The sequence below is a fragment of the Hylobates moloch genome, unplaced genomic scaffold, assembly GCF_009828535.3.
Source record: "Hylobates moloch isolate HMO894 unplaced genomic scaffold, HMol_V3 SCAFFOLD_5, whole genome shotgun sequence".
NCBI lineage: Eukaryota > Metazoa > Chordata > Mammalia > Primates > Hylobatidae > Hylobates > Hylobates moloch.
Window position 1 is genome coordinate 15,144,836 of NW_026652280.1, and position 449,002 is coordinate 15,593,837.

At 37.9% G+C, this 449,002-nt stretch overlaps 1 long non-coding RNA gene across 1 annotated transcript; it reads right to left on the reverse strand.

Annotated features, from left to right (window-relative positions):
• Nucleotides 1-129,139: 129,139 nt before the first annotated feature.
• On the reverse strand, nt 129,140-444,605 carry LOC116468055 (uncharacterized). The gene is made up of 10 exons (XR_004247976.2): nt 444,461-444,605; nt 421,290-421,344; nt 298,891-298,984; nt 263,198-263,295; nt 256,720-256,907; nt 144,989-145,126; nt 139,941-140,019; nt 136,219-136,394; nt 129,939-130,013; nt 129,140-129,816 (listed from the first exon to the last, which is right to left on the reverse strand). It is a non-coding gene; the product is annotated as an uncharacterized LOC116468055 (long non-coding RNA).
• Nucleotides 444,606-449,002: the final 4,397 nt, after the last annotated feature.

Below are 449,002 nucleotides of genomic sequence, written 5' to 3' on the forward strand. Positions count from 1 at the left end.
ATATATGTGATTCAGCAATTTTGCTGCCATATATATATATATGATATATATCATATATATGGCAGTGAAATTGCTGAATATATATATGGATATATATATGATATATATATGGATATATATGATATATACAGATATATATGATATATATGATATATATGGATATATATCATATATGGATATATATGATATATAGATATATATGATATATATGGATATATATGATATATAGATATATATGATATATATGGATATATATGATATATATATGGATATACATATGATATATATATGGATATATATATGATATATATGGATATGTATATGATATATATATGGATATATATATTCTGTCAAGCATAAGATATATATATATATGGCAGCAAAATTGCTGAATCATATATACAGGATATATATATGGATATATATATATATATCCAAAAGAAAGGAAATCAGTATATTGCAGAGATATCTGTATTTCTATGTTTATTGCAGCTATATTCACAATAGCCAAGACATAGTATCTACCTAAGTATCCATCAATGGGTGAACAGATAAAGCAAATGTGGTAGATATCCAGAGCCATTAAAAAAATGAAATCCTGCCATATGCAGCAATATGGATGGGATAGGAAGATGTTATGTTAAGTGAAATAAGCCAGGCACAGGAAGAATAATACCACATGTTCTCAATCATAAGTGAGCGCTAAAAAGTTGGATCCCATGGAGTATTTCCAGAGGCTGGGAAGGGTAATGGCCAGGGATAGAAGAAAGGCTAGTTAGTGCACGCAAAAATACAGCTAGATGGAAGAAATAAAGCCTAAGGTTTGATAGTACAGTAGGGCAACTTTAATTAACAATAATTCGTTGTGTAGTGCAAAATTTCTGGAAGAGAGGAATTGGAATGTTCCCTACACATAAAATGCGAATCTCCCAATTGCCTGGTTTAATCATTATATTATACGCATGTATCAATATCACATGTACCCCCAAAATATGTAAAACTATTTAAAAAATCCACAATGAGATTATCTTATACCTGTTAAAGTAGCTTTTATCAAAAAAGACAAAAGATAAATGGTGGCAAGCATGGAGATAAAAGTGAACCCTTACACAGTTGTTGTTAATGTAAATTAGCACAGCCGTTATGGAAGTAGTATGGAGAGTCCATCAAAAATTAAACAATTAAAAATTAAAATTAAACTACCATATGATCTAGCAATCCCACTATAGGGTATATATCTAAAGGAAATGAAATCAATATCTTAAAGAGATATCTGCACATTCATGTTTATTGCAGTATTATTCACAATAACCAATATATGAAAGCAATCTAAATGTCCACTGAGGGATAAAGAAAACAGGACAGATCATATAATAAAATGTTATGTAATCATAAAAAGGAAATCTTTCTATTTGTTACAACATGAAGAAACCTGGAAGACATGTTAAGTAGATAAGCCAGCTACAGAAGGACAAAGTTGAAAGGTAGTTCCAGAAGATATGCTTTCAAAATTAAAAAAAAAAATGTGAAAAGTCAAAATTGGAGGTCACAGAAATTAAGTGTGTGTGGGTAATTGTATTAAGACTAAATATGACTTAATTTTCCAAATTTCCACAGATACACTCACATTTCCTTTTAGGAACTTTGAAAAGTAACAAAATAAATGGAAGCAAAAAATATTGAGAACTTAAAGACAATACTCAAAGGAAAAAAATGTCATTTATTAACAGTACTGCACAATTATTTTAAATTTTTTAATAAAGAGAAAGCATATGTTGGCCGGGCACGGTGGCTCACGCCTGTAATCCCAGCACTTTGGGAGGCTGAGATGGGCGGATCACGAGGTCAGGAGATCGAGACCATCCTGGCTAACACAGTGAAACCCCGTCTCTACTAAAAATACAAAAAAAATTAGTCAGGCCTGGTGGTGGGCGCCTGTAGTCCTAGCTACTCAGGAGGCTGAGGCAGGAGAATGACGTGTGAACCCGGGAGGCGGAGCTTGCAGTGAGCCCAGATCGCGCCACTGTGCTCCAGCCTGGGCGACAAAGCAAGACTCCATCTCAAAACAAAAAAAAAAAAAAAAGAAAAAGAAAAAGCGTATGTTATAAGATTTATAAAATATGATATATAGGCCGGGCGCGGTGGCTCAAGCCTGTAATCCCAGTACTTTGGGAGGCCGAGGCGGGCGGATCACGAGGTCAGGAGATCGAGACCATCCTGGGTAACACGGTGAAACCCCGTCTCTACTAAAAATACAAAAAATTAGCCGGGCGTGTTGGCGGGCGCCTGTAGTCCCAGCTACTCGGGAGACTGAAGCAGGAGAATGGCGTGAACCCAGGAGGCAGAGCTTGCAGTGAGCTGAGATCGCGCCACTGCACTCCAGCCTGGGGGACAAAGACTCCGTCTCAAAAAAAAAAAATGATATATAAAGGCTATGTACTATTCAGGAATATAGGCAAGAAGAGAAATAGAAAAGATGTCACTGATTTAGTAGGTATAAATAAAATATAACAATGTTGTTAATAATAGAAAGGTAAAATGTCTGAATGTTATCTTTATAGAGCTATAAGATTTAATTCCTCTCTTTATATCTGTATATAATAAGAAATGCTTAATCGTATGTTTTTTTTTTTTTTCCACAGAAAGTTAAGAGACATGCAACTCATACATTGGAGAATTCAGACATTTCTACAAATCTATCCATGGAATTTTCTGTAATTAGTGTTTTATTTAATCTATAGTCATTCCTTAAAAAAAAATTCCCAAGTACATGAAAAGCAAAATATATTTGTAACGATAATATTAAAATACATAGAATGAATGTTGTATAAGATTCCACTTAAAATAAATATTTTAAATAAAAATTTTAATGAATAAATATAAAAAATCAACTTTTGTCTGTCCTGAAACTTGGCAAATGGAGTTGATTTCTGGAGCATGTTTTCTGCAGCACCCAAGTACATTATTAGCAACAGCTACTATATTTGTTCTACCAGCAAGATAATAATCAAAGTTCTTAAACTATGTTTCCTACAGCTGCAGATTCTTCTCAGTTTTTCCAATTTCTTCTATGTCACAGCAGCTCACTAATATTTCTAAAAAAAAAAAAAAGAAAAGAGTTTCCAATTGCTGAACAATATGGGGAAAAATTGTATGAAAGATGTTTGTAATTATCACCCATCATCACCTCAAAAAACGTAATTTATAAAATGCTCACTTCAAAAGCACGCACAACATGCTTTTGTCTTTTTATTTTACTTTCCAGCAGTTTAACTTATTATATAAGATACACGAACAAACAAGAGTCAGTTAAAAATGGAAAACAGAATCCAAGATAGGAAATTTCAGTAAGGAACACTGGCGAAGAGCAACACAGAGACATAGTCATAACACCACTGAGTAGAGCTTTTAAATGTTGAAAGAGAAGAAAAGAGGGCAGAGAAAATACAAGCCTGGTAACAAACAAGGAGGAACATAAAAATCAGTGAGCCATTGATAATGGGTTAGATACAGCTCTCATTTTTTAAAGAGCAAAATGAAGAAAGGAAATTTGGGAAATTGAGCAATGATGACAGCCTAGTTAAAGTAGCTATTGACGAAGCGTAGGTGAGAGAAGGGCGGTCACAGGGACTGGATAAATAGCTCACTCTACAGTTGGGGAGGAGTGTCTAATGAGGTGCTCTTAGGATGGATCATCCTATTCCCATTTAACATCATCCTTAATGACATGAAAGGAGTGAATAAATGCATGATTGAAGACTGGAGAGGCATTGAGCTCACAGTTGCTGTGAGAGATATTATAAATAGAAAACAACAATAAAGCAAATGGATTTCATACAAACGAGATAAATATAAATTAAGATAAAATTATATTTGCAAAACTAATAAGGCATTCAAGACTACTAATGGAAGAAGAAGAAAAAGAACTAATCCTAAGTTGTTATTGGCATATGATTTGTTAACTAGCTATATACACATTTCTTACCTTCAGAATCTTACATAAAGTAGGTCCCTTACAAACACTACACACAGATCAACTGGCATCAGAATAACGACACGTCTGCAGGCTGGCTATCTAGACCAGAGAAACGCAAGTCCAGTCATCAGTTCTATAGAACAGGAATCTTATACTTAGCTATTATTAAATAATGTAATGTATTAATCAAAGAGAACCATAGAGCTATATGTTCTCTATCATTGTTTACATAGGGTGAGGAGAAAGAGAAATTACCTAAGGAAGATTTTAACATGTGCATCCAGAAATGGAGAAAATTAGGAGAAAGTGATAGCAAAAAGTGAATGAACGGCTGGGTTTCAGGAAGGAAGTGGTAACCTGTGCCAAACAATATAGATGGGTCAAATAAGATAATTGAGAAAAGCTGCTATTGAATTTGGCAATTAGGATGTCACCTCTGAAGATTGACAAATAGTGTTCGTGTAGTGGCTGGAGCAGAATCTGGATAGCTATGATTGATGAGTGTCTAGTTGTTTTTTTTTTTTTTTTTTTTTTTTTTTTGAGACGGAGTCTCGCTCTGTCACCCAGGCTGGAGTGCTGTGCCGCGATCTCGGCTCACTGCAAGCTCCGCCTCCTGGGTTCACACCATTCTCCTGCCTCAGCCTCTCCGAGTAGCTGGGACTACAGGTGCCCGCCACCACGCCCGGCTAATTTTTTGTATTTTTAGTAGAGACGGGTTTTCACCGTGGTCTCGATCTCCTGACCTCGTGATCCGCCCGCCTCGGCCTCCCAAAGGGCTGGGATTACAAGCGTGAGCCACCGCGCCCGGCCCTAGTTTTTAAGAAAATAGAGAAAATCTAAAAGACTTTTCCAAGAAGGTGAGCCCTGATGAGAAAAAGTGAAATAGGGTGGTAACAGGAGAAAAACATAAAGGAGAATAAATGATGTTGTAACATTGGAGACATTTGTTGAAAGTAAAGAGTTAGTAGACAGGTGAAAGGACTTCACTATTGTACTCCTGTTAATTTTTCATGACTTAGATCAGAAGCTACCTCCTTTGCACAGTTTTCTGGCTGCTCTCGACTCCATTGCTAGATAAATTTAGTTTTTCCCTTTGTACTGTGCTTTCTCTGCATTCTCAAGACACCCCACACTTCAATCATATCACTTCCCCTACTGTATTCTCATGTTTTTTCTACTCTATTGAGTTTCTTTATAGCAAGCATTGTGACTGTACCTTTAGTTTCTACCACAGTAGTTATCACGTCATGTTCAATTAATGAAGTTGTCATAATAAATGAATGAACTAATGCAGAGATAATAGAGTTTTCTTGATCACACCAAACTCAGCTAAAACTTTATCTCAAAACAAAGATATGGAGTCTGGCAAAACCAATAACAAGAATCAAGTTAGCAAAGCAATAGACATAAGGTCAGAAAAAAGAAAACAGACAATAAGAATCTGAGACTATGAAGGGGCCACAGTGATCAGTAAAGCAAACAGCCAAAAAAGTTAGTCTATAAAACAGCAGCAATCAAGGATATGGATGATAGAATCTAGCTCACAAGAGAAACTTGAAATTTTGAGTTTTCATACCCTTCTTACATCAAGACTCCCTAAATAATAATGTATTGCTTCATAGGTCAGTAACTAATATATTAAAATTATCAGTCTAAAGAGCTAAAAAGAAATTTGCTTCTTTAAATATTGGTATAAGTTGAAAAAGAAGTGTGAATTCATTGAGAACTTTTTTCCAGGGGTTTAAAAGAAGAGAGTTAGAAGAGAAGTCATAGAGAGAACATAAATGGGAGAAGTTTTTATTTGAAAAGACAAAGCTGGTGACTCTAGGAAGAAAAAAAAATCTCTAAAGTGGTGATCAGGATGTCTTAATAATGAACTTAAAGTTAGAGCCTGTGATCCTTTTTATTCTATCTCATGTTAAATCATCAGCCATAAGAATATTAAGATCTTCGCTAGCATCAGGATGCTTGGCAGATTGTATAGCCATTAACATGGCATGCTGATAGCTCTAAAGGCATGTGCAGTATGGCTCCGAATTTTTTAGGCTTTTATCATCCTTATGGTGCAGTACACATAATTTGAAAATAGTGCCAAAATGCATATCAGCCATACCACCAAATGAGTGAAGGATCAAAATTACCCACAGTGAAGCACAAAGTGCATGCAATCCACTTAAAAAAGAGTTACTCAAACATATTACTTGAACTATAACAACATCAACAACAACAAAATGAGGTCATAGTGTCAAAGGCATTCAAACCAGAGTGATTCCATCTTGAATAGGGGTTAGGTAAAAAGAGGCTGAGGCTGTATTCCCAGGAGGTTAGGCACTCTTAGTCACAGGATGAGACTGGAGATCAACACAAAATACAGGACTCATAAAGAAGCCAGCCAAAGGCCACCAAAACCGAGAAGGTGATGAAAGTGACTCCTGGTCATCCTCACTGTTCATCGTATGCTAATTATAATACATTAGCATGGTAAAAGACACTCTCACCAGGCCAAGGACAGTTTACAAATGCCATGGCAACATCAGGAAGTTACCCTACACATTTTAAAAAGAGGAAGAACCCTCAGTTGGGGAAAATCCCTGCCCCTTTCCTGGAAAACTCATGAATAATCTACCCTTTGTTTAGCATAGATTCAAGAGACAACTGTAAGTATACTCAGACAAGCAGCCCATACTGCTGCTCTGTCTATGTAGTAGCCATTCTTTTATTACTTTACTTTTCGAAAAAACTTGCTTTCACTTTACTTTGTGGACTCAATTTTTTCTTGTGTGAGATCAAAGAACCCATTCTTGGGGTCTGAATCAGGACTCATTTATGGTAACAATAGTGTTTGTTGTTATACAAAGAAGTTGAGGTTATAAATCATTGATATTGATAACTGTGAATAACATTACAATAATCTAACAAAACATTGGAAATACGTAGTTGACTATGAACAAAAACCTTGAAATTTTGACTTTTAACTCCATTCAGTTAGTATTTGCTGCAAGTTAGTTATCCTCTACATTAAGGGAAACTCAAAAATCTATTCAGCTAGTTCAGAAATAAAGAATTCAGAAAAAATATTTTATTAAAATTATTACATCTATGCAGTTCTACCAATGAATAAAATCCTTTTCCTTTCCCTGTAATGTAACAATAATAAAATTAATTCTTGCATTTTCATTAGCAATTAACTTTTAACCATAGCATGCTATTTGTTATATTTGCCCGAATTTCAGAATATCGTCCTGAAATTATTGCAACTTGTATGATGAAACAATGTGATGGGGTTCTAGGTACCATGGAATGTTTTAGAATGTGTTGGGATTCTACACATGCCTTACTTCTAGCAGAATACTTTTTCATTGAGTTCACACACCATAGCACTTGAACGGGGTGGTACTTCATAAACCACCCAAAGGGAGGAGACTAGACCACAAGACCCCTTAAAGAACTTTCCAATTATGAGTTTTGTTTTTATGATTTAAAAATGTGGAAATTTCCAGGTAACTGAAAAACAATGGAGAAAAATAAAGAAAAAAATTCACGCAAATGCAAGGCCCTCAATATGACTTAAGACAGCGAATATCCAGAGTTTAAATAACAGTAAGTAAAAAGGAAAAATCACTTAATCCCAGCTCTTGTCTCTGCTGCCACACCCCAGTCCCACCTTGCTGCCTGGCAATGTCCTGAACAAAGGCCAACAAAAGAGAGAAGAGGAAAGGCAATGCAGGCCCAGCGGCAGGTCTAAAAACACTGCCAGAATGGGATACTAAATCCACCCCTAGTTTGCAAATACAAAATCAAAACCAAATGTCCAGGTGAGACGAGAAGAGGCATTTAAAAGTTTGCATGATTTGAAGGGGCAATCTTCAAAATACTTGGTTCTTGTGGAAGCACAAAGCAGGCAAGAAGGAAGAAGAATTGAGTTTAAAGCAAATGAGTGCAACCCTGCAGCCTCCCTCACCATTGGCTCTCTGTCCATCTGACAGTTGTTTGTGTCAGGCCTTTGAGCCCAAGCTAAGCCATCATACCCCTGTGACCTGCACGTACACATCCAGATGGCCTGCTCCTGCCTTAACTGATGACATTGTCTTGTGAAATTCCTTCTCCTGGCTCATCCTGGCTCAAAAGCTCCCCCACTGAGTACCTTGTGAACCCCATTCCTGCCCGCCAGAGAACAACCCCCTTTGACTGTAATTTTCCTTTACCTACCCAAATCCTGTAAAATGGCCCCACCACTATCTCCCTTCACTGACTCTTTTCAGACTCAGCCCACTTGCACCCAGGTGAAATAAACAGCCATGTTGCTCACACAAAGCCTGTTTTGTGGTCTCTTCACACGGACGTGAATGAAATTTGGTGCCATGACTCGGATCGGGGGATCTCCCTTGGGAGATCAATCCCCTGTCCTCCTGTTCTTTGCTCCATGAGAAAGATCCACCTACGACCTCAGGTCCTCAGACCAACCAGCCCAAGAAACATCTCACCAATTTCAAATCCGGTAAGCAGCCTCTTTTCACTCTCTTCTCCAACGTCCCTCACTATCCCTCAATCTCTTTCTCCTTTCAATCTTGGTGCCACACTTCAATCTCTCCCTTCTCTTAATTTCAATTCCTTTCCTTTTCGGTAGAGACAAAGGAGACACGTTTTATAGGTGGACCCAAAACTCTGGCGCCAGTCACGGACTGTGAAGGCAGCCTTCCCTTGGCGTTTAATCATTGCAGGGACACCTCTCTGATTACTCACCCACGTTTCAGAGGTGTCAGACCACCTAGGGACGCCTGCCTTGGTCCTTCACCCTTAGCGGCAAGTCCCGCTTTTCTGGGGGAGGGGCAAGTACCCCAACCCCTTCTCTCCATGTCTCTACCCCTTCTCTGCTTTTCTGGGGCAGGAGCAAGAACCCCTCAACCCCTTCTCCTTCACCCTTAGCATCAAGTCCCGCTTTTCTAGGGGGCAAGAACGCCCAATCACTTATTTCCACACCCTGACCTCTTATCTCTGCACCCTGATCCCTTATTTCCACACCCCAATCTCTTATATCTCTGTGCCCCAATCCCTTAATTCCATGCCCCAACCCCTTCTCTGCTTTTCTGGAGGGCAAGAACCCCCCACCCCTTCTCCTTGTCTCTACTCTTTTCTCTGGGCTTGCCTCCTTCACTATGGGCAAGCTTCCACCTTCTATTCCTCCTCCTTCTCCCTTAGCCTGTGTCCTTAAGAACTTAAAACCTCTTCAACTCTCACCTGACCTAAAATCTAAGCATCTTATTTTCTTCTGCAATGCCGCTTGACCCAATACAAACTCAACAGTAGTTCCAAATAGCAGTAAATGGCACTTTCAATTTTTCTATCCTACAAGATCTAAATAATTCTTGTCGTAAAATGGGCAAATGATCTGAGGTGCCTGACATCCAGGCATTCCTTTACACATCAGTCCCTTCCTAGTCTCTGTGCCCAATGCAACTCATCCCAAATCTTCCTTCTTTCCCTCCCGCCTGTCCCCTCAATCCCAACCACAAGCGTCGCTGAGTCTTTCTAATCTTCCTTTTCTACAGACCCATCTGACTTCTCCCCTCCTTGCCAGGCCGAGCTAGGTCCCAATTCTTCCTCAGCTTCCACCCCTCCACCCTATAATCCTTTTATCACCTCCCCTCCTCACACCTGGTCCAGCTTACAGTTTCATTCCATGGCTAGCCCTCCCCCACCTGCTCAGCAATTTATTCTTAAAAAGGTGGCTGGAGCTAAAGGCATAGTCAAGGTTAATGCTCCTTTTTCTTTATCACAAATCAGATAGCGTTTAGGCTCTGTTTCATCAAATATAAAAATCCAGCCCTGTTCATGGCTCATTTGGCAGCAACCCTGAGATGCTTTACAGCCCTAGAACCTAAAAGGTCAAAAGGCTGTCTTAGTCTCAATATACATTTTATTACCCAATCTGCTCCCGACATTAAATAAAACTCCAAAAATTAAATTCCAGCCCTCAAACCCCACAACAAGATTTAATTAACCTCGCCCTCAAGGTGTACAATAATAGAAAAAAGTTGCAATTCCTGCCTCCACTGTGAGACAAACCCTAGCCACATCTCCAGCACACGAGAACTTCCAAACGCCTGAACCACAGTGGCCAGGCATTCCTCCAGAACCTCCTACCCCAGGAGCTTGCTACAAGTGCCAGAAATCTGACCACCAGGCCAAGAAATGCCCACAGCCCAGATTCCTCCTAAGCCGTGACCCATCTGTGCAGGACCCCACTGGAAATCGGACTGTTCAACTCACCTGGCAGCCACTCCCAGAGCCCCTGGAACTCTGGCCCAAGGCTCTCTGACTCCTTCCCAGATCTTCTTGGCTTAGCGGCTGAAGACTAATGCTGCCTGATCGCCTCGGAAGCCCCGTAGACCATCACAGACACGGAGCTTTAGGTAACTCTCACAGTGGAGGGTAAGTCCATCCTCTTCTTAATCAATACGGAGGCTACCCACACCACATTACCTTCTTTTCAAGAGCCTGTTTCCCTTGCCTCCATAACTGTTCTGGGTATTGACAGCCAGGCTTCTAAACCTCTTAAAACTCCCCAACTCTGGTGCTAACTTAGACAATACTCTTTTAAGCACTCCTTTTTAGTTATCTCCACCTGCCTAGTTCCCTTATTAGGCCGAGACACTTTAACTAAATTATCTGCTTCCTTGACTATTCCTGGGCTACAGCCACATCTCATTGCCCCTTTCCCCCCAGTTCAAAGCCTCCTTCACATCCTCCCCTTGTATCTCCCCACTTTAACCCACAAGTATAAGACACCTCTACTCCCTCCTTATTGACTGATCATGCACCCCTTACCACCCCATTAAAACCTAATCACTCTTACCCCGCTCAATGCCAATATCCCATCCCACAGCATGCCTTGAAAGGATTAAAGCCTGTTATCACTTGCCTGTTACAGCATGGCCTTTAAAAGTGTATAAACTCTTCTTACCATTCCCCCATTTTACCTGTCCTAAAACCAGACAAGGCTCACAGGTTAGTTCAGAATCTGCGCCTTATCAACCAAATTGTTTTGCCTATCCACCCTGTGGTGCCAAACCCATATACTCTCCTATCCTCAATACCTCCTTCTACAACCCGTTATGCTATTCTGGATCTCAAACATGCTTTCTTTACTATTCCTTTGCACCTTTCCTCCCAGCCTCTCTTTGCTTTCACTTAGACTGACCCTGACACCCATTAGGCTCAGCAAATTACCTGGGCTGTACTGCCACAAGGCTTCACAGACAGCCCCCATTACTTCAGTCAAGCCCAAATTTCATCCTCATCTGTTACCGATCTCAGCATAATTCTCATAAAAACACACGTGTTCTCCCTGCTGATCATGTCCGATTAATCTCCCAACTCTCAATCCCTTACAAAACAACAACTCCTTTCCTTCCTAGGCATGGTTAGTGCGGTCAAAATTCTTACACGAGAGCCAGGACCACACCCTATAGCCTTTCTGTCCAAACAATTTGACCTTACTGTTTTAGCCTAGCCCTCATGTCTCCGTGCAGTGGCTGCTGCAGCCCTAGCACTTTTAGAGGCCCTAAAAATCACAAACTATGCTCAAATCACTCTCTATATTTCTCATAACTTCCAAAATCTATTTTATTCCTCATACCTGATGCATATACTTTCTGCTCCCCAGCTCCTTCAGCTGTACTCACTCTTTGTTAAGTCCCACAATTACCATTGTTCCTGGCCCGGACTTCAATCCAGCCTCCCACATTATTCCTGATACCACATCTGACCTCCATGACTGTATCTCTCTGATCCACCTGACATTCACCTCATTTCCCCATATTTCCTTCTTTCCTGTTCCTCACCCTGATCACACTTGATTTATTGATGGTGGTTCCACCAGGCCTAATCGCCACACACCAGCAAAGGTAGGCTATGCTATAGTACAAGCCACTAGCCCGCCTCTTAGAACCTCTCATTTCCTTTCCATAGTGCAAATCTATCCTCAAGGAAATAACTTCTCAGTGTTCCATCTGCTATTCTACCACTCCTCAGGGATTATTCAGGCCCCCTCCCTTCCCTACACATCAAGCTGGAGGATTTGCCCCCACCCAGGACTGGCAAATTAGCTTTACTCAACATGCCCCGAGTCAGATAACTAAAATACCTCTTAGTCTAGGTAGACACTTTCACTGGATAGTAGAGGCCTTTCCTACAGGGTCTGAGAAGGCCACCACAGTCATTTCTTCCCTTCTGTCAGACATAATTCCTCAGTTTAGCCTTCCCACCTCTATACAGTCTGATAACAGACCAGACTTTATTAGTCAAATCAGCCAAGCAGTTTTTCAGGCTCTTAGTATTCAGTGAAACCTTTATATCCCTTACGGTCCTCCATCTTCAGGAAAAGTAGAACGGACTAAAGGTCTTTTAAAAACACACCTCACCAAGCTCAGCCACCAACTTAAAAAGGACTGGACAATACTTTTACCACTTTCCCTTCTCAGAAATCAGACCTGTCCTCAGAATGCTACAAGGTACAGCCCATTTAAGCTCCTGTATGGATGCTCCTTTTTATTAGGCCCCAGTCTCATTCCAGACACCAGACCAACTTAGACTGTGTCCCCCAAAAAACTTGTCATCTCTACTATCTTCTGTCTAGTCATACTCCTATTCACCGTTCTCAACTACTCATACATGCCCTGCTCTTGTTTACACTGCCAGTTTACACTGTTTCTCCAAGCCATCACAACTGATATCTCCTCGTGCTATCCCCAAACCGCCACTCTTAACTCTTGAAGTAAATAAATAATCTTTGCTGGCAGGACTATGCTGAATCTCCTTAGGCACTCTCTAATCAGATGTCCTGGGTCCTCTCAATTCTTAGACCTTTTATACCTGTTTTTCTCCTTCTCTTATTCCATTTATTTTTTCAATTCATACAAAACCGTATCCAGGCCATCACCAATAATTCTAAATGACAAATGTTTCTTCTATCAACCCCACAATATCACCCCTTACCACAAAATCTTCCTTCAGCTTAATCTCTCCCACTCTAAGTTCCCACGCCACCCCTAATCCTGCTCGAAGCAGCCCTGAGAAACATCACCCATTATCTCTCCCTACCGTCCCCAAAAATTTTCACCGTCCCAACACTTTACCACTATTTCATTTTATTTTTCTTATTAATATAAGAAGACAGGAATATCAGGACTCTGAGCCCAAGCTAAGCCATCATATCCCGTGTGACCTGCACGTACACATCCAGATGGCCGGTTCCTGCCTTAACTGATGACATTCCACCACAAAAGAAGTGAAAATGGCCTGCTCCTGCCTTAACTGATGGCATTGTCTTGTGAAATTCCTTCTCCTGGCTCATCCTGGCTCAAAAGCTCCCCCACTGAGTACCCTGTGACCCTCACTGCTGCCCGCCAGAGAACAACCCCCTTTGACTGTAATTTTCCTTTACCTACCCAAATCCTATAAAATGGCCCCACCCCTATCTCCCTTCGCTGACTCTCTTTTCGGACTCAGCCCGCCTGCACCCAGGTGAAATAAACAGCCATGTTGCTCACACAAAGCCTGTTTGGTAGTCTCTTCACACGGACGCACATGAAAGTTTATAAACTCCAGAAGGGAGAAAGAGAGCATTATGAACCTAGCTTGCCCTGTAAGACATGAATTTCCATCCTGAAATAAATAAGAAACCATGGGAACAGTGGCAATGGAGTCTGCTGAATTCTTAGCTTGATGTGTGTACACAGAAGCCTTGACCATGCACTTTGTCCCCAAGGCTAGCATCGGTGTGTTAAAAGATGTGAATTTGTTTATTCTCCCTTGATCTACTTTTTGTATAAATTCTTCACAGGGGGTTACTATGAAAAACTGTGATGGAGGAAGTTGTTATCGCTAATGGCTCTGAAGGTTGTTAACGTTAATGGATTAGAACGGGAGGCGTGTTAAACTCAGTGCTTTCAGGTAGCAGGGGAATTAAATAAAAGATTTTCTAGGCTCTGGCTGGAATTTCAGAGTTCAAATCACATTAATACCATTTGATCAAATCTACTGAAAGAACAATCCAAGCACAAATCCTGTCATTGCCCTCGGCCCCCAGGATTCACTGGCAGGTTGACTCATCTTATCTGTGTTTAAATAGGTTTAGATTTGGGTAACGCTGATTAAAATTCAGATTGATGTTTTCAAATATCTTGAATACCGTATATTTTATTATACTTTCTTTGAAAAAGCTAATGTAATTGTCAATTACAGGTCATTGCTTTATGACTTAAGTATCTTCCCAGAACATGAAGATACTTATTAGGAAATAAATTACTGACTTAATCAAAAACTACAAAATTACAATATTCTTCTTTGGAAAATAAATGTTAAAATCACATAATTATACATAATCTATAGTCAAATATTCAGGTCAAAAATCACACTAATCAGTTTTAAAGTTAAAACGTTAAAAATATTAAATAAAATAATTAAAAGCCTCTTCTTTAACCTTTGCCATTATCAGCATTATCAACATTATCACCATATTAATCACTATCACCATCATCTTCAGAGGGGGAAGGAGAGGAGAAAATGATTTATATCAGCAATATTAGAAGTGCTGTAGAAGAGAAAAGTGACACCAAGTGTTGTGGAAACAAAAGTAGCAACTGCAGTAAAAATAAATATGCTGTTAGAAAAGAACATGAGATAAAACAGCAATATAACCCAGTAGTCATTTTAATTATTACTCAATGCAATGACCTTCAAAAAAACAGTGTGTGCATTTCATATAAGCAGTGTGCATATATAGAAAACTAATTTATTCAGATAAGTGTACATGAACTGGCTCTCCTGTTGACAGAGAATCAGGTGAACTGGGGACTTTGGAGTTCTCAGATTCATCTATTTCCAAAGGAAAATGAAATCATTCTACCAAAAAGATGCATGCACCGTATGTTCACCACAAAACTATTCACAATAGAAAAGACATGGAATCAACCCAGGTGCCCATCAACATTGGATTGGATAAAGAAAACGTAGTACACATACATAGTGGAATATTATGTAGGCATAAAAAGAAGGAAGTCATGTTTTCTCTTTTTAATGCATTTAACTTTACAAAGTAATGTCTTCTCACACTTTTAGTATACTATGACTCTAACGGAGTTTATTAAGGAGTATACTCCTTAATAAACTATCCTATTAGTTCTGTCCCTCTAGAGAACACTGACTAAAACAGATTTTGGTACCAGAAGTGCTTTGAGAGGAACAGAATTTTAAGGATGGATTTCTTTAGTTGCTTTGGGGGTTTCAGGAATTGACTGCTTAATATTATTAGGCCCCAAAATGATAAGGACTCTACTTTCTCATAGTATGGAGAACATTGATAGCCCTTTGCATGAATTGTTGAGAGTTATGCAAAATAAATACATTTGAGACTCCTGATTCACAGCTCATGAGAGGCAAGGAGTTAAGTGACTGTATACATGGTATCTTTAACCATATGTGGAAAACCATGGAACATAATGAAGTTGGTTTGTTGCTTCTATGTTTGTTGGACAAAGTGATGAAAGAAAATGATGTGCTCGGGGATTCTAATTCCCAGCTCCAGAGCACATACTGAGCCTCAAACCTTCTAAAAGATTCCCCTGGGTGAGAATCTTATCTCCTGTAGACAAAGGGCTGAAGTTGTGGAAAATCAGACACAAGCTCTTATCATGCTAGTGCCTGACCTGCAACAAAAGGTATGCACTCAGCCTCACCAGGTGTCTACTGTTAAAGTGAGGGCATTAATTGGAAAAAATATGGCACCCTGCAACTTGGAATGCGGGATGTGTGGGAGGACCCTGATGAGGCTGAGGGCACTGAGTGCCAGAATACATAATTGGCATAGACATACATAGCAGCAGGCAGATTCCCCACATTGGCTCCCTGATTGGTAAGGTGAGGGCTATTATGGTGGAAAAGGCCAAATGGAAGCCATTAGAGCTGCCTTTACCTAGAAAAATAGTAAATCAAGAACAATATTGCATTCCCAGAGAGACTGTAGAGATTAGTGCCACCATCAAGGACCTGAAAGATGCAGGGGTGGTGATTCCCAACACAACCCTGTTCAACTTTCCTATTTGGCCTGTGCAGAAGAAAGATGGATCTTTAATAATGACAGTGGATTATGGTAAGCTTAACCAAGTAGTTACTCCAATTGCAGTTGCTGTACTAGATGTGGTTTTATTGCTTAAACAAACTAACACATCTCCTGGTACCTGGTATGCAGCCACTGATTTGTCAGATTCTGTTTTCTCCATTCGTTTTTCTCTATTCCATAAGGCCCACCAAAAGCAATTTGCCTTCATCTGGCAAGGCTAGCAATGTACCTTGACTGCCCTACCTTAAGGGGAAAACAACTCTTCAGCTTTGTGTCATAATCCTGTTCACAGAGATCTTGATCTCTTTTCCCTTCCACAAAATATTACATTGGTCCACTACATTGGCAATATTATGATGATTGGATCTGTGAGAAGGAAGCAGCAAACACACTGGACTTATTGGTGAGACATTTGTGTGCCAGGTGGTGGGAAATAAATTTAACTAAAATTCAGGGACCTTCTATGTCAGTAAAATTTCTAGGGGTCCAGTGGCAAGGGGCCTGCTAAGATAATCCTTTTAAGGTGAAGGATAAGTTGCAGCATTGGGCCCCTCTTAAAATCAAGAAAGAAACACAACTCCTACTGGGCCTATTTGGACTCTGGAGGCAACATATTCCTCATTTGGGTGTGTTACTCCAGCCCATTTAATAACTGACCCAAAAGGCTACCAGTTTTGAGGTGGGTCCAGAACAGGAGAAGGCTCTGCAACAGGTTCAGGCTGCTGTGCAAGCTGTTCTGCCACTTGGGCCATATGATCCAGAAGATCCAATGGTGCTTGCAGTGTCAGAGGCAGGTATGGATAATGTTTGGAGCCTTTGGCAGGCCCCCATAGGTGAATCACAGCAGAGGCCTCTAGGATTTTGGAGCAAGGCCCTGCCATCTTCCACAGAGAGATACTCTCCTTTTGAGAGACAGCTCTTGCCCTGTTACTGGGTTCACAGTTCCACATGGCTAAGGAGGCCTCAAAGTCATGGCAGAAGGCAAAGGAAGAGCAAATGTACATCTTACATGGCAGCAGGCAAGAAAGCATGTGCAGGGGAACTGCCCTTTATAGAACTATCAGATCTCTTGAGACTTATTCTCCATCATAAGAACAGCATGCAAAAAAACCTTCCCCCATGAGACAATTACCTCCCACCAGGTCCTTCCCACAACACATGGGGATTATGGGAGCTACAATTCAAGGTGAGATTTGGGTGGGGACACAGAGCCAAACCATATCATTCTGCCCCTGACCTCTCCCAAATTTCACGTCCACATATTTCAAAACCAATCATGCCTTTCCAACAGTTCCCCAAATTCTTAACTCATTGCATTATTAACTCAAAAGTCCAAGTCCAAAGTCTCATCTGAGACAAGGAAAGTCCCTTCTGCCTGTGAGTCTGTAATATCAAAAGTAAGTTAGTTACTTCCTAGATACAATGTGGGTACAGATATTGGGTAAATACACGCATTCCCAATGGGAAAAATTGGCCAAAACAAAGGGAATACAGGCCCCATTTAGTTCAAAATCTAGTTGGGCAGTCAAATCTTAAAGCTCCAAAATAATTTCCATTGACTCCAGGTCACATTGATACAAGAAGTTAGTTCCCAAGGTCATGGGCAGCTCTGCTCCTGTGGCTTTTCAGGGCACAGCCCCCCTCCTGGATGCTTTCATGGATTGGCATTAAATGTCCATGGCTTTTCCAGGTGCATGGTACAAGCTGTCAGTGGATCTACAATTCTGGGGTCTGGAGGACACTGGCCCTCTTCTCACAGCTCCACAAGGCAGTGCCCTCGTGGGGACCCTGTGTGGAGGCTCCAGCCCCAAATTTCCCTTCCACACTGCCCTAGGAGAGGTTATCCAGGAGGACTCCATCCCTGCAGCACACCTCTGCCTGGACATCCAGACATTTCCACACATTTTTCTGAAATCTAGGTGGTGGTTCCCAAACCTGAATTCTTGACTTCTGTATACCTGCAGGCCCAATACCAAGTGTAAGTCACCAAGGCATTGGGTTTACACTCTCTGAAGCTATGGCCTGAGCTGTACATTGGCCCCTTTTAGCCATGGCTGGGATTCAGGGCACCAGGACCTAAAACTGCACAATGCAGCAAGGCCCTGGGCCCGGACCATGAAACCAGTTTTCCCTTCTAGTCCTCCTGGCTTGTGATGGGATAGGCTGCTGTGAAGACCTCTGACATGCTCTGGAGTCATTTCCCCCATTGTCTTGGTGATTAACGTTTGGTTCCTCATTATATATGCAATTTTTTTTAGCCAGCTTGAATTATTCTTCAGAAAATGGGTTTTACTTTTCTAGCACATCATCAGGCTGCACATTTTCTGAAATTTTATGCTCTGCTTCCCTTTCAAACCTAAGCCATTCCAAATTGTATCCTTGTGAATGAATACAACTGAATGCTTTTAAGAGCACTCAAGTCCCATCTTGAATATTTTGCTACTTAGAAATTTCTTTCACCAGATGCCCTAAATCATCTCTCCCAAGTTCAAAGTTCCACAGATCTCTAGGGCAGGGGCAAAATGCCACCAGTCTTTTTGCTAAAGCATAGCAAGAATCACCTTTGCTCCAGTTCCCAATAAGTTTCTCATCTCCATCTGAGACCACCTCAGCCTGGACTTTTTGGTCAAAACTGTTTAACAATTCTCAAGGAATTTCCAAACTTCCCACATCTTCTTGTCTACTCCTAAGCCCTCCAAACTGTTCTAACCTCTACTTGTTACCCAGTTCCAAAATTGCTTCCACATTTTTGGGTATCTTAATAGCAGTACCCCACTCTACTAGTACCAATTTAGTGTATTAGTTCATTTTCACACTGCTATAAGAAATACCAAAGACTAGGTAATTTATAAAGAAAAAGAGGTTTAATGAACTCACAGTTCCACATGGCCAAGGCCTTCAAAATCATGGTGGAAGGCAAAGGAGTAACAAAGGCACATCTTACGTAGTGGCAGGCAAGAGAGCATGTGCAGGGAAACTGCCCTTTATAAAACCATTAGATCTCATGAGACTTATTCACTATCACAGGAACAGCATGGGAAAAACCCATGCCCATGATTCAATTACCTCCCACTGGGTCCCTCCCATGGCACATAGGGATTATGGGAGCTATAATTCAAGATGAGATTTCAGTGGGGACACAGCCAAACCATGTCACTGAGCTTTGGTAGAAACTGAATGTTTAACTGTGGATCATCAAGTCACCATGCAACCTGAACTGCCTATCATGAACTGGGTGCTTTCTGACTCATCTAGCCATTAAGTTGAGCATGCACAACAGGATTCCATCATCAAATGGAAATTGTATATACGTGCTCCAGAAGGCACAAGTAAGTTATATGAGAAAGTGGCTCAAATGCCCATGACTTCCACTCCTGCTATCCTGCCTTCCCTCCCACAGCCTGCACAAATGACCTCATGGGGAGTTCTCCATAATTGACACAGGAAGAGAAGACTAGGGCCTGGTTTACTGATGGTTCTGCGCAATACCAGAACCTGGTTTACAGGTATTTATGCATGATACCAGATATGATGGCACCACCTAAAAGTGGACAGCTGCAGCACCACAGCCCCTTTCTAGGACATCTCTGAAGGACAGTAGCAAAGGTAAATCTTCCCAGTGGGCAGAACTTTGAGCAGTGCACCAGGTTATGCACTTTCCTTGGAAGGAGAAATGGCCAGATGTGCGATTATATACTGATTCATGGGCTGTAGCCAATGGTTTGGCTGGATGGTCAGGGACATGGAAAAAGCATGATTTGAAAATTGGTGGCAGAGAAATTTGGGGAAGAGGTACGTGGATAGTCCTCTCTGAGTGGTCAAAATCTGTGAATATATTTGTATCCCATGTGAGTGCTCACCAAAGTGTGACCTCGTCAGAGGAGGATTTTAATAATAAAGTGGATAGGATGACTCCTTCTGTGGACACCACTAACCCTTTTTCCTCAGCCACTCCTATCATTGCCCAATGGGCCCACGAACAAAGTGGTCATGGTGGCAAGAATGGAAGTTATGCATGGGCTCACCAACATGAACTCATCAAGGCTAACTCCACTCATCAAGGCTAACTCCACTCATCAAGGCTAACTTGGCTACAGCCACTGCTGAGTGACAAATTTGCCAGCAGTAGAGACTAACACTGAGCCTTTGATATGGGACCATACCTCAGGGTGATCAGCCAACTAATTGGTGGCAGGTTAATTATATTGGACCTCTTCCATCATGGAAAGAGCAGCAGTTTGTCTTCACTGGAATGGACACTTACTCTGGATATGGGTTTGCCTATTCTGTATGCAATACCTCTGCCAAGACTACCACCCATGAACTCACAGAATGGTTTATCTGTCATGGTACTCCACACAGCATTTCCTCTGACCAAGGCACTTACTTCACAGCTAAAGAAGTGTGGCAGTGGGTTCATGCTCATGGAATTCACTGGTCTTACCATGTTTCCCACCATCATGAAGCAGCTGGATTGATAGAACTGTGGAATGGCCTTTTGAAGTCACAATTCTAAAGCTAACTAGGTGACAATACTTTGCAGAGCTGGGGCAAAGTTCTCCAGAAATCTTTGTTTGCTCTGAATCAGCATCCAAAATATGGTACTCTTTCTCCCATAACCAGGATTCACAGGTCCAGGGATCAAGCGATGGAAGTGGAAGTAGCACCATTCATCATCACCCCTAGTGACGCACTAGCAAAATTCTTGTTTCATGTTCCCATGACATTACGTTCTGCTGGCTTAGAGGTCTTAGTTCCAGAGACAGGAATGCTGCCACCAGGAGATGCAACAATGATTCCATTAAACTGGAAGTTAAGGTTGCCATCTGGCCACTTTTGGCTTCTCCTACCTCTAAGTCAACAGGTTAGAAGAGAGTTACAGTATTTACTGGGGTGATTTACCCAGACTACCAAGATGAAATCTGTGTACTACTCCATAATGGAGGTAAAGAAGAGTACGCATGGAATACAAGACATCCATTAGTGTGTCTGTTAGTATTACCATGCTCTGTGATTATGATCAATGGGAAACTACAACAACCCAATCCAGAAAGGACTACAAATGGACGAGACCCTTCAGGAATGAAGGTTTGGGTCACTCCACCAGGTAAAAAACTACAACCTGCTGAGGTGCTTGCTGAAGGCAAAGGAAACACAGAATGTACGTCTACAGAAAGTAGAAGAAGGTAGTCATCAATACCAGCTACAACCATATGACCAGTTGCAGAAACGAGGACTAATTGTCATGAGTATTTCCTCCTTATTTTGTTAAGAACATGTTCGTGAATGTATACACTTGTACTAATAAAATATCTTCATTTTATTTCCTTTTTCCTTTATCATGTGACATAAGAGTTATTGACTTCATGTCAGCATGTAAGTGTTGTTAACTTCATGAAGTAGTATTTAAGTTAAGGATTAGTATACTTCTGGTTGTGTGAAGGATAGTTGTATTATGTTAGGCATAATTATGACCTTATTATTGTCTTTATTTGAATATTATATATGATTCCAGGAGATGTGTATGGGTTCAAGTTCACAAGGGGTGGACTTGTCATGGTTAATATTGAGTGTCAACCAGATTAGATTGAAGGATGCAAAGTATTGATCCTGGGTGTGTCTGTGAGGGTGTCGCCAAAAGAGATTAACATTTGAATCAGTGGGCTGGGAAAGGCAGACCCACCCTCAATCTGGGTGGGCACAATCTAATCAACTGCCATTGCGGGTAGAATAAAGCAGGCAGAAGAATGTGGAAAGACTAAACTTGCTGAGTCTTCTGGCCTTCATCTTTCTCCCGTGCTGGGTACTTCCTGCTCTCAAATATTTGACTTCAAGTTCTTCATCTTTTGGACTCTTGGACTTACGCCAATGGTTTGCCAGGGGCTCTTGGGTCCTTTAGCAATAGATTGAATGCTGCACTATTGGCTTCCGTACTTTTGAGGTTTTGGGACTCAGACTTGCTTCCTTGCTCCTCAGCTTGCAGAGAGTCTATTATGGAAGTTCACCTGCTGATTGTGTGAATGAATACTCCTTAATAAACTCCTCTTCATATATACATCTATCCTATTAGTTCTGGCCCTTTAGAGAACCCTGACTAATACACCATAATAAACTAGTCATCAAAAAATAAATAGCTGATGTTTTATTATAAATGAGCACTTGAATCAAGTTTCTGTCACTGACATAAGCCCACCCTAACTTTAAGCAAGAATTTTATTTAACATAGACTTTAAGTTATGGAAATAACAAACAAGTGTCAGTTTTCAATGTTAGGGTCCTGGAATCTAACTGCAAGCTACCTAACCAGGGGCTCAATTCAGAACTGTCTTCCAGGTTTTCTGCCAACAGAAAAGCAGAGGCCTGGTTGGCACTTTATATAGAATTGTCATATTCCCGGAAAGCATCCTCAAATCATGGCCCCACATTTTCTCTGCTTCGTGTTGGAAGTTGGACCTATAGTAAATGACATTTGTTAAGGAATTGTGTTCCTCCAAAATTCCTATATTGAGGCCCTAACCTTCAGTACCTCATAATGTGGCTGTATTTGGAAACAGGATCTCAAAGGGGTAATTAAGGTAACATGAGGTCATGTGTGTGGGTCCTAATACAATATGACTGATGTCCTTATAAGAAAAGGTGATGAGAGGCCGGGCACGGTGGCTCACACTTGTAATCCCAGCACTTTGGGAGGCCGAGGCGGGCGGATCACGAGGTCAGGAGATCGAGACCACGGTGAAACCCTGTCTCTACTAAAAATACAAAAAATTAGCCGGGCGTGGTGGCGGGCGCCTGTAGTCCCAGCTACTCGGAGAGGCTGAGGCAGGAGAATGGCGTGAACCCGGGAGGCAGAGCTTGCAGTGAGCCGAGATCGCGCCACTGCACTCCAGCCTGGGTGACAGAGCGAGACTCCGTCTCAAAAATAAAAAAATAAAAAAAAAAGAAAAGGTGATGAGGACACAGGGAGATACTGAAGGAAGGCTGTGTGGAGACAAAGAGAAGATGACACTCTATGAGCCAAGCTTCAGAAGAAACCCTGCTGACACCTTGATCTTAAGCTTAGCCTCCAGAGCTGTGAGGAAATAGATTTTGTCTGCCTGAGCCACCCAGTTTATGATACTTAGCTATGGCAGCCCTTACAAACTAACACAACAGCCTTCAATATAATAATACATTCTAGCAATGTGAAAATTAAAGTACTTTACACAAGTCCATATCTCCTAATCTGTTCCACAAGCAGGAGAGTTGAATTGATTCCTTCTTTTATTGCTCCAAGTGTTCTAAGAAGTCTCCTGGGGAGGAAAAGGTTGAAGAGCACATCCCAAGCAGCTATGCAGCTGACTCTCAGGGACTGCTCCACCCCAGCACTGCCAGCACAAACGGCTTTCCTTCCTGGAGGGATCTGAGAGAGTGCAAAGTTCCATCCAAGGCCACATGACCTCTCAGAAGCTCCTCCTGAGATTTCTGTTGCTTTCCTTTTCTAAATTGTTGCCTTGAGAATCGAGTGAGCATTTGCTTTGAAATTTTACTTTATATTTACTGCTTTTAAAAAGCTATTTGGCAGATTAGAAAAGTTGTCAAAAAAAATGTCATTTTCAGCCTAGTCGATATCAAGAAATGACTGATGTGTCATAAAATCACAGTTTGTACAATTTTTTTTATAAAGCTTCTTGGCAACTTTGTGATACAGCAATAAGTAAAAATGTAATCACTAGTCAAGAAATATGAAGATTAAGTCATATTAGCTCACTTCATTGTTAAGGCCATAATGTAAATGTGCTTATAATGGAAAGAGCACTGGATGGTGAGATAGGAAACCAAGGCTGTCTTCTCAATTCTGCTGCAATTTACTATGAAACTTTGGCAAATAACTCAACCTTACTTATTTTTAAGAGACTCCTGTATAAAGGATGAAGTGTAAGTAATCTTGAGGTTTTCTTACTGCTTTAAAAAGTGTGTATTGCAATGTTGATACTTGTAATTAGTATCGTTATTGACTATTAGATACATTATTCATCAAAGGACTCTCTGTTCCTCCTCTTTATCACATAGAGAGGGCAGGATTTACTTTGGCAAGTCATTTCCTTATACTAACATACCCCTGATCAGAAAGGCAGCTGCATAGTGGGACAAACGATATGAAACTAAGGAGTGGCCTCTCTTTTGAGTGTAATTCCCTGGACAGTGGCAATCAGTACATGATTCCACAAGTCTTAGCAATTCATTCACTGATTTCTTCATGTACTTCACTCATTCATTCATTCACTCCAAAGACATTTATTGAACACTTAATGTCCACCCACTCCAATAATCAGTGCCTTGGGTAGAGATTGAAGGACTTAGACCATAAAAACTGACAGAACAGTCAATCATGAGATAATAGAGGAATGATCAACTAGGTAACCACGTAGAGTAACTGGTAAGAAGGTTCATGGTGTTTTAGTAGAAAATAGAATATATCAGTGGCTAGTATAAATGGGTTTGATCTTTAAATCGATTATGCCTAAAGACTGCTTTGTTCAGAACTAGTCCTGAGCACTGGGATTAGACTGTAATTCTGGTGGAGGTGAACCATCCTGCCTATGAGAGGAAGAGGGTTGCAGAGGTCAGAACCAAACAAGGAAGATGAAGTTGGAGAAGTAACAGTAGCCAAGGCCTAGCTTTCTTTCCAATAACAGCATCTTGTAGAAAGGTTTGGGAGGTTTATATATAACTTAAGAAAGAAACAATCCTTGTATTCAAATAAAGGTTTAACCACATCTGTGGGAGCAAAAGTGGAGGCCAATTTTCCCTGGTTAATTAGAGCTTCATGTGAAGAGTAGCATTTTTCCAGAGATGAACTTGAGCAGGTTCTGACAAGTGGAAATAAAAGGAAGGGGATGTCTTTATGAAGAAAAGTGTGTTGGGAGTGGGGCAGGGATAGTCAGAGAAACTCAGAGTGAGCTTACAGAAGCAGTTAATAGACTTATTTACTGAATATAATTCAAGAAAGGGCGGGAGTAATATTAGGTTGGGCTAGAAAAAAAGGCTTGAGGAAGGCTTTCAAGACATAACTAGACTATATTTTTATCAGCAAATGAAAGTTACAATGGCAATAATACTTAATACTAGAAAATACTAAAAAGTAACCAATAGGTGAAGAACTGAGAAGAGGCCACACAATTTTATGTACTATGTCTCTTAAAATATATGTGTATGTATTTTATTTTTTGGAAAATGGAAATGATTTAACCAGATTATGTGAAGTAATACAATTGGCCCTTCTTATGCATGGGTTCTTCATCCATGGATTCAACCAATTGCGGATCAAAAATCTGTTTTTAAAAATTGCATCTATACTAAACATGTATAGATTTTCTTCTTGTTTCTATGTTCTAAACAATACACTATAACAATTATTTGCATGGTATTTATATTATATCATGTGTTATAAGTAATCTAGAAATACTTGAAAGTGCTTGGGAGAATGTGCAAATATTATGCCATTTTATATCAGTAGCTTGAGCATCTGATAGATGCTAGAACCAATCCCCCAGCAATACTGAAGGATGACTGTATTTTCATTGCAATTCCTATAATATTTGAAAAACTGTTATGATGAATTACAATATTTACTTTAGCTTTTGTGCATAATGATATTTGCATCTTCTATCCTCCTTGACTGATTTCTGTTGTGACTTTACCTAATCAGTATTGCTTCAGGATCTAGTTTCTGCCTACTTCTCCAGCTTAATGTAGCATTGCCTCTATCTCTACTTCTACAATTTATGTTCCAATAATTCAAAATTAGTTGTTTTTTTCCCTTTCTTTTTTACTCCTCCATACTTCCTCCACCTAGAACAAACTTTCCAAATTCTTAGTCTCATGTCAAGCGGAGTTCTCAACGACCTTGTATACTTTCATAAGTGCATATGCCTTTGCCTTAAATAGCTAACAAATGAATATAGTACTTAAAAAGTGTTAATGTAAATCATTACAAGTATTTCTGTGACTTAGGGTTATTTTGTATTGTATGCTTTTATTGTTTGTTTCTTGAGATGCAGTCTTGCTCTGTCGCTGTTGCCCAGGCTAGAGTGCAACGGTGCGATCTCGGCTCACTGCAACATCCACCTCCTGGGTTCAAGCGATTCTCCTGCCTCAGCCTCCTGAGTGGCTGGGATTACAGGCACACACCACCACTCACAGCTAATTGTTGTGTTCTTAGTAGAAACGGGGTTTCACCATGTTGTGCAGGCTGGTTCCAAACTCCTGACCTAGTGATCCACCCACCTTGGCCTCCCGAAGTGCTGGGATTACAGGCATGAGCCACCATGCCCGGCCTTCTATTGTGTTTTCTATATGTAATAGGTATCTAATAATAGGATTAGAGCTTAACTGAATCATTCAAAATGTCTTATTGACTCAGTAAATTTCATCACACTATTTTTACGGTTTCTATGAAAAGAGTGCCTCTCTACCTAAAAAAAAAAAAAAAGGAAAGATGTGCTGAACTCAATTCATGTGACAATTGAGTTCATAGAATTATTCACAGTCATTTGACATGTGCCCAAGAATTACCTTATTTGGGAGGTGAGGATGCAATTTTCTTTATCATTTGAAATCTAACTAGAAACCATGATAAGAGTCAGCCCAGTGGGTTGCGGCACCTGTTCTACCTTCACCACAGACACCGGCCCCTGTTGTCAAAGTGTTAATAATACATGCAAATGTGTGCACAGCATCACTTAACACTGCCTCTAAAGTAGATGTTTCTTTTTACAAGAGACAATAATCAGCACATCAGCATGCAAACTCTGGACTTCTAGAATAACTTTGATTCAACATAGGAGACTTAGCAAAAATATTTGCATCAACACTAGAAAAATAATACAATTCAATATGCAAATGTAAAGATCATTTTTATAATATATTTATTAGATATCTTTCTTGACTAGTATGTGAAAATAATAAAAGACAATAATAAATTCCATCCAAATGTTAACCTGCCTTCTACCACCCCTCCTCTATAAGGTGTATATGCAAACACTGAGAGAGGGAGAGCTCATTTTATTAATGACAGATATACTTTCATGAGCAAAAGATATGCAACATTTTATTTTTTACCATTGCTTATCATTTGTTCTGAGACATATTGTTGACAAAAGTTTCACTGCTACCTTAAGCAATTGATTCCTCATTTTCAGGGACAAAAAGAAGATATTAATACACTCTCCAATATTAGGTAACAGAGGTAATAATAAAAAAAATCTAATCTATTTGTCAAAAGAATCTTAATTCTGTTCCTAATTCCACCACAAATACTTGTAATTCCGCCACAAAGTAGCTGTGGGACCACAGACAAGTTATTTCTCTGACAGATTACTTATTTTAAAACTAAACAAGGATATTTTCCTTTGGTTCCAAAATCTTGTCTAGTCTCAAATTCTTGAACATCATTAACGATCACAATATTTACCCCTTTCCATATCAAATAAATTTTTGAGAGTGAAATCATCTGAAACAAATATGTTTGAGAAATTCTACTTCAATAATCTTCTCTCTGATATTATATTCCCATCCCTCCAGCTTTCCTATAATGTAACTCACATCATTTCTACTCTTTGATTTAAAGAAATGCAAAGATTCTTGACTTTTTTATCTTCTTCTGATTCATCAACTCCTGCTGGCCTCTCTTCCTTCTCAGTCCCACATAGACCACATGACTCACTGCATTAGTCCATTCACACTGCTATAAAGATATACCTGAAACTGAGTAATTTATAAAGAAAAGAGGTTTAATTGGCTCATGATTCTGTAAACTGTACAGGAAGAATGGCGGAGGAAGTCTCAGGAAACTTACAATCATGGCAGGTGAAGGGGAAACAGGCACATCTTCACATGGACAGAGAAGAAGAGAGTGAAGGGGAAGGTGCTACACACCTTTAATCAACCAGATCTCGTGAGAACTCACTCACCATCACGAGAACAGCAAAAGGGAAATTCACCCCCATGATGCAATCAAATCCCACCACGGTCCTGCCTTCAACATTGGGGTTTACAATTAGACATGAAATTTGGGCAGGGACACAAACCCAAACCATATCACTGATCATCTACTTCTTCCCCCTCAGGTATCTCAGCTACCTTGTAATTTTTATTTTACTGCACTTTTCTAGCCAAACTGCAACTCAGAATTAAAGCCCACCTTACCATTTACACATGGGGATGGCTGGTGATTATCATAGAATATTATACCACTGTAAAGCTTGGTGCCCCAAGAAATCTGTGGCTTGATTCTGATTATTTGCTCTAGTACATCCTTTTCTTTCATCCTCCTTTATGAGTATTCCAATAATACACAGATATCTTATGCTTAGTATTCAAAACCCCTGCCTGCAATGATCAGCAGCAAAGCTTACCTCCTTTAGTTTTTAAGAAATGGCCAGGGGCAGTGGTGTAATCCCAGCACTTTGGGAAGGCGAGGTGGGCAGATCACCTGAGGTCAGGAGTTTGAGACCAGCCTGGCCAAGATGGCAAAACCCCATCTCTACTAAAAATAGAAAAAAACAGCTGGGTGTGGTGGTGCCCACCTGTAATCCTAGCTACTTAGGAGGCTGAGGCAGGAGAATCACTTGAACCCAGGAGGTGGAGGTTGCAGTGAGACAATATCGCGCCACTGCACTCCAGCCTGGAAAACAAAATGAGACTGTTCATTTACATAAACTATCCAGAACCTTTCCTACAAACTAATCTACATCCACATCTACCCTCACAACTGTCCTGTCTTCCTGTCTTCTCTCTTACACCTTTTAATTCAGCTCTGTATCCCACTCCTCACTATTGCTTCCAGAACATTGCACCATCTGTTAATTACTCTTTCTACTGCACTTTCAGCATCCCCCTTTCTACTTCCTTTTATTTGCCTCTAAATGAACTCAAACGTCTCCTACCTACCTAACACCCATCCAACTACTACCCCATTTCCCGCTCCCACTTTCATGTGGAATCAACGTGTTATTGTCATGTCTTTAATAGCTTTACCTCACATTCAATGTGCAGTGCCCTGCATTCTGCTTCTCTCTGTGCTCCTGAAACTCTGTGATAGCCATTGGTGGTCTCCTAATAATAATCCAATAGTAATTCTCTTTTTAAATTGTCTTCTTCTTTATTGACCTTTGATTAACATACAGAAAACTGTATATGTTTATTTTATGCAACTCGATGTCATTTTTGGTAAATACATACTCGTGAAATCATCACAATGCCATACACTTATCTCTCACCTCAAAAAATTTACTCCTGCTCCACTTGGGTTATTTTTGTTTCCCTGTTTTTGTTTTGTTTATTTTTTTCCTTTTGTAGTAAAAGCACTTAATATAAGATCTACCCTCCTAGCCAAAAACAACAACAAAAAAAACCAGAAAACAACAACACAGCTTTGTTAACCATACACCTTGTGTTATACAGTAATCTCTGAAACTTATCTATTTTGCATGACTAAAGCTTTGTATCCTTTGATCAACACTTCCTGTTTTCCTCTCCCCAGACCCTGGGGGCCACCTTCTGTTTCCTACTTCTATGGGGTTGACTCCTAAAAACTCTACATAGAAATGTGATCCTGTAGTCTTTGTCTTTCTGTTTCCAACTGAATTCACTTAGTGTAATCTCATCAAGGTGCATCCATGATGTTGCAAATGATAGGATTTCCTTTTTTAAGGGTAAATAATATTTCTTTCCATGTTTATACTAAATTTTCATTATTTTTCTATCTTGGATGTTGTGAATAATTCCTCAGTGAACATGGGAGTATAGATATGTTTTGAGATACTGATTTCATTTTTGGTGATACATGTATGTATCAAGATGTGGGATTTCTGGATCATATGGTAATTCTATGTTTTGTTTTTTAAGAAACTCCACACTATTTTTCGTAACGGTTGTACCAATTAACATAACCACCAACAGTGTACAAAGGTTCCCTGCCTCACAACACTTGCGTGTATATATATATATATATATATATATACACACACACACACACACACATATATACACATATATACATATATATACACACACATATATATACACATATATACATATATATACACACATATATATATACACATATATATATGTAAAGACATCCATCCTGACATCTCTGTATATATAACATTCATCCTAACAGCTGTGAGGTGATAACTCACTGTGGTTGTGATTTGCATTTTCCTGATGACTAGTGATGTTGAGCACCTCTTCTTATATCTGTTGGTCATTTGTGTTTCTTCTTTGGAGAAATGTTTATAAAGCTCCTTTGCCCGTTTGTAAATCAGCATTTTTGTTTTTCATTTGCTTTTGTTTTACTATTCAGTTGGAGTTTCTTATGTATTTTGGATTTCATTTATTATTCTACCGAGCTTCTCTAGTGCTTTTGGGAATTTTGCTTCCTTTTTCATTCTTGACACTATCTAATCTCACACTTTACTTCTAATATGTACCACACTATGCATTACGCTGTTAAATTCTTCCTCCTTCACCTCCCCCATCTCCTCCTGTTCTTCTTCCTTGCTTCCAACATTTTATTCTCTCTCTTAAATGAGTATCCTTTCAGTAAATGTGCTAAGTTCTTATTCTTAGGGTGTTTTTCTTTGTTTCATTATTGTTCTGTCTTTATATGTTATCCTCGGCCATCTCATTTACTCCTGTGCATATTGAAAACTCTCAGATTAATTTCTCTATCCTAGACCTCTATATCAAGCTTTATATTCAGACCAGTATTTCTAGAGATATTTTTCTAGGTGTCTTCTTGGTGTCATATCAAAATTAAATCAATAAAATGTTAATTTTTTTATTTTCCCCTTGCAACTGACTGCTCTAGTATCTTATTATACTTTCCTATTTTTTAAAGATAGAGGAAATAAAGTTAAAAATCATTTTTTCCTAATTTTACCAGTGAAATAGGTTGTATTTGTCTGTTCCTCTCCATCACTACTAATCAATTCAGTATAAGGTACCATCACCTCTCATCTTCATGACTGAGCACATTCCTAATTGCTTTACCTGTCTCTGATTTTGTTCCTCTCAAAACTATCTTCCACGTAGTTGCTAGAGAAAACTGAAATCTATGCATAAATAATCTTTACCTCTATAATTATTACTGTCTGTATACATTTGTGTTTGTATAGCTAGAAAGGGAATGTTCAAGCTATAAAATTTTGTTTTATTCATGTGAGTGTTATAAGCAGAGAACCATGCACATAACTGAAGAAACTGATAAAAATATGTTGAATGAAACAGAAAGCAATGTTATGTACCCATTCTTTTTCTCTGATTTGAGAGGAAGATTATAGTTGCAATAAATTCAGCTTATTGCATTCATTCAGTAAATATTTATTAAATATTTTCTTAGCTTGTTCATGCTGCTAAAGCAAAATACCTTAGGCTGGGTCATTTATAAACAACAGAAATATATTGCTCACAGTTCTAGGGGCTGAAAAGTCCAAGATCAAGCCACCAGCAGCTTCAGTGTCTAATGAGGGCTTGCTCTATGCTTCAAATATAGTGCCTTATTGCTGTATCCTCACATGATGGAAGAGGCAATATAGCTCCATTCAACCTCTCTTATAAGAGCATTAATTTCATTCCTGAGAGCTTCTGCCAATGACCTACTCACTACCCAAAGGTCCCACCTCTTAATACTGTCACATTGGGTATTATGTTCCAATATATGACTTGGGAAAGGTCACCAACATCCAGACTATAGCGAGTACCTAGTTTACAGCAGACCCTGGTTATACAACAGTGAAGAACGTGATCCATATATCTGAAGCTTAAATTCTTGATAGAAGATGCAGATGAAAACTATTGCCATTAGGAAAAAATGAGAAACCTGGAGTAGAATACAGTAAAGAGTGATGACAATTTTATATATTGTAGATAGGGTAGCTTTCTTTGAAATTTGATTTAAAAATTAAGTCGATAGAGCAGGTCAAGCTAGGCAAATGTTTGAAAGCATGTTATCCAGGGAGAGAATAGAAAGTCCTAAGGCCCTGAGAATTGTGTGTTCTGGTGAGTTTGAAGAAATTTGATGAGACCATTGGGGTTGGAGAAAATTCATTGAGTGATCGATGTGTGGACAAACTGGTAATGACATTTTAATCAATGTTACAGACACTTAAGACCATGGAGAGATTACAGAATGAAATTGGCAGTGAGAAACAAAGAGGACACTTATGAAAAGGTGGGCCCAGTGTAAAACAAAACAGCTTCCAACTAAGTGCCTTCAGAGGCAGTAGCATCATTAAGTGAGATTTAAGTTTCATTTAGAGTGAGTTGAAGGTAATTTTTAGAGAAGAGAGCATGAAGGTTTTATTTATGATGGACCATAAATTCCAGAGGGCTCACTAGAGAGGTTTTAGGAATTAAAGAGAATGGAAGAAAAGGACATAATAAAGGATATGCAATAATGTAGAGTGATTAACATGTGTGCAGTGAGGGGAAGCCTCGAATCCTGGGACTCCTTGTGGTGATTGACATAAACAGATAATGAGCTTAATGAGATTAGTTCTGGCTGGTCTCAAAGTTGACAGTGGAAGCTAGGCTGTGATTGTTTGAGAGTAGGTCCCATTTTGCCCTTGCTGAAATAGTTATGGAGACATCAAATAGAGGGTCTATCCTTCCTCAGTGTGTTGGTCTTATCCCTTTGGACTCTTGATGATGATCTGTTTTTGTTTGATGATGACTTTCATACAGAAAATTATATTTATTCTAAGTATAAAGAGAGATAAAATATTCTTGTGTTCAGAATAAATTTTTTGAACAGAAAATTTTATATTTTAAAATGTGTAATTTTTTTCAGAAATATGAAATACTCTTTTTAAATTTGTTATTCTTGTATTAAGTTTTGCATTATTTCAATGGTATTTAGCCTTTCTAAAATATATATTCTCAATTAGCTAGAATTTCCACCTTTGGTTTTTTGTTTTTTTTTTTTTTAGTTTAAGTTATAGTCGCTAAAGAGAGAAGACCTCCATCATTTACACATGTGCAAGCAATATGACCAGGCCTCTCCAAGAAGAAGATGTCAAAATGATTAGATGTGCAGCATATTTTTGGGAGAAATGCCTGCAAAGGTAAATGAGGGAGCCAGAGAAGAATGGGAAGCTATCAGCCTAATGTGTATATCTAACCCCTGTGAAGGAGAAGGAAAGGAAGGAAGGTCTTACACTGCAGTGTGATTCTAAGAGTTTGACAAGACTAATGGGGGGTCCCCACGCCAAAGTCTCCACCAGAGGAATCCTATTTCCTATAGGAAAGAGCCTCCCTTAGTCCCTGTGCTGCACTCAGTCACTGGCTGGAAGCACTTAAGAGAATTTTCACTGTGGTGCAGATGCAGTGAACAGTTTAGAGCACTGTGGCTGAAGCTGTTGGTCACTCATGCTCCCTGAAATAGGAAATCTCAGAGCCGTATTATCTCATCTGCCATAGTAAATTACTATGCTTTTTCACATAAGATCAGTTAAGTCTTAAGTAATATGGCCAAGGCCATGAGATAATACTGCAAAGAAAAGTGTTGAGATAGAAGAGGGTGGTAATCTGTGGGAATCTGGAAAGCAGCAAGAAGCCTTTAGGCAAAGATGGCAGTTATGTACGAAACTGTGTAACCCAAAATACAGATGTTGAAGTTTCAGAATGTGACTGCATTTGGAGATAGGTTTATGAACCCTTTTCCCATTTTCCCTGAGAATACTCACCAGTGATGCTTCAGCAGCAATGTTTACCTCAAGATAACTTTGCCATGAAATATCTTGATGTTATTATTTTCACATCACTCTAGTATATCGACTTTGGAAACAGAAAACATTATTCTGTTTATAGCATTCTGTTTTTAGTAGTGGTATTCCCATTTACAAAATATAGTAATTCTTGATCACTGAAAATGTCAAATCCTAGAAAACATGGCATTCCTACGCGTAATATTAACATCATTCTAGAATAGTTGTTGGCCGAAGATTCATTTGATGAATCTGACTTTTCTGAAATAGATGATTTTGATGATTTAGACAATTCTGATGTTAGTTCTGTTTAGAAACAACTCAGTTAACAGTTTTTATATTGTATTTTCACGTTGAAAATCAGTCAGATGTGCTTCAGCCTCAAAGAGAGTGTTTGTAAAATTAATAAGCGCTGGCAGTGAGCTGTACTTTCTTTCTTTTTTTTTTTTTTTCTAAATGGGAAAGGGTTGAAGAGGTAATTAGGCTAAAATAAATCCCTCAGGGTGGGCCCTAAACCAATATGACATCCTCATAAGAAGAGGGGATTGGGTGGCCAGGCATGGTGGCTCATGCCTGTAATTCCATCACTTTGGGAGGCAGAGGCGGGCGGATCATGAGGCCAAGAGATCGAGACCATCCTGGCCAACATGGTGAAACCCTGTCTCTACTAAAATACAAACAATAGCTGGGTGTGGTGGTGTGTGTCTGTAGTCCCAGCTACTTGGGAGGCTGAGGCAGGAGAACCTCTTGAACCCAGGAGGCAGAGGTTGCAGTGAGTTGATATCGTGCCATTGCACTCTGGCCTGGTGACAGAGCAAGATTCTGTCTTAAAAAGAAGAAGAAGGAGGAGGAGGAGGAGAAGGAGAAGGAGAAAGAGAAGAAGGAGAAGGAGAAAGAGAAGAGAGTTTGGGACACACAGAGTGACATCAGGATGGGCACACATACAGGAAAGACCTGTGAGAAAGCAGTGAGAAGGTGTCCATCTGCAAGCCAAGGAGAGAGGTCTTGGGAGAAACCAAAGCTGCTGACACCCTGATATAGAACTTCCAGCTTCCAAAACTATGAGAAAGTAAATTTTACTTTTTTTCAGCTTCATAGTCTGTAACATATTTTTATGGCAATGCTAGCAAACATACAAATGGTCTTCCCTATAGTGGGTGTTTCAACAATTACAGCTGCCCAACAGTGAGATGACGAACCCACAGGATAACATGCCATTGTCACTAGAGCTGCTTGAATTTTCTTTTACTCATTCACTTATTAGGGAATTTCTCTGAGAAAATGATATTTGAGTGAAGACCTAAAGACTGATAAGACTCTACCCATACAAAGATCTAAGGTCATGATTGTTCTAAGAAAAGGGAAACAAGAAGAGAAGCTCTGGGTGGCCAAAAAAGGCTGAACGAGCACCTGTCAGGGAGGTTGCAGGTGGAATTCCTATAGTACACAAGGTATTCACAAGACCTCTTAGTTCACAACCACAGGAGACACCATGAACGGCGTGATATTTGTGCCCCAGGAAACACAATTTGCTTAGACGCTTCCACAATGGGTGCACCCTGGAGATGTAAAACATGGCTGTTCATTATATGTGACTAGATGATCATCAGAGACCTTTCCTGATTGTATTTTGTAGAGTTCAGTTAAAATGCAATGTAGCAGGATTACAATGGATTTTCAATTTAGATCACCCTCTTATTTAAAAACAAAGATGTGAAAGAATGTAATTTGTGACATACCTGGAAGCTATGGGATGTACTATAACATGTTCTGGAAAAGAATCTGATTCTTTCTAAATTTGCTTAAGAAGTAATGTCATGAATCTTCTAAATTTATTAAAGCTGGTATACAAGATAATATACTTAAAAGGGTTTTTACACTTAATTTAATAAAAGCAAAAGATTTATTTTTTCTTTTTATAATATAAGCTCTGTATGAGTCTAATTAAGGACAAAGTTTTTTTTTCATATAACAAGCTGAGAATTATCAAAATTAACATGGGTTTTGTTAAGTACAAAAGGTCAGAATAGCCAAAATAATAACTACAAATTTAGAAGTTAATTAATTGAGTATATTTATGTAAAATGAGTTGTGTAATTTCATATTATATAGACCCTGAGAATAACCTCAATCTTATGTATGACTTAATGTATAATAGCCATTCAGTCTAGATATGTATAACAGAAAACAGACACACTTGTTCATCAGTGTCAGTCTATCACTTACACTGGTCAATTCTATTTTAAAGCCAAAACTATATGGCAGTATAACTGATTTACTATCATGCACAGATTATATCTCAATGAGTAACTGACTAATCACATGAGTTATCATGCAGTTTTAACTTGAGAAAAAAGCATATAGTCTTACTGCAAATTGGAAATTAAAGACATTTGGAAGTCAGTGATTCTGAAGATAGAGCAAAATAAACTGCTTAAAATGTTTAAAAGCACTATACTAAGATGTTCACACTTTTAAATTCTACTTTGATAATCCGCTTCTTATCATGTTGGCATCAACACAATTTAAGAAAAAAATGTTCTTTAGAAACATTAAAAAATATATCTTTGCGTAGCTTAGCTACACTTTTAGATTGTTTACACTTACTTCCCTTGAGCTACTTACAGCAGATTTAGCTAAGCACACTTCCTTGCTCAGGTATCTATGCAGCTTCCCTGAAGGTAGCATAATGCAATGGTGATATATCCTCAAGCTATGGGATGCCCTGTAAAATATTCTTGATCTAAGATGAAGTCTCTTGCTTAACTACCTGAGCTTCAGTCTCAACTCTATCTTTATTATCTGTGTGACTGCGGACCACTTAACTATTCTATGTTTTGTTTATCACATCTGCAAATGTTGAGTAGTAGTAGAACTTTCTTTAATGGGCTGTTATGAGGAATAAAGGAGTTGATGCATAGAAAGCATTTACAGCAGGGCTTGACTCTAATAAGGATTCGATACCTATTACCTATTCTTATTGCCTGAGCTACAGAAGACATCCCCAACAGAATTCAATGACAGGTGTGCTTGGAGGTTTGCAGTATACTATAGCCCGGTCCAGGGAACCAGTCTCTGGTATCTGAAGCTAGCTCAGAGGATAATTTAGACCTAAGAATACCACAAATCTTGCAGAGACTCAGAGCTTCATTAGGAGTTTGGCCTCTTGGGGGTTGCAGGCAGATCGACAGGTGAGCTCTGTTGAGCCTTTTGAATCTCTTTACATCACCTTCAAACACCTGACACCTGGAGAACCCTGACTGATCCATTATCTTGCTACAATATTTTTTCATAAAATAACCCACACTTTTATGATTATATTTTGCCAAAAACCTTTGAAGCTTGCAGTTAACCTTATAACAGAAAAAAAATAATTCTTTTATGGTTGTTGTTATTCCTGAAGAAAAATACGTGTGAGAAATTTGGAAACATGAGTAGGCATTTAACAGCTGAAAATGAAGTGGAAGGGAACCTAAACAAATCAAATCCAGTTAACAATATGGCTGGGTGATTTATTCCAATGGTTTCAGACTATGTTGGAAGATCCCTGGGGTTTTCATGCAGCCTTCCTTGGGTCATTGAGGAGGAATGGGCAAAAGCAACGCAAGGTCAGATCTTCCCCCTATTCCCAACTTTATGTTCAACCCACCAGCTGACTTTCCACTTGCATTACGTATCAGATCTCTATACACAATTTCATTTAAACATAGGCTCCCACTGCTAAAGTTAGAAAAACATTGCTTTGCCAAATAAGTTGCAGTCAGCTTAGGTAGAAGACATATGGATAATAGGCGAGAGGAAATGGGTATTATATAAACACCTTTTCCTCTTTTAGAAGAAAATATCACAGGATTGGTAAAGCTGAATATTTCTGGAAAAAAAAAACCTCTATTTTAAATGAAAAAGTTTTGCGAAGTCAGAATATTTCTTTAAAGTTGTTTTGTAATATAAAGTATCTCAAGGAGAATTATCAAAATTAATTTTATAAAAAGAAAATATTATCCTTTTAGTAAGAAATCAACATGAATGAACATAAAATTATCCTTATTTTTTTCTTCTCTTTGTTGTACTAATTACTTAAGAACTATATAGACCTGGTATTCATCACAGCCTTTGCAGCATTTGGCCTTTGTAGTTAAGATTCTGTAAGGTTTTTCACTATAATAAAATCTCTGCTTGCAGATTTATAATTTCATTTCAAGTCTTCCCTACAGAATGACTGTTAGTAGACAAACTTTGCCTGAGAAATAGTTTCTTCATTCTAAATTCAAAGGAACGTGGCAAGTTGACTTTTCACCAATGCATGTATAGTTCCTCTCCTCATTTAATAGAATATTATGTTTAGTTTTCATAATTCTTCACCTGATTTCATATTAAGGACTCTTTAGAGAATTTTAACTCAGTAACGTAGCAAATCTAATTTGAAGTAATACTCCACCATCATCAAAACAATGCAGAAAAGCTGAGTTTTTTGATACACTCAAGCCTTAAGTTTCTAAGTAATTTACTGTAACCTTACATTCTTAGGGAATGAAGAAATTTCCTGAGACTAAGCCAGTTAAAGTTGCTTGGCATTTGTGCTATTTTTGGAGGTAATAAGGTATTCCCTACTTGTTCAGTGTCACAGACCCCATGTTTACACTGTATTATCAAACCTGATGACAGACAGCATAGCACCAGCTAGCAATGTGACCTGTCTTTCCTTTAGTGATTCCATATAAAGCAGGCATTTTTTTTTCACTCCATATTCCTGCACGTTCCTTTCTTTTAGTCCTGGTCTTTGCTCTTGCACAGTTAGTGAATTAAATGAGCTTTTACAGATGAGAGACTGTGAAGAGCAAATGAAAGGTATTTATATTGCTAGATGTCTGCCTAAATAATTGCATTCCTCTCCTGATGCCTGAATTTTATTTATTTAGTTTAACAGCAGCAAAGTATAGTGAGAAGAATATAGGCTACTACAATAGGCATACTGGGATTCGAATTTGTGCCAAAACACTATCAGTAATGATTTGACCTCTGAGCTTCAGTTCTCTCATCTGTAAAACTGGGGATTATAAAACTCACTTCTGATTGTATTTTTGTGAATTTATAAAGTGTTTGGTGCCCAATAGGCACTCAATGAATTGTAGTAGTAGCAATAATTATAAGGTTTAATTTTTAAGAAAAATAAAATTGGTGAAGGCTAATATTTTTAGCAACTCTATTGACACTTGATGAAGATTTTAATTTTGATAACTGCAATACTTGCTAAGAAAGTTAATGGTCTAAACTGCATCATTAAACATATGCCACTGCTGTGGGATGGAGAGTAAGCAGTAACCAGAGATACTTGGAATACGGCCAAATGAAACCTCTGGAGAGTTCACTCACTGGCAGGTACTCAGGGCTTTCTGTCACCTATACACTTTTCTGTCTCTTTATGGATATTAATGCTGATTCCTACATTCACCAGATTCTAGTCAGAGGCAGAAAAAAATAAAATATGTTTTTTAGCAATTCCAGGTTTAAAAAAATCTAATAAAAATGAAAATTTCTGGAAGAAAAAAAGCCGTTTATATTTATAAAGTTTCTAGTTTCTCTATTATAGTATCAAGCAGTAGAAGGATCCTATTTAGCATCAAAGATGCCTAAATTTAAATTTCAGCTCTGCAATTCTTCCTTTCCTTCCTTTATTTGCCCAATTACGTTGCAAGGAACTAACCTGACAAATATAAAAGGTGCCATGGTTTGTGAAGATAATTGACAACAGGATAATATTTCCTCAAATGTTGAATCTTAAAATCTAAACCTAGTTGTATATACTTCTCGGATAAAGTATCTTCATATTTTACAACGTCACTGTAGACATTACTTTTACCCACAGTGCCAATGCTCAGCAACACTTGTGGAAGAGCAGGGCGAGCTATTTCGGGACAGGCTTAGAGTCCATTACAAACAATCTTAGCTGGAAAAAAAAATTGAAATAAAACTTTAAATGTTGATTGATTCTTTCCCATAGCTTATAAACTTCAGAGTAATGTAGCACAAATGTCTGTCTGCATCCTGCTTTTAAAACCCTTAGTGCCCAGCGGCTTGTCTGCTCTCTCACCTGCCTAGACTAAGGTAAGTAGGTATCATCCTAACAGACAATAAGCCACCTTAGCTCTACATCTCAGAATGAATCAATGTAGGGGCAGAAATCTTCTCAGGATATTTTGTTCTCTGACACAAATACACCAGTCATTCAAAAAATTGTGTTTATCATATACCAAACATTTTCAAGTTACTAAAAGATGGTGAACTGAACAGTAATTAATATTACATCCATAAATATTTTGGCCTAAAATATTTCTCTATTTTTTATTAGCTATTTGCATTAACGGCACCAGAAACTTATAGAAAACCAAAAAGATAAGCCAAAAGGTGATTAAAAATAGTTTATTGCCCCTAGAATACATCAGTTTTTAGCAAAATGAAGAGAAATAAGTCAATAATTATAAATTGAGTTTTTTAAATAGAAAGCATTATTCTATGTATGATTTTTTAAAAAGACATTATACTCTCTTAAGTCTTAACCAGCAAAAGATTTACAATCTAGCAATTACTTTTTAATTTGAAATGCCATTTTTAAAACTATTCCTTTATCTGGAATGAATGTAAACCATAATCTTAAAAGTGACACTAGTCACATTCCACACTGTTAAAATTATGTAAGGACAACTTCATTATATGCTTGAAGAAACCATTTTTTCTTCCCATTAAGTCTTCCAAATGATAATTTATTAGAAATATTTAAAATATAAAAAAATTCAAAACATGGAATAACATAAAGAGTAACTTTTAAACCCAAACACCTAGAGATTTCATTATGTACTTTGTTCATATGCCCAACTTCATAAATTCTTCATACAGAAAAGTTTATTAAGGCAAAAAAAGCCTATTTCGTTAGCCAGTCACAATCATTCAGCATCTTTAGGAAATATCCAGAGACTGCATTGTTTTCTCCTATGCTGCACCAGAAAGGGTTCTGTGGGTTATCAAACATAACTCCATGCTCTTAAACCAATCACTCCTTCATTCATATTTAACATCAGCGTCAACTGCAGTGTTGTTTCTGAGTAGTAAACCGTTCTACCGTGACTAGTATGGAATTGTGGGAACCAGAAATTGCTGATAATGGAAGTGCAGTTAGCTTTGTTTCCATTTGGTAGCAGTGATTGCTGTATATTTGTGAAAAGGAGGCAAGGGGAGAGAAATAAAGTAGTTGCTCTATTTGTAAATTGAAAAGTCAAAGCACAGTAATACCCCTGATCAGAGTTGATGATTTAAAAAAACAAGAGGAAAGCAAAGAAAAAAATTGTTAGGATGTTAGGAGAGGCTAAATAACTACTCTTGATTTTTAAAATACTATAAAGCTAAATGTATAGGAATAATTTTAACATGATGAAGAAAACTTATTTTAAAGTAACAGTTACTGTTAAACTCCCTGTAAAACATAAAGCAAGCTCATTAAAAAAAAAAGAACAATTAAAGGGATGCCTTATTCTATTACTTAACAATATTATGTAAATATAGTTTAATGCAATAAGATAAAGATACAGAAATCAAAGTTGCATGCTAGAAATGAGTAGATAAAATTATTTGCATATTCTATGAGTATACATGAAATATCCCACAGACTCAAGTAACACTATTCAGGTTCATTGAAAGTTACAGGAAATGAAAATTAAGATGAGTAAATGGACATAAAGAAATCCTAAACAGAGCAAAGAGGGTTACTGGTTACTCATACCAGGTACTAGTTCTAGAGAAGGCACAGTATGTCAGTAATATATTTTTGTGTAATATCCAATATAATATCAACGTATATATGTCTGAATTATTAGAAAAATGAAAAGAGACTGATGAATCTTAATCATAATGGGAAATTTAAATACCTATTCATTTCTGGATTTGGCTGCTTAAACAGATATCATAATTTAACATACGGGAAAATGTTTTTAACAGTGGCCAATGGACATAGGAATAAAGGAATTCATCATTTTCTTTCAGAGGGACTTTCAGGGGAACTCCTTGAATTTATATGCAATATTTTGTGTGAATATTTTATATTCTTCTACAGAAGATAGTTTACCACCTAATGTAGTATGCGATTCAAAAAGTGTGAATGGCATAAAACACCTAAATATTGTAATTAAAGTATTTAAGATACACACACATACTATATATATATATATATATATATATATATATACCTATACACACTTGTATATACACACATATGTATGTATGTTTGTGTATTTTATATATATATATATACATATATACAAAACCTCTTTGACATGAAGAGGTGAGGATGTGAAATGCTGTGTGTTATGTATAAAAATTAATGATATTTTGCCATACACATACAAACATACATATTGAACTCGACCAAAATTGATTTTTAACATGAAAATTTTTAAGGCCAAACTCTCTGACCACAAGTCAACAATAGTAAAAATTACAAACAAAAGCATGACTTCTAAATCTAAACACATGAGAAATTTAGTATTTTCTTTTGAAAATTCCACTGTCAAAAATAAACCACAGACTAAGAAATTATGAAAGGAAGGTTAATAAAATATATCTCAAAACTTACGCTACTGTCCTCAACTTAAAATTTAAGTATTTAAAGGCTTCTGTTGCTGAAGATAAATGAAAATAATGCATTTAAATCAAGAATTAAGAAATTAAAAAAATAAAAGATGTGGATAATGATAAGCTGAGACTACAAAACAAAGAAATTATATTGATAAAACAAAGGAATAACTGTTGCTCAAATTGTTATTAACATAGTCAAAGCCCTAAAAATGTCTAAAAATGGACATATACAAGAGAGATTACTAACTATAACAAAGTCAAGAAATGCAATATATTCAAGGATTTGGAGGAAACTTTTTAAAAAATAAAGGGAACCCTGTTGTAAAACATTATACTAGTAAATATCCACATGCTAAAAAACTTTTTAAAATATATGAAAATATAAATTACCATTATTTTCAAAGAAAGTAAGTAAACAAAAAGAGCGATAACTGATCAATTATCAAACAACTGCTTTCAAAGAACTCTAACCAAGAATTTTACTTGATGAAAGTCCTGCGCTAAGGAAAAGTGATTCTGGTGCTGTTTATATTGTTACAGAACAAAGAAAAATATTGCCATAGATGCAATATTTTTATATTAAATAAAATACTAGCATATGCAATCCATATGACTAACACAGCATGGCACCAAAGAGTTTATTAAAATTGCAGATTGCTTGAAATCAGCAAACTATTATCATCATTATGTTTTAAGATAACAAAGTTAAAGGTAGATGATTTATTTCAATAGATGCTAAAAAGTAACAATAAAATTAATCATCCTTTAATAAGATATATTAATATACTAGGAAAATATACCTCTTTTCTTAACATGACAAAGAGCATTTCTATAAAACAGAAAGAAAACATGCCTTCTTAAGAAAAGAATAAGACAAGGCTATCTGCAGTCACAGCAGTTAGTCAACATTCTTCTCTAAGCCTAACTGGTGCATTGAATAAGTAAATATTAGAGAGTAAAAATGATGATTATTTGCCAATGATATTTAATAAGGCAGTAGGTTATACACCAAAAATAAAATTAAAAATAAAAAGAAAGCCTTTTTCAGATGAAAGTGGTTACCATTTAAAAACACAATGAAAAGTAAAATATACACTTGTAAATGCATGTACGTATGCTACTTTAAGAAAATGTAAAGGAAAATATGAAAAATAGATGACTAGAGAGTACAACATCTCCCTGTAGAACATAAAAGACTATAGTTAACAATAACATATAGTTTCACATAGCTAGAACCAGAAAGAAATGATGTTTGTGAGGATGAATTTGCCAATTACTCTGATCTGAATACTATACATTTTATGTATCACAACATCACTATGTACTACAAAAATACTCACTATAATTATATGTTAATTTTAAAACTTTTAAAAACAAAAGAAGTTTCAGTAAGTAAAGACATATATCATGATTCTGGGAAGAAAGATTCAGTTTACCCCAAATTATAAAAATCAATGAAATCTTCTTTCAACATAGTGGGTTTTTAAAAATCAAAATAATAAAGCAACGTTTTAAAAATCAAAATAATAAAACAAAGTAATAATTCCTAAGATAATCAAGAAGAGGGCCAGTCTCTCTTACGGTGGCTCCCACTTGTTATCTCAGAACTTTGGGAGGACGAGGCAAGTGGATCACTTGAGGTCAGGAGTTTGAGACCAGCCTGGCCAACATGGCGAAACCCAGTCTCTACTAAAAATACAAAAATTTCCCGGGCATGGTGGCATGCACCTGTAGTTCCAGCTACTCGGGAGGCTGAGGCACAAGACTTGCTTGAATGTGGGAGGCCTCCAGAGGTTGCAGTGAATCAAGATGGTGCCACTGTACTCCAGCCTGGGCGAAAAAGTGAGACTCCATCTCGAAAAAAATAAAAAGGAAGAAGAAGAAGAGAAAAGCAGTGGAGCCCGTGCTTGCCCCACATATTAGGATATACAGCCAGAACAAAAATGGCAAATGTGTCTAAAGTAGCTTCAATCAGATATGTAAAGTATTTCTAATTGTTCTACAGCAATTTAGCAACAATTTATTTGGTAACAACATCGAATTACATGAACTATCCTCACAAATAATCTGATGGTCTAATTAGGACCATTATGACCAAAGTAATACTCACACTACCAGTTGGCTGCTCCAGTCATTAACACGTGGTCCCAGTGGTAAAATGGTTAAAACAAATTAAAATTGAAAAAGGAAAAGATGATGGTGAGGTTGTGGAGAAAAGGGAACCATTACACACTCTTGGTGGGATTATAAATAGGTTCAGCCATTATAAAAATAGCTTGGAGCTTTGAAAAACTGAAAATAGAACAATCATAGCTTTCAGGAATTCTACTTCCTGATATATGTCCAAAAGAAAGAAAATCAGGATCTTGAAAAAATATCTGCACTCTCACATTTATTGCAACACTATTCAAATAGCCAAGACATGGAAGCAACATAAATGTGTGCCAAAGGATGAATGATTTTTAATATGTGGTACATACATATGACAGAATATTACTCAGCCTTAAAAAGTAGGGACTCCTGCCATTTGAAACAATATGAGTGTACCTGGAGCACATTTTGCCAAGTGAAATAAACCAGACACAGAAGGACAAATCCTACATAATACCAATTATATGGTAATTATAGTCAAACTCATAAAATTATGGAGGTGATGGATAGGCTTACGGCATAAATTGAAGTAAGGATTTCACAGGTATATTTTTCTCCATACTTACCAAATTTTATATATATATATATAACATATACAAGTTTTTGTATCTCAAAAAATTTCATAAAAATGTTAAATTTGATAAATTATTTTAAGATTAGTAGAAGTATCTGTCAAAAAGATTATGTATTAATATCTTCATGGTCATCATTTTGCAGTTGTACAATTTTGAGTGATTTTTGTCTGCAATGCTCTGCTTCTGAATTATAAAGACATCTATTTATTACAATTATATGAAGATTTAAAACAATTCCTTTTGTAAAAATTTTTTAAATGCATAGTTAAATTATACTGAAACAAATGTATTAGAAGTAATAAAAATGGAAAAATTTATAGACTTGAATTTGCACAAAATAGAAAATGATAAGGCAAATATAAAAATGGAAAAAATTGTAAGTACACTGAAAATAGTTAATGTCTTTAAAATACAGAAATGCAGAAACACAATATACATATGAAAAATTCTCCATTGCCACTAAAATGAAAGAAATGCAATTCAGACCATGTCATTTCTCTCCTTGAAACCTCCTGTGTCATTCTATTTTTTCAATAAAAATTGAAGTCCTTATGTATTAGTCCATTCTTGCACTGCTATGAAGAAATGCCTGAGACTGAGTACTTTCCAAAGAAAAGAGGTGTAGTTGGCTCATGGTTCCACAAACTGTACAGAAAGCATAGCTGGGAGGCCTCAAGAGACTTACAATCATGGTGGAAGGCAAAGGGGAGGCAGGCACATCTTGCAGGGCTGGAGCAGGGGTGGGGGGCAGGGAGTGCCACACACTTTTAAATACCCAGATCTCATGAGAACTCTATCATGGAAACAACACTTGAGGCTGGTGCTAAACCATTAGAAAATGCCCCTATGATCCAATTACCTCCCATCAGACCCCACTTCCAACTTTGGGGATTACAATTCAACATGAGTTATGGGTGGAAACACAGATACACAGATCCTGTGAGCCTGTAAAATCAAAAACAAGTTAGTGACTTTCAAAATATGATGGAGGTATAGGCATTGAGTAAATACTCCTGTTCTAAAAGGGAGCAATTGGCCAAAAGAAAGGGACTACAGGCCCCATGCAAGTTCAAAACATAGTAGGGCAGTGGTTAAATCTTAAAGCTCCAAAATAATCTCCTTTGACTTCATGTCTCACATCCAGGGCACACTGATGCAAGGGATGAGCTCCCAAAGCCTTGGGAAGCTCTGCCCTGTGGCTTTGCAGCGGTCAGCCCCCATAGCTGCTCTCATGCACTGGCACAGAGTGCCTATGGCTCTTCCAGATGCAATGTCTAGGTTGCTGGTGGATCTACCCTTCTGGAAATTGTAGCACAGTGGCCCTCTTCTCACAGCAACACTAGCAAGTGCCCCAGTGGGGACTCTGTGTGAGGACTCCAACCTCACATTTCCCCCCTGCACTGCCCTAGTACAGGTTCTCCTTAAGGGCTCCTGCCCTGCAGCAGGCTTCTGCCTGGATATCCAGGCTTTCCCATAAATCCTCTAAAATCTAGGCAGAGGCTCCAAAGCCTCAACTCCTACACTCTGTACACATACAGGCTTAAAAGCATGTCGAAAGCACCAAGGTTTATGGCTTTCACCCTCTGAAGTGCGACCTGAGCTATACCTGGGGCTCTTTTAGCCATGAGGGGAAGCTGGAATGGCTGGAACATGTAAAGCAGTGACCTGAGGCTGCACAAGGCAGCAAGGCCCTGGTCCTTGCCCACAAAACCATTCTTCCATATTAAGCCTCTGGGCCTGTGATGGGAGGGTCTGCCATAGAGATCTCTGAAATGCCTTTGAGGCCTCCCCATTGTCTTGGTTATCAGCATTTGTCTTCCTTTTAGTTATGCTAATTCCTGCAGCCTTCTTTAATTTTTCCCCTGAAAATGCACTTTTTTTGTTCCTATCACATGGCCAGCCTGCAAATTTTTCAAACTTTTACACTCTGCTTCCCTTTTAAAGATAAGTTCCAATGTCAGGTAATTCTTTGCTCATGCATATGAGAATAGCATTTTAGAAGCAGCCAGCCTACTTCTTTAACATTTTGCTGCTTAGACATTTTTTCTACCAGATACCCTAAAACATCATTCTCAAGTTAAAATTTCCATGGATCCCTAAAGCAGTGGCACAATGCAGCCTACCACTTTGATAATGCATAACAAAAATGACCTTTGCTACAGTTCCCAAAAAGTTTCTCATTTCCATCTAAGACCTCTTCAGCCTAGATTTCACTGTCCATGTAACTGTCAGCATTTTGTTCATAACCATTCAACAAGGCTCTAGGAAGTTCCAAATTTTCCCTCATTTTCCTGTATGCTTCTGAGTCCTCCACATTCTTCCAACTTCTGCCCATTACCCAGTTCCAAAGGCACTTTCACATTTTCAGGTATGTTTGTAGCAATGTCCCACTTCTCAATACCAATTTTCTGTATTAGTCTATTCTTGCACTCATATAAAGAAAAGAGGTATAGTTGGCTCATGGTTCTGCAAGCTATACAGGCTTCTGCTTCTGGGGACATCTAAGAAAACTTACAATTACAGTAGAAAGAGAAGAAAAGCAGACAGGTCTTACATGACCAGAGCAGGAGGAAGAGAGAAAGTGGGGAGGTGCCACACCCTTTTAAACCACCAGATGTCCTGAGAACTATATCGCAAGAACAACTGTACAGAGATGGTGCTAAACAATCATAAACCACCCTCATGATCCAATCACGTCCCATCAGGCCCAAACTCCAACACTGAGGATTACAATTTAACATGAGATATGTGTGGGGACACAGATCCAAACCTTATCACCTTGTCAGAGCATATAGATCCTTAAGTAATTTTCAGGAGCTCCCATCCAACCACACCACCTCCCTTGCCCAATGTGATGCCATCCCCTTACTAACACTGCTGTAATTGCAAATGCCTTCTCTTCCACTCAATTTTCAAGCATTTCACGTCTCTGACTATTTGCACTTGCTGTTTATTCTGCCTGGAGAGATCAAACCCCAAATACCTGCATTCATACCTTCTTTACCTCATTCTCATTTTGGTCATTTTTCATGTTTACCTTATCAAAGAGTCTTTCTCTGATCAATCTATACAAAATAGCATGCCCCTTCTTCACTTTTCTCTTAACTTGGTGGATTGTATGATATCCTTAACCCATTGATTACATGTACTGTATTATTATACATATGTGTGTATATGTATGTATGTATACATATACTATATATATAGCTATATAGATAGCTACATTTAGTATTTTTGTTTCATTTGTCATCCCAACTAAACTGTGAGCTCATTAAAGCAAACAACATTTATTTCTATATCTTCAGTGACTAAAAGAGCATCTGGCAATTAGTAAACCTCAGTAAACATGAGTTGAATGAGATTAAATTAATGAGTCAACATTTTCTACCAACCAAATCTGCAAAGATATTTAACCTCTTATTATTAACCTTGACAAGATTGTACTAAATAGGTATTCTCACATAGTGCTGAATAGCCATTCTGGAAGACTATTTATATTATTTAATCCAGATTCCTTAATATCACATAAATTTGACCCAGAAATTACATATCTAGAAATTCAAGGAAAGTGCAAGGGTGCTTCTGAAAATTTTCATCATGAGTTGTTTAAAATAGAAACAGTTGACAGCAAATTATATGTCCAATAATATTACAGGATCTAAATATATTCTGTGATACCCATATCATAAAATTTGATTAAAATCACATTTCCATTTGCATTTAATGACATGGGCAATTAAAACCCATAAATTGTTAAATAAAAAAATGGATATAAATTTTTTGTTTATAATGTGTGATCTTAATTTTAACCATACATATATGTAAGAAATGTATGTAGATATATATAAAGGAGAAAAGAAGTTGGAAGGATTGCACCAAATCATATCATTAGAGATATTTACCAAATATTTCTGATTTTTTTAACAGCTTATGGACTTGCACATCCTTATTCCATTGAAATTAGGTATCCCACATGACTCAGTTTAGCAAATCAAAGGCAAGCAGCCAACCTTCAAAGACATTCAACCTGATGGGTAATAAACCTCATTGTATTAAGTTGATATTTGGGGATTGATTTATAAAGCATTCCAGCCTATTTTGACAAAGATAGCCTAATTGCATTGCTTTCTACTCATTAAGAAATATGCTTGAAGCCTTCTTAAGGCTTAAAAGAGTAAAAGAAAAGATGGCAACCTTACGCTAAGAAATTACTATGTTTGTGAAACCCCTCTTGAAGACAGTATTTTCAGCTCCCCATCCATTGTGGTTGGTTTTGTTGTTGTTGTTTACCTTGAGTTGGTAACTCATTTATTTTGAACACAACTTTGTGTTTTCATCAATAATATTTTCAGTAATTCCCCTGATCAACAAAAAGAAGTATCAGTGTTTGACAGTTATTGAGAACGTACTGCATATGAGGTGCTTTTTATCTATTATAAAATTTAATACTCCCAAAGAAGTATGAGTTAGGTACTGTGATTATGCACACTTTACTGATATGTAAACATAGCTGCAGGTAAGACAAGATGACTTGTCAAAATAGAGGTACAATGAGGAAAATTTGGAATACCTACTACATGGGACAAGTTAGAGGGGTCTTATTCCTGCTTAGTGTTGTCCTTTTGTCCTATTTGATATGAGAATCAGCTATCTGTCTATTGATATGTATATTATAAGAGACAAAATGTAAGGAACCAATAAGTGTGCCATAGATCTGGAAAGGCTTGATTTCCCAGGGGTATGAAATTATGTAAAATATGCAATCAAGGATCAGGCCACTATTAATTATTTCCTTATTACTTATAAAATCCAGCTGATAGGAGTCAGATTCCTTCTCATCTTTTCATACGCCCATTAAAATAAAACTGTGACTTTAGAAAAGACTTATTAAAGGAATTGACAGTAAATGTTTTAAAAAAAAGTAATATGATCTTAATTAATGTGATTGTTTCCATTTTGCTACTGTGTAAGGAATTTTTGAGAGATCAAGTTCCAAGACCCAGCTGGGGTTCAATAGAAATCTGGGAATCTCATTTCAATGGCTTAAAGAATAGTTATAAAATCATTGGTTTTCTTTTTTAAAAAATAATATTAATTTTTAATAATCTCTACTAATACATTATTTAAGGGCACTATTTAAGCAAATAGTTAGAGCCAGAAATGACATGGATAATTGCATTCTCATACATAATATATACTCTTTCTAGATAATTATGTTTTCTTAAATAAACTTTTTTAGTTACAGTATTCACACACATTAATTTTTGAAGGTACAGCCTCTACTAAAATACAATTTTCCTTAAGTGTTTTGTAAATAATGCTAACAAATAATTTTAGAATTGCTTTAGATTTAGAGAAAATTGTAAAAATTAGACTTCCTTATACTCCATGCTCTGTTTTCCCTATTACCAATAGCTTATATTAAAACAGCACATTTGCCACAATTAATGAACCAGCATTGATACCTTATTATCAACTAAAGTTCATACTTTATTTTGACCTTAGTTTTCTCCAGGGCTTATCTAAGATAGCACATTACATTTAGTGATGATGTCTCAGGCTCCTCTTCTGGTGTTATAGTTTCTCAGAAATTTCTTCCTTTTGATAAACTTGACAATTTTAAGGTATACTATAGAATCTCTTTCTCAGTTAGGGGCAGATGGTGTTTTTCTTATGATCAACTTGGGGTCGTGGGTTTTTAGGAGGAAACCACAGTTATGTCATTTTCATTGTATCATATCAAAGGAACATAATATCAACATATCACTGTTACTAATACTCTTGATCTGAGATAGAATTTGTCCAATTTCTTCACTTTAAAGCTACGCTTTTTATTCACCTTTTTGTATCATACTATTTGGAAGAAATTATTTCTTCCTCAATACGTTTCAGAAGTGAAACTACCTGAGATTGATGTTTTCTTTGAAGTTTATGATATAGTTTTAATTTCTTTAAGAGACATAAGACTCTACAGATGATCTCTTTCTCTTTATGTGAGATATGGTACTGTGTGTTTTTCAGAACTGATTCAGCTCACCTGTTATCAAATTTGTGGGCATAATGTATGTGGGATTAGTGGAAATGACCCTTCCTATTCTGTATTTTTAAATTATTATTAATCTCATTTTTTTCTGTGTTATTCAGACTATAGATTCACTAATTTAGTTGATTTTTCTCCAAGAAACAGCTCTTGCTTGCTTACGTGGTCTACTGTTTTCCTGATTTCAGTTTTACTGATTTCTTTACTCTCTTTGTATGGCTTATTTTCTTCTACTTGATTTATGCTTAAATTGTTCTTCCTTCTCTAGTTCCTGAAGATTGTTGCTTGCTTAGTTACTAATTTTATTATTTAATTTACTTTTCTAATATATACATTTAAGGCTATAGATTTTCCTCTAGACACTGCTTTCACTGCATTCCTCAAGTTTTTATTTTTCACTTTTACTTAGCTCAAAATATTTTTCATTTGATACTTCCTCATTTGGTCATTTGCCACTTAAAAGTGGATGGCTTCATTTCCCAATATCTGAAGACTTCCCAGCCATCTTTCTGTTATTAATTTTTTGGTATAGTTTCATTGTGCTTTCAGAACAATCATGATATAACTTTGACTCTTTTAAATTTATTAAGGTGTGTTTGATGGTTGAAAATTTGGTCTGTCTTGGCGAATGTTCCATGTAAGCTTCAAAAAAATGTGTATTTTATTTTTGTAGGATGAAAATGTTTTAAATATCAATTAAATCAATTGGATTCATAGTTCTATTCACATGATTTATACCTTACTGATTTTCTGCCCTCGTTCTTTATATATTCCTAAGAAAGATGTGCTGAATTTCAACTATAACAGTGTTTTTTCTATTTCTCCTTTCAGTTCTGAGTTTTACCTCATATTTTATTTATTTATTTATTTATTTTCATTTTTGAGATGGAGTTTCGCTCAGTTGCCCAGGCTGAAGTGCAATGGCACAATCTTGGCTCACTTCAACTCCTGCCTGCCAGGTTCAGGTTATTCTCCCGTCTCAGCCTCCTGAGTAGCTGGGATTACAGGCACCCACCATCATACCCTGATAATTTTTGTATTTTTTGTAGAGATGGGGTTTCACCATGTTGGCCAGGCTGGTCTTGAACTCCTGACTCAGGTGATCCACCCACTTCAGCCTCCCAAAGTGTTGGGATTACAGGCGTGAGCCACTGCGCCCAGCCTACTTCATATTTTAACATTCTCTTGTTAGGTACATAGATGTTTAAGAATGTTACGACTTCTTTGAGAATTGATTCCTGTATCATCATGCAATGACACTTTTATCTTTAATGATTTCCTTGCTCTGAAGTCTTCATTGTCTAAAATAATATAGCAACTCCAGATTTCTTTTGGTTACTGTGAGCATGATATAATTTTCTCTATTCCTGTATTTGTAACCTCTCTAATTCTCGATATTTAAAATAGGTTCTTATATACAACATATAGTTGGATCTTGTCTTTTTTATCTACTCTTACAATCTCGCCTTTTTATTGGTGCATTCTTAAATTCATAAATTTAGCATTAGTAAAGTCAGATTAATAATTGCCATATTTATAACCTTTTCCAGTCATTGCCTTTGTATTTTGCTTCTCCACTTCACCCCACACTTTTTCTTCATTCTCTGGTTTTAATTGAGCATTTTATTTATATCCATTTCATTGCCTATTAACATATCAATTATACTTCTTTTTTTAAAAATGGTAGTTTCTCTAGAGTTAAAATACTCAATTTTAACTAATCTAATTCCACTTTAAGATTACTATACCAGTTCACATGTAACCCACAAATCTTACAATAGAGAATTCCAGTTGCTCCCTGTAATTTTCTCATGACATTGCTGACATTTATTTTACTTGTCTGCATACTGTAATTGCCCAATACATTATTATTATTACTTTAACAGCCACATTTCAGATCAATTTAGAATAAGAAAAACAGAATATTTTTGTTTTCTTTATTTCTTCTCTGAAGCTCATCTTTTCTTTATGTAGATTAGAGATTCTGACCTATATCATCTTCCTGATGAACTTATTTTATCATGTCTTGCAGGGCAGGTCTGCTGGTGTTGAATTCCGTCAGTTTTTGCTTGCCCAAGAAAGTATGATTGACCCTTGAACAATGTGAGGGTTAGAGATGCCCGCCCCTGCACCGTGGAAAATCTACATACAAACTTTGAGTCCCCGAAAACGTAACTATCATTAGCTTACTGTTGACTGGAAGTGTTACTAATAATATAAACTGTCAATTAACATATATGTTATATGTATATATACTGTATTCTTATGATAAAGTAAGTTAGAAAAAATACTATTAAGAAAATTATAAAAAGGAGAAAATATATTTACAATTCACTAAGTGGAAGTAGATCGTCTTGAAGGTCTTTAACTTTGTCATCTTCACATTGAGTAGTCTGAGGAGGAAGAGAAAACGGAGGGGCTAGTCTTGCTGTCTCAGAACTGGCAGAGGTGGAAGAAAATCCACGTATAAGTGGATCCATAGTTCAAACCTATGTTAAGAGTCAACTCTATGCCTCCTTCTCTTTGAAGGAGAATTTCTCTGGCTATAGAATTCTAGGTTGGCAGTATTTTTTCTTTGAACCCCTTAATATTTCATGCCACTCTGTTCTTACTTGTATGGCTTCTAATGAGATGTCTGCTACAGTTTTGATGTATGTTTTGCTCTCAGTAATCTATACTTCTACTCAACCTCAGAGACAGTGGTAGAAAGTTAGAGAATAAAGAATCTCCTTATTTTATAAAACACCAACAGAACTACCCTATTTAATTAATCCTTCAACAGATATGTATTGAGTGCCTGCTCTCTACCTGTCTTTTTTGTTATAAAGGGATGAATAATAAAAAGCAAATTTTTTATTGAAATTATTTCTGCTATCTCCAATTTAGTGCCTTGAAATCCAGACATTTTCTAGTCCAGTGTTTGTTGTTAGCATGCTACTTTAATGACTCTATCCTAAATAAGATAAAGTCTTATAATTTGTAGCAATCAAATAATGTTTTATTGAAAGACATCTAAATGTTTAAGAGCACAGAGCCAAACAACCAGGGATGAAACATTCCTTGACCACTTACCCAGTGGCCCTGGGAAAATTACTAACTCTCTGTGACTCTATTTTCTCATCTACAAGTGGGGACAATATAGGTTCTGCCTCATAGGGTAATTATAAAGATTAGAAGAATTGACAAGGTAATAAACACCAGAACAGCGTTGGGTTACAGTAAGAACTATATAAGTAAGAGTTAATATTACTTAAAACTGATTGTAATTTATTATCCCAAGATCAATTTCTTTCATCTTTCTCATCTTATTTGTAAGGGTTTAATTGGGGGAATGAAAGGTTTACAGTGAATGAAGAACAATATAGCCTTCAATATTTTTATTACACTTTGCATAAAAAATCAGAGAATCCAAATGAGATTTTTAAAATAAAATATATAGTCTCATTATTTCTACCACCAAAAGTCCTCTTTTTGTGAATTTAAACTCCTTAACGATAATGTGTTTAAGTAAAACAATAAATGTATTCCCAAAATATCACATAGAGGTACAAATTATGGTATCTTTTCTGTTCTTTTGCTCTATTTAAGAGATTCAAACACACTCTGCAAGTTCTTATGTTCACATATATTGAAGGTGGCCCAGAGGAAGCAAGAAAAACAAGGTGTGAATATAAAAGGCCCATCGTATAGACTATAAATACTCCTTTAGCTTTTGAAGGCTCTTTTTGGGGTTTAGTCTCTTTTTGGTTTCACATGATTGCTTCCGTACCATTAGCAGTGAGTCTATTCGAATAAAAATAAAAAGTAGCACTTAAAAATGCTGTTTGGCACTTCAAAAGGCCATATATTAGAGAGCTAATTGGTATAGCTTTTACAACTTTCACATTGATTTTTTCTATTGATTTTTTTCCCCTCCTTTGAGCTGTCTTTTTCATCCTGCTACTACTATGAATTCCGCTTCTCAGTTCTTGGGGAGTAGATTACATGAAAGTGAAGAGGGTCAGTGAAAGTGACAAGCATCCCAAAAACTTTTGTTTTCCTGTTCTGCCATATTTTAATTGCAGACAAGTAGAACTAGTGGACGGTATACTGATACTAGACATTTTGAGTATGTCAGAAATCTCTTTTTCCCTTGTAGACTTGGATATCTCCGTGAAAATAAGACATTCTCACAATTCAGCCTGGGAGCACTAATTTCTGTATCACAAAAACGGTCTCCTACTTTTAAAAAAAAATTGTTTGAGGAATGACATTTCCTTTTGAAAGTGAATTTTCATCTACATATAGAGTTGTGAGCTAAATGAGAAATATATTTTAATATTCAGAATTTGTTATATATTCTATTACCATTATAATCGGCAGAAAACCAAACAAATTGGATGTCTAATTATATGACTCGTCTTATTGCAGTTACTTCCAGGAAGTTAGAAACAATTTTAATAACATTGAATATTGCTTTGAGGACACACATTGAAGAAGGTACTGCAAACAACTTGAAGAATATTTGTAAGAATCTGTAAAAATCTGAAACACATAAAAACTTCAGACTTAATATGAAATTCGGTGTATTATCCTCAGTGGTGATTTCTTTCTTTCTTTTCTTTTTTTTTTTTTTTTTTTTTCTGGAGACCAGAGTCTTGCTCTGTCACCCAGGCTGGAGTGCAGCGGCATGATCTCGGCTCTCTGCAACCTCCGCCTCCCGGGTTCCAGCAATTCTCCTGCCTCAGCCTCCTGAGTAGCTGGGACTACTGGTGCACGCTGCCACACCTGCCTAATTCTTAAACATTTTTAGTAGAGACCGGGTTTCACTGTGTTGCCCAGACTGGTTTTGAACTCCTGAGCTCAAGCAATCCGCCCAATTCAGCCTCCCAAGGTGCTAGGATTACAGGCTTGAGCCAATGCGCCAGGCCTCAATGGTGATTTCAAGGCCTACCCACTTTCCTTTAACTCCCAAATCACCTTCCTGCTCCACTGTTCTTATTCTAGTCAGTTTTGATTTCAAGTAAAACACTTAGCTTTCGTATTTATCTACACTTGAAATAAGGCAAGGCAAGTAGATATAGGGAAAATATATCTATTTTTGGTATCTATCTGATATGATTTGTCTGTGTCCCCACCCAAATCTCATCTTGAATTGTAGCTGACATAATTCCCATGTGTTGTGGGAGGGAGCCAGCAGGGGATAATTGAATCATGGGGATGGTTTCCACCATACTGTTCTTGGGTAGTGAGTAAGGCCCACAAGATCTGATGGTTTTATAAGGGGTTTCTGCTTTCACTTCTCTCTCATTCTCTCTTGCCACCACCATGTAAGAGGTACTTTTCACCTTTCACCATAATTGTGAGGCCTCCCCTGCCACGTGGAACTGTGAGTCTATTAAACCTCTTTTTCTTTATAAATTACCCAGTCTTGGGTATGTCTTTATCAGCAGCATGAAATAGACTAATACATCCACTGAAGAGATATTTCAAATGGAAAATCAACACTGACAGATTCATTACAGAAAGAAAGGAAAATTATTTCTCAAAGAAAATTCCCACTTTTTTGCTCGAAGTACAATGTGGTACAGGCGGCATTCACTAAACTGAAACTTCTGAAGAAAACTTGGTGGTGGGGTAAATGGCATGAGTTCAGTTTTGGACATGACAATGGTGAGGTACCTTAGATACATTCACATAAAGATGTCAAAGAAACAGTTGCATACATAGGTGCTGAACCTAGAAGAGAGGTCTGAACTGGAGATATCACTGGTCAGTTCACAGCATAGCTATTCCTTAATGTTCTAAGTGTCAATGTAGTCAGTTCAAAAAAGGGCTTGGAATGAAAAGAGAAAAGTTTTTAGGACCCAGCAGTCTTATTAGTGTGTATCTACCCCCAAAAATAAATTGTTCTACTAAAAAGACACCTTCACTTGCATGATATGTTTATCACAGCACTGTTCACAATGGCCAAAACATGAAACCAACTTTTGTGCCCATCAGTAGTGGCTTAAAGAAAATGTGGTACATATACACCATAGAATATTATACAGCCATTAAAAAATGAAATCAAGTCCTTTGAAGCAACATGGATGCAGCTGGGGGTCATTATCCTAAGCAAATTAATGCAGAAACAGAAAAACAAATATGTAGGAACTAAATATTGCATATGGACAGACATAAAGATGGGAACAATAGAAACTAAGGACTTCCAAAGGGGGAAGGGAATTGGGGGATAAAGGGCTGAAAAACTTTTTCTTGGGAACTGTGTTCACTATCTGGGTGAGAGGATTAACAGAAGCTCAAATCTCCGCATCATGTAATACACCTTTGTAACAAACTTGCCCATGAATCCCCTGAATGTAAAATTGTTTAAAAAATAAAAATTTTAAAGTAAAAAAAGCATTTAGTACTAAAATGTGAGAGACTTTAGTATTAAAGTTTAGATGGAGAATAGAATAAAGAGCTGGAAAAGCACTTGAGAAAAGTGATACCATGAGAATGACATATCGTAGAAGTCAAAGCAATGAGTGCTTCCATAATAAAAGACTATAGAAGCTAAAATATAAATTGTGTACGGTCACTAACTTTTTTCAATGCTTTCAATAAATGCCTCTTCTGCTACTACAAGGGTTTCCAGATACTAAGCACCTTCTGTTTAGCTTTTTTTTTAGTGTATGTCCTGCAATTCTTGAATCATGTAATTTATACTGAAAACATACATACATACATAAAAATAAAATTTGCTTACTTTATTGAAAGTTAATTTTTGTTAGCTCTGGAGGTATATATTTTTAAAGCACCAAATGTATCATATAAAAAATAGTAGTTTTCTTTTCCATCCTCCTTAATCCCCAAGTCTGATACCCAGAGGCAGCAGCAAATTCCTTTGTTTTTTTTTTTTTCTAAAAAATATGCATATGCTGACATTTCTTTGTTTATGAAACTCAGATAGTATCTCCTAAGTTTCTTGTAGTTGAGAATTTATCTGTGTTAAATATAACCCCATACACTTCCTTGATTCCTTTTTTCTAATATTTTTATATCATAAATCTTTACTAAACCAAGTTTGTTTTTATAATTTATGACTATGCAAATGGTGCCCCATGCTGAATGAAGTTATTTATTTATTCATTATTGTCTTAAGAGAAAGGGTCTCACTCTGTCACTCAGGCTGGAGTGCAGTCGTGTAATCTGATTATAGCTCACTGCAGCTTTAAACTGGGCTTAAGGGATCCTCCTACCTGAGCCTCCTGATTAGCTGGGACTTCAGGCCTGCATCACTGTACCAGGCTAGTTTTTAGTGTTCGCTTGTTTTTTTGTAGAGACAGGTTCTCATTCTGTTACCCAAGCTGGTCTCAAACTCCTGGCCTCAAGCAATTCTCACCTGGGTGCTAGGAATACAGGCATGAGCCACTGTGCCCAGTCAAAATGAATTAATTTTCCATGATCATATTCTTGCTATCCATATACAACTTCTGTTATTTTACCTGTAGTTAATAATAATTTTATCTGCTTTGCTTACTATCTATTCCTCTTCCAAAAAGTCCCACCCCTCTTTCAGAAAACAAACTAAAATATTTTTTCATGTTCCTTCTCTAACTTTTTGTTTTTCAAGAAGTTCATACCTATTATTTCATTATATTTTGTTATATTTAAATTGGCAGATAAAAATGTATGCATTTATTATGTACAACATGATGTTTTGAAATATATATACGTGAACACACACACATTGTGTAATGGCTAAATCTAGCTAAGTTATGCATTCTCTCACAAGGTTATCATTTGGTGGTGCGAACACTTAAAATCTACTCTTATACCAATTATTTTTATGTTGTTTGTGTAGGTTGTTTCTTTTTTCTTAAAAGCACCAACGGATGTGTCAATCTTCAACAATGTTTTTTTTCTGAAGATTGTTATTCATAAAATACCCCATCTTCCTCTCTCACAGGAGACCACCCTGAGCTCCCTCCCTCAGCTCTCCGTCCACCTGGTTCCAACTAGCCTGTTTTCTATAAAAGCCTGTGGACAGCTTTCACTATGGGAATTTCTGCTCCCTCTCTTCCTTATTGAACTCTGTTTTTGCATCCTCTATTTTTCCCCCCAACAGTAACACTCAATAATAGAAGACTGTGGGAACAAGCATTTAAAATTCTGAGGGAAATTATCTATGACCTAGACATCTAAACCTAAAATTTCATCAATCAACTGTGAATATAGAAGAAAGACACTTTTTAACAAAAACAAGGACTTAACAATTACCATTTATGTACCATTGAAGGATATGGTTTGCAGAAGATGGGATTAAACCAAGGCAAAACTTGTTTGTGGTTTTTTTATTTATAATTCTTTCCCTTCTGCTTCTGCTGTATCAGTTTTTTCTAATTCTCATTAAGTAAACCGTAGATTTAGAAGACTTAAAGATTAAATAAGCCTTATATTTTTCATGCCTTCCCTCTGCTATTTTTCTTTTTTAAAAACATTATTTCTTTGTTTTAAAATATTGACTTCATTTTGTTTGTTAAACCTCTTGAGTCCTTGTCATTTAACATTTCTGATTTTTCCCATCTTGTTCTTTAACTGCTCTTTTTAATCTTTATTTTCAGGATATAATATCTTTGCCTATCTGAAGTTACCAATTATATTTTTAAATGTTCTTTCATCTGCTCCCTGAAATAACTTTTTCTCATCACAAATCTTGTTTCTGTTTGTGTGTTTGTACTTTGCTATTCTCTACCATTATAGAAGTTTTTTCCAAAAGTCTGATGATAGTCTTGCTGTTTATACATATATAAGAACAAGACCCCTAAAAACATGATTAGAAATTCTGTAGAGGGACCCGCCGTGCAGACTTGTCCTTCTCACCTTAAAGAAGTCTTTATATCAGAGACTCAAAGAATAATATTTTAATCTCTGTGGAGGACTTGGCTAGCTGGAAGTATCAGAATTCAGTGTATGAAGTTTCTCTTAATCTTCCTATTTTCATTCTTGGAGTTCAGCCCTGTCTTCAACTGTGCCTGGAGTCCTCAACATGAAACTTTGCTGATTCTCACTAATGTGCCCCTCTGCAGTGCTGTCTTCTGTTCCGCAGTTAATTCTCCTCTGACTCCTATCTGTCAAACATGTTCAGATGTTCTATCCACTATTGCCTTCAACCCCATTTTCTTTGTCCATTGCATTGATGTTCTGGTAGACAGAAGAGATAAATGCACATAGTCGATGCACTTTGCATGTTCCTCTCCATTTGATAGTGAACTAACTCATGCCTTCCAAGCCAACATATTGTGTGGTTTATAAAAGTCAACCAATAAGCATAACTTGAAATGAACAGAACTCATGGTGGTTTTGATAAGATAGGATCATTTTCTCTGGCAAGAAAATATTATTCCCCATTGGAATGTATATTATAATTATGTCATCTTCCTATTTTAATTGTTCATGAATTTCCTGGGCTTTGAAATTATGGCACAAAGGAATACTTTTTCATTAAGCAATATGACAACACATCAATCTTGTAGAAAAGATGTTGGCTCACTACAAGGTCTTTCCCAAACCCACATAGCACTAAGTGAGAAATAGTTTTATCCTGTGATAGTAAATTGAACTGAAGATCAATTTTGCCTCATGCTACATGTTACAATGAATCTTTAAGGAAAGACAATCTAAAATGTAGTCAGCATACAATTTTCAACATAGGGCAAATTTACTCCTGAGTTACATGTAGGAAAACAAAAGACAACGATTATTTTATGCAATTATATCATTAGAAATAAAAAATAGTTCTTCTAACCACTATTTCATAGGCAAGAAAAAATCAGTTCCAAAGACAGCATTGCAGATATATATCATTAATCCATCTCCCAATTTCTGGTCCAGCATTTTTTTCCACAATATTATATCTAAAATTCACCTGAAGCTCTTTTAGATTTTATCCTACACTTTTGCACAACTGTTTTCTCCACAACTCTGCCCTTCTCTCATCATTTTGATGAATAAATCTGACTCTGTGTAAAATTTTCCTTCTTATCACAACTTCACATGATCCAGAATCAAAATAGTGTTCTGGAAAAAATTCAAATTTCAGTTACATATTTTTCTTCACTTGACATTATTAGAATTACTTGAAATATTTATTGTCCCACCTTTCTTTTTAATCTCATTTAATTCCTTTGAGATAAGAATCTATCCTCTCAATCCTCAATGTTTCTTTTATCTTAAGCGAGGAGATTTGCTACTGGCTAGTAGCCACTGCAAACATAATTTTCTATTTTCATTTATGCATGTTTCAAATATATATTTAAGAAATTATTGGAAAAGTATAACATTTCATAATTCAAATAAGCAAATTTTCTAGCCAACCCAAAGTCAAAAAAATCTCCTAACAATTATATTTTTATGCCTAGTCTAGTATCATATTCTCAGAAAAGACTTGCAAAGATAATAAAGATATGCTCCTTAAATCTTTAAAAAAGATTTCATCAAGCTTTCTGACAGAAGCTATTATGTTGATATTGTAGTTTCACTAATCAGCTTAAAACATCTCCCAAAGGGAAGAAAAACAAGATATCCTTGTAAGCTAAACTCACCATCTAATCGTAGGAAGAAATCAATTAATCTCTGTCCTTCCATTTGGACTGCTTGATAAAAAGGTGAGCAGCATGGCTTACTTCAAAGAGTTTTCAAAGGTTATATTTATATTTCTCAAAACATTTGGAGACTTATATCTAATATTAGATAATGCAATTATGTTACCTAATATTAACTGGAAACTTTTAAATTCAAAAGCAAAGCAGTAATATTGCAACTTTATTTGAAGATTGATTAATAGAAACATGATCATTTGGATGAGAATTACAATATATAAAAACTAAGTTTCTTCTATACTTGATAAAATTATACCAGTAAAATATATTATATTTGTGGCTGGGTGCGGTGGCTCACGCCTCTAATCCCAGCACTTTGGGTGGCTGAGGCAGGCATATCATGAGGTCAGGAGTTTGAGACCAGCCTCACCAACATGGTGAAACCCCATCTCTACTAAAAATACAAAAATTACCTGGGCGTGGTGGCGCGTGCCTGTAATCCCAGCTACTCAGGAGGCTGAGACAGGAGAATCGCTTGAACCTGGGAGGTGGAGGTTGCAGTGAGCCAAGATCACACCACTGCACTCCGGCCTGGGCGACAGAGTGAGACTCCATCTCAAAAAAAAAAAAAAATACACCCACATATAATTTTATAATATATAGTGTATATATTATATACACATATATTACATTTGTAAGTAATATTTCAATCTGTACTTCACCTGCACTAGATTATTTTAAGGCATTCTTTTTTATGATTACAGTAGTAGTAGTAGCTACCAATCGTATGGGGTTTATATACTACAAAAAAGCATGAAAACAAAATAGAAAGTACATGTAATCCCACCATGTCACAATAGGAACTTTTAAGTTTGCTGTATTTTAAGTTGTCCCCCTTTATAAGTCTCTCTATATTCCTAATGACAGAAATAATTATATAAATATGTGTACTGATGTTACATATTTAAGGCTCTATTTTATACATTAACTTGTACTCTCCTTCAATTAAGGGTATAAATCTTTTCCCAAGATATTAAATAGTCTTTTACAACATTATTTTTTAGTATTTCGTTGCTTAAATATTCCACAATTTAATTTGCCAATATTTGGGGATACTTTAAAAGCTTTGTTTTACTTTCAGGCAAACTACATGTTTATTACAAATAATTTTAATCTATTCAAAAATTGTTCCCTAAAGGATCTCAAGATAGGACATTGTTTTAGTGTCATTTTTATATTTGAAGATTATTCAGATAGTAGTAAATAATTAAAATGAATCAAGCTGTTTTATTTTAATATTTGCTTGAATTCAAGGCTAAGTCAACTTGGACATGGCTTTTTCTAAATTATTGATGTTTTATTGCTTTTACTGTAGAAAATACCTTGAGTGAAAATTTGATTTTATGAAAATTACATCAAGGAGCAAATCTGGAAACTCACATTTTTTTATCCTAATGCCTGTGATCTTACATCCTCATCTGAATGTAGGGAAAGTAATTAGTCTTTTATTTCCATCAGAAAACAAATGGAGGAAAAGAGGCAATGGTTTTCTTGGATGTAAAGATAATGCTGTACCCATATCTCCGTTTTATATATATTTAATAGAAGATTTTGGAGTCTTCACCAAGCACAAATGATTTATTTCTTCAAAAAGAAATTTTACTTCAAATCACAGAAAGCCTGAAGGAAATCAGATCCTCTTTAGTCGAAAACAGTACACGGGAGATATTCGGAAGGGCAGGGAGTCTTTGGTTATGCTCTATGGAGTAGAAATTGCTTTTCCTTTAAAAAATAGATCTTTTTCAGGAAGCTCTGTTTTTCTGCTAAATAAAACAGCTTGAATTTCTGATGAGCATCCTTTAGAGTACATTTCTCTTCTGTTGACACTGAGATTCATGGGAATGCTTGCCATTAACACAAATGGGAGCTAAACACATCAATCGCTTCATGTGAAGATTAAAATGCTCCTCTTCATTTGAACCCAATACATTATTGGTAATTACATTATGTGTCAATAATAATTACTCTTATTCTGTTTAACACTGCTGCTTAGAAACAGGCATCTTATTTCACCACAAGGGTCATAAAAAACAGCATGAAAAACATGGAGATATTTCCTTTCAGAGCTTAGTACAGCTTAACCTAATGACAAAGTTTTATTAACGTCTTCCTTTGTTAATATTACTTGTATCTATTGCCAACAGATATGAAACAGATTAAAATATTTAGTGCATCTTTATAAAATGACATATTTACAAGTTTTATATTTTTCTGCAGATATAAATTTCTCCTAATATGCACCAAAATGATTTAAAGAAGATAAAAGGATATTTTAAAGTAGAGTATATTCAAATGCTGACTTTTGAAATAGACCATTGAAATGTTTTTCTCTTGTTCTTATCTTTTCAATGAGTCATAAAATATACTTAATAATAAATGATGACTATAATTTTTCTAAAAATTATCATTATTTACACATGTATATATGTATATTTATATAAATATTTTATAATATCCCTCATTTTATCAATATCTCCTCTTTATATTGCATTTTAGGGATGTGTGTTTTTTTATGCCATACTTCACTGAAGCCACAAATGCATCAGTTTTAAGATACATCACTGTATTTTGTACCATTAAGAAAACATCACTACCTGTTAAACTGTTACAAAATGCTTTCATCACTTATTTTAATGAAACATAATTTTAGATTTATTTAAACATTTTATTATGTAACATACCAGAATTTATGTAATATAAAAATGTATGTAAATAAATTTATCGAAGGTTTTCTAAAATACTTTTCATTCTAAAAAAATGTATTCAGAATCTGTTTTTGACACAGTCATGAAAGTTTGTTTTTGACCTTAAGAACATTGGTGATGTAGCATTTCTTAAAAGAATGTTCCACTGTTATCTCTGATATTTTCTTCCAAGCCACTGACACACGTTCTGAAGATTCTGATGCTTGCACTTTCTTGCTTTTATATGAAGATCAATGGGAAGGGTGCAAAACAACTTCTAGAATACATATTACTTCCTCACTTGCTCTAAGGTAATTTGTTATTTAAAATATCAAGTGGTTGCAATTATCTATAGACACCACCAAGAACAAATCTCTAGTTTCACCCATTTTAGACAATGTAAATTATGCCACTGAAAAAACACCGATTTTACGATGCCACTTATTTTAAATCTCATTTTAATTGAGAAATCATAAAATATGAACAAGCATGATTTTAGAATCAATTGTATATGGTATCATAATCAATGACTTGAGATTTTAGTACTTCTTTCTTCCTATTTGTTTTGAAAGCATTAACTTTTAGATCAACAATGAATGTTCTCTGATGTTTCAAATTAGGTGATATTGGTAATATAGCATATCATCTAATATTTTTCTTCCTGGCTAAAAGTTGAATTATAAGCATTAAAATCATGTCCTCAAATATAAAAAGAAATGATAACTGAGTCAGCTATTTATTCTGGGTCATTTTTTTCAATTTCTAAAATTGTGGTAAAATACATGTATTATAAAACTTACCATCTTAACCATTTTTAAGTGCATCATCCAGTGATACTACATATACTCATATTGTTGTACAACCATCACCACCCTCTGTCTCCAGATGTCTGTTCATCCCACAAAACCATTATTTCTTCAAATCATCTCTAAATTGAAATTGACTTATGCTACAATTTATTAGCCAAGCCATCCCAGGGGATTTGCAAGCTTTCAATGAACTCCAGAATTCCAAAATAGTTACATGGGAGAGAGTCTGTCAGTGAAATTGTTGTTTGGGTGAGGAGACTGATTTCCAGTGCTTCCCACTCTGCCATGTACCCAGAATCACCTGCCGAAAAGTCTGTGGAGTATTTTCCCCCTTATCTTACCAGAGAAGACAAAAAGCTGAAAGTTCCATCTAAAATGTCCACATTAATAGATACACTATACAGTGACCGTGTTTTCATGGTGTCTTTTTGAGTCTCTAACACCTCACACCACTTCTGATAAGTGGTGCACACTCAGAAAATGTAAATAAAAGATTTCAGTTTTTATTTAAGAATGCTTGTTTTTTTTTTTTTTAAGTACTTATGAGAGGTGACAGCGTGCTGGCAGTCCTCACAGCCCTCGCTCGCTCTCGGAGTCTCCTCTGCCTGGGATCCCACTTTGGCAGCACTTGAGGAGCCCTTCAGCCCACTGCTTCACTGTGGGAGCCCCTTTCTGGGATGGGCAAGACCAGAGCCGGCTCCCTCAGCTTGCAGGGAGGTGTGGAGGAAGAGGAGCGAGTGGGAAATGGGGCTGCGCATGGCGCTTGCCGGCCAGCTGGAGTTCCGGGTGGGCGTGGGCTTGGCGGGCCCCGCACTCGGAGCAGCTGGCCTGCCCTGCTGGCCCCGGGCAATGAGGGGCTTAGCACCTAGGCCAGCGGCTGCAGAGGGTGTACTGGGTCCCCCAGCAGTGCCAGCCCACCGGCGCTGCACTCGATTTCTCACCAGGCCTTAGCTGCCTTCCCGCGGGGCAGGGCTCAGGACCTGCAGCCCACCATGCCTGAGCCTCCCACCCCCTCCGTGGGTGCCTGTGCGGCCCCAGCCTCCCCAATGAGCCCCGCCCCCTGCTCCACAGCCCTGTCCCATCGACTACCCAAGGGCTGAGGAGTGCGGGCGCACAGCACCGGGACTGGCAGGCAGCTCCACCTGCAGCCCCTGTGTGGGACCCACTGGGTGAAGCCAGCTGGGCTCCTGAGTCTGGTGGGGACGTGGAGAACCTTTATGTCTAGCTCAGGGATTATAAATACACCAATTGGCACCCTGTATCTAGCTCAAGGTTTGTAAACACACCAATCAGCACCCTGTGTCTAGCTCAGGGTTTGTGAATGCACCAATGGACACTCTGTATCTAGCTACTCTGGTGGGGCCTTGGAGAACCTTTATGTCTAGCTCAGGGATTGTAAATACACCAATCGGCACTCTGTATCTAGCTCAAGGTTTGTAAACACACCAATTAGCACCCTGTGTCTAGCTCGGGTTTGTGAATGTACCAATCAACACTCTGTATCTAGCTACTCAGGTGGGGCCTTGGAGAACCTTTGTGTCCACATTCTGTATCCAGCTAATCTGGTGGGGAGGTGGAGAACCTTTGTGCCTAGCTCAGGGATTGTAAACACACCAATCAGCACCCTGTCAAAACAGACCACTGGGCTCTACCAATCAGCAGGATGTGGGTGGGGCCAGATAAGAGAATAAAAGCAGGCTGCCCAAGCCAGCAGCGGAGCCCGCTTGGGTCCCCTTCCACAAGGTGGAAGCTTTGTTCTTTCGCTCTTTGCAATAAATCTTACTACTGCTCACTCTGGGTCCACACTGCCTTTATGAGCTGTAACACTTACCAACAAGGTCTGCAGCTTCACTCCTGAAGCCAGCGAGACCACGAGTCCACCAGGAAGAACGAACAACTCCAGACGCGCCAGCTTAAGAGCTGTAACACTCACTGCGAAGGTCTGCAGCTTCACTCCTGAGCCAGCGAGACCACGAACCCACCAGAAGGAAGAAACTCCAAACACATCTGAACATCGGAAGGAACAAATTCCAGACATGCCGCCTTTAAAAACTGTAACACTCACTGCAAGGGTCCACGGCTTCATTCTTGAAGTCAGTGAGACCAAGAACCCACCAATTCCGGACACACTTAGATTTAATTACAAGTGAATTATAAATTATAGTTCATATTCAATATTGATTTATTCTCCTTATTTCAGAATAATAGTAAAGGCAGCATTTTCAATTCATAATCATGCAATTTCATTAGGTGCTTCATTCACGTAAGAGTCTGTGATAGTATGTATCATCTCACAGGATAGTAGCTCACCTTCCCTAGGCTCCCATTTTGCACAAATGGCCCTAAGCACATTGTTAGATGTAAATATAGTGATAAAAATAGAACATTTTAAAGTACTGATGTTTAACACAAAATTACATACAATTTCAAAACTAAAGAGTCATTACAGACCTCAGTTATTATAAAAATCAGAGGACATTATTAACTGCTTATAAATTTGAATTGTAAATGAAATAAGCTAATTCCTATAAAAATATATATTTAAAAATACTTGAAAAAGAAAAAAATGTTAAACCCAAGATCTATTAAAAACATTTAATCTGTAATAAAATATTTCCCATGGAGAAATTATTAGCTCTGTATTGCTTCACTAGTAAATCCTTTTAAGTATTTAAAAAGGAATAATAATAATCTTACATAAATTCTTTCAGAAAAGAAACAAAAACAATCTTCTTCTGTTACGAGTTAAGCACAAACTTGGAAGCAAAACTGACATGATATTACAAGAAAGATAAATTATAGGACAATCTGTCTCATGAGTACTTGCAAACTAAATGAAATATTTGGAAATAAAAAAATTGATATAGAAAAATATACATTACTATAAATTTGGACTTATATGAGGAATGCAAAGATGGCTTTATATTTCAATATTCTTAACTATAATTCACCACATTGTCAAAAGTAGAAAGGAAAATCATATCATGAATTCTATAATGAAGAAAAGGCATTAAAAAAATTCAGCATAAGTAAATGATGAGAACTCCTATCAAACCAGAAATGGAAGAAACTGTCATTTATTGAAAAGCATCTATAAAACAATTATATAAAACAAACTAATGATAAAATACTTAAATAATTTGTCTCTATGAGCAGTAAAAACCTTTTTGTCACTTTTATTCAGCATTATTTTGGACATCTTAGTCGGTAAAATAAGGTAAAAACAAAAATAGAATTTATAAGGATAGTGAAGCAAATAAAGACTCCTTATCTGCAGATTACATGTTTGTGTACCAAAAAATCCAAGACAACTTACTGATATATTATCTAACAAGTGAATTTAGCAAGGTGGTTAAATATAGGACAATATTTACAATCAAACGTTTTCCTAATAAAATTAAAACAATCATATCAAAAGTAAAATTAAACATGGAATTATCATTTGCATTGCAGCAATAACCATGAAATCTTTAGGAGTAAGTCTAGCAAGCGATCTGTAAGAAATCCATAATGAAACAAAGTTTTAAAATACTAAGAGAAATTAAAGAAGATATAAATCAAAGAAAAGACACTTTATGTGTATGAACATGATGACTCAAAATTTTGAAGATGTCAATTCTCCCCAATTGATATGCAGATTCAATTCAGTGACACTGAAAATTGTACCAGTTTTTTTTTCTTATTGTAAATGTTGACAATTTAAATTGTAATGAAAGTTCTAAAGAATAAGATTAGAAAAGCCAAACAGGAATAAAAAGAGGAGAACATACAATACCGCATGTCCAAAATTATAATAAAACCACTGTAATTAAGACCATGTGATATTATTGAAAGTGTTGAAAAATCGAATAATGGAAAAGAGTAGACAGTTAGGAAAAGAAAAACCTACATATATCTGAATAGTTTTTCAATGACAAAGGTGACCTTTTCACGTGGCTAGGAAAGGATGGTCTTTTTAATAATTGGTGCTAGGGCAACTGAATATCATATTGCTACCTACCTCACACTAAACCGAAGATCAGTGGAATTTTAAAAATATGAAAATGAAAAAGTAGAAAGATATTAGAAAAGAGTATTAAAAAGTGCCTGTGCTTAGAGAATGATTTATTAAACTAGATACAAAAAGCACTAATCATTAATTTAAAGAGATATAAGGTATAATGTATTAATACTAACAGACTCTCTCCATCAAAGACACCACTAAAAGAATTTTATAAGCAAGCCCCAAGGAGGAATAAGAGATTTACTGTAATTACAGACAACAAAGAATGTATATTCAGTATATATTAAAAACTCCAAATCAAAACAAAAAAATCAGACAACACAATTAATAGATTTCACTTCACAGAAACAGATATCCAAATGGTCAATAAATACATGAAAATGTGCTCAATTTCATTAGTAACCAGAAAAGTACAAATTAAAATCAAGTTAATTGCTACTGTGTTCCCACCAGAATAACTTACATGAAAAACACAACCAATAGTAAATTTTGGCAAGAAAGTGGAATTAGAACTATTATACGCTATTACACTATGGGGATATGGAAATTGGTCAATGATTTTGGACCAGACTTTGGTATTCACTACTCAAGCTGAACCTACCTAATATACCTGATAACACAGATTTTACTTCTGCACACATTTCCACATGCATTGTGTACATCTATTAGCCATAAGATATAAAGAAGAATGTTTATAGATGTACTAATATAATATTGTGGTACATTTATACAAGGGTCAATTGATGAAGATGAATGTATAAAATAACCTGGTTCCATAAACATTGTTTTTTCATAAATATAAATATGGTCTCACAAACACATTGTTGAGTGAAATAAAGCAGACAAGCATGAATATATATATAGCCTGTGATTCTATTTCAGTAAGGTTCAAACACAGGAAAAACTATTTTATGATGTTACAAGTCAATGAAACTTTTTGCTTTAGGGAGGATGTAACAACTGGGAGAGAGCAGGTAGGAGCCCCTGTTTCTTGGTACAGCTGTTGGTTACAAGGACATGTTTGGTTTTGAAAAATCATTGATCTATACAATGATCATTTGTGTACATTTCTATTAGTATATCACACTAATTGAATTTCTATTTATATATCCACACTATTTAATTTTTAAAATGTAAAATACGCTTACCCTTTTTTTTCTATTGTACCCTCTTGTTCCAACACACATTAGTGATTATGACAAGAAAACAGACAATACGTGTTCAATGGACTACAGAAAGTTGCTGTGTAAGTCTAAGTCAAAAGCAAAGTCTAAATATGAAGGGTTTTTGTTTATTATTGTTATTATTGTTATTATGATTTTGCTTCTCAGCAAATTACATTCAATCAACAGTAGAATTTGGAAGAAGGTTGTTTTACAAACCCACCTATAACAGCCAGGAAGGGAGCAATGGGGAGGCCAACTGGTAAGGTACTAGAAAACGACTGATTCAGTGTTGTTATGTCAAAATGGGTCTTGCTTTATCATTGCCGGTAAGGATTCTCTAATGATCTGAAGATAACTTCTGTACTAATCAGATCTCTTAAATTTTTGAAGTTGAAAGAAGTAAAACATACTCATAATAACTGAGCCAAATAGACTTTCAATAAAATGAGAGAGAGAACCCAGTATTTGACACATTTAAATAATAGCTAACTCTTCTCTAGTGAACAAAAAAATCACATGTAACAAATTAAAGGAGAAGTTATTGCAATTAGCTATTATGCATATATAAGTACAATTTGTATCTTGGCCCTCTATTTATACTGAATCTTCTCTTCTAGGGCAGTCTTTTTTAACATTTTACTTCATTTTAAAATGACAAGTAAAATTGCATATATTTATAATTTACAATGTAATGTTTTGAGATATATAATGTTATTAAATGATTAAATTGAGCTAATTAACATATGAGTCACCAAGTACATATCATTTTTCTGGTGAGAACACCTAAAATCTACTCTTATAGTATTTTTCAAAAGTAGAATATATTGTTATTAAAACAAGGATGCCTACTTCCACCATTTCTATTCAACATAGTACAGAAAGTCCTAGCCAGAACAATCAGGCAAGAGAAAGAAGAAAGGGCATCCAAATTGGAAAATAGCAAGTCAACTGTCTCCACCAATGATATTATCTTATACTAGAGAAAGCTCTAAAGACTCTTCCAAAAATGAATTCAGTAAAGTCTCAGATTACAAACTCAATGTACACAATTTAGTAGCACTGCTATACAACAACAACAAACAAGTTGAGAATCAAATTAAGAACTAAGTCCTTTTTATTATAAGAGCTACAAAAAAAAATCAAATACCTAGGAATCTACTTAACCAAGGAGGTGAAAGGTCTATAAAGAACTTCAAAACACTGCTGAAAGAAATCGCAGATGACACAAACAAATCGAAATACATCGCATGCTCATGGATTGGAAGAATCAATATCAGGAAAATGATCATACTGCCCAAAGCAATCTACAGATTCAACGAAATTCCTATCAACATCCCATAATTTTTATAGAATTAGCAAAAGCAAATCTAAAATCCATATAGAACCAAAAAAGAGCCTGAATGCCCAACGCAATCCTAAGCAAAAGGAACAAATCCAGAGACATCACATTACCTGATTTCAAATTGTGCTGCAAGGCTATAGTAACCAAACTATCACGGTACTGATATAAAAATAGACACATAGGCCGATATTACAGAATAGAGAACCCAGATATAAAGACAAATACTTATAACCAACTGATCTTCAACAAAGCATGCCAAAACCTAAACTGAGGAAAGGGCACCCTACTCAATAAATAGTGCTGGCAAAGCTGGATAACCACATATACTAGAAGGAAACTTGATCTCTCTCACCATAGACAGAAATTAACTCAAGATGAGTTAAATACTTAAGTCCAAGACCTGAAACCATAAAAATTCTAGAAGGAAACCTAGGAAAACCTCTTCTGGCCATTTGCCTAGACAATGAATTTATTAATAAGACCCCAAGAGCAACTGCAACAAAAACAAAATGAAATAAATGGGACCTAATTAAACTAAAAGCTTGTGCACAACAAAATAAGTAATTATCACAGTAAACAGATAACCTACAGAATGGGTGACAATATTTGCAAGCTATGCATCTGACAAAGGACTATTATCCAGAATTTAAAAGGAACTCAAATTAGCAAGGAAAAACAAACAAATAATCCCCTTAAAGAGTCGGCAAATGACATAAATAGACATTTCTCAAAAGAAGATATACAAATGGCCACCAAACATGAAAAAATGCTCAACATCACAGAATGCAAATTAAAACCATAATGAGATGCTATCTTACCCCAGCCAAAATGGCCATTTTTTTAAAGTCGAAAAACAATACATGTTGGCATGGACGTGGTGAACAGGGAACACTTATACACTACTAATGGGAATGTAAGTTAGTACAACCTCTATGAAAAACTGTGCAGCGATTTCTGAAAGAAGTAAAATAGATCAACTTTTTGATCCAGCAACCTCACTACTGGTTATCCACCCAAAGGAAAAAAATCATTATATCAAAAAGACACCTGCACCCATATGTTTATCACAGGACAATTCACAGTTGCAAAGATATGGAGTCAACTTAAGTGCCCACCAACCAATAACTGATGAATGGATAAAGAAAACACAACATATACATACACACACACACACACACACACACACACATCATAGAATACTACTCAGCCATAGAAAAGAATGAAATAATGTCTTTTGCAGCAACTTGGATGCAACTGAAGGCCAATTATTCTAAATGAAGTAACTCAGGGATCAACAACCACACACTGCATGGTCTCACTTCTAAGTGAGAGCTAAGCTATGGGTATGCAAAGGCATACAGAGTAGTGTATGGACATTGGAGACTCAGAAATGGGGACAGTGGAAGGGAATGAAGGATGAAAAAAAACTACCAATTTGGCACAATGTACACTGCTCGGGTGACAGGTGCACTGAAATCCCTGACTTTACTACTATACAATTCATCTATATAACCAAAAACCACTTGTACCACCACTAAAGCTATTGAAAAATAAAATAAAATAAAATAAAATAAAATAAAATAAAGTATCTGTTACATATATCAAAGGATTTAAAGTTTTAGGGACAGAAGTAATAATTAGCTGGGAGGAAGATGTTTTAGTGAGAGTAGCTGTCATGAATAATAATATAGAGCAGAGACAAGTGATCTGAAAAATAAAGCCAGAGAAAAAAAAGAAAGAGGGGATGTCCTTGAACACTTAGATTCCAGAAGGAGGGGAAGAGGTGAGATGCTTTAAAGGAGAAAGAAGAGAACAATGACATATTTTAAAAATGAATAAGGACTCTTATTGACTGCACAATTCTTCCCAGGATTATCTCTAATTGACCAGCAAAAGTACCAAATAAAAAATAAAACCCAATGACATCTAATTCCCTATTCGACTAAGTTTTCCCACCTTGGACTACTTTTCTGATGGAACTGACAAGTCGTCCCGGTGTTAAAATGTGTCACGCCCTTTTCTGTAGGCTGACACCATTGCAGGGAGATCCCTGTACTGCTCACATACTATTGTATAATAGTGGGAATGTTTTGGCCATTTTGTTTTTATTCAAGTAACACATACACATATTTTGATACTACTAAATTAAACACAGTACAGAAGAATTCCAAATGGAAAGTGTCGGCTTCTGCTCTAACCTTCCTCACTCACCGTCCCACTGCCTGGAGTCTTCCGTATGTAACTAGCTGCTCCTCTGGTTCCTGCTTGGGTCTCTCCATGTCAGGTCATCAATTGGAAATGACTCCATCACAGAAGATAATTAGGTGTACTTCTTCTATCCCCTTCTTTCCATTTTTTGTTATGTTTAATGTAGTAAACCTGACAGCGTCTGGTACTTTCAGACAATTAAAGAAACTACCTATGCCTGTGATATTTTTCCCTTCTTGTTTTTAAATTGAAGTAATTTCAAACTTACGGAAGTGTTGCAAGAATAGCAAAAAATATCTCCAGGTTATCCTTCAATCCAATTCACCAATTAATAACATTTTTACACATTTGCTTTCTCACTCTTACACACTACTATATAAGTATATGTGTATATATGTATATATGCATATATGTCTGTATACATGAAGGACATTTTTTTTTTTTGAGACAGAGTCTCACTCTGTCGCCCAGGCTGCAGTGCAGTGGCCCAATCTTGGCTCACTGCAACCTCTGCCTCTCGGGTTCACGCTATTCTCCTGCCTCAGCCTCCCGAGTAGCTGGGACTACAGGGGCCCACCACCACACCTGGCTCAAGTTTTTGTGTTTTTAGTAGAGACGGGGTTTCACCGTGTTAGCCAGGATGGTCTCGATCTCCTGACCTTGTGATCCACCCGTTTCGGCCTCCCAAAGTGCTGGGATTACAGGTGTTAGCCACTGCACCAGGCCAGTTGTTTCTTCTTTAAAGGTTCAATAGAATGCAGTGGTAAAGCCATCTGGTACTGGATGTTTTTGGGGGAAGACTGAGTCAATCTTATTACTTGTTATGGCTCTGTTTAGGCTTTCTATTTCTTCTTGGTTCAATCTTAATACGGTGTATGTGTCTAGGAATTTATCAATTTCCTGTAGGCTTTTTATTTTATTGGCATATAAATTGTTTATAGTAATCTCTAATTACACTTTTATTTTCTGTGGTACTCATTGTGATAACCCTTTTCTCATTTGTGATTTTGTTTTTGGGAAATTTTAAACAAGTGGGATCAAGATCCTCAAGAATTTCTTTGAAGAATTGTAACAGGAGATGGAACATGGTTTTACCAATATAATCCTGAAGACAGCACAGTCAATCCAATAGCTACCAAGAGGGGGAAGTGGCCCAGTCAAAGCAAAATGGACCATCAAGAGCAAAGGTCATGGCAACACTTTCTTGAGGGTCAAAGAAAAATGACATTTGCTTATTATGAAAGAGTCTTGAGAAAGTCTGCTGAAGCTTTAGCAGAAAAACACCCAGGAAAATTTCATCAGAGAGTTCAGCTCCTCCTGTTTATTCTGAGTCATTGCCTGTACCCCTTTTATGTTTTTACAGGTATCCATCCACTTTCTGTGTTCTAGGTACCTGTTGAAATCTTCTGCGAGCTGGTATCGTTTACACCACAGCCCCATTATTTTTGTTCTTATGAAGGCTTAGGAAAGAATGAAGAAAATTTCACAAATTCACACTATTTTAAATTAGAAATTCAAAAAGCTTTGGAAGATTGTATCTCTTATCAATATATACATACATATATACACATAGAACATAAAGAGTGATTCAATAAAATGTTGCCCTTAGAAATGATAGATTTTGATAAATTGTAAAGATATAAATTGTTTTTAAGCAGATTAGTATTCTGTATTTTTCATTACTGTAAATTTGAGATCATGACATGTTCAAACGGTTCACAGTAGCATAATAAAGCTAAGTTTGGGATCTATAGTTGCAATGTAGAAATTAAAGCTGATATTATAAAAATGGAATCTGATTCTTTGATTCCAAAGTAGATAACGAACAGATAGAAGAAAATGTGAATCAAAGGAGCCACATATTGACATTGATTGTCTTATTGAAAATTAATGAATAAAAGTGAGCTAATTTTACATGAAACTACCATTTTGTAAGATGAAAATTCATTATGTAAAAATATTACATAATGACGACATTTATATTTGCCAGTGAGTTGATTCATTTATACATTTTTCCAAAACACTGATTGTACATCTTTTTATTTTAGCTTAATTTTGCAACTCAGTTCATCTGTTATGTAAAGTAAATCGTATCTTTGGATCTAGATTAATATAGAATTGAGTTTGTCAGAGAAAATCAGAGACAATATGACCATTCCTAATTACCATTGTATTAAGATAAAGACTTTGTCTAATTACAGAAAATACTGAGATTTCTGGAATATTAAGATTCAATCTCCCAAATGAAATTACTGTTATTTTAAATCTATAGTAGTTACGTTAGCAAAATTTCTACTTCAGTGATGTAGTTTAAAGAGCAAAATCAGAAGGGAAAGATGTAATATTTGTATGCAGGAGATGTAGCAATTATTATATAAATATAGCTTAGAATAACATAATTGATTATTTCCAGTCTGACTATCTGACACAATACTGCTAAAGAAAATTACTGGAGGTTTCTTCTAGTCTGCAATTAGATACAATCATGTTTATTAGTGTTTGAAAATGAAAACTGTAATTTACCAGAAGCGCTTCTGAGAATTCCTTTGTACAAAAGGGTTTTTAACAGGCCCCTATGTATGAACCTTGTCGTGTTATACTGGGGGAAATAGAGTTGCATCGTTTTTCCTTCTCCCTTATAAAAACTTCCCAGTTCTGCAAAGTCTGCAACCTTTGTGATGTACCACTGAAAAATAAGGGCTGGCCGGGCGTGGTGGCTCACGCCTGTAATCCCAGCACTTTGGGAGGTGGAGGCAGGTGGAGGTCAGGAGTTTGAGACCAGCCTGGCCAACATAGTGAAACACTGTCTCTGCTAAGAATACAAGAAATTAGCTGAGCGTGGTGGTAGGCGCCTGTAATCCCAGCTACTCAGGAGGCTGAGCCAGGAGAATCACTTGAACCAGGGAGGCAAAGGTTGCAGTGAGCCGAGATCGTGGCATTGCACTCCAGCCTGGGCAATAATGTGAGACTCCATCTCAAATAAATACATAAATAAGTAAATAAATAAAAGGGCTTAATCTTTTGCACAAGGCATGAAAGTAACAGGAATTTTTGCTGTTTTTCTACCTTTGTCTTTTCCCTATAGCACCCAGGACCCACCAATTACTCTGTTAATCTAGTCAAGAATTAATCCCAACTCAATGGTCCTGCCATCTACTAGCAATATCCTATACACGGATATCTGGTGCTTTTTACAGTCTTCACTTTTGTTTTATTCAGCAAGCTCACGAAAAGTATTTATTTTCTAAAAAGGAATTTAATGAATAAAGAAAAAAATAATTGTGTTGAATACCTGCTTTATGGCAACATTTCTGCCTGCAGCAAACAATCCTGTAGAGAATTAGCTTGGTAATAAGAAATGGCTTCAGAGCCAATTGCCTGGGTTTGAATCTACTTCCACTACTGATGAGCTGGGTATACAGTGATATTATTTGAACTTTGGGTTATTCATTTGTAAATTGGGCATAATAGTCTAACACCTAACAGAATTGTTGTGAGGATTTAATCAGTTAATATTCATAAAGTCCTTGGAACAATACCTGGTACATAATACAACAAATGCTAAAAATTGTGCTACCTCAATATAGAAAACAGTGGTTAAAAACATGGGCTCTGGAGCCTGGCTGTCTGAAATCAAATCCCCATCCATGAGTTTCCAACTGTGCCTTTGTGTCCTAATTTATACAGTGGAAATGCAGCTGTGCTTACCTAATAAGCTGGCACAGCCACACTACTTCCTGATGAAATGAGACAGGGACGGCTTTCTTGACATGGGACCCGAGCAGTTGCTCAGGGCCCCATTCTCGAAGAACTGCAAATATGGTTCAATACTTCTCTCTTGCGGTATTAAAATTCTTATAAATTTTACTTTTGAACTTGCTTTGTAAGCCAAGTGCAATGGGGTGATGATGGATACATGTGAGCAGAGGGACATACACATAACATGCATGGAGACTGTTCTGTGACACCTCATTCTCATATAGCATTTGCAATGCCCCCTGAGCACACACTTCTGGTGGACCTATGGTGCATGGGAGGCCAGGAAGACTCAAGGTGAGTACAGAGTAAGCATGTTACATCCATGACTAGGTGGGGAAAATGACAATCCAAAAAGCCACACCTTTCATTAGAAACAGAACTTATTTAAAACACAGAAAGAAGTCAATGTGTTCCAAAAAGCCCCAATTGACCAAGGAACCTTATTATATGTCTCTGACTGGTGTTACTTAGGCTGAAAAAGAGAACATAAGGGGGAAGGGAAGAGCTGCACACAGTTCTTATTACTTTCAGTACTTACTCACCAGTAACCAAAGACAGAGTATTGGCAGACTGTGCACCTACTTTACCAAGGAGATGAAATAGAACAGGTGAGTTAGTTTTGTGTAGCATTTCTACTGTTACAATAAGAACAAAGGGTATATGCGTGCAGAAGCTAAAAAAAAGTACATGTTGTATAATTGAAGTAATTTTATAGATGAGTTAAGTGGACCTCACACAGTATGAATATGAAAAGCAAAATTCACTAATAATTTGAAAGCTTAGTTTTCCTTTAGCTTACAATGACATTAAACAGCAAATTTTTGAAAACTTCACGAAAAATCTAGACAGAGACTCTAGAAGTTAGGAAAACCTTTTTATTTTAGTATCTTTAATAGTGATCTTTCACTATTTTTTGACAAAGCGCTCCTCATTTTTATTTTGCATGGGGTCCCACAAATTATGCAGCTAGCTCTGAAATGAGATAATAGATCTGTTAAATTTAGTAGAGTAACTAAGGAGTATGCTCAAAATGATAAGCTATTGCAATTTTGATTTTCTATTGCAAATTTTACATTAATTTTGCAATTGAAGAAGATGCTATTCTCCTGCTAAACAGCCTTGAAACAGAGAACACACATACACACACACACACACAAATTTATCTTTCTTTTAAACCTGTGTGTATCCATCTTTACTGGTGTTCAACATGAAGGGCCTTAAACCCAGCACTATTTTTGTATTTGCTACCCATCTGAACACATTCAATCACATTATCTATAACTCTCAGAAATGTTGGAGCTGTTTTACTACCTAATTTTTTTTTCTTGATCTCTATTCTAATTCCTTCTTCTTAAGGCCAGCTACAACGTCCTGTCTCAGAAATGTATCTTGCATAACTTCCCCATTCAAAGCAACTGGTAGGTAGGTTTATATCCTGAAATCTTGAGCAAAGAAGCTGAAAATAGAAAATAAGATTCTCTTCTTCAACAGAGAATTCAAGATTCTCAGAGGAACCAGAACTCTGTGAGTAACAATACATACTACTAGGATTTTATACATACATTTTTCCATCTTATGTTCATGGATAGCCTGCGATTTATTTGTTATGATTGGTGTTTCACAGATAAGAAAATCAAGACTCAAAAAGGGTGGTTAATTTTCTCTGGCTAAAGTACTAGAATCAGAGTTTGATTGCTAATTAACTCAACAACTGTCTAATAAACCATGGTGCCTCACACTCCATTAGGTGTTAATGATTGCTGATGGGTTGTACTCCTTCTACCTCAATAATATGTCTCCTTGGTACATATGCATATCAGTTGAGGTTTCTGGAGGAAAAGAATACTAATCTAAAAGAATAAAGCCTCATAATTAGTTTTTAATTGATTTTTCAATAAATTACTGTATTCAGTACTTCAGTTTTTCAAGGTGAAAAGACATTATCCCTGCATTCAAGTTTTTTACAATTTAGTGGAAAGACAGACACAGAAATTTGAAATTGCAATACACAAAAGTAGTATTTTTTTTCAGATTACATTTTGCATCAGAATTACCACAGGGTTTGTAAAAATATAGATTGCTGGACCCAAGCCCCAGTGTCTGATTTAGCAGGCCTAGGAAGCAGCCCAATAATTCACGTCAAACCATTTCCTACAAGATGCTGATGCTGCTGGTCTAAGGACTGCTCTCTGAAAACCACTGCCCTAAAGTAATTGTTATAATGGACATTTGCACATTGAAGTAGATAGAAAACAAGAGCTACCAAGTCTTTAGGATGCAATCAGGAAAAGATTCACTGAGCAGGGAATATTTGTATACAAATTAAAGGGTCTGGAGAAGTTGACCAAGTGAAGAAACAGGAGAAGTCTGTGAGCTGAGATGAGGAAGTCATTCCAAGTAAAAGTTCCTTAAGAAGAGGAACGAGGTTTATTGCATTTTTGTGCCCCCAAACCTCCAATGTATGGCTCACAGAACACATTAGCAAATGTATTATTTATTGAATAATTGAATAAAGGAATGAGTGAATGAGCTAATCTAAAATGAAGAATCAACAACTTATAAAACTTACCTGAGGATGAGATGAACTATGAACCTTTCCCTGTGGGCACAGGAATTCTTGAGAGAAGATTCTCTTTTCTCTATCCTTAATAATTGTTAAGAAATAATGAAGATATAAATCAATTTAATAATTCAAAATGTACTTTGGCACTCTAACAGCCTCTCCACTGTTAATGCAATTTAAGATATGAAAATATTGGGTGGAATTAGTAAAAAGGAATACAAACAGCTTGAGACTGAATTCAAGACAGCATGCTGGGTAATTACCAATCTACATCAAAAATGATAGCCTTGATGGAAGCGCCCTCAGAGTCAGACTGTTGCAATCTGTCTGCAGCAAACACAGCCACGTGCTTTAGAGTACACACATGGCCCCACGGTCTGCATGGCATGAAAACACTCATAGGCTTCTTCGAGTGCTTGAATTTTTTTTTTAAGAACAATCTCGACTTTGGAATATTCAGATAGATTGATTCACAACTGCATTGATGGTAGAGAGGATAATCTACTCAATAACGATTCTAGAAATATATAACAATATTATTTTAGGACGTGTGTTTTTTTTGCTTTGAAGCAATATTCCTGTTTCTTACATAAAATTTTGTGTCTTGCAGTGAGAATGAATAGAGGATTTTAAAATAACTTTAACTTGTCAAAATGAGGAAATGAGGTGTTATGTATTGTTATTTGTTTCTTTCTTTTTTTATTTTAAGTGTTTTCTACTTTCAAGATCAGAGCTCTGCTTTCAATTTAGAGGAAAAGCCAGGCTTTTCTCAGATAGTCAGCAGATAGCAGAGAGTAAGCAGAAAGTGTCGGTAACTCAGAGCAAAATAGAGTGAAGGCAGATTGCCAAGAGCCTCCTCTTAAAAGATCAGTAGCTTCGTTTTCCAGACAAGTATCTCCCAGCCTGTGTAATTCATAAAATAAGCCATTCTTGCAAATGTAGCCATTTTAATCCCTGTAATCTCAATATCTGTGCTTTAAAAGTTAGAAAACCTTGAAATATGTTCTCTTTCATTCTTACCCCATTGGTTGAAAATGATGAGACTATGCCTGGATGATGAATCAAGACTGAAGAAGGAACGAGTATTAGGAAAGGAGCTAACAATTTGCTATCTATCTCTTCCACCAGACAGGTCGTATTACAGAAATGTATGTTACTATTCTAACTGTCCCCCTTAGATATTGGATATTTTGTCTTCCACCCTCCTCAGGACATAGCACCATTTCACTAAAAATTATAGTATCCACTCTAGCTGTTATTGAGTTAAATTAGGATTCCATGGCTCAAGTTGATGCAGCAAAGTCCATTTCCTGGAGAGCTTGCTAGTATAAATAAGCAGAAATGACTCAAAATAGAACACTTCTAAGATCATCAAAAAGAAAAAGAAAAAAATAAACAAATATAAAGCCCCAATCAATTCTCATGGGAGGAATATTAACCTAATAAATAATAATAATGCTAGCATTGCATTTTGGTTAACATCCAAGCACTCTGCTAATCACTAAACATGCTTTAATTAGTTTAATACTTATACAAATATCCTAAAGTAGGTACTCATACAGTCATTTAACAACTTTTAATAACTGAGGCTTGGAGTTTTAAACTTCAGTTAAAAACCTATTACAAGGCTAGTGAATACTTCATTCTCTATCCCTTATTTGTCTGACCCTTACTTACATGCAGATAACCGTAATTTTATGCATGTTTTTAAACATGTAGATAATATCAATATCAAAAAAGTAAGCACCATGGACTAAAACATCATAGTGATTTCAGGTGTCTGCTTTGGTCTGAAACTGAATATTAGAATTCTTAGGTGTCCTGCTATTAAGAACAAAAAAAAAAAAAACTGACTGGGCACAATGGCTCATGCCTATAATCCCAGGAATTTGGGAGGCTGAGGGAAGTTAATCATTTGAGGTCAGGAATCAGAGACCAGCCTGGCCATCATGATAAAATCCCATCTCTACTAAAAATATCAAAATTAGCCAAACATAGTGGCACATGCCTGTAGTCCTAGCTGCTCGGGAGGCTGAGGCAGGAGAATCACTTGAATCTGGGAGAAGGAGCTTGCGACGAACCAAGATCACAAGATCACACCACCACACTCCAGCCTGGGCAACAGAGTAAGCCTCCATCTCAGAACAAAAACAAATAACAACAACAACACACAAAAAAAAAACCCAAAACCTCTTTTCTAATTCTATGAGACTTGAAGAGAGCATTACTTTTTTATTCACATTAGAAAAAGAATTCCTCAGTCCACTGTTCACATATTTTCAACACAAACAACGGTGGTAAAATTAAAACAACTTGAAGGGATTTGGGGGAGGGAGTTTCCACTGCGGGTGAAGAACAAAGGTTCAGAGCAAGAAGGCCTGAGTTCAACCTCCAGTTCTGCTTATTCTTCTTTAAACTTGAATAATGTACCTGAAGTTTCCCTCTCTGTGTTTCCTTAACGACGAAGTAAGGTTCACCACTGGGCCTGTCTCGTGACTGTGTTTGAAGGATTTCATGAGTTAATACACACAAAGCACATGAAGCCGTGCTGGGTACACAGCAAGTACTCAATATCAATTAGAACACTTTGTAGTGCTCTTTGTTCCTTGTTACCGTTTAATACCAAATGTAGTAAATGAAATCCATTGATTCAGAACAAAATATGAATTCTTACGTTCAGTCAAGAAAAATGACAGCAGCCTAGTTGCTATTAGGCCTCTCAGGTCATTGTCAATTGGCTAAGGGTTAAGTATTGAATCTGATGTTTTGTCCTTAAGGATATATTCTTACAGAGGCTATATTCGGTTTTTCTAACTGAGCAAGAGGGGAGCATCTCACACCTAAAGTGACTCCAGGTCATAGTTTTTTGTTGGTTTTTTTTTGGTTTTTTTTTGGTTTTTTAAAAGCCTATAATGCTGTGATGATGGAATCCCTGTCCAAGTGGTTGGGTCCTGTGGGGTGTTTTCTATGGGAGCTACGCTGTTTATGTTTCAGTAAAATTCATGATTTGTGGACAATGTTTATAATATTATTTACAGAACAGCAATATTACCTTCTCAATGAGCTATTTTTCTCATAAATGATTACGGCTCAAATCCCTGAAAACCAAGCCAAAACAAAAATTTAAAAAATCACTAGTGATGGGAGATTACTCTCAGAAAGCTCTTTTTTAATGAAAAAATGAATTTTTCTCTTGGACTTATGTATAAATAATACATTCTACGCAACTAAGCAAGAACTGGAAAGTTACTGGGTTAAGATGGAGAGAATAAAAGGAAACCAAAGCAGAAAACCAAAGCCAAGTGACAGGTCAACCATCTGAGTGAAAGCAACGTGGATAGGAAGCAGTTGATGAAGTGGGATGGAGAATCATTGCCTAAATTCAGAGCTCGTCATCTGGAAAATGTGTGGCGATGTCTAGGACTGCCAGGCACCTCAAATCTACCATGAATTTAAATGTTGCAAGTGTTGGAATAAAGGATGCTTTAGAAGTAGAATTCACTGAGGTGGAGGAGAGTGTTGGATACATGAAAAGGTGATTGCTAGGAAGTACTTGGTGGGCACTACAGATGCTTCCTGGTTTACAATGGTTTAAATTACAAATTTTTGATGTTAGGATGGTGCAAAAATAATATGCATTTATTAGAAACTTTACTTGGATTTTTGAATTTTGAACTTTGGTCTTTTCCTAGGCCTGTGATGCTGGGCAGAGGCAGTGAGCTGCAGCTTCCAGTCAGCTGCATGATCATGAGGGTAAACATGCATGAGACATTCAAATTAAAATAGGTTGGTGTCGGATGGTTTTGCCCAAGTGTAGGCTAATGTAAGTGTTCCAAGCACATTTAAGGTAGGCTAGGCTAAGCTATGATGTTTGCTACACTGGATACATTAAATGCATTTTTGATTTCCCATATTTTCAACTTCAGTGGGTTTACTGGAATATAATCCAATCATAAATTGAAGAGCATCTATACTTTTGTTGTGACTTTTCCTGTCTAACCAGTTTTAGGAGTTTTTTGTTTGTTTGTTTTCTTTAATGCCTAAATACCTATTCTCCTTCAAATTTCCCAAAAGGCAGAATATCATTCTAATATTCTAATGTGGTGTGAATATGTATATTCTTTCAAAATGTGCATTGTCTTTTGGTGGGCATATGCCTTTAATCATCACTAATATATTATCCTAAATATCTCATTTTCCTTACTTTTTCCAATAAACACTGTTTTTAAGGTCTATGCATGTTATTTTGTGTTTAGCCAATCCTCTGCCTCTTTGAATTTTTGCATACGGCTCCATGGTATACATGCAACATATTTTTCCTTTTTCTTATCTTAACAAGGGTGCAATCCCAATTGCTCCTAACTCCTGGCCACCAAAAGTGATACTGCAATGACATCTTTGCACATGCAAAGATTCTAAGTTTTGCCCACAAACTTGGCATCTGATATTTTGCATCTGAAATGAGGATGCTGGTAAGCACACCTCTCTTAGTCTCAAATCTATTCACAATTATAATGAGGCAAGTGCATACTGGTCGAAGCCAAGGTGAATCTACTGAGTTCAACATGTATTCTGACCTGCTCACATTCACAAATGCTCTGTCTTCTCTCGTGGATCAGAAGCAATTGCTTCTCTGAGTTGTGTAACATTTTTCTTGACTGCTGGCGCCTTGACACAATGAGTGTAAAGTGTCTTGTTGGCAACCATAACTTGATGTTCAATAAGACTTTTGATGTACCCTTTCTGAGTGGGGCTGCTTCTGTTTACATCTCTTGGTCCCTGGACCCTATTGAGAACATCATACTATATGGAAATCTTGGATTTAATATATATATTGCTTCCTAAAAAAAAATGAAACCTATTCTTTTCGAGTGCTGCCTCTGAGTGGTGTTTCAGCTGAGTTGTTAGAAGATCATTTCAGAATTCTATGAGGCTGGATACATCCAGATGGCATAATATGTGAAATGACCAGTATATCCTGTGACCACTGGCCATGGTGCAGTGTTCCATACCTACTATGAGCCTACTCACACACTTATTAGTCTGTGAAGTGGATCCCCTTGTCAGATGCTATGCTATGTGGGATTTCATAACTGTGTATAAACTATTCTGAAAATTTCTGGACAGTGTGCTTCCTGAGGCTCATTGGGCAGGAAAGGCAAACCTCTACATGGAATAGTATCTATCTTGTAAGGACTAATGACTCTTTTTTTCTGAGATGAAAAATACTCTGTATAGGGACCTAAATAGCCATTGTTTTCTCTTTAGGGAGTCTTGCCCTGTTAGAGGATTAGTGTTGGTATGCACTGTGGAAAAATTGGAGTTGGGCCCATACATAGCCTCTGTCTCTGCCAACATGATAACTTCACTTGTGTGTTCATCACACCAATTCTGTAGGGGCCAGTGACAAAAGCCAGCTAATGATGACTGGGTCACTTTTGTCTGTTTAGTTTTTCAGGGCCTTTTCTGTGGTAGGTGTTTTCTGCTGGATGTTATTGTGTAATATAAAAGGTTTCACACACTTCATATCATTCCCAAACACCTGTCCATGTGTCTCTATACCAGACATTCTTTCTCTGCTCTTTTACTCATTTTTATTCTCCTGAACCCTTGAACAGACACAATGTCTAGGGATCTGTATATATCCTCACCTCAGTTCTCTTCTCTTTCCACACACACAGGGATGACCAGGTGCACTGCTCATAGCTCTACCTATTAAGGACATTTTTTTTTTCTCTCCAGTGTCTTTTTAGGGTCACCCCTGAGTGGTTGTAACTCAGACACTATTTGTTTTTGGTTCACACTCATGCACCAAGCTGACCCACTCACAATCAAAACTCGGATTTTTCCCTTCTTTTTCAGCTGGTTGTACAGGGCCCTCCTGCCATGGATGTGAGCCAGGGAAGGGGCACGAGGGCAGCTATTAGGGTGATACTGAGCCTCTGGTCTACCCGCTCCAGCAGTTTGCTCTAACTCTCTGACATGCCCATGCTCAATCCCAGATCTAACATTTCAACTTATAATGAACTTCTACTAGTCCAGTCCAACTCTATGTGTTTCAGGCCTAATAGAACTCAGATCCTAAGAGGTAGTTCTGAATAACACTTCCTGTCCCAAGGAAAATAATACTTGCTGCCCATCTCCACCTGGGCCCAGTAACATTCCAAAATGCATTTCCCGAGGATATATAATCTCTGTTATGAAAGTCATGGTCTTGCTCTAGAATGTGAAGCAGCTGTGTTGTGACTCTCTCACTGGTGCTTGACATAAACTTCACATGGCACGTTTTCACACCGATGACATCTTCAACAATATAGGGTCAGCTTGATTATACTGTCTATTTCAGGCCTGATGTCACCATGACTATCTTAGTCTATTTAGGTTGCTATAACATATTACCATAACCTGGGTGGTTTATAAAGGACACAGATTTATTTCTTACAGTTCTAGAGACCAGGAAGTCCAAAATGAAATCACCAGTAGATCTGGTATCTGGTGAGGACCTGCTTTCTCATAGATGGCAACTTCTTCCTTCATCCTCACAAGATGAAAGGGTCAAAGAACCTCCCTCAGGCTTCTTTTATAAGGGCATTAATTCCACTCATGAGGTCTCCAGCCTGAAGGACCAAAACGCCTTCCAAAGACTTCACCTCCTAATATCACCACACTGGGGATTAGGTTGCAACATTCGACAGTTGGGGGCACAACATTCGGATCATAGCCATGACCTACAAACACCTGATACAGAGTCTACTTCTGCTGGGTATCTTACAGAGTTGGTAGCCTTCCATATCACTGGGAAGATGGGATGGAGTAGTGTATGGAATATGCTGTCTTAAGAGCCCAAGATGCGGCATGCTTCTCATCTTCCCTCTTTGTGGTGAGGAAGGAATCTGCAGCGTTTTTTTTTATTTGGATAGTATTTTTGGCATGGTCCTAATGACTGAATATCTTAACACTTCACTGTGCTTGTTCCTGAAACTTCATTTATCTTGCACCCTCTGTAGAGCAACTGTCTTAGCAATGCCTCCAGCATGCTTATCACCTCTTGCTTACCCTGTACAATCAGCATGATATTGTCAATGTAATGAAACTGTGTGATGTCCTGTGGGATGTACAAGTGCTACAGAGCTCTTTGGAAGGGGTGGGAAGTTAATATAGCCCTGAGACAAAACTTTAAGTGAATATAGTTGGATGTCCCATTTAAATGCAAACTGTTTCTGATATTCTTTTTTGAAATCGGAATGCAAAAGAACATGTTCACCAAATGAGTGGCCACGAACTGTGTACCTGAGGCCTTATTAATCTCCCCTGGCAATGATACTACATCTGGTAAAGCAGCTGTGATCAGGGCTTCTCCTTGGTTAAGTCTGTCGTAGTCTACAATTAAATGGAGATACGACAGGAACTAACACTGCTGCGCCATTTATGTTTTTAATGGATACAGTGTTGATTTTTACTGTCTTGGCTTGGTGGAGGATGGGAGGTGAAGGGAATTAGGCAGTTTTAGAAATTTACACTTGATCTTTCAACTCCAATAACTTATCTGTCAGGTTAGGGAACCAATATGATGGGTACATCAAATGCCACGTATATCACCTCCAGGGACTGGGGAGATGACCTCTAGGTGGGTTTGCAGATGTACTGGACCCACTGTCAGTGGACTTTAACCCACAGGCCTCCAATCTAACAGAAAGAGGTTCATGATGATGCCATGGAACTCCAGGTCCACACCCTTCTAAGGAAGTTTTATAATCAATAATCAATTTGTTAATGCCAAATGCTCCAAATGTCTGGTTAATCCTTTTTCTCTAGGATATAATTGCCAACATAAAAGTCTTAGGGCCTTTGGGGGAGAACTGAGGAAAAAACTGAGAGGAAAAGGTTTTTCCTCCTAGATCTGAAAATTGATTCTGGTCTGAGGATAAAGAAGGAGTCGTAAATTTTTAATTTTTTTCATTGGGATGATGAAGCTCAGCCTCCTGCTACTCTACTCTTGCTCTTCTTGAAACATTAAATATTAAGCAGTACCCTTGATGATTTTCTACTTATTTTATACCCAAGAACATCACAATCTATTAACCATCCCACAACACCATGCAGGTCTAATTCCCTGGCTACCCCTCTTAGTATTCCAGGTAACTAAGGCCTCTTGAATTCTGGTGGTTAAGAGCTTCCATCTTGTTTCAGTCACTTTGTGGGGGAGGGCATCAAGCCCAGCTCTATGATTGCCTCTTCAACTGCTGGCCCTGGCCTGCCGAAGGAAGCCACCACTGAACTTACAGAGGCTGCAATCCTCTGTGAACTATGCTCCCTGAAATAAAAAATCCAAACGGCTCATTCTTAGGGCCACCACACTCCACAACTCTGAGCAGTAAGGACAGGATGAATCCTTCTCTCCTTATGTTCTTGGAATTAATAACTCCATATGCAGATGAAACATAAATGTGAAATCAATAATGCATGTATTAAGGGAGAAGAGAAGGTTGACAAATGTATAGGTATTCTATCCATCTTCATCTTATATTATTTGTAAGATAACATCAGTAGTTTCTAAAAATTGAGGAATTTGATGAATTAAACTGGATAAAACTACATATTTGGAAGACTAAACATTTGAGGAACAAAAAGGAACTTATAAAAATTACTGGAAATGTAGACATGTATATTTAAGGGAGTGAGAAACAAACAGAAAAGATAAATGGAAAGCAGAATAAATGGGAATAGAGTGAAAGAAAAATGGGTAGACAGACGACAGAGGCCTCCAAAGGTTATTAATAGTTTTTAAAAGGCAGTTAGAACGTGCAGTAGAATTTGAAGGGTAAGGTCAAAGTAATATAAAACTGAAGTCTATGCTGATGAAAGGGTAATGTTATGTTAATTATGCCAGCTTGAGTTGGAAAGTAAAGATTCCAAAACCAAAATTTTAAACTAAAATGAATTCATACATATTTCACACATGCGACATGTTCTAAAATCAAATTGATTAAAGTCGCCAGTGGCTCAAAGCAGTGAGGCTTATCCAGTGCCTTAATAAATGCATGGTTTTTAGCCAGAGATTTTGGAGAACACTCATTAGTAAATTATTTTTCATAAAATGCCTTTCAAACTTCAAATCAAGCCCTTTTAATTTAAAAGAGTCATGCGTATTCAACCCGTAATGAGTTATTCAACCCTGTTCTCCTATTAGTAATTTTCATTAATTTATATAACCAATTTGTTTAAAGCTCACCATGTTTTGGGCACTATCCTAAGGCTTGGGACTGCGCTGAACACAGCAGACATATTTCCAGTCCTCACGGAGTTAAACAACAACATGTTAGGACCTGTGATCTTCCATGTATTGATCACTGCTGTGTTGGAGATGAAATGTTCAGACTGACTGACATGTATAAAGATGTCTGTATATTCAAGCATCTGTCAATGCATATGTAAAATCCTTGAGTCATCCTTACTCTTTTTTTCCACATTCCACATCAGATCCATTAGCTAAGCACTGTCACCTCTACATTCCGAGTAAATCCTGACATAACCACTTTCTATTTTCTACAACACTAATATTGTAATCCAATTAGCCCTTATCTTTCTCTTCCAATTTTCAGTAACTTTCAAATGAATTTTCCTCCTTCCAATCTTGCTAGTTTCCCTGCCACAGTCTGCTCTCCACACAACAGCCAGGGTAGTGAATCAGATCATGTCACTTAGCTGATCACATTCCCTGTGGTTTCCTATCTCAATAAGAATAAACTCAAAATATCTATGATGAGGTTTATCAATTGTAACAAATATACCACTCTGGTAGATGATGCTGATAATAGGAGAAGCTATGCATGTGTGGAGGCAGGGAGTATATAGGAAATCTCTGTAGCTTCAGCTCAATTTTGCTGTGAACCTAAAACTGCTGTAAAAATAAAGCCTATTTTTTAAAAAGCCCTACTATGATTTTGAAGATGCATATATGTGATCGTGTTCCTGGGAATTTCTTCTATTTCACTTTGTACAAGTCTGCCCTCCCTCACTCCACTCCAGCCTTGCTGATCTTCTCGCTCTTCCCAAGACACAACGAGCTTGCCCTTACAAAGTGCCTTTGTACTTTTACCGGCTACCTGAAATATTCCTTCCTAGGTGTGGCTACTCCCCTTCCCTTCCCAAAACACCTTTCTGACAGTACTATTTTAAAAAGTGTCTTCGTCTGCACCATTATTTTGTGACTTCATCATCCTGCTTATTTTTTAAAGCACTATTTGATTATATACTTATACATGTTACTGTCTCTTCTCCTGGTTAAATGTAAGCTCTGCATAAGCTTTATCCACTTAGTCTGCAGTTCTATCTCCAGAGCTTAGAACATGACCTAATACTTGGTAGATGCTTAATCAATAACTGAAGGAATGAAATAGATGCTTTTGTTAGACATTCAGGCCTAATTTAATTTTCTCAATAACTACATTTCAAGAAAGCAGTTCTACACTTAGTTCACTCTTACTCCTTTATCCAAACAATGAAGAACAAAGAGGAGCATAAAGCTTAGCAATTTGGAGAAAGAAAATTTAGTGCTATATCATGTCTCATCCAATCCAGGTTATTGTCACCTTCTTAATTCTTTATCATCTCAGGTTTATTGTGATTTTTTAGCTTTACTGTGCCTGTTTATGTCTTATTACAACACTCCTACTAAAGTTGTTTTTCACATGATTATACTAAAAAGATCAAAACTATATCAATTAAAACAATGGTAAAAAAAATCATAAAGAATGCCTACTATTTTGTTGGAATGCTACACCACTAGTATCTATACAACTTCCAATATGTGTAATATATAAGGCAAGGAGTATTAACCCATTTAACAGATGGGGTTAATAACATAATATATAACTATATGTGGCTAGTAAGTAAAAAATATTGGCTTCTAGAGAGATGAAAAGGCTGTCAGCCTACAAAGCCCAACACTTCAAACTCTTTATCTTTTTGTTGGGGAAATGGTTGCTTGGTGAAAATTAATTTCAAAACTCACTATGCAATACCATAATATCTGACACCTCTTTATTTGTTCTTAAATATTGACAATTAGTCAATTAGTGTATTAACTGGATACCATGAATAACAGCCAGTGAGCTTCATTCATGATGTTTATACACGTTTCATTCTACCCATTTTGATCTAGATCCAGTATTTTTGAGAATGGCTAAACTTTTAGAGGTCTCCAATATTTTAGCACTGTTTTAATGCATGTTAATTGAGAAAATATGCAATGATTGAGAGACCTAGTGTATATGCAGTGGCATTTATAAATGAGTTAATTAAATTAATTCATTCAATTTACTTCAGCCACTTTTACACGTGGAAATAAATACACAGTTCTGTGAAGTATTTTGTGGAGTCTACACAATGCTCATTCATGGCCTGCATAAAGATTTTAGGAGCCTCATTTCCCCAGGGTCTGTGATAACAGATAAAAGACTACTGTCTCAACCCTGGAAAAGAGGACTCAGTCTTCCACTTCCCTGACTCAGTCTCAGGGACCCCCAGCTCTTCATACCCAGTGTACAGGCCTCCCTAGGACTTATTGACTCACTCCGTTCACACCTCCAGCACAGCCACCATGGATGAAATTTACAGGTGAACTGAGATATACACTAGTAGGTTTCTGCAGTCAGACAGAGGAACTCAGTCATTCCACGTTAGACTGGCAGGCTCACTCTTCCTGTGCACCGTCACCCCTCCTGAGGTCATGCCCTATTCCAACTCCTCAAGCTTAATGGTGGAATCTGACTTAAATGGAATGGTGTCCTGGTTTTGGCTCTTAAATCACAAAATCTAACCAGCAGTCAGCATTTAACCAAGTATATCTGAAGATCCAGTTATGCAGGCATTAACAAAAATGAACAATTAAAGCTGGAAATGCTGAGTAAAATTGAGTGTCACTGATCTCTTTATGTGGGACTTCTTGGGGGCCTTTTATGCTAACAAATGCTGTGAATCTTCAAAAGGAAGATTCAAAATACAGAAGAAGGCAACTCCTCCTTAGCAAAACATGGAACTAGAGTGCTGCCGAACCCATCAGGACATGCAGCTCATCTCGTCTACAATCTCTCCTGTTTTCCAGTGTCCTGTTTAAAGTGTTTAGGCTGTTAATGTTTTTAGTTTCTTTTAACAAACTTTTATTTCAGAATAGTTTTAGACAGACAAAATATTATGAAGATAATACAGTTCCCATATACTCCATACCTAGTTTCTTATATAAATAAATAACTTACATTAACATGGTAAATTTGCCACAATTAATGGACCAATATCAACACATTACTGTCAAATAACATTCATATTTGATTTCAATTTCCATTCTTTTAATGTACTTTTTTCTGTTCCAGAGTCCTATCCAGAATACAACATTACATTTCGTTGTTAAAAATTCTCACAGACTGCTCTTGGTTTTGACAGTGTCTAAGACCTTCACTGCCTTGGTGACTATGCTAGTTTTTAGTAACACTATTCAAACATTTTGTAGAATGTCCCTCAGTTGGGTTTATCTAATGTTTAGCACATAATTACATTGCATTTGTGGGTTTGGAGGAGTATAATAATTCCTAGGACTGCTATAACAAAGTGCCACAAACTAGATGGCTTAAAACAACAGAAATGTATTGACATGCAATTCTAGAGTCTAGCAGTCCAAAATCAAGGTATCAGTGGGGCCATACTCCCTCTGAAACCAGTAGGAGAACCCTTCTTTGACTCTTCTAAGCTCTGATGGTTTGTTAGTAAGCTCTAGTAATCTTTGACTTATAAACGTGTTCTTACAATCCTCATCTCCACATGGCATTGCCTCTGCATCTATCTTTACAGGGCCATCTTCTTAGAAGGATACCAATTATACTGGATTACACACCTACTTCAGCATGATGGCACATTTGCTAATTGCACCTGCAATTATCCGAATAATATCCCTTTCTGCATTAGTGGGGTTAGGACTTCAACATTTCTTTTTGGGGAGGAAATAATTCAATCTTTCACCCCACCTCCTTCAGTGAAGTCGTTTTAAATGTTTCTTATACAAATTAGATTGTTTCATTTTATCACACTCTGCATTTCATCCTGTGATCTTATTGTTTTTTAATTTTGCATACATTAAGGTGCACTCCTTACGCTGTAAAATTCTGTAGCTACTGAGAAATGTATAGTATCACACAACAACATAACAGTATCATACTGAATAGGTACATCACCTTCAAAAATTCCCTGAGCTATATATATATATATAGTATTCTCCCCACCCCCACACTACTTGAAGCCTTGTCAACCTCTAATTCTTTAATCATTTTTATAGTGTTACTGTTTCCGGAATGTATGATCATTGAAATCATAGGGTATGTGGCTTTCTTAGGCACCTCCTTGAACTGACAAGCCAGTTTCTTTATCCATTCATCTGTTGATGGATACCTTGGTTACAGCTAGTTTGGAGCAACTATGAATAAAGCTGCTATAACAATCCTGTGTAGTTTTTTGTGCGAACATAAGTTTTTAAGTCAGTTGGGAAAATACCTAGGAGAGTGATTGCTGGATTATTTAGTAAGATAAGCCTAGGTTTGTTTTTCGTAAGATACTGTTGAACTGTCCTCCCAGTGGCTATACCACTTTGCATTCCCACCAGCAATAAAGGAGAGCTCCTTTATTCCACATCCTTGCCGGCAACTGCCATTGTCAGTTATCGAATTTTTACCATTCTAATAAATGTGTATTTTGTTGCTGCTTTCGTTTGCAATTATCTCATGATGCATGCTCATAAGCATATTTTTATGTGTTTATTGCCTTCTATATATCTTCTGTGATAAGGTGTCTGTTCAGATCTTAGGCTCATTTTGTAACTGGGTTTTTGTTTATAATATTGAGTTTAAAGTGGTCTTTGTACATTTTGGATAAAAGTTCTTTATCAGATATGTGTTTTGCAAACATTTTCTCCCAGTGTGTCCCTTCTCTTTTCGTTCTCTTTCAGTGTATTTTTCAGACCAAAAAATTTTAATTTTAATAAAGTTCAACTTATACATATATTAAAATTAACTATATATATATATTTTAATTGTATGGATTTTGGTTGTTATATATGAAAATATATCACCAAACTCAAGGTCACATATTTTCCTGTGTTTTATTCTAGAAATTCATAATTTCTTTGTTTTAATTGAAGGCTATGATCAATTTTGAGAAGTATATAAGGTCTATGTTATTGATTCAATTCATTCAATAATTATTGACCTATTTAGATAATCAATTTCTCCTTGTATGAGTTTCATGCTTTCCAGAGAATCTGTCCATTTCATCTGTTATCAAATTTGTGAACCTAGAGCTGTTAGTAATATGCTTTTGTTATCTTTTAATGTTCATCAAATCAATAGCTATTACTCTGTTTTCATTTCTGTTATTAGTAATTGGTATCTTATCTCTTTATTTCATTAACCTGACTAGAGATTTAGAGTTATTATTTATCTGTTCAAACAAGCAACTTGATTTTGTTGATTTTCTCTGTTTTCCTGTTTTCAATTTCACTAATTTTTGCTCTAAATGGTATTTGTTCTCTTCTGCTTATTTTATACTTAAATGTCTCTTCTTTCTCTAGTTTCCCAAGGTAGAGGCTTAGGTTATTATTTGGATCTTTATGCTTTTCCAATACATTCATATAATGCTATACATCTCTCTAAAACCTCCACTTTAACATCTCAAAAATTAAAAGTTGTATATTAATTTTTATTTAGTTTAAATTATTATTTTTAACTTGCATTTTAGATTCTAGGGGTACATGTGCAGGTCTGTTACAATGGTATATTGCATAATGCTGGTGTTTGGAGTGCAATTAAATATATCACCAAGGAAGTGAGCATAGTATCCAATAGTTTTTCAACACTTGCCCCACTCTGTACCTTCCCACTCTTGTATTCCTCAGTGTCACTTATTCCCATCCTAATGTCCATGTGTGTCCAAGGTTTAGCTCCTACTGATAAGTGAAAACATGAAATATTTGGTTGTTTCTGTGTTAGTTCACTTAGGATAATGGCCTCCAGTTGCACCTATGTTGTAGCAAAGAACATGATTTCATTCTTTTTTATGGCTGTGTAGTAGCTCATGGCGTACATGTACCACATTTTCTTTACCCAATACGCCATTGATGGGTACCTAAGTTGGTTCAATGTCTTTGCTATTGTGAACAATGCTGCATTGCACAGACAGGTGTACATGTCTTTCGGGTAGAATGATTTGTTTTCCTTTGGGTATATACCCAGTAACAGGATTGCTGGGTCAAATGGTAGTTCAACTGTTCTTTGAGAAATCTCCAAACTTATCTCCACTATTGAAACTTCCCTTTTAATCTATGTGTTAGAAATTAAAAATGCATTGTATAATTTTCTGATATTTGGGGATTTTCTAATTAACTTTCTATTATTGATTTCTAGTTTAGTTACATTGTGGTTTGAGGACATAATTTTTATTCATAAATTTGCTATAATGTGTTTTTATGGCTGAGAATGAAGCCTATCTTGAATGTTTTGAGAAGAATGTATATTCTTCTACACATTAGTATTTTAAAAATTGTAATTCGATCAAAATGATTTTTAGTGCTGTTCAAATCAACTATTTTCTGCCTGCTTAATCTGTTCATTACTGAGAGAGGTAAGTTTCCAACTATAAGGGTGGATTTCTATATTCCTCCTTTCAGTTGTACTATTTTTTCATGTATTTTGACACTGTTACTAGTTGCACACACATTTAGTCAATTGTCTGCTCATAAAATTGACCCTTTATCATTATATAATGTGATAGTTTATCCTTTATAATTTTTCTTGTTCTGAAGTCTACTTTGTCTTAAATTAATATAGCTACTCTGTCTTTCTTTTGATTTGTGTAAGCCCATTGTATATCTCTCTCCATATATTTACTTGCACCTATTTGAGCTTATATTTAAAGTGGGTTTGTGCAGACAACAAATTATCTACAACATATACTTGGGTCCTGTTTTTTATTTATTTAATACATTCTGATAATCTCTCATCTTTAAACTGGAGAATTTATTCCTTTCAAATTTAAAGTGATTATGGATGTAGTTGGATTAACATCAACTATATTCATAGCAGGTTTCTATTTGTGGCATTTGTTCTTTCTTTCCTCTTTTTCTGCTTACTCTGGTTTTAACTGAGCACTTTGTATGACTCCACTTTATCTCCTCTTTTGTCACACCATTTACACTTTTAAAAATATTTTAAGTGGTCACCATAGAGTTCTCAACATACATTTTTTTTTTTTTTTTGCCTTAACAAATAAATGTGGGATACATGTTCTGGGATACATGTGCAGAACGTGCAGGTTTGTTACATAGGTATACATGTGCCATGGTGGTTTGCTGCACCTATCAACCCATTATCTAGGTTTTAAGCCCTGCAGGCATTAGGTATTTGTCCTAATACTCTCCCTACCCTTTCCCCTCACCCCCTGACAGGCCGAGGTGTGTGATGTTCCCCTCCCTGTGTCCAGGTGTTCTCATTGCTCAACTCCTACTTATGAGTGAGAATATGCAGTATTTGGTTTTCTGTTCCTGTGATAGTTTGTTGAGAATGATGGCATCCAGCTTTATCCATGTCCCTGCAAAGGACATGAACTCATTCTTTTTTATGGCTGCATAGTATGCCATGGTGTATATGTACCACATTTTCTTTATCCAATCTATCATTGACAGGCATTTGGGTTGGTTCCAAGTCTTTGCTATTGTAAATAGTGCTGTAATAAATGTACATGTTCATTAGCCTTTTTTTTTTCTTTTCTTCTAAGTTCTGGGATACACGTGCAGAACACGTAGGTTTGTTATATAGTTATACATGTGCCATGGTGGTTTGCTGCAACCAACGAACACATCATTTAGGTTTTAGGCCCCACGTACATTAGGTATTTGTCCTAATGCTCTCCCTTCCCTTTCCCCCCACCCTCAACAGGCCGCTATGTGTGATGTTCCCATCTGTGTCCATGTGTTCTTATTGTTCAAGTGCACCTATCAACCTGTCATCTAGGTTTTAGGCCCCTCACACACTAGATATTTGTCCTAATACTCTCCCTCCCCTTTCCCCACACCCCCTGACAGGTCCCAGTGTGTGATGTTCCTCTCCCTGTGTCCATGTGTTCTCATTATTCAACTCCCACTTATGAGTGAGAACATGTGGTGTTTGGTTTTCTGTTCTTGTATTAGTTTGCTGAGGATGATGGTTTCCAGCTTCATCCATGTCCCTGAAAAGGACATGAACTCATTGTTTATGACTGTGTAGTATTCCATGGTGTATATGTGCCACAATTTCTTTATCCAGTCTATCATTGGTGGTAATTTGGGTTGGTTCCAAGTCTTTGCTATTGTAAATAGTGCTGCAGTAAGCATACATGTGCATGTGTCTTTATAATAGAATGGTTTATAATCCTTTGGGTATATACCAAGTAATGGGATTGCTGGGTCAAATCATATTTCTGGTTTTTTTTGTTTGTTTTTTGAGATGGAGTCTCACTCTTGTCACCCAGGCTGGAGTGCAGTGGCGCGATCTTGGCTCACTGCAACCTCCGCCTCCTGGGTTCAAGCTATTCTCCTGCCTCAGCCTCCTGAGTAGCTGGAATTACAGGTGCCTGCCACAGGCCCAACTAATTTTTCTACTTTTAGTAGAGACGGAGTTTAATGTTGGCCAGGCTGGTCTGGAACTCCTGACCTCAGGTGATCCTCCCACCTCAGCCTGCCAAAGTGCTGGGATTACAGGTGTGAGCCACTGCACCTACTGGTATTTCTGGTTCTAGATCCTTAAGGAATCGCCACACTGTCTTCCACAATGGTTGAACTAATTTATACCCCCACCAACAGTGTAAAAGTGTTCCTATTTCTCCACATCCTCACCAGCATCTGTTGTTTCCAGACTTTTTAATGATCGCCATTCTAACTGGCATGAGTTGGTATCTCATTGTGGTTTTGATTTGCATTTCTCTAATGACCAGTGATAATGAGCTTTCTTTTCATATGTTTGTTGGCCACATAAATGTCTTCTTTTGAGAAGTGTTTGTTCATATCCTTTGCCCACTTTTTGATGGGTTTTTTTTTTCTTGTAAATTTCTTTAAGTTCCTTGTAGATTCTGGATATTAGCCCTTGTCAGATGGATAGATTTCAAAAATTTTCTCCCATTCTCTAGGTTGCCTGTTCACTCTGATGATATTTTCTTTTGCTGTGCAGAAGCTCTTTAATTTCATTATATATCATTTAACAATTTTGGCTTTTGTTGAAATTCCTTATGGTGTTTTAGTCATGAAGTCTTTGCCCATGCCTATGGCCTGAATGGTATTGCCTAGGTTTTCTTCTAGGGTTTTTGTAGCTTTATGTTTTACATTTAAGTTTTTAATCCATCTTGAGTTAATTTTTGTATAAGGTGTAAGGAAGTGGTCCAGGTTCGATTTTCTGCATATGACTAGTCAGTTTTCCCAGCACCATTTATTAAATAGGAAATCCTTTCCCCATTGTTATTTCTATCAGGTTTGTCAAAGATCGGATGGTTGTAGATGTGTGGTGTTATTTCTGAGATCACGGTTCTATTCCATTGGTCTATATATCTGTTTTGGAACAAGTACCATGCTGTTTTGGTTACTGTAGCCTTGTAGTATAGTTTGAAGTTAGGTAGCACGATACCTCCCGCTTTGTTCTTTTTGCTTAGGATTGTCTTGGCTTTACAGGCTTTTTTGGTTCCATATGAAATTTAAAGTAAATTTTTCTAGTTCTGTGAAGAAAGTCAATGGTAGCTTGATGGGAATAGCATTGATTCTGTAAATTACTTTGGGCAGTATGACCATTTTTACGATATTGATTCTTCCTATCAATGAGCATCCATGGGATGCAAGGCTGGTTCAACATACACAAATCAATAAACGTAATCCATCACATAAACAGAACCAAAGACAAAAACCACATGATTATCTCAATAGATCCAGAAAAGGCCTTCAACAAAATTCAACAGCCCTTCATGCTAAAAACTCTCAATAAACTGGTTGTTGACAGAATATATCTCAAAATAATAAGAGCTATTTATGACAAACCAACAGCCAATATCATACTGAATGGGCAAAAGCTGGAAGCATTCCCTCTGAAAACCAGCACAAGACAAGGATGCCCTCTCTCATCACTCCTATTCAACATAATATTGGAACTTCTGGCCAGGGAAATCAGGCAAGAGAAAAAAATAAAGCATATTCAAATAGGAAGAGAGGAATTCAAATTGTCTCTGCTTGCAGATGACGTGATTGTATATTTAGAAAACCCCATCGTCTCAGCCCAAAAACTCCTTTAGCTGACAAACAACTTCAGCAAAATCTCAGAATACAAAATCAATGTGCAAAAATCACAAGCATTTCTATACACCAATAATAGACAGAGAGCCAAATCATGAGTGAACTCCCATTCACAATTGCTACAAAGAGAATAAAGTACCTAGGAATACAACTCATAAGGGATGTGAAGGACCTCTTCAAGGAGAACTGAAAACCACTGCTGAAGGAAGTAAGAGAGGATACAAACAAATGGAAAAATATTGCATGTGTCTTTGTAGTAGAATGATTTATAATTTTTGGTATTTCTGGTTCTAGATCCTTAAGGAATCACCACACTGTCATCTGGTTTCTGAATATGGCTAGCTAGTTTTCACAGCACCATTTATTGAATAGGAGATCCTTTCCCCATTGCTTGTTTTTGTCAGGTTTGTCGAAGATTAGATGGTTGCAGAAGTGTGGTGGTATTTCAGAGGTCTCTGTTCTGCTCCATTGATCTACATATCTGTTTGGTTACCAGTACCATGCTGTTTTGGTTACTGTAGCCTTGTAGTATAATTTGAAGTCAGGTAGCATGAGGCCTCTAGCTTTGTTTGTTTTCCTTAAGATCATCTTGGCTATATGGTCTCTTTTTTGGTTCCATATGAAACTTAAAGTAGATTTTTCTAATTCTGCAAGGAAAGTCAATGGCAGCTTGATGGGAATAGCATTGAATCTATACATTACTTTTGGTAGTATGGCCATTTTCACGATATTGATACCTCCTATCCATGAGCATGGAATTTTTTTTCCATTTGTTTATGTCCTCTCTGATTTCCTTGAACAGTGGTTTGTAGTTCTTCTTGAAGAGGTTTTTCATATCCCTTGTAAGTTGTATTGCTTCAACATAAATTTTTAACAAATCTATCTCTACTTTCAAATCATAGTATACTGATTCAAGAGTAGTATGGGAACCCCAAAGTAGAGTATTCCTGATTTTTCCTTCCTATTCCTTGTGACATTGCTCTCATTCATTTCACTTATCCACATGGTTTCATTGTCCAATATATTGTTACTATTCTTATTGCAAACAATTATTCTTTACATCAATTAAAAATACAAAATGAAATATTTTATTTTATTTATGCCTCATTTCTCTCTTGTATGACACTTCATTTTATTGATCTGATTTTCTGTCCTATATGTTTCCTTCTCTGAAATTTTTCTTTTAACATTTCTTACAAGGCAGACCTGCTAGTGATGAATTTTCTCAGATTTTGTTTTTCTGAGAGAGTATTTCTCAACTTTTGACAGATAATCTTGCTGTATATATAATTCTAGGTTGCTGTTTACTTTTTTTTGCTTTATATCTTTTAAATATTTCACTCAACTGTCTTTGCTTGCGTGATGGTGCCATGGTCTGAAAGTTGTTTTCCCCCAGCATTCTCATGTTAATACCCAATGTTGTGGTTTAAGAGGCGGGGCCTTTGGGAAGTGTCTAGATATTAGGAAAAAGCCCTCATGAATAGGATTACTTCCCTTATAAAGAAGGCCCAAGGGAGCTTATTTGTCCTTTTCCACCCTGTGAGGACACAATGAGAAGCCAAAATCTATGAGGAACAGGTCTCACTAGACATCAGATTTGTCTGCATCTTGATCTTGCACTTTCCAGACTCTAGAACTATGAGAAATAAGTAGTTGTTGCTTATAAGCCACTCTGTTTATAATATTTGCGTTACAGCAGTGTGAACAGACACACACACATGGTTTTTGATGAGAAGTCCCCTGTAATTCTCATAATTGTTTCTCTACAATTTTATTCTAATGTTAACCAATTATCAAGAGGGAAAGATGATATTTTCATTGCATTTTTAAGTATTTGAACCAATTTTGATTAAAATCTATAATTTGGGGGGAATGGTATGATCTGTCCAATTTGTTTACAATCTGTTAAGCAGATTGCATATGACTTTGATTTATCAAAGCTTAAGGCAGTCACGTTTAATGAAATATTAAATATGATTTATCATTATAGGAAATAGTGTTTAAGGTGTCAAAACAGATAAATTCAAATAATATGGCTCATAAAAAATCTTTTGAAATATTATATGGTAAATTTTGATCTATGGGCATTAATTTTTCTATTAGAGGGGTATATAAATATAAATATATATTTTCTATTAGAGGGATATATTTATATATTTATATACCCCTCTGATAGAAAACTTAATGCGTGTAGATAAAAATTTACCATATAATATTTTAATATGTAATACCTTCCCATGCATACGCCAGCTTCTTTCAAAATTTTCTCTTTTTGATTTTCTGTAGTTTGAGTATGACATGCCTACATGTAGTGTGTGGTATTTAGCCTTCTTGATGTTTTTTGAGCTTCCTGGATCTGTTATTCAGTTTCATCCTTAATTTTAGAGTGTTCTCAGCTATTATTAAATAACTTTTATTCTGTCTTCTATTTTTCCTTTCCTTCTATAATTCCAATTAAACATATTTACAAATTTTGAAATTGTCACAATGTTTTTGAATATTTGATTCTTTTTTCCTTTTATTAATCTCTTATTTCTTTTTGTATTTCAATTGGGGAGTTTCTATTTCCGTATCTGTAATCTCTCCTTGGTCATGTTGTGTCTGACAGTGTACACATTGAAGGCATTCTTCATTTCGATTGCAGTATATTTTAATTCTAGAATTTTCCTTTGCTTATATTACACACGTATTCATGTTGTATACTTTTTCCAGTACAGCCCTTAACATATTACTTAGTTATTTTAATATCTCAACCTAATACTTCCAAAATGTATGTTATAGCTGAGTCTGTTTCTGATGCTTGTTTTATCTTTGCAGACTAATTTTTTTCTTGTCTGTTGACATCCTTTCTAAATTTCTTGTAGAAATCTGGTCATTTTATTGAGTGTCGAGAACTGAAGTAAATAGGCCTTGAGTGTGAGGATTTATACCAACCTGACTAGGAGTTGGGCTGTCTTTAATGTTTGATATAGCTGTGTCAGCAATTTCAACTTTCTGTATTATAAATTTTTTGGTTTTTGTTTTACCTCTTGACTTTAGTCTTCCTTCATTACTTCTCCTCAAAGAGAGTCTGTGTCTTTCTTTAATCCACACTTACCATATTGAACCCCGTTTGGTGATACTGTGTGAGAGAGGGGAACCTTTCTGTAACCTTCTAATTAAATTTCACTTTTTAGTGAGCCTGTGTCTCAGACCTGTGACTTTCACAATTGTTTGTCCAATGGTGTAGTTTGTTCTCTCTTTGGTGGGCAGGAAAGCTGGTGGGGTCTAGAATGAGTATGATACTCATTCCAAGTGGGGATGAGGCTTTAGAAAAGTGTTTCTCCCCTGCACATAGGCTTTGTTACAGAGAACACTTTGGGAATATTTTTCAATGATTTCTATTCTATGTCTCCCACAAGGTCCATGAGAGAATATTACCGATATCTTTACCACTAGACCCTGGTGGTGTTCATATAAAAAGTCATAAAAGTCTGCGGTTTCCCTAAAACTTCAGCTCCCCAGGGTTTCTTATCCTCAAGCTTGTCCATATATAGCTACTAGTACTTTGTACAAATTATCATTTCAGTTTTCCTAAAGCTGTGCAGTTCCAGCAGAATCTGCTTCAGGAAAGAAGATCTTGGCTTTAAATTTCTGAATTCACCTGTTTCTTCAGATTTGGGGGCAGTGTCTTGTCTTAAAATCTCAGTTTTCTGATGGAATATAAAAGTCACCGATTTTTCGGTTTATTTAGCTTTTACTTGTTTTAAACATAGGAGTAGTTACTGTTAAGGTTTTTACATGTCAAAACTAAAGTTGGAGATCTGCAAGATTTTTGTATGTATTATTTCATTTTCCCTGTCAAACTTCCTGTGAATTATTGGGCAATTTACTTCACCTCAGAGGAAGGGCACTCTTTCTTGCAGATGTTAATCATTTAATTTCAAAGAACTTTGTGGCATATGATAACTTTATGACAAAGAAAATACCAGAATATTGTTTCCCATATTCCATCAGTGATAAATTTTTATTACCTTCTTCTCTTTAGAGATAAAAGTAAATAGGTTTCTGCAGCTTAATTGCAAGAAATTATTTATTCATTTATGTATAAGTATTTATGAAGGATCTAATTTGGGCTGGACATTGTGTAAGATTCTGCAAATACCATAATGAATAAGACACGATTGGTGTCCTGAAAGACCCCAGATTTGAGTGGGAGCAGCAGGAACTTACATGAATAATTTAACTACTTTGAGATAAGTGGTAAAAGAGAGGTTTGTACAGGTTGCAAATACAGTTTAAAGAGGGAAGAGGAAGTTTGGAGAAATTAAAGTTGCTTTCGCAGAAGAACTAATGTTTGTTTCTCCATCCTCCAAACACTGCCTTAGATTGTGTTCTTGGTATTTTCCTGTTTAGTAAACATTTTGTCTGGCCCTGAAAACTCAAAAATAAAATTTTACATCATGTGGTGTTAGTGGAAGTTCCATTTTCACTGGAAATTTGTAGCCTAAACAATAACAATTTTACTTCCTCAAACTCTAAGACCTATCTCATTTTAAAAACAGATTATTGTGTTATAAAGGGATTTTGGGAGGTGTAGGTGCGCTGACACTGATATTTTTAACAACTCTGCCAAAACATACATGCTCAAGTGACTTTTGCCTCTTTAGCACAAAGGTCACCTTCAGAAGCTATTTTGTCATTTTAGTAATGTCATCATTGACCAAAAAGTTACTGGGCTGCATCTCCTGGAATTGCTTTCAGACTCTGTAGCATATTATCTTGAGAATGTACTTCTACCTAAATGGTAGAAAATCTTCTTCTTCTGAGATTGAATACAATTTATGAACATAACCAAAAGTCAAATTTAAGCTAGGGAATAGTTAGAGAATATAAATAAATAAAGTAAAATTTAGGTCAAACACAGTTTCACTTAAAAATTATGATAAATTTAGGCCAGGTGCAGTGGCTCATGCCTGTAATCCCAGCACTTTGGGAGGCCGAGGTGGGTGGATCACGAGGTTAGGAGATCGAGACCATGCTGGCTAACACAGTGAAGCCCCATGTCTACTAAAAAATACAGAAAATTAGCCTCTACTAAAAATACAAAAAATTAGCAGAGTGTAGTGGCAGGCGCCTGCAGTCCCAGCTACTCAGGAGGCTGAGGCAAGAGAACAGCATGAACCCGGGAGGCGGAGCTTGCAGTGAGCCGAGATCGCGCCACTGCACTCCGGCCTGGGCAAGAGAGAGAGACTCTGTCTCAAAAAAAAAAAAAAAAAAAAAAAAAAAAAAAGTAAATTTAACGTGGCTATAATAATACTAAAAATGCCCCCGTAATACAAAACTTAATGCCCATAGATCACAATTTACCATAGAATATTTCAAAAGATGTTTTATAGGCCATATTGTTTGAATAAACACTATTTCCTATAATCAAATTTAGTATTGCATTAAATACGACTGCCTTAAGCTTTGATAAATCAAAGTCATATGCAACCTGTTTAACAGACTGTAAACAAATTGGACAAATCATACCATTCTCCCCAAATTATAGATTTTAATCAAAATTCGTTCAAATACTTTAAACGCAATGAAAATATCACCTTTCCCTCTTAATAAATGGTTAACACCAGAATAAAAAATCCTTCCTTTTTCTTCAAATACTTACCACACTGCTTAAGAATCTTGTCAGTGTTTACTGTGTTGGCAAAGCCACTTAAAGAGAAAATAGAGAAGCAAAACATACGTTCACATATTAGCAGATAAAAACTATGTAACAGCCAAGGCAAGCGTGAAAATGAAGGTGAGAAGGATTAAAATATGTCCTGGTTCTCACAGCCATTTCTTTCCCCATGGAAAAAAAATGCACTATGAAATACCTGACATCGTGCACATTGCTTTGAAATTGTATCTTGTGGGTGTCTCCACAGTCAAGGTAATAAAATGTGATGGATTTCTAGTCTCTATTGCTCCAGGTAAGATAAATTTAGGAAGCAATCATCATGTAATTGAGATCAATACGAGGTGCTGAAAAACTTTATGGTGGTTCTCACTGACAGATGGGCAATAAGGACAAGCCCACAAGTAACCTGCTTCTTTCTACGCCAAAACTTATCTGTTTTTTTTTTCCTTTCTTTCTTTCTTTTCTCACCTCTTCGTATTAGAAGGAACAGTGAAGGGAGGAACTGGTTTTCTCTTAGTTAACAAGAGTCATTGTGGTGTGTCAAGCAAACCTTGGTAACCAGGATGTCTATTAGATATAAAGCACTATTCGTATGTAATTTGGTGTGGAATTATAGTTGAAATTGTGTGTTCGGCTGAGTGTCTTTGGGTGACGAAGTAAGTGTTGAACAGCCTTGTGAGCACACTACTGAAACATGAAAGTCAATCAAAAAGAAAATCACCTTCCTATAGAGTATAATGAATAATAACATCTAACATTTATTGAAAATTTGCAAGAAGGCAGACACTTATACCATTTAGTCTTCACAGCAACCTTTCAAAATCAGCCCTAATTCTACTTACTTTATTTTATTAACCATTGTTTTTGAAGTAAGTCAGCACAGAGAAGTTAAAGAATTTCCCAGGCCGGGTGCAGTGGCTCATGCCTGTAATCCCAGCACTTTGGGAGGCCGAGGCGGGAGGATCACTTGAGGTCAGGAGTTCCAGACCAGCCTGGTTAACATGGTGAAACCCTGTATCTACTAAAAATACAAAAATTAGCCAGGCGTGGTGGCGGGCACCTGTAATCTCAGCCACTCAGGAAGCTGAGGTAGGAGAATCACTTGAATCCGGCAGGTGGAGGTTGCAATGAGCCGAGATCGTGCCACTGCACTCCAGCCTGGGCGACAGAGCAAGACTCTGTCTCCAAAAAACAAAAGAATTTCCCTGAATTTTCACAGCCAGTATAGAGATATTAGAAGCGAGACACAGGCAAGCAGACTGCAGGGTTGAGTGTTTAATGATAATACTATGCCATTAAGATAGTGTAAAGGCTAGAAGAACTCCTAGATGCTCCTCCAAAAGCTATCATTTTGACTCCATGAACACCAGAAAGTGTTTTAAGGGTGATTCAATGTATTTGCAAGTATAAACATACGTGTCTGTATTAATCACGTTAAGAAATGTAGCCCGCCTTCTTGTTCGTAAGGTTGGTACATATTGCTCAAGCTATCTGGTTATTAGCTTCACAAATGCACGGAATTCAGTTCGTCCTCATGAAATAATCTGCTGAGTTCAAAGATCAGAAATGTAATGGCAGTGCCTTCAAAGAACATAGTGCCGTATATTCTGTTCTATCCTCTACTTCCCCTCCTTTCCCAAGTTTCTCTTTGATCAAGCTAAACATCAGAATCCGGCTTTTAAAAAGACTCGAAGTGCCTTTCATTTTCTCTCAGTAGCCTGAGGAGTAACAACTTCTGCATCTTACATGAAAAAAATTATTTCTCCCTAAAAGTAACTTCAGCTTCAGATGCCCCCTGCAAAGAGGTTCAAATAATTTATCTTGAACTCAGGGAAGACAAAAGAAGGTAATTGCATGGGTGAGCCATTACCTGCAGCAGGGGAGGCAGACACAGGAGTCATTATAGATCTCGGGAAAGCAGCACAGAACATTTCCTGCTTATGGCTTTGTGGGGGAAGAGGTCAGGGCGCAGGCAGTCTCCTTTGGGCCATTCACATCCTTGTTTGGATTATGAACACTCACCACATCAACTGTATGCCTGGATGTGCTCTAGTGGTTTCGTTTTCCTGTGGTTCTCTCCTTCCTCCCATTAATGCTGTAAGTGTTAAGTGTAGCAAGAGCCTAAACAATTAATTGCTGTGTTCCTTAGCTAAAGATAAACTTGTTCAAGTGAAAATGAGTATGAAATTATAAATAATGACTTAAATTAATAGAGCAAGACCTAAAAACTTAAAAATCAAGAAAAATTGAGTCTATGGTATAATCTACAACTCTAGGAGATTAGAATATGCCATCCTAAAATATGTCTCTTTCAAGACACAGACAAAGAAAAAGCTCTGAAAAGAAAAAGTCAAACTTTTACAAGGGAAATTTACATCTATTAAAAAATATCTATTCATGAGAGTATCTACATTCCTTTACCAGAAAGAGAAGGATGACTCCCATTCACTAAACCTCAATCAAGAGAGAATAGGTGCTGTCTTAAATCTACATGACAAACTTGACCCTTGTTTGCCTTTCCTGGTCACTTCCCCTTTTCCAGCCCCACATCCTTCTTTCCTATTTCAACAAATATATCAAAGAATCATATTTAAGCCTGAGTTCAAAGCCACCTCTTTGAGATGTACTCATTTCTCCAGGTATCTCTCATATATAATGACATACACATGCTACTAACATTCTTTGTTTTTCTCTCATTAATCTTTGGTCTCATATTTTGCAACAAGAGGTCCCAGCTAAGACTCACTAAGCAAAAGTAGAGAGAAAAACATTTTTCCTTCCTACACATCCACATGCATTAGTACCTTATATATGGTAAAGCACTCACTATAAATCAAATTGTAAAATGAGTCAGTAAATTAATTTGGACTAATATTTTTTTTGCTCCAAAAAGCCTAGAATGTTCACAGGAATTTCATTTCTTTAAAAAAAATGTATGTTATATAGTTATCTATTTTTCTCCCAAGAACAATGTCAAGTTCAGGCCATTTTTTTTTTTTAATTCATGTATTCAGTAATTGGAAAAAAAAAAAAAACAGTGTGCTTCACACCAGCTTTAGTATATAAGTTACTCTTGGTAATCATACATTTCCTTTCTCTGTCCAGGGGAGGCCCTCCTGAAGAATGAATCACATTCCTGAACTTCCCTGTTTATTTTCTATATACCACTACTCTATTCTTGCCTCATCTCCTCGGTTCTTATTTCATTCCTTTGGATGAGGTTGTAGTGGGTTTTTGTACTTACCATACACTTTCCTGCAAAAGCAATGATATAAACAGCAGTGGTATTCTCAAGCAAGCCCACAAAAACCTATAATAAACCTGAAATACTACATATTTGCAATAGCAATTCTTCTTGCTATTGCTCATTGCAAGTCATTTAAGCAAGTCATTTAACCTCTGTGGGCCTCAATTTCCTCTTGTATAAAATTAGGGGGCTGAACTACATGATATCCATGGCCCTTTCAGCCCTAACCATCTGTGATGACATTTCAACTGTATTATAATTTAGATGGTGGAATAAACTGAGAGCCCAAGCATCATCTCTAACATTATTTCAAGTTTCATTATTTGAAACTGTGATTCGCTTCATTTTGATAACTGAGGCATAAGCCAGCTTAAAAATTTGGCACCTAACAGTCTGTTTTGTTTGTTTGTTTGTTTTTAGTTGCCTCTGTCTATATAAAGCTCAAGTGAGTGAAATATAGGTAGATCAAAAGGCTACTAATACTAAGTACCTTGGGCATATTCAAATTTAAGTCCATACTACGAAAAGCACAATGCTCATGGAAGCACAGACTTTGAGGCAAACCTGAGATCAAGGTTCTGTGCCACCACTTATAAGCTCTGTGACCTTGGGCAAGTTTTTAATCTCATGCCTTGTCTATGAGAGAAGGATAATGACAGCACTTACTGAAGAGGGTTTTTATTAAACAGGGAAGTAAATTTAAAGTAACTGATGAGCACTCAGTAAACTATAGCTATCATTATTATGAAAGATAATACTTAAGAATTTACCTTCTGGTTAAGTTAAAAAAAAAAAAAAAAGAAACACATACACACACACACACACAGAGTAAGTCCACCATATTTTAACCTATTGACTTTTCCTTCAAACTTATGCACTACAACATGTTTAATACAAATGACTTATTTTGACATTTGTCTTAGACTCAAATTTTCTTAATAAGAGTGTTGCAGGTAGGTAGACAGGCACGAGCGCACAGGAGAGAGCTCTCCTTGCACCCACTAGGAGTGTCAGGTGATAGTTCGGCAATTAGAGTTGCCACTCTAAAAATAATAATTGGGCAGCCAGGGAGAGACAAATCTCCTGATGGTCCACACCTGTTAACATTCGTGTTAATTCAATGCAGACCCCAGGGAGAAGCAGCTTTGTGGGCATGCACGTTAAGAGGCAAAATGGGGAAGTACGAGGTTCTGGGGGCACACACCACCGGAAAAAGGAAAAAAGCCTCAGATGGGCAGGCATGTAATACTCCCTGAACACACTGCGCTGCTCATTTCCAAAGGGTAAGGAAAGCACTGCGCAGCAGAAAGCACATCCTAGGGGAAGAATCATGGGAAAGAGGCGAGCCTATGAAGTCCCAGGATCAAGACTGAATAAAGGGGCTTTTGGCCGTCTTCCCTTTTTCTCCCTTTGACCTTCAGGCACCCACTTGGATCTCTTCCAAGCAAATTTTCCTTTCTTTCCTATTCTAAAACCTTCTAAAATAAACCTCCTTTCCTGCTTTGGAACTCGCCTGGGTCTCGTTTCCTGCTTTATGCCCCTCCATCGAATTCTTTCTTTTGGGGAGGCAAGGGCTGAAGTTGCTGTGGACTCGTGTGGATATGCTGCCGATAACTTGGGGTAACTGAAATATCTTCCACCGCTAACAAGAGTAAAAGAATAAACAAAAATTACTTATCACTATTAGATTGCATGTGCATTTACTTTCATTTAGTACACTTGATGCGTACAAACCTATTTTTCTGTTTGAATTTAGGGTTGAAATAAATATTTCAGTGAAATAAATAGGTATCTTGCCAAAAAAATAATTAAGGAATAAAATCTCTTTTTTTTTTTTTTTTGGAGATGGAGTCTCACTCCGTTGCCCTGGCTGGAGTGCAGTGGCATGATCTCGGCTCACTGCAACCTCTGCCTCCTGGGTCCAAGTGATTCTCCTGCCTCAGCCTCCCAAGTAACTGGGGCTTCAGGCGTGCACCACCATGCCTGGCTAATTTTTGTATTTTTAGTAGAGATGGGTTTTCACCATGTTGGCCAGGCTGGCCTTGAACTCCTGACCTCAGGTGATCCACCCACCTCAGTCTCCCAAAGTGCTGCAATTACAGGCATAAGCCACTGCGCCTGGCCCAGGAGTAAAATCTCAACTGTTTTCAATACGTTTTCTAAAAATAAAAATAAAAAAATAAGTGCCCAAAGCATGTTGCTAACAGGTTAATATTTTAAAATAAAAGTAATTTTCCTTAGTCTATTGCCTCCTTCTCTTTCTTTCAAACCGAGTTCCAGGCCAGGAGTATAAACTCTGAGGTTAGGGTAGTGTATGTGCTGGAGAGAGAACAAAGACACTGCCTCAGGTACTCGAATTGCTTCTGATCTGCCCAGGGAAAGTCAGCACATGACGTCATCTTCCAGGAGTGCCAATCGATCTTGAAAATGTTATTGATTTCTGGTGTATATGGAGTGCTAGTAAAATTGCTACAAAAATTTTAGAGTAATTCATGGAATATGCCTTTTATGGGACTAGAATCAAATTTTAAGTGATCAAATATGAAGCATTGGAAAATAAAGACAGAAAATCTGAATTTCTGACTGAGAGAATAGTAGGGAAACTTCAAGAGGGAGAATCATAGAATAGTGATGTGGAATTGGACTTTGAATGAATGAGTCAGTGAAAGAAGAAAGAAGATCAGAAAGCATCACATATCAGTCAGGCTCTGTAAAACAGGTCACTTATGCCATCACATTTAATTCTCAGCGCAACCAGATTTCCAGATATCAAGTGAAGAAATCATCCCTCGAAGATGTCAAATAATGAAGGTAGAATTAAAATATACTTAAGCTCCATGTGGTGGCATGCACCTGTAGTCTCACTTACTCAGGAGGCTGAGCCAGGAGGATCAATTGAGTTTAGGAGTTGAGCCCAGTCTAGAAAACATAGTGAGATCCCAGCTCTTAAAATAATAATAATAAAGCCTATAATATCTTCCATTTGTGCTTCAAAGTGAGAAGCTAGGAAATGCAAAAAGTACTTATCACTATAAAAATGCTTTTATAGTTTAAAAAAATGTAAAAGATGACTGATTCCCAGGGTCTGGACTTCTAGATAAGTTACTGGTAAATACTGAGTATCAAGTATGTAATTTGACTCACGCTTATGTTCTTGGGAAACAAAATAAAAAAATTTTCATTCTTTTTAGACTTTGTAGAGCTTTAATTCTAAATTTGGTAATAAAACGACAACAAAACATTGCTATAACTATGAAGAGTCTATGTGCAAATTTCTACAGAATCATGGTGGAGAGAAATTTGAATTCTACCTGGCAGATCAGGAAATGATTTAGTAAGGAGGTGATATTTGACATAAATTGGAGAATGACTGACAATTTCAACAAATGTAGAAAGAAGATGAACATAACAACAGAAAAGAAAAATATGAGGCAAGTTATGCTTCATGGAAGGGCAAGATATTTTCTGGGAAAAGGTAAAGTTTAGTGTAGAAAGAGTAAGGTAGATGGGGAATCCAGAGAAGGTCAAGAGAGAAAATGAGATCAAGAAGTTAGAGCTAGAGGTAAGCAGCAGAATGAGATCACATTTGTGAAATGTAGAAAATGGGCCAGAGGAATGAGTTTGGAGGTTGCTAAAATGATTTTCTAAATTATAATAAAATCCTTAGTTAATTAAATTATCGCCTGAGTGAGGTGGCTCACACCTGTAGGCCCAGCACTTTGGGAGGCCAGGGCAGATGGATCGCTTGAGCCTGGGAGTTCAAGACCAGCCTGGGCAATATGGCAAAACCCCATCTTTACTAAAAATACAAAAATTAGCCAGGCATGGTGGTGCATGCCTGTGGTCCCAGCGACTCAGGAGGCTGAGATGGAAGGAAGGCTTGAGCCTCGGAGGCAGAGTTTGCAGTGAGCCAAGGTCATGCTACTGCACTTCAGTCTGGGAGACAGAGCCAGACCTTGCCTCAAAACAGAAAATAATCATGGAAAGTGAGAGACAAAGAGACATTTCAGAATTAAAATTATTTGGTGGAAAATAAAATAGTGTTATCTACGAAGAAAAAAAGAACAAGGTGATTCAAAGGTTTCTGATCACTGGGAAAAGTGATTTTAGCCATTTTAGGCCATAGGAGAAAAAATAAGCATGAACTGAATTTAAGACACTTAGCTGGAGATGATTGTAGAAAGTCTGAAATGAGGTGTGGATCAAATAAGGTGAGGATTTTCAATCTGTAAAATTCAGTAGAGATTTGAATTTTTCAAACTATAAAATTCAATACAATTGAATTTTAAGAGAGTAATCAAACCAAGGTTATAATTGAGGACAGCACTCAAGTGTTGTCTTTCACATCCTCTTACTCAGCATGGAAGAATTAGATATGTCCGTTGTTAACATGACGGAAATGTACATTTATGTAGGAAACTAGAATGGCTTTTATTCTTAGAAAATAAGGTCCAAAAGCTGGCAAGGTGGCATAGGCAAAAGCAGAAGCAGAAGACTTAGTATGAGAAATGATGGGTATTCATTTTTGTAAGACAACATAAAGAAATTATAGACAGATGGTAGATTAGATAAGTAGGTAGATACATACATACATATGTACATACATAGAGGAAAGGAAAAAAGATTACAACTTATTCTTCTGAATTTCAAGATAAAGTGAAGTTTAAGTCAATCGCCAAGTGTGTGATTAGGAATGCAACTGAGGTTATAAAATTAAAGACATAAAAACGTACAAAAGTATTAAATAACCTAAAATAAATGTGTGGCATAGCAGAGTGGAAAAAAATAAACTTTGAAATTCAAACTTCTTGTGCTATAAATCTCAACTTTGCCTTTTAAGTAGCCATATGACTTTGGGAATGTGATTTAACCTTTCTGAATTGAATTTCAACATCTGTAAGATGGACATAATAGTATAATAATATCCATCTTACAAGGAGTAATTATGAGAATGAACTAGACAATATGCATAATGTATCTCAAAATGCCTGGGAAATATTAATAATTAATAGACATTATTATCACCATTATTGCAATGCCCTCACTATACAACATTCATATGGTCCAGATTAGTACTCTTGCAATACCTGACTCCATGGCCTAGTGCCTTCCTAGACTCTGAAGGACAAGAACTCGTGGAGAAGAAATCCTTTCTGCCATTTTGCTGTTATTACAGTTGCTGAGATGCAATGAAACTCAACTTAACTTAGAAAGTGTGACAATCACTCTAGAAATTTATTCTAGCCTCGGAAGAGGAGCACAGAAAGCAAAGTTCTGTAATACAGCACTGGGGCTGCAGACTCTGTGAAGTGCATAAGGTGAAGCTGGAAGGAGGATCAGGATGTTACAAAATAACCACAGAAATGGCTTAATCCATGCTTTTTTACTTTAACCAAGGGATCGCATTGGCAAAACAAGAGAGGAAACCATTGTGCAGCCTGGGGCTCCCTAATGAAGCTTAGGCTTTGTTTTAAACACACGATGACCAAATCTAATATGTTATGAATGTCTGATGATCTAAATTAAATTGAACACTTTCAATGTGCTCAGCATTGTCCTAGGTACCAGATAAAATACAAAATAGATGGTCTCTGCCTTAAAGTAGCCTGAAATGAAATGTAGCTCATTCTAAATAAAGAGAAAAAGGTTTCAAGTCAAAGCATAAAATATTAACACAGAATATACTAGTAGTAATAGTAACAATGATAACAATGAGTGATATTTGTTAGCAACTTCTGTGTTCAAGCACTGTTAGACACTTTATATATGTGAAAATACTTAATGTTCACAACTACAAACAAGTTAGAAATCATCTTCTTGATTTTAATGGTGAATAATATGTATTAAAAACAGTATGCTTGGATCTTAGCTACACAGTATTCTTATCAAAACAACTGGCCATGAAAGAGTTTATAATCAAATCCAATGAAAAAAACAGAAATATTACTCTGAATAAACACATACAATTGTTTTCCAATGCAGTTCAAAACTATATAAGGATAGAGTAATACTAGTTTTCATAAAGCCTGGTACAAGGAATTTGCTTTTTTATGTGCCCATAAAAATGTGTTTATACTACCAGTAATTTAAAATAACTATGCTACATGCAACAGCTATTATAGTGATACATAATATCAGTCTACCAATAATTAAATAACACTTCAGTTATTTTAGCACTTCTGTCATGTATTTCTAAAATGAATTGCCTTATATCATAAAAGCCTCAATTTTCTTCATTATTTGAAACATTTTCGGAGATGAGGATTTTCAACAAGCATGTTATAGTCAAAGTGCGGTGTATATTTCTCTAATTCTCTTTTTTATGTCCTGGGTATTAGGCAAACAATGGTAATATATAAAAGCAAGACTGTCTTCCCACAGCACAATCAATTCAAGATCATGTTCCAGCATGATTAGGAAAGGCCTTTGTTCATCATGCTCAGTTGAAGAGGGAGTGAGTATGGGTAATGTTTTTTACAGGGATCAAGTCTGTATATGGAAATGAATACAGTGTCAAGTCTGCCCATAGCATTATCATTCAAATTAAAGTTAATGCTTTAATGATCACCTTATAAATATTAATATATTCATTAGTTCACTTTGGCAATAGTTACTTTTCATACCTGTGTCATATCTTACCCCAATAAAAAAAAAAAAGTGCCAGTAGAGGAGTCTATGTTTGACAGTCTACTGCCCACTGAGAGGTCTTTCTTATTTTCCCTAAGTTTAAAGAATTTTTTTGGAAGAAATAAATATAAAGGAAGCTGTTCAGCTACTAAATACAGGCTTCTCAAACCAATACAGCAGAGTGTGGTCATTTGGTCTTTTTTTTTTTTGAGACAGTGTCTTGCTCTGTCACCCAGGCTGGAGTGCAGTGGCGCGATCCCGGCTCACTGCTAGCTCTGCCTCCCGGGTTCACCCCATTCTTCTGCCTCGGCCTCCAGAGGCTGGGACTACAGGCGGCCGCCACCATGCCCAGCTACTTTTTTGTATTTTTGGTAGAGATGGGGTTTCACCATGTTGGCCAGGATGGTCTCGATCTCTTGACTTCGTGATCCACCCACCTTGGCCTCCCAAAGTGCTGGGATTATAGGCGCGAGCCACCGTGCCCAGCCTCCTTTGGTCTTTTGAATGTAGGACCTGAACAATTGGAAAAATGTAAAATTGTGTGATTTAGGTAATTTCTGTTGTTATAAAAGTTCAAGTAATATACTAAAAGATGACCTACAGGCAGAGTAAATGAAAAGTAAATAGAGGTAATAGGAAGGTAGGAGAGTGGAATGAAGGGAAAATTGAACAAGGAAATAGAATGAAGGAGTCAACAGAGACAAGATAGGCAACTAATTTCCTCAATTGTGTTCTGTGAGTAAATGGTGAAACTGTGCTCCCATATCCTATCTGGTGTTACCTCCCTTAGATTAGGCCTCTAATGTTTTTCTTTGTAGATCCCAAGATAAGTGATCTCAATACAGAAGTCTGTATTTCTTCCTGCTTTTTCCTCCTGGCCCACAGTATGAGTGCTGCAACAGGAGGCACCTTTGGTCAAGATAGGAACAGTCATAGGTTCTGGAGTATGTTTTTTGAATAAAACACAGTATCAGCTGAGGATTGAATGTAGGGTGTGAGAAAAAGGCAGGAATGAAGGATTGATTTTATTTTTGAGAAACTAAGTGAATTGAATGGGAAAGTAAATGTTGGGAAATAAGAGAAATCATGATGTCTGTTTTGGAGACGTCAAGCTGACAGACCTGGCAGTACAAGATCGGTGATGTATCTACATACAGATTTAAAAAAAAAAAAAAAAACAGATACACAAAATCCATTACAAATATTCCAGATACTGCGTAAAAACTAATATAGATTACTAAAATATAAATAATCCTTCAATCAAGAGCAAGAAATATTTAACTAAGGTGAATATGGTACTAATAACATAAACCATTTGTTATTTGTAACTATTAAGTACTTTACATTTATTATTGTATCTTTGAATTATCACTAGAAACGCATGAGATAAGTAATATTATTGCCATTTTATAAATGAAGAATTTAAGGCTAATTGAGATGAACTTTTTTCATCTTCAAAATTTATAACAGGTGTCAGAGCCAGAACTTAAAAGTCTTTCAGATTTCTAAGTTCGATTCTTAAGTATTATAATATTGCTATACTAAAGGTTCTGGATGAGTAATTATATTCCTATAAAAATAAATCCATGCTTATGGAAAAAGAAAAACAGATGTAAAATAATTATGTAGTACAGAAAGGAAATGTGCAAAAAGTATGACTTTTTAAATAATGGTTCTCATTAGATTTTCTATATAATATTGAGGAAATTGAGGTTTAGTTTTCTTTAATGAAATAACCAAAGTAATCTTCAAACCTTTTTTCTTCCTATATGTAAGAAAAATTTTATCTAATGTTTGAAAAAATTAAAGAAGGAGGTAAGACTTTATCTGGATACCCAAAAATGGATAAAATTTACATAGAGAGGAACATTTTTTACAATAAAGTTAATGTACATACTGATAAAGAAGGACTTACTTGTTTCTGCCATTATGTTGTTTTCTGTATGTCTTAGATCTTTGTTCCTCATTTCCTGGCTTCTTTTGTATTATGTAAATATTTTCTACATAATACGTGCATGTACTAGTTGTATTCACTTCTCATATATTAATTAATTATTTCCTTAGTGGCTACCCTGGGGATTATAATCAATCACATACATTTGTAAAAACTGAATTTGAATTGAAACTAATTTAGCTTCAATAACATAAGAAAAACTCTGTCCTTATGCAGCTACACTTTCACATTTTATGTTGCTGTTATTGTCACAAATTGCATCTTTAAAGATTGCAAGTTCATTTACATAAATTTACAATTATTGTTTTATGCATTTTTCTTTTATATCATATTATAAACACAAAGAAGAGTTAAAAGTCAAAAATTTAGTAATGCTGGCTTTTTTACCGGCCTATGTTTTTCTTTTTTTTTTTTTTTGAGACGGAGTCTCGCTCTGTCGCCCAGGCTGGAGTGCAGTGGCGCAATCTCGGCTCACTGCAAGCTCCGCCTCCCGGGTTCACGCCATTCTCCTGCCTCAGCCTCTCGGAGTAGCTGGCACTACAGGCGCCCGCCACCACGCCCGGCTAATTTTTTTGTATTTTTGGTAGAGACGGGGTTTCACCGTGGTCTCGATCTCCTGACCTCGTGATCCACCCGCCTCGGCCTCCCAAAGTGCTGGGATTACAAGGGTGAGCCACCGCGCCCGGCCCGGCCTATGTTTTTCTTTGTAGAGCTTTGATTTACTGCCTTGTAGTTTGAGAACTACAAGCTTGAAGAACTTCTTTGGACATTTCTGATAAGACAAGTCTTCTTATAACAAACCCCTTCAAATTTGTTTATCTAGGAATGTCTTAATTTCTCCTTCAGTTTTTAAGTATGATTTTTCCTGATACAGGCCTTAGCAGTGTTATTCTTTCAGCCCTTTAAATATGACACCCACCCCCCCACAATGTACCATCTTCTGGCCACCATATTTCCTGTTACAAAATTAGCTGTTAGTCTTATGAAGGATCCATTGTATATGATGAGTCCGTTCTTTCTTGTTGCTTTTCAGATTCTCTCCTTTTCTTTTTCTTTTGAAAGTTTGAGTATAATGAGTACTGGTTTGGATCTCTTTGGGCTTATCCTACAAGCATTTGGTGAACTTCTTAGATGTGTAGACACGTCTTTCTTCAAATTAGGGAAGTTTGGGGACATTCTTCCTTCAAGTCTTCCTGATCTTTTCTCTCTCTTCTCCTTATGGGACTCTGTTAGTGTGTATGTTGGTATACCTGTTGGTATCCTCGGGTCCCTTAAGCTCTTTTCATTATTTGCATTAATTTTTAATTTTGGCTCAACTGACTGGATTGTCCCTTCTTTGAGTCTCTTCTTTCTTTTGCCTGCTCTGCACCATTGCTGAAGCCTTCTATTGTATTTGTTTTCTTTTTAGGTACTGCACTTTTTAGCTCCAGAATTTCTATTTGGTTCCTTTATACAACTTTACCTGTGTATTGATAGTCCCTATTTGTTTGTATACCAATCTTCTTATTTCCTTTAGTTTGTTGTCCATGGTTCTCATCATTCTTTGAGCATTTTAAGATAATGGATTTAGTCTTTGTGTAGTCAGTCCAATGTCTGGGCTTCTTCAGAGACAACTTCTGTCATTTTATTTCCTGTTAACAGGCCATATTTTCCTGTTTCTTTGAATATCTTATGTTTTTATTGAAGACTGGTCATTTTTAATATATCTGGAAAGCAGATCCTTCTTCCTCCCCATGGTTTGCTGCTGCTGTTTGTTGAGAGCTGCACTGGCACTTCATAAAGTGACTTTTCCAAATTATTTTTGCAAATTCTGTATTTCTTATCATGTGTGGTCACTAAAATCTGTCTTCTGTCATATCAGTAGCCAGCCTGTGACTTGACAGAGACTTTCTTAAATATCTGGTGCCAAAAATAAAAGGAACAGTGAACTACCCTATTCTCTGAAAGTTGCCATTGAACTGGGACATGCCTTCAGTACTTACCTAGGTTGCCTGAAAGCTCCCATAGCCTTCATCTGCTTGTGTGTGGTCCAAAGAGTAGCTAAATATGTTAGTCTAAGGCTTCTCAGGTCCTTTCTGTGCATGCATTAGACCTTAGGCATATACATTGCACTTGGTAGCCCTTCAAAGCTATTACTGCCCCAAGAATACTCCTCAGCAGCCTTTCTTTTTTTCCCTTTTCCTGTTGTTCTGCAATTCCTTGCCTACAGAGATTTTGTTTTTAACTGCTGCTGACATATGCCCCCTAGAAAGCTACTCAGGCTTGTAGGAGTGAAGGTTGGGCTGAAGGAAAGGGAAGCCTCTGGGCTGGCCCCTCAGGGAAGCAAGAAACAGATCAAAATTCACATCTTTTTTTTTTTTTTACAAAAAGGTTTGTATTGCATTACCCTGGCACCAGCAAGCTGCATCACAAATATGGACTGATAATCCTGTAGTCAATGACAAACTGGAGGAAAATGGGCAATGGTAGGCAGGTGAGTGACACTGCCACAACATTCCTTTATTATAGTTTTTGTTTTTGGGGGATGGAGTCTTGCTCTGTCACCCAGGCTGGAGTGCAATGGTGAGATCTTGGCTCACTGCAGCTTCTGCCTTCCATGTTCAAGCTATTTTTCTGCCTCAGCCTCCTGAGTAGCTGGGACTACAGGCACCCACCACCACGCCTGACTAATTTTTGTATTTTTAGTAGAGATGGCATTTTGCCATGTTGACCAGGCTGGTCTTGAACTCCTGACTTCAAGTGATCTGCCTGCCTTGGCCTCCCAAAGTGCCAGGATTACAGGCATGAGCCACCATGCCTGGCCTATTATAGTTCTGCAGCCTCTTTATTAAGTGCTTTCCTGGTTACTATAAGTATTTGATTAGAATACAGAGGTAAAAAAAAACTCGATTCTGTCATTTATGCTACCTTATTGATTGCTTCAGTGGAAGGGCCAATTCTTACAGTGGAAGGGCCAATTCTTAGAGTATTGCATGTCACCATTTTCCATGAAATCCCAAAATCATTGACTTTAGTGAGAGACTTTAAAGCAGTATTTAAAGAAATCATTTCATAAGTCAACCAGTACTCTTTCAATACAAATTGTTTAACACAAACATATGTGACAAACCCTCAAAGTTTTCCCAAATTGCAGCATCAAAGCATATTAGGTTGAATAGAATAAGGAAGAAGGGAGTGTATATAAAATGAGATATGATATATTGAATCTCATGTTTCTAAATGTTCTTCCTAAACTAAAACAGAATAACTAGATGCAGGAGTAATCAAAGCCATAACTGGAAACCACCTGAATTTAAAAATGGACTAATTCAGCAAAAGATAAAATTGTATTTGAGACAAAATTAGTAAAACGAAATCCCTCTCATGACTTGGTCTTGACAACTTTTTAAATTAAAAGCATAACAACAAAACCCTACAAGCATTAAGTATAAAAATGAAACAAAAAGCAAGCTTGTTTTGGAGAACATAGATCTAACTGGTCTCATATTTGATGCCTCTTCAACAACAAATAAATTTCAGAAATATTAAATAAACTTTACAAAATCTTAAGGAAATTAAAAAACATACAATCAGATACATTAGATTTTACACATTATATGTTTTATTTACTTATTTAGTCAATAAATTTTACTGTAGCTTCTTTGATCCTGTTATCAGAAGTAGTCACAGAGATACAGTCTTAAATGGCAATTATAGCTAAGAGGGAAAGAGAAAAATCAAGTTAAAAAATAAAATAAATGCAAAATAATGTAACCACTGTGGAAGACAATATGGTGAAACACAATTTGTACGTCAATGTTCAAAGAAGCACTATTCGTAATAAGCAAAGGTAGAAATAGCCCAGATGTCCACTGATGGATGAATGAATAAACAAAATGTGGCCTATATATACACAACGGAATATTACTCAGCCTTAAAAAGAAAAGAAATTTTGGCACATGCTACACTATGGGTGAAACTTGAAGACATTACATAAAGTGAAATAAGCCAGTCACAAAAGAACAAATACTGTATGGTCCAACTTCTAGCAGGTGGCTAGTATAATCAAACTCATAAAATCAGAAAGTAGAATGGTGGTTGCCAGGGAGAAGAAATGGTGAGTTGTTGAATGGATTTAGAGTTTCGGTTTGAGAAGATGAGAACATTCTGGGGATGAATGACAATGATGGTTGGACAACAATGTGAATCTACTTAATGCCACTGTACTGTACAGTAATAAGAATATTGACATGAGACGTTTCTGCAAAAAATCTCAATGCCCAACCCCCTATTGGAATGGGAAAAGCAGAAGCTCTGAAATAAAACTTTAAATGGAGAGCAAAAATTAAATGTAGCAAAATTTATAGAAATGCTGAAAACATAATAAAAAATCTAGTAGTAATACATTTGGTTAATAAGGTAAAAAACAATATTTTACTTTAATGGAACCATGTGAGCTTGTGAACTGTTTTTGTAACCAAAGTACAGATGATTTCCTACTCTAGGGTGGCTCATTTAAAATTATATGTAATAAAAATTCTCAAGCGTTTTGATGGCTTTCAGCAGTACTATTCATTTATTATCTGCTTGTTGAACACCAACTATGGGACTAGCATAAGTAAGAGAGATTTTACCATCATGTGATGGAGCATATGTTGGAGAGCAGTGATTTTCCCAGTGTAGTCTCTGAACAGCAGCATCAGCATCACTAGTGTATTAGTCCATTCTTGCACTGCTAATAAAGACATACCTGGGACTCGGTAATTTATAAACGAAAGAGCTTTAAATGACTCACAGTTTAGCTTGGCTGGGGAGGCCTCAGGAAACTCATAATCATGGCAAAAGGGGAAGCAAACAAGTCCTTCTTCATATGGTGTCAGGAAGGAGAAGAATGAGAGCCAGAGAAGGGAGAAGCCACTTATTTAACCATCAGATCTTGTGAGAACTTACTATCATGAGAACAGCATGGGGAAATCTGCCCCCATGATTCAATTACCTTCCACCAGGTCCCTCCCATGACACATTAGGATTATAGGAACTATAATTTAAGATGAGACTTGGGTGGGGACATAGCCAAACCATATCAATCAATAACCTCATTAAACTTGAAATTCTCTTTTTTCTTTTTTTTTAAATTATACTTTAAGTTCTAGGGTACATGTGCAAAATGTGCAGGGTTGTTACATATGTATACATGTGTCATGTTGGTGTGCTGCACCCATTAACTCATCATTTACATTAGGTATATCTCCTAATGCTATCCCTCCCCCCACCCCACAACAGGCCCTGGTGTGTGGTGTACCTCACTCTCTGTCCAAGTGTTCTCATTGTTCAATTCCCACCTATGAGTGAGAACATGCAGTGTTTGGTTTTCTGTCCTTGCGACAGTTTGCTCAGAATGATGGTTTCCAGCTTCATCCATGTCCCTACAAAGGACATGAACTCATCCTTTTTTGTCGCTGCATAGTATTCCATGGTGCCACATTTTCTTAATCCAGTCTATCATTCATGGATATTTGGGTTAGTTCCAAGTCTTTCTATTGTGAATAGTGCCTCAATAAACATACATGTGCATGTGTCTTTATAGCAGCATGATTTATAATTCTTTGGGTATACACCCAGTAATGGGATGGCTGGGTCAAATGGTATTTCTAGTTCAAGATCCCTGAGGAATCGCCACACTGTCTTCCACAATGATTGAACTAGTTTACAATCCCACCAACAGTGTAAAAGTGTTCGTATTTCTCCACATCCTCTCCAGCACCTGTTGTTTACTGACTTTTTAATGATCACCATTCTAGCTGGTGTGAGATGGTATCTCACTGTGGTTTTGATTTGCATTTCTCTGATAGCCAGTGATGATGAGCATTTTTCCATGTGTTTTTTGGCTGCATAAATGTCTTCTTTTGAGAAGTGTCTGTTCATATCCTTTGCCCACTTTTTGATGGGGTTGATTTTTTCTTGTAAATTTGTTTAAGTTATTTGTAGATTCTGGATATTAGCCCTTTGTCAGATGGGTAGATTGCAACAATTTTCTCCCATTCTATAGGTTGCCTGTTCACTATGATGGTAGTTTCTCTTGCTGTGCAGAAGCTCTTTAGTTTAATTAGATCCCATGTGTCAGTGTTGGCTTTTGTTGCCATTGCTTTTGGTGTTTTAGACATGAAGTCCTTGCCCATGCCTATGTCCTGAATGGTATTGCCTAGGTTTTCCTGTAGGGTTTTTATGGTTTTAGGTCTGACATTTAAGTCTTTAATCCATCTTGAATTAATTTTTGTATAAGGTGTAAGGAACAGATCCAGTTTTAGCTTTCTACATATGGCTAGCCAGTTTTCCCAACACCATTTATTAAATAGGGAATCCTTTCCACATTTCTTGTTTTTGTCAGGTTTGTCAAAGACCAGATGGTTGTAGATGTATGGTATTATTTCTGAGGGCTCTGTTCTGTTCCATTGGTCTATATCTGTTTTGGTACAAGTACTATGCTGTTTTGGTTACTGTAGCCTTGTAGTATAGTTTGAAGTCAGGTAGCATGATGCCTCCAGCTTTGTTCTTTTGGCTTAGGATTGTCTTGGCAATGCGGGCTCTTTTTTGGTTCCATATGAACTTTAAAGTAGTTTTTTCCAATTCTGTGAGGAAAATCACTGGTAGCTTGATGGAGATGGCATTGAATCTATAAATTACTTTGGGCAGTATGGCCATTTTCACAATTTGATTCTTCCTACCCATGAGCATGGAATGTGCTTCCATTTGTTTGTGTCCTCTTTTATTTCGTTGAGCAGTGGTTTGTAGTTCTCCTTGAAGAGGTCCTTCACATCCCTTGTAAGTTGGATTCCTAGGTATTTTATTCTCTTCATAGCAATTGTGAATGGGAGTTCACTCATGATTTGGCCTCTGTTTGTCTGTTATTGGTGTATAGGAATGCTTGTGATTTTTGCACATTGATTTTGTATCCTGAGACTTTGCTGAAGTTGCATATCAGATTAAGGAGATTTTGGGCTGAGACAATGGGGTTTTCTAGATATATAATCCTGTCATCTGCAAACAGGGACAATTTGACTTCCTCTTTTCCTAACTGAATACCATTTATTTCTTTCTCCTGCCTAATTGTCCTTGCCAGAACTCCCAATGTTACGTTGAATAGGAGTGGTGAGAGAGGGCATCCTTGTCTTGTGCCAGTTTTCAGAGGGAATTCTTCCAGCTTTGCCCATTCAGTATGATATTGGCTGTGGGTTTGTCATAGATAGCTCTTATTATTTTGAGATATGTCCCATCAATACCTAGTTTATTGAGAGTTTTTAGCATGAAGGGCTATTCTATTTTGTTGAAGGCCTTTTCTGCATCTATGGAGATAATCATGTGGTTTTTGTCTTTGGTTCTGTGTATGTGATGGATTACGCTTATTGATTTACGTATGTTGAAACAGCCTTGTATCCCAGGGATGAAGCCCACTTGATCATGGTGGATAAGCTTTTTGATGTGCTGCTGGATTCAGTTTGCCAGTATTTTACTGAGGATTTTTGCATCAATGTTTATCAGGGATATTTGTCTAAAATTCTCTTTTTTTGTTGTATCTCTGCCAGACTTTGGTATCAGGATGATGGTGGCCTCGTAAAGTGAGTTAGGGAGGATTCCCTCTTTTTCTATTGATTGGAATAGTTTCAGAAGGAATGGTACCAGCTCCTCTTTGTACCTCTGTTAGAATTTGACTGTGAATCCATCTGGTCCTGGACTTTTTTTGGTAGGCTCTTAATTATTGCCTAAATTTCAGTGCCTGTTATTGATCTATTCAGAGATTCAACTTCTTCCTCGTTTAGTCTTGGGCGGGTGTATGTGTCCAGGAATTTATCCATTGCTTCAAGAATTTCTAGTTTATTTGCGTAGAGGTGTTTATAGTATTCTCTGATGGTAGTTTGTATTTCTTTGTGATCGGTGGTGATATCCTCGTTATCATTTTTTATTGCCTCTATTTGATTCTTCTCTCTTTTCTTCTTTATTAGTCTTGCTAGTGGTCTATCAATTTTGTTGATCTTTTCAAAAAAACAGCTCCTGGATTTATTGATTTTTTGAAGAGTTTTTTACATCTCTATCTCCTTCAGTTCTGCTCTGATCTTAGTTATTTCTTGCCTTCTGCTAGCTTTTGAATGTTTGCTCTTGCTTCTCTAGTTCTTTTAATTGTGATGTTAGGGTGTCAATTTCAGATCTTTCCTGCTTTCTCTTGTGGGCATTTAGTGCTATAAATTTCCCTCTACACACTGCTTTAAATGTGTCCCAGAGATTCTGGTATGTTGTGTCTTTGTTCTCCTTGGTTTGAAAGAACATCTTTATGTCTGCCTTCATTTCGTTATGTACCCAATAGTCATTCAGGAGCAGGTTGTTCAGTTTCCATGTAGTTGAGCAGTTTTGAGTGAGTTTCTTAATCGTAAGTTCTAGTATGATTGCACTGTGGTCTGAGAGACAGTTTGTTATAATTTCTGTTCTTTTACATTTGCTGAGGAGTGCTTTACTTCCAACTATGTGGTCAATTTTAGAGTAAGTGTGATGTGGTGCTGAGAAGAATATGTATTCTGTTGATTTGGGGTGGGGAGTTTTGTAGATGTCTATTAGGTCCACTTGGGGCAGAGCTGAGTTCAATTCCTGGATCTCCTTGTTAACTTTCTGTCTCCTTGATCTGTCTAATGTTGACAGTGGGCTGTTAAAGTCTCCCATTATTATTGTGTGGGAGTCTAAGTCTCTTTGTAGGTCTCTAGGGACTTCCTTTATGAATCTGGGTGCTCCTGTATTGGGTGCATATATATTTAGGATAGTTAGCTCTTCTTGTTGAATTGATCCCTTTACCATTATGTAATGGCCTTCTTTGTCTCTTCCGATCTTTGTTGGTTTAAAGTCTTTTTCATCCGAGACTAGGATTGCAACCCCTGCTTTTTTTTGTTTTCCATTTGCTTGGAAGGTCTTCCTCCATCCCTTTATTTTGAGCCTATGTGTGTCCCTGCACCTGAGAGGGGTTTCCTGAATACAGCACACTGATGAGTCTTGACTCTTTATCCAATTTGCCAATCTGTGTCTTTTAATAGAAGCATTTAGCCCATTTACATTTAAGGTTAATATTGTTATGTGTGAATTTGATCCTGTCATTATGATGTTAGCTGGTTATTTTGCTCATTAGTTGATGCAGTTTCTTCCTAGCATCAATGGTCTTTACAATATGGCATATTTTTGCAGTGGCTGGTATTGGTTGTTCCTTTCCATGTTTAGTGCTTCCTTCAGGAGCTCTTGTGAGGCAAGCCTGGTGGTGACAAAATCTCTCAGCATTTGCTTGTCTATAAAGGATTTTATTTCTCCTTCACTTATGAAGCTTAGTTTGGCTGGATATGAAATTCTGGGTTGAAAATTCTTTTCTTTAAGAATGTTGAATATTAGCCGCCACTCTCTTCTGGCTTGTAGAGTTTCTGCTGAGAGATCTGCTGTTAGTCTGATGGGCTTCCCTTTGTGGGTAACCCGACCTTTCTCTCTGGCTGCCCTTAGCATTTTTTCCTTCATTTCAACTTTGGTGAATCTGACAATTATGTGTCTTGGAGGTGCTCTTCTCGAGGAGTATCTTTGTGTTGTTCTCTGTATTTCCTGAATTTGAATGTTGGCCTGCCTTGCTAGGTTGGGGAAGTTCTCCTGGATAATATCCTGCAGAGTGTTTTCCAACTTGGTTCCATTCTCCCTGTCACTTTCAGGTACACCAATCAGACGTAGATTTGGTCTTTTCACATAGTCCCATATTTCTTGAAGGCTTTGTTTATTTCTTTTTACTCTTTTTTCTCTAAACTTCTCTTTTCGCTTCATTTCATTCACTTGATCTTCAATCACTGATTCTCTTTCTTCCAGTTGATCGAATTGGCTACTGAAGCTTGTGTATGTGTCATATAGTTCTCTTGCCATGGTTTTCAGCTCCATCAGGTCATTTAAGGTCTTCTCTACGCTGTTCATTCTAGTTAGCCATTCATCCAATCTTTTTTCAAGGTTTTTAGCTTCTTTGCGATGGGTTCAAACATCCTCCTTTAGCTTGGAGAAGTTTATTACCAATCTTCTGAAGCCTTCTTCTCTCAACTCGTCAAAGTCATTCTCCGCCCAGCTTTGTTCTGTTGCTGGCAAGGAGCTGCGTTCCTTTGGAGAGAAGAGGTGCTCTGATTTTTAGAATTTTCAGCTTCTCTGCTCTGGTTTCTCCCCATCTTTGTGGTTTTATCTACCTTTGTCTTTGATGATGGTGACGTACAGATGGGGTTTTGGTGTGGATGTCTTTTCTGTTTGTTAGTTTTCCTTCTAATAGTCAGGACCCTCAGCTGCAGGTCTGTTGGAGTTTGCTGGAGGTCCACTCCAGACCCTGTTTTCCTGGGTATCACCTGTGGAGGCTGCAGAACCGCAAATATTGCAGAATGGCAAAGCTTGCTGCCTGGTCGTTCCTCTGGAAGCTTCATCTCAGAGGGTTACCCAGCCGTATGAGGTGTCAGTCGGCCCCTACTGGGAGGTGACTCCCAGTTAGGCTACTCGGGGATCAGGGACCCACTTGAGGAGGCAGTCTGTCTGTTCTCAGATCTCAAACTCCATGCTGAGAGAACCAGTACTCTCTTCAAAGCTGTCAAATAGGAACATTTACATCTGCAGAAGTTTCTGTTGCCTTTTGTTCAGCTATACCCTGCCCCCAGAGGTGGAGTCTACAGAGGCAGGCAGGCCTCCTTGAGCTTCGGTGGGCTCCACCCAGTTCGAGCTTCCTGGCCACTTTGTTTACCTACTCAAGCCTCAGCAATGGCAGGCACCCCTCCCCCAGCCTCACTGCTACCTTGCAGTTCGAACTCAGACTGCTGTGCTAGCAGTGAGCAAGGCTCTGTGGGTGTGGGACCCTCCGAGCCAGGTGTGGGATATAACCTCCTGGTGTGCCCTTTGCTAAGACTGTTGGAAAAGTGCAGTATTAGGGTTGGAGCGACCCGATTTTCCAGGTGCCGTCTGTCACGGCTTCCCTTGGCTAGGAAAGGAAATTCCCCGACCCCTTGCACTTCCAGGGTGAGGCAAGGCCTAGCCCTGCTTCAGCTCACAGTCTGTGGGCTGCACCCACTGTCCTGCACCCACTGTCTGACAAGACCCAGTGAGATGAACCCGGTACCTCAGTTGGAAATGCAGAAATCACCCGTATTCTGTGTCACTCACGCTGGGAGCTGTAGACTAGAGCTGTTCCTATTTGGCCATCTTGGAACCTCCCCCCTAAAATTGAAATTCTCTATGCCATCCCAGACCTATTGAATCATAAATTGTGGAGGTAGAACCCAAAGATTAGTGGTGCTTAAATAAGGCTTTCAGATGATTCTGATGCACACTACGGTTTGAGAGCCACTGGTGTGGAGTATCAGTAAACACTGAGTTTCACTTTTTTGTATTTACCTACAAAGACGTTTTGCACATGTGAAATCTGTTGCAATGAATACCTAACAATAATTATGTAGAAGCTTTAGGTCAGATGACAAGTATCCAAGAGCCATTCAAAACCTCAAATATTCTCGTCTTTTTAAATTATATGTAGTATTTTCTACTTCCATTTCTGCTGTTGTGTATTTCCTAGATTCTAAAATAATAGTTTTCTCTGAGGACACTCAATCCAGTTATGCCAAACACAATCATTTATTAAATATTTATTATTTAGTTCACTGTGAAACAGCCCTGAAAGTTTAGGTAGAGGCCAGGAAGATGTATCTATTTTAGGTTGAGATTCCAGATTCAGGATCCTTTCTTCAGCAATGAAGATGTACTTCAAACATCTATCAATTCACTAATAAATGTTTCAGACTGTCAGTGTCACTCATCCTTCTAGCATCTGGAACAAACAGTGCCAAAGCATCTGATAATAAAAAATGTAGGACTGGAAGAATCATAAAAGGTTTTCTTTTTTTTTTTTTCCTTTCTAATTTTAATTACATTTCTTTCTTTCCAGTAGTCTGACTTATATCACTGAAATTACAAGATCTTGATTTACAGCATGAATAGTCCCTTATGTTCCACGATAAAAACACTTATAAATGAAAGTACATAAAGTTATATATTCCTGGGCAATGTGGCTACTCTGAATGACTGGAACCCAAGCCTTTTGCTGCAATATTATGTTTACAAATGTGAGTGAATGTGCATAAGTAAATGGTTCTGAGGAAAGATCCTATCTGGGTATCTTTGACTTTCTTGTAATCACTTTCACAGCCTTCATGATATGGCATATACCTAATAATCCAGGCATATAGGGAATGTGTAGAGATGCATGCATAATTAATGGATAAATGAATTTCTGAAAATAAATTGTTAAAGCTCATGGTAGGAAATGCAGCCTTGTGGCATGATGATATTTGTGCTGCTTGTCTGATAATTGTGTACAATTCAGAAGAGCACAGTAATTTTGTAATTAACGCTTGATACACATTACCTTTAATTACTTAAGGCATCCTCGCTTGAAGGCATCTGTGTGTGTGTGTGAGTACGTGCATATGTGTTTCTGTGCAGAATGATTTTCAGCCTCTAAAGAGAGTTTTCTTCCTACTGATAAAGTACTCAGCAGATCCAGTTCAAATTCCCAGCTGGAAGTGAGGGTAGCCAGAGTTAGAGAGAAAAGCAAGATACAAGAGAGACAAACCAAAAGGTATCTCTGGATACTCTTTAAAGAAAAATAGTTTTATCAATAATGGGCAGCAGAACTTACATCATATTGAACTCGTGCTAGAGAAGCATTCTCTTCACAAGAACACATAGAGGGGAACAGCAGACACAGGGGCTACTGGAGAGTGGAGGGTGGGAGGAAGGAGAGGATCAGGCAAAATAACTAATGGGTACTAGGCTTAACACCTGGGTGACAAAACAATCTATACCACATAACCCCATGACATGACTTTACATATACAACAACCCACATATGTACCCCTAAACTTAAAAAAAAACGAAAAGCATTCTCTTTATTGCTAGACAAATGCTCTGATAAAAGGAATGAAGGTGTTCATACCCGGTAAGTGATCACTCACATTTACTCCCAGCTCAAAATTCATTTTCTCCTTGAGCATGTAAGTGGCAGTGTAGATGGTTAGAAATGATTGACTTTCATGGTTTATTTAGTTTATTAATATAGTAATCTGTAGCCATCTGGGCTAGATCTAAAGAAAATCATATAGGGGCAGTGTTCAACTCCAATGCCTATTTATTCTCCTTCAAATACCCAGCCACATCTTGCCACTCTTTGGCTCTCCAGTTCTTCTCACTCAGCCTTACCTGGGCCTTGGGGATGCACCTGTGCTCGCTCTGATAGAGAGGGGAATCTGGATCCCCAAAGCCAAGTGCAAATGACAGAAGAGTTACATGCTCTTCCCATGGGACACATTTTTCATAGCTTATTTTTAACTGTTCTTTTTTCTTTTTAAATTAAATCAGTTGACAACAACTGATAATTATTGGTAAATCACATAAAAATCTGGATTTTTGGCTCCAGTTGAAAAGTTTAAATGGCTAGCCATGACAGGTTTTCCTTCCCGCAAGTGACCACTCTGTTGGAGAAGCTGCCCCTTTAGAAGGAGGAGGAGAGCTGTGCACTCCAAGGGGTCCTCAATACTAGCTACTACCACCTTCCTACTGAGGCTGAGGCCAGTATCCATTTATTATCAAGCTTCCGCTGTTGCTTTTTTAGACCTGATTCAGTTTATACACTTATGTGGCCTGCTGGCCACGGCAGGCATTTGAGTTTTTTAACACCTGCTATAGGTATGTTTTTACTTTTCCTGACAAGTCACTGGCCCTATAATCTTCGGATAAATCCAATGAGTGTCCAGCATCTTATTCCAGCCACGTCGCCTCATAACCCAAATATCTATGACAAAGGTTACAGGTTTCTGGCTTTATCCTTTTTTTAAATATGCAAATAATATTATTCACACCACATTCTATGCTTACAGCAATAAATTCAGTCCTAATTGTAAAGTTTCTGGGAGTTAGCAAAGGCAATTTGGGTGCAAGGCTTACTGAGTGAATACTCTCATTTTTCTCTATCAACTTTTGCTCAGAAGCTTCACCCCTTCTGATCACCTGGGGCTTGCCTGTCATGAACTCTTTTAGTTACTCTAGCTCCATCTGATACCTGCTTTCTCAAGAAATGATCTCAGTCCTCCCTTTATTGCTCTAGGTAGTGGACAGCATGAGGCTAACACTTTACTATGGTGGTAGACATTTATTTGCTGATTACCTTGGTGATAAATCAGGGAAATTAGAAGGTATAACTTACAACTGGACATCAGGCAGGCTAAGCCAAGTGAATCCTTACTCTTTGGCTTCTTAAGTGTTAACTTGTCACTTAAGTTATATGTACAAATTGTTTGCTATATACAAAGTGTTTGTCAAAGAAAGAGTAAGGTATTTATATCAGAGAATCCTAAACATGGTGTAAAATTGTGAATATATTGTATAAGACTCAGAACTCATAAAGAATCCCAGTTGGCATCAGTAATATGGTACTATTATTTTTAAACAAATATGAGACCTGGCTGCAACAACAGAAGTACTGCTTTGAAAGAAAGTATTGGTCATTGGTCAGACAACAGATAAAGCACTAGTTCAGTTTGGGTCTCTATAATGGTCAAGCTGAAGAATAATATGTATACAATCATTTTAAATAATATATAATATATACAAAATCATTATATATGTTATATATAATGATATAATTTAGCTCAACTACATATTATGTTTTTGACTACGTCAGGTATATACATACATATGAATGTGTGTGTGTTTTGTGTGTGTATCTATCCAGCTATTTATCTATGATGTAGTTAAATAAACCACAGAGGATAAACCCCTATAAGGAACGACTATGTGTTCTTGGTTTCCTGGTGTTGCCTACAAATGGCACTAAACGCTGGACAGTGATTCCTGGTGACCAACCCCAGCCCAGCAGTGCATGTGGCTCTCATAGCTCTTTTCTAGTGCAACCATTCTCCACTGTCCAAACAGAGGACCCACTGGGCATTCATACGGCCTCCACCAGCAGGGAAGGGAAGAAGTAACTCATGAGTTCCTGAAGCAGAGTCTTAAAGCAGCACTGCTGCTGGCTTTTTAGAAACCACCACCAGGGAGTGCAGCAGGTCTTCACAGCAGTTCTTTTTTTTGAAATGACTTCACATTAACTTTGAATTTGAGGCTAAAATCTTAAACAGCAGCAGCCCCTCTGAATGCAACTACGGCTATAAATATTCTGTTTTCCAGATTGAAGAGTTTTATTTTTCTATGTCTGGATACTAATGCAAGAAGACCAGAGTGACCATCAATTCTAGAGTACGTCTATATATATTAAATTCAGTTGGACTATACTCCCACCTAGCTGAGATTTCTCCCACCTAGCATTTGTTCCTAACTTTAAAAACAACACACCAGCCGGGCACAGTGGCTCACGCTTGTAATCTCAGCATTCTGGGTGGCCAAGGTGGGTGGATCACTTGAGGTCAGGAGTTCGCCAGCCTACCGAACATAGTGAAACCCCCATCTCTACTAAAAATACAAAAATTAGCCGGGTGTGGGGGTGGGTGCCAGTAATCCCAGCTACTCGGGAGGCTGAGGCAGGAGAATCACTTGAACCTGGGAGGCGGAGGTTGCAGTGAGCTGAGGAGCTGAGATTGTGCCACTATGCTCCAGCTTGGGTAACAGAGTGAGACACCGTCTCAAAAAACAAACAAAAAAACACCTGAATGCCACATACCCACCCCACCGCCCCCCCACAACCCCCCCCCAACATACACCCCAAATCTAAGTCCTAATTCTTGGCTCTTAGAAGAAAAATAAGTGTTCCTCTCACCAATATTTCTCAACAATTATAGTGAAATCACATTCAGCTGTGACGAATTCAGAAAACAGTTGTTTTAAAATTGTTCAATTACCGATGTTTTGAATGATATAATTTTTTTTAAATAATGTTAGTCCTGCTAATTTTTATTTTAAGGATCTTCTGAGACACAGAGGGGGTATATCTAATCAATGTGCACCCACACGCCTTCTATCAACATGTAATATATGGTATTTATGAAAATAATCTTTTATATGTGTTGGAGATAAGTGGTTCACCACATTTGCCCCAAGATCTCTTGCCCCTTCTATCCATGTACAAAGCCACCATCGGAAACAGTTACCATAGTGAGTTACCATGCTCCCTGTACACCCTGAGGAACCGTAAGCCAATTAAACCTCTTTCCTTTATAAATTACACAGTCTCAGGTATTTCTTTGTAGCAATGAGAGAACAGACTAATAGAAGACCTTTCACATATTTTGTCTCCTTAATGCCACATCATGAGTGTTTCTCTTCTCCATCTAAGAAACTCTCTTAGAGGTATAAAGACACTGCCCCTAATTTTAGTGGATTTAGAAGGTTTTCACTGTAGGCTCTTACACTGCCAGACAGTTACACAGAGTGCCTGTATTCCTAATATAATATATGTGCCAGACGAGATAGGTCAACATGTGTTGCAAGAAGAGATTCTTCACAGCAGCCTCAGAGGAACTTTCAAGAAAGCTTTTAAAGAACATTGCCCTTGGTCTGATGACCTCAAAGTTGTAGTTAAAGAAGTCCTCAGTAACTGGTGCAAAGGCAAAAGCCAGATGCAGTGCTGAGGCAAGGAAAAGGCCTAGTAGGAGATGCAATTGTCTAGGCCCAGTTTATTGAGAATTGAAAGTTATTTTGGTACCTACCACATGCCCCACTTTGGAAAGGAGAAGTCTAAAAGGAGTTTCAAGAGAGATGGGAGTCATTACAGCCTTCCTGCCGCAGGTCCAATTTGGAGTGCCCTTCCTTTTCCAAGATCATCTTCCTAAAGAGTGTGGGACTCCATGGTTGCAAAGGCCAACCAGCACAACTGGGTCCTGGGCATGGGAACCAGGCTAAGGTAGCCCAGGAATTCCTCTCATGATGAATTATTATATCTGGAAAGATTAGCCTATGTATATGTAGCCTATGCATATAGGGAGTTTCAAGAGAGATGGGAGTCATTATAGCCTTCCTGCAGCAGGTCCAACTTGGAGTGCCCTTCCTTTTCCAAGACCATCTTCCTAAAGAGTGTGGGACTCCATGTTTGCAAAGGCCAACCAGCACAACTGGGTCCCGGGCATGGGAACTAGGCTAAGGCAGCCCAGGAATCACATCTGCAAGAGAATTTCTCAGGACCCTAATCCAGATTGGGGTTCCCTTTTTCACAAGGGAGGACATTTTCTGATTCAGAATTCTGTATAGCAGAGCTCTCCCTCTAGACTTCAGTAGAAAAGAGAGATGAAGCTGTTAACTTCCTCATTTTACCTTACCAGGCATGTCCCCACCAAGTTCCCATCATCAACTTTGCTACATTAGTGTTCTATGCACTCGGACTTCCACAGCTTCAACTACACACAGAACATCTTCAAGTACTTATGTCCTTGGAGACTAATTAACCTCCGATTCTGTAAGGTGAAAAAAGCAGCAGCAGCCTTTACATCATCGCAGATAAATCAAACAAACTGATGTAAATCAGTAGAGCTAGGAAGCAAATATCCAGCTTTTTGGAATTAAATTGAAAATCTTCCTTGACGTCTGAGGCTTGATATCTTTCAGCAAAGATGACAGTCCTGAAACTGCCTTTCCAGTGCCAAGTGGAATATAAAAAACAATTCAGGGCATCATTTACATATCACACAGACATCTCAAGCTGGCAAGCTTAGTAAAGAAAATACAAATAAAGTGAGGCTTTGGGGATTTGCCCTAGGAACTTAAGTTAGTAGGGTAGGTGCTAGTTGGTTAATTAAGCAGCGTTGGGCATTGAAGGGTTAAGGGAAGGAGCAAAGTTTAGAAAAGAGTTGTTTTCCCTCTCACTGTTCTCCATTTATCACCTCTCACCATGAGACAAAGCTCTGAGCAACCAGAAGCAATGATTGTGCAAATTATTTTCTTTCAAACATTGAAGTAGTGTTGAGCTGAGGGGAGGAGGTGGTAAGAATGGAAACAAGATCAAAATACACAGATGTGTTTTTGTGATGCAAGGAAAATCAGCTCTTATAACAATTACCTAAAACTTGGTCAGACTTTCCCCATAATTAGGGGCTTTTAACTCTTTTAAATCTCATATATTTCTGGAATGGATTCTTACTTGATTTATTTTTCTTTCTTACACCCCATTATTTAAGATATTCACTTGCTTTTCCTAGCCCACAAGGGCATTCCCTATACTTAACATAGTGACTGACACACAGTAGACACTCAATAAACATTTACTAAATAAAATACCAATTAATTAAGTCCACATGCAATAATTTGGATTTCAAAGTGAGCTTTATTATTTATTAACAAGGAGAAGGAGCAATAAAATTCTGGAAAGAGCTTTCTCATTAGAGTCATAAAAGCTTAATTCAAATCCTGGTTTTGTCAATCAATAACTACATGATCTCCACCAAACCATGTCATTTAGGCTTCAAGTTCTTCACTTGTACAAGAAAAAAAGCAAAAGAGAGAGGGAGAGAATTAGTGACGGAAAGAGGAAGGAAGAAAAGAAGGAAGGAAATCTCATAATAATAATGAATATCAATGAGTGCTTAGTATAGACACTGTCTTGAAATATTTACATGCATAAGCTGATTTAATACTCTAAACAGTTATCATTCCCATGAGAAAATTGAAACACAGAAGTTAAGTAATTTTCGTAAGTTCACACAGATGGTAAGCAGTGGAGATGAAATGGAAATCCAGGCAATGTGACTCAAGATACTATTTATCACTCCCCCAAAAAACACACGTGTGCACAAACGCACACAAACACACACACACAAACTGCTTCCTCTCATAAGACTAATACACTACCTCTTAAAGTTGAGGTGGGGATTGAGTGAAATAAGACATCTTATGAAGAGTCCCATCAGTGGTGTTTCATGAAAGTTCTTTTCATGAAAATGCACAATAAGCTTTTCTTTCCACGTGTATCTAAGACTAACCTTGTTATTTGCACATCCATGTCCATAGCAGTGTTATCACAGTCACCAAAAGGAAGAAGCAGTCTATGTGTCCATCGACAGACAAATAGACCAAAAGTGGTATATACATACAATGGAGTACTATTCAGCCTGAAGACAGAAAGAAATTCTGACACATGCAGCAACATGGATGAACCCTGAGGACACAACACTAAGGGAGACTAGTCAAAAAGGCAAATACTGTATGATTCCATGCATACAAAGTACTTAGAGTAGACAAATTCATAAAGACAAAAAATAGAATGGTGCTTGCTAGGGCCTGGTAGGGGGTAGGAAATTGGGAGTTACTGTTTAATGCTTATAGAATATTCATTTTTCAAGATGGAAAAGAGTTCCAGAAATTGGTTATACAACTATGCAAATGTACTTAATAATATTGAGCTGTACACTTAAAAAATTTTAAGATGGTGAATTTTGTTATGTTATGTTATACCACTATTAACAACCAAATAAAATTTTAATAAGGAAACTTTCACACCAAAGTGTCTTTCTGAACTAGCACATAATAGCATAATAGGTGCTCGATAAATATGCCCAGTACTCCCTTTTAAATGTGCGTAGACTCACCTTAAAGTTAGTCCACAGCTAACTGTCCACTGACTTTCGTCTATGGACAAAGAAGAGATTGCCTAAGAGTCCCAGTGGACTTAGCTGGCTTTTATTGAACCAGGTCTACTCAGAATTCCACAAAGGGCCCTGGTGGCTGCTTCAAAACCAGTCTTCATTTTGCAATCACCATAAAGAGAACTGACTCTAAATGTGAGAAAACTCAACTGCCTATTCCCCTTGCACTTTCTCAATATAAATTACAGATTCCTGAAGTTCCATAACCTTCTGAAATTTGAAAATAGCAGATTCTCTTTCAGCAAAGAGAAAAAAATAAAGGGCTACTAGGAGATAGGAAACAGGGTATAGAGACAACACTTACCCACCGATTATATTTCAAAAGCTGAGATTTCTCAAGCACCATGACTAATTTAGATATTCTAATTAAATGTAACTGGGACAAAGCAAAGGCTCACCCAAGCAAATTAGGCAAAGTTAGTTTTCAGCAACTTTTACCACCCCCCTCTCTAAGGAATGAAGGGCCTCCTTCTGATGGATACCTTCATCTTGGTTACTCTGTGGAGTAATCCCCCAACTCCACTGAGCTCTCCCCAACTCTGGTTAAATCTGTTCTCCATTAAGACTCTGAGAGGATGTTAAATTCAATCACACGCTGACACCAATCACTAAGAGACTTAACTGTTACCCCAGGTAGTGAGGATCTCAGCTTTAAAATCAAATAATATTGGGCTTGAAAGGAATCTCAACATGTCATCTTACTAATTTATCCACCTAATTAAAAGAATTTTCTCTGTAGTTCCACTTCCTGCAATCATAATAATGCCCCTACCCAAACCCTTCCAGCTATTGGCTACCCAGTGTATTATAAAAACCATTTCCAGGTCTGATGGCTTTGCTTATTGAAAAGTTAGCCCCAAGGTTTAGCCATATTTATTCCATGTCTTTATTTCTGTCATTTTAGTTCATCAGTTTCTGAGCTCTTCACATTCTTGTCAGTCTCCTACGAATACAGTAATTACAAATGAAAACTAAAATCCTAGGCCCCACAGCTGACTGACCAGATCTACTCCCAGCCAAGGGGACCCCAGAAAAACCTAAACAACTTAATTCTCAGCCATGACAGACAGGCAAGTCAGACACGCCTCATTATACTCTGTCTTTTGGAGTTTGAGCATAACTGACCCGCATTAATATTAAAACAGAGATTTTAAGACTCACAAAATACACTCTTTGTGGCAGTCTTGATACCCCTACTAATAAATGTAAACATTGATGTTGAACACGACTTAATGATCTGGGATACTTCTGGAAACTAAACTTATGTTTTAGTTTATGTCAATAAAATGATAGGTAAAAAAAAAAAAAGACTGATCAAAAAAATGCCTGAGGACTTTAGGGGCTCGATATGAGATACAAAATTGGAATCAAGACCCAAGACTATGCAAGCCAAGGGTTAAGCCAAACACTACAAACCATAAAATCTCGTTAAACAAGGTTTTTAATTAACCTAATATAACATGGTTTACTTTCCAACCTTACTCTGGCGCAGCGTCACATGACAAACAGCAGATCTTGAAGGAAAATCGGAATATTTTACCCCAAAATGTATTTCTTCAACACATTTTGAAAAGGCCCTGCAAAGCCGTTTTTTATGGCAGAAATTTGCATCTGAAAACTCTCTCCATTAACGTAGGAGGCAAGCCTTCTCTTTCTAGGCCTTTCCCAGACCTAGGAGAAATGAACTGAGAATCTGACATCTTTTTTTTTTTTTTTTCCTGACGCAGAGCCTTGCTCTGTCGCCAGGCTGGTGTGCGGTGGCCGGATCTCGGCTCACTGCAAGCTCCGCCTCCGGGGTTCAAGCGATTCTCCTGCCCCAGCCTCTCGAGTAGCTGGGATTAGAGGCACGCGCCCAGCTAATTTTTGTATTTTTAGTAGAGACTGAGGGGTTTCACCATGTTGGCCAGGATGGTCTCCATCTCTGGACCTTGTGATCCGCCCGCCTCGGCCTCCCAAAGTGCTAGGATTACAGGCGTGAGCCACCGCGCCTGGCTGAGAATCTGACACCTTGAAGGAGACATTTTACCATCTATTCTCTCTGAGGGCTGCCACCTCTGAGGTTTCATCTGCATAGCGAGTCTTTTTCTCCATAACCCCCTTATCTTGATCCTTGCTACTGACTTTTAAGTCTTTAGTCAAAGCTTAACGCTTCCAACCTACTGCCAGTCAGAAAATCTTTGAATCCACCTATAAGCTTCCTCTTCAAGATATACCACCTCTTTAGACTGGACCAATGTATACCTTCTATGTATTGATTTATCATTTTACCCACCGTTTTTGTCTTCCTAAAATGTATAAAACCAAACTCTAACCAGAACTCCTTAGGGGCACTCCCTCAGGACCTTTCCAGACTATCTTCGCTGGGCCGTGGTCACTCATATTGGCTCAGAATAAACCTCTTTAAAATGTTTTACAGAATTTGTTTTTTTTCCATTAACATAACAGTTATTATGCATATACCAGGAACTAAGGTAGGGGCTTTAATTATTATATTAGTCCTCACCACAGCTCTACAATACTTTCTAATGATAAAAAGTAGTCCATCACTAAAAAGATGGTTATTTCTAATGACCAAGGAAAACAGGCATACAGAGTTAACCAAATTGTCCAAAGTCATGTGTTCTTTAATTGACAGAATCATAATCTACTCTAAATCCTACCTTTCACATTAAGATAAATTACTTCTTACTCATTATGATAGGAAAATGCTCACCATCATGTATTTCTATTTTCTGTATTTCTTAGTTGATACACTTAACATGTGTATTATTATGAAATACATTTATATGTATATAATTTATTTCTACATATGTTTATATATGTATACAAACTTATCTGTGTTTATACATATTTATACATATATTTCATAATATACAAAATAATATTTATATAAGATATATATACACAAATATACTAAAATATATTAAAATATATTTGTGTATAGATTAAAATATATTTGTGTATATTTTATTTATATTATATATAAACAAACGCATGTCATAAAATATATTTGACATTATTTAATATTTAATAAAGCTCATTTTGAAAATGCCTTTTACCTATATCTCAACTCTGCTAACAAGAATCAAGTAAGTTTGCAGTTCATAAATGGGATGGGCACAGAATAATCTTGCAGGCCTAGAATAGAATTAGCAGCAGGAATCAAAGAGCAAAATGCCAACAGAGAGTTGAAACAAAGAAAAACAAACATCATAACCTAAATTTCTTGTGACTGAGTTCTTTCTCAGCCTTGTGAAATGAATATGCAATTCCGTTCTTAATACCCCTACTAATAAATGTAAGCATTGATGTTGAACACGCCTTAATGATTTAAGATACTTCTGGAAACTAAACTTATGTTCTAGTTTATGTCCATAAAATTACAGTTAAAAAAAAAAAAAAAAAAAAAGACTCTAATCAAAAAATGCCTGAAGACTTTAGGGGCTTGATGTGAGTAGTTGGTGACCCAGAAACCTCCAAGGTGACACCTAAGTACAGATACATATTAATACCGGTAGCATTACAAAGTGGCTTTTATTAATAAACTGACAAATCAGAGAATGGGTTGTTTGTAGGGGTGTAGAGCAGAAATAGATCTGGGTTTTTTTTTTTTTGACAGAGATTTAAGACAATCTAATTATGAATCAGAAAAATCTGGGCTTAATTCTGTTTCTGCAATTCACTTCATAACTGGGAAAACCACTCATCCTTATCTATAAAATAAAGATGGGTTTGTATTCCTACTCCAAAATTTATTGTGAAAATGATATCTTTTTAAATAATATGTTGAAGAGCCTTATAAATTGACAAAGAAAATGGAGATTAACATATTTAATCAACAAATATTAATTAAACATCAGATATTCTGTGGGAGGCAGAAAACACAGCAGACCTGGCTGCTTTGGACTAGGTAAGAGCTGCTCCACCTAAAACAGCCCTTCCTATAGAGTTTTCCACGGCAGGCCACCTAAGTCAGGGAAGGTCACTCAAAGTGAAACAACAGGAACAGAAAGACTAGTCCAAAGACTGCTGTAAAGATCAGACAGCAGCTTCAGGGAGCTCAAACAATAGCAAGGGAAACAGATTGAAGCATTATTATGGAGGCAATAGGTATACAGCTTAGTGACCATCATTTGTGGTGAAGTAGAGAAGGGGAAATAACTGAATTGATCCCAGCTTGCACGATTCTTCAATGGGAGTATTTCAGTCAAAATTGAGAATAAAAAAATTAGGTGTGGTGAAGTGTAGGGTGTGAATAGATGTGTGTTTTTGAGCAGCCTAAGCTATCCAACTGTTAGGCCTAACAGTGAATTACATCTGAGGCTCAGAGAAGAATTCTGGGTGGAGATTTGAGAGTCAACAGTTTATAAGTGATAATTGAAACCACGGGATGAGTGCATAAAGTTTAAAAATAAAAAAAGGTGGGAAGTGATAAGGTGAAATAAGAAAAGGGTCAAAAACAAAACCTTTAGAAAGAACACTTAAAAAGTTAGGCAGAGACATAAGAGTCAGCAAAACAAAGGAAGGCGACCTGAGGTCAAAGGAGAACAGAGTGTAGTCTCACAGACATCAGGAAAGGAAAACAGTGTTCAGGAAGAGAATGCTCAATCGTGTCAAAAGCTAGAGAGTGTTGTATCATAGCCATCAAGAGTTTCATAGTGAAATGAAACAGCCTTTGAATTCCAGCTTTGCCCGGTATGGAGAGCAATTACGCAACCTCTCCAAGCTTCAGTTCCATCCTCTTTTAATTGAGGAAAGGATGCCGTCTCCCTTCCAAGGGCTGAAACGCTTAGTCCTGTCCTGATTATATAAAAAGCACTCAGCAAATATTACCTGCTATTATTAGTTTTAACTATTTTTAATAAAAAGAGGGCTGAAAAGTAACTACTGCATTTTGTAAGTGGGACATGACCTGTCCACCTTTCAAGAGTACATTCAGAGTGGTAAAAGTAGGAAGCTGACTGCGTTGGGTTGAAAAGCATCCCATTGAACCAGATAAGATTGCCATTCTATACATCAAAATCAGTCCCTTATCAGCAATGTCATATGATTCAACCTAGTCCATAGTTTAATAGTTGGGGAGATATTAACTGTTCATTATTTTTTAATATAGTCTTGACATAAGGTGACAACTAGTGAGAGATTTTGGGGCCAGGAGAATTGGTCTTTATTTTGTTTTAAAGAGAAACACGTACACATATTCATAAAAGAATGAGCAGGTGCAAAGGAGGAGAATAAAATTAGATAAGAGGAAATTTTTTAAGTCATTCAAGAAAGCATAGAGTAGCCACCATAAGCACAAGCTCTCTCACTGTCTAGCTACTGACATTGAAAAAATTACTTAACCCCTCTATTACTCATTTTTCTCATCAATAAAAATAATAGCAACCATCTCATAAGATTATTGTGAGGTCTCAGAATAATACCCAGCATGTATGATGAGCTCCCTACTTAATACATTATATTTATCATTATTACTACTGCCATTATCAATGTTACCAAGGCCCCGTAATCCAACAAGTCGACAGAGGAGACTTTCCAAGTGGGTGAAAACATCAGTTACCTCCATGTTCTATTCAGGGACCACATCCCTGAATAGAACCAAGTATAAAATCCTGCCCTAGAGAGTCTCTTAAATTTCACCACCAGAGGGCCCCATCTTTGAATGTTAAAGGCTTTCCTTCAGCTGTCAGAAGGCCTCAATTAGTTTGAAAATAAGAGAAGGGATATGCTAGTTCCATAAGGATGCCATGACAAATAACACAAACAATGGCTTCAAACAGCAGAAATGTGCCCTCTCTGAGTTCTGGAAGCCAGAAGTTCTAAATCAAGGTGCAGGCAGAGCCCTATTTCTGCCAGAGCCTTTTAGGGAAAATCCTTTTTTGCCTCTTCCAACTTCTGGTAGCTCCAGATGTTCCTTCACTTGTGCTCACATAACCTCAATATCTGTCTCTATTTTCACATGGTCTTCTCTGTATGTACATCTCCTCTTCTTTTTCTTATGAGGACACTTGTTACTGGATTTAGAGCCCACTCAGAGCTCATCTCAAGACCCTTAAAGTAGTTACATCTGCAACAATGCATTTTGCAATCTTTCACGTTCACAGGTTCTGGAATTATGGACACTACTTTTCGTGGGTCATCATTCAAACTACAGAGGGTATTTCTTACATCTTTTTCACCTACTCCACATGAGGGGCACAGGTTTTACTTATCCCTAGAGGTCGTGAACTAACCAAATTTATCTCTGGTTCTCAGCATTTTCACAATATTAAACCTATTTAGTTTAGTATTAAACTAAACTAGGCATAGTTTAAATGGTAAATAAGGACATTTAAATATACAATAAATTGTTCTACTTTGTCTAGAATAAGCCTTGCTATGTGCAGCATTTAATAGTAATTGAATCTTTTACTTTTATTCAATTACACTACAGATACCACCACAGTTTTGGGGGAACAGAAGAAAAGTGATATGAAATTTTTACAGTTCGGAGACATCTTCTTTGAAAAAATAAAATTTGGTAGTATTTAAGATGCATGTATTGCCTAAAATATATTTTGTTTTGTTTACTCTACATAATACTAATATGTTCAATGAAAATATGAAACTGCAAATGCTTTAATATGTATTTTAACATTGACATTGCAAAAGATAATGTATTATATTACTATTATGACAAACAATAATCACAAGGCTTATGTGACATTATGGCTTTCCAAAAATAGGTTTCTATTACTTTCATAGACCCATCAAAGCAAGAACAGACCTAGCAATATATCTGCTGTAATGCTTCCTCAAAAATAGGAAACTTGAGCTATGTCCCAAATATTCCCATAGTTAAGCCAACTTGAAGCTGTTACCCTCCTAGAAACATCAGTGTCTGCGGGGTGAGTAGCACATTAGACTTAAAGATATGAGATCTATTACGTATCTATTATAACATTGCATCTGTACAGCTGCATATTATAAGTTTTTTGTTTGTTTTTGTTTTTGTTTTTTTTCCTGAGACAGAGTCACATTTTGTCACCCAGGCTGGAGTGCAGTGGCACGATCCCAGCTCACTGCAACCTCCGATTCCTGGGTTCAAGTGATTCTCCTGCCTCAGCCTCCTGAGTAGATGGAACTACAGGCGCCTGCCACCACACCCAGCTAATTTTTATATTTTTAGTAAAGACGGAGTTTCACCATGGTGGCCAGGCTGGTCTCTAACTCCTGGCCTCAAGTGATCTGCCCACCTTGGCTTCCCATAGTGCTGGGATTATAGGCATGAGCCACTGTGTTCAGCATATTATGAACTAGTCTTCATTTTCAAAGATGCTATCCCTGAGTGGGCTGGAAGAAACTGTCTGTAATTTCACTTCTGGCTTTCACATGCTACGTCCTCCAACCTACTATCAGCAGAAATGTCCTTGAGTTGTTTTTCCTATCAAGAAATTGTGCTGACCCAGACTGCTTCTGTCTCCAGATTTGTCCTGTGACACATGACAAACATTTACAAGGTAGAGATCATGACCAGGGGTGCAATGTGTGGCTTTCGAGTGGAATGAAGCTAATTGCCCTACACAAAAATAGATCAATGATCTTGTTAGCACAGCACTCTAAGCAAATGTTTTTATGCAACAGGTTCAAATTCTGTGTGCACACAAAGAGAGGTGCACACAAAGAGAGGTGCACACTGTAAAATGCAAAACTGGTGACATCCAAATCAATCTAAAACAAATCCAGTCCACTTTTCATGTGCTAGAACCACTAATTACTTTAATCAAGGTAAAGTATCTTAATTAACACAAATAAGCATTTCTATGGTAACAGATGCATATCAAACACCATATTTGTACTTGTGACATTTCTTTTCTTGGATGAAAACAGTAGTCCAGAGAGTTTATGTATGCGTATGAATATATGTGTGTGTTTGTGTGTGTGTGTGTGTGTTTAATTGAACATGAATATTCAGTAGGTTTATTATCCATATAAATAATACCATTAAACAAGAAAGTCGTGTGAGAAATAATATTCTCTTAAAGGTGGATTTTTGACCTTCTAGTTCGGTAGAAAACAAATAAATGAGAGATAACCACACGTTCACTAATTTTATAATGCCCACCTTAGAGGTGCAGCATGTTCTTCGATAAAGTTCAAAAATAACATTCCAATTTTCAAAAAGGCTGGCAAACATATTGCCTACTAAATCTCAATGGTCCAGCGGCTTCTCCGGCTCAGTAATCCAAACAACATGTCATTCCTAGAGGGCCAGAAATATTGCTATTTGAACATAAAACAATCTGGAAAAAGATGGCTTTCTGCTATGATATATAATAAACCACTGGAACTTTTGTTGACAATCTAAGGTATAAAGGAACTTTCACAATCCAGAATTAAATCTTACAGCACCTATAGATTCTTGTGAACCTGGGTTCTTTTTTTCAAATTTGAGTCATAGACAATTGTATGGACATAGTTACACAATCTTGCAGACATCTATTGTATTTATTTGTTTTGTATTGTATTGTATTGTATTGTATTGTATTGTATTGTATTGTATTGTATTGTATTGTATTGTATTGTATTGTATTGTATTGTATTGTATTGTATTGTATTGTATTTATATCTCCATAAAGAAGTTAGACTTGCTCTATCCAAGCTGATTTTCACAGTGCATTATGAGTTTTCCTTCATATTTAGGATATCATACATTCTAGTTGCACAGAATTCTGTGTTACCTAATATATTTGCAGGCTTTTGAAACTATCTTTTGTTTCACATCATTTCTGTTTTGATTTGAATTAATTCCTAATCTTGATGCTGTATTTCTGTTAGCTCATTTGAAAAAAAAAAAAAAAAGCTGTCATCTAAGTGAGGTGAATTAAAGTATGTTAAAGAGAGAGAGAACTTTTGTTAACTGAAGGCCCCAAGACAAGAAGCATGATCTGTTCTGTTAAATAATCTCTCTTCATAATAATTTTACCCTGTTATTTCAATACTGGCCCATCAGCCTTGTATGGGGCAAAGGAGGGTATTTTTTGGCATGACCAATTAAGGGACTATCTAAAAATACATTTAGCACTGTCAAACTGTTTTTCTTTGCTTTCACTGAAATGTTGCATGACCTGACCTGCTGTCAGGGTAGAAAGCAAAATGCTGGCTTTACAGTTGCACTAAGTTTAGGGATGCAGCATTGGCTGATATGTAATATGGTGCCACCCAGACAGGACCACGCTATTTCACAGCATTCTGAGTCAATTGAGCCTCATGACAGCCACAGTGTCACCTGGCCCAACTGAGAAAATTTTCTTTCTTCTATCCTACCTTCATGACATCCTAAATCTAGAAATAACAGGTCACTTCATTTGTACTATATCATGAAATCTGTAGTATATTACTGAGAGTTAAGGGTGTGTGTGTGTGTGTATGTGTGTGTGTAGACATGGTCACACATGTGTACTAAATATCAAAACTATTCAATTACTCAAAATTTTCATTTGTAGTTTGACTGTTACAGTTAAAATGCAACCATATGTGAAGTTTCAAGAGATGTTAATACCAATTACTTCAGGTTTGATTGTTTCAACAAGGTATAGCAAACACTTTGTCACACCTTACAATTTGATAAGCACCTTCCTATGCACTATCTCAAATCCTCACACCAATGCAGTGAGCAAAAAATATTTCTTTCTTTAATGGCACAAGCTCAGAAACAGATATGATCTGAAGCCCAGGAACAGCGGACTACTCTAGTCTACACCGCAGTAACTTCCACAGGGCAGAAAAGTGTGTGCAGAAATAAGAAGTGGATAGGATTTATCTTTGTTTCCTTTTTTTTCATTTTCTGCCCACGATTTCTTCACAGTGCACTACCCAGTGATCTCTTGCTGCTTTGTAGGGTTCTCTCAGAGAAAAAAAACGTAGATATGAGGAACACAGAAGAATGAGATTTTTAACACCCATTCACAGCAAATAACTTTAATAAGAAATATTTGGTAATTTTGCCATCTTTGTGGGAGCCCCATAGAAACAGTATGTTGTTGATATGTTTAGAATTCTCCATAGGAAATGAGCCAGCATGAAAGTATTCAACGGGATACATGTTCAAGCAACATCTATTCATTCCAAAGATGGAATTTCAGCTAAAGTTTCACTAACTCATCCATTTACATCATGTTTTACTGCTCTCATCAGGTGAGAGCTCTTCCTTGTTAGACTGAATTCCACTTAATTTGTTACCTCCATTCGTACCTGAGAATAAGAGATAATGTGCTTAAATTTCACAAGTATCTGTCAATTATATTGCACTCTTACTTTTTCCACCCAGGTTCTAAGATCCTGCCAATAAATTTTACAAAATCGACAGTTCTCATTCTGGCAGAGCATCTTATTGAGGCTAATAAACAATTATATATCACAATAATACTAAAGAACAGAAGCTTAATTAGTACATGTGCTATTGACTATGCCCCATTTATTAAGTTGAAACATGATATGGAATCATATTTATATAGTCAGAAAATCACTGGCATACTTTCCTATGGAGGCACGAGATGAATTTCAATAGTATTTATCAAATCTTTTGTGGGCCTCTCTGGAAGAGCTGTTTTGAGGATTAATTGTTGACTCTAAAGTGCTTATGATAACACATAAATGCTAACAAGTGACTCAAACAGGCAGCATAGCCATAAAAATAATGATGAGTTGACATCCTTTAGCTCCACAGTTTAAGGACAGGAGAGTGTGTAACTTCAAAATCAATGAAATAAGAGATACAGATACTTGAAAATTAGAAGCTTTGTTGTTCGTGAAGAGATAAGTGGGAAAGTAGTAGCTTTATGTACGGCTAGGCGAGTGGCGGTAAAAAGCATAGAAACAAAATGTTAGAACAAGGAGAGACCTAGAGGATTCCTATATAAATAACATTATTTTATGGAGAGGCCAAGTGTCTTAGGCAGAACCCACAGCAACTAAAAACCAGTCAATTCTTTTGACTTTTAGTTTAGTACTCCTTCCAATAAAACACTGTATCACATCTGCCCCAAGGCAAAGTATAAAAGACACATATTTTTCTTTGCTATTCTTTCTTGCTTAATTTCACCCTCAGCCCAAAACTCCCAGGCACCAGATGTGCTCAAATGCTGACTTAGGGGCCTTTTGTTCATTTCCTCTTTCATCTCAGCTCTTCTCATTCTCAGATCCTCTTGTTCCCAGATCTCACTTTATACTGTACATGCATATTTCCACCCCATCAAACTTTTTTCTGCCACCCTGAGTTGCCTTTTAGAGATTAACTAATTTATTATTCATCATTAATGGAAAAATCTGCATACTGAAGACATTTTTACTGGATGTTTGCATTTTAATAGATTTACTAACCCCAATAAATTGATTTCTGTGATGACAATGTAGTCCTTGGGATAGGTCAATAACATAGATGTCTTTGGCTAAAGAGTCATTTGGTGAGTCACCGAAAACAAATCTTGCAGCTGAAGGCTACCTGACTACTTCCTATATCCCTCCTAAAGGTGAACAAGATGAGATGAATAAAAAGGTCAGTTTTTCAGAAGGATGAACTGGAAACAGAGTGCCCCTATCAAATACAACACTTCATTCATGTAGAACATTTCAGAAGCATTGCAAGCAAAACAAAATTAGACAATTTTGCTCTGCTTGGAATTTTCTATTTTGTTTAAATTTTCAAACTTATTGTCATAAATGCTTTACAGTGTTTTCTTACTATCTTCTTACTCTTTGTGTATCTGTGGTTATGTGTCCCCATTTTCATTTCTAATATTTTCCATTCAAGTTTTCCATTTTTTTAGTTTTAATAAAGTTTACCAGTGCTTTTATTAATATTGCTTCAAATACCAAACTTTAACATAATAAGCTTTTTGAATTTTATTAATTTATTTTCTACCTTAATATTTAATGTCTTTTTATTTCCTTTGGATGTATTCCTTTAATTAGCCTTTGCCTCTGAAGGTGGATACTTATCTCCTTTATCTGACCTCTGTTGTTTTCTAATATCAGTACTCTTAGCTTTTTTTCCCTCTAGGTTCTTCTTTAGCTTCATGCCACAATTTTGATATAATTTTTTATTATAAAGATACAAGCATTATTTTATTTCCTGTTATTGCTTTTCTTTTGACCCTTAAGTTAAATATAATATTAAAATAACAACTAAGCATGGCCAGTAGGGAAATTATATTACAGTAAATAGCATAACTCAATATATTACCCATTCTTTTCATCAGCATCATTGATGTTTTAAAATTATTTGTTTATCCATCCCTTCATTCATTCATATTTCCCCTACGGAACTATTTTATAATGAGGTCAAGATGTCATTGGTTATCATTTGGAAGAACAATATAAACTGAAAGAAGCTGAAAAACTTTGAATCTTAAACAAACCAGTTTGGACCAAAGAAGAAATAAGGACAAATATGTAATGGCAGAGTCTCATGTTGGCACCATTTTGCATCAGACTTCTTGGATTACTGATATTTACTTCATCTCTTTGACATTGCAACAGTCTGGTAGTGTTCATGAGAAATTTAAAAGACCTTTCTAGGTCAGTAGATTTATAGAACCAATATGGAAACTCCTGTTAAATGCCAGACTTTTGGAAACTTAATCAATCTTTGCTGCAAATAGGTCCAAGTCCCTGAGTGCTGGCTCTAGGGATATAGAAAAATATCCAAATCGTGCTTTAACTATAAAATTTTTTTGCTTGAAGGAAATTGAAACTTGAAACTACCCTTTGATATTGCCTGCCATGGAATTTAAATGTAAAATTAAAGCATGAGCAAATTGAGAGACACACAAAAAGAGAGATAGAGAGATCAACTTTCATTTGCTCTATTTTGTCCTTAGATTGAATCTCACTTATGCATTCACTGCTTCATTCAACAAGCAGAGTAAGTGCCCATTATCACCAAGTACTGTCTCAGGTATAGCAATGAGACAAGCAGGGAACCTGATCTCACAGAGCTTACCTTCTACTGAGGGGGTGAGAAACAGTAAACAAATATAAAACGTAGTTATAATTGTTATTTAAAAAAAAAAAAAAAGTAGGGCAAGATAATTCAGTGTCTGGGAGCCTACTCTGGAATGCTGATCGCAAAACCTCTCAAAGGTGAAAACATTTAAACTGATGTGTGACTATTACAAAGAATCAAACTAAGTAAACACTCTATGAAAAAATCATTTCAGTGGGGGAAATAGCTTGGGCAAATTCCACAAGGGAGGAATGAGACTGATGTGTGTTAAGGACATTAAGAAGGCAAGCATACCTGGAATATAGTAAAAAGGAAGAATCATACAAGATAAAGTCTGAGAGAGAGTGTAGGCCAGAATCCCTTAGGGCTTCGTGGGCCATGGTGAAGAGTTTGAATTAAATCCAAGATGATGGGAAGCTGCGGAAAGATTTCAAGCAGGGGACTGCCATTTAATCACATCCTCCTCATTATTCCTGCAGGCCCAAGGGCATTGAAGATGTTTGGTCTGTAAATTGCCAAAACACTATCAACCTATCTTTAGTTTGGTACTACATAAAGTTTGGCTCCCAAGGGATAATTTGTAAACTAAATGATATTATTCTTATACTGTGACCTGGGGAAAAGAAAATATTCAGTGTATCAATTTCAAGTGCCTGGATATAAGAAGAAAATCTAATGTACTCTAGCTAGAAAGATTACAGTGCATCTTGTAAATATTTCTCCAGTGTATAATTCCCTACTTGGATGAGTTTTTACCTTGAATCAAACTTTATTCTAGCCAAAGGAAAATAAAATACAAATTATGGATTCTTTCAAAAATAAAGGAAAAATGATATTCTACAATAAATGCAGAAGCCTGTGCTCTATCATCGTTCTTGCATCCAGAGATCATTGTAGAATGACAGCTTTGCTAACAGGGCATTTCTGGGTAAGGCCATGGTCTGCTGAAATAGAGCTATTAGGAAAACAAATGATTCTCTTTAGCATCTTTGCACTAGCATAAGTTTTATGCAGCTATATCATGCTGTAGCCTTCCATTGATATACAGTGATTCTTCTGAAGTGTTTTAAAGACAAAGCAGTGGCAGAAGTTATCATTCACTTGCAATATTAAAAACCAACTAGAGTCATAAAATATCATAGAAAATATCACCCACCCTGAATTCTCATTTACCAAGGGTCAATAACTGATATTTTGATGCATTTCCCCTCATTCATTAGATTCATTTACCTGATTAAATGTATCCTGTCACTATATTAAAATGCTTACCTTTCCACATGTCTATGAATTCTAATGTTTTAGATTATTCTTACTTAAAAAAACAAATTAAGGTACCGGCATGCTCTTTAATAAAGGCAAAAATCACCTCTTAAACTCTATTAAGATTTACTCTAAAATGATTACATGAACGTGCTATTTTTAAATAACAGAAATAATTTAAATACTTTCACAATTGGGGAATTTTGGAGAAAGCAAGAGAGGGATGTTAGTTATGATAAAGGTCAGGGTTTATGAAATGGAACAGAAAGGAAAACCTAAATTAAAGCACACTAATTAGCTGTGACCAGCATACATTCTCTCTATTCACACCTCTAACCAAGGCAACGTTCCAGGCAGGCATAGAGATGGGGCAAGATGCTTATAGTGTTTAAGCCAAGTATGGTTTGCCTACACCTGAGAAGCTTCCCATGGGATATTAGCGAACGTTACATGGGCGTGGCAACTGTTTATATTTGAAAACACCTATAAAAAGAAGAACAGACAAAAAACAGACTTTCTGATTCAGAACTTTTCAGGATGGAGTCCAGGCATCTATCTTTAAGAACACACTAAAACCATCTTTTTCTAGTCATACCTGAACTTATCCCTCCTTTTTCGAAACATGCTTGTCAAGCAGATTTTTTTTTCTTTCTTCTACTCCAGATATTTTATTGTCGTAAATGCTTTGCACTATGCCTAGAACGCTCAGTTTTGGATTTCTTAAAAATGTTCTCAAAACAAATCTTTCTTTCAATCACAATATTTCGATGATAATTCCCTTAGAACAGGAAGGAAATTTAGAAATAAGAAATATAATTGGAAATAAAAGTATATAGATTCTCAACTGTGAAATCTATTTTGTTGTTTTGTCTTACTTGCTGTTGTTTTGTTTAATCTTACTTAGAGTTTGCATCCAGAAGACTAAAACGTTATTTCCTAATCTAATATTACCTCTTAGGTTGGTGCCAAAGTAATTGTGGTTTTTACTATTACTTTCAATGACAAAAACCACAATTACTTTGGCACCAACCTAATAAATGTCAACATTTTCCTTTCTAAGGGATCCCAAAACAATGCTGGACACTATGTTCAGACTCCAAGTTGCAGTGATCTTTTATAGATGATCTTGAAACGGCACTCTAGTTAACCCGCTGATGAGCAGGGTGGTACCAAGCTCCCTCGGCCCTCAACCTTCTGTGTGCTAAGGACTCAGGTAGCTTCTAGTTGGGTTCACTCAAACACAGCAGCAGGATCAACTCTACCAAACCATTTCCACTCGTCAGCCAGAAATACATACAATCTTGCACACTTAATTTTAGAATGTAATTTATGGGGCTCTTTCCCAAATCCCTCAGCACAGCATCTGTTCAGAGTTGGCCCATATGACATAGTCTGACAGTTTTTATTCCTTTCCCAAGAGAATCTCTTAATGATATCAACTTCTCAGTCGTCTTTGAACAGTAAGTGCTTTGGAATTGCTGCATCTAAATATTGTTACCCAACTCTTGATTATGGCTTATATTTTGTAAGACATTCATTCACAAATGTTTATTGAGGGCCTACCATTTGCCTGACACCATACTTATAACTAGGAATAAAAAAATGTAAAACAAGCATGATCTCTGTCCCCAAGAAACTCGAGACGGGAGGGTTAGGGGGAACCAGGGTCAAAAAAGTTTAGGGTGAGAAAGGGAAGGGAGGTCTACTTTTTATCATGGCTTCACACCAGAGGTTCTTCCAGTTCATATAGTTCTACCACTCTTCTAAAGGGATTCAATAATCCAGGCACAGAAAGGAGATTAGAGCCTGTAAGCCCTAATTTCCACATCAGCGTGCTTTCTGCTACATAACTGAAACTAAAATTTATTTGACTAGCATTTAAATAAAAGTTTTCCTACTTTTGTTCTTATTGCAGATATCTTTCAAGGCCCAAGGACATAATATGTGCAAATTTTAAAAAACGACTGTAGGATAGGAGACATACACTTTTTGTTTATGAGTCAGAAGGCTTAGTTACACAGAAGAAAACTACAGAGCACCTGTCCTCTGAGGAGAGTCCCATATTTCACAGATAGTGTTCAATTATTCCTTACAGTGTTCCTATGATGCATCATGATGAGATTACTTGTATTATGCACAGCACTTTTCCTCCTTGGACCTTGAAGGTGCCTTTTACAGAATCAGACATAAAAGAAGGTAATTCTCATAGTGCTCCAGGGAGATGGAAAAATACATTAAAAACCAAGGAAAGACCAAATCACTATTGATGGCTAGGGAAATAAGAGTCACTGAGAGTTAAGGGACTACACAACAGCTGGAAAAAAATTTTTTGTCCCTACTTTTTAAAGCAACAGACCACAGACTCTCTTACAACGTATTTATGTATGGCTGTGTTCAGAAGGTAATATCAGCAGATATTACCATTCTTAAATATAAGGGAAAATATCACTAGTCTCAAGAACAGAAACAAGTGTCCAAGGATTTGTCAAAAACTTGTTCAAAAAGGACTTCATGGCTTAAGAACGTCTCCAGAATTTACGGTTTGCATTATTGGGCCCATTCATTCTTTTAATTTTTAAGTGAAAATAAAAAGCATGAGGAAAAACAAATAGCAAACAGCCATGAAACCAGTCAAAACTGATGTATTACCAGGATCAACTTAAATGCTAAGGCAGCAAATATACATGTTGGACTTCATTTTTTGAAAATTATAGTGATAAATTTTGTGGAGAGAACTTGGGGAGGCATTTTTATAATGATCTGTATATACAGGATAAATAATATGACTCAAGCTACAAGAATAAATGTTTATTATTTGTTTTTAAAAAATCTATTGGTGAAAAACATAAGCTGCTATCTAATCTTGTAGTAATAACTCAAAATAAGAAAAAATGCATATATATCAGAAATAAGAAATTAGAAATGGACAATGACATCCTTCAATTCCATATGTCAATAAAGAAGATACAGAATGCTGGGTATGATGGGATAATTGAAATATAAACTGACTATGGCAGGGGAACTTTAAAATAAAGTATCCAACCAAAACCCCAGCATATTTGACAAAAGAAGCACCCGCTTGTAGCTTAGTTATGTCTACTTCACAAAAGTGTATATATGAAGCATATATGTGCTCTGTATTAGTCTGCTTTCATGCTGCTGATAAACAAATACCCGAGACTGGGAAGAAAAAGAGGTTTAATTGGACTTACAGTTCCACATGGCTGAGGAGGCCTCAGAATCATGGCGGGAGGCAAAAGGCACTTCTTACATGGTAGTGGCAAGAGCAAATGAGAAAGAAGCAAAAGTGGGAACCCCTGATAAAACCATCAGATCTCATGAGACTTGTCAACAATCTCGAGAGTAATACGGGAAAGACTGGCCCCCATGATTCAATTACCTCCCCCTGGGTCTCTCCCACAACATGTGGGAATTCTGGGAGATACAATTCAAGTTGAGATTTGGGTGGGGACACAGCCAAACCATATCGTGCTCAAAAGTATTTTTTAACCACAGAGATGATATTTTTCAGCAGGTGGTAAAATTAAAAAGGGACCATTTTTAGGCATCGATTCTGAAGAGAGTGCTGACATGAAAAAAAATACACACACAAGACACACCTGGGTAATGACAAATTGATGTTTTCAAATATTATTTTTGAAGAAAGCTTTTTGAAGAGCTAACAATAAAAACAGAAAGCTATAGCCAAATTGAAATAAATAAGAGGGTATATAGGTATATTCTATAGAAAAAGGAAGTAGAAATTTAAGGCAGGAAAAGAGGCAGAGAAAAGAAAAGAAGAGGTCAAGGGAGGAAGAGAATAAAACAGTGGAAACTAACAATAAATTCTCCTCCATAAGTAAAAGGCAAAGTAGTAGGACAAGGTAAAATAACTGTCTAGAAAACAAACTGGTAGAAACATTTCAGCCAAAATTAAAAGAAATGACATTAATCTGATCAGCAAACCGTTTTCACCCTTTGGGGAAAAGAAGTTTTCAGGTGAAGGGTGAATATAAAAGCCACTCTAAAGAGATCAGGACCTGAGCCTGCGGAAGTTCAACTCTTTGCCAGGGAGATTCTATAACAAAGAATGAATGTGGTAACAGAAGCCATACAGGACTGCCCATCATTTTCTGAAATCCAACTAAATCCTCTCTCCCGACTTAGAAAAGAAAATTAGGATTCAAAAGCCACACATTTCATATTATCAGGTATATTGAGGTGTCACTGGCATACTTACAATAAAATCCACATATGTTTACGCCCATAGAACCATCATAGCAATAAGATCCATCATCACCCCACAAATGTCTTCTTGGACCATTGTGAGTCCTCCCTCTCTGCCCACTGCCTTGCATCCCTTTACCCGTGTTTTCTAACTACTGATTAGTCTGTATATTCTAGAATTTTATAGATGAAATTATGCAATCTGCACTCTTTTTGATCTCCCTTTATTTTCTTGAATTGATACAATGTGTTTACCCACCCATCTGTCAATGGACACTTGGTTTATTTCCAGTGGTTATTTCGAATAAACCTGCTGTAAGTATGCATGGACAGTCTTTTTGTGTACCTAGCATGTTCATTTCTCTAAGCTAAAGGCCATAGAGTGAAATGCCCAAATCACATAACCAGTGTCTCCTGATATTGGTAGTTTGTGTCTTTTATCTTTTTTTTCTGATCACTCTAACTAGAGGTTTATTAATTTTATTGGCCTTCTCACAGAACTGGCTTTGGTTTCATCATTTTTTCTCTATTTTCTACTTTTGTTGTTGTTGTTTAGTGTTTCCTTTCTTTTGCTTACTTTGGGTGTCATTTGCTCTTCCATATTTAATATTGTAGGGTGGAATGTGAATTGACTGGCATATCTTTTTCCTGGTATAAGTGTTTACTACTGTACATTTTTCTCTAAATAATGTTTTAGTTGCAGTTGAAGCTTCAGAAGCCTGTGGTCATACATTTTTCTTTAGTTGCATTCAATGAGTTTTAAAATATTAAATTTCCATTTTCATTTATTTCACAATACTTAATTTATCTTGGAGCTCTTAATTGACTCACAAGTTATTGATAAGTATCCTATTTAGTTCTCAAATGTATGGATATAATCCAAATATTTTTCTACATTTGATCTCTAAGTTAATAACACTGTGATAAGACAATATATCTTATAGGAACTGAATTTTTAAAAATTACTTGAGACTATGTTCAAGAATGTGTCCTACATTGGTAAATTATCAGCGCACATTTGAAAAAAAAATGTGTTTTATTGTGGTTAGTGGAGTAGTATATAAATATTGATTTGGTAAGTTGGTAAATAGTATTGTTCAAGCCCTTTATATACTTGCTGAAGTCTTTTTTCCTGGAACTTTTTGAAAGAAAGCAGCTTAATCTACTCTTATTGTTGATATGTCTATTTGTCCTGCAAATTGTCAGTTTTTGCTTCACGATTTTTGACACTCTTACTAAATACATACATTTTATGATTTTTATCTTATTTTGAGGAACTGACCTGCTTATCGATAACTAAGGTCTCCCTTTTTCCTTTGAGATATCCTTCACCCTGAAATCTACTTTACCTACTATTAAAATAGCCACTCCAACTTTCTTCTCTTTAGGGTATATTTTGTGTGTAGTCTCTCATTTTTAATCGTTTACTTTTAAACTTTTTCTGTCTTTATATTTAAAGCGGGTTTCTTCAAAAAAGTATATAGTTGGGTCTTACTTTTTTATGTGATCTGACCAATTCTGCAACTCAGTTGGGATATTTAGATCCTTTACATTTGATATAATTATTGATCCATTTGGACTTATATGTACTATCTTAATATCTTATTTGTTTTTAATTCATTCCATAGTTCTTTTTTCCCTTTTACTTTTTGTCCTTCTTTGGTTCAATCATGTATTTCTTTATAATTTTATCTTTTTTGTTCATTTAGCTTAATTCTTTGTTGTATTATTTTAGTCATTACCTTTGGGCTTATAGTATACATCTTAATTGATCACAGCTAATCTCCAAATTATATTATACTATTTTATTTATAGTATAAGAAATTTATAGTAGTATAGTTCCTCTTCTCATCTTTTGAACTATTGTGGTTATACATTTTTCTTTTATATATGGCATAAATCACAAAATGCATTGTTATGATTTTTACTTTAAACAGACCATTGTCTTTTATTGAGTTTAAATATTTTTAAAAGTTTTAATATTTATCTGTATAGTTATAGATAATATAGACCTCGATCTATAAAAAATCTTTATTCTTTTCTATAGATCTAGATTTGCATGCTGTATCATTTTATTTTTGTTGGAAGAACTTTCTTTAAAAACTCATACAGTGTGATGTTAAAGAAAATATTTTCCAGTGACACTTGTGAAAGCATAGTAAGAAAGACTTTCCTTGGGACCACTGTGATGGGTATAGAGACCACTGCAACAAGGTCTTGCAAGAAGAGAGAGACTGTGATCATCTCCAAATACAACATGGGAAAGTAGGAATTTACAGTCAAGGAGCAGGGTGAGGAGGGCCAATGGCTAGCAAATTACTAAGAGGAAACATCAGGCGTAAGGAGACTTCTGGCTAACAGGATTGACCTAACAGGATTCTTGCTAAAGACAGGCTAGGGTTTTTGTTGTTGTTGTTGTTGTTGCTTTTTGAGACGGAGTCTCGTTCTGTCACCCAGGCTGGAGTGCAGTGGCACAATCTCGGCTCACTGCAAGCTCCGCCTCCCGGGTTCACGCCATTCTCCTGCCTCAGCCTCTCCCAGTAGCTGGGACTACAGGCGCCCGCCACCACGCCTGGCTAATTTTTTTGTATTTTTAGTAGAGACAGGGTTTCACCGTGGTCTCGATCTCCTGACCTCATGATCCGCCCGCCTCGGCCTCCCAAAGTGCTGGGATTACAAGCGTGAGCCACTGCGTCCAGCCTAGGCTAGGGTTATTTTATACATTCCTCGGGAGATGGTGGAGGATCAGAAACTTGATCAGATATTGACTGTGATCAGATATCAAAGGTGGGAGTTCTTGTCAAACTTAATTAGCCGGGTTCTTTGCTAAAACTGTATTTTACAAGGAAGTTCACAGATGTGCCTAGGAGAAGGTTCAGAAGTCTGTCTGAAGTTTGGCCAAGCAGAGAATCTTTATCAGTGAAAACTTCTTTCAGATTTTGGATATCTGAAAAAAAAAAGTTTTTCTTTCACTTCATGTTTCAAAGATATTTTCACAAAAATTTATTATAGAATTTCAATAATAAATTCTAGACTAAAAGAGGAGGTTTTTTTTTTCCTTTCATTACTTTAAGGATGTTGCTACACTCTCTTCTCACTTGCATTCTTCCCAATGAGAAATTTGCTTGTCATTCTTATTTTTGCTGCTTGGTATTTAACGTGCTCTCTCTGCCCTGCAGCTGTTCTAAAGATTTTCTCTCTTTCACTGTTTTAAGCAATATCATTATAACGGGCACTGATCTGTGGGTTTAGTTTTAATTATATATTGAAAATTTTCAGACATTGTTTATTTAGCTTTTTCTTCCCCTCCCACTTTGGAGAGTCCAATTACACATATATTGGCTTCTTCAGTTGTTTCTTTGTTTATTGATGCTTTGGTAGTTATTTTTAGTCTTTTTTTTTTTTTTTGCTGTGTTTTCATTTTGAAAAGCATCTGCTGCTATTTCTTAAATTTCATTTATTTTTTTCTTCTGATGTTGATCCACTGTTAATGCTATCAATGTATTTTTTTATTCTTGACATTATAGCTTTCATCTCTGAAAATTGCATTTATATCTTCTTAAAGTTCCACATTTGTAGTTAACATGTTCAATCTTTCCTCTAGCTTCCAGAACGTATGGAATACATTCATAATCACTGTTTAAACGTTGTTGTCTACTAATTTTATCATGGGTCATTTCTGGGCCCATGTTCACTGCCTGGGGAGTTTCTAGGCTGTGCCATACGGAGGGGCACCCAGGTTACGTCCGTTCTCAACAGCCAGACCTGCAACCTGATAATTCATGGGACATTGGGTATGGTTCTCATTATGAATAGTGTGTTTCTGCATCTTTGCATGTCCAACAATTTGTGATTGTTTACCAGACTTTGTGAATTTTATCTTTCTGGGGAGGTGCTGCATATTTTTGTATTACTAAAAATCTTGTGCTTTCTTTCGAGACATGATTAAGTTACTTAAAAACAAGTTGACCCTTTCAGGTCTTGCTCTTAAGTTTTGGTAGATGGGGTCTAAGTGGAATTTGGTCTGGGGTTAAATTACCCTTTACAAAGGCATGACACTCCTGAGTACCTTGCCCAATGTCCCATGAATTATGAGGTTTCAGGTCTGGCTGTTGAGAACGGGCCTAACCTTGGTGCCCCTCCCTATGGCACAGCCTAGAAACTCCCCAGGCAGTGAGCTGGGGCAGTACAGAAATTGCCTTTCTTGCCTTCCTCACCTGTTCTCTCAGGGATAATGGTGCCTTTTGGTCCAGTTTCTGATGTCCAGTTTCTTGGACATTTTGTCCTGCTTGTTAGTTGGACATTTCACACATTTTGTCCTGCTTGTTAGTTGCTTCACATAATAGAGTAAATCTGTTTTTTTCTTATTCCACCTTGACCATAATAGAAGAGTCACACAAATTTGGTTTTATCTCATCAATTTTATTCAAAAAAAATTTGTAACCCTTGGTATTTTTGCTGTTATTTATAACATGTCATTCATAATAAACTGTGCCCCATGACTGGTGTGTGTCACTGTGTACCTAGGAGACATAAAGCATTTATTGAATTAAACACATCCTCCTAGAAGAAAACACCTAGGGAGGCAAGGTTGTCTCAGCATAACATGGGCATTAGCACTCTAAGACTGAAAACACAGTTCTGGAAGACTAGGATTGAATTTTTTTTTTTTTTTTTTTTTGCAGGACTAGGTATCTTAAAAGGAAGAAGCAGGTACCTTATTACTAGGGAGGGGTTCATTTAGACATTACCGTGGATACGTCTGGCATTTGCCAACATATGTCACACTCTACAGTCTTTGATTCCTGTGGTCAAGTTCACAAGGTATTATTGGTAAACTCATGGGGTTGGAGAGGACATAGACTAGAGACTGTGGAGAGAAGACGTTTAGATCAGTATTTCTAGAATTTATCCCACAAATCAAATATTCAGGTAGAGTGAAGAACCACTAATACCTAGGGGGTCCTGGAATACTCTCAGCTTATCTTCAGCAGTAGAACCAGTCTCAGAGAAAAAAAAAAGTGTTCTGGATGTCCTTCTTACTGGTTTGAGGACCAGGGGTTATTTAGTACAGAGCATTCCAAAAAAGCAACAGGGCAGTGATGAGGATGAGGCTCAGAAGTTGCATGTGTGTCATCTGCAAGCCTGCCAATTTCAGGGCAACAGTCTCCAAATCAAGGCAGGAAACAGTGAACAGAGCCTTTCATATGCATGCATGACTCAATGAAGACTGCTCAGCTCCATTTACAAAAAAGAACAGGGGAGTTCTTGACGATCAGATGGACATAGGCCTGAAAGCTGTAGAGTCCATAGCCCTCAGATTGGTCTAAAATTATATTATCCCTGTTAATATACGATACTTGGGAATTATTTTGTGAAGTTATTAAAATGAAATGAAACAAAATTGAGGGATTTGGTCTTAAAAAGAAAAATGAGGAAAGCAAAAAGTCTGCAATATAAACTAAAGACTTTTGAAGGAAACAAAACTATATTTCAGAAGGGCTTAGTTGCTGAAGAAAGGTTTTGTGAGACTCACTTTGGTCTCAAGAGGGAAGTAAAATCATGAACTCTGTTTCTCACGTTGGTAGCGGAGGGTGGATGCAAGACAATTTCCACTGTGCAAGCCCAATCCGGGTCTGCTCCTCTTCTCATTTCCTTTGTTAGTAAAAAAAAAAAATTAATCATTTCAGCCCTTCACTGAGCCCCATTCCTTTACTTCCTTGTGGCATAATTGGTCAGCCCTGAAATGAAAATGGGTTAGATAATCCTTCTTGCCATCTGTTATTTAACCTCCCCTTTCTCTCCTTAGGGAAGACCTACAACCACAACACATCCCAACTCTCTAGACGAAATGTATGTGGATGTGACAGAACTTCAGGCAGGCTGCTGAAAAAAGATTAACTCAGCTGCCAGGAGTACTTTTTGCCTCTCTACTGCTTCGTACCTGTTTCCTGGAATGCTGATGAGATGACTGAACTTCAAGCAGCCCTCTTGGAATATGTGGCAACACTGCAGACATGCCGAGGATGGCAGAGCAGAAACTAAAAGGAGCAGCTCTGAAAACTCCATAAGGTTCCCATACCAACCCTAGGTTTCTTATTCTCAGATTTCATTTAAGAAATAAGCCCTTCAGTGTTTATTCTTATTTTTTTTTTCTTTTTGGACAACTGAAGCTATTCATGAATAATCCAAAGTCCAGTCTAAGAAAGTGCCAAGGATCAGCCAGGTGTGGTGGCTTATGCCTGTAATTCCAACACTTTGGGAGGCCAAGGTGAGCAGATCATTTGAGGTCAGGAGTTCGAAACCAGCCTGGCCAACATAGTGAAACCCTGTCTCTACTAAAGACACAAAAATGTGTTGGGCATGGTGGTGCTTGCCTGTGATCTCAGCTACCTTGGGAGGCTGAGGAAGGTGAATTGCTTGAACTCGGAAGGTGCAGGTTGCAGTGAGCCAAGATCTCCAGCCTGGGACAAAAGGGTGAGACACTGTCTCAAAAAGAAAAGAAATGTCAAGGATCAAATGCTGGAAAAGTGCACAGAAGATACCAGAACCCAATCGGTGACATCGAAGCAGAGCCAGGGTGTAGCCAGGGCTCCAGAGTTTGGTGAAGAGATGCCAAAATTTAGACATGTCGGGATCTGAGCCTCTGTCCATGGAATAGTCTAGAATCAAAGTGCAAAGAAAAGGATAAGGAAAAGGAAACAGAAAAAAATATTTTTGTGACTGGACATTAAAGAGAAATGTTCATGAACATCAGTCATGGCCCTGTACTCCATTTACACACTTGCATTTCTGCATTTTTGGCACAATTTAGTGTGCTTTGAAAATCTTTACTTTCTAAATTTAATATCTGAAATTCTGCATTTATTTTTTTTGAGACCGAGTCTCACTCTGTCGCCCAGGCTGGAGTGCACTGACGCAATCTCTTCTCTGTTCACTGCAACCTCCCGGGTTCAAGTGATTCTCCTGCCTCAGCCTCCCGAGCAGCTGGGACTACAGGCACACGTCACCACACCCGGCTAATTTTTTGTATTCTTTTTAGTAGAGACAGGGTTTCACCATGTTGGCCAGGCTGGTCTCGAACCCCTGACCACAAGTGATCCGCCCACCTCGTCCTCCCAAAGTGCTGGGATTACAGGCGTGGGCCACCTGCCTGGCCCTGAAACTCTGCATTTTAAATAAAGAAAAAGAATGAAATATATATTCCTTAAAGCTGGAAGCTTCACAGTGAATAACAAATGAATGAGGGAAATGGAAAGTTATTTAAATAAAGTAAATCCATTATTATACTTCTAGATTGTAAATAAAAGTGTGTGTGTGCACACCCACACGGGTTCACGTGTGTGCGCATTTCACAAAGTGAGGTCAAAGGAATTAAGGAAAGGTAAAAGTGGTCAGAAAATAGAAATGGAAAATCAGCAACACTCCTATAAACGCAGCAAAGCCACGAGTACTAAGAAGGTAGCTCCTTCACTTATTTGAAGCAAAGGAGGAGAATTTTGATGCAGGAGGGAATAAAAACAACCGTCAGGGAGAATGGTGAGCAGAAAGCAAAACCTTGAAGACAGTCATGATGGGAATAATGCCCTCATTTATTGTGCTGTTACTTAGACGATTTCTTTCAAAGTATAGCACACTCTTATTTCAAGGTCACCTTTTCTCTCCTGTAGCAGGTGAGCTGCTGGAGAAAGCAGCAGTGTCTCTTCCTCTGTGGGCCTGGCTAGAAGAGAGAGCACAGCACAAAGGGCACGAGATGCTGCTTTGACCTCAGAGGGCAGGTCTTGTACCCTCCAGAGCTCAAATCTTTCATAAAGACACACCTCATGATTTATGCTTTGCTCTTTTCTCGTGTCACTTAGAAAATGGATTCAAAGTAAATAAGTGGCAAGGACATGTTATTTAAAAAAAAATAAAAGAAGGTACACATCTTTGTGCTTCTTTAGCGAGAGTTCTTCAGCACCATCCCTCTAATTCAATTGCCACTAAGTATTTAACAGCTGAAGAAAAGCCATGGAGGCAAAACTAACTGGGTTGAGAAAGGAAGCAAATGAAATATACTGACTATAGTGACCACGGTCCAATTTGAATATTTTCTGAAGCTAATGGAACATCTTTAACCTGAAAAATTGCCTACTAAATATGCTGGAGAAAGAGAAGGAAAATGAGAGCATATGAGTGAGAATGAGAGAATGTAATGGAGCAAAAGGAACACACAGCCACCCCATAAGGAACGCACCCAGGAAATTCAATTATTTTGAATGAAAAGAAAAAGGAAAAGACAGTCCAGGCATCCGATGTACTTTGGCATATTCTTGACACAGTTGTACTTTTAGACAATCAAGAGGATGAGGAGGAAAAAAGAAACCACAGAATTATTATAATTTAGAATGTAAGCTCCAAATTATTGTTAAAGAGTGAAAGTAGAAATAAATTTATAGACTTAGATTCTGAAAAATGGAACATTTGCCTGATATGAAATGGCAGTAGCTCATGGTAAATAACGGTCTAAATTATAATCAGAATATACAGAAATTTTCAGACTACAGTAAAGGAACATGAATTCCTGATGCTATAAACTTTCCTGGGTCTATGGAAGTTGAGAAAAAGGGAAAACAATCAATGTTAATCCATAGTTAGAACTTCTACAGTAGATAAAAATGATTGCTCTGGGTCATAAAAGCTAGGTTTTGGATAACAGATGAGATTAGCTGTGGAAATGCAAGAAACCATTATATTTTTTCCTTATGATTAATTCTGCTTTTTATTGAAATGGTGGATACTTAGGAGAAAAGCATATAATTACAGTAAATTATTAACCATATGCTTTTCTCCTAAGTTAATTAAAACCTCCATGTTTATCTTCTAAGAACCACTTTTTACTCCTAACGTATATAAATTCTTTTTTTTAACCATCTACAGGAATAAAAGAGTTTAGTTTAGAATTATATTTAAAGAATGTTCACCTTAATAAAATACATTGCTTTGTAGACTAAATGGTAAATTGGAGAAAAATTTGCCTAACATAAAAAAACCATAAAATCACTTCTGCTAATGCTCTTTTTCTATATTTCTTAATAAAACCAGGGGCAGTATTCTATGGTCTTTCTGTACCAAGCTCTTCCTTTGGAGTTCTGATGAAGCATTAAGTTATTTTAACTTATTCTGAAGGATTTCTTTCATGTGAATTACCACTCTCTATCTCCCCAAGATTACATGTAAATAGTAAATGACAACCAGGTGCTGAGGAAGAAAAAAGGAAAAAAAAAAAATGCTTGCAAATGCTCCTACATTAAACTATTATTAACAGCCATCTATGGGATATAACCAGTGCAAGGAAAAATGGTGCTATATGTTTGTTTTTTTCTAATGAAAATGAGAATTTTGTGAGTTCTGTGCTCCTCTACATATGATGTAGAGGTCTGTGTGATATCAGCAAGATCAGTATTGTTCTCTGCTGGAATAGAGAATTTCATAGCTGGATAAGAAACCAGAATCTGGGGCATGAGGGAAAGAGGCAATTGAAACGCCTGAAGGGTACCATGTAAAGAGAAAATGTCGGTATAGGAAATAATCCCATGTTGCAAATTTTCTGTGCAGAACTGATTTTACAAGACTTGATATCTGCACCCATGTCACCATCTCCCCATTCCATTTCCCATGAGGCCTGGCTGTGCCTGACCTGGTCATCCTTCAAAGGATGAAGAACAACTTCCAGCATACTTCCAGGGTGAGGTATCTCTCTCTTCTCACCTGGAACCAGAAAGCAGTCACACACATTCACACCACCATTGCTCTTTTCTCTGAACTTGCAGACAATAGAAGATGGAATTATATTTGTGTTTGTTACTAGAGGGTTTTGCCTGGGGAACAGAGTTTTCAAGATGGAGTACTAAGTAACCGTAGTGTTTGGAGAGTCTGACCTCTGAGCACGTTTTTATTGTTTCCCAGTCTTTGCTCTTACCCGTTGTTTTTCTCTCCTTAATTTGACTGCATACCACACCCACTCTTTATGAAGGTACAAGGTAAGTTAGACAGCAGGCTCTTGTTTTACACTCTTGCATAGGACATCTGTAAATTCGAATGGCACCCTGTTTAGCCTAGCTCACTGAGTATTTCCTGACTTTCAGTGCCCTAACCTTTGGGACAAAACTATCACAAGTAAGCAAAAGTAATTCCACCACGTCCTGTCTTCCTTTCAGTTACCAGCTTCTCATGATCAAAAACCTACTCCATCAACTAAAACCATCTTTTTTTAAACCATGTAATTAGATTTCCATAAATTTTAATATGCGTAATTGTTCCTTTGTGTGCCTAAATCATTGTATTTGCAAACATATCATGTCAAACAATGACTATCTGTGACCTGAATGACCTTACGGTCCAGCAAGAGAAAGATGACATGTGCATAAACAATTATAATACAGTGTCATAGAAATACCACAGAAAAGATTTGTCTGCAAGATGTGATTATCACAGAGGGGAAGCTAAGTTATGTCAGCATGAAGTCTGAAGGAGTGAGCAAAATAATGGGGGCAAAAAGAAGAAAATGTTATTTGAGCTACATCAATGGTTCTGAATCCTGGTTGATTAGCTGTCAGAGGATATTAATGTTCAGACCCCAACCCAGAGACTCTGATTGAATTGGGCTTAATATGCACAAAATCACTAATGGATAAGAGGTATGAATTATGGCTATTCTTTTTTATTTTCAAATAACATAACAATAGTTCCTTTTCTCAAGATACAGAATGATATTTCAGTATTTTTGGCTACCCCGAAGTAAAAGAATCTGTTCTATTCCTTGAACTCCTAGCTAAAACTAACCATACTACCATGTCCTAAGTTTAAGAAGACATTAAATAATTTTATTTAACCAAATCAAATGAATTGAATGTGCATTTACTATCAAACTAAATTTGAATATTTGGGTATTTTTGTTTGGTTACAAGAAGATACTATTAGAATGTACAATCCACTGCTTTTCGACAGATGTCGATGCCACTGCAATATAAACGAATTCACTACTTCGCCATGAAGCACCAGCATATATTCTAACCAATAATAATATAGGATAGAAGAAATACTTAAAGGCTCCTAAATTCAAGGAATTGGAAGTATGATGTGCTTTAAAAAGGATTAGTGGTGTGCGAATAAAAGACATGGCTCTGACCACTTAAGTTGTTGATGAGTAGTTTTCTTACATTTTGTTATTCCTTCAGATATAGTTTTGCAGATATTTACTGTCATATTGAGAAGCATGTTAATCTTCTGACCTGTTCATTCTTTGTTGGAGAATAACAAGGTGGTAAAAATTGTTTTCATATTTCCTCAAAAAGAAATCTCTGTCTATGAGAATCTTGACACATACCACATCATTTTCAGACCTGGGTCATATTTGAAGGGGTGTGTGGGCACAGTAGAGCATCAACAAAAATAGGCTGAAGTCCCCCTAAATCCCAGTCACAGTAACTCTCAGTGACAGATTCATGCTGCTCCTAATCACTTTCACACCAGGGAGACACACACAGTAGAAACATGCAGATTGGGAGCTGCACGGAAGTCACTTGGAAAATGTCTGAAAACCAGAGCTTTCCAGCATCACTTTTCTGTGCCAAAAATGCAAAATCATATGCTTACCCTCTCCCCTGTAAGTAGAGAAATTAGCTCATGTTAGTCTTATGTCTTCTCATAGATCTATGTCACTAGGTAATGACGTAGTGATGCAGAGTTTGGCATTTCTAAGGATAGTTAGAGAAGAAACATCAGTCAATGATTCACACGTCTAAGACAAATTAGAAATAGTTTTATTCCTAGTTTATTTTACTCTTTTTTAAAAATACAGTTTTCAGAATTGAAAATCAGCTTTCTGAATAATTGCCATTATTGGCCTAAGCTTATTTTTCTAATTTTCAGCTTCTAGTAAAGAGATGCAGGGAAGAGGTAAAATCTGGTATCTTACAGCCAGTTAGAAAATTGAATGTGCAGAATAAGAGGATTAATTTGGTATAAATTTTATATAACATGGAAAAGTAAATTTTTTTAGCTTCCTTTACATAGGCATTCACTAAGAATCTTCCAAATCTTTTAGTCATAATTAAAATATAGTATTTGGTATGAGTTTAATATTTTAGATAATTGCTAAAATGGGAAGTCTAGAGACATGAGACAATATTTTTCAGGTGATCTTTTAGTGGCATTGCTGAGAGTATTGCTGAGAGTATTTCCATGCATAACATCTGTCTGAAGATTCATTTTGCAGGGTAAGGGAAAGGGAAATGATTGTCTAGCAGGTGAATCTGAAATTAATGCCAAACGTAGCCTGTACAGCACAAGGAAAAAGACTGAAATAGCCAACATGATCCAATATTTATATCTGGATGTAAAACAGGAAATGTGTTCTCCAGTATAAATTATAATCAACATCATCTGGCTAAATTGTCTCACTTTAAAAAATAATGAAATTAAAGCAAATATCAATTGTTGGCTTCTTCGGGTTTGATTTTATTGGACTACTATCTCCATCAAATAACAAAAGTTTAATTATCCAACCTAGAAAAGCATAACGAGTGTGCAGAGTGCTGAACGTAGTAGGGTTAAGAAGTAACTCCATATATTTGTGTAGGAAATTCCAGAAAGTTACTTCATTAACTGACAAAGGAGCAACAAATTTCTCTCCACCGTATGTCAAATTCTACAAGATACATACCCTTGACCAAACGGATGCTACAACTAAGTGGTAAGTTTTGGTATAATGTAGTAGGAAAGAGTGGAAACACAGCTGCCTTTCTTTTTTTCCATACAACTTTACCTGAAGTTACAGTCTACATTTATGCCATAAGGATTACATCAACTGTTTTTAGAAGCAATCCAAAAAAAATTGGAAATATACCCTCTTTCCTAGTATCCCCAGAAACTAATCTTCCTTTTATTAGCATGTAAAGTCATGTTTTTCTAATGCTTCCCTCTGCTTCTCTTTTTAGAATCCATCAGGTGCTCCAGCTATGCAAATTCCTAATTTTTTTCAATATATTTTAAGACTTGTCAGTGGATTTTCACTCTTCATTCCGTTGCCTTACTTTACCCATTTGGTGATTGGAGTGATCTCCAGACCCGTATCTCACAGCTACTATAAATGAGTTTCTAGTGCTGAAGGTGGGAAGATGTTGGAAACTTAGAAAATGGTTTTTCTTGACATTAAAATATTCCATAATTTTCATGGGAGTGTCTTAGGTTGGATATTCTTAGGTAGTCTTTCTATAATATTAGTAACCACTGGTCTTAATAATCTTTGAGCTTTGACTTAAAATTACTGTCAGTTACTTTGTTTTACATCAGCTAAAATAAAACAGAATCAATGAAATCAAAATTTATCTTGGCATATATATTACTCAAGCAATTAAGCAAAAATTAAGGTATATCCTAAATTCTATAAAACCAAAACTTTGAGACAATTAATTCAAAAACCAGTATCACCCTATCACTAATTTCTTGTACTTACCACAAAACCAGTTGCATTTCATCCTAACAATTTCACAAGTAAATAAGGAATGTCCATTATATGCCAAAGTCTGTCCCAGATTCATTTGAGGACTACTACTCATTTACAATCTATTCACAGAAATATTAATTTCCAAATTAAAGGAATTATTTTTATTCGGTGAATGAAAGTTATTGAAGAGCTATGTCAGAAGACAAAATTTTAAAACGTCATAATTCTGGCTTAGTTTTTTTTTTTTTTTTTTTTATTTGAAAGAGTGATGAGTGAGAAGAGGGATTAGACTGGTAGACTAAGTGTCTGAGAATGGTTCAACTGAACAAATTGAAGCAACTCATTGGGGTAAATGTCTGGGGTTCGTTGTCTCGCACCAGGAAAATCTAGGACAAGGACACACAGGAGGAGTTTAGGAGTGGAGGTTTAATGGCCAAAGAAAAGAGAAAGAAATAGAAAGGAAAACAGCTTTCTCTCTAGTGAGAGAGATGGGACTTCCCAGAGGAAAACACTGGCTGGTGACTAACGTGCCGGATTTTATAGTCCAGCTTGAGAAGGCGGTGTTTGATTTATGTAGGGCTCACAGATTGGATCCATCAGGTGTGACATTTACATAGCACACTGGGAAGACTGGTCAACCCACCCTAATCTTATTATGCAAATGAACTTTCCCTTAGCCAGGCCATCTTGTCTGCTCCTTACTGTACACACAGTGACAAAGAGAAGGGAAGACGGAGCCTCCATCTTGAACATGATTGGTACTACTGCCAGCATCTATGTCTGCAGCTCAATTTTACAGGCTGCCTTTGTTAGACAGAAAAATAATTTGGGGCTGCTTTTCATTAAAAAGAAAACCTTACCAAGGACTTCCACAGCTCACTATCTGCCTAAGTAATTTCTTCTTAACTCCTGTATCAAAGTCACTTCTTCAAGCTAACAGTGGATTCCATAAACACCAGGTGGGAGCTAGGGTAGCTGCATAACTGCACAGAGCACCCTTTGCAAAGAGCACCCTTTAAAGACTTTTACTGTATTTATTTCATTTTATAATTTTATTCAGTGGAGGGTGAGGGCATCTTCAGCTATTTGCTGGAGGTTTCCAATAAATGATCTCAACGTTATTTAAATAACTTTCATCCCAAATTGTGTTACAGGCAGTTTGAATAAGAAACACTTTGTGGCTCTAAAGTGCTAAAACACACAACAAACTCTTGATTTGGGAATGGTAGTTTAGGGACATTGATCTTAAGTACTGTTAATGGAAGTGTTATCTAAATCTCATTCATGTAATGAAAATTTCTCCAGCTGTTAAACCACTGAATCTTTTGTCACTTTGATATAGAGGTTAGACAACAAAATGGATTGCCTTGTCCATCAAAATGTGCTAGAAGAGAATATCCTAGTTGCATTTGAGAGAGGAATGACACTGAAATATGGGGTAAAGGTCACAAGGAATTTGATGAATGCAGGAAAACACTAATCACTCGTGGCGGAGACAGAATGAAGGGGATTTGATACTACAGGTGCTGTTCGAATTTTAATGGAAAAGTGATGCAATGCTGAGCCCTAAAATTCTCCCTTCGGTAGATTTGGTGAACAAGAGATGGTAACTATGAATTTTGAGGAGTTCCCTTTATTCAATATTCAGTTAAAAATACCTGACGGTTGCCTAGATTAAAAAGCTGATCTGTTTGATTTCTGGGATGAATGCCTGTGAGCTTTATTGTTTGTCCTATGTTGTTGTTTTGCATTTCAACTTCGCTAATTAACTGTTGTAGAGTTCTGTTCCTACGACAGCAAAATAATTGACAAAACAGGTTTAAAGGATGGTCTTTTTTATACACATTTTATGTCAGTGTTCCAGGAAATTAAAGGCAGAATTGGGGAAGATTTATTTGTTTATTCCTAATTTTTACAGAAATAAAAAAATGTCGATTTTCTCACCCTACAGGAGACTAAAATCATAAATGGATATTATTAGCAGAATTTTTAAAGAGCTATAGACATTAAAACATTGAAAAGAATTCATGAGTTCTACTTCAACTGCTTCTGTTTTTTGTGGTTTGGTTTTATTTTAGCACAGAAACTGTAGTTCTGAAAAGATAAAGGGACTTACCCAAAGGTATACCAATGTAAAGTAATAAAATGGAAACTGAAACATGGTATCTTCTCTGTAGAAGATGAAGAATCACCCTTTAACCATACTTTTCATACTCCTTTAAATATATAATTTCTGTGATCTACTTCACAGTCTCATTGTATAAATATGGATACACTTCTTTAATTTATCCAATTTATAGTTTGAATACCAACTTCCCTTAGTAGCAAAAGTTATATTTCCTTCCCTGATGACCTCTTAACACACACACTTTAATTGCCCAGAAAATATCAGGGGTTTGCTCAGTCCAAAAAGATCCATCCCTCTTTCCAATTCTAGGAACAGAAAGAGAAGTGTTGGCTGAGTCACTTTTTACTGTTTTTGCTATTCTCAGACAAACCACACTGATGTTAAAGCCTTGTCCTCTCCCCTAGATACTCATTCACTGCAGGGCACTGGTCGAGGTCCTTGTACATGCAGTCATAGGCACTACCATTGTTCTCCAAGGTCTTAAATTCATTCATAACATACAGAGCTATTGTTCCAAAGTTGGAAAATGTAGGGTTGACACTTGAACAATATAGGTTTGAACTGTATGGATCCACTTATATGCAGATTTTCATCTGCCTCTGCTACGCCTAAGACAGAAAGACCAAGACCTCCTCTTCCTCCTCCTTCTCAGTCTATTCAACATGAACACCACGAGGTTGAAAACCATTACAATGACCCCTTCTATGTATTGAAGAGCAAACATATTTTCTCTTATGATTTTCATAAAAACATTGTTTTCTCATTTACTTTATTGTAAGAATACATGTAACTATAAAATATGCGTTAATCCCCTATTTTTATTCTTGGTAAAGCTTCTGGCCAACAGTAGGCTATTAGTTGTTAAGTTTGGGGGTAGTCAAAAGTTATATACAGATATTTGACTGTTCAGGGGTCAGTGCCTCTAACCCTGCATTGTTCAAGGGTCAACTGTACTTTCATTTATTATGCTGTAATTGAATGACACCGATAGTGTCACTGCACTTTGTCACACAATGCCTGGCAGGATTTGCACTATTACAATAGGTTTAGCATAGAAAAGGAAAAGCAAATATGATTATTTAGTATGAATGCTAAATATGATTATAATGTAAAAATTATATCACTATAATATTTCTAAATATTTCAATATGAGGAAAAGTTGATGCTAAAATGCATTTATTTTAAACATGAGACATAAAACAAATTAAAATCAGGAAAACAATAGTGTTATAAAGAATAAAGAATAGTTGACAGTTGATTGTGTTTAAAAACTTTATGTGCCAATAAGTGTAACCAGAAACAGTTCTCCTTTACCAAAAACAAAACCGCAGCCTATCTGTAATAACCTTGGTCCCTCAGCCCAGAGTCACCCTTATTTCTTTGTGTGTTTTCCTCTGCGGTCCTGGTCATCCTTTCCTTAACGAAACCCTAATTATTACAAGAATAATAATTTGGGGTCTGCTCAACAATGTCCACTAGGTCAGGATTTACAATTAACAAATTTCAGGTGATACTATTTGATATTTTTGTGGCAAACATGGAAATGCAAAGACAGATCCCCTTCTGAGGAAGGACTTGCTTGCCCACTATAGGAGTGCAGTCAGAAGGCAGCCAGCAGCTTTGGCACCTTCAGAATCTTCCTTAGCTGCAGACAGCCACCTTGCCCAAAGTCACACTTTCCTGTCGCAGTCCATATTTGGTAACTGAATGAAGCAAAAGGTCAGGACATTTCTGATAACACAAATGTGAAATTTCAGGTTGGCATAGAAGTTCACATTCTTCCTCTTCCCATTCCTTTTCTTCCCTTTCCTGTTAGAAGTATTCATCCCAAGTAAATATCTTGGAACCCAACTCTACGTTCATGTCTGATTTTACAGACTCTAACTTGGGCTGGTTTTGCATTCTTCTGTTTCAAAAAAGAACATCTTATGCAAATCGGTCCATCTCTTCTCTAGAACTGTACATGGAAATAATTATTATCTGAGAACTTCCTTATTACTTCACAAAGGTTGCATTTTAGTCTTCTCTCTGGAAACCTACAAGCCATACCTAATGTAGTGACCTTAGTTAATAATACTGTATTTCTTAGTTAAAATTTGCTAACAGAGCAAATCTTAAGTGTTCACAACACACACACGCACAAGATAGGGGCTGTGTGGTAAAGGATGTTTTAATTAATTTGATTGTGGTAATCATTACACAATGTATTTGTATAGCAAATCAACACCTTGTACATCTTGAATATAAGCAGTTTTTATCTGTCAATTTTACTTCAATAAAGCTGGGAGGGGAAAGAGCCTGGATATAAGGAAAATAAAAACACTGCAAAAAATAATATTATGGGTAATGGAGAATTACTCATATTCTTTAAACACAAACACACTTTATGTCTCAGAGTAAAGGTTACTAGATATTTCCTTTTCAGATTCTTCTTTTGTCCTATCTAGATTTTTTTTTCTCAAATATCCTAAAATACTCTCTTGAACTACGGAAGAACTCTGTAAAATGTTGTTAATCTAGTGTACTTCAGAGAAAGACTTCCTTAAAGACAAATTGTTTGACTTGAATTAGAGAGTGTCACGGTGGCCAGATGGAAAGCTCAATTTACATTTAATTTTGTTTTCACTGATTTATCAACTATTCCATTGACAAAGAGAGGTGTGACTTCGCCGAGTGAGAAAATGCTATTTTCTGCTCATAGTTGCATTTAAAAAAATCAAACCATAGCATGTTCAAAGTTAGTGTTTGACAAATCTTTTTAATCATAGCTGCCTATCTTCTGAGCATCTCCAACCCCCAGTTCTGGCAGTTCACAGAAGTTGAATTGTTTGTAATTCATTATATGACAATCTGCATAAGGAGAAAACAAAAAAAGAAAATCCATTTTCCAGGTTTGCCCTGGTCTGTGGAAAGAGACAGTTCTGTGAAGTGCACTTAAATTTATGCAATAGCTTTTCAAATTTTGCATTAATTTTCTTCCTTTCTTATATTTTCCTAAATTGAGAAAGTAGGGACAAATCAAAACTGATACCAGGGAAACAAAGGAAAAATAACCCAACTAAAAAAAAGTAAAGCAAATAATTCTTTAAAAACGAAATGTTCAATTTGCTAAAGCTTCAATCTTTACATAGCGTTGGAGAGTAAAGGGTTTGGGGAAAGAAACAAAAATTTATTCAAAATGTGCTACGTGTAGGTGTCTGCATTTCACAAGTAAGAAAATTAATCCATTTAAAGCTTAAATATCTTGCCTGTAATTTTACAGGTATTAAATAACAGATTAAGAATTAAACTTCAGGCCGGGCACAGTGGCTCACACCTGTTATCCCAGCACTTTGGGAGGCCAACATGGGTGGATCACTTGAGGTCAGGAGTTCAAGACCAGCCTGGCCAACATGACGAAACCCTGTCTCTACTAAACATAAAATAAATTAGCCCAACATGGTGGTGTGTGCCTGTAATACCAGCTACTTGGGAGGCTGAAGCAGGGAAATCTCTTGAACCTGAGAGGCAGAGGTTGCAGTGAGCCAAAATTGCACCACAGTACTCCAGCCTGGGTGATCGAGTGAGACTCCATCTCAAAATAATAATAACTAATAATAATAATAAAGAATTAAACTGCAGTCTCTTTGGCTTCAAAATCCATACGCTTTCCACTGTACCACCTTGCCCAGTGAAGAAGTTCTTTCCTTAGCTAGCAAAAATGGGTGTGGATTATCATGGGCATCAAGGTGATTATAACTTACTTCGTTATGTCATTTCCTAAATTTATTTTTCACATTCCAATTCAGTTACACATACAATAAATATCTGAGCTGTGATTTTTATTTCGTTTATATGAGAAGGTAACATTTTGATTGTAAAAGCCCAAGTTTTAGAAAATTGAATTCTAAGAATACGGAGGCAGTAGTAAAAATGTAGACTCTGGCTCTTCCTAAAACCCTATGTATAAAATGAAAGAGGGACTAGGTACCAAAGTCACACACCCAGGACCAACATTTTCATTGAAACTAAATGCGAAGATATCCGCCGAAACTCCAAAATGCAAGTGGGTAGGAATAAACCATCAAAGCCCTGCATGTTAGCAGGATCTCAATGAAGGAAAACAGAGAAGTAGCAGGATCCCAGATAGACCATGGAAAAGGAGAATCCTTGAATGCCGATAAATATCGCTGGGAAGCAAAAGCAGGCCAATCTGAGAACAGCAGCAAAAAAAAAAAAAAAACAAACAAACAAACAAAAAAAAAACGGTGGGGGAGAGAGATTTCCTTTTCCCAAGGACAGGTAAATGAAAGAGTCCTAGAGTAAAGTCTTAAGGGGCAGAGACCAAGTATATTCTTGAAAACATGCTGGCAGGGTTTCCAGGACAGGACAGGAATCCATAGTGAAGAGAAACTGTAGGAAGTGAATTCAGATTGAAACAGAATAAGGAAAACAGAAGTTAATAAAAAGAAATGTCAGAATTGAAGTTTGACAGGGTCTAGAAACATCAGAAGAAAAAATTGCATATTTTTAAACACTATCTTAAAACAAAAGAAGAACATCAGTGAAATTATAAAACTTATCTGAACTTTGACTTTGGCATCCCACTAAAAAAAGTTAAGAAAAACTTAGTTCATATTAAAAAGTTAAATAAAAACATTTAGATAAAACTCCAAAAAAGTTGCTTAGAAAAAGATAACTAAGAGCAGAATATTCTCCTTATAAACAATAAAAACAAACCAAGAAAAGTTACTCAAAAGCTAATCAAAACTGTAATGCATTATTAAAAATTAGATTAAAATAGTTAATAAAATGATACATGACATGGAAGAACGATATACATCAGAATTAGAAATAATATATATTAGAAAGACTAAAATTAGAAACACAAAATATATCTTAGAAGTGAGGACTAGGAGGAACACAAAAATTAAAATAAATACATCAGAAAATGTACTAAGAGGAGACGATAAAGACAAAGGAAATTTTTTTTAAAAAGAGTCTAGATAGAGTGGCAGATATTGAAGACAGGTAAAGAAGATCCAACCTACAGATAATAAAAGTGTCTGGGAAAAAAATAGAAAAGCTGTCTGAAATTAAAGATAAAATTTAAACATTCTTTTGGAATCCAGACAAAAAGAGCAGTGATTTATAATTGACAAATAATTATATCTTCATCAGCCTTTTCTTTTTTACAACAATTTTTTTATTCCAGAGGAAAGTGAGGTAAAGTAATTCAGATACCCAAGAAAGGAAAACGTGAACCACCTATTTTATGTCCATAAGACATTGCCTTTTATTTTAAGTGGCACATACAACTTGTAGTAATTCAAAAGTATTTTTCCCCATGAGCAGTTTCTAAGAAATCTACTAGAAAACGAGTTTTAGGCAACCACACTTATAAAGAAAACACCAACACAAGGACTGGTGGTCTACATAATTACTTATATAATCAATACAGAATGAGGTTAAAACTGAAGGATTATAGATTACAGTGAAACTATGATATTATGATGTAGATATAGTGTAACCATTAAATATGGTTGGGGATAATGAAACAGCATATAAAAATATATAAATCTATTTTGAGTAGTCATAATCAGTGATAATGTAGTAATAGCATTGTTCTGAAACTTGTATGTATATAATGTGAGTAAATAAGCAGTCATAGCATATTATAATTTTGTCCTCTTATGGCCTGAAAAATTAAGATTTTCAGTGCGAAAAATAAGGAATACAGATGTAAAACAGAAGAAATTAAGCACCAGCCCTGTGCATTTGAATTAGACGTATCATTATTGAATCACAGGTTATTTTAACTATGTCCAATTTCTGTACATTAAAAACACTTAGAAACAATAATCTATCCAGTAGCAATTCGCATCTCTAGACCCAAGTTGCAGTCTTGACATACCATCTCCCATTAAAAGAAACAGAACTTCTTTGAGAAATTGCAGATTCCAGATATTGAGAAACACACAGGAAGAGTGTGGAACATCTTGTCAAACCAGATACAACAAGATTGCAGAACAGGCAATTTGAGCATCAATGGGAACAAGAATCATAGCTGATTGAAACATTAAATACATTTTAAAACTAGATAAATGAAAGAAAAAGTCAAGCATTCATTGTTCCTTTTCTATATAAACTATAATACTGAATAACCACATACAAAGCAGGTGTCTCCTTTTAATATTATTTTTGGGAATAAGTGAAAAAGAATGATAAAATATCACCATGTGTAACCTCCAGTGAATTAATAACTTAGGCATTGAGCATAATAGATGTGGAAATAAAAGTAATACCCAGACACTACATGCATCCTGATGAAAAAATACACTCTCCTAATGCCTTGCCCAAGGGATCCAATCTGAGTCTGATGAAGCCGCTGGATTCAGTGGCCAATTGACAGAAAAGAAAAGTCAGAGCAGGGGTCTGAAGGCACCATGAGTATGCAAAAAGAAAATCCAGACTGATGGAAACACGGCAGATAAATAGCCTAGGTGGATCAGCAGGTAAACGCTAAAGAAAGGAAAAGGGATTCTGTATATTAAATGAGACCTTAAAGACATGGAGCTTAAAAATTAAAAAAAAAAAAACTGAACAATTATTTAGGGATGCTTGTTTGGCTAATTAAGTCATACAGAAATCTACTAGGGAGGCTGAGGCACGAGAACCATTTGAACCAGGCAGGCAGAGGTTGCAGTGAGCCGAGATTGAATGGTACCACTGTATGCCAGCCTGGGCAACAGAGACAGACTCTGTCTCAAAAAAAAAAAAAAAAAAAAAGAAAAGAAAAGAAAAGAAAAGAAAAGAAAGGCAGGAAGGAATAGAGGGAGGGAGGGAGGGAGGGAAATGCAAAGAGTGATTACTGTCAATGTCAGGATAGTGCTTACTTTTGAAGATGGAGGTCTTCTAGAGCATAGAGCAAACTTCTATTTCTTAATCTGAGTGGTGAGTGCAAAAGTGTTCACCTTATAAAATTTTAAGCAGCGATGAATTCTTTATGTATCATTTTCTCTGTGTTTTATCTTGTAATAATAAGGTTTATAAAACACACAAACAATAGACATTTGAGAGTCAAATCAATCTGAATTCAAATCCCAACCTACCACTTATTATCTGTGAGACTGGCAAGTTTCCATCTGAGTGTTAGTTTTCTCCTTGAAGAAACGTGAATAAAAATAAGAGCACTCACTCCCTCACATTGCCTAAGGATGAAAGGCAGTGATGTCCAAAGTCCAGCCCCGACTGGCCATTCTGCTGACATGACATTCTTCCCCTCCTCTTCCCATGCAGTTCTTATTTTGCTTTGACACTGTATTGTTTCTATCACTTATTAGTGATAGTTGTGTATAATCGGATACTAATTTCAGATTTTAAACTGCATGTTTCTGAAGACCTATTCTAAATAACCTGAATGATTCCATCCAAACCGCAGCTGAATCCTGATAGCAGCAAATAGTGTCCTCGCCCGAGGGGCTGACTTCTAGCCACACCTCAAATCCCAGAGCACTTCATTACAGAACAGTGCCTCTTAGTTCTGGTTAAAAATAACAATGATGATTAATATTTTGTGGAGAAATAGGTGATAATTAAGTTTTTAATGATGGCATGTCATTTATCATAAAAAGCATATTCGTTTCATTGAGTAGGTACTCAATATATTTGTTTAAATGATTGATTATGTAGCGTTGACTTTAATAGCCTGTTTTAGCAATGATGGAAACAATTTGATATAGAGACTGATGTCAACATAAATGTCAAAATTGATGGAAGTTTTCTGGAATAGGTATTAGGTTGGTGCAAATGGAATTGCAGTTTTTGCCATTACTTTTAATACTTTAATACTTTAAAGTGGGAATAAAAGAGGAGAGGGCATGGCTGTGTGGAGGGGGACTCAGTCCACGTTCAGGAGACCGAATCATAGCACTCATCTTACTTCTAATAACAGCTGTTGTATGCTGAGTGTTTGCTATGTACTGGGCTAAGCACCTTGCAATCATTAATTTATGTAACTATTGCCATGATTCTGTGAGATGGGGGTGTCTCCATCTGTAACAGGGAGAAACTTCTCACAGACATGACTACTAGTGAAATAAAGGCCACACATCTAGTATAAGGAGGAGCTGGGAATTGAAACCCACTTTGGCCTAACTCTAAAACTCATAGGCTTAACTAAGTGATCTTTAAAACCTCTTCCAGTGCTAACAGTCTAATATTTATGAAATTTCTTCTCCAAATGAATTTCTAGTGATCTATTAACCTGGTGGTCCCCAACATGTCTTCATTGTTTAATTTATATCCTCCTCTTGTGTCAGTATCTGAAAACCTCACTCATTCTAGGACCTGGGACAAGGTCTTCACTCACAATGACAGCATGCCACCATAGATGGTAAATGACAATTTGAAGATCAAATTCGCTTTATAGTTAGAAACCTTTCTCAAGCCCTTTTTCTGTTTCTAGGAATCAGGCTGCTAATATTGAACTTGACTGTAATTCTTTATATTGTTTATTTAAAGGATGGAAACTCAAACCGTGTCACAGAAAGACAGAACAACAATTATATTTTAAATTAGTCACAGGCTTATCAGCCACTGTAACTTCTTGTAATGGAAAATAACCCAGAGGACACTGTCACGTAATATTAGGATAACAGGCTTTGAGCGAATGACATGTTTACATTGCATGACAGAACGGTTTAAATTTCTTCATTATTTTCTGCATAGCATTTTTGAATTTATCTAGAATTATTTAATCCAGTTTACCAGAAAGTCTCATGTTCCTGCCTCTTTCTTTCTAACGAAACCCTTATTTTCTGAGGTCAGGTGCCCATTCCCACTTGCATGAACTTTTGCAGTCTCCCAGCTGATGGCCCTATTTCCAACCTATTTTCTCCCTGTTCCATCCAACTCATTACTGCCAGATTTATCTTCCTAAGGATCTGCCCTAATTATGTCATCTAGCCAATATAAAAATGTAGAATATATTTTCTGCTTATAAAACAAAAAATCAAAATTGTTAATAGGGACTTTATATTAACCTCATCTGGCTTGAAACTCTCTTTTTAGCCTTGTTTGCTACTTACTGATCATCCTCACACAACACAGGCCAAGTTGACCAAATCTCTTGTGAAATCTAACTCAGAGTTGCTGCCACCCTCCCTGGATGGCTATTTTTCCGCATCTGCATGAGCCCAAACTCTAAGCATCTCTCAAAACCTTGTTCAGTGGGTCCAACTTAGCTGCATGTAAGAAACCCCTGAAGATCTTCAAAAAAGTGTTGATTCCTTTGGGAGGCTGAGGTGGGCTGATGGCTTGAACCCAGGAGTTTGAGACCAGCCTGGGCAAGATGGTGAAACTCTCTTTCCACAAGAAATACAAAATTAGCTGGCGATAGGGGCACACGCCCATAGTCTCAGCTACTCAGGAAGCTAATGTGGGAGAATCAATTGAGCCTGGGAGGTTGAGGCTGCAGTGAGCTGTGATCGAGCCACTGCACTCCAGCCTGAGAAACAGGAGACCCTGTCTCAAAATACATAAGTAAATAAATAAGTAAAAATAAATAAATAAAATGAAATTAAAATAACATACCTTTAATTTTGGACTCTAAAAAAGAGAATATGGCTTTTTCAAGCGTGCCAGCAAAAGAGTTGCAGGATAATGGTAATAATATTCAAACTGTTAGGTCCAGAACATTGTATAAAATGATTCTTCTGAATATAATTTTAAGAAAAACAACTATTTTCTCAACTCCTGTGGTTCATTTTTTATAGTTTTCCCCAAACTTCATAGAAAATATATGAGAACTTTATGAAAGAAAAATATCCACTTCCAAAGCATTAGGTAGGTCTGGTTGCTTACAAAGGAAGGTGTTTGGAATAACACAGAAGCAGCTAATACAGCCTTGGAACCGTTTGAGCATTTTTTAGAAATAGAAGGTAAAATAACACTGCTGTGAAGCCAAGATCACTGCATCTTGAGCGTGACACGGCTTTAATAATATATTACAAAACCATGGTGTCAGCCTCGGAAGAGCAATGGGGGGCATTTTATTAAGTGAGAAAAGAAGATTTATAGATAAATCACTTAAAAAGAGTTATAGTGAATCATGTGTTTGCTAACAAAAGGTGTGGAGAACAATATTTTTTTCTCCGCTTTGTCAACATCAAATGCCCATCTATCTCTGTTACACGACTCATACATAGTACAATCACTCTATAAATTCATCACCATGGATTGGGAAGCTTAAGACAAGGTCAGAAAGCTTATGAAAAGAGTCAGTAATCTATCCAACAGAGGGCTGAGAAATGTTAATGGGGCTAAGCCAGTGCACAGGGGACCCAGTTTCCATTACTAAAGTGACTGGCCATCAGTCATCATCACAGTGGGCCATCCTGAAACATTCCATGAGCTTAAAATGGTCAGAAAAAAACACTGTACGGATCATATCTGCCAGGCCAGAAAACAGCTGCTTCTGAAATGTTGTGCTAGAACTTTGGCTAGAGTGAGTTCCTGTGAGAATCCTAAGACCCCAAGAGGACACAGACACCAGAGTGGCTCTATGTCAGCTGCCTGGCTGCTGCATGTACCATGACACTTAAAGAGTGAGCAATGTTTGCCTGGCAGGTGAGATACCATGGTTTTCCCAGGACGAGGATTAGCCCTCTGATTGCACTGACCCCTGCCATCTTCCCAAATATAGGAAGCTCCACTGCAAATTTGTGGTGGAGGGAGAAAAGAAGGAAAGAAAGGATGGGGGGTAGGCTAGGCATCATGGGGAGGTGGCTTAGGGGTTGCCAATGGCCAAGGGCCCCCAGGAGCAGCTGCACAGTTGGACATGAGTCCTAGTGGTCTTCTGGCCCCAGGCCTTGGCAGATGGTGAGACCTTGTGGGCCTGAAACCCACGGGGAGCCCTTCTCTTATCTGTCCACACTCTCCCGGGGCCAGCCCATTTTGGTCCTTGGGTGAACCCACTTCTGTCCATTCTCTCCCCCAGGGCGAACCCATCTCTGTCCATACCTCTCCCACCTAGCCATTGCAATCAAGTTCTCTGAAAATCAGCAGGCATCTCATCACCTCTATGTGAGAGCACACAGAGTTCTAGAAGGCACCAAATCTAGCTGGCCTCAGAAGCACACCCCTTTTGTAATCATGGTACCCCCATACTTTACAGTGAGCCAGACCTGGGAAGGGACCTGTGGGCTCCAGGATGAGGGTTTCCATGGCCCCCTCCACATCCTTAGTGGTGAGATGGAAGCAGCTAATGGAGCCACAGAGGAAAGTGTCAAGAGGGCTGCCTCTCTTGTGGCAGGAAATTGTGATACATGTCCATATTTAAAAAAAAAAAAAAAAGGCAGGAGAAGTGTAAGGATGAGTAGCACGTGTCTCTGTTGCGTGTATTTGGTATTATAACCTTGAACCATAGTGCTATGATCTGTGTCTTCAGTGTGCTGTCAAAAAGTGTTGTATAGGTCTTCCTTTTTAGACCCTTCTGCAACCTCAGGCAAACTACTGTAATGTAAATCAGGAGATTTGGGCTCTATTTTAGCTTTAATTTCCAAATAAAATAATGTCAAAACCCATTCCACATTTATTTTCAGAAACATTCTTTTCTGTGATTTTTCTTTGGATTTGGGTGTTTGGGAGGAGTGGATAATCACAGAAATAATCTGATCATCCCCAGTCAATCTTCAACTCCTGCTCCAGGATTTTCCTCGGTAATTTCTCAGTCTATCACACAAGCTCCTCCTACTCTCTCTTGTCCTACTCTGCTTCAAACTATGATCATGTCCCTTCTGTCTTTATTCTTGGCAGAGTTAAGACAGGGCTTGCTCTAGTTTGTAATGGTTAAAAGAGCCTTACTAAAGACTGAGACTGAGAAGGTGGTGGGGAGGAAGGAAGAAGTCACAAAAGAGAACTCAATTCAATATCAGGATAGGACATCAACCATCGCTGTCTCCAAACTCATCATTCATCCATATTTCAAAGTCCCTTTGTCCCCTTCCTCTGTGCTCTGTAGCCTATCTCCTTTTTACCATATGCAATCGCTCTCAGCAAAGCTAATTTCTTCATCTCCGCTATCCCTATCTACTTCAAGGGCACCGAATACCAGTTCCCAAGCCTCACTCAATTAAAACACAAATTAACACCAAAATATTTTTCATACCCAAACAAGACAGTATCTTTACATTAGTTTACAAAATAATTTTAGTACTGCCTTATCCAGAACCTCATTTTTCTTTTTCTTACTTTTATCCAAAGCCCATTTTGTATCTTACCCCAAATCGAAATCTATTCAGAAAGGTGAATTCACATTTTCAAGTATCAGAAGAAAAAGAAACAGCAGTTTTTGAAACAGATTTCATTTCCTGCTTCATAGAGAAGTTCAAGAATTAGGCAGGAGTCTGACAAGGTCACTGTGCCGCCCTCATGATCAGCAGTTCTCCAAGTGGAAGGAGGATGATTTAAAAATGATGTAGAAAAATAATGCCCTCTTTTCCATAGCAAATATTTCCAGGGTGGCTTATTTTTCTCTCCCATTATATAAGTATGCTCCAGCTTTGAAAATAAGTCTTGCAGAAGACATTTATTTCTTCATTCATTCAGCATATTTATTGTACATCTATCATATGTCAAGCACTCTGCTTAGGAGGGGAAGATAGTAAAGTTATAGAGAAAGACAGGAACAATATCATTAAGGGCTTTGTAGGACATGTTATAGATTTTTATCTTTATCTCGAAAGACATATAAATTCATTGAACAATTGTCGTCGGAGAGTAGAAAGAACACAGGCCTCTGAATTGTGCACTTTTTTATGGCATGAGAATTGTATCTTAATAAAGCCATTATTAAAATAATTTATAGGCAATATTTTAAAAACTACATGTGTATTAAATGAATTTCTAATCTATATTAAAGAAATAAAAGGGCTAGGCGCGTTGGTGCACACCTGTAATCACAGCACTTTGGGAGGCCAAGGCGGGTGGATCACGTGAGGTCAGGAGTTCCAGAACAGCCTGAGCAATATGGTGAAACCCCGTTTCTACTAAAAATACAAAAATTAGCCTGGCTTGGTGGCACCTGCCTGTAGTCTCAGCTACTAGGGAGGCTGAGACAGGAGAATTGCTTGAACCTAGAAGGCAGAGGTTGCAGTGAGCTGAGGTCACACCACTGCACTCCAGCCTGGGCCACAGAGCGAGAGACTCTGTCTCAAAAAAATGAATGAATGAATGAATGAATGAATGAATGAATGAATAAATAAATAAATAAAAGAAAAAAGAAAGAAAGGAACAGAAAAAAAGAGAAAATCCTCTCACTATCTCTGCAAGCGTAGAAAGAAAAACTCATCTCCATTGACATCATATTTCTTGTATTTTATTCTGTAAGACCAAACATGATACAGTGTGGTTGATGCAGAGCAAAAGCAAAAGAGAGAATTAAAACACTCTGCTTAACAAATGTAAAGAATAGGTAAGAGGATAATACTGAAATCAACAAATTTGTCAGCATCACACTACTGGAAATTTGGCAAGAATCCATTAGTTATTGCAGAAGAAAAATTGTTAATGTGTGGAAGAGTATAACTGGGCCTGATTCCTCTTGAAAATGTATCATAATCCACACTTGTTCAGCAGGTGAGGCACCATCTGTACAGTGCTCATGGATCATTAACTGTCACGCTGTAACAAATTACACAATTAAACAGTTTTGCTCAATGTAATTTTGTTAAAAATGAATACCATTGATGATGCCTAAAAATGCCACAGGATTGGTTTTGGCAACTGTCCTCAATGTTGATGTCCACGGGCATAAACCTGCCTGCAATCCCCACATTATGGACATAAGGGTGTGAGGAAAATAAGAACAAAGGCCCAGCCATCCCTGTTCACATAAGAAGATGACCAGGAGGTTCCACAGGTCCCTGTGGGCACAAGCATGCAAACTCAGAGCTTCTTTATTTTCTTGTATCAATGCAACCTGGCACCCAGGACTGGATTCCAGTATTAGCAGGTCAAAAGCAACAGCACCAAGAACTCTACGTTGCCCACCCATTCAATCTCACTTTGTCGTTATTGAACTTAAATATGGTCAAGTGTGAATTTCAGCTCCATCGTACCACCATCCTTGCTTTACCTGCGATCTCTTCTTGCCCACAGTGCTAATTTCCATACTGGTGAATTAGAGGAGTACTTACTGAGTATGATGACATTGTGAGAGAGCGGGGTTTCTGGTCTCAGTGCCATTCTTATGTCCTCACAGCCTTCATGGAGGTGTCACTTTTCCCACCTAATCTGGAGTATCAGCCTCTGCCTCTACTGTGGATTTTCCAAGTTGTCTATCTTGTGGTCTTACCCTCTAAGCACAAGCAATTTGTTGTTGCTCTGTCGTCCTTCTACCCTCCCCACCTCCACCTCCATACACACCGACTTGTTGGCTCTCCCTGGTAATACCAGTCCTCTGAGAACCATCTATGTACTACCACCTATTCCACACAGGTGCTCTCCTGTCTACAACCTCTGCCACAAGGCTCCCTTGTTCCTTCTCCCTCACAACAATGACACCCTAAAACAACATGCCATCGCCCACTTTCTCATTCATACTCTTTGTTTCTGTTATTGTGCATGGATCTTGAATGGCATGGGAAGGCAAAGAATCCAGAGAATGTGGGGCAATTTTGTACATCTTCCCCTTTTTGCAGAAACCAAGAAACTCATGATGGAGAGTGAGCTGTTTGAAGCCCTCTCTGCCTACATATGGCACAGGCCATTTCTGTTCTACTACAGCTGTCACAGATTGCATGGAAAAGAATTCTCAGAAAGTTATGTCCTCCTAGAGAATCCCATTGAAGTCACCTAATTGACTTAGTTTTAGATTTATTCTGCCCTGTCTGATAGAGTACAGCATGCAGGAGCTCTGCATGCTGCCAGATGATGGGAAAAGAATAACAGATAAAAGGAATTAAAATATATCTGAGTTTAACATAAGATCATGATATATAACATGCTGCTGTTATTACTGTCATCATTGTTGTTATTACTCATCATTCTAGCTGCTTCTTTCCCAGCATGGTAGTTGTCAGGATGTTACCGGAGACTCACTAATGATGCCATCATTTCCTAGTATCACAAGAGGAAGAAGGACTGGGGTTCACTTTCTAACCTTTGCTCTGTGAGAACTCAGGTAGAAAGGGCCATAACATTAAGTCCCACACAAACAGGGAAAAAAAAAAACAAAACTCCATTTAGGAGCAGGCCAAAATAGTAACAGTTGACTTAACCTAAAAGTCACATTTTGAACCGAGATGTAATAGAAAAAATATCTACATATGAAAAAAAGAGCTATAGTGGAGCTTATAGATTTGCTCGCAAGATCAACAGAAATTCACTGCAGATGAGGATTTTTAAAAATTTTTATTGGCACATTACAACTTTACATATTTATAAAGCACAATTTAATATACTAATACATATATATGTGGTATAATGATCAAATCAGGGTACTTAGCATATTCATCACTTCATGCATGTATCATTTCTTTGTGGTGAGAACATTCAAAGGCCTCCCCTCAGGCTATTCTGTAATGTACAATGCCTTACTGTTGACCACACTCACCCTACTATACAATGGAGCCCCACAACTTATTCTTCCCCTCTAATTGTAACTTTGGACCCATTGACCAACCTCTCCCCATCATCTGCTTCCTTCCCTACTCACTACTCGCTGCTTCTGTGGTCTCTTGTTTTTGTTTTTTTGTTTGCTTAATTCCACATGTAAGTGAAATCATGTAGTATTTGGATATTTGTCTTTCTGTGTCAAGCTTTTCAAATTTAACATCATAAAGGGGATTTAAAGTTACAACATAATATATCTTGCCTCACAATTTGCTGAGGGTTACAGAGGATAGTGAAATATAGGATTTCTTATTTTTCCTAGCAATCTCAGCCTTTAACCCAGCAACTAGGATATATAAGGTAATTATTAAATGTCTGTTGTTTTGGCTTTAGTTGAAATGAATTAAAATTTACTTGACAGAAACTAGCAGATTACAAGTAAACATAAAAAGAGACAGAAGTCCAATGACATTTTTCAAAACATTTTTTTAGAGAAGGGGTCTCGCCCTGTCACCCAGGCTGGAGTGCAGTGGCATGATCATAACTCACTGCAACCTCAAACCCCTAGGTGTAAGCAATCCTCCAGCCTCAGCCTCTGGAGTAGCTAGAACTACAGGTGCATGCCACTATACCTGGCTAAGTTTTAAAAATATTTTGTACAGATGAGATCTCACTTTTTTACCCAGACTGGTCTGAAGCTCCAGGCCTCAAGCAATACTCCTGCCTTGGCCTCTCAAAGGGCTGGGATTACAGGCATGAGCCACTGCCTAATCCAAAGACTTTTAATCTAGGGGGAAAACAGAACTTCATAGATGACAACCACCATTTGAGGACTGCACAATAATTTATATCAATAACAATAATACTGAGTCACAAAGGAAAGGCATAATTATGATCAAACTCTAAAAAGGCAACATATTATATGATATATTTTTGAAAAGTTGTTTTGTTGTTTTTTAAAAATAGAATTGTTGAAAATAAAATCATTCAGTTTTCATAAGACATGCTTTGGCTTCCTGGAAACTTCATTCATTGATGTGCAACAGTTCTTTCTCTGATTTTCTAGGTATGGAATCATGTCATCTTTGCAGATAACATGATACCTATTTTATTTATTTCCATGGTTCCTATTCTAGATTATATAATTCCTCTCTTCCTATTTGTGTGTGTGAATATATATATATATATATGTATATACATATATATATATATTCACACACACACATACATAGAGAGAGAGAGAGACAGACAGACAGACAGACAGACAGAGACAGACAGACACAGGGCTTCACCATGTTGCCCAGGCTGGTCTTGACCTCCTGAGCTCAAGCCATCTACCTGCCTTGGACTCCCAAAGTGCTAGGATTACAGGCATCAGGCATGAGCCACTGTGCCCAGCCCCTCTCTTCCTCTTTGTATACCTTTTAATTCTTTCACTTGCCTGATTGCTTTGGCTGAGATTTCCAGTACTATGTTGGATAGGAGTTGTGATAGTGGGAATCCTTGTCTTGTTCTGGGTCTCAAGGTGAATTCTTCTAGTTTTTGCTCATTTTGTACGTCGTCTGTGGGTTTGTCGTAGATGGCTCTTATTTTTTTGAGTTATGTTCCTTTGCTGCCTAATTTGTTGAGAGTTTTAAGATGAAGGGATGTTGAATTTTCTCAAAAGCTTCTTCTGCATCTATTGAGATGGGCACGTAGTTTTTGGTTTTAGTTCTGTTTATATGATAACTCCCATTTATTGATTTGTGAATGTTGAACTAAACTTGCATCCCAGCAATAAAGCTTACATAATCATGGTGGATTAGCTTTCTGATGTGATGCTGGATTCAAATTACAGTACTTTGTTTAGGATTTTTGCAACTCTGTTCATCAGGGACATTGGTCTGAAGTTTTCTTTTTTTCTTGTGTCCTTACCAAGTTTTGGTATCAGAATGATGCTGGCCTAATAGAATGAATTTGAGAGTAGTCCCTCATTGATTTTTTGGAATAATTTCAGTAGGATTGGTACTAGCTCTTCTATGTCTAATAGAATTCAGCTGTGAATCAGTATGAGCCAGGGCTTTTTTTAGTTGGTAGGTGTTTTGTTTGTTTTGTTCATTTTGTTTTGTTTTCCACTAATTCAATTTTGGAACTAATTATTGGTCTTTTCAGGATTTAAATTTCTTCCTTGGTCAATCTTGGAAAGTTTTATGTTTCCAGGATTTTGTCCAGTCTTCTAATTATCCAAGTTTGCATGCATAGAGGTATGCATAATAGTCTCTGTTATGATTCGGCTGTGTCCCCACCCAAATCTCATCTTGAATTATAGTTCCCATAATCCCCACATGTCATGGGAGTGACCCAGTGGGAAGTAATTGAATCATGGGGGCAGTTATCTCCATGCTGTTCTTGTGATAGTGAGTTCTCATGAGATCTGGTGGTTTTATAAGGGGCTTTTCCCTCTTTGCTCAGCACTTCTCCTTCCTGATACCATGTGAAGAAGGATCTGTTTGCTTCCCCTTCCACAATGATTGTAAGTTTCCTGAGGCTTCCCAAGCCCTGTGGAACTGTGAGTCAATTAAATCTCTTTTCTTTATAAATTACACAGTCTTGGACAGTTCTTCGTAGCAGCATGAGAATGGACTAATACAGTAAATTGTTACTGAGGTAGTGGGGCACTGCTGTAAAGATACCTAAAAATGTGGAAGCAACTTTGGAAATGGGTAACAGGCAGAATTTGCAACAGTTTGGAGGGCTCAGAAGAAGACAAGAAGATGTGGGAAAGTTTGGAACTTCCTAGAGACTTGTTGAATGACTTTGACCAAAATGCTGATAGTGATATGGACAATAAAGTCCAGGATGAGGTGGTCTCAGATGGAGATGAGGAACTTTTTGAGAACTGGAGTAAAGGTCACTCTTGCTATGCAGAGAGACTGGTGGCATTTTTCCCTGCCCCAGAGATCTGTGGAACTTTGAACTTGAGAGAGATGATTGGGGATATCAGGCAGAAGAAATTTCTAACTGGCAAAGTATTCAAGAAGAAGCAGACCATAAAAGTTTGGAAAATTTGCAGCCTGATGATCCAATAGAAAAGAAAAAAAAAAAACATTTTCTGGGGATAAATTCAAGCTGCTGCTGCAGGAATTTGCATAAGTAATGAGGAGCCAAATATTAATCACCAAGACAATGGGGAAAACGTCTCCAGGGCATGTCAGAGATTTTTGGGACAGCCCCTTTCATCACATGCCCAGAGGCCTAGGAGAGAAAAATGGTTTCCTGGGCTGGGATCGGGGCCCCCTGCTCTATGCAGCCTCAGGACAGGGTGCCTTGCATCCCAGCTGCTTCAGCTCCAGTTGTGGCTAAAAGGGGCCAAGGTACAGTTCAGGCCATTGCTTCAGAAGTTGCAAGCCCAAAGTCTTGGCAGCTTCCACATGGTGTTGAGCCTGTGGCAGCACAGAAGTCAAGAATTGAGGTTTGGGGACCTCCACCTAGATTTCAGAGGATGTATGGAAAACACCTGGATGTCCAGGCAGAAGTTTGATTCATGGGTAGAGCCCTCATGGAGAACCTCTGCTAGAGCAGCATGGAAGGGAAATGTGGGGTCAGAGCCCCTACACAGAGTCCTCACTGGGGCACTGCCTAGTAGAGTGGTGAGAAGAGGGCCACTGTCCTGCAGGCTCCAGAATGGTACAGCTTACACTGTGCACCTGGAAAGCCAGAGACACTCAACACCAGCCTGTGAAAGCTGTTGGGAGGGGAGCTGTACCCTGCAAAGCCACAGGGGTGGAGCTGCCCAAGGCCATGCGTACCCACCTCTCGCATCAGTGTGACCTGGATGTGAGACATGGAATCAAAGGAGATCATTTTGGAACTTTAAGATTTAATGACTTCCCTATTGGATTTCAGACTTGCATGGAACCAGTGTCCCCTTTGCTTTGGCCAATTTCACCCACTTAGAATGGGTGTATTTACCCAATGCCTGTACCCCCATTGTATCTAAACAGTAACTTGCTATTGATTTTACAGGCTCATAGGAAGAAGGGACTTACCTTATCTCAGATGAGACTTTGGACTTGAACTTTTGGGTTAATGCTGGAATGAGCTAAGACTTTGGAGGACTGTTGGAAAGGTATAATTGGTTTTGAAATGTGAGGACCTGAGATTTGGGAGGTGCCATGGAGGAATGATACAGTTTGGCTCTGTCCCCACCCAAATCTCATCTTGAATTGTAGTTTCCATAATCCCCATGCATCATGGGAAAGACTGGTAGGAGATAATTGAATCATGGGGTTGGTTACCCCCATGTTGTTCTCATGATAGTGAGTTCTCACAAGATCTGATCGTTTTATATGAGGCTTTTTCTGCTTTGTTCAGCACTTTTCCTTCCTGCCACCATGTGAAGAAAGATGTGTTTGCTTACCCTTCCTCCACGATTTTAAGTTTCTTGAGGCCTCCCCAGCCCTGCAGAACTGTGAGTCAATTAAATATCTTTTTTTATAAATTACCCAGCCTCAGGCAGTTCTTTACAGCAGATTGAGAATGGACTAATACAGTGTCTGAGGGCTTTTTTGTATTTCTTTGGAGTTGGTGGATATGTTACCTTTGATATTTCAAATTGTGTTTAGCTGGATCTTCTTTTTTTCTATATTAATCTAGCTAGTGGTCTGTCAATCTTATTTATTTTTTCAAATAACCAACTATTGGTTTCATTGATCTTTTATATGGATTTTTGGTCTCCATTTGTTTCAGCTCAGATCTGATTTTGGTTATTTCTTTTCTTCTGCTATCTTTGGGGTTGGTTTGCTCCCATTTTTTTTCTAGTTCCTCTAAGCGTGATGTTAGGTTGTTAATTTGAAGTCATTCTAACTTCTTGGTGTAGGAATTTGGTACTATAAATTTTTTCCTTAAGACTGCTTTAGTTGTGCTCCAAAGATTCTGGAATGCTGTTTCTTTGTTTTCATTAGTTTCACACAATTCTTTTAAATTTCTGCCTTAATTTCATTGTTTACCCAAGAGTCATTCAGGAGCAGGTTGTTTAATTTCCTTGTAATTGTACGGTTTTCATAGATCTTCTCAGGTTGATTTCTATTTTTATAGTCCTGTATTCTGAGGGTGTGGTTTGTATAATTTCAGGTTTTTTTAAAATTTGTTGAGAATTGCTTTTTGCCAAGTAAGTGGTCAGTTTTAGAGTATGTGCTATGTGCATATGAAAGGATTGCATATTTTGTTGTTTAGAGTATTCTGTAGATGTCTGTTAGGTTCATTTTGTCAAGCGTCCAAGTTTACATCTCAAATATCTTTGTTAGTTTTCTGCCTCGATAATCTGTCTAACACTGCCAGTGGGGTGTTGATGTCTTCCACTATTATTGTGTGCCCAAAGGCTCCTAGAACTGATAAACAACTTCAGTAAAGTTCCACAATGCATAATAAATGTACAAAAATCAGCAACATTTCTATACACCAATGACATCCAAGCTGAAAAACAGATTAAGAATGCAATCCTATTTACAATAGCCACAAAAAAGATAAATCACCTAGGAGTACAGCTAATCAGGGAGATGAAAGAGCTCCACAATGAGAATTATGAAACACTGCTGAAAAACATCAGAGAAAACACAAACAAATGGTAAAATATTGCATGCTCATGGATTAGAAGAATTAATATTGTTATAATTGGTATACTATCCAAAGCAATTTAAATATTCAATGCTATTCCTATCAAACTACCAATAATATTCTTCACAGAACTAGAAAAGACTATTTTAAAATTCATATTAAAAAAGAGCCTAAATAGCCAAGGCAATCCTAAGCAAAAAGAATAAAGCTAGAGAGATTACATTACTTGACTTCAAACTATACTACAAGGCTACAGTAACCAAAACAACGTAGTACTGCTACAAAAACTGAGATTTACACCAACTGAATAGGTTAGAAAGCCAAAGAATAAAGCTGCATACCTATAGCCATCTGATTTTTGACAAAGTTGACAATAACAAACAATGGAGAAGGGACACTCTATTAAATAAATGGTGCTGGGATAACTGGCTAGCCACATGCAGAAGGTTAAAGCAGGAACCCTTCTTTATATAATATACAGAAATCAACTCAATATGGATTAAATACTTAATGTAGGACATAAAACTACAAAAATCCTAGAAGAAACCTGGGGAATACCCTTCTCAACATAGGCCTTGGCAATGATTTCATGACAAAGTCCTCAAAAGCAATTGCATCAAAAACAGACACATGGGACCTAATTAAAGAGCTTCTGCATAGCAAAAGAAACTATCAACAGAGTAAACAGACAATCTACACAGTGGGGGAATATTTGCCAACTATGTGTCTGACAAAGGTCTAATATCCCAAATCTATCAGTAATCTAAACAAATCAACAAGCAAAAAACAACCCCATTAAAAAATGGACAAAGGACATTAAGAGACACTTCTCAGAAGAAAAAAATTACACGCAGCCAACAAGCATATAAAAAAAATTCAGTATCACTACTCATTAGAGAAATGCAAGTCAAAACCACAATGAGATACTACCTCACACCAATCAAAATGGCTATTATAAAAAGTCCAAAAAGAAGTGATGTTGGTGAGGCTGCAAAGAAAAGGGAATGCCTATACACTGCGAGTGGGGAGATAGATTAATTTAGACATTGTGGAAAGCAGTTTGGAGATTTCTCAGAGAACTTTATACAGAATTACCATTTGATCTGGCAATCCCATCACTGGGTATATATCCAAAGGGATATAAATAATTCTACAAAAAAAAAAAAAAACACATGCACTTGGTTGTTCATTGTAACACTATACACAGTAGTAAAAACATGGATACCTTAGCTGTCCTTAGGTGTCCATCAGCAGTGAATTGGATGAAGAAAGTGTTGTACATATATACCACATAATACTACACAGCCATTAAAAGTAAAATCATACCTTTTGCAACAACCTGGATACAGCTGGAGGCCATTATCCCAAAGTGAACTAATGCAGAAACAGAAAACCAAATACCACATGTACTCAATTATATGTGGGAGCTAAACACTGAGTACATATGAACACAAAGACAGAAACAATAACTGAGGCTTACTTGACGGGAGGGGTGGGAAGAGGATGAGAGTCAAAAAGCTACCTATTGGGTACTATGCTCACTCCCTTGGTGGTGAAATCATTTGTACTTAAAACCCCAGCAACACAAAATCTATACATGTAACTCACCTGCACATGTAGACCCTGAAACTACAATAAAATTTGAAATTTTTTAAAAAGTTCTTGCTCTGAATATTCTAGATATAATTAATACTATTGTGGTTAATTATCTGGAAAATAATGCTAATTGAACTGAGACATATTTTTTTAAAGAAACTCCCATTTATAAGAACTCTAATTACAATAGTTTCCATGGTATAAGAGTCTGAATGGGTGTGAACCTCCAAAATTCATATGTTGAAATCCTACCTCCCAATGTGATGATATTATGAAATGATACCTTTGGGAGGTAATTAGGTCATGCATGAAGCACCCGCATAAATGAAATTAGGACCCTTATAATAGGGTCTCCAGAGAGCTCTCTTGCCCTCTTTCTGCCAAGGGAAGACACAACGAGAAGTTGGCAGTCTGCAGCCTGAGAGAGCACCCCACTAGAACCCAACCAATGCTGGCATCTTGATCTTGGATTTCTAGCCTGCAGAACTGTGAGAAATAAATTTCTTTTGTTTATAAGCCATCCAGTCTATGCTACTTCATTTTAGTAGTCTGAACTAACTAAGATTCAGGGCATTTACAAATCATCTGCTTTCAACAATCAACGTGTCATCATTTGTTCCTAATGAAGTGCAATTCTGGAACAGCCAACAAAATATATTCCTCCCACATGACCACATTTGGCAAATAATCCTGGACCTCTCTGATGCAAAGAGGGGAAGACATTGTAGGATTAAGTTGTGCTTTTAACAGACTGGAATATATGGATGGTCAGTTCCAATGTGAAATACAAAGGATATATCACACACAAACTATCCAAAAATGTTTTAAAATTTGGGTATATTGATCAGTAGAATTAGAAACCAACAAGAATTTAACTGTGACCAACTGGAATATACATCAAATGATGGAAAAAGAAAATGGGAGTTTTTCACAAAGTCATCTGGGAATTTAGCTTTATTTGCATACTAATTATTTTAATATATGTTCACTTTTCACTATTCTATAGCAGGAATTGGGTGGAGTATACATATAAAATAGTTAATGACAGACATGGCTGTTGACTACACAAAAACATAGAAAGTCCAGCTGCTCCAAGGACACTACTTCTACAAGTGACTTCAAGCCCAAAGTACAAGGGATTCCCCAAGAGAGGTTTTGGATTTTTCTCAACCAGTCTCTAGTCACTTGAATTTTGATCCAAATCAAAGGAAATGAAGGATCCTGCAAACCAATCCATGGGCCAACCCTCTAATCATTAGGTCTGCTGAATTTGTCATTATTTCTTCGTACACAGCTCTGTCCCTTGTTTTCCACCTGGTGAAAGTAACTACTTCTTCAAAGCGTGAATCAATTGCCACTTTTTCTCTGAAGCCCTTCTTGAAGTTCTATTAACTAGAATTAATCATATCATAACATGCCTCTTACAGTGTTCCATATGTGCTTTTAGCAAAGCACTTAAGAGGTTGCAGTTATGGATTATTATTTTGCACTCTATATGCATTCATAGAAGTTAGAGATATTGTCTTAATCATTCTCACATAATCAACTCCCAGAACCATTCCTGTTTATAAAAGGCTTTCAAGAATATTGACTCAATTTATGAGAACGCACAATGAACCAGAGGAGCATAAGGATTTACTTACCTAAGGCAGTTCAAATTTCTTTCCCAAGGGTGCACTTTAAAAGAGTGGATTAGCACGAAGTTCTCACCAAAGGAATGAGCAGAGCTGCAACAGTTAAACACCCTTTGACAGGCACTCAACGGCTAAAGCAAGGCTGTTTCAGCCACGGTGTGCCCATAAAAGTAAGAACCACAGAAAACCTCAATGTATTATGGATGTGATTCTGAATAGAGGGAGGATATTCTAGGTACTATCTGAGCTGAGTAAGAGAGAAGTCCTCAGCCTGTGGAATTGAGAAATGGCGAAGGACACTAAACAGGAAAGGAAATCTGGTTGAGATGAAGCTCTTCGGCCTAAGTTCCATTGTGCCATATTTCAGCAAGTAGTACAGAGAAACAAATGCCACAATTGTAATCAATTTTTAAAAAACTTTCTTGTTCTTAGTTTGCCATTTCTTTTGTAATTTTCTTCTCAAAGATTCATTTCCTGACTTAAAAATGTTAATTTTCAGATGATTTTTGAATGATTACATTATTTAGTATATACAAATGTTCTTGGCTCATGCACACAGTAGGAATGCAATAAATTTTGGTTGGATCTGAATAAATTGGCAAGCACAATTTTTTTAATGCCACTGTCTGGATACTTGTTGATGGGTGAGCCAGAAACCTAGATAAGAATTCAATATGGCTTCAGAAACTGAAACAAGCTCTTTTCATTCATAGACTGTAGTGATGAAGTCTTCCAAAATCAGGTAACACCACATAGAATGAAAAGACAGAGCTAGGAGCAATCTTGAAGATTACCTGGGTCCCAATTAACTCACACTAACCAATGTTTTATTTTAAATATGATGTAACTAAAACATTTCCTGAGAGCTTTGCATTTCTCTGCAATGAACAGTGCTCACCACTTTACAACAATGAGATTACCCAGCCATGTCCCTTTTCTTTCTCTAATGCTGTTGGAAATATTCCTAAAACACATTATTCCCCCTTTATGCCTTAGCAGATGCTGTCCAGCAAACATAATTGAATCTTTCTATGATGAGTGAACATCTTGCTGTGCCTTGTAGGAATCATTTGGAATCTTCAGAATTGAGGTACACTGTTACACTTGTAAATATAAAGAATAAAGAAGATTGGTCTCTATTTGACCCCAGGACATACCTTGAAAAGTTATTCTTTTGAAAAAAGAAAATCCTTTTTTTACAGCTAATTGTGTTGGAATTTTCTCTACTAAAATTAAGCACAGAAGAAACACAATCTCAGTTAATTGAAGATTTATTGGATTCCCAATGATAGGGTTAAAATGTACCTTATTTTGGGAGAGCAGCTTTGGAATCAGAATGTGGAAAATGGTCTTGCAAATATACCCCTGGATTCTTTATCACAGGGAGAGATTTTATATAATATCTTCTATTAACTGTTAAATAATTGGAAATAAGGAATTACTGGAGAGTTTTGCTAAGCCTCTTTCTCAAATGTATTGACAATTGTCTATATCTTTTATAAGGTGCAGGCATCTTTTTTCTTATTCTCGTGAAAATATTTGATTCAGAATATGAAACTGCCAAGCCATGCTTCATTTATCTCAGTCTATTGTCTACTAAGTGTGACTTGATAATTGGAAATCCCTTGATCTTTAATGATTACTCTAATGCCTCCATGTGCTTCACACAGCCCCTCTGAGCTACACAGAAGTCTGGAAAGCATTAAATACAAGCACCAGGACTATTTTTAATAGAAATGTCTTGCTATAGTGGTTTTGTAATGTGAACACATTTTTACTTTAAAAACTAGGCATTTCAGAATGATTGCATTTGCCTCAAAATAAATCCGGCATGTACAATGTCTGTATAGTGGCAAGTGACCAGGGATAGGGGCTACAATTAGTAAATAAAGTCTAGAGTCTCTGCCACAGTGCTAGGTGACCATATTTCTTTATGTGTTTACTTACTTACTTTTCCTATTTATTTATTTATTGACTTCACAAAAAAACGTATAGATAGGCAAGTTTAAAAATCACATTAATTTTAGGTGCTGTACCCTACATCACTCCCCTCATGAATGATTTAGTTTTCTGATGGATACACACTTGATGAAATTATTCACTTAATTAAATGATGTCCTCTAAGTCTGAAAATTTTAATATGGAAGTGTCTAATTTGCTTGAACACAGCTTAGCTAAACAAAAATAATGTTATCTTAGCCATCATTCCAGCTGTACATTTTATAATACGTGTTATTTCTATGTCTTTTACTGACATTAAAATGGATACTTCTACAGAAAGATAAATATCATATATTCCCACTCATATGTCGGAGCTAGAAAATAATTGAGCACATAGAAATGGAGAGTAGAATTGTGGTTGTGAGAGGCTGGAAAGATAGGAGGGAAGGATAAGGAGAGACTGGCTAACAGTAAGTTACAGCCAAATGGGAGGAATGAGTTATAGTGTTCTGCAGCATTTTAGTTATATAAATATAATTTAGTTATGTAAATATAGTTAACAACAATGTATATTTTCAAAAAGCTAGAAGAGAGAATTTTGAACATTCATAACACAAGGAAATGATAAATGTTCAAAGTGGTAGACATGTTAATTACAATTATTACACATTATAATCATTACACATTGTATACAGTTATTACACATTGTATACATGTATTGAAATATCACTTTGTGTCCCATATAGATGTACAATTATGGTCAACTAAAAATAAAATGAAAAAATTTCATTTTCCAAATTTTTAAAAAGCACACTTGTTGTACAAAAAAAAGAAAATATACCTTTATACTTAGAATTGTACTGGACATGATTGCACTCTCTACCTCCACTTCACTCAAGCCTCCTAAGAGGAATGCTTTTAACTCCCATTCCTGGCATAAGGGATAGTCTAATGGAATCTTGATTTCCGCCAAGGTAGATCTGGCCTAAATTTCTTCCCCAGTAGGCTCAGAACAAACTTACACAGGAGGCAGATAATGTCCGCACTGATACACCTTCCTTCACAAGCGTTAGACAGTGGGATAACATCCCAGTTAGAGAGGTGGAAATCTGTTCCACTTTTCAATCACTTCTTTATGACTCAATGCATTACCATACCCTAGTGAGCTGAAAAGATCTGTTATATCATACAGTGGCCCCAAATCCCCTTTCTTCCCTGCTTGCTCACAAGAGGAATGTTATAGTGGGTGACTTCTCACATTTCCAGAGCAATCAAAAGTAATTAGTAGTTCTTTTGTGCTATTGAAATTCCTGATGTTTCTACTATTCCCCACCTCATAAAATAGGCACAGTAGGGAAAAGTGGCATTCTTTAGGGTTTTTAGGCCACAAACTATTTTAGGTGTACAGGATAGTCAACATTTATATGAGAAAACTTCTTGCCTCAGTTTGTAGTAGGTTACCCACAAAGGGAGCAGGCTTACCTTTCGGAATCAATGTTAAGGTTATCAGAACAGGAAAGGATACTGTGCTTTTTATAGTGTTTTACTCACTATTCTAGATCCTGAGTTGGGAAAGGGCCCTGTGAGCTTTTACTAAGGAATCCTAATTCACAGGGAAATAAAAAGGAAATTAATTTCTAGTCTAAAAGTTACAATGCAGACTTGGCCTTCAGGGTAGCCCGGGGCTGTGGTTCTCAAAGTAAGGCCATCAACCAGAAGCATGTAGGGCATGACTTGGATCTATTGTCTACTCTATTCAGGCTGCTGTAACAAAAATATCATAGGCTGGATGGCTTGTAAACAAAAAGTTTATTTCTCATACTTCTGGAGGCTGTGAAGTCCAATATCAAGCAGCCAGTAGATTCACTGGGTGATTCATAGGCAGCTTCTCCATGTGTCTTCACATGAGGGACAGGGAAAGTGACCTCTCTCAGGTCTCTTTTATAAGGGCACTGATCTCCTTCTGCCAGACACGGTGGCTCAGGCCTGTAATCCCAGCACTCTGGGAGGCCGAGGCGGAAGGATCACCTGAGGTGAGGAGTTTGAGACCAGCCTGGCCAATATGGTGAAACCTCGTCTCTACTAAAAATACAAAAAAAAAAAAAAATTATCTGGGCACAGTGGGGGGTGCCTATAATCCCAGCTACTCAGGAGGCTGAGGCAGCAGGAGAATCGCTTGAACCTGGGAGACGGAGGTTGCAGTGAGCCGAGATAGTGCCACTGCACTCCAGCCTGGGTGACAGAGCCAGACTCCATCTCGATGAAAAAAAAAAAAAAAAAAAAAAACCACAATCCATAAACAAACAAACAAAAAACAAGGGCACTAACCTTCTTCATGAAGCCTCTGCCCTCATGATCTAATCACCTCCCAAAGGCTGCACTTCCTAATACCTTCACCCTGGGGGCTAGAATTTTAACACACAGAGGACACAACCCTTTCGGATTTGAGAGGACAAGAACTTTTTACATTGTAGCTCCTACAGAATTTAACATTCTGCAGGTGGGGTCTGCCAATCTGTCCTTAGCAAGCCCTCCTGGTGATTCTGAAGAGTCTTTGAATTTACAGAACCAGTCTTTGTGAAAATGTTTTTTTAACTTTGTAGCAAAGTTGTATATTTGGCTCCAGGTAGAGTTATCTGGGACCCTTAGCTTCCTTAAGTGCACCTGAGGGAGGAGTCAAACAGGCATCCTCTCACAGGTAAATCACTTACAAGCTGTTGCCTTAAAAGGGATGAGGTGGGCATGGGAAATTAAGTTCATTATTTGCAAGTAGGAGTAACTTAAATTTTAGAGATGTATTCTTTTCTATAAAGTAAATAAAGATACCACACACTTAGAATGAAATTAAATACATTGTTTGACATTCCTGTTAACTGTAAGTATACAGTATTTCTTCCAGTAGAGAAAGTTAGAAAAATAATGAGGAAAGCGAGAAAATAAGTATTTCTCTTTGCAATGCCCTTAAGAAGAATTTCACCTCTTAGAGTGATTCAGAAATGCCTTCAGTGTAGGAGCAGTTTAATCTAGCTTAGGAGTCTGTTCAGTGAGAATGCACTGGCTTTAGTCAAAACTCATAAAGCAACATTTCTAAGAAATTATTGTATCTTAGAACCTGTTGTTATTAGTTGAATTCCTTTCATCTGGTGAAAAGCACTCTCTATAGCTATCATTTTAAAATGCCAGATAATAACCACACATCTAAATACTGTGAAACTTTGTGGAAAGAACCAATTACTATGAACAAACTGACTTAAAATTAAAATTAAAATTTTAGGGATTAGAACTTAAGTGGAAAGTTTGGAATCTTTGTTTACTGAAAGAAAAAATACACACAGCCTGAGTGTTCAAATTATTCATGCATCATTAAAGAGATATTAATTAAAGCTGCTTTTGTCCTGAAAGTACAGTCATAAAAAAAAAGAGATCATTTCCCTGACCTCATGGAAGCTAATTCTAATAAAGGAGACATAGAAAACAAGTAAATACATAATATGATGTCAGAAATATGAAATAGGGGCCGGGCGCGGTGGCTCATGCCTGTAATCCCAGCACTTTGGGAGGCCGAGGCAGGCAGATCACCTGAGGTCGGGAGTTCAAGACCAGCCTGACCAACGTTGGAGAACCCTCATCTCTACTAAAAATACAAAATTAGCCGGGCGTGGTGGCACATGCTTGTAATCCCAGCTACTACTAGGGAGGGTGAGGCAGGAGAATCGCTTGAACCTGGGAGGTGGAGGTTGCGGTGAGCTGAGATCGTGCCATTACACTCCAGCCTGGGCAACGAGAGCAAAACTCCATCTCAAAAAAAAAAAAAAGAAAGAAAGAAATATGAAATAGGGTAAAGTGTTCAAGAGGGGAAAAGGCTGGGCACTCTGTTAAGGAGTATCTCTCTGTCAGTGAGTATCTCTCTGACAAGATGGCAAAGGGGAGTTAGCCAGCTAAACATCTAGAGGAGGAATATTCTAGCAAGTGCCAAGACCCTGACATGCAAGCAAGATTGGCCCATTTCTGGAAGATCATAAGGCTGAATCGAATTGAGAAATGAGGATTGATGGGAAATGAGACTGAGAACCAAATAAGGTCTTAAGAGTCATGATAAATAAACCAGGTTTATTCTGTTCGTGAAGGGAAGCCATGGAGAGTTTTATCGTGTTTTGTTGTTAGGTTTTGCTTTGTGTTTTAGAGAAAAGTGGTATGCTATGACTCGCAGTTTGTATCAATCACTTTTGCTGCTTTAGGGAGAGTTCACCACAAGGTGACAAGAGTGAATCAACGATTCCAGCTAGGGGACCACTTTCATGGAGAGACATGGTAGCCCATCTAGGATACTGGCTGTGCTGGTGGTGATAAATGGTCAGCTTCAGCACAGATGTTGATAAAAGATGAACACAGTTTGCCAATGGATTAGATGTGGAGTATGAGGGAAATGAAGGAGAAAAAAAATGACTCTTACCTTTTTACTTCAGGGAATATTGGGAAAGATGAAAGAAGGAGCATGCTTGAGGACTATGTGGGAATCCAAAGCTTGACTGGATGTAAGTTCAATATTCTATTATTTATTCTAGTGCAGATTTTGAGTAGATAGTTACATAGAGGAGTTTGGAACTCACAGAACAAGTCAGGGCCAGAGATACCTATTCAAAAGTCAGCAGTGGGTGGAATGCTGTTTAAATAGATTGGACAAAAAAAAATGGCTTAGAGGAAAAATAAATAATACATAAGTAGATATGGCTAGATAAGCACTCAAAGACAAGATGCCAGCAAATAATACTAAAAAGAGTAATCAGGGAGAAAGGAATCCACAAGCACTTAGTGTTGCAATAAAACAGCTTGCTTTAGGCTGAAAGACCACTCCACTTTATAGATAAACACAAACATATGAAGTGGCCCAGGATCTCAGGACTCAATCATTGGTTAAACTATTTTTTTGCTGTTCTTTTAACCCGGTAACAATGAAGAAAATCAGCCTCCATAGTAGACAGAAGTGCCTGTCGCATAGCTAGCCTGTGAAAGAAAATATTAGTCTCCACAGAATGATGATGTATTACATTTTAATCCTCTTGGCCAAATACCATGATTGCATTAAAAGGGGGTGAAATGGTTTGGCTGTGTCCCCACCCAAATTCCCCTCTTGAATTATAATAATCCCCACGTGTCAAGGATGGGGCCAGGTGGAGATAATTGAATCATGAAGGTGATTTCACCCATACTGTTTTCATGGTAGTAAGTCTCATGAGAGCTGATGGTTTTTTAAATGAGTTCCCCTGCACAAGCTTTTTCTGCCTACCACCATGTAAGACATGATTTTGCTCCTCATTCGCCTTCTGCCATGATTGTGAGGCCTCCCCAGCCATGTGGAACTGAGTCAATTAAACGTCTTTCCTTTATAAATGATCCAGTCTCAGGTATGTCTTTATTAGCAGCATGAGGACAGACTAATACAGGCAGTTATCATCAGCCTAAAAATTGTTTAAAAATTGTTCTTATCAACAATTCAATGTTAACACCACAGATGATTCCATAATGTTTTAGCATTTTGCCATGATCAGCTTATCTCATGATTTAATGTATCTAAGAAAATCTAATACTTCATTTCTCTGTTAGGGGACCTTAAGCTGTAGGTCTAGCAAGGCCAATCAAGGAAATGAAAGGTGGTAATTGCCCATCTTCCATTTATGTTCACCTGATTCCATTCTCTTTTGCATGCAATTTTGTTAAACAGTAATTCTTACTCTAAAACTTAAGTCTGTGATACAACCTCTGAAAAAAATCACTTTTCACATATTTCTAGGCATGAGTACATCTAAATCTACATCAATTTCTACCAATATGTAGACAGTCATATTCCTCCATATAGAAAAACTGGCCTCACTGAACCCTTAGTGTCATATTTGTTTTCCTTATCTCCAAGTATCTGGTAAGGTACTAGGTAGCAGAAACCAGAGTACACAGCAGTTTCCTTACTTGAGTGGAAAGAACTAAAATAAGCCTCTACATAGCACTGGAAGGAATGGAGCCCATCCAGTGACCTACTGGGTATTAGGAACTGAGTAAAGTGTTTATTGATATTATTGCAGAACACAGTGATTGTGGAGAAGGGTACGGCTCTCAGACCCAGACAACAGGTGTCCCTACACAAGCCCCAGGTCCTTCAAAGGGCCCTCCTCTGGTTCCCTTCCTGTTGTGCCCATCTCTCTCTGTGGGCAAAGAGTCCACAGAACCCATCCCACTTATAACCATGCTGCAAACTCTGTGGGCCCCACAATTCTCTTCTCAAGCTGCCCTAGCTTAGCCCTAAGGCTGGTGTAGACAAGTCTTCCCTCTTAGAGTGGGTTGTGTTGTTTATGAATGTGTTATATTTTTGTTTAATCAAAAACATTGACAAATAGTAGCCATTTGGATGAGCACTGAGCATGCAGGCTAGGGTGTCCACACATAAGAGCCTGAGGCACATCAATGGGTCAGAAAAGAGCTGAGGGCAGGAGGAGATGTTGGCAGCACCATCCATGTTGGGGGAGCAGAGGCCAGAGGCTGACCCTCCTTCACTACGGTGTTTCAGCAAAGAACTTCAAATACTTGAGGGATTTTCTATTGAATCTTCCTTCAACGTATTATGATAGTTTGCTTGTCAATGTAGAGGGTGAAAAATATTTTATTGACCATTTTGTTAGCTTAATTTATAGCTTCTGAATATTTATGCATACAGTATTTGAATTTCCATTTGTATTAGGTTGGTGCAAAAGTAATTGTGGCTTTTACCATTATTTTGCACCAACCTAATACTTTTACCCTCGCCCCTGCTTCCTTCCTCAATGTTAGAAGCAAACCTAAGAATTTCTACTTCCTGTTTCTGATTCTGTGGATAAGGTTCACCAATTTTGTGTTATTTATTTTTCTGAGCCGAGAATTAGGTGATAAGCAAGAGAGTGGCAACGTTAAAGGAAATATAAAAGCTTTGGATTATCTAAAATTTTCTTTTTCCATATACAATATGCACATATACCATCTGCTATACTTTTATGTTAATTAGACATTTTACTATAACTTGATAATAAGACAATTTACCAGTAGCTTGAGTGGTTCTGGTTGAAAAGAAAAATAAATATTTTATGTTATTTTTCTGAGATAAGCTGTGAGTAAGCTAAAGTTAAGATATGTTTCTATTGGGTCTTAGTTTCTTGAAAGGTTGCATTATACACATTAATCCTGATTCTGACAGCACTTCAAAAGAGCATAGATATTAAAAATATATACTCCTCTACGTTGAAAACTTTAAGAAAGTCCCTCTGTTTGGATGCACCAATGCACTGTGCTGTAAACCATGCAGAGACCTATAAACATTGGTCTTTTGTCATCATAAATAAGAGAAGAGCTCTGTACTTCTACTCTTGCAACAAAGATAATATTCATCATGTCTGCTTTCCCCTTTGGAATTAAGCCACCCTGTTTGGAAATATATTATGAAGCTTTTCCTTACTCGGGGATGGCCAGTAATCGGGTCAGGAATGGCCATCAGATCCAAAGATGATGTTCCATGGCTAACAGGCAGCAATAGTATCCTCTAGGACGAAAATCACCTAGGGCAATCAGATACCTTCTCACTCTCTGTTTCATATTAAAATTATGAAAAGAATTTGGCAAAATGGAGTTTAAGAGACAGGGAGAGGACAGACACCAAAAAAAGAGGCCCATTCTATTCACTGCTATTCCTAGGAACCAGTAGAGCATCAGAAAACATATAGAGGCCCTGAGACCAGTTCTGGCCAATCAGCACTTTCATGGAGTAAATCCTTCATGGGACAAAGCACCATGGGAAGTTCACTCACATACCCTCCCCTGGGCCAGGAAGTGTCTCTCAGACATGGAAGCAGGGTGAAAAGTCCTAGATCATTCCACTCAAGCACACAGAAGGGTATTCTTAACCCCACATCATCTTAGGCTAAAGGTGGACCATCCAGATAGAGGAAAGAATTCTTCATATGATTCAGTTGGTTTCAAAACTGAATGGAAACAAACCACAAACTTGTATTCTTCTGTAAATACATTGCCAAATATGTAGTATTTAAGAGCACAGGGAAGCCAAGCTCCATCCCCTGGTGTATGAACAGAACAGCAAATGAATCCATTCCCAGAACTATGATGGTATCCCTTACCCCTTAGAATATAGGTTAAATTCCTCTCCTCTGTGTTCTCGTAGCTCCTAACACTCTCTGCCATTTAACATGCATCACATCAGAATGGGTTGTTCCATCTCTATTCTCCCCCACACCAATGTAAGCTTCAAGCAGTCAAGTGCCTTGTTCTATCTTGTCAATATCCATATTCTCTGTACCAGGGCAATACCTAGAAGATATTAGGTGCTCAAGAAATGTGAGTTGAAGTATATTAAAATAAATTGAATTAACTGTGAGGTTTATTGTTGTTATTTTGATTAAAAAAAGGGATCTCAACTTTTTTTTTTTTACTTTTGTTCTCTCTCAAAATAGAAAATTGGAGGCACTGGATTTGAATGCAGTGGCATGTTTAAGGTAGGTACTCTAAATATGAAGTGTGGCTGGAATAAAAAAATTGTTTTGTGCTGCTGATTGCAAATTGTGCCTTAGCTTTTATAGTTTTATTTCTTCATTTCCTCTATCTTTTATTTACCTGCACATATTTTAAAGGCACTTGCATTTCCCAAAAGATGGGCTCAGGTGTTTATGCAGTAGACATGTTAAAATTAGATTTAGAGACATTTTTTGAACATGAGAGTAGAGTAGGTGCCAGTGTATAAAGAGTAGAAGTGAGAGCCCAAGCGAAAGATACTATCTAATGGCCATCCAATTTAGTGACCACAGATTAGGGAACAGGGGTCTGGTGTTAGGAGAAGATACTTTAACCTTTCTTAGAAGGGGAATAACCTCCTGGGTTCACGCCTTTGTTTAAATTTCAGAACAAATGCAGAGTAGCCTTCCCTCATATTTTTCCAACAAATTATATATAGAGAAAAGCAATCTGGTTACAATATGACATTCCTTCTAACAGTCAATGTGCTTTAGAAAATGTAAAATAACAGAGATGAGTGTTTTTCGTGACTACCTCTAGATACTCAGGTTATAAGTTGTTGGCGATATTTAACATGCATCCCACATAATGCACATGTGTCAAGAGCAGGAAGCCAGAGCGCTGAGTCCCACAATTTCTGATACGAGCTGGTACAAGGACAGAAAGCACGCAGAATGGCAAATGCAAGACCTGCATTTAACCTGCTTGTGGGATTTGGGTTCATCCACAAGGCACAGGGATTTCAATAAGCTCTAGTAGGTGATGGTACATTAATATATTTTTCAACTGAATAAGACATATAATTCACAATAGGGGATTTCACAGTATTACCATTTAAAAGTAATAGATTTACCCATGCCTTTCTAAAAATAGCCTGCAGATAGTTCACACTATTAGCCTTTCCTAAGGGTTATGTCTTGCAGACATGCATTTTAAGTACGTCAAATCTACCTTCCCATATGTGGCATTCCTTTTATGTGATGGAGATCCTAAAGATGTAGAAATCTGTTAGTAAGAAACTGGAGAGCTATTGATACAAAGATCTGATCATACTCTATATGACTACTTGATTAAGTATCTTATTTAAGGTGAGTGATTGTAAAAGGCAAGAATAGGAAGATAGAGTCCATGTTGGGGTGAGTGGTAGCAACAAATGTTGAGATGCTTGTTTCCATCTGAACACCCCCTCACCAATTTCTGCTCCAGAGGTACATCAGAGCAAGAACTGCATTAAAAATTGAGTCCTACAAAAAAGCTCCCAAATTATGTTCCTGAGAAGTGAGAGTTACAGCTACAGTCACCAGTCAACCAGACTGTGCGTGAATTCTTTGCATCCTTTTATGGACTAAATTATATCACCCGAAATTTATAGATTGAAGCCATGTGATAGTTAATACTGAGTGTCAACTTGATTGGATCAAAGAATACAAAGTGTTAATCCTGGGTGTGTCTGTGAGGGTGTTGGCAAAGGAGATTAACATTTGAGTCAGGGCTGGGAAAGGCAGACCCACCCTTCATCTGGGTGGGCACAACCTAATCAGCTTCCAGCAAACATAAAGCAGGCAGGAAAACATAAACAAGAGAGACTGGCCTAGCCTCCCAGCCTACATCTTTCTCCCACGCTGGATGCTTCCTGCCCCTTGAACACCAGACTCCAAGTTCTTGAGTTCTGGGACTCTGGCTGGCTCTCCTTGCTCCTCAGCTTACAGACAGCCTATTGTGGGACTTTGTGATCATGTAAGTTAATACTTAATAAACTGTCCTATATGTATACATGTGTGTGTGTGTGTGTGTGTGTGTGTGTGTGTGTGTGTGTGTGTGTGAGAGTTTTGTTCCTCCTAGAGAACTCTAATACAGCCATCACCCCCAATACCTAAAGGCTAAAGGCAGGGCTTTTAAAGAGGTAATTAAAGATAAATAAAGTCATAAATATGGGGCCCTATTCCAATAGGATTGGTGCACTTAGAAGAAGGTATCAGAGTACACACTCACAGAAAAAAGGGAATGTGAGGACACAGAGAGAAGACAGCCATATGCGAGCCAAGGAGAGAATCCTCAGGAGAAACCAAACCTGCCAACAGCTTGATTTGGACTCCAGGCTCCAGAACGATGAACAATAAAGATGTGAACTTGGGAGGTTATTCCACTTCTGAGGAATAAATTTCTATTGTTTAAGCCACCCAGCCTGTGGTATTTTGTTATGGCAGCTCCAGCAGACTAATGCATACTCATGTCTATGCCAGAATAGTGCTTTGGTTGCTCCAGAAACTACCCAAATTCCTCGCTCTTCTTTTCACTGCCACTTACTTGGCCCATTTTCTTCCCTTCTAATTGCGTGCTAACTCTTCCCACTGTCTCGCCTCCATCTAAGCAGCCACCACTCCATGCCTACCTTCCCAACTCAGTGCTTATCTTGTCTACTAAGTTTGATCTGTAGATGAAGATCAGCAAAGCTTTGAGAGGAACTCAGAGACCCAGTGGTTATTTCCTAGTGCCCCAGCCTTCCTCAACTGGGGATGACTGTCATATTCAGTGACCACAAATCCTGGTGAAATGGATGTGTCCTCACTGTGTCTGTCCATGTAGGTCAGATGGTCTTCAAACAATAATAGCTAATATTTATTAAGTTATTTCTTTGTGTACCAAATTATTTTCAGAGCTTTACATGTATTACCTCAGTAAATCCTTATAATCACTCCACAAGGTAAGCGTTCGATAAATGTGAAAAATAAGGCACAAAGAAGATAAGTAACTTGCCCAAGGTCACACAGGTAGGAAACTATCTGACCTTCCAGCGTATTGTTTCCAGAATCTGAACCCAGTCTGGAAAGGTCTCACTTGAGTCAAAATCTAGATTGTAACCACCACTCTCTACTTAGTGTAGAAAGACGTCTGTGATAAACGGAAATGGAAATAAATTTTGGAGTTAAAAGGCTTAACTTAGAGTAGCATTAGTCTTTATTCTTTGTCAAACCTTTGGGAAAACACTTAACTTTAGTTACTTCATTTTTATCATGGAAATTGCTATCTGAGAAGGCATGCATGAGTAGTAAGTGAAATAACATGTGGGAAACACTTTGTAAAGACTAAAATACAAATCTGATTGGATTATTAGAAAGTATTGTGCTAAAGTTAAAGCAATATGCAATTTGGAATTCTAAGACCAGGTTTTGAGTTTGTTCTTTTTTCTAAATTTCATTGTTCATAAAATTTTCACTAATGTTCTTGTCATCTAATGCCATGTACCAAACTATATAGTACGACTTAGTGTCTTAACCATTTTAATTTACTAATGATTTTAGGGGTTGGGATTTAGGAAAATTTCAGCTAGGAAATTGGTCTTGGATCCATGTGGTGTATCTAGAGCATCTGGGGCTGAAGGATAGACTTCCAAAGCAGGTTCTTTGTGATGGTTAATATTGAGTGTCAACTTGATTGGATTGAAGGATGCAAAGTGTTCCTGGGTGTGTCTGTGAAGGTGTTGCCAAAGTATATTAATACTTGGGTCAGTGGACTGAGAGAGGCAGACCCACCCTCAATCTGGGTGGGTACCATCTGATCAGCTGCCAGTGCAGGTAGAATAATAGAGCAGGCAGAAGAACATGGAAAGACTAGACTTGCTGAGTCTTCTGGCCTTCATCTTTCTCCTTTGCTGGATGCTTCCTGCCTCAAACATCAGACTCCAAGTTCTTCAGCTTTTGGACTCTTGTACTTACACAAGTGATTTGCCAGTTAGTCTCAGGCCTTCGGCCACAGACTGAATGCTGCCCTGTTGGCTTCCCTACTTTTGAGGTTTTGGGACTCGGACTGACTTCCTTGCTCCTCAGCTTGCAAACAGCCTATTGTGGGACTTCACCTTGTGATCTTGTGAGTCAATATTCCTTAATAAACTCCCTTTTATATATACATCTATCCTATTTGTCCTGTCCCTCTAAAGAACCCTAATATATTCTTTACTCATACTCTAATGTCTCAGTATCCCTTTGCCTGGCTCTCCGTCTGATGCTTCCTTTTCTAGAGCTTCTTCATGCAGCTTAAACATCTCACAGTGAAGTAGTCTCTGGATACCACTCTGGATGGTTTTACTATGGATACAACAGCAAGCTTCCAAGAGGCAGGAGGCAGAAGCTCCCAGGCCAGGTAAGAGTTACTCCAGAATTGTCATAGTATCAATTCACTGTACATGATGAAAGTTGTCATAAGGCCTGCCCAGATCCAGGGAGTGGAGGAGCAAACTCAACCATGTGCTGGGGGCATGGCAAGGTCACATTAGAGAAGAGTATATGAGACAGGAGTTCTTGTTGAGGACATCTTTGGAAAATAGTCTGCCATGACTATAATAGAGTTTAATTAAAAGAAACAACTTAAATTGCATTATTCTACACAGATCACTCCTATGAAGCATGTGATTATTGACTTGTTTACTATATAAATGGACTTTAGTTTAAAATTGTGAATATTGATATGGTTTGGCTGTATCCCCACCCAAAATCTCATCTTGAATTGTAATAATTCCTATGTGTCAAGGGCGGGACCAGATGGAGGTAATTTAATCACAGGGGCAGTTACCCTCCTGCTGCTCAAGCTGTTCCCAGGATAGTGAGTTCTCACAAGATTTGATGGTTTTCTAAGTGGCCTCCCCGTCCAGTGGGCTCTCATTCCTCTTCTTCCGGCCGCCATGTGAAGAGGGATGTGTTTGCCTCCCCTTCTGTCATGACTGTTTCCTGAGGCCTCCCTATCCCTGTGGAACTGTGAGTCAATTAAACCTCTTTCCTATAGAAATTACCCAATCTTGAATGCGCCCTTTATTAGCAGCATGACAATGGACTAACGCAAATATAAAATAAAAAGCCATGTATTTAATATTCGCTCATGCATTTTTCATCAAATATTTCTTATATTCTTACTATGCGACCATCAGTGAACCAGCACCTTGGGATAGAAATAAGACTCAATTTCTGCCTGAAGCAGCTCACAGTCCAGTGGTATCAATGACCTACTCAAATGATGGATAACACATATGTGTAAATAGATTTATGCAAAACTTCCCTGGTAGTTACTAAGAAATAAATAATAACAGAGTTCAAGAGTGAAAATAGGCCCTTCTCCCCTACAAAGTCTAATTTCCACCCATACTCTTCTTTCTTTTTAGGTTATTCTTGGCAATTAAAATCAGTGTGGTATAGTTAAATTTAACTGCTTTCTAATTATTTTATGTACTTTGGCTCTATGAAATAAATACAAATGCCTGGAAGTCAAACACTGAGGCCCTGAATAACCCTAGAATAATTACAGGCTCACAAGTTATAATGAACAAATTCGATTCCTCAAAATCTGAACTGTTATTTAATACTCAGACATGTAGGCACCTGGTGACTCAAACCTTGGTAAAAAATCTGATATCTATAAAATCTTTTTTTTTTTTTTTACTCCAACAAACTGTAGTAAAGGTCACGGCAGTGACAGGCTAGCACAGGAAATTTTTACCAAATCACACACAAAAAAGAAAAAGTTTCAAGGATATTTCTAGCATTAAAAATACCCTCAAGGGAAACAGAACCCTTTTTGAACAAATACTCGAAGACAAAACAAAATACACATAAAATGCTTTTAAATAATTACATATACAACTTAAAAGTATTCTAAAAGCAACTGAATAGCAACTTTTCCAGACGAAAAATCATATTTTCAGGCAAATCCTATTTGTAGCTACTGATGGTTAATATTCTGATCATGATTACAGTGAACAGTTGACAGAAATGAGGGTAAGTGAGCAAAGGTTGTGAGTTACAGCCATTTGTCATTTTCACATATACAAGCACTTCTCGTGTCAGCAAGACAATGGGTTTAATTGCATATTAATGTATGTTTATCGTAAACGTATTCCCTTCTCTTTTTCAAACTCACAAAACAATGCACTTCTTGTCCAGATGGTAAGATTACTATTATAGCATCGTTGTGAGTGGTGGTTTTCTCAATGGCTTTGGTTTTTAATTTTCTCTGGAACACTTTATGTAAATTTACATTAAAATTATTTTATAAAAGGTCATATTTGCACTTCTACCCAATAGAACTATGGACATCAACTTATTTCAAGCATGCCTGATAGTTTTATCACCTGTCTACTGGTGTACATACCTTTTTCCTCCGGAACACAAGAGTTCTGGGAGGCTGAGATGTCCCATCCAAATCATCCCTAAGATTTATACTTTTTCTTTCTTTTGCAATAGAATATTAAAAAAACACTGTTGAAAATCATTTTCTTGTTAAAAAGCATCACAGTTTGGTGTTTAAAACTTATCTGCCTAACATTCAAGATTGCTTCCAACTTTGTCTTGTAGTTAATTTCACTTGTGATGACCGGTCCTAATGTCAAATCAGAATAAAAGGGGCCTCCTCAAATTATCTGTGTATAGTTATGGAGAGAATGCCTCATATTTGTTATGGAGAGATTTCTGTTTCTGCTGATAACAAAAGGTGCCCTTCCTATTTGAAATTTAATCAATAATCATGCTCAGGGAATGAACCAGAATCTCTCTTCGTCCCCAGCCAGCTTCTTCTCTGCTGGCAACCAACATCCTCCCAGGCAGATCCCTTAAACAATGCTGACTTTACAGTAATTCTAAATTCAACTCCCAACCCAAAGTAGGATAAAGTGAAGAATTGTTTAGAATTGGTGCAATTTAAAATGGTTTATTTATCTTAAATATCATGGTAATTAAATGTGACTATATTTTGAGAAACAATAGAGCTTAAGAAACTTTGTGCAGGGATAGAAAGACAGTGGAAATGTGAAAGTATATTTGTGAGTTGTGCCTTGTCTATCTATGCATAAATTTACCAGCATGTATATACATCTGCAAACAAATTGATACCCACTCACTGAATCTGTATGTTAGATTTAATCTAGCTTTTATGTCCACACCAGTGACTACCTCAGAATGTCTTTACAGCAGGGTTCCATATGGTTGGAACACTGAGTTTGGAGACTTGACTTAGAGCTATATTTGCTTACCAAGCACAGTGTGTACTTATGCTGCATGTTTCTTTGGAGTAGCTACTGGGGATCCAACATAGACAGTGGTGGCGAGCACCTCCGGGCAGTTCTCATAATCCCTTGATGATGCACCACTGATTAAGGTAAAACAAACACCCTTTCAGCAGCTGGACTTTGGGAATTAGCTGCCCTTTCTTTCTTTTTCTTTTCTTTTCCTTTCCTTTCTTCCTTCCTTTTCTTTCTTTCTTTCTTTCTTTCTCCTCCCCAGGCGTTTCTGGACTATTGATCAAATGCTTGTTCCTGTTACTCCTAACACAAATATTGGCAGTATTAACAAGGCAGAGAGTGTCATGTTCCCACACTCCCCCCATAGGCTTCTGCATTTCCTTCTTAGCCTCCTCATGTTCAGCACTTTGGCTTCAAGAAACCAGCTCTTTGGAAGCACTCACATCACCCCAACACAATTCCACAGGGCACCCACAGAGACTCCATTCCAAACCACCAGAGAAACTGAATGGGTGGGTCTGAGCAGGCCAGTAGATGAATGAGGCTTTAGTCTTACATAAAACAAGCCCGCTTGTGGGTTACTTTGTCTTTCCGGGCAGACAGTACTAATATCCTCACCTTCCAGTGCATGGCCCCAAGCGCTCACCTTCTGGTGCTCTGTGCCAAGATCAGGTGCATAGTTCCAAGGATTGCTCAATGCTACTGGGGTCAGGGACAGGGAATTAGAAAACTGAGACTGGGTGTGTGCTTGCCTCAGAAAATGGAGTCAATAATGTAGTTGTTAGATTCTGTTCTTTCTTCATGGGCAAAATACAGAATATCTATTAAGTAACAATAGGTGGGTGCCTTAAAAAAGATAGGGATTGGGGGCCAGGCGTGGTAGCTCATGCCTGTAATCCAAGCACTTTTGGAGGCCGAGGGCAGATCATGAGGTCAAGAGATCGAGACCATCCTGGCTAACATGGTGAAACTCCGTCTCTACTAAAAATACAAAAATCAGCTGGGCATGGTGGCACACACCTGTAGTCCCAGCTACTCAGGAGGCTGAGGCAGGAGAATTGCTTGAACCCGAAGGCAGAGGTTGCAGTGAGCCAAGATCATGCCACTGCACTCCAGCCTGGGCGACAGAGCAAGACTTTGTCTCAGGAAAAAAAAAAAAAAAAGATAGGGAATGGGACAGAGCATTTCCTGTGACCCTCTGACAGCAATGAGTGGGCTGACTAGGAGTTTAGGAAGGGCCACAGAAATTATGCAGTTGATGGCAGGTCACCTCTTCCTAACTTCCTCACTCTTGTTGTTCCTGCCCTGTTCTCCTCTTCTGGGGCCTTTTTGTTACCACTTCCTCTTCATTCTTATTTTTTTGTCAACAGCCACTGCCCAGTTGTGACAGCAGCCCTTTTGGAGACCTAACCCTGCTAGATATGGGCACTCTGGTCAACACTGCATGACAGCAAGGTCCTGATTCCATTTCGATGGCTAGAGGTGTTTTTCTGTCTGGCTGAGATGAACCATTGACAAGTGGAAAGCACCATGGAAATAATACTGACTCGGGGTTTAAGAGATTCCAGTTAAAAATCCTGGCTGCCACTTGCACACTGTTATCACTTTAACAATGTGCTTGAATTTTTTGAAGGTTTTATTCATTTGCAAAATAAGGGCAATAATCCCAGTTTTAACTTGTTCAAAGAAGTGTAATACTGCATATAACACTCCATGTATTATAAGGGCTCAGTCGATGACAGCTGCTATCATTATTTTAATATGACTCTAATCGCTCTCACATTACCTTCTGTTCTTTCTATTCTTCAACCCATCACTACTATTGTCTGAAGGAAATGAAAAAAAAAAGTCAACAACAAAATTCTGTTATTTATGCTTTAGAATGGCAAAATACACTATTCAAGAAGACTGATCAGAAAGATTTTTACTTTTGCCAGGAAAGACAAAGATTAAATTATTGGGGAATGAGATCTTTTCACCAACTTCCATAGTGAAAAAGAACTTCTCTGAACCCACCCCACCCCCGATCCCTGAAACGTGTTTTCTTCTCTCTTCTTTTCAGGGAAAGAGACCACACTCCTTAATTTCCACAACATGCCAGGTGCTTTGCTAGGGGCCATTCACACGATCTTCTCTCATTCTCACATAGATTCTCTGTCCCCCTCAATCTTCCCCTACCAGGTTTCCTTTCTAGGTAGAGCATGTTCTCAAATATACTTGCAACCCCTTTATGGAACCAAGTGCTATCAATACGTTTTTTTCCTTCTCCTGTGAGTAAGCTTCAAATGTAAAAAGGAAAAGCTAAATGTGAAATGATTTGCAAATTTCCATCTTCATCAGTATAAAACCATTTCCTTTTCCATTCACCTCCACCTTCATGAAAATACATGATGCTCTGCTCTATTTTATTTAAAGTTAAATGATTGAAAAAAGAAATGTTAGAAAATATAGAGTTCTCTTTTACTCTGGCACCATTTGTCTTGTCACTATTTTTTTTCATGTTGTTCATCAACAGAAATAAGAACCTTGAACATTAATAAAAATCCAAGCCCTGAATCTTCAATAGATACTCCAGCATTGCCCTAATTTTGAATCAGAGTCATGAAGGAAACATTAGACTCATAGACTGCTGTGTATGTGGAGTTAGTGCTTAGATAACCAAAAAGAGAGTTTTATATTCAAGACTCAATTTTTGGAATGAAATATCTGTCTCTAAAAGTCTTACTATGATGGTGTCTGGCCTAACTCCGTCCTGTTTATTTTTGGCCTTCATAAGAACACTTGTTTGTATCAGAAGGTAATTAAACAATAATAGAAGGGTAAAAACTATAAACACACCATTCTTTCCAGGAGTATCTTTTGCCCTGGAGAACTGACATCAGGCCAACTTCAATGCCCTCCAGGGGCTGATTCAGGAGGCTGAGACATCCCCAACACAGAGGGACAAAGCAAAGTCTACTGGGCTTGAGTCTGAGCTTTTTTTGGTGGGGGGGAGGGATTTTCTTATAGATGGGATAATTCTGAATTTCTTGACATGTTTCATCGCTTAAGATAGACTGGAAAGATATTCCTTTCCATAGAAATTGAAGCCCGTGACAGAATAAAGGCAAATAAAATATATACATTATTATTTATGCAGTTTTCACCAATGCAGGAAAGATTTTTTTCCTTATAATGAAATCAAATTCCTAAGAGGGATGGCATTAGCCATTGTTAAATGTGGAGGCGTCTCCTTTCTTGACATTCTGATTTGGGAAGTCCTTGGTGGGCTGTCTGCCTACTCCTAACCATTAAATGTGCTAATATGGGAGAGATGGGATGATTTGGAAACTAGGAGACATGGCACAGTTTAAATCCACCCTAAGTTATTATAGAATGAAAAGTTTAATCATCTGACAACTGTTAAAAAGTCTAAAAAGAGCTAGTGGCTGCTTTCCAAGTAAAATATTAGTGAAAATATATCCAGAGAAATGTTGGTCTAATGGAATTTCTTAATATAATATTGATACCAAATGGTTCCAGGCCAAGAATGAATGTCCCTGATGATGAAATAATGGACACCTGTACATCTGATCCCAATGAGTGGTGCTAATCTCACAGCTAGCCCATGTCCCTCTTCTAACCACTTCAGATAAGAAAGAAGAGATGGGTGCTGGTGCTGGTGTGGTGACAGAATTCTCAGCTGGCCCCATATGGTACTGGGATGAACTTCCCACTGGAGAAAGAACACACAGACTTCAGAATCAGTGGATTCTCAGATGATTTCTAAATCCATGCTTGATTCTAAAGGTTTGGCCAGATTCCTCTAAAAACCTGGCTTCAGATGACCATGAACCCTGCAGTTCTCTTTGGTTGGTTTCCCATAGCTTTCTTGGGTCCTGAGCTGATGACGAGCAGTGCACCTGTCACTGCAGCCTCTATCCCTGGGGGAAACTACCCAGTAGAGTATGTTGAAAGAGGTTTTTTCTTTGCAGATTGTTAGAATCTATGGTCTATGGAAAGTAATTTTCTGTTGCTTAAAAATAATTCTCAAATTCTAGAAGATAGAGATGTTATATTGTACAGTTTTGAACATTCTTAATTTCTGCCAGCTTTTAGTAGAATGTTCTGAAAAAGCAGATGTTGGACATGAATCCACACTATGCATACCTATTTAACCCACACTATGCATACCTATTAATCCACACTATGCATACCTATTTAACCCACACTATGCGTACCTATTTAACCCAAGTTTTGGCAAACTCCAGTGAAATTTACCAAAACCAACCTGAAGTGAAATTAAGTAATAATAATATGGAGAAAGCAGATTGCTATTCTAGATAATTTGAAAAAACAAATTAACTCTCTCAAGAAAAATAACTGGTCTTCTGAAAATGTAAGAGAACTATCATTTATAATGCAGACATGACTTGTAGTTTCAGAACAATCACAGTATGGGATTTCATCACCTAAACATAAGTGAGGGGCCCCTTAAAGGGTTCCTCGTCAGTGCCAAAATTATGAGCCAAACTTCATACATCCTTCCAAATTGTACAATTTTTACCCCAGCATTATTTGAGAGGAGTATTAATGTTTCTGTTCTCTATATTGTCTGATTAGCTCCCAAAGTGGCTCCAACCAAACCATCAGTTTTAATCAAAGACTTTTGCTTTAAAACAAATAAGAGCTCCATCATTTTCACATGTGACACCAAGACAAGAGAATACAAGAAGGGGTGGTGTGACTGCACAGCAAATTGTATGTCTTAAATGCTTTCTGTCCATGTAACAAAGGAAAACAGAGCATAAAATAGTCATGAGTCACTGATGACATAAAACCCAGAAACACCCATTTCCTACGAAAAAAGAAGCAATGAACTGCACGTTATCTTGAATATCTTTTTTGTTCATCCGCCTAGGAAAATGCTTTTGAATGCATCATCGTCAGTGATTGGCAGAGAATAATTATATTGTTCCTGTATAGTTTTGAAAGATTAAAAGGTAGATTAAAAAATAATTTAAAGGTAATAGTGTACGTAGCTATTTCTCCTCAATTTGTGTAAATAATCAGTCACCAAAATGGAAAAAAGAAAAAAGCTCTCTTTGATAATACACACTGTTAGGCAGAGTGTCTGTCATTTCAGCACAATCAGATGAATTTTTGTTTGCAAATTATAAATTATTCAGAAAGCTTATTACAGTTATGTGGTTGTTTACTGTGGGAGGGAGGGGGAGCTCACTTCATTTTCCTGATGTACTCTCTAAACATGGAGACAAAAATAAAGCATTTGGCACATTTAGTGGGAGTGCCTGTTCCAAGCTAAATACAAAAGGAAGACAAATGCAATAATTGCGCTGCATTTATGAAACCAGAATATAATTGCACTCAGGGATTTTGCGGCTATTTCTTCACGTGTGACTATCTGTATAACAGACTCCTATATAGTATGTCCATAGACTCTGCATTTGGAGGCGGGGTCATTGTTCTTACTGAAGGTCACAATTCGGATCTGACAAGAACAAGTCTAGTGTCCAAAAGCACACTGCCACTTCGAGAAGCAATCAAGCAGCTTCCACAGGGCTGATTGCCTCCAACTCCACCTCCAGGCATTTAACAAAGTGGCAGCCAGGTCTTGATTAATCAGCAGACGCACTAATGAGCCAGCCTTGCCGGAGGTTTCCTGCTCTCTGATTCCTAACTGCCTCTTTAGTGAATGACTTGGGGCCTCAAGTGAGCCGTGCACAGACAGCCCCATTTCTGCCTGGGCACAGACTTTTGATGACAGAGGAGAAAGTCCTGCTAACTGGTGCATTCATGTTGCTTGTTGTTGTTCAAAATACACCTCATATAAATATTCAATATGGGCAAGTGAAATGCAAGGAGATTGGGCAAGGATGTGGGCTGAGAACTTGACTTGTGAGTTTCATTGTAGAGTACTTCTGAGGGTCAGAAACACTCTATGTGCAGCTCCTAACACAGTCGAAGCACACAGCAGGCTCCCAGGACACACTACCAGGTGTTGCTTCCATTCGTAGTTAACTAGCTTTATGAACCTGGCAAGGTAAAAGGGAAAATACGTCTGAGACTGGGCTCCCCAGAAGCACAGTCTGAGATGAGCATTCAAGTGCAAGTTGTTTACTTGGGGAGGTAATTCCACGGAGCTCTGAGAAAGGGGCAAGGAAGGGAGACAGGGGAAAGAAGAAGAACAACAAAGTTTGTAGTATCAACTAAATAACCGCTGTGGGCAATGGAAGCTCAATCCCACTGGAGAGCTCAGAGAATCAGGGAGGACAAGCATCTGGAAGTTATCCCCAGGGCAGGATTACAGAGTGTTTATCTCCCAGCTCCTGTCAAGTCACTGGTTGAGAGCGGCCAGGGTGAAGGTAGCGGATCTACATCCTCACCTGTTGACTTGCCATGTGCATGAGGCATGCAGGCATGAAAGCAAGGTCCCAGGCCAAGAGTCATGAGTGCTGGGAGTTGGGTGGTTCCTGGGAATATGGCCAGGCACTCAAAGCATCTGCTTCAACCCCAAAACCAATGCATGCTTGGGGTTCAAAAAACATATATCATCCCAATTTTCCTCTACTCTTTGGATTAATCCATTGGTTTGTAACCCCCCCAAACATTCTCTGAGCGGTTGCTGAATCTGCAGCTCAAAAGTCTGAGTAGCAGGAACATGTTGCTTGAGATTTTTTTAATTTTCCATACATAAGCTGTAAAACAGAAATATAACCCTTCGGTTTGTGAGGTGTTACATGCCAATTGCTGAAAGTACATTTTCCGTGTCTCTAATGATGTTGATGCTATAGACAGATTGTCGGGTACCAAAACCCTGGTCAAGCCTACACAAACAAATAGGTTATGAGAGCTGGGCCAGGACCTCTTAGTTTCTGCTTAGACCCAAGAGGGTCTGAACACATAGACAAATGTCCATGGCGGAGAGTCCTGAACCACTGACACAGCCCTCCATGTTTGGCTGAACACATGCAACTCTCAATATGACTTCACTATGCAAATGAACACTTCAGATTTCAGTGAAAAAGAGCTTTCACAAATTCTCTGCCAGCATCTTGTTGCTCACCAATTATGTTTTTTTATTCAAGTAAGTTATTTCTACTTAATTATGTCAATGTTTCATAGGAAACTACAACTTATTGATTATAAACTAGTCATGCATATTATTTCCTACCGCATAAAACTTTACAATCTTGATCCTACATATTTAATGTATCAACACTATGCATTGACATAAATAATGAAATGCACAGTGAATATCCAATCTACGGATGTCAGTCATCAGAACCAAAAGAAATTACAATAATCAGCAGCGCCCCTTACTTCTCATTAATTATTGCCTTTGGAGTTTGAATTGGACTCAGTGCCTTTCACTTCCTGTTCTTAATTGTTGTTTAGAGATGCTGTGGGTGATTAAACAGCTCTTGCTTTTCATTCTAGAGGGGGCTAGATGTAGTGGCAGTTAAAATGTTAGGATCCCTTAAACAAATAGCTTCCTGTTTTGTGTCCCATCAGGATGCAAGTGCAAGTCTGAATCTATCAAGATCTTGGTGGTCGGTATCCTAGCTGCCTAATCGACTATCTCTCTCCATATGCCGCAAGCAAATAATTAGAACAAACAAAACATGTAACGTTTCTACCTCCAAACCACCTGCTTCCTGAGCTTCCCCAAGTCTTTCTTGAGCAGTTGCATAAAAGAAACACTGAGAAATTGAGTGACTTCCAGGATCAAACATGTCAAAAAATTTCCTGCCACAAAGCTTAAAAGGAGAAATAAGGCTATTATCCAAACAATTCAGGCACCCCTTACCCCTGCCTAAAGTGTCCGTGTAAATTATTTGCCGAATGTGATCGTTTTAAATTTCCCTTGCAGTTGTTTAGATAAAAGGTGGATTTATCCAAAACATTTATACCTTAAAGATTCTTCATTTCACATTCTAAATAGTTGAGGAGTATAAATATAGTCATATATTTTGCAACTCCCCTAATCTTGATAGTCTGAAATCTCATCTGCCTCACTCACAAAAAGTCTTTTGCAACATTGTCTCTTCCCAAATGTCACTGTAGATTCCCAGGGAGGGGCCACAGCAGGGGTGGGGTCCAGAGAAGTAAGTGAATGTTCTGCAGACAAAGATGCTACATGTGATGGCAAAGAACATAGACCACTTACCTCTAAGAGAACCATTCCATGTGTAGACCGCCTAGATCTGTCCACTTTCCTGCAGATGGCAGTAGTGTCATGATGGAGGGCGTTCTCTCACCAAGAAGCCCTTTGGGCTAATAGTGGGCTGCTTATGCTGTGGGCTCTGGGTATATTAAAATGCCTGTTTGCCCAGTGTTGTAGCTGGATTCTAGGTCCCAGTTCTGGCCACAGTACGCCGAAGTGAGTTAAATAGTGTCTCGTCAAAATTCATGTCAACTCAGAAACTCAAATGTGACCTTATTTGGAAATAGGATCTTTGCACATGTAATTAATTAGGGATCAAGATGAGACACTGAATTAGGGTAAACCCTGAAACCAATAGTGTGTGTCCTTATATGAAACAGAAGGGACACACAGAGGGAAGAAGAGCATGTGAAGATGGAGGAAGAGATTCGAGTGAGACATCTATGAGCCAAGGAGTGCCAATGATGGCCAGGAGCACCACCACTAGAAGGGGCAAGGAGGGATTCTTTTCTAGAGCTTTCAGAGGGAGCATAGTCTTGCCACATGTTGATTTTGAAATTCCAGCCTCCAAAACTGAGACAGAAATGCATTTCTGTAGTTTTAAGACAAGAATTTATGGTGATTTGTCACAACAGTTGCAGGAAACTAATATAGACTCTATCAAGACCAACCCATAGAGCTGCCCAGTGAAGACCGATACATCTCTGGATCAACACATCACGTTGCATAAACATAAACCTATCACCACAGGGCGAGAGTGAGTCAGCATGTACACTAGCAAAACTAGTACAAGCACATTAGGGTCTGTCAAGAATAAAAACCCTGAGTTTTTAATAGTTTGAAGACAGTTGTCTTGATTATAGGCTACATGCTGTACATCTACCTTTCCAACAAGAAAAAGTCAGCCCTCTGGCCAGGACCTGAACCTCACCTACACCAAAGCCCTCCTATGGGATCCAGTCTCCAGTGAAAATCCAAGCAGTCTGCAGCAAGAGAAAGGATACATATCACATCTACTAGGCAAACATTCATTGGAGGTTAAGGTAGGGTCTTCTAGCCCCACCCCAAAGTATGTGCCTGTGATCATTGTATGCAGAAGAAGACTTGATTGGGATAGATTGATAATATTTTATTGGATAAGCTTTTGCTCTGCTGAGTGATTCTCTGATAAATAAACTGAATTGTAGCAGTTTACCTCTCACAGTTTCCATGTTGGGGAGTGAGTGTAGTGTGGTTCTAGTTATGACACACTGCATCCCTGCATCCCCTAAACTAATATTATCTTACATCTCACCTTCCCAGTCTTACGTTTATAGAAGCCCCACATAGAGGATGGGTGTCTTATGCTTAATAATAACCCACTCTGTGCCCTGGTGCTGGGCCTCTGAAATCAGAATCATCATTCTCTTCCCTCTGCTTGTCTCCAGGTTTCTGGCACTTTAATGCCATTGTTAAGCTCTGTCTTCTGGTCCTTCTCACAAATCCCTAGCCATGTTTTTTTTGTTTGTTTGCTTGTTTTTTAAACATCCTCAGGAGATGCAATAATAAAATAAAAAGAATTTGCTATAAACTATATTGTCATTTACTATTTTTATCAGTCATGTTGGAAAAGAGTACAATAAATTCAAAATAGATGACGGCTAAATTTTAAAATTCCTTTGCAGTGGGAGTTAAATATCCATATTTATTATAGATTATTAGTAGAAAATGATTATCTGGTGAATGTGTTTTCACGTCCTTATTTTAAGGAGCTGATCTTTCTGATTCAAAATTCCTTGCCTCTGTTGCCTTTTCATTAGAAGAAATTAGCAGGCCTTTCACTTTTTTTGAAGGAAGCATCAGCTAGGGTCCATAGAAGAAGTAATGGCTTAGAAATCTTGATGAATGCCAGTTCTCGCAGGGCACATCAACTCTAAGTGTGCCTGTGTATGCATAGAGAAAACAGCAGATTTGAATAAACATCCCGAAACATTTTGATGGAGTTCCAGGATCTGCTGGCTATTTGAATTTGTTGTATGCTTTATTTGTGCTCCTCCAACAATGAAGTTAACCCTTATATTAGCTGCATGGGGAGAAAAGTTTCTATGTTACAAATGGCCCAATTATATTCATTCAAAAATGACTTACCTAGCCCCTAGTTTGTGCAACACATGACACGAAGAATGCTTGGTGGATGCCAAAACTATGCCCTGCTCTCAATGACCTTTTTTAATAACAAGCAGAAAGACACATACACAATAAATCAGAAGAGAATAATAAAATGGGTCATAAAGTAACCTCAGACAGGTAGCACCCCAATATGCATGTATGTCTGGGTATAACAAAGAGAGGAAGTCTACTGGGAATCTAGCTGCAAGTGTGACTGAAAATCATTAAGCAAAATAACTGAAATCTCAGGGAAAAAAAAGGGTTATAACATACGAGATTGATCTGAAAACAAAGCCGGAGGATCAAATTATTTTGAGCACAGATCAAGGATGATCATATTCAGATGATCATACAACCCATTTCTTATGAATGTGTGACCAATCGTAGGACCAGAGGAACTGTTACAAAAACTGAAAGAGCTAGGGTACCAAATTCTTGATGAGGTACCTGAATTTTCAAGAGTCAGAGGTGAGAAGTTTAGGTACTATTGCTTTCAGAAAGAGTGTACAACAAAGGTGGACAGGCTTTACCAACGAAGGATATTGAAAAATTTTATTACAATAGCAAAAGTGATGTCAGGAGAGGATACCTAGAGCAGCATTGACAGGGGATTTTGTATATTGCTTTGGAATATCCATAGGTCCTTTGCACCATCTTCAGAAATCTCAATACAAGAGATTTGAAGAGCTAATGTGAGAAAGAAAATGGTAGATGCTACACGGATGGTAGACACTGTTTAAATGAACAGATATTAGACAGCCTTATAGGTTTTCCAGAAGTACAGGGGAGAAGTTTTCAAAGGGCTTGCAGATGCTGAAATTGCATAGGAAGAGAACCATATGAACAGTTTTGTGGCTGTCTTACTGAAAGGTAAAAGTAGGATTTTTTTCCCCAAGGCAATAGTGGCCCAGGAAACTCGCATTATGCCGAGGAGAATGAAGTAAGCGTAGGAATAGAGTGGGAAAAGACTTGTGTCATGTTAAGGAATGAGTGATTCTTTTCAGCTAGAGTCTACAGAAAAGGTTTCTTTAGAAAGGGAAATGTTGAGCCATATATGTTGGTGGGGCCGGGGGAAGAGGGATAAATTCTGGCCTCAGGAAACAATATAAGCAAGAGCTTGGTGGCTGGTGTTGAGAGAACAGTATGCAGGCTAATACAGGTAGAAGAAAAGCTGGAAATCGTGGGTGGGAAAAACAAGACTTGAGTTAGGAAAGAATGAATGGACTGAATGATGGAAGGTCTCAAATATTATGCTAAAATGTTTGAGGTTTATATGCAGATGCTACATAGCCTCTGTGTGTGTGTGTGTGTGTGTGTGTGTGTGTGTGTGTGTGTGTGTGTGTGTTGTGTGTGTGTGTGTGTGTGTGTGTGTGTGTGTGTGTGTGTGTGTAATTTTGAAGACGGAAAAGGATGACCTCTGACTTGAACTTTAGGAGGAAGAGAAAAGGAAAACTGTAGCTGGCCCCCAAAGTAGTTATTCGCACACTAATTACCAAAACCTGTGACTATGTTCCCATACATGGCAAAAAGTAAAATACACACACACACACACACACACACACACACATATGTAGATGTAGATGAAGATTTTGTACATGCGATTAAATTAAGGATCTTGAGATGTAGGCTGAGTTATATGAGCGAACCCAGTGTAATCACAAGAGTCCTTATAGGGAAAAATGAGACGCAGAGAGGCTGAGCAGGAGATGCTGAGGACAGCAGAGCTTGAGTAATGTCATTGCAGAAACAGCCCGCAAGCCCAGGAAAAATCAAGGAACAGACAGCCCTCTATAGCCTTGGGAAGGAGCAGAGCTTACCAATGAGACAGCCAGGTGGGAGGGGGTCCCCAGAAAAACTCCAACCAGCCTGCCCACTGGGGTAGAGCCCTGGGAAGTTCGTGCCCTTTGCAGAGGGGAGCCTGGTCCCTTCTCTTCCTGTGTGGAATCTAGGATTCAAGCTGCGGGCGGGAAGCACTGGAGCACGGGACTCTAGCCTTGCAAAGGATCCCTGTTTCTCCCCCTTTTCTTCCCTTTTCACCCAGTAAAACCCGGCTTTACTCACCCTTTAAACCATCTACGAGCCAAAATGTTCGTGTCTGTGGGACAGACAAGCACCCCGTGTTTAGTTGAACTAAGGAAAAATTCTGCAACACCAACATATTGATTTTATCTCCTATGAAATCCACATTGGTCTTCTGACCTCCAGAAAGGTACGATTTTCATTCTGTTGTTTTAAGGCACTAAGTTCGTGATAATTTGTTACAGCAACAGAAGAAAACTAAGGCAGTACTCAACAAGTGTCTGTCAAGTCTGTGTGAGGTGCTTTATATGAGTCGTTTCTTATTTGGTCTTCACAAATGTAAGCTATGAAAGTAGTAGAGTAGGAATTTGAGGGTGAAAATTATTAAGTAAATACTACTAAATAGTGGAGCCTCACTTGATCTGTGTATCCCCAGAACAATGTTTATATGCTATATTATGATGTCTTAGCTGCATAAAAAGTTGAGATAATGGATGAAATATGGGAAAGAGGTAAAATAAGCATGAGCTAGATTCACCATCTATAGCACACTACATTGAGACACATGGCTCCCCCAACACATGACATAATAGGCAGAAAAAGCATTTCCAATAAGATGTTTTGGGAGTCAGTATAGAGCGCCTTGTGAAAAAGCCTGGGGCTACGTAGAACTAAAGACCTCAGTTTTAATTCCTCTGTCATTAACTATCTGACCTTTGGAAAGTCTATCCTATCCATTTTCTCATCAGCAAAATGGTTTAGACAATACCCAGACCAGGTAATCATTGCATAGATTATGTCAGCTATTGTTGTAAAACCATTAGCCCAGTCCTTTGCATTTAGTAAATACCATACTAAATGGTGATTTATTAGTAGTAGTATTAGTATACTACTGTTTGTTCACAGAACCTTATGATAGTCATAAGTGAATATATTATTCTCATCAGCAAAATTGTATAGATAACACGTAAATAACTATTGTAGAGATTATGTCAGCTATTGTAAAACCGTAAGTCCAGTTTTTTGCGTTCAGTAAATACCCTACTAAATGGTTATTAGTAGTAGTATTAGTATAGTATTATTTGGTTGCAGAACCTTATGGTAGTCATACATAAGTGAATATATTATAAAATAAAACAATACAGAGAAAAGACCTTAAGGAATCAATTGCAAGAGGGGAAACAAAAAAATAATTTAATGAAACTCATAATGAATTGAAAATAAATACACCTAGTCCTTGTTCTTTTAACTAGTGTAAATGTCGGCCCACTATAAGATATTTTTAATATGTTAAATATTGAAAGAGCCAACGTTAAAATCAAAATATTGAACCATAAGCATTAATTTTTGATATTCATAATTTATGATATTAAATAGAATATTAAACTGATCAAAATGATTAAATACTTTGGTCACTTAAAAAATATCTTGGTACCTTATTTTACTTTTTTTAAACAAAATGATTTTGACTGTTCTGTTTTGTACTTTTTTAAGACTGAAAATTGTGAAACATCTAAACTTTCAACAAAATCTATTATTTGGAGCAAACTCAATATCCAAAAATGTGTGGATCACTCACACAAAAAATGAAATGCTGCAAAACAATATTGTTGAAACCAGTATATTCTCATTCTATCTATTCCTTTCTTCTGCCACTACCTCAGCTTGTATGTGTCTTAAATATCACACAAACAGAGAAAAGAGTGGGTTGAATTTGGGGCATTCTTTACGTTCTACTTTTACATGTCTGTGTTAACTTTTTTGGTAAATATTATGCATCTGATTAAAAACCAAAACTTAAAGAAGCCATTAAATATTTTTAAACAAAAATGTTAATGATTAAATATAGCTCATTAAATATATTTTTCATAATCTAGGTATTCCTCCACTGAAAGCATTTAGATTGTGCCTTGTTCTATAAGCCAATCCTATTTATCTTGATCAATTCTTTTTATTTCTTTTTTTAGAATTATTTTTATTTTTATTTATTTATTTTTTATTTGAGACAGAGTCTCGCTCTGTCACCCAGGCAGGCTGGAGTGCAGTGGTGTGATCTCGGCTCACTGCAACCTTTGCCTCCCAGGTTCAAGTGATTCTCCTGCCTCAGCCTCCCAAGTAGCTGGGATTACAGGCGCCCACCACCACACCTAGCTAATTTTTTTTTTTTGTATTTTTAGTAGAGATGGGGTTTTTATCTTGATCAATTCTTTAATTTGGAGTCCCTCTGTATCACCTTCACTATTATGATTTTAGCTCCCCCCGTCATAAACTGCTAGGCCAAGTTCAACTTAAGCCAGGAACACTCAGATTGTCTGCTAGTAAAGAAATTAATAGCTAATGAATAAGAATTCTTAGTACAGACCCTGAGGGCACCATTAAGAGACAGGGCTTAAATAAGAACTTTGTAAGTATTTGTTACACAAATATCAAGTTGGACTGATATCCATAAACAGAAAAGAGCATTAATTTGTGGCTCATTTGTACTTCCCACAAAAAAAAAAACCACTTATCAGCTAAAGCATAGGATTCTTTGACTTGCCAACTACTTTCTCTGTGTGAACACATTAAATGTAACAGGTCCTCGAAAATAGCTACAAAAATGAGTTTAACATAAAATTGAAAATATTCATTTAGTATTTATTTACACTAAGCACTGAGCTTAGGGCTGAAGAGATAAGGGAACAAATAAACAAGACATAGTCTCCAGTTTAAAGAGGCTTCTTGTCAAGCAAGAAAGACAACTGAATAATGTGTTATTAGGTTGGTACAAAATACATCACTGGATACTTAATACCTTTCAGGCATTGCTCTGCCTGCTAAGGAGATACAAATGTGGTTAATTTAACATAGGGACCTGTCCTCAATGAAGATAAAAAACATGCAGATGCACAGCAACAAATTAATGTGGTACCCCAGATTTGATGTAATAAGACTCTTCACATCTGCAATATTCTTTTCAAGGAAAACAAAGACAAGAGACAAACACAAAGCATGGGCCAGTTTACAAAATACCTGACAATTCTTCCTCACAACCATTGAGGTCATGAAAAACAAGGAAAATCTTGAGAAACTATCAGACTGGAGGAGATTAAGGAATATAATAACGAAATAAAATGTGAAATTCTGACACAGAAAAAATACATTATTGGGTAAAACTGGTGAAATCAGGAATAAAACCTGGAGTTTGGTTAATAGTAAAGAACTAATGTTGGTTTCTTAGATTTGATAAATGTACCACATTCATGCAAGATAATAATAGTAGGGGGAACTGAAACTGGGTGATAGGTATGTGGGAACTCTCTGTACTATCTTTGCAACTTTACTGTAAATCAAAAAAATTCCAAAATAAAAAATCTATTGAAAAACAGACATGGAAGTCTTTTGGTTGCTGGTCTAGCATGTGAGGGGCTTGGAAGTCATCGCTTTGTCCTAACAAGTCAAAAGCTGAACAAACATTACAAAATCAATAATTCTTAGATCTGTCAGAGAACTGAAGTCACAGTGCAAATCACTGCCCTCAAATTTGGAAGACAGACATGTGAATATTGAAAATTATAACTTACTGAAACAGACACTCACAGGCAGAAGTCTCCTTGGGAGCCAGTACTGGTGTAGGAAAACTTAGGCTGTAATTGATGAACTGCTACAGGTTGATTATTGACAAGACTGAGAGTCAAAAACTCCAGGAGGACGGTGCTGTGTTAACCTGGGTTCTCCAGAGAAACAGAACTGACAGGATGTACATCTATAAATACATTTAATATAAGAATGGACACACATGATTATGGAGACTGAGAAGTCCCAAGATCTGCAGTCCGCAAACCGGAGACTCAGGAGAGCAAATGGTATAGTTCTAGTCTGAGTCCGAAAGCATGAGAACCAGGAAAGCCAATGGGGTAAGTTCCAGTTTGAGCCCACAGGTATGAGAGCCAAGAAGAGCCAAGCTTTCAGTTCAAGACTAAAGGCAGAAGAAGACTGATGTTCCAGCTCAAGGAGTCAAGAAGGAGAAGTTCCCTCTTAATCAGTGTTTTTGTTCTGTTCAGGTCTTCAACTGATTAGGTGAGCGCCACTCACAGTAGGGAGTCGGGGAGGCAATTTGCTCTGCAGTCTGCTAATTCAAATGTTAACTTTATCCAGAAACACTCTCACAGACACACCCCAGACAATATTTGACCAAATATTTGGGCACCCAAAGGCCCAGTCAATTTGACACATAAAATTAGCCATCACAGGGGCCCTCACACTTCTGTGAGTTTTACTTCCTGGAGCACTACTAGGTCCTCACAGTGAATATCAGACAGAAATTCCTTCGTAGTTCTGGCAGGAGAAGAGAAAAAGTATACATTCAGAAATACACTAAAGCATTCTGTTATTTTTAACAAGGCCTACCAAAAAAGAAAAATTATTTTTATGAAAGTCCAACCCATTGGGGTTTTATCAGAGCCTAATTGACCTAAGGGAAGGGATATAACCAAAACTAGCCATCTCCAGCCATCCTGTCATACCAAAAGCAGAGGGGCACAGGCTTACTACAAGACTGACACCTAGCCATTGGACTACAGAATATTCCCCTTCCCCCTTCACCTTACTACCATATCACCAAAGACCTATTTACAGGAGTACATCATTTCCAATTTTCAAAAAACATCCCAAGAGATACTAAAAGCACAAAACCTAGTTTGAAGGGATAGAGCAAGCATCAGAACCAGACTCAAATATGTCAGGGATATTGAAATTACCAGACCGGAAATTTTTTTTTTATACTTTAAGTTTTAGGGTACATATGCACAACGTGCAGGTTTGTTACATATGTATACATGTGCCATGTTGGTGTACTGCACCCATTAACTTGTCATTTAACATTAGGTATATCTCCTAATGCTATCCCTCTCCCCTCCCCCCACCGCACAACAGCCCCCAGTGTGTGATGTTCCCCTTCCTGTGTCCAAGTGTTCTCATTGTTCAGTTCCCACCTATGAGTGAGAACATGCGGTGTTTGGTTTTTTGTCCTTGCGATAGTCAGACTGGAAATTTAAAAAAACTGCCAGAGGCATTCGAAACAGAGAGACTCCATCTTGAATAGCAGCTGGGTAAAATAAGGCTGAGACTTACGGGCTGCATTCCCAATGAGTTAGGCATTGTTAGTCACAGGATGAGACAGGAGGTCGGCACAAGATACAGGTCACAAAGACCTTGATGCTAAAACAGGTTGCAGTAAAGAAGCCGACCAAAACCCACCAAAATCAAGATGGTGATGAAAGTGACCTCTGGTCATCCTCACTTGCCAGTCATAATGCATTAGCATGCTAAAAGACTATCCTGCCAGTGTCATGACAGTTTAGAAATGCCATGGCAACATCAGGAAGTTACCCCATACGGTCTAAATGGGGGTGAAACCCTCAGTTCCAGAAATTGCCTACCCCTTTTCTGGAAAACTCATGAATAATCTACCCCTCATTTAGCACATAATCAAGAAATAAGTATAATTACCCAAACAGCCCACATTGCTGTTCTGCCTGTGGAATAGCCACTGTTTTATTCCTTTATTTTCTTATTAAACTTGCTTTCACTTTACGGACTCAGCCTGAATTCTTTCTTGTGTGAGGTCCAAAAGACCCCTCTTGGGTTCTGGATCGAGACCCTTTTCCAGTAACACAACTATGATTAATATGCTAAGGGCTTAAATGAAAAAAGTAGACAATGTGTAAAAACATATGGGTAATGTAAGAAGAAAGATTAAGTTCTAAGAAAGAATCAGAAAGAAAATTGAGTAATTAAAAAAAAGACATCGTAACATAAGTGAAGAATGCCTTTGATGAGCTTATTAGTAAATTGGACACAGCTGAGAAAACAATCTCTACGCTTGAGAATATGTCTATATGTAACGAATATATCTATATATCCAGCATTTCTGAGCTTGAGAATATATCTATATGTAGATATATAGATATATCAGTAGAAACTTCCAAAACTGAAAAAGACTAAAAAAAAAGCTGAAAAAAATGGAACCCCAAAATAAGTGTGGGACAAAAAAAGGCATAACATAGGTATAATGTGTATAAAAAGAAGGAAGGAAGGAGGAGGAGAAAGAAATAAAGGAAAAGAGAAATGAGAGGGGAAAAAAAAGAAGGAAGGAAAGAGAGAATATTTGAAACAATAATGACTGAGAATGTCCTCAAATTAATGCCAGACACCAAACCACATATCCAAGAAGTCTGGAGAACACCAAGCAGGATGAAAGTGTATACATAGGCATATTATATACAAATTATAGGAAAATCAAAAATTAAAAGAAAATTCTTGCAAGAAAGCAGAGGAAAAAATATCTCACATTATAAAAATGTCTTCATTATAGAGGAATGAAGATAAGAATTACATCTGACTTCTTAGAAATCATGCAAGTGAAAATAAAGTGGAGTGAAATATTTAAAGTACTGACAGAAAAAAAAATACCAATCTAGAATTTTATGTCCTGTGAAAATATCTTTTAAAAATAAAGAAGATATAAAGACTTTCTCAGTCAAACAAAAACTAATTGAATTTGTTGCCAGTAGACATGCCAGCAAAATGTGTTAAAAGAAGTTTTTCAGGGAGAAGGAAAATTATATATGTCATAAATAGGCATTTATGTTTAAAAAAAGTATTAGAAAAAGAATAAAGGAAAGAAAACCCTTTCTTGAAATTTTAAATTGATATAATAAATGTTTGTTCAATATAATGAGTAACAATGTATTCAGTGATTATAGTATATGTATAAATTGAAATAAATTATAGCAATGATACAAAGAGTGGGAGGGAGGAATTAAATTATTTTGTTATTATAAGGTACTTGTACTATTATACTGTTATAAGGTAGCTGTGAAATTGTATAGTGTTATTTGAAAGTGGACTTTAATTAGTTGTGAATGTATATTGCAAACTCCAGTGCAGCTAGTTAAAAAGGCCAAAATGGGCTGGGCATGGTGGCTTATGCCTGTAATCCCAGCACTTTGGGAGGCCGAGGCGGGCAGATCACAAGGTCAGGAGTTCAAGACCAGCCTGGCCAATATGATGAAACCCCATCTCTACTAAAATTACAAAAATTAGCTGGGCGTGGGGGCAGGCGCCTGTAGTCCCAGCTACTTGGGAGGCTGAGGCAGGAGAATCACTTGAACCTGAGGGGCAGAGTTTGCAGTGAGCCAAGATCGTGCCACTGCACTCCAGCCTGGGTGATGGAGCAAGATACCATCAAAAAAAAAAAAAAAAAGGCCAAAAAGACATGATTAATAATATGCTAAGAAAGAAAAGAAAATGGAGTCATTTAAAATGCTCAATTCAAACAAAAAATGGCAGAAAAAGAGTGGAAAACAAAAATAGGAACAAAGGACAAAGGGAATAAATAGAAAACAGTAAAAAATACAATGGATAATAATCCAATATCAATAACCTCTTTAAATGTTAATAGTCTAAAAACACTAATTAAAAGACATTGATTTTCAGAGTGGGTCAAGGAACAAGACCCAACTATATGTTGTCTATAAATATAAAGACACGTATAAATTAAAGGTGATGGATGGAGAAAAATACACCATGCTAACACTAATCAAAAGAAAGCAGATTGGGCATGATTGTACATGTAGTTCCATCTACTCAGGAGGCTGAGGAGGGTGGCTTAAGCCTGGGAGTACAAGGCTAACTTGGCAACATAGCAACTCTGTCACCAAAGTATGACAGAGAGAGAGAAAGGAAACAAAGAAAAAGAGAGGAAAGGAAGGAAGGAAGGAAGGAAGGAAGGAAGGGAGGAAGGGAGGGGAGGGAGGGAGAGAGGGAGAGAAAGAGAAAAAGAGAGAGAGGGAAAGAAAGAAAGAAAGAAAGAAAGAAAGAAAGAAAGAAAGAAAGAAAGAAAGAAAGAAAGAAAGAAAGAAAGAAAGAAAGAGAAAGGAAGGAAGGAAAGGAAAGGAAGGAGAAAGAAAGAGAGAGAGAGAGAGAAAGAAAGAGAGAGAGAGAGAGGGAGGAGAAAGAGAGAGAGGGAGGAGAGGTCTAGAATCAGAAATACCATTTGACCCAGCATTCCCATTACTCTTTTCACAGGAGTGTTACCTAAAGGAATATAAATCATTCTATTACAAACATAGATGCACATATATGTTCATTGCAGCACTATTCACAATAGCAAAGACATGAAATCAACCCAAATGCCATCAGTGACAGACTGGATAAAGAAAATGTGGTACATATACACCAAGGAATACTATGCAGCCATAAAAAAGAATGAGATCATGTTCTTTCCAGGGATATGGTTGGAGCTGGAAGCCATTAACCTCAGCAAACTAACACAGGAACAGAAAATCAAACACTGCATGTTCTCACTTGTAAGTGGGAGCTGAACAATGAGAACACATGGACACAGGGAGGAGAACAACACATACTGGGACCTGTTGTGGGGGGAGGGGGAGGGAGAACATCAGGATAAATAGCTAATGCATGCAGGGCTTACTATCTAGGTGATAGGTGCAGCAAACCACCGTGGCACAAGTCCTGCACATGTATCCAGGAACTTAAAATAAAATAAAAAATAGAAAAGAACAAAGATCTAAAGTCAATCATGTAAGCATCCACTTCAGGAAACTAGAAAAAGAAGAGAAATTTAATCCAAAGGAAGCAGAATAAAAAATAACCATAAAATTAGAGCAGAAATCAATGAAATTGAAAACAGAAAAGTAATGAAAAATTGAACAAAATCAAAAGCTAGTTCTTTGAAAAGATCAATGAAATATATAAGCCCCTATCATGTAAGAAAACAAAGAGAGAAACACAAATTAATATCAGAAATGGAAGACGGGAAATCACTACAGATCCCATAGGTAGTAAAAGGTTAATAAAATAATACTATAAACAACTCTATGTACATAAATTGGATAACTGGGTAAAATAAATCAATTCTTTAAAGACACAAACTTCCAGAACTCACACAAGAAGACAGATAATTTCAATAAGACTACATCTATTAGAGTTAGTGAATCAATAATGAATAACGTTCCAAAGCAGAAAGTAGCAAACTCAGATGGGCTTACTGGTAAATTCCACCAAACATTTAAAGAAAAAAATTATAGCAATTCACTACAATATCTTTCAGAAGACAGAAGCAGAGGAAATACTCCCTAAGTCATTTTATGAAGCCAGCATTATCCTAATATGAAAACCAGATAAAGATACTAAAAGAAAGAGAAACTACAGACCAATCTTTCTCATAAACGTGCAAAAATACTCAAAATATTAGCAAATCAAATTCTACAATGTATAAAAGATTATGCAACATGAGTAAGAGACATTTATTCTAGGTTTGCAAGGCTAGTTCAACATTCAAAAATCAATTAATCTATCACATCAACAATAAATAAAATTTACATGATCATATCAATAGGTATAGAAAAAGCACTTGACAAAATATAACACCCATTATGACAAAAACTCTATCAAACTATGAATAAAGGAAAATTTCCCTTACTCTCTAGAGAACTTTTACCAAATAACCTAGAGTTAGCATTATACTTAATGGTGAGAAACTAAAAGCTTTCCCTCTATGATCAGGAACAAGGCAAGGACGTCCCCTCTCGTAAGTGCTTTTCAACATTATATTGGAAGTCCTACCTAATGCAATAAGATAAGAAAATGAAATAAATATATACAGATTTGGAAGGAGGAACTAAAACTCTGTTTGTTCATTGACAGCATGACTGTCTATGTAGAAAGTCTAAAAGAATCATCATCAACAACAATAGAAAACTCCTGGAAAAAAACATTATAAGGTTTTTGGATACAAGACTAATAGGTTAATACACAAAATTCAATTGGTTTCCTATATAGCACCAACGAACAAGTGGAATTTGAAATTAAAAATAAAATGCCATTTATATTAGCACCCAAATAAACATTTAGGTATAAATCCAACAAAATATATACAAAATCTATATGCAAAAAGCTATAAAGTCTAATGAAATAAATTTAAAAAGGACTAAATAAATGGGTGACACTTCTGTCAGACGTAGAATATTTTGTGTTCATGGATAGTAGGACTCAATATTATCAAGACGTCATCTTTTCCCAAATTTATCTATAACTACAGATCTTATGTAATCCCATCATTTTTGTTACAATGCCAAACTGATTCTGAAGTTTACATGTGGTTGAAAAAGACTTAGATAAGCCAACACAACTTTAAAAGAAAAGAAGAAAGTTGAGGATTCTTACCCCCTGACTTTGAGACTTACCTTAAACTACAGTAATCAAGACAGTGTGCTATTGGCAAAAGAATAGACAAATAGATCAATGAAACAGAACAGAGAGCGAAGAAATAGACCAGATTATATAAATATATTCTACTCATCATGGACAAAAAGGCAAAAGCAATACAATGAAGCAAAAATAATATTTTCAACAAAATGCGTTAGAAGAACTAGATATCTACATGCAAATAATAATAATAATCTAGACATGGACCTTACAACCTTCCCCAAAATTAAGTAAAAATGGATCATAGATCTAAATATAAAACTCATAACTATAAAACCTCTAGAAGATAACATAGGAGAAAACCTAGATGTTCTTGGATATTGTGACAGCTTTTTAGATACAACATCAAAGGCATAATTCATTACAGAATTAATTGATAAGCTGGAGTTCATTAAAATGTAAAACTTTTGTTTTTTTTTTTTTACTAAGGGCAATATCAAAAGAAGAAAAAGACAAGTCACAGACTGGAAGAAAATATTTGCGAAAACAAAATCTAATAAAGAAATTGTAACCAAAATACGCAAAGAACACTTAAAATTCAAGTATAAGAAAACAAACAACACAATTTGAAAGATGAGCCAAAGACATAGCAGGAAACTCACCAAGGATGATATACAAATTGTAAATATGCATATGAAAAGATGTTCCATATCATTTTTTATTAGAGAAATGCAAATCAAAACAATGAGATACAACTACACAGCTATTAGAATGGCCAAAATCCTCAACATTGACAACACTAAATGCTGGTAGGATGTGAAACAACAAAAAGTCATTTATTGTGGAAATGCAAAATGCTGTAACTACTTTGGAAGACAGTCTGGTAGTTTCTTACAAAACTTACATACTCTTACCATATCATACAGCAGTCACACTCCTTGGTATTTACTTAAAGGGGTTGAAAATGTGTCCAAAGAAAAACCTGCACACAAATCTCCACAGCAGCTTTAGCTGCCAAAATTTGAAAGCAACCAAGAGGTCTTCGGTAGATAAAAGAATCCAGAGAATGAAATATCATTCAGCCCTAAAAAGAAATGAGCTACCAGGACATCAAAAGACATAGAACATTAAACACATATTACTAAGTGAAAGAAGTCCATCTGAAAAGGCCACATACTGTATAATTCCAACTATATGACATCCTTGAAAAGGTAAAACCATAAAGTCACTGAAAAGCTCAGTGATGCTTACGGGGTGAGGGAACAGCAGAGCATAGTGGATTTCTAGGACAGTGAAACTATTTACGATACTGTAATGGTAGACATATGTCATTACACATTTGCCCAAATCCATAGAATATATAACACTAAGACTAGAGCCTAATGTCAACTATGGACTTTGGGTAATGATGTCACTGTAGGTTCATCCATTGTAACAAATATACCACTCTGGTTCAAAATTGTGAAGTGGAGGGAGGCTGTGCTTGTGTGAGACAAGGGGCTATATGGAAAATCTCTGTGCCTTTTGCTCAATTTTTCTGTAAATTTCTTTGAAAAATAAGACTAACAAGGGGGAAATATGGTAAGCAATATTATAAGAGTGTTTACAATGATAAGATAATATTTACCTTCAATTCTAGAAAGTTATGTACAAACCGCCAAGGAAACATCTTGGTGTGACTAATTCTACTTCACCAAGAAGATACTTTTTGAGGCAAGTCTCCATAGCTGAGTGGAATCTGCCACCCATTGAGGAGCATACAAGACATTAAAAGGCCCCAAAACTGATTATTGAAATACCATTCCATGTTTAAGAGATCTGAAAAAAAACCACAGTGGCTGTGCCGGATTGTTAAAGAGTTTTCAGGGAAAACTGACCCATTAGGCCCAGAGTCACAGTGCCAAGGGCCCATGATACTTTTAGGGACCCACAAAATGCCTGGATTTTCTTTAACATTTGAAGAAAAGAAAGAGCTCTTAGGTCTATCAAAAAATTTTAATATATAGTAACACAATTTTATTTATAACAATGTAGTGGGATATTTTTAAACTATTTCTCTAGTCTTCATTTTATTTATTCTATTTCTAATCCATCACTGCCTAAAAATAGTGAGGTAGTGAAGGATTTAAAGTGATATAAATATGTGAGCAATTTTCCTGATTTAAACTAACTTGTATCTAATTTATTAATCAGTAAACACCAACATGCTAAATGTGCCTAAGAGTTAAGATAAAAATCTAAATCACTTTACATAAATATTTCACTTTACTTAACATGCAGAAAGCTGATAAAAGCCCAAGTTCATGTAACTTTCTTCTCTAATGAAAGCAAAGATTATACATTTTTCTGTCGATCACACATGCCCTTAAGTTGTGGTTTGAAATATTTACAGATTTCAAAATGTAAGCGTGAAGTAAAGAATTTGCCATGTTCTTACAGGTTTCCGGGCTACCTTATGTATCTCAATGTTCATTGTTTCTAAATAACTTTCCACACTTCCGTCAGACATAGAATCTCTAGTAGAATCTCTACTTATCCTTATCTTTCAATAGCAAAACCAACATACTACCTCAGAAACTTTCTTTCTCTCTCTCTCCTCTGAGCATTAGGGCTGCAGAGCTTCATTGCTTTTGGCTAAGATATTCTCTAAATAAAATGAAAATACTACTCTAAGGGGAAAATACTTAGCCTCAAATTTTGTACTCCTCCTTACAGTGAGAAAAGAATGTAGAGAGATTGAATGCATTGGCTGTGGTGGTGGCTCACGCCTGTTAATACTAGCACTTTGGGAAGCCAAGGCAGATCACCTGAGGTCAGGAGTTTGAGACCAGCCTACCCAACATGGTGAAACACCGTCTCTACTACAAATACAAAAATTAGTCGAGTTTGGTGGCACACATTTGGAATCCCTGTTACTTAAGAGGCTGAGGTGGAGGATTGCTTGAACCCAGGAGGCAGAGGTTGCATTGAGCTGAGATTGCACCACTGTGCTCCAGCCTGGGTGACAGAGTGAGACTCCATCTCAAACAAACAAATGAGAGAGAGAGAGAGAGAGAGAGAGATTGAAAGCATCAGATAATGGACGTATTTAATGTAAAAAAAACTGAAGAATATAAAAGCAGAGTAAGAGGCTTTAATCTTGTTCAAAGTTTCTTTCATTGACCCTATGACAATGTTAAACAATGTCTTAATCCATTCAGACAGCTGAAAAAAAAAATACGATAAATGGAGTAGCTTATAAACAAAAGAAATCTATTTCTTTTATTTCTGGAGAGCGGGAAATTCAAGATCAAACTGCTGGCAGATTTGGTGGCTGGCGAGGACATGTTTCCTGGTTCACAGATAAAGCCTTCTTACTGTATCCTCCTCACATAGTGAGAGTGACAAACATGCTCCCTCAGGCTTATTTTAAAAGAGCCTCAGGCTTCTTTTGTTATCCCTCATGACCTTCTCACCTCCCAAAGGCGCCATTTCTTAATACTATCAAACGGGATTAGGTTTCAACAGGCAAATTTTGGGTGGACTTAAAAATTCACACCATAGCATTATAAACATGTATATACATATGTACATACACGTATGCTACGAACGATGTATATAAATATGCATATATTACATGTATTTTATCATGCATTATGTATATATACAACAAAACCAAGTCTAATCACACAAACAATTGCTGTCTGGAATGCGACTGCGCTTCCAGTGCTCTGCCACATTATTAAGTAGAAGGCACTAAGTCACACAAAAGAAAAGATCTTAGAGCCAGCAGAGGTGTGTGTTCTGCCCAGACCCCTCCTGATTCTCCACTTTGCATGGTGGTTGTTCTCTTTATTGTTCTTTTTACCACTCATGAACACTCCTATCTAAAGCAAGTACAGATTGTGTCCAAGGCTTGCATTAACCTCAACATCTCCCAATTTTTTGTGCCCTTTCCTGTCTTGATAACAATTCAAAATCTCATTTGTCTCTGAAAAATCTGTTGGGCAAATCATGCCTGTACCTCAGAGTCTCGTTTTTAAAACTGGACCATCAGCATTTAACCTTCCATCGCAGTGGAGGAGAAGGAGAGGAGATTTGATTTCTGGGGAAAGCCTCATGTAGACTAGCAGAAAAGAGACACTATTGAGGCTTTACACTTTCCACATCAGAGACATCCTTCATATTCCCTAAACAACTGTGTGCATTATTAAGCATTGATCCTACGCAATGATCACTGCACTTTATTTATCTTTATTCATAGGATTTGAAGTCATTTATGCAAGCCTTAATATCTTTAATGAATAAGTAATGCATTCACATTTATCTAGGGTTGAAATTGAGTTTCTGCAATCTTTTACCATTTGACAATCATTTATTCTCTGGTAGCTCACTTTTGAAATTTTCTTGGCCCACTCAGCCTCCAGATAGAAAAAAGAAGTCTGAAAAAAGGATGACTTTTCCACTCTCCTGACAGTGTAAGCATATGAGAGCATTAGAGGAGCAAGCAAAATGACATCATTCCCATTTTCTTATCTAGAACGTCTCAAATGTGGCTGATCATTTGAGTCATCTCTTGATATTGCTATGAGAGCTGACCCCCAGGATCCCCAAAACAAATACCACCAAAGCTAATGAATTATAACCTCTAGGGGATGAGCCTGGACTTCTGCATTTTGTTTTGTTTTGATTTTTAACAAGTATTTCTGGTGATTATTTAATCAGGCAAAATTGGGAAACTGATCTAGTCCAAAGAAGGGAAGACTACTTAAACTTCTCACACGTCATAGACCATTTTGAATGTATCATATACATGTTTTTAACTAACCCAGAGCTAACAAATTCAGTTCTAATTGCATTTCTAACTTTTTAGGGAGTTAGCTATATCTAGGACATATTTCAATATGATGAAATTCAAGTACCTGAACCCCATGAGCAAACATGGGGAAAAAGTGAGCTCTTCTCTTGATGCCCAAGTTTAGACAGTGCCAGAAAGCAGTGTTGGACTCCATATATCATGTTCTGTAAAGAGCTCCTTCAGAGAACAAGAGATCACCCTGCACCAAAATTGGACGGAAGACTCATAAGGAATGTGGCATGTGTTGTGCTCCTAGACTCATTGCTTAATCTATAGCACTTTGGGGAAATTAAAGAATTTTCGTGAAAGGCAAATACTTTAAAATAGCCTGTCTTTGAAACAGCTGGAGCTGCCTTTGTGAGACACTGAACTGTGCTGATTTAATGTAGCCAGAAGCTTTATGAGGAGAGAAGCAACTCTGGATGGACACCAGGATCACCATACGTTTTTTACTAGGAATTTCTTGGAGCTGTCACCATTATTAGCACACGATATTCCAAGAAACTACTACCAATAGAAGTGAGATAAACTGCTGAGAGGAGCCCCCTGGGATGCTGAGCAACTGCCAACTGCCAAGGGGTGGTATCTAGAAGCTTCCAATGTGTTGCACCTCTGAGCCATTGGTGGTAACCTCTGTAGAATGGAGCAGCCATTGGAAGGTGTACAAAAAAATCAGAACATAATGGTACTCATTTCGTGGTATTATCTAGTCTCTCCCATATCATCCCAAGTAATTCTTTTTTTGTTTTGTTTTTTGAGACAAAGTCTGTCTCTGTCGTCCAGGCTGGAGTGCAGTGGCACCATCTCAGCTCACTGCAGCCTCTGTTTCTCAGGTTAAAGAGAATCTCCTGCCTCAGCCTCCCAAGCAGCTGGGACTACAGGCACGCACCACCACACCAAGCTAATTTTTGTATTTTTAGTAGAGATGGGGTTTCACCATGTTGGCCAGGCTGGTCTAGAACTCCTGACCTCAGGTAATCCGCCTGCCTCATTCTCCCAAAGTGCATTATAGATGTGAGACACCACGCCCAGCCCCAAGTAGTTCTTGATATCCTGGAGAAAATTAGATTCAAGATAAACCTTACCTACTACATACATTCAACCATACATCCATTTTCATTCATCGAATATGTATAGATCCCTTAGTAGATATTGCTAGATCATTTTCTGGGTGCTGGAAAGAGTAGCATGAAGTAAGTGGATGGCTGCCTTTATTTATTTTTTTAACCAAAGTTGGGCTTCTCCCAGACAAGTGTAGCAGGGTGGAGAGTGATTGTAAGTATGGACTATGTACCCTGAGTGGACAAGGAAAAAGGTATGAACCATGGGTGTAAAACATGATTAGAAAAAAAAAAAAAGTTTTAGGAGCAATAACTTGAAGGTCTTGTGGAACTAGATAGAGATGAATGGGGGAAGGTGGAGGTCAGTGAGTGAGATCCTTGAAATCAAGGTCTGGAAGTTATGAATTATTGCGATGACCACGGATATGACCACAGTTGAGGGAGGTGGAATGTAGAATGAAGGATTTACAGAAACTAAGGAAGTCAAGGAATAAAAACACCAAGTCCTGGATATATTGTTTATGTGGGTACTACATAGGCTTTAATTAAGCAACTTGAGTAGGTCTGAAGTTACTGGAACTCTTGTTTACAGTCCTGAACTGGGTCTCAAATAACTGAATTCCTAATAATGGATATGGAAACAAGCATACATCTAGAAACCATAAGCGACAATCTAGAAAGTGTTATAAGGTTAGTAAATATACCTGTTAGAAATGTACAAATCCCTGCCTATTTCAATGTACTTCAGCTATCTAAAGAAGCACCTGCAATTCTGACCATTGAGTTTCTTCTTCAAATAAAGACATTGTCTCCCACAGGCTTGCTTTTTAGATTGGTGCAAAATTGTGGTTTTCCCATTACCTTTAGTAGCAAAACCCGAATTACGTTTGCACCAACCAGTACAAAGTAAATATATCTAGCATAAGAAGCAAATGGTAGGATAACAACATTTACAGAACATCAACCCATGGCAGTTTAAGTAATTAACTAGTTGTCACCGCTTAGTCTGGAGCAAAACTCTAGAAAATGAGGCAACTGGAAAACAATGAGGAGAAGGCAAGGAAGGCTATCTAGGAATGACAGCTTAGCCAGGGAGCCCTGGTTTCCCTAATACAGAATAGCAGAAAGCTCTGGGAAACAGCAAATTGTAATTGGGAGTAAATGGCTCATGTGTAAAATGCAGATAATATTTCTTTTGGGATATAAAGTTTAAATAAAATAGCACATGTCAAATATCTGGTGCTCATTAGATGGTCCATATATATCAGCCTTCTTCCTCACCTGTCTTTATATTTGTATTTCAAGATGATTTTACCTACAGCAATACACACACAAATATTATTCTGAAAGCTAGACAAAATAAATCATATCTTCCTATTTCTGTGCCCCTTTTCTTGAACCATTTATTTGACTGTGTATTTAGAGTTAAATTAATTAGTCTTTTGGCTTCCTTATGAAAGCTATCCTGTCTTCAAATAAGATGTTTTTCAGCAGCATATGGAATGAAAGAAGCCTTACTGAATGAGAAAATAGTGCAGGATTCCATTTATAGAAAGTTCTAAAACAGGCTAAACTCATTTTTGATGAAAAAATATCAGAACAGAGGCTACTTTTGGAATAGGAGTGGAGGATGTGTGGAAAAGAGCACAACAGAACTATCCAGATGATGGTAATGTGACAGCAATGCTCTATAGCTTGACAGGGGTTAGAGTTGTAAAACTCAGTCAATACACATTTCAGATTTGTCCATTTCATATATAAATCAAAAGAAAAACTATAAACAAATGTTGACCTATAATTAGTCATATACATACTAAAGTATTTGGGAGAAAACTGATGTGGGTAAATTACTTTTTTGTGCTTTCAAAAAACAAGATAAATTGATGAATGTGTGGAAGGACATATAAATACGTAATAAAATACTTAAAAATCCATTGTTAAAATCAGGTGGTGGCCATACAGGTTTCTACTGGAAAATTCTTTCAATTTTCAATGTTTAACTGAAACATTTTCATAATAAAACACTAGAAAAAATGAGATATTTTCTCACTCATCTTTTCCCGGTTCATATTTCAATTCTTGATGAAAATGTTGACATTCTTTATAGTTCTTACCAATGAACATTTAAAAAATGGCTACATCCAAGAGTGAAACAAATGTGTTTTCATCAATAGAGAAACATATGTTCAGCCCTTAGGTAGTGCCTGTGGAAAACATTTAATATTGCGGGGCTTCTTGTCACTTCTCAATAGTTGTCAGATTGTCAACTCCACATCCCAGGTGCTCAGCAAACTGTAATTTCCAGAGCTCTCTGACAGAGGGCATATAGATCTATCCAGCTGACCTCACATAAATATTATAGAAATCTGTCTTCCATGAAAAGGGAGAAAAAACTAAAAGGATCTGAAATTACCAATATTTTAGTTGCTCAGGTGTTCAGGTTTCATGGCTCACTCAAATGCAATATTTTTACAAATATAGAAACTCTTTCTCCTTGACCTAGCTTATGGACTAAGGAGCCTTGGGTTTCAAATATTCAAAATATTTCAGGTGATAATCTCAGTTTCCAAAAGATATTTTTAATAGGGCCACTCTAACTTTTAAAGATCAAAGAGGAAGTAAATGACATGTGACACCATTATGGAATTTATCATTCCTTCCTCGTGAAATAATATTCACGCTACCTTTCTTATTTCTTGTCCTTATTCCTCCTTGTCTCTTATTTCTGGGGTGCTCCTAGTCTCAGTTTAGGGGCCCCTTCCTTTTCCTATTTGCATTCACACTTAAGCTGATCATAGTTACCTAGTTTCGTAACATTTTAAATATCATCTATGTGCTCATGATCAACTATGTCATTTATCCCAAACCTCTTCTCTGATTTCCAGTCATGTGTGCTCAACTGTCTACTCAGTATGTCCAATTGCATGTCTATTAGGCACTGCCAACTTAATATGTTGAAAACTAAGCTCTTGAGCTTCCCCCAAGATCTGATTCTCCTAAAGTTTCCTCCTTATTTACATAACAGCAATTCCAACCTTGCATGTGCTCTGACAACAGCTTTTGGAGTCATCTTTAGCTCCTTTCACTCTTGCACAGACCACATGTAATCTGTCAACCCATCCTCACAACTTTGCTAAATATACATAGTGTCCAACCCTTTCTCACACCCTCCATTGCTCCTTGGTCTGAGCCACCATGATCATGATTTTCCAGATGAACCACTACAGCCTCCTAGACTAATCTCCCTGCTTCTGCCCTTACCCCACTTCCATCTATTTATTCACAATCTAATAACAAGAATGCCCTTGTTAAATATGAATGGAAATAGCTCACTCCTCTGCTCAAAATAATCTAGTAGGTTCCCTTTTCATGCAAAAAAAAATAAAATCCAAAATCATCGAAAGCATCTACAAGTTTCCACACAATTTGGTCCCTCATCTCCACCTAATCTCCTATGACCCTTCCCCTCTCACTCAGCTCCAGCTATACAGGACTTGCTACTGAGATTCCTCATCTGTGCCTTCACTGCACACAGCTATTTCTTCTTGGAACGCCCCTCATTCACAAAGCTTGTTCTCTCACGTTCATCAGACCTCTGCTCAAATGTCAGTGTAGCAATTAGCTCTTCCCTGACTATACTGCTTAAGACTACGTGCAGCTACCCCTTTCCACAACACTCCCTACCTTCTCTCTTTGCTTTATTTTTCTCTGTAACACTCATCACCATCTAACATATTTGGTATCCATGTACATAGTATGTATGTATGTTTTGCCTTTGTAGCCATATTAAAGTACATGGTCAATGAGGTCAGGAATTTTTGTCAATTTTATTAATTTCTGACCCCTAGACCTTAGAAAAGTAGACACACAACATATATTTTTAAATACATGAATGAATTGAGAACTTAACTTCACAAATATATCATTTAAATTAATCTAGAATAATTAAGAAATTAAGAATAACATAGAAGACCACAAATATCTCTATTTCAGCCTGGTTAGATCTATTACAACAACCTCATTTGGTCCCACCCTACCCTGAATGAGTCAGGAAAAAGGATACTCACATTAATTCTTTAATGTATATCTTTCTTTTATCTTCTTTTTATATCATTGACAGCAGCTTATCTCATTTATCTACCCAAGGAAAGATCTAGCTTCTATTGCCCTTGATTCTAATCTCAAGTGGTCATATGCGACTCTGAATTCTCCAGGTAATGTATTTGATTTTGTCACTGTCTTAAACTGACTTAACCCAATTTGATGGTCAGAACCTTCAGTAATTATTATTAGCCTTCAGTGGCTGTAGTTCACAGCAATATGCCTCACTCTCATTGCTGTAAGATGGTGTTTGACAATGAAAGCAAGTCTTGTGCAAAATAATCACACTAAATTAGTAACAGCACTAATCTAAAGCCCTCTATTAGCAAATAGCCACAGTGCTGCAGCCTATTTGCAGTTCAAAAAAGGTCTCCTTCACTGTTCTCTGATGTAACTAACACCTTCTATGAAGGCTGGTTCAAAATGGGCGCCACCAAGTTCTTTAGGCAAGCTGAGCAAGCCGTTTAATTAAGTGAGAAAGGAAATAGGGTCCTTCCAGAAGCGGAAATGTACAGCACCACACACCACACCAAATGTACATCATGCCACCTGTCTTTAATGTTTAAAGAAAGTTGGCATGATCTTTTAGAAGTTAAACAACGAATCAACGGCTCTCAGATGAATACTGTGAAAAACAAGTTCTTGACCTCAAGGACTGAACTAACAGAATAGAGTAAGGACTGTTGAACTTGCTGGGTTTTGCACAGCATTCATTTGAGGGCAGTAGATCTGTTGCTTAACTCCTAAAAGATCATGCCACCTGTCTTTAAACATTGCTAATTCTATTAGTCAACAAAATAGACTACATTTTTAATACAGATTATGGTTTTTTCCATATATTTACACATCATATTATATACCTAGAATATTTTAAATGAGCCAGCACAATACAACACTCAGGACAGATGTATTTCAAGATTTAATCAAGCTTGATAAAATGTCACCATTTAAATTATTTCTTCCAAGTTTTTAACTCTCACAACTTGATTTATACCAAAGGCACCCAGAAGTGTACTTGTCACCATAAAGTGAATTTTGATAAAGGATGAAGATTAAGGTAAAAGCATGGACATAGAGACATTATAGAATCGAGAAAATCTAAAGACTATCCTCTTCAGACCATTTTAATTATAGCTGAGGAAATAGACCAAAGATGTTAAGAAATTTGTCTTAACTCACAAAATGACTCAAAGAAGAATAAAGTCCACAATCCAGTGCAGTGATTCTAAGTCTCCAATTAACTTTCTCTAAAATCTTATTAGAACCTACTATGTTTTCAGAGGTACTGGGAAGACCCCTCAGTCAGTCAGTCCAAAAACAAATCTATTCATTCTACTTCTCATTAATTTATTTTTGAACAGTCACACATCCATTCCACCTTTGAAGACTTGCAAAACATCTGCCTCTGTGTTATACAGTTGGTCAAGCATATTAAAATAAAGAAGGAGCCCACTCATTACTAAAGAAAAGACAATAAGTACTCCCTGGAGAGTGAATGTTCCATATCACTTACTCAGTGCTAAGATTCTTTCCTTTATTTTCCACACTTATGGACACTTAGGGGCCAAGAAATGGAAGAAAACCAACCATTCCATTAGTATGCAAACGCCAGCCTAGCCAGGGTATAAATTTACCTTCAGATACTTGGATGTGCAGGGCCTGCATTTAAGCTGCAGACAAAATTTGGCCTCAGAAATTTCTTTGCCGGACCAGCACAATATCAAAAAATGTAAAAAGTGAGTGCACCCATTTTCTATTGACTCGTACTGGTTATTTCAGTTATTTGTCTTACCAACAGGCCCTTGTAGGCATTTGAGTATGTGGCTTCTGTGTGCCACATAGTAATGATAAATATGTACCTACAATGATGGATTAGAATCTAAAGCCCTCCAAGGGCTATTGTTGTTAGCTCGAGCAAGTTCTTAACTTCTCGCTGGCCTGGTTTCCTCACTGATAATATGGGGAGGATGACAATAGTACCTAACTCATTGTATTGCTGAGGATACATGAGATAAAGCACTTAGAATGTTCTTGGCTACGCTAATATCTCTTGGGCTTTTACTTTGTGCCCAGCATGGTATTAAGCAATTTATATGCACTGTCTCATTTATGAGGTATATATTATCTCTATTATACACATAAGGAAACTGAGTCTTAAAATTCATATTACAGTAGTTCCCCCTTATCTGAAGGGAATATGCACCAAGATCCCCAGTGGATGCATGAAACAACAGATAGGACTAAACCCTATATATGTCCTTTCCTATACAGACTTATCTATGATAAAGTTTAATTTATAAATTAGGCACAGCAAGAGGTAATTAACAATAAATAATAATATAATAGAACAATTATAACAATGTACTACAATAAAAGTTATATGAATGTGTTCTGTTTCTCTCTTACTCTCTCTTTCTCTCTTAAAATATCTTATTGTACTACCCCATCCTTCTTCTTAGGATGATATGAGATGATATATTGCCTATGTGATGAGAGGAAGTGAAGTGAATGACAGGCATTGTGACATAGCATTAGGCTACTATTGACCTTCTGTATTCCTGAATCAGTGTAACCATCTTTTGCTTGCAGTAAATGGCTTGGCGTCACTTGTTTCAGGGGATCCTTTGCTAAAGTTTCCATAAAGGCTCGATGCTTTCTGGTGCAACACATTGCCATCAATTGAGATTTTTTTTCTGTTCATGTCTTCTACCCACAAATATAATCCCTTTTTCATCTTAACTACTTATCGCTTACTTTGGCCACAAGTTTTGCAGTTTGAGGTGTGACAGCAAAACTAGCACAAATTTCTTTTCGTTCTTCACAATGTTATTGATAGACAATTTGTTCTTATTATAGATCTTAGCAACTTCAGCATATAACTTTTTTTTCTTTATTGAGAACTCACCTTCGTACTTAAAGGGAACACTTTACGGCTTCTCCTTGGCATATCCGATTTGCTAGCGTCACCACTCTTGCACTTTGGAACCATTATTAAGTAAAATAAGAGTTACTTTAACAAAGCACTGTGATACTGTACAAGTCAATCTGATAACCCAGAGGACTACCAAGTGACTGACAGGAAGGTTGCATCTATGGTGTGGATATACTGGATGAAGGAATGATTTGTGTCCTGGGTAAGACAGAGCAAGATAGTATGAGATTTCATCATAATACTCAGAATGGAATGTAATTTAAAACTTAGAAAATGTTTCTTTATAGAATTTTCTAGTTAATATTTTAGACCATGATGATTGCAGGTAACTGAAACCATGGAAAGCTAAACCTCAGATAAAAGGATGACTACACTATTCTACCAAAGATTCTATAATTAATAAATAGTGGAGTGAGGATTTGAGTGAAAGCAATCTGACATCACAACCCAATTCTTAGTCAGCACTGCGTGCTGAACACTCAGTTAATTTCACTTAGCAACACACTTCCATGCCACTATATTCCTTCTATATTTACCAAACATTTGGATTTGATTTTGTAATATTTCTCTCTGATATGCAATAGCTGCATTCTTACATGAGTCAAATGGCAAATCTATTATTTTTCTCTCACCCTTTGCTCCATTTACAACAGCTGATGACCAATAACCATTCATTTGACTCTCAAAAGTCGTCATTTTTTTTTTTTTTCTGCACGATTTCTCTCTTCAAGAACTACTTAGGGCTGGGCATGGTGGCTCACACCTGTAATTCCAGCACTTTGGGAGGCCAAAGCATGAGGAACACCTGAGGTCAGGAGTTCCAGACCAGCCTGGCCAACATGGTGAAAACTCGTCTCTACTAAAAATATAAAAATTAGCTGGGCGTGGTGGCATGTGCCTGTAATCCCAGCTACTCGAAAGGCTGAGGCAGGAGAATTGCTTCAACCTGGGAGGTGGAGGCTGCAGTGAACTGAGATAGTGCCACTGCACTCCAGCCTGGGCAACAGAGCAAGACTCTGTCTCAAAAAAAAAAAAACTGCTTGGATAATGGAAAATATGTGCATTTTCTTGCATTCAGGTATAAGGAACACATGAAGGCACACTATTTTCATTAATTTTCATTATGGTCTTCAGATTTACAAAGGTTTGGTCCACAGAACATATCAACTAGCTCCTTTGCAAGTCACCTAAATAAAGATACAGGGAACTAATCATACTGGATCATACAGAATTTGAGCCCAAGAGCAGAACAAAAATCTTGCTAAGAAAAAATTTTATTAGGCAAAAGTCTGAAATTTTATTCAATAGCAGCAACACTGAGGGTGTGCGGGAAATTTTGAAATAAGATGAATATTATCACCTGAACAAGCTCTAAAATTTATCAACTCGTACTTCATAATGTTTTATGAAGTTTTTTCTAGCTCATAGATTCTATTATCTAATTAGTAAAGGAATTTAAAGTTATCTTTGTCATCTTCAAATTTTTAAAAGAATCTTATATTAAATAAATTAAATGTTTACCAAGGCTTATAGCTGTGTAATAACTATCTATCTGAAAGGACAAAAATTTTATATTTTATTCATAAACTCGATCATTTATAAATCTGAGCTTCTCACATTGTGGTTCTTTCTAAGGCTGGAGAAGAGTGGTTTCCATCTAATTTATAATCGTGGAACCTGCCTCATAATATATCTTTTGCTTTCCAATGGCAACTTCAGAGTTTTCTTGGTAGAATCCATCTGTAAGGCTTATTTCATCATATTCTCTGCTTGTAGATTATGGACTGGCATGTCATAAACCCAACTTGAAGTAGAAATTCTTACTGTGTTGCAAAATAGCTTTTCACATGATTTTCATTTTTTCCAGCACCTGGGTTCCTAGGCATTTTCTGGGAACCAAAAAGATGGCATAGAGATCTCTCTTCCACATATAAAATACGTTGGACTTGGTTGCTCACAGACATGAAAGATAACCCAAAGACAAAACAAAGGAAGGTGTACAGCAGATGTTCTATGCTTTCTAAGTTAGGAAATGTCTAATCCTTCAGACTAGGAAAATGAGAGCAAAATGACAGAATCACAGAGCAAAACAAGAAAGGCACCTCAAGGGATTATCTGGGGGGCTGCCTTTCAGGTAACCAAAACAGTTCCCTTGAAACCTTAACCGTCCTGCTTAAGGTTATACGGGCAGTACGGCCAAGGAAAATTTGACCCTGCATCCCAGGCTCTTAACATAGAATTCTTTTCACTCTCCAAACTGTGCCCAGTTGACAGATTTAACACAGCTTTAGCACATGGTCTTTTCAAAGTGATATAAATTAATCTCTTATAGTAGTACCTATGTGAGTAACATCATCATATCCTTGACTCGGGCACTTTTTCTGTCTTTAATTGGCAATAAGTTCCAACTGTTTATGGACGCTTATAAGAAAAATCATCCAATTGCTGCCACACAAAATAACATATACTTAAAGTATATTTTGTTAATAAAACATTTGTGAAATTGCCAACATTTTAAAAATAATTTTAGAGCATTTGGGAGACAAAACACCATGATTCATGTAGAAAGGCTTTCAAAGCCCATGAAGTTCCTTAAATAGCTATGAGACCTCCTACTGTTTATGTTTTATTTGTGATCTTGTAGACAGATTTGTTGCTTCACTTCAGCCTTGTTGTTATTTGTGTTGACAACAATGTACAGGCTATATAAACTTAAATCTACCTCCCCAGCAAAATATATATTGGAGGTATGTACTTATAAAATTTTTCAATACTTTAATTTTCATCAAGGGTTTTTATTATTGTTATTATCATTGTTTGGGGGGACTTTGTAACTAGTAACAGATTACACATAAAAACCCAAAGAAACCAAGAATTTTAAAAATGAGAGAGATTTTTATATTTTCTAAAATGAAGTCTTTTACTGTTAGACAAAGTACCTTGGGCCAGGTTTGTACATTTTTTGCTTTGTTCTTTTATGTGTATTATTTATTTTTTAGATGTAACCTAAGTTGCTTCTTTATTTTTAAAATCTGTAGGCTATAAAAGATTTCCATTTAGGTTTACTTTTTTATTGAGCATGTAAAATTTATGCCATCTACTTTAATTTTCTATATAGAAGCACATTCATGAAAGAATTTCCTGTATATTATTTGTTGCTTTAAATATTTCTCCTATTTATCTTAGCTTTTGATATATTGTTAATATTTGACTCAAAATATTTGGTATTCTGCTTTGACCTTGCTCTTTATGAGTTCAAATATGTGATTATTCTATTTTTATAAGTATGTTTTACACTATCCAGAATAAAATGCAATTATAATGATAAAAGTATTGAACTTTCACTTCAATTTGATAGTCAAAATCTCTCTTGTGACATCTGAACACATTTGAACAAATAAAGGTTAAAACTACCGGCCTATACCCAACAATAACCTCCCATACTTTATAGGAAAATGAAGCATTTGAGGCTTGGAGTCAAGGAACCCGTGCTCCAGTCATTGTCGGGGTTTTATATTATTATAACATTTTTTCTGAAAATCTCAAAACCACTCATGATTTCCAATTTTTTTATCTATTAGATGTTGATAATACCTCTGCTATCCCCTTACTGAATTTGTAAATGTAATTATTAAGTACCTCTTATATTCTTAATATATACCTGATGCTGCCTTTTTTTTTTTTTTCTTTGAGACAGAGTCTCGCTTTGTCCTGGAGTGCAGTGGCGGGATCTCGGCTCACTGCAAGCTCCACCTCCCGGGTTCAAGCCATTCTCCTGCCTCAGCCTCCTGAGTAGCTGGGACTACAGGCGCCCACCACCACGCCTGGCTAATTTTTTGTATTTTTAGTAGAGACGGGGTTTCATCATGTTAGCCAGGATGGTCTCAATCTCCTGACCTCGTGATCCGCCCACCTTTTAATCTTCATCTGAATGTATATTAATCACAAGCAGATTTTCTTATCTCTAGATCACAGAGGAAGAAACAAAGGTTCAGAGAAGTTAAATAGTCTTATTTTTAAGTGGCAGAATTGGAGTTTACCTCAACTGCCTAATGACATGCTCTCATCTAGTGTATAAGTTGGAGGAATAGAAAACACAAGTGGTTTTCAGTTTTATTTCATTTTATTTTTTTAAATTTAATCTATACGTTATCAAAAAATAAAGTCTCCTGAATACTGATAAGAATTTTCCAAAAGTATTCCTCATACGTTGAAATACATTGGCCCATATTTTAACATCAGTATGCATTTCTTATACGGTTTGATGCTCTTGCATTTCAAAGCACAAGATTATGATCTTTTGATTTCAAAAGATGAAATTCTGCCATGCATTCTGTTGATTATTTCCTTTGCCATACAGAAACTTTCTAGTATGATGTAGTCCTGATTGCTTATTTTGGTTGTGTTGTCTGTGCTTTTGGTGTCATATCTATGACATTATTGCCAAGACCAATGTCACAGAGCATTTCTCTGGTTTTTCTTGTAGAGGTTTTACATTTAAGTCTTCAATCCATTTTGAGTTAGTTTCTGTGTATGGTGTAAGATAAGAATCAAATTTCATTCTTTTGCATGTGGATATCCAGTTTTCCTAACACCATTTGTTGAAGAGACTATTCTTTCTCCATTGTGTATTCTTGGCATCCTTGTTGAAGATCAGTTCACGATATAAATGTGGGTTTTTTTCTGCACTCTTTATCCTGTTCCATTGGTCTACATGTCTATCTCTATGCTAGTATCATAATGTTTTGATTACTACAGATTTCTATTATAGTTTGAAATCAGGAAGTGTAATTCCTTCAGGTTTGTCCTTGCTTCTCAAGCTTGATTTAGCTATTTGCAAAATAGTCAAGAGATTGAAAAAGCAACCTACAGAATGGGAGAAAATACTTGAAAACTATGTATCTGATAAGGGGTTAATCTTTAAAATATATAAGGAATTCCCATAATATCAATAATAAAGTTAATAACTCAATTAAAAATGGGCTAGACATATATAGGCATTTTTCTAAAGGCATACAAATGGCCAAGAGACAAATGAAAAACACCATTAGTCATCATGGAAATGCAAATTGAAAACACAATGAGATATTACTTCACACATGTCAGAATGGCTATTATCAAAAAAAGAGAAAAAAAGTGTTGACAAGAATGTACAAAAATTAGAATCCTTGGACACCGTTGGTGGGAATATAAAATAGTGCAGCCACCGTGGAAAATGATATGGATGTTTCTCAAAAAAATTAAAAATAGAACTACCATATGATCTGGCAATCTTACTTATTTGCATCTATCTAAAAGTATTAAAACCAAGATCTTAATTGATCTTGCAGCAGTATTTACCATACCCAAGATATATAAACAACCATACATGGATAAATTGATAAAGAAAATGTGGTATATACACATAAGGAAATACTATTTAGTCTTACAAAAAGAGTTCTGAAATAATAACAGCATGATGAACCTTGAGGACATGCCAAGTGAAATAAGCTTGCCACAGAAGGGCAAACACTGCATGATTCCACTTACGGGAATTATCATATATAGTCAAATTCATAGAATCAAAGTGTGGAATGGTAGTTGCCAAGGGCTAGAGGAGGGGGAAATGAGGACTTATTAATTAATGGGCACGAAGTTTTAGTTAAGCAAGATAAATAAGCTCTAGAGATCTGCTGTAGATCATTGTACCTATCGTCAACAATAGTGTATCGTGAACTTCTTGGAGAGTAGATCTTATGTTAAATGTTCTTACCACAATGAAATAAAATTTTAAAAGAAAGAGAAAATACAATGTAACCTCTCTCCGCCCCAAAAGAAAATAATTCTACGCAACAATCAAGTGGGCAGAGCAAAACACAGGTCTTCCCAAAGAAGAACTTCTCCTCAATATCTGTTCATTATTTACTAAACATCTACTTAATACCTACGATTTGCAATGCATTCTGGAGCTACATAAAATATGGTCATAAAATATAAAATTTGGAAATTGAAATGTTCTGTAGGGATCATTTAGCACAATTGTTTCATTCAACAATTGAAAAACTTATTTTATTTCTGAGATGGAGTTTCGCTCTTGTTGCCCAGGCTGGAGTGCAGTGGTGCATCTCCGCTCAAAGCAATCTCTGCCTCCGGGGTTCAAGTGATTCTCCTGTCTCAGCCTCCTGAGTAGCTGGGATTACAGGTGCCCGCCACTATGCCCAACTAATTTTTTGGTATTTTTAGTAGAGACAGGGTTTCACCGTGTTGGCCAGGCTGGTCTCGAACTCCTGACCTCAAGTGATTCACCCGCCTCGGCCTCCCAAAGCGCTGGGATTGCAGGCATGAGCCACCACGCCTGGCTGAAAAACTTATTTGAAAAAACAGGCATTCAAAGTTACCTATGCTCTAAGTCTCTTACATCTAGATCAATAGCGTTGCCACAGCAGTTTTCAAAACATTTGTTGCTTAATACTTCTTTATAACATATAATGCCAGCAGGCCATCACACCACACATTCAATTTAGACGTAAAAAAATCCTATCCCAGCCAGATGATTTTTCATGCATGAATGTAACACAGAGGTATTTTCAGATACTCAAGAATAGAATGAACACTTTCATTCTTTTTTTTTTTTTTTTTTTTTTTTTTTTTTTTTTTTTTTGAGACAGAGTCTTGCTCTGTCGCCCAGGCTGAAGTGCAGTGGCGCAATCTCGGCTCACTGCAAGCTCCGCCTCCCAGGTTCACGCCATTCTCCTGCCTCAGCCTCCCGAGTAGCTGGGACTACAGGTGCCCACCACCACATCCGGCTAATTTTTTGTATTTTTAGTAGAGGCTAATTTTTTTGTATTTTTAGTAGAGATGGAGTTTCACCATGTTAGCCAGGATGGTCTCGATCTCCTGACCTCGTGATCCACCCACCTCAGCCTCCCAAAGTGCTGGGATTACAGGCGTGAGCCACCACACCCAGCCTGAACATTTTTCTTGAAACATAACTTGCTTGATGCAAGTACATTATAATACTAGTAAATCTAAGAATATGCAAATGATCACTCTACTTTCATATTTTTAAAAGACTAATGGTTATCAAATAATAAAAGCAGAAGTAAACAAAAATTTAAAAGTAGAGTGGTTTTATATGTAAATCACTTGTGATTTATATTTTTAAAAGACTAATAGTAATAAAATAATAAAGGCAGAAATAAATAAAAATTTAAATCATGGGTGCTTTCAATTCCCCATGCTTCACAAGGAGACATGCTCTTTATTGAAACACACTAATTACACATTAGTGAGTTGATCTCATACACTAGCCCTGTGCATCAGGAATTCACCCCATGGGCTATGCATCTGGATGGAAACTACCTTAAATGTTCAGCAAGCCTAGTGTCATGTTCTTATCAAATGTTACAAAACACATGGCCTAATGTCCACAAATCATGAGGTATCCTCTTATTGCCAAAGATACATAGGAAATAAAATTAATTTTCGGTCAAATGGAAAAGCTTCTTTCACAGACTTATTGCTGAAATATCAAACTTCTGTTAAAAAGATAAACTATTATCTGGGAAAAGTGTTCATGTTATTTGAAAGTTAAAATCTTTAAAAATGGAAGATAACCATCACAATTTGCTTCTGTTTTCCCTTTGAGTTTGTTTTTGTATCTTAAGCATTTAAAGACAGCATCCAACAAATTAGAACTCACTTTGAAAAACACATTTTTGTTCCTTTATTTTTAGCATTTTACTTATTGCCCATCAAGTTCCGCTTCCACTATGCTTTATATTTACATATATATGCCTCTATTTGAGCAAGGCAATTTCATTCCTTGAAATGCAGAACTCCATGTATTAAATAGCTTCCTTTTTAAAGAAATGAGAAATTCTGGAATAATTAAATTACTTCTTAAAACTTAAAAAATTTGTTACTGACAATGCTCAGATCAGACCAAATTCTCTTGCTTACATATTAATATTCTACCTGTTCATGGACTAATCTAAAATTTCCACTCAATTTTAAATCTTCCTTTTTGCAGAAAATTTTATTTGGATCATTATCTTTGTCTTATCTTTATCAAGGATTCTGACTGTCTTGGAGAGTTGGAAAGTTTAAGTATAATTTTCAGGGAAAAAAATCATGTCTCTCACACAAATACAAAGTAATCACACGTAAAAAAATTTATTTAACTCATAATTGATGGAGAGCAGTAAGATGTTATGACTGGTTCAAAGTGTGTTTTAGAAGCTTGAGTATTTATGGAGTGGTGAGATTCCCGGGTTAGATATAAAATTAGCACATGCCCCACAAAGCCATAAATGTTTGGGCTATCTAGACAATCCTTGGGTGGTCTTCACTCCCACGTGACATTTAAGTACATGCCACTCACCCTTTTGTTTAGGTTCACCTTTGACATAATTTTTCTGCCAGGGGTAATTTAAAAACCATGCAACTATCATCAAAATTCAAGAACAGATTTTTTTCGTATAGTCAAAAATATGTAGTTTTCTCACTGAAATCAATGCTATGCATATGTAGCTCAGATTCCCCATCCTTTTCAGCAATTCCTCTCAGAATCTATACAAATATGAAGAACAAATGGAAAAAAGGTAGTTATTAGATTTCACAGAAATGTTATTGAAATTAACTTTGAAATATATGCAACTGATAATTCACAAATTCCCTTTAAAATATTAAGAAGAAAAACAGACAAGTAGTGAAAGGATTTGTGTCTGTGAAGAGGGAGGAATAACTCCTTCAGAAAGTCCACAGGAAGAGTTGCAGTCAGAACTAAATATGAATACTTCAGACGGGGATTAAGTTTCCTTAAAGGCCATGAGATAGTTGAAGCCTATATATAATCATTTGTACTTCTCTGATAAAACTCAATTCCAAGAAAACTTAGACATAATTGCTCCCACATTTGAAATTTGTGTAATGAATTGCTGATTGAAATTCAATGACTTTCAAAAGTCTGATTTTTTCCCATGTCAGTTTCTTTGAAGATGTATTGATGTTGAGAAAATGGTTCAACGCTTTGAATGCAATTCAACATAGTATATGCAATTTTCAGTTCATTGAAGCAGAATTGAGCTCAAATATGTGGATTGGTATTTATATCTATAGGGAGGGGAATGTCTTTCCTTCTCTTTTAGGTTCTGATGTACAAAGCATTTTGATGACTTAGATACATTTCTGTTAATCAACTTTGAAGATAAATCAGAAATATTTGCTAAAATTATTGGAAACATTTTTTTAACCTAGTTCTGAAAAAGAACTTGACTCTTGAATGGACATTCCCATAGTAGTAAAGAATACCAGTATTACTTGGGGAAAATGTGGAAACTAGATTTTCATACAACCACTCCTAATCATTTTAAATATATACAAAAATATATATCTGGAAATATAAGAAAGAGTTGTATTACCAAGAAAAGCAGTCTAGAAGAAAACCCTAACTTTTTTTTTTTTTTTTTTTTTGTAATCTTACAAAAACATTCTAATGAGTGGTTGGACAGGGGAGGCATGAATAATATACCATAAAACCTCATTGAAAATCCCAGCCCCATCGCTGCCCTTGCCACATGGAGGGCGGTTATTCCCCAGAACTCCAGTTGTCTCACAGCCACATCCTACCTCTGAAACTCTCCAAAGCCCTCATCTACACCAGCTGCTTTCCCGTTTGTTTCTTCTCCAAGCTTCCCGGATCTTGGTTTCACTCTCTAACAGTTCTCACCACCTTGGTTACTGCCCTCTACATAATGAGGGTAGAACCAAGAGAAAGGGGGGATTTCAAGTGGGGAATGTCAGGATACTCCTCAGAGAGAGGAGAAGGGGTAAGATTGTTTTATTATTTTTATTGTTACATATTGTATTTTTCTATTACCCATGGAACCATTTCAGGTTGGGTGGTTTTGTGGGTTTTTTGTTTGTTTTTTGTTTTTTTTTTTTTGAGACGGAGTCTCGCTCTATCGCCCAGGCTGGAGTGCAGTGGCGCAATCTCGGCTCACTGCAAGCTCCGCCTCCCGGGTTCATGCCATTCTCCTGCCTCAGCCTCTCCGAGTAGCTGGGACTACAGGCGCCCGCCACCACGCCCGGCTAATTTTTTGTATTTTTAGTAGAGACGGGGTTTCACCGTGGTCTCAATCTCCCGACCTCGTGATCCGCCCGCCTCGGCCTCCCAAAGTGCTGGGATTACAAGCGTGAGCCACCGCGCCCGGCCGGTTTTGTGGGTTTTTCTGTTTTTTTCCTTCATGGCCATCAAGACAGAGGAAACACAACATTGTAACCAATTTATTTTCTGATTCATGTTTTAGTGATCATGAATTATCTTTCATTCCTGCCATGCTGCACATTGTTCCATGGCCATCTTCTTTACTCACAGTTTCTTGTGCCTAGAAAATCTTTTCACTTTTTATTTTCACCTTGCTAACTCAGACTCCTTCAAGTCTCTACAAAGTCGCTTCCCGAAGCCTGCTCTGTGCCCAACTCGTGCTGAGCGCCCATCTGGATGTTCCCATTGCACCCCACATGCTCTCTGATTACAACAGCAGCTGTATTATATTACCATGACCCGTCGAGGCATATTAGAGGGAAGCTTCTGAGTTTGTTTTCGTGTTGTATTCCCAGTGCTCCCTGCAGGGTGGGCTGGGGTGCATAGTAGAGGCTCAATGCAATTATGTTGATCAGAATTGAACTGAACTGAAATAAAAAGGAATAAAAGAATAGAAGGTAGAAAATGGTCTAGTCACCCAGGACTGAAGACAGAACAGGAGCAGTCTCCCACATGAGCACTGAGACTCAGGTGGGGAACACTATAGACTGTTTCTGTGGCTTGCTTTGGCCAATAAAAAAAGGCAGAAATGACAATGTGTTGTTGGGGCATAGATCGCAGTGGCCTTGTTTGGTTTCTTTTGTTCTATTTTGCTTCTGTTACTGCCATGAGTAGGCCATGCCTCGGTGTATAGAGAGAAAAAACAAACAGTTTCCCCTCCTATATGTTCAACATTCACTGCAGAATACTTCTGTGGCCATATGTGTGGGGATTTTTCTCCACATCAAATAATTTTGAGATACCAACTGGGTGTCCCAGTTTGATTCAATTCCAACACTAATCTGAGTTTGTGCAGACACCCCACAGGTTAAAGGCTCAATCTCGTATGACTGCCCCTCTGCCACAATTTCAACTACAAATCACAAGAAGTAGATTCCCAGCTTACCCACAACTCTGCCTCACTTGTATAACAAATCAGAGGTTTCCGTGACCCCATTCTTGGGTTCAGTTAATTTGTTAGAGCACCTCACAGAACTCATTTGTTTTTTTACCAGTTTTTATCTTAGTAAAGGACATGATAAAGGATACAATTTGCTATGGTTCGAATATTTGACACATCCATATCTCATGTTAAAATCTGATTCCTGGCCAGGCGCAATGGCTCATCCCTCTAATCCCAGTGCTTTGGGAGGCAAAGGAGAACGGATCACTTGAGTCCAGGAGTTTGAGACCAGCTTGGGAAACGTGCAAAACCCTGTTTCTACAAAACACTATAAAAGGTATGGTAGCATGCATCTGTAGTTCCAGCTAATCGGGAGGCTGAGGCAGGAAGATAACTTGAGTCTAGGGCTGCAATGAGCTGTGTTCACACCAGTGCACTCTAGCCTGGGTGACAGTGTGAGACTCTGTCTCTAAGAAGAAGAATAAAAATAAATAAATTAGCTGGGCATGGGGGTGTGCTTCTGTAGTCCTAGCCACTCTGGAGGCTGAAGTGGGAGGATTTCTTGAGCCCAGCAATTTGAGGTTACAGTGAGCTATGATCCCACCACTGCACTCCAGCCTGAGAGACAAAGCAAGATGCTCTCTGTAGAAATAAATTTAAAGAAAAAAAAATCCTAATGTTAGAAATGGTGCCCAATAGGTAGGAAGAATTGATATCGTGAAAATGGCCATACTGCCCAAGGTAATTTATACATTCAATGCCAGCCCCATCAAGCTACCAATGACTTTCTTCACAGAATTAGAAAAAACTACTTTAAAGTTCATATGGAACCAAAAAGAGCCCGCATCACCAAGTCAATCCTAAGCCAAAAGAACAAAGCTGGAGGCATCATGCTACCTGATTTCAAGCTATACTAGAAGGCTACAGTAACCAAAACAGCATAGTACTGTTACCAAAACAGAGATATAGACCAATGGAAAAGAACAGAGCCCTCAGAAATAATGCCACATATCTACAACTATCTGATCTTTGACAAACCTGCCATAAACAAGCAATGGGGAAAGGATTCCCTATTTAATAAATGGTGCTGGGAAAACTGGCTAGCCATATGTAGAAAGCTGAAACTGGATCCCTCCCTTACACCTTATACAAAAATTAATTCAAGATGGATTAAAGACTTACATGTTAGACCTAAAACCATAAAAACCCTAGAAGAAAACGTAGGCAATACCATTCAGGACATAGGCGTGGGCAAGGACTTCATGTTTAAAACACCAAAAGCAATGGCAACAAAAGCCAGAATTGACAAATGGGATCTAATTAAACTAAAGAGCTTCTGCACAGCAAAAGAAACTACCATCAGAGTGAACAGGCAACCTACAGAATGGGAGAAAATTTTTGCAATCTACTCTTCTGACAAAGGGCTAATATCCAGAATGTACAATGAACTCAAACAAATTTACAAGAAAAAAACAAACAACCCCATCAAGAAGTGGGCAAAGGATATGAACAGACACTTCTCAAAAGAAAACATTTTTGCAGCCAAAAACACATGAAGAAATGCTCATCATCACTGGCCATCAGAGAAATGCAAATCAAAACCACAATGAGATACCATCTCACACCAGTTAGAATGGCCATCATTAAAAAGTCAGGAAACAACAGGTGCTGGAGAGGATGTGGAGAAATAGGAACACTTTTATACTGTTGGTGGGACTGTAAACTAGTTCAACCATTGTGGAAGTCAGTGTGCTGATTCCTCAGGGATCTAGAACTAGAAATACCATTTGACCCAGCCATCCCATTACTGGGTATATACCCAAAGGATTATAAATCATGCTACTATAAAGACACATGCACACATATGTTTATTGCGGCACATTCACAATAGCAAAGACTTGGAACCAACCCAAATGTCCAACGATGATAGACTGGATTAAGAAAACATGGCACTTATACACCATGGAATACTATGCAGCCATAAAAAATGATTCATGCCCTTTGTAGGGACATGGATGAAGCTGGAAACCATCATTCTCAGCAAACTATCACGAGGACAAAAAACCAAACACCGCATGTTCTCACTCATAGGTGGGAATTGAACAATGAGAACACATGGACACAGGAAGGCGAACATCACACACCGGGGCCTGTTGTGGGGAGGGGGGAGGGGAGGGATAGCATTAGGAGATATACCTAACGCTAAATGACAAGTTGCTGGGTGCAGCACACCAACATGGCACATGTATACATATGTAACAAACCTGCATGTTGTGCACATGTACCCTAAAACTTAAAATATAATAATAATAAAATTAAAAAAGTATTATCTAAAGTTCTATTGATAAAGAAAAAAAAGAAATGGTGCCCAATAGGGTGTGTGAATGATGGTGGGGGGCCAGATCCCTCATGAATAGATTAATGCCCTCCCTTGGTGGGGTAGGGAGGCAGTGAGTGAGTTCTTGCTCTATAAGTTTCCCCAAAAGCTGGTTGTTAATAAGACTTTGGCACCACCCTCACCTCTCTTTTGCTTTCTCTCTCTTCTGTCATGTGACCTCTGCACACACTGGCTCTGCTTCACCTTTCACCATGAGTGGAAGCTTCTTGAGGCCCTCATCAGAAGCAAATATTGGGGCTGTGCTTTTTGTACAGCCTACAGAACTGTAAGCCAAATAAACCTCTTTTCTTTATACATTATCCAGCTCATGTATTCCTTTACAGTAACATAAATGTTCTAAGACATGGATAAACATTCAGATAAAGACATATGTTAAAGTGAGGTCTGGAAGGGTCCTGAGTGCAGTAGCTTCTGTCTCCATGGAACTGGGGTGCATCACCCTCCCAGCATATGGATGTATTTGCCACATGGATGTGCTCTGAACCTTGTCCCTTTGAGATTTTTATGGAGTTTCATCACATAGATATGATTGATTAACTCAGTTGCCAGTCCTCTCCTGTGTCTAGAGAATGGGGGCTGGGGCTGAAAGTTGTAAGCCTCCAGTCTTGGCTTGGTCTTTCTGGCAACCAGCTCCCCTCCAGGAGCCCACCAAGAGTCACCTCATTAGAACATAAGACACTCACATCACCCAGGAAATACTAAGGGATTTAGTGGTTCTGTGTCAGGAATTGGGATCAAAGACCAAATATTAGAAGAAAAGATTCTCCTTCCATCTCTATAGCCCAGGAAATTACAAGGGCTTTAGAAGTTCTGTGCCAGGATCTGGGGGCAAAGACAAATATAAAAAATACTTCTTATTTCACACCTCTCCAGTTCCCCAGGCTAAGGAGGATGAGACACATGAGACAGATTTACCGGACCCAGTGCCAACCAACCCACCATCCTGCAGAGGGAAGCAGGAGTGTTCCATGGCCATGGTCCAAAACAAAGTACCCAACCAGGTCCAGCCTAGACACACTCAACCCCAGTCAACCCACAAATTCATAAACAATAAGAAAAGCCTGTGGTTTCAAGCTGCTGAGATTTGGGGCCATTTTTTACCAGAAAAAAAAAAAGGATGCAGATATAACAAGCAAGTTATTAAGGGGGAATGATAAATGGTCAACAGGTTTTTTTTAAACATAAAAATGTTTTCCACTTTGTTAGTTACAAAAACTGTGAAAATCAATGCAATTTAAACAAGCTATACATACTCTGAGCACATGGAGACAGACGAACCCCAGCTCTGCCACCTGCTAGTTTCAAGATCTTGAACATGTTACCTGCCAACACTGAGCCTCAATGTCCTTATCTGTAAAATGAGAAAATAAGAGCATTCACCTGAAAGGTTATTGCAAATAATACACAGAATACATGTAAAGAGCTTAAAACAATGCTTATCAAGCATTATCCAGGAAATACATATGAATCATTATTTATAAACACATAAAATGACAAAGGTAGTTAATGCCATTGTTGGCTAAGAGTATGCTGAGTGGTTTTTTTTAAAAAAGAATTTTAAAAAATAATGACAATGAGAATACCACATATCTGTAATTAAAAGTTATGACCAAGGCTTTTTTAAAGGTACATACATTCTGAACATTATACAAAGTAAAAACCAAAAGCAATAAGATAGAGAAGAAAACAGGGACCATAGGTGTGAGAACAGGGACTAAGTGTCAACTTGATTGGATTGAAGGATGCAAAGTATTGATCCTGGGTGTGTCTGTGAGGGTGTTGCCAACGGAGATTAACATTGAAGTCAGTGGGCTGGGAAAGGCAGACCCACCCTTAATCTGGGTGGGCACCATCTAATCAGCTGCCAGTGTGGCTAGAATTTAAAGCAGGCAGGAAAATTGTGAAAAGACTAGACTTGCCTAGCCTCCCAGCCTACATCTTTCTCCCATGCTGGATGCTTCCTGCCCTCAAACATTGAACTCCCAAGTTCTTCAGTTTTGGGACTTGAACTGGCTCTCTTTGCTCCTCATCTTGCAGACAGCCTATTGTGGGACCTTGTGATTATGTAAATCAAACCTATATATGTAGGGTTTCATCACATAGGTATGATTATTAACTCAGTTGCCAGTCCCCTCCTGTCTGTAAATGTGTCCTTTTAGTTCTGCCCCTCTAGAGAACCTTGACTAATACAATGGGCTTTAGGTTTAGTCCTGACTTCCTCTCTCAGTTCCACAGCTCCATTACTTGCAAACTACATGATGTTAAGCAGCATATTAGATATCACTCCAGTTTTTTCAACTTTTAAATAAGGAAAATAGCACACATCTTATATAGTTGCCATAAAGAGTAAATGTGTTGCTGTCTATAAAGCAACTGGCTCATTTCCTCACACATGCTGGGTGTAAAATAAATGATTGCTTCCTCCCTGATACTCTGAGTTTAGGAGACCATTTTCCTCTTGGTCTTTTATTTCTTCTATGGTTGCATATATTGTGCTAAAGCAATGGTTCCATTTAGGCAAATAATTTCCCAATTAAGATTTTTAAAAACCACATCAGTGATTTGTCATTGTTTAGAGAAAAGCCTCCTTGTCATACCAAATGTTTTCCTTTTCCAGCCATGTGTACATTATTTTGTGGCCATCATTACTGTGAAATTAAGGTAGTTATTATTGACCACAGTTATACATACACATCTTCTACAAGATGCTAAAATAACAAAAGCAAAAATAGTATTGTTTTCTGAGGGACTTATTTTCCATAAAAATATGGATTGGGTTTTCTATCTGCATCTTGTCATCTGCAATTGCCTTTATTGCTGCCCAGAGTGCCCTCAGCAGTCCCCATGGTGCCATACCATTTCCTCACTGGCCCACACAAGGGACCTTTATTTCTGAATCACTCATTGAGGAGTTAACTAAATAAAAAACAACGTGCTTGTGACACTTTGAAGTAAACGTTTATTCTGTTATATGCCAGCTGTCCAAGCAGATATTTGACTCAAATTGATTTCAATGACAATGTTAGGTTTGGATTTATGTTATTTTTACTGGAATTTACTTAGGTAATTCAGTATTTATTAGCATGCAAAGTAAGTAGAGTGAACAAATTGTTTCTCTTTCTTACGGAACTTTATCTCCTTCAAAAATAAAACATGTTCTCACTTATTTTTCTGTAAATATTTTAATTTAAATTTTTATTGGCAAGAATATTTTCCAAGCATTTTTTTTGTTAATGCATTAATAAACATACTTCTGACAAATGGGGCTTTTCTTGGAATTGATGTTATTTTTGCCTAAAAATAAGTTCAAGTCTTCTCTATTTTCAAAATAACACTGTTATTGTTGCTGATTCAGGCTAAAATTCCTTGACTTTTATCCCTAGATTTCTTACATGAGTGACCTCCAAACCCTCCTTTAGCCTTGGATCTGATCTTAAGGCTGCAGATGTTTTACCTTCAATTGAGTTAGCTGTTTTGTGGCCCTGGAAGAATTTGAGCATTAAGAAAAAAAAAATTTTAATTGCTTTACAACCGAAACTCTACAACAATAATATATTTCAAGTAGAGGTAAGTGTATGGCTCTACTGTCTACTATAGAAAATTCGTGCCCTGAGTTAGTACTTCACACCATACTTTGTACAAATGTAACACAGCAGGGCTTCTGGAAGGCTCTCACAGCAGCAGTGAGTACCAAATCAATGAGGATAAATGTACTCTTTTCTTACAGCATTCTATTTTTCATTATGAAGTATTCCAAGCATACAGAAAATATAGACAAAATAAGCACCCAAGTGCTTACAATCAAGCTTTATTAAATCAACATTTTTTATACTTTTTTCCTCTTTTGTAAGGAAATAATGCATGTCAAATATAGATGAAGCCCAGTAATGTGTAAATACAAAATATAGAAATTTAGTATTCCCATTCTCTTGTTGCTGGAGATTTTAATAACTTCAGATTTGTTATACTAACAATTATTTACGCATGTTTCCATGTATTTAGTATGTGAGAATTTCTCTGGGTTATATTCCTAGGAAAGAAAGTGTTCCCATACGTTACCAGATTTCACTCCACTTCCTTCCCCTTCTAGAGATGATCTGGTTCCTAAATTTAGCTTGTATTTTTGCTTTCCTGTTTTGTGTGTATATAAACATAAACATGCATATTTAAGCCTCATATAAGGTTTAAAACCTAGTATACATTGTTTGATTTTATAGGTATTCTCTCGCAACTTGATGGATTTTTCTTTTCTTAGCATTAGATATGTTTTTTTTAAATTTTCCACATAGCTCATATTAAATGCTATAAGATTTTGTAGCATGAATACACAAATTTAGTATTCCCATTCTCTTGTTGCTGGAGATTTTAGTAACTTCAGATTTCTGTCATATTAAAAATTCTATTTCCATGTGTAGAGTATGTGAGAATTTCTCTGGGTTACAGTCCTAGAAAAGAAGGTGTTACCATAAATTATGCACAACTACAGCTTCCAACTACTAGAGAATTATTTAAAGCAGTTGTGTAAATCTCCCTGCTCCCAGCAGTGTTTGATTTCTTCTTCAATCACGTGTATTATTGTCAGATTTCTTCTAAGTTTTTCATTTTTACACTTATGATCTGGTACTTCATTGTATTTGTAACGATCACTTCACCGATTTGTAACGATGTTTGGCATTTTATAATTAACTGATTTGGATTTCCTTTTTTTTTTTTTTTTAGACGGAGTTTCGTTCTTGTTGTCCAAGCTGGAGTGCAATGGCCCAATCTCGGCTCACCACCACCGCTGCCTCCCGGGTCAAGTGATTCTCTTGCCTCAGCCTCCCGAGTAGCTGGGATTACAGGCATGTGCCACCACGCCCAGCTAATTCTGTATTTTTAGTAGAGACAGGATTTCTCCATATTGGTCAGGCTGGTCTCAAACTCCTGACTTCAGGTGATGTGCCTGCCTCGGCCTCCCAAAGTGCTGGGATTACAGGCGTGAGCCACCGTGCCTAGCCCTGGATTTCTTTTTAATTCCTTATTATATCCTTTATCTACTTTTCTGTAAGATTTTTAAAATTCGATTTCAGGAATTCTTGATATGTTCTGCCTGCTGATTTTAGTCTAAGTCCTGACTTTTTTTTTTTTTTTCCTTTTACCTTTGGGGAAGCTACCACTATTGGGAGTGTCAACAGAAATAGTACATTTTGCCCTGTTCCTCTTTACTTTTTCTGCTATATGCTTTTTAAAGAGAAGTGGGCAGATGTAGGACAGAAGATGATTAGAATTAAGTCACTGATACGTATTTGCTACCTTTCCTTCCTTTTGACTCATGAAAATTAAGAATACTTCCAAGGCCCATGTACCAGCCTTTTGGCTGAAGGTAATGATTAAAAATTACTGAGATATAAGCCTGGCAGAGAAAGACAAATACTTTATGGTCTCACTTATATGCAGGGAATCTAAAAGTCCAACTTAAAGAAGTAGAAAGTAGAATGGTGATTATCAGAGGCTGGAAGAAGGGGAGGCAGGGAATAGGAAGATGTTGATCAAAGGGTACAAAGTTTAGTTAGACAAGACGAATAAGTTTCAGAGATCTGTTACACGGCATGGTGACTACAGTTAATATTGATGTATTATATATTTCAGAATTGCTAAAAAGGTAGATTTTAAATGTTTTCATGACAAAAAAAGATGAGCATGAAGTGATGGATAAGTAGCTGATATAATTATTCCACAATGTACACATATATCGAAACATCTCATTGTCCCCTTAAATATAGACTTATTACTTTTCACATAAAAATAAGGTAAGTTATCCTAGTTAAAAGAAAATGACTAAGAATCTTCCAGAAACACAAATTCTATTTCCCCCACTACTTCACAGAATCAGGAAGTAATATTGCAAGGAAGGACCTCTGTGTTCATTTAGGCTGAACATTCCATTTTATAAGTGACCCCCAAAGTTTTAGACTTGAGTTTGTTTCAATAAGACAGATTTCTTATCTGCCTCCATCCTTCACTCTTCACCACTTTTCTCTGTTTTCTTTTGTCATACTTACAGCTGTAATTATCTAACATTTACTAATTATTTTAATATTTGTTAAATCACATATTGAGCTACTGTCTGCCTCCCATGATGTCAGGTAAGCTTCAGGAGAACAAGGACACTGTCTCCCTTTGTGCCAAATTCCCCATTACCAAGAATATTAGAAAGTGCTCATTATATAATTATATAATGTCCTGAGTGCCTACTGTGTGACAGCTACTATGTTAGAGTTTGAGAATAAATAAATTCATAAGAAAAAGTTCCCACCTGTATTAATCCGTTTTCATGCTGCTGATAAAGACATGCCTGAGACTGGGTAATTTATAAAGAAAAAGAGGTTTAATGGACTTACAGTTCCATGTGGCTGGGGAGGCCTCACAATCATGGCAGAAGACAAAAGACACATCTTACATGGTGGCAGACAAGAGAGAATGAGAACCAAGCAAAAGGGGTTTCCCCTTATAAATCCATCAGATCTTGTGAGACTTATACACTACCACAAGAACTGTATGGGGGAAACCAACCCCATCATTCAATTATCTTCCACCAGGTCTCTCCCACAACACATGGGAATTATGGGAGCTACAATTCAAGATGAGATTTGGGTGGGGACACAGCCAAACCATAACATTCCACTACTGGCCCCTCTCAAATATCCTCACATTTGAAATATGTCCTCTCATTTCAAAACCTATCATGCCATCCCAACAGTCCCCCAAAGTCTTAACTCATTTCAGCATTAACTCAAAAGTCCACATTCCAAAGTCTCATTTGAGACAAGGCAAGTCCCTTCTGTCTATGAACCTCTAAAACAAAAGCAAGTTAGTTACTTCCTAGATACAATAGGGTTACAGGCATTAGATACATACACCCATTCCAAATAGGAGAAATTGGCCAAAACAAAGGAGGTAAAGGCCCCATGCAAGTCCAGTAGGGCAGTTAAATCTTAAAGCTTTTCCAAGCACACAGTACAAGCTGTCACTGGATCTACCATTCTGGGGTCTGGAGGACAGTGGCCCTCTTCTCCCAGCTCCACTAGGCAGTGCCCCAGTAGGGACTTTGTGTGAGAGTTGTAACCCAACACCCACCATTTCCCTTCCACACTGTCCTAGGAGAGGTTCTCTGTGATGCTTCCCCCCCAGCCCCCCGCCCGCCTGCAGCAAACCTCTGCCTAGACATCCAGGCATTTCCATACATCCTCTGAAATCTAGACAGAGGTTCTCAAAACTCAATTCTTGATTTCTGTGTACCAATAGGCTCAACAACGTGTGGGAGCTGCCAAGGCCTGGGGCTTGTACCTTCTGAAGTCATGGCCCGAGCTGTACCTTGGCCACCTTTTACCCATGGCTAGAGCAGCTGGGACATATGGCACCAAGTCTTTAGGCTGCACAGAGCAGGGAGGCCCTGGGCCCAGCCCACAAAACCACTTTTTCCTCCTAGGCCTCTGGGCCTGTGATGGGAGGGACTACTTCAAAGGTCTCTGACATGCCCTGGAGACATTTTCCCCATTGTCTTGGCAATTAACATTTGGCTCCTTGTTACTTATGCAAATTTCTGTAGCCAGCTTGAATTTCTTCTCAGAAAATGGGTTTTCCTTTTCTATCACATCGTCAGGCTATGAATTTTCTGAACTTTTATGCTCTGTTTCCCTTTTAAAACTGAAGGCTTTTAACAGCACCCACGTCACATCTTGAGTGCTTTGCTGCTCAGTAATTTCTTCTGCCAAATACCTTAAATTATCTCCTTCAAGTTCAAAGTTTCACAAATCTCTAGGGCAGGGGCAAAATGCTGCCAGTCTCTTTGCTAAAACATAGCAAGAGTCACCTTTACTCCAGTTCCCAACAAGTTTCTCATCTCCATCTGAGACCACCTCAGCCAGGATTTCATTGTCCATATCATTATCAATATTTTGGTTAAAGCCATTCAACAAGTCTCTGTGAAGTTCCAAGCTTTCTCACATTTTTCTGTCTTTTTCTGAGACCTCCAAATTGTTCCAACTTCTGCCTGTTACCCAGTTCCAAAGTTGCTTTCACATTTTTGGGTTTCTTTACAGCAGCGCCTCACTACCCAGTACTAATTTACTGTATTAGTCTGCTTTCACACTGCTGATAAAGACATACCTGAGACTGGGCAATTTATAAAGAAAAAGAAGTTTAATTGACTCAAAATTCCATGTGGCTGGGGAGGCCTCACAATCCTGGTGGAAGACAAAAGGCATGTCTTATATGGTGGCAGACAAGAGAATGAGAGCCAAGGGAAAGTGGTTTCCCCTTATAAAACCATCAAATCTCGTGAGACTTATTCACTATTGTGAGAACAGTATGGGGGAACTGCCCCCCATGATTCAATTATCTCTCACCAGGTCCCTCCCACAACAAGTGGGAATTATGGGAGCTACAATTTGAGATGAGATTTGGGTGGGGACACAGCCAAACCAGACCACCAACTTAGAAACTGTTGGTAACTTGTCAAATTTCACACAGTTAACTAGTTTAGGGACAGCAATTGTGTTTTCCTACCTCCAGGTCAGGTGCACATATCCAAATTTAAGAGAAGTGCCAGAATAAAGAAGCAAAGCCAAGGATTTATAAACAGCTGGGATCTGGGGCAGTAGGTGATAGGTTGTAAGTTTATTTAGAAAATAAATTTGAGACATTCTAGATCAAAATTTATGGATTGGATTAGTCAAGATAATGTAGGAGGAGATTTATATGTAGCTCATGGAGCTTAAGCTCTGAAGCCCCTCACCTATATGTTTACCTACAAAAGCCCCCAAGGGAAAGCCCAAATGATGAATTTACATGGTCATTTGTTAATCTGCCAAAGTCATCAGTTTATACCAATGCCTCTTCCCACACTAATTTCATCTCTGTCACATGTTTCATCATGTTGAGTAAATTGTTAATAGCCACAGGAATTTTTGGAATCTACTATGAGATTATTGAGTTATGGATTTTTTATTTTGGAATATATGCAATATTTTCATATTTGCAGCCACTTTTGTTTATGGTTAGATGATTGCTAGTTGCTTCAAGATAATAGGAAAAACTTCCAAGAACACAGCTACCTGTATAGACTCTGCTGGCATCATGACCTGATGTGCGGCACCCACAATAGAACTCGTCACATGCCCTACAATCAGAATGTCCTGGAGTCTCATCATTTCAACTTATTTAAAATTGGTCCTTGAACAAGAGAGCCTGAAATGCCTTGAAATCTTTCTGCTTATATCTGAAAAAACATGATGGATATTTTCCTAAATGTAATATCAATTCTAAAAATTTGTATGTCAATACCAGTGTGAAACTAAAACTTTTTCATGCTATCAAAAGTAAAATGTTTTTAAAAAATCAATTATTCTACAAAAAAAATCTCAAGTACCTTTCATTCTCTCTATAGAAAATGATACCAGAACAGCACTGTCATATGAAGTCACAAATACCTCTAAGCCTAAAAAATATAGAAAAAAATGCTTTGAGTGTTTAAGAGATACAAATAGAAATAATATATAAAGCTTATTTTCTGGTTTTATGATGTTTGTTACACTCAGGGTTTTTTCTTAATATCTTGATATATGGAAGTCTAACAGTTAGACAGAGGCAGAGGTAAGGAAAATAATGACTCTGAGTGGCTGTTTTATAAAAAATTTTTAACTACTGTCTCCAAAACACAAAGGATATTATGAAACTGTCTCCATATTCTGACTTCACCATGTTGCCTGCCCTGGCATATACTGTCAATGCTCTATTTATATCTGCATGCATCCATAAGGAAAGAGAACTCCCAAACAGCACTATGGACCACTTAGACCTAAGGGAAGCCTGTGACACACTCCATCCAACACACAATTTTTGTAAGTGGGCATGGGACATTCTCTAGGAAAAAACACATACTAGGCCATAACACAAGTCTCAATACGTGTGTTAAAATCTTACAAACGAGGCGTGGAGCCAGATGGCTAAATAGAAGCCCATACTCCTGTTTGTTCCCCCCCTCCGTGTCCCACCACAGGGACACCACATTTTAACAACTAACTCCAAAAGTACCATCCCAAGAACCAAAAACAAAGTAAGCAATCACAGTACATGGTTTTAAATTCCTGTCACTTAAAGAGATATCAAGGAGGGTAGGATGCTTCCTTGTCACAATGGAAAGCAGAACTTTGCTATACTCGGCTGACGTTCACCCACAGGGGGATCATTTGGACCAATTCTAGCCAGAGGGACTCTTTTGTCTAGGCCACAAGGACTGCAATTCTTAGGGAAGTCCTAGTGCTGAGTTGGGCACAGAGCCAGTGGACTGTTGAAGGGTAGAGACACGACCCACTAAGACACCAGTCAGGGTAGCTAAGGGTGTGCTTATGCAACCCCTCCCCTACTCACTGTCAGCAGCTACATAGCACTGAGAAATCTGTGTGCTTGGGAGAGGGAGAGCACAGTGACTGGTGTACATTGCACTGAACTCTGATAGGATGCCCTATCACAGTGGATGCCTGGCAGGATTCATCACCTGCTGACGTAAGAGTCCCTGGGACATGAATAACCCAACAGTGATACCGAGGGAATATGCTGTGGACCTTGGACTCTGAGACATGCTAGCTTCAGGTGTTACCCAGTACATTCACAGCTGTGGTGGCTACAGTGAAAGTCTCCTTCTGTTGTAGGAAAGCAGGGGGAAAAGTGAAAGAGATTCTATCTTGTACCTTAGGTACCATCTTGGCCACAGTGGGTGGAGCACCAAGCAGGCACTGAGGAGTGGGGGTGGGGGGCATTCTTGAGTCCAGACCTGAGCTCTTGGTCAGCTTTTCTGGACCCACCCTGGGCCAGAGAAGAGACCACTGCCCTGTAGGGTAAGCTAGTCACAAAAAGACTAATAGAATATAATTCCACTTATAAGAAGAATCCAGGGTAGTCAAATTCATAGAGAAAGGAAGCAGAATGGTTGTTGCCATGAGCTGGGAATAGGCAGAAGTGGGCAGTTGTTGTTTAATGGGTATGGAGGTTAAATTTTACAAGATGAAAAAGTACTGGAGATTGGTTACACAGTAGCATGAATGTACTTGACACTATTAACAGTACACATAAAAATGGTCAAGATGCTGAGGCAGGCAGATCACGAGGTGAGGAGATCAAGACCATCCTTGCTAACACTGTAAAACCCCATCTTTACTAAAAATACAAAAAAAATTAGCCAGGTGTGGTGGCGGGCACCTGTAGTCCCAGCTACTCGGGAGGCTGAGGCAGGAGAATAGCATGAACCTGGGAGGCAGAGCTTGCAGTGAGCTGAGATCACGCCACTGCACTCCAGCCTGGGCAAGAGCGAGACATCATCTCAAAAAAAAAAAAAAAAAGTCAAGATGGTAAATGTTATGTGTATTTTACCACAATTCAAAACAACATGTATTAAAGTTAAATAATATGTTAATAATAAAAGAGAAATGTGTTAGGCCCACAGGCAGGGAAGTCATAAGATGTTAAATTCCTTACAGCACTTCTCAACCATTATGAATATGATCCAATTGATCACAGAGACAACAGTTCAGCCATTCATTTATGAAGTAGGTAAGGCACCCAAAGGGTTGTGTCTAGCCTTGTCATAGGTAAACAAAGGAGGTATCTTGAGTCTATCTAAGCCCTATGGGAGTGTGGTTTCTTGCACTAAGTGGATTCCTGAACAACAGGAATTGTTAAATAAATATCAGCTTCCTTTCCTTTGTGTGGACCAAATCAGAGGCATGTTCACACTGTCCCCCAGCAATCTCCAGGAGCGTGAATCCCTAGTTTCTTCTGTGGAACTTGCTCACCAATGCAGCCTAGATTGGCTTCCTTCCCATAGCTCCCCTGTCACACTCCCCCACTTCCTTCCTGGTGCTCCCATGAATACCTCCCAAAAAAATGACTTGCACATCAATCTTTGTCTCAGAGTCGGCTTCTGAGGGGACCTAACCTAAGACATCTTTAGTACCATATTTCCTATTTTCTCTTTTGTCAAGCTTGACTTTTCTTTTGTAACAACCACACCGCATTCAGTTTAGAGAGATAAAACTGTGGGAGTGAAGAAACCCCAAACTGGATTTGAGGCCACGAATTCAAATCTTTTAGCAAATCAGTTTGAATGTGTACATGTCATTGTCAAATTAAAAAAAAAAGCAAATCTAAATTTAAGTAAGGAGAGATTTTATCTTACAGGATGACTGAGAGAGGGAAGGGACTATTGCAATAGTGGGAGGGAAACTATTGCAATGAGGAGGATGCCTCAACCATGTGATCTGCATGTGTCTCAAAGGTTAGGCAGAAAAGAGCTTTTCTTTTATAAGGAGAAGGAAGCAAAGCTATAAAGAACGAGTGAGAGGAAATGGAATACACCAGATGAAAAGTGGATCAAGCTGACAGTAGAACAGAGAATGTTTTACCCCAGAGTCAGCCTCCTCCTGATATGGGCCCTGCAGGAGGGGCTGCTCATGCCCACTCGGGGAAAGCTCAGGAACCTGCGGGGAAGAGAGAAGATTTGCCAAAAATTAATTAGCAAACTTTTGCTCCAGTGGATCGAAGAACAAAACAGTTCAGCCAATCATGTATAAAGTAAATAAGGAATCCAGAGGGTTTGTGTCTAGCCTTGTCATAGGTAAACATGGAAGGCATCTTGAGTCTTATCTAAATCACATGGGGAGTGGTGGTTTCTTGCATGACATAGGTTCTTGAACACAAAAGTCTAAGATTTCTTAACCTTCAGTTTTCCATGATCACAGGGCTCAAGTAAAGTTCAACATTGTCTTCACTTTATCTGCTCTGAGCTTCAGTTTAGTTGCTTGCAAAAAAAAAAAAAAAAAAAAAAAAGGAGCTAACTGGCAGTTTCCAAATTTTTTTTTCTGGAAGGAAAACTCCTTTTAAAAGAAAGCTTACAGGAAATCGTGTATGCAAAACAGTTACAATTGGAAACCTGTTCTGCTGGAAGAAGCTTGCTGGCTAGCACTATGCTTCCTGGCCCCCAGTGTCAGGCCTCTGAGCCCAAGCTAAGCCATCATATTCCCTGTGACCTGCACATATACATCCAGATGGCCTGAAGCAACTGAAGAACCACAGAAGAAGTGAAAATAGCCAGTTCCTGCCTTAACTGATGACATTCCACCATTGTGATTTGTTCCTGCCCCACCCTAATTGATCAATTAACCCTGTGACATTCCTTCTCCTGGACAATGAGTCTCAGGAGCTCCCCAACAGAGCACCTTGTAACCCCTGTCCCTGCCCGAAAGAGAATAACCCCCTTTAACTGTAATTTTCTATTACCTACCCAAATCCTATACAACTGCCCTACCCCTATCTCCCTTTGCTGACTCCTTTTTCAGACTCAGTCCGCCTGCACCCAGGTGATTGAAAAGCTTTATTGCTTACACAAAGCCTGTTTCGTGGTCTCTTCACACGGACGCACATTAACACCCAGCACCCACATCCTTGTAAGGACCCAGAGCTCCTACAGCATATCTAGCAACTGACGAGGCAGCCTTAAAGTTCCTTTCAGCTTCCCTGAACTTTAGAAAGGCTTCTTCCTGATTCTAGGCCTTGACCTCCCTTTCCTTAGAGCATTTACCTTAGAAAACTTGGAATTGCAAGTTCTTTCTCTGCTCCTTTAAAATATTCTCAAAGTCTCTTGACAGTCTTGCAACCTGGAAATATCTTTCTCAAGGACCTGGGAGTTTATCCCTTTGAAACATAATCATTGAAGGAGATAGCTTCCCTATCTCCCAGTCTCTGTGGCGGGATAAGACTCTAAATTTGTTGTCACTAAGCACCAACTAGCAAGTTCAGGTGGCCTAATCTTTTTGATCAACCAACCCCCTATTGTCCTCAAGTACTTTTCCACTAGTTCCCTTCACCTCTTAAAACCCTTCTTGACTTTTGTTTCGGCAGAGTTAAGGTCAGTCTCCCTCCCCTACTGCAATAGACTTGAATAAAGTCTTCCTTGCCTGCTTAACTCTCTCCAGGGCAATTTTTCTTTGATACAACTTCTAAGCTAAATTATTCACACGTTCCCTTGTTACTCCAACATTCTACAAAACTTAAGAAATCAGTGATGAGGTGTAAGCTTTGAATTCAAACATACTTGGAAATAAAGACTCTGAATTAGTCTTGCTCATTATTAAAAAAACAAAAACAAAAGATGACTAGAATTGAATGAAGAGGTGTTAACATAACCAGATATTCTCCTCCCTTGTTTTACTTATGAAATTCCTAGAATCTTGTCAATTTATTGTCGTTTCTCTCACAATTTCTGCTTATGAAGTCTCTTGGTTCTGTTTGTGTCTTGCTACCCTAAATTGAAACAGGAAGGCTGAGGTGGTCACTGTTATGTTGATGAAGATGCCTTGCCTTCATAGAGGTGTTCCCATGCGGTTTCCCAAAAATCGGAATATGTTATTGCCCTTTTCAACCAGATAACCTTTCCCAAGAACCCTGAGAGTAGTTATGCCCTGGGCAATAGACAAAAGCAGTTGGAAAGCAGGCTTGGCCTTTCCATTTCTCAAAAAAAATTAAAGGGTTTTTAAAAAGAGAGAAGACAAGGACCTTGGCAATGAGCTAAAGGTAAAGCCGGGAAGAAGGACCTGGGTTTGGTTCCATCACTGTGGTGTGTTTCTAAGGAAAGGGAGAAGTCTTTCCTGAAGTTGTATGGAATAAGGAGCAAAAAAACAATGGAGCTGCCCAACACAGAAGATGAAGAGCTACTCAAGGCAGCATAGATGACAGAAAACTGACAGTTTCCATCCATGTGAAAAAAAGCAAGTTAAACTCATTTACAAGGGTCAGTCCGCTCCTTTTCAAACCCATTCAGGAACTGTACCAAGGACTCCAGTTACTCAGCTGGCTGGTTAGCATTTTTCGCAGGGAATGTCAGTCAAATCAGGAGTGGGGCTTTTTGTCCTCATGCTTTTCTCTTTGTGTCCTTTCTGCCGAAAATGAGCTTGAATCCTAGGGCTCTGTCAATAAGAAACTTCAAAAGCATCAGTTTAAAGTGTAGCTCCAAAATTAGTTTCTTCTTCAGATGTTTAGAACACAAAACACTTCACTGGGGAAGTTGAACAATCAACAATAGGTACTGATGCCCTTCATTCCTTCAACAAACACTGTGAGAGAGCTCACCGGCAGCTGGGCACTGTGCCGGGTGCTGGGGGAATAGAAGCGAAGAAAACAGAAAGCCTTCCTTTGTGGATCTTCATTTGTTCAGAACGCAGATGACAACAAGCAGACACATATGTAGTCAGTAAATGTTGAGCCATAGGAAAGCCTCAAGCATTAACTGGGGACTAGCAATTGGCATCATTCAAGTCCCAGGTCCTCCTAAAGACTAGAGCACACCCAACTAGAATGCAGATCTGGAAATGTCACCCACTGCCCTGAGCCCCATGGTCCTGACTGCCACAGTCCAGCAGCATAGCCTATGGGTAAGAGCTCAGACCTCAGATCCAGACTCCAGAATTCAAAGGCTGATTTTGCTACTTAGTATCTCTGTGATGTTGAACAAGATGTTTAGATCCCTAGGCCTCTGTTTTTCTTCACCTGTGTAATAGGTACAGTAAATTCTCCTTCTCCTATACAAAATTGAAGGAGTTATGATAAGAACTTCGCCCAGCACATGGTAGGGTCTACACATGTTCATTATTGTGACAATGGACCACTAAGTTCAAGGTGCAAATCCAGTATCCCAAGGGATCAACATACAATTCTTCTATTTCTTATGCTTTCTACCACCTCACCCTTCCACCCCACTTCTCCATAATCACTCCACTTCTTCAGGCCATTATTTATCTCAAGAACTACCTCACTTCTCCTTTTCTTAGCTCTATGTAGTTTATTTAACACTTGGTGCTTTTCTGCATGATAAAGAAAAATTTTTTAACTAAATTAATTTGACTTTACAATTCCACTGAAGCTCTGAATTAGTTTAGGATGCTTGCATGATTAATGGGAACAGCTGTAGACTTCACTCCCATAAAGTCCTATGCACTCCAGAGAATGAAAGTGATCACATATCACCCTGTGTTCCTGAAGGTCTCTCCAACTCTCCAAATGAATTATAATCCAAGGACAGGTGTGACTGCATTCTTTGGGAATAGAAGGTGGGAGGAAACCTTCCAGAGAAAAATAAAGCATATCTCAAATGGTTTCATACTGTTTTGCTTCATTGAACGCTTCTCAGTGATGGTTAACTGTGTCTTCCTGTCACTTGTCACCCATATTATGATGAAGCTGTCCCCCAGATGTAACCATATGCCGCCACTTGTGTTAAAGAAGATGAGCATTTCTGGTGGTAGAGTACCCTATCCTGCATCCACAGATAAGCAGCTAGGAGCTCGGCAGTTTTTCCTGCAGAGCCCCAGGTGACTCTTGAGCTGAGACGTCCACCACCATCTGCACCATTCATACATTTATGCAGATTAATCAGCTCATATTAGGCATGTATTTGTCAGTCCCTGTTTCCCTCTTCAGACCAAAAAGAAAGATTGTTTTTGGGACATGCCCTTTATTCTCCTGATCCAAAAAATTGATGATGCCCCATCATTTCTATGATGTAATTGTCCCTCCTTAAAACAAGGCGGAATGTTATTGTGTTGCAGGATAGTGTTGAAGGCACCGGTGTGTGTTTAAAATGTGTGTTTGGGTGAGTAATCTTCTTACACATTCACACCAGGATAGATTTCGTTTGTAATCATCTCTTTACAAAGAACTTAAAACACACGGACAAGAGATACCCAGAAAAAAAAAATCCACTTGGGAAAAAAAAATTTACAACACGATTTCTCTTCTTTTGTTCTTTATAATTGAAGGCATTAACATGAAAATTGGATCTTTCTTTCTCTGTTCATCTGCTCTAACTTTGTTCTGTACATGGACTAACTATTGTGTATTTGCCACTTTGCCTTCCCAACTAAAATCTGTGTGGAGTGGCTCTTTGTCTTTGCATTTTGCAATACTCCTTTCAGCATGATGACCCAAAGGGCACCAGCCCTTAAGTGTTCTGCAAATTTCAGGGACATGACAGGTAGTCAGAAGAAGCTCAATGACCAGGCTCACTCACCCTGAGTTACCACAAAATTCTGCAAGTCTCCCAGCAAATCCACACTGGGAATAAATTTTCTTAGCTATTGCTCCATGTTGACAGGGCAGGTACCAGCTCACTTCTGAAATGCAAAGGAGTTGGCTCCAGTGACATCAATCACTGCATGACACTGGGGTGCCATTCACGTGGACTAGCGTGTACACCACAGTCTGTGGGAGCTCTGCCAGCCCAGTCTCTCCTTTTCCACTCTGAGCTCCATAAAATGTGTCACATAGCCCACACTCCTGACTGCTCTCTCTCCTTCCCTTTTGATGACATTTGTTTTTGAGAAAGGATCTGATATTAGCAATTTTACTACAGTGAAAATGTAAACTGATGTTAAATTATTCAGAGACATTTTTAAAGCCCTCTAATCATAGACTATCAGCTGTCATTTGCTCAATAAACGTTATTGCATTCCTCTTAAGTGTCAGGTACTATGCCCTATTCTAGAATTAGAAAAACTATATTTGTAGAGTGCTTTGCAATTTACCAAAACCTTTTCATGGTTGAGTTCAGAACTCTGAGTTGCAACCTAATAGAAATGAAGTCCTTGCTTTCTTTCTTTCATAATTTGAGCACAATGATTCCTCCATATTTCACAAGAGACTTTAAAATCACAGTGTTGCCTCAATCAGATTTCCAGTGCAAATAAACTTTAAATGGACAAAAATAAATATTCCAACTTAACAGTAACTCTTTGAACTAAAAACAATAATCAAATCAATAGTCCTCTCATAAGTGAAGTGAGTGAGAAAGAAATTGGTGTTATCCAGCAGAATAAAAAGTGCTGAATTGTATGTGAAATGTCCTTTGCAAATGGCAATCTTACATAAAATCTTATATTAAATGTGGTCCTTCAAGAAAAAATTTTTATCTACTATTTTCTAAGCACTGAGATTAGTACCAAGAACGACAACTTAAGAAAGTCATTATCCTAGGCCAGGCACAGTGGCTCATGCCTGTAATCCTAGCACTTTGACAGGCTAAGACTGTGGCAGAGACACAACAAAAAAAAGAGAACTTTAGACCAATATCCCTGATGAACATCAATGCAAAAATCCTCAATAAAATACTGGCAAACCCAATCCAGCAGCACATCAAAAAAGCTTATCCACCATGATCAAGTGGGCTTCAACCCTGGGATGCAAGGCTGGTTCAACTTACACAATAAACATAATCCAGCATATAAACAGAACCAACAACAAAAACCATATGATTATCTCAATAGATGCAGAAAAGGCCTTTGACAAAATTCAACAACCCTTCATGCTAAAAATTCTCAATAAATTAGGTATTGATGGGATGTATCTCAAAATAATAAGAGCTATCTATGAAAAACTTACAGCCAATATCATACTGAATGGGCCAAAACTGGAAGCATTCCCTTTGAAAACTGGCACAAGACAGGGATGCCCTCTCTCACCACTCCTATTCAACATAGTGTTGGAAGTTCTGGCCAGGGCCATCAGGCAGGAGAAGGAAATAAAGGGCATTCAATTAGGAAAAGAGGAAGTCAAATTGTCCCTGTTTGCAGATGAAATGATTATATATGTAGAAAACCCCATCATCTCAGCCCAAAATCTGCTTAAGCTGGTAGGCAACTTCAGCAAAGTCTCATGATACAAAATCAACGTGCAAAAATCACAGGCATTCTTATACACCAATAACAGACAAACAGAGAGCCAAATCATGAGTGAGCTCCCATTCACAATTGCTTCAAAGAGAATAAAATACCTAGGAATCCAACTTACAAAGGATGTGAAGGACCTCTTCAAGGAGAACTACAAACCACTGCTCAATGAAATAAAAGAGGACACAAACAAATGGAAGAACATTCCATGCTCATGGGTTGGAAGAATCAATATCGTGAAAATGGCCATACTGCCCAAGGTAATTTACAGATTCAATGCCAGCCCCATCAAGCTACCAATGACTTTCTTCACAGAATTGGAAAAAACTACTTTAAAGTTCATGTGGAACCAAAAAAGAGCCCGCATTCCCAAGTCAATCTTAAGCCAAAAGAACAAAGCTGGAGGCATCACGCTACCTGACTTCAAACTATACTACAAGGCTACAGTAACCAAAACAGCATAGTACTGGTACCAAAACAGAGATATAGACCAATGGAACAGAACAGAACCCACAGAAGTAATGCCACATATCTACAACCATCTGATCTTTGACAAATCTGACAAAAACAGGAAATGGGGAAAGGATTCCCTATTTAATAAATGGTGCTGGGAAAACTGGCTAGCCATATGTAGAAAGCTGAAACTGGATCCCTTCCTTACACCTTATACAAAAATTAATTCCAGATGGATTAAAGACTTACATGTTAGACCTAAAACCATAAAAACCCTAGAAGAAAACCTAGGCAATACCATTCAGGACATAGGCATGGGCAAGGACTTCGTGTCTAAAACACCAAAAGCAATGGCAACAAAAGCCAGAATTGACAAATGGGATCTAATTAAACTAAAGAGCTTCTGCACAGCAAAAGAAACTACCATCAGAGTGAACAGGCAACCTAGAGAATGGGAGAAAATTTTTGCAACCTACTCATCTGACAAAGGGCTAATATCCAGAATCTCCAATTGAACTCAAACAAATTTACAAGAGAAAAACAACCCCATCAAAAAGTGGGTGAAGGATATGAACAGACACTTCTCAAAAGAAGACATTTATGCAGCCAAAAGACACATTAAAAAATGCCCATCATCACTGGCCATCAGAGAAATGCAAATCAAAGCCACAAAGAGATACCATCTCACACCAGTTAGAATGGTGATCATTAAAAAGTCAGGAAATAACAGGTGCTGGAGAGTATGTGGAGAAACAGGAACATGTTTACACTGTTGGAGGGACTGTAAACTAGTTCAATCATTGTGGAAGTCAGTGTGGCGATTCCTCAGGGATCTTGAACTAGAAATACCATTTGACCCAGCCATCCCATTACTGGGTATATACCCAAAGGATTATAAATCATGCTGCTATAAAGACACATGCACACGTATGTTTATTGCGGCACTATTCACAATAGCAAAGACTTGGAACCAACCCAAATGTCCAACAATGATAGACTGGATTAAGAAGATGTGGCACATGTACACCATGGAATACTATGCAGCCATAAAAAATGATGAGTTCATGTCCTTTGCAGGGACGTGGATGAAGCTGGAAACCATCATTCTCAGCAAACTATCACAAGGACAAAAAACCAGACACCGCATGTTCTCACTCATAGGTGGGAATTGAACAATGAGAACACATGGACACAGGAAGGGGAACATCACACACCGGGGCCTGTTGTGGAGTGGGGGTAGGAGGGAGGGATAGCATTAGGAGATATACCTAATGTTAAATGATGAGTTAATGGGTGCAGCACACCAACATGGCACATGTATACATATGTAACTAACCTGCATGTTGTGCACATGTACCCTAGAACTTAAATAAAAAAATAAAAAAAAAAGACTAAGGCTAGAGGATCACTTGAGGCCAGGAGTTCAAGACCAGCCTGGGCAACATAGTGAGACCCGTTTCTGCAAAAACACCAAAATTAGCTGGGCATGGTGGTGCATGCCTGTAGTCCCAGCTACTCGGGAGGCTGAGGTGGGAGGATCACTTAAGCCCAGGAGTTCAAGGTAGCAGTGAGTTGTCATTCCACTGCACTCCAGCCTGGGATACAGAGCAAGACCTTGTGAAAGAAAAGCAAGGAGAGGAGAGGAAAGGGAAAGGGAATAATAAAGAAAAGGGGGGGGGGAGAGAGAGAGAGAGAGAGAGAAATTATCCTAGGTTTTGAGAGAAATGTCATGTGTTTTTTATTTGGTCTTGCAATAACACACAATGTTAAGCCCCAAAATATCACCAGACAGCCTTAATTTAGGAGTGAGGAGGACCACCATTGACAGGGTCTTTGGGGGGTGTCTTACAAGGGAAAAGTCCAATTGGGATTGTTATGGGGCTTTGAAATCTGTGCTCAGGTCATTTCAAGGCAGGTCTTTCAAAGCAAGGAACTGTTTGGGTGGGCAAAATTTGTGATATAATAATTTAAGTGGATGCAACAAGAACAAGGAAGCCAGTGTTGACATGTAAACTGTTAGATAAGCAAGCTGTTTGCCCAGGTGAAGAGTACTGTCTCCAATAAATTGATCTGTAGGAATTTCCCAAAGTAAATAATGAAGATATTTGCTGGTGTATATTCTTATCTTTCCCAGGCAAAAGTTCCCTAGAGTAAAGAAGTCATATTGATCAAGGTGTTTTACAATTTCATCTACTTTATGTTGACACAGGTGTTCTCGGTTCATAGGTGTCTTTTGCTTTCCAAGATAAAGCTGTTAAAGTAGCAGACATTCTTTTTTGTAACATATTTACTTATACCTTCGAAAGTCATTATCTTCTCTTTGTGAAACTCACTGTGGTCTGTAATTTAGGGGATGCGAAGGTGAATAACAAAAAGGCCCTAGCAATGAAAAGCTTAGGGAATATCAATTAGATAAAATGTTCATAAAAATGTAGTCCCACAAAAGGACAGAAATGAATTCCTAAGTGGGGAAGTTTCTGAAGAGAGAGGAAATTATTGAGAGATCGGGAGACAGTTTTGTAAAAGTGTTGATGACTTTTGAAAGCTGTAAGATTGGATCATGTAGAGATGAAGAGATGGGCATCCCCAATGAATGAGACTGAGCAAAGAAATGGACATTTGTGAAAAATGCAAAAAACTTGCTTAGTGCAAAAATGAGTAGAAAATAAAGTCATAGACAGATATGGGAATTATAGTGGAGGAATTAGAAAGCTAGGTAAATTTTAAAATAATTTTTCTTAACAATTATGAAACAAATGATAGTTTAATACATAATTTTATACAGGCCTATGTTCCAGAAAGACTAATCTGGGAGCTGTATGAAAGATGAAACCGTCTTCAGTTTCTGGAAATACCGCATATTAATCTGCAAACTTTTCTACTGAAAAATACCTAGCCATGTTGAATAAAATATAACAAACTTTCTCTCAAGTACCCAGCCTGCAGAAAAGTATGGGAAATCTACAGAGGCCAAAAACTGATGAAGCTGAATCAGCACCTACTACCAAGGACGTCTGATCCACCACAGCTGTGCAGGGGCCCAGATGAAGCATTGCAATCCCTGAAAGATAACAAGTTAGATCTAAGACACCTTCTACACACATCTATGCAGCGAACGCTTGGAAATCTGTGGGCTAATCTTCCGGTGCAAGGGCAGAGCAGTAAAGAAAATCTAACAGCAAAGGAAGAAAATGACAAACAGAACTGAGAACTGATAAAGCATAACCGTACCTACATAAAACCTTGTCATTTAATTGAACTGGAATTGCATGTCTTAAGATCTTCACTAATATTTGTAAAATTTATATTTTAAACTAGATTTATATATATACACATATATATGATCATTAAATTAGCATTTTTACCTATTTGTATGTGTAAGTTTTAGTTACAAAAAAGGAAGCATATTAAAAGTAGAGGGAATAATACGATAAACTCTCATAGGGCTGTCAACAAATTTCAACAATAATCAGCAAGTGGTAAATCTTGCTTCTAAAATCACGCTGTCTCCTAACCCAGATTATTTTGAGGCAAATCTCAGATAACTTTTAATTTTATTCCACATACAATTCAGTACGTATCTCTAAAGGGCAAAGACTTTAAAAATGTCTACATTGTCATTATAACACACACAAATAAATAATGATTTTTTGATATTATCAAATATCCAATGTTCAAAATTTTTTTTTTTTTTTTTGTTAGATTTGTTGAGACAGAATGATTTGGTGAGTGCGGTTTCTGCTACTCTTTTTTCTCTTTCTCTTTCCTTGAAATTTGCCTGCTGAGAAAAGTGGACGTTTGTCCTCTCAAGTTTCTCATTTTAAATTTTGCTGATCGCATTGCTGTCATGTCATTTCAGGTGTGCTTGTTTGCTTTAGAAGGAATATTCCATAAGTAGTATTGTTTACTTCCTTGAATCACATCTAGAGGTACATACATAACCAAACACATGGCTGTCTTTTATTAAGATTAATCAGTTGGTTTAGGAATTGTCAGCTTGATTTATGTACTAAGAAAATCCCCACTGGCTTTTTACTTTGTTAATCATTGCTTGGTCTCATTTTTCCATTAATATTCTAATAGCCAGCCTTTCTATCTTTAAAAAAAATAACTTTTTCAGAAAAATTTTTTATTATTCTAAGATACAGTACATACAGGAAGATTGAATTATTGCTTGATTTTTTCCCTTTATTTACAAGTTTTCAGAATAAGGAGTCAGTTTTCTAGAACCTTCCAAAGATTACCAAGCAAATTTTTTGAAGTATCATGTGTCTCATTTGAGTATATGATTATAACATTTTTATTGTGTTTCAATCCATTCTCTTTGGAGTCCTGATTTTGTCTTTGACAACATTTTTATTTGTTGGTACAATAAAATATGCTAGGCTCATCTGGTACCTTTCCTGTCTAAGATTTGAAGTCAGTAACTTTTCTAGGGAGTTGAGAGACCACATTATGGATAGTAGCAATGACTGTTGCTCCTGGACCTGTCATCGTTTTTAGGCTTGTTCAGTGGGCAGAGTTCACAAATACAAACATTTTTAAAACAGAAAATGTAAGTTCATACTGATATTTTCAATTCAAATTTATGATTCCAGTGGTTTCATACCACTTCTTTCTTTTGCATTGCATTTTTTCTGATGCTAAAACTTCCAGTTACTAATAAATGTTTGGAATTGTATATAAACAAGTACACACAAATATACAGAAAGGTGAATAAAGGAGAACGTCCATAGACTGAAAAACCATTGAGAATACTGTTCCTTAAATGTTTCCCAGAGAATTGTATGGCCCATGCCTCAGTTTGACAAGGATAAACATTTCCTGTTTTTCTTTTATTATATTAGGATTTTTGAAATAAATTGTTTATTTTGATCAAAAAATTCAAGATATTATTTAATAAACAATTATTTTAAATGTAACACAGTATGTATTTTAATTATGTGTACTAACCTAAGCAATGGATTTGCTTACCTGGGGAAGTTTTCCTGTCTCTGTTGGTGAAGGATCCTTGTCTCCAGACTTTTTTTTACCATGCATACTTTCAGTTGAAAGTTTAAAGTATGCCTTTAATATATTTATTTAATTTATACTATACTATTGAAGCATAGGGTTTAAAGATGAAATTAAAATGAACAGTATTTCAAACATTTATTACGTTTTTGATGGTACAATAAACTTTTCTGCTTTCAGTGTGCAAACACACACACAATTAATCCTGTAATTTAGACTTAGTTTTTATATGTTTTACTAATTATGACAGCTACATGCTATCTTTAGCTAATACCTTAAGGCACAATATACACTTAGGGCAAATTTCATCTTCACCGAAAATGAAAATATAGCTATATTTCAAATAGTCTTCTTGTTAATTTAGATTGTTTGAGGTCTATTCCTTGTCAGATCTGGTTAAATTATCATTATGTCCTGTTGCAATGTGAGTGACAAAAAACTTATACTAGAAATAGAACTATCAGTTCTGCCATTTCTTTTGTTTCCTTGTGCTTATTTATATTGTCTCCTAATTTTACTAGAATGTGTTCACATTTTATTTTTTGATTTAAAGCTTGATAAATAATCTGTAAATTCATTTATGTGTTTCCCTAACCTGAAACATAACACACTACGTGGCTAACACAGGAGCAAGCGATGGTGCCACTGTCCATCCCCCGGGTTTGAGGCACTCCCCACTTCCTATTCATTGTCTGGGAACACAGGAGCAGGGCAAAAGGCCGGTGTCAAGACCTACATTAGATATTAATGAAGCTGATATTCTTTTTCTATTTTGTTTCTGAAAACAGGATAAGCATAAAGTGAAAACAAAATCTAAAATGTTCTTTCTCCGTGTGGAACATCTCCCTGGGTTGTGTGTATCCCTAGATTCTGTAGGAAAACAACGCATGAGTCATTTTCATGGCCAAGCCTCATAAAGCACCTTGTCTGCACATTACAAATACCTCCATTCTCTGCCAATATTTTGATAGGACTTCCTAATGGGACATGCTTCGCCCACCCCACTCCCCCGCCTCACCTTCTGCTGAAGCTCACATCACTGAATAGGAGGCTGGTGGCAGAAATCCAGGAGGCAAATAAAAAAATGAAAGCATTGAAAAGAGGGTAGAATAAGAGGAACGTATATGGCAGCCTAACGGACTTAACCTGGCAACTGATTCCATCTGTGGAATAAAGGGGGAAAATGTTGAAGTTTCACAACCAGGTGCCTGGAAAACTGGGGTGGGATGGTAACCTAGACAGAAATAGAGGAAGCTAAGTAGGAGTGATTTAGGAGTGGAAAATCAATTCATTTTTTGGCACCAAGTCTTATATCTGGAGGTTCACCTGACTGTTTGGGGAAGTGAAACTGGAATTTTGTGGGTGGCTAGGCCTGCAGATAAATATTTTAGGATTGGTTCACAGATTTGCAATAATGGAGGCATACGATAACCAAAATAAATAATGTAGACATTGAAGAAAATAATGAAAACAAAGAAAAAAAAAGTCCTATAGGGAATTATATTTAAAGGTTGAAAGAAGGATGATAATACACAGTTATTATTATTTTTTTAATCAGGAAGATAGAATGTCATCAAGGCAAAACAAGGAGAGTTCCCATGACAGGGTACTCACTAATGTGCAATGTAGAAGGGAAGTTGCAAAAGGGCGAGAGCTAATGATCCATTATATTTGGTAAGTTTAATATTATTGCTTTATTTATTTTTCTTCTTTGAGAGAAAAAGAAATTCCCAGATAGCTGTATGAGTTTCAAGGTAATAAGCAGGAACAGAAAGAGCAGATGCAGATTTCTCTTTAAAGCAGTTTGGTGGTGATGGAAAGAAAGGAAAGGCAGACAGGTTTGATTTTCACTTGATAACAAACGCAACCAGATGAGGCTTCAGTCAGTTTTTAGACTTAAGAAAGACCTTGCAGGATGCACAAAGACACAAAAAATATAGAAAGTATTATTGATAGAGCACTTATATCCTCTACATACGTGTCAAATCTGCATTCATATTTTCACATGAGATTCCATCTAAGAAGGAAAAATACCGCTAATACTTGGAATTTTAACACACCCTAAGGGCTTTACAATGATGACAGCTTTATGTTTACACTCGACTTCATCTTTAAGTGCTAGAAATAGTAGATAAGCTGAGAAAGTGGTTTCTTCAAGTTCCAGGGAAAGCAAGTAGGTCTTTAGTTCCTTGTCACTTATCTACTCCTCCTCTGTCTGGTAATCAGCAGCATGCATCAAGGCAAGCATGTAGCCACCCTTGGGGGCCTTGAGACCTAGGTTGGGCAAGGGATGCCCTGCAGGCCTGGATTGATCCACCAGGAGAACTTCAGTGCATCATGGGTCCTGCTGTTGCTCAACCTCTTCCCTGAAAATGTGCGGTTTCATAGGATGGTAAACATCTTTCCCTGGAACAGAGCCTTGAGTGGCATGGTTTATTCCTCACAAAATCGGTGCTTGAATGACTGCTGGTGTATTGTGTACCCTGCAGCTTATATACATGGAATTGCTATAAGGATTTTAAAATGATCAAAGAAAATAGACATTACAGGTATTTGTTAACAAAATTTACTATCTTTTCTTGTTTTTGCTTTCCAGTGTTTAAAAACTAAACATTTATATCAGCCCAGAAAAAGCACATTAAAAAAAAAAATCTTAAATGCAAGTCCTAATAAAAGAGGCCCCAAAGATAGAGGCTTGGAAATTTGAATAGCAAAAGAGGGAGATTAATTAAACCATTGGTATTATGGACCCAAAGTAAGAATCAAATCTTAATCATAAAAGTTACTCCTGTACAGAAAATATTAATGGAATGTGGGCTGAAAAAAATGATGCAAAGAATTATGAATAGGACTTGATATTTTTATATGAGATATAGAGAAACAAGCAAATACAGGTATTTAGAAAATGGAATATATAACAACCTGGTGATAAGAAGACTTAATTGGAAATAAACTAAATCTAGATGTAATAAACCATACACATGCATGTTCTAAAAAGGATAATAATTTTGTGTGCTAGGAGTCTGCCTTTTCTCCCTAACTATAGTAATTTTAACTGTTTTCCCAGAGCTCCATACTCAGGCAGCATGCATCTGCAACAGGCCTTTCCAGGGTGCAAGCATCAAACCTTGCAAAAATAAAAATCCTGCAAGTATGTGTTCTATTGACTGTAAGAGCTAGAAAGTCAGTCCACTTTAAATAAAAGGGTACTTTATTAAGGAATTTAGCATGATATGCTGAGGTCTTCTTAGAAACTCACAGAGCATTATCAGTTCCCTCTTACTCTCTTCTCTCTCACTCTGTTGTTCTCTTCATCTCTTGCTTTCTCTCTGCTTTTGATTCTGTTCCCCTCCATATGTTGAACTCATTCAGTTCCCGCTAAGAAACATCTCTTTTCCTCCTTGTTGGCGGCAAGGTAAGAGACACAGATGTAGCCCACTCTATGTGTATATAAACCTGTCCTGTAGAAGCCAGATAAACTCTCATCATCCTGATGTATCATGACCACCTGTGGACCAATCAATCACTGAGATCAGGTGGATGGCATCTATACTGACCAGAAGATTCAAAAATAAAGATGTCCGCTGAATATATTTTAATATTTTTCTGATACTTTAAGCTCCTATTAGCAATTTAGGAAGAAGTAGCTCATTCATCACTTCTGGGCAGTGGCATTTGCTATTGTGTTTTGGTAGCCTGGTAAGGTTGAGAGTGCTGGTATATTTTAAGGAATTATTTACTGTACAAGTAGTAGAAATTTGCCTTCTTGTCCTCTTGCAGCTATGGTGCATTATGATGACCACCATCCCAGTCTGCCAAGGATTGAGTAACTTCCTGCAATGTAGGACTTTCAGCCCTAAAATCAGTACAGTCCTGGACAAACCAAGATGCTTGGTCACCCTAGGAGAATGGAGATCTGGCTGCTACCACTCACATATACTCGTAGAACATTGATTGCAAGGTAACTTAATGGCTGAAGCAGGTGATGCATTGCTTGGGCGGGGCTGATGTTGAAAACTTTCGGCTTCCCAAGACAACACTGATCAGGCCTCCAGGAGCGTTTCTCCTGCCCAGTGTCACAGGCCTAAGACATGAGTCATCTTCTCTGGAGTGCTTCTTCAATGTAATTTGGAAAATGTTCTGGCTACCCAGTTATAAAGCTTAAATCTTCAGCCACCCCAGGTAGTCCATGAACTATAAAATGTCCTTACATTTATTTCCTTCCTAATAATGAAATTAGTTATGATTTTTGCAACAAAGAATGATTGATACACTGTGAAATTTGGAAAATCAGTTTATCTGAGCCTCAATTTCATCATCTGCAAGATGAGAATAATAATGCCCTCCCCAGCTACCTTGCAAAGTTGCTATGAATCTCAAAAGGGATGATGTATGTGAAAATACAATACCTGTACAATTCTGTAAATATGTTAGATAATTGTTAAATAATCCACTAGACATGATGGAAAGGTCTTTAGTCTGAAAAATAAACTTTCTAACTTTTCGCAAAATTGATCTTGAAAATAGTCTCAGGTTGCCTAGGTAACACATTTTATCCTGATAAATAGGTTTTGGTATTTTTATTGCATCATCTCTTGTAAACTTATCCCCAAATAACATATACTGAAGAACAAAAAGGAAAAGTATGTTGCCTTTCGTCAAAGCATCTGAAATAATCCCTATCTATGATTAAAAAAAAAAAGCAATGTGTGTCATCATTTTATTATGAGATGAAGATGTAAGGACTGCCAACGATCATTGTATTAAAAAATTAACTGGTTTTATATCTGTTGCTTATATAAGATAATGTTGTGAAATAGCAAAATTAAAAATTTCATTGCAGTGCAGAAATCCATTTTAATTAATATCAGTGCGGCTTATACCGGCAAGCCCTTTTATAAAGTCAGACCGTTAAGAAATGTTTATGGTCATCTCTGTGATTCAGACTCTATTGACTACTTTATCTGCCTTCTCCATTCCATTTTTATGGGTAATTCTGTGATTCAAGTCTGGAAGCTCTGTCCCAAAGGGTTTTTTAATGGAAGGACAATATATATAGTGACTACCAATAGAATGGTTTGCCCCATGCACCCCCTCTTTTGGTAGAAACTAGCCTTGTTTCCATCTACGTATTTATTTGAAGAAGACTCCTTATTAACTAGGTGTGACCAAAGTGTTCAGCTCATATCATAGCATACTCTCTTGCTTAGAGTTCACTGGTCTAGAGATGAATACTGCATCTAGGTTACGTAATTATCATTCTTTCTACACAAGATTTTCTCTTCCCTAATACCAGAACAGTTTTAGCGATAGAGTTTTTTTTAAAAAAAGATTTTTTGAAAGACGTTATCTGTTAAATTTCTCTAATGGATGACAAAGTTAGATGTGAAAATTTTGGTGTTGCTGGTAGCTATGATTACTATTTAAGAAAGTTGTTGGGGGAGGGGGGAGGGACAGCATTAGGAGATATACCTATTGCTAAACGACGAGTTAATGGGTGCAGGAAATCAACATGGCACATGGATGCATATGTAACAAACCTGCACATTGTGCACATGTACCCTAAAACCTAAAGTATAATTAAAAAAAAAGTTATCACCTCCCTTAGGAAGGCTTTATAGCCTAACTGTAAAAAAGAAAAAAAAAAAGAAAGTTGGTCCTCGATGCAAAAAAAAAAAAAAAGGTTCTGACATGTAGAAAGCAGTAAAACCAACCTGGTAGTGCCCCAGGCATTGGTCCTTAATGCTCCAGAAGTCCCTAACGCTCCACTCACACCTAGTTCTTCCTACGGATTGGCTGCAGCATCAGGCCACTGGCAATCAAGTCTTCCTTAACCCAGTGGTCTTTAGCGTCAGAGAGCCTGAGATTCCAGCATTGTCTTTGTTCCTCCTGACCGTCTGACCATTCAGTCTCCAAGACCTAGTCTCCTCATCTGTACAACCGAGTCAATATGTTGTCATTAGATTATTGCTAGGACTAAAAATGTGATGTGACTAAAATATCTAGTGTAGTGCTGTTCCCTAACAGGTACTTAACAAATGCTTGTTTTCTTTTCATCAGAATTATTTCAACTGCTTCTTAACTTGGCTTCTTACTATTGGCATTTCCTCTCTCCCTTCTACCTTTCACACCTCAACCAGATCAGTCCTCTTAAACCAGCTCTGAGCATGCCATTCACTGGATGAAATATACATAGCATTCCTCTGTATTCCAAATAAAATAAAAAAGATGGCACAATTTTCCTTTCCAGCCTGCTCACCAGCTACCCCCAACATCATACGCTGTGTTCCAACTAAAACCAATGACTGGATAATAAACATATATCATTCTTCATGCCATAATTTGCACTTCATTTCCCTAAAATCTTATTCCCCTGTCAAAATTTGCCATTTTCTCAAAGGAAGTCTAAAGACCAGCAGACACGCAAAGATCACTGGGCAGTCCACCAAGTAGGGGTCAACTCTCCTCTGCAGTCTCACAGACCTCAGTTTTTCTTTTCATCTATAGTTATGTGTGCATGTGGCTTCATTCTCTAACTAGTGTGTCAGCACCATCCAATTAAACTTTAGGCCATATAATGTATTGATCAATATGAGCAGCTTTGGAATCAGATGCTCCATGTATAAGTCATGATTTTGCTAATTTCTACCTAAGTCACCTTGGAAAAAATTTCAATTATTATGAGACTCTCTTTTCTTAAGTTTACAATGGGCTAATGGTTTTTATTTCATAAACTTCATATCAGAGGTACATTCGATAAAGTGTTAGTGTAACTGCTGAAGGTAAACTGTTTCACGTTAAAAAGAATAACTTTATTTTTGGCAGGGTATGGTGGCTCATGCCTGTAATCCCAGCATATTGGGAAGCCGAGATGGGAGAATTACTTGAGCCCAGGAGCTCAAGGCCAGCCTGGGCAACATGGGGAGATCCTGTTTCTATAAAAAAATAACAACAACAAAAAAATTAGCCAGGTATGGTGGTATGTGCCTGTAGTCCCAGCTACTCAGGAGGCTGAGGTGGGAGGATCATTTGAACCCAGGAGGTCAAGGCTGCAGTGAACATGTTCATACCACTGCACTCCAGCCTGGGCAACAGAGCTAAGATGCTGCCTCAAAAAAAAGAATAGATTTATCTTTAAAATGGTGCTTTAATCAAATAATTAGGTCATATCCATCTTACTAGAGCATGGCAGCTTTTGGAAGGTTTTTCATAATGGCCAGCTACAGACAGAGCCAGCTGCTGGAAGAATATTTGCATAGCTAGTATTTGTTCATTCATTCCTTTACTCCTGCATTCTTTAAGCAGCCACTTGTTTGTGGAAACCAGCAGTCAGCCAGGCATAATGTTAGAAGTTAATCAAAACTGCACTTTAAAAAATAGAAAATTTCCTGCCAGAACCTGAGGAGTGCAACTCAGAAACTGGTTATTCCTCAGTGTGGACCATCTCCCTGGGTTTAGAAAGAATGAGTAGACAGAGAAAGGAAATGTGGTAAAAGTTATCAACAGGTATAAGAGAATTGCTTTATACATATATTATCTTTGTTTATTGCTACAACAGGTCTGAAAATCAGTATAAATATCTTTATTTTACAAATGATGAAATTGGGGATTGGAGTTTCAATAACCTGTGCAATGTTATTGACTTAACCAGTAAACTGAGATTTGATGATGAAACTCTTGGCTCCAAGGAAGGGCTCCTTCCTCTCTTCTGTGTGGGTTTTCAATGTGTGTCATAGTTTCACAAAAAAAGATCCCAGGAATTTAAAATTTTCACCTCATTTTATATAATGAGAAAAATAAGTTCCAAAAAACCAATAGAGTTGCCCGACATCTCTAGCTAGCCATTAAAATTCCATAATGATGCTGCCATTCTGTGTAGAATAATTGCGTTGGCATATGATATCTGAAGAAGAGTTTTGATCTTTAGATTGGGTTATACTGTCTCTAATTAATAAGCTGATTGTTGACCTCATTGTTTATATGTGCACATAAGCCATTGTCAGCAGTCTTCATGCATGAAGGAAGAAGCAAAGGAGCTTCCTCTTGTATAAAACCCATGAGCCTCTCAGCCTCAGTCTGCACTAAAGATATCACACCTGCAAAGCTTTCTGAAAGGCAAGGGCAGGATCTGTCTGCACCTGACAAAGCTTTAAGTGGCCTGACCTTTATAAAGTAGAGCTTAACTTTCTCTTTCAACCTTTCCCTAAGAGGCCTTTTCTCTGGACTGGGAAGAATTATTCATTTGAAGGCTTAAGACTCCTATGGCCTCAACAGTAGTTAGGTTTTGAAATGTTTAAATATGAGCAAGAGGGACAGAGTGCTACTGGAATAGTCAGTCATTTGATGTTTGAAAAGGATACTGGAAGTTGTTTCTGGTCATGCTCCCCAGCTGCTAGTGTAACACTAGGCCAGCTCATCAGAGCATCTCTCCACTTAACCGGGCAATGACAGGGAGCCACTTTATCCATAGGGATCATTTAGTGCTGTGTTCTTCCCTTTTGCCCTGACTGGAGAATTGCAACCCAGAAACTGGTTCTCCTGCAATGCAGACCATTTCCCTGAGTCTAAAGGGATGATTAGATAGCAAATATCCTATAATTTTGCAGTTACTGGCAAATGTCTTATTTGGAGAGTGTGATCAGAGTTAAGGACACCTAACAAAGCGGCTGATATAGTTTCCCAAACCAGAATACTCATGAACAGATACTTCAGCCAAACATAGAGAACTCTACTGAAGCCTACCCATGCGTTTATTTTGTTTCAAAAAGGAAATTAAGCCACTCAGTTGCAAAAGGTTGTCTTAGGTATCTCGTTTTGACTTGTTAGATACTTGCAGTGGTTTTTCAAGAAAAAAAGAAATGGTCTTTCTCGGAGATGAACAGCTGCTCAGAGCTCTGAAATAGCCATTTTCTTAGTTTCTGCCCATAAAGGTTTAAAAAAATAATTAGACATAAGGCACCCTATTAGAATTGAATGAAAGCTAACTGTCTGACTGGTGAGTAATTTGTAGAAATGGGTGGGGGCAGCAACCATAAACCTTATTGCAAGATTTTGATTCTGTTTCCATTGTTTTTAAAATGCAATTTAAAACAATATATTGAGAAGTGATTTTGCATATGCCCACGAACTGTAGAGCAATATTATACATCAAGGTACTAATTCACTTAACCAGCAAATGTTTTGCAGTGTCCTACATAGCATGGCATTATGAGCATGGATTCTGGAGCCAAGCCCCCTATGATGGATTCTTGGTCCTGCCACTGTAACCCTAGGCATGTTGCTTTGCATTGTTGCCACTTGGCCTCCTTACCTGTTATATGGGAAAGGAACAGGACCATAATCACATGGGCTATAATAAGGATTAACTGGGTGTCCTAAGTCTCCCAGAGCTGCTGTAAAAAGGTGCCACAGACTGGGTGGCTTAGAACAACACAAATTATTCTCTCACAGTTCTGAAGGTAGAAATCAGAAATCAAGTGGTTGGCAAGGCCATGCTCCCTCTAAGCCCTCCAGGAGAGGATCATTCCCTGCCTCTTCCAGCTTCAGTGGTCCCAGGCATTCCTTGGCTTACAGATGCATCACTCCAGTCTTTGCCTCCATCTTCCCTTGGTGTTTGCCCCTGTGTCTTTGTCTTCTCTTGGTCATTCACTCTGAGTCTCTGTCTTATAAAGACACTAATCATTTTAAATTAAAGGCATACCTTTTTCCAATATGACCCCATCTTAAGTGATTACATTCACAACAACCATGTTTTCAAATAAGATTGCATCCTGAAGTTCAGGGGTTAAAACTCTAATAGATCTTTTCAGGGGATATAATTCAACTCCTAACTGTTTGTTAATATAGGTACCTAATTACTAGCATGGTAAGCAGTCAATGACTGCTAGATACAACTGCTATGGTTATGCCTTGGGTCCTTAGTTTAGGAAGTGCAAGTGTAGAAAGAGATGGTATGCAACTGCCAACCTAAGAAGTTTACATCACAGAACACATAATTAGGCTTTGTCTGATAATTTCACAAAGGAGAGGGAAAAATCTATAAAATGAAGAAAAAGAGTAAATTATCATCTCTTAGCTCTTAGCATTATCAGGCATTACAAAAACATACACTTGTATTTTTGAATACTCATTAGAAGTGTTCTGAATTCCTTTCTCTTTGATTTCAGCCCCAGTGCTTCTTGGACTGCTTTTGATCTTGGGCAAACCCTTTCTATATATGAGCCTGGTCCTCATTTCTGGGGTCCTCTTCAATTCCTTCCAATGTTCTATGCGCTAGTATAAATAGTAGTGTGCATATATGTATGTGTGTGTGTTGTATATTTCCAAGCTTTCTACGACTTGTTAATGCTTTTGCCTGATCTTGTTTTCCTTACTGTTTCTGTTCAAAACTTCCTTAAATTGCATTTGAGCAATTATAACCTACCTATATTTTCAATCTCGGTAAAAGTATGCCTGTACTAATGTTTGTTTCTTGATGAATTCTATGAAAACAAATACCCTTTGAAAATAATTGCTTTTCTCTATTTACCACATAAATCCTAGCAGAGAAATTATAAGGCTGTTTTCGGTAAAAAAGAAAAAATAGGTATAAAACTGGAAACCTCTAGTGTGATTTTTTCCTGCATTCTTATAAGACAGACGCTATCTAAAGAACTGTGATTTCTACTTAGGTGAATATAATGCATTTTCTTTGAGATACATGCCTGCATTTTACATCTCTTAGCTCAAAGGATACAATATTTCTATTTGAAAATCCTTAAGATGAAAACATAAATGGAGGAATCCAGCAAAATTGTTCTAAAGGCAAAATCAAAGTGATGTGACTAAATTATTGCAGAAATAGAAAGTTTCTATAATTCTCTATGTGGCAATTTAAAATTTATGTTACTTGGTTTTTCATTCAGGCACTTGCTTCCACCTTTTCCCCCCTTTTTATTTCCTTTTAAAAATATGCTAGAATAAAGCAATATGTTTGGAATGTCATTCCAAGAACATATCAAGTGTTCTTTTGTATTATTTAAACAACTCTGGAAATTCACCTTCTCCAAAAAAGTGTCCTTAATTGAGTTAAATTTAATTGGTATTATTGACTACTTGCTATATTCCAGGCAGCAAGCTGAGACACTGAAGATACAAATAAGTGTAATATATGCCATAGTCTGTCCAGGCTGAAAGGAAAAGAAAAAACACAGAGAAATAACAATAACAGCTTTACTGACCTACTGCCCTGCTACAGTGTGCTATATGTAAAACTTTTCTGCATTGTCCAATGCCTTAGACTCTTATTTAGTGTCTTTTAAGTGTTAGGATCCAGAGAAACCAAGAAGTAAATGGCACTTCCACAGTTATTAAGGATGAGCTATTTCTATACATAGACAATGAATGACAAAGAGGCCACTTTTCAAGTCCCTGAGAGGCACTACACACAGAAAATACGGCAGAAATTCAGAGATGAGAGGTGTCAGAGTGGGAGCCATTAAGAGAGCAGAGCCTCGAAGGTCAAATTCTAGTTGGGGTAACATAGAAATTAGGACCTGGATATGTCTTGAAACGAGTATTTAGTAAAGGGAAAAGGGTAGCACAGGTGCAATGTGGGAGAAACCCACAGGGAGCAATGGAGGTTATAGTTTGGCTCAGGCTGGAAGTTCATAAATAGGAGACAAGGTTTGAACTCCTGTGGGAGAAAACATGGATGAGGTATTGAACAGAAAAGAAGATCTGGTGATTTCTCACCATTCATGATCTCTTTATATCAGTAAGAATGAGTTCAACCACATCTACCTATTAAATAGTTACTAAGCACACCATATATATATATATATATATATAATATGTAATTATATATATTTATGTATAAATACACAGCTAATGTAAAACTGCAGTTTCTTAAAACATTTCTAAACAGAGTGAATATGGTCAGTGAAAATAAATGGACTTTAAGGATTGACAAGAATCGGTTCTAATCCTGGTTCAACAACTTTCTAGGTGTGTGATATTTGTGAAATTATCTAATGTTTCAAATACTACTTTCATTTTCTGCTAAATGGGGAAGAGTTATCTCTCAATGAGTTACTGCCATTTGTGTAACTACTGGATCAGAGGGATGAGACATTACCCAAATACCCCTCAACAGTGAAACTCATGATTGCTATAAAAAATTCCAGAGGAAAAAATATTTTAAAAGATTTGCAAGAAAAAAAAGTTAAAATCATACACAATCACATTTAGAAGCCAACACTGTAATATTTTGTCCACGTTTTTTCCTAACTCTATAATAACATATGTTTTAAATGCTGCAGTGGAAGTTTATGGGTTGATGGAACATCCAGAGGTAAACTGTAAATTCCTGAGAGAGTAGATGATAAAAGAGGTCTGTGTGCCTGCATCAGCAAAATAAGTGGCAGCCAGAGGCCAGATAATACAAGGAAGGCTGAGAGAAGAAACCAATAAGAAGAACACAAAGAAAGCAGAATCCACATGTAGAATAGAGTTTGTGTAAAACCCCAGAGGAAGAATCGTGGCACAGAAATGAGGAAAACAGGCAATAGTTGGGGCAATAACAGAGGCGGCTTCATCAACCATATTCAGCTGTTGTTTGAATCAGAAACCTAGCTTGTGTTACTGAGACCTAAGCAGAAGACAACTTGATTTGGGGGCCTAGAAGGTAGAAAAATACGGAGTAGCAGGAAGAATAATCATTCAGAAAGAGCAGTTGTAGTGGTGTGTACTTGCAATCCCAGCGACTTGGGAGGCTGAGGTGGGAAGATCGCTTGAGCCCAGAAGATCAAGGCCAGTTTGGGCAACATAGTGAGACCTCTGTCTCTAAAAAATAAAAAATTAATAAAATAAAAAATACGCCAGAGAGAAGGGCCCATGAACAAAGTAAGGGTGATGGAGTAAGTAGAAACAGTGTACGGTGTTTTCAGCCACACTGCATGATATAGATTAAGCATCTGGAACATCTCAACCCCTCATCATTAACCCTTTTTACTATTTAGGGAAAAAAAAGTGCGGCTCGATGCCAACATTTATTTTTACATTAACAACTCAAACTCTTTGAGGTTAAAGTAAATCTGACTGATTTTCAACGTGAAAATAAGATATAAAAACTGTTCTTGGAGCTATTTCTAAACAGAATTAACATCAGAATCATTTCACTCATCAGAATCATCTGCTCTGGAAAAACTGGATTCATCAAGCCAATCTTCGGCCAACAACTCTTCCAGAACAATGTCAACATCGTGCGTAGGAAGTCTATGTTTTCTAGAATATGACATTTTCAGCAACTGAGAATTTCTATATTTTGTAAGTGGAAATACCACTACTAAAAACACAATCCTATAAATAGAATGATGTCTTTTGTTTACAACGTTGATATGCTTGCTAGAGCAATGCGAAAATGATAATAAAAGCGAGATATTTCTGGCAAAGTTGTCTTGGGGTAAACGCCGCAGCCACAAGTGCCGTCAGCGAGTATTCTTGGGGCAAATGAGAAAATGGTTAATATTCCCGAATTTCCTCACACTGTACAACTGCACAGTCGCGTACCTGCAGCGGACAGAGAGAGAGGGAGACGAGAGAGTGTTTCAGGCAGATAGTAATACTTACTGAGTAATTGTCATGTTCTAGGCACCTGACATAGTATACAGCAGTGCCTGGGTTGAATTATGTGCCTCCAAGAGATATATTCAATTCCTACACCCTTGATGAAGTTAAGATGAAGTCATGCTGTGTTGGGGTGAGTCCCAAATCCAATGACTGATGTTACTATAAGGAGCAAGAGATTTGGAGACCGACAGACAGGGAAGGCCGTGGGAAGACAGAAGCAGAGACTGGGGTTGGTGAAGCTGCAGGCCACGGGGTGCCAAGGATCCCCAGATGCTAGAAAGAGGCAAGAAAGCATTCTTCCTTGGAGCCTTCTGAGGGAGCAGGTTTGCTGACACTCGGATTTCTGACTTCAAGCCTCCAGAACTATGAAAGAATAAATTCCTGTTGTTTTAAGCCACCCAGTTTGTGGTCCTTTGTAATGGTAGCTCTTGGATTTAATTGGTGGAGAAAGGGGCTTATTATTCCTAATAAGCCTATAAATGCTAAATGCGCTATATAACTTATCTCTAGCAGTGCTGAATGTTTTGAAGAATAGTGTCACAAAGGTCTACCTGTACTGCTTTGATAGATCGTCCTGGGATAGCATGCCTGACAGGCAAGCAACTGTCAGATGAAAAGCTTTCTAAAGGAAAGAATAAGTTCAAAGACGGAGAGCCTTGGAAAAGAAAGAGAAAGAAAGAGGTTGGTGCATCTGTGGATCAAAAGATCAGTGTAGCTGGAGTGTGGTAAGGGAAGGTAGATGGAGATGGAGTTAGAAAGGAAATCTGGACCAGGCCACCGAGATCATGAAAAGGAGTTTGGAATCCGTACTAATTGCAATAGAATGGCATGGAAATGAGGAAGCAGAAAGATTTATGCCCTAGCAGATGATTTGGACTGCAATGTGGACAGTGTAATCAGGAGAACAAAAGAAAAACAGGAGGTCCGTGCAGAGCTATTGCAGTGGTGTAGGTGAGAAATTGTGGTGCTTGGTCTGGGACCGGTTTAGATGTGCCAATTGTGTTAGGCCATGTCCGTGGGTACTTACCCATATATGTGTAAGTCTAAGCTTGAGAAAAAAGGGAAAGAATTGGAGAAAAAAAATTAAGAGTCAATGATGTAGGGTTTATATTTAAGCCATGAGACCAGATGAGATTGTCAACTTCAGAACTTTCTTGTCTTTTAATTAGCAATTTACACATTCGTGCTAATAGCATGCAGGGAGAAGAGAAGAAGAGTATGAATAGAATCAGGGCTTTCCCACCATGGCCTAGTAAATCAAGAGTGAGAAAATGTGGCTGAGAAAGAGCCGGTGAGAACACAAGGAAAACAAACAAGGAGCGTGTAGGGGCAGGAACGGAAAGGAGTACTCCATATAGGAGGCAGTGGTAATCACATAAAATGCTGCTGAAAAGTTGGGTGCTATTTCTGACCTTGGGAAGAGCAATTTACATAGTCTGGGGCTGTGAGTGCCTGATTGAAGGGACTAGAGAAAAGGAAGGGAGGTAAAGAAGTGGGAACCAGTGGAAAGGCCTAAACTCAGGGGCCTCATTCTAAAAACAGACTTCGGGAAGCTGTTGGAGAGGATAAATAACTGGTCAGAATTGCGAGATCAATTCTGGTGTGTCATTGGTTACACAGCTAGGGCCTGAGATGGGAACTGCTGTTGACTAATTTTTCCCCTTGTGTCTCAGTATTTGAGTAGTAACATGACAAGTCTGCTTGTTCTGACTAAGCAAAGCCACTCAACAATAACCTAACCTTTTACTTTATAATTCCCTACTTGATATAAGATGTATGTAATTGCAGATTTTGTTCATTCTATTAATATTGGCTACAGGGACAAACCCCTTTATGCAATGAGTACCTGGATGAGTGGTCTTGGGCAAATGCCGTGATTCAAAAATGCCACCAGCTCATGAAAAAGATGAAGATTCTCACAAATACAAAATTATTTGAATTAGGAACAAAGTTTGCAGTGATGGCAACCTCTCATACCTCTCCTTATCCTCTCCCTGCTATTGTCAAGGAGGTGGCATCCTCTCATGACTGTAAGGAGCAAAGCAGGGGAGGAGGATGAAATATTGCAGAAGGAGAGAAGATTTTCATAATTCACGTGACCCTCCATGACATGGATATCTTTGTGATGTTGTGTTGCTTCTTCCCAAGTTTCCCTTAGGTTTGCTGGGGATAAATCACTGCAAACTAGTTTGGCCATCAGAACTTCAGTAACCATGGCCATGCAGAAAGGTCCAATCTGGACACCAAAAACATTTATTTTCTGATTATAAAAGGTTTAAATCTTCATTACAGAATACCAATAGAAAACACAAAACATGTATTGCTATTTCCATGGATGAGTCACTGTTCTGACTGCTCTGTGTCTAATAATTTCAACAGCTCTGTGAGATGGGTGCTATAATAATCACCGTTTATAGATACAAGAAGGGAGACATAGGAGTTAAGTAATTTACCTGCAATGGTTAATTCTGTGGATCAACTTGGCTGGGCTAAGGTTCCCAGATATGCGGTCAAACTTTTAGTGTGCTTTTAGATGAGATTAACATTTAAATGGGAGGACTTTAAGTAAAGCAAATTGTGCTCCATAATATGAGTGGGCCTCATCCAATCAGTTGAGGCTTGAAAAAAGAGAAAAAAAGAATCTCTGGAGGAGGAAAGAATTCTGCCAGCACATTGCTTTGACTTGAACTGCATCATTGGCTCCTACCTATGTCTCCAGCCTACTGGTCCACCCTGCAAATTGTGGACTTGGCAACCTCCGTAATTGCATGAGCCAAGTTCCTAAAATAAATCTTTATATATATATACAGACATCCTATTGGCTGTGTTCCTCTGGAGAACAGTGACTCAAGGTCATTGCTCAAGGTCACACAGCTAGAAAGGTAGTCTCTCTCTCTCTCCGTCCCCTTCTCTGTCTCCATCTCTGTCACACACACACACACACACACACACACACACACAATTTTCCTTTGGGGTCTACCCCTCCTCTTGTATGCAGCTTTAGAGATTCTTGCCCTACTCTAGCTGAGAGTTTTCTTAGGATGCAATTAAAGCAAAAAAGCCTTCTTCCTGGAATGAATAAGGATGCAAATTGGTTGGAAGTGATTCATTCTGACAGTGCCAGACTTAAGACATTCATTGCCTCCCCCTCTTGAGATCTCTTCAGTGGTTCTGTTCCTGCTCTCCCTGAAGTTTTCCTTAAACTACATAAGCTGCTCTATATTTCACCAATACAATTATTTCTGCTTAAGTTTTATCAGAATATTCTATTCTTTTGTTGTTGTTACAACTAGGGAGCCATACATGACACAGGAATATATTAAGATTATTCTACGTAATAAAGGATTCCCTGCAAACATGATTTGATAGCTTATTTAGCCAGTTTCCTAGCACTGGTCATTTGTGTTTCCACATTTTCCATCCTTATACACCCCTCTCCAAACATCACTAAGCATACAAATGACAAATGAGGAGGATTACATTAATTTCCAGCAGTTTTTTTTCTCCTGCCCGTTTATACTTATACAAGTTAACCCACTCCCTGAAATCCACCCCCTTCTTAATCCCTAGTAATCATAAGTGTTGTTACATGTGTTTTCAAAGCAGTCTGTTCTGGTCACATGCAGCATCTCCTGTGTCCCTCTCTCTACACTCTGGCTCCACCATGAGGAGGATCTCTTAGGAAGCCCTGCTACCCCCACTGTAGACGGTGCCTACTATCAAAGCACCATTGTATACCACAAGTGTGTTAAATCTTCATGATCTCAAAGCCATCAGTTTGTGACCAATCTGTCAGAGCAATCATGGTGTCCAAGCTGGAGTGAACACGCAGCGCAAGTCTTGAAATGCAGATGCCCCATTTGCAATACTTGGGTTCAGAGTCTCCTGAAGTTGAGCATGAACAAGATTCTTTTGTTTTTTGCCTATGACACAGTTATTCTCAAGCTGAGGACGGCATAATCTTAATAGAAAAGCTGCTTAAAATCTGCAGTGGAAGCTTGAGCTATTTGCTTTATGAAAAGTTGGTGTTGCATCACTCCAAAGCCATCTCCATCCAACTCAACTCCAACTAAGGGAAATGCCAGCCAATACATGCCATGCCATGTCATCTGCTCCCCCAGAACCAATCCTTTTCTCTTCCTCAAAATAAAGTTTAAATTCCTATCAACACATTCAAAGAGATGCCAAAAGGTCAGACCTACAAGACCAGGAAAGAGCTAAACTTTGAGAAAATAAGAAGTGCAGTAAATTTTAAAATTTGTTTTATTGTATCCCAAAAGTACCTGTACATAATTTAAATAGCCAAAGAGTGCAAATACAATTATAAAATAATAAGTGAAAATCAACTTTCACTTATTCACCACTTAGAAAGACAGCCAATTTCAATACCTTTTTTGGTATTTTTCTAGTTTCTTTATGCAAATACAAGTAAAATTATGTCTTTTCTCCACTTTTTTAATACAAAAAAGAGGACATTTCACATGGTACTTACCTCTTTGATTTTTAACTTGATCTTGAAGATCTTGCATATCAGTACATATTTTTAATAGCTAAATATCATTCCACTAAATGTATTAACTTTGTCATTGTTTATATGTGTATTTCCTTTGTCATTTTTTTGTGGTTTCAAATCTTGTACCAGTATGCAAGTATATCTGTAACATACATTGCCATTGAATCAATAAGTAATAGGTTACAGTGTATTTTTAAATGTAACTTTGATACAATAGTCCATATATAATGGTTGTGCTGATTATAATTATATGCTAATCAAATTTATATGAGGACCTGTTTCCCAGTGACTTTGCCAAATTGAGTTATCAATGTTTTATATTTTTGCCATTCTATACATATATCTAATTATATATGTATATGTTATAAATCTTACATATATACAAACATATATACATATAATTTAAATCTTAATTTGCATCTCATGAATGAGGCTGAAACTTTTTTCATATTTTAAGTACTATTTATATTTCCTCTTCTGTAACCTAACTGCTGAGACACTTTGGTTTTTTATTAGATGTGGGCTTTTGCTTTTGGATTTCTAAGAGTTCTTCACTTATTAAAAATGTAAGTTCTTTGTGACGTTAACTGCAAATAGTATTTTCCATTTTGTCTTTACCTTTAACTTGGCCTATAGTATTTTTATTTTACTTAAATCCTTTTTCTTTTTGCTTGTGTGTTTGCTTTTACTGTTATTGTTTTTTAACAGCCATTGAATATTTTCACATATTTTGAAATTTTGTGATTATAAATATTGATATGTATCCTTTAAAATTTATTTTACTAGCATTTGGAAAGCCCCTTCTATGAGAAATAAATGTCCTTCAGTCTCAAAAATTTGCTTGTATAATGTGTTAAAAATTTTTCATTTCTCCTATTTTCTTTCTGGAACTTCTGTAATTCAAAAGAATATTTGCTGGGGAGATGACAGAAGAGATCCCCTAAATGCAGTGAGGGTGGGCTCCCAGGAGACAAAATACTTAGACCAACATCTAAACCAACTCCTTGCTTTCAGCCCCTACCTGCCCCCTGGCATTTTATGGTGTGTGGCACCTCTAATTCCTGAGCCTTCTCAGGATTCTGCAGGTTAAACAGACTTGCAGTCCACCAGTATCACCCTGTATAGTCATTTAGGTTTCATCTTCCTAACATCTCACTAAGTCATTTACTGTTTCATCATCATCAACTTTCTCTCTTCACATACTATGTGTATCTGTAATATACATGAATCGGGGTTGCAGGTATCTCTAGGATTCATAGAATATGGGGTCTTTGTTTCAATTTCTTGATTGCTTCTCAACGAGTTTTAGGAGGAGAAGGGAAAAGAAAGAGATCTCATTCCATGACGGTTGTTTTCTGCATGTTTAAGATATTCTTCCACTCTCAGAGAGAACTACATCAACTCTGGGGCAGTTTCCTTTTTTGATGAATTGGTTTTAAACTTGGCTGTTAATATCCAAAGCTCTTAAGAAAGCTTGTGTTTAAAATGCTAGCAGTAGATTTCAGGCAAAAAACTAATTTCCTCAAAGGAAAGTAGCCTCAATCATGTTACATTCTTTTACACCTGAATGTGGAAAGATAGCCAATGTTCCCAAAAAGGCATAGTAAAATAAGTTCCATGTACACAACAGCACTGAGGTGAGAAATTAAGTTGCATATGCATGATGGGAACTTATCTCCTGTTGCCACTGAAGAAGAAATGAAAAAAGATTTTTGTCTTAGAGTTTAAAAATCTTGGTCATAATTTTCTTTTTGGAATCAAGTAGTTTATTCCCAAGGAAATTATGTCTACCTTGTAATAGGTATCATGCAAAGTAACTTATATGAATGTCTAATGTACTTCATTGGATAGCATATAAAAATTAAAACTAAGCCCCATAAACCACAAAATTAGCAGCAATAATCACTAATATGTGGCTCATTGTTGCTGCTTATACAAACTGCTCTCAGTTGTAAAATTAATACTGCACATCTAAATTTGGCTTTTTTCCAGTTTTATATTTTTCAGTTCTATTAATAAAGAGAATTTTATTAGTCCTATTTGGAATTGTTTTGAAGATGGAAACAGAGACACTTTTGAGGTCGAACAGAATATTTCACGTCAATTCTCAAATACCACTAATAAGTAATTTGCTTTGCTTGAGGGTGCATACGCTGAGACTGAATTATTCATTTGCACAAAGCGTAAAATAAGTAGCCCATTAAGGGGTTTGACTCAGGTAAACTCAGAGCCTAATACATACATTAACCAATTCACCCTTCCCTAATAGATGTTACATTACTTAACAAACTGTAAGGTTTATTCACCCATTAACATTGATGGACTGTACATGCATAATTCCCTGTAGCATTTATAGAAGCTGTTCAGGATAATCCCCCACACCAGCAGTGAGAATAACAGACTTTGAAATATGCTAAACTAAAAGTTCACATGAGTATTTAATCTGTAATCTTCCTCCTAGCTCATCACATTTTCCTGCCCTTTTTCAGGTAAGAGATCTTGTGACTGAAGTGGGTGGGTATAATAAAGTTAGGTTAGAAAATGTACAAGAATGGGGTTTCAAAGCAACATTTCCCAGTTTAAATGAGGTAGGAATTAAGACGGCAACAAATTGTTTTGTGCAATTTGAATACTACTGGACCTCATACATCTACATTTGGGGGAAGATTTGAAGGTGACGGACTAAGGACAGACGATATCTTTCTGTGTGAGTTTAGAGAATGTTTGATGGCTGCTAACTGCATCTGTGTTTAAGCTCAGAATTGGTCTGTTTGGGGGCTGGAATCAAACTGGAATGAAAAGCCAGGCAGCTGAGTGTAGTCATCAAAACTGACCAGACAGTTTCAGAATTGTGAGTGATAGTGTCCTGATCTGATGACCCAGATCACATGAGAAACGGCTCAGATGGATGTCTAAGGGTTATTTTCTTGTTGTTGTTGTTTTGGAATAGGAAGGCAATGGTTGAGGGCCATGAGCTAAATGGTATTCAGTGGAATGCCTGAATTCTAATTTATAATTTTTAGTCATTTTCTGACAGTTCTTATAACAATGGTAATAATCACATTCGAAGGATTCAATTTGATTAGATTTTGGAGAGGACAGGTATTTTTCAATCTAGTACAACTTTTCGCTCTTAACAATGATAAAGCTCCCTGAGTGTAAGACAGACAGGAAGGTAATAAGTAAAGTAGAAACTTTACTAGAAATAGTCTGATAAGAATGTAGACAGGCAGCAGCATCCAGTAATTGTCCTAGTGGTCAAGACCTTATCAAAACTTGTAACAGTAAGCAAGAGAAGGTTTAAAAATAACATTTATGGGCAGAGCAAGGGCTGTCAGCTCTGTGAGAAGAAAGGGCAGCTAAATCTGGAAAGACATCTGGATCTGGAAAGGACAGTGCTTGAGGGAAAATGAGAGAGGAAGAGAAAGGGGTGGGGGGTTTCAGGTTTCAGTTCTCTCCTGGAACATTGTCAGCCCACAGTGAAAGCCACTGCAAATGACATTAATTATTGTGAAGGGTTGCAAGCCTCCTCAAATATGGATATAAGATAGTCTAGAATGTAAACTAACTGTGAAAATAGTGTACATGCTATAGTATTCCACAGAACAGTCAAACTTAAGAAAGTCACCTCAAGCCTAAACAAATACGATATTTGGAAATCAAATCATCTAATATACTTCATAACACCTCCTCATCTTCAGTAGCATAACCTTACTTATAAAATTTAGAATTCATATGCCTGTATGTTCATGTATTCTAGTTTATATCTGTTATAACATACAGATAGGTAGGTAGATTCTATTCTGCATCTGACTATCTCTGTATTCTATTGTGTGTGTGTGTGTGTGTGTGTGTGTTTGTGTATGTGTGTGCTCTTGTTCTAGCCTCAGAAAAAGAGAGATGACTTTTCCTCATAACACTTAAGGCAGTTTGTTAATACAGTTATTAAAATATAATGTGTGTGGGACTTTTTTCAGGACAAATAAGCTGATTTTATCAAATTGCTCCTATGTTTTATTTGTTAAGTATCTTCCTAGTTTTCTATCTTCATACATTCTCTCAAATTTTCCTAAGGCCTGCCTATGCTACTCTATCACTGGGAAGTAATTACAAAATAATAAATAGATTATTATATGAATGATACATATAATAAATTATAAAAATAAACTGAAAGGATATTCTAAAATTTAAAATACCACTTTTTGCCTGGGAATAGATATTTTAAAATATAGAAATAAATATAAATCCCTAATAAACAAGAGTTCTTCCACAGGGACAAGTATATATTAATTAATGGTTCAGTATTTGAACTCCACATCAGACATAAGTGAGAACATTCCAGTCTCATGTCTAAATGTCTCTAATGAAATATGTATTTATAATATGCATTTACATACCTCAATATATTTTTGAAAAGTTTTCAAATATTTCACCATCTTTAATCTTCAGAACAACCCCATTATGCAGGAAGGAAAATCATTACTGTCTCGAATTTTACGGGTGAGAAATCAGAGGTCAGAGAGGTTAAATGATTTGCTAAAGGTTACAAAGTGAGTCTGTGGAAAGAACGGGTATAATAATTAGTGTCTCCTGAGTCCCTGCTTTCTAAATGTGAATGTCACTCTCTCATTAATAAAGAAAGCTTGTGTTCCAAAATTGCTATATTCACGCAGAATACATTTAATTTTCTTGTGAGGCTAATTTATATTCATCTAACCATTTTACTTGTGTATCCTACTTGATTTATATTTGTGCAGAAGGCATTATTTTCATTTTATAATTTGGGAGACTGAGGTCCAAGGAAGTTGAATGTTTTGCTAAAATCTTGCAAATAGAGCATGTAGCACATAATATTTACTTTCTTTTTCGTTAGAAAGAAATAAAAACACCATATAGGTAGAGATACATAATTACTAAAATTGAGCTATTGTTCCCAAAGTTAATAATAGATTCTTCGCATCCTCCTATTCTATCATCTTTGGTATTTCCTTTATTCCTTACACTTGTAACCTCATGATCTGACAGTGGTGGCTGCTGCTCTAAGCATCATGGCAGCATTTGAAGGCAGGAAATGGAGGAGGGGGTTGGTGAAGAAGGCTGGCAGGGGCATCGAAAATCAGAGCTCCCTCAAGTTGCTCAGGAAGGAAGTAAATATTTTCTAGAAACTTCCATAAGACATCGAACTAAGATCTGTTTGGCCAGAAAATCATCTCGAGACCACTTCCTACTGCAATGGAGGTGTGAAAGGTGAACATCTAAGTCTGTTTGTGCTACTAGAACAGACTCTCCAAGATTAGGTATTTTTTTAGGTTGGTACAAAAATGATCGCAGTTTTTGCCATTAAAAGTAATGGCAAAAAAAACTTTTAATGGCAAAAACTGTGATTACTTTTGCACAAACCTAATATAAAAAAGAGAAATTTGTTTTCCCACAGTTCTGGAAGGTAGGAAGTCAAAGACCAAGGCACTGGCAGGTTCCGTTGTCTGATGGGGTTGCAGTCTCTGTTTCCAAGATGCCACTTTGAAAGTTACATCCTCCAGAAGAGAGGAACACTGTCCCTCACATGGCAGAAGGCAGAAGGACAAACATGAATGAACTCCCTTGTCAAGTCCTTTTATAAGGGAGTTCATTCATGAGGTCATGACTTAAATATTTCTCATTAGAGTCCATCTCTCAACAATTTTGCATTGAAGATTAAGTTCCCAACACATGAATTTTTGGGGACACATCAGACCCTAAAACTGTCCCATTTTTGTCCCTACTTTCATATTAGCAGATAAGCAAGGAAAATGAGGTTGGAAATGGTGTCCGGGTTTAGCATTCATTCTCCCTTTTCTCATCCCTCACATTTGTCCTGAGTGATTTCCTAGCAAGACACGCCTTGGCTCTTTAGAAAATATTTCCTTCCTTCACACAGTCTCAGACTTCATTGGCTAAAACTCTTCTCCATTTGACGGACTGCAGTACTCCCTGTCAGTGAGCTACCACCAGGCCACCAAGGACAAGAGGCCCCCAAGTTTTCTTTCCAGATGCTTTACAGAGGGCACAGAGATGCTCATCCAAATTAAATTCCCACAGTATGCAATATGGACCGTTAATGGAGATGCCTAAAGGGATTATGAAAAAAGGCCCTTGAGCTCCATAAGGAATTCAAATGCAGCCAACATCCATTGTAGCTGTCATGGACCTAGTGCATTGAGGCACAAACATCAAAGCAGTGCCAAAGAGCAAAGCTGAAGTCAGCAGGGTGCCCTAACACTCTAAAATAGAAAATACTAGTCAATAATGTCTTCCCAGTTGGGGACACCCTTTCTCCCTGAACTGAATTTATTCTGAGAGTTAGCTCTTTCAGTCTTATAGTAGACTATAAATGTGCCTTCACCACCCCACCATGGATCAGTGCCTGTGCAAGAGAGACTGAGAAAATGAGAGATTAGTGAGAGCTACAGCAGACCGTATAAAAGATGACATTTCCAGAATAATAAGCAGTGGATATTTGCCAAAATACTTAGAAGTCAAATAGACCTCTTTGATCTCATTATTCAATTAACAATTATTTAGTGCTTTCTATCTGCCAGGGAGTGATTCATAATTGAATTATACATAATCTCTGCACTTAAAAAGGTTAGTCTGATAGGAAAGATACATACATACATAAAAAAAAAAATACACTTATTTGATCCTCACAATGATCTTCAACCCTGAGATTTGAGAAGGTGATGTTTGGGTAGACTGAGTAAAAGCTGAGAATACAAAACCAACCCTTGGGCTTCCTTTGCCAGTGGAGCAGGCTGAACTGGTAAGTCTTCCAAACACCAGCTTCCCCTTATTTGAAGACACTGTAATAACCTCTTTTGGGCCATCATCTTGCAGGTGGATGCTTAATCTTCTTACGACTCACATGTCCACCCCATTTTCCTACTAAACCCATACTTGGGATTAAGTTTCAGAATGCTTCAGCAGAGGAAGTTCAAATACTTTTCTGGGAAAAATAGATTATATAGCAAGAGAATTGCAAACTTTTATTAATTTACATTATTTTATTAATATTGGTATAAACCCAGCATATATGTATGGAAATGAATCCTAGGGGCAATTAGAACCAGGAGGACAGAATATTTACTGGTCAAATTTGTTTGACTTATCAGACCACTTATCAGAAGTTCTGGATTTAAGGTTTTGGCAGATGGAGCTGTTTGTGGCAGATTAGTTGGTTGACTAAAACTTTGACTTATCAGTGGGTTAAATTTAATGAGGCTGAGATGCCAGATCATTCCTGGCATAATATAGATGGAGGAAATCTAAAGGTTTAGGGAGAGAGGAATGTAGGAGTAGATATATCATGCCAATTCACTCCTGCTTACATACACACATACAATTCCTAGAGGGCCCAGAGTACACTCCCTTCATCAATGAATTGGGAAACATATTAGTATAGGAACACAAGCATTTCTGGGATGCCTGTTCTCTGCAGGCCAGGTGTGATGGTGACAGTTAAGCTAAGAGTAATTTTGCTCTCTGAATAGCAGAGAACAAGAAACAGCTTATCCAAATATAAGACGGATATACCAGGGACAAAATGGTGTTTATGGTTTAACATGTAAGAATTGTTGATGCCAGCTAACTGATCAGAAGCCCTAGAAATAAAGTAGATGAAGAACCTACTAAATGCTGATATATAAATCAAGCCTGGTAGCCATAAAACTGAATGTGTAAATACTTACTGAATAACAAGCAGACCTGTTTTCATTTCAGCTCTGCCATCTGTTGTTGGTGGTAGTATCTCTGGTGGCAGAGCGAAAATGAAAACTTAGGTCTGATTGTCAGTGGTATTACCCTGGACAAGTCATTTAGCTTGTCATGACTTAGACTTGTCTAAGTTATGTAAATTGAAAGTTGGGAGTTTAACTAGATACTACCCAGCTCTAAATTCTCTGCTTCATGTGTCTCTATGTGAAATAAAATGCCTTTCATTCCTGTGCTTTATGCCCACATATTCAGTTACTCCTTAGAAGGCACTTACCCCTTAGTTTGTTGGTTTAGTTGTTTTTAGGCCAATCACTAGCAATCTTCCCTCCCACTCCAGTCCTGTGCTTGATAGGCACGTTTAGAACCATACTTTTTTACTGTCTTAACCTCAGGTAGGTGATACAGTTTGAATATTTGTCCCCTTCATATTTCATGTTGAAATTTGATCCCCAATGTTAGGCGTGGGGCCTGGTGGGAGGTGTTTGGGTCATGAGGGTGGGTTCCTCATGAACAGTTTTGTGCTGATCTTGTGATAATGGATGAGTTCTCCCTCTACTAATTCCCAGGAGAGTGTAATAGTTATAAACAGCCTTGGGCCGGGCACAGTGGCTCACACCTGTAATCCCAGCACTTTGGGAGGCCGAGGCAGGCGGATCACAAGGTCAGGAGATCGAGACCATCCTGGCTAACATGGTGAAACCACGTCTCTACTAAAAATACAAAAAAATAAGCCGGGTGTGGTGGTGGGCACCTGTAGTCTCAGCTACTCAGGAGGCTGAGGCAGGAGAATAGCTTGAACCCGAGAGGCAGAGCTTGCAGTGAGCTGAGATTGGGCCACTGTACTCCAGCCCGGGTGACAGAGCGAGACTCCATCTCAAAAACAAAAAACAAACAAAAAAAAAACAGCCTTGGCACCTCCTCCCTGGCCTTCCTCCCTCATATGATACACCAGCTCCTCTTTGAATTTCACCACGAATGGAAAACAGAAGCTTCCTGAGCCCCTCAGAGTGGATGCTGAAACCATACTTCTTATACAGCCTGCAGACCTGCGAGGCAAATAAACCTCTTTTCTTTGTAAATTACCCAGCCTCAGGTATTCCTTTACAGCAACGGATAACACACTAAGACAGTAGTTATACATGGTGGTTTGTTATTTTTGTCAATCTCATCATGACCCCTGTGATCACATTCTTGGCTGACTTTTCCTGAGTGCAAATTTGCTTGGGGAATGACTCAGGGTCATGGTGGCTGCACCTCCTCAACCAGTTCTCCTTCTCAGTTCCCCTTGAAACTGAATGACCTGTGGTTTCTCTGACTAGAATTTCCATTCAGTGTCTAAATCTTTGCTCCTAACACTATAAAAGTATGTTCTACTAGCGTTGCATGGGTTAGTATTATAATAATTTACAATTTTGCCCTGCTTTCAAATGATGTATGGAGGATTTCCTGAATGAACAGTGACTGTAATTGCTGAGGATATTGAGCTTTATCAGCCAATTACTGAGCACAGATGATTGCTTTCAAGTATTCCTCACAGCATACTTGAAATAAAAAGCAACTGGCCCAGTTATGTCAGTGAATTTCACTGCTTCCACCCATGGGCTTGAGGGGCAGAGGCGGCAAAAAGCCTTTGCACTGGAGAAGATAAATTCAGCACGAACAGCCTCTGCCTTCCAATTCCTATTCCCTATGACCAGCATTTTCACAGAACCTCCGGGGCTGTGCTTTCTGCTCTGTTATAATCCATTTCTTTAATGGCAATGTCAGGCAAAGGTCTTAGTAAGGAAGCCTTTAGCTTGAGCTCTTTAAAAGGGCAAAAACAACAAAACAGTTTTCAGAAAAAGAAGAAAATAATCTCATTTTCATTCTTTTTTGTTGTTGTTGTTCTCAGTTTTGTTTCTTTCTCTTTATTCCTATGGTAAGAATAATTCGAAGGTAGTGTTTTCCCCCCTTTAATACCAGGTCTTGACAGCTGAATAATTCCTCATGTTTGCTGTAGAGCTTTCTCTTGTGCTGTTGATGTAGTTAATCATTCATCTATAGTCTGGTTGTAACTCCTATAAGCATAGCAACTGAAATCAGTAGATCTTGTATTTTATTACTGTCTAGACACGTATCATGCTCAGTCAGCTTATCCTTTGATCTTAGAACATCCTGGAAAATATGAAACTAGAGGAGGCAATAGGAGAGATGAATGAGGAAATACGTGCTTAAAAAGGAGTTCATTAATCAAAATCCAATCATCTAAAGGCTGGATATTGTAAGCAAAACCTCATTTTTGGGGAGGGAACAGCAGATATCAACCCAAATTAGATGCTCAGATGTCTAGAAGGCCTGTCTATAAGGGGGTGGCTAAAATTCACAGTAAGTGTAATTAGATGAGAATAATATATTTACCAGGGACTCTTGAGAAGATGACTCTGGGTTGTTGGAAATAATGTTCCAGAGGCACTTGAGATGGAGGTAAGATCCTCAAGATGCATGCTCAAGTTATTTTCAAAACCGCAATTACTTTTGCACCAATCTAATAACAGTTGAGGTTTAGCAAACTGTTTTGAAGAGAGTATGATCAGCAATTCCCTCCAAGTGGGCATGCAAAATTGGGGGCCAGAGACAAACTGCTGATAAAGTAGAAGAAAGCACTGTCACCAGAAGACTTCCTTTTCTCTAGCTTCCCTTCAACTCTGTTAGAGATCTTCATAAAACATATGTTGAAAAATACAGAAAGATGGTACCTATTGGAAGGTGAAGGCTGGGAAGAGAGGAGCAAGAAAAATAACTACTGGGTACTGGGCTTAATACCTGGGTGACAAAGTAATCTGTACAACAAACCCCCATGACACAAGTTTATCTATATAACAAACCTGCACATGTACCCCTGAACTTAAAAGTTTAAACAAAATAAAAAACAATATAGAAAAATACACAAAGAATATAACTTGAAGAGAACCAAACTGCAGGCCTACCAGTAGCTCTGCTGGTTTAGCCTTCAATCATTTTCATTGATTGAAGGAAAATCTATATTTCAACACAGGGCCAATAAGAATGGTTCCATTTTAAAAGAATACTGTAAAGGAAAATAAGAAGTCTATTTCTGATGTGTAAACCTTTTGATTATGTATGTGTGTTTACATCATCACAGCCTTGCACATTCCATCAATGCACAGATCTCCCATTTTCCCTTTGAAGTCAAGCTTTTTTAAAGAGCTGTGTCTGGTAGCTGTTCCTGCATCCTCTCCTCCTATTTACTCCTCAGTTAACCCAGGTAAGAAGCTTTCATCCCATTAATCTTTTTAAACTCTCTGGAAAGAGTGATCAGTCATCTTCAAATTGCCAAATGCAAAGGATATTTTCCTAATCACGTGCAGCCCCTGTAGCAGTAGCTCAATATCTATCAGATTATTAAAGAACACATAGAAGATCACAAACTCCAGCAATGTAAGTTTATTCAAAAATCCACTATTGCCCATAAAATGAACTTTGTCTTGAATTGGACAATACGATTCATCTTTTCATCAAGACATGGCCTTTACTCAACTTCAGGATGTCAACAAGTACATAGCACCTCACCTTGAATATGACAGGGGGAGTCATTTCTCCTGCCAACAAGAAAAGAATCAATTTCAAATCTGGCATTAGAAATTCAAATAACAGGAATAGGAGCCAAGATGGCTGAATAGGAACAGCTCCAGTCTACAGCTCCCAGCGTGAGCAACACAGAAGATGGGTGATTTCTGCATTTCCTACTGAAGTACCAGGTTCTTCTCACTGGGGAGTGTCGGACAGTGGGTGCAGTGCACCGAGCATGAGCCGAAGCAGGGCGAGGCATTGCCTCACCTGGGTAGTGCAAGGGGTCAGGGAATTCCCTTTCCTAGTCAAAGAAAGGGGTGACAGATGGCACCTGGAAAATTGGGTCACTCTAACCCTAATACTGTGCTTTTTCAATGGTCTTAGCAAACGGCACACCAGGAGATTATATCCCACGCCTGGCTTGGAGGGTCCTATGCCCACGGAGCCTCACTCATTGCTAGCACAGCAGTCTGAAATCAAACTGCAAGGTGGCAGCGAGGCTGGGGGAGGGGCACCCACCATTGCCAAGGCTTGAGTAGGTAAACAAAGCAGCCAGGAAGCTTGAACTGGGTGGAGCCCACCGCAGCTCAAGGAGGCCTGCCTGCCTCTGTAGACTCCACCTCTGGGGGCAGGGCATCGCCAAACAAAAGGCAGCAGAATCCTCTGCAGACTTAAATGTCCCTGTCTGACAGCTTTGAAGAGAGTAGTGGTTCTCCCAGCACTCAGCTGGAGATCTGAGAATGGACAGACTGCCTCCTCAAGTGGGTACCTGACCCCTGAGTAGCCTAACTGGGAGGCACCCCCCAGTAGGGGCAGACTGACACCTCACATGGCCGGGTACTCCTCTGAGACAAAACTTCCAGAGGAACCATCAGGCAGTAACATTGGCTGTTCACCAATATCCACTGTTCTGCAGCCTCCACTGCTGATACCCAGGCAAACAGGGTCTGGAGTGGACCTCCAGCAAATTCCAACAGACCTAAAGCTGAGGGTCCTGACTCTTAGACGGAAACTAACAGACAGAAAGGACATCCACATCCACACCAAAACCCCATCTGTACGTCACCATCATCAAAGACCAAAAGTAGATAAAACCACAAAGATGGGGAAAAAACAGAGCAGAAAAACTGGAAACTCTAAAAAATCAGAGTGCCTCTCCTCCTCCAAAGGAACGCAGCTCCTCATCAGCAACGGAACAAAGCTGGACAGAGAATGACACTGACAAGTTGAGAGAAGAAGACTTCAGATGATCAAATTACTCTGAGCTAAAGGAGGAAGTTCGAACCCATGACAAAGAAGTTAAAAACCTTGAAAAAAAAATTAAACAAATGGCTAACTAGAATAACCAATGCAGAGAAGTCCTTAAAGGACCTGACGGAGCTGAAAACCAAGGCACGAGAACTACGTGATGGACGTACAAGCCTCAGTAGCCGATCTGATCAACTGGAAGAAAGGGTATCAGTGATGGAAGATCAAATGAATGAAATGAAGCGAGAAGAGAAGTTTAGAGAAAAAAGAATAAAAAGAAACAAAGCCTCCAAGAAATATGGGACTATGTGAAAAGACCAAACCTACATCTGATTGGTGTACCTGAAAGTGACAGGGAGAATGGAACCAAGTTGGTCCTGGATATTATCCAGGAGAACTTCCCCAATCTAGCAAGGCAGGCCAACATTCAAATTCAAGAAATACAGAGAACGGCACAAAGATACTCCTCGAGAAGAGCAACTCCAAGACACATAATTGTCAGATTCACCAAAGTTGAAATGAAGGAAAAAATGTTAAGAGCAGCCAGAGACAAAGGTCGGGTTACCCATAAAGGGAAGCCCATCAGACTAACAGCAGCTGATCTCATGGCAGAAACTCTACAAGCCAGAAGAGAGTGGGGGCCAATATTCAACATTCTTAAAGAAAAGAATTTTCAACCCAGAATTTCATATCCAGCCAAACTAAGCTTCATAAGTGAAGGAGAAATAAAATACCTTACAGACAAGCAAATACTGGAGATTTTGTCACCACCAGGCCTGCCCTAAAAGAGCTCCTGAAGGAAGCACTAAACATGGAAAGGTACACTGCAAAAATATACCAAATTGTAAAGACCATCAAGGCTAGGAAGAAACTGCATCAACTAACGAGCAAAATTACCAGCTAACATCATAATGACAGGATCAAATTCACACATAACAATATTAACCTTAAATGTAAATGGGCTAAATGTTCCAATTAAAAGACACAGACTGGCAAATTGGATAAACAGTCAAGACCCATCAGTGTGCTGTATTCGGGAAACCCATCTCACATGCAGAGACATACCTAGGCTCAAAATAAAGGGATGGAGGAAGATCTACCAAGCAAATGGAAAACAAGAAAAGGCAGGGGTTGCAATCCTAGTCTCGGATAAAACAGACTTTAAACCAACAAAGATTAAAAGAGACAAAGAAGGCCATTACGTAACAGTAAAGGGATCAATTCAACAAGAAGAGCTAACTATCCTAAATATATATGCACCCAATACAGGAGCACACAGATTCATACTGCAAGTCCTTAGAGACCTAGAAAGAGACTTACACTCCTACACGATAATAATGGGAGACTTTAACACCCCACTGTCAACATTAGACAGATCAACAAGACAGAAAGTTAACAAGGATATCCAAGGCTGGGCGCAGTGGCTCACACCTGTAATCCCAGCACTTTGGGAGGCCGAGGTGGGCGGATCACAAGGTCAGGAGATCGAAACCATCCTGGCTAACACGGTGAAACCTTGTCTCTACTGAAAATACAAAAAATTAGCCGGGTGCAGGAGCGGGCACCTGTAGTCCCAGCTACTTGGGAGGCTGAGGCAGGATAATGGCGCGAACCTGGGAGGCAGAGCTTGCAGTGAGCCGAGATCGCGCCACTGCACTCTAGCCTAGCAGACAGAGTCAGACTCCATCTCAAAAAAAAAAAAAAAAAAACACAAGGATATCCAGGAATTGAACTCAGCTCTGCACCAAGTGGACCTAATAGACATCTAAAGAACTCTCCACCCCAAATCAACAGAATATACATTCTTCTCAGCACCACACCACACTTATCCAAAATTGACCACATAGTTGGAAGTAAAGCATTCCTCAGCAAATATAAAAGAACAGAAATTATAACAAACTGTCTTCAGACCACAGTGCAATCAAACTGGAATTCAAGATTAAGAATCTCACTCAAAACTGCTCAACTACATGGAAATCGAATAACCTGCTCCTGAATTACTACTGGGTACATAATGAAATGAAGGCAGAAATAAAGATGTTCTTTCAAACCAATGAGAACAAAGACACAACATTTCAGAATCTCTGCAACACATTCAAAGCAGTGTGTAGAGGGAAATTTATAGCACTAAATGCCCACAAGAGAAAGCAGGACAGATCTAAAACCGACACCCTAACATCACAACTAAAAGAACTAGAGAAGCAAGAGCAAACACATTCAAAAGCTAGCAGAAGGCAAGAAATAACTAAAATCAGAGCAGAACTGAAGGAAATAGAGACCAAAAAACCCTTCAAAAAAATCAATGAATCCAGGAGCTGGTTTTTTGAAAAAATCAACAAAATTGATAGACCACTAGCAAGACTAATAAAGAAGAAAAGAGAGAAGAATCAAATAGACGCAATAAAAAATGACAAAGGGGATATCACCACCGATCCCACAGAAATAAAAACTACCATCAGAGAATACTATGAACACCTCTACACAAATAAACTAGAAAATCTAGAAGAAATGGATAAATTCCTCAACACATACATCCTTCCAAGACTAAACCAGGAAGAAGTTGAATCTCTGAATAGACCAATAACAGGCTCTGAAACTGAGGCAATAATTAATAGCTTACCAACCAAAAAAAGTCCAGGACCAGATAGATTCACAGCCAAATTCTACCAGAGGTACAAGGAGGAGCTGGTACCATTCCTTCTGAAACTATTCCAATCAATAGAAAAAGAGAGAATCCTCCCTAACTCATTTTATGAGGCCAGGATCATCCTGATACCAAACCCTGGCAGAGACACAACAAAAAAAGAGAATTTTAGACCAATATCCCTGATGAACATTGGTACAAAAATCCTCAATGAAATACTGGCAAACTGAATCCAGCAGCACATCAAAAAGCTTATCCACCATGATCAAGTGGGCTTCATCCCTGGGATGCAAGGCTAGTTCAACATATGCAAATCAATAAACATAATCCAGCATATAAACAGAACCAAAGACAAAAACCACATGATTATCTCCATAGATGCAGAAAAGGTCTTTGACAAAAATTCAACAACACTTCATGCTAAAAACTCTCAATAAATTAGGTATTGATTGTATGTATCTCAAAATAACAAGAGCTATCTATGACAAACCTACAGCCAATATCATACTGAATGGGCAAAAACTGGAAGCATTCCCTTTGAAAACCGGCACAACACAGGGATGCCCTCTCTCACCACTCCTATTCAACATAGTGTTGGAAGTTCTGGCCAGGGCAATCAGGCAGGGGAAGGAAATAAAGGGCATTCAATTAGGAAAAGAGGAAGTCAAATTGTCCCTGTTTGCAGATGACATGATTGTATATCTAGAAAACCCCATTGTCTCAGCCCAAAATCTCCTTAAGCTGATAGGCAACTTCAGCAAAGTCTCAGGATACAAAATCAATGTGCAAAAATCACAAGCATTCTTATACACCAATCACAGACAAACAGCCAAATTATGAGTGAACTCCCATTCACAATTGCTTCAAAGAGAATAAAATACCTAGGAATCCAACTTACAAGGGATGTGAGGGATCTCTTCAAGGAGAACTACAAACCACTGCTCAATGAAATAAAAGAGGATACAAACAAATGGAAGAACATTCCATGCTCATAGGTAGGAAGAATCAATATCATGAAAATGGCCATACTACCCAAGGTAATTTATAGATTCAATGCCATCCCCATTAAGCTACCAATGACTTCCTTCACAGAAATGGAAAAAACTACTTTAAAGTTCATATGGAACCAAAAAAGAACCTGCATTGCCAAGTCAATCCTAAGCAAAAAGAACAAAGCTGGAGGCATCACACTACCTGACTTCAGACTATATTACAAGGCTACAGTAACCAAAACAGCATGGTACTGGTACCAGTACCAAAACAGAGATATAGACCAATGGAACAGAACAGAGCCCTCAGAAATAATGCTGCATATCTACAACCATCTGATCTTTGACAAACCTGACATAAGCAATGGGGAAAGGATTCCCTATTTAATAAATGGTGCTGGGAAAACTGGCTAGCCATATGTAGAAAGCTGAAACTGGATCCCTTCCTTACACCTTACACAAAAACTAATTCAAGATGGATTAAAGACTTAAATGTTAGACCTAAAACCATGAAAACCCTAGAAGAAAACCTAGGCAATACCATTCAAGACATAGGCATGGGCAAGGACTTCATGTCTAAAACACCAAAAGCAATGACAACAAAAGCCAAAATTGACAAATGGGATCTAATTAAACTAAAGAGCTTCTGCACAGCAAAAGAAACTACCATCAGAATGAACAGGCAACCTACAGAATGGGAGAAAATTTTTGCAATCTACCCATCTGACAAAGGGCTAATATCCATAATCTACAATGAACTCAAACAAATTTACAAGACAAAAACAAACAACCCCATCAAAAAGTGGGCAAAGGATATGAACAGACACTTCTCAAAAGAAGACATTTATGAAGCCAAAAGACACATGAAAAAACACTCATGATCACCGGCCATCAGAGAAATGCAAATCAAAGCTACAATGAGATATCATCTCACACCAGTTAGAATGGCGATCACTAAAGAGTCAGGAAACAACAGGTGCTGGAGAGGATGTGGAGAAACAGGAACACTTTTACACTGCTGGTGGGACTGTAAACTAGTTCAACCATTGTGGAAGTCAGTGTGGCGATTCCTTAGGGATCTTGAACTAGAAATACCATTTGACCCAGCCATTCCATTACTAGGTATATACCCGAAGGATTATAAATCATGCTGCTATAAAGACACACGCACACCTATGTTTATTGTGGCACTATTCACAATAGCAAAGACTTGGAACCAAGCCAAATGTCCAATAATGATAGACTGGATTAAGTAAATGTGGTGCATATACACCATGGAATATTATGCAGCCATAAAAAATGATGAGTTCACGTCCTTTGTAGGGACATGGATGAAGCTGGAAACCATCATTCTCAGCAAACTATCACAAGGACAAAAAACCAAACACTGCATGTTCTCACTCATAGGTGGGAATTGAACAATGAGAACACATGGACACAGGAAGGGGAACATCACACACCAGGGCCTGTTGTGGGGTGGGGGGAGGGAGGAGGGACAGCATTAAAAATATACCTAATGTTAAATGACGAGTTGCTGGGTGCAGCACACCAACATGGCACATGTATACATATGCAACTAACCTGCACGTTGTGCACAGGTACCCTAAAACTGAAAGTATAATAAAAAAAATGCAAACCAAATTTACATCCCCTTCTGCATACACAAATATCATCCTAAGACCAATTCACTTTCCACACTGCTTACATACGTTTGCTCTTAAATATATAGTGCTTTAGAGGCTAGCGCATCTCTCTTAAGGCCAGCAGCATGCATGTATATTTGCTCCTTAGCAATACTGAGATTATATCAATTCCTGGCTTTCCTTACAGTGTAGAATAACAGCTCAACATGTTTGATCTTCTGTAAAGTATTTTCTGCCCATCTCTGCAGCCCCACTTTTGTAACCACCATTTTCTTTCTATTTCTGCTTCTTCACTTTAGTGAACAATTTCTTTGCATTTGTCATGATACGCCTCCCACAGGAGGCAAGCCACACCTGGCTGAGGCCCCCAAATCTATCTCTCAAGTTTGTTTTATTCCTTCCCCCACCCTCCCTTATTGAGCTAGGGATTCTTCTGAAAATTAGTTTCTTTTCCATGAATTTATTTTTTACCAATGGCTTTCACATTTCCCTCTCTGGTAAATCTTCTCCATCTTCTTTGTCCACTCTATTTCAGTTTCCTCTATGCCTCTCTCTTCCTCATCCGTTTCCTTAAGTCCTAACTTGCACAGAAGACTGCCATACTCAAACCCGAATAACATTTGTTTTCAGTTATAGAATCAAAAATTAACATTTTTCCAATTACAAAAATAGTGTAAGTTCATTATAACAAATAGAAAATATAGAAAAAGACAAAGCATGAATTCAAACAGTTTTCTGTTGTCTAAGAGTGATGCCCATAAATATAGAACCACACACCATCTTTCACATAAATATAGCATCACCTATACTCTGATATAGCAATATATCATGTGCTCACTGAATAGCCATAATCCTCCCACATTTTTCAACCTCTTTGCCGATATGTGAGACCATATGATTATACATATGATGTATGTCACCTCTGGTCTGAAGCATAAGATGCAGGTCATGACTCTCCAGTTTTTTATTCATTTGCAGTTGGTGCAGCTTCCATCAGCCTGGGTTTCTGAGTAACTAAGTGAAGCAAAGGTGCTCCACTCCATCCCTTCCACCACTGACCTACATTGCATAGATGAGATTGGAGTTCAGTAAGATGTTTTGTTGGGGCATAAACTTTGGAGACTTGTCAGAATATAGATGTTGTCTTGGAGGAAATTAGGGAAAATATAAAGAGTGAAAAAGAAAAGGACCAAGGACCCTGGAGGATACAAACATTAGAAGTCAGGAAAAGGCTACAGGAACCAGAAAAGACGAATTAGACACAGTGATGGTGGAGTAGGAAGAAAGTCAAGAAAGCACAGGGTCCTGAAATCCAGATGAGGAAGATGTACCAGGAAAGAAGGAACGAACACTGCTGTGAAATGCGGCTGATGCATCAGGAAAGATGAAAGACAAGAAGAGTCCACCAGAGTCAGCAGTGTGGAAGTCATTCATTCCCCTGTCAAGAGCAGTTTCTTGTGGGTTGGTGGTTCAAAAGCCTGACTGGAAGGCAGTCAAAAGAGAAAAAGGGGCAAGGCTTTAGAGAAAAAAAAAATACAACATGGGCTCTTTTTGTTAAGTTTTACTGCAAAGAGAAGAAATAACTTTTTTCTTTCAAGATGGAAGAAACAGTAACATGATTTCATGCTGGTATGAATCACCCATTAAAGAGTAAAAAATATATGATGGAGAAAGACAGAAGAAAATTGTTAGAATGACATCTGTGAGTGGGCAAGAGAAGATGGGGACTATTGGTAAACAAGGAATTCACTGAAGATATGGCCAGATTGGGAATCTGGAATAATTGGCAGTAAGACAGCAGATATGGGAGCCCATAGGAGCTTATGGGTTCAAAAAGCAAGAGGAAAGAAGGAACATGTTAAATAGTGACATGGATAATACTAAAATAATCTAAATCAAACTTCTAGAGATGCAAACTATAACGTCGGAGATAAAACATACACTGGGATTAAAGGCAGAAAAGATGCTGCAGAAAGAAAAAAGATTAATGAATTTGAAGGCATAGCAATGGAAAGGGTCTAAGATAAAACACAGAGAAAACTAACTGGGAAAAAAAAGAACCACATGAGTAAGCTGTGGCACAACTTTAAGAGGCTTCATAAAAATGTATTTGAAATCAAACAGGATAGAGGAAGGGATGAGAGAAAAAAATATTTGAAAATGTAATTGCTAAAATATTTCCAAATTTGCTGAAAACTATAAATTCACATATCTGTGAAGGCCAAGCACAAAAACATGAAGCAAAGTGCACCAAGGCACAGCATAATCAAAATACTGAAACAGGCCAGATCTGGGCTGACACCTGTAATCCCAGCACTTTGGGAGGCCAAGACTTGGAGGAGTGCTTGAGTCCAAGAATTCCAGACCAGCCTAGGCAATATGGTGAAACCCCATCTCTAAAATAAAATAAAGCTGAAACATAAGGATAAAGTCTTACAAGCAACCATTTAAAAAAACAAGTCTTTGGTACAGAAGAACTGATATAAGAATGAGAGCAATTTTATCAGGAACAATGTAAATCCAGTAAAAACTTCTCTCAAAAATAAAGGCAAATTAAAATTTTTAAAAATTTACAGAAGCTGAAAGAATTCATCACTACCTTATACACATTCTAAGAAAAGTTAAGAGGTCATTTGAAAAGGAAAATGAAACTCAATGGAAATCTGGATCTACAAAAAGAAATGAGGAACATTGACTACATGAGCAGATAAAGATTTCCTTTAAAAGATAATTGATTACTAAAGGCATAAATAATAATGCATATATTTTGTAATATGGTTCATAATATGTAGAAATAAAACATATGACACCAGTAACATGAAATCCGTGAGTGAAGAGATGAACATACATTGCTGGAAGGGTCTTTTACTATACATTATGTGGTATAATACCTCTCAAGGGCATACTTTATAAATACAAGATGCATACCATAAACTTTCTTTTAAACACTAAAAAATGCAACAAAAATATGATTATTAAGCCAATAAAGAAGATAAATTGGAATTATGTTATATATTGAAATCATTCAAAAGAAAGCCAAAAAAAGAGAAAATAAAAATGGGTGAAAAAATAGCAAAAAGATCGTAGACTTACAACCATGTAAAAATCACGTTAAATATTAATGATTTATAAATCTCAATCAAAAGCAGAGGTTGTCAGATTAGACAAACAAGCAAGACCCACTTACATAATGCCTAAAAACTCAATTTAAATATAAAGGCCCAAAATGGTCTTTACATTCACGTAGGTATTTATGTTTATATAGGCACTTAACACATTTTTCCTCTAAGTACTACTTTAGACTTCTTCACACATTTTGATAAGTTATGTTTTCCTTTTCATTAAGTTTAAAATACTTTCTAATTTCCCTTTGCATTTCTTCTTCTAGCCCAAAAAGTTTACAAATCAAACAACAGAAAAAAATATATATATATATATAATATATATAATGCTATCATTAATCAAAAAAGGCTACAATACATTTATTAAGATCAGAAAAGTCAATTGCATAGCAAAAGTTCATACCAGAACTAAAGCTGGTCTTTTCAAATGGATAAAGGAGTCAAATCACCAAGAACATGTAAAAGTCATTAATTTTATATACCTAATAACAGAGCTTCAAAATATATGAAGCAAAACTGATAGAATTGTAAGAATGAATAAAAAAATTAATTATAATCAAAGACTTCAGCACCTCTCTTTCAAACATTGATAGAACAAGTGAATAGAAAATCGGTAAGAATATAGAAGACTTAACACCATGACCTAATTGACACTAACCGACCATTCCACTAAGCAACAATAGAATATACATTCTTTTAAAGAGCTTAGAGAACATTTACCAAGATAAACCATATTCTGGGCCATAAAATAACTTTTTTTTTTTCTTTTTTGAAACGGAGTCTCACTCTGTCACCCAGGCTAGAGTGCAGTGGCCCAATCTCGGTTCATTGCAAGCTCCGCCTCCCGGGTTCACACCATTCTCCTGCCTCAGCCTCCTGAGTAGCTGGGACTACAGGTGTCTACCACTATGCCCGGCTAATTTTTTGTATTGTTAATAGAGACGGGGTTTCACCGTGTTAGCCAGTATGATCTCGATCTCCTGACCTTGTGATCCACCTGCCTTGGCCTCCCAAAGTGCCGGGATTACAGTCGTGAGCCACCACGCCTGGCCTAAAATAACTTTTTAATTTATTTTTTGTTGTTGTTGAGACAGAGTTTCACTCTTGTTGCTCAGGCTGGAGTGCAGTGGCCCGATCTCAGCTCACCGCAACTTCCAGCTCCCGGGTTAAAGCAGTTCTCCTGCCTCAGCCTCCCGAGTAGCTGGGATTACAGGCATGCGCCACCACCACACCTGGCTAATTTTGTATTTTCAGTAGAGATGGGATGTCTCCATGTTGGTCAGGCTGGTCTCGAACTCCCAACCTCAGGTGATCTGCCTGCCTCAGCCTCCCAAAGTGCTGGGATTACAGGCGTGAGCCATAGTGCCCAGCCCATAAAATAACTTTTAATAAATTTAGAAGGATTCAACTCATACAAAGTATGTTCTTTGACACTAATGGAATTAAATTAGAAATTCAAATGGATATGCATAATATAAAAACATCTGGCAAATTCCCAGATATTTTGAAACAAAATAACCTGTGGGTCAAAGTGAAAAGCTGAAAAGAAACTAGAAAGTGCTTTGAGCCTAATAAAAATGAAAACATAGCTTATCAAAATGTGTAGAACAACACTAAAGCAGGACTTAGAGGGAAATTCATAGGTTCTTATATTAGAAGAAAAGAAAAGATCTCAAATCAAAGACCACCTTAAGAAACCAGAATAAGAAGAATAAATAAAACCCAAGGCATACAACTGGATTTAGCCCAGGAATGCAATGCTGATTTAACATCCAAAAATCATTCAATGTAACTCATCATATTTAACAAAACTAAAAAAGAAAATCTCATGATCTGTATAGATGTAGCAAAAGAATTTAACAGAAATCCAACATGTGTACTTTACAAAACTCTCAGTAAACTAGGAATAGAAGGGAACTTTCTCAACTTGATAAAGAACATTTACAAAAGTTTGTCAGCTAACATAACACTTAACGGCAGAAGACTGAATGCTTTCCTCCTAAGATCAGTAACAAGGCAAGGATGCCCAGGTGGCCCTTCCATCCAACATTTTACAGAGCTAGGGAGAGAGGCTGAGGATTAAGAAAAGCACCTCTGTCTCATTTCAGAGCAATGTCTTTCCCACAGAGCAAAAGCAGAGTATGTGGTTTGACGTAAAAAGTAGACATTCTTTTCTCAACCCAGTTCCTTATAAGAACAGAAAATTCCTTTCAGAATTTAGCACTTGGTTTGTATCCATCTCAGCTTTAGGTTGAGTTTGCATCCTTTTCTGTGTCCTTGCAGACCTTTTACTGAAAAGCTGGGGTTGGCTGCCTCTGGGCCAGCTGAACAGACAACATTTTGACTCACAGTTCACTCATCACTACTTCTAAATAATTTGATCAAATTTCTGTTTCATCCCAAAAAGATTGTAACAATGTTGAGACAGGAACTATGTGTTATGCGTCTATTGATGTCATTAGCACCCAGCACACTGCCTGGCACATAGTAGGTACTTAAGTTTTTGTGGGGTTTTTCATGTGGTTTTTGTTTTGTTTTGTGAGACAGAGTCTCGCTCTGTCACCCAGGCTGGAGTGCAGTGGCCCAATCTCGGCTCACTGCAACCTCTGCCTCCCAGGTTCACGCCATTCTCCTGCCTCAGCCTCACTACTAGCTGGGACTATAGATGCCCGCCACCATGCCCGGCTAATTTTTCGTATTTTTAGTAGAGATGAGGTTTCACCGTGTTAGCGAGGATGATCTCGATCTCCTGACCTCGTGATCCACCCACCTCGGCCTCCCAAAGTGCTGGGATTACAGGCGTGAGTTTATTTTATTTATTATATATATTATATTATATATATATATATAGAACTGGATTATTTTGTCCATGTCAGGCAACAGTATAGTAAGGGATATAAATGAGTTGAAACACTAGAGCCAACTGAAGCTGAAAAGTCCAACCATAAAACAAAATAAAAAGCATGACTTCTCTAAAGTTTGGCAGAAAGCACAAAACTTATCTACTTCTCATGGCTTGAAATAAAACCAAGAGCCTGCTGGTGATAGCTGACCAGTAGCAAATGTGACCCTTTGGTAGGAGAAAACTAAGAGCCCCCAAGAGCCATTTTTGAACATATTTCTGTAGCCTCACTCACTAGATTGGTGACAGATTGACCACACAGCTCAGTAACTCCACCATGGATTGGCCATTTGAGTGATCATTTAGCCAATAATCAAAATGCGTGGGGGAAGGATCCCCATGACATTCTCTGTTGCATAAGAAGTGAGGCCACAGCTAATTAGAAGAGACAATACCCAGGCCGCCTGACTCTGAGTACTAGCCTGGGGCAGACCAGAGAAAAATGAGTTTATTCTTTAATGCAGCTAAGTCTTACCTTTATGGGCATAAACCAAAGAGGAATAGAAAATAAATAGCACATAATTTTGCATTTTTATAATAAGTTCGAAACTAAACACTAGGAAACCTTGTCAGCCCCTGCTAAGCTGATTCCAATTAAGGCTTCTGGCAGTGTTCCAGCTGTTTTACTCCTCAAATAGCACAGAGCATAACAAGGTTTATGAAGCATTCAAAAGTCAAATACCCTATTAACATAAACATGTAGCGAAATCAACTCTTCTACCAATTTTAAGCTTGCTTGCTTTCTTTCATTTAGGGTGGGGTGATAGAAGATGATATCTATTTCCTGGTGAAGGCTTCCATATATTTGCTACAATGCAAAGAAAGCTTTCCCTTTTGAACAGTAACTCGATGCACCTACTCACAGGGAACTTTTATTATAAAAAATTCCTTCCAATACTAATTTTGATACCAAGGGCTTGGGTTTTTTTATTTTCTGTAACAGTGTTGAATCTAAAAACAAGAAAAATAAAAGTCAGTGGTTCAGCCTCACACGTTTATTGTTTTGATTCATGTCCCCCTCCTGATCTGCTCGGAAATGGATTTGTTAGCTTGGATTGCCATGGCCAAGATTTAATGTAAGAAAGGCTCATTTCCTTGGCTGTGGAAGTCAAATAAACCCCAAATTGAAGGATATAAGCAGGTAAAATGTTTAACGTGAAAAAAAAAAAAAGCAAAATACTGAAGCAGTAAATTGTTATAGAGGTTGAATTTAAGAAATAAGGAAAAAGGCTATTTTGTCAAAAGCCAGCACCCTCTTTGGCAACCCCCTTAAAACATGGTAAGTTAAAAGGAACTAGGTCTCCCTCGGACAGCATACCAGATATGTCTTCCTCTTACCACCAATACAATTCAATAATTTAGAGGAGGAACTAACTTGGCGAACTGTTTTTGGGGTTTTTTGTTTTGTTTTTTACAGTGATCTATAGGGTAATTCTTTCCTATAGAATGTGAAAATGGCTTTGCTAAGGAAAATAAAAGATACAGGTATGTCTTTATAAAATGAACAGAAATGAATACATGTATGTGAGTAATATGTATTATGAATGATTATAAACATCAAAATATTATGATTAAATATTAATCCCTTTGATTAAGAAAAATAAAATGAAAGCACAATTCTAGATTTTTAATTCACTACTGTAACATCTACATTGACATATATTTCCCTGAAAAATACTCATAAATACACAGGAGTAGCTTATATACTTTTACTTCATCATTTATCATTCTTATTGAAATATAAATAAAACAAAGGAATTTAAAAGTCTTTTTTTCTCCTCCCAGTGTTTCTATGCTGAAATTTCCTATACATTAGTTTTTTAGACCTAAGTATACATCCTAATAAAATCTACGTTCTATAGTCTCATGAGTGATTTATTAAATGTTTTTAACTCCTATTCTATACTGGGTCTTTGCTAGGAAATACAGATTCTACAGGACCTCAGAAACATTGCTTGGGGAAGGAGACATCCGTCAATCCACAAATGCAACAATGAAGTTACATACAAGGCACAGTAAAGGCACAATCCTGAAGGAAAGGAGAGCCACAGAGCAGCAAAGCTTCTTGTTAGACACACAGACTGTGGTTCTACAGCCAGGTCCCATCCTCCATTCTTCATTCACTAATTGTGTGACCCTGGCTAAATGTCTTTACTCCTAGGTTACCTGAGTTCCCTCATTGATAAGATGAGGATCATACTTACCTCATTGGGTATCGTGAGAGTTCAAGTACTTGGTGGTTGTGAAACCTTTAGAATGCTCTGTGGCATCAATAAACACTAGTAGTTGTTATTGGGTTAGTGGTAGTGGAACACTTCACAGAGATGGTTGTGTTTATGAGTCTTAAAGTAGCAGCAGGAGTCACTGTGTCAACAAAAGGAGGATCATGGAATGAAAACAAAAAGCAATACTCACCCAAAGGGCAAAAAAGAATAAGACATATTTACAAGATGTAGAATAATTTGGATTTGTGTAACGCTGTGGGAAATTGCTAAGCCTCGATTACCACCCAGATAAGGAAACAATGTCCAGATTGTTCCCCATCTCTAAAAACAAAGTATCATGAGAAAAGCTCTGGCATTGTTTTCATTAATCAAATTTAGTCTTTGATAGGGTGGACTATTTCCAGGCCAAAGCCACAGGCATTTTGTAGCTTTTTTTTTTTAATCATTTGTAAAAATTCCATTATTAATTTATCTTAACTGTTTTTTAGAGGAATCTGTATGAAGTGATACTCCCCTAGTACATTGACTTTTTATATTTTTATGCAATTAGGATAAAAGCGTCCAAAGAATTATATAATGGACACTCATTTACCCACCCATCCCAGTATAAGAAATAAATTGCCTTCTACATTGAAGTCCTCTTTGTTCTTTTTGCCATTCCCAGCCTCCTTCTAGCCTCTCCAACTTACACAGGAAAAGATTAACTCGACAGGCCTGAATTCAAACCCTGTACACTCTCAAGACAGACTTGTCTTCAGGTCTGGCCCTTAGTAAGCTCCTTGGAAGGTAAGGTCTGAGCCCTTGGCATATTCTTCCTCATAAGAGTGTTTTTTATTCCTGAGGCCTTGAGCCAGGTGTACCAGTAAGATCAGACAGTTTATGCTAACAATATGACTTATAGTAAGAACTTGTTTTTCACCTGGGGAGCTGGAATCTGAGTAGCTGAGGTCATTACTGCAGGGGCTCATGCACTTACTAAGGCTCAAGTGAACTTCCTTGTTGACAGCACTCCACATGTGTTGTCATACATTACAGCTGGGAAAATTAAGCACATCTACATGACTCAACTGGGAGAGGACGCCTTGGGGCCTGTGCCTGGTTTCTCTTGGACATCTCCTCATAGGCCTTTTCTCTTTGCTCATTTTTATCTGTATCCTTTCTGTGTAATAAACCATAAGTATAAAAACTGAGTTCTGAGTTCTAGCAAATCGTCAAGTTTGAGGATGGTCTCAGGGTCCTCTCACATAAGCAGTAACCAATCTCCTGATTTGAGGTTTGTCATGCATTTATAATAAATATGTTGGAGTTCATATAAAATATAATAGGCATATTTTAAATATGCATGTACATATTCTTCATTTGCTTTTATCGCTTGGAGTTATTCTGTGGGATTTACCTTCAATAATGCATATACCTCTAGTTCATTCATTTTAACTTCTGCATAGCATTCCTAGGCTTGATGTTTCATTATTTATTCATTCTCCTATCGATAGGTGTTTAGGTTGTTTCCCACATTTTGCTTTTATGATGAAATAAAAGTTTTTTATGGGTCTACGTACAGATATAAGCAAGAGTATCTCTAACATTACATTTGGCCAAATTTCTTCCCCAATGGGCTGTTTGTACAATTTACCTTCATACCAGCAATGTATGAGAGTTCACATATACCACATTTTAAGCAATATCTCTATGGTCAAACTGGCTTTACCAAACTAATAGTTATGAAATGCCATCTCACTGCAGTTTTAGTTTTCATTTGCCCAATAATGAGTGAAGTTGAGAATGTTTTATGTATTTGTTGGCATTTTTGTGAGTTTATTTTCTGTAAATTACCTGTTCATATTTTTCTCCTTTTTTTAATAGAAAGGTTTTTGTTATTGTTGCTGCTGTTGTAAGTTGAAGAAATCTTCATATATTTTGAATTTTAATGCTAGCTGGTTATAAGCAATACGTATTAGTCAGCTCAGGTTGCTATAACAAAATATCACAGATTGTAGGGCTTAAAAAATAGGCATTTCTTTCTCACAGTTCTGAAGTCTAAAATCAAGGTACTAGCAGATTTGGTTCTTGTGAGGACCCACTTCCTGACTTGCAGAGGACCACCTTTTCCCTGTTTCCTCACATGGCAGAGTGGAAAAAGTTCTGGAGTCTCCTTTTCTTATAAGGGCACTAATCCCATCATGGGGCCCCAAACCTCATCAAAACCCAGTTACTCCTCAAAGACTCCACCTCCAAATACCATTATATTTGGGGTTAGGGCTTTGACATATGAATTTTGTAGAAGGGGACAAAACTATTTTATTCAGCGGACATGTTTGTCCTTTCTTTTTGCGTTTTATCGATTGATATACTCAAGTTTGTTTATTTAAGTGTTTTAATTTGAAGGCTGCTCATTTTTTCGACTTCTGGTTTAGGATGTGTCTTTTCATGTGTTGTTTAAGAAATCTGCAACTCAGTTCACTCATATACTTTTCTTTATTCCCTCTAACTTAGAATGCTGATTTTTTTTTCATTTTCCAAGTTCTAACATCATGAGAGTTAATTTTTACGTGTGGGGTAAAGTAAGGACAAATTCATTTTTTTCCAAACGCATAACAGGTTGTCCCAATACAGTTTATTAAAGAGTCCATCCTTCTCCACACTTTATAATTTCACTTTTTTATTTCTTATAAAAGTTTTGTTTTATTTGTGTCTGTTTGTGCGTGGGAAGTGGGTGTGCTGAGACCTGATATAAAATATATTTCTTACTATGGGCCTGTGGGGCCTATTAAAAAAATAGTTGAGAACCATCACACCACATTATATGGCTAAAATATAGACTTGCAAAAAATATGTAGTCATATTTATTATTTCTCTAACGGACTCATTTGAAAGACATTACCATATAAAATACAGTTTTATTAATTTTTACTTTATTTTAGTGAAACTATGTTCTAAGAATAAACTGCATTTTATACGTATGCAGTGAAAGACGAATGCAGTCATAAAAAGCTTTATCAGAATCATATTCTTAATAGTTTTACAGGAGCAAAGAACTATCTTCTGTTTACCATTGCAGTGCCACTGCAGAGCACAATTCCTGGGGCACATCGGACATTCAATAAATATGTTTATTGAATGAATAAAACATAACACAGTAAATAATTCATCTTAAAGTCAACCATTTACATTACTTTTTATCCCTGAATACCCTTCCTCTACCTGTTAATTCAGCAGTCCAAGAGAAGAACCAGCTTGGTCAACATTAAATTTGGAGCTCCCACATCATACATTTTCACAGAACTAAACTAAGACATAGTTTAAAGAGAAAATGTTTCACTCCTCAGGTGACCATGTTCTCTTTGGACTGGCTTTTCCCCTTCCATTCCATATCTTTAAGTCCAGTTTATCCTTTGAGTCCTGACTCACTCAAGCTTCTTCTCCCCACTTCCTTCCTTGACCACTTGTTTAATGTTTGTACCTGTGGTCTAGAAGTATAAAGGAATACACCTCATTATCACCACATACTGTTTCATAGGTAAGTCTCAATTTCAAATTAGTTCCTAACTCCTTGTTGACAATGACTATGACCAAGACTTTAATCCTCCTTTAGGGTCTAAAACAGTACTGTGCATGTCAGAGGCGTTCATTACATGCTTGTGAATTGACCACAATAAATGACCAAATTGAAGTCTGATTTTGGTCAACTCACCAGACAAAGGGCCACAGAAGCATTGCATCCTTTCATGACAGAATTAGGGCATGATTCCATTTCTATATGAAATGTTAGCTGTGTGTTATTAAAATTATTTTTTGGCCCCACTGAGAGTTGGAAGAAAAGTTGAAATTTAAAGGATTCCTTCTATTCATCACTTTTAAGAAATTTCATTTTTAGTTATAAGGCAGTATAAGGTATATTACCATTTTATTTGAACACTTATTTAGACCAGACTGCAAATTTTCTGTTAATTGAGTGTTGAATTGGCCAATACACCATTGTAGATGTGCTCCATAGCTTCTGCACATGGAATTTATTACAGACTTTTCATCCACATCTGCCCCTTTACTTTGCTTAATATACTATAGTATTTCCCTTAGATACAGGTGAAGACAAAGAATATCAAGTGACAAGTGAAGAAAAATTAACGTAAAAATATTCACAGTTAAATTGTATCTATACTCAGGTTATCTAACAAAATATTAAATAAACTATGTTTATCTTTTTCCTTGTCCTGTTATATACCTTCCATGTTTCTCATTACACAAATACACATTTAGAAAGCTGAAAATATATAGATAAGTAAATACAAAGTTACCTAAAATCCTATCATCCAGAGATAACAACTATTGACATTCTGCTATATATTCTAAACATTTTCCTGTAAAACATAAACATAATTTTTAAACAGATTATATTCATATTTTTGAGGAAAATATTTTTCAGTTAACAAGTTACTATTTCAAAATTAACATTGTAAATTCCTTTCTATGACAGTAAATACACATGTATATTTCATGTGAAATAGCTGCAGCATCTTTTACTGTATAAACCCATGTAACATATTGAGCAAATCAATCCATATTGTAGGAAACTTAGTTTCCAATTTTCAATATGTTAAAGATTTTGATAAAGAATATTTTTGTATAAACATTTCTATAAGTATATAATGCTTCCCGAGGATAAATTCTAAAAAGAGGTCTTACTAAGCCAATATATATTTTTTCCTATAATTTTGACATAATTTGCCAATTTGCCCTTCAAAAAACTTATACCCATTTACACTCTGTACTTCCTAAAGAGTACTAGTTATCATCCTTCACTTTTCATGTTTAGAATCCGTTATGTGAAAAATAGCATTTCCATTTACTATTTTTTATTATTTTCAACTACTGTTGAGGTTAAATATCTTTTTATTTGGTTTTGGGCCAATTTTATTTTTCTACTAGAATGATAATCTTTTCTTGGTTTTTCAGACTATTACCTTTGTTCCCGAGACTGGCATATCAAAGTTTTTAATCAGATAAATAAAATATCATTTTAATAAAGTTATTTATTTCTTGACTTTAGTACCACCCCAAAAAAATGTTTGCTGAAAGGTTCCAATTAGACACTCTTGACTGAATTCCCTTCTTTCCTCACCTCACTTTCTGTTGTATTCTTTAAGGGCATAGAATGAGAACCATGTAACTCGTGTTATTCTCAAGATTAATAGACTCAAGGTGCAAGAGATGCAACATTCCGAGCATGAAGAATTACTAACTAGCAACAACGTTTTGAGAAATGTTCTTGCATTTCAAATGCTTTATTGCTTCAATGAATAGTGAACACAGGAAGTCACTTGGAGACAGATGTTGCACTTGCACATATTACAAATGCAAACAGCCCAAAGTGAACAGGGAAGAATAAAAAGAAAACCATAAAATTGTCTGATGAAGAGAAAAAAATCATTGCCCTGAATTTGAAAACTAATCTCTGACTAAAACGTATCCTCTCAATCTAAGGCCATTGTGCAGTAAATATGTCTTATATGATGAAATGAGGACTTAAAAAAGCAAAATAATGTGTCCATTTCCGATGGTAGTCAGTACTAGACTCTGACTACTATTAGAAGACTAATTTAATATGCACTGTGTTATTCCAATAGAACTGGTAAATCTCACTTAATACTATAATGCCCATTAAATTATATATTAAATTTTGATTCAGAAGTAGATATGTGCATTTTTCTGGGGAGAGGTCTCTGTTTTTAATCCGATTCTTAAAACGGACAATGAACTCCCAAAATGGGATATAGCCCAAACATGCTATTTCCTGCCATCCTCCTAATATTTGCAAATATTCCACTTTCTCTCTGGAACCACCTTTTTCTTTCTTCCTATTACAAAATGATATTCTTCCTCAAATTTCAAGTCAAAGATTACCTTGTTAATAAGTCATTTTCAACTCAATCAGAATTATCCCTTTTCTGTATATAAACAACACTGTTTCTGCCTCTGTTAAAATAGCAATAAAGTTACAGTATAGCTGATCATTTTGCTTGTTGGTCTCACTGGCAAAGTGAGGACACAGGCATATTTTATGCTTCACTGTCTCTTCCATACCCCCATAACTTTCTGTTTGGGGCCAAAGTGCTGGTACTGAGAGCAAATACTATCTATGCACGGATGACTAAAAGATCAAATAGACAGGTGATTTTGCATATGAAACTTCACTTCAAAGTGCCTTTTACTTTTTGAGAATCTGCACCCTCACTCAAAATGCGTTGCCTAAGGCTGCACTCTGGGTTTTAAGTTTGCTAGCATATTTTCTCCCCAGACTCCATGTTATCTCAGTGTTGGGACCTCTGCGACGTTTCCAAATAAGGTTCTTTATATTTTTCTTTATCATTGTCTTATGCCTCCTTGAGCTGATTGTGTGACCAATTGAGTCTTCTCTTCGCTAGTGCACACCAATGACCCTGAGTTGCTATGAGAGAATACCTTGCATTTGAGGTACAAGCATTGTCTCATTTGAAAATATATATTCTGACTTTTTTCCCCTCAAACTGGCATTTATCCCAAGTTGGCCTTTCCCTGGAAAATTGAATGTTGCCTTTCAAGAATATGTAGATCATCAAAATAATTATTATCACTCCTATGATCAGAAAGAACCTGTGGGTGTTCTATTGGCTTATTATTAAATTGGGAATAAAATGTAAACAAAGCAAAGTCCCCACTTCAGGGATTTAAATCCAAACCTTGCAAATTATCTCAAATATATATATTTTTAAATCCTGTGTCAATGGCTGGATGATACTGTTGTGCCTCATCCATTTTTTAGTTTCACCTGTGATGTGTAAGGAAAAGGCATGAGTGAAGGATAAACTTGACATTTCATTTTATTATTCTTTATAGTAGAGAAATATTGCAGGGCGCCTTTTATTTTCAGTGTTTAATGATGATATTATTTGGTAGCAAGCATGGCAAGAGAGTCAGGGCTAAACCTGTTATCAGCCTTTTCTACTTAATGATCTCAGGAAAGTTCTCCAAAGTTTCTAATTCTCAGTTTCCTTGTCTGTACAACAGAGTTATTCCATCACCTCAAGGTATCTTTTATGAGGATAAAATGTGAACATGTTATATAATTTAGAAGAATAGAAGAGTGTTTGCCAATTAGGACTAATATAATCAACTGTCTGTCTACAAATACTCACTAGGCTTTTTCTCTTTAGGGTGATGTTGTCTACCTGAACCCTAAATATTTGAGAAGTCTAGGAATATAGAGTTCATGAGGTAAGACATTAGACAGCAGGTGCTTCCCTTGTGTTCTGACAAGCCCAGCCAGTAACTATCACTTGCTGGGTAGAGGGACTCAGTCTGTGGCAGATTAACCTTTGACTTCACACCTCTGTGCCACTTCTGAAATCAAATTTGCCACACTAAATGGAATCATCACAATGGTGATAGCCTTTTTTTAATTTCCCAGGCTGTTTAATGTATTCTGCATAACTAGCCACTTTATCCCTCAGGGGAAATTCATAAGGAGCTCAAGCCTCTGATCTTCCCTGTGAAAGGGCACAGAGCTGATAAGTCACAGACAGGGCGCCCAACAGGGCTACATGCATGGGACCTACAGAAAACCTGATTTAAGGATTAACAGAACACAGCATCTACACTTCACGTTCCTGAATTCTAATGAAAATAATACATCATGCATTCATTTAAAATTTTATTTTGGTGTGAAATCTTGGTCTTTGTCTTATTTCTTTTTTTTCATCCCTGTACTGCCCTGGGTCACATCATGCTTTAAGAAACTAAAAAGGCTTCGTTAGTCAGACAGTATCCGTAACAGATGTCAGTTCAAACTAAGCACCCTAAAGAGAAGCAAACTACACCCTTGGCAGCCAGAAATGAATACATCCTGAATCCAACAAGACAAACATGTCCAAAGGGCTATTCTAACAGATTTGACTTCACATTGTAAAGTGCTTGAGTGGATGTGGCAATAAAGGGTAGATGTATATTTCAACACCCTAGGAGTTCATTTCTGTCAATCAATGGCTGGAATTTACTTTGAGGATATTACCTAAAGGTGTTTTTGAATCACTGGACATTTGGAAGCCTGGTTTGAAGCATGCATTTAAATGGAAGAGGAATGTTTTAAAAGCTTTCTAACCATTTGAAGCCGTTATTCTGAAAATAACATTTCAGAGTAATATAGCAATGCTATTCGATTTTCAGAGGGGGAGCTTAAACTTAGCGAGGCTGAGTGAATTGTTCCATAAATGTGTATAAGCAGGGAAGTAACAGAACACAAGTCAGAATTCTCTAACCCTGGCTGTTTTGTGTTCTGCAAGTATGTAATACTTAAGAGTGAAGGAATGGCACTTTCAAGTTTAGAAAGGTTTCAGAAAAATCTGAAAGAAAAGAATGAAAACACTAAGGAAACTTTTTGTTTGTTTAGGATATAGGCATGAAGCTGAGAGGAGAAAGGAAAATTCAAACTATTTTCTTTTTCTTTGAATTTTTACCGTCTCAAAAAAAAGTGGGGTACAGATGAAAAGGAAGCTATCAGCCAGGCTTTAGTCACAAGTAGGAACAACAGAAATGTGAGGCTTACAACAAAATACAGTGCGGGAATAAAAAATCCTGAATTGAGAACACTAGGATCAGATTCCAGCACTTTATGACTGCAGGAGGTCAGAATCTCTGAAATCCATGGTTCCTCTATGTGTGCAATAGGGAATTTTATTAGACTTTTACGCTGAATAATTTTACTTTTACAGTTCTAATTTACATAATTTCCACAGAAAGCTTATGATATTCTAATTCAGTAATGCCCACGAAGTAGCATTATTTATAAACTATAAAATGCTATGCACATGTTAATGCTATTATTACTTTTGGAAATGTACCTATTACATTCAGACCAGGGAGCTCTATTATCAGGCTCAGGTGAGCACAGGAAATGTGATGATGCTATTCTAGAATATCTACTACATGCTTAACATACACTACCTCTCATTTTCCCTATAAACTTCGAGTTAGGCGTTATGGTATTAGCTTCCTGTTACTGCTACAACAAATTATTGTTAGCCGCGGAACGTACCTGAGTCGCACAGCGCCAAAATGTTAGCGGTGGAAAATCCGTATCAGGTCTGCAGCAACCTCAATTCTTGCCTCCTCAGAAGAAGGCGTTCGGTTGAAGGGTATCAGGCAAGAAAGACTGAGGCAAGTTTTAGAGCAGGAATGAAAGGAAGGTACACTTGGAAGAGAGCAAAGCAGAACACGTGAAAGACAAATGCACAGCTTGACCTTTTGACTTGGGGTTTTATACGTTGGCCTTCTTCCAGGGTCTTGCGTCAGTTCTCCCAACACCTGAGCTCTTATCCAGACGCGGCTGATCACCTGTTTCAGGTGTTTTCTGTCTATTAGGGGCGGGCCTTTCCCTGGTACCAGCTGTGACTAATTATTACTTTAGCGAGACAGTTAACAACCTCCTGACCATCACCTGGTGGTTGCCCGACACTCCCTGTGTGTGGGGGTGGGGGGTGGGGGGTGGGGGTGGTGCCATTTCCTGCCCGCTCATAAAGGACTAGCTACCTACTGTAACATTATCACAAACTTAGTGGTGCACAACACAAAAGTGTTCTATCTATGGAGGTCAGGAGTCCCAATTCACTGTATCACCTGGGCTACGTTCGTTTCTGGAGGCTCTGGGGGAGAATGTTTCCTTGCCTTTCCTGGCTTCTAGAGGCTTCCTGCGCTCCTGGGCTCATGGCCTCTCCCTTGTATCCCTGAGACGTCTGCTCCTGTCACCCCATCTCCTCCTCTCACTCTCACCCTTCTGTCCTTCCTTTTCTTTATAAAAACCCTTGTGATTAGAGTGGGCTCCACAAGCAAAACCAGGACGATCTTATCTCAAGATCCTCAATTTAACTACATCGAGAAAGTCTCTTTTTCCGTATAAGGTAACATATTCACAGGTGCTGGGGATTAGAATGGGGACATCTTTGGGGTTGGGCATTATTCTATCTACCGCAGCATTATTTATTCCATTTTGAGATAAGGAAACTGAAAGTAGTGAAATAATTTGACTATGAATAGTTCGTAAAGGAACACCACCTCATGCAATTTGGTGTTAAATCTCAATGCAGAGGCAAACGGTGCTTACAGTAGAAACCTCCTCCGTCAACCATCTGCCTGCATCAGTGTTGTGCCTTTAGCTATGAAGTGAATTAAGGAAGGGACAATTGTGAATAAATCTAAATCTAAGCTCACTTCTGGAAAAATAACTTTCAAGACTACATACTTCACCCAGTGAGCAAATAGACATTTCTGGACAAAACATCCAAAAAGGAAAAGGTTTCTATGCCCAAATTAAAATAGCTCAAGTGGCAAGGACATTCACTTTTTATTCTGTGCATGCCCAAAAGTCTGCAAGTGACAGGGTGCATTTCTGGCCTCACTGAAGTGATGTGCAAATCTGTATCCCTATCTTCTCCACGTCTATGTCCGTGCCTATAAACATTGAGATGTGGCATCCATGGTTCAAGCGTAATGCTTTTGTTTCCCAAAAGGTCTGCTGAACTTGGTTTTCACTTGTTCACTTCAGCCTGTGAGGTGGAAGCAGCAGTGATCACAGGAACACGCTAAGCTGCACCACGGAGAAATATAACTACATGTAATATAGAAAGAGAAATAGAACAGTTATAATTTATTCCACGGTCTGAGTATGCCAGGAATTGTATTAGGTACTTTGTGTGCATAGACTCATCAAATCTTAGATCAAAGGAATTCCTTCCTTTGAAGTAGGAAGGAATATTGTAAGTATGTTACAAATGAAGAACCTGGGGCTCAGGCCAAGGTCACACAGCCAGTTGGGCTGAGAGTGGGACCTCACAGGCAGCCAGTCTGCCCCCAGAGCCTACCTGCTGGCTATGCCAAGTGGCCCTCACCTCGTATGAAAGAGCATGATGGTGGGAGAGGGGCTGGGAGTCTCTAGTGGTCAGGGTCCCACACCTTTGTGTAATGTTGTGTGAGGGTGAGAGGTACTGAGAATAGGCTCTGTGGGGTAAGGAGAGCTTGACCTACAGGGTCAGCAGGGATAAAAGGCTTGGAGCTGTTAAACCTGTTCCTGTGTCTAGTTGCTCCAGATACAGCCTCCAAGGCACTGTGGGAGAGGGACTGAACTGTGGGTAGGCTGGTCTAAGGCCAGCTGCTGTTAGGGTCTGAGCTACTGGGACAGCATAACCCTGAGCCCCACTCAACAGACACAAAGCCACGTTAAGCCAAGGGAGCAGAACCCTCTCCTAGCCCACCAGGACAAAATGAGGATATGGCCAGTAGCTGAGCCAATCCAAACTTGCTGAACCAAGCAGACTCAAGAAATCAACCCCGGTTCTCCTCAAATACATATTTGAAAGAGACAAAATTATTAATTGTATTTATGACATTTGCAAGTAAACAAATAAAATGCATTAATATTTTGTTAGAACTATTAAGATCAGCTAGAAGAGTATATGTTATGCTGGTTACAATTAGGTTACTGGAAGATTTTTAACTTGCAACTTGGAAAGGATGTTTGCCTTCAAATAATCGAGACCTAACAAGGAAACAAGCACAGGTGCTGGTGAGGGTGGGGTACAAAATGTAGAACTAAGCTAGATGGATTGAGTGGGCTAGATATAGAATAAGTAGTGGGAAGTCAAATGCAAAATCAATTCAGTTTGTCAATATTGATTCTCTATTCTAGCCTGGATTGGTTGTTCCTCGTCCCATACACACACACACACACACACACACACACAAGATTACTCAGAGGCTGCTATTGGCATGACAATGTTATGTTATTAAGTTAGTAAACCCCATTATTTGCCAGATTTCATATTTAAGAGTCTCTGTAATAGAACATTGTATCAAAAAACAGAAAACGAGTCTCACTTAAGAAAATATTTGATTTTTCTATGCTTTTGTGCTCTACTCTTTTCGTGAATAACAAAGAATAATGATACTGTAATATTAAGAATAGATTTGTTCACTTAAAACTCAGACATTTCCCATGGGTAAGTTCATTGAATTTGTTGGCTATCTACTCTAAAGTACTAGACACTCCAGCACCTCCCGAAGGAAAAGACAATGAGAGATGGAACTTTCCTCGCAAAGAGCCTGAATTATTGTTGGATATTCAAAATACATACAAGAGAGAAAAAAGGTCTTAAGAATGTTTACAGAGCAGTTTTCATTTTAGTATAAATTATTATAATGCAAATTGCATTTTAATATCATCTAATTTAAATCTTAGGAGAGAAATAGGTTAGGTACACATTGCCCATTTCATAACTGAGACGATTAAAATTCTGAGTGAGAAATTGGTAGAGGCCAGACTGAAACTCAGATCCTTTGTATCTAAATCCTATGGTCCTTCTACAACACCCCATGGCATCCTTATTTACATTTTTTATTGATAATCAGGGAGCAGATCACCATTGAACAGATATAATTTAACCTGAGTTTTGAAAACAGAAAATAAAGAAGGCATTCAGTATTAGCAAATGGTATGTGTAAAGTTGTAAAGTGGAGTAGTCTTCTGAGAACAAAACAATCCCGGGCTCATCTTAAAGTTTAACAAGCCCTGGGAGAATTGAGCTGATCTGCCGTAAATGAAGGACCTGCCAGAACACAAAACAAAACTCTTTAAAAGAAGAAACAAAATCCAGACTAGGCTCCAGTGTGCAGCAGACAATCAAGAATTACAAATGAGCGAAGAAGCAAAACAATATGATACACAGGAGATGGGTTAAGGGTGGGAAACTCTCAACAGACTCAAAGAAACAAACCAGACAGGATAGAGGTGTTGGCATTAGCAGACAAGGACTTTAATACAGTTTAATAAGATGATTTTTAGAGACTTCTAGGTCTAATACTCTATGGAAAATGTACACAGTCCTTCTTTAATTTGGGAAGAGTAGTTGCTTTATTGTGATTCAGCAACTTATCAAGCACTTCAAAATGTGCAAGGTACTATGAATAACAAAATAAACAAGAATAAAATGACTCTCTACCTTTGCGTAACCTGGAATCTGGTGGGGGGATGGGAATTAAACATGTAATGTTCACTCAGTACTATGAGTGCTAGGTTGGAGTGAGTACAGTACAAGGCAGAAGGAATCTGACTTGCTTGAAGGTAAAAGCAAATTGGAAGTGGTGAAGTAACTAAAACTTTCTGGAAAGCTACTGATAAATTTCTATACCCCATGTTTTAACGCTGCTTGGCGCAGGCTTTGAGTTTGTGCTCCAAAATTCCTCAGAGAGGCTGGGTGCAGTGGCTCACGCATGTAATTCCAGTACTTTGGGAGGCTGAGGCAGGTGGATCACCTGAGGTCAGGAGTTCGAGACCAGCCTGGCCAACATGATGAAACCCTGTCTCTACTAAAAACACAAAAAATTAGCTGGACGTGGTGGCATGTGCCTGTAGTCCCAGCTACTCGGGAGGCTGAGGCAGGAGAATTGCTTAAACCTGGGAGGCGGAGATTGCAGTGAGCTGAGATTGTGCCACTGCACTCCAGCCTAGGCAACAAGAGCAAAACTCCATCTTAAAAAGAATATATATTTAAAAAAAATTCCTTCAGAGAAGTAAACCAATTCCTTATACTCTAAATGGATATTTGTTTTGTTTGGTTTTGTTTAAATTTTTGTGGGTAAATTATAGGTGTATATATTTATACATGAGATGTTTTGATATAGGCATGCAATGTGAAATGAGCACATCGTGGAGAATGGGGTATCCATTCACTCAACCCTTTATCCTTTGAGTTACAAACAATCCAGTTACATTAAGTGGATATTGAGATGGACTGTTTCTTAATGCAGAAATGGAAGTGAAAGATAATGAAAAGGATAGTGTTGCATTCTGAAATTGTCACTTGAGGAAGCAAGCTCTGAGTTCTGAAAAGAATGTGATGTAGGCAGAATTGGTAATACGGAAATAGAATAGTGTAAGCCACCTCTTTGAGGGAGGAAATCAGAAATCAGAGACATAGGTCTCCTCTTAAGAAGAAAATTATCTTTAATTGAAAAGAAACTATGAAAGAATAACTTGGATATAATATACTTGGTTCATTCAGGAAATGCTTTGTAAATTGCCTTCTCTGTGCTGATGAGAAAGCTGAAAGATATCAAATCTTTCTCTAACTATACAATTTGCCTAGTCCCTGACTAATCAACGTGAGGTAAAGACAACAAATATGATTAAGTTTAACTGTGTTCTGTCGTTTATCACAAGTTACAAATCTCTGTTGAGTTTTCTGAATTTGATGGAAGGAAGTAAAGGCCCTTGTTCCAAGTTATTTGACTACAGCATTTCTCTTTTTCTTTTTGTAAAATAGCTCTTTAAACACTCTGTTTGTATAGACTTAAAATGTTATGAAACTTTAAAAAAACTTTTTTACTCAAGCATAGCATCCATAAGGAAATTGTGAAACTTTTGATAATTTTCAGTCATAAAACACATTGTAGGAGGTAGTGATGATTTTCACCTGCACCTGTTGTTAATCGGTTCCAGAGTAAATTCACACAGTCCGTTGGTTTTTCGCTTCATTTTGCTTTTATACCTAGAACAGGCTGCTTTGTTTCACATCCAATATATACTTCATGGAACCTCTGATATATGAAATTGCAGCTTTTTTTGTTTTTGCTCTGCATGGGTTAAGTGGAGTTATGCTACAAAGCCAATGTTTCGATTCCGTGAAAAGAATCCTGTGACCTTGTGGGATTCTGTCCTCCAAAGTCCTGGGCTGATTTACAAACCATCATTGCTTAACGGGATAAGGGGCCACATCTAGACCTTTCTTAGCACAGATAAATTTTTCTATTCTCTTCTCCCCAGTACTTCCTGAAACACCTCTGCTCCACAAAAATTTCCATTCTTCTTTGCCTTGCACAATGCTGTGTGGGCTGCTTGGGTGGTTCATCATCACAGAAATCTTTTTTTTTTTCCTTCACAAGAAAGAGAACAACCTTTCAGGGGTTCATTTTGTTTCCTGCTCACTTCTCTGACAAGCAAAGTACAGATATGCATGTGGCAGAGTGGAAGAAGTCTGCCTGGGGAAGCCTCAAGACCTGGTCTGCACTTGTGCCTTTTTCAGGAATTATAATTACAAACAGCTCTACAGTGCTCATGGCTGAGCTCCTATAAGCAGAAGAGGTTTGGAAACAGGCAGGACCCAGAGAACTCTGAATTGTTTCTATTATGTAGGGTCTCCACCGCTTTGTTTGCCAGCAATGGCTAAAAACCAAACCTCTGAAGGGCTCAAATTTTCAGGAAAAACACCCTCAGTACATTAATAGTACATTTTCATCTTCTTCAGTGTCTGCCTCATGCACACTTCTTAGGAGAGATAAAAATATTACCTAGTGTAAGGTGTCCACCCACCTTTTGCCCTCAGACTTCTGTACTTAGAACAAGGTTTGCAGAAAAGTTAGCAGGAATATCATCCGTCTCTGAAGCCTCCCTAACAAACTCAAAAAAAGGCACCTTAGGGCCTCAAGATAGAAATTATTTTAAAGCATGTTGAAACCACAAATGGCATGCAAATAGATGCTACAGAAAAACAAAGCACTGTGAGAACTAAGGACCTCAGAGCTTGCAGGTCTCAAGTAACCTCTGTAAAAGGTCAATACAAGAGGCAAGATTAAGAAACAGGAGCGGTGTATATGTGCCACTATGCAGCCATAAAAAATGATGAGTCCATGTCCTTTGTAGGGACATGGATGAAACTGGAAAATATCATTCTCAGTAAACTATCGCAAGGACAAAAAACCAAACACTGTATGTTCTCATTCATAGGTGGGAATTGAACAATGAGAACTCATGGACACAGGAAGGGGAACATCACACTCCGGGGACTGTTGTGGGGTGGAGTGGGGGGGAGGGACAGCATTAGGAGATATACCTAATGCTGAATGACAAGTTAATGGGTGCAGCAAACCAACACGGCACATGTATACATATGTAACAAACATGCACATTGTGCACATGTACCCTAAAACCTAAAGTATAATAATAAAATTTAAAAAAAGAAACAAGTAAACCCTAAAAAAAAAAAACAAACAGGAGCGGAAGCAGACTCTTCACAGACGAGCAGGAGGAAAGAGGCTAATGGGCCTCACTTTCTCATGGCACCTATGCAAGCTCATTCATGATGCAAACTAGGCAGCTGGTGCCAGAATTCGTGTCTTTGTAAACATCTCTGCTTTCTAAAAGAGAACATAATTCTCCTCCCCTGGTGTATTTCTTCACTTATAGCTGTCTGAATTGAAAAGGCAGATGTTTTATTTGGGGAATTGACTGCAAAGGTGATTGCTTTCAGGTGAAACAGTTAATAAATTAAAATTTAGGGAGCAAATAAGTCTGCTTAGGGAATAGAACTCTACCAGCTAAATGCGGGGAGAAAAGAGCTCAGCCTAGTTGTTCTTGGAATAGCTCTGTGGATAATTACATAATTAGGAGAGCAGGGTGGGGGGCGCAGTCGTATTGATTAGCTGTCTAGAAATTGCCCTATTGCTAAACCTGGAGGCAGACATTTTGTTACCGAAATAAAACCTGTTGTACAAGACTCAAGTCTCATACAAATGCAAGTGTTATAAGCAACACAGTGTACTTTACAGTGCCCCCAAACCCTTGGGATCTCAGCTTCTTTTGAACAAAGTCAAACCTCTCCCCTTTTAAAAACTTTCTGCCTTAATCCCAACTCCCATTCCAGCCACTTCAGTACCTTCCTGTAAACCTTCACTGAAAAAATCCTCAAGAGTAAACTCTACCCACCAGTTCCAGGCCCTCATTCACCACTGCTCACTTTTTAACTCACTCCAACCTCATTTCCGCCTGTGCCATTTCTTGGGACCTGTCCTGCCAGCGACCTAATCATTTCCCTCCTCTGAGCCACTGAGGACACTTCAATCTGAGTATTCTGAGACTGCATGACAATGTCTCTGCTGACCACTTCATTCTTCTGAAAACCCATCTTTCCCTGGTTACCAGGAGCTCACAACTTCGCAGTGTTGCTCCTATAGCTCGTATTTATATATATATATTTTGCCATGCCATCCCATAAGCTCACAGAGTGGTTTTGAATAAACATTTGTTCCATAAATAAGAAATGTAAAAGAAAAGTGAAAGAATAAATTCAACTTCTGAAGAAACATGAGGTGAGGTGTGGTGCTCCACAGTCAATGTTTTCCTTAAATTAAGCTTCTTCAGGTGCAGTGTCTTGGTCATGCTCATTCCTAACATTTGCACCTGGGACAAGGGTGCAAACAAAAGCCTGGGATCCATAGAACTTCCATCTTCTCTTCTCGCTGTCAACTCTGGCCTGAACCAAGAGGGGCCAGGTATGTGGGCCAGTGAACAATGCACTATAACTTGCAAGCCTCTTCCACCACCATCTAGTAGCTGCCACAGTAGCCGCCCTTTGACTATTCCTCAGAACAAAAGATAAGCAAACAGCAGCTCAGCCCACTCTCTGAATGACAGGCAGGGGAGAGGCCTCTGCAAGCTATGGAAACCAGCATGGAGACTTTGCTTCCAGAATTTGGAGGTCTGGACCGTAGTCTAACAGAGGAGAATGGAGTAGGTTCTGGGAAGGCATATCCCCTTGACCTGCAGGAACAGCACAGTAGGAAGAGAGCCAGAAAGGCCCCTTCTACAAAATGCCCGGCCTAGGGCAGGGGCCTGGGCAGGGGTTCTGCTTGTGAGACTGGCCTCCATCATCTTTTGGTATTTTAGCTGAGAAGCCTGAGGCTCTCCTTTGCTTGTCCTTAAGAAGAATCAGAGTCAGGTTCAGAAGCCCAGAAAAGCTTCTCATTTATTCTTGGGGCATGCGTCTTAACCTGGGGTGCTCTAGGAGGGTCCATGTCACTATCATCACAGTTTCTATACATTCTATGTACTCTACACATCCTATACTTATTCTATGGAACTGCACTTGTGACATTTTTTGCATTATATTTTTGGCAAAAATAATAGAAGATATGCACAAGAAAGATATCAGAGGATAATCAAACAATATTGCTTTTCACCCTTCTTGGAGGCTGCTAAGGACCAAATGAAAAAAATTGTAAGCAAAAGGTTGTAGAAAATAGATGGATAACTTAATCAGACAGAGGCTTAATTAAAAACTAATGAAGTGAAGATGCTGGGCTTACCCAGGATGCAAATTATTTCATTGTATGTTGCCTTGTTTGCTCATTTTCTAAGCTAGTATTTTCAACTTACTCATATGCATCTAGGAAAAAATAATACTTTATTTAGCAAAATTTATCATGTATACTACCAATCTGTATCTGTTTATACCCATGCATTCAATCATTTCACATTACAGAAGAGCAAAATTGGGGGAATCTGTATATTTTGCATGTGATTGATGTTGCTAAATATGAGTATTTATGAAGGAAATGCAAAGAAAGAAAAAATACCAATATGTTAAACTTGAAATGATCCATAGACTAAAACATCACATCATTTCTGGTCTGGACAGAAACACCTGAAACTGCAAAAACCCTTTCCCTCTTTTTTTCTGTCTCCAACCACACAACCATGGAGCTGTAAGTTCTCCCTTGAATATATCAGGCACTTCTACATATCTGTGCTTTTGCTCATACTGGTCTGCATAACCTTAAAAAGTCTTTCTCCCTTTATCATTGGATGAGACTGCCATCATTCTTCAAAGCATAGATCAAATACTCCTCACTTGTGAAATCTCCCTTCTCCCCTATGCTACTAGTCAGAATCAACCATTTCCCGTTGTTGCTACAGAGTGTGATGAGACTTAAGACTCTGGATTCAGGTATTGGTTCTGCCACTGACTAGCTGTGTGATTTTGGCTAATTTTGGTCACTCACCTTCTTTATCTTCTTTATCTATAAAATAGGGACAATAATAATATCTACCTCATGAGGTTCTTCTGAGTTTCAAATGAGCTAAGAAGAAAAATACAGATTAAGGATTCAGAAAGACGGTCTGAGACACTGTAAGTACCTAAGAATGTTTGCTATTATTAAAGCATTCCTTCATTATTAGCTAAGAAAAAAATACAGATTAAGGATTCAGAAAGAAGGTCTGAGACACTGTAAGTACCTAACAATGTTTGCTATTATTATAGCATGCCTTCATTATTATACATCATATGAATGGTGACATGACCTATTTGCCTATTCAGTTTGCCTATTCAGTAGCTTATCAGAACTTTGAATTTTTGTTATTATACTTTAAGTTTTGGGATACATGGGCAGAACCATGCAGGTTTGTTACATAGGTATGCATGTGCCATGGTGGTTTGCTGCACCCATCAACCCGTCATCTACATTAGGTATTTCTCCACATGCTATCCCTCCCCTAGTCCCCCACCCCCAAACAGGCCCCGGTGTGTGATGTTCACCTCCCTATGTCCATGTGTTCTCACTGATCAACTCCCACTTATGAGTGAGAACATGCGGTGTTTGGTTTCCTGTTCCTGTGTCAGTTTGCTGAGAATGATGGTTTCCAGAGGAACTTAAACAAATTTACAAGAAAAAAACAACCCCATCAAAAAGTGGGTGAAGGATATGAATAGGCACTTCTCAAAAGAAGACATTTATGTAGCCAACAAACATGAAAAAAAGCTGATCATCACTGGTCATTAGAGAAATACAAATCAAAACTACAATGAGATACCACCTCACGCCGGTTAGAATGATGATCATTAAGAAGCCAGCAAACAACAGATGCTGGAGAGGATGTGGAGAAATACAAATGCTTTTAAACTGTTGGTGGGAGTGTAAATTAGTTCAACCATTGTGGAAGACAGGGTGGCAATTCCTCAAGGATCTAGAACCAGAACTTTGAGTTTTATTCCCAATACCACAGTATTTATACATAATAAGTTTTGGATAACCCTTTGTTGAGGTGGACTACAGTGTCCCTAAAGTTATTTATTTATTGAGACAGGGTCTGGCTCTGTCGCCCAGGCTAGAGTGCAATGGCACAATCTCGGCTCATTGCAACCTCCACCTCCCAGGTTCAAGCAATTCTCCTGCCTCAGCCTCCCGAGTAGCTGGGATTACAGGCACATGCCACCACACTCAGCTAATTTTTTTATTTTTAGTAGAGAGGGGGTTTCACCATTTTGGCCAGGCTGGTTTCGAACTCCCAACCTCAAGTGATCCGCCTACCTTGGCCTCCCAAAGTGCTGGGATTACAGGCATAAGCCACCACACCCAGCCCAGTGTCCCTAAACTTTTATAAAAATATCTAAACTGTTACAGTGAAATGAATTATCTCTTTATATGAATTGTTTCTTTGACAAAGAAATCACAAATAGATAATTTTACCAAAATTTAAAAATAAGTATTCACAACTCAAGGGCTTAGAGAAATGGCCTTAATTAATAGTTTCCACTGTACAATTGTTTTGTTAAAGAATAACAATGTATCCATTCAACAAGGGACTATCAGCAGTTCAATGAATTATGTACTACATTGGATAAAGCAAAATTATTCATTTTTCACAAATGTTTTCTGTTGTTATCATTTATATTGGTCATACCTTACAACATTATTTTATCATTATTTATTTTATTTTATTTTAATTTATTTATTTATTTTGCAACAGGGTCTCACTGTGTTGCCCAGGCTGGAGTGCAGTGGCCTGATCATAGCTCGCTACAGCCTCAACTTCCTGGATTCAAGTGGTCTTCCAATCTCAGCCTCCCAAGTAGCTGGGTTCACATGCCACTATGCCAGGCTCATTTTTTTATTTTTCTGTAGAGACGAGGTCTCACTATGTTGCTCAGGCTGGTCTCAAACTCCTGGGCTCAAGCAATCCTCCCACTTTGGCCTTGGGAAGTGTTGGGATCAGAACAGGAACAGGCCACTGCCCCTAGCCCTTACAACATTTTTAAAGAAATTATTTCAACCAAATTATCCTTGAACATATACATTATGAAAGGTTTCTCATTTTCATAACACAATAAAAGATCTGGCAGTGAGATCCTCCAAATTAGCAAACTAACAAGTCACAAAGGCACAGTATCATTTGTTGGTGGACAGTTTGTTATTTTGTAAAAATAGACTGATAGTGTGAATGACTTAGTTAGAAATTTTCTAGGTAATTTAGCAATTAGTAATTTAGACGCTACAAATCCTGTTTATATTGAAACTTCTGATACATAGTTAGAGCCAAGTAGGACAAAAACATTTATTTATTTATACATGTAACACATAAATAGAAAAACAGTCACTATCTTCATATAGCAGAATGAATGGCAAAGGTGTCCCAGTGTTTTAGTAGAGAGAAAGAAGACACCATCCAGAGTTATCACTAATGAGTAGGAGTGATACAGGGATTTAAAATTAAGCCCACATCATGCAATAATGTTTGGCATCATAAGCACAATTCTGCTACTCTCTGAGATGCTTCCATGTCGTGCCTGGTCCAAAATGTGCTCCTAATGACGGAACCACCTAAAGAGCATCATGTTACCTACCACCTCCTCTCCACCTAGTAACCACTGCTGTACTTCAAAGACAAGGAGGGCTATGTATTTTGCACTCATTGTGAAGTCACTCACTCAAATCTGCATCTGCTGAAATGATGTCTATTTCTTCTTTGTCAGGGCAGAACCCCAGTTTGACAAAAAGGCGTGTGTATCCATAGATCTCTCTCTCTGTGCTACCAAATGAGGGTTCTACACTGAGGCCATCAATTTGTTGTCCAAACATTCCCAGAGATAGGTGCAGAAATGAATAGTGTTTTATTCTGCCTGAAATCATATTTGTAAAAACTTTTGAAATGTAAAGAAATGGAGAAAGTCAGTCTCTCAGTAGCAGGTGAGTGACTTCTTACAGTGAGAGGAATGCCTTAGTTGGGGGAGATCTTGATAAAACTGCTGAGATGCAAGCTCTGTCAACACGTTTTTGGAGAAGGACTCAGATAATCCTGCATAAAAAGGGAATTTCTTAATTCCTTTCTTTTCTTTCTTTCCTTTCTTTCTTATTTATTCATTTAACTCATCTTATTTGTTTTTGTCTTTTTTTTTTTAAGAGACAGTTCCCTCTGTTGCCCAGGCTGGAGTGCAGTGGCATAATCATAACTATCTTTTTTTTCTTTTCTTTTCTTCTATCTTCCTTCCTTCCTTCTTTCCTTCCTTCCTTCCTTTCCTTCTTTCTCTTTCTTTCCTTTCTTTCTCTCTCTCCCCCTACCCCAGCTTTCTTTCTTTACCTTTCATTCTTTCTTTTCTTTCTTTCTTTTGGAAAGAAGTGGAAGGAGATAGAGAAAGGGAGGTAAAGATGGAAGATGGAGAGGGAAAAGTCAGAAACATAAATGTTGTGAATCCCACTAATCCTCAGGGAAGCATAAAACCCACAAATGCTTGGGATAAGATAGTTTTAGCAGAGGTGCAGAAACCAGTGACGAAGCTGTCACCTTCTGGGGACATGGAAAAAACATAGATAGTATGTTCAGTCTCAAGATGTGGCAACAGAGATGTTCCTAAGAAAGTAGCTTCTCAAGAATTTGCAAACACTGTGGGGGTGACTTGGGGCTGTCACAAACGTGGACCTGGCCTCTCACTCCATATAATTTAAATCTCTGAAGTCCAGGGAGTTCCCACCTGGCATCAGAGACAATGCATGCTGTTGAAGGGGAGGCCAGGTCTGAATTTCAGGAAGCAGTGCCTTCTCAGGAAAGTTAACTAACATGGTCATAATATGACATTGTTTAAATTAAAGGCTAGGCTTAATGCTCATTAAAGTGTTAGTTTAAAATTCTAGGCTTAAAACGATGCAACTTTTGAATTTATTGGAGGGCAGAGCTAGTGATTCCTGAAAGGTTTGGCTTGTATTTTTCTCATCTCCTAAGTTTTCTACACATATATGATATGATTTAAGTTCTCTGTGCAAACATCCTTTTTCATGAAATCCACTTTTATAACTGCCTATCTCTAAAACTACTACAAAGAAAATTGGCTTTCCACCATATTCATTCCTTAATGGTCTTAAAACAATTATGTACTGCTATTAAAATGCATGTCAACATGAAGGATTTTATACTTTGGTACATAGTTCCTATTAAAAGCTATCATGATAAGCAAAGAATTCATTACTTTGTGATATTGAACTTGACATTTCTCTTAGCGACGTTAAAAAGATGCAGTTCATTGAAGGAAATGCCCAGGTTTCAAATCAACAGGAGGCTATAAGAAAGCTTTACATTAAACTCCTTCTCAAGATAGAGCATCAGAACTTTCATTGCCTCATTCCATTTACGGTCTGGTACAAATCAGATTCAGAAAGGCATAGACTATTCAGGACATTAAATGGTTGAAAGTCCACCGCTCATTGTGTTTTAACAGGTTATCAATTGCATCAGAATAAGCAGTGCAAAGTCCCCAGTAATCCCAGTGTTGATGAATCAGTCTAAAATAATGGCTTATTTCTACGCTTCTTTTATTTGCACTAAGGGAAGACCATGTTCTCAAGGAGGGCACCCCATGCCCCCTGGCAGATGTTTTGCAACAAGGATGGCTAGCAAAGTGGTCCCTGGACAGAGGCCTGCACAAGAAGGTGTCTTCCAGTCAACTGTGGAGAAGCCGCAGAGTGTGAATCTGTTTTATCTAAAACAAAACCCAGCCTTCAGGGCCTCCCTCAATGTGAGGTGTTCCTGGGTGCCCTATGTTTGTTCTGAATTAATCAGGCCTTCCAGGCTCCTCCAGGCTACTATTCTCACATCAGTGGAATGCGTCCTGGCTTCTCACCATGATCTTAGTCTTCACTATGCCACACATACTTAACTGTTTGTTTTTATAATTACACTCTGCCTTGATCCGAGGAGGAACAGTAAATAAAAGATGTTTTAATTAAGATAATTGTAAAAATAAATAAAACAATTAACAATAAGTCAAACAAAGCAGAGGAAAGAAAACACCATGGAAGCAAAGCAGGGCCTCTTAGGAGTCCCAGAATGACTCAATTAGCAGCAAACTGGAGGCATTCACTTTTTCAACTGTATTTACAGGCTGTTTTGCATTTTTTTCTGCACTGATGAACAGCATATTTTAGTAGACTCCCCATTAGAATGTATCTGATTCTTTCTCCAAACAATGTTGTTATTTCTTATGCAAACTATATCTGTTTAAAAAGTGATTTGCCTTCTTCTATTAGAAACTATCAACTCAAAATGTCTTACAACCTTGACAATGGTAAATTGCTCTTTTCTTCTCTAACTGGAAACAGATATGTCATTTTAGAGATTATGGTTTTACTCATTTAACTCATCTTATTTGTTTTTGACTTTTCTGTTTTTTTAAGAGACAGGGTCTTACTCTGTCACCCAGTCAGGAATACAGTGAAAAAATCATAACTCATTGCTGACTCAAACTCCTGGGCTCAAGAGATCTTCCTGCTTCAGCCTCCCAAGTAGTTGGGACCGCAGGCACACACCACCATACCTGGTTCATTTTTAAATTTTTTGTGGAGACAGGCTCTTGCTATGTTGCCCAGACTGGTTTCAAACTCCTGGCCTTAAGGCATCCTCCCACCTCAGCCTCCCAAGGTGTAGGGATTACTGGCATGAGCCACCGTGCCCAGCCCCACATTTGGAACTGTTGAACATGCTTTTCCTCACTGAAACTCTTTTCCTTGCCCTACATCATTATTTTCTTTGCTCTTTTCTCCTACTTTCTGACCACTCCAGTTAGACTGAAGGAAATATGTGTGAAAGAGTCTTGAAGACAAAGCAACCAGCCAGAGGGTGTAGCATGCAACAGACCTGAAATAACTGTTTTAGAAGCCAGGCACAGTGGCTCACGCCTGTAATCCCAGCACTTTGGGAGGCTGAGGCAGGCAGATCACTTGACGTCAGGAGTTCAAGACCAGCCTGGCCAACATGGTGAAACCCCGTCTCTACTACAAATACAAAAATTAGCTGGGTGTGGTGATGGGCACCTGTAATCCCAGCTACTCGGGAGGCTGAAGCATGACAATTGCTTGAACCCGGGAGGCAGAGGTTGCAGTGAGCCAAGATCACACCACTGCACTCTAGCCTGGGCAATAGAGCAAGACTCATTTTCAAAATAATAATAAATAATAATAATAACTGTTTTAGAAAGAAAGAATGAATGAATGAATGCATTGGGGCACTCACCTATTTCAGAAGCTAGAAGGCACTTATATAAATTCAGCTTATAAAGGATCCAAGGGAGTTGAATCTGGATTTGTGAGAATTGGACAGATTTGGATTTATTTGGCCTCGTCTTTTATTTACTATTTTGTCAGATGTGCTAGTTATTGAGTTATTACTCCTTGGCTCTGAATCCTTCCTTCTGCACTTTGCTTTTTGATGCTTTGATTGGGAATTCTCCAATCCCATTTCTCCTTTGCCATTGGTTCCCAACAGGTGGCACAAAGAGGGACTAAAAGGTTAGAGGAGGAAGAAGAGGCATTGCTTCTTCCAGTTTGCTCACTGTTCTTCCAGAATTACTGTAGCCATGGTGGTTTGTGCCAGAAGCACAGCTGGCCCATGTTCAGGTTTTTTTCCCACATTCTCAGAAGCAGCCTCAGAGACACCAGCCATGGCCCATCAGCACCCTCCTCAGCGACCTGAGTTCAGCACTGTGGGAGCTCCTCCAAGCTCCTGAGGCACCAGCACCATCTGGCAAACACTCCATTTCAGATGTCTGGGTCTTACCTCTCAGGTAGGTTTTAAAACTCCCACTTCTTTCATCTTCCCCTCCACCAGAGGGGAGGTAGTGGATTCTACAGTTATTCACTCTGTGTTAATTCCATATTCCCCTTTGCCTTTTCAGGTTCGCATTATGTATTTAACCAAGCCCTTAGGGTAAACTCTCAGCTAAAATAGTTGGTGTGGATTCTGCCCTCTATCACAACACACTGTGCCTGCCTCCGAATCTTGTTGATGTCAGCGTTGTTGACATCATGTTAATGAAGCCAAGTGAGCAAACCCTCTGGGTCTCTGTGTTTGCTAGAAGATACACCAGAGGATAAAAGACAGACCTTTAAAGAATCCTGGGCCTGCTACATTAATGAGAATTTTAGGGGTTCAGTGATTGGGGGCATGTCCAAGGATAACGGAAATTAATTACAGTATACCCATTACTGTTAAGAGTCACATTGCTTGGTAACTATCTTTAGATTTTGAAGACAGGATACATTACTTAGGCATAGAGCTCTGACTCATGTGTTGGAGGACTCAGAAGACTGCAAATTTTAAGCAGGATCCAGACCAAGAAAGGATTCCTAATAGGTTCATACTGTGGCACTAGCATGGCCACATGTGGCCCTCTAGCATGAGTTATGGGATGTGGCAGAGCCAATGGTTCAAGAAGAATCTATGATAGAAAAGGACACTCGGTGGGGTTTTTGTCAAGACCCACAACAAAAGTTGTAATGTGGAACTCCAGGGTTCCAGGGCAAGCCCATGTCTTCTGCAGCACAGAACTATTCACTATGCACAAATGTCTCCATAGCATGTGCCACCAGGTTCTGACAGACTCAGATGGAAACATGGGGCACTACGAGACTGTACATTGGGACATGCTTGTCATGAGATAGGACCTATTGTAGCCACAGAATCACAAGACAAAGCAGGTGCACCAGTATGTCACAGAGAGTAGAAATTTCTAAATTTGGGCCATGCAGGTTCACAGAGTACAAACATTAAACCAGTGTCCCAAATCAAATATTATCTACTTCTTTTAAACTGACATTTTTCTCTCAGTTTACTTCAATGGCCTCAGGTGGGGGGAAAAAAAAAAAAAACAGGAAGAAGGGAGGGGGGAGGGGAGGGTGTCCTACACCTATCTGATAGAAAGAGGAAAAGCACTCTGAACCTTATTCACAGAAGGGTGAGCTTGAAATACTGTATCAGACTAATAGTGGAGAGTTGTGAAACTCCAAGTCCACTGGTAACTCTGAACGACACTGGCGAGGGGAAACTGGCCCTGTGGGCAGAGCCTGGAGGAGTACTCTTAGCATCAACTTTGGTTAGAGGAAGAAATGGTCTGAGGTAAGGATATATACAAACTCCTGGCCAAAAGCAAACATTTTGGAAGGTGAAAGGCGTCATCAAAGGAGGCATATTGTAAGAGCAAGGACAAGGATGCCTGTGGAAGAGGCCATTGAATGGACCCATGGGGTAGGGTGCAAAGTGTGTAGGTCTTAAGGTCTCACATCAATGTCCATAGAACACTTACCACAAATGAAAACTGAACAATCAGAAAACACAAAATTATCCATCCAGTGACATCAGCTGACCTCTATCCTCGGCCACTCCAGGACCCAGGGATGGAATCATCATAGGGGCAGCATGGAGGCTATGCATGGCTTGATGGAGATGAGCTGTCTGTCTCCAAAGCCTCTGCCACTGACGAATATTTGACCTGTAATCAGCAGAGACTAATTTTGAGTCCTCAAGGAGACCAATCAGCCACTTGGTAGCAAATTGATTACAAGAGCCCCTTCCACCCTGGAGGGGATGCTGATGCACTCTTGCTAGGGTTTTGTTTCCTCCCGCCCCCCCAAGTCTGCAGTGTCTCTGCAAGGGCTCAAAAACTATGTGATTTCTTGATATCAGATACTGCAAATTATACCCTAAGACCGAGAGCCCACTTTATATCAAAGAAGTGATACCGGCCACATGAACATGTGATCCTTGCGTTTTCTTATGCACTGTGATATGGTTTGGCTGCATCCCCACCCAAATCTCATCTTGAATTGTAGCTCCCATAATCCCCACGTGTTGTAGGAGGAACCTGGTGGGAGGTAATGGAATCATGGACAGGTCTTTCCTGCGCTATTCTCATGATAGTGAGTAAGTCTCACAAGATCTGATGGTTTTATAAAGGGCAGTTCCCCTGCACAAGCTCTCTTGCCTGCCACCAGGTAAGATGTGCCTTTGCCCCTCCTTCACCTCCTGCAATGATTGTGAGGCCTCCCCAGCCATGTGGAACTGTGAGTCCATTAAACCTCTTTCCTTTTATAAATTACCCAGTCTCAGGTATGTCCTATATAGCAGTGTGATAATGGACTAATACACACCGTATCATGCCGAAGCTGCTGGTATCTAAAAACATTGGAATGGCCTCTCACAGCTCAGCTCAAGAGTTAATACCCTGAGGGGTTGAGTTGCTACAGTTTAAGACATGGTATACATTAAATAAACCATATTATACTGACTCTATATCCCTCACAAGTTAAAATATAGAGGATCAACAAACAAGGAGAAAAATTATGAGGGGGGCCCTCTCATCATTTTTATTGACTCACTTGGAGGGATTTGTGCTTCCTGTACCCACAATTAGATGTCAGTCTTTGTATTCCATGATCCACTGCTAGAAACAGGGAACAAGAAGCAGGATAAACCTAGGATCATTTTCGAAGCTAAAATGAATGTGTGTTCTTCTTTAATTAACCTTATTTAATGCTTTAGTGCAAATGTGTGGTTGTTTGCATATAACCCATGAGCATATGTCTGCACATGCATATGTAAAATATAATGAATATCCTGGATTTTAGGCTCTGTAGATAATGCCTGCAGCTCAGTAAACTGTCTCTTAGCCACGTAAAAACTATAACTGTATTTTTACAGGGCAGCCCCTTAGTAAACGTTTGTTGAAGTAAATTTCCCTTTTCCTAAACTGGACATCTTCGTAGTTGAACATTGGGCTTCCAGGTGAGGGAGAAAGAAGAAAGCAAAGAGAAGCTAGGCTTCTTAGAGCTCAGTGGTGGCTGCACACAACACATGGGCCCCTCTCTAGGGTTCTCGATTTTCCACTATTTTCCTCAGTGATTCTTTCCAACAAAGAGTACACTCTTCTTAGTGGTGCTTCCTCAGTTGAGCTGCCTATCTGTCACAAGTTAAGATAAAAAAAAAAAGGTATCATTTGACTTTGACTTACCATAAAATAGAATAGAAATCATTGAAATAATGTTCAACAATTCATGTGCAATTTAAGCAAAATAACCTCACCCTGGAAAAGAAACAATACCTGAGACATTTGTGCCTACATTATTTCACAATTTTTAAAAATTATTTCACCTAAAGAAAGAAGTCTGTGTATAAAATGATACTTACTCCATATGAATTGTTGGATTTCTATGCATCTAAGTCTCCAGCAGTCTCAGCCCATCATATCGTTTTGATATCTTAAATTCAAAAAGAGATTGTTAGTGCATTTACCCAAAATCGTCCAGGCTACATAGATTTTTAAAAACACACACGACCTTGTGATCTCCTTCCTTACAGCATTTTTTCCTGTCTCTTAGATACTCCTTGCTGATTTTGACAACTTGATTTGGAAGTAAAAGCACCACTAGTAATTGTACATCACAGTTAATTCCCAGAATTTTCAAATACACTGTCAGACCAGGTACAATATGGCAGAAAATATTGCTGTTTGTTGCGCTAAACTTAGGATGCTGCAAAAGTTGGATTCTTGCCCCCCTTTTTGGCCACCAAAGATGACAATCACATAAAATATCTAAAAATGATAGGGGAATCTGAAAGAGAAGCACAGATACAATCTGTTACCAGTGTGAAATAGGTCCTCCTTAGACAGACATCATGCTAAATAGAGTGGCTTGACAAGCAGAAAGTAGGACACACTGAACAATGAAAGCACTCGGTCAGGAAATGTCAGGTGGTATGTGGGAAAGTTTATATGCTACAGTGAGCAGGTGATGGTGTGTCTGACACATTTAAAGTACATATTTAAGATTGAGGAACACTTTGATCATACACTGAAATGTCAGCTGTGTACAGTTCTTCCTAACCTTTTAAAAATGTAGGTATAGAGGTCTTAAATTCTCCCTAGTGCAATAGAAATCGGAGTTGTAATTTTGCCTTGTCTGGAAATAATAAAAGTTTAATACACTAGGGGTTCCTTGCTCTAGCCTCTTTTATCTTTAATACAAAAAAAAAGAACTTGGGGTATAAAGTTATAGTTTTAGGGAAAGTAATCTAGATTAGTTCTTTCATTAGGTATACATGATTCTCAACTATTAAATGGTAAAGAAATGGTCATTTCTTCTTAATATTCAGCTTTCCTTCTATTAAGGAAATAACATTGGCAGAATGAAACACACATACACACACACACACACACACACACACACACAAAAGAAAGAGAAGTAGAAAAAAAGGAAAGAAAAGAACAATGGAGCACTATTCAGCCATGTGAGCATTTTTTTTTTTTTTTTTGAAGCCAATGTAATCACATTTCCATGTTGGGCTGACATAAATGCATCTTAGCTTGCCAGAGAGAAAGTAAGTAGTTGTATTAAGATATTAAAAATACAATGTTAAAACTTTCTATTAACTCAATAGAAGAATATTAATGACCCTTTTTTAAATTACCAAAACTAGGTAAGGCTACCAAAAAATAATTTGATCTGTAAGTTATAAGTTCTCTTTACTCATATTCACATATCAAAGATGTTGTCCTTTGAAACCCTATTTTAATCTTTCAACTCATACCTCCCCTTCATATACTCAGCCTGCTTCTCCACTACAATCTCCGATAGGTCCCATTCTTTTCTCTCTCTGCTCTCCATACTAAACATGCATTGCCCATAACACTACCTGTGAAAAAGGCCAGCGGACAGGCTGCCTATGACTGGTATCTCTTCTTTGGGAAAGGATGATTAGGATATATCACTCAATGAGTTAGGAAGGGGTGTGGGCAGCGAGGTGCTGTGGAAGTTTCAGGTAGGTTCAGCCCCAGGCAGCACTTTCTACCTAAAGGGGAAGAAATGCTGGTCTTACTGCAGGACAGCCTCTTCACAGGGTCTTCAGACTTCACATGCTCCATTGCTTTCTCCTTGTGTGCCCTTCTGCCTCTTTCTATTCCCTTTTCCTCCCCTCCCATGCAATTTTCCCTTTTTCCTTCCGCGGCTTGGAGGGGCGAGGGAGCCGTCGGCCTTCCAGCCCTCTGCCATTCTCCCTGAGTTTCCACAGGGTTTAGAAGCTGCCTGAGGCCTCTGGGCACAATATTAGGTCAGAGGGGAATTCAGATGTTTACTTTTATCCCCCACTGATATCGAATATAAAGGAAAAGTCAAAGAGCTGCAGCAATAGACTGTGAGCTAAAACTGCAAATAAATAAATAAAATAAAAATAAAAAGTAAGTTTGCGCCACAGGAGGAAAGATTTGCATTAGGTATTAGAAAAAAATGCTCGAGTGAACCAACACCAAAGAAGGTTGTGGGGGCTCCATTATAGAGGGGCTTTAAAGAAGAAGGAGAAGTTTAGACTGCAATCAGTCTCAATTTAAGCACTTAAAAGCAGGGGGCTAGTCTGGATGACTTCTGACATCTCCTCTCCTTAGTATTCTATTTTTAGGAGCCATCAATCAATGCCTCACAGAAAAACATGAAACGCTCATATCTAGAGTCCTCAAAGTTCACTGTGAAATTTGTCTAAGTTGTCAAAAATACATCATGGAGTGTGTAGAAACTAGTACTTTAAACCAGCAAAATGTAGTTTGTATTTACAGCAACAATGCTTCTATCAATATAAAATTCTTACACTCTAGCCCCTACATATACCAGCTATAATCATGGAAACATAGATTGCCTTTAAAGTAAAAAAAGTAAATATATTTCTGTATATTACATATACATATATGTATACTTTCCACATTCTCATATATTTACACATTATAAAAATATATACATATATGTATATATTATAAAAATATACACATATATGTATATATTATAAAATATATAAATATAGTGTATATTATTATAATATATACATATAGTATATATTATATAATAGATATTATACAATATAGTATATATTATATAATATATACAATATATGTATATATTTTATAAAATATATAAATATATTATTTAAAAATATATACAAATATATACTTTCCATATATTATAAGATATATTTCCATTAATTGTCATAGCTGAGAATAAAAGGAGGTATGGCTGCAAAACATCCCTCATTCCATAATCTTCACAACAATTCCTGAAAGGTGCCATTTTAGCCAAGCAGCTGTTACAGTCCTGCTGCTCCAGCCCTCTGAATATCCACCACTGGGTCCTATTACAGAGTCTTGGGGTGATTCCAAGAGTTTGTATTTTGAGTGAATATTAGAGTTTATGGAACACCAAATGGGAGTATTTCTCCCTCTCCTTGTAGATGAAGGGGTGCCCAAACTATTCCCACTGTGTAAGCAACAGATCATTTGTTTCTTGCCTGAAAATCATGAGTCACAGAACCGGCAGAGTACATGCTCCAATCTAGATGCATCAGGGAGTGAGGGCAGGTTTTGGGAAGATGGAGAGTAGAGAGCAAATGCTAAGAGAGTGCTTAATTTAGGTAAAGAAAACCTAGATAAGGCAGAGAAGCTCAAAGGCCTCAAAAGTGTCTCCCAAGAGAGCTGAATAATATAAGACCCCAGGAGCAAGGGCTTGGCCTCTCAGTGTCAGAAAAGTAAACCCTACCCAGGAGAGAGGGGACAAACGTCTCATCACCAGCGAAGTAGGGCTGAACACACAGAGGCAGAGCGAATGTAGCCAGCCCAGAAGAGAACAGGCACTCACTGTATTGAGGCACAAATATATTTATTTTTGTTTTTCTCCCCTCTTCATCCCAATCAAATGGCTGTGACAAGGAAGAGAATTCCACATGACCATCTTCCAACAGCTGTCAGCAAGATCCACAAATCTGACCTCTGCAGAGAAAGGTCGAAAGCTTTGAGTTTAAAGTTTTTAAAGGAATGGATGTAAATATTCATGGCCAAGATACACTGTATTTATTTATTTATTTTTACTTTATTTTTTGAGACGTAATTCACTCTGTCGCCAGGTTGGAGTGCAGTGGCGCAATCTTGGCTCATTGCAACCTCCGCCTCCCAGGTTCAAGTGATTCTCATGCCTCAGCCTCCTGAGTAGCTGGGATTACAGGCGCCTGCCACCATGCCTGGCTAATTTTTGTATTTTCAGTAGAGATGGGATTTTGCCACGTTGGCCAGCCTGGTTTCGAACTCCCGACCTGAGGTGATCTGCCCACCTCGGCCTCCCAAAGTGCTGAGGTTACAGGTGTGAGCCACCGTGCCGGGCCGATACACTGTTTCGATATACCAATAACTGAAAAGTCAAAAAACTACACAGGGATATCCGAGAAACATATTATCAAAGGCAAAAAGGGTTTCAACATAATGTGAGCAGATGTGATGACCTGAACTGAGCAACCCCCAACCCTCTCCCCACCCATGATGAACAAGAAGGAAGCATCATTAAAGAATGACTGTTTCCACCACCATTTATTCCTGACAGCAAGAGAATGCCTGGGCCTCGGCCACCTAATTCAATAGATTAGCCTATTGTGCTTACTTTAAAAGGTAGTATGGGCTGAATGTGTGTGTCTTTCCAAAAGGCCTGTGTTGAAGCTCTCCCCTCAATGTGATTTGGAAGTGGTGCCTTTGGAAAGGAATTCATTTTGGATGAGCTCATGAGGTTGGAGCCGCCACGATGGGATTAATGTTCATGTAAGAAGAAGAAAAAACTACAGTTTGCTCTCTCTCCCTCACATGAGGACACAGTGAGAATGTGGCTGGCCATCTAAAGCCACAAAGAGCGCCCTCACCAAAAACTGACCATGTTGGTGCCTTGATCTCTGACTTCCCAGCCTCTTAGACTTGTGAGGAATAAATTTCTGTGGGTTAAGCCACCCAGCCTATAGCTATTTTGTTAAAACAGCCTGAACTCACTAAGACAATAGGTCAACAGTTATTCTATTTTTGCAAAGCACGTGTGCTATAAATCAACAATTTGTTCCTCCCATTAACCCAGCCTTAGAACTCAAGGTTCCTGCTAAATAAGATAAACAGAGTCTAGTGCTGCAAGCGTACTTTTTCTGCTTTCCTTCCCTCCTCAGTACTAGCTAAATCTTTTGTTAGTAGACTTTCTCCGTGAGCTTCTGTCAATTGTTTTTCCTTTTTTTCTCCTCACGATCAGGCAAGAGGCAAGTAACTGCTCCTTAGAACCACAAAGCACTACAGATTTACAGCTTCCTCTATGATGAAGGTCACAGGGATCTCTGGGTCTGAAACCTCGTAAGTTGAACTGAACTTTATTTCTGCACAGGCTTCAATCCTTGGCCACTGCAAGATCCTTTTCTACAGGTTCTTTGGACGTTGTTCTCAGTTTGGTTTATGTTTACAGGAACTTGCCTTGTCTTTGTTTATACATTTAACACCTTTACTTTCCTCAAACTTCAAGTCTTCCAGCATCTCCTTACCTCAATAGGTTACCTTCCCCATTGTTTCCTGTAAATTCCAACACTTGCTTTTTTGTTTTCTTTGGAGCTAAAATTTGAGTGAATTATACTTGACATTTAACATATGCACACAGTGAATATTCAGATTTCAAAGAATGCCTAGGAACAGACTGCTGTGCCGTCTATTGTTTAGACAGGCACATACTCCCCATTATCTTCATTTCTCATTGTCAGCTGACTTGTCACTGAGTCACGGAATGAGTGCTTCTTTGCTGGGGCAAAGGGAGGCTCACCAACCCATTTATCTATTCAAATCGGCGCTCAATCACAACATGGTCTTTGTTTTCTAGGAAACTATAAGCTAAATTCAGACTCTCTAAAGGCTGGAAGTAATGAGACTGGGCTGCTTCACATTATTTTACAAAGAAAGTCAGGTGAGGGATGAACTCATAAATCCATGGACCCTTTGAGACTAGTTTGGCAGGATGTAGAGCGTGTTCTTAAGGGAAACCGTAGGTGCACTAAGCGAGAAGGGCAGGAGGGTGGTAAACAGAGAGGAAAACACAACCACTCCCAGGGAAAGGAGAAATTAAAGTTATATTCTTTCCTCACAAAAGCAACCGGCATTTAAGGAAGCAGATCAAGAACTCAAATTAAATGGATGACTATTGACCAATACAGCCCTAATAGTCCTTCACTGTGAATAAATTTTAGACAAGTTTCTTCCTGACTAGAGGACCCTGACCCTTCTTTTCTTAGATAATTTACTTTAGGAAACGTATAATTGCAAATTCTTTCTCCATCTCTGAAATCTTCTCCCAGTCTCTTGTCAGAATGTCTTTCTCAAGGACCTGGGAAACAGCCTTTTGAAATGTAAACATCAAGAAAGATAGCTTCCCTATCTCTACTACTAGCTACTCTAAATTGAACTAAAACTATAGTTCAATGGCATGGCATGAAATCAATCAGAAAGAGAGAAAAAGCAGGAGAAGGAAAAGAGAGGGAAAAGCAGGTTCCAGAGGACTGGGTCTTTGTCTTATGACCAATAACAATGTGATCATTGACAAAGGCTAGAAAGATACTTGGTACACACTAGGTACACCCAAATGATGAAAGAAATAAAGTGAAGAAGAAAGGAAAAGAAAGAAAGAGGCAGAGAGGAGGAGGGAGGAAGAGTGAAAGGGAGACAGAAGGAGGGAGAGGCAGATGGAGGGAGGGAGAGGGGAGGGATAGAGGTTACTGAGAAAATAAAGGAAGAACAAAAAGAATCAGAGACCCTGTTTAGAGACCAGAGTTTCCTGAAGCTGGGGATCACACTCTGTATTTCTTGAAAGGCTTTTGAACAGGTTATGACATTTACCCTATAAGCATGCTTCCGGTTTTCTAGCATCTCTACCACTTTGTCCCAAGAAACAGGAATGAAAAACCATGTTTACACTGAATTTGTATTGCAAATGTCATTGCCTTTGCTCCCTCTTAGCACATTAAATTCTTTATCTTTAAAGCTTAACAATTGTTACTTCTTCATGCTAAAGATAGAGTGCTGGTCTTTCTGTTGAATTGCTTTTGACAGTTCAGCCCAGGCTAAATCCAAGTAGCATAAACAAGGGTGTGTATGGAAATACTTATAAAGTCAAGAAAATACGAGATAAAATTTCCTGTGCAAGTACTGAGCATCTGAATAAACATGAGTCTTGACTATCCTTCTGAGATGTATGCAAAGATCATTTTAGATGTTGCTACTTGACTGGCCACCAAAGCGGTGATTCATAGTGTGATACGAGTCTGTGAGCCTTAAGGCACCTTTCTCTTAGTGTAGTGGAGAAAAGATGGTTCTAGAATTCAGGATGATTTCAAAGGCCTGAGAGCAAGTTTGCATGATATCCATAAAGCAGATCAGAAGGTTCCCCAAGGAATATCAGTTGGTATGACTTTTCAGACTCGGTGCACAACCGACTTCTGCACAAAGGCATGTTGCTGTGAGCACAGAATCTGATGGATGTTGATGTGAATTGCAAAGTGTCAGCTCACCCACCAAAAGACCTAGTTGCTACCCCATTTCTTCAGCACAGTTGTAGCTTATCCAAAAATCTTACAAAGTCATCCAAGCACGTTTACCCACCAAAATAGGCCTGACAGCAAAGTCAAAGGTTAAAATGATGGGAAGGATGTGGATTTCAACACACCGAGAGAATATAATTTTTTAAAAAATGGCTTGTCCACAGGAGTAGACATACTTTTTAGGTGGCACTCAACTATGGAAGTAGTACTCAACTTGGAAGTAGTTTCCCTTAGGCAAACACAATGCGATCTATATAATTCTACCTATTCTTATTTCAGAAAACAGAGGGACCTCAGGGCAAGGGACCACCAAAAATGAAGACATTCCCTAGGTATCTGAGAGGTGGCAATCAAAAGCTGATGGAGGATGCTTCAGTATTTCAACTATATGCAAGAACTGATCAAGACGCCATGAAGTGCAACTTGGAGCAACTGCAGACCATGAAATCGAATATTTTCTACAAATAACAATAAAGAAATGAAATATAGCAATGCAGAAGGGTGTAGGAACATAAAACTGCATGGACAAAGAAGATAATCCGTGGATCACACAGAAACAATATAAGAGACAAAAGTGGAACTCCTGCAGTCCCAGCTACTCAGAAGGCTGACGTAGGAGGATCGCTTGAGACAAGGAGTTTGAGCCTGCAGTGAGCTATGTTCATACCACTGCACTCCAGCCTGGGTGACAGAGTAAAACCCTGTCTCTAAAAAAGAAAAAAAAAAAGTAGAACCCATAGGAAGCAGGTCAAAGGAATAAAGGAATTCCCATATTATTATTTGTTGTTGTTGTTAAAAACATATTGAGTGAATGAAAGCAGACACACATAAGCATATACTGATTGATTCTATTTATATGAAGTTCATAAATCAACAAAGCAAATCTATAGTTATAGAACTGTGAAAGGGTTTAGGTATGGGAAGTGGGAGGAAGTGGCAGGAAAAGGGCATAAGACAACTTATATGGTGATAAATACTCTCCCGGTCTTCACTGGGTGTGGTTACTCAGGTGCATATATGCATGTAAAAGCCACAGAGCTGTACGCTTAAGATCTATGCCTTTATAAAGAAATGGGGATACCTGATTTTGGTGGATCCTATGACTACTATCAGCCTTTGGTTAGGCTCAGTCAAATGTCCTTATAGAATAATGTCTGCTGAGACATGTTCCTAACCAGTGACGCATACATTTCACTCCTGCTTCCTGGGAATTAAACAAAATGAAGTCATCCTTGAACATTTACTCTTATCAGCCCCATTTGGTACTTAACACATTGTGAGTCTCCATAAATATTAAACAGGCACTCCCAGCTATAGCACTAAGTTAGATTCAAAAGCACACCAGGGAATGAAGAGTGTTCACTAGGCACTGGTATTAGAATACTACTGGTATATTAAACAAAGCTTATATTTTAGACATGTTTTGCAAAGTACTTTAGAAAATACAGAGTCAATTTTCTACTCAGCTGTTTAAACACATCAAACTACACACAAACACACAGGAAGAGCCACCATTTCTAAAGCTTATTAATACATGATCATTTCTCAATAACTCTGGTCTCTGGGTACTGTTCATAAATCTCAGGGGATGGAAAGAAAGAATTCCAGCTTTCCAGTTTCATAGGCTGTAATTCTCCATCTGCTGCTTGATTAATGGAGTAGGTTTGGCACCACTCTGCCCTGCAGTCAAAGGTAAAGCACACTAATGATGACCAATAGGTAGAGGAGGAAAATTCAGAAGAGGAGAGTTCATGATACTTACGTGAAGAGCTGAACATCATCCATCTTTTTTAACTCAAAGTAAGACTGCAGAGAGAAAAAAGATTTTGATTTCTCTCTTTGTTCGCAGCTGAGAACTCATAGAAACTTTCTGGCTTTGATCCTTTATCTCGTACATTTGAGGAAAGAAAAATGAGACTTTGGAATGCGTATACCATGTAGGGATGTGGGGCATGTGTGTATATGTGTGTATGCAAGCAGGCATGTGTGTGGGTCTAGGGGAGCTGGGGAAATACTCCCCTGTGTGTGTGGCTGGCTCTGAGTTATCCAGGGACTTTCACTGCCACTCTCCTTCTCTGCTTCATTCATTCTTAGTTGCTTGCTTTTGAGCTAACATCCTCAGTGACTACAATAAAAATAACCCAAAGTGACAGCTCAAGACCAGCAAGAAAGCTGGTCTGTGCCCATAAAAACAATTTATATTTCAGGCAAACTTGTCCCAGGGTACTTTTTGTCGGTTTTCTTTGTTCAAATCCGTGTTATTTTTGCTTGCAACCACTCACGTTGTAACTATATTTTAAAAATGAAATCTAAGATGAAATGGGTTTGGTGGGGTTGGGAAGAAGGAAAAGGATGTCAGGAGTAAAAAGAGCTTGACAAATGAGGCTTGAATTTTTTTTCCAGTCTGTCAGAGCTTGCCCCTGCTGCTGATGTGGAGCATACTGTGTTGGCTGGTGGCTCTGTCTATTTTACCTACGAAAGTCTCTTAGATTGAATATCCAATGACCAACACATGATGAGCAAGCTGAGTCTACACTGGGTTGTAGCTTTTCTTGCTGTGGCTGTAGCCAGGAAAATTTTATCTCCATGATATAGAGAACCTGCTACCCTTTTTCTAGGGTTGTTCCAAGAAAGATGGCCAGTAAGCAGCAATCCTACTGATATATTTAGAATTAGTGCACCCTTAAGGAGACGCACCTTCGTTAAGCTTGGGGCAAGACCATTTCCAGGGCCGCCCCATCCTATTTCACGTGTAGTGTAACTGCCCAGTGGGTTCAACTCGCCTGCTACCTAAGCAGAGCTAATTTCTCAAGATAGGGGAATTGCAATAGAGAAAGAATAATTCACACAGAGCCGACTGTGTGGGAGACCAAAGTTTTATTATTACTCAAATTATTTGAATATTACTCAAAATAAATGAGTAACAATAATTACTGAAATTATTTGAGTAATTATTTTATTATTTATTTAATTGCCTTATTATTAATTAATATTTATTACTCAAATTATTCGAGTAATTATTTAATTATTTCTCAATTATTCGAGTAATTATTTAATTATTACTCGAATTATTACCCGAGCATTTGGGGATCAGAGCTTTTAAGGACAACTTCGTGTGTAGGGGGAAGCCAGTGAGCCTGGTATGCTGATTGGTCAGGTCAGAGATGAAATCGTAGAAAGCTGAAGCTGTCTTCTTGTGCTGAGTCAGTGCCTGGGTGGGAGCCACAAGATCAGATGAGCCAGTTTATCAGTCTGGGTGGTGCCAGCTGATCCATCAAGCGCAGGGTCTGCGAAACATCTCAAGCACTGATCTTAGGAGCAGTTTCAGGAGGGTCAGAATCTTGTAGCCTTCAGCTACATGACTCCTAAACCGTAATTTCTAACATTGTGGCTAATTTGTTAATCTTACAAAGGCACTCTAGTCTCCAGGCAAGGTTTGTTTTGGCAAAGGGCTATCTTCTTTTTAAACTATAAACTAAGTTCTTTCTAAAGTTAGTTCACCCTACGCCAAGGAATGAACAAGAACAGTTTGGAGGTTATAAGCAAGATGTCCGGGTGCGGTGGCTCACGCCTGTAATCCCAGCACTTCGGGAGGCCAAGGTGGGTGGATCACCTGAGGTCAGGAGTTCAAGACCAGCCTGGCCAACATGGTGAAACCCCCGCCTCTACTAATAATACGAAAATTAGCTGGGTGTAGTGTCGCGTGCCTGTAATCCGAGCTACTCGGTAGGCTGAGGCAAGAGAATCGCTGGAACCTTGGAGGCGGAGGTTGCAGTGAGCCGAGAATGAGCCACTGCACTCCAGCCCGGGCGACAGAGTGAGACTCTGTCTAAAAAAAAAAAGAAAAACAAAAAAATAAAACAGAAGCAAGAGGGAGCTGGTTAGATCAGATCTTTTTCACTGTCTCAGTTATAATTTGCAGTGGCGGTTTCAGTAGCTTGATGACAAAGAAGATGAAGAAGGGAAATTACATTAGTTTAGGTGCCAACTGGAGACATGAAGCCATCCCAATGGACACTGATGTATTTATCTTTAGAAAATGAGGGGCAACGGTACACTAAGGGGATGAAATCCCAGCAAGCCATCCCGCTTCCGGTGAAATAAGTGTTGGTTTTTCCCCTTTGCCCTGGAGCAAAATGTGTATCTGTTCAGTTTGAACGGGCTCTCTAACATCCACCTGTTTCTCCATGACAAGTGTTAAGGACAGTATGTGAAAGGGGAATGGGGAGAGGAAGCAGTGGTATCCAGATATATTTAAACCTACATAAAATCAGTTTTCTTATCAGTAGAAGAGGATTCTTCAAATTATCTATAATTGGGAAAGTTATTCCTTGCAGATCTTTTTTTTTATTGGTACAAATATGCTATGGATTAAAAAATATTTCCCAAGATCTAACTCCATACACAAAAAAAATGAATATGAAGTTATTAACTTATATTAGCTTGATTAGCATTTTCCTTTTCCCTCAAAATGGAATTTAAAAAAAACTTCATGGTTTAGGTTGTGTGTGGGGGCTCATGCCTGTAACCCCAGCACTTTGGGAGGCTGAGGTAGGCAGATCACTTGAGGTCAGGAGTTCCAGACCAGCCTGGGCAACATGTTGAAACCCTGTCTCTACTAAAAATACAAAACTTAGCCCAGCATGGTGGCGGGCGCCTGTAATCCCAGCTACTCAGGAGGCTGAGGCAGGAGAATCCCTGGAGCCCCAGAAGCAGAGGTTGTAGTGAGCTGAGATTGAGCCACACTGCACTCCAGCCTGGGCGACAGAGTGAAATTCCATCTCAAAAAATAAAATAAAATAATAAATAAATATATAAATAAAATAAAATGATAAATAAATATATAAATAAAACTTCGTGGTTTAAAATAGTTTTACCTTTAAAAGTAATCCCCTAACTTACTTAGGCAAGCTCTGTGCTAAGAGCTGTGTAAAGAAAACTTGATAGATCCACCTCTTTAGGAACATGTAATTTTACAAAGACACATTGAGTCCGATATAAAAATGATAAAAATAAAAGCACAAACTTTAAAGGTATAAATGTATATGATCATTTAGTGAACAGGCAACAGGCCTACACACCTAAACAGAAGGCATCAACATACTGCACGATAGGCCGGGCACAGTGGTTCACGCCTGTAATCCTAGCACTTTGGGAGGCCGAGGCGGGTGGATCACAAGGTCAGGAGATCGAGACCATCCTGGCTAACACGGTGAAACCCCATCTCTACTAAAAATACAAAAAATTTAGCCGGGCGTGGTGGCGGGCGCCTGTAGTCCCAGCTACTCGGGAGGCTGGGGCAGGAGAATGGCGTGAACCCGGGAGGCGGAGCTTGCAGTGAGCCGAGATCGCGCCACTGCACTCCAGCCTGGGCAACAGAGCGAGATTCTGTCTCAAAAAAAAAAAAAAATTGTACAATAATAAAATAGCTGATATCCAAAATGTCAATTTTGACTCTTCAAGGAAATATTGAATTATTATGTTCAGGATGTTTCACTTAAGAAAGTAGAGACGTGTATCATTTACAATAGAAAACTTTCATTACTGCAGAAAATGCTTCACCTAAGACTCTAATTTTTCAATGTTATAACACACATGTAAAAAACTGATTATATGGGGGGAAAATTTACATATATATTTAATTGCTTCAGTTTGGTGGGCCAGTGAGATGATTACAGCCATTGGATGTATCTCAAATCCATTGCCGACACCCTGTAGGCCTATCAAGCAAACGATCACCTGATTCTAATGCTTTGATGACTCCCTGCAGAGGAGGAAAACTACAGAGATATAATAGCTAAGTTTCGATTTGCAAGTCTGAGAACTAAACAGATGTCATAATCAACTGCTTTGAGTAACAGCAGTTGATAAGATTAATAGAGGCAAACAGAATATATTTAATAGGACATAGTATTTGGAAATAGGGGATGAGGGCGAGGGGAGAGGGGTCTCCTAGGCTTCTCTCTGGAGCAATCATGTGCATTTACTGGTAAGTAGCTCCTTGAGGGAGAGCAGATTCCTGGCCAGGGCATGCTGGGGCACACAGTAGTGGGAGGGCATGTGTTTCTTTTTAGATTTACTCAGTTTGTAATGTTATAGGAGTTATTAAGAAATTACATTAGGCAGATAAAGGGAAAAGGAGTCCTTGGGACGTTTTTGTTTCTTTTAAAGCAGCCCCAGAAACGTTTCTTTTTTTTTTTTTTTTTTTTTTTGAGAGGGAGTCTCGCTCTGTCGCCCAGGCTGGAGTGCAGTGGCGCAATCTCGGCTCACTGCAAGCGCCGCCTCCCGGGTTCACGCCATTCTCCTGCCTCAGCCTCCCCGAGTAGCTGGGACTACAGGCGCCCGCCACCACGCCCGGCTAATTTTTTTTGTGTATTTTTTTTAGTACAGACGGGGTTTCACCACGGTCTCGATCTCCTGACCTCGTGATCCGCCCACCTCGGCCTCCCAAAGTGCTGGGATTACAAGCGTGAGCCACCGCGCCCGGCGGAAACGTTTCTTGTCCAGCAGGAAAGCCCAGGCTCTTAGAGCAGGGCAGACAACCTTTGATATGCAAATACAAGCCATTAGACACTGGCTCCACACAAACACAGCAATTCCAGCCCTCTTCTTCCTTGCCCACACATGTGCCTGGCAACATGGCTCCCCCAACATATCCCCACCTGTGTAGAACATCATGGCGCCCTGTATTTGCATATTAAAAAGCTAGGGTGGGAAGGCCAGGTTTCGTGGGCTACCTGAATGACATTCCTGGTCAACCAATCCCCTGAGCCCTATGCAATCAGACACCACCTCCTCCAGCCTCCTCATACAAGCAGCCACTTCTCTTCTGAACACCGGGTTTCCTCTCTAGGCTTTAGAGCACCCTTCCCTCTGTCTGTGTATGGGGCGCTTCTTCCTTCTTTCTGACCTATTAAACTCTCTGCTCCTTAAAAACACTCCACATGTGCCCATGTCGTTGTACCCAATTCGACACAAGACTACGGACCCTGGTGTTCCTACTCTCATCTGAGCCGTGTCATTTATGCAAACTTCAAACGTCCAGGGTGAGATGTAAAGTCAGCAGCATCAGTAACTCAGAAGATAGCTCTTGACTGAAGATATACATTTAAGGATAATTATCACAGTATTGGCAGGGTAAGGGTAGAGAGAAAGAGAGAGGGAGTCCAGAAAGAAGACAGAGCATCATCATTTAAAGGTCCAACAGAGGATGCCAGTTATTTTGCCAAATAGTAAGAGGGAAGAATAGAAAATAAATTTAGTATTTTGTCTCTGCTAATAAGATTTATGCTATTCAATAACTAAAAAACACTCCTACTCTACCACTTGAGAAGATTTGGCAGAAAGCTGAAATTTGAAGTATATGATGCGAGTGACTTAATGGAGGAAAATCTAGAAGAGCAGAATGCCGTGGCTAAGATCCAGTTCCACATCTTCATTTTAAAAACTTTTCTAACTCCCTATATTGTTCACCACAGCATTCTATATAAACTTCCCTAAAATACTTATCACGTTTATTAAACTTGTTGATATGTCTGTCTCTCTTACTTTATGTGAGTTCCCGTAGGCCATGGGTCTTATCTTATACAACTCTAGATCCCTCATTTAAAAGACAGCAAATCACAGATGGTCAAGGTTCACATATAGCCAGTATTCCATAAATGTCAGCAGAGCAAAGATTGTATAAGTTAGCCTACATACTGGATTAATTACAGCTGAGCATCTGACAAAGAAATAATTGCTATGAGAAGGTGGTAGATCAGCTGAGGAGTTTAAATGAGAGTGCTTTTATGTGTATTGGCATACATGAACACAAGTTTCAGTGTTAGGCAGGGCAAGAATTACTCCTAGTTTATAGATAAAGAAACAGATGTGGATATGCTACCAAAAGCCACAAGTGAGTAAGTAGTAGAATCAGGCAGAATATTATCCAAGGTCTTCTGACTCTGAATTGGATCAAACTAAGGATAGCAGGCTTTGTGAATATTGATAAGAGGTCCCAAAACTGGAAACATTCACAGCTGTCAATGCATGAAAAAAAAAGACAGAAGAAAAACTGCTACAATATTAGCTATGAGAAAAAGGGCTTCCACTGAAAAAATGTACAGTGTACATTGCTTGGTATGGACAAAGACAGAACCGCTGAAACTCTCTTCTGGACTATGTAATCCCCAAGGAAATAACAACCTATTCATTTGCTTCCCTAATCATTCTACCGAGATATCCCCATGCAGCCCAACTTCACTTAAGAAGTACCTGCAGGCGTACGTCATTTTATTGTGCTTCGCTTTACTGCACTTCTCAGATATTGTGCTTTTTGCAATTAAATTGAATTGAAAGTTTGTGGCAACACTGTGTTGGGCAAGTCCATTGGTGCTATTTTTCCAACAACATGCTCACCTTGTGTCTCTGTGTCACACTTCGTTAATTCTCATATTTCAGACTTTGTCTTTATTATTATGTGTGTGACCAGTGATCTTTGATGTTACTATTATAATTGTTTTGGAATGTCACAAACCTTGTCCATACAAGACGGCAAACTTAATAAGTGTGTGTGTTCTGACTGCTCTGCCGACCAGCCATTTCCTCATTTCTGTCGTCCTCCTTGGGCCTCTCTATTCCCTGAGACACAATAGTATTAAAATTAGGCCAATTATTAGCCCCACAATGGCCTCTAAGTGTTCAAGTGAAAGGAAGAGTGTCACATCTCTCACTCTAAATCAAAATCTAGAGTGATTAAACTTAGTGAGGAAAGCATGTCAAAAGCTAAGACAGGGCAAAAGCTAGGCCTCTTGTGCCAAACAGTTAGCCAAGTTGTGAATGCAAAGGAAAAGGTCTTGAAAAACAATTGAAAGTGCCACTCCGGTAAACACACAGAAAAAGCAAAACAGCCTGATTGCCATATGGAGAACCTTGTAGTGGTCTGGATAGACAATAAAGCAAACCACAACCCCTCTTAAGTTGAAGCCCAATCTAGAGCAAGTTTCTCAATATCTTCAGTTCTATAAAGGCTTAAAGGGGTGAGGAAGCTGCAAGAAAAAAATGGGAAGCTAACAAAGGTTGTTTCATGAGGTTGAAGGAGAGAAGTCATCTTTATAACATAAAAATACAACGTGAAGCAACAAGTGCTGATGTAAAAGATGCAGCAAGTTATCTCCAGAAGATCTAGCTAAGATCACTGATGAAGGTGGCTACACTTAACAACAAATTTTCAGTGTAGGCAAAACAGCCTTATATTGGAAGAAGATGCCATCTAGAACTTTCATAGCTAGAGAGAAGTCAATGCCTGGTTTCTAAATTTCAAAGGACATGCTGACTAGTTAGGGGACAATGTGGCTGGTGACTTTAATTTGAAGCCAGTGCTCACTTGCCATTTCAAAAATTCTAAGGTCCTTAAGAACGATGCTAAATCTACTTTGCCTATGCTTTACAAAGGGAACAACTAAGTCTAGATGACAACACATCCATTTACGCAATGATTTGCTGAAAATTGTATGCCCACTTTTGAGATCTACTGTTTAGAAGAAAAGATTCCTTTCAAAACATTACTACTCATTAACAGTGTAACTGGCCAAGAGCTCTGATGGAGATGTGCAAGGAGATTAATGTTGTATTCATGCCTGCTAATGCAACATCTATTCTTCAGCCATCGGATCAAGGAGTGATTTCAACTTTCAAGTTTTATTGATTAAGAACTACATTTTGTAAGGCTATAGCTGCCATAGGGAACAATTCCTCTGATGGATGTGGGCAAAGTAAACTGAAAACCATCTGGAGAGGATTTACCATTTTATATTCCATTAAGAACATTCATGATTCATGGGAGGAGGTAGCAGTGTCTTCAGATGGAATATACACCTCCTAATGAAGATGCTATTAACATTGTTAAGACGATAACAAATGATTTTAGAATATTGCATAAATTAAGTTAATAAAGGAGTGGCACGGTTGAGGGTATTGACTCCAATTTTGAAAGAGGTTCTATGGATAAGATGCTATCAAACAGCATCACATGCTGTTTTCTGTAGAAGATTTTCTATGGAAAAAAAGAGTCAAGTGATGTGGCACACTTCACTGTTGTCTTATTTTAAGAAATTGCCACAGCAGCTCCAAACTTTAGCAACCACCGCCACAATCAGTCAGCAGCCATCAACATCTTGCCATTGAGGTGGCAAGATCTTCCACCAACAGAAATATTACAACTAGCTGAAGGCTCAGATGATTATTAGCATCTTTTAGCAATAAAATATTTTTAAATTGAGGTACATATATTGTATGTGTACACTTCATAAAGTATCATGTAAACATAACTTTCATATGTACTAGGAAACCAAAAATGTGTGACTCACTTTATTGCAATATTCACTTTATTGCAATGGTCCGGAACTGAATGTGCAATGTCTCCAAAGTATATCTACATTGAGGTCTTACTATGAATATGATGCTGTGATTCTTACCACAAAAATGAGAGGACACAGCTCTGATGAACAATAGTTATATCAAATGTACACATCACTATGTTGCAAAGTAAAATAGAGTAAATTCTTAAATTAAAAAAATAGAAAAGTACCATAGGGTTTTGAAGAAAAGAGAGCATACCAAGTTGTAGAGGATGAAAAGTGGTTTCATATAGGTAGGTGACAGTTAAAAGAAACTTTTAGAAATTATCTCTTAACTGTATATGATGTGTGATATATTTTCTAAGGTACTTCTTTTTTCACTTAGTTTGTCTGTTAACTAATAAAGAATAAGGGCCATAGTATAAATGGGATAAGAACAAGTTAACTCATGAAGGGAGAAAGCACAAACATGCTTATGCAAGTTGTCCAGCTTCTTGGAATGCAGAGGGCATATAGAGCAGTATTGGTAACTAAGACTATAACATTAAAGCACAATCCATAGTATAATAAGCATTGACTGTAATGTGAAGAATTGGTAGGTGACTGTGAATTATGGAAGTCATCCAAGTAGGAGAATGATGTTTTCAATTTTTTTGTTGCATTGAATTGACTCCAGGATTTTTCAACTTAAAGAAACTGGAAGTTCAATGATAGCAAATAGAATGTTCTTTGAATTTGGAAATTAAGAAGTTCAATGATAGCAAATAGAATGTTCTTTGAATTTGGAAATTAAGTTTAGCATATAAGGAAAATGATATAAATGTAGACTATACATGGGGGTATCAATGACAATTTCCAGAAAGGCAACTGGAGATGATTCGCTAGGCATCCACCATAAGCAGATAGTAAAACTGAGCAAATCCATCCCTATGGAGTAAAGGTGGAAGAAGGAAGTGTGTAAATAATCACAAGACACACGTTTCCACTGAGTTTTATAATTTACAAAATATCTCATATATTTTATAGTGTTGGACCCTCACGATTGTGAGGCAGGCAGGAAAAACAGTCTTATTCCTATTTTAGAGATGAGAAATAGGATTAACATAGGTGACCTCTTCAAAGTAACAAAAATAAATGCAATATAGTTAGATTAATTTAAAAAGGTCATCTGGATTCAAATTCAAGATAAAACAAAAATAAATGCAATATAGTTAGATTAATTTAAAAGGTCATCTGGATTCAAATTCAAGATACCCAGTAGAAAAATATAATGTTCAATTAATAGATGCCAAGTATATACTCAATAAATATTTTTGAATGAATGAAGGAAGGAATAATAAGAGTTATAATGAAGTAACAAAGAAAGCCAGATTAAAAGGAATTAGGGAGGGAATAATGATCACTACTATTAATAGATAACATTGAGTGCTTATTCTATGCTAAACCCTGTTTTAGAAGCTTTACATGTAGTTTTATTTTTTTTTTACCTTCACAATAACCGTATGAGCTGAGCTATGATTATTCCCTTTTTACAGGTAAAGAGACTGAGGTACACAGAGTAATTTATGGAAGTTGTCCTGCTAGTAAGTGGTGGTGCTGTTACATAGGCACCCTGTCCACAAAACTTAATAGCCCTGCAGCTGGCTTTTATTTGCATTAAAACATTTATAGATAGATAAAAAATATACTAAAGATAGAGAAACACATAGATAAATGGGTGGATGATGTGATGGTTAATTTCATGTGTCAATAGACTGTGCTACAGAGTGCCCAGATTAAACATCATTTCTGGGTGTGTCTGTGAGGGTGTTTCTGGTTGAGATCAGCATTTTAATTGATGACTTTCTCAATATAGGTGGTCATTATCCAATTCATTGAGAACCTGAATAGAACAAAAAGCTGAAGAAGGAAGGATTTCTGTTCTTTCTGCCTGACTGCCTGAGTTGGGACATCCATTTCTCCTGCCCTTGAACTGTGATTTATACCATCAGCTCTCCTGGTTCTCAGGCCTTCAGATTCTGACTGAAACAACACCACCAGCTTTCCTAGGTCTGCAGCTTGCAGAGGACAGGTCATGAGACTTCTCAGCCTCTACAATCATGTGAATAAATTCCTCATAATAAATTAATATCTCTCTCTGTCTCTGTCTCTGTCTCTCTTTCTCTCTCTTATTGGTTCTGTTTCTCTAGAGAACCTTGCCTAATACTGATGGGTGGATGGATGAATGGATGGATGGATGAACGGATGGATGGATGGATGGATGGATGGATGGATGGATGGATAAATGATAGATGGGTGAATAGATTGATGGATTGATAGATGTATGGAAGAATGGATGGATGAACAGAGGAATAAGTGAATGGATAAATAGATGCGTGGATGAATAGATGGGTAGATCAATGGATGGAAGGACTGATAAAAGGAGAAACAGAGGGATTATGAGACAGCAAGAGAGAGGGGTAGACAGTAGAGTGCACTGGTACTGGAAACTGTGATGCAGTCAGTGCTCTTGTCTGTTGCACAGAATCCTTCATATGTATTTTTCAAAGCACAGTACCATAGGCACTTGAATTAATTCTAATTCTTCATTACATACCATTTAATTTGTTTCTGATTCATATGAGTACTCCCCACATTCTGTTTCTCATTTAAATGTAGGTTTTTTGTTTGAGGAATATTAAATTTCTTTCAAAAAGAGAAATTTTATTTTAAAAGAAAGGGAAAAATTTATGAGGTTTTATGAAACATCAATGCAGCCTTTTATTTATAAAGTGTGTATAGATTTAGTAAAATCTTGACTAAAAGCTATTAAATGTAATCTTGTCAAAGGCTACTAAAATGACTTTATGTCTCACTTTATAACTTTTTTTTTTCTAATAGAGATGTGGTACAAAACATTTAGCTTCATAGATCAAGATCTGAGAGTTACAATCACATCCCTTTAAGTATAACCAAAATAGTTCAGAATGGAAACATGTTCATCTAAGATAGTGAATTCAAATGACATTTCAAATACACACACACACACACACACACATTCCAGTTTCCAAAGCAACTTAATGTTATATTGCTATTTCTCTCAGGGTGAATTTGATCAATCATTTGCATCTATTCTGGGTGAAAAGGGACAGTTAGGAGGCAACGTAACACATTGGGTTAAAAATAATCAAATTCCCTTGTACTTACATAACCTGCTGATTCCAAGGAGCTTTAAGTACCTTATAGATATTATCTCATTAATCCCTACAACATCAGTATGAGATGGATGGCAAATAGTATGCTCTACTAGGTGCAGAATAGATAGACAATGATTATAATAATACATTGTGTTTGTAGAACATCTTGTGCTGAGGTGTTCAGAACATTTCAGATGCTATCGAATGAATTGCTTGATCTTCCTAAGGGATTGATACTGGGCAAATATCAGCTTCTTTCAGATTAATGTAGAAAACTAAAGCATACACAGTGACACATTCAGTTTTACTGGTTGTGACATTGTTCAAAGGACATTTTTTCTTCTAACTATATACTTGGTGTTCTGAAAACTTGACCATTATTGTTTTTGCTTGATATTAAAAGTAGACAGTTGATTGATAGACAAAACATAGATGGTAGGTAGGTAAGTAGGGAAACAAAGAGAGAGAGAGAGAGAGATGATAGACAGATAGCAAACCTCAAATTTCAGTCTGGCCTAAACATGGTTGTAGTTATCATATCATGGTGCCATGCCTACAGACCCAGAGCTGCTAATGAAAGAAAAGATAAAGTCTCTACATTTAACACATTTTCTGAAATTCTAATGGACTTAATTTATAAAACCTAATCCAAAACCTTTTTGAAGTAGGCATAGGAGATGATAGAAATAGCAATGAATTTAAACTTTCAAATAATGTTCCTATCATAAAATAAATTTTTGAATGCTAAAAAGGCATAAAACTCAAATGACTGCAATGATTTTATTTAAGGGGACAAAATAATTTTTTGAATGACTGCATGGGCTTCCTGGTATAATAATTAAAGCTGGATTAAAAGCAACCTTTTACTGTAACCTGGTGGATTTTGCTGTTACTCTGCACTGCTTTCACCGAATGAAGCTGATAAAAAGTAGCTGTTGTCCTATAGCACAAAGAGACCTGGATAAGTAAGAGTTTGGTGCTTTGATGAAACATTCAGCTGACCCTGTGACTGAGTAGAGAGGAATAAAATCAGATGAGAGTAGTGGGACCTCTCAGGAACCGGGTTATAAAGGGCTTTGGAGGTCTTGAAAGGAAATGTATATATTTTTAAGTACAACGGAAACAAATGGAGGGCTTTGAGCAGAGCTTTGATGTGATCTGATTTGCATTTAAAAATCACTCCTAATGCTTTGAGGACAATGAATTGCGGGAACTCAAGACTGGCAACAGGGAGACCAGTCTGGAGGCTGTTGCAGTAGTCAGAGATGACAGAACCTCTAGAAGATTTTAACCTGGAGATTAAAAAGAATTTAAGATTGTATGTCAACTGTGTGATTTTATTAACCCCGAGATCTCATTCTCTAACTATAATAGACCCCAGTAGTCATAAATTAAATGACATCACATTTAATTTGCTACAATTGCAAATATTTTTAAGAAGCCACAATAAAAATTAATAAACATCAACTTTGTTATAATGGTTAGAGAAATAAAAAAAGTTGAGTTTCTTCCTTTCTTATTATTTCTGTTCTTTGCTGAAACAGTTGAAACCTGCTTTAGTTTAATTTGCTTCATACACAACGCAAAATCAATCATAACAAAAACCTTGCAACAATAGCTGATTTATCTTAACTTCCCTGGACCATAACAAAAGCAAAAACACATAAAAAATAGATAAATGACAAGAAAGAAATAGGCAATACCCTATTATAAGCTATTTCCTGGATTTATCAAATAAACATAGAACTATTGAGCCTGTTGTTTTTGTGTTCACACCATTTATTGTACTTTTCTCATTAGCTATTGGTTAATTTTAGCCATGTGAAAGTGAGAATGAAAAGCATTTCTGCTTTAAGCTTAATATTCTTTACAAATAGAGGTATGCACAAGAAATCAGAAAGATATTGTTATATTTTTGACACTGAGGCTGGCTTTCTCTCCTAGACCAAGTTATCTGTTAGCCTGTACTTGGTTCATACCACACCCCCAACCCTCAACTTAATTAATCTTTAAAGCAACTAAGTTATCTCCAGTAGAACATGGTGTACATAAATGTGTGGAAACGCATGTAATTAATGTCATTATTTCTTTATAGTATTATTTTCAATTTTATTACAGACAGTAGTGAATATATTTAAAGCAAAATTAAGAAGAATGTCTTAGTCTTCTTAGAAGTTAGAAATTCTAATGATCTAAAGTTAGAAAATTTGAAACGTGACTAAATAAAATAGAAAAGTTCTGTTATACTACAAGCGTAAAAGTAAAGTTTGCTAAAATAAATAAACAACATGGTTTAAAATCGGTAGTATCAATTGCAACATCCCACATAGCATCAGATTTGCAAAGTACAAGTTTAATATTTAAAGTATCATATATTAAAATGAAGCCAAATTTATTGAATTATCAAAAAGTATCCAAATTATTTTAATTTAAAGAAAGGAGTGCTCTTACTTTCAAATACATTTCTGTGCACCATTAATTTTCTAACTGTATAACCCTAGTGTATCACAGACATAATCCCTCAAGACACACAGCAGGTCCTTTCCCAGGACTGCAGAGGAAGAGTTTACAATGCTCTGTATTAAAAGCTACAGAATAAAGCAAGAGAATAGGGAGGGTTTTTTAAAAAATACATGAACATCACCCTTCTTTCCTTAATGTACTTTCCCATGCTGCTGAACAATCTATTACTCAGCACTAAGAAGGTCTTGCCTCAGCAGGAGGTGTTGAGTGGTTTATGGATTTGAATGTCGAAGCAATCTGTAAGCAGTTAGGGGAAAAAAAACTACAACTCTAGATTGGTTAATGCTTTCTCTTTGGCTTGCCAAATATGCATTTTATTTACAATCTAACGAATTATTTACTTTGGTTGAAATAATCCATTCTTATTAAGGCACATATGGTGATAATTATGAAATGTATAAACAATGAAAACATGGATTTTCCAACCAGTAAACAGAAATTCATCAATATTGGTAACAGCCCAGTTGAAACTGCATCCCGGCCGGGCGCGGTGGCTCACGCTTGTAATCCCAGCACTTCGCACTTTGGGAGGCCGAAGCGGGCGGATCACGAGGTCAGGAGATCGAGACCACGGTGAAACCCCGTCTCTACTAAAAATACAAAAAAAATTAGCCGGGCGTGGTGGCGGGCGCCTGTAGTCCCAGCTACTCGGAGAGGCTGAGGCAAGAGAATGGCGTGAACCTGGGAGGCGGAGCTTGCAGTGAGCCGAGATTGAGCCACTGCACTCCAGCCTGGGCGACAGAGCGAGACTCTGTCTCAAAAAACAAACAAACAAACAAAAAAAGAAACTGCATCCCTTCTCTTTATCCATAATTGGAATACCTAAAACACATCTTATTATCTTGACACATAATTAATATACAGAATAAAGGTCCTCTTAATAGTCATATTTAACTCACCATTCTTATTAAAATCTAATTAAAGCTTCCCCGATGGAGAACAGTCTGGATTTAGTGAGTAGGTTTATATAACCATTGAAATCTCATTATTACTAATGGGCTAAACAAAATATTTTCAAGATATCAGATGATTTAAATTTATATCTAGATACCAATTATATATTACGTATAAAATTTCTTCAAAAGGAAAAAGTGACAGTTTTACAGAGAAAATTATAATTATTTCTTACACAAAGCTTTTATTATTTTGGTAATATATTTATTTTTTCCATTGGTCTTGAGTATAATTTTTTAAGCTAAGAGAGACTAGCACTGAGACATTGAAGGAATAGCAGGCATAAAAGAGCTATTTTCCCCTAAAGAGTAAAATAAAAAATTTAAGTGGATCTTAGATTTTTTGTTATAGCCTGATGTTGATTTTTACCAGAAATAAATTTAAGTTTTTTAATCAACCACCACAGCATAATTCAGTCGTCCTTTATATGTTCCCATGGGACCTATACTTTTTAATGCCGGCAGCAAATGTTAACACTGAGTGCTTACCATGTGCCTTGCCCTGTGCCAGAAGCTTAAGACCCAAAACAGCAAAACCAGATGAGGGTGCTGTCCTGCTGCAACTGAGGGTCTAGAGGCATTGCTGTTACTAATCCCTAGTAGGTATTCTGAGGGTTTCGGCTACCTGCTTACAGCAGTATGAGGATTACCTCACATCAGAAGACTTTGTTGGGTAGTCGGTATGATTGTGTCCCCTCCTTGGCACACTTTGCTTTATTCATCCTTGTTTCTGAAGCTCAAACAAAATGCAGAGCTTGTCGTGGAGGAATGAACCTAGTTGGGTTCAAACGTGGGCTTCACTTTGTCCATTTCCTCAGTACAGGAGCCAGTGCTTACCACCTCTTACCCCTTGGTGTGCTCAAGCCCTCTGCTCAGAGTTCTATTAGAGCACTGGTCCAACTCTGCTGCAATCATCAGTTAATATCAATGTTTGATTCTTAAGGAGGGCCGTGGTCACATGCCTCTAGAGTGATAAACCAGAAACCCTGGGGTCCTGCATTGTGAGAGATTTGTGTTAGTTTAGTTTGTTTTCAAAAGAAAACATGACTTTTCAAGGTTGGAAAATCATTGATATATATAGAGAGAAGAATATATACAGAGGAACATATATAGAGAGAGAGAGGAATATATAGGGAAAGAATATATATATATATGGAATTACATGTAGGAATATATACCTATAGGAATATATATATATTCTTTTTAGATATATAAAATATAATATATATGTATATATGTATGTGCATGTGTGTATGTGTATATATATATATACACATATATATATTAATATAATATATATATTATTTTCTCCTTTCACTAGTTGGTCTATGACCACCTCTCAGCCCCCTAGCCAGCATCTTCTTCAACTCCTCTTCTCCAGACCTAGCATTTTGCCTCACACATCAGCTGGCTCTGTACATCCATCCGTTTGCCTTTCTGCCTGTCTTTACTCCTCTAAGTCATAAAGTTTCACAGGAACGTGGCAGGAACCCCACCGCTAACTGTTCAGACACCTTGTCTCTCGTCTCAGTGGAGATCATAAGGCTTATTTCAATGTTTCTCCAGCAATTGTCTACTCAACAGCAATTTCTCTGCATTTCTGAAATGTAAAAGGTGTCCTTCCTGCTACTGCTGATGTAGTATTCCAGGAGAATGTGGACTTTTGCAGACATAAGGTACCCTTACTATCTACCATATATTTGATTACTTTTTCCTTTATCCTGGGAAAAAATGATTAAAATTATATTGTTCTCAAGGAAGTGACACTGCTATGTTTATGAATCTTTGCAGAACAACAAATTTCATTCTATCATGACATCATACCTAACATGGAAATTTGAGAAGTTCTCCCAAAAAAGTCTGATAAAGTTTTGTCAACATTTTTTTTTTTTTTTTTGAGACAAGGTCTTGCTCTGTCATCCAGGCTGGAGTACAGTGGCCCAATCTCACTGCCTCACTGTAACCTCTGCCTCGTGGCGTCAAGCTATTCTCATGCCTCCCCCTCCCAAGTATCTGGAATTAAAGTTGCACGCAACCACGCCTGGATAATTTTTTGTATTTTTAGTAGAGACAGGGTTTCGCCATGTTGGCCAGACTTTGTATCAACCTTTTGTTTAATGTTATAACCAGCAAACAACGGCCTATAAGCCTGGTGGCAATGAAGTGATGGAGTTATGATTTGATATCATCAAGCTAATCATTTCAGTCCTGAGACTGCATAATAAATGGGTTGAAATTCCTTTATACTTCGGAACAGATGCTAGTTACTTTTTTAAATCCCATATTTATCACTGAAAAAGCCGTGAGGTGAGGGTCTCCAAAAATTTTATTTTATAAAGCAAGGGCTAAAACTATGTAAACAAAAAGCTGAGGCCACTGTGGTGCTATCTGTTTTTTTTTTTTTTTTTTTGGCACAATATGGCTTTTAAGTAGAGATGAAGGCAGTAATGTAACCTTTGCCTTGTCTTCAGGGCTTGGTTATGCTGAAATTTCTGCATTGTTTTTATTTTAAAATAATTTAAAATTAGGCCTGACTCAGGGAAAGAAGTCCCTCTAATTTGAGCAAGCATTTTTCCATAAGTTTCTTTGGTCAAATTTCAAGAATCCTAAATAGTGGGAAGAGAATTAAATGCCTGTAAACTCAATATTTTTCCCACTTGTCCTATTCCTTGGGTTCATCAATTATTTCAACCATTTAACAAATATTTAGGTATTAACTAATCCTGTATGCATCCAGAGATTCAAGAATCAATAGGATACACACTCTTCCTGCCTCATGGAACTTAGAGTCCAGTGGAGGAAACAGAAAAAGGGGCAAGAAATAACAAAAAGAGGTTGAGAAATGTCATACTTAGTGCAACTTCAGTTCTTATTTCAGAAAAGAAAACCAGGTTTTTTTAAACAAGTCTTCATTTTCACCAGTTTAGTTGACTGGGTCATTTTCTCCCAAGAATACAATATCCCATCAAGTCTTCAAAAATACCTTCATTGATGCTTTAAAAAAGAGGACTGAGAAATGTAAAAACTTTGAAAAGTCATTTATGAGTTATATTGTGGGGAGTGGAGATTGAGGGGGGCAGTGGTCAGGAGAAAATCTCTGGAGAGCTCTTGAAACGGTTGCAGTTAATGCGAAACTATAAAGACACCTCTAATAGGATTCCAAACCCCAAGGACTGACAGGGTAGCTCACCTGAATACTCAGGGCTCTCTTTTCTACTATTTTAATGCAAGAGAATTCAGGGTGAGCACATTTGTGAGGGAAGAATGGAGATTAGTTATTCTGTACCCTCCCCAGCAATTTTCCTTCTAGCCAAGTAAGTTTCTAGCTAAAGGGAAGAATCCTGCATTTGGTTTCCCAAAAGCCTTTTGTGACAAATGACAGCTATATTAACCTGGTGGATAGGTGTGCTGAAACAGAGAATTATTGCATCTACATTGTATTGGATTCTGATTTCATTCACCCTCAGTAACTCCAGGGCTGCTTTCTTTGAAATTTTTGTGAGCAAATTGCATCAGGAGAAGACTTTTTTTCCCCCGATTAAGTAGTCTATGGCTAGGTCATGATTAACTGCTATGGTAGCTGCCTTCTTTCCAAATTATAGGGAGAGAATGAGCTAAAGTGTGTTTCAAGCTAAAGAAGACACATTAAAAATAACCCTTCCCTACAGAAAATACAGCATTGATCATAGGAATCCTCCCATCAAAGAAGCATTTGCCTAAAAAACTTTCAGGTCATGTGTATTTTCTCCAGTAGTGTCTATAATGATATTCAATCTAGCACATTCACGGATTTCTGAGAATCCTTGCTTTCAGTATTCATGTGATTATGTATAAATTAATTGATGGAATTGCTATGTTATAAGCTGTCAGTCTTTATCAAATATAGTATGCCTGATCAATGTTATATTTCTATTGACAGAATGATGTTAACTTTAGGAAGGTGTATCCTCTACCTCTCCTCCAGGAGTTTTCAAAGTTATTTCGACTGCTTCAAAGTCATTAGATATCTAGTTCAGTGTCACACCATGGCTTAAGACTGATGTGCCTTTCTTCATACTCAGATCTGCAAATGTACCATGCTACAAATGGCAATGTGGGACATACATGTTTATATCATACTATTGTATTTTGGTCCAACTGTAAAATAAATATAAATATTGTCAAATATTTATGAAAATAATCCAGCCAATTTCAATGCTTTTAGTTAACTCTATAATCTTCAGATGTCAGAATAGAATCTTTGTGCTGTCTATCCCAAATAATTGTTCCAACCTTTTATTCTCTCTGTAAAACCACAGCCAGAAGAACATGGCTCAACTATTAAGTGGAAAGGGAAAGAGGGAAAGAACATGGACATGGTTTGGCATACTTGATAGACTGAGATATGTATTCTTATAGGCCAGTGGTTTATGGACAAAAATACTTTTAGAACAATTTTGGAGTAGGATGGGAAATTTGCATTCTTCTGGCAGCAAGATCGAGGTAACTTTGGCTGTTCATCCAGAGTTAAGCATGTGAAATACCTTGTAGAGATGCATTAAGTAAAACCTAGAGATTTCATTCAGGTTGTCTATAAATAGGCTGGTCAGAGCTAGCACAAGGTTTCAGCAGGCATTGATGTACCTTTTTCATGAAACCTCAGCACTTGACTCCTAAAAATGTTAAAAGCTCCTCTAATTATATAATACTTGTGCAACTGGTATCACATATATATTTTTATAGTTCCATTTGGAAACAACTGGAATGTGATTTCTCATTCATAAGAAATTCTATAGGGGTGAATTGCAGGCTGTTCCTTAACTGCACACTTCAGAAGGGGCCAACAATACTGCCTACCTAAGGAGTAACTCCAACACTATTCTTCATTATTGATATTGTTAGGCTTTGTGTCCCCACCCAAATCTCATAATGAATTATTATCCCCATAATCCCCACATGTCTAGGGAGAGATCTGGTGGGAGGTGATTGAATCCTGGGGTGGTTTCCTCCATGCTGTTCTTGTGATAGTGAGTGAGTTCTCATGAAATCTGATGGTTTTATAAGAAGCTCTTGCCCCTTCACTCCTCACTCTTCTCTCTCCTGCCACTATATGAAGAAGGTTCTTGTTTCCCCTTTGCCTTCCACCATGATTGTAAGTTTCCTGAGGCCTCCCCCAGCCATGCAGAACTGTGAGTCAGTTAAAGCTCTTTCCTTTATAAATGACCCAGTCTCAGGTATTTCTTTACAGCAGTGTGCACAGATGAATACAATTATAAGGAAACAAAGCCATAGTTCTTCAGTTTCTTATATTCTAAACAAAATGCATTTTTAAAATTAATCATGTTACAATAAAGCACCTGTATTTCCTCACTTTAACTTTTGAAACCAAAACATTAGTGCTATGTAAGAGAAAAGTAACTTGTAAAACCGCAAAATAATGCAAAAATGTTTTGTTACTTGCCTGATTTATATACAATTTAGGCAATTTACCCGTGATTAAAATGATTGCTTTTGACTGTAAGGGAAATATTGGTATCTTAAATCAAAATATAGAAACTTTATCATTAAATTATCAGTTTCATATCAGGATTGCATTTAATTTAAAATTAGTGATCAACAGTATTCAGATCATCTTTGCAACAAATTTTCTAGCACCTAATCTATATTTGATTTATTCTATTTCTTTTAGTTCTATTTCCTTTCAAAAGCCCATCCAATTCATCTATTCACAAAATACCTAAAATTAACCACCAAGGGAAGCTCTCTTTCTATAATATCTTTAATTCCCTCTTTGCTCCTGAAAAACAAACAGTACGGCAGATAAAAACTGAACCAAATCATATAACAAAACTATAAATGCTTGTCTCTTGAAGGCACTACCTCGGCGCCTGATTCTCAAAAAATAAAAATAAATAAATACTTATGCAGCCATGGTGGGGGTTTCCAGAGTATCTTTTATGCATGAGAAGAAATGTTCAGTGTACTAGGCTCAAAAACAAAAGAAAAATTGAGGATTCATAGGAAAATATAACCACCTAAAATCTAGGATAGGGAGTGAGAGGAGAGATGGGGGCTGCAAGAAAGAGGAGTGAAGATTACACCTGGCAGTCAAAACGCATTATCCTGAAACAGAGCGCATGAACTCTGTGCTGAATGTCCTGTGTCCCTCTCTGCCCTGCTGGCCCCTACATCTCTGGCATGTGGACACAGTAAGCTACGTTTATTACCCAGGAAGGAGAGCAAAAGGCAGGGGCCTTGACTCTTCATCCATCAGACCCAGAACAGAGTGCATATTGGGAGATGGGTCAGGTCTCTCACAAATAAGCCAATGAAATCAAGATTTCTGCTGCTACCATAAAAGAAGTACTGGAAGTGAGGCAAGAGGTCTTTATTTCTTCTAAAGGCACCATAACGGGAGCTATAGCAAATCTCTTTCAAGTAATGAGTTCCACGGCCAACAAATGGCTTGTCAAGGCCAGAGATGAACTGTGGCCACTTCAGACCACAGCCTTGAGTTCTGAGTTTTCAATTTGGAAGCCATACGCCGGATTGTTCATTCCATCATCTAGAAATGTGAGGCGGTTTTAGGATAGATTACAAGCCAGGTAGAACAGGACAAATATTGAAACACTGAGTGTGAGAACTGAAGGGACCGTTAAAGCACGGCTTTACCTTTCAAATCAAACAACTCCATCGAAGCCCAGAAGAGTACCGACTTGTTGTGCATCCATTCAGCACCAGAAATGTGGCATAGCCAGTGGGGGTCATCAGAAAGCAGTGAGGTCACTTGAACAGGAGCTGTCAGTAAAGAGAATGGGGTCCTTTTGATCAGTTGTCCAAATATGCGGTAGGAATAATTAGACTATAAATTCCTACAAATGGGGATAAAACTACAACATTATACTGGAAGAGACTGGTATTCACATATATATCTTTTTTTTTTTTTTTTTTTCTTGAGACAGAGTCTCGCTCTGTCGCCCAGGCTGGAGTGCAGTGGCGCAATCTCGGCTCACTGCAAGATCCGCCTCCCGGGTTCACGCCATTCTCCTGCCTCAGCCTCTCCGAGTAGCTGGGACTATAGGCGCCCGCCACCACGCCCGGCTAATTTTTTTTTGTATTTTTAGTAGAGACGGGGTTTCACCGTGGTCTCGATCTCCTGACCTCATGATCTGCCTGCCTCGGCCTCCCAAAATGCTTGGATTACAAGCGTGAGCCACCGCACCCGGCCTGAAGACTACTTTTTAATGAATATTTAAAATGTGAACTTGAGCTGGAGAAGCCCCTCTTCCCAAAGATTTTCCAAAAGAAAAGCAGTTTCAAAAATATCCAGAAGTATAGTCAGATTTCACTATTTTTTGAATATCCTAAAATGTAGAGCATGTTTCTTTGTGGGTTGATCAGGGAATCTTTGAGAATGGTTTGAGAGCCCCCAGTCTGCCCTCTAGGTTTTGACATTTCCTTCCCCACAATTATTAATAATCCAAAAGCGATGATGGAGACATTTTGTGTCATTTCACAAAAAAACTATGTGAGAAGCAGAGCACAGGAAAAGTTAACTGACTTGACAGAATATGGAAGAGGAATGCAGGGATATTTGATCGCAAAGAAGCAGCCCAATTTAACTCCGAAGTCACTTAAAGTATAAGCATTCTGGATTCTCTGGGAATAGGTGTTGTCACTTATTTCATTCACTATCAATGTTCTGCATACATGATCAATAGAGTCACTTCAATGAACCAGCTGATAATCAGGCTTCTAGAAGCAGTCTGGTTGTGAGAACGTTCATAGCAGGTCATGCTTCATTCATACGTGTTAAGGCATCTTTGCTATTAATCTCAGATAGACAAGGTTTTATTATAGAAACAACACATACACAGTTTGATAGATGTAATTATTCACATGCAAAGTTTTAGCAAAAAGAGGTACAGAACAACTTTTCCTAACTCTTGAATAGGAAGATGACTGTGGAGGAAGGTAGATTATTCGTTCTTTAAGAAAATGTGTAGGCATGAATGATTTGCCAATCATTCCACTTCATTGTATTTAAATAGTATTCAGTTCTTTCAAAATGTAATTTTGAATATCTACCGAGACTAAGAATGCTCAGAACTTTGAATTCTAGAATATAGCTAGCCCCATCCCCACCAGATGTTAAGAGCTGACAATTTTAAGCCTCAGTTTATTTACAATGTTTTATTACATTTGAGAAACATTTATTAATGTAGTTAATAAAGGCAACACCAGGCAGGTGACAATATCTATCTTACTGGCTCAATCTCTCAAACCACATTTTCAGCTCTGTTATTTTAAAAGAGTGTTTGCATTTAGAGAAACTTTTCTGAAAGTTCAATCTAGAATCAACTGGTGTGATTTCAGCACCCAAAGAAGAAAAAGAAAAAAAAAAAAAAACTCTCAGTACAGTGTAAAAAATAGTAATTCCTATTTAAATGACACCTTCTACTTAATAAATTACCTGAACAGAGGTTTGAGAATAAACTTAATCTGTAATCCTTCAGAAATATTTAACTCTTTTAAAGAAATGCATTATAATTGTAATAGTTTGAGCATTCATTTAAATTAACAATTGGTCCTATTTTCCTTCTTTGCAATTTGACTTGTTTTAAGGGGAAAAAATCCATTTTTTATCTGTCCCTTAGGGGAAATGAGATTATTCATTTTAGTTATTTATGAATTCACATTCTGGACCTTTTCTCCACAGTGTAGACAATCTTTTACAAGTAATATTTTCCAATTTTAATCAACTATAACTTCTAACAATGTTCTGAGGAACTGTGTCTGTACCTTATTTTTTATTCAGCCTTCCACTTTTTGTATTCTGTGCAACCTGGAAAATGGAAATAGGAAAGTCAGAAGAGTTCCGCACTCAGACGCCTTAAAGGCAGAGGAGAGTGGCAAATCTGAGATGCACCCAAACCAGGAAGGAGAGAAGAGGATGAGATAAGCTGGAAGGAAGGCAGCAAGGCCTGTTCACAAGATAAATATTGGTGACAAGTGTCCCTAATACTATAGACTGATCTGACTAACACAAATACTTGTCCAACTACCATGTAGGGTGCAGGAGGGAAAAGTACCCATGATGATATTTACAAATGAATTCATTGCATCCATTTAGAAATAGAAAACCTTGGGCTGGGTGCGGTGGCTCACGCCTGTAATCCCAGCACTTTGGGAGACCGAAGCAGGTGGAACACCTGAGGTCAGGAGTTCAAGACTAGCCTGGCCAACTTGGTAAAACTCCGTCTCTACTAAAAAAATACAAAAATTAGCCGGGCATGGTGGCACATGGCTGTAATCCCAGCTGCTCGGGAGGCTTAGGCAGGAGAATCGCTTAAACCTGGGAGGGGGAGGTTGCGGTGAGCCGAGATCGTGTCATTTCACTCCACCCTGGGTGACAAGAGCGAAACTCCATCTCAGGAAAAAAAAAAAAAATAGAAATAGAAAACCTAGTATTTTCATAAGAATGAAAGAAAGATAAAGCAGAATTTCATTCCCTGTTGTTTAAATCTCCTTCCTTCTTCCATGCAAAACATCCGGCAAAGCACCTTATACTTCGAGTTATTTTCTTTTTCTCTCCCCTCTTTGTTCAACTGGCATTTAATGAACATTTAGCATGTGCTCGACACTGAGCCTAATGAATATAAAAATGAATAAGACATAGTCCTTGCTCTTGAGAGGTTTTGCCTATAAAGAAAGATGAGCATTTCAATAGATGATTTGCATGTACCATGAAGTCCTGGTGTGGACTTACCCAGATATGTGAAAAGTCTTCAAAGAGAGATAATATGTTGTATGGGAAAGCAATGTAGAGAAAGTATTCCAGGAAGATAGAAGAGAAAAATTCTAGACATCCTAAAGATACAACATGATATGCGCAAAAAGACACAAGCTGATTGGCACGTCTTAAACAGGGTATTCAAAAATACAGAGGTAACACATCAACTCTAGCCCCCACATAACACCCAGACCCCAGGGATATTGACCAGTACTGTCCATCCTTAATATTACATAGCACATTCAGTCGCTCATTGGACATAGCACATTTAAGTCAAATCCGCCCTCGTCACCACGGATGCCCTCCTCCATACTTGGTCTCTTATCCACCATCCTCCAAGAAATAAATATCCTGCACAAGCGCCCTACCCCCCTCACTCCGGGCCCATAACACTTGGGTTGAGAGTCATGAAGATAGAGGGGAAGGAAGGGGGTGAAAATGACTAGAGAGTTTTCTGGAGAGTAGAGGCCAGCGAGGCCAGGGCTGCCTGTTCAGGTAATGTGAACCCACTCTGTCCAACACCGGAGTCTCTATTCTCAACCACTAAACTCTTTTAGATAGATATAATTAGAATATCAAGTGTTAATTTCTAAGATAGAAGAAACAAAGTTCTTTGTGCTCACTTGTGGAAGAAGTATTCAGCACAGCAATGGCTTGTCAGTGGTGAGTTTCTGAAGGAGGTGCCTGCTCAGGTGAGATTTGAAGTACATTTAGAACTAGAAAGGTGAGAAGGAAGAGTGGAGAGAAGAGATGTATTCTCTGCTCCATATTCAAGAGAGAACACTTTTCTAGGAACCAGGAAAGGTCAAAGATCAAGGTAGGGAGAGAGAAGGATTAAGCAAGGATTGGATCATGGACCCCTTGGAAATCATACAAAGGAGTTCAGATTTTATCCTGAAAGCAATGGTAAGCCAATGAAATAATTTAAGCTACACAAAAATATCAATAAGTTTGCATCGTAGAGAGATTACTCTGGTTAAGTTTTAAGGAATTGGCTCAGAGAAAGTACAACTGTGGGCAAGAAAAATAAGGTTATTTCAGCAGTATAGAGGAGAGATGATGGAGACCTAAACTGTGTTAGGAACAGTGAGGCTGGAGAGGTGAGCCACTGTCAGAAATATATAAGAGATGATAAAACAGGATTTAATGAAATGCACATTAGATTTGAAAGAGAAAGAAAATGAAGTTGTAAACTTTTAAATTTATTCAACAAGTATTTAATGAGAATCTACTACATGCTCTCCAAGCTTCTAGGGCCTAAAAATAAAACAGTGAAGAAGTTAGGCAAAATTCCTGTTATTACGTAGTTTATGTCCCAGTGGAAGATGGGCTTGGTGAGAAGCAGATACTAACTGCATAAACAAATCAGTGAATTAGATTATTTCAGAAGGTAGCCAGGGCTAGGAATAAAATGAGCAGTACAATGACGTAATAAATAGCTGGAAAGGATTGCAAAGCCTCCTTAGATTCGTAGGTCAGGCATATGTTTCTTAAAACAGGACATTTGAGTCAAGATTTGAATGGTGTGAAAGGGTCATGCAAGTCTCTAGAAAAGAGTGTTCTGGGATCAATAAAAGCTTATGCCAAGTCCCTGAGGTCAGAAAAAGCATAACCTATTCAAGAGTGAGAACAAAGGTAAATGAGAAGAGTAAACAAGTGGGGAGAGTGAGTAGGCAGAAGCCAGAGCCATAGATTTTTAGGTCCTGGTAATGAATTTGTGTTGTAATCTAATTTTAATGAGCAGCAATTTGAGGATTTCAAGCAACAAAATGATACAAGTTGATATTCTCTTTTCAAAAATTCTCTTCAGCCACTCTGTGCATTTTATTGGCGGAATGGGGAATAAGAGTAGAATCAGGAGGTCAAATCAAGGGATCACTACAGTAATCCAGGTAAAAACAAATGACTTAGAGTAGAAGCAGGAGGCATGATGAGAAGTGGTTTGGTTTAGAATTCAGGATATGCAACGCTGATATTATGGGCTGATAGAATGAGTATGAGAAGTAAGAACAAGAGGTGTCAAGTTGGACTCCTCTGTTTTGAGCCAGAGACATGGGAGGATGGTACCATTAACCAAGATGGGAAGGAGTAATGGCGGAGTAGTATTAAAGAATACTAAAATGGTAAGTATGATTTGCCCACCAAGTAGAGGTGTTAAGGAGGGAGTTATGTATGAAAGAGTTCCAGGCTGGATGTATCAGCACTTAGATAATATTTAGAACCATAGGGACAAGAGGTGATTTCCCAGGGAATTACTGTAGCTAAAGTAAAAAGAAGACTGGGTATGGGTCTGCGTATGTTGACCCGGGCAAGTGGGTGGTTGATAATGCTAACTCTACCACAGGAAACATGTGAACAGAAAGAAAAGTGGGATTGGGGACAAAGTGGGGAGCTCAATTTGGGCCATATTGTATTTGGAATTCCAGTCATAGGCACAGCTGCATTTCAGCAAAGACATTTGTACTAAAGATAAGTCAGATCCGTGAGCGTGTAAATGGCAGCTGCACAAAAGCCTGCATGTGCAGTCTGAGAAGGCATTCAGGCCATCAGCCTACACAGATTTACAGGTCAGCTGCAATGAGGACCAATCACTTGAAGGAGAGGGGCATGGACTAGGGACCAAGAAAGAATGAGAAACTGCTACTAGTTCTATGAGGAGGAAATCAGACTATGCTGTCCTAATTAACGAGACACAATAACATCTTAAAAAGGAACACAGTACAGTGGAATGGAGTACAGTGGAATGGAAAAGAATAAGTAACCAAATTTGGTGACTTCTGCAGTGTGCAGCTGTGGAGAGGACACTCTGTGTAATGTGTGGAGGAGATTACATAAGAGTGACTTTGAAGGTATGGAGACCTAAGAGACTTTTACAATATCCAGGAATGGGTCCACATGGCCCGAGCTAAAACCATGGTAATAGTGTGGAGATGGGAAATGCATCCAAGAAACCCTCAGGAAGTAAAAGCAGCAGGTCCTATTCATTGCCTGGATGTGGGACAGTGAGAGATTAGCAGTCTGGAAAGATAAGTTGTTATTTTCTTAACATGGAGAACTGGGTAAATGTCAGCCCCACTGATTGGGAGCACAGAGGCTATGAGAAGAGCAGGAGGCAAGTAAAGATCCCAGAATAGGGACAAGGAAATATTGACTGCAGCTGTGGACATGTGAGTCTGAGGTTTGCTTATTCAAATATACCAACCTGGTAGCGAGATGGACACGTGAATATATAGCATAGTAGAGAGTCAGGGTCAGAGATATAACATAGAGAATCATCTGCATATACTGAGTAATTAAACCATGAGGATACTGGAAATGCTTAGAGAGGTTCCTTTTATAGCAGAGAAAGGTTTCCAAATTTTTGTACTCAAATAAGTCAGTCTTCTTGTTTCCTGTGGGCTTGTAAGAGGCTCAGAAGTCATCACTCTATCCTGACAAGTAAAATGCTGAACAAACTAAACAATTAACAACCTTCTGAGATCTGTCAGAAAAGTGAGGTCACAAGGCAAGCCACAGTCCCCAAAATTTGAGACTGACAAGCAGATATACAGAATCATAGCTTACCAGAGCAGAAACCCACGCACAAAACCACCGTAGACACCAAACCCAAATTGTAACTGACAAATTGCTGGAGGCTTGGTGTGGACAAGTCTGAGAGTCAAAAACTCCAGGGGAGCCCAAACATAGAAGCGGCGGGGTCGGGGGGCAGAGGGGCTGGTTCACGGTTTTATAAATTTTACCTCTGGGAGCTCCTCTAGGTCCTTACAATGAAAATCCAGGAAAATCCTACTCATGCTTCTGGCAGGGAGAGGGGAAAGATAATCATTTAAAAATATTCCAGAGTATTCTGTTCTTCTTAACAAAGCCTGCCCGCAAGAGAAACTATTTCACCAGACCTTAAACTATTGAAGTTTTAACCAGACCCTAACTGACCTGGGAGATGGGAAGTACCCAATTCTACCTCCCGCTGTTGGAAAAGGGGAAAACACAATTCCAGCCCACTCAAGCCATCCTGTCCCACCTAAAGTTGTGGGAGTGGAGGAGGGGGACTGAGAAGCACTTGTGAAGTTCACAGCCCAGGGCACAAGTGGAGATGTAATTATAAGACTATAGAATGTCCCACCCCCAACACACACCCACATGCACCTTCCCACCACATCGTGAAAGGCTTATTTGGTTCTTTTACCCCGTCCATCATGTCGGCTTTCAACAGAGCAACAAAAAATCACAAGGCATACTAAAAGGCAAACAAACTCTGAAGCTGGAAACCATCATTCTCAGCAAACTAACACAGGAACAGAAAACTAAACACCGCATGTTCTCACTCATAAGTGGGAGATGAACAATGAGAACACATGGACACAGGGAGCGGAACATCACACACCAGGGCCTGTCAGGGGATGGGGGGCTAGGGGAGGGATAACATTAGGAGAAATACCTAATGTAGATGACTGGTTGATGGGGGCAGCAAACCACCATAGCATGTGTATACCTATGTAACAAACCTGCACGTTCTGCACATGTATCCATGAACTTAAAGTATAATAATAATAATAATAAACCATCCTAAAGAGACAGTGCAAGCATCAGGACTAGAATCCCATAAGGCAGGGATGTTGGAATTATGAGATTGTGAATTTAAAACAATTAGGATTAATATGCTAGAGATTCTAATGGAAAAGTAGACAACATGCAGGAACAGATGGGGACTATTAAACACAGAGATGGAAATTCCAAAAAAAAAACAAAAAATCAAGAAGGAATGCTAGAAATAAAAAACGCTGTAAGCGAGAGACGGAAAAGCCTCTTTTTTTTCAAAACCTTCTCAGGATTAATTGAGTTGCGTCAGTTGGGGTGGTAGATGAAGGGATCCGTAGCAGGCCTGTTAAGCAAAGTCTGGTCCTTCTGACCAGGACAGAAAGCTCCGCACCGGAGCTCCTCAGGTCCCTGCACCACCTGCTGTGTGCCTTCATTAGGCTCTGCTACCTGAAAAACTGATGGGAGGGAGGCATTGAGTACAAGAGCTCTGCTTGGTGAAGCATTTCATAACTGCTGCTTGCACACTGTCCAGGCATATTACACCATCAATTGTGCGAGCTCCCACTTATTGCCACTAATTGCTGCAGAGAGAACGATGCTGACCACGGCAGAGCAGCTACTAAACCAAGGAAGGTAAGGCCAGGAGTGCTTAATAGGCTTATTGGGACCGTCGGGAAATTCTGCGAAGAGAATAAATTTGCCTCTAAGTATCAGCCTGCTAACAGCAAAAGGCACTCAGGTTTTTAATAGTAAATAAAGGCCTCCTGAGGACGAATCATTAATTCCTCACTGAAACTTGCCCTTTACAGTAAGTTATTCATCATAAGCCACTGCTCATCCTCACGCACACACTTCTTGGCTCACAAATGAATTTCCAAAGCTGGACACCCTATAAGGAATGTCAGTGATTTAAAGATATTCTCCATTCTTTGCTTATTGGTAGTAAATGTCCTTATGAGAGTATTCACAAAACAACCAAGACAAGACTTTGTTCTCTTTTGTTGTTGTTTGTTATTGTTATTCTTTTTTAAGTGGACATTTTTATATGAGTTTTATCGCAAAAGGGATTCCTGAAAATAGAAATGAACTTTGTGATCAGTGACATTGCTCTGTCTGACTGGAATTTCTGGGAAAGAGAAAAGGGTTATGCATCAAGCTTTATGTTACTTGTTAGTACAACATTTCCATTCATCTAATGGCCCTTGATATTTTGCAGTGAGGGACTCTTTTGAGAATCTGCTGAAAGCCCCAGAATCTCTCCTGAGAAAATGCACACATGCTTGCATGAGAAATCACCCTGGCTGCCATCGATGGTTTCCCCAGAAGTTCAATGACTTCAGATAAAGGCTCCCTGCTCTAAGGGGTGAATTGAGTGCTCACCTTTTCACAAGTGGTGTCTTTAGTGGATGGCTCTTTCCATCCCATGGTGAGAAATTCATTCCCGCCACTCCCCAAGAGATTATGGGAACATTTTACAAGGCACTCAACTCATGGATTCCTTCCACCAGTGGCCATGAAGGGGAGTATGGTTGATATATTTTGTTAGCTGATGTAGCTATCTGCACTATGTTCCTTTAACTTCTCAGAACATTCCTGCCCCTTCAGTTCAACAGCCATCTGAAGCCCACCTGCGAGCTGGTCCAGGAAATGATGGACTCTGATTTCCACGCCCCTTTCCTGTGAACTTGTCTCCAATTTAGTCTGTCAAGGTCCCTTTCTTGTGAGTTAGTTTCTCCCTAGTGCTACTTCTCAGATTGGCCAGTGACTCACAGAGTGGCACAAGTACAAATCCAGCCTGCCTTGCATCCAACTCAGATTCCAGGACCACTGAAACCAGCTGAGGCATCCTGAAAGCCTAAGATTGACCACACCGGAGGAACCAGACTGCCCTTCACAAGGTACTTGTAAAAAGACTCTCTCCCTACTTATAACTTTGAAGAAAAAGAAAGTAAAACACATCAACCAACAGCCACCTTATGGCCACTGTATGTAGAAAACCTCAAGTGTGGCTCTAAGAAAAAGAATAGCCAAGAAAGATAAAGATATTTTTCCTTCCAACTCTTTAGAAAGAGCCTAAATCTGGAGATAACCTCCCACCTTGCTTTCCTTCCCCACTTCTTTGGAGACAGCCTAGAGAAAGGGAACCTTGTTCTGCTTTGGAGGCCTCATTAGACATCATTAAATTCCCTTATAAGACAGTGAGTTGCAAGCCTGGCTTGCTTAAAGGTATGTGGGATGATTATATAACAAGCAAAAAAAAAAATGCATTTTTCTTACTAAGAGCAAAGCTTACACATCTGAACATAGTTTTACAATTAGTCCTACTGAAAAGACATAAAGATATCTGAGATAAGGAAAGTTTGCACCCTAGAGGAAGAAATTTCTTCTGGTCACTATAGGTTCAGATGCTGAGGCATGAAAGAGAGAGAGAGAAAGAGACATGAGGTTAGGCTTTACACTCCTCTCTCCCCTCTGAACCGAATCTCAGAAGAGAGACTGCAATAAGGACTTCCAGGAACATTTGAGGTTGGGTGGAGATCCTAGATAGGAAGCTTCTTTCTTACTTCCCTGAACACAACCTGGAAGATCCCTTTCCCTTGAAAGACCTGGAAAACCCATGTCTCCTAGGGGCCCCGTGGTCAGCACAGCATCTAAGAACATACATCCGAGATGGTTCCCTATGATGTTACCAGATGTCCCAGAAAGAATGTGTACTATTGTGAATGGTGTTCACTGGTCACCAAGTATAGGGACAAAAGGACTTCATTGTAAAATGCCAAAACCAGCGGCACCAACCTGGGCAAGATGCAGGCTGAATTCACACAGGAGACTTGGTCCTTGACCAATATGAGAAAATCAATTATGAATTATGACAGCTGTAGTCACTTAAGCAGCTCCCTCCCCCAGACCCCCTCTACCTATCAATCCACGTCATCATATTCTGTAGATTTCCCTTTGCATCCCGGTGCAATGTGGGAGAAAGGGCGAGAACAACTAAAATACTGAGTAATTAACTCAAGCTGGCACATTTTAATTCAAGAGAGACTGAGATGGACTTTGTCCATCCTTGGTGGACAAAGCCAGACATTTTCAGCCAGAATAGGGGTGAACAAGATGAAATGAGTTACAAGAAATATAGTTATGTATTTGTGTATCAGTTGTACAGATCAGTAAATTTTGAGTCCAATTTACTCGCAATGTTAAAAACAGAAGATAGAGCAGATATAGCATTGTGGAGTTTCTTAGAGAAAGTGTTACATACATGCAAATTTATGTAAATGTCTTCAATACTTTAACTCACATAAACTCATTCAATATACTTCATCCACCTTTAACATTACTGTAGAATAGTGCTAGTTTGATGGCTAAAATTCTTACGTTGCCACATAAAAATACCACACCCATTTGCTATAATCTTTATAAGGTATCCAATTAAAGATATCTATGAGTTTTCATTTTCTGAAGGGAATGAATAATGCTGAGATTGTACTACCATGGCAACCACACAATGCTTAAATATTCCAAAATTTTCATGTGGCATTGGGGGAGGTGTTCAAAATTATTGGACCTCAAGTAAATTCTATGATTCTTTTACACTAAATACATAGCTTTCCATTATGCAATTTGTATGTGTACTTTTTGAAGAAGAAAAAGTTGGGAAAGTAGTGTGAGAAAATAATTCTGTTAAAAAAGGAAACATTCTGAAAAAACATACAAATTGACTTGCTAATATGTGAAGCTGAACTAAAAGCATCCCCTTTAGTTTTCGGCAGGAGATCCACGGCTTATTAACAGTGGTTCAATATAATAAACACACACACACACTTAAACCTCCCCTCTCAACCTAGGTCCAAGTCTGCTAGAGAAATTCTCAGCACTTCCATTACTCTAGTCCCCCACAGCATGTGTTAAAACATGTCTCTGCTTAAATACAGCATTCTACTTTCTAGTGTCTGGAAAGATGTAGGCATCTTAATGCTTTCCAATTCTTCTCCATTAATGGATACTTTAACAGAAACTTAGGAAAGGTCAATTAAATCTTTCTTTGCCCACAGAAGCCCCGCTGGTGGGAGCTGGTCAGGTGTTCTGCGATGTATGCTGGTTATGTCTGGCTGTCTCACTTGGGGATGACTGTTGGGGCACCAGGTCGATCAAATCTCTCACATCTCTATTTTTCTGGTTGCCACAACACCCTGGCATTCAACCTAGAAGGAATGCTGGTCACTTAAGCTACTTCTTACAACCACACTCACTAGTCATAAGCTTTCATTGCATATTTACACACACACATAACACAGTCCAACTACATAAAATACGGTTACAGTTTTAAAAATTCATAATGGGAGCTGTTTCTTGGGATGGTCACACTGTCATCTTTGGACATTCCATTCTCTAAACAAATTAGCTTTCTTTATAATCAATCTGTGCTACGGTGGACATATTTGTCTAATACTACTATTCTAAAAAAGCTTTCTTAATCCAGGCACCAACCATAACTTATTTTGACCACTAGATAATCTTGAACAAAATTAACTCAGTGCTGACTAAAACTTTGAAATTAACTTAAAATAAAAAGTTAATTGTCTTTCAGAGTTTTTTTTTAATTACTAAGATAGCCTGTGGTTTGTTCTTTCCATAAAATATTAATATTTACATTTTTTTCTTCTTTTTGGAATGACTAATAAGTACTCCACATTCTTCTAACAGCTTTGTCCGCATTCTATCTTGTGAGTCCAAAAATTAATGATTTTCAAAAACAAGTGGACCCTACAAAAAGAGAAATGTTGTCAATGGGTATTGCTAACCTAACTTTGAGGGTATATCACTATGTAAGCATATGATTATGCCTGTATAACAACAAAAACCCAGAGACTTCATTAATTTTCTTCCAATACTGTAAGTTACCACAAACTTAGTGGCTTAGAGCAACACAGTTTTGATAATGTACAGTTCTGGCCAGATGTGGTGGCTCATGCCTGTAATCCCAGCACTTTGGGAGGCCAAGGCAGGTGGATCACCTGAGGTCAGGAGTTTGAAACCAGCCTGGCCAACATGTTGAAACCCTGTTTCCACTAAAAATACAAAAAAAAGATTATCTGGATTATTGCAGGATCTGGCCAGCAGCCCACAATGCTCTTTGTTCCCAGGCGGATTGGCAGGTTGAGAAATAATAGACACACACAAGATAGTGAAAGCTGGGTCCAGGGGGGTCACTGCCTTCTGGTCCCATGGTGCCAACAATGCACTGGATATACCAGCATTTATTATTAAGTTTAGTGAGGGTGGGGGTAGGTTAGTGAGGGATTTAGGGTCATTTAATTATGAGGTGAGATGGTCACATGGGGATGAAGTAATTTTTTAACATAACATTTGTATGTAGAAATACAGTACATTTGAATGTAGAAGTACAGTATACAGAGATAGGAATTTACAATATAGTGTGTGCGTCAGTAATTTCTAACAGAGCCTTAAAACAGAAACACAATCTTTCCATAATCTATGATTAGCAAGATATTAATCAGCAGTAACAATTGCAACAAAAGCTGGTTACAAACAATCCATGGAAATAGGATGTGAAGCTAGACAACCTGTTAGACCAGAAATTCTCAGAAGGGAGTATGCTTTAACCCTAAAGAGGCCTAGAAGAGCCGTGGCAAGATGACGGCGTTTATAACCCTATCTTATCCATATGGACAGGTGCCCCCCAAGTGTCCATTTATAGGCTTTCCACGAGGGTTGCTTTCCATTCCCAGAGCTATGAACATCTGCTTTTCTGGGATAGGAATCTTGGTGATGTGAAACCTCCCTGACTGCACATCCATTCATAGACTCTCTGCAGGGGGAAGCACATAACGTGCTGTTGGCTTGTTCTGGCAGTCCAACCTGGCATTGTCTTTACACAATCCTGCATGCAATTTTGTATTTACAATAATCAGGAGCATCTCATCTTTTATTCCGTAGCAATAGTTTCAGGTGGTCTCCCTACACTGGGTGTGGTGGTGGGCACCTGTAATCCCAGCTACTCAGGAGGCTGAGGCAGGAGAATCACTTGAACCTTGGAGGCAGAGGTTGCGGTGAGCTGAGATCAGACCATTGCACTCCAGCCTGGGCGACAAGAGCAAAACTCCGTCTCAAAAATAATAATAATAATCATTAATAATGTACAGTTCTGTAAATTACATGTCTGATACAGGTCTCACAGGGCAAAAAACAAGGTTTCAATAACACTGCATTCTCCTGTGGAGGTTCCAGGGGAAAGTGCATTTTCCTGCTTTTTCCAGCTTCTAGAGGCTGCCCACATTCCTTGGCTCATGGCCCCTTTTTTTCGTCTTCTATGTCAGTTCTCTCATAGCCTGAATCTCCCTCTAATTCCGAACTCTCTTTCTCTTCTGCTGTTAAAAACACTTGTGATTACATTGGGCCCACCTGGTTAAGCTGGGATAATCTTCCTATTTTAAATTTCCCTAATTAGCAAACTTAATTCCATCTTCTTAATGCCCCTATTCTCCTTTGTCATGTAAAGTAGCATATTCACAGGTTCCAGAGATTAGGATGTGAACATCTTTAGGGGCCACTATTCTGTCTACCTCAGAAAGTAAAACAAATAAGGCAATTGGCAACAAAACCTAATTCTAAAGAGCATAAATAATTCACCAACTCCAGTCAACTTCCTTTATAAGAATCTCTTTATGGGACAGAAGAAAAATAAGCAAGGTAGATATTAATAGAAGTCCAGTTTCTTCTTTTCCAGTCAGCGCTGGCCTCAAGAAGCCAAAGAGGGCATAAAAAGAATTTGATAAAGAGGCAAATCTTCTTTGTATAATTAGCAAGCACTGTAGGTAATGCACAAAGAGGAGAAATTTGTGGTGTTTCAGGAAACAGAATACTTCTTACCTTTTAAATTCACCTGTATTTGCAAAAATTCTCCAAATTTCTGGCATGTTTGAATTAAGAATTATCTGTGTGTGTGTGTGTATATATATATATGTATACATATATATACATATATAATATGTATATTGATGGTATACATATATATATACACACACACACCATCAATGCTTTTCAGATACTAGGCCATCTACTACCACACCATCAATGCTTTTCAGATACTAGGCCATCTACTACTATATAAGGAAATCAAGACTGCCAGCTAGATATCAACAGGTATTTAGTGTCATCTTGGTGCTTTATTAATCTTATGTTTACCTCTTACAATCCATCCAGATTTGGCAAGCAAATGGAGGGAATCATAATTAGACAAAATAAGGACAAGTAGATCATTTTTAGATTAAATAAAGACAAGTAGATCATTTTTAAATAAAGGACTAAATTATATTATAACCACATAACCCAAGTCCAGATATATTTCTTCAGCTCCAATTTTACTGGTTGGTTTCATAATGCTGACGTCACTGTTCGCTCTTACAGCTTTAACTCCCACTCTCTTCCCCTTCCCCTCATGGCACCCACTTTGCTTAGAATGCTTTGGTATATTTGATCCTTTAAAATATGCAATGATTTTCTTTCCATTAATGGTAATGAATTATAGTTTCTATTCTGTTTCTAACTTTTTAAAATTGAACACTATTTTAAAAGTTCATCTATGTTGCAGTATGTTCATATAACCCATTGCTTCTGAGTGATTGGTGTTATTCTATAGCATGCATCCATCTCGTTTTACTTATTCATTCTCCTAGTTTTCAACACTAAGTTGCTTTCAACTACTCTCTACTACATGAAGAAGGTTCCTGGGGTTATATACAAGGTTCCTGGGGTTATATACAAGGAGTGGAATAGGGCGCTGGTGGTCATGGTGTATATACAAGGAGTGGAATAGGGCGCTGGTGGCCATGGTGTATATACAAGGAGTGGAATAGGGCGCTGGTGGCCATGGTGTATATACAAGGAGTGGAATAGGGCGTGGGTGGCCACGGTGTAAGATGCAGATTTTGTTTCACCAAGTCTTGCATGTCATGCTCCACAAGGGCTGCTCTGAGATGTGCTCCCACCCGGGAGTCCCTGCAACACTAATTCATGCTTATATTTGGTCTCCAGAGACTCATCAAGCACCAGAGTCCCATTTAGAAGTGGTGGGGATAACTGCCTCTTTGACTTTGTATCACTTTGTTACTTGCTTGTGCCAAGAGGCTCATAATCCTCTGGTAAATACAATTCCAACAGCATTGGACCCTCATTCCTCACTTAACCTGGACCCACCAGGCCAGGCAGGAAGGAGATGCTATGCTAGCCACTCCACTGCATCCGTCTATCCCTCTCCAAGTAAAGGAGAATCTACGTTCTTTTTCAACAACAACTTTTTTAAAAGCCTATTCAATTTCATAACATTTTATAACCTAGTCTCCATACCCAGACAGACTACATTCTCTTCTTCCAGTAATGAAGTGGAAGCCCTATGCTGATTAAAACACTTACCCACATTGTTGGGGAAAATGTTGAGCCACCCCAACTTGCCACTCACCAGTGCACATAGACAGCAGTGTCTGAGCTGCAGCTCAGCCAGCAAAATGCCATTTCTTATGCTAGTTCCTGCACAACTATGGATATAGGAGAAAATTTCATTCCAAGACCTTTATAGCTCAATAATGTACATCCCATTTTAGCTTAGAAACTGTGAAATGATCATGTTTTCAAGATCATAAGATTAATCAGCCTTAAACATGCCATAAATATTTTGAGCTAGCTTCTCATTTTCACATTAATCATGAAGTGAGAATATTCTCATTTAAAGTATGCATATAATGCTAAAGTACATTGTTTCATACGCGTGAGTATCATACCAAAGCGTTTTGGGAAAAGTTGCACTTCTGAAAAATCAACATCTCAGAATTATCAGAATTGAATCGAAGAACTCGTCTAAGGACAGTAGTTCCAGTACATACAAGAGAGTTGAGTTATCATATTTAATAACTTATAGTTTATGACTTTTTTACCACATACACAGTCTTTTTGTTTCTTTACCATTCTTGTGAGGTAGATACTATCATTATCTCAACTTTGGGTGACTTGCATATGGTCACTGGGCCTGCGAATGATGGAATTGAGACTTAAACATTAACCAACAACTTTTTCCACCTTTTTTATTTTCACTTTTTTCTACAACGATTATCTTTTAAGTAAAAGAGAATTCATGCTCTTTTTCAACAGCAATCTTTTTAAAAAACCTATTCAATTTCACAGCTTTTGAGTGTATGTCTTATGTACATACACCCTTACTTTGTACTTCTCCATCTAATAGCAGATAGCATAAGAAATCATTTGGTTCTTTCTGGATATCAAGTCTCAAAACCCAAAATATACCTTAGGTGATTTATTTTATGCTTTATTATTTTTTCTTTATTTATCCATACTCAAAACAACATAAACTTATTATCTCACAGTTTTTATAGGTTAAAGGTGTGGTAGGCTCAGTTGAGTAGCTGCTTAAAGTTTCACAGGCCAAAAATCAGAGTGTCCACAGGCTGCACTCTTCTTCAGGCTCCAGGGAAGAATCATTTTTTTTTTTAATCATTCAGGCTGATTATCAGCAGAATTTGGCTCCTTGCGGCGCTAGGTCTGAGGTTCCCATCGCCTTGCTGGCTGACAGCTGAGGGCCACTCTCCACTTCCAAAGTACACCCAGCTGATGCCTCTCCTTCCTCCCCTGCAAAGCCAGCAACAACACTGCATCTCTCTGTGTCTTTCTTCCCTGGTCACATCTCTCACCATGAACTTTCCTACCTCCCTTTTCTATTTTTGAGAAAATGAAGCCCGTTTGATTGTATCAGGCACATCCAGATAATAAAAAATAATCTCCCCAAGGTCAGATGATTAGCAACCTTAATTCCATCTGCAAAGTCTCTCTTGCCATATCGCATAACATAACCACGGCAGTAACAACAAAATCATGTTGACCACATGGATGTCTCAGGCCCTGCTCTGAGCAGTAGGATCAAGAAGTCAACAAAACAAAGCTCTTGTCCTCAAGGAGCGTTCATTTTAGTTGGGGAGATAGAGAGGAAACTACTTAGACGGTCTCTACCATGTAGGGAAAAGTACTCTAAAGAAAATCAGGCTGGGTGTGGTGGTTCACACCTGTAATCCCAGCACTTTGGGAGGCCAAGTCTGGTGGATCACCTGAGGTCAGGTATTCGAGACCAGCCTGGCCAACATGGTGAAACCCTGTCTCAACTAAAAACACAAAAATGAGCCAGGCATGGTGGCAGGTGCCTGTAATCCCAGCTACTTGGGAGGCTGAGGCAGGACGATCACTTGAACCAGGGAGGCAGAGGTTGCAGTGAGCTGACATCACACTACTGTACTCCAGCCTGGGTGACAGAGTGAGACTCTGTCAAAAGAAAGAAAGAAAGAAAGAAAGAAAGAAAGAAAGAAAGAAAGAAAGAAAGAAAGAAAGAAAGAAAGAAAGAAAGAAAGAAAGAAAGAAAGAAAGAAAGAAAGAAAGAAAGAAAGAAAGAAAGAGAAAGAAAATCAAAGCAGAGAGTAAAGAGGAGGAGGAACGCAAGGTAATTCTGATTGGATAGTCAGAGAAGGCCTCTCTGATACATGAGCAGAGTCACAGAAAGTGGGAATTGGGAAAAGGGGCAGTGTGCCTGTCTGTGGGCCACACATCCTGAGTCGAGGGAATAGCAGTTCCAAGGGCTCCGAGGTGGAAGCAGTCTTTGTGTGTTTAAAGAAAAACAAGGTCAGTGTCATTGGAACAGCATGAAAGAGGGCAAGAGGGAGGATGGAGGCTTTGGGTCATGATGTGAGCGTCATCGTAAGGCCTTTAGCTATATTCTGAGGAAGACGGGATGCTATTGGAAGGTTGGAAAGAAAGGATCCACATGCTATAACATGTTCAAAAGGATTGCCTCAAGATTCTTGGAAGTTGTTTCTAGGAAGTTAAAAGGATAACTTCTAGACCTGCGGCCGCTTCCTGCCATCCTGCACCCATCCATCCTGATAGAGAAGGGACTGGTTATAAACAGCAGATCTACACTGGATGCCTGTGCCTTACCTATTGCTTGCTTTATTGATTTTTGTCTTCGTTTACCTTTTAATATTTATTTGATAGTGATTTTTCAAGATTAAAATACACATACATGTACATTGTTTTTTTTCCAGGGGAAGACTCTTAAACTTGCCTGACCCAAAGATATGATGCACACCTCAGACAATGCTGGACTGATTTGTTCAATTAAACAAGTGCACTACTAAAATGCTGCATCTAAAAAGAGTAAACTGCCAGGATTGCTCTGCTGTATCTAACCACAAACCAGGAGCACCAAAGTGGCTCTCCTAGGGATTTTATCAGGCTATACCTAGGACCCATTTCCTACAGATTACAGGCATGACTTCATTTGAATGTATCCTCACCTAGCATCACTTTGTCCTTAATTATGTGAATAGGCACAGCAGTGTGCTTTGAGGAAAGAAAGTAAAGATAACCTTGTTTAGAAGCTGCTGCTGTGAATGTATTTTCACTAAAGATCTGGTGCCTTGATTTTCAGGAGATTAAGAATTGAGCTGTTTGCTAAAAAGTATTTCAGACTTGATTTGGAATTTCAGTTTTTGATTGGAGGTGGAGTGCACACAGAGGAAGAATGTTTGGAGGCTGGTAAAAGCAGTGTCATTGGAAAGAAACTGTTCCCTGCAAAAGTTCTATTATGAGGAGTTGCCTGTGGCAGTTCTGGGTGTTTTTACTGGGGAGCTGACAGTTTTTACTGATACTGTCTCCACGCACTGGTTATCGGCTGTGCCCCGCACATACTCTCTGATTCATTTGGATAGGGTCATTTATTGCAAGTTTATTCAAGTCGTTCCAGGCGCGCAACCAACATTATCTTCAAAAAACAGTAAGTGGTGGTTGAGCTTTATATACTAAGAAAACACAGATAGTAAAATAGAAGCTGACAAGCAACAGAAAAGATTCTGCCAGAAATTAAGTACTAAGTATGCCATGGCCAAGGGTTAGAAAATAACCAAAGAAGCACCAAACCCGCTGCTGAATAAAAAATAGGCCCCCCAAAATGAGAAAAACAGTGAAGGAAAACAACCCGGAGTAGCACTAAAGCTGCTCTGCATTTTCACATGCCAAAACAATCTCATTAGAAAAGAAATTGCAAACCAACAGTCAGATTGTTATGGACTGTGAAGAAATACACAGAAACTTGAGAAAGGGCTGTCAACTATTCTACAAGCTGTAACACAGCAAAACCAGAGTGTGATGTAAATAACATTTCCAAAATAAGGTGCTTGACTTTTTACTTCTCACTTGTGTCCACTGACCTGAACTCAGGATTTATCATCAACTTTAAAACATTTTAAACAAAGACAATATTATTCTTTGGCGAATCAAATTCAAATAATAGTAGGCAGACAGAAAGATTACAGCACAATTCTGGACTTTTTTTTTTTTTCCTTTTTGGTGGTGAAGAAAAGAGGTAATGAGAAAGCAGCCCGGATCTTTCTTACTGACCAATTTTCCATTTCTTTCCTCATTCCCAGAATGCAACCATTTCCCCCACTTATGTAATCTGCAAACTGACTGCCTTCTCCATAGCTAATAATAGCATCCTGGATTCTGTTATCCACTTGATCTGCTGATCTGCAAACTGCTTCTCTGACAGCAATCTTGTTTTGTTTTCCCAGGGAAAGCCCAATAGCACTGACATTTGGAGAGGCAATATGAAGAATTTCAGTTGAGGAAATTAATATTTCTCATCCAAATCAGGCAATACTCTAAAACAAAGAAAACTTTAAGGAGTTTAGTTCCTAAAAAGGGTGGGGGTGGTTGATAGAAGGAAAACTAGTGATTTACATTGTGTGTGTGTGTGTGTGTGTGTGTGTGTGTGTGTGTGTGTGTATGTGTGTGTATGTTATTTAATGGCTTGTGTTTAACTCTCAGATAAATTCCTTTTTGGTAAATTCATATAGGTGTCCCTCTCTAAACAATGCATAACTGATCTTAACAATGAAAGTTTAGGATTTCTGACAACTCATAGGTATAAACTAGGAATTCTCTGAGTGTGACATAGCAGGACTCCAAAGACAGCTTTGCAAAGGAGAATCCCTCCTCACCAATCCCAACTTCGGAATTTTAATTATGGATTTGAGTTGTTTAAAAGTGGTGCAACTCTTTACTTTTGAAACAAGTTGTGAGCCTCTGACATATGGTATCTCTGTCCACATATGTGCTCATAATTTAAAACATTTTAAAGAAAATATTATTCTTTGGTGAATCAAATTCAAATAATAGTAGACACACAGAAAGACTATAGCTCATAATTGCAGTGCCACATCTGTTGCAATTTCTCAGGGTTGTCCTAACAAAGTGCCACAAACTGGGTGGCTTAAAATAACAGAAATGTGTTCTCTCACAGTTCTGGAGGCTAGAAGTCAAAAACGAAGGTGCTGGCAGGGCCATGCTCCATCCAAAGGCTCTAGCAAAAGATCCTTCTTTGCCCCTTCTAGCTTCTGGTGGTTGCCAGCAGTGCTTGCTGTCACCTGGACTGTGGCTGCCTCACTCCAGTTTCCTCCTCAGCATCACATGGGGCTCTTTTTGTGTGTGTGTCCAGATTGCCCTCTCCTCTCCCTTAGAAAGACACCAGTCACTAATTAAGACTCATGAGAATCCAATAGGATTGCATTTTAACTTGATTACGTCTATAATGACCCTATCTCCAAATAAGTCACATTACAGGTTCCACGTAAACATGGATTTGGGGAGGGGTGCAGGTGGATGCTATGCAACCCAGTGCAATGGCAAATCAAGTGAGCACCAAACAGCACCACTATCCTTCATCCTCATGTCTCACATAAGCTTTGATCAAGCCAGCATGTCCTTCAGTCCAGCGTGCCCTACACCTGTGTCCTGGACCACCTCTCGGGCTGTGTTACTTCCCTTCCTGAGGCACAACAAGGCCTAGAATCTGAGGACTTGCGCCACACGCAAACCAGGCTCCTAAGCTCCCACCTTGTAATTTCCTTCTTCGTATTGTCTCTTCTGACAGCCCCACCATCTACTCTGTGTTCCATAGACTATTACTTAATTTCCACTCATTTCAGCCTTCGCAGCTGACAGGATTTGGCTCTGTGTCCCCACCCAAATCTCACCTTGAATTGTAATAATCTGCAGGTGTCAAGGGTGGGACCAGGTGGAGATAATTGAATTATGGGGGTGGTTTGCCCCATGCTGTTCTCACGATAGTGAGTGAGTTCCCATGAGATCTGATGGTCTTATAAGGGGCTTCTCCCTTCACTCCACTCTCATTCTCTCTTCTGCCGCCCTGTGAAGAGGTACCTTCTGCCATGATTATAAGTTTCCTGAGGCCTCCCCAGCCATATGGAACTGTGAGTCCATTAAACCTCTTTCCTTTATAAACTACCCAGTTTCAAGTTTTCTTCATGGCAGCATGAGAACAGACTAATACAATAAGCCAAGATTTTTCCAGTGTGGAAAACCCTCATCTGTACTTGGAAGGCAGATACCTAAACAAGTCCTGTATCATACACGCACAATCAGTAAGGACGAAAACACATTTTTAACTAGCATTACTACAGTTAAAGCCTATGGAACTGCCCACCTCCTAAAACACCATCCTCCTGGGAAAGAGGGGGTGGAGGCACAACTGCCACATTCTTCCCTGAGGCCCCTCCAGAAGGGGTAGTCTGGGGTAAGCACCTGGCCAGAGCTGGGCCATTAGATGCAAGCCCTGCTGATTATTCAAACTTGAATGAAGTCCTCCACGTCCCTCCCTCCCCATGCCCACCCTCAGAAGAATTGTAAGATGCCAGCAGTCTTTTGTTATGTGGGAAAGCAATCTATAATGAAAGAAAATAGGCCAGGCGCAGTGGCTCATGCCTTTAATCCCAGCACTTTGGGAAGCCGAGGCAGGCCTGGAGGTCAGGAGTGCCAAAACAACCTGACCAACGTGGTGAAACCTGTCTCTACTAAAAATACAAAAACTTGCCAGGCATGGTGGTGGCAGCCTGTAATCCCAACTACTTGGGAGGCTGAGGCAGAAGAATCACTTGAACCCAGGAGGTGGAGGCTGCAGTGAGCTGACATCCTACCACTGCACTCCAGCCCGAGCAACAGAGTGAGACTCTGTCTCAAAATAAGAAAGAAAATAAAGCAGAAACAAAGCAAAGTGAACAAATGAAGACAGCACCTTGCCAACACTGAAGGGCCTGAGCTGCATCTCTGTCATTCCCTGTTCCTGGATTGTGTCAACAAATTCCTCCCTTTATGCCAAAACCATGTACATTTGTGTTTCTGTCGCTAAAACCCTCGGGGGTACTGACTGGCACATACATAGCCTTAACAAAATGTTCAAGCTGAAAAGAAAGAAGTCAGATGTCATTATGGGTTAAACTATGCCCGCCTCCCAAAAACATATGCTGGAATCCTAATGCCCCAAGCCTTAGGATGTTACCTTATTTTAGAGATAGAGTTTTCACAAAGCTGTTCATGTTAAAATGAGGTCATTAGGGTGGGCCCTAATCCAATATGACTGGTGTCCTTACAAAAGGGGGTAATTTGGACAAAGACACAGACACACAAAGAGAACACGTTGTGAAAAGACACAGGGATGAGACAGCCACAGACAAACCAAAGAGACAGGCCTGGAACACGGTTCTCCACAGTGGTCAAAAGGAACCGATACTGCTGATGCCTTGATTTCAGACTTCCAGCCTCCAGAACCATGAGACAATAAACTTTGGTTGTTCGAGCTCCCCAACTCGTGGTACTTTATTACAGCAGCTCAAGCAAACGAATGCAGACATTATCTGTTAACTCCTTCACGACAAGTAAGGAAACAGGCCCAGAGAGCTTAGCCTGATTGTTTCAATTCCTGTTGTAAGAGCTAGAATCAGAACGTAGACCTCACGATTTATAACTTGATGCTGATTTTCATAATTTTACCCTAATTCATAGTCCAAAAGTTTTCCTGAAAACTTCATATGTACACTTTTGTTTTGGGAAAATATTACAATGATAATAATAAATCTGACAAGTAAATAAATTGTGAGAAAGAAAATGACATAACTTGGACCCCCATATTTTATAACAGCTGTCATAATATCCAGATCAGATCTTTTGGTTAAACATTCTCATCTAAAACCAATTTAGATAAATAACGATGAGTCATTTCACAAAGAAACAGTTTGGGGCGAAATAAACAAGATTGACTAAAAGGTAGGTATGCAGAGCATGTCAGACCTCATGCTAAGCTTGAGAGTTTTCCTACCATTGCTCCAGAAAAAAACAAAAGCGTTTTCTTCTCCAGGTAGGGAAGCAGAGAAGTCATATTTTCTCAATAAAGAAAAACAAATCTTGATCAGTTCAAGAAAATTTGTTTATATAAATACTGGACATAATTATGAAACTGTGATTTGCCTGCTGTTTTCCTGCTAATAAGAACTTTTTGCCCTCCCCAAATAACATTCACCAGCTGCAGACAACTCCCTTAATTTCCTGCTCTTCTTGTTTGCCAGGGTTTCCATATATGAATGCTCTAAAAGTGACGAATTTACCTTGGTGATTTTGAGTGATATTTTTCTTACAGTATCACAGGATGCTTGATATATTTATATTGAAATAATCTTCCATAATTTAAGAGTGTAGTGTGGTACAAAGGAAATTAAAAATCTTTTTGTCTGAAGCCCCTCTGATGTTTAATACCTTAAAAACTATATTTCTCAAACGAATATTTATTACGCATGTGTACTTTTTAAAAAATACTATAATAAATATTATGATATTCAAGTATTTACTATTTTATATGAAGCTGGTTTCATCTAGGGTAAAGTTCTACTTTAACCTTTAGGAAAAGGGAAAACAGTGAATGTTTTCAGCCAGAAAAGAACAATAATAGATTTGGATTTTGAAAGATTAAGTTATAAACCATGAAAATGACATGTTGAAAGACCTTTTTTGTTGTCGTATGAAATGGGAAAATCAGGAAGAGTTTCCAAGGCAGGTGTGATTTACGCTGCTCCTAAAGAAGTAAGTAGGATTTTTACCATGGAGTATGTAAGGAAAAAAACATCACTGGCTCTAGAAATAGGCCTGTGCAAGACAAACAAAGTAGAAAAGGCAAGATGCTCACTTAGGACACTCCATGTCTGTGGTTGGAGGTCAGAGTAGAAAGATAGAAAGGAATTAGTTTCTGGGAGCCTATCTGTGGCCTCCTCACAGCTGGGGTTTTATTCTGTAGGTGACTTTAATGAGGAGTCACTTATGACTTACATTTTAAAAACATCATTCTGGCCTCAGGGTGGAAGATGGATTAGACAGGAGTAAGTCTGGAGGTAGAGCCTTTCTCTCAGCTCTTAAAACTCAAAATTTATTTAGGACTCTAAACTCCCACTCAAATCTGACTGCTCTTCTCCATCCACCTCTGGTCTGGATACTTGTTGTAATTCACTTCGAGTCAATCAATGCAACAGATTCCTCCCCAAACTATATGCCCTCTCTTCTCTGTTCCTTACAGTGGCCAGTGTAGCACACAGCCAGAAATGTTAGCAGATGGCTTAAAATCCTCCACTGGCACCTCATCTCCTATGCAACCAGTGCCATCCTCTGAGACTGCTCTGAGACTTCCCTCTGAGGCTTCTCAGGTAATGAGCAAAGGGATGTAAACAACCCAAAATTGGCAACAGCAACAACAGGAGGCTCTTCTGGCTGAGCTTCTGCCATATCGTGTCTGAAGTCCCAGCTGCTCTTATGCGTGCATGTCCCCTGGAACCATGTGGAGGAATCACTAATTCTCTCGACTTTGCTTGTCAGCACAGCTGGCCACACAGCCAGGCCCTCCATCTTTCCTGACTTTATCCTGGCTGTGAAGTCATGCGGGGATGGTGTCACCCTCAAAAGACTAAGGCAGAAGCCACCCAGAGAGTCCTCAGCGCTTCCTGGGCATGACACCTCAGCCATTTTTCTAGCACTGCTATGCCCAGAGCAAACACCCCTTGTCCTCTGGAAGGAACCAAGACCTTCTCTTCTCTGCTCTTCCCAGCTCCAAAGGGGACAGGCTGGGCCCAGGAGAATCATGGAGCTGTGGCTAAACTCATACACTATGGAGCCAGGCTACACTGCATACTAATTCAGAATCTGCCACTCAGTGGGAATGTGGTCTAAAGTTAACTTTACTAAGCTCTGTATTTTGTGTTTTGTTTTTCTTATAAAGGGTGAATACAATTATGGTATCCATGAGTTACTGGGAGGGGTGGAAATTATCTAAGGTTTATACAAGGTGATGTATGTATGGAATTCAGCAGAGCACCTGAAACAGATCATTATTGAATACATGCAAATAATTAATATAATGAGGCACCCCGTTTTATCATCACACACATATAGACGTAAGGAACCAAGAGAAAATAAAGTAATTCTCAAGCGTTTAAAATTAATTATCTATTAATCTATTTAACAATAGAGCTACCGCTAATTGCTTTGTTCATGCAAATGCCCTAGAATAATTCTGCCTGTCTGTCTTTTGGAGAAATCACTTAAAATGATATTTTTCTTTCCTAAGCCTTTCGTTGATTCCTACCAAATATAGGTAAATTATAAGGCAGTTTCCCAGCTTCCTTCAGTTTTTATGTAAATAAATGCAACAATTATTTACATCGAGCTAAAAATTTACATTTTACTTAAAATTGGCATTATTCTTTTATTATAAAACAAAATAAAAATACTTTCTATTGCAACTACATCAAGTAATGGAAAAATAAAGAACACCCTTGAACCCAGGGGACAAAGAATCAGGCTAGAAAAATTAGACTGTTTTCAATTTGGGGAAGATAATTTACTTCTTCAATGTTTCTTTATTTCAAATAGTGCAAGAATGTGAGCCATCTTGGCATTATCCAATCCCCATTTCTGATGACACTTCTAGAGCTATCTTCACGTAGCACACTGCCTTCCACAATTCAACCACCTACAGCAGACTTGTTCTCTGGTTTGCCTGCTTGTTGCACCAAATCCCTAACGAGTGATGCTACAACATTTCTAGTACTTTGCTAGCAATCACCGCCATCTCCTCATCTATAAATTACCATCATAGGCTATCCCTTATTCCACTGAAATATTGTGAGAAACCGTTATATAAATGCTGTTTGAGCCCTTCATGGACAGATGCTATATATAAGAAAAAATTATTGGCTTTGTATTTCAAATCTGAACTACATGACATACCAACAATACAGAAGCAGGCACTTTCCTCTGACATAAGTGGATGATTTATCATTTCTCTCTTGCAGCTGCCCAATTCACTTCCTTTCAATTTTCCTACGTAGATTTAGCTTTTCCTATCTGAATGATCTCTGTCAATGGGTAATTTAAATTTCTCAACAGATGTCACATAAGCCAAGCGTGAATACTTTTTAGGTACAAGTGGAATTTGCAGCATAGTGTATAGAAGTCAAGGTTTCCATTATAATCTAAAATGATAAAGAAATGAATACTGCATTTTTAAAATAAATGGTAGCATGTAGTTCCAACGTTTAGACATGAATATTATTCAAGTTGTTTAAAAAGAAACTCTTTTAGTAACACATATCAATTGATGAACGTATTATTTCTATCTTTTAACCTGTAAGATCTCACACTTTTGTAGCAGGGCTTCTACATAATAGCACAACACAGGAGTCTATGAGTTAGGTAAGCTGCAAAGAAAAATCTAAGTGAGATGCCTCCTCCTTTTCATTGGTCTGTGAATATCAACACAAGTTGACAGTTGAAATTTAAATCCATGGCCAACCACCTCTGTTAGTTGTCCTTTACCTATAGACTAAAGCTCCATTTCACAGGATGGTATGAAAGATCTTTCACAATAGCATCTCCCCTACCTCTCCAAGTTTATCTACCATATCTCCTTCCTATGCAACATGAACATCTCAATCTTTCTTAAACCAGCAATTATTGAATAAGATGGTTCAATAATCTGGAATGTCTTTGCCCTTTCCACTTCTGTCTACCAGGAAACTCATATTAATATTTTCAACTGAATTCATCAGTTACAGCACAAATATCAACCCCTCTGTGAAGATTGTCCTGAATTTCTTAGTACAGAGCTGATGAATCCCTCCTCTCTGTTTCCATAGACCTTTTCCAAACTTTTATTTCAATTAGTCTATTATGTAGAAAAATATTTACTTATTGATCTTTTAATGCATAAGGTAAGTAAAATTTATTGGGAAAAAAATGTTTTCTTTTGCTATGTATTTTTTTGGAAATGTGTTTGGCACACAGTAAGTAACATATTATTGATTGATTGGGTAACTGAAAAGGTAGAACAGATGGATGATAATGGTTATTCTTTTGATTGGCAGAATGGCAGAACTTTAAATAAGAGATTTAAAACACACAGAAATTGTAAGAAAAAGGGACCTAATTATCCTCCAATGTGCTAAGCACATAATACATAAAATTGAGTAAACAATCACTGAGCACATATTATGTATAAAGCCTTGAACTAAGAATGAGAAGCACAAAAATAAAAGCATAGTATCTCCAAATTTGTGGAATACACAAACTACTGAAGGTACATAGGATGCATTAAAGTAAGTTTTGTATTTATTTTGGCTTATCATCCATGGTATACAGGGTAAAAGAGAGTGTTGTAGGAGATATACCTAATGTAAATGATGAGTTAATGGGTGCAGCACACCAACATAGCACATGTATACATATGTAACAAACCTGCATATTGTGCACATGTACCCTAGAACTTAAAGTATAATTAAAAAAAAGAAAATGACATGCACAGACAATTGAAAACTGGCATATACTCCAAGCAGTCTTCTCAACATTTAATTTCCAAGCCCCTTTTTCTTTTTCTAGTTAATTTGTTTCGCAAAATGAGTGTTTTGAATTTAACCTCTTTCTGCCTTTACCAATTCTACAAAATAAACATGTTCTTGTGAAATGGCTACAAGGAAGCTAGGAAAAAGAAGCAACTGGAAAGATCGCAATTGTCTATGAACTAAGTAAATATCACATAAGGCAAAATGTAAAATAAGAATAATATGATAATGGATATTTTCAGATTTCCTTTTCTCATATCTAACCAGGTCAACTTTAAAGGTTTGCAAACCTCAGCAGAAGATTCCTGAATAGGAAACATGGACAATTAAATGGATTTTTAATATTTATTCAAACCTATTTTTATTTTAATAATAAGAAATTTCAGTTCTAACTTCAGAGGAATAACAGCAAAAGTATGGAAGTTGTTCAGTAGAACACCATGAAGCATTGGGGCATCCCTGCAGCTCTTGGCACCCAAGGCACTTAGCACAGCCAAGAATAGAACATGCTCAATTTAGGTATGATTTTTTAAAAACCTATCCCCATACCCCCAATTTTTTTAATGCAACTTCTAACATTAAATCATATTAAAAAGAATACAATTTTAAAATTAGCAAATCAGTCATTTAAGAGGAAAGACAGACACATCAAATAGCTTGCATAATTTTATTGTTCAACTAGGTGCTAATTTTAGTACTAGAATTCCAGAAAGACAAAGTAAAAAGAAAACTACATTGCAAGGTATTCCTTCTACCTGATTAAAAGAAACAAGAGCCTTTTAGTTTTTGTCTTCCTTGGAAAGTAAATTACATTCCCAGAATAAGGCACCCTTGAAGAAATTTAAAAATGTATCGCATGAATTCTGTAATAAGAGACAATGGACTCATAATAGACAATATCTTCCACTGAAGTTTTATAAAAGATCCAAAGCAACCAATAAAAAAGTATTTTTACATTTGATCCTGTGTAAAAGCCAGCCCACTCAAGTTCTCCACTCCTCATTTCAGAGGCAATATTTAAAATATTTAACAACAGAATGGCAGAAGCCTCAGCATTGGTGCAGGGTTCCAGAAGAATCTTGCTGTGTTAGGGTTATTTGTTTTATTTGCTGGATTGTGGGAATCTCCTGGGATCCTGAGGGAAGGCCTTGGACCAGAAGGGAGTCACTTAGGAGGCTGAATGCAGTGATTATTTATCAACTGGCATAGAAGTATTTTAATATTTTAACAATTGGTATGGCCATGCCCATACACGCAGCTGTGTATGTAAGTCTAGAGTGGGATATGAAATACTATCTGTGACCAAAAGAGCAAATAAATCATAAATTCAGAGAATTTCTCTCAGCACTCCACCCCAATAATTTTAAGGTGATGGCTGGCTGTGATTTTCATTTCAGTGCTCCCAGGTAAATCAAAGGCAGCTGCCAGTCATGTTGAACACCCCCACCAAGACTGTAGTTGTGAAGCTTTAAATAAAATAACATTTTGCAGTAGATAAAGGTTGTTCAACTTCCTTTTCAGTTTATGTTAAGAGCAGTTCAAGATTCCGACCTGGAGGTGACAGGTGACAGGTGGCAGGTGATGGTGTCACAGACTAAGAATTTATATCTTTTCCATTCACCTCATTTGGGTCAAATAAGCCAAGCTGATGAATAGTTAGGCACTTTCTTCATTGCACAAGTAGCTCAGGAATCTTGCAAAGATCACTCTTCCAGAGAATCACCTTTTCTATTTAAATCTTTAGAAAGTCAAGCTACATTGAATGTAAGTGACTTGGGTTGTTCATTTGCAAAACAATTAGACAGACACCATTATTTGATTTAATCTGACACTTTACATTAGTCTCATGCAGTGACATTGGATGTCATTGATAGCAACCTTAAAACAGAAAAAAAAACCCAAAAGAAGGAAAAGATTTCTTACTGGAGTAACCTAGTTCTACCTTGAGAACTCAGCACGTAAAACTGAAATCAACCTCCCTCCTCCCAAAATTAGCTCAGTTACAAAAACCCAAACTTCCTCATTCCTAGCACGTTCGGGGCCCTCTACATGAGAATAAAATTTAGAAAAGAGAGTAATCCACAAGAGAAATTCAGCCCTATTATTTGAGGACGTTGGATGAGAATGGCAATGCAGAAACACATATAGGAAAACATGGGTTACTAATGACAACCATCCCACATAGCAGGTAGAAGTTCGAACAGAGATTGGGTCCATTGGGCTGGCTTCCAGGGACTTGATAAAGGGGTTACTTCCTTGGTTATCTTACCATGACCTGAGGCTGATTCCAGGCATACTGTGTGAAAACAGGCACTCTCTGTGCACACACATCTCTGGACAGAACAGATATAAACCAGGTTTTTCAGGATGAAACCAGGCTGATGATTCATTAAGCTACAAGGAGACATGAGACCATTTGGACTGAGACGTGGGCATTGGCAAGGACTTGGCCATTGAGATTTTAGCTTTCAGTGTCAATTTCATTTACCAGTGGTGTGGCCTTGGCACGGTACCTCACGTCTCTGAAAGCCTCAGAGTTTCATCTGCAAGATAAGGATAATGAAATTACCTCATGTCATTATTGTGAGAAGTTAACAAGTGATACATGTAAAATGTTTACCACAGGGCTAAGCCACAAAGCACATGTTCAAAACCTGAGAAAGCAGGTATTAAAGAAAGCAGAACTATGGAAAGTATATTATAATACCTGTAATATAGCAGTGACAAGGGACCCTAAATATTGAGATGAGGGAGCAAAAATTAAGGATAAATTGTTGTTTATTTCTGATGTTATTTTGGACACCTAACATATTACTTGGTTTCAAAATTGGTTACTTGGCAGGGGGCAGGGAGGAAGGTTACTCTTTCATTGATCTGTAACTGGGATATATGTAGTTAAGATTTAAAAAATTTTCTAGACCATGTAACAAACCTGCACATGTACCTCCGAATCTAAAATAAAAGTTGGAAAAAAATTTTCCTGAAATCAAAAGTGCCTAATGTCTGAAATATTTTCCTTACCTGATTAGAGACAATGAGGTTTAAGTAATTCTATGAATATTATAATTTTTGGCAATTTAATACAGTGGACTGATAAAAATCCTAAATCAAGAGCAGTTATTTGGAGAGATCTCCTGAGTGCTTAACACTACACTTGGGGCTGAGAGATGTAAAGATGAAAAGTCTGTAAGCAACATGAAAATACAGCTGGACATGCTTTGATCACCACTCAATCACTCAATCTCAAGCATTAATTTGATCATTAAGATGCATCTCATAAACATTTGTGGAATGAATGAGCCAGTCTCAGAATTCCCATACTAAGAAGGGAAGGAGATGAATGAATAAATTATTAGGGGCAGCTCTGAGCAATCCTATATCTCAGTGAACAGCTCCTTGTTCATAGAGGCTGAGCGAGAGTCTATGTTGGTCAGCATGCCTAACTGAATGGCCGAGAAGGGGCCTAATAATGCCTATTTAGATTTTAGAGAAAAAAATAATAGTCCCTTAGCGTATCTTATAAAATAGCTGCTATTGTTCTTTTTCTTGGGAAAAAATGTAATTACTGTAATTGTTTTAAGAAAGTATGTTCATTGCAGAAAATGTTTAAATTATAGAAAATAATAAAGGAATTGAAATCACTTATAATGCTATCATCTAGAAATGATCCTTATGAAGAAGGTTTTAGTATAATTGCTTCAACTGTATGAATGATAATTGGAACAGAGGGAAGATTCAAGAAGGAGAGGCCATATGAGAAACTAGCATCACCGTCTAATTGCAAGGTAGCTCAGTCTACCTGTGCTGCGGTAACAAAATATCACAGACTGGGTAAATTATAACGAACCAAAATGTATTTGCTCATAGTTCTGGAGGCTGAGAAGCTCAAGATCAAGGAAATAAGTGTCTAGGAAGGATTTTCTTTCTGTGTTATCTCACAGTAGAGGGACAAAAGAGAGTGACACAAAGAAAAGAACCAAACTCTCCCTGTTATAATTACTGCAATAACAAACCCACTCCCCCTGATAATGGCATTAACCCATTCATGCCTAATCACCTCCCATTAGGCCCCCAGCTCCCAACACCGTTGCATTGGGCATTAAGTTTTCAATGCATGGTTTTGGGGCAACACATTCAAACCATAGCACAAGGTAATAAATATCAGACTCACTGTAAAAGGATTGAGGAAAGGAGGATAACAGGACAAATTTAAGAGACAGAGAGATAGATAGATTTAAGACATATGTGGATGGATTTAAGATACACATGTATGTATATATTTTCCTTTTTAAGTAAAAAAAATTATTGCGATATACTTAATGTATCTCATTAAACGTATTGCAATGATAATTAGTTCAAAAGATTAGCCACGTAATGCTACTAGTATAATTAAGGGATAAATATTTGAGAATATGAATTAAGATAAGAGTAATAACCTTCAGGGATTTTTTTTTATTTAATTGTGAAAGAAAAGTCAGTATCTATTTTAGAGACTTGGAACTGAAATGTGTGAGAAATTAAGATGAGGGGAAAAGATACTGGAAGCACTGGGGTATGAGTGGTAGCAGACGCCCAGGGAATCCATGAGTTACTGAGAAGCTGAGTGCTGAAGGCAGGGTGAAGGGGTAACAGACTTTTACAAGTTGTCCTCAGCTAGAAAACCAGGACAAGGCAAATGAAAAACTAGAGGCAGGAAATAAATAGTTTAAGTGTGGAGGCAACAATTTCATGTCTTAGCAAGAAAATTTCAAGGATGAATGTTGGTGGCAAGACAGTTATTTACATGCTTTTGATTGAAAATATTCTACAACTCGCTGTGAGCAGTGTCAGAGTGCTAGTAATTAATGGAAAGGATGGATGGTTAGGAAAAGAAAACAATGAATATATACCACAGGTTCATCAGATCAAAAAGGGCTTTCATTGAAATTAATTCAGAGCAAAAAGGTATTGAAAGGTATTGGATTTGGAGTTAGACTTCCTAGGTTAGAAGCCTGGTCATTCCACTGATGAGATGCAAGATTCTAGACAGTTTATTTCATCTCCCTGTGCTTTTGTTTTCTTCTAAAAATCGGGAAAAATAAGAGAACCACCTCACGAAGGTAGATGTGAGGATTAAATAAGCATCTATAAAGCACTTAATTCAGTGCCTGATACATAGTGACTGCTATGTAATTGTTTGGCAGTATCATCATCATCATTATTATTAAATGATTAATAAGATTTTATTAGAGATCAAGAGCTCAAATTTAATACAACAAACATTTTCTGAGCATTTTATAAATGCAATTACTAGGAAGAGTGACTGGGACATATTAAGTCTTGTGTTTGGCCTCAATTCATGTTTTAAAAAATTTAATCAGTTTGGCAACAAGCTTTTACTGAGTGTCTAGATATGCCAGGTGTTCTACCTGGCAGAGCATGGAGACAATAACACAGTGTGATTCTAGCACAGGGTGATTAGTGCCATGACAGAGGCACACACAGGTGCTATAGGATCACAGACTAGTGATCTTTTAGTCAGGAAGATGTCTGTGAACTCTTCCTTAAGGACATGAGGAAAACTAGTTGAGAGAGATACAGGACTGCAGGCTGGCCATTCAGCCATTACATTCAACCAGCTAGGTTCTGATCCATGGACGACCATGCCATGCAGAGCTTAAATACTGTGACTGTCATTCCTGGAGAAGTACAATCTCAAGGCTAATGTGAAGTGTGTGGATAAGTGAGGAGCAAGGGGAATATCTCAGAAGGCTTTTGGGAAGAGGTAGTTCTTAGAGTTGCTATAACAGAATGCCTGAGACTGGGTAGTTTATAAGGAAAATAAGTTTATTTAACTTATGATTCTGGTAACTGGAAAGTTCAAGACTGGGTACCTGCATCTGGTAAGGGCCTCACCTCCAAAAGCAGAAGGGAGCCAGTGTGTGCCAAGAGATTAAGTGGTGAGAGATGGGTGGGTTCCTATGGGGACAGAGGAAGTGGAGGAGGGTGCTGTCAGGATCTTTTTAACAACCAGCTCTCAAGTAATAAATACAGCAAGAACTCCCTCACTCTTGACAGAGGGCATTAATCTTCTCGTAATTAATCCACCCACATGACCCAAATACCTCCCACCAGGCCCCACCTTCCAACATTGCCACCTTGGGAATCAAATTGGAACATGAGGTTTGAAGAGGACAAACATCCAAATCATAGACATGGACCCTGAATGATAATGCATTAACATATAGAAATGTGAAAGGAAAGAGCATTCTTAAAAAAAAAAAAATAGAATAAGCCAAAGGAGAAGGTTGGGGTGAGTGAGAAGAAAAGCATATAGAATATGTATTGAGGCACTGCTGCTATGTGAATTTATTAGCAGAGAAAGGGGTACAGTGTGATTTTTTAAAAAAGACTGGGCATTTTCAGAGGGCCTGGTGGTATAGGAAGGCCATTTTTGGATTAAATAGTCTGATTTGATTCTGAAATTTATGAGTCTTAAATATTCCTAAAAAAGAAGTGCATTATCAGAAGATAATTCCAAGTTCATTATGAAGGAGCTAGTGGAAGTAGAGTGGCATATTTGGCTACAGCTACAATCCAGATGAAAACAGACGAGATAAACTAGGGAAGTTGCTTAGGAAGACCAAGAAGAGGTAATCGCTTTCGCCACTTCTATTCAACATAGTACTAAAAATCCTAGCCAGATAAACCAGGCAAGGAGAAGAAATTAAAGGCATCCAAATTGGAAAAGAGGAAGTCAAGTTATTCCTGTTCACTGATTATATAATCTTACATCTAGAAAAACTAAAGACTCCACCAAAAATCTCTAGATTTGATAAATGAATTCAGCAGGATGCAAAATCAGTGTACAAAAATCAGTATTAATTCTATATACCAATTACAATCTAACTGAGAACCAAATCAAGAAGACAATCCCATTTACAATAGCTACAAAAAATAATGAAATATCTAGGTATATATTTAACTAAGAAGGCAAAATATTTCTACAAGGAAAAATAGAAAATGCTGATGAAAGAAATCATAGATAACATAAACAAATGGAAAAACATCTCCTGCTCACGGGTTGGAAGAATTAATATTGATATCGTTAAAATGACAATCCTGCTCAAGGCAATCTACAGAGTTAATGTAATCTCTATCAAAATACCAACATCATTTTTCACAGAATTAGAAAAACAATCATAATATTCATATGGAACCAGAAAAGAGCCCAAATTGCCAAACCAATCCTAAGCAAAAAGAACAAAGCTGAAGACATCACATTACCTGATTTCATACTTTACTACAAGTCAATAGTAACCAAAACAGTATGGTACTATTATAAAAATAGACACATAGATTGGTGGAACAAAATAAACATCCCAGAAATAAAGCCACATTTTTATAGCCAACTGATACTTGACAAAATAGACAAGAAGACAAGAACATACACTAGAGAAAGGACAACCTTTTCAATAAATAGTCTGGGAAAATTGGATCATCATATGCAGAAAAGTGAAACTGAACCCCTATCTTTCACTGTATACAAAAATCAACTTCAGATGAATCAAAGACATAAATATAAGACCTAAAACTATATAAAAAACACTAGAAGAAAACCTAGGAAAAACTCTTCTGGACATTGGTCTAGGTAAAGAATTCATGACTAAGATCCCCAAAGCACCAGCAACAAAAACAAAAATAGACAAATGAGACTTAAACTAAAAAGCTTCTGCACAGCAAAAGAAATAATCAGTAGAGTGAACAGACAATCTACAGAATGGGAGAAAATATTTGCGAACTATTCGTCTGACAGAGGATTCATATCTAGAAATTACAAGAAGCTCAAACAACTCAACAAAAAATCAAAGAAATAATCCCATTAAAAAGTGTGCAAAAGACATTAATAGACATTTCTCAAAAGAAGACATAAAAATGGCCAACAGACATGAAAAATGCTCAACATCACTAATTATTAGAGAAGTTCAAAGTAAAACTACAGTATCATCTTAACACTAGTCAGAATGGCTATTATTGAAAAGATAAAGTATAACAAATACTGGTGAGTTTGTGGAGGAAAGGGAACTCTTATACACTGTCCCTGGCAGTGTAAATTAGTACAACCTCTATGGAAAACAGCGTGGTGATTTCTCAAAAACTAAAAACAGAACTACTATTCTATCCAGCAATCCCATTATTGGGTGTCTATGCACAGGAAAAGAAATCATTGTATCAAAAAGATACCTGTGCCCGTATGTTTACTGCAGCACTAGTCACAATAGCAAAAATACAGAATCAACCTTAGTGTTTATCAACAAATGACTGGATAAAGAAAATGTGGCATATATACCCAATAGGATACTATTCAGCCATAAAAAGAATGAAATCATGTTTTTTGCAGCACAATGGATGGAATTAGAGACCATTATCTTAAGTGAAGCAAGTCAGACACAGAAGACAAATACCATATATTCTTACTTATAAGTGGGAGCTAAATAATGAGTACACAAAGGTGTAGAGTGTCAAATGATAGATAATGAAGACTCAAAAAGGTAAGGGGGCTGAGGGGGGTGGATGACGGAGGTTTTGGGGTACAGTGTACTTTATTTGGGTGATGGATACTTTAAAAGCCCCAACTTCACCACTACACAATCTATGCATGTAACAAAATTACACATATGTCCCATAAATTTATACAAATTTAAAAAAGAAGAGGTGATCAGCAATGTCATGCCGAATGTTTAGTGATTTGCTTTGTTTAAAATGATCACACACAGCTATTCAAAGTAATTTTTGTGTATAACATAAATGTTCCATGTACCATTTTTAAACTGGAAGGGAATAGATGATTCATTGCCTTAGAGAATATTGCTTTCTTTATAATATACTTTTAAAGTAAAATAAAAAAATTTTAAAGTTTACCAAATTTTTGAGCACATGCCTATGAGTAATCTTAAAGTCTAACACACTCCTAGCAATTTAGAAGAAAGTTTCTGTGGAAACACATTTTCCAGTAGTCTATAATCATCTACAGTCTGCTTTGTACCGTGCACAGAAATATTTAAGTGTGTTGATGATATTCATTTTCACTTGCAATCTGGTTTAACTGGCAACTGGCAAAACCAGTTAAAATTAAGAAGATGGATATTTTGAGCTAAACTACAAACAATTCTGCTGGAAATAGAACGTGATAACTAAATTGCTATCATTCACGCCTTGCTCTCTAGAATCTGGCTAATGGAGGATTGAAGAGGCTACAACTTTCCTATGTTGAACATAACAAAACAGACCAATAAATTGGCTCTCCTTGAGCATCTGAAATTTCCTCCAGACATCTCACAAATGCAAAGAGAAAGTTAGTGCCAGAACAAATATTATACTCAACAATTTCGACAACTAATATGTTAAGCAGGAATTTCTCTCTAAACGCTATAGAACTAAAAAAAAAATACCCTAGTTTGAGGGCAGGTTTAATCCACCACTGTGTGCATACCACACAGGGATAAGAAGATCATTAATCTGAACCAGCTTTAGCAGTCAATTAAAATATTTGGTGTGTCACTCAGAGTGTTTCTCTAAACTTAACTATTATTGGGATTTAGAATCTCTTTAAACTAACAAAAAAAGAAGAGCCATCTTAGAGAGAGGATGGAAGAAAAGCATCTGTTCTGCAAAACATCCCACAGCAATTGGCTTGGTTTCTCTGCTAATTATGCTCCACATCAGGCTGGGAGATTTAACAGGTAAGCTTTTATTATTTGCTGTGGTCTCTTTGTTGGAAGATGCCCCCTCTGGTGGCCATAAATCTATTTTTAAAGAAAAACAATTAGTTACAAGTGCGTCTCAAAACTTGATGATGGGGAGAGGAAATCAAAATACTTTAGACCCAAAGCTTATTTTGTTTTTTTGTGGCATTGGCTGTTCGTTCTCTCCAAACTTTTAGTTACTTCATACACATGGACAAGAAGCATCACTGTCAACTTTAATATCTATCTAACAGACTGCATGAGAATACCCAAAAGCAAAAGCAAAATTGTGTCCCAAGACTCTAATAAGAGAAAGATGCCACAGAGAAAAGAAGATCTGAGCAGATCAGTCTTTGAGTAGAACAATCCAGATTTTTGGTTTCTTGCCAACTGCCAAAGAATTTCAAGAAAACCCATCTCACCACTGCAAGAGGAGACCATAGAAGTCTTTGGAAAAACACATGGGAGAGGTACTTCTCCTCCCATTCCTTCACTATAAGGAATCATATAATAGTAATTTTCAATCAAAACAAAATGTGAAAAAGCATTGCTGACAAATTTTATGTCACTATGGCAGAAAGTCTATAATAACTGAAGTTCTAGCAGTTATGAGATCTTCTTTAGTAAAAACACCAGTGTCTATTTCATCTCATTGTTCTAGTCCTATAACATTAAGCCTAGTGAAACTCAATATGCAATTAATTAGATATAACTTTAATTGCAGTGAATCAATAAATTATTTAACAAATATGCTAAGTGAAAAATCAATCTAGTCTCCAACCTAAATTTCACAAAGCTCTCAGAATTTCTATTTAATCACTTCCAAGTGATTCTCCAACAGAATCAGCCAGCTTCAGCCTTTACTTAGTCAGTCTATCAGCTTGGAATGACCTCCTTCCTTCTGTTCTTCCTCTAAGTTCCAATCAGTGCTCACTGAAAATCCCATCTCCCCTAAGAATTCTGTACCCACAGGAGGCTACATCTTTCCCTGAATTCTACTGGAGTCACATGTATTGTCTTTTGTCGTTTACCTATTTGTAAGTGATTTGTAGCTCTTCAGCTAAACTGTGCAGTCTTGAAAATCAGGATATATGATTCTTTTTTTTGTATACTTGTATATCATTCTTTTTTTTGTATACTTGCACAAAAATGGTATTCATTAAATATTGCTGTACAAGTCAATGAGTTAAGTATATTTAAAGAAAAACAAATCAATCATCAAACAACACATATTTATTAAGACCCTACTTTGTATGAAGTGTAATCCTGTGGACAAAGGATGACATATGTACACACACACACACACACACACACACACACACAGACCCCTGGGGTCTTGATCAAGTAGCTTTATTTTATACCTGGGAAAATAAGACCTAAAGTGGTACAAGATAACCAATGATGCATAGATAATAAGTATAAAATGGGCAATTAAAACTTATGAGCATAATTTTTAATTTATATATGTATATAATTTATGTACATTTGAGTATAAGTGGAATGTTGAAAGCAGATGGAGCCAGCATTCCAGGCAGAATGTGTCACCACATAAAGCTTTATCCCACCGCAAACACAGTGTCAGGGGTAATCCAAGTGTTTGGAGTTGTGTCCTATTAAAGTCTTGGTTGATTTTATCGGCACTCATACAAAAAAGTTATAATGCTTTTATATCCATATAATATATATATTTTTAAGTTAGAGACATTAAAAATAATTAAAAGTAATCTCTTCATAGCACTTCTTTGGGAAAATTGACACAACCTTATTATAAAACAAAAGAGTAGGTACTACCTCAAGCAAGTTAAATACTGTTTGCCTTTGTAGACTGTATGCATATCTACATTACAGAACATTTATTATTGAGGATTTTGAGAAAGACTCTTAGCCTAACTGAACTCAGTTTCATAATATTACATAATTGTGCATGTTCTTCATCAATAAAATAAGAGCATTAAAAAAGTGATAGCCGAGTTTCCTTTAAGCTTGCTTTATTTGTCCAAAACAAATACCAGAGACACCCCCTGACTAGAATGAAATGTCTCCTAGCTGTTCATACTAAGTAATTACTTTTATATAATGCATTCAGCCTGGAGAACTCGAGGATCTCTGAGATTCTACTCTATCTTATTATTAGAAAATCTCCATAAGATGGGTGTTATTGTCACCACTCTTTAAGAAGTTAAATGAAGGCTTAGAGAAATGAAGTTGCTTGTTTATGGAAGGTCAAAGAAAAGAAAAGCAGGCAGAGCCAGGAATACACCTGACACTGTGGACCGTTTCCTCTGCCATACCCTAGAAGCATCTCAAGAACAGATTGACAGTAAATATCACTTTTCTGGGTTTAGAAAACAATTGTATGGAAACATGGAGGCAAAGGCTGGATCTGCTCACTGGAGAGGCAGAGAGTTGTTCTCTAGTTGGACCAAGTGATCTGTACAGTTAGATGCACTTGAGTGAACCAGTGGGGTAAAAGGTTTTAAGTGTCTCAAAAAAGAGAACTGTTTCTACTGCCTTCATTGAAAAGTCTGGATTCTGCACACTTCTCTGGGTCCGAGACACTCTCTTTCAGGACTACATCTTTGAGAATTCCAAGCTTGAAATGTAACTTACACATCAATTATCACTCTGTCAATTTTACAGGTAAGAAAATAGCACAAGGCATATAAAATTCACGGATTTTGAAGCCACCTGAAATGAATTTTGAAATAGAGATCTGCCAACTTTTTCACTTGTGAAATCTGGAGTGTGATGGGTAACCTCTCTACCCTACCTTATCTGCAAAGCAGAGATAACAATACATTACTCCTATGAGTGTTTCAGGCATTAGATTATTATGCAAAGAAGCTATCATGGTGGGGTCACTTAGTTGCTGTCTAATTATTGCTAACCTGGAAGGCTTTGGGGATGGTAATTTAACTAAGTCACAAAGTTCCATAAGGAAAGTGTTCAGGGCTTTCTCTAGTTGTCTCATTTCCCTATAAAACAGGGTCTCTACAGAAGAACCACTGTTAGCATTTTGTTACTAATTCTAAAAAAGCACTAAGCTTTGTCTTTAGCCACTAGATTGATTAGAGTGAGCAAGGACTGGGGGCCTGAGGCGAATCACTATGGGGAATAAATTAGGCAGAGTGAAGAATGAAACTCATTGTTATGCAAACACAGGTTAAAAATGCAGTCGTGTGAATTTTGTTTCGTTTTGTTTTAATGAAGGAGTGAAGTTTGTGGTTTTAGCAGGCTGCCTCAGAAGGGGACCGTTTCCACCCCAGGACTCGTTTCCATGGAAGGCCAGTGGTAAACCTAAGGCAGCTGGTAAGTTTAGCACTTTTTGTTGTCCAAGAAAGTGTGTAAGAAACAAGGGCCAGCATTTTCATTGGACTGTCAAAGCAAAGATTGCAATAATTTTGTAAAATTTTGCAAAAAAATGATAACTCTGTGAAGTGAAGGCAATGTTAATTAGCTTGATTATGGCAATCCTCTCACAATGTCTGCACATGTCAAAGCATCATCACATAGTACACTGTAAATATATACAATGTTTGTCAATTATACCAAAATGAAGCCGGAAAAAAAGGAAAAGAAAAGAAACATGAAAAGAAAGTGACAATTGATATACATGTTGTGTAGCATCAAATAAAACTGCATGTGAACTAACATCATGTTTGCAGAAACAGAGGAACTCAACAGTTAATGTCAATCTTATGAAATAAATATTCTTAAGATGTTTATATAGGAGTATAGTTTATGCAATTAATATGTTCTTAAAACTTTAGGAGCAAACATAACATAATTTTTACAAACTAAAACTTTTTGTCATGCTAGGAGGAAAAACATTTGAAAGGACATTCTCTGGTCAATATTTCTATAAAAGTTACTTATCTCATTTTAATGTTAATTCTGTATGTTGTAAACTGATTCATCCTGAGGCCCACTTTTTGTTAATGAATTCTTATCAAAAAGCAAATTCCTTTAGGGCTTAAAAAAATTGTAGCACACAAAATCACACAGGCAAGGAAGACTTTAAGGCTGTCGCAATAATGGAAAGGGCACCAGAACTCAGTCTTAACTCCACTGGTAAAAAATGGCTGGAGAGCTTTTAAGAGCTAAGATTGGGGATGGAGGAGGCATTTTAGGGCATCTGTTGGCTTATTGGCCTTACCCAATGGAAAAGTACATTTCCTCCTATCTTCAGGACAGGAGGCAGTTTTACAACTTGGAAAATGTTAGGCTCCTATCCTCCCGTAGAAACTGGGAGATAGGGATGCTATCTTTTTTGATTATTTCTTTTCAAAGAGATGACTCCCAGATCCGTGAGAAAGACAGTTCTGAGTTGCAAAACTGGCAAGAAGCTTTTAATAAGATTTTCAACTCAAAGACATAGAGGAAGAATTTAAAATTGCAATTTTTTAAAAGTAAATATTTATTTAAAAAAAGGAAGGCAAGGATCCTAGAGGCATGAAGAACCGTCTAAAGTTTAGAAAAGCTGAGAGGAACATTGAGGCCTCCTTGAACAGACTCATCATAAAGGAATTTTAAAGAGAGAACCTGGGCTCCCTCACACTTCAAAATGTTCTATAATATCTTAGTACATAAAATGTGTCTTTGGGTTCTCATTCCACTGTCCCATCGGACGCCCTCATGTTCCCTCTCCTACCTTACCCCCACAGGCAGCCTCCTCCCACACAAATGCACCTGCAAATCATTCCTACCTCATTTTCCTCCTTTTTTGCAAAGTCCTCAGGCTGGAAAACCTAATTTTGTTCCTCAGTGAGGCTTCCTTGCCTCATGCACCTCACCTGTGTTCTCAATGGGTTGCCTGATGCCATAAACTCTGTGTTCATGCCCTAATGGAAGGCTCATGGTAGATTATTGTGTCATCCTTCTAAGGATGCCTGCATATGTACAGTGGACATTTGGGAACAAAATATCTAACTCACTAGACAGGCCCTCTAGAAATTAGTGCTAATGAAATGTGAACAAGGCAGACAATTTGGGTTGAAGATAAGGTGGAGATGAGTGTAGTCTTCAGAGCCTCCCCTAAATTTCAGCACACGGCTTTCCCTTTCCCTGGTGTGTTCTTTCAAAACCAATGGTGGCACTAAAGCATCCCAGAGGGCTGACAACAAATGGGTGCATCACCCCAGCCCTGCATGGAGGAGGATGGGAGGAGAAGGGAGAAGGGTGTGTAGAAGCTCTCAGAAAGTTTTCAGGCTTTTTACCTCTTTATGTATATTTTCTTTTATGATCATCACAACACTCACTATCTTTATGCACAAGCTCATTTTCAAAAAAAACATAAAATAGGCCAGGAGCAATGGCTCATGCCTGTAATCCCAGCACTTTGGGAGGCCGAGGCAGGTGGATCATCTGAGGTCAGGAGTTTGAGACCAGCCTGGCCAACATGGCAAAACTCCATCTCTACTAAAAATACAAAAATTACCTGGGTGTGGTGGCATGCACCTGTAATCTCAGCTACTCTGAAGGCTAAGGCAGGAGAATCACTTGAACCCGGGAGGCAGAGGTTGAAGTGAGCTGAGATCGTGGCCTTGCACTCTAGCCTGGGTGATAGAGGGAGACTCCAGCTCAAACAAACAAACAAGCAAAACCCATAAAATAAATGAATGTTTTTATGAATAAGTACCAAAGGAGATATCAGAAAGTTCCAGTATAGACATAGAGTGTAAATGTCTTCAGTCAAACCAGAATCCTCCTGACTCATAGCACACCCAGAATGTCCACTTAGTCCCATTCAGCAATCCTCTGGTTAAGGGCTTGGAAAAAGGAATTGAGGCATCTGTCTCCTCCCCCAAAGTAGAATTCAGAAGACATTCCTAAATATACAGGCAGGGAGAACCTCTCTGGAAAGTTTGCACTTTAGAACCCTGAACGTTATATTTTCTTTTTTTTTTTTTTTTTTTTTTGAGATGGAGTCTCGCTCTGCCCCCCCGGGCGGGGTGGGGGGGCACGATCTCGGCTCACTGCAAGCTCCGCCTCCCGGGTTCACGCCATTCTCCTGCCTCAGCTTCCTGAGTAGCTGGGACTGCAGGCGCCCGCCACCACGCCCGGCTAATTTTTTGGTATTTTCAGTAGAGACGGGGTTTCACCCGGTTAGCCAGGATCATCTCGATCTCCTGACCTGGGGATCTGCCCGCCTCGGCCTCCCAATGTGCTGGGATTACAGGCGTGAGCCACTGCGCCCGGCCGTTTTCTTTCATTTTTATGTGCTTCCCATAAATGTCATGAATCTCTGCTTAAGATTTTATAAATAATTATTTGTGAACATACCAATAGAAATGGATATTTGAGAGAATTACAAGTTTCAGTGTGCTTTAGAAAGTCTACAGAGTCAGCCTCCAAAGAAACATTATGGAAAACAGCAGCCTCTTCGTACCCATGACTGGGTGGTCGCCCAGCAGCAAAGATCAAGGTTATTGATCTCTTCTCTATACATCTGCCCTATACATTTGGGTCTACTGCTGAGGTTGAGTATTACTGGCCATCCTTTCCCTGCAGGTGAAACAAGGTCTTTCGGTTAATACAGCCCAAATACAGCACTTACACCTTTCCCTGAAACTGGGAAGAGAGCAGAAAGCGTGTCTCCTCACTCTTATGGGCAGTGTAACTAACTTAGGGTCTAAGCCTGTGGGTCTTCTAAGTCTTATAAGTTCTTACCTTCCATTATGTGCAAGTCACCTGGGGAAAGGTGCAGGGGGCAGGAACTTGGAGGGCAGAAATTTTGAACTTGAAAGAAATAGTCAAATCAAGGAAAATAATTAAATAATGTATAGCTCTTTTCCAGGATAAATATGCGACTACTCTTCTTGGGGTAATAATGATAATAATCTCTTTTTCTGCTTTTTACTCAGACGTAAGCATTGTGCTGCATTATCTGCTAGGTTTTTATTTTAAATTGGAAAGCGAAGTATCATTTTCACTAGAAAACTAAGTAAATTGCTAAGGCAGTAAGTGGCAGAGTGAAGTGTAGTTCCCTGGTCCCTCTGACTATAGCCCACGCTTGTGCTGTCTCTGCCTAGTGTAGGGAGTAGTTAATTCTAGAATACCGTGCAAGAGCGGAAAGACCAGGAGTTTGAGTGTCAGAATAACATGGCTTTCTCTGAATGCAAACTCTGCAATATACTCAATGTATAACCTTAGAAAAGTTGTTTAACACCTCTTACTGTCAGTTTCCAACCTATAAAATATAAGAAATTGTCATGATAGCTCTCAGTAGAAGGCTCAGGATATAGGAATAGGTTCACAGTAACTATTACTTCTTTTCCTTCCTGGAGTATGGGGGATGGGGAGAACTATTGTTTTCTAAACAAGGAATTGAGAAAAACCCAGTAAAATTGCTGGCATCTCAGTAGGGGGAATAATGTGTCCAAATGAAAACCCAAAAGTCATTGATCATGAAGTAAAATAGAAAAGATTCTTTCTGTAAAGAGAGATCAATGATTAGAGAAAGACACCCAGGTTAGAGCAGGTTGAAGATAGGCAAGATTTGTAATAAATATTTATAAAACAATGAAGAAAGAGGGGAAATGGAAGAATTAATAGCCAGTCTGATAAAATGCTGGCCAATCCGTAAGTGTAGAATCTTGCTCATCAAGATCAACAAGATCATACCGCTAAATTGTATTACATTATTGTCCTCTGTTCTCAATAAAAATAAACACCAGAAATAGTGTTTATCTTTGAGAAAAATGCATATGCTAATCTTAAATCAAGTCCACATATTTTGTTCCAATGGAAATATGAATATTTTCCTGGTAAATCTGCCTTAACATCCTATGATAGATGTTCCCATTGTTCTTCAGGAACAAACAAGGTAGGATTTTTTTTTTTTTTTTTGAGCAATGTGCAAAATGGAAACGTTTGAAAAATAGTTTCTTAAATTTCAGTGTGTAGTCGCTAGTGGGCTATGACAAGCTATTTTTCCAGTCTTCCATTTTCAATCCATATTTCTGAATAGCTTTATGAGATTTTGCATTAGTTTCACAGATTTCCCCAAATGATTATGCCGCAGTAATAGAATAAGGAGCATCTGCAGCAGGCTGATTGTATCACACAGTGTTTACTGAGAATGAAGGACTGTCGCATGCATGCTGATCCGAGAAATAAGCTTGAAGATTACTATTATTAAACAACCAACTGTTAAAAGATCCACACAACATATTAAGGGGAAATATAGAATGAATTCGTTTTGTTGCTTAAGCCAAATATTTTGGAATTCATCCACATTAAGCTCTCAGTTTTTCTCACCATGGTCCTTGATTTTGTGATAAGTTTGCATACATTATTCTTCCCGGAGGTACATTTAGTTTAATTAAATTTTACTATTAAAAAGTATTAAAGCCAGCTTCTCATAATCCTTAGGAAACCTGGCGTGGAAACACATTGCTTCCCTAACACTTTCCTGAAGGAGCTTGGACGACTTGACTCAGGCAGATTGAGAGACCAGAAAGCCATCCAGAGAGGGCAGGAACCCAGCCATCCACCACCTAGTTCTACTCCCACCCTAAGGTCTGCCGCCTCCAGGCAGCATCACATGGTAACAGGGCTAGAGTTTAAGACACTCGTGTTCTACTTTGGAATCTACCAGCTGACTTAGTCTTTTCATATTCTGTTTTAAAATATTATGATTATGTATTTTCCTTACTATCCTATAAACAAGAATTCACATTTGAAACACCAAAAATGACAGGGTATCAGGGAACTTATTTTCCATTTGAGCTGCATTCAGAAGCTTCTGCTGTCCCCATGCTCTCCCCCAGTGTTGGCTGAGAACCTACTGTGTGCCACGTATTAGGCTGGAATCTGGGCGTACAGAGGTGAGTAAGGTCAAATCCTCTCCACCAAGAGATTTACAGTCTCATCATGAAAATGCCCTGCCTTAATCCCTAGCTCACACTGACAGCTGGTCTTGAAGGAGGAAGAGCTGCAAGTTCTGCTACTCATTCCGAAGGGAGGAAATGGAAAAACATGGTATGTCACAATAAGGCAACCATCCTGATGAAATAAATGTTAAAGTATGCAAACTACATATTTGAAGGTAGTTTGTCATCTATTTTTTCTCACAGAGTCTTTCCTCTGATGGATTACTGAGTGCTTATTTGATCCATGATTCTCAATCATCCATCCTTGCAACATTTAACAAAATAGAGACCCACTCTGTTCTCAGAAAGCACCACACAGAGATTCTAAAGCACTAATCAGGATGTAGAAAAACACCCCAGTCACCCTGCATTGGAAACGGAGAAGTGCTTTCGGAGTCATACTTCCTGCTGCGAGGTCATTAGCAGTGCGTCCATCCACAGCAAAGTGTTTTGCCACAGGTAATAATGGCTTAGTTTTTCCTAATGTTTTCCAAGTGTAGCATGAATGAACCAGCCAGTGTTTCTGTCAGGCCAAAGCAAAGGCTCTTTTGTTGTTTATTTTATTCTGCATTTCTTACTTAGCAGCAGAGATCTTTTTAAACTTCTAAATAACTCGTACAAAAAAAATTATCTAAAATATGGACACAGATACAGGTAAATGTCTAGATAAGGCTAAGTCACTTCCAAAAAGAAGGTCCCCAAGTCCTCTGTGCCGGTATCTTTGTAGGTCACCATAAAAAAATCTCAAGCATTTCTTCTTCAAAAAATGTCCCATTTATACCCCCAAAGTCTTTCCAATTTACCTTTCTATGCTACTATTCCTCTATAGTACTGTCAGTCTAGTAGAACCCAGTTAGCTGGTTACATTATTCAAACTGTTTTACTATCATCCAGTTGTACAGACAGAAACAGACAGGCTTATACTCCAGCTGAACTGAATGTCCAATACCAGCTTAAGGTATGTTACTGCTCCAAGCCTCAGTTTTCTCAGTAAAATGCAACTAATAAGCAGATATTCTTTGCAGAGTAAGGAGAGGTTAGGTTATGCTACGATAACAAACAATCCTTCACTCAGTGGCTTTACACAATAAAATTTTATTTCTTATTCATGCAAAGTCTTCTGTGGGACCAGAAGGCCTCTCAGGGATCCAAGATACCTAATAATTCTGACTCTACTATCTCAATACAAAGCTTCCTTTTAGATGTCCAGGAGAAGATGGAGTAGAACAGGGGTGTCCAATCTTTTGGCTTCCATGGGCCACATTGGAAGAAGAAGAATTGTCTTGGGCCACACATAAAATACACTAACGATAGCTGATGAGCTAAAAAAAAAAAAATTGCAGAAAAAAACTCGTAATGATTTAAGAAAGTTTACAATTTTGTGTTGGGCTGCATTCAAAGCTATCCTGGGCCACATGCGGCCCACAGGCCACAGGTTGGACAAGCTTGGAGTGGAGAGTCTTGCACTGGCAATTAATTGAGTGCTTTAGCCTGAAGGCGGTGCACATCAATCCTCTTCCATGTCCAATGTGGAACAAAGTAAATGGCTACATCCAACCACAGGGAGTCTAGGAATTGCAGTATTCCATGTGGCAGGAAAAAAAATATATATTTCTGAGCATTAGTAATAATTATGTCTACCAGAGTTGTTGTTAAGATTAATGAAGTAATAGATAAAAGACTTCCCAGCATATCCAGTATACTTTCCAAACTGGTAGATGCTGAATACATAGAAGGCATGATCATGATGATGATGATGAGGCCGATGATGACAGTGAATAGATGGCTCAATATGTAAATAAGTAAATTAGAAGGGTTTCATTTAATTACTCAAATATTCACATGCTTTATCACATGAAACACTAATTTGTTGTTAGTTCCAATTGTAATTCCTATTTCTACTACTAATGAGACAGGTGCCTTCTGACCAAAGCTGTCCTGATCAGTAAGGATCATGGTCTTTTCCACTTAATTTCTCCAACCTTTCACACCGTCTTGCATTACAGGCGGTTCCTAACATGACAAGCTATCATACTCTTTCACTAATGGGAACCCTCTTGAGGTCTGTTTCCTGTGCACTGACCCCAATTAAACAACTTTGTATTGCTGTCCCTGTTTCAAGACCCTGTTAGCCTACTTGCTAATGTTCGTCTCTTAAATTACTCATCAGAGTACCTCCCATAGGATCAAATACATTTTTCTCAAATCCTAAATGAAATGTTACTCTTCTACAAATCCATTTCACACATCTACAGCAGTGATTTTTCAAATGTTGGGGTAAGGGAGACTGATGTGATGCAACATATTCTAGATGAGTTTTAGGCAGCGCTTTCTCCCCCTCCACATAAATGGGAAAAGAAATAAAAATTAGTTTTTAATCCCCTGAATGGGGAAAATAGCACTAAATGTATTATGTTTCTTTCTTTTTCTCCAGGTTCCATCCTCCATTGTATAAATACTTTGCAGTCTTTGCCAAGGATCTACCCTATATATTTTTACACAGATGGATAGGTGAAAAAATATATAACCAAAGTATGTACTGGGGCCAACTGTACACTCATTCGGGGCTGGTTCCTCAGTGACAGTGTCTACCACACACCTAACACTATCAGATTGTGGATGTGACTTTCTTGACCTCCACCCTAGGGGCTGTATATGTAAGCACAGATGAGGAGTTGTTTCTCAATTCTTGTTTGTTTCACCCTTTATTTTCTTATCACCTCACATTTGTTCATCTGGTTCTAATTTATTAGTCCTGGGAGACAACTGTAAGAGGCCTTCTGTGACCAAGGAATGGGAATATGGCTCCAAAACAGCAGTAGCAGTTGTGGTTAGATTGAACTAGCCTAGTTACCTACTTCTCTGACCTGAGTTTTCATCTTTCCTTCTCTCTGTGCACCCACCTGAGGAGGGCGAATGGACCACAGTCAACTTATCATGCTAACCCATAATACTCATGTGTTTCATTTCTTTCTTTTATGATTCCCCTTCTCTCTCATTTTCCAAGCACCCCAAGCCATCCTTAGCTTCCTTTATAGATTTAAGCAAGTTCTTAGCATGCTGGCAATTTTCCAGGAAAATCTTACCCTTCCTTCAACTTTAACAAAGAGGGTATGTTGCTTCTTCAATTTGTAGAGTTGGATTATTACCCAGAAATCAGCAACCCCATTTTTTTTCTTAAGGCCAGTGGTCTCTCAACCTGGGTCTGAGGCTCTGCTATAAGTAATAGAAACCTGGATGTATAATTCTATGCCTTTACCTTAGTCAGTAGCACACCAATCACCAATTGTAGATTTTTAGAGGTTGTTTGCCTGCCTTGTCTCAGCTCCCCTGCTTGTGCTCATTCTCTCCATAGTTACAGCAGAATAATTGGTAAAGCCACCTTCAGTGGCCTGAGCCTGTTCTGGAGAACCCTGCTCATGGAGATGTAGAACCAGCCTATTGTCATCCCCATGGCCTTGGATATTATGGACAGGTCTCAGGTGGTAGGGCCTCACCGACCTTTAATCCTCCCTCCAGAAGGTGGATTTCAATCCTCTGACTCTACCCTATAAGATACATTGACCACATGCCTCTTCTTCTGGCCAAATTAACACAAACATGAGAATCCAAAGTTCTTTTGTATCTCCAATGTCATGGAGAATGCAGTATATTTCTGTACTTGGGCAAGCCTGGTTTCTATTCTCTAAATCCTCCACCACCATGTCTCCTGGAACACACGTGCAGAGGACTTTTTTCCATTCATTTTCATCAGTCAAAAATGCAGTAGGCAAAAGCCAATGCTTCCTCCGTGCGCATCTATCCCAATGCCTTCGGTACACAGCCATCATCACTCCAGCATCTGAAGCTTGAAGGATTTCAGAGAGTTCCTTCAGTTTTTCTCTTTCCTCGACACTATGCTGAATCACCAGTATTTATCACCTTTATGGGAAGCACATATCATAGGTCACAGTCCTCCTCCTTACTCCTTCACATTCTCTCTCCTGCAGATGTCCCCAGTGTTTCGTAGCACATGGCCTCTACCAAGCATTCTATTACTTGTCTGTTTCTCTGACCCAGAATATGAGCCCAGAATAATCGAGGTTAGGCACTTCTAATCCAGGTCCATTTGCAATGAATCTGTCTTCACCTCCACCAAAGACTGTTATTTTCAGTGATGACTCAGGGATCTGAGCTCTTTTCTCCATGGGGCTCCACCATTTTGAATGTCTTCTCTTTCTGCCATGCAGAGATGAGAAAATGAGATTGAGAAGAGGATTTTGAAAAATATTTTATGGGCCAGGCCCAGAATTGGTGCACATCAGTTATACCCTATTTCTTAGCCAAAATGTCACTACCTGTAAACAGCAATTTGCTCACTAGCTTTCAAGATTTTTTCTTCATGTATCATCCTCCAAGGTAACCAGGAGTTTTCATTTCTTCTGAGTACATAAACAGTGCAGTTGGCAAGTTTGCCACCTGAGCCACAATCAGGAACACAAAGAATGAAACAAAGTTGTGTTTCATTTTTCTTTTCTTATTCTGCTTGCTGGTCTAATCCCAGTTGTTCCTGCATCATTTTTCTGCTCCTTGACTCACTGGAAGCATCATGACCCTACTTGGGTCCATGTTTTCTCATTCCAGAGACACACACATGGGATGCCAGCCCATGGGTTAATTATCGGAACACTGACAAGGCAGCATTGATTCAAATGACAAATTAGTGTTATTTATATATTGGGGCAGCAGAGGCATTTTGCAAGTGTCATGATAGAACCCAGAAACTCCAGATGACAATGGAGGAAGGGGGTATGAATGACAGAAAGAGGAATGGGCAGAGGGAGAGGGCGTCTTCGAACATGTTATTGGAACCAGAAGTTTCTAGGTGGTGACAAAATAGATCTAAGTTTGTAAAGGTGGAAATGAGTGAAACAGCCAGAAGCAGGTGTGGAGTAAAGACGTCATTGCCAGGAAAGCCAGAGCGTAGGCATGGTCTCAGCCAACCTACATCCAGGCTTCCAGGCATAGCACACATGCCCAGGTTTACAGAAACATGCTGGGAGAAGCTAACCTCAAGAGCAAGGGGATTCGGAGGCTAAGCAGAGGTGCGCAATGGATCACTGGAGAAAATATACACAACACTTCTGAATTGAAGGGTAACCTGAAAATGCTGAGGTTCTGTAGCATTAAATAAACCTTCTAAAGTTCAGGTGCCAGTCAGGGCTTCAGCTTGTAGAAGTAAAAATCTCAAAGGCTAACTCTGTTGACAAATTGCTAGTATTCCCTTCCTTCCCTTAAGCCAGAATGTCCTTGGAAACAATGTTACATGCATTCCTACAAAAGGTAGCACCCGAGTATGGCCAATTGCAGGGCACGAGAAAGCACAGGGATAAAAGCCTGTCTAATTATATCTCTTCATTTTCACTCATAACTGCTATTTCTCCTTAATTTGGCTGATGTCAAAGTAACGGTGAGCTATTAGAAATTGTGATGCTTCTCTCACCTACTAACCAGGTTCTCCCTGTGTCATTTCAGAGGTATTTATTGTAGTATTGATATTATTGGATCAGGTGTGGCCTCTTTAAGAAAATGAATTGAGCAACTGCATGGATCAAAATTCCATTTTAATGCAAGTGTTGGGGGATAAGCGCACCATTGCCATCCTATCCCATACCATTACCATAGTGTAAATGTAAGGCATCATTTCTTCAAACACATGTACTCTACACACACGTACACACACACGTGCACACACACATACACACCACCCACAGAAATATATAATGTTTATACAATTTTAGAGGGGTTTTTAAATTTTTAATGATCAATTTCACTAGATAAATTTTTTTTTTTTTTTTTTGAGATGGAATCTCACTCTGTCACTCAGGCTGGAGTGCAGTGGTACAATCAGTTCACTGTAACCTCTGTCCCCCAGGTTCAAGGGATCCTCCCACTTCAGCCTCCCTAGTAGCTGGGACTACAGGTGTGTGTCATCAAGCCTGACTAATTTTTGTATTTTTGGTAGAGATGAGGTTTCACCATGTTAGCCAGGCTGGTCTCAAACTCCTGACCTCAGGTGATCTGCCCACCTCAGCCTCCCTAAGTGCTGGATTACAGCCGTGAGACACCGCACCCGGCCTATAAAACATTTTTTATATGCACTGTGATACCTCAGGGAAGCTACATGGCAGGTGGAAGCAGAAAAATAAAAACTGTCCTTTTTTTTCTGACTCTTTTGCTCTGAGGTCTTAGAGCACCCAAAGGGTTTGTGGAGGAGGTAAAGGGAGGGGAGCGGGGGGGGTAGGTGCTGAAGTAGTAAAGAAGAAGACCAAGAAGATCGTGCTGGAGAAGCAGGGGGAGAGTGAGGGGTCTTACACCCCCTAGCCCCCACCACCGAGAATAGAACAATTCCACAGGGCCTGGAGGAGGAAGGGTAGAGAGGCCTCTGGGTCCCAGGAGGCAGCCTGGGCCGGATTTCCTGGCAGATTTCAGGAGAAATGGACATAAGGTGAATGTCCAGACAGGTCCCTGGGCAGCCTCAAAGAAAATTTTGTTTGTCCCGGGGAAGTGAAGAAGCAGCAGAAAACTGCCACTCCTGAAAGAGGCTCCCAAGCATAACACTTCCTAATTTCCCAAAGAGGATTCGCCCCTTCAAGGTAGGTAGAGTCCTTGCTACTTCTCTCCTAGCAAAATAAAACAAAATCTGCTGTACAATAAATCCCAGTCAGGGAACCCAATCACACCTCTTCTATGACATCCCCTGTCATTGTCAAAATCTGAACCAAAGCTGCTGAAGTGCCAGCATGTGAAGGCAAGAATGGTAATTGATTAAGGTGCAGGCTGGGTTCTCAGGAGGGGGAATCTTCTTTCTATGGATGCTTACAGTTCAGACACATAAATGAACACTCCCTTTTCTGTGCCTCAAAATTAAGCTGAAGTCTGCCTTCCTCTGTAATACACACTATGTCTATATTTCTTTATACAACTTTCTAGAGGAAACAGAAAGCAGAGAAGATACAGACTTCAGGAACCCACTTATTATCCAAGGAGGATGAGCAAGACTCCAAGTGGTTATCCCATACCTGCTCCCCACAATATGCATCTAGAAGGTTCTTTCTCAGAAGAGCCCGCCACCTGCCACTCACAATGGAAACTTCACTATGAACTCTGCTACCCATTCTGGGTGGTATTAGGCAATGTGTCCCCATGTAGGTACCACCTATATCCATAGGTCCTTGCAAAAGACTCAACACTATGAGGATAGAATCTTTCTTTCTGTCAAGAAATAAAACCTACACCAGATTGCATTGTGACATAGGCAAGTCATGGATTGACATAAGAAATACATTTTTAAATAACCATATATATATATGTAAATATTTGCCTATTTGAAAACCTCACAATGCTTTCTGTGCCTGTAACTGTGACACTGCCCATGTCCACAGATCATTCTACATTTTTTGAGGCTAAAATTAACATCACCACTGACTCTAGTATCTAAGCAATACCAAAAGAGTAGTTATAGATAAACACAGCATGGATAATAACTCAAAAAGAACAAATTAAGAATCTCCCCTTGGTGTAGGGTAGGCATTTTTGTCTTAAAACATACAGTGCTGCTTATCAGCCATGGAGGTTAGAATTAAAAATTCAAACACATTTGGCAGGAGTTCCTGAGCTGAGAAGAGAGAAAGTAGGGGAAGTATAACATTCTGCAAGAAAATGACTAAGATAAAGACATACATTCTTAAGAAATGTGTGAAAGAAACCAAGCCCTCGGACAGAATATAAAATCAGAATCGAACACATTTTAGACCCAGTTTAGTGAAACTGGAGAGTGCTGAAGACAACGAGAAAACAACCAGGATGAGAAGTGCCGCGAAAGGAAGATAATTAAGAGGGTTTTCATTAGTAACAAGAGAGACTGTGAATAAGAAATGCTATCCTCAGGCTGCTTAGGAAAACAAAATTGTCTACCCATACTCATTTGAACTTTCAGTTCGACAGTGGAATCAAGAAATCTACACACAAATGAAGACTGAGACTGCTATTTGAGAAAGACAGGAATTGATGAGGACAGAGGAGATTAGCAGCAACACGGAGCAGGGAAAATGGCACACACAAATGGACAAATGTACATACTACAATTTTAAGTTTCTGCTTGTGTTTTATATCTTCTGAATCAGGAAGCTAGAAATAGAATGTGACCAACAGGGTATGTCAATAAGAAAAACAATCAAATAAGAAGGAATTAAGAGCTGCCTCAGGTGTTAGGAATCATGAGAACTAATCCACTACAGAGCATGCTTGTCCTGCCTGCCAAACATAAGTTGATCACTGGCTCACTGATATGGTGTGGATCTGTGTCCCCATCCAAATCTCACGTTCAGTTGCAATCTCCAGTGTTGGAGGTGGGGCCTAATGGGAGGTAACTGGATCATGGGGTCAGAGTTTTCATAAATGGCTTAGCAACGTCCCTCCTTGATACTGTACTGTGAGTGAGTTCTTGCGAGATCTGGTAGTTAAAATATGTGTGATATCTCCCCACTCTCTCTCTTTCTCCTGCTCTGACCACATAAGACAAGCCTGCTTCCCCTTTGCCCTCCATCATGATTCTAAGTTTCCTGAGGTCTCCCTAGAAGCAGAAGCTACTATACTTCCTATATAGCCTGCAGAACCATGAGCCAATCAAATCTCTTTCTTTATAAGTTACCCAGTCTCAGGTATTTCTTTATAGCAATGAAAGAATGGCCTAATATACCCACCTATCCTGATTTTTAGCATTTTGGTCATGTCTGGCATTTGAGTATGTCTCTTCCGTTCTTTATTTAAAATGCCATTATATTTTACCCTTTATACTTATGTTCCCAATATAAAACAGGGGACTTGTAACCACAGAGTACGTATTGCTGGAAGCTGACATTCTAAATGTCTACTTCTAATGAATCCAAAAAGTTGCTATGAAACTCTAGGGAAAGGTAGGAGATTAAAATGCTAAGTTCTATTATTGTTTTTTAGCCCTTGAGTATCAGTTAATATATCTTACCTCACTAGATCATGGGAAGCAATGCTGAATAAGCATAGCAAAGGGAGAATAACTGACAGACCTTTAGGCTTCTCTCATGAAAGCATTTTGTTCAGTTGCTGCTGAGGGCTTTGTGCTTGTGTATGTTTATGGGACAAGTGAGGATAAATTTCAAATGTTTCTGATATGAACAGCGGTCACTGGGGGCATCAGAACACAGGACGATGCTGTCGGTTTGTGAAATTGACTTAGTTGTCAGGACTTGGGAAGGCACATGTTCTAGTGTGGAGTTACACTAAGCACTTCAGGAAACGTCGGGAATCTATTTTGCACTACAAAAATATGACTAGAAAAATTTTAAGTAGTAGCCCAAAAGAGTCAGCCACATTCAAGCAGCCATATTCATTTGTAGGCTACAACCTACCACGTGGAAAACTCTGGCTGTACAGTCACATCATACTGCAGACGGATTTCCATTTGAGTAACTGATCCTGTAAATTTGGTTTTGCCTTTCTGTGAGGCTGCTGCAAGGAAATGAAGATGCCATAGAAAAATGTAGTGAGTTAAACAGTGTTCCCCAAAAACTTCTTCCAGAAGAAGCTTTCCACCCAGAGCCTCAGAATGTGACCTGATTTTAAAAAGGTCTTGTTAAATGTAATCTGTTAAGATGAAGTCATCGTGGATTAGGGTGGGACATAATCCAATGACGGGTGTCCATATAAGAAGGAAACTTGGACACACACGCATACATAGAGGGAAGACAATGTGAAGACAGAGACACAGAGAAATACCATGTGACAATGGGGGCAGAGATTGGAGTGATGTGGCTACAAACCAAAGAAAGCTAAAAATTGCCAGCAACCACCAGAAACTAGCAACATGTTTTCCCAAAAGCCCTCAGAGCATGCCCCTCTCAACAACTCAATTTTCTGCTGTTTTAAGCCACCCAGCTTCTGGAACTCTGTGACATCAACTCAAGGAAACCAATACAGAGGGCATTGTTCCTATATGAGCACTGTTATCTTTACCCTAAGGTGGGTGTCACATTCTTGTTCCTCGATGCCAAGTTAATGATCATTGCTCAGGTTCATTTCATTCTGAAAATACAGCTTCTCAATCCCCTGTCCTGAACTGAGGTGATCATAAAAAGGAGTTATCAAATACAAAGCCACCATGAGATTCAAATTCTAATGGAGATAAACAGCACTTTGCAATAGTAGAGATGGGGTTGCTCAGATCATCTGCAAAGATGTCCAGCTTTGTGCTCATGAGGGTCCAAGGGTCTTTCAAACCATTTGGAATTTTCACAGGAGGTTTTTGCGGAGGAATCCTAGAAAGGTCTCTGGAAAGCAAGTACCCTGTTTTCTCCATAAGATAAATGAGGATACACACACACTCTACTGCAAACAGAACAGTCACGACACTCTTCACCAGCAGCCTTCCAGGGGACATTCATTCATGGCTCTCCCACTCAAAAAGCCCTGAATCTGAACATAGCAGGCAACTGCCTGATGCGACAAAACAGGAAGCCATATATGGACACACAGGTGCACGAGTCTCTCAAGTGCTGATTTTCAAATGCTGTAAATCCCAGGAGAAATACACAGCTATAACTGCATAGGAGGCAATTTGCCAGAGAAAAAAGAGAACACTTATTTTTGATTTCAAGTAAAAAGAGAAAATCAATTCATTCAAAGACTTCATGAGTCATTTCAGTTATTTGTACTCACTTGCCTAGGGATGTGGGTAAAAGTAGGGTAAATTGGGCTTCCGCAAATAACCAGTGAAAAAGATGGACTGATTTCACAATCCTGGCCCTGACTGCTTCAAGTTGTACTGGGAAGCCCCTTGAGGAAAAGCAAGGCCCAGCACCAGGACAGTCCTGAGGTTGTGGTGAACACACAAGCCCTCCTGTGACGTTCTTTCTTCATACTTCCAAGAAGTTTCATGTAGCGGAGAGCTCCAGTTGACTTTTTGTGTATTTAATTAAATGAAATAGCATGCTTGAGTAGCTTTGAGGGGGTGTTAAAGAATCACACAGAGCAAACTACTTTGGTCTACAGCTAATTACTTTATCTGTTACATAAGGCTTTCTATAAGGCAAAAGAATCCTGTCATAACAACCATCTCCCCTGAAGAAAAAAAAATATTTAACTGGAAACTAAAACTTCTTGGAGTTAGCCAGCCAGCTTTCTTATAAAAATAATTGGATATTAAGTCTTTCTTTAAAAATATATGTACGTGTTGAAGTAGGGTTGCATTATAAATAGAGACTGCTACTAATTCAGTTGCAAACTGTAACTAACTTTCGCTTTGTATTAATGCCTAGAGCAACATGGAACATCTTACAGCTTTGCACAACTTTGAACTTGTTTGTGTTCCGAAAAGCTGTATGTATGTTAACAAGGAACCGCAGAACACACCTTTTTTTGTGCCGTTTGACTGGCAGACTTTGCCATGTAGAACATATCAAGTATTCAGGAAAGGGCAACTCACAACTTGAAAGATGTAAACATTACAAAATCCACCAACTGCAATGAGAAACGAGGATCCCAGTACCTAATAAAACCAAGGGGCTGTTTTTTATTCTCCCTGATGG